Here is a 550,580-nt window from a genome sequence, read left to right on the forward strand (position 1 = left end):
TGGTCCAATGAAAGAAGCTTTGCAAGCCATCAAATTGAATGGCAACAAACAGATAAAGATAAAAGTACAAAACTGGCTTCAACAGCAAGGTCAAGATTTCTTCTCTGAAGGATAACAAGACTTGTAAGAGGACAAGACTCAGTGTGTGGATAATGTGGAAATTATTTAATAAACCATATTTTCTGTATATCTATTTGTCTGTTTAATTATTAAATGATCCCCATACTTTCAGAAAAAGCTTTGTAACCATACAATGTAAGCTTTCATGGCTGATGTTTGCTTCAGTTAAAACATCTGAGCTAAAAGGCTATGGCTGATACATAGAACTATTCTTTTGTATTTTGCCTCCGACTGCAGGAGACATCATTGAAGAAAAAATGGCAACTGTTTCATAGGTTCAAGGGGTGGCCAAATTAAAGATCTCTTGAAATTCAAGGGGCCCTTGAGCCTTTGGTGTAGTTGCCATTTTTTCTCCACAGCTGTTGCTCATTGAGGTGAAATATCAGGGAACAGTTTATACATCACCGAGGCTTCTCACCTATGAACTTTCAATTGAAGTAAACTTTCTGATACCTAAACTTATATTCAATGTTAACACATTTCACTTTTTCAGGTATTGTTTTCTTGCCATTGCCAATACGTTTCTAAATCCTCTTTAGGTCTGTCATTGTGTTATTTTGCTGCCAAAATAGCACAATTCAACACCTACATAAATTCCTCAACATCACCTGACTTAATTCAGTTATGCTCCATTACTCTTGTTTTCCTTTTGTTCATCTCGTAACTTCTTTTCAAAACATTGCTCTTTCTGTTCAATTGATATTTCAAGTCCTTTGTTGTTTCTAACAGAATTTTAATCTCATCAGCAAAGCTTAAAAGTTTTTATTTTTTATGCCTGAACTTTAATTTTGTTTCCAAGTTTTTACTTGTTTTCTTTTAATGCTTTCTCCTTTTGCAGACTGCATAACTTGAGGGATAGGCTACAATTTTGTCTACCTCTCTCTTCCAGTATTGCCTCCCTTTCATGTCCTTCAACTTAAAGAACTAATGTGTCAAAGAATGTATTTCAGTTAACATTATCAAAAGTGTTTCTAAATCTATAAATGTAAATTTGTCTTTTTTCAATCCGTCTTATAAGTGATGAGGTCAATTGATAGCACATTGATGCTCACACCAGTCACCACAGGCTTATTATGTTCCTTTTTGTGAAGGTATTTCTCTTGACTCGTATATCCTGCATACTAGGTGGAACAGTTTTGTCATGGTTGGTTCTTTCAAGAGTCTTAACTGTTCAAAATGAATGATCCTACTCCATGTGCCTTGTTACAGTGCTCTGTAAAATTTCTTTTGCTGTATTGTATCTCCCATCTCATTTTCATTTAGTTCCTCTTTCCCTTTCATAATATTTTCTCTGAGGCTTTCTTTCTTTTTTTTTTTTTTACATTATATAGCTTTTCTGTGTAGCCCTTCCACCTTAAAGCCTTCCCTTCTTTGCTTTGTAATGGCTTGCTGAGATCTTGGTGTAAATAGAATCTCTTCTGATTTCTCCACAGGTTGTTTCAATATTTCTCTTCTAGCCATTCCTGTTCTGAAACTTTGCAGTTCCTACCACTGTTACAAGAAAGGATAGTGTATACATCCCTATTCTGAGACAAAAAGAAAAGGAATAGAGTCAACTAATTGAGCAAATTACATAATGCTATACAATTGTGTAGAACAAGAGGAAAGTGTGTCAGCAGGTGTAACAATTGCAATAAATAAGAAATGAAAGGAATAGTGAGTATGTATAACAGGAATAAACAAATTTACCACATCATACAGTCTGCAATACTGATCAGTAACAGACTTTTTCTAATTAATAAAACAAATGTGGCAATTTTGCAAGATTTAAAAACTCTTACATAAAAAATGCTAAGAGTAGTAAATAAAAGACATAATATCACATTCAATTAAAAATGTTACTAAGGCTCCCAGGCAACATGCAGAATGCTGTACCTAAAAGTATAATATTTCAACCAAATTCCTGATGTCATCCTCAAACAATAGTGCTGATTGGAAAACCACAGCAGGGTATTTACTGTCACAGCAAAAAACTGAGTTTCAAGAAGCAAGTAGTGGTCTGCAGCTTCTGCATCCTGATAGCAACACACTCTGTAGAAACACTGTAGAAAAAGCCCATTCAATAGTCTCTGGAATCTGAAGTATAAAGTAATGATGATCTAGTTTTCCTGTTGAGTCATCCTCTTCAGTCTACATTTTCACCACAGACCACACTGGATCCCATGACTTGACAACACTGCACCCTGTGTCTACGTTTACTACAGTGTCACTTGTGCGAATATGGAGAGCCTTTTTGATAACATAGTCCCAGAAAGATATCACAGGTCAACCAACTCAGTGCTTTTGTAGTAATCTCACAGCACAGCAACCAAGGATTTTTCCATTTGCTCTAAATGGGTTTGTGATTTCTATCTCGAAATGCAGAACTTTAAATGTGTAGCCTTAGCACAAAAATCCATACACTCTTTGCATTATTTTAGCCTCATGCCAACATTCAACAAAAAATTCCCAATGTAGCATAAGACTATTAAAATCTGCTCTCTTTCAACTTATAGAAGAGTCTGATTCCTCACAAAATTTTAAAACTCATTCTACATTTGTTCAATTGTTCAGTCGTTGCTTAAAATATGGGCTTATCTCCAGCTGCACCATTTAATTCCCTCTTATTAGCACACAAACAGCATTTGGTTAAAATACACTGCTCTGTTATAAGGACACCCAATATATTTAACAATGTTGGCTCTTTATGAAACAAGAGGAAGCCTTGGTTAAATGACAGCATCCCATATGAAGAAAGGCCAAATTGATTTCATTTTGTATGAGTGATGGGATGGGAGTATGCCAAGGTCAAGCCCATCTAACCTGTGTACAAGTAGTATTGGTCAAGCTCGTTAAAAAGATAATTTGATAACTATTTCAGTTCACAATACAACAGCCCACTCAGGTCACAAGCATTAATTTACAACGTTCAAAAAATTCCTTGACTTCTCAAAAATGGTGAATGAAACATAGGTTACAGTCAATGCAGAATACATATATACTGCCACATTCCTGTATTACACCTATTACTGTGCTGTACAGATATGTAACCTTACTTGCCTTCCTTGTTGCACTGTAAAACATTAATTGAAAAACAAAAAATCAAGACTCATTAGTATACCACTCTAGCAGCAAATAAAGTTATTAATAACAGTAAGAAAAAAGATCTTAAGTACCAGTCGGATTAAATTACTTTATAATTTACAAATAAATAACATACATAAAATAATAAAAAATTTATTATCACTGACACTTTTATTTACAATGGCATCTCAGAAAAATAAACATCATTGAATTGCTGCAATGAAAACTTTGCGTTTAATCCACTTGCATTTTATACTGGCTTCTGCAACTGCATCTCTGATATCCTCACCTAATGGACACCTGGAACAAGTTTTTTTTGTGTTAATGTTCTATAAATACAGACTGGAACAAAATATATACTCAACTCCATTTACTATCAAAATTACAGTGTGTGTTGACCATTAAAGCATGTGAGACTCATGCATAGACATAACACTTCTCAGGAAGCATATACAAAGTATGTGCACATAGGCTTCTGTAGGCATTATTTTCAGTATAATTTTTTGGATATATGACTGTCATCATGTTGTGATATTGACCTTTGTTTCAGAAAAAGGTACACAAAGGAACTTCAGTTCTACGGCCTTCAGTCAATGAGTCTACTTGTCAAACTACGAGCTGGTAAAAACTCAACTCAGAAATGGCAACATCACATCTCACAGAGTCACTCATATGGGATTCTGCCATTTCTTTGCATTCAGAACCTTATATTAAGCTTAAATGTGAAGACATTGCTCAATGTACAACTGAAGAAGGGCACATAGTAGTACTGGTCACGGAGCTGTTTTTGCACAGGCAGAAGTTCTGCACTATTTCCATCAGAACCTCATAACTACCCTGGTTGAATAGTGAAAAAGGAAATATCAAACATGGTCCTTTGTGGTCTCATTGCTTTCTCAAATCCCACATATACTGTGAGCAATTTACTTTAATTTAAATACTGACAATGTATGCTCACTTTGAAGATACAAATATTTAACTGTGGAAAGTTCAAGTTGGCATAACAACAATATTATAAAAAAGATAGATTGCTGCTCACCACAAAGATGATATGCTGAGTTGTAGAAAGGCGCTACAAAAAGACTGTCACATAAAAGTTTTGGCCAAAGCGTTCTTCAAAAAAGAAAACTCCACTCAAGTTCACACAAGTAAGCATACCTCTCACACACTTTACTGGTATCTCCAGCCACTCCAACCAGAATGCAACTAAGTGCATTGAAAGGGACCAACAATCTGGAATGGGGTGGAGAATGGGGAGGGGTAGATGGGCACAGATGGGGGAAGAGGAATCAGTTCTGCCTGGTGGAGCATGCAGAGACTAGAGGTGGAAGGACAGGACTGCCAGGCACAGTATCAGGAGATTTTGTGGGAGGGAAAGGAGGAAAATGTGGTGAGCAGAAAGGAGAGTAGCAGAGAAGGGGAAAAGACCAGTAGGTGCTCTGGCAGAGAGAAGCACACAATGTGGCTGCCAGCTTAGCTGCAATCACTGCTCAGCTTTTTATATTGGTATGACTACCAGCTAGCTGTCCAGCTGGATGAATGGCAAGTGTCACAACATGCAGCTTAACAGAACATGTTTGATTTCAATGGCTGCTTCACAATCAAGGTTATCTGTATCCTCCCTCTATCTGTGTTGCAGAGATGAGAGATATCCTTGCAACACATTCTCCACTCCTGAAATCATTCCAGCCTCAATCTAAAAATCTGTCCTCACACTCTCCACCCAACTGTTTCCACCTCCTCTGTCCTGTCACCTCACAATTCACGTCCCCTCGCTCTCACTTTGTATTGCTCTCTGCCAGCACACCTACTGGTCTTTTCCCCATCTCTGTTCCTCTCCTTTCCACTCCCTATGTTTTCCCTCCCCTTCCTCCCCCAACAGCCTCATGACATTGCACCTGGTGACCTGTCCTGCCACCTCTAGTCTCTGGGCATTCCACCAGGCAGTGCTGATTTTTCTTCCCCCATCCATACCTGCTACGCCCCCAACCCTTCCCCATCCCACTCCAGAATGATACTCCTGTTTAAAGGTGTAGCTGTGTTCTGGCCAGAGAGACTGGATATAGAGGCCATGTGTGCATGAAGTGTGCTTGCTTGTGTGAATGTGTGTGCATTTTTCTTTCCCGAAGAAGGCTTTGGCTGAAAGCTTATATGTAACAGTCTTTTTGTTGTGCCTGTCTGTGACTCAACATATCTTCTTTATAGTGAGTATAACTGTATCCTTTTCATAATATTCTAGCATTATAACCCTTTTTTTCAAATGAATATGACATTCTTTGGTTCCAGGATAGTAGTCCAATATGAGCCCTACTGCTCTTTAAGCAGTCTCTGTGCATTGGTACATTGTCAGCTAATTCCTCATTACTAAAAACCATTGTAGATGTACGAAAATGTACAAAATAACACTATGACGCTAAATATTTTATGAGCAGCATAGCTTAAATTAACTTTGGCTTACATCCCAATATGTATCATCTATGCAGACTTTTATACCATTGTACTTCATTTAAATCTTCAGACTGGCACTACACAATTGACTGACGATCTTCCATTTCCACAAACCATTTTATTATTGAAGTAATCATAAAATTCTTGATAGTATGAATTCAATCTACCTCAGAAAAACAAGAAAACCTATTTCTAAATACATTTTTGCTACATAATTTCTTCGCAGATATACAAAATTTTTACACTGCTGAATTAAAATTGTTGACACAGACATACAGTATGTGCCACTCTGAAGTTTTTATGTACATAAATTCCTTTTTGTACTGTGAGACATCATTTTTTTTTCATCCCCTCATCATTATTATAATTTTTGTGGCATCATTTTAAATGACATTAAAGATTAGACTATCCTCCACCAGAGCACAGGACACAAGCTACGTACAGGTGTATGCCTAGAATGATAAAACGTATCAAGGTATGTTTTATGCTAAGTTATAGCAATTCTTTAAGAAATCAACCTCCCATGTATAAAACAGCTTCAAACTTCTGATTACTTAACAAATGAGTAAATTTGTCAAATATTTGACACTAAGGATGTAACTGGTAAACGTTTAGAAAATGTTTGAAATTATGTTTAAAGTTTATTGGAAGACGCTAATTGCTGTAATTATCAAATGCTGGATGAGTATGGTTTGGGTAATCTGTATTCCATTTTAAGCAAGATCTAGTTTTTCATGCATCTCAATGTTTATGACATCATATCTCCTGATCTGTTTGCAAGTCACTAAGTGCTCTTGTTCTCAAATACTGAATAAATATAATCTGGATATTTTAAAGTAGTGGGTTACATTGTCACACCATGTTATAATTTTGCGGGTCATTCAGTGGTGTATATGAATGCTTGTTTGCAAAATATGTTGCAAATATCATTAGCGATAAAAAAGTAATAAATTAAAATGTCAAGCCTGATGCAGCACTTTTACTCCGCAAACAGTGAAAATGTAGTAGTCAATAAACTTTTTTCCTTTCGTCGTTTTGTAGGACTGTCAGTGAGTAGTAGTTTCATAAAGGTTTGAAATTATGTGTACAGTTTGTTGCATGTCACCAAGTGCTCTTGCTCTCAAATACTGAATAAATATAATCTGGATATTTTCAAGTGGTGAGTTACATTGCTTCAAGATAGATACACATGGTTTCTTACTGTAAAATCTGTCTTACTGCATTAAACTTTTAACATAAAACTACAGCTCTTAATAAGAAGATACTGACAGCATTTTAAATTTTTAATTCACTCAATAATAACATGAAACATTGGAAACCAAATTTTTGTTGCCCCTGGAAGTCATTAGATAGGCAACCTGCAACAAGAACTGTGAACCATGAACCATGAAGCGGTACAGCCATCCTGTAATATAGATAATGTGGTGATTTTTCTGATGTAGGGAAGTGATTTTTAACACCATGACTTGGACTTTTTTCTGGAACTATACACTTTTCTGTGTGGCACTGGAAAGAGCCTTTAAAGAGAACTTCAAGGATATGACATGTGGAAATAGCAGTACTGGAAACCATTGTCCTGCTATCAAGGGAAGAGATATCACAAGAGATCGATATAATTTTATAAATCATAACAAGTACAGAAATTCTTCTGTAGTTATTGCACACATGGAAATCACTTCTCTTAAGGATACAGGGTACTTTTCTGGCTCAATATTATGTAAAAATCAACACCTATTTATTTCAGGCACTGTTTATATATATATATATATATATATATATATATATATATATAAAAAAACACAGATGATGTGACTTACCGAACGAAAGTGCTGGCAGGTCGATAGACACACAAACAAACACAAACATACACACAAAATTCAAGCTTTCGCAACAAACTGTTGCCTCATCAGGAAAGAGGGAAGGAGAGGGAAAGACGAAAGGATGTGGGTTTATGTCTGCTTGTGTCTGTATGTGTGGATGGATATGTGTGTGTGTGCGAGTGTATACCTGTCCTTTTTTCCCCCTAAGGTAAGTCTTTCCGCTCCCGGGATTGGAATGACTCCTTACCCTCTCCCTTAAAACCCACATCCTTTCGTCTTTCCCTCTCCTTCCCTCTTTCCTGATGAGGCAACAGTTTGTTGCGAAAGCTTGAATTTTGTGTGTATATTTGTGTTTGTTTGTGTGTCTATCGACCTGCCAGCGCTTTTGTTTGGTAAGTCTCATCATCTTTCTTTTTTTATATATATATATATATATATATATATATATATATATATATATATATAACAGAGGGAAACATTCCACGTGGAAAAAATATATCTAAAAAGAAAGATGATGAGACTTACCAAACAAAAGCGCTGGCAGGTCGATAGACCTGTGTGTCTATCGACCTGCCAGCGCTTTTGTTTGGTAAGTCTCATCATCTTTCTTTTTATATATATATATATATATATATATATATATATAGAGGGAAACATTCCACGTGGGAAAAATATATGTAAAAACAAAGATGATGTAACTTACTGAACGAAAGTGCTGGCAGGTCGATAGACACACAAACAAACACAAACACACACACAAAATTCAAGCTTTCGCAACAAACTGTTGCCTCATCAGGAAAGAGGGGAAGGAGAGGGAAAGACGAAAGGATGTGGGTTTTAAGGGAGAGGGTAAGGAGTCATTCCAATCCCGGGAGCAGAAAGACTTACCTTAGGGGGAAAAAAGGACAGGTATACACTCGCACACACGCACATATCCATCAACACATATACAGACACAAGCAGACATATTGCACATATATATATATATATATATATATATATATATATATATATATATAGAGGGAAACATTCCCCGTGGGAAAAATATATCTAAAAACAAAGATGATGTGACTTACCAAACGAAAGTGCTGGCAGGTCGATAGACACAAAAACAAACACAAACATACACACAAAATTCAAGCTTTCTCAACAAACTGTTGCCTCATCAGGAAAGAGGGCAAGAGAGGGAAAGACGAAAGGATGTGGGTTTTAAGGGAGAGGGTAAGGAGTCATTCCAATCCCGGGAGCGGAAAGACTTACCTTAGGGGGAAAAAAAGGACGGGTATACACTCGCACACACACACATATCCATCCACACGTATAGAGACACAAGCAGACATATTTAAAGACAAAGAGTTTGGGCAGAGATGTCAGTCGAGGCGGAAGCCTCAAAGGCAGAGCCACGTGTGAAAGCACCCACGTGATTTACCAACTGACCTGCCTACACTGTGATGCATTCTATGTGGGAATGACCAGCAACAAACTGTCCATTCGCATGAATGTACACAGGCAGACAGTGTTTGTTGGTAATGAGGATCACACTGTGGCTAAACATGCCTCGGTGCGTGGCCAGCACATCTTGGCACAGTGTTACACCGTCCAGGTTATCTGAATACTTCCCACCAACACCAACCTATCCGAACTCCGGAGATGGGAACTTGCTCTTCAATATATCCTCTCTTCCCATTACCCATCAGGCCTCAATCTCCGCTAATTTCAAGTTGCCGCCACTCATACCTCACATGTCATTCACCAACTCTTTGCCTCTGCCTCGACTGACATCTCTGTCCAAACTCTTTGTCTTTAAATATGTCTGCTTGTGTCTGTATACGTGTGGATGGATATGTGTGTGTGTGTGTGTGTGTGTGTGCGAGTGTATATCTGTCCTTTTTTTTCCCCCTAAGGTAAGTCTTTCCGCTCCTGGGATTGGAATGACTCCTTACCCTCTCCCTTAAAACCCACATCCCTTCATCTTTCCCTCTCCTTCCCTCTTTCCTGACGAAGCAACCATTGGTTGCGAAAGCTAGAATCTTGTGTGTATGTTTGTGTTTGTTTGTATGTCTATCGACCTGCCAGTGCTTTCGTTTGGTAAGTCACATCATCTTTGTTTTTAGATATATTTTCCCACTTGGAATGTTTCCCTCTATTATTCCCTCTTTTGCACATGTCCACATTATATATACATATATATGTTTTACAGATTTTTGTTGGTATCAGGTAATGCAGCGCACTTTCTAAACAAATTAGAAGTATTCTGAATATTTCTGAACTTTCTTAGGGTTATTAAAAAAATTTCAAAGAAATTGGTGCAATTTTTTCCCCAAAATGCTTCTTCAAATTGAGGTACCATTTAATCCAATGTTATACATTTGAAGGAGACCAAATTTTTACCAGATATGCATGACATGATCACTGAGGTACTAGACCTATTTAATTCCATCTGTTATGTATATTACAAGGACAAAAAATATCACTTCTTACATTTTAATTTTTATAATTTTTTTTTCCTAATAAAAATGTTATTTTTTCTATAATGTTTTGATTCTGCAATAACGCTTAGGTCTACTACATAAGTATGGACTATTGCAAGTTACAGAAAAAAATCAGGGCAATGCTTTATAATCTTTAGAAAATATTTGTACCTGACTTCTGAAAAATACAACTTGCAGGAAACTGCAAATGAAGATATGAGTCCAATTAAACTGTGCCTCAGAACATTCCTGAAGCATAGTCTCCATCCTGCAGCATTTCATCATCTTCAAGCTTCCTCTTGGCATTCCTTTTAGCACTTCTTGCTTCTTTGGTAACTTGAAGAGTGCATCTTTCAGCTTCATGCTCCCATTGTCTGCCACACGCAAGCAATTGATCTTCCATATCAGAGCCACATTTTATGTCCAAATTTCTCAGGACATCCAACCTTCCTATCACTCCATCATTGAAACATATCACTGCATCTAATACACCAACTTTTAATGTGCTTAGTTGCACAAAAACATTCTTGGGTAATCTTTTCCATATACAATGACAGAAACTTTCATTTGTATTCTGAGTGCCCCCATGAAGACAATTTACCAAGCAAACAGGGTCACTCAGGTCTCTAAAAATTGGTTTTATTTCATTCATAACAGGCTCAGGAAGAGAATGCTTATGATAGTATATTTGACCACTTTCTTTTGCTTTTTGGTAACCACACAAAGAATCTGCTCCCTTAGGGCAAAGCCTGTGAACAGGATTGTCATCTGTGGACAACTTATACAGCTTCTCTCACTGCTGTAACATCATTCAGAGGTGCAGTTCATCTAATGGCCAGTCCATAATAACTCTGAAGAAGGTCTATTTCAGTTTCTGTCAATCTGCCTTGGCCAGACAGAGATTTTCCATCAGATAGCAACTTTCCTTTCATTCCTCTTCGTAGCTTCCTCAATCTAGCACCCATCCTCTTTTGCACATGTCCACAACACTCCAGTTTTGTTAACAAGGTATCACCATAAACATTGATCTCATTAATTTTATTGAAAGCTTTAGAGTCCCCATCGCCTAGGTACTTTGTATATCTAACGTTATAAATGGGCACCAACCTCTGAGATGTTTGTAGAGCTCTATCACACTCCATACCCCCACTGTAACTATCATAATGTTTAGAACACTGATGTTCAATATGTCCTTCAGTGTTACCATGGCAGGTGTGGCAGTACTTAGATAAACACTAAACATCAACGAGTTTTCCATTTTCCAGAGAAGCAGCACTTACAACATCATTCAAGGAACGATGTCCTCGACGTTGCCATGTCTCATCAAGGGCAACAGCAATGTCCCTGGTTCCACTAATATTTACAGTTTCTTCTACTGAATGTTTCATAGATGCTTTAGACACAACCGTCAATGCACCTAAAAGTATTTTTACATACTTGCTGACCCTACTGGGAGGAGGAGGGAAGGTCAATCGAACCACAAAACATTTGAGCAGCCTTTTTTCGTTTTCCTATTGCACACACTGCATACACTAACTTCAGATTCACATCATATGAATTATGCACAAGGTTTGAAGTCATTTTTGAGCTAGATTTATTGCACAATCTGCACAGAACAACTAATTTTGACACTAAACCCTTCCTGCTACTTTGTTGTTCTGTTATTTCCAGAAAGCCTACACCATCACATTGTTCACATTTCGCCACTTCCTTTATCAAAGAAGATAAGATGCCCACATCAGCAACAACAAACCCACTACAAACAGTGTCACTGTTAACACAAAATTTTGAATCACCAGGAGGCGTGCCATGTAGGGCTTATCCCTGAAGAACTGATACATAGGTTACTTTCAACAGTGTGGCTTGCTTTGTTTGTGAACTGGTTACCACGGAATTTCCTTTTATTGAATTTCTTGATGCGTGGCATAGTTCGTATTTATTGCACACTAAGGATATGTGCTTCCACAAACATATGTAGCACTTGGGCAACAAACATTCAGTAACACATGAAAACACTGCTTCAGTGAAACAAAAGCAAATACTAGCAAAGATAATAATTTACAGATACTAGAAACCTGCACTGTTACCAACATATATAATGTATCATACATACAATCGCTGTAAACAGAAAGTTCACAGTTCTTTTTGAAATAATACTGGTTTCTGTAACAGAAAAAAAGGTGTGGCGGAATACATGACCGTAACTTTAAAATTTTGTATATACAGGTCATTTTTCATTTGAAACCCTATAATGTATATATCAATGTAATCAGGAAAGACTATAGAATTTAATAAAGTCATTAAAAATTTCGATTTTTCCACCATTTATAAGTACCTTGCATCCTTCAAAATGGGGCACATAACTACTAAATCCCAGTCCTCAGGTATGATTTCTGTCATCAGTATTGTTTCCATTAAGGACTGTAGTCCCAGTTCCAGTTATTTGTCCTCAATTTTTAATAGTTCAGCATATATGTGGTCTTCACCACAAGCTTTGTTATTCTTTTATTTTTTCATTATTTGCTGTATTTTGTTTATTGATGGGGTAGTGATTTGTATATCAACTGTATCAGATTCTTCAAATTTAAATGAAGACATGATCATTACAGATGAGTACTTGTGGAAAGTATATCTTCCATGGTTTTGCCCATCATTCTTGTTGGTCTGCATTTTCCCATGTTGATCCTCTGTAAACTGTTCCCCTTCTAGTGAGTTTTCCAATAGATTTTTTAAAAATATTTTGATACATCTGCCTGTTCTGTGATGCCTGAAATCATTCTCTGATTCTCTTATCAAATTGCTATAGTGTTGCCTTTCCTCTTATCTTAGAGTTTGCTGTCTATCCCAGTTCACTGTGTTCCCTGGCCAATTTTATTGCGTATTTCCATCAGCATAATACTGTTACTTTCTCAAATTCATGAGTTCCTCCTTTACAGCACTTTACATTAAACCAAATTTTGTTATGGCTTTTCTTTTTCCTAAAATTTGGAAGTTGCTTTTTGGATTCTGTTCTTCAGATGTCTCCATCTGCTTTCCACATCTAGTTGTTCCTTGGGGCCCAGTCTAGCTTTTGTTAGGTTACTTTTCATTTCTTATGTTGCTTTCGTTAATTTCAACTTGATTTCCATTTAACTGCATTTGTGATATGATTAACATATGATTCTAACAGCTGTAGTACTGTTTTAGAATCATCTTTGGGTAGCTACATGAACTAGGCCTTACTGAGCCTTAAACAAGATTTTCCAAATGAAACACAAACTGAACTATTTAGCAAGACTTATCTGAATTAAAAACTAATACTTGTCCTTTTATTCTATTTCAAGCGCCACTAAAATGTAAGATGTTAATTTAGTCTATGTACTTATTGGTAATGTAAGATTAACAAGACACTGTTTCTGCTGGTGTCTTGAAAGTTATATTTGTCTCGTATACAAAATATCAGGTAATTTTTTATTATTTTGATTGTATTTTGTAAGATGAAAGAATAACAATTATAATAAAATTCCATGAATTAGGAGAAGCAAAGCTAATAGTGAATTAACCACTGGTCTAAGAGAGATGCTGGATCTAAATTTTGTACAGTGAGCTTAGTGAGAAAGGGCACATTAGTCTTATAACAACAATTATTTATGAGCAAATTTGCGTGTCATTTTGTATAATTGCAGAAGAAATGTAACGCAGATTTGTTTTACTTTATTGTGGTTTAGTGGAATTAGACAATGGCTCCAGCAATAAGTGTTCAATAAAGATAAAATAGAAAAATTGGAATGACATTACATTTTCTTACACTTACACATGTGTTCAACAATGACGAACTGCTTAAAATTAATGCTGTAAATAGATCATAAATGCCAGGTGGTTTTACAACAATAAAGTTCAATTCTTTAAGTTGCAGTTTGTCTGCTCAAATCTAAAATAACTGTGCACACAATACTATCCTGTACACTAAATGTTGGACTTTCCTTCAAATGAATGCAAAGAGAGATGTACAGTGTACAAATATGTCCTCTACCACTCTGCCTGAGAGCAGCCTATTCATTACAATGTTGACTGTAATAAGACAGATGTAAAAATTAATGAGTAAAGGAGTCTGCACACCAAACAGCATAGGCGTTGACTTGTCAGGAGACATACACAAAAGAGAATGAAAACTTTGCTAATTTTCATGCAATTTAGGTGGACAGGTGTGTGTGTGTGTGTGTGTGTGTGTGTGTGTGTGTGTGTGTGTGTGTGTGTGTGGACGTGTGCGTCCGTGTGTGCATGCGTGGGTATATGTGTCTGTTCATTCAGTTATCTCTGAAGAAGGACTTTCTGAATGCTAGCAACATTCTAGTCTTGTTTATGTGGCTGTCAATAATTCACCACCTCAACAGTGTTGCGAGTTGTTACTTTCAGGCCTTCCATTATTTCCTAAAAATTGTTTATGTAGATGTTCGGGGGTGGGCTAGATGAGGCAGCACGGGAAATGGTTCTTGTAATTAGAGAATGTAGGTCTTAATAACTGACACAAATCTTGATACTATTACTTAATGCACATGCTGTAATTTTGAAGGGGGAAAGTGAGACTGAGAAACATGCCAGGGAACACATGCGTCCAAGTGAACTCAAAGTCAACAATGAAGAAGCAGGGCACAGATGCCACAATTACCTAAAATTCTATACATTACATGATCCAGCCATATGATACACTACAAAAAGTTATTTTCTTTCTTCATTGAAATACCATGAATACAGAAACACTAACTTCTGTTAGTGTTAAAACTCTACAAATGGCACTAGGGGAAGGGGGATGGTGAAGCCTAGCAAGGTTGGCCACCTTTATGTATTTCACTGCTCCATGTTGTGAATACCACACTCTTTAAATTTCCTTTACTTTTTCCATTAAAAAGAATATTTATCTTGGTCTAAGGACAGTAATGATATAAATTCACTTTTGCATTCACTATAAAGATGAGTCGGTATAGTCTCTGCTGTGGTAAGAGCCTCTGTGGCAACTGAAATTCTGAGATTTTTCTTACTGTTTCTTGCTTTGACACTCTGAGTTTATACAGGTCTAGCTAAATAGCAGTTACATATTATATTCTGTCTACTGTTCGAACCACTGCTTGTAAATGCAGGAAGGCACGATACAATTAACTTGAATTTTATTACTGTTTTTTAAACATCAATCTTCCTTAATAAAGATGAATTAACAAATGTAAAGGCTATGACTATTTGCATTATTGAAGGTACACTCATATCACACAAAGATCTTTGCTAATACAATATCTTTTAATTCAAAAAGTTATACAGAAACATTAAATGTATTATTCATATACCAGAGAGTCTATTGTGTTTATTATAAGTACATCACCAGTGGAGATACCTCAAATTATTTATGAGGGTTGAGGTCTTCTCATCAATTGACTTACATGCCAACTACTTCCAAATTACACCAAATGAGACCAATCATGAGAAAACTGCATCTGTTACTGAAGTTATCTCTCTTCCATTCTGTACTACAGTAATTACCGTTGAAATAATGATAAAAATATTGGGTGTCAGCCGAAGTGCATAATGTGCTTCATTTGTGTTGCATGATATTCTCACAAATATTTCATGACTATTTTCATAGGATAGAAGCTGTTCCTGGATATTATCATATGATAATGATTAGCTTAATCCAGAAAATTGAGTGTGGTGTTAATTTGTTTGAAATAGATATGTGCACCCAATTGTATAAAAGCGGCTGCCCATTACTAACTTCCATATTGCAAAAAAGAAAGGAAAAAAAAAGCCCAGATCACGTGATCTGGGTTTGAAGTAAGATGGTTTTTGTGCCAATTAATGCCTTAATTTTTGTATTAGCACACAAATCTTCAAGGGTTGTTCAGTTTGGCAGTAAACTGATATGGCGCAAGGCACAAAGAATCATTCAACAGGTTACAGAGTGTTCCATCTTATGACCACACCCTTAAATGTAATGTAATAGTATCCACGTGAAGCAGTGGCTTCTGATCATGGATATTACTTTAAAAGCTCCTTCTAGCAATACATCTTCAACCAGGGTAACATCTTTTATCTAACTCATATAAACACAAATCTAATCAACTCTGGAATAAACTGTCCAGGAAGGAATATCTTTAAGTGTTTCTGAAGAACAGAGGAAGTTTGAATATGAGTATGCATTATACAGGCATTAAATATACAGAAGTTACAATGAAAGCATTTACAGTACTTAATAAGATGCTTTGCAAGAAAAATGAATCCTGTAGCTGCTTCCCCCCCTCCCCCCCCCCCAAACATGTATGTACGTAGGTAATGTAGCAAAGCTTGTCACTATATTTTCCTCTGATTTATGACAGCCTTGGAAGAGAGAATCCAGTGGGGTAGAACAACGGAAATGCACTGGACTTGAATTCTGGAGGACAATGGTTCAAATCCCCTGTCCAACCATCCAGATTTAGGTTTTCTGTGATCTCCCTAAACTGGTTACGGCAAGTGCCAGGATGGTTCCTTTGAAAAGGCACAGCCGATTGGTCAGCTTCCTTCCCATCCTTCCCTAATCTGAGCCTATGCTAAATTTATAACAACCTCAATGCTGATGGGACATTAAACTCTTTATTCCTTCCTTAGAAGAGAGATAGTCAGCAAAACAATGAATATGTCATCCATAAGTGATGGTATTATGAGGGCTGCAACTGTTGATCAGAACAAATAAAACAGTTTCTGCATCAGTCACTTGTTTATTTTGCAACTACACATTTTGATGCTTCATGTCATCATCTTCAGGTGGAGAACTGTTTATTTACATGGCTGGTGCTGGTGAAGAGTATGGATGTCTATTTACTTGCCCTTGGACTGCGACTGAGAAAAGATGTGTGCACTCTTCACCAACACCACCCACAAAAATAAACAATCCTCCACCTGAATGTGATGGTGTTAACCATCGAAACATGTAGTGGCAAAATAAACAAATGACATGCATAAATTGTTTTATTTGTACAGCAGAACAACACTTTCAGAATTATGACACGTGGTCTCAAGTATCATGTGAAATATGGCTTGAATTGTTTGTCCATGAGATCCAGAACTCTGGTTGATATTGGGTTTCTCAACTTCCAAAAAAGCTGTTTACACAGTAGTGCACCATCACCTAGTAAACAAAATACACACATCAAAAACAGTTTTGCATCACCTTGGTTCCAAGATTTCCGGAACCTGTACAGAAAATTGGAATAGAGATCAACATAAACATCATTTCCACCCTTTTTATTGCTCATGAAAACTATACATTGCATGTTGTACCAATATACAGTGAGACATTTGGAGGAGGTGGTCCAGATTGCTGTACACACTAGTACATCTAATACCCAGTTGCACATCCTCTTACATTGATGCATGCCTGCATTTGTCATGGCATATTGTCCACAAGTTCATCAAGGCACTGTTGGTCCAGATTGTCCCACTCCTCAATGGCGATTCAGTGTAGATCCCTCAGAGTGGTTGGTGGGTCATGTGGTCAATAAACAGCCCTTATCAATCTGTCCCAGGCATGTTCAATAGGGTTCATGTCTAGCGTACATGCTGACCACTATAGTCAAGCAATGTCCTTATCCTGAAGGAAGACATTCACAAGATGGACATGATGGGGGCATGAATTGTAGTCCATGAAGACGAATGCCTCACCAATATCCTGCCGATATGGTTCGACTATCAGTCAGAGGATGGCATTCACATATCATACAGCCATTATGGCACCTTCCATGACCACCAGCGGTGTATGTCAGCCCCACATAATGCCACCCCAAAACATCAGGGAACCTCTACCTTGCTGCACTCGCTGGACAGTGTATCTAAGGCGTTCAGCCTGACCGTGTTGCCTCCAAATATGTCTCCAACAATTGTCTGGTTGAAGGCATATGCAACTCACTCATCAGTGAAGAGAACGTGATGTCTATCCTGAGCAGTCCATTCAGCTTGTTGTTGGGCACATCTGTACTGTGCCGCAAGGTGTCGTGGTTGCAAAGATGGACCCCGCCATGGACATTGGGAGAGAAGTTGCGCATCATGCAGCCTATTGCACACAGTTTGAGTCTTAACACGATGTCCTATGGCTGCACCAAGAGCATCATTTAACATAATGGCATTGCTCTCAGAGTTCCTCCGAGCGATAATCTGTAGGTAGCTGTCACCCACTGCAGTAGTAGCCCTTGGGTGACCTGAGCAAGGCATGTCATCAACAGTTCCTGTCTCTCTGTATTTCCTCCATTGTTGAGAGGCCTTCGTGGCACAAAGTAACAATGCGAACGTGATCGAACCACGGTATTGACACTCTAGGCATGGTTGGACTACCAACAACACAAACCGCGTACCTCCTTCCTGGTGGAGTGACTGGAACTGATCGGTTGTTGGATCCCCTCCATCTAATAGAGGCTGCTCATGCATGGTTGTTTACATCTTTGGGCGGGTTTAGTGACACCTCTGAACAGTCAAAGGGACTGTGCCTGTGATACAATATCCACAGTCAATGTCTATCTTCAGGAGTTCTGAGAAATGGGGTGATACAAAACTTTTTTTATGTGTATACATGCACATGGAGAACGTAAACAGATATTCAGTTTTTAGATTCAAGATTGTTTATCAAACAGAAATCAGTATGTCATTCTTACAGGGAAAACTGTCAAAAGTGAAGGTACAGTCTAGCAGACCTAAAGGAACTGTGATATCACCACTGCTGTGTATGAGGACATATAAATGACCTGTTGGGTAACACTTGTATCCCCATGAGGCTGGGTGGTTCACAGAAGACACAATTGTGTGAAGTGAAATGATATTGTTAGAAACTTGTAACAAAACACAGAGATCCTTGCAGATCATCAGCACCCAGTGCAAATGTCAGCTGGTGACTCTAAACATAGATAATTTTAATATAAAGCACACAAACTGCAGGGGTCTGTGATCTATGACCCCTATGGATGCAAGATGACAAAGCATGGAGTGTGGTAGTGAGCACCTTTGGGTGCCGATGGGCACTAATGAGACACATCAGCAATTTACACATTTATTGCTCTTGGTTTTACAACTGAATCTTCTCTGTGGCAGCAGCAGCAAATGCAGCACACAGGACTGGAATATGCTGATGAGTACACCCTAAGCAACCTCGAGGGCGTCAGCGAAGTCAAGATCATCAGCACAGCAGAAGCAATGCCATGCAATGTAGCCAGCCCTGCTGGTGCTGGGCATTGCCCATTCAGTGATGGTGCCCAACAGCATGATGGTACAGTTTACTAGGGCACATTCATGGACATCAAAGATGGCAACCCAGTAAGCTGCCAGCAGCAGTAGTGACCTCTCATCATCATCATCATCTTGGACAGTTTCCAGCCACTGGCTGGGTCTGTCGGGAACACAAGCCTCTCCATCGTGTTCTGTCTTTCCACCATTCCCCCTCTTCCACCTTCGTCCAGTTCTCTCCTCTTCTCGTCACACATTCCTTCACTCCCTTCACCCATCTATCTCTTGGTCTTCCTCTGGGCCTCTTCCCCTCCAGTTGCAGATCAAACATCCTCTTTGGAATTCTTCCCTCATCCATTCTCTTCATGTGTCCATACCACTGCAGTCTTGATTTTTCTATCCTGTCCTGTACTGGTTCCTCCTTTAGTCTTTCCCTCACATACACATTTCACAATCTGTCTCGTCTTGTTACACTCAACCTGCTCCTCTGGAACTTCATTTCACTAGCCTGTATTCTACTTTTGTCGCTTTTGTGCATTACCCATGTCTCACTTCCGTATGTCAATATGGGGACAAAGTAGGTTCGGTATATAATTCCCTTGGATTTCTGTGGCACCTCCTTGCTCCAAATAAGCCCCCTAATGCATTTGTAGAACTGCCCTGCTTTCTGCACCTTTCATTTATTTCCATTGCGTTTCCCCCCTTACTTTCAATCATGCTTCCCAGGTACTTGAAGTTCTCTACCACTTGTAGTTTTTCCCCTCCACAAGTTATATCCACATTTGGCCTATTCTTCTTCCTTGTTGTGACAATTATTTCACTTTTCTTTGCAGAGAAATGCATTCCATATTGTGCTGCCGTTGCCTCCCATACATCTAACTGCTCTTGCACCTCCTTCTCGCAATTTCCCCATAACATCAGGTCATCGGCAAAAAGCACTGCTTTCATTTTATGATCTCCAATTGCATCTGATACTTGCTGTAGGATTTCATCCATAACAATAATAAACAATAAAGGCGAAAGTGCACTTCCCTGTCGCAGCCCATTTTCCAGCTTGAACCATGCAGTACGTTCCCTCCCCACTTTCACACAACTCTCACTTCCCTCATACATTTTTCTGACTTTTCGTGTTATCTCTTCATCTATCCCTTTTGCGTTCAGCACATCCCAGAGCTTGTCCCTACAGATACTGTCATACGCCTTCTCAATATCTAAAAAGGCCATGATTAAGTCCTTCCCGTACTCATAGTGCCTTTCCTGCAGTTGCCTTACCGCAAATATGAGGTCCGTTGTTGATCTTCCTAGTCTGAAACCGTACTGCTCCTCTTGCAGTCTACTTTCAATACTGCTTCTTATTCTCTTCTCCAGGATCTTTTCATAGATTTTTCCACAGTGGCATAGCAGGGTGATTCCTCTGTAGTTCTCACATCTCCTTTTATCCCCTTTCTTGAAGATTGGGACTATAATTCCTTTCTTCCAATCCTCAGGAATTCTGTTCTCCTTCCACACCACCCTCAGCACTCTGTATAGCCACTGGGTTCCTACTACTCCTGCTGCTCGTATCATATCCACTGTTACTTCGTCCCAACCTGGTGCCTTGCCCCCTTTCATCCTCTTTATGGCTTCTTCCACTTCATTCCAAGTTAGATCATCAATTTCCCCACTATTATAATCGTCTGCTGCCTTAGGCTCTCCATCGCTGTTAGTTACCCGCTTGGTGGCATTCAACAGATCTTCAAAGTACTCCTTCCAAATCTTTTTGAGCTCATGCCTTTCCTCCACAACTCTTCCATTATTATCCATGATCCTCAGGCACTCGCTTCTGTCGTTCCTCTTATTTCTTACCATGGTGTAAAGTACTTTTTTGTTCCCTTCACTGTCCTCTTCTAACATTCTTGTCCATTTTTCCATCCACTTCTTCTTCTCCACCCTTACTATGGTCTGTGCCGCTTTCTTGCTTTCCTTATATTTTACCCTAGCTTCCTCTGTTCGGGTCTGGAACCATTCTCTGAAGGCTTTATTCTTTCGAAGTACTGCCTCTTTACATATGTTGTTCCACCATGGGGTTTCCTTACTTCTCCTCTTTGTGCTAGTTCTTCCGCACACAGTCTCAGCTGCCTCAACTAGAGCCCTCTTAAAATCTCCCCATTCTTCTTCCACTGTTCTCTGATCTTCCTTTGGCAGCTTCTTCCTGATCAGTGTCTGGTACTGGGTCCTCCATTCATCCTCTTTCAGCATCCATGTCTTCAACCTTTTCTCCTGTATATCTGTTGCCCTCCTATCTTTTTTCTCTCTCAGGGTGGCTACCAACAGCCGATGGTCACTGTCTAAGGCCTCAGATGGAATGACCTTAACATCTGTGAGGCTGCTCATCATCTGCCTATCCACTAGTACATAGTCTACTACTGAATTTTGGGACCAGTCTCCACTGTACCAAGTTATTTTGTGGCTACTTCTCTTCTTGTACCAGGAATTTGCGATCGCCAGCCCATTCCTCTTGCAGAATTCCAGCAACAATTTTCCTTCTCTATTTCGGTTCCCCCAGCCCTCTGGTCCCATTATCTCCTCGAACCCTTTCCTGTCTGTGCCAACATGTGCATTGAGGTCCCCTATTATAATCTGATTACCTCCATTTAGCTGCTTTTGCATGTCATCTTCAAATTCCTCCTTCTCCTTTTTTGTACACCCCACCTGTGGGGCATATGCTTGGATGATTTCAATGCTTTTTCCTTTCACTCGTACTCTGGCTTTTATCATTCGATCATTGATACCTTCCACCTCCTCCTGCAGACCCTCTCTGACCACTATTGCCACTCCATTTCTTCCCCTCTCATTCCCTATCCAGTACAGTTTACATCCTTTACTTAGTGGTTTTTCACCAACTCCTCTCCACCTAGTCTCAGCAAGTCCCAAGATGTCCAATTTCCTCCTTTCCATCATTTCTACAATTTCTTCTAACTTCCCAGTTAGAGTCCTTACGTTTAAGGTGCCCGGTCGTAAACCATCTCGTAATCCTTTTCCATTGCTTGGTCGGTTTCCTTTAAATCCGTTCCGTGATCCGAGGCATGTTCCCTTTTTAAAAGCAGTTGATTTATCCACTACTGGCTTGCTAGGCCTATCGCAGCTTCACCAGAGCCCCATTAGCCGTTACGTTTCAGGGTTCCCATAGGGTGACCTCTCCACAACAATAAAGCCGTGGACACTGGTGTCCACTCACAGATGCAAATGCACATTGTGGGATGCAGGTAGCAATTGCTAGTGTGCTGCCTCAAACAGTGACAGTCTGCCAGTGCTCCCAGTGAGCAGGTGGTAGAAGGCTCCAAGTCTTCATGAGTGGAGAAACAGATGGCAGCTCACAACAGTCAAAATTATCCGGTGAATGATGGTCAGTGCATCAAAGTCCTGCTTCATAATTGGCTCACTTCAACTAAACAGAGATAGAGGAAGAACTCAGAAGCCAAAATATTTGAAGCTCTCTCATGGGATGACTGAATGTAGCTTGGTTTACTGGGCCTATCAACATTCTTCAGTGTATTGTGGTGTCCCAGCCTTTCATTTCAGGCTTTCAGTTCATTACTTTCTGCAGTGTCAGTGGGCATTGGCAATTCAGACACCTTGCTCCAACAATGTATAACAATCACCTTGATTTTGCATCACACTATTTGCAGTATCAGTTCCCCTGCCTGTCTGACATTACAATGCAGGCCTTGTGGCAAGCCTGCCTTGCCATGGATTGGTGCTGGTCAGAGAGGACTCCATAAATTTTACATTTTCAGTCAAATCCTTCACATTTCTTGAGGTGTCTGTTCAGAATGATTTAAATGGGAATGAATACATAAATCAAGCAGTTCAGAAAACAGATGCCAGTCTCAGAATTATTGGAAGAACCATATGGATGTTTAATACATGCACAAAAGAAGTCACTTACAATATCTTCATTCATCTACTGCTTGGGTATTGTTCATTGGTCTGGGGCCCTTAGAAAGTTGGATTAACAGGAGGATACAAAGATTCAAAGAGGAGCTCCACAGCTCATCATAGGTCTGTTTAGTCAGCATGAGAATGTCACCGAAGCACTCAACAAACTGCAGTGGGAGATGCTACAAGAACAGCCTTGTGCATTGTGATGAGCCTTAACTACAAATTTCTTAGATCCGATAATCCTGACTCAGTGAAGAAACATACTTCTTTCCCTGACACACATCTCATGTAATGACAAGACTTAAAATTAGAATGGAGGACAAGCTAAGACTGGGGAAGGAAATTGGCCATGACCTTTCGAGGGAATCATGCCAGCATTTGATTTCGGCAATTTATGTAACATCTGCTATGCACCATATAGTGGCTTCCAAAGCACTGATGTTGCTGCTGACGTTCAAGTGAGGAACATTCCTCAACTGTTGCATGGATCTTCTTTAATTTGTGCTCCACAGCTTTCATAAATGATATTGTTATGAATAACTGCTACAAGGCTGCTAAAATCTTTATTGTTCTCCATCTACGGTGAGCATCATGTCAGGAGGAGGCTCTGCAGAGAGCACAAGCAATAAGGAAGTGTGGAAGGGGTAAGGTTTTCTTACATGTGGCGGCAGAGGGAAAGTTACAACCTTCCCTGTTGCCAAGCCTGTGGACAATGATGATAATATTGAATTGTCACTGAAGTATGCCAATGTCGGTGCGCTAGAAAACATAAAAATACCGTCTTCTCAACTTTATAGGATATTTGTATAGTTATTTCAACAGATCATAAATTTCTGCTCCTTCAAAATTACACTTGTACTTTAGAACAATGGGTAGTTTGGAACATCAATATGCTTTTTCTTATACCTATCCCATATTTTTGTCATGACACTTGGTTCTAAACCTGTCAGTGAAGATAACAATGTAATGCATTTGTTAGCACACCGTTTCCCAATGACTGTTTTTCCTGTTGTATCAACTTGTGCAGCTATAGTACCACATCCTTACATTTTCATCTGATTTTTGTCAGCAAGAGCACATTGCTTGAATCTTTCAGCTATTATTGTGCCTGTATAATAAATGTCCCTCTTCAATAGGCTCTGAGTGACATGGTACGATGTGAAAAAAATGTCTGTGTACACCATAAAGAATCAATTGTATTCCCATGCTTTTTAGTTTCATTGCAACATTGTAAACAAGATTTCTTCCCAGCATTTTCTTTGTTGCCTTAGAAACTGCACCTTGATATCAAAATCATACAAACATTGTGAGGAAGTGGCTTTTTCCACATTTTGAAGCCTCATCTTATTGACTTGTTTTGAATACACTGTTGAAGACTAGTGCACAGTTCAAAAGAAATCATTATTTCGTCAACACAGTGATCCTGCTCAGGCAATTTTCTCAGGGAAGTTTGTGAGACACACAGCAGTAAGCCTAGCTTGTCTTCTTTCTTTGTCAGTTCAACAAAAATGAGGTTGTCCTAGAAATGCAACAGAGATACTACTTTCTGAAAGCAGTTTCAGGTCCTTATATCAGAAACCTGTTTATACACCATAATTGTTTCTCACTAACATTGCCTATTATGCATTTGAGCCAAGGTAATTCACAGATATATACCTAAAAGCTGCTCTAGCTCAGATATGATGATGTTAACAGTGATACCCAACTTTCCAGCACCATAAATTTTAGTTTGTTGAACAAAGAGTTCCAGAATTTCAAGTGTCATAAGAAATTTGAAGTACCGGTACTTGAAAGAGGTAAGCACATCTTTAAGTTTGTCTGCTGGAAGGGAATGAATGGATTTCTGAAGTGAAGTCATCATCAGTCCTAGGTAAGACTGTATCTTCTAGACCAGGCCTGCTTACTGATCTGCTTGTGAGAGATGGCTCATGCTCATACCTCAGTGCTGAGCAACCAGGCAGCTCGATTTCATCCTGGATTTTCCAGTGTTTGATTTTTGTTCTAGATTAATGTTGCATAGTTCTAAGGAGATGTATCACTTCACAGCAACTAATAAATACCCTTCATGGCCAATTTATTTCCTAAGACTGTTCTATTTATGAGAAATGCCAATCAAAAGAGAGCTTGCATTTCTTTTTATTGATGAGGCAGTGAACATGGGGCAACTATGTACAAAACATAATATTCCTTACAGTTGAAGCAGCCTTATGATGAATGTCATTTTTGGACAAAGTTGAAATTGACATCAACTTGTATTTTGCGATTATTTTATTCACACACCAAATGTAAAATCATTAGATGTCAATGAATACAACTTACTTTGCTTTTCACTAAATCATCAATGTCTGGTGCCACTTTCTATGCACTGCTAATTCCAAAATAATCTTTTAAGTTGAAATCTGTCATTAAGCTTCCATGGGGAGATTTTGTTCTCTACACTGTGGAAAAAGTTTCTCGCACAAATATGTACGTCCAAACATCAATTACACAAGCCTTCAAGACTTATTTTATTATGAAATTTATCACTCAGCTGCCTGTCACACTGTAGTTCTCTAAGATCTGACTGCAGCTAGCCATCCCGCAATGATGTCCAGTAAATTGCAGTTTCTAACCTTGTCATAATGCTGCTTTTGACTGATTTAAAAAGGCATTCTTTCCACTTTAAGCAACTCATCATAAAGTACATATGTCTATGTCTAAGCCTATGATGACCTTAACATATCATCATTCAACTGAAGACAACACACAGTTAGCACTTGCCCTGTGCTGCACAATGACATCTAACCATCCCATTTTACTGCAAGGGCTCACTACCCAGGCAGTGAGCAAGTGCAAGTGCTCATGCTCACCTAGTCACATCCTGAAGGCCTGCTCTAGACCATCCTCAGGATTTACTAAATCAAAAACAGCTTACTCTTCAAACGCCTCGAGTAGAAGTACACCTTTATGAAAATTGTTAACATTGTCGGAATTTCTCCATCACCACCACCACCACCACCACCACCACCACCACCACCACCACCACCACCAAGTTCAGAGAAATCATATTCACTAACCTCAATAATGACATTAGTCATTAACTGAAAGTAAAATAAAATACCTATACATCATAGAGACAAACATTCATAACTGTAATCTTAAATGCCCACTGTTACACATGTTGTTGTTGTTGTGGTCTTCAGTCCTGAGACTGGTTTGATGCAGCTCTCCATGTTACTCTATCCTGTGCAAGCTTCTTCATCTCCCAGTACCTACTGCAACCTACATCCTTCTGAATCTGCTTAGTGTATTGATCTCTTGGTCTCCCTCTACGATTTTTACCCTCCACGCTGCCCTCCAATGCTAAATTTGTGATCCCTTGATGCCTCAGGACATGTCCTACCAACCGATCCCTTCTTCTAGTCAAGTTGTGCCACAAACTTCTCTTCTCCCCAATCCTATTCAATACCTCCTCATTAGTTACGTGATCTACCCACCTTATCTTCAGCATTCTTCTGTAGCACCACATTTCGAAAGCTTCTATTCTCTTCTTGTCCAAACTGGTTATCGTCCATGTTTCACTTCCATACATGGCTACATTCCATAGAAATATTTTTAGAAACGACTTCCTGACACTTAAATCTATACTCGATGTTAACAAATTTCTCTTCTTCAGAAACGATTTCCTTGCCATTGCCAGTCTACATTTTATATCCTCTCTACTTCGACCATCATCAGTTATTTTACTCCCTAAATAGCAAAACTCCTTTACTACTTTAAGTGTCTCATTTCCTAATCTAATCCCCTCAGCATCACCAGATTTAATTTGACTACATTCCATTATCCTCGTTTTGCTTTTGTTGATATTCATCTTATATCCTCCTTTCAAGACACTGTCCATTCCGTTCAACTGCTCTTCCAAGTCCTTTGCTGTCTCTGACAGAATTACAATGTCATCGGCGAACCTCAAAGTTTTTCTTCTTCTCCATGAATTTTAATACCTACTCCGAATTTTTCTTTTGTTTCCTTTACTGCTTGCTCAATATACAGATTGAATAACATCGGGGAGAGGCTACAACCCTGTCTCACTCCTTTCCCAACCACTGCTTCCCTTTCATGCCCCTCGACTCTTATAACTGCCATCTGGTTTCTGTACAAATTGTAAATAGCCTTTCGCTCCCTGTATTTTACCCCTGCCACCTTCAGAATTTGAAAGAGAGTATTCCAGTTCACGTTGTCAAAAGCTTTCTCTAAGTCTACAAATGCTAGAAATGTAGGTTTGCCTTTCCTTAATCTTTCTTCTAAGATAAGTCGTAAGGTTAGTATTGCCTCTCGTGTTCCAACATTTCTACGGAATCCAAACTGATCTTCCCCGAGGTCCGCTTCTACCAGTTTTTCCATTCGTCTGTAAAGAATTCGCGTTAGTATTTTGCAGCTGTGACTTATTAAACTGATAGTTCGGTAATTTTCACATCTGTCAACACCTGCCTTCTTTGGGATTGGAATTATTATATTCTTCTTGAAGTCTGTGGGTATTTCGCCTGTCTCATACATCTTGCTCACCAGATGGTAGAGTTTTGTCATGACTGGCTCTCCCAAGGCCGTCAGTAGTTCCAATGGAATGTTGTCTACTCCCGGGGCCTTGTTTCGACTCAGGTCTTTCAGTGCTCTGTCAAACTCTTCACACAGTATCTTATCTCCCATTTCATCTTCATCTACATCCTCTTCCATTTCCATAATATTGTCCTCGAGTACATCACCCTTGTATAAACCCTCTATATACTCCTTCCACCTTTCTGCCTTCCCTTCTTTGCTTAGAACTGGGTTGCCATCTGAGCTCTTGATATTCATACAAGTGGTTCTCTTCTCTCCAAAGGTCTCTTTAATTTTCCTGTAGGCAGTATCTATCTTACCCCTAATGAGACAAGCCTCTACATCCTTACATTTGTCCTCTAGCCATCCCTGCTTAGCCGTTTTGCACTTTCTGTCGATCTCATTTTTGAGACGTTTGTATTCCCTTTTGCCTGCTTCATTTACTGAATTTTTGTATTTTCTCCTTTCATCAATTAAATTCAATATTTCTTCTGTTACCCAAGGATTTCTATTAGCCCTCGTCTTTTTACCTACTTGATCCTCTGCTGCCTTCACTACTTCATCCCTCAGAGCTACCCATTCTTCTTCTACTGTATTTCTTTCCCCCATTCCTGTCAATTCTTCCCTTATGCTCTCCCTGAAACTCTCTACAACCTCTGGTTCTTTCAGTTTATCCAGGTCCCATATCCTTAAATTCCCACCTTTTTGCAGTTTCTTCAGTTTCAATCTGCAGTTCATAACCAATAGATTGTGGTCAGAATCCACATCTGCCCCTGGAAATGTCTTACAATTTAAAACCTGGTTCCTAAATCTCTGTCTTACCATTATATAATCTATCTGATACCTATTAGTATCTCCAGGATTCTTCCAGGTATACAACCTTCTTTTATGATTCTTGAACCAAGTGTTAGCTATGATTAAGTTATGCTCTGTGCAAAATCCTACAAGGCGGCTTCCTCTTTCATTTCTTCCCCCCAATCCATATCCACCTACTATGTTTCCTTCTCTCCCTTTTCCTACTGACGAATTCCAGTCACCCATGACTATTAAATTTTCGTCTACCTTCACTACCTGAATAATTTCTTTTATCTCGTCATACATTTCATCAATTTCTTCATCATCTGCAGAGCTAGTTGGCATATAAACTTGTACTGCTGTAGTAGGCATGGGCTTTGTGTCTATCTTGGCCACAATAATGCGTTCACTATGCTGTTTGTAGTAGCTAACCTGCACTCCTATTTTTTTATTCATTATTAAACCTACTCCTGCATTACCCCTATTTGATTTTGTATTTATAACCCTGTAATCACCTGACCAAAAGTCTTGTTCCTCCTGCCACCGAACTTCACTAATTCCCACTATATCTAACTTTAACCCATCCATTTCCCTTTTTAAATTTTCTAACCTACCTGCCCGATTAAGGGATCTGACATTCCACGCTCCGATCCGTAGAATGCCAGTTTTCTTTCTCCTGATAACGACGTCCTCTTGAGTAGTCCCCGCCCGGAGATCCGAATGGGGGACTATTTTACCTCCGGAATATTTTACCCAAGAGGACGCCATCATCATTTAATCATACAGTAAAGCTGCATGTCCTCGGGAAAAATTACGGCTGTAGTTTCCCCTTGCTTTCAGCCGTTCGCAGTACCAGCACAGCAAGGCTGTTTTGGTTAATGTTACAAGGCCAGATCAGTCAATCATCCAGACTGTTGCCCCTGCAACTACTGAAAAGGCTGCTGCCCCTCTTCAGGAACCACATGTTTGTCTGGCCTCTCAACAGATACCCCTCCGTTGTGGTTGCACCTACGGTACGGCCATCTGTATCGCTGAGGCACGCAAGCCTCCCCACCAACGGCAAGGTCCATGGTCCATGGGGGAAGTCCACTGTCCAACATAAATACATTTCTACATTTCATATACATTTCAGTATACAGAACTAAAAGAACTGAAATAATTTCTCAACTGATTTATGCTTATAAAGAAAATATTTAAGATATACTTATTAAAGATGCATTACCCACATAAACAGAGGACCTCACATACCTTGTACAACATGATGACAATCAATTTCTGCACTGGTGCTCCTAAGGATTTACAAACACAGCCAAAGACAATATTTCTGCTGTAGTTCCAATTATTCTACACAGAATGCACTGTGTGGCTTGTACAAATTTGTAGCAGTGGGCATTAGTGAATTACCATGGTCTACATACAAGTAAAACCCATAAAAACCTGATGTTACATATATTTAACTTGTGATACTAGAAGATCAATATAATTTTCAATTTAGAGTTTTAATACAGAGGACTACCGAAAATTGTAAAAAGAGACATGATATGATGAGTCCTATTGCAATATGATCTACAAAGAAGTACACTTTGAAATGTGTTAAATGATAGAATATTCTGTGCAACATTTCCAGATTTTAGACTACTGCTCACACCTACGACCAAAAGATATACTAAAAAATTATTAAATATGAAGAGCTACAGCTTTCTATGAAAATGGTCAACAGCCCACTGCACAAGTAACCCATTCATATAGGTATCAAGTAATGTCAAGAAGGTGGCTATGTATGATATTATTTCATGTATAGCTTGTGAATTTTACACAGCATCCACCCACCAGACACTGACATGAATATGACACAGGGAAGTCCAGGGTGGAAAACACACACAAAGGGTGATTGTTTTTTAAACTCCAATTCTCTCTCTCTCTCTCTCTCTCTCTCTCTCTCTCACTCACTCTCACACACACACACACACACACACACACACACCACACTGTGTGTGTTTGTGTGTGTGTGTGTGTGTGTGTGTGTGTGTGTGTGTGTGAGAGAGAGAGAGAGAGAGAGAGAGAGAGAGAGAGAGAGAGATTTAGCTCCAAATAGGGCACTGCCCAAAAGCTCAGCAACAAGCAACGTCTTTTTGTCTAGTTTATGTGCCTCTTGCCTGCTCAATGACTCAACTGTGTGCTGAGCAGTCATCTCTGCACTTTACATTGTAGATAGTACCAGAGATTTATATGTTGCTAGTTGTAATTTGACATGTAAGTATATTGTTAATATTATCTAAAAGTTGAAACGATGTACCATTATTGCTTGAAATTAACTGTTGCACCATGGGAATGCAACAAGTGGTAGTTGAATTGTTATGTCAGAGCCAAACCTCTGAGTCAGCCAATGTTTTACATAAATTCATTGTGACAGGACACAAAATGCAATCAGTGTTGCAGCATACTGATTATGTCTACCAATCAGACTGTATGTAGAATAGTTACGTATCATTTACAGCACTCAAACAAATGTGTTTCTATGGGAAACTTTGGCTATGCATAAACATATGAGTTTTTTTGTAACTAGTGCTTGTCAATAGTACAGAAGATCACAGGCTGGATGCATCATCCTATCTTCACTATCTCATTCAACTGATAAACAGAGAACCACAGGATTTCCCACAAGAAGAGGGGATATTTCAGAACCACAATCCACAGAATATAAGTGTCTTGAAGTCCTGTCTAGATCATCTACTCAGTTTGGTTGATTGGTCTGCGACAGTTTATCCCCACACGGTATTTCACATCATACCGACTCTCTGAGTAACTGCTCAAGATTACTTCTGAATTTGAAAAGTTTTGTCCCTTTCACAACAAAAAGAAACTGGGGGTATGGTCGTTATCCCAGTGTAAAGACCAAAATTAACCCAGACTCTGGGATAGTTTAGTGTATCTAGTGGTTCCCAGAATGTTAATAGCACCAAAAATCACTTCAAGAAAGAAATGACAGTGGAAGCTTTCTGATAAGGTGATGCTAAGATTATTACCATAGCTTAGGATCAACTGTTTAGTTTGTGATTCAGCAATCCACCTTTCAAGATTCAACATCATGTCCTGACAGAAGGTTAAGATTTTCTTTGAGCATTTAGAACCTGTTAATTTTCCGAAACCAGATGTTTTTGTTTGTTTACATACGCCTCGATCTTTCTGGCTGCAGAGATCTTTAAATATGATACAGCATGTACACCAGTGTTAATAACCATTTCCTGCCTCCTGCAACCTAAGTTTTGTTTACTATTTTGTAACAAAAACAACTTAAGTTTCTTCCAGACAAATATATGACAATATGAAACATGAAAGACATGCCAATAAGAAAAATCAAACAACTGAATATCCTGGATGGGACAATAACGATACTACAAAAAAGATAGATTGCTACCCACCACAAAGGAGATGTTGAGTTGCAGACAGGCACAATGAAATGACTGCTAAACATTTAAGGTTTTGGAGGAAAAATGTCATTTTCCAGAAACAAAAAACTCACCACATTCATACAAGCACAACTCGCACACATATGGCCACTGTATCCAAGTACTGTATTCAGCTGCCGTGAATCAGGCCACAGCAGCCAGAGACAGTGGCCATGTGAGCAATTTTGCTTTTATAGATGTGATGAGTTTTCTGTTTCTGAAAAAGACAGTTTTTCTCTGAAACCTTAAAACATTAGCAGACTTTTCATTGTGCCTGTCTGTAATTCAATGCCTTCTCTATGTGGTGAGTAGCAATCTATCTTTTTCATAATACTGTTGAAAGACAGGCCAATAAATTTTTGAGTCAGCTAGATATCCACAAATTACTTTGCTTCAATATCAATGGTGTCTATTTCAATGACAATGCCCACATTAGTGAGTCACTGTTACCTGCCACTCCATGCAATCGTAATGCCACATCAGTACATAGCTTTGGTGGAAGGATGGCTAGCTGATGAGACTTTTCATTATCATCCTAGCTATGAGTCTGTTACAAGCAACACCTGAATCTTAATAATGTATATGTTATATTCAACTAACAATTTAATCTCAATGCACACCTACTTCACCAGCAGGCTCTTAATGCACAATTTTGAAACAAAACCTCCGAGTTGGGACTGAAGTAAGAGGTAGTAAGACACCATTTAACCAAAGAGCACAGACCATAAACAGTTACTTAACTTCATTTTCTATAATATGAAGCATTAATTGACTCCTAATGAGGAAACCAGCTCTGAGAATTCACTTTGGAATACTTCCACAGTGTCTGCAGGCAGCACACACTATTTGAGTTGTCAGTGTCAATACAGCCACTGAAAATATTCAACAACTTGAACATCTCTCGCAACATATTGAATTTCTTGATGATCACTACACTGCATAGCAAAAGATTTTCCAAATACATTTTAAGAGATAATTCCTGCTATTAAAGTTAAATACTGCCCCCCCCCCCCCCCAATGAACCATGGACCTTGCCGTTGGTGGGGAGGCTTGCGTGCCTCAGCGATACAGATAGCCGTACCGTAGGTACAACCACAATGGAGGGGTATCTGTTGAGAGGCCAGACAAACATGTGGTTCCCGAAGAGGGGCAGCAGCCTTTTCAGTAGTTGCAAGGGCAACAGTCTGGATGATTGACTGATCTGGCCTTGTAACAATAACCAAAACGGCCCTGCTGTGCTGGTACTGCGAACGGCTGAAAGCAAGGGGAAACTACGGCCGTAATTTTTCCCGAGGGCATGCAGCTTTACTGTATGATTAAATGATGATGGCGTCCTCTTGGGTAAAATATTCCGGAGGTAAAATAGTCCCCCATTCGGATCTCCGGGCGGGGACTACTCAAGAGGAAGTCGTTATCAGGAGAAAGAAAACTGGCGTTCTACGGATCGGAGCTTAGAATGTCAGGTCCCTTAATCGAGCAGGTAGGTTAGAAAATTTGAAAAGGGAAATGGATAGGTTAAAGTTAGATATAGTGGGAATTAGTGAAGTTCGGTGGCAGGAGGAACAAGACTTCTGGTCAGGTGACTACAGGGTTATAAACACAAAGTCAATTAGGGGTAATGCAGGAGTAGGTTTAATAATGAATAGGAAAATAGGAATGCGGGTAAGCTACTACAAACAGCATAGTGAACGCATTATTGTGGCCAAGATAGATACGAAGCCCACACCTACTACAGTAGTACAAGTTTATATGCCAACTAGCTCTGCAGATGATGAAGAAATTGAAGAAATGTATGATGAAATAAAAGAAATTATTCAGATAGTGAAGGGTGATGAAAATTTAATAGTCATCGGTGACTGGAAATCGGTAGTAGGAAAAGGGAGAGAAGGAAACATAGTAGGTGAATATGGATTGGGGCTAAGAAATGAAAGAGGAAGCCGCCTGGTAGAATTTTGCACAGAGCACAACTTAATCATAGCTAACACTTGGTTTAAGAATCATGAAAGAAGGTTGTATACATGGAAGAACCCTGGAGATACTAAAAGGTATCAGATAGATTATATAATGGTAAAACAGAGATTTAGGAACCAGGTTTTAAATTGTAAGACATTTCCAGGGGCAGATGTGGACTCTGACCACAATCTATTGGTTATGACCTGTAGATTAAAACTGAAGAAACTGCAAAAAGGTGGGAACTTAAGGATATGGGACCTGGATAAACTGACTAAACCAGAGGTTGTACAGAGTTTCAGGGAGAGCATAAGGGAACAATTGACAGGACTGGGGGAAAGAAATACAGTAGAAGAAGAATGGGTAGCTTTGAGGGATGAAGTAGTGAAGGCAGCAGAGGATCAAGTAGGTAAAAAGATGAGGGCTAGTAGAAATCCTTGGGTAACAGAAGAAATATTGAATTTAATTGATGAAAGGAGAAAATATAAAAATGCAGTAAATGAAGCAGGCAAAAAGGAATACAAACGTCTCAAAAATGAGATCGACGGGAAGTGCAAAATGGCTAAGCAGGGCTGGCTAGAGGACAAATGTAAGGATGTAGAGGCTTATCTCACTAGGGGTAAGATAGATACTGCCTACAGGAAAATTAAAGAGACCTTTGGAGATAAGAGAACCACTTGTATGAACATCAAGAGCTCAGATGGAAATCCAGTTCTAAGCAAAGAAGGGAAAGCAGAAAGGTGGAAGGAGTATATAGAGGGTCTATACAAGGGCGATGTACTTGAGGACAATATTATGGAAATGGAAGAGGATGTAGATGAAGATGAAATGGGAGATACGATACTGCGTGAAGAGTTTGACAGAGCACTGAAAGACCTGAGTCGAAACAAAGCCCCCGGAGTAGACAACATTCCATTGGAACTACTGACGGCCTTGGGAGAGCCAGTCCTGACAAAACTCTACCATCTGGTGAGCAAGATGTATGAAACAGGCGAAATACCCTCAGACTTCAAGAAGAATATAATAATTCCAATCCCAAAGAAAGCAGGTGTTGAAAGATGTGAAAATTACCGAACAATTAGTTTAATAAGCCACAGCTGCAATATACTAACACGAATTCTTTACAGACGAATGGGAAAACTGGTAGAAGCCGACCTCAGGGAAGATCAGTTTGGATTCTGTAGAAATACTGGAACACATGAGGCAATACTGACCTCACGACTTATCTTAGAAGAAAGATTAAGGAAAGGCAAACCTACGTTTCTAGCATTTGTAGACTTAGAGAAAGCTTTTGACAACATTAACTGGAATACTCTCTTTCAAATTCTAAAGGTGGCAGGGGTAAAATACAGGGAGCGAAAGGCTATTTACAATTTGTACAGAAACCAGATGGCAGTTATAAGAGTCGAGGGACATGAAAGGGAAGCAGTTGTTGGGAAGGGAGTAAGACAGGGTTGTATCCTCTCCCCGATGTTATTCAATCTGTATATTGAGCAAGCAGTAAAGGAAACAAAGGAAAAATTCGGAGTAGGTATTAAAATCCATGGAGAAGAAATAAAAACTGAGGCTCGCCGATGACATTGTAATTCTGTCAGAGACAGCAAAGGACTTGGAAGAGCAGTTGAACGGAATGGATGGTGTCTTGAAAGGAGGATATAAGATGAACATCAACAAAAGCAAAACGAGGATAATGGAATGTAGTCAAATTAAGTCGGATGATGCTGAGGGAATTAGATTAGGAAATGAGACACTTAAAGTAGTAAAGGAGTTTTGCTATTTGGGGAGCAAAATAACTGATGATGGTCGAAGTAGAGAGGATATAAAATGTAGACTGGCAATGGCAAGGAAAGCGTTTCTGAAGAAGAGAAATTTGTTAACATCGAGTATAGATTTGAGTGTCAGGAAGTCATTTCTGAAAGTATTTGTATGGAGTGTAGCCATGTATGGAAGTGAAACATGGATGATAAATAGTTTGGACAAGAAGAGAATAGAAGCTTTCGAAATGTGGCGCTACAGAAGAATGCAGAAGATTAGATGGGTAGATCACATAACTAATGAGGAAGTATTGAATAGGATTGGGGAGAAGAGAAGTTTGTGGCACAGCTTGACCAGAAGAAGGGATCAGTTGGTAGGACATGTTCTGAGGCATCAAGGGATCTCAAATTTAGTATTAGAGGGCAGTGTGGAGGGTAAAAATCGTAGAGGGAGACCAAGAGATGAATACACTAGGCAGATTCAGAAGGATGTAGGTTTCAGTAGGTACTGGGAGATGAAGAAGCTTGCACAGGATAGAGTAGCATGGAGAGCTGCATCAAACCAGTCTCAGGACTGAAGACCACAACAACAACAAGAAGTCTAATGAACATTCAGACAGGCTATATACTTTTTTTTTAATCTATATAATATCTAAATACAAATGTTATATAAAGGAGAAACATTTTAACCGAGTACCTCATGAAGAACTTGACTGATTTACTTCAAGTTTTATCACATTACTCTAAAAATGTTTGGACAAATATATATATTTTGAGAAGTTCTTGGCAGATTTAATACAAATTTTAAAAGATACTCTACTGAATATTCAGATGGACATAGGCTATGTATCTTTGAACAACAATATACAGCTCGAACAGTCCATGGGTATACTGCCGGTTCATCGTCAGGTGCACTGGCGAACTGAGCTCCTGAGGGCGGGCGGCCGATTTAAATCCCCTCCCCCCGCAGGCTGCTCTCTCCACCATCCGCGCCTGCGTCCGTGCACCGGCAGTTGCGAAGACATGGGTGTCGTGGGTGTCGGAAACAGTCGTAGCATCGATGTGCTTGCTACGTCTGCCCTGGTGACCAGTTCGTACTTCTTGCTGAGAGTCTTCTTAATTACATTCAATGTCGGGTCCCAAGCCTTGCTGAGATTGTAACCGCAATCAGGGAAGATCTTATCAACCGAGGTTGCGGCTACAATCTCAGCAAGGCTTGGGACCCGGCATTGAATGTAATTAAGAAGACTCTCAGCAAGAAGTACGAACTGGCGACCAGGGCGGCCGTAGCAAGCACATCGATGCCACAACAGTTTCCGACGCCCACATCTTCGTGACCGCCGGCATGCGGGCACGGCCCGTGGGGGGAGGGGATTTAAATCGGCCGCCCACCCTCAGGAGCTCATTTCGTCAGTGCACCTGACGATAGCGACATGTCTGATCGCTGAAATATTCTGCCTGTTGGACACTATGACCCGGCAGTATACCCATGGACTGTTTGGGCAACAATTACATTGGGAGAAACAGGAGAATCACAACAATATACAGGTTTTCTATTAAATCCAACTGCAAGAAATAAAATTCTCTGCTGTAAAAATGTGCAATTTTGTTTCCTCCATCACAGGCAGTTTTAAATACGATAGTGGGGCATTTAAACTATTAGACAAATTGCTTCTCCCATGTATATTCTTTCTGATTATGTATATTTTTTAAACATAAATTGTACACACAACAATGTGTTGCTTCGATTTCTTCCTCACAGATGGTTTTCACAGAAAACAGAAAAGTTGTATTTCTTGCTTGCCAGCTTATGATTCAAATACTACTACAGAATGTGAATTTGCAACAACAATAAACAAGGCAATGGGAGCCAGGTGGCAGAGAAATGGACAGAAGGATAGGAGGAAATGGAAAGAGTGGAAAGGAGGAGGTGCCTAGACAGAGGGGGAAGGAGATAGAGAGAGATGGGTGGGGAGATGGGAGACAATGGACAGAGAGAGGAAGGGGAGGCAATGGGCAGAGATGGGGAAGAAGGAGATTAGGGTGTATATATAAAATCCCATACATATTAGAAAAATGTCCTTTTTTCATTTAACCAGACTGAGCCCCAGCATTGCATGTCTGGGTACAGCTAGTTTTATTTATAAACAGAGCTGTAAGACTTTCTTATAAACAAAAACAACTAAATACATCAGCACAAATATTTGATGTAATAACAGAGCACATCACAGATGATGCAGCTGTTTCCAAAAAAATAATTTAATTATGTCCAGCTTACTTTGCTTCAATATTGACAGAGTCCAGATCATTGACAATGCCAGCATTAGTGAGCCACCGTTCCATGCCATTCCATGCAATCATAATGCCATTGTCTGTACACAGCTTTGGTGGGGGGATGGCTAGTTGATAAGACTTCTCATTGCAAACCACTTTTAACATTTTACCTATGAATCTGTTACAAGCAACACCTCCAGACACAACCTATAACAATAGACCATACAACATGATGAAAGTTCACCAGAAGAAAAAAGAAATTAATATTCATCTACATGATTACTGATTTTTCTGGCATTTATATTACTGATGATAAGCTCCTTAGTCTCTAACCATATGGCTACATTAAAATTCTGTAGCATCATTCAACAGAAGGTGATGGAATTTCAATGTTGGCCCTTATCTGTAAACCCAAAAGCTTTTCAATAGAAAATATTCATCTTATATGGGAACTCAGATGACATCGACAATCAACAAATAGAGCACACAGGAATGAACTTTTATTCTGTTAATTAACTGCTTAGTTGCAAACAGTGAAGAATGAAAAGCACCCCTATTACCCATCAATCAGCAAAATAAATACGAGTGCTTATGACATTACAAACTACAGCAAGGGGAAAGGCTGAACATAAAATCAAAAATATTTAAGAGAGGGGGCCGGCCGGTGTGGCCGAGCGGTTCTAGACGCTTCAGTCTGGAACCGCGCGACCGCTATGGTCGCAGATTCGAATCCTGCCTAGGGCATGGATGTGTGTGATGTCCTTAGGTTAGTTAGGTTTAAGTAGTTCTAAGTTCTAGGGGCCTGATGACCTCAGACATTAAGTCCCATAGTGCTCAGAGCCATTTGAACCATTTAAGAGAGGGCGAAAAAGACAAATAATCATGTTTGGATTACAGCGATACTGATGTTATACACTACCTACCATTTTTAATTGCTTTTCCCTCCTTAACAAACTGTATACTACTACTTTCCTGCTTAGACAGACCATCACTTCACATCACACTAGATTCTACTTTTAGCTCTAATCATCCACTTCTCATTATCCCTGACAAATTTATTCTTACATTGAATAACTTAATTTTAAACCTTTTGAGAAATTTCCATCCACTTTCTCTCACAATATTTTTGTGTACCCCGGGCACAAAGCAGGACCCCTGCATCTACTGACATCAGAGAGACATTGGATTTTGATTATTATCAGTTTTGAGGCAGAGTGTTTTAAAAGAAGTTACAGAGACAGACAACTGCTACAAATTGGATATGAAATTACTACGAGGTAACCTTAACTGAATTCAACAGAACATCAGGAGATTCATAAGTAAGGTAGATGAGCTTATTGTTTGTTTTGAACACTTGCAAAGATTTGTGGTGCAGCTGTCTGAACACTATGTAATCATAGAAATAGAGAATTTAACTGTAAGTGGTTATATATTAGCATACATTCTTCATGTAGAGTAAATAATGAAAAGGATGGAATTCCATACACTGGGTGTCTCTCCTAAGAGTCATCATGGGCATTTTCTCCATTTGTTTGACAGACAGCTGCAATTTAGTTTTTTGTGGTGCAGATGTATTCAGCTCAAATAAATACTGATCATCAGATGTTTTATGTGATGTCCAGAGTGAATGAAAGACACTGGTTTGTTTCTCATTACAAACAAAATGGTTTTTAGAAGTGGAATTTTAAGTGCTCATTTGACAGAGCAGTCCAAAATTATTCTAGTGCAATATCCAGTTTAACAATATCTGTTAACAGAGACAGAAAAACATGAAGACTTATGAGAGCTCCAGAAACGGATGATAGACAGAGAGAGAGAGAGAGAGAGAGAGAGAGAGAGAGAGAGAGAGAGAGAGACTAAGTAACAAATAATCTGTACTACAAAAATGGCAGAGATAGCATGGTTATAAACTGGTAATTTTTACACTTTCTATCTTTCTATAAACAGATCAATAAATAAATGCAAAGTATATATAAGAAGAGCTTAGAATTTATCTTACCAGAGTTCGATTATTGAGTGGTAACAAGTCATTTTGCTCCACAAATTCCATAGATCTTTGCACCCTTCTGCAGAGATGAAGGGCAATTGCAAATTGAAAGCTGGCACACAAATCAAATACAGACGGGATTAATTGATCCCCCTCAGTACCTACACAAAAGAATGCATCTATTATGGCATAATTTTATAATGCTGAAGGGGATGAGTTCAAAAAAATTATAATAGCATCATATACATGAGGCACAAGATAGATAAAAAGAGGACTGGTATGAGTTAATTCAAAAGAAATCACATAGCTGAATTAACAGAATTCATACATCCATTTCATGCAAAAAAAACTGTGCTGCCCCTCACTCCCCCTCCCCTTCCCCCTCCCCCTCCCCACACCCCACCCTACACACACACACACACACACACACACACACACACACACATTCCTTTAAAATGATGGAGCTCTACTGCACTTGTCTGTGGTTGCCAGGAATAATAATCTTTATACTACACATTCTGGTAAGTGGATAGAAAGGGAAATAGCTAAACATAATCACCTTTAACCGTTCATCACCTATGTTTGCCAATCAATTACATGGGATTTGTTGCAATATGCCAGACTATCCTTAAAATATCATTCTGAGTAGGTGCTTCACTAAGCGAAGAAACACAATGTAAATTGTTACATGGATTAATAAAGGAATCAATCAATTTCGTGTCACAAATTTCTTCACCACAGATCATAATATTCTTGGTGTAGTCCAGACTTGCTTCATAACCTATAATATGATACAAATGTCTCATTCTAGGGCCAAATGAACAAACCAGTCTTTTAAGACTAGTATGTAACCTTGCATATACAAAGTAATATGTGATAAAAAAAAAAAAAAAAAGCATATGGTACCTATGTAGGATCCAAATCCCTTTATGCTAAAGCTCTATCCACTAAAGTATCTCTGACAAGGAAAACAAATGTATCTGTATCACCTCATTCACACATTACGTGGATCCCTCTCTTCTTTCCAACGTTCCCTAATGTATCCTCCTTTCCTCCCTCAAAAAGAAACTAATAGTTTCAAAAGCTAGGCAGCACTTAAATCTTCTATCTATCATTAAGGCAAATGTTTGTCTTAACTTCAAATATCTGGCACCTGACAGCAATAGATGTCTCCTCATACCTAATGCCGTAACAAGAGAAACTGAAAATTCAGATTCTTTATTTGCCATTGACCACATGCAGTGAAATAGGCTTTATAATGATGTCAAGATACATAAGAAGATACTATATTAGTTAGTGTTTACATTACAAGTACAAATTATTTATGCTGCATTAATCAATTGTACAGTATTGCAATCACAGAATTAAAACTCAATTTCTATATTACAAGCATCCAAGAATTCTGTAAGACTGTAATATGGATTGTCCATTAACCATTTGTGCAGTTTACTTTTAAAATTATTGAAAGGTGTATTGAATGCAGTATGTGGTAATTTGTCAAATAATTTCAAACAGTTCACTTTGTGAGAGTTTCCTGTTTTTGTCAGCCTATGTCTAGGAATGTCAATACTCTGTTTTTGGTGTCATGAGAGTGTGTGTTCTCTATGGTGTTAAATTTTGTTCTGTTCTTTTTAGCATATATCAGTGATGCATAAATATAAGGATTTATTGCTGTCATTATTTTCATTTTGATGAATAAGGGATGGCAGTGTTCCCCTGGACCAACCTTGCACATTATTCATAGCACCTTTTTCTGCATCATTGATACATCACTGACATGACATGAGTGGCCCCATAGAAACAGCCCATAAGATATAGGAGACTGAAAAAGTGCAAAGTAAGCTGTTCTGAAATATTTGTTACTCACTAGATCAGACAGTTTCCAGATGAGATTGGACACCCTTGATAACTTTTTGCAGACCTGGTTGATATGGGGTTGCCAGTTAAGTTTGGAATAAATGTGTATTCCAAGTGGTTTTACGGATTTTGATTCTACCTCATTAGCCAGTCCCAACTGTAGTTGCCGAGTTTTCTCTGTATTCGTAGGTATCGTGTCACCAATATCACATTTAGTGTCCCTCACTATTTGTTCTATTGAATAGAGGAAATTAGTATGTAATGTTACAATAAAACTATAATAAAATTTATGCTTCTAATTGTAACTGCAATAATCCAGCAACACATTTCAGGAGCCTTAATATTTAATTTCAAAATAATAATATTTGTACATACCATTCTCAGCTTCCTCATGCAGAATGTGCCTGGTAACAACATTTTTGAGACCAGCAAAACTAAAATCACAATTCCTATAGTCACTCATTGGACTGGGAAAGGCAAATGCAAGCAGATTGCCTCTTTCAGATGCTTTCTCTATAGCCTGACCTCCTGAGAGCTTTGAAAATTCAGGAATATTTTGTAACTTTAAACGTCTTGCTGTCTGAAACAGTATGAATAAACTGAAATAAGCATGAGTTGTTCCAGAATTTATTACAAGATACAATATACACTAGGAACACAGTACTTGTCATGAATATATTGGACCAACAATAACCACAGTATCTTACCACCACTAGACATTCAAAAATCTAATAAATCTTTCCTTCGAGAACCCTGTCCCCTACATCACTGACAATTCAAATAAGCAGCACATTCCATTCTCTTTCTGTCTCACTTCGCTATAACATATAAACTGAGTGGTCAAAGTCACAGAAACAACTGTACAATTCAAAGATATGTCAATTATGATGACCAAATGTTGCGGCTAGATGTACCGTATAGTGTGACTCTAGACAGACTATCTGAGGAGTCAGTTACAGACGGATGTGTAGTGAAAATAGTAGCACATTACAAGTTAATTTACTTTGTATGAGGAATGACAATCAATGCAAGACCATTTGAGATTACACAAGGACTCAAATTTCCTAAGTCAACGGGGGCTAGGGAGGATTTTCAATTTTGCAGAGACAATGTTTCAAAATGAGAAAAATGGCAGATGTTTTACTAACATACGTCATGTCACTGGCACAAAGCCATATGTGGTAACTGACCACACAGTGTGAGACAAATCACTGCCATTTTAACGTGTGATGGTAGAAATACATTTCTGTCAATACTGCATGGAAACAAATGTTCCTCAAAGGCTTCAGCAGGTGACAACCAACATCACATCCTGTGCCTTCCCATGTCTCTACATGATGCAATCTGGCAACATTTCTCATCTTTCTGCATCTACATCTACATCTACATGATTACTTTGCAAATCACAATTAAGTGCCTGGCAGAGGGTTCATTGAAACATCTTCGAGCTAATTCTCAACCATTCCACACTTAAATCTTTCCATGCAAGCTCTGATTTCCCTTATTTTATTTTGATTATCATTTCTCCATACAGAGGGGGATGCCAACAAAATATTTTCACACTCTGAGGAGAAAGTTGGTGATTGAAATTTCATGAGAAGGTCCTGCCACAGAAAAAAACACTTTTGTTTTAATGACTGCCACAGCAATTCGTGTCTCACATCCATGGCACTCTCTCTCCTATTTTGCAATAATACAAAATGAGCTGCCCTTTGTTGAACTTTTTCAATTTCCTCCACCAACACTATTGGATGCGGATCCCACACCACACAACATTAGAGGGCGGACAAGCATAGTGTAAGCAGTCTCTTCAGTAGTCCTGTTAAGTTTTCTAAGTATACTGCCAATTAATCACAGTCTTGCTTTCCCCCCAACATTATCTATTTGTCTATATGCAGGCTGAAGTGATGGATAAAAATTTATACCTTGGACAGGATTTGAACCTGGGTCTCCTGCTCGCTAAGCAGATCGGCTAACAACTATGCCACTCTGGCCCCGTAGCTTTGAACAACTGCATGGACTAACTACCCTTGCACACCTCCCTCCTCAATCCAAATTCCCATTCATGCCTCAGCCCATTTAATATTCCCCCTGAACTCAAAAAGCAATGCAAAAGCTTTCCATCCAATTGGAACAGCACCTCAGCATTGAACAAAACAGGGGAGCCTGCCTGAAAGTCAGGTATATGTGCTTTAATAAAATGAAATTGTATATTTCCAGAGACATCTTCAGGTCTCAAACATCTATGATACATGCAGGTGGAAGCAATGAATGAAAATTTGCACCAAGCCCAGAAGGTGTGCTTGGGTAGTCCATGCACTTGTGCAAAGCCACTGTGCCAGGTAGCATAGTGGTTAGCACAGCTGCTTAGTTAGCAGGAGACCTGGGTTTGAATTCTGGTATTGTACACATTTTCATTTGCCACTTCAGTCTGCTTATGTAAATCATAGATGTTTGAGACCTGAAAAGGTATTTAGTTGAGTTTGCAGCCTTTAGATTTGTGTGATTTACTGTATGAATGAAATTTAGTTACTTCCGTTTAGTAAGCTTGCGGATCACTTCACACTTTTCATCATTTAGAGTTAGTTGGCACTTTTCGCACCATACAGATACCTTCCCAATCATTTGACTATTCATTTTCATCATCTGATGACTTTACAAGACAGTAAATGACAGCATCATCTGCAAACAATCTAAGAGAGCTGCTCATATTGTCTCCTAAATCATTTACATAGATCACAAGCAGCAGAGGACCTATAACACTTCCTTTGGGAACACCAGATTTTGCTTCTGTTTTACTTGGTGACTTTCCATCAGTTACTGCAAAATGTGGCCCTTCTTATAGGAATCATGACTCCAGGCACACAACTGAGACAGTACTGTGTACACACACAATTTGATTAGAAGTCATTTGTGACGAATGGTGCCAAGAGCTTTTAGGAAATCTAAAAACATGAAATCAGTTTGACACCCCCTATCAAAAAGACTTTTTACTTTGTGAGAATGAAGAGCTAGTTGTGTTTCACAAGAATGATATTTTCGAATCCATGGTGGCTATTTTTCAATAAATCATTTTCTTCAAGGTAATTCATAATGCTCGAACTCAGTATATGTTCCAAAATCCTAATGAATATATCTAAAAACAAAGATTCTGTAACTTACCAAATGAAAGCGTTGGTACATTGATAGAGACGAAAAACACACAAACACACACACATATTTCAAGCTTTCGCAACCCACGGTTGCTTCATCAGGAAAGAGGGAAGGAGAGGGAAAGACGAAAGGATGTGGGTTTTAAGGGAGAGGGTAAGGAGTCATTCCAGTCCCGGGAGTGGAAAGACTTATCTTGGGGGGAAAAAGGGACAGGTATACACTCGCACACACACACACACATATCCATCCGCACGTATACAGACACAAGCCCTTTCTGCTAAAAGAAAATCAATTGACATATCTCTGCTTGGAACATGCATCCATTACATATGGCATTTTAAATGCTATGTATAGCACCATCAGCTTTCAGAACTTCATGAAACTATAGAGACTGTAGCAGGAATACTCCATGATGTTCCACAACAATTTCTGCATTGGCCAAGAAAAAAATTGTGTTGCATTACTTATTGAATGCCCCTTGTACATTCATAATAACTTAAAGAAGGAATGCATTTTTGTGCACCATTCTTCTATCATTTGTTGTCATATGACTTTTAGTGTAACGTAATACTTTTGGCAACCAGGGTAAATGTCAATAAAGTTTGTCACTTTGTCCAAATTTGTCCTTACATCTGACAGTTTAAACATTAATCTGTTACCTATATATTCACTGATATCATTAATGATGAAATGGTACAGTATTTGCCACATCTGTACTGTCTTCCCCACATACTCTTCTGTAAGAAATTTTGTTGTGATTACAGAATATGAACAGCCACTTGTTTGGCCTAATGTATCCGCAAATCTTTTGGCTACAGCCTATAGTTCAGCTCTTTTCACAGGAACTGTTTGTTAACCAGTTGTCCATTTTTGTTTTCCAGCAAGTTTGTCTTTTTTTAGCACAAAGTCTGATTGTTTATAGTGATTCTTTTTAGTGTCTTAAAAAGTTGACTTGGCAATACCAAACTCTGTCATAATACTCTGGGTAGAAGCAGCATCTTGGGTTTCATCAAGCACTCTCATTTATCTTCTAAATTTGCTCCTAACACTTACTTGGTAACTGTATTGTGCTTTATGACACATTAATACTTTTTTAAAGTGATCACAGACATGGAAATTGTTCAAGCTTTCACCTTATTGCAAGCCTGTAACCAACAATGGCACATACATTATTTATTTTCAGCTAAGGATGAAGAAAATGGAAATGGAAGGGATTTGTTCAATATTTTATTTTAAATGTACTTGGCATGAATGATGTCAGGCGCATTAAGTTGGACTTTCACTTTGGATTAAAAAACGGCGGTAGGATGGTCCCAATGGACCACTTGTGGCCTGAAGACGGAGTGCCTATCATCTTATCAGACATTTCTCCTACACATAATGACCCTCAGTGTTCTCTTTCCATTTATGAGCTCTCTCCTTTGGGTTTAACAGTGGAACTCCTCTTGCATTCTTAATGTTGAGGTCTTTCCTTATAATATTACCAAAGGTTGTTTTGACTTTTCTGTCATGAGCATTTGCCAGTTTTCGGGGTGCACTCAGCCTCGTGATGCGAGTTGAGGAGCTACTCGACAGAATAGTGGTGGCTCTGGTCAAAGAAACCAAAAAGTGAGATAACTACTGAGCAACCAGTTTTAACAGCTCATGCATCCTTGTTGCTGACAAGAATAATATACAGAAGAATGAAAAATATATATATATATATATATATATATATATATATATATATATATATATATATATGGAAGATCTGCTAGATGATGATCAGTTTGGCATCAGGAAGGGTAAATGCAACAGAAATGCTAAGGCAATATGATGTGCTAGATAATGACAACACATTCATATGATTTGTAGCTCTTGAAAAGCGTTCACCAATTTAAAATAGTATAACATGCTTGAAATCCTCTGGTAAATAAGTGTAAGCTATGGGGAAAGATGTGTATTGTACAATATGTCAAGAGATAACAAAAGGAGTGACAGGGGAGCCTTGTGCTGCAATTGGGAAAGAACAGGGACTGCAGGGCCGAGCGACTCAATGTGGTGTACTGTCAAGCATTGCTGAAGCTCTGCTAGGAAATACCAGAGAGAACTGTAGTGGTGAGATTCATCTTTTTCACACACCATTTGGGGCAGAGTGCTTACAAAGTTGAATGTGCTGGAAGTGTGGTGGCACGTAAAGTAGCAGGTCAATCATCCACCTGTTTGGGCAATTCCTGTGTGTGTCAGGTGCCTGCAAGCCAAATTCTTAAAACATAATACGAAAGGACATTGTCTCTTTATATAGGCACATTCTTGTCACATGCTTTCAAACACAAAGAGTTTGGAAAGCAGCAGACCCTATCAGTTACCAGTGTGGTCCAGTTGTGCCTAAGGCTGACAGCAACTATTAGACACAACAGGTTGGCCAGGCACCTCCAAAGCATGTGCTTTTAAAAAGGTTTTCAGTGGGACACAGTGTCCTCAAACTCTCAGTATAGACACATAATTTTGCCACCTAAGGGTGGGGAACTAGCAGCGTGTATTAAGTCTCCTGAAATGTTGCATGTGTTTGTTAAACACTGCATAAGGTATGAGCACCAGAGGTAGAATGTCTTGCGATGCTTTCAAAAGAACTACAGCTCTGCCTGAGATTGACCAACCCCATAATTAATATAGGAACACAAATCATTAGACTGGCTGTCCCTGCCTCCTTTTTTTAATCAACTGTCTTTCCAAATCAGAACATGATTAGCAATGTCTATCAGCGAAATATGGAGAATACTTGTGTACTTAATTCAATAAAAGAAATAATTCCTGATCACATGATAAGTCAAGATAATTTAAGTTTTATGAGAGAGAGAAATTTCAAGAGTGTGAAATTTCCCAGCCCTTATATCTTCAAAAGCATGCCCTTCAGGTAAAAATGGGAACCTTCTTCATGGATCAGGGATAAAGGACTACCACACTATTTACCTCCCTTGAAAGTATCAGGACTCATTTCTAAGTTTGGGTGGCATGCACATAGTACACTTATTGTTATAATGTATATTGATATTGTAAATAGTCTTCACAGGTTTGCCACCAGATCAAGTTGTGCAAATTCCACAGTATTCCCTCGGAGCAACTGTCCGACATCTTCAGGTGGTTCAACCTTGCTGGTGGCTAGGTACAACTGATGGAATCCACACGTCGACACCCCGTTTCCAGAACATGTGCATGAAGAATGCGCAGGTGCAGAAATCGTGTATGCGCAAATGATTTGCAGATACATGGTGCCATATTCAAATACCCTCTGCCAAAAATCACAGAGCGGCTCTCCTGCGAGTGCGCTGTATGCTGCGGCCACATGTAACTCACCAAAGACCGTACTAGACCAATGTTGTGATGGGACTGTTACCAAAAAAACTTGATTTTTGCGTCGTGATTTAATAGCAGCCTATGCAGGGCTCCAGTCTGTGTTCAGTTGAAATTCAACATCCCTGTTGATGAGATTATTGGTTGTACGGATATGTATTGCTTCCTTAATGATGCAATGACGCCGGGGATAAAACTTCTGTCTTTTCATAAATCACGCGATGTCCTATATTCAGGCTGTGTTCCGCAATTGCCGACTTTCCTGGTTGATGAAGACGTGTATGATGCTGATGTTTATCGCAGCATTTTTGTACTGTACGACATGTCTGGCCTATATGTGCTGCCCCACACTGACAAGGAATCTTGTACACACCACATTTCCTCAGGCCAAGATCATCCTTAACCGAACCCAACAGGTTTCTCAGTTTTGCAGATGGTTGAGAAACAAACTTAATGTCATATCTTCTTAGGACTCTTCTGATTCTTGATGACATAGCACCAAAATACAGCAAAAAGGCCAAAGTGGTGGGTGTGTCTGTGTCTTCATTCTGCTCTGTAGACTGAACTCGCCTGGGCCTGAATGCATTACGTAACTGTCTCTCAGAATAACCGTTTTGTCGGAACACTGTCTTCAAATGTTGTATTTCACTTGACAGGCTGTCAGGATCAGATACCAAATATGCTCCGTGAAATAACATACGTAATGCCCTACTGCATTGTGCAAGATGATGACAGCTTGTGGCCTGCAGATATAGATCTGTATGCATTGGCCTGCAGTAGATGCTGTGTCCCAAGCATCCATCTGCTTTCCTTCAAACCAAAACATCAAAAAAAGGTAAAGTACCATCAGTTTCCATTTACATTGTGAAGATTATATTTGGATGGAGTGAATTCAAATGCTGTAGAAACATAGGTAAAGTATCAAGTCCATGTGGCATTACCACAACTGTATCATCCACATACCACAGAAAACGAGAGGGTTTGATAGTGGCTGACTGTAGCGCTTTTTCTTCAAAGTCCCCATAAAATAATTGGCCACCCAAGAGACAGAGGGCTTCTCATGACGACACCGTCCACTTGTTCAAAATATCTGTCATGAAATGAGAAGTATGTTGAAGTAAGCAAGTGTTTAAATAGCAAATGTTTAAATAATGCTACTATGTCCTCCTCAGACTTGTTGCTAATGAGCTTCAAAGAGTCCTGGAAGGGTGCCTTTGTAAATAAAGACACAACATAAAAACTTACTAAAAGATCTAACAATTGAAATCTAAGAGTTTTCAGGCGACCTATGAAATCTTCAGAGTGTAGAATATGATGGTCACATTTGCCTGCGAGAAGTCCCAATAGTGATGTCAGATATTTGGCAACAAAATAAGTAGGTGTTCCTATGTTACAAGGCATAAAACTTTGCTTCCGCTGTTTGCCGATAGGTGGCGACAATGGTAAGTAGCGGTCGAAAGAAACAGATCACAGACATCAGGCAGTTAGCTTGGACCTCGGTCAACATAACCTCATTCAAACATCAGTCGATTTGTGTCTGCATCATAAAGTTGTTATTGATTGAAAATGTCAGTTTACGAGTCTAATTCTCATCATTTGCAGGAGTTGTTACTGTTTTACTTCAATATGAAGAAAACAGAGGCTGAGTCTCACCGAATGCTCTCAAGTACATATGGTAAGGATGCCATTAGAGAAAGAACGTGTGATGAGTGGCTTCAAGAATGGTGATTTTAATGTCATAGACCAGCATAGTGGTGGAGGAGAGAATGTTCTTGAAGATGCAGAACCGGAGACATTGCTGTGTGAAGACTCATGTCAAACTCAAGGAGAATTGGCACAATTAGTGGGAGTGACACAGCAAGCCATTTCAAAATGTCTCAAGGCTATGGGCATGATTCAGAAAGAAGGGACTCAGGTCCTGTGAGAGCGAAAACCAAGAGACATTGAACGGCATTTGTGTGTTTGTGAACAGTTGCTTCAGAGGCAAAAACGGAAGGGATTTCTGCATCGCATTGTGATTGGGGATGAAAAATGGTTTCATTACGATAACCCTAAATGCAAAAAATCATGGGGATATCCCAGTCATGCTTCCACGTCAACCGCCAAACCAAATATTCACAGCTCCAAGACTATGCTCTGCATTTGGTGGGATCAATTCAGCATCGTGTACTATGAGGTGTTAAAACTAAGTGAAACAATCACAGATGCTCATTATCAAATGCAATTAATGCATTTGAGCAGAGCATTAAAAGACAAATGGCCGCAATACAGCAAGTGGCACGATAAAGTGATTTTGCAGCATGACAACACTCGACCCCACATTGCAAGAAGAGGTCAAAATGTACTTGGAAACGCTAAAATGGGAAGTCCCACCCCACCCGCCATATTCTCCAGACATTGCTCCCTCTATCACCTGTTTAGATCAATGGCACATGGCCTGACTGATCAACACTTCCAATCTCATGAAGAAGTCACAAATTGGATTGATTCGTGGATCGCTTCCAAAGGTGAACAATATTTTCGATGCGAGATTCGTACACTGCCCAAAAGATGGGAGAAAGTAGTGGCCAGCAATAGAAAATACCTTGAATGATACACGTGTAACCAATTTGTTTCATTAAAGCCTCAAATGTTGGAGAAAAAACAGTGGAATCAAAGTTGTACACCTTGTACTTACAGTAGGACAGAGAGGTACCCCATTCTTTTGAATCTTGGGTAGACTGTAGAGTCTAGGAGGAACTGCAGCCTGTTGACGCAAACCCTTAGCAACTTGCACTGGAATCGAGCTCTTCCTGATGAATTCCAAAGTCTTTCTCTACATACTACCCATTGGAACACTTCTTAATTTACTGTATGCAGGATCGCCGAGCAGTTTGTATATCTTGCTGTTATATTCTGTGCATGAGAGAATCACAGTAGCATTTCCTTTGTCAGCAGGTAAGATGACAGTGTCTTGGTCTTCTCTCAATTCTCATTGAGCATTTCTTTCAGCTGAGGTGATGTTAAAGTTGGACCTCTTAGGTGAAGCTTCAGTCAAGATGTGGCATGTGTCACACCTAATCTCTTCCGCAGCATCCTTAGGAGGTTTCAAAACAGCCTGCTCTATTCCACTATTCAAATCTCAGATGAGATAGTACGATCTTTGGCGAGCAACGTCTGGCCACACTGTTAGTAAACGCAGAGTACAGAATACGTGCAGGAGAGCCACTCTGCGATTTTCGGCAGACGGCGTTTGAATATGGCACCATCTATCTGCAAATCATTTGCACATGTGCAATTTCCCTGCCTGCGCATTCTTCGAGCACATGTTCTAGAAACAGGGCATTGATGTGCGGATACTGTCAGCCATACCTAGCCACCAGAAAGGTTGAACTACCTGAAGATGTCGGACAGTTGCTCCAAGGAAATATTGTGGAATTTGAATAACTTGATCCAGCAGCAAGCCCGTGAAAACTATTTAGAACATATCCGCCGGGAAAGCTTGAAGAGTCATATATAGATATCGATGGTTAGACCTAGTAAATATATAGTGTTTGGCATCACCAAAACTGGCAGTTAAGTGTGATTTATGATATAACTTTTGTTTGATTAGTTGTTAAGGTTGGTGACTTGGTTCACATTTATATAAAATTGTATCTTGTTTCATGGCACTACAATGAAAGAATGTGGTGGGAGAGGGACAGAGGCAGTCAGTCAATAGCAAGAGGTGCTGAAGAAGGTAGAGGGGATATAAAGAGTTTAGCTAGGAATTGATGTGGGTTGTAAAGGAGAAGTTGGTCAGGGATTCGAAAGAGTCATGACGCTTCCATTCCTGTGAATTGAGGATTTTGGTTGGGGACTAGAGAGAGAGAGAGAGAGAGAGAGAGAGAGAGAGAGAGAGAGAGTCCAGACACATCCATTTCAGAAGGAGCTGTGCTTCCTGAATTAGTGTATTGAAAACTTCTGTCAGTGACTGAAAAGGGTCAAGACATTTTGGTTCTGGCAGGAGTGGTGACTCATGTATTAGGGGTCTTGCATCGTGGACTGGAAAGGGTCAATATCTATCAGTCTTAGAACAAGCTGAACTGAATAATTTCCAAACTTAGCTTTTTCTTGATAGTACACTTTGATTTAAAAGATTTCCACGTGGTTGAATTGCAAGAACTCAGAGCATTCAGCGGGTTATCTCAGCTTGAAATACTTATGCCAGTAGCATTATATCTGAGCAGTAAAATTGTGTTGGGAAGAATGGTCAAACTCAAGGACATTTGGAACACTTCCTTGCAAATTGTAATTGGTAAACTAGCCCCTGTTGAAGTGGTTGAGACAATTAATGCCATTAATAAGCAGTTGCTGTTAAATAAACAGGAACAATTTAAACATGCACATTGTGTCACCTAGTTTCATTTGTAAAATCCCACCCCAGCTACATAAATTTAATTAGAACACAGCTAGCAGGTCTATTAGGAGATTATAAACTTGAGAGCATAAAAAAGTACTATTTTACAGTGGTGTACAATTGCCCTTAGACAAAGCTGACAAGCTTCAGATAAAATCCAATAGTACATTTGTGTTCCCCTCTCTAGGATGAGTTGTAGTTCACAACGGGGAGTCTTAGCACTGTAAATGAACTGATAGTGAAAATTATGAATGAAGACATGAAAGAAGTGCTCAGATTAGAAAGGATGTAAGACAGGGATGTCCTTTTTAGCCCATACTGTTTCATCTATACATCAAAAAAGCTACGACAGAAATAAAAGAAAGGTTCAGCAGTGGGATGAAAGTTTAGGGCAAAATGATGGCAAAAATAAGCTCCATTGATGTAATTGCTGTCTTTAGTGAAAGTGGAGGAATAACTGCAAGATCTGTTAAATGGAATGAACAATCTAATGATTACACACTAAGGACTGAGAGTAAACTGAAGAAAGACAAAAGTAGTGAGGAGTAGCAGAAATGAGAATATTGAGAACTTAACACCAAGATCGAGGATCTTCAGAGGAGGAAGAAATTTTTCAGAATGAACGTCTGGAGCACATCACTGCAGGTTAGTGAATTGGTATAGAAGGGTGAAGAAAATTTAGGTGGACTGATAAGATATTAAATGGAGAAGTTTACCACAGAATCAGTGAGTAGAGGAAATTGTGGAAAATATTAACAAGAAGAAGGGGCAGGATGGTAGGATATATATTAAGATATCAAAGAACAATTTCCATGGTATGAGACGGAGCTGTAGCAGGTAAAGGCTTTAGGTGAGAACAGAGAGTGAAATATATCCAAGAAATATTCTGTGCTACTCTGAGATGAAGTGGTTAGCAAAGGACAAGAATTCATGGTGAGCCACATGAAACCAGTCAGAATACTGATGAAGAAAGAAAAGAAAAAATTGTATATTTGTTCATTATTTTTCATATATATGATTAGGAAACTTCATGTAAAATGTGCTTTGACGATGTTTTCATTGTTAAAGAAGGGCACTGTAACTACCAGTTCAGTTCTTTGTAGCTCAATAGCACAGTGCAAGTCATTCGACTGGATACCACTTAAGCAGCTTGCATGCCCTAACACACCGCAGTAATACTATCAGGAGAAGGGGACCTCATGTTTGACATGAAATCTGAACCTGGTGCCAATTCCTGCTGAATCTTTCCACCACTCAGAGCTGAAGGCTAGATTAAAGGCAGAGTGAAAAATTCCATGATCTGACCAAGTTTCAATTCCACAACCTAACAGTTTAGAGGCATGCAATTTACCACCAAACCCAACACAGCTGAATGATAATTAATTATTCTGTTCACTTCCAAGACTTCAATTCTATCTGTTTCACTACCTGGATATGGTGTAAGCAATAGGAATCTAAAATTCTCTGAGATTTTATTCACCTTTATCCAATTTTAAATGTGTAATCATAAGAGCACTAGATTCAGATATAAATGTGGAATCCACGGAAAACTGTGACGACAACAACACTCCGAATCTATATAGTGACAAGCACATAAGCAGAAACTTCTGCAATAAACGTGAAGACAAACTCAAAGTGAAAATATTCTCTGATAGCCATGGACGTGAGATCGCAAAAATACTACGTTACAGTTATTGTATACAAGCAACTAGTATTGTCAAACCAGGTGCACCCATCCAAGAACTCATTAGAAACATAGAAACTGAAAATGATCGTCATATTGTCATCATAGCTGGAGCCAATAATGTATATAAAAACGACCTCCACAGTGCAACACGAAACCTTAAGGCAATACTAAATTCAACAGAAGAGAAATCAGTTTTTGTAGTCGGAATTCCACATAGGCATGACCTTTCGGAACGGTCATGTGTGAAGGTGGAAATCATAAAAGCAAACAGGCAACACTCAAAGATTTGCAGGGCCTACCAAAATGCATATTTTATAAGTATGGACTCCTTGCAAAGAGACTGTTACACGAGACATGGCATGCACCTTAATAACAGAAGCAAGAAGATTCTGTGCCAAAACATCAGCATGATACTGAAAGCATCTGACAACCAAGAAGTAATTGCTGCTCTTCCAGTTCCTTGCTTGACGCAAGCAGAGCCTGAAGAAATGGTTACTTCTATTGCAGCAGTAGAGGTGGAAGCAGCAATTGTACCTACACACACAACAAACGCTGCAGCAGCAGTACCTACCACACTTCATCTACAGGATTCAACAGCAGCAGAAGATGAAGCAACATCCAAATCTCCACTGTCACCAGTTGCCACAACAATGCCTACAGCAGCAGCAGCAGCAGCAGCAGCAGCAGTACCTATCACACTTCATCAGCAAGATTCAACAGCAGCAGAAGAAGAAGCAACCACCTTATCTCCTCAGTCACCAGATGCCACAACAGTGCCTCCACACACCATAACAGCAGTTCCATCAATTCCTGTAGTAGCAGCCTCATCTACAATATCAGCACAAGGAGGGAAGAGTAGGCATACAACAGTAGAAGTGCTACCACTCCAACTGAACAATTTTTTAGTAAAAGGCAACAAGAGGCAGAAATCCAAAAAATAAGCCCTGAAAAAGGTTTGAAAACCAATCACCATAGTGTTCAGTGCGTAAGCAATAAGAGCATGTATCTTAAAATATGTTACCTTAACATTCAAGGACTGAAAGATAAAGAACTTATCATAAATGAGTTTGATCTTGATAACCAGTTTGATATTTTTTGTCTGAGTGAACACTGGGCTAATGAGAATGAACTTGCAGTTGCCAAATTTGACAATTTTAGTATAGTAAATAGCTACTGTAGGAAAGAGCACATTAGAGGTGGTGTGGCAATTTATTCCAACCAGTCACTCAATTGTACAATAACCAAACTAGACCTAAATTCCTTGTGTGATGAACAGCACTTTGAAGTTACGAGTATAATCATTAATAGTCATAAGCTAATAGTAGTATCCATGTACAGATCACCAAAGGGAAGCATTAACATATTTTTAGAAAAAATGGACATTCTATTGAGTGAATTAAGTAATATTAAATGGCTACACTATGATATTGCAATAGGAGGTGATCTGAATGCTGATTTTGATGTTACTAAATGTAAGGGTACTGTTGCAGATCTGGAAAACTTACTAAGACAATACAATTTACATCATGTTAATAACAGGCCCACAAGAAACAAAGCATGTTTACATAATATCTTTGTAAACTTCAAGACCACTGAAAACACATGCGAAGTTGTAGTGTTCCCATTCTCTGACCATGACTCCGTATCTCTAAATTATGCAAGTAAAATTCCCTTCAATAGGAGCAATGCAAACAGACCTGTTCCAACAGTTGTGATTACCAGACCCATAACTGAGGATAAAATTAACACATTTCGTAATTCCCTTGCTGACAGAGACTGGTTTGGCTATTGTAGTGTCGATGGACATTACACATCAAGTAATGACCTGCCAGCCAAAATAATATTTGATAGATTTTTTTAATGCATTCTTGACAGCAGCCACAAATCCAGATCTCAAAACAGACAAAATATATGGTACACTAAACAACTGACAGATCTAAAGAAACAAGTTTTGTTACTGTACAACATATGAAGTCTGACTGTGCCAAATCAGCCTATGTGGAATGCAGGAATGAATACAAAAAAGCCATCCTGCAAGCCATAAAAACCTACAATGCCAACAGCATACATAATTCCACCAATAAATGCAAAACCGCATCGAAAGTAATTAACAGTGCTGCCACAGGTACTAAAAAAGACAAAATTAATATCCCACCACAAACACTCAATGAGTTTTTTATTAATTCAGTGAAAGAAATAGGAGACACAATTATCAAACCAGACATTAGTCCATCAGAGTTACTCTCCCAAACTTGGGGTAGACAGTCACTAACTACAAGCATGCTAACCTTCTCCGAAGTATCGCCTAGATATGTACAAGGGGTCATAAAACAACTGAAATAATCTGATAGCTTAGATATATATGGCATATCATGCAACCCGCTAAAAAAGTGTGTGATTGCATTCTGTACCCTTTAACCCATTGCATAAACAAGTGCTTACTTGAGGGATATTTTCCTGATGAGTTAAAACTGTCTAGGATCATCCCAGTATACAAAAAGGGAGATAAAGACTCTCCATCTAGTTACATGCCTATTTCAATAGTACCCGCATTCTCCAAGGTAATAGAATGCATCATGTACCAACAATTATCATCTCACTTTGAGAATCTAGGAACAATTAATGCTACACAATACAGGTTTAGGAAGAATCTGTCGACCATTGATGCAATCAACACGGTAGTCAGTTATATCCTCAAAGTTTTTGAGAACAAAGGCTTTGTTCAGGTCTCATTCTGTGACCTAAGCAAGGCCTTCGACTGTGTTGAGCACACGCCACTACTAGAGAAACTAGAATTCTGCGGCATCAAAGGAAACAGCCTCAGACTATTAAAAGCTTATCTCAACAACCGTAAACAGGTAGTTTGTGTTGGTAAGGAAATGTCAAACATAGAAAATATTAAAGTAGGTGTTCCTCAGGGATCTGTACTGGGGCCCTTCCCGTTTCTGATAATGATCAATGACCTCCCCTCATTTATTAGATCCACCACTGTATTGTATGCAGATGACACGACTTTTCTTCATAGCAGTAACAATCTTAATGATCTTAAAACCTGTGCTGAAAATACACTCACTCATGCAGCATATTGGTTCAGAGCAAATGGTTTCCTGCTAAATGAAAATAAAACTCAGCAGATAATCTTCACTCTAAGAGACAAGCCACTATCTGATGACCCTAGTTCTGTTAAATTCCTGGGAGTTTATATACATGAAAAGTTATCCTGGGGCCAACATGTAAACTATATTAGTAGTAAGCTATCTAGAGTAATTTATTTATTAAGACAACTCAGAAATTGTGTACCTGAAACATACATCAGATCATCTTATTTTGCATTTTTCCAAAGTATAATATCCTATGGCATTATCTTGTGTGGTAACTGTAGTCATATACATGACATCCTATTATTGCAGAAGAAAGCCATTAGGATAATTACAAATTCTTCACATAAGGCTCACTGCAAACCCTTATTTACTAAACAAAAAATTATGACAGTAATAAACCTCTATACATGCAATGTCTTAATCTTTACGAAGAAGAACCTACAAGATGTGGAACGTAGAGAAAATGTACATTGTTACAACACAAGAAGCATCAAACACATATACACGCCTTACCACAGACTATCAAAATCAATAAATAGCTATGAAGTCACAGGTCACAAACTATTTAATAAGCTGCCACATGCTATACAGGTTCTTCCTGAACATACATTCAAAGAAGGACTGCATGAATGGTTTATTGCCCACCCGTTCTATGATATCAATGAATTCTTCAAATGTAAAATGCAGTAATCCAACAGATGACCCACTGTACATTATTGTAATACAAGCTAAAATATTTCAGTAGTCAATACCTTATCACACTGTATTATAAATTGTAACTTCATTTGACGCTGTCAATTGCTGTAATGGCCTAAAGACAATAAAATCTTTATTATTATTATTATTATTATTATTATTATTATTATTATAGCAACTGTGGATCAAATTTTCAGTGTGATATAAATCTGGGAGAAGCGCTGGGAATTCAACCATAGGTTCCTAATAACATCTGTAGATTTCTCAAAGACTTCTGTAAACAGATTAAGTATGTGCAACATGCAGAGGGAGCTTTGCATACCAAGAAAGTTAATTAACTTGGTGAAGGTGTGTACTGCAGAGGCAAAGTCCATGGTGAAATGCCAGAAGGAGCTATTCAAAAAATTCAGCATCAGAACTCATGTGAGATGAGGTGATGTCAGTTACCATTGATTTCCAGGTTTATCCTGGAGAAAGTAATCCAGGAAATGAAACGAGAATGCAAATGATTGAAACTTAATGGAAAACCACAATTATTACAATATGGAGATGACATTGCAGCCATAATGGATTCAGAGGATGAGATGTAGAAATTTCAGGGGACTTAGCAAAGAAAACAAGTAAGATTGGACAGAGAATTAATGCAGAGAAGACTGAAGTGATAGAAGTCCTCATAAAAGCCCTCAATAATGCCTCGCCACAGTATGGAAAATGGAACACAGCCACAGTGGAAAATTCTAAATGCCTTGGCACCTAATTCAAAAAGCATAATAACAAGAAATTAATCAATGTGTTGTCAATGGGTCTAAAACAGATAATTTGATCAAAAAATCTGCCAGTTAATACCAGACTTAAGAGCCTATAATACAGTGATAGTATTAGAGTTGTTGAAACCTTAAGCACCACAAAAAGTATAAAGAGAACCCACTGATCTTTGAATGGAAAGTCCTGAGAAACATCTTTGGAGCAACCTGCAAAGAGAACATCTGGAGACATAGAAAGAACCGAGAACTGCACGACCTGATGAAACAAATGAACATCGTCCAGGAAATGAAAGTGTGGAGAATAATCCTGGCTAGGCGCATTGCCAGTACACCAGACACTTGCCATACCAAAGCTGTGGTTATGGGAAAACCTGATGGTTTGGTTGTAAGACCAAGGAAGTGATGGGAAGATGAACTGCAGAAAGATCTTCAGCAGCCGAGTGTCCATGAGAACTGAATCCAAAGTGCACGATGGCCATCTGTGGATAAACACTGTGAGGTTGGCACATGATCTTCTGGGTCCTTGATCACTGACATGTACGTACATAATCAAATAATTAACAACAATATTTCTGTCAAAGATTCTACTGGAAGAATTGTGATGTTATGGAACATCTGCCACCCCTCCCTCTTCAAAAAATATTGCCTTACATCACGTTGCGGTGTTGTGGTCTTCAGTCCTGAGACTGGTTTGATGCAGCTCTCCATGCTACCCTATCCTGTGCAAGCTTCTTCATCTCCCAGTACTTACTGCATCCTACATCCTTCTGAATCTACTTAGTGTATTCATCTCTTGGTCTCCCTCTATGATTTTTAGCCTCCACGCTCCCCTCCAATGCTAAATTTGTGATCCCTTGATGCCTCAGACCATGTCCAACCAACCGGTCCCTTCTTCTTGTCAAGTTGTGCTACAAACTCCTCTTCTCCCCAAATTCTATTCAATACCACCTCATTAGTTACATGATCTACCCATCTAATCTCCAGCATTCTTCTGTAGCACCACATTTCGAAAGCTTCTACTCTCTTCTTGTCTAAACTATTTATCATCCATGTTTCACTTCCATACATGGCTACACTCCATACAAATACTTTCAGAAACGACTTCCTGACACTTATATCTATACCCGATGTTAACAAACTTCTCTTCTTCAGAAACGCTTTCCTTCCCATTGCCAGTCTACATTTTATATCCTCTCTACTTCGACCATCATCAGTTATTTTGCTCCCCAAATAGCAAAACTCCTTCACTACTTTAAGTGTCTCATTTTTTAATCTAATACCCTCAACATCACCCGACATAATTCGACTACATTCCATTATCCTCGTTTTGCTTTTGTTGAAGTTCATCTTATGTCCTCCCTTCAAGACACCATCCATTCCGTTCAATTGCTCTTCCAAGTCCTTTGCTGTCTCTGACAGAATTACAATGTCATCGGCGAATCACAAAGTTTTGATTTCTTCTCCATGGATTTTAATACCTACTCTGAATTTTTCTTTTATTTCCTTTACTGCTTGCTCAATATACAGATTGAATAACATCGGGGATAGGCTACAACCCTGTCTCACTCCCTTCCCAACCACAGCTTCCCTTTCGTTCCCCTTGACTGTTATAACTGCCATCTGGTTTCTGTACAAATTGTAAATAGCCTTTCGCTCCCTGTATTTTACCCCTGCCACCTTTAGAATTTGAAAGAGAGTATTCCAGTCAACACTGTCAAAAGCTTTCTCTAAGTCTACAAATGCTAGAAACATAGGTTTGCCTTTCCTTAATCTTTCTTCTAAGATAAGTTGTAAGGTCAGTATTGCCTCACGTGTTCCGATATTTCTATGGAATCCAAACTGATCTCCCCCGAGGTCGGCTTCTACCAGTTTTACCATTCGTCTGTAAAGAATTGGTGTTAGTATTTTGCAGCTGTGACTTATTAAACTGATAGTTTGGTAATTTTCACATCTGTCAGCACTTGCTTTTTTTGGGATTGGAATTATTATGTTCTTCTTGAAGTCTGAGGGTATTTCGCCTGTCTCATACATCTTGCTTACCAGATGGTAGAGTTATGTCAGGGCTGGCTCTCCCAAGGCCATCAGTAGTTCTAATGGAATGTTGTCTACTCCCGGGGCCTTGTTTCGACTCAGGTCTTTCAGTGCTCTGTCAAACTCATCACGCAGTTTTGTACAAGTACATCGCCCCTGTATAGACCCTCTATATACTCCTTCCACCTTTCTGCTTTCCCTTCTTTGCTTAGAACTGGGTTGCCCTCTGAGCTCTTGATATTCATGCAAGTGGTTCTCTTCTCTCCAAAGGTCTGTTTAATTTTCCTGTAGGCAGTATCTGTCTTACTCCAAGTGAGATAAGCCTCTACATCCTTACATTTGTCCTCTAGCCATATATGCTTAGCCATTTTGCACTTCCTGTCGATCTCATTTTTGAGACGTTTGTATTCCTTTATGCCTGCTTCATTTACTGCATTTTTATATTTTCTCCTTTCATCAATTAAATTCAATATTTCTTCTGTTACCCAAGGATTTTTACTAGCCCTCGTCTTTTTACCTACTTGATCCTCAGCTGCCTTCACTACTTCATCCCTCGGAGCTACCCATTCTTCTTCTACTGTACTTTTTTCCCCAATTCCTGTCAACTGTTCCCTTGTGCTCTCCCTGAAACTCTGTACAACCTCTGGTTTAGTCAGTTTATCCAAGTCCCATCTTCTTAAATTCCCACCTTTTTGCAGTTTCTTCAGTTTTAATCTACAGTTCATAACCAATAGATTGTGGTCAGAGTCCACATCTGCCCCTGGAAATGTCTTACAATTTAAAACCTGGTTCCTAAATCTCTGTTTTACCATTATATAATCTATCTGATACCTTCTAGTATCTCCAGGATTCTTCCATGTATACAACCTTCTTTTATGATTCTTGAACCAAGTGTTAGCTATGATTAAGTTCTGCTCTGTGCAAAATTCTACCAGACAGCTTCCTCTTTCATTTCTTACCCCCAATCCATATTCACCCACTATGATTCCTTCTCTCCCTTTTCCTAACCTCGAATTCCAGTCACCCATGACTATTAAATTTTTGTCTCCCTTCACTACCTGAATAATTTCCTTTATCTCATCATACATTTCATCAATTTCTTCATCATCTGCGGAGCTAATTGGCATATAAACTTGTACCACTGTGGTAGGCATGGACTTTGTGTCTATCTTGGCCACAATAATGTGTTCAGTATGCTGTTTGTAGTAGCTCACCCGCACTCCTATTTTTTTATTCATTATTAAACCTACTCCTGCATTACCCCTATTTGATTTTGTATTTATAACCCTGTATTCACCTGACCAAAAGTCTTGTTCCTCCTGCCACTGAACTTCACTAATTCCCACTATATCTAACTTTAACCTATCCATTTCCCTTTTTAAATTTTTTAGCCTACCTGCCCGATTAAGGGATCTGACATTCCACGCTCGAATCCGTAGCATTCCAGTTTTCTTTCTCCTGATAACGATGTCCTCCTGAGTAGTCCCCACCCAGAGATCCAAATGGGGGACTATTTTACCTCTGGAATATTTTACCCAAGAGGACGCCATCATCATTTAACCATACAGGAAAGCTGCATGCCCTCGGGAAAAATTATGGCTGTAGTTTCCCCTTGCTTTCAGCCGTTTGCAGTACCAGCACAGCAAGGCCGTTTTGGTGGGCTAGTAGAAATCCTTGGGTAACAGAAGAAATATTGAATTTAATTGATGAAAGGAGAAAATATAAAAATGCAGTAAATGAAGCAGGCAAAAAGGAATACAAATGTCTCCAAAATGAGATCGACAGGAAGTGCATAATGGCTAAGCAGGGATGGCTAGAGGACAAATGTAAGGATGTAGAGGCTTATCTCACTAGGGGTAAGATAGATACTGCCTACAGGAAAATTAAAGAGACCTTTGGAGATAAGAGAACCACTTGTATGAACATCAAGAGCTCAGATGGAAACCCAGTTCTAAGCAAAGAAGCGAAAGCAGAAAGATGGAAGGAGTATATAGAGGGTCTATACAAGGGCGATGTACTTGAGGACAATATTATGGAAATGGAAGAGGATGTAGATGAAGATGAATTGGGAGATACGATATTGCGTGAAGAGTTTGACAGAGCACTGAAAGACCTGAGTCGAAACAAGGCCCCCGGAGTAGACAACATTCCATTGGAACTACTGACGGCCTTGGGAGAGCCAGTTCTGACAAAACTCTACCATCTGGTGAGCAAGATGTATGAAACAGGCGAAATACCCTCAGACTTCAAGAAGAATATAATAATTCCAATCCCAAAGAAAGCAGGTGTTGACAGATGTGAGAATTACCGAACAATCAGTTTAATAAGTCGCAGCTGCAAAATACTAACACGAATTCTTTACAGACGAATGGAAAAACTAGTAGAAGCCGACCTCGGGGAAGATCAGTTTGGATTCCGTAGAAATACTGGAACACGTGAGGCAATACTGACCTTATGACTTATCTTAGAAGAAAGATTAAGGAAAGGCAAACCTACGTTTCTAGCATTTGTGGACTTAGAGAAAGCTTTTGACAATGTTGACTGGAATACTATCTTTCAAATTCTAAAGGTGGCAGGGGTAAAATACAGGGAGCGAAAGGCTATTTACAATTTGTACAGAAACCAGATGGCAGTTATAAGAGTCGAGGGACATGAAAGGGACGCAGTGGTTGGGAAGGGAGTAAGACAGGGTTGTAGCCTCTCCCCGATGTTATTCAATCTGTATATTGAGCAAGCAGTAAAGGAAACAAAAGAAAAATTCAGAGTAGGTATTAAAATCCATGGAGAAGAAATAAAAACTTTGAGGTTCGCCGATGACATTGTAATTCTGTCAGAGACAGCAAAGGACTTGGAAGAGCAGTTGAACGGAATGGATGGTGTCTTGAAGGGAAGATATAAGATGAACATAAACAAAAGCAAAATGAGGATAATGGAATGTAGTCGAATTAAGTCGGGTGATGTTGAGGGTATTAGATTAGGAAATGAGACACTTGAAGTAGTAAAGGAGTTTTGCTATTTGGGGAGCAAAATAACTGATGATGGTCGAAGTAGAGAGGATATAAAATGTAGACTGGCAATGGGAAGGAAAGCGTTTCTGAAGAAGAGAAATTTGTTAACATCGAGTATAGATTTAAGTGTCAGGAAGTCATTTCTGAAAGTATTTGTATGGAGTGTAGCCATGTATGGAAGTGAAACATGGACGGTAAATAGTTTGGACAAGAAGAGAATAGAAGCTTTCGAAATGTGGTGCTACAGAAGAACGCTGAAGATTAGATGGGTAGATCACATAACTAATGAGGAGGTACTGAATAGGATTGGGGAGAAGAGGAGTTTGTGGCACAACTTGACCAGAAGAAGGGATCGGTTGGTAGGACATGTTCTGAGGCATCAAGGGATCACCAATTTAATATTGGAGGGCAGCGTGGAGGGTAAAAATCGTAGTGGGAGACCAAGAGATGAATACACTAAGCAGATTCAGAAGGATGAAGGTTGCAGTAGGTACTGGGAGATGAAGAAGCTTGCACAGGATAGAGTAGCATGGAGAGCTGCATCAAACCAGTCTCAGGACTGAAGACCACAACAACAACAACATGGTTCTTAAACATTTTCCTGCTAACATGCCATCACATTCTAACACTGGCAATTACTGATGTAATATTCGCAGCCAAGCAACCAACCTGGTAAGAAAATCCCATGACTTACTTTGTCCAATGCTTCACCTGGTGCATCGTCTATACTGTGTCCCAGCAATAAATATTTGTCAACAGCCTGAGCAATTGCAAGCAAGCAATGTCCACCTGATATCAAAAGGACTAAAAAGGGAAAATCAACCTGCGGAGAAAATACCAAGATGTTACTATATGTTAACTCACAACATTCTCAAAAACAGATGCATCTAAACAACATTAAATAGTAGTAGTAGTAGTAGTACAGGGTGTATACAAGGACAAGGTAAAAAAATTCCTGGATTTTTCCCAGATTTCCCGGTTGAAAATACACTTTCTCCCGGATGAAAATACACTTTTTTGTGTTAAGTGACAGTACACTTTTCCTTGGCACTGCAAAACTTATCAATCCTTTGATGGTTTATGGTTTAATCACCGACAAAGAATTACCGGCACTTTAGAAAATGAAACTCAGGGGAAAAAAACACGTTTCAGAAAGATCTTTGATGTGCAGCAACATGTACGCTGCATTTTTTCGTGTTGCGAAAGCATAAATTCGAATTCCACCAAACACCGCATGTTACTTTCCGAAGCATCGAAATCGAGATTGCGACGCTCTTTCATAAGCCAGTCACAGCTCATGTCACGTGATCTCGCCAGCTGATGACAGCACAGGACACATGATGTAGCCAGCCAATAGCAAGATCACTCTTAAGTAGTGCGAGCACACAAATAAGAAAAGTTAATGGTTTAATTTAATATACATATTGTTGTTACAAGAAAAGCAAAGCTTGCACATATACTATTGGTCTCGAAGATTAATAAGTAGCAAGAGAAGCTAAATTGCCACATATAATGTTGATCTCTTTTGCGCGTGTTACACTTTAAGATACATCACACAAATGTGCCAGTAAAATTTTTAATAACGACGTAAATGTCTGATCTGCTGTGCTCGAAATTCTTCTAGATGGTCGTCTCCAAAGAGTTGATTTTTAAATGAGAGTCAAACGCTCTGTGATTTAAGAAATTCTTCATACATTCTCACACATAGTTCATCTTGTATAAAAGGAAATTAACTTTGAAAATGAAGCTTTTCAAAAACACCATTCGCAATATTTTCCCGTAACCTGTTACAAATAGGTTCGTTTCAACAGTTGCCAGAGAGCGCCAGATAACAGGTGTCACTGCACTTGCACAGCTACGATGACACAGGAAGCCCTTATGTTCGTACATGTAAAACATTAAAAGAGCTTGCATTAAAACGAATCTAATGTAAACAGCTGTCACATCACACTAATCGGAGGCAATTTGTTCTTAAGATGCATTGCATAGTCTTCCTAAAGCCATTGACACACCTTGCTGTTGGCAGATGCTTGTATGAGCATTGTGTTTTGTTGTATACAGCGCATTTCCTTTGTGACTTATGTTTTTTTTTTTTTTTCTTCATTCATGTTTTGTTACCGCAGTATTATTCTGCAGAAACAGAATACAGTAATATTCTTTGTTACAGTATTGGTTCTTACCAGTCAAAATCCCAAAAATTTAACTGAAAACTAAAACAATGAAAAATTCCCGGAATTCTAAAAAATTCCCGGATTTTTCCTGGTTTTCTCCCGGATAAAAAAATTCCGGGTTTTTCCCGGATCTCCCGGTTGTCCCAGGTCGTATACATCCTGTAGTAGCAGTAGTAGTAGTAGTAGTAGTAGTAGTAGCAGTAGTAATAGTGATGTTCTTCCTCTATTTATGACAGTATAATAAAGAATATTGTGTTTAATATGACTGTCATTAATAGTATGCTGTAGCTTAATCTAAAGAGAGAACAATATTTACAATCAAAATATATAGCATGAAAATGACATATTAAATAATGGAGGTACTGTTGCTTGTTGGTGGGTTTGATGTGGACGGACGTGTGAAGCTGGCCATTGGACAGGTGGAGGTCAACGTCAAGGAAAGTGGCATGGGATTTGGAGTAGGACCAGGTGAATCTGATCAAACCCACCAACAAGCAACAGTACCTCCATTATGACAGCTGCCACCCATTCCACATCAAACGGTCCCTTCCCTACAGCCTAGGTCTTCGTGGCAAACGAATCTGCTCCAGTCCGGAATCCCTGAACCATTACACCAACAACATGAAAACAGCTTTCGCATCCCGCAACTACCCTCCCGACCTGGTACAGAAGCAAATAACCAGAGCCACTTCCTCATCCATTCAAACCCAGAACCTCCCACAGAAGAACCCAAAAAGTGCCCCACTTGTGACAGGATACTTTCCGGGACTGGATCAGACTCTGAATGTGGCTCTCCAGCAGGGATACGACTTCCTCAAATCCTGCCCTGAAATGAGATCCATCCTTCATGAAATCCTCCCCACTCCACCAAGAGTGTCTTTCCGCCGTCCACCTAACCTTTGTAACCTCTTAGTTCATCCCTATGAAATCCCCAAACCACCTTCCCTACCCTCTGGCTCCTACCCTTGTAACCGCCCCCGGTGTAAAACCTGTCCCATGCACCCTCCCACCACCACCTACTCCAGTCCTGTAACCCGGAAGGTGTACATGATCAAAGGCAGAGCCAGGTGTGAAAGCACCCATGTGATCTACCAACTGACCTGCCTACACTGTGAAGCTTTCTATGTGGGAATGACCAGCAACAAACTGTCCATTCGCATGAATGTACACAGGCAGACAGTGTTTGTTGGTAATGAGGATCACCCTGTGGCTAAACATGCCTTGGTGCGTGGCCACACATCTTGGCACAATGTTACACCGTCCGGGTTATCTGGATACTTCCCACTAACACCAACCTGTCAGAACTCCGGAGATGGGAACTTGCCCTTCAGTATATCCTCTCTTCTCGTTATCCGCCAGGCCTCAATCTCTGCTAATTTCAATTTGCCGCCACTCATACCTCACCTGTCTTTCAACAACATCTTTACCTCTGTACTTCCGCCTCGACTGACATCTCTGCCCAAACTCTTTGCCTTTACAAATGTCTGCTCGTCTCTGTGTATGTGCGGATGGATGTGTGTGTGCGTGCGAGTATATACCTGTCCTTTTTTCCCCCTAAGGTAAGTCTTTCCGCTCCCGGGATTGGAATGACTCCTTACCCTCTCCCTTAAAACCCACATCCTTTCGTCTTTCCCTCTCCTTCCCTCTTTCCTGATGAAGCAACCGTTTGTTGCGAAAGCTTGAATTTTGTGTGTATGATTGTGTTTGTTTGTGTGTCTATCGACCTGCCAGCGCTTTCGTATGGTAAGTCACATCATCTTTGTTTTTAGATATATTTTTCCTGCGTGGAATGTTTCCCTCTATTATATTCATATCATTAATTATAATTTTATTATTTTAATTTTTGTGCTCAGTGAATCAAAGACTTTCTAGTGCACGGAATAAACTAGCATTGTTTGCACTACGAAACTATATATCATTGTTAAGTGAGAACTGATTCTATGTAAGACATTTTGTCTGGGTGGATTTTGTTCTCGTATTGGTCAGTAGAGAAAGAAAAGTTTCTTAATTGATGTATGTAATGTGAATGTATAAAGGCTATAGAAAGGAGAGAGAGAGATAATCCTTGCGGACAATCACCATATTGTATAAGAAAAGGTAAATACAAGTTATTCAAAACAAATATCTCTACGGTGTATCGTCTTGTGATTTCTAAAGACTGAAAATTGCGGTGTTTAATCTAAACCTGTCCTGAATAACAGCGAAGAACATTTATGTCATCATATATTTTCTTCGTTTGCCCACGGTTGTGATTCACATATTACTTTTTGTTATGGGATGTGTTAGGAATATTTTCATTATAAGCGCAAAAGTGCACACAGTTTTAATCGAACCTGCATCTTTTGGAAACGATAACTCTTAATCAGTACAATTACGCGAATACCGTCTAAATCACAACCGTGATCACAAAAGTGTTTCCTGGACCTAATTTTTATAAATGTGTAGACTTGAAAGCGAACAGCATTGCACCATCGCTGGCTCACAACAATTGAAAGAAAACAAAACAGGGACTGAACAACTTTAAATTTTAACACCGCCAGAGTTATGAAATCTGAATGATGTAAGTTAATTAATTAAATATTAACAGGAAGAGAATTATTAAATTTTAAAGATTAAATCATAGCAAGAATTTAAAGCATTTTAGCATCATTACATTTCTTTGCATTAGTACTTGAGTATCAAATACCATCATATCTATTTAAAAGACAATGTGTAAATAAATTTGCCACCTTTTATAATTATTATTATAGCAACTCACAGTTAATGTTTTCCAAAAGGAATTTCCAAAATTTAATAATGATTTAATAGGGGAGATAGACAAATGCATTTTATTTTCCCTTCTTTCGCCAATATTTAATATCTGTTTGATTATGTCACAAAACAAACACCTTTCTACATTGCTAAAATCTCAGTTCAGCATTTCTCAAAACCCGTTTCGAGATGACGGATATACCAAAATTACAGTAGGTACACTTGTATTCAAACTGAGGTTCTCAAAATCAATAATCTGGCATATTAAGACCATGCGACATTGCCCTGTACAGTATTCTTAGCAGATGTAAAAAACAATGGACCATGAAAAGCAGAGCCAATAGATTTAGCCTTGAATTTTCCACCAGTAGTCACCAGATACAAACAAGTGGACCACGGGTCCCCAACTGATTTGTCTCCAATCTGAATGAACTTCAGCACTGATGTTTCTTGCAGAATAAAAGTAAGCTGTGCAAAATTTGATCTAAAGATACAAACAGATTCAAAGTTTGAGTAGCCTTTCAGTGGGGGAATGCAACATGTCATGCAATTTCTACAACAGTTTTGGCCAAATATAAGATGCCTTAAAATTTTAATTAGCAGTATTGTGAGTGAATATATCAATGAAAATGATCAATTTTTGAAAATATAATTGGACAGATAAAAAAACTGACTCACCAAGTGACAGCAGATGAAAACATATGCAAAGGTTATCAGCTAGGAGCTGGGGTGGATTAGGGATGGACAATGATACTGCATAGGTTCAGTTTGTGGCGGAATACAACTGTGAGAGGATAGTGGGTGGGATACTCCTCATTTCAAAGCATGTCTAGAGGTAGTCAAAACCCTTTCAATTCAACCAAATGCCCCCACAGCTTTCACATCAGAGCATCCCTGACATGTCTTTGCTATTCCGGTCTCAAAAATTTTCCATTTTTCAGAACTAACTATGATTGGCATGGTAATATTGTATCAATGCATGGGGCCAAGAGCAGGACAATAATATTGCCCAATAAGCAACAGTTAGAAATTAACCTTCGGGGTGAGCACATCAGCAGTCAACAAAGTGGGACTCGCCTGTACTGTGACCGAGCTGTTTGCCTTGCTAAACAATAGTAGAAATTTACCATAACACGGAAACAAGTTTGAAAAGCTTCCAGTGGATATTTCAGTGAAAAAGGGGCTCATACACAGCAGCACAAATTCATAAATCACAACAACTAATTACAAATTAAACAAGTAAATTGTATAATTTATGTGTACATATACTGTCTTCTAAGTACTTTTCTACTGTAACAATTGTTTCAAATAAAATAAAACAGTTAATCCCTGATTACTTATTGTAAGATTACATGAACTTATGTTTCAGCTGTGACAACTGTTGCAAGAAAAATAAACATGTGTGCTCACGGGACAACTGATCTGATCATATTTGTCAATTCTTAGAACTGCTACAAATAACTTAAACATTTCTGCTTACTGCCATGACAGCATGATCTTCAGTATCCTCAATTATTGCGGACAATGAGTTATTTGGTGTTTTGGCAGAACAGCAGTATATTGCACAATACCATCCTCCATATGAGGAGCTTCAACAAGTGATGCAACACATTTCTTTTCTCGGCCAATTTTGGTTGAAAAAATGTAGAATTTCTCATAGGATGTACTGGGCTGTTCCTACTTCAGCCCCTATAGTTTCATGAAGTTCAGATAGGCAGCAGCACTATACATAGCCTTCTGTAATGGAGGCACATTCCATGCTATACGTAGCCTTCAAAATGGTGTCTGTAATGGAGGTGCATTCCATGCAGGGACATTACTGATAGGTGCTTGCAGAATGTCTATGGAGACCTGACAGTGAACAAAGGCACAGTGATCGTCGGGCAAGGCAACATGTCACCATTGCAACAAGGTACCGCACACCTATCTGATCTCCTGCTTGCTGGTCAGCCACACACAGCTGTGACTCCTGCAATGTTGAAACATGCAGACACACTCTTTCGGTGTGATTGGTGAATCACAAACAAACACCTCACTACTCAATCTGATGTTTCTGATGGTAGTGCTGACACACTCGTCCAACAATTGGGGGTACTCAAAGGTGGGTGCCTGCTGGGTTCCTCACCAAGTAACAGATGATGGGCAATGAAGGACTAGCTGTGCAGAATTGCTTATGCTTTATGAGGCTGACTGTGGCAACTCTCCCCCCCCCCTCCCCCCAAAATACCATGCCGTGTGATGAAACATGGGTTCATCACTTCAAACTGGAAACAAAACAGTAATTGATAGAGAGGCGCCACACTGCCTCTCCCCAAAAAGAAAATTCAAAGCTGCACTCTCATCTGGTAAAGTCACGGCAACTGTCTTCTGGGACACTCAAGGGGTTGTTTTGTTTGATATCCTTCCTCATTGTGCAATGATCAACTCTGAAATGTATTGTGCTACCATAAGAAAACTGAAGATACAACTTCAGCATGTCTGCAACCTTAAAAATGCAAATGAACCTCTCCTTCTGCATGACAATCCAAGGCCTTACACAAGTCTGTGCAGCTGAGATGAGCTCACTTCATTGGACTGTTCTTCCTCGTTCATCCTACAGCCCCAATCTTGCACCTTCCAACTTTCATCTGTTTGGCTCAATGAAGAGTGCACTCTGCGGGAAGCAGTATATGGATTATGAGTTTATTGGTGCAACATGACATTGGCTCTGATGTCGAGTAGTAGAATAGTACTATGGGGGCATAGAGGCCCTCCCAGTAAGATGGCATAAGGTCACATTTCATTGAACGGAGATTATGCTGGAAAACAGGATTTTGTAGCCAAAATAGTGTGGAATAATTTGGTGTATTGGTATCCTAAATAATACCAACTTGCTTTCTGAAAAAAAAGTGTTGCATAACTTATTCGATACCCAATATTTTTAAAACTCAGCAGTTTTCTTCAACATATTGTGCAATCTGTCAATATTGATCTCAATATTATTGTGCTATACTTAGTATGCAAAATAAATATTGAGCACTGGAGAGTTCCTTCAGCATAAATGTCTCTCTCTAACATCACTTATAGACTGAAACTTCCCAACAGAATCATTATATGGCATATACATCAGCGGGAAATTAATTACAGCTACTGTATTTTGTGGTCTTGTCAACTTTTTAGAGTGACTATGTTTCGTATACTCAGAACAAAAAATGATCATCATTCTTACTAATCAAACAGCCCATGTGAAAATATTTCGTAACACCATGAAAAGATTATTAATCTAGTTACTAAGCAGTCTTATTCATTTATACATAGTTACTTTACAAATAATATCATGAACACACAGAAAATACTAGAAACAGACAAAAAGTTCTGTGATGGCTAAACAATGAAAATTACCTTCTGAATCATGCGTATTGTGAGTGTGTGAGCTTCCATGTGATGCACTGGTATGAATGGCTTAGCAAATTTTCTGCATAACTCCTTTCCATAATTCATTCCAACTACCAGTGAAAGCGGAAGTCCTGGAAAGGGTTATAAAGAATTTGAATATCTGGATATAATAACAGAATTGTTCAGTCAACTACACATAAGTTTGAAGAACTATATGAAAAAGGTAATTACAAAATCAAAATTAATAGCTCATTTCTAAAAACCATTAGTTGTACCAAGATAGGCAAAAATGGAACAATCACACATGGCACATAAATCTGATTTCCCTATCCCCCCCTCCCCCCCCCCCTCCAAAAAAAATTATATCAAGAAAGAACCTATTAAACAATCCAAGTTAAAAGTACAGAGGGTTAAAGTTCTCTCTTTAAGTTGCTTAAACAATAGTAGTTTCTGGGAATGTTACCACTCAGTGGCATCTCTTAAACCTAGTTTATTAACCTTTCCAGAGAAGAATTTCTATATCTTTTATAGAGCCTACTTTGCCACAATTTTTCTATATGAGAGATCTTAAGTAAGCATACATAAGTAAGAATACAAACGTCTCAAAAATGAGATCGACAGGAAGTGCAAAATGGCTAAGCAGGGATGGCTAGAGGACAAATGTAAGGATGTAGAGGCTTGTCTCACTAGGGGTAAGATAGATACTGCCTACAGGAAAATTAAAAGAGACCTTTGGAGATAAGAGAACCACTTGTATGAATATCAAGAGCTCAGATGGCAACCCAGTTCTAAGCAAAGAAGGGAAGGCAGAAAGGTGGAAGGAGTATATAGAGGGTTTATACAAGGGCGATGTACTTGAGGACAATATTATGGAAATGGAATAGGATGTAGATGAAGATGAAATGGGAGATAAGATACTGCGTGAAGAGTTTGACAGAGCACTGAAAGACCTGAGTCGAAACAAGGCCCTGGGAGTAGACAACATTCCATTAGAACTACTGATGGCCTTGGGAGAACCAGTCCTGACAAAACTCTACCATCTGGTGAGCAAGATGTATGAGACAGGTGATATACCCACAGACTTCAAGAAGAATATAATAATTCCAATCCCAAAGAAAGCAGGTGTTGACAGATGTGAAAATTACTGAACTATCAGTTTAATAAGTCACAGCTGCGAAATACTAACACGAATTCTTTACAGACGAATGGTAAAACTGGTAGAAGCCGACCTCGGGGAAGATCAGTTTGGATTCTGTAGAAATGTTGGAACACGTGAGGCAATACTAACCTTACACTTTATCTTAGAAGAAAGATTAAGAAAAGGCAAACCTACATTTCTAGCATTTGTAGACTTAGAGAAAGCTTTTGACAACGTTAACTGGAATACTCTCTTTCAAATTCTAAAGGTGGCAGGGGTAAAATACAGGGAGCGAAAGGCTATTTACAATTTGTACAGAAACCAGATGGCAGTTATAAGAGTCGAGGGGCATGAAAGGGAAGCAGTGGTTGGGAAGGGAGTGAGACAGGGGTGTAACCTCTCCCCGATGTTATTCATCTGGGAGAGGTTACAGCAGTAAAGGAAACAAAAGAAAAATTCGGAGTAGGTATTAAAATTCATGGAGAAGAAATAAAAACTTTGAGGTTCGCCGATGACATTGTAATTCTGTCAGAGACAGCAAAGGACTTGGAAGAGCAGTTGAACAGAATGGACAGTGTCTTGAAAGGAGGATATAAGATGAACATCAACAAAAGCAAAACGAGGATAATGGAATGTAGTCAAATTAAATCGGGTGATGCTGAGGGGATTAGATTAGGAAATGAGACACTTGAAGTAGTAAAGGAGTTTTGCTATTTAGGGAGTAAAATAACTGATGATGGTCGAAGTAGAGAGGATATAAAATGTAGACTGGCAATGGCAAGGAAAGCGTTTCTGAAGAAGAGAAATTTGTTAACATCGAGTACAGATTTAAGTGTCAGGAAGTTGTTTCTGAAAGTATTTGTATGGAGTGTAGCCATGTATGGAAGTGAAACATGGACGATAACTAGTGTGGACAAGAAGAGAATAGAAGCTTTCGAAATGTGGTGCTACAGAAGAATGCTGAAGATAAGGTGGGTAGATCACGTAACTAATGAGGAGGTACTGAATAGAATTGGGGAGAAGAGAAGTTTGTGGCACAACTTGACTAGAAGAAGGGATCGGTTGGTAGGACATGTCCTGAGGCATCAAGGGATCACCAATTTAGCATTGGAGGGCAGTGTGGAGGGTAAAAATCGTAGAGGGAGACCAAGAGATGAATACACTAAGCAGATTCAGAAGGATGTAGGTTGCAGTAGGTACTGGGAGATGAAGAAGCTTGCACAGGATAGAGTAGCATGGAGAGCTGCATCAAACCAGTCTCAGGACTGAAGACCACAACAACAACAACAACAACAACAAGTAAGCATACGCACAAATAAATGCAACAACAGCATGGCCAAGTAAACTGAATTGTGGCTGGCTATGAGAACAGTAGAGAGTAGAGAGTAGAGAGTAGAGAGAGAGAGAGAGAGAGAGAGAGAGACTAAAAAGAGCTATTTTGGTAATGTTTCTCGCCTTGCTTTGTGCATGTGCAAAGTTAGCACCATTTAGCAGAGCTGTAAATATGTGCCTGCAGTAACACACACAGTGTAGTTATCCAGTCTATAGTACACACAAAATGATAATGTTTTCATTGCAGTTGAGGTAGGACTGATTTTAAAAATTAATTGATCAGTTAAATTAATTGATCCGATAAATAAATTACACAAATTAAATCAATTGTGACATACTACAAGGGAAAATCTAACTCTGTAGGCAACATGGAGATCCCTTCTTGCAAGATTCTCTTTATTCCACTTCAAGACCTAAGTCAAAACAAGTCCCCAGAAGTAAACAACATTCCATTAGAACTACTGATAGTCTCGGGGGAGCCAGCCATGACAGAACTCTTTCATCAGGTGAAACACCCCCAGACTTCAAGAAGAATATAATAATTCAAATCCCAAAGGAAGCAAGTGTTGACAAGTGTGAAAATTACCAAACTATCAGTTTAATAAGTCACGGTTGCAAACTACTAACATGAATTCTTTACAGACGAATGGAAAAACTAGTAGAAGTCGACCCCGAGGAAGATCAGTTTGGATTCCGTAGAAATGTTGGAACATACAAGACAATACAGACCCTACATCTTATCTTAGAACATAGGTTAAGGAAAGGCAAACCTACATTTCTAGCATTGTACACTTAGAGAAAGCTTTTGACATTGTTGACTGGAACACCTGTCTTTCAAATTCTGAAGGTCGCAGGAGTAAAATACAGGAAACAAAAGGCTATTTACAGTTTGTGCGGAAACCAGATGGCAATTATAAGAGTCAAGGGGCACGAAGGGTTATTCAATCTGTATATTGAGCAAGCCGTAAAGGAAACAAAAGAAAATTTTGGAGTGGGAATTAAAATCCATGGAGAAGAAATAAAAACTTTGATGTTCGCCGATAACATTGTAATTCTGTCAGAGACAGTAAACGGACCTGGAAGAGCAGTTGAAAAGAATGGAGTGTCTTGAAAGCAGGATATAAATGAACATCAACAAAAACAAAATGAGGACAATGGAATGTAGGCTAATTTAAATCAGATGACGCTGAGGGAATTAGACTAGAAAATGGGACACTTAAAGTAGTAGATGAGTTTTGCTATTTGGGAAGCAAAATAACTGATGATGGTCAAAGTAGAGAAGATATAAAATGTAGACTGGCTATGGCAAAGAAAACATTTCTGAAAAATAGGAATTTGTTAACATCAAGTATACATTTAAGTGTCAGGAAGTCCTTTGAAGGTATTTGTATGGACTGTAGTAGCCTTGTGTGGAAGCAAAACATGGATGATAAATGGTTTAAACAAGATGAGAATAGAAGCATACAAAATGTGGTGTTACTCAAGAATGCTGAAGATTAGATGGGTAGATCACATAACTAATGAGGAGGTACTGAATAGCATTGGGGAGATGAGGAATTTGTGGGACAGCTTGACTAGAAGAAGGGAACGGTTGGTAGGACATGTTCTGAGGCATCAAGGGATCACGAATTTAGTATTGGAGGGAAGTGTTGAGGGTAAAAATCATAGAAGGAGACCAAGAGATGAATACACTAAGCAGATTCAGAAGGCTGTAGGTTGCAGCAGGCACTCGGAGATGAAGAGGCTTGCACAGGGTAGAGTAGCATGGAGAGCTCCATCAAACCAGTCTCTGGACTGAAGACCACAATTACTAGTCATAAGATCATCAAAATATGAGAAATAGTGGTTTAATGTTTTGGAAAACAATACAGTGGAACTTAGTTTGCTGGTTATAGTAACAATGCAATCTTTCCACAGTAAACACTATCTATGGTTATACCTAATAATTTTTTTGTTTTGAACTATATTTATATCCAGTACTAGTAACTGTAAAAATTCCTCTATTTTTCTTCTGTTGTTATTCCTGAACAATATTACTTTAGTTTGCTCATTACTGAAAATTTGCCTATTGGTTTCAGCCTCCTGAGTGGTAGTCTGAAGTGTCACTTTGTTTTTTGTTATGGTGTTGTGCAAAATTGTGTCAGTGGTTATTCTAGTGATATCATTTGCAAAAAGAATCATTTCACTTTCAGTGTTTAGAGGAAAATGTTCATATATAACAGGAACAACAGAGGTCCTAATGTGCTAACCTGAGGTACACTGTGACTTATTTGTTGAAATCATAATAAATATTTTTTTGTTTGGACTGTATTTCTACTGCTTGTTTTCTGTTTTACTGGTATGATTTAATGATAGTGAGAGCTGTTTCTCTAATCCCATAGTGGTCAAGTTTTCTTATTAAAATGTTATAGTCAACCAGAATGAATGCTTTACGTAAGTCACAAAATATACCAAAAACATTTTGGCCTTGGTCTGATCCCACTGAGAATATATTTATAGATTCAAATGCAGCTGAAACTGTTGATGTTTCTTTCTGGAATCCAAACTGTCTGGTGTTTGTGAAGCCATTTCTTTCAAACTATGACTTAAATCTAATGTAAATTATTTTTTCAATAACTTTTGAGAAAGTAGCTAGAACACTAACTGGTCTGTAATTTTCAGAGCACATTGGATCTCCTTTTTTGTACAGTAGCATGATTCTAGCTATTTTCATTCAATGTGCAAAACTACCTTCCTTCGGTCATGAATTAACTAACCTCTGCACCTATTATTGATCAGATCTTGATAAATACGTGCAAATATGCTTATAACATACAAGTTGTAAACACAGGTTTTAGTGGCCAAAATGCTCAAATTCTTGCAATGAATATTTCAGGAGACTCAATTCCCAATAGAATGTGACACACTGTAAAGAATTTCAGTAAAAATGTGGAATACATTTGTTCTCTCCTAAAGGGTGAAATTTGGAAAGATGTATATAATTGTAATGATACCAAGGAGAAATATGATAAGTTTATGGCTACATTCAAACATTTTTGTGAAATGGCTTTTCCCAAGAAAATAACTATGTTTAACTACTCAAAAACAAGCAAGTGCAGTATCATGTCTCCCATTTCATCTTCATCTACATCCTCTTCCATTTCCATAATATTGCCCTCAAGTACTTTGCCCTTGTCAGGCCCTTTACATACTCCTTCCACCTTTCTGCCTTCCCTTCTCTGTTTAAGACTGATTTTCCAACTGAGCTCTTGATATTCATAAAGGTGGTTCTCTTTTCTCCAAAGGTCTCTTTAGTTTTCCTGTAGGCGGTATCTATCTTACCCCTAGTAATATCTGCTTCTACATCCTTACATTTGTCCTCTAGTCATCCTGCTTAGCCATTTTGCACTTCCTGTCGATCTCATTTTTGGAACCTGTGTACTCCTTTTTGCCTGCTTCATTTACTGCATTTTTATATTTTCTCCTTTGATTAATTAAATTCAATATATCTTCTGTTACCTAAGGATTTCTAATAGCCCTCATCTTTTTACCTACTTGACCCTCTGCTGCCTTCACTATTTCATGTCTCCAAAGCTACCCATTCTTCTTCTACTGTACTTCTTTCCTCTGTTCTTGTCAATCGTTCCTTAATGCTCTCTCTGAAACTCTCTAAAACTACTGGTTCTTTCAATTTATCCACAACCCATCTCCTTAAATTCCAAACTTTTTGCAGTTTCTTCAGTTTTAATCTACAGTTCACAACCAACAAATTGTGGTCTGAGTCCATATCTGGCCATGGAGATGTCTTACAATATAAAATCTGGTTCCTAAATCTCTGTCTTACCATTATATAATCTATCTGAAACCTTCCAGTGTCTCCATGCCACTTCCACATGTACAGCCTTCTTTCATTATTCTTAAACCAAGTGTTAGCTATGATTAAATTATGCTCCGTGCAAAATTCTACCACATGGTTTCCTCTTTCATTCCTTACACCCAGTCCATATTCACCTACGACTTTTCCTTCTTTGCCTTTTCCTACTATCGCATTCCAGTCCCCGCATGACTATTAAATTATTGTTTCCCTTAACTATCTGAATAATTTCTTTTATTACATCATATATTTCTTCGATTTCTTCATCATCTGCGGAGCTAATTGGCATATAAACTTGTACCACTGTGGTAGGCATGGGCTTTGTGTCTATCTTGGCTGCAATAAAATGTTCACTATGCTTTTTGTATTAGCTTATCCATGTTTATATTTTTTTGTTCATTATTAAACCTACTCCTGCATTACCCCTATTTGGTTTTGTATTTAAAACCCTGTATTCACCTGACCAGAAGTCTTGTTCCTCCTGCCACTGAACTTCACTAATTCCTACTATATCTAATTTTAACCTATTCATTTCCCTTTTTACATTTTCTTCCTTGCCTGCCCAATTAAGGGATCTGACATTCAGTGCTCTGATTCATGGAGTGCCGATTTTGTTTCTCCTGATAATGACATCCTCCTGAGTAGTCCCCACCCGGAGATCAGAATGGGGGACTATTTTACTTCCAGAATATTTTACCCAAGAGGACGCCATCATCATTTAACCATACAGTAAAGTTGCATGCCCTCGGGAAAAATTACATGGTTGCACCTACAGTACGGCTATCTGTATCGCTGAGGCATGCATGCCTCCCCGCCAACAGCTTGGTCCATGGTGCATGGGGGGTCTTATGGCCTATGGCACAGAAACATGAGGTCAGTTGAAGGATGCAATTAATATCTTCAAACTGAAAAAAATGGCAGCTTGATGGCTAGTGCAAGAAGAGCAGACAGTTATAGCCTGCTGTTCAAAAAACTTGTATTCTGACCTTCTGCAATATATGTGTATACAAAATACTACTTTTCACATGGGAAAATAAGAACAAACCCATTAAAAATGAAGACACACATAGTCATGCTACCAGAAACCATACAAAGTTAAGTGTTCCTCAACATAACACAGCTAAATGTCAAAGAAACACTGCTTATATGGAATAAAATTGCTCCACCTGCTTCATACTTCCAACATCAGTCTGAAAGAAAAATGTAAACAAAAATACTAATCTTTGTAGAAATTCCTTTGTATTGACATATGGAAAGTTCTGGTTGAGAATTACAAATTATTTAGGAATAAAGGAGATGACTCACCAAAAGGCAGAAGCACTGCATCGTCAAGAAGTACACAAACAGGTACAGAGTTTTGCTAATTTTTGGAATGAGTTTCCGTTTCCAAGCTTGTGGAAAAAATAAGCACACAAACACACAAGCTTGTAGGAAAACCAATCCATGCCATCTGGATCCTCCCCACCACCACCAGCTTTTCTGAGCTGTGCAGATAGGAGCTATCCTTACAGCACCCATCCTTCACTCCCATAACCTCCTTGGCCTAAACTTAAAGTAACTCATTGTCCCCCCCCCCCCCCACCCACCCAATACTTTCTGACTGAGAGTGAGTGAGCGAGTGTGTGTGTGTGTGTGTGTTTTCCTACAAGATAGTCCGCCCCCATTAGGAGTGGCCAGCGCGGCAGAATGCCAAGCCAAGGGGCCCGGGTTCGATTCCCAGCTGGGGCATGAGATTTTCTCTGCTCAGGGACTGGGTGATGTGTTGTCCTCATCATCATTTCATCCCCATCTTCAACATGCAAGTCGCCCAATCTGGCATCAAATGCAATAAGTACTTGCCCTTAGCAGCAAAACTTCCCCAAATGGGGGGACTCGCGGCCCACAACGCCGTATGCTCATTTCCATTCCTACAAGATAGAAAAAGTAATCTCATGCCAAAAGCTAGCAAAGCTCTATACCTTCTGTTGTGTACCTGTCAATGATGCAGCGCTTCTACCTTTCAGTGGGTTGTCTCCTATATTCCTAAATAATTCGTTTTGTCTGTGAATTCGTGCTAATTGCAAAAAACTGGAAATAATTGAATGTGTAATAGAATTAAAATGTGCATCAGCAGAATGACAGAAGACTCAAAATGTGTACTTAAGTATGGCATGTTGGCACTGAACTTTATACAAATAGAGTGTACAGTAGAACCAAAATGCGTAATTACATATGGTGTTACTGTATTTGAAAATGATTTACATGTGATAATTAATTATTGTATGTGATTGTTATTTTGTAAAATAAGAGAAGAAAGGGTTACAGGAGAATATGGGCTTCATAGTAGGACAGAGAGAAGAAAGACTAATTTAGTTCTGCAATAAATATCAGCTAGTAATAGACAATACACTGGTCAAGAATCACAAGAGAAGGGGATATATTTGGAAAAGGGTGGGTGATATGAGAAGATTCCAGTTTACGTCATGGTCAGACAGAGATTCTGCAATCAGATATCAGATTATAAGGAGTAACCAGGAGCAGATATAGAGTCAGATCACAATTTAGTAATGATGAAGAGTAGTGTGAAGTTTAAAAGACTAGTCAGGGAAATTAATGCACAAAAAAATTGGATACGGAGGTACTAAGTAACAAAGAGTTGAAGTTCTCTGAGATTCTAGTCACTGCAGTAACAAATAGGTCAGTAGGCAGTTCAGTTGAAGAGGAATGAAAAGCTCTAAAATGGCAATCACAGAAGTTGGAAAGAAAAACTTAAGTACAAGGAAGGTAACTGAGAAAGAACTATGGGGAACAAAAGAAACACTTCCGTTAATTGATGAAAGAAGGAAGTACAAAAATGTCCAGGGAAATTCAGGAATACAAAATACAAGTTACTTACAAAAAAAGGGGAACTGACTCAGTGTGCAGAACAGTGAGAACAATTTTTTGTGAAATTAAAAGCAAGGCCAGTAACATTAAGAGTGCAATGGGAATTCCACTGTTAAATGCTGAGTAGAGAGCAGACAGGTGGAAAGAATATACTGAAGGACTCTATGTGGGGGAAGATTTGACTGATGACATGGTAGAAGATGAACCAAGAGTTGATGGAAAATAGATAAGTGATCCATTATCAGAATCAAAATTTAAATGAGTTTTGGACAACTTAAGAGCAAGTAAGCCAGAAGAGATGGATAACATCCCACTGGAATTTCTAAAATCAATGGGGAAGTGGCAACAAAATGAATATTTAAGTTGGTGTGTAGAATGTACGAGACTTGCAATATATCTACTTCTGCATCTACATCCATACTCCGCAAGCCACCTGACAGTGTGTGGCGGAGGGTACCTTGAGTACCTCTAGCGGTTCTCCCTTCTATTCCAGTCTCGTATTGTTCGTGGAAAGAAAGAATGTCGGTATGTCTCTGTGGGGGCTCTAATCTCTATGATTTTATCCTCATGGTCTCTTCGCGAGATATACGTAGAAGGGAGCAATATACTGCTTGACTCCTCGGTGAAGGTATGTTCTTGAAACTTCAACAAAAGCCCGTACCGAGCTACTGAGCACCTCCCCTGTAAAGTCTTCCACTGGAGTTTATCTATCATCTCCGTAACGCTCTCACGATTACTAAATGATCCTGTAACGAAGTGCGCTGCTCTCCACTGGATCTTCTATATCTCTTCTATCAACCCCATCTGGTACGGATCCCACACTGGTGAGCAATATTCAAGCAGTGGGTGAACAAGTGTACTGTAACTTACTTCCTTTGTTTTTGGATTGCATTTCCTTAGGATTGTTCCAATGAATCTCAGTCTGGCATCTGCTTTACCGATGATCGACTTTATATGACCATTTCATTTTAAATCACTCCTAATGCCTACTCACAGATAATTTATGGAATTAATTGCTTCCAGTTGCTGACCTGCTATATTGTAGCTAAATGATTAAGGATCTTTCTTTCTATGTATTCGCAGCACATTACACTTGTCTACATTGAGATTCAGTTGCCATTCCCTGCACCATGCATCAATTCGTTGCAGATCCTCCTGCATTTCAGTACAATTTTCCATTGTTACAACCTCTCGATATACCACAGAATCATCCGCAAAAAGCCTCAGTGAACTTCCGATGTTATCCACAAGGTCATTTATGTATATTGTGAATAGCATCAGACTTTCAGAGAAATGTCATCCACATAATTATAAAGGTAGCACGAGCTGAAAAGTGCAAGAATTATTGCCCAATCAGCTTAACAGATCATGCTTCCAAGTTGTTGACAACAATAATACACTTAAGACTGGAAAAGATAACTGAAGATCATTTAGATGATGATCAGCATGACTTTAGGAAAGCAAAGGCACCAGAGATGCAGTTTTGAAATTGCAGTTGGTAATGGAAGCAGACTTAAGAAAAATCATGACATATTCATGTTTATGTTCATAGGATTTGTCAACTTGGAAAAAGCATTCAACAACATCAAATGATGCAAGATGTTCGAAAAATAGAGGTAAGGTATAGGGAAAGATGCATAAAACATGTACCACAACCAAGAGGAACAATAAGACCAGAAGACCAGGAATGAAATGTTCAGATTAAAAAGGGTGTCAGGCAGGGATGTTTTCTTTTGATACTGCTGTTCAATCAATAGATCGAAGTAGAATGATAAAACTAAAAGAATGGCTCAGGATTGCGATGAAAATTCAAAGTGAAGGGTACCAATGATAAAATTCATTGATGACATTGCCATCATCAATGAAAGTGAAGAATATTGCAAGACCTGTTGAATGGAACAAACAGTCTAATAAGTAGGAAATATGGACTGACAGTAAAGTGAAGAAAGACAAAAGTAATGATAAGTAACGGAAATAAGTACAGTAAGATACTTAACATCAGAATCAGGGATCACGAGGTAGACAAAGTTAAGGAATTCTGCTACCTAGGTGGCAAAATAACCCACGACAGATGAAGCAATGAGGACATAAAAAGCAGACTAGCACTGGCAAAAAGGGCATTTCTACTAGTATCAAACATAGGACTTAATTTGAGGAATACATTTCTGAGAACGTACGTCTGGAGCACAGCATTGTATGGTAGAGAATCATGGACTGTGGTAAAACTGAAACTGGAAAGAATCAAAGCATTTGAGGTGTGGTGCTATGGAAGAATGTTGAAAATAAGGTGGACTGATAAGGTAAGGAATGATGAGACTCTCCGCAGAATCGGTGAGGAAAAGAATATATGGAAAACACTGACAAGAAGAAGGGATAGGAAAATATGGCATCTGTGAAGACATCAGTGAACAACTCCCATGGTATTAGATGGAGCTGTAGAGGGTAAAAACTATACAAGGAGACAGAGATTTGAATACATTCAGCAAATAGTTGAGGGTGTAGGTTGCAACTGCTAATCTGAGGTGAAAAGGTTGGCACAAGAAATGAATTCATGACAGACGGCATCAAACCAGTCAGACAACTGATGACACAAAAATCTTGGTTTAAGAATCATATAAGAAGGTTTTATATGTGGAAGAGACATCGGGAGATTTAAGATTGATTACATAATTGGTGACAGAGGTTCTGGAACCAGATTTTGAACCACGAGACATTTCCAGGGCCAGATGTGGACTCTGATCACAGTTCATTGTTTATGAACTGTAGATGAAAACTGAAGAAACTGCAAAGAGGTAGGAAAATCAGGAGATGGGACCTGAAAAGTTGAAAGAACCAGAAGCTGTTGAGAGTTTCACAGGGAGCATTAGGCAATAACTGACTAGAACAGGGGGAAGAAATAAAGTAGAAGATAAATGGACACCTTTAAGATGTGAAATAGTGAATGCAGCAGAGGTTCAAATAGTAAGGCCTTGTAAAAATCCTTGGTTATCATAGAAGATACTAAATTTAACTGATGAAAGGAGAAAATATAAAAATGCAGCAAATGAAACAGGAAAAAGGGAATGAAAATGTCTAAAAAATTAGAGTGACAGGAAAATCAAAATTGCTAACCAGGAATGGCTAGACAACAAATGCAAGCATGTAGATGCATATATAACTAGGGGAAAGATGGATAATGCCTATAGGAAAATTGAAGAGATATTTGGAGATAAGAAAAGCAGCTGTTTGTATATCAAGAGCTCAGATGGGCAACAAAACCCCTGTGCAGACAAGCCATTTAACATGTTGTGCACTCACCCTCTACTGGACTGCAAGCAGCAGTAGTTACTGCTAACTGATGATAATGTTGCAATTGAGGGTTCGTCTGGGGTTGGACTGTTTCCTTTCCATGTCACAAATATTTCTGGATTGAGTGTCTCAGTAAATGTATAGGCCAGTGAACAGTTAGTGTGGGTGCTCAGAGTTATACACAGTGCATAACAGTAATGGTATGGCACTGCAATCATTGTGTATATATGAATATTATTGGAACAATGGGCGGCAGCTTAAGAGACTCTGCACCATGTACCCAGTTCGTGCCACAATATCTCGTGTGACATGCTTTCAAAAATTTGAGACACCATTGGTTCGCGTGAATTTCATAGGTCTGCCGTGTCCGTGCTGCCACCTGCCCGTGTGGCAGATGCAGGGACACTGTTGACCATACCGGGGCTGGTGAGTGACTCCATTCTTCGTCTCCACGCCATCTCCATGCCTTTCCCCAGCCCACACACAAACCCACACGGCGGCCAAGCTATGCCATGGCCTGAGTCTCTGCACCATGACAGCGCCCGTTCAACACATCGCAGTAACAGTCAATAGCGCAGCAGCCACAAGTTAAGTACAAGCATCAGTTCCATTATATAACTTGCATTGCTAGTCATCAGGTATGCCGATGAGATGCACAAACTTTCAAGTGAATGCAGATCAAAGGATATTAGGAGTGATTGTAGGAGCCCTAGTATCCTAAAGGAGTGTGGTTGGGTGCCAGGATGTGAACTCACTCAATTATTGAACGCATTGAATGAGAAATTAGTTGAAAGTTTAGATCAAAATTGGAAAATGTAAAATCTGAACTAATTTGGAAGAATACAATTTGAAATTGGTGGTTTAAAAACTGAACTTGGAGGTAAAATAAATGCAATAAATCAAAAGTTTGAGCTGTTGGAGAGCAGGTTTGTAAAACTTCAAAATAAACTAGAAACTCATGAAAAAACTATGGAAGGGGTCATCAAACAAATAGACAAAATAGAAAAGGAGCTGGGAACTAGAGACTGTAGTATCTGAACTTGAGGGGTGAACTGAGGCACAGGAGGAGAAGTGCAAGCAATCTGAACTCCAGACAAATGCTGAACTAGAATCAGTAATAAAAATCAGCAATGAAAAGTTAAAAGGGGAAGTGGAAATTATTCAAGGAAAGATAGACAATTTGAAGAAAACCATAAGTAATGTAGCAGCTGGGTGGGCAGGTATGTTGATAGAGTGTCCCATGGAAATTGGTAGTAATATCAAGCCATCCACTGGTGAAAATAGTTACTATGCAGTAGATTTCTTGGTTACATGCAAAGATAGCTTTATAATAGGCATGAGTGAGGAGCCAAAAGTAAAGTTTGTAAAGAGATGGCTGGAGGGACCAGCTCAGACTTGGGTTAAACAACTTGCTGAGGAATTTGTAGACTACAAGAAATTTGAAGCAATGGTCTTGCATAAATGCTGGGGGCAGGTCAAGCAATAAAAGTTGCAAAATGATTTTTTAAATGGGCCAAATTACAGAAATGGTAGAGAAACTATGAGAGACGTCTGTGTGAGGAAACTCTGCAAAAATAATACATTTAGATAGGCCATTAGGGGAACTAACAGAAATAAAACTAAACTCCATCTGAACAGGCCCTGGAAGGCCCAATGGTACTGACCGGACACCATGTCATCCTCAGCCCACAGGCGTCACTGTATACAGATATGGAGGGGCATGTGGTCAGCACACTGCTCTCCTGGCCATATGTCAGTTTATGAGACCAGAGCCGCTACTTCTATATCAAGTAGCTAGCTGCTCAGTTTGCCTCACAATGCACGAGTGCACTCTGCTTGCCAAAAGCGCTCAGCAAACACTAACAGAAATATCAACATTAAAAAGAAGGCTGCCAGAGAACTTTTGCAATGTGATCTAATATACAGCCCTACTGATTCAGTGGAAGAGTTTTTGAATTTTGTTGAGGACACAGACAGAGCACTGTGTTATAAACCAAAATTGGTAGAACACAAGGAAGGTAGCACAAATCAGAATAAGAGCAACAATTATGGAAATAACTTCAATGACAATGTGAACCGGTGGTCAAGTACTAGGAATGAGAAGAGTGACAATGACTGGGACTGGAGAAACAGGTGGGAGAGAGAAGAAAGAAACCTTTAACTATACACCTGGAAGAAATGGAAATAAACACAGGCAAAGGGGACCACAAGGAACAGAATTTCAAAGGAGGTGCACGGAGAACCAGACAGAGCCTCACTTAAGGTCTGCAGGGGGGCTAGAGCTTATACTGTAAATAGGACCAGAGAAGCATATAATAAACATAATGAGAGGAAAAGTAAGGAGTTGGCCATATGCCGTATGGATGCAGTGCAGGGTAATATGGATATGTGAGGATATTTTATGAAATTTAATAGGAGAAATAAATTTAAAAAGGGGAGAGGTACCAGTGATGTGTGTGACAGTGAACTGTATTACATAAGGCAGTTATTTGATAGAGACGAGATGGTGGAGCATAGAGGGTATGAGAATAGCATTGGTTTGTCCACACTGGAAGATACGTGGAACTGGAAATTGGAGATGAGCCTGTTAGAAATCTAATAAGTAAAAGTATTACTGACAGTGTCGGTGGAGTAGATTCCAATAGTTCTTTGTGTAGTGGACTGTTAAGGCAGACAGTCCACAGTGAAGTAGCCGAAAGGGCACGCGTACACACACGCCAACTGGCGCGAAGTCTGGAACAGGATACGTGATGAATGTGATAAAGAAAAGAACGTAGCTACTAGAACACTTAACTTTTATATCGTCCTTTGGTATACAGCATTCTTGATGATACAAGTGACTCTTTAGATTCATGAAGTAACTAATGGCGCCTTACTAGGTCGTAGCCATGGACTTAGCTGAAGGATATTCTAACTGTCTCTCGGCAAATGAGAGAAAGGCTTCATCATTGTAGTCGCTAGCAACGTCGTCGTACAACTGGGGCGAGTGCTAGTAAGTCTCTCGAGACCTGCCTTGTGGTGGCGCTCGGTCTGCGATCCTGACAGTGGCGACACGCGGGTCCGATATGTACTAATGGACCGCGGCCGATTTAAGCTACCACCTAGCAAGTGTGGTGTCTGGCGGTGACACCACATTTTGTATACTGTTAATGAGTTTATCACAAAAGGGGCAGATGATATATATGGCAATGGTCTAGTAAGTGTGAAAGATGTAAATGTGGTGGCAGCAAGGGTAGTACAAGGTGATATCAGTTGCATTAATAATGAACGGGAGGAGGAGAGATATGGTGAGACAGATATTAGGTGTGATAAGATCTGCTTAGTAAATGACGTGAAAACATTTGTATACAGGGAAGATGGAAGTCATGTGGTTCTAAGTAGGGATCTTAACAATGAATGGAAAGGGAAGTAGGAGCATGAGTATAATATAAGTGATTGGTTGGGTTGTTTTGGGGAAGGAGACCAGGCAGTGAGGTCATCGGTCTCATCGGATTAGGGAAGGATGAGGAAGTAAGTCGGCCATGCCCTTTCAAAGGAACCATCCCGGCATTTGCCTGGAGCGATTTAGGGAAATCACGGAAAACCTAAATCAGGATGGCCGGATGCAGGATTGAACCATCGTCCTCCCGAATGCAAGTCCAGTGTCTAACCACTGCACCACCTCGCTCGGTAAGTGATTGGTGCCATATGCAAAGGTTCATCAGATGTTGGTGCCAGGGGAATAGAAGGAGTTGAAATGAAAAGTAGCTAGAAACATACAGGAATTGGATGATGAGAATGCAAGTGAAATATTTAATGACTTATTTAAAGGCGATATGGAGATTGAATATGGGAACAGGTGTTGGGATGCATATATAATGGATAAAGAGAACAGGAAGGAAATTGTTGTTAAGGTAATTGTGGGGAATATTGAAACTGAAGCACTGTGGGATACTGGCTCAAATATATCAACTGTGTCTGAATCCTTTTGGCAATGAATAAGAAGTAGGGCTCTAGTAGAGCTAACTGTAAGTGGATAAAGATCAAGACTGCAACTGGGGCATGCTGTAAGCCCATCAGAAAGGAAACCATTTTAGAATTTATGACAAATAATTATTGTTTTAGTGTGTGCTGTTTTATTTCAGGATTGTCAATCAACATTCTCGGCATGGATTTTCTGTATAAATATAAGTATAATTTGAGGTGAAGGACAGCATTTTGGATTTTAATGCTGATTGGTACAGAAAAATAATAAAGTTTAAAGAAGAAATATAGGGAGGAAAAGTGATGACACATTTGCAGAAGGAAAATGAAAGGTATTAGAAGTCATATGCAGGTGAACAAATAGTTAATAACGTAAATGTGGTGCATAACTCACCAGAAGAGAGAAGGCTTCAACTGGACGAGCTTTTGCATAAATATCAGAGAATGTTTCCAGATAATCCAGGAGAGGTAGTGAATTTTGAGTATTCATTGAAGATGACATCTCATAGTATCATTAAGGTAAGGCCTTTCCTGACTGCAGTTAGGGACAAAGCAGCAGTAAGAGAGTTGATTCAAAAAATGTTGGAATGGAAAGTATTATGACAGGGAAGGAATGAATACAGTAATCCAGTTGTAGTGGTTAGGAAGAAGGATGGAAGTGTACAGATAATGTTAGATGCAAGGAGATTAAATAAAATGTTAGAGAAAAAGACAAACCACAAAATATGAATGAGTTGTTGCTAAAATTCAATAACATAATGGTAATGTCAAGTGTGGATCTGAGCTATGAGTTCTGGCATGTGCCACTTGCCAAAGAAAGCAGAAAATATACAGCTTTTCTGTTTCCTGTTTCGGGTCCTTCCATTTGGTCTGTCCATATCAGCTGCTGATTTTACTAGAGCATTAAATCATATATTTGAAAGTGAATTGATTATAAGGCATCAGTGTATGTGGATGATATACTGACCACTAGCAGTACATGTCACGAACACTGTCTGTTGTTGGAAGTGGTGATGAGAGCATTACAGAATGAGGGAATGACACTCAAACTTAGTAAATGTGAATTTATGCAGGCAGAATTAACTTTTCTGGGCCATCAGTTAACAGCTCAAGGATTACTGCCTAACAGGGACAGGATTAAGGCCACTGTGGAGTGTATGAGGCCCAAGAACAAAAAACAGTTAAAATTTTTCATGGGGCTGTGTAATTTCATTGGGGACTATAATACGAACACTCCAAATCTGTGTAAAGTATCAAAGAAAAATGTTTCCTAGAACTGGACACTTGACTGTGATGAGAAGTTTGCTGCAATAAAGAAAAGCCATTGTAATAGCAAAATATAATATTACCCAGACATGTCGCTCCCTTCCGCATTGCCTATGACAGCTCAGATTTTGGTGTGGAATCTGTGCTATTTCACAAGAAGATGATAGATGGGGCAGTGGCACAGAGGACAATAACATTCGCTAGCTGGATGTTTTTAAAACATGAACACATGTATGGGATCTTGGAAAAGGAACTCTTGGCTTTGGTGTTCAGGTTTCAGAAATTTAGGATCTATTTGGAGGGCAATTGTAAAACAGAAGCCAAAGCCTGAAATTCATTAAGTGAATTTAGGATGTAAAGGGTATGAGACGATGGGAATATATTACAAGATTTATAGGGGAGTTTTATTTAGGTGTAAAAAGCAAGATAAGGAAAATTGAAAGTTGTTTTTCCCTGATGAGCAGGTTGATATGTTGATAGACTATATCCATCACAGTCATGGACACTACAGAGCCCAGAACTGTACAGAAATTATACAGGAGTTTATATATTTCAATAATATGGCAAAAAGAGTTAGAAGGCAGATGTCAGCATGTGAAACATAATGCTGTGGCAGTACAGGGTGAAATGCAAGACCCCTTGCCCAGTAAAACAGGAGAGCTGCTTGCTATCAACTTTTTCGGCCCACTGCTCACAGGTCGAGGTGGTGTACAATACATGTTGGTATCTGTGGATGTATTCTCAAAATATGTAAATCTTTATCCACAAAAAAGGGACACAAGTAAAAATATCATCAATAAGTTATAGAAGGACTATATACTACAAATAAAATCACCAGAGAAAATTCTTTCAGATAATGGATCACAATTAGTTTTAGGGATGTTTGATAAATTCATAGAGAGAGTGGGTGCAACACATATGAGGATCTCACTTTACAACCTGACAAGTGATCCTGCCATAGGGTACATGTGAGAACTAGGTAGACTATGAAGAACATACTGAAGCAAAAGGCACAGTGGTTGCACTGGATATGTCCCTGTATTTGAGGACCTCACTGGTTTCTATACCTACGAAGTCATGATGGGTAACAGGCCAGCAAATCTCACAGCTGAAAATGTGGAATTTCTTCAGGGCAACATAATGAAAGAGAGACATGCATTGATTTTGGAGCAGATGGCTAAGAAAGGCATGGAAAGAAAGAGGTGGCACAATGGGAAACACAAGATGACCACATTCAAAATTCGGGGACGAAGTTCTAGTCAGGACTAGAGAAAAATCAAGCAACATTGATGGTGAAATAAAAAAATTGTTTGAACTTTATCACAGGCCATTTGAGATTGTTGAGTGTCCACACTCCAATGCATACAGGCTAGTCTACCCTAATAGAAAGAAACCACTTATTCTCTGGAATATGACTGAGTTGAGACTATATGTTGACAAGTGATATGGTAGTGATAAATCGAGAAATTTGTGTTCCAGTATATTAGTTGCACACACGTAATCAGTTAAGCATATTGGGAAATCATTATGTATATTGAATTATTGTTGTTTGTATATTTGTAAGAAATTTTGAAGGAATTATGGTCTGTGTTGGGTAAATATAATTATTTTGGGGGTTTGTTTAGTAACTGCCAGAAATGATATTGGGGTGTAGGAAGAAAGCATGGGTGCAGGGGAGGTACATAATAGGTTGTTTCTTAATATGGCAAGGAAAGTTGTATCCAGACCTTGTGGCAGATGGTTGGGGTGGTGCCAGTCATCAACCAGCCAAAATTAAATAAATAATGACTTAGCAAGGGAAAATATCTGTAATTTGAAAAAATAGTGATATAATTATAATTAGAAATTATTTGCAATAAACTGGTACTTACTGTTTGCTGGGTGAAATAGCACATAATTTACCTGTTTGAGTAAAATGTTCACGAATTATGAAGTCTGTGGCTGTGATTAGGTTCTAAGATTGAGTCATAAGGAGTTTGCATTTGTTAAAAGTTTATTTGTGCTCTTTGTTCCGTGCTTCAAGGTCTTTCACTTGTAAACTGATGCAATAAACACATGGTAAACCAGAGAGGCTTTCAATAGCCTGATTGCTGGGAAGCCATGGGAACACATTTACAGCAACTTTTGATTTTGGTCATTTGTTTGACATTTGTCAGGATTTGGCTTGGCTGACAAGGAGTAGAATGCACTAGTGGCTGCACTTCAATGCAAGAGATATGGTCTGCTGATGCACAGATGGACCTAGGACTCAAGGAGGAGGTCCTTGCTACGGTAGCAAGTGGAATACAGCAGTGAGGGCATAACAATAATGGCTCTGAGCACTACGGGACTTACCTGTTGTGGTCATCAGTCCCCTAGAACTTAGAACTACTTAAACCTAACTAACCAAAAGACATCACACACATCCATGCCCGAGGCAGGATTCGAACCTGCGACCGTAGCGGTCGCGCGGTTCCAGACTGCAGCGCCTAGAAACGCTCGGCCACTCTGGCCGGCAGTGAGGGTATAACCAGTGAAGTGATATGTAATGACACAGAGGACTGAAGATGGGCAGTTCCATTTAAACTGATTTGATTGATGCACATACAGACCAATCATTGAAATTTATATATGTGTTTAGAAAGTAAGATCACTTACAGTTTAGATGTATAGTTGCTTACACATCTCTTATTTCGATGATAAAAATTTTGCCATGTGAAGTTCCTACTCAGATTTTGGCACAGTTTATTTTAACTCACATTTGTTCAGTACTTATATATACAGTAGTTGTATGGCTGTGGAAGTCTTGGTGCTACTTCATGTAGCCATTACTGAGGTAATGTCTTCATGAAGTGGGGGTATGTAACATAACGGGTGAAACTGTGCATCTAAAATGGAGTCATCCACAAATACGTAAAGCTATTAGCCTTTGCACGGGTAACTCATACTGATATTTCATTTTCTATGTTCATTTATTAATTATTTTATGTATTAATACTTGTAGAAGGATTTGAATAACTTAATGCAAAATGGGAAAGAAAGTAATTGTTTTGACAAGCAATTGTTGTTATAGTTTGTGCACTATATTAAAATAAAAATAATTGTACTGAGAAAATATAATAGTATATGATAGAATAAGTGTGTACAGAACTGTGTAATGTATTTGGTTTAAGTATTTGTAAATTGTGAAAAGTTTTTGTAAACAGATGATAGTCTGGTATATGGATGTTAATTTGACTGTGGCAGTGTGTCACATGACAAAAAGCAGGACAGACACACACAGCAGAGATCGTTGTCTTTCATGTGCTGGGAGATGTGCAGGTAAGATGGGCTAGAACAGCCTGGGATCACTCATGTGTTTTGACTCCGAGGCAGGATCAGGCCTATAGGATTTTTCAGAAGCTAGTCTTTGGTTTATAAGTTTGTGAGCTGTGAACACAGTGTAATTACAGAGTCTGTAATGTAGTGAACTGTTTATTGTCTGCCAATGCTATGCTAAAACTATTTACAGATTCGATTGGACCATTACGTGTATGATCATCATTCATAGCTAAGCAAGTTTCTATGAATTACGCTATGATATAAATCTAACTGTGCTAAGCTTACATTAATATCCGTAATTCTTGATTTTGTTGATCAGTTTACTATTATATATCTGTATTTCACTGAGCGACCTCATAGGCCACCTTAATAATCGTTTATGTACGGGCATAAAGCAATGGTGTGCAATGAAACCCCTGTGCACACAAGCCATTTAACAGGTTTTGTACTCACTCTCTGCTGCAGTGCTAACCAGTTGCAACATTGCAACAGGAAAAGCAACATTACCAAGCAGGAATGGCTAAACAAGAAATGTAAGGATGTAGATGCATATAGAACAAGGGAAAAATGGATAATGCCTACGGGAAATCTGAAAAGATATTTGGAGACAAGAAAAACAGCTGTGTGAATATCAAGAGCTCAGTTGTAAAACCAGTACTAAGCAAATAAGCTAAAAGGTGGAAGGAGTATACAAAAGAGTTATACAAGGAAAATGTACCTGCAGACAGTGTTATAGAAAGAGAAGAGATCATAGATAACTATGTGACAGGAGGTATGATACTGTGTAGAAGAATTTGACAGAGTGCTGAAACACTTAAATCAGAACAAGCCCACCCCAGAATGGATGACATTGCCTCAGAGCTATTGACATCCTTGGGACAGACAGCAATAATAAAACTATTCTACCTGGTATTCAATATGTATGATATGGGTGAAATTCCCTCTGACTTCAAGAACAAAGGAATAATTCTAATTCCAAAGAAAACAGGTGCTGATTGAACTATCAGTTTAATAAGTCATGTGTGCAAAATACTTAAAGTAATTATTTCCAGAGGAATGAAAAAACTGGTAGAGGCCAACCTCAGGACAGAACACTTTGGCTTCCAGAGAAATGTAGAAACACAAAAGAGAATACTGGCCTTACAACTTATTGGAGAAGATAATTAAGGGAAGCCAAACTTATGTTTACCACTTTTGTAGATTAGGAGAAAGCTTTTGATAATGTTGACTTGAATATACTCTTTGAAATTCTGCAGGTAGCAGGGGTGAAATACAGAAAGTGAAAGGTTATAAAAAAACTTGTACAAAAAGTTATAAGAGTCAAGGGGCATGAAAGGGAAGCAGTGGTTGAGGATGGTCTGAGACTAGGTTGTAGCCTACAGCATGAAAGGGAAGCAGTGGTTGAGAATGGACTGAGACTAGATTGTAGCCTACGGCATGAAAGGGAAGCATTGGTTTAGAATGGACTGAGACTAGGTTGTAGCCTATCGCCAATGTTATTTGATCTGTACAGTGAGCAAGCAGTAAAGAAAATCAAAGAAAATTTTGGAGTAGGGATTAAAGTCCAGAGCGAAAAAAAAAAAACTTTGAGGTTTGCTGACGACACTGTAATTCTGTTAGAGACAGCAAAGGACTTGGAAGAGCAGCTGAACAGGATGTACAGAGTCTTAAAAAGAAATATATAAGATGGCCATCAACAAAAGGAAAACAAGGATAATGGGATGTATGAGGGGGGAACCCAAAAGTAACCGGAATCGTAATGCTGCACATCATGTAATATTAGTAGCAGGTTGCACCGCCAGATGGTTGTAGTAGGAGCTCTGCTGAGTCATTCTGCCACGCGGCGTCACCCAACAGTGAGAAGTGTGGTTTCTTTGGCAGTTCTTTGAGGGTGCATACAGTGCAGACATGACATGAGGAAATGGCTAGTTCTTACGAACAATGTGCGGCAGTGAAGTTCTGTTTCTTGCTTGGCAGGAACGCAGCAGAAACTGTTGTGATGATTCAGACAGCTTACAAAGACCATGCTCTTAGTAAAATGCAAGTGTACGAATGGTTTTCTTGGTTTAAAAAGGAAGAAATGGTGGTTGAAGATCAGCCCCGTTCCGGTCGACCTTCAACTGCTCGAAGCGAAGACAACATCGACAAAATCCGTGATCTCATCAGTGAAGATCAACGCAGGACAATCGACCAACTCAAGAACGTCCGTGTTGTCCTGGAGCTCAATTCAGTGCATCTTGAGCATTGATTTGGGGATGTGAAGAGTGGCAGCAAAATTTGTGCCGAAGCTTCTTACTGGAGATCAAAGGGATCGTCGTGTTCAAGCCTGTCTCAAAATGAAGGACACGTTCAAAGATGATCCACATTTTTTTCAACAAAATCATTACAGGTGATGAGTCATGATGCTATAGGTACAAACCAGATAACAAACAACAGTCATCACAATGGAAGTCTCCTGGCTCACCTCAACCAACAAAAGCTTGACAAGTGAAATCAAATGTGAAAACAATGTTGATCTTTTTTTTTTTGACATCAAAGGGATCGTACACTCTGAATTTGTCCCTGAAAACCAGACAGTAAACCAACAATTCTATCTGGAGGTTATGAAACGGCTTCGCAGAAGTTTGTCACGAAAATGTCCGGCTTTGTGGGATTCAACGTGTGGTTCCTGCATCACGACAATGCTCCTGCACACACGGCTCTCGGCGTTCGCCAGTTTTTGGCCTCAATGAAGACTAACACCTTGACCCATGCACCCTATTCGCCGGATTTAGCACCCTCGGACTTCTTCCTATTCCCAAGGATGAAAAGAGACTTGAGAGGGAAGCATTTTGCAGATGTGGAAGACGTAAAACGCAATGTCATGAAAGTGCTAACAGGTATCAAAGAGGACGAATTTAAAAGGTGCTTCGACACTGGAAGGAATGTTTGGTCACTAGTGCCTGGTCTGTGACTTAGGAAAAAGTAAAAAACGAAAATGGAAACCAGCAGCATTGGGAACGAAACTCAAAAAATTGGAGAAACTAAAAGCAGAAGGAAAGCTTAAAAAACCACTACAGAAAGGGGTTGGTTGTCCCCAAAAAGAGCTTCAAATGACTGATGTCATCTCACTGGCACTAATAAACTCAAAAACGCAATCGGCTGAGCGCGTGTCATGTGCTAAAATGGATGATATTTCAGGCGACAGCTGTAGACAAGCGTGTAACGGAGTAAAATAGGGGCACTCAAGTAAAAGGTGTCTTACCGTCCACAGCTCAGAGCAGTGGGTACACAGTGGGGGAGGATCGCCGCTTAAAAGATGTCGATGGCTAAACAGACAGTGCCCTATCCGGAGTCTAGTTAAAATAACCTCCTCCCGACGACGCGTTCGGGAGGAAGAGGTCCAAGCACAGGGAAGAGCTTTCACGTCCCGCAATTTATTATGGGGAAGTGTCGACCAATGTGCATGCCATAAAAGAACAACACGACGACATAAAACACCCCGTAGATCAGCGAAGGGAATCGTGCGAATAGCTGGCCGAAAACGAGAGACTGCAGTCTTGGCCACTATATCGGCCACCTCTTTTCCACAGATACCAACGCGTCCTGGGATCCAGAGGAACGCCACCGAGACACCCCCCAAGTGGAGCAAGCGTAGGCAGTCCTGAATCCGGTGGACTACAGGGTGGACAGGGTAGAGAGCTTGGAGAGTGAGAAGAGAGCTGAGAGAATCTGAACAGATAACATACTGTATCCGCTGATGGCGACGGATGTATTGGACAGCCTGGAGAACAGTGTAAAGCTCCGCAGTATAAACCGAACACTGGTCGGGAAGCTGAAATCGATTTGGGGTGTCGCCAACAATATAGGCACTCCCTACACCAAACGAAGTTTTTGAGCCATCAGTGTAAATAAATGTGGCTTCCTTCATTTGTGCACATAGAGCAGCAAATGCCCGACAATAAACAACTGAAGGAGTACCATCCTTGGGAAACTGACAAAGGTCACGGAGCAGGCAGGTCCGGAGATGGAGCCAAGGCGGTGCTGTACCCCAAGTTGTCAAGAAAGTTTTAGGAAAGCGGAAGGAAAGAGAATGGAGCAGTTGACGGAAGCGGACTCCCGGTGGTAGTAGGGAGGAAGGGCGGCCCGCATACCCTAAATCCAAGGAGGCGTCAAAAAAAATGTCATGGGCTGGATTAGCAGGTATGGAAGACAGATGGCTAGCATAACGACTCAGAAGGACTGCTCGCCGATTGGACAGCGGAGGTTCAGCAGTCTCAGCATAAAGGCTTTCCACAGGGCTGGTGTAAAAAGCTCCAGACACTAAACGTAATCCACGGTGGTGGATAGAGTTGAGACGCCGAAGAATAGACAGCCGAGCAGAGGAGTACACTATGCTTCCATAGTCCAATTTCGAGCACACTAAGGCGCGATAGAGGCGGAGAAGGACCACTCGGTCCGCTCCCCAGGAGGTACCATTCAGGACACGGAGGGTGTTGAGGGACTGTAGACAGCGAGCCGAAAGATAGGAAACGTGGGAGGACCAGCACAGTTTCCTGTCAAACATAAGACCCAAGAATTTAGCGACGTCTGAAAACGGAAGGTTGACGGGTCCTAGATGTAAGGAAGGTGGAAGAAACTCCGTACGACGCCAAAAATTAACACAAACGGTCTTACTGGGAGAAAAGCGGAAGCCTGTTTCGATGCTCCAAGAGTGGAGGCGATCAAGACAGCCTAGAAGACATCGTTCAAGAAGGCTGGTCCGTTGAGAGCTGTAGTAAATCGCAAAATCGTCCACAAAGAGGGAGGCCGAGACATCAGGAAGGAGACAATCCATAATTGGATTTATGGCAATGGCAAACAGTACAACACTTAGCACGGAGCCCTGGGGTACCCCGTTTTCTTGGGAGAAAGTACGGGAGAGAGTAGTGTTCACCCGCACTCTAAATGTGCACTCTGCCATAAATTCGTGAAGAAAAAGGGGCAACCGACCGTGAAAGCCCCAAGAGAACAGTGTGTGGAGGATGCCTGTCCTCCAACAGGTATCGTATGCTCTCTCCAGATCAAAAAATATTGCTACTGTTTGGCGTTTCTGGAGAAAATTGTTCATGATGTAAGTGGAGAAAGCAACAAGATGGTCAACTGCAGAACGATGCTTTCGGAAACCGCATTGGACAGGTGTTAAAAGACTGCGGGACTCCAGCCACCAAGCTAAATGGCAATTCACCATATGCTCCAAAACCTTACATACACTACTCGTGAGAGAAATGGGACGATAGCTAGAGGGGAGATGTTTGTCCTTTCCAGGTTTCGGAATGGTAACGACGATAGCTTCCCGCCATCGTCTGGAAAAAGTACTGTCGGTCCAAATTTGATTATAAAGGTGAAGGACTATGGTATGATAAATGCAGCAACATTTGGATGTGGATACCATCCGGTCCTGGGGTGGAGGAGCGAGAAGAAGAGAATGCATGTTGGAGTTCCAGCATGGAGAAAATAGTATCGTAGCTTTCGCGATTTTGAGAGGAGAAAGCAAGAGTTTGCACTTCCACTGAACGTTTCTTCAGGAGAAACGCTGGCTGGTAATTTGAAGAGCTTGAAATCGCAGCAAAGTGTTGACCCAATGAGTTAGAAATTGTGACGGGGTCCACTAATGTATCATGCGCGACAGTGAGCCCAGAGACCGGGGAGAAACTAGGCACGCCTGATAACCGTCGAATCCGACTCCAAACTTCCGAGGAGGGAGTGAAGGTGTTAAATGAGCTAGTAAAGAAGTCCCAGCTTGCCTTCTTGCTATCGCGGATGACGCGACGGCACCGCGCACGGAACTGCTTATAGCGGATACAGTTGGCCAATGTAGGATGGTGTCTGAAAACGAGAAGAGCACGTCGCCGCTCACGTATTGTGTCATGGCATGCCTCATTCCACCAAGGAACTGGGGGGCGCCGGGGCAATTCGGAGGTGCGAGGTATTGAATGTTCCGCAGCTGTAAGAATAACATCTGTAATATGAGTGACCTCATCGTCGACGCTAGGAAAGTGACGGTCATCGAATGTCGCTAGAGACGAAAAAAGTGTCCAATCGGCTTCGGCGAACTTCCAGTGTCTCGGGCGCATATATGGCAGTTGTGGCTGCAATCGAAGGACACATGGAAAGTTGTCACTCGAGTGTGTATCAGCAAGGGTGACCCATCTGAAGTGCCGAGCTAGCAGAACAGTACTGACCGAAAGGTCCAAATGAGAGAAATTTGTCGTGGAGGCAGACAAAAATGTAGGGTCCCCAGTGTTGAGGCAAACAAGATCCGCTTGGTGGAAGACGTCTAGCAATAGTGAGCCATGTGGACAACCAGCAAATAGAGGGGTGGAAGCTGACCAAGAAGATGAAGATCAGCTCGTGCCATTGATGTGGATGATGGAATGTATACAATACAAAGAGAGAAGGTGTATCCAGAAAGGGAAAGACGGACAGCGACTGCTTGGAAGGAAGTGTTTAAGGGAATTGGGTGATAATGGAGAGTATTACGGAGAAGAATCATGAGTCCGCCATGTGCTGGAGTGCCTTCAACAGAGGGGAGATCAAATCGGACTGACTGAAAATGGGGGAAACGAAAAGCGGTTGTGGGGACGCAGCTTTGTTTCCTGAAGACAGAAGATGACCGGCGAGTAGGATCATAAGAGGATCGTCAATTCATCCAGATTGGCTTGAATGCTGTGGATATTCCAGTGGATAATGGACATAGGGTGGACAGAAAACAGAAGAATGTGGCCAAGGTTGCCATCAACTCAACGACTGCTCTGAGCTTGCGACCGACAGCGTGGAACGGCACTCAGCCGAAGACAGAAGATCCTGATCCATAGGTTGTTCACGAGCAGCTCCTGCCACCAGCGATCGGCCAGTTGATCGGCCGCCAGCAGTGCGCCTCGGCGACACAGAAGACGGCCGAGTGCGGTTACCGCCAGGTGGTGCTGTAGATGAGACACGCCGTGGCGGAGAAGGAGAGGAACTGAGTTTCTTATTAGCCTTCTTGGAAACATGATGTTTAGATGAAGGAGGAACCAATAGTTGTGAAGTTGGGGTACGTAAAAAATCTTCACGAGTATGCTCTTTTTTGGAAGTCCGAGTGTCTGACTTATGGGATCGAGATTTAGTAGAACCCGATGAAGGGTGAGCCATAGAGTGAGCAGGCGAAAGTGGGGAGGTTGAACGGGCGATCTTTGCGCTGGCCGATCTGACGACCGTGTCACTAAAGGTGAGATCACAAGTCTGCATGGCCGCCTCCTTTGTTGGCCGAGGAGAGGCAAGGACAGTGCTGTATTTTCCTGCCTGAGGCACAGTGGGCTTTTGACTGGTGAATAATTTTCGAGCAGCAAAGGTTGACACCTTTTCCTTCACTCTGATTTCCTGAATGAGCTTTTCGTCTTTAAAAATGGGGCAATCTTGAGAGGAAGCAGCGTGGTCACCCGTACAGTTGATGCAACGAGGGGATGGAGGTGGACAAGCACCCTCATGGGCATCCCTGCCACACGTAACACATTTGGCCAGGTTGGAACAGGACTGGCTGGTATGATTGAACCGCTGACACCGATAGCAACGCGTAGGGTTTGGGACGTAGGGGCGAACGGAAATTATCTCATAGCCCGCTTTTATGTTCGATGGGAGATGAACTTTGTCAAATGTCAAGAAGACAGTACGGGTTGGAACAATGTTCGTGTCAACCCTTTTCATGACTCTATGAACAGCCGTTACGCCCTGGTCAGACAGGTAGTGTTGAATTTCCGTCGAGGGAGCGTGTATAAACGACTCCACATGAGGAATTTAAAGTGCGGTGCACTTCCACCCAGACAGGGAAGGTGTGGAGCAGTGAAGTACGCATTAATTTTTGTGCCTGGAAGGCACTGACTGTTTCTAACAACAAGGTGCCGTTTCGTAATCTGGAACAAGACTTTACAGGACCTGCAATTGCATCGACACCTTTCTGAATAATGAAAGGGTTGACTGTGGAGAAGTTGTGACCTCCGTCAGACCGAGAAACAACAAGGAACTGTGGCAACGATGGAAGAACTGTCTGTGGCTGAGACTCACTGAAGTTACGCTTGTGAGCAGACATAGTGGAAGATGAGGAAACCATTGCGGAAGAATCCCCCATGATTACCGGCGTCTCCAATGGCGTGCTCCTCCCTTGTGGGGGCCCTCTCTGAGGGCACTCCCGCCTTAGGTGATTGTTCACACCTCAGGTCACACCTCCCGAGAAATGGACGGAGGGACCAATTGGCACTTTCGGAAGGTATCAGCTCGGGTAATCACCCCTCCCTGGGCCTGGCCTTTACCAGGGGGTACGTACGTGTCCTACCTGTCTACCCGGGGCGGGGAATTACGCGTTACCCCGTCACCGGCTACGCATGAAAATGCACAGACACGCACAGGGAAAGGAAAGAAGAGGGGTCTCAAACGCTGCAGCAGAGAAAAGGGTAAAGAGAAGAGGTAAGGAGAAAAGAAGGACAAAGGAAGGATGAAGACGTGCAAGCAGATAAAGTGAAGAAAGTGTTACATTTTCGAGCGTTCGTCTCCAGACGTAGGCACAAAACACTCCCAGAGGGGGAGAAAGGGAAGGAAAGAGCTGGAGGTGAGGGGAGGGGGGGGGGCGAAGATGGGGGATAGGGAAGGATGCGGAAAAGGAAGGTATGCAGCCCGGAAAGGAAGGAGGGCCACATTAGCTCAGAGTCCCGTGCTCGCTACGCACGTATCCACAAGAGAGTTGTGGATCCCCTGGGGGGTATTAATGCTAATGGAGAATACTTCGAAGGAGATTAAGGGTGTATTTGAAAACAATAAAGTATATGCTTTCTAGAAAGAAATGACCGTTATTTTTGGGTCCCCCCTCGAAGCTGAATTAAACGAGGTGATGCTCATGGAATTAGATTAGGAAATGAGACACTAAAAGAAGTACATGAGTTTTGCTATTCGGGCAGTAAAACAGCTGATGATGGCTGAAGTAGAGGGGATATAAAATGTAGACTGGTAGTGGAATGAAAAGCATTTCTGAAGAAGAGAAATTTGTTAACACCAAAACTAGATTGAAGTGTTAGGAAGTCTTTCTAAAGGTCTTTCTCTGGATTGTTGCTTAGTATGCATGTGAAACATGGATGATACACAGTTCAGGCAAGAAGAGAATAGAAGTCTCTGAAATGTGGTGCTACAGAAGAATACTGATGATTAGGTGGGTAGATCATGTAACTAACGATGAGGTACCAAACAAAATTGCGGAGAAAAGAAATTTATACCACAACTTGACTAAAAGAAGGGATCAGTTGATAGGACATGTTCTGAGACATCAAGGGATCACCAGTGTGGTGTCACCGCCAAACATCACACTTGCTAGGTGGTAGCCTTTAAATCGGCCGCAGTCCGTTAGTATACGTCGGACCCGCGTGTCACCACTATCAGTGATTGCAGACCGAGCGCCGCCACACAGCAGGTCTAGAGAGACTTCCTAGCACTCGTCCCAGTTTTACAGCTGACTTTGCTAGCGATGGTTCACTGACAAATTACGCTCTCATTTGCCGAGACGATAGTTAGCATAGCCTTAAGCTACGTCATTTGCTACGACCTAGCAAGGCGCCATTACCAGTTACTATTGATGCTGTAAAACATGTACCATCAAGAGCGATGTTCACCAATTATGGATTAAAGTTAAGTATTCCAGAAGATACGTACGTTTTTTGCTAGTCTCAATTCCTTGTCCTGTTCCAGATCTCATGCCAGCCTGCGTGAGTTTAAACGTGTGCCTTTCGGCTTCCTTATAGTGGGTTGGCTGTCTTGCCAATCCACAACAAGTGGCAACGAGGATGGGATCCAAATTGGTGTGACCACTCCGCCCAGTGCCACTCTCGCTAACAGTGACTGTGTTCGTCCCACAAAAAGTGCGCGTCGACATCGCCGAAAATCCCGTCAAGTCACAAGTGATGCTGTACCAGTGTCAGTTCACGTTGCACGAGACAGTCGCTCTTGTCGTCAGCAGGGCAATAAACTTTTTGTCGACTTGGACATTAACGGCAAAGTGATACCATTCCAGCTGGATACCGGAGCTGCAGTTTCACTGATCAATCACGACACGTACAAGCAGCTGGGCACACCTCCATTGCGTGCCGCAAATGTTAAGTTAAGTAGTTATTCAGGACAAGCGATCCCTGTGTTAGGACAGTGCAGCCTTCTTGCAACATACAAGGGACAAGCAAAACTTGTGTCATTGTACGTCCTTCGTTCTTCTTCTGCAGTGAACTCGTTTGGTTTCGATTTATTTCAGTTGTTTAACTTGTCTATAGTCAATCAGGTCCTATCAGTGAACCAGACTGTGCCTTCAGACAGTGTTTCTCGTCTATGTGAAGAATTTGCATACTTTTTGCACCGGGCCTTGGTTGCGCTAAGAACTATAAAGCACATTTGGAACTGAAAGTAAACGCGCAACCGAAATTTTTCAGAGCGCGCAAATCTCCATGCATTGCATGATGAGGTCGTAAGAACATTAAACGATTTGGAATCACAAGGTGTGATTGAACGTGTGCGGGCTTCTCTCTGGGCATCACCGTTAGTAATTTTGCCAAAACCTTTGGGAAAATTGAGACTTTGTGTGGACTTCAAGGCAACAGTGAATCCACAACTAGTGATTGCAACTTTTCCTTTACCCCGCCCGGAAGATCTTTTTGACAAACTGTGCCCGGGTAAATATTTTTCGAAGTTGGACCTAGCAGATGCGTACTTGCAAATACTGGTGGACGAAGAATCCCAGTGCGTTTTGGTGGTTAACACGCATCTTGGTTTGTACCGATTCAAACGACTGCCATTCGGGTGTGCATCCGGCCCTGCATTGTTTCAGCAATATCTACAAACTGTTTGTGCATCGGTCCCTACTGCAGCAAACTATCTGAACGATATTGTGATCTCCGGACAGATGGAAGAAGAACATTTAGCCACTCTCAGAACATTATTTCAGGTCTTGCGACAAAATGGTCTTCGCTTGCGGAAGGACAAATGTGTGTTTTTTGCTCGTGACTTACCCTACCTGGGACATGTACTCAATGCCCAGGCATACATCCCAGTCCCGAGCACTTCCGTGCCATACAGGACTTGCCTTCGCCGCAGAATTTGAAGCAGCTACAGAGTGTGCTGGGAAAAATTAATTATTATAACAAATATGTGCCGCACGCCTCTTCCATTTCAGCTCCACTTCATCGCTTGCGCCGTAAAGGTGTTCCGTTCATCTGGACGACGGAATGCGAACATGCCCGTACCTCCACGTACAGCGCAGAAATTCATTCGCTGGTCTATTTTCCTCTCGCAGTACCGCTATGATATCTTGTATCGGTCCACTGCTAAGCACAGAAACGCCGATGTGATGTCCCGTTTGCCTGTTGCTGAGGATAGAGCATTCGATTCCTACGAACTTGCTTGCATGTTCATTGATGTGGAAACTGATGACGTGGTCGAATCGTTTCCGACTGATTTTCGTCGTGTAGCTACAGCCACAGCTGCTGACCCTGTCCTTGATACCGTTCTGCGTTTTGTTGCTACGCAATGGCCCTTGTCAAAGTCACGGATCGAGGATCCGTTGGTTCGCCGATTTTTTGCTCACAAGGAGAGACTTTTTGTACGATGTGGTGTTTCGCTGTTGCGTTCTGATAATGATCAGTCCAGGGTCATGGTCCCACATTCGTTACTGTCCTCTGTCTTACAGCTTCTCCACCAAGGACATTGGGGTATAGTGAGAACGAAACAACTTGCTCGTCAGCACTGTACTTGGTTCGGGATCGATGCTGCGATTACGACTATGTGCTCTTCTTGCATGGTGTGTGCCGAACAACAATCTGCACCGTCGCGGAAATTCTTTGAATGGCCATTCTTTGCATTGAAGGTCTTCCGTAGACTATTGTTTCCGACAATGGCCCACAATTCAGGTCCGCAGAATTTCAGTCATTCTGCAAGGCCAATGGTATTCAACATCTGACAACCGCGCCGTTTTCGCCACACTCAAACGATGCCGCTGAACGATTGGTCCAGACTTTCAAGTCACAGATGTTGAAGTTAAAAGAGTCGCATTCTCGGGAGGACACGTTATTGCTCTTTTAGTCTTCGTATCGCTCTCTGCCCCGAGATGGTCGCTCTCCGGCTGAGTTGCTCCACGGTCATCCTCATCGAACCTTGATGTCTTTGCTACATCCGCCGCATCAGGTTCCTGTGCAGCGGCAGACGCCTGCTTTTGCTCCAGGCGACATTGTCTACTATCGTCACTATCGAGGTTCACGGCATTGGCTCGAAGGGCGCATTCTTCGCTGCCTCGGCCGCGCTATGTATCTAGTTTTGGGGGCCTCTGGTGAGGTGCGCTGGCATCTCAACCAGCTGCGCCTCTGTCGTCGCATGGGATCTGCCGCTCGCCGTCTGCTTTCAGCGACGGTGCCGTCCAGTCAGCGCCCTGAGGACCCATCTACTGGCTTGCCTCAGCCCCAGGTGTTACTGACGCTGCCTTCCATTTTGCCCCATGGCGACGCGCCGCAGCTGCCGCCACCTGTTCTCCCGGCGGCGATGCCCGCAGTGGACGCGTCGCTGCAACCGCCGAGCGCCTCCCTGGGTCACGCGCCGCCGATCGCTTCCCATGACCAGTTGTCCTCCGACATGGACCTCTTGCCCGCTCCGGACCATATGGCGTCTTCGCCCGTCGGGTGCCCCGGCCCGATGGAGGTCGACCCTTCGGCCCCTCCTGTCTCTCTGCGGGCGCATACACCGCATGTTGGCGTGCATCCTGGAGCAGGTTTTCAGGCGTTTCCTAACTCCCCTCGGACCGAATGGCAGGGTGCGGGTGGCACAGCCTCGCCTGTTGTTAGGCTCCCCACCTCGTCACATTCGTCAACATGGGGTCCTCCCCACGGCAGGCGGAAGCCTTATAACACAACCGTACACCGATTTGCGGGGGAGGCATGTGGTGTCACCGCTAGACACCACACTTGCTAGGTGATAGCCTTTAAATCGGCCGCGGTCCGTTAGTATACGTCGGACCCGCGTGTCGCCACTATCAGTGATTGCAGACCAAGCGCCGCCACACGGCAGGTCTAGAGAGACTTCCTAGCACTCGTCCCAGTTGTACAGCCGACTTTGGTAGCGATGGTTCACTGACAAATTACGCTCTCATTTGCCGAGACGATAGTTAGCATAGCCTTCAGCTATGTCATTTGCTACGACCTAGCAAGGCACCATTACCAGTTATTATTGATGCTGTAAAACATGTACCGTCAAGAGCGATGTTCACCAATTATGGATTAAAGTTAAGTATTCCAGAAGATACGTACGTTTTTTGCTAGTCTCAATTCCTTGTCCTGTTCCAGACCTCACGCCAGCCTGCGTGAGTTTAAACGCGTGCCTTTCGGCTTCCTTATAGTGGGTTGGCTGTCTTGCCAATCCACAACAACCAGTTTAGTACTGGAGGGAAGTGTATGGAGAGGGGAGGAGGGGTAAAAATTGAAGATGGAGACCAAGAGATGAATACAGTAAGCGGGTTCCAAAGGACGTAGGATGCAGTAGTTACTTGGAGATGAAGAGGCTTGCACAGGATAAAGTAGCACAGAGAGCTGCAGCAAACCAGTCTTCATACTGAAGACCACAGTACACACACAATATTTGGTAATCTAATACTGTCCTGGTAGATGTACATTGTGATCTTTTTTAATGTTCAGCTGGGGTAAAGCACTGGTTCTATATGCTGTTATGCAAAATCAGTTCTGTTGACTGTCATGAAATTATAAGCTTCTCCAGAAGGGTACACTGATATTCTTCTTCCAGCATGAAACTGTAACATTACAAAATCACTAAGAACAGAGATCTTCTCAAGAACCACTAAGCCTATAAATGAGATGGAATTCTGAGTTCATGTGTTTTCATGCACACTATGGTCACATCCATACTCTCAGTTACTGTTAGCATCAATGAAATGTAATTTATTATTGTTCTGGACCCAAGCTATGAGCGCTATTCAGAAAGTAGGGAACATTTCTGTCTGACACCTCTAGGCGAATGCCAATGGTGTATATTTTGGTATATGCGTGCTCGGCAGCTCAGTTGGCACCCATCTGTGACAGTGGGAACGTCTCTGCGCATCTGGTTTTTTCGACATTCGAATTTTAAATGTGCGCTGCAATCGAAAACCCCGCCAGTTGTGAGGTGCAGTCTGTGATACAGGTTTTGTTGGCAAAAAACCTAAAACCTGTAAAAATTTATCGTGAACTGTGCAAAGTGTATGGAAACAACGTAATGAGTGAACGTTCCATCCGGAAATTGTGCATTCGCTTTAAAAATGGTCGAACCAATGTTCATAATGAAGAGAAGAGTGGACACCCGAGCATTGTGACTGACGATCTTGTCGCTCAAGTTGATGAAACGATTCATGAAAACCGTTGCTTTACAGTAACAGAGCTTTCGCTTTCTTTTCCAGAAGTTTCACGGACTTTGTTGTTTGAAATTGTTGCTCAAAAGCTAGGCTACCACAAGTCTCAGGCGGCAGAATTTTATGACGAAGTTCTTTCAAAGCTTGTCCACCGCTATGACAAGTGCCTCAATGTGTTTGGTGACAATGTGTAAAAGTAGTATGTCAGTCGCTCTTTCAGATGTATATAATAAAATGTATTTCTTGCACTTAGTTTCCTTTTTTTTTTTTTTTAATGCCAAAACGTTCCCTACTTTCTGAATAGCCCTCGTATTAACACCTTGACCCAGTGATTTCCCATTTCTTTTGGATAGTTATTTCTTTAATGACAGGTAATACATTTTGCTTGCACTCTATCACGAAGCTGTATATCTATTATGATTTGTTGAGTAATTATTTATTTATTTTGCAACAAATAAAATTCAAATCCATTCACTGCCCTGATTGTTCTTTAATAAAAATTTCTTGGCATTGCTGTTGCTCCATGCCATTTCTACTCTTAGCCACTCATACTTAACAGGTATTTGAAATACGAACTCATCTGACAGCTACAAAGGCAAGAATTTGTCACTGAACCAGGCAATTTATTTAAACTAATGTATGCATGAATTAGTTTGTTGTAAGATACCAATGTTTCACAGCAGGATGACAGAACAATAACAGCAGTGTTCCATATGACAAGGCCATATTACCAGGTTTAACAGTAGCTGCTACGGCATCAATATCATCCATATTCAAATGTGATGCTTTCAAAGCATCCTGAACAACTTTTTCAATGTGCTCCTGATGTAACTTTTTTGCAACTGGTGGAATTATTCCACCAAAACTGAAACACAAAAGTCAAATCAGAAAAAGAAATAATGACAACTGAAAGAATAAAAATAACAACTCACCAAACAGTCGAGACACTGAGTTGCTGCAAAGCACATCAACAAGACTGAGAATGTTGCTAGCTTCCAGAACAGCCTTCTTCAGACATACATGTAGAGCTGTACGGCTACTGATAAAACTGTTCCAGTATTACAGCTCAACTAGGATGAAGGGTTATTGAGCAGCGGAGCAGGTGGACGGAGAAAGGAGACAGGGAGAGAGAGGAAAGATTGGGAAAGCATAGCTGGTGGCTGGCATGGAGAGGCAGGTAGGCACACAGGACAAAAACGTAGTACCAGTGAGCTCATACTGACCACAGACGGGAAGAGTTGTCTGCATCACACATTGACACGGAGCAGTGGATTAGGATGGGGAGAGGGGTATGATTGAAGTTGGAGTAACAAAAGAAAATTTATCAATTATACCATTAACATTGGTGGATTATAAAATAAATTTTAGTGGTATTTATGAGCCCAGTCACTGCAATTTTATATTTCCATTGCAAACAAAAATTGCTGAAATAATCTGATGTGTCTGCAACACTCAAATGTAAACGCTTTATTTTTTACAAATTTTTTGCAATAATTTTAAAACATAGACAAGAAATGAAACTCAAATTGTATTATGATGAATCATTTTCACATAATTCAGTCGTTGGCACATATTTGGCAGACCTGTACTTCCAGATTCAACCTGCTGCCAAGTTACAGTTTAAATTTACCATAAAACTTTAATCAGCCATGAAAAATAAAATGTGTCTACCAAAAGATATGGTAACAGTGTTTGGGAAGATGATGCAATATCAGTCACTGGCAGTACAGAAGTCTGCTTAATTTCATGGATTATACGATAATTAGGAAAGAAGGATGACTCTGGCAGTGCCTTTGCTGTTCACTGCAATTTCAGTTATCATTGTGGAGGAGGAAGAACATGACAAATGCAGACAGAAGGATACCACTATTGGTGCTGTTGGAAAGCTTAGACATATACATTGGTTTGTCTGACTGATATGTGTAAACCATTTCGTGAATAAAACAACATTATATACTATCAATTTTACAGCCAAACATTACATACATTATTTTATATCCTTTAAATAGTTTCCTTCAGGTGTTAGAGTTTCCATGCTGGGACTAGCTGCCAAAAAATAATCTCAATCTTTACGTGTAAGTTACAGAAACATTACAGTAGTGCCTGGCAGACTAAGATAACACATCAGTAATTGTAAGTGTAGGTTTTTGCAGCCATTATCATTTCCATTTAAACTCTTCCAAGTATGTGACAACATCATCACAATGACAGTACAATATTTGGAAAAGTTTTAATGCAGAAGTTGATAAGTCTTTACTTTTAGGTCATCACAGAAAAATCAGCAAACTGTGGTATAATTAATCACCGAATATAGCGGCCAATGATTTAAATGTTTCACCACTCCAGTCACAAACTATTATTGGGAAACTTAATTTAATTTTCATCACTACTTAAGGGGGGTAGGACGTCAAACGTGCCAACTTGGAGCAGGAGAGGCACCACAGGACATTTTAATTTCCACTGTCTACACTTTTACAAATAAATTCATAAAACTTTGAAAGCATGATCAGGAAGGATTCAGAATTCATACTCATAGCAGTGGAAACTCATAAACGTAGCAAAATATATTTTTTTACATGTGAAATTTCATCATTTTTTCACTTACTACTGGCTGCATTTGTTGCTATAGGTACACTTTTCTTCCTAAGTAAGAGAGATTCTTCGATGAATTTTGCACAGCATACAAACTATAGTTACATGTGTATGAAACTCTAGAGTTTATTTAATTTATGAAAAAATTAATGAACTGTTACATTTTAAACTTCATGTTTAGAAAAAACTCAAATTTTATAGTTAATTATCTCAATTTTTACCACAGTTTTTAATAGATTTGGAAAATTCTAGAGTTTCGTGCACCTGTAAGTATTGCTTGTATGGTGTGCAAAATCTATCGAAGAATCTCTCTTACTTACGAAGAAAAGTGTACCTACAGAAACAAATGCAGCCAGTAGTAAGTGAAAAAATGATGAAATTTCATATGGGAAAAAAAAAGGTATTTTGCTAAGTTTTTGAACTTCCACTGCTATGAGTGTGAGTCCTCAATCCTTCCTGGTCATGCTGACAATGTTTTATGAATTTATTTGTAAAAGTATAGACAGTAGAAATTAAAATGTCCTGTGGTGCCTCACCTGCTCCAAGTCGGCCCGTTAGACATCCTACCCCCCTTAAGCTTGATATTTTACTCTTAATTTTTATGGAAAAACAAGCCTCAAATTGTTGTAGGAACTTGTTTAAGGAATAGTTATATTTTCCATTAACACAGCCTGCTTTATAAATCTCTTCCCTGCATTGGGAACTTTAACGTAGAAAATACTGTAAAACTGCACATTAACACTTCTATGTGTCCACTATTAGTACTTTCTCATATTAATTCAACATTTAAGTTGTACAAAAAATGATTTTCCAGTTAAGTCTGCATAAACTTATTGACACCTGCAATACTGTGATCCAAAAGGCAATAGAAAACCACAACATTATCTTTTGCAGTTTTATGCTGAGAATGTCATAAGAGCTTCCTCACAGGGAAAATATTCTGCAGGCAAAATAGTTCCCCATTTAGATCTCTGGACCAGCACACCTAAGGGGGAGCTGAAGATAAAAAGAGATTGCTAATTAGGGTAGGCACATGGAATGTTACAAACCTAAGGTAGTGTGGTAACTAAAAAAAACTCTAGGTTAAAGACAAACATCGAAAGGATGCAGATAGGAAAAGTGACTGCCAACAGAGATGGATTTTTGGAGTGAAGGGTTACAGGATTATACCTGCTGGGGCAGGCAATGGTGAGGAGTAGCAATAGTACTGAATAAGGAAACTGACAATACAGTAAAAAATTATTGGTAGGAAAAAAAAAGAAGAAGAAGATGCAGATGACAGTGAAATTGTGGCAGTGTATGATAATATTAATGAACTCATGAACTATGTTAAAGACGTTGTTAGAAAAGGAAGATTAGGGATTAACATTCGCTCAGCAACATGGTTACTAAAAGTGGAGCACAAACTTTGAGTAGGGAAGGAAACTGGCTGTGTCCTTTCAAATGAACTATCTCTGAATTTGCCTTATGCAATTCAGCAAGTAAATAAGGATGGACAGACATACATTTGAACCAACATTCTCCAAAATAAAGAGTCCAGTGTCTTACCACTGCACCATAACAATCAGTAAGGAGAATGCAAATTTAGTCGTAATGGACAAGTGGAATGCAGTCACAGGTAAATACAAGAAACACAAAATAAAGGGAGAGTTTGGTCTTGATAAGCAAAATGAGAGGGGAGAGAGGGTAATAGAACTCTATGTTAAGCACATGTTAATTATTGTGCAGACACTTTTTGAGAAACCCTTGAGAAGAGAAAAAAGAAGATATCAGATCCATTATGTTTTAATGGAAAGAATTCAGAAATCAAGTTAAAGATTTAAGAATAATCTAATGATGGTAACCATAACCTAATACTAATGAAAAGCCAGTCAAAATTCAACAAATTACAGAGAAAGCAGCTGAAACATTGGAACCTCAGCAAATTGAAGGAATGACAAATTCATGTTACCTCAAAAGAACAAGTGACAAAAGAAAAATGCCACTTCAAGGAGTTACTGGTGTGAAAAGCAAATAGAATTTGCTTAAAGGAGGTGTTGTAAATACAGCAGAAAAAGTGCTAGGGCTGAAAACGGCAGAAAAGTGACAGCCATGTATAACAGACAAGATACTGGAATTAATATATAAACAATGGAAATGTAAAAATGTTGAAAGTGAATATCAGCAATATAGGTCAGTCAAAATGATATATCCATAAACGTAAAAACCTAAAGAAGAATTGATGGAGGGAAGATACAAGATAAATACAAAATGAAACACAGTAGTGCTGATGCTGCAGGCAGCCTAATAAGCACTTTACAAAGATACCTGGATAATGGAAGCAGAAAATAACAGGAGACTATGGAAAAACTACCTTGAGAAAGTTTACAGTTGTTGAGGAGAAATTAAGCCAACTGAAAATATGGACATGGAACAAGAAGATCAGAAGGAAGATACAATAATGTTTCCTGAATTTTGAAAACCTTTTCACAAACTCAGAAGGAACAAACACTCAGATATTGATGAAAGACCAATGGAAATTTTGTGGGCATCAGACCAAAAAGTGGAATAAGAAGCATTTTACCTAAGTGGTGAAGTTCCATTTTGAAAACTTTATTTTGGAGGTCCATCTTGAGCACACAAACTTTTACACTTCACTATTGCCGGTTTCGGCTACTGCCATCTTCAGATCATAAAATATTCAGATGTTGTATCAACGTCAAACTAAACATGTAGATACATAGTAAGTGCTCATCTGAAGATGACAGTAGCCGAAACTGGTGATAGTGAAGTGTAAGAGCTTGTGTGATCAAGACGGACCTGTAAAATAAAGTGCCAAAATATGATCCCGGACTCATTTTCAGACTATATGTCTTCAATTGATAGATTTTGAAAATAATATAATTTATGCTCTTTCAAAGAAAGCAAGAATAGACTTTGAGAAAATAACTGCACAACAGTCTAGTACCACATGGATTAAAAATACTCACAAGAGTACGTTATCAAATAATGAAAGGGAAAACTGAAAGTAGGTTAGGATGGGGATCAGTTTGATTTTAGGAGAAAAGGAGGCAACAGGGAAACAATTTTTGCACTGCAGTTAATAATAGAAGCAGAGTTTGGAGTGGGGGGGGGAGCATGGAGGAATCGCACATGTTGCTCATTATTACCACAGACGTTTAATTTGCATGCAGAACAGGCAATGAGAGATGTAAAAGACTACCTTGGTGTGAGAGTTGTCTGGTCTGTCATTGACAGAAAATCTGCATGATATGATTTACTGACAACATACCTGCAGTCAGCGAACATGAATAGGAACTGAGTTGTTGTTGTTGTTGTGGTCTTCAGTCCTGAGACTGGTTTGATGCAGCTCTCCATGCTACTCTTTCCTGTGCAAGCTTCTTCATCTCCCAGTACCTACTGCAACCTACATCCTTCTGAATCTGCTTAGTGTATTGATCTCTTGGTCTCCCTCTACGATTTTTACCCTCCACACTGCCCTCCAATGCTAAATTTGTGATCCCTTGATGCCTCAAAACATGTCCTACCAACCGATCCCTTCTTCTAATCACGTTGTGCCACAAACTCCTCTTCTCCCCAATCCTATTCAATACCTCCTCATTAGTTATGTGATCTACCCATCTAATCTTCAGCATTCTTCTGTAGCACCACATTTCGAAAGCTTCTATTCTCTTCTTGTCCAAACTGGTTATCGTCCATGTTTCACTTCCATACATGGCTACACTCCATACAAATACATTCAGAAACGACTTCCTGACACTTAAATCTATACTAGATGTTAACAAATTTCTCTTCTTCAGAAACGATTTCCTTGCAATTGCCAGTCTACATTTTATATCCTCTCTACTTCGACCATCATCAGTTATTTTACTCCCCAAATAGCAAAACTCCTTTACTACTTCAAGTGTCTCATTTCCTAATCTAATCCCCTCAGCATCACCCGATTTAATTTGACTACATTCCATTATCCTCGTTTTGCTTTTGTTGATGTTCATCTTATAACCTCCTTTCAAGACACTGTCCATTCTGTTCAACTGCTCTTCCAAGTCCTTTGCTGTCTCTGACAGAATTACCATGTCATCGGCGAACCTCAAAGTTTTTACTTCTTCTCCATGAATTTTAATACCTACTCCAAATTTTTCTTTTGTTTCCTTTACTGCTTGCTCAATATACAGATTGAATAACATCGGGGAGAGGCTACAACCCTGTCTCACTCCTTTCCCAACCACTACTTCCCTTTCATGCCCCTCGACTCTTATAACTGCCATCTGGTTTCTGTACAAATTGTAAATAGCCTTTCACTCCTTGTATTTTACCCCTGCCACCTTCAGAATTTGAAAGAGAGTACTCCAGTTAACGTTGTCAAAAGCTTTCTCTAAGTCTACAAATGCTAGAAACGTAGGTTTGCCTTTTCTTAATCTTTCTTCTAAGATAAGTCGTAAGGTTAGTATTGCCTCACGTGTTCCAACATTTCTACGGAATCCAAACTGATCTTCCCCGAGATCCGCTTCTACCAGTTTTTCCATTCGTCTGTAAAGAATTCGCGTTAGTATTTTGCAGCTGTGACTTATTAAACTGATAGTTCGGTAATTTTCACATCTGTCAACACCTGCTTTCTTTGGGATTGGAATTATTATATTCTTCTTGAAGTCTGAGGGTATTTCGCCTGTCTCATACATCTTGCTCACCAGATGGTAGAGTTTTGTCATGACTGGCTCTCCCAAGGCCATTAGTAGTTCTAATGGAATGTTGTCTACTCCCGGGGCCTTGTTTCGACTCAGGTCTTTCAGTGCTCTGTCAAACTCTTCACGCAGTATCGTATCTCCCAATTCATCTTCATCTACATCCTCTTCCATTTCCATAATATTGTCCTCAAGTACATCGCCCTTGTATAAACCCTCTATATACTCCTTCCACCTTTCTGCCTTCCCTTCTTTGCTTAGAACTGGGTTGCCATCTGAGCTCTTGATATTCATACAAGTGGTTCTCTTATCTCCAAAGGTCTCTTTAATTTTCCTGTAGGCAGTATCTATCTTACCCCTAGTGAGACAAGCCTCTACATCCTTACATTTGTCCTCTGCTTAGCCATTTTGCACTTCCTGTCGATCTCATTTTTGAGACGTTTGTATTCCTTTTTGCCTGCTTCATTTACTGCATTTTTATATTTTCTCCTTTCATCAATTAAATTCAACATTTCTTCTGTTACCCAGGGATTTCTATTATCCCTCATCTTTTTACCTACTTGATCCTCTGCTGCCTTCACTACTTCATCCCTCAGAGCTACCCATTCTTCTTCTACTGTATTTCTTTCCCCCATTCCTGTCAATTGTTCCCTTATTCTCTCCCTGAAACTCTCTACAACCTCTGGTTCTTTCAGTTTATCCAGGTCCCATCTCCTTCAATTCCCACCTTTTTGCAGTTTCTTCAGTTTCAATCTGCAGTTCATAACCAATAGATTGTGGTCAGAATCCACATCTGCCCCTGGAAATGTCTTACAATTTAAAACCTGGTTCCTAAGTCTCTGTGTTACCATTATATAATATATCTGATACCTTTTAGTATCTCCAGGATTCTTCCAGGTATACAACCTTCTTTTATGATTCTTGAACCAAGTGTTAGCTATGATTAAGTTATGCTCTGTGCAAAATTCTACAAGGCGGCTTCCTCTTTCATTTCTTCCCCCCAATCCATATTCACCTACTATGTTTCCTTCTCTCCCTTTTCCTACTGACGAATTCCAGTCACCCATGACTATTAAATTTTCGTCTCCCTTCACTACCTGAATAATTTCATTTATCTCGTCATACATTTCATCAATTTCTTCATCATCTGCAGTGCTAGTTGGCATATAAACTTGTACTACTGTAGTAGGTGTGGGCTTCGTATCTATCTTGGCCACAATAATGCGTTCACTATGCTGTTTGTAGTAGCTAACCCGCACACCTATTTTTTTATTCATTAATAAACCTACTCCTGCATTACCCCTATTTGATTTTGTATTTATAACCCTGTAATCACCTGACCAAAAGTCTTGTTCCTCCTGCCACCGAACTTCACTAATTCCCACTATATCTAACTTTAACCTATCCATTTCCGTTTTTAAATTTTCTAACCTACCTGCCCGATTAAGGGATCTGACATTCCACACTCCGATCCGTAGAATGCCAGTTTTCTTTCTCCTGATAATGACATCCTCTTGAGTTGTCCCTGCCCGGAGATCCGAATGGGGGACTATTTTACCTCTGGAATATTTTACCCAAGAGGACGCCATCATCATTTAATCAAACAGTAAAGCTGCATGTCCTCGGGAAAAATTACGGCTGTAGTTTCCCCTTGCTTTCAGCCGTTCGCAGTACCAGCACAGCAAGGCCGTTTTGGTTAATGTTACAAGGCCAGATCAGTCAATCATCCAGACTGTGGCCCCTGCAACTACTGAAAAGGCTGCTGCCCCTCTTCAGGAACCACATGTTTGTCTGGCCTCTCAACAGATACCCCTCCATTGTGGTTGCACCTACGGTATGGCCATCTGTATCGCTGAGGCACGCAAGCCTCCCCACCAACGGCAAGGTCCATGGTTCATGGGGGAAGGGAACTGAGTTGGGCCGAATGAAATGGATCATGTGCTTTCTAATGGCTAGAACATACACCTAAAAAACAGCAGGTGTACATACTGGACAGCTACGCATTAAACTTTGACAAGCGACTCTTTAAGAGGTGGGTGAATTTCGCTGGTTCAGAAGTACAATACGTAGAGAAAGAAAATGCAAGAAAAATGATTAAATTAGAATACTTTGAGAAAAAATGTAGGAAAAATACTTAGAAGTATTTTATTAGGCACCTAGTGTGCCATGAGAAATTCAGTTCCGTTTTTTAAAAAAATGCTTACTAAAACTGAGGTCCTTACACACTTAAAGAGTCACTCACTTCCACCAAACAGAGATCACAATCATATGTAACTGGAAATGCAAGTGATCAAAAAAATACAGCAATGATATTCACTTAACATGGAAAAAGAAGATGCCATTCTATGACAAATATCGTTCTAACCGTATAAATACTAAAACTAGAAAGTAGTAAATTCCCTGTTAATTTCAGCATGTTAGGTGTAACTTGAGTCAAAACAGTATATAGTAGCTTGACAAGAGTTAATTTTTTTATTTGTGGTTAATACTTATGTTTTGTGAACAAGGAAGCACAACAATAACTGAAAGGGATCCTGTAATTCCACTTATTTCCATTTTTGCACAGTACTCTCCATACCATTAAATAGTATGAAAATGCATTCATCAATTCACATTCTCATAGCCAAGAAGCTTAGAAAGATATCACTCATCAACGTGACAAGTGGTGAATTCAGTATATGTTTTAATATGCAAGAACAGTGACTACATGTACATCTAAATCTACACAGACACTCCGCAAGCTAACACACAGTGCGTGGCGGAGGGTACCCCGTACCACTACTACTCCTGTTCCACTAGCAAACAGAGCAAAGGAAAAATGACTATCTATATGCCTCCATATCAGCCCTAACTTCTCGTAACTTATCTTCATGGTCCTTAAGTGCAATGTATGCTGGCAGCAGTAGAATAATTTGGCAGTCTGGCTTCAAATGCCAGTTCTCTAAATTTTCCCAATTGTGTTTCTTGAAAAGAACATCGCCTTCCCCCCCAGAGATTCCCATTTGTGTTCCTGAAATATCTCTGTAACACATTGTTCGAACCTACCGATAACAAATCTAGCAGCTCGCTTCTAAATTGTTTTGATGTCTTCCTTCAATCTGATCTGGTATGGATCCCAAACACTCAAGCAGTACGCAAAAATAGGTCACACCAGGTCTCCTTTACAGATGAACCACTCTTTCATAAAATTCTTCCAATAAACAGAAGTCGACCATTCACCATCCCTACCACAGTTCTCACATGCTCGTTCCATCTCATATGCTTTGCAATGTTACACACAAGATATTTAAACAACTTGACTGTGTCAAGCAGAACACTAGTAATACTGTATCCATACATTACAGGTTTGATCTTCCTACTCATCGGCATTAACTTACATTTTTACACATTTTCCATTATGAAAAGGATAGATTGCTACTCACTATATAGTGTAGATGTTGAGTCACAGATAAGCACAACAAAAAGACTGTCAAGCAAGTAAGCTTGTGCCCAAAAGTCCTTCTTCCAAATTAGAAAGCACACACACACACACACACACACACACACGCACACAGGCAAATGCAACTCTCACACACAGGCATGTATGAGTTGCATTTGTGTGTGTGTGTGTGTGTGTGTTTTCTTTCCAATTCGGAAGGAGGTCTTTCGGCTGCAAGCTTGCTTGTTTGACAGTCTTTTTGTTGGGCCTGACTGCAGCTCAGCATCTCTGCTATATGGTGAGTAGCACTCTATTCTTTCCATAATACTGTAATTTGTCCATCCTGGATTCTCAATTGTTTGATTATGTTAGAACAGTGTTTGCTCTGCTGTCAGTCACCATTCAAACAATATACAATCTACACTTTTTTTCATAAATAACTGGAGAATGAATGTTGTTATGTCATTTACAATTATGAAGTTGAATGCAGCTGTCACCTAACATGATTACACCATCTCATCTATCATTTATTTTCCCATTTGGTTTGACATGTAGTCCATATTTTGATTATGATGGCTCTTTGGACACCTTCTGACAACAGTAAATTCTATGTCCATCTGGGTATATACCAACAGTAACTTTAATCCTAATTCTCATAAGTCAGGAAAGGACAAATTTAAACAACTAGGCAACAGAGAGAAGGAGCTCTATCTCATTCAAAACGTTATCCATCATACAGGCTCCGATAGGAAGAATACAATATAAATTTTCCAGGTTTCCAGTCACAATGGTTTTTCAAAGAAGTCCAATGTTTCTACCAGTTTTAATTATGCAACCTCATAAAAAAATAACGTACTAGTGGAGAATGGACTCTCATTTCAACTTTCCAGTTCCTCCAGTAAGGTAGAGAATGGAAGGATGAGCAGTATTCCTCATGGCTGTTGTGCAGCTTGCTTCTTATTTGGATATCTTAGTAGGGCGCGCTGCCAACCAACTTGACCATTCATGGTCCCATTGTAGAAGACTTTTTTTCCCTTGTCACTCCTCTGATTTGATGCAACATCCCACGACTTCCTCTACTGAGTAAACAGGGTAGCATTAACACCAAACATATTCAGTTATTTGCCATAAAGAAGACATGACAAGTTGCAGACAGGCACAATTAAAAGTCACTCACATATGCTTCTTGCTACAGTCTTCGTCAGTTGTGCCTGTCTGCAACCTGACGTGTCTTCTTTACAGTAAGCGTCTTTTCCTACATTGTTGATATTCCTACCTGGAGTTTCCTTTGTTTGATAATCAATTCTTTATTAGATACATTCCAGTCCCTGACTTCCCCTTCTTTTTTATCCTCTGCAGCTCCCTCTAACATCATCGTAGTCATTCCATAATCACCCATCTTTCCCTATAGCTTACACCTACTTTCCTGGAAATTTCAGATATCCTTAAACCTTTTTTCTTTGTTGACAACTCCCATGAAGGGGTCTTGATTTTTCTAAAGTTTTGCTTCCATTGTCAAGTGCAGCCTCAGAACTGCCATTTGGTACTATTATCTAATGAAAAACTGATCATTGCCTAACGTACCCTCAATTTCCATATTCATTCTTCTAGATGTTATTCATATTAAAAACTAGGATGTCTAACTTACAACAGTTCTCGCATTTATCTTCCCTTTATATCTTCACGACTGTGTCGTCGTCATATTTTTCAGAAAGTCTCATCAATGCCATACACCAAACTGAACAGTCATTTGGTTGCTACTTCCCAAAATGATTACAGGAATTTTGAAGGAAAGTAATCTTCACTCCTATCCTATCAGGTCACAAGTCTTCTTAAGTTCTACCAAACTTTGACTTTAACATTAGGTCCCCTATGTCTCCCAAATCAACTTGCATTTATTTTTTCTTCTATCACAATAGCACACTGCCCCGCCCCTAGAGGCCTACAACGTGCTTTTTCCACCTACCTGTTCTCTCCTGTTGTAATGGTACCATTGTCAACGCCCTTACTAGCAATTGGTCACAGCCACCATTTCCACTGTATGCCATATTGTTGGCCTTCCATAAGGAACAGATTCACACTAACAGACAGGGAGTTCCATATTAGATCACATGTGCTTGGCCAATGCAAGAGAGGCAGTTTAGAGTTGGATAGGCAGGCAGTGAAGGATGGCCTGTGGCCTCAGTGTTGGAGAAAGTTTAAGTTTATGTATAAGTATTTGCATAACTAAGGTTTTGAGTAGCACAGTGTATAAAGGAAACATTTGTATAAATGTGGAAGAAGTTTTGTGGAAGAAGTTTTGTGGAAGAAGTTTGCAAAGTATTGAAAGTTGTAAGTGGATGAGACATTGTGGAATATTACATGGGGGCCCGTCATTAATGACATGGAGAAGTTTGAATTATGTTAAGGTGCCTATCAACATTATCAGATACTGGAAGAAATTATTATGTGAGCCAGTGAGTCTGTTTAATTCTTGAAAATGTAATTCTCAGGTTAAACTTTCCATTGTGGCTAGATGGAACAAGTACTATGAGACTGTGTGTGAGACAAACTATGGACCAACTATGAGCTGTATTTTCAACAAGTGACTTATCATTTCAGAAATATTGTTAAATATAAATCCTTTAAGCACAGGAAGCAGTGCACAGGTCAGTTCAGGCACATAGTAAAATTCAATAACTGTCTACGGATCAGGATGTAATCACCACCCATATTCTCTCATTAGTCTGATAGCCAAGAGAAATATTTAATAAAATGGGAATGGTTGCACTCTGTTTTTAACAGTGGAATTTCTCTTGCACTCTTAATATTCAGACCTTCACTTTTAATGTAACTGAACACTGTAAATTGGCTTTTTTATATGCTGTAAATTGGTTTTTCTATATGCTGAATGTGTCGTGAGATAATTTCCTTCTTTCTTTTCATTTACATTTTTCTGCAACCATTTAGGCTTAGCTTCCCTGCACACTCTGTATACAGATTTTATTTTGTGTTCATTTCAAAGCCTTCAACTTGAGCTATCATTGCAGCCAATCAGAGACTCAAGGCATGTTTCTTAGTTCTTCAGTCTTTCATTTTAGGGCACTCATTAGTAACAGTCATTAGTGCCCATACAACAGCATGTCAAAAATTTCAGTCAGAAACTGAAAATCATAAGACAATGGTAACATAATGAAGTACTAAGAAAATATAGCTGATACAAAAATACACTTAAGTGGAACAGAAAGCAGATTAAGGAACATGAGCAGATTAGTCATAAACCACTGTTTATGACTATACATAATGTGCTTTTTAAAGATCTGATTCATTCATTCATTGGGGCCTCCCGGCCAACAATGCCATATGATCATTTCATTCATTTCATTTCAGCAAACTATTACTATAATGAATAATGCTATTCATTCTTATGAGAGCTAAATTTAATGGAGTAAATTAGATAAATACCCGCTACTTTGAGAGAAGGTTGGAAGATTTGAGTTTAATGTCCTGTCAACAGTGCACTCATCAGTGATGGACCACAAGTTCAGATTACGAAAGGTTGGGGAAGGAAATCAGCTGTCCCATTTTCAAACGAATTATCCCGGCATTAATCTGGAGCAATTTATAGAGGTCAAAGAAAACCTAAATCTGGATGGCCTGATGGGGATTTGAACTGTCACCCTCTCAAATGTAAGTCCAATGTGCTAACCACTGTTCAACCTTGATTGGTGCTACTTTGAAAGAAGCTGCAGCCTTCTCAGTTATGCTATATAGTTGCTGTTCATCTGCTATTTACCTACATACTAACTTATTTTTAAGATGTGACAAAATGTTATAATGGCATTATACTTAACAGGAAAAATGCACTGAAGTGAAGCACAGTTCAACTAGTGCATAAAAATGGATCCAAGAAAGATATCTCAACCTTTGTGACCACACCATTGACACCCGTCTTCTGTAAGGAATTTGAAGTTGTAATGCTAACACAATATAGTGACTATTTCTCAAAAAATAGTTACTAACAGAAACACAGCACTGCTTCTATAAAGATTTTAGCACTGTCCAAGCAATTACAGAGTCTCTTCATAAAGTGTATGGTGATGATCAAGGAAGACAAACAGCAGGTATATTCCTAGACCTCACTAATGGCTTCTATTTGGTAAACTATGGGTTATTCTTAAGTAAACTTGAGAAATACGGCATAAATGCTGCCTGCATACCCAACTGATTGCACACATGTACAAAGCTGACAACTTAATGATCATATTATCAATTTTCAATCCAGACATGAAACAGTCGTGCAAGGTGTACCCCAGTCTCAGTTCTGGGCCCTTTTCTTTCCCTAATGTACATAAATGATGCAGAGCCATCTCTCAATTCCAAATTGATAAGTTATGAAGATGATAACTCACTACTACTTGTTGGAAATCAAAATGGTGAGTTAACATTGGCTGCATTTGAGGGTCTAGGTCAAATAACTACAATTTCCAGGACTAAGGTTTGAAGGTTAATATCAGTACATCACAGTTATTGGCATTTAAACTTGCAAATTCACACCAAACCTCTGTCAATAATATAGGCAGAATTGAAGCAATAGACACAGACAAATGAAGATTTCTAGGTATACACCTATGAGGAGTCAACTATATCAGTTTTATACACAATAAAATCCTTCCTCAGTTTCTTATAACATGGCCCAAACCTGCCCTCTGCAGAACTCCAGGTTCTTCATTTTCTAAAAAGTGATGACCCCATGATTATCCTCTCAGCAGTTGGTTTGTTCAGAGAGGAGACCAAACAGTGAGGCCATCGGTGGTAGAAACCAAGGGAGGAAAACCACTACAGCACAGTCCAGTCAAATAGAAGGGAAAATGGTCAAACAAAGAGGTAAAAAGAGCACTGGGACAGAAGGAAGAGAAATAACACACCATGCCATGATCACGACACAATGGGACAACACCAGGGGAAGGAGACAAGAAAAGGGGAAACAAAGGGGCACAAAAGACCAGACAAAACGTAAGGAAAGAGGAGAGAGAATCAGGCCCGTTTGGAGGCAATGCCAAGTCCTCCATAACCAATACCAACACTAACCAAGAGACTCCATTTTCCGAGGGAAATTCGGGTACTTAAACCTAGGAGAACCCAACACTTTTGCGAAGCAAACCAGGGACACACATAACCATGCGAATGTCGTCCATCAACACTCAGGACAAGAAGGTGGGAGGGCATATTTAGTGTGATGGGCCAAATGGTGGAGGCAGTCCAGCAAAATACGGATGACCATCAGTGGGGCCCCACAACTATAAAGATGGTGGCAGGGGGGGGGGGGGGGGGGGGGGGGGGAGAGTCCCACTGCAGAGTAAAAACGCATTGGTCAACCTCCTATGGCCAATATGAAGATGGCAAAGGATGGTAGAGTCCCACCAGGAGAGGCAGAGGGAAAGACACCACACGAAGAGAGTCTCCTTGATTGCACGAAGTTTACTGATCAGAAGGGTAGGGCCCCAAAGAGTTGTCCCATGACTGAACAAAAAGATATTTGATGTAAAGCCACAAATCTGTCCCTGGAGGGATCACAGAGGAGGGTGGGTAGGTAGCTATCCCCCCCCTCCCCCCCCCCCCCCCAAGCAGACAATCAGCAAGTTCATTAAATGCCCGGAAACCCAAAGGAAGTCAACTGAACAAGCAGCATCACCAAGATTGGCAAGAAGACTTTGGATGGCAGAGACCAAGGGGTGGCCGAGAAAACACCAAGCGATAGTCTCCTGGGGGTGAGGATCATTTAATAAAGCAGAGGGCCAAATAGATGGCCATAAATTCAACAGTAAACACCATATACATGGCAGGCAAGCCATGGTGTTCCAGGACAACAAGAGATGTGAAGGCATATCCCACATGACTGGAAGATTTAGAGCCAAAGGTGTAAAAAAACAATGGCATTGGGAAACTCACATAACAGGAGGTGGAACAAACAATGAAACACCACTGGAGCGATGGATGCTCTCAGACCCTTTAAGAGATCCATCCGAAACCGGAGCCAAGGAACTAACCAAGGGCGGGTGGTTGGGAGAGAACAGGCGATAGAGGACAAGGAGAGGAGATGGAGATCATGGCAGAGAGAAGCGAGGCAGAGCCCAACGCCATCAAAAAGAAACGCAAAGTATGTGTATTTAAAAAAGCTGATAAAAATGCTCTTAATGCCTTTTTAAGAGACAGTCTGCACTCCTTCCAATTGGAACATTTAAGCGTAGAAAAGTTGTGGAGCGATTTCAAAGAGATAGTATCTACAGCAATTGAGAGATATATACCACATAAATTAATAAGTGATGGTACTGATCCCCCACGGTACACAAAACGGGTCAGATCGCTGTTGCAGAACCAGCAAAAAAACCATGCCAAATTTAAAAGAACGCAAAATCTCCAAGACTGGCAAAGTTTTGCAGAAGTTCAAAATGTAGTGCATATTTCAATGCGAGATGCTTTCAATAATTTCCACAACGAAACTCTGTCTCTAAATCTGGCAGAAAACCCAAAGAGATTCTGGTCATACATAAAGCACACCAGTGGCAAGACGCAATCAATACCTTCACTGCACGATAACAACAGTGAAGTCACTGATGACAGTGCCACTAAAGCGGAGTTATTAAATATGGTTTTCCAGAACTCCTTCACCAACAATGACGAAGTAAATATTCCTGAATTCCAATCAAAAACAACTGCCACGATGAGAAACATAGAAATAGATATCCTTGGTGTCGCAAAGCAGATTAAATCACTTACTAAAAGCAAGGCTTCCGGTCCAGATTGTATACCAGTCAGGTTCCTCTCAGAGTATGCTGATACAATAGCTCCGTATTTAGCAATTATATACAACCGCTCACTCACAGAAAGATCCTTACCTAAAGACTGGAAAATTGATCAGGTCACACCAATACCCAAAAAGGGAAGTAGGAGTACTCTGTTGAATTACAGGCCCATATCACTAACGTCGATTCGCAGTATGCTTTTGGAACATATACTGTATTCGAACATTATGAAGTACATCGAAGAAAACGATTTATTGACACGTAGTCAGCACGGATTCAGAAAATATTGTTCTTACGAAACACAACTAGCTCTTTATACTCACGAAGTAATGAGTGCTATTGACAGGGGATGTCAAATTGACTCCATATTTTTAGATTTCCAGAAGGCTTTCGACACCATGCCCCACAAGCATCTTCTACACAAACTGCGTGCCTATGGAATATTTCCTCAGTTGTACGACTGGATTCATGATTTCCTGTCAGAAAGGTCACAGTTCGTAGTAATAGCAGAAAGTCATGGAGTAAAACAGAAATAATATCCAGCGTTCACCAAGGAAGTGTTATAGGCCCTCTGTTGTTCCTGATCTATATTAACGACATAGAAGACAATCTCAGTAGCTGTCTTAGATTGTTTGCAGATGATGCTGTCATTTACCGTCTTGTAAAGTTATCAGATGACCAAAATGAATTGCAAAATGATTTAGATGAGATATCTGTATGGTGTGGAAAGTGGCAGTTGGCCCTGAATAAAGAAAAGTGTGATGTTATTCACATGAGTACTAAAAGAAATCCACTAAATTTCGATTACGTGATAAGTGACACAAATCTGAAGGCTGTAAATTCAACTAAATACTTAGGGATTACAATTACAAACACCCTAAATTGGAATGATCACATAGATAATATTGTGTGTAGAGCCAACAAAGACTGCAATTCATTGGCAGAACACTTAGAAGGTGCAACAGGTCTATTAAAGAGACTGCTTACACCACGCTTGTCCGCCAGTGTGGGATCCGCATCAGATGGGACTGACGGATGACATCGAAAAAGTACAAAGAAGGGCAGCTCATTTGTATTATCACGAAGTAGGTGAGATAATGCCACATACATGATACGTGAATAGGAGTGGCAATAATTAAAACAAAGGCATTTTTCGTTGCGACGGGATCTTCTCATGAAATTTCAATCAACAGTTTTCTCCTCCAATCACGAAAACATTCTGTTGGCACCCATCTACATAGGGAGAAATGATCATCACGATAAAATGAGAGAGATCGCGGTTCACACAGAAAAATTTAAGTGCTCAATTTTCCCACATGCCGTTCGAGAGTGGAACGGTAAAGAGACAGCTTGAAGGTGGTTCACTGAACTCTCTACCGGGCACTTTATTGTGAATAGCAGAGTAATCACGTAGATGTAGATGGAGGACGCCAGGTGGAGGACGGCAGGTGAGTGATGTCCCACAGCCATGGAAAGAACAGAATAGGAAGGGTGAGCAGGAGAAGAGTGGACAGTGACGGCATAGGAAACCAGGAGCTGGGAGCACTGAACTGAAAGGGGAAGGATCCCAGCATCAACCAAAAGGCTATTGACAGGATTAGCACAAAACGCGCCGGTGGCTAAACAGATACCAAGATGGCGTTCTGTGTCCAAAAGGAGAAGCGTGGAAGAGGCAGTTGATCCATAAACTTGACAACCATAGTCCAGATGAAACAGAACTAATGCCTGATAAAGACAGAGAAGGGTCGAATGATCCACACCTCAAAAGGTATAGCAAGGAACCAAAGGACATTGAGTTTCTAAAAACAACTAACCTTCAGAAGGCAGATATGAGTCAACCAAATAAGCTTGTTGTCCGATAGAAGACCTGAGAAACATAACTGGGGGACCATGGTCAGGTGTTGGGCATCAAGGTAGAGCTCCAGATCAGGATGGACCATAATGCGGCAACAGAAATGCACCAACCTCGACTTAATGGGAGAGAACTAAAAACCGTGCGAGAGTGTCCATGCGGAAGAGTGCCAGAAGGCACCATGGAGCTGTTGCTCTGCAGAGATCACCGAGTGGAAGCTAGCCTGCAGAGATCACCGAGTGGAAGCTAGCCCAGATACTGAAATCAACCACATAGAGAGCAGGGTACAGAGCAGGGGTCCTGCAGAGGCCACAAATTCATTAACAGGAATAAGAAAATGGACACTTAGTATGCAGCCCTGTGGAACACCATTCTCCTGAGTCTCTGGAGAGCTGAGAAAGGTGTCAACATGAACTCTGAAAGACTTGGGCACAGAACTGGTGAATAAAAATTGGAGGGGGGCCCCAAAGACCCCACTGATGGATTGTAAGTAGAATGTGATCACGGAAATCTGTGTCACAGACCTTATGAAGAGTGAAGAAAACTGTGACAAGATGGTGGCACTGAGAAAAGGGCTGCGGTTTCCAGTCAAAGCATATGATCAATAGGAGACCAACCCTATTGAAAGCCACATGGCAAGTACATAGAAGGCCCAAGTTTCAAGGACCCAACTGAGCCGACAGGCCACCATCCATTCTATTAACTTGCAGGGAACATTGGTCAGACTGATTGGGTGGTAACTATCAAGCGACAGCAAATTCTTACCAGCCTTAAGAACAGGAAGGACAGTACGGTCAACCCTTTAAGAGGGGAAAATGCCTTGGAGTTAAATACGAGTAAACACCCAGAAGTGATACTGCCATTGTGGAGGATTAAAGTTTTGAAGTAACTGGTTATATATGGAATCATGGCGGGGGGCTGAATTGTGGGAAGAAGAGAGGGTCAGAAGAATCAGAAGAAGGTATCATTCAATAAAAGGTTCAATGTATGATTCCACCTGACAAGGGGTACAACATAAGTGGGAAGCTTCAGCCCACTGTTTCCATATGAGGAAGGCGGCAGGGTAGGAGGCTGATGCAGATGCCATTGCAAAATGGGTCACAAGATGTTCTGTGAAAACTGATGGATTCATACAAAGTCTACCTGGTAGGGCAAGGACCGAAATAGAAGACTGCCACTGACAACCTTGGAGGCTGCGGAATGCAGCCCAAACGAACAGGAGAACTTTAGGGAGGAGACAAAGCGATCCCAACACACCTGCTTGCTCTGTTTGAATAAGTAACAGGCTTTGTCCTTTGTTCTTTGTTGTCTTGAAGACATTTCAAGATAATAAGGCTGGTGGAGGACAGATGTTGCTTAAGATTTTGCAAGGTGTGACGATGATCAAGGATGGCAGTGGCAATGACTGTGGTCCACCATGGAACTGGCCGGTGGCGTACAGGGCTCATCAAGAGGGGAATAGCAATACTGGCTGTGCAGATTACCTTATCCGACAAATCACAAATGACTTCATCAATTCAACCTCACAATGAGAGTGTAAACACGACTTGGGAGGTGTATAGACACCAATCAGCCTACCAGGATAACCTGACCATCAGGAGGTGGCAGGGAGTGATAAAATCAATGGGAAGTGATCACTACCGCAGGGGTCATCGTGTGGCAACCAGTGTAAGGAAGGAAGGAAGAAGAGGAAGGGAAGTGAATGAAAGATCAGTGGCAGAGAACGTGTCATATGCAGCACTAAAATGACTAGGGAACCATGATTAAGAAGGTACAGGGCGTGGACCACAAGAAACTGGTCATTGAGGAACTGCCAACTGGATGAAGAAGCACTTTCCCACAAAGGGTGATGGGCATTAAACTCTCCAAGGAGGAGGAGGGAGGGGATAGTTTCTGAAGGAGGACAGTTAGAGCAGCAGGTGTAGGGGACTGTCAGAAGAGTAGACGGTTGGTTGGTTGGTTTTGGGGAAGGAGACCAGACAGCGTGGTCATCGGTCTCATCGGATTAGGGAAGGATGGGGAAGGAAGTCGGCCGTGCCCTTTCAGAGGAACCATCCTGGCATTTGCCTGGAGTGATTTAGGGAAATCACGGAAAACCTAAACCAGGATGGCCGGACGCGGGATTGAACCGTCGTCCTCCCAAATGCGAGTCCAATGTCTAACCACTGCGCCACCTCGCTCGGTGTAGAAGAGTAGAAATTGCAAACTGTGACCACAGAGTCCAAGTGGATATGGACGAAACCGCTTCCAATGTGGTATGAAGGAGAATCCTTGTACCAACAACGTCCATATGGATCAATGCGCAAATATTCTGAAAGATCTCAAAGGGCTTGCCCGGTTCCAATAGACAGCTCGGAACCCACAAATGGTTGGTGAGTGAGCATGAGTAAAATGAGATTCCTGTAGAATAACACAGGGTGTCAAGTAAAAGGAAATAAAGGATTGCAAATCTGTGAGGTATATCCATTAAAGTTCCATTGAATAAGTGCAGAATGGGATCCAAATGGGATGTGAATGGTCTGAAGCCAATCACGCCAGTGGGTCATCGTCCATCACCAATAGGGATGGGGCAGCATCCACAAATAATAGATCGGACTGCAGTTATGAGGCAGAATATGGCACCACTGTACAGCTCCAGGGGGAGAGGCTTGTGCTGGGACTTAGTTCCTTCTTCTTCTATTCCATAGGTTGAGGAGGGAAGGGAACAGAGGGAGAGCAGATTCTGCAAGATCCACAACTGAGAGAGAGCGGGCGACTTTTCTCTGCCATTGACCTTTCACTCACTTCCCTTCACCTTCTTCCTTCCTTACACTGGCTGCCACACAACAACCTCTGCAACAGTAACCACTTCCTGTCGATTCTCTCATTCCCTTCCGCTGGCCGAGTTGTGGCAGCAAGCCTCCAGCCTGGGAGACGCCAGATGGAGGTGCTAGGGGTGGGAGCCCCATCATCGGCGAGCACCAAAGGAGGGGGACACTTCTCTAGTCGGGGAGGGCAGCGACCCCCTACAAGGAGGGCACTGGAACTGTAGGAGAGGGGGAGAGGAGAGGGGGCAAGACTGCTGTAAGGAGGAGGGGGAAAGAACATAATAGAGGCAAAATTAGATGTCGCTGACACAGGGTAACGTCAGTCATATATCTGACGAGCCTCAGTGTAGGATAAACAGTCAAGGGACTTACACTGCTGTATCTTCTTTTCCTTCTTACAAACCAGGCAAACTGGCAAGCATGGAGAGTCATGACAATTAATACACACGGGTAGTGGAACATAGAGGCTCTCCTAATGGAGTGCCCATTCACATTCACCACACTGAGAGTCCACCATACAGTGCGAAGTCATGTGCCTGAAACAGAAGCACCGAAAACATCACATGGTACAGCTTCACACCACACTGATAACACACAACCTTGATCTTCTCCAGGAGGGTGTCTCCCTCAAATGCCAGAATAAAGGCATCAGTAATGATGCGATTGTCCTTACGAGCTTTCTGAAAATGTCGAACAAAATGAACACCCTGTCGTTCCAGATTGGCCTGGAGTTCCTCATCAGTTTGAAGGATGAGATCCATATGAAAAATGGCTCCTTGAACCATTTTCAAAGACTGTTGAGGAATGATAGCTTGCCCCCAATATTTTCCAAAAAAAAGGCTTGGTGGTAATGAATGTGCCCCATCAGTGCCAGTGCATTCCAGGTAGTGGGGAAAGTGTTTCACCTGAAGCCAGCAAGCCCGGCCGACCTCCCAGCATGTAGCCAGGGAAGGGGAGGCTACATAGTCATAAGAAGCAGCATTAAATGATCCATTACCAACTGAAGAGAGGGCTGTACAATAACGCCCAGTTTTATTGGAGCTTAACATATTTCATACGCAAAGCATCCTCCCTAAAACTGTCCACTCCCATCTGTCAGCACCACCCACCTACAGCAAGGCTATCTGGCATAGCGGCCATTTCTGGGAGTTCCAATGCTCCACAATAACAAGCAACCAGCGCTAGGCATACACAGTGAGGCAAGAGCTTAGGTATCAGAAAGATGATCCCTATTTCGTCAGGGGGCTCAGCCAGATGGGTACATTACAGCTCCACCACCCACACTGGCTACACCTTCTGGTGACCCAGCAGGGTGGGGGAGGTTATGGCAGGGAAGGAAGAAGGGAGGGTGAGGAATCCACACTGTAGATGCTAGGGAGGAAGTTCATCCCCAAATGGCTCACACTACAGAGAGGAAATTTAGAAGTGGAGGTCAGTCTTAAAAGTGGGATCAAAAATGCCGAAATGGAAGGATAAAAAGGAAAAGGCAAGGGGAACAAGAACCAGAAGGAATATAAAAAACCAGGAGGACAGCCACATCGACATAAGTAGGAAAACCGAGAGAAGGGAAGGAGGGGACAGCAGGAAAATGGCGAGGACAGGGAGGGTACGGGGAAGGAAATGCAGCCCAGGAAGAAAGAATGGGCAGCAATAGCTTCGGTCCTGTGTGCACCACACACAAACTCATGAAAACCATCAGCCCCATGGGGGGTTCTCTCAGAAGACGACTGATCTACCACTGTTGTACTTCAATGACAAGAGTACATAAAAAGAGGGTATATGCCAGCTGTCTGAGACCTCTATGTACAGTATCTGCCTTCAAGTTTGCATCCCTGTGATACAAACTAGCCTCCTGTCCCTCCTTACAACCTCAGGGCATTCACAAGGACTAACATCTCAATCCACAGAGTTCATTACCCCATCCAAACCACACTCCCCCACCTTTTACCTCCCTCCTAAGATCCACAAACCCAATCACCATGTCACCCCATAGGTGGTAGCTTCAGAGCACCCACCGAATGTGTACCTACATTAGTTGATCAACACCTACAACCTATGGCACAATGACTTCCCTGCTATATTAACCCTTTCACAATGGTGCCGTGATTGTTGTGTCGTGCACTGTGGATGAGCACCAGTACTGCCTGGCTGTGCCTGCTGTACGCTGCATTTTTCGCACTCCCTGCAGTGCCACTCTGTCCTGCTTTTACACTAATAGTGTTATCGCAATTATTGGACTTTATACTACACACTTATTCAGGAAAATATTTATGCAAATCACACCAGTTTCTCAGAACTCCACAGCTGTGAACTGATATTACATGTCCCTGGTTCTCGCCACAGACCAAGCCTTATCTTACATTAATTTCTTCAGTCTCAAAATTTCATCTTAGTAGCTATTCCTTTCTTCACTACCTTTCAGTTCACAATATGTTTTGTTTTCTGACATGTCTATTTACCACCCCCCCCCCCCCACACACACACACAAACAAACACATGCAATGCACTTAGCATTCTGCTCTTATTAACTCATCCACAATGTTTTGACAGTAATCTCTGTCTTCAATAATACCTTCCACTTTTAAACTCTCAGGTTTTCAAAACATATCCAGTGCAGTCCCTAATTTCTCATCAACTCTGGTAAGCCTCCCCTGACCCTGGGTTATGGGAAACTTTTCCAAACTCTTCCCATTTTCTACACCTCACCAGTCCTTTTCTTTCACCCCTTTCCCTTACATTTCAACCCTTCTGCTAGGAGAGTGAGCGACTGGCTCCAAAAGCTTGCAAATTTCAGTATCGTTACAGGTCTTCTCTTGCAGCCATTTGGTGAGAACTCTGTTTTATGCATCCAATTACATTATACAACCAGTAGTAAATTACGCTTGATTAGGCAGTAATCAAAAGTAGTCCCAGATTTAAAACAATTCACTGTACAACAATTTTACTGTTATATTTAGCTTGTCCTCTCCCGAAAAACCTCAGTCTCCTGCGCTTGTCCCGTTAGTTTGATTGTATTTTAGGAGGGAGGTGTTATTGTCTTATTTACATGTATTTTCGTGTTTGTTGCCGTGTGTACGTAGTGACATCATTGGCGCCATATTGGAGATGCTTAGAATAGCCATTTCTGCCATATTGATGACATCATGGGTCAACGCAGATGGATGGAATTGGACACTTCTGTAATCCCCTAATTAATTACAGTAAAGAGATACGGGGCTGTGTTGCTAACAACATATTAACAGAATGTTAACCCTGCAGTAACGGAGAACCAGGATTATCGATGAACTAGAGTACAGAGACTCCGTAAGGAGTATTATATCTTCACAAATTAATGACATTTTTTTGTGACGCATCGAAACAAAAGAACCAAATGCTCTGAAATTCACAATACAAGAAAGAAAGGTTACTAATGTGGACAAAGAAGTAAATTAAAATCAACAGACCCTAGACTGCACATTAAAGGACAGAAATGGTACAACAAATTGTCAACATCAGTAAGGTGTCACAAAGAGAACTCAATCAAAGTGAAACTGAAATTTTCTTTTGACTAATAAGTATTTTTATTCTATGAAAAGATATTAATGTTAAACTAAACTGAAATCTTTGTCTACATACGTGTGTCAAATCTAAAAAATTATATTAATTATGATGTAACACCCAATTTTGAGGCCTTATTAAGCACACTGACATTTGTATCAAGCAGCCTATATTTAATCCTTTAGAGATGTATCTATTCTGAGTCTGTATAAAACGTAAAAAATTACTGTGACATCGGCAAAAGTTGTCAGTTGGTGGCTCCTGCAAAAGAAAAATAAAGGCCTACACTCTCTAAAGTTCTGAAGGTAGCAGCAATAAAATACGGGGAGTGAGAGTTTATCTATGACTTTTGCAGAAAACACACCCTAGTTATAGAGTCAAAGGTCATGAACAGAAAGCAGTCATTGAAGTAGGAGTGAGACTGTAGTGTAGCCCATCTCCCAGGTTATTCAAGCAGAAAAAGAAACCAATGCAAAATATGGAGAAAGAATTAAAGTTCAGAGAGAAGAAATAAAGTCTATAACCTTTGCTAATGACACTCTAATTCTGTCAGACACATCAAAGGACTTGGAAGTGCAATTAAATAGAATAGATATGGTAGTGTCCTGACAATAGGTTATAATGCAAGTATCAATGAAAGTAAAACACAAACAATGAAATGCAGTCCAATCACATCAAGCAAAGAGGAGAAAATTAGATTAGGAAATGAGACACTAAAAGTTAATAGATGAGTTTTGCTATTTGGCAGCAAAATAATTATGTCTGTAGCAAAGAGTATATAAACTGCAGATGACAATGACAAGGAAAGTGTTTCTGAAAAATAAAAACATTTTAATATCTACAACAGATTTAGATGTTTGGAAATGTTATCTGAAGGCATTTGACTGGAAGAGACACATACATTATATGCACTGTCGATATTCAAGAAGAGAATAGAAACTTCTGAAATGTGTTACTACAGAACAATGCTGAAAATTATATGGGTAGATCAAATAAATAATATACAGGCACTGGATTGATTTGGAAAGCGAAGAATATTTTGGCAAAGATCGACAGAACGAAGGAAATGGTTGATAGTGAACATCCTGGAGCATCAAGGAATAGTCAATTTTGTTTTCACAGGTAGTGCACGAGGCAAAAATTTTAGAGACAGGCCATCTAGATGAAGTTTCATGGGATTTTTGCTGGTAAGCGGACTTTACTAAAGTACGCAAGTTCCAGAGGTTATAGGTTGCAGTAGCTTGGTAGATACAAAGACGCTTGCGCGTTAAGTACCGCAGGACAACTCACAAAAAATGTGAGGGATAGCTGAGGATATATCAAATCGCCTTCAAGTTTTGACACGGGATATATTAGCGTCAACAAACTGCGGCATTTCGTCCGATAATATCACATTCTCAACTGCACATGAATTTCATGTAAGTTAGATGGCCTATTACAACCATATGACCACTTAAGATTAGATAGTAGTAGAAGTTTGAACGATGTAATTATAATTTGTGTTTACCGAAAATTGCAGAGAAACAGGCTTAGACAGCGAGTGGCACACTTTTAAATAACAGAACGCACTTTCTTATAGAATGATAAATAACATACTCGAGGTGCACTTGTTGCTGGGAATGCAAGGCTTCACCGAGAATTTTTCCTTTATTATCAACAATTGCACACCCCGTATCGTCGCAACTCGTCTCGATCCCTAAGACAAAGCATCTCTCTCTTGTCGGAAATGCAGGCTGTGAGGAAAAATTGCAAACAAAATTCCTTGGATGTTTTTGAATTTCATATTTTATGCTCCGAAAAACTGAACTTGGAATGCGAGGCATCTTTTCGCAAAATTTTCTCAGTTTTGTTTCACTGTCATCGCACTTCCTCTCACACACGCAACAGACTAGCAGACGCCACACACTTCACACCAAACACCAAACACCAAAGTACTTTGAAAGTTAACGCTACACCACGGCCAGAGAGGCAGCCGTGGCTACCAACGAGTTAAAAATTTTAAAATTTTAACTCGTTGGTGGCTACACATATTCCTTATCGACGATTGACCATGTTAAGGTCGTTTCGCACTGGGCGTCACGAAATTGAACGAAATGTCAAAACATTACAAAATACTGTACATTTGAAATGACGGCATTCACATAGTCCCTAAACGAAGTGCCACGGAAAGAAACGCCAAGAATTCCCGGGAAGAACGTTTCGATACTGACGTAAGTGAGGGTGAGTGACGTCGTTTCAACATACGTGGGAGGAGAAATGATATATGGGATCACCCAAGGCTCAGTGGTAGGTCCACTGTTGTTCGTCATCTACACCATCGGCAAAAAAATTGCAACACTAAAAAGGAGTTCTGCTGCATAAACGAAACTTGGTTGGCGTGTTTCTACATCTCAAAAATAATTTATATTCAGATTTCGCTCAAGTCGCGTAAGACCGTCGATCGTGGCGCCACTATGAGGAAGAAATTCATTTTTGCTTCAAAAACACGCTGTAACGGTCGCGAGCGTTAGTTACCTTTGAGATTGGGCGTTTTGAGTTGATGTTAGTCAAGTATACCTTTAAGTCGACAAAAGTGTTATTATCAACATCTCACTGAGTTTAAAAGAGGTCGTGTAAAAGTGTTACAAGAAGTTGGAAGTTCCTTCTGCGATACTGCAAAAAGACTTGACAGGATTTTAACTACTGTACACAACTACTGGCAGTGGTGGTCACAAGAATGTACAGTCGCAAGAAGACAAGGTTCCGGATGGTCACATGGCTCTACTCAGAGGGAAGAGCATCATGTTTGACGAATGGCTCTGGTGCATTGTACTGCATCTGCAGCAGCAATTTGAGAAGCAGCAGTCACTATACTGACACAACAAACTGTTACATATTGGTTGCTTCAAGGACGGCTCCGAGCCTGATGCCCTGTAGTGGTCATTCTACTTTTCCCAAACCACTGCCATTTGCGACTTCAGTAGTGTCAAATCAGAGGGGAGGGTGGAGGTCTGTTGTTTTCTGATAAAAGATTGTTCTGTCTAGGTCCCAGTGATGGCAGCATGTAGGTTGGAATCAGGCCAGTTGAGGGCCTGCAACTAACTCTGCGAGACACACTGGACCTATACCTGGAGTTATGGTCTGGGGTGTGATTTCGTATAACAGCAGGAGCACTCTTGACGGTATCCCGAGCACCCTGACTGCAAGTTTATATGTCAGTTTGGTGATTCAACCAGTTGTGCTGCCATTTATGAACAGCATTCCAGGGGGTGTTTTCCAACAGGATAACGCTCTTCCTCATACCGCTGATGTGATCCAACATAATCTACAAAAAGTCGATATGTTGTCTGCACCTGCTTGATCAGCAAATCTGTCTCCAATAAAATACATATTGGACGTCATCGGAAGAGAACTCCAGCATCATCAACAAACAGCATTAATTGTTCCTGTCTTGACCGACCATGTCCAACAGGCACGCAACTCCATCCCACAAACTGACAATCAGAAGCTGTAAAACACAATCCATGCACGTTTGCATGCTTGAAATCAATATTCTGGCAGTTACACCAGTTATTGATATATCAGCATTTCATATTTGCAATGTCTTATCTTGTACTTACATTAATCTGTATTCTTGCAATGTTAATCACTTAAATATGTTCCCTAGACAAGTGTATTTCCAAAATGTCAGTACTCTACAGTAATTACGTTTCGGTGTTGTAATTATTCTCTATTAGTGTATGCAAACGATCTTCCTTCTAATATACAACAAGCAGGATTAGCTCTCATTGTAGAAGACACTAGTATTGTAATCAATCGAAACATACATACGGAAACAGTATCATTGACTGGTTTTCTGCAAATAGACGCACCCTCAACTTTAAAAAGACACAACATATTCAGTTCTGCACTTCTAGGAGTACTGCAAAAATGACAGGTGCAAGACATTACGAGGAAATAATAAATAGGGTGGAAACTTCAAAATAATCTTAGGTGTCCATATTGATGATAATCTAAACTGGAAAAGGTACATTTTGGAAAACCTAAAACAACTTATTTCATTCACATTTGCACTTGGAATCACTGCAAATTTTGGGGAGTAACAAATCAGTATGTTGACCTGTTTTGCATATTTTCATTTGGTAATGTCGTATGGAAGAATAGTCTGGGATAGCTCATCTTTAAGAAAGAAAGTCTCTATTGCCCAAAAACATGTTGTAAGAATAATATGTGGTGCTTATCCATGATCATCTTGTAGGCATCTGTTTAAGGAGCTGGGCATTCTGACTACCACTTCAAAGAACATTTATTCCCTCATGTAGTTTGTTGTAAATAATCCACTGCAGTTCAAAATGAATAACGATGTACACAACAATAATACCTGAATGAAAAATGACATTGATTACTCCATGTTAAGTTTGTCCTTAGCACAAAAATGGATGGTCAATGATGCAGCTAAAATTTTTGATATATTGTCAACTGATATTGAATGTCTAACAGACAGCAAAGTAAAATTTGAAAACAAGCTGAATTCTTCTTGACGATTCCTATTCTGTGGAGGAATTTCTATTATTATAATGTGTAAAAGATGTGAGATATAACTCATATATGTATAATAAGTAAACTTATAATGTTCAGAACGTAATCATATTTACAAATTAATTTCCGATGTGAATGTAAATGATTCATTCCACATCATTATGATGTATCATATAAATGATCCATGGAACATGAAACTAACTAACTCACATAGTAGTCACTCAAAGACTAGACCACACACAATGATCCATCTGTGCAAATATTCGTGCATGCAAGAAATCGCAACAAATATAGTGTGTCCATACGACACAATTTTTATTTACTGCAGACCTGTCATCTGTCGCTCTAGGCACGAACTTTCAGTGACAAGCACATGAAGCTATCTTATCACAAATGTTTCACTTCAGAATACTGTCGTTTAATACATGAAATTCTGTTGTGATCTGTGTTCGTTACTAGCCTTATGAACATGATGTATCATAGAAGCAAATGATCAAGACACTGCCTGCTTAAGCAATTGCAGTTTTTGCATATTCATGTTCTCTGTGAGTTGCATGAAAAACCACATGACTTGGTGAAATTATTTGTAAATAGACAATGAGACATAAATTGATGTTCATAACTTCTCATTTAACATCACAAGTAATTTAACTAAACAAACGTTTGTTAGCAACACTGTGATTCCTGCCAACAGGAAGAAATTATGTTGTTGTTGTTGTTGTGGTCTTCAGTCCTGAGACTGGTTTGATGCAGCTCTCCATGCTACTCTATCCTGTGCAAGCTTCTTCATCTCCTAGTACCTACTGCAACCTACATCCTTCTGAATCTGCTTAGTGTATTCATCTCTTGGTCTCCCCCTACGATTTTTACCCTCCACGCTGCCCTCCAATACTAAATTGGTGATCCCTTGATGCCTCAGAACATGTCCTACCAACCGATCCCTTCTTCTTGTCAAGTTGTGCCACAAACTCCTCTTCTCCCCAATCCTATTCAGTACCTCCTCATTAGTTATGTGATCTACCCATCTAATTTTCAGCATTCTTCTGTAGCACCACATTTCGAAAGCTTCTATTCTCTTCTTGTCCAAACTATTTACCGTCCATGTTTCACTTCCATACATGGCTACACTCCATACAAATACTTTCAGCAATGAAGGAAGAAATTATAAGGATTAAGAATTTTCAACAACAATGTCCAGACAATCATTCAGCTATGTAATACCCAACACATGCGAATTCATGCACACTGTCGTGAAGAAGGATATCATGAAGAAAAGTAAAGCATCTGGGTTATGTAACGTATTAACTGGGACAAATTACAGATAATACGATTTCGTTTTTAGACGGGTTTTGATCTCCATATACCGTATTCCAATAATTTATAGAAATTGCCAATGACGGGCTTTACATTTTCTTTCTGAGTATTTGGGGATTTTCAGTTCCTTGCTTGAAGACCACCAACAACCTGTTATAAATCTGTGCACTAGAATGTAACATTCAATTCTGAACTCTAGATAGGGATTCACAAAATGTGGAATGTTTCACTTTTAATATTGCGATAAGCAATTCTACATTTACCTGTAACTCGCGGTTTTTATGAACCACATATTCCATTAGGGACTATATGAATCCCTGTGCCCTGAAGACATTGCTGCAAAGTGTTCTTTATCAGCTTCACACATTGTTCTTACTGCACTCTTCTCTAGAATAAACACTTTCTTAAAAATTTTATCTACAGTACGTCAAAATATTATGGTGTAGGTCAGTATTGAGTAAAAGTAAGGTCAAGATGATGAGAGAGACTTCTAAGTGCAAAAAAGACAAAATTAACAATTTTGGTTAAGTTTGCAATGATGTGGCTTCTTAAAATTACAGTTTCTCTGTTTGCCATAGATTCAACTGCTCTTTTTTTCTATTAAAGAATTATTAGCAGTTGCCTAGTCACCTAGATCGCTGTAATCCTTGGTCTTAACTTTCCACAAACATATGTGACTACCATATCTACACTAACAATAACACTGTAAAACCATTGTGTCTGTTTGTTTGTCTCTAAACACTTTAATCTCCAAACCTACTAGATGCAGTTTCATGGGGTTTTTGCAGGTAACCTGAGTATGGGTTTGAGCACTGTATACGCTTCATTTCATCAAAATCAGGTCAGAAGAATATATCCATACGTATTATAAAAGAGTACACATGTACAGTCCACATTTTCTCCAAAACCAGACTTTTTACACATATCGTTTACTGGCTGGAAGGAATCGCTAGGTGATGAGGGGCGGGGGGGGGGGGGGGGGGGAAGGGACAAGAACCACCCACCTAGCAAAGGGATTAAGGTGAAGGTGAAGAGGAAGTGTAGGCAATGACGTGCAAATACCGAATTTTCATTCATCCAGTGTTTGAGAACAAAAGTAATTAGTGACGTGCAACAAACTTTACATAAATTTGAAACCTTTTATCTCTTACCATATTTTCGCTGCACTTTTTCACATCAGGCATGACACTTAGATTTAGGATAAAGAGGAATGTTCGATATGAGTGGTCAATTTTGGCAAGTGATGCAGGAAATAAGCGAAAAACGCCATAAAATAATGTGCCAAATGTACATCACATAAGTGTCCATTTTGTGATTGTAATAAAGAGATAATTTTAAAACTGTATCAGCCACAGCAAAAACAGTTGTATATGATTGATTGACTATTCATACAATAAGTAGATTTTTTTAACACAGGTGTTAAAATTATTAAATATAAAACCGAATGAAAAGCCCTTTGTAGGTATATTTATTCAAGTCAATAACAGGCCCACACAAACGGTTTCGCAACCTTTAAGTTGCATCTTCTGGTGCATGTAAATGCTATGTTACAAGGTGTGGAGGAGTAGTTACAAAATGCCATAGAGTGACTGTTGGCATGACTAGGCGTAGTGCTCAGCTCTCCTCAATTGAAAAAAAACTAAAAAAAACTTTCAACAACTTAGATCACATAAAATACTTCTTTATTTAAGACAACTGGTTTTGACACACTATGCGCTCATCTTCAGATCTTAAAAATCTTTTTGTTGTATAATTTGTGAATTAAACGTTGAAACCTCATGCCAAGTTGTCAAGTGGATAAAATTCAGCTCATTATGAAAGGTTTGTCGTAACTAAGGTATTTAGAAACACAAAGCAGCGAAAGGCCATGTCTATATGTATCTGTGATCTATGCTGTTGAATGTGTTTAAGGAAGTAGAACAGATTGCGCCTTCAATACTCTCAAAATGAGAAAATTTAATTGATAAAAACCATTATCAATTGATTAAAAACATTTTCTATGATGAACGTCTGTATTAAAAGCACAAAAAACTAAGCCATGAGCATCCCGTGTGTTGTCGAAATATGTGCTATGGCTGCCATCCGAGTACCCAGCTGTCAGCCAGGCAAATACTTCGAAAACATTACATTGTGAGCTGCTGTTGGTGACAAATACACGTGAGTGTGTTGCCTTTTGGACTCAGTACTTCCCTGGATAACATCTGTGAGGCGCATTGTGTGTTGCTTTACATGGGCCAACAAGAACATATTTTAATCAGTAAAGTGATGACAGTTCATTATTTTAACACAGGTATAATATTCATCACAGATGATGGGTTTTTATCAGCTAATGACGGTTTTTTATCAGTTGAGGGGGACTGAGAACTTTGCCTGGCCACGTCAACAATTACTCTGTGGCATTCTGTAACAACTCCCACACAATACGACATAGCATTTATATAAACTGGAAGGTGCAACTTAAAAGTTTCTAAATCGGTTGTGTGGGTCTATGACTAACCTGAATAAATACAGCTACAGCAGTCTATGGGACTTTTCATTCACTTCTATGTTTAATAATTTTAACACCTATATTAAAAACCTGTTTACTGTATGAATTGTCAATCAGTCATGTGTAACAAAGCGAAGCAGTTTATAGTAAGAAAATCTGCCACATCGTGAAACAGATACTTCGAGTTACAATCATTGTAGCGAGAGAAATAATTATTAGAAGGAGAAAAGAATCGAGTATCGTGAAAACACACTCTCCCGCTGTAATGGACGTCAGAATATACAGCATGAAATGAAAAGAGATGTCTCTGGTAAAAGTGGAAACCATTCAAAAATACATTTCAGTTATCAAAATAAGATTTCAGTACGAATTTTACAAATACTGTAGATGAATTGTTCAGCACAAAATTGAGTTATAACTGACAGCTATGAATACTGGAGAAACTATCAGAGTAAGACAAGCACAATAATTTTCTCAAAATACGTTTCATGTAACTGAAAAAAACGTGCTACGAAAAGAAAGATGTCAAACCCATCACATGAAAGGAGGAAACTAGAAGTGTTCTTACAGTCTCGTGGTTCTTTTGTTAATAACAGCTCCCACGATGAATGAGGGGAAGACAATACAACAAATCAGTCATATATATAGAGACAATCAGAATCTCTCGAATTTACTAATAAATGTAGCTTACATTATATTTGGTAATGGTGAAATATTTCCAACAAAGTAAACATCATAGATCAAGACATATTCCGAACTAATAGCTAAATATAAATTACAACAACAAACTGAATACCTTCAGTCATCAGTATGTCTACCTTAAGCAAAGACAATAGCTTACTCATTTGTAAATAACATCAGCTGGCACTTTGTACTATTAACACATAATTTAACCACATTTTCTAAATATTCGACAAAATCACAAATACAAATATGTTATTGCTAAAAAGATCTTATACCTTGACATATGATACAATTCAACCAAACAATTGTACACTTGTATTGGCTTTCGTCTCCTACAACAACCGGTTACGAAATTTTCACACTCCACCTAACACAGCCACCTTTTACACTCTCACATTCGCTGGATTCACCAAGTCACAATCAAACTGTTGCATTCCAACTTAACCTAGACGACAGGCTACAGTACACATCTGTCACTCACCACAGACAGCTTTTTCCCTGTCACATTAGTTTTTTCATCCAACACACTACCAAACTATTGTATCCCAATCTCATCTAGACCTCGGGCTATGCAACAGATCAGTCTGTCATCACAGACAGCTTTTCCACTATCATATTCATTGATTTCGCTACCTCACAGTCAAACTGTTGCATCCCAACCTAACCTAGAACTCAGACTACTCTACAGATCTGTCTGTCACTACCAACAGGCTTTTCCCTTTCACATTCCTTGGCTTTGCCTAGTCCCAACCACGCCGTTCAATGCCACTGTAACCGAGACCTATGGCTACGCTATGCTGCAATCTGTTCACTTAGAGAGCGTTTTGCTTTCACATTGGTTGGCTTCGCCAACTCCCAACGAAATTGTTGCCTCCCAAACTAATCTGGATATCAGGCTAGGATACAGGATATAATAGAAACGTCATGATTCTGCAATAGCAGATAATAAATAGAAGTCCATCCAGTCATTGGGAGTTATCTATGAGGGTGTCATCACTATCAAAATTCTGCATTTTATACAAATTACTTCTTATCAGACTGCCACAACACCAAATTTTCAGTAATTTTACCTGTTCCCATAACTGCTGCAACATAAAAAGCATCAATGTGCCAGAAACTTGTATATCGATGACAGAAAGGCAAGGACGCAGTAGCTGCGCGGGACTGGCCGAGCGGTCTCGAGCACTGCAGTCATGGACTGTGCGGCTGGTCCAGGCGGAGGGTCGAGTCCTCCCTCAGACATGGGAGTGTGTGTTTGTCCTTAGGATAATCTAGGTTAAGTAGTGTGTAAGCTTAGGGACTGATGACCTTAGCAGTTAACTCCCATAAGATTTCACACACATTTGAAAGACGCTGTAAAACTAGAAAATTAAGGGACACCCATAAAACCCGAATAATTCATAACAGTTTGCCACCAACACAAGCTTCCACAGTTCAGAATAAATCATTAAAAATATTTTACCGTATGAAGTGACATATGTATCACTAAGAGGAACCTCAATAGGCTGTAATGCAGATACTGAAGAAAGGGACTTCTACACGATGCATGCAATTCGTCCATCATCGGAAAACAAATTCGCTGTTGTACAAAACAAAAAGTACCGTAGTTCAAACAGATCCCAAAACAACTGCTTGAACATAAAAAATCCAATACTGTTATCGTCTTTATATCAAAAATACAAAGGCCAAATGCAGCAAAACTAGAAAATTAATGATGGCACATCCTTTAATTGAGAGTAATTCAAATTAGCCTGCCACCAAAACCTCATGTTACATTTCAGAATAAAACATTAATACTATTTAACTAAACAAATTGCTAGCTATATCAATAAGAGAAACGCCGATATGCTGAAATCGCAAAAACTGAAGAAAGGGCACAAAATGAGTAATTCATGTGCGTCTGTTACTACAAATAAAATTAGTATTTTGTAAGAGTTAAGTAGTATCAGCCTGTAGCCAATAAAAATAGTTTGGATGTATTCATCAATATCTATTTCGATAAAAATCATTGAAGTATACCCATAAACTACAGAAATACCGAGGAGGAACATTTATTTACACAATATACGCTAGTATCCGGCCAATCGAGTATATGTAGAAATAACATGCGTAATCCATATTTTACAACTAACAGCTTGTGAACAAGAGTAGCATGTGAACGGCCTTAAGTAAAATTTAGCCCAGATTTAAAAAAAGTAGCCCAGATTAACAATTTAGTTTCTTTGTAAATCCAGGATGTTACAATCGGTAGACTGTACGGCTACACAGATACACTATTCAAAATAAGCATGTTTCTACACAGAAATTGTATTCAAAATGAGCTCCAAAATTGACATCACAACAGCCACGACGTCAAAGCCTCATATCCAATATTTCTCTAGACTCTAGGTTACTTTTCTTACAGCCCCTTTCTGCAGTTTGAACATTGTGTTCATATTTCGTGCATCCGTTCTCCAGAAAAGAATTCCGCAGCTAATAATTGAGTGTACATATGACTAAAAGATACTGGCTGTTACACACTGATGACAGGACGCTAACGGCATAGCTTATGATGATATTGTGTTTGCAAGTATCTTTGCATCTTCATAACATGTAAATTGTGAATCAGTATTATTTGTAGAAATTCTGCATTTGTTATGCACGCTATAGAGGTGCCATCTATATTTAATTGTATAGTGTCATTTTCCCTCTTCAACAAATTTGTTTTCTTTGTGTTCAATGTCATTTTATTGCTTATTGACCAATTGTTAACTTTCTTGAGGGCTTCATTTGCTTTCTCAGCAAGGAGTTGTCTCGTTTTCTCATTGACTAAAATACTACTGCCATCAGCAAAGAGAATTTTCTTACCCCGTCTGCTGGGTATGATCAGAACCAATCATTAGCTACACCTCTTATTCCTAATGCTTCTAGCTTATTTAGTAGAATCTTATGGCCAACAGCATCAGACGCCTTAGGAAGATCTAAAATTATACATGTGACACACGCTATGTCAAGAGCATCAAGTACCACTTTTGTGGCTGATTCCATAGTTCTACCACTTCAAAAACCAAACTGTGAATATCTTAAAAGGTCGTATTTATTGAAGTAACTCATTAATCTGTCTTTCATAATTAATTCAGTTATTTTTTAGAATGATGGCAGCACGGAAATGTTCCATTAATTTTCATTGACTCCTGCATTACCTTTCCGTAGCAGAGCTACAGCTCTTGCCCCTTAAATGTTCTCGAAAGTTCCCCCATTTGAAGGTGCGATTCCGAACACGGCGACAGCGACCGACCGCGGCTGCAGAAGACAGATGGCAACGTTGCCGCTTGCAGTCGGTGCATTGCGGAACGCAGTGACAGACATGCTATGCAGTTGCCGGGAACAACTGCGCGAGGCGAGATGTCTGTTAACACCACCGCTGTTATTGCGCTGTTGTTGGACGAGGAAGACGATGACATTTCATTGTTGCATTCCAGGAAAAGATGAAAGCTGGTAATGCCTTTATATAAAAGTAGAACTGCAGAAGATAGTTACACAGCACTGATAAAAAGACATTTGTTAGGTGATGAAAATATCTTCAGGAGCTACTGTCGTTTAAATAAAAGACAGTTTAATTTCGTGCTCAGTTTTATTAAAGATGACACGATGCTACAGTGCCTAAGAAAAGCAATAAGTGCAGAAGAAAAATTATATTTGACGCTGAGGTAAGTCCACAAAATGTTATACATTATTAGATTGTGCTGCAGTTCCAAGACTTTGTGAGAGAGTTGTGGAGGTTGAAGGGCTGTTGTTATCACTTGGCTGATGTGTTTTGCACTGTGCAGCCCTTATTTCATAATCAGAAACGAGCATACTAATTTTTCTTTTGGCTTCTGCCTTATAAACTGGAGGTAAACTCCTTACAACTCTGCTGATGTGACGGAAAAATAAGTCAATATCATCATCTTTGTGTTCCATAAACTTTTTTAGTAAATTCTGCCTAATTTCGTCCCTTTCTTTCCACATTTTTAATATTGTATCATCATTGCTACGAACTTTACTGCGTTTTCTTTTCCGTGCTGGCACATGACGTTCATCATTTGTTACCACAGATGTTTCACCACTATTTCCTATTGTATCTTCTTCCTGTGATGCCGAAAGGTCCAGTTGACGAGTTCGATCTCCACTGTCTTCTTGGCTTTCTTGTATTGTTGTCTGTGATGATGTCAATGTAATATTTGTTCCTCCAGATCTGTGTTGTGCAACACAGTCAAGGAACGATGGCTGTTTGTGGCTTTTTGTTTTTGAATTTTTTGAAGCAGCAGAGCCCGTTCCTAATTTGCTTTTCTTCTTGAACCTCTGGTAACCGTCCCTTACAAATTTCCACTTCTTCTTACAGTCATCACCTGTAAATGGGAAAAATATTAGCTGTGTGTTTTCGTTTCTTTCGGATTCTTGGCCACTGGCGAAAATTACCGGTCTTTATCATTTGTCTATCATATATCACCCTCTTACATATCAAGAGTTGTTAAAATGTTTTGAAGATATTAAGAATAAGGCTGGTGCCATGTTGTTGCCACCTTCTACTGAATCAGATTTCAGACGTATTGAAGAAGAATTTTGGCTTAAATGCAATATACCTAATTGTGTAGGTGCTATAGATGGAAAACATGTTCGCATAAGGGCACCAGATAAAAGTGGATCTCTGTTTTTTAATTACAAAGATTGTTTTTCAAATGTTCTTCTGGCTATTGTGGACGCAAATTGTAAATTCATTAGCGTTGATTTCAGCGCTTACAGAAATGTCCGATAACGGTATATTTCAGAAATCGGCTATGGGCAAGAAAATAGCCGCAAAGGAGTTTAATACACCTTCACCAAAATGTTTGCCAGGCACAAATGTAATATTACCACATTTCCTGATAGGAGACGAAGCGTTTGCTCTCAGTGTATGATGAAACCTTATTCCAGAAGAGTTGCTGCATCACATCGAGACAAACAGATCTATAATTATAGATTATTCCGTGCTCGTCGAGTGTCAGAAAACGCCTTTGGGCTATTAAGCCAAGTATTTAGGGTATTTATAGTCCTATTGCCATGGCGCCTGAAGTGGCTGACGACCTCGTTTTGTCGGCATGTTGTTTACACAATTTGCTACGAGACGGTTATCTTGAAGAAAATGGTATTCCATTTTATAGCTATAGTTTTAACGAAGCAACCAGCCAATAAACATGCATACCTTTTCTCGTTTTTGAGGATTTCTAAACAGCAGTGGATTTGAAATTAGAGACAAAGGGGCAGCAGTTAACAATGGGTTGTGACTAACAATGGATTGTAAATAATGATTTATGTAAGACGAAACATATATACTGTTGCCTTTTTAACATCTTCATACAATAATTGTTAGTGCACATACGGATCTATTTGTTAGTAAACAAGTTGTTGAATATATGTACTTGTTTTATTTAACTCTTGTGCTATAGCTTTCCAGACATCTTTCACTAAAACATTTCTGTATTCTTCATGCTCTGCATCATAAATTACAGAATATTTCGCCACAATGTTAATTAACTTTTCTTCATCGGAATCCGAAAAACTCATTTTCACTGAATTGGGTATGTTCGGCCAGTAAAAGCAGTCTCCGGTTGCTATGCGGTTCGGCGGCAGCGGCACTACTGGTTCCTGACCGGATGTGCGGTCTGCCGCCAAAGCAGACGACGCTGCCGACGCGTTGGGCACGCCTCACATTGCAAACAATGGCAACCAGTAGTGCCGCCTGCAGCCGGTCGGTGTAGTCTGCGGTCTGCGGTCGTGTTCGGAATCGCACCTTCAAGGATTGAGAATGAGATTTTCACTCTGCAGCGGAGTGTGTGCTGATATGAAACTTCCTGGCAGATTAAAACTGTGTGCCCGACCGAGACTCGAACTCGGGACCTTTGCCTTTCGCGGGCAAGTGCTCTACCAACTGAGCTACCGAAGCACTACTCACGCCCGTTGCGGAGACATGGCTTAGCCACAGCCTGGGGGATGTTTCCAGAATGAGATTTTCACTCCTTTCTTTCAGGAGTGCTAGTTCTGCAGGTTTCGCAGGAGAGCTTCTGTAAAGTTTGGAAGGTAGGAGACGAGATACTGGCGGAAGTAAAGCTGTGAGACTGGGCGTAAGTTGTGCTTCGGTAGCTCAGTTGGTAGAGCACTTGCCCGTGAAAGGCAAAGGTCCCGAGTTCGAGTCTCGGTAGGGCACACAGTTTTAATCTGCCAGGAAGCTTCAAGGATTCGTTTATCACATTTGTTAAGGGAGCTTGTATACTATCTACTCATTGTTTCAGTACCTACATTGGTGCTTCATCTAAGCTTAATGAGTTTTTATTTTTTAGTTTTTCTTTTACGGTTTTACTGACTTCATGCACTGTAGTTAGTAGCAACGTCGTTGTACTTACAACACTTGAAAAATGCTATTTCACGTAATTTGCTAGGTGGTTTAGATCATGTATTACTTTATGCCCCTCTCTTACCTGTATGTTATTATGACGTTGTTTGTCTCTCCCTGATTCCTCTTTTATGACATCTCTGATTTCCTTTTATTATCTGCATTGTATGTTATTTTATCATTAAGTAACTTTTTTACAACAGTCAGCACCTTCCCCCCCCCCCCCCCCCCCTATGTCTTTGTACCTATGATGCAAATTTAAGAAATTTTTCATGGAAATGATGTGCTTAAGGGTTTGGGAGGACTTCATAAAACCAGCTGTTGTTTTGTGAGATGTTTGAACTGATGCATCTACTTTTGGAAATGTCTTTTCAAAGTTTAATTTACACAATGTTGAGAATTTATGGAATATCAGTTTTACATTGATTTGTCTATACACTTCATCTCAGCATTTTTTGGTTCTTTTGAAAAAATCTTTTATGTTGATTTCTGATAAATGTCTTCTGTAAGCCTGCAAATTAGGGAAATTTTGAACACCCAATTTTACTGTTATTACTTGGCAGAAATGGTCTGACAGATCACGATCTATTACAGCTACAATACAATTTTCCCTGTCCATATTTGTGGGCAGATGATCAGTTACTGACGCTGTCACTGTAGTAACTCTTTTTACACTATTGACCAACAAGGATAGGCCAAAACTCTGCAAAATATTGAAGGATTGTGCTACTAATCTCATTTATGATATTTGTGTTTAAGTTTGTGTCTCGACAAAAAATTATGTTGATTTTTGTACTTGAGATTTTGTCTATAACTTTTGTTAATTTGTCAAAAAAAGTGTCCACACTGCCACTGGGGTATTAATTAGCACATAATATAATTAATTTCTTGGCATTTTCATGCATATTTATTCAGTAGCAGACATTTCAATATGTTCGTCTTTACTTACTGGAGTAATCTCATATCTTGATTTGAAGTGTGTTGCTTTTCTAATATAAATGTATGGTACTCTGCTCTTTGAAGTAGCCCTACAATAAGAGTCTGTCCTTTCATAAATACCACAAATTGGATTTCTGTATCTCTAAACCAGGGTTCAGCAACACAAACTACTGTGCCACTCAAAGGTTGGAGCCCAACTTAAAATTGTTGTACTTTTTTTTATTGAAAGCATGGTTTGATGAAGAATTATTAAGTCTATGAAATGTCCCACGCTGCTTTTTCCAGTGTTTCTTTTTCTTTATGACATGTAACATGCATATCATCTGATGTGTTAAAATCTATATTGTGAGTTATTTTAAATTGCTGAAGATACTCTTTAGGCAGGGAAACCTGTTGTTTCGATTTATCCTAAAAAAAGATATACTTCTCCTATTTGTGGCAATAGGTATCTGGCCAAGCATGGCCCTGGATCTACCTACTATACCTTGATGAAGTAGCTGTACCAATGTTGTCTTCCCAGTCTTGTTTACATGTACCCTAGGCCTAGTGAAATCCCATCTATTGGTAGTGCCAACAGACACCAGAGTTGACTGCTATCACTACCCTCTCTAACGTCACATTAATCCACCTTACAGCTCCAGGGGGCGTGGCCCAACAAAATGTACATTGGTGTTGTGAGTCAGGGAAACTATCCTGCCCAGGTCACCATTTATGTCAAATGTCCTATCCCTCTCCAGCCTCGTTCCTTTCCCATTCACTATTACTACATGCTCCTCTTTTGAAAAATCCTTATATAAAAACCCTAAGTCGCCTATCATTTGACTTAGCTCTGCATTTGATTTGAAAATGCTAGTGGCCTGGTATACTGCCCCCAAACTTTACTCTAAATGATGGACTACACCTCGCCTATGGCTACAACCTAACACAGCACTTTCTTCTTCCTAACACTTTCCACATTCCTAGGATACCTGACATCAGCTAAAGTGTGCCAGACATTTCCTGCTCACAGGTCTGCCCGAGGTTCTTGTCCACCTAACTCTGGCAGTGGCAGATACCCGTTTTTAATGTTGATAATAAAACTACCAGATCACGTTCCCTTTCTCCTCCCCCCCCCCTCCCTCCCTTGATCCTGATCAGTTCCTCCCTTGCTTCCTCCAACTGTACCTGCAGGGCACATATTTTCTTTTCGTGTTCCTCAGTTAAAATTTTCCTACTGCACACTGTGGAGTGTCAGGAAAGAGACCCTTCTGTTTTCCCGATGTTCTCTCTATTTCATATCCCCCACCCCTGGTGAAAATATCTCGTACAAGGTTGGAAACGAATCCCCTCCTCACTACCCAACAACAGCTCTCACATTTCTCACTTATGGTCAGTTTCGAAAGAAGATTGAAGTTTAACTTTTAGGAATGTAACAGCGTTGTCAAGCACGTGGGATATGCTCTATGCAAACTAAAGCGCTTTGCTCTGTTGCCCTGCTGCCGCTGTGGCCTCACACTTTTCATTTTTTGAGGTAAGTTGTCATTGTTGCCAACATATAGATATTTTGCCTAAAAAATCTTGTAATTGATTTGGTCTTCTGATGACTTTACTAGATGGTAAGTGACAATATCATCTGCAAACAATCTGAGAGATCTGATCAGATTGTCTCCCATATTATTTATGTCAATTAGTAATAGCAAAGGACCTATAAGTCTTCCTTGCAGAACGCCAGATAACAATTATGTTTTACTCAATGACTTTCTGTCAGTTACTATGAACTGTGACCTTTCTTGCAGGGAATCATGAATCCAGTCACACAAGTGAGAATATACTCAATGGGCCTGCAATTTGATTAAAAGCCATTTGTATGGAATGATATCAAAAGTCTTTTGCAAATCTAGAAATTTGGAATAAGTTTGAGTTCCTGTATCGATGGCACTCATAACTTCTTGAGAATAAAAAACTATTTTTGTTCCACAATAACGATATATTCTGAATTCGTTCTAACTGTGTGGTAACAGAACATTTTCATAACTAATTAAACATAACTCCAGAGCCTATGGTATCTTTCTCAGATTCTGTATACAATGTGCATCTCAGTTAGGCCTCTCTTTTAGACATAATATAATGTAGATTCCTGCAACAGAAAGCTTTGCCCTATTGTTGGAAGAAGCGCTCAACACATTCGTTTGCAATATAAGTAACACAAGTGATCTTGAAATTAATGACCTGCCAGAGAATATTGATAGTAACCTCAAAGTACCAAGTTATTTTCAAATAAAGTACTGTCTGAAAACAGCTGTACAAAATTCAGTCAACTCATACTAATTCCTAGGTACATTTATTGGTAGGTTTTTAAAATGAAGTGAACACACAGGCTCAATTGTAAGTAAAACAAATAGTAGACTTTGGTTTATTGGTAGCTTACTGGGAAAATGCAATGAGTCTACAAAGGAAATCACTTACAACACACTTGTGCCACCCATCCCAGAATACAAACAATTCAAAAATGAGATCGACAGCATTTGCAACATGGCTAAGCGCGGATGGCTAGAGGACAAATGTATGGATGTAGAAGCATGTATCACTAGGGGTAAGATAGATACTGCCTACAGGAAAACTAAAGAGACCTTTGGAGAAAAGAGAACCATCTTTATGAATATCAAGACCTCAGATGGAAACCCAGTTCTAAGCAAAGAAGGGAAAGCAGAAAGGTGGAAGGAGTATATCGTCGCTAGGCAATGAAAACCTCGTAACTCAAATTGGTCAAATTTTACAGGAGAAACAAAAAACTAATTATAGAAATCACATGGGGACCTGATTAGTCAAATGTTGTGGTTTCTGCTACACAATATGGATCGGGTCGTGGGTACATAAGACTTTATTATGCACTTCAAATTGTCTGCCGGTTTTCGGCGTTATGAAGTTTTCACAGTGATTTTTTTGGTAGTGATGGAGATAAGAGGCATGTAACGAGTGTACGGTTAAGAATTGAAATGAATTAATGTTTAATTTGTTTAAAAAATACTTACTTAAACTTTGCATTATTTGTGTATTATGAAACATCTGTAATGATACATTGTTACAAATATAAAGTGGAATGAATAATTTCACATTGATCAAAATATTGGAATCTGGATGTTAATAAATTACAGTGTTTAAAAAACATGGAAACAATGTTGTTAGCTTTAATTAAAATTTTATTACTGTAAACGTTTGTACAGTTTATTAACATTTATTATTATTACCATTACTGCTACTATCACAATCGCAGTCAAAGGTGCCTGTAAATAACGTGTGGTCCAAATAATTGACAACATAAGGTCTAGGACTTTGTCTAGCGGTAGTACAAACTTCTACACATCCAGCAGGAGTATAAATGTGTCTGTTTTTAACTTCCTTTCTATAGTTGCTTGCATTGAATCACACTCCATTTGAGTGTGACCTTTCTCCAGAAATTTTTGCACTATTGTAATGCCTTTCTGATTGGCGAGATGAGCCAGTGCATTACTCATGACTGAGTTTCGATACCGGTACGTGCATCCATCGCTTTAGAAAATAGTTTCTGAATCATTTTGGACGTATGTTTCTATAAAATGCACGAGTATACTGGCAAATTCCGAAGCTGTTAGTCCACCTTCACTCTCGTGCCAAAGGTAACAATAACCATCGTTACTTTTTAAATCATAGATGGTAAAGTTGTGGATCTTTAGTTTGCTCTTATAGTATAGTACAGATGTTTTTAGTCTGGGTGAAAGCAGAAGTGCTTGAAGGTCCATAGTAAACACTCTAGCTGGTCCTAATTTATCACTATTTTTCTCTTCCTTTGCCTCAGTTTTTCGGGCCATATGCAATGAGTATTCATTGTCTGAGATATTGACTGTCTGGTGAGAACAACAAAGATCGCACTGGTCCTTTTTAGGCGCAAATAAGTTAAGATTTTTTTCATCGAATACCTCGCAGAACTGTTTGTAAGCAGATAGGATTTGTCCTCTTTTCTTGCAAAATTCTATATGTTTCCTACGTGGTTCTGATTTACTCTGCCAGTTAGGCTCCAAGTAGGGTTTTGTGGAAGAACGACGGCAGTAATGCGATTCCAGTTTCGGCAAGTCTGCAAAAAAATCTGATGCTGATTGTCGTCCACCTGAAATTTTCGTTGGTCTCTCCTGCATATAAGGCCCTTCTGCAAGTGTTCTTCCTGATGCACTAGATGCCCATGTTCTGACACTCCATCCGCCTAAGCACAAAGCATTCAGAAACATAGTCTTGCAGACAGTTTTTCTCTGACCTGTTACAAAATTGTAATATAGTGTGTTAGAACGGTGAGATTTATTAGATTCTGAATTATTTCTGCGTCCTTTAACTAGAACGTAGTAGACATGGCTTCTAACAAAAAATTTTCTTTCACCCCAAGACATATCCTGCCAGAAATGATTAAATATTAGCTGTCTCTGCTCTTCTGTAATATCCTTCCAATTCCAGTTCCGATTTAAGGAAGAATGTTTACAAGTACATCGTGGTTTTATTTCCCTCCTACTTCTGCTCATTGTTGGCCTCTTTTTGCCAAACTCATCTTTTTGCATTCCTAAATAATCCTGTCCCCTCATACGATTTTCTTTCTGCAAACTTTGAAGTGATTGATTGCTTTTCCTTTTACGGCGCCGCTTAGTAGTTTTTACTCCCACATCAACTTCGTCATCGTCATCTTCTGTGCTGTTGTTACTGCTATGGTCAATTTTGTTTTTATCTGGATCATACACATCACTACTGCCACTGGAGATATTATCCTCGCTGCTTTGTTCGAAAAGACTTTCAAACTCAGAAGTAGAATTCGCCTCTGTATTGGCTTCTTTTTCCGCATTATCCGTAGTGTAAACAATAATGTCGTCAATAATATTTAAATAATTTAATCACCTCAACTTTCAAACAAGGATCTTACTCGAAGTTACAACAATATAAACCACGGTTTACCTTCATTTTGTGGGTGTAATCTTTGTTTTAGTGCAGGACAAGGAGGAACCTAACTAGAATCTTTTTCCGGTGATTTTATACGATATGACCCGTTGTCGGCTTGTTTCACAAGGTGAAGAGTGATTTTACTGTTTTCACCCATAGCTGAAAACAAAGTAGTTACTGTAGATTGTATAGGATTCTGTTAAGTTTTAAAATTAAAACCTCGTATGTACCGAGTGCAGTCTGCCTTACGCACGATGAAAAACTCGCAAATCAACATTGTACTTAATGAGGCCATTATTAATTCTGTATATTAAAATAGAATACATAAATACCTAGAAATACTAACACGTACCTGTAGCAATAAAGCAGTGTCGGATCTGTCAGTCCAAAAGCTTACTATCACATCAAAAAACGTTTTAATCTCGGAGCATGTGTTCGCCCTGCGCACTAACAATGGCGATTACCGGAGATGCGAGGTTTACAGCACAAACTACATATCGCTGGCGATGTGAGTATTTCATTATTGCCGTTAGATGGCGACACTGTACAACTCGAAGAAGGAAGATTTCAACAGGCTATGTGGCACAATTGTCTACATTTGGTAATGGAGTTACGTGGATTTCATTGTCAGATGGAGTTACGAGGTTTTCATTGCCTAGCGACGATATAGAGGGTCTATACAAGGGCAATGTTCTTGAGGACAATATTATAGAAATGGAAGAGAATGTAGATGAAGATGAAATAGGAGATATGATACTGTGTGAAGAGTTTGACAGAGCACTGAAAGATCTAACTCGAAACAAGGCCCTGGGAGTAGACAACATTCCGTTAGAACTACTGACAGCCTTGGGAGAGCCAGACCTAACAAAATTCTACCATCTGGTGAGCAAGATGTATGAGACAGGTGAAATACCCTCAGACTTTAAGAAGAATATGATAATCCCAATCCCAAAGAAAGCAGGTGTTGACAGATGTGAAAATTACCGAACTATCAGTTTAATAAGTCACAGCTGCAAAATACTAACGCGAATTCTTTACAGACAATGAAAAAACTGGTAGAAGCCAACCTCGGGGAAGATCAGTTTGGATTCCATAGAAATGTTGGAACACATGAGGTAATGCTGACCCTACGACTTAGCTTAGAAAATAGATTAAGGAAAGGCAAACCTATGTTTATAGCATTTGTAGACTTAGAGAAAGCTTTTGACAATGTTGACTGGAATACTCTCTTTCAAATTCTGAAGGTGGCAGAGGTAAAATACAGAGAGCGAAAGGCTATTTACAGTTTGTACAGAAACGAGATGGCAGTTATAAGAGTTCAGGGACATGAAAGGGAAGCGGTGGTCAGGAAGGAAGTTAGACAGGGTTGTAGTCTATCCCCGATATTATTCAATCTTTATATTGAGCAAGCAATAAAGGAAACAAAAGAAAGATTTGGAGTAAGAATTAAAATCCATCGAGAAGAAATAAAAACTTTGATGTTCTCTGATGAGATTGTAATTCTGTCATAGACAGCAAAGGACCTGGAAGAGTAGTTGAACGGAATGTACAGTGTCTTGAAAGGAGGATATAAGATGAACATCAACAAAAGCAAAATGAGGATAATGGAATGTAGTCAAATTAAATAAGGTGATGCTGAGGGAATTAGATTAGGAAATGAGACACTTAAAGTAGTAAATGAGGGTTTCTATTTGGGAAGCAAAATAACTGATGATGTTCGAAGTGGAGAGGATATAAAATGTAGACTGACAATGGCAAGGAAAGCATTTCTGAAGAAGAGAAATTTCTTAACATGTTAAATGTCAGGAAGTCGTTTCTGAAAGTATTTGTGTGGAGTGAAGCATGGACGATAAATAGTTTAGACGAGAAGAGAATAGAAGCTTTCGAAATGTTGTGCAACACAAGAATGCTGAATATTAGATGGGTAGCCCACATAACTAATGAGGAGGTATTGAATAGAATTGGAGACGAGAGAAATTTGTGGCACAACTTGACTAGAAGAAGGGATCGGTTGGTAGGGCATATTCTGAGGCATCAAGGGATCGCCAATTTAGTTTTGGAGGGCAGTGTGGAGGGTAAAAATCGAAGAGGGAGACCAAGAGATGAATACACTAAGCAGATTCAGAAGGATGTAGGTTGCAGTAGGGACTGGGAGATGAAGAAGCTTGCAGAGGATAGAGTAGCATGGAGAGCTTCATCAGACCAGTCTTTGGACTGAAGACCACAACAAAAACAGCAAGAAGGTCTCTTTTCATCTACTCTGTCTGATGACGCTGGAGGAGTAGTCCACGACAGATTCATGTAGCAGAGTGTACTGCAGATAGCAATATTTACAAATTAATTTGCGATGTGAACGGAAAATGACTCTTTACATATTATTACGATTTATCATGCAAAATCATCCATGGAACAAGAAACCAACTAATTAACTAACAGACAAAACTAATCAAATACAATCACATCCTAATTTTATCTGACTAGCAGAGTATAGCTGCTGCTGTGAAGCTTTAAACACACATACAAACCCATCACATCATTAGCATAAGAGTTTTTTGAGCCCAAGGATGAACTATAAGTCGATGAATTGTCTGTGTTTGGTTGAGCTTCCAATATCCTGAAGTAGAAAATTCAGCAGGGGGGTTGGGTTGGGTTGCAGGACAAACACCTAATTTTTTCTTGGGCTGTATTCCTAATTTATTTCACTGTATCAATGCAGAGATGTGGGCGCAAGAGAGTCCCCTCTAGTGGCTATGAACTTACTATCAATACATTCTGAACTGCAATGTCATAGAAGTCTCTCACACTTATCAGAATAACAGTTCTCGATGTGCAGCAACTTAGATGCGGGAAAGCATTTAATAGAGATAACAACCTGTTCATGTTGCCCAAACTGACATCTATATTGTTGTCTCTATGAAGGCTGTAATCTTCAGCTTGATCGCTACTATATGTATCGTATATGACAGCCAGCAGGGCCCTGGCAGGGACCATTAGTTGCTGATATGTAGTTATCCAGTTGCTATACAGTTACACTGGTGCAGCTTCCAAATGCTTAGTCAATATAGTCATGCACTGAAGTTAACTAACTTGCCATAAAGCTAACCAATTAAGATTTTTCCATGCAGAAATTCTGAAACATATTCGTTCAGATATTATGTCAATTTTGTTTGTATTTTAGGTATACTGAAACCAGTATGTATGAACTCTTAAAGCTAAAAAGTGTGTGTTATTGTAAGTGCATTGGAATCAACATACACAACACTGAACTGCTGTGAGAAATTACACAGGTAAATGATCAGAAATCTATTGGTCTTCTCAAATTATGTGTTGTTGTTGTGGTCTTCAGTCCTGAGACTGGTGTGATGCAGCTCTCGATGCTACTCTATCCTGTGCAAGCTTCTTCATCTCCCAGTACCTACTGCAACCTACATCCTTTTGAATCTGCTTAGTGTATTCATCTCTTGGTCTCCCTCTACAATTTTTACCCTCCACACTGCCCTCCAATACTAAATTGGTGATCCCTTGCTGCCTCAGAACATGTCCTACCAACAGATCCATTCATCTAGTCAAGTTGTGCCACAAACTTCTCTTCTCCCCAATCCTATTCAATACTTCCTCATTAGTTATGTGATCTACCCTTCTAATCTTCAGCATTCTTCTGTAGCACCACATTTCGAAAGCTTCTATTCTCTTCTTGTCCAAACTGGTTATCGTCCATGTTTCACTTCCATACATGGCTACACTCCATACAAATACTTTCAGAAACGACTTCCTGACACTTAAATCTATACTAGATGTTAACAAATTTCTCTTCTTCAGAAACGCTTTCCTTGCCATTGCCAGACTACATTTTATATCCTCTCTACTTCGACCATCATCAGTTATTTTGCTCCCCAAATAGCAAAACTCCTTTACTACTTTAAGTGTCTCATTTCCTAATCTAATACCCTCAACATCACCCTACTTAATTCGACTACATTCCATTATCCTCGTTTTGCTTTTGTTGATGTTCATCTTATATCCTCCCTTCAAGACACCATCCATTCCGTTCAACTGCTCTTCCAAGTCCTTTGCTGTCTCTGACAGAATTACAATGTCATCGGCGAACCTCAAAGTTTTTACTTCTTCTCCATGAATTTTAATACCTGCTCCGAATTTTTCTTTTGTTTCCTTTAATGCTTGCTCAATATACAGATTGAATAACATTGGGGAGAGGCTACAACCCTATCTTACTCCCTTCCCAACCACTGCTTCCCTTTCATGTCTCTCGACTCTTATAACTGCCATCTGGTTTCTGTACAAATTGTAAATAGCCTTTCACTCACTGTATTTTACCCCTGCCACCTTTAGAATTTGAAAGAGAGTATTCCAGTCAACATTGTCAAAAGCTTTCTCTAAGTCTACAAATGCTAGAAACGTAGGTTTGCCTTTCCTTAATCTTTCTTCTAAGATAAGTCGTAAGGTTAGTATTGCCTCACGTGTTCCAGTATTTCTACGGAATCCTAACTGATCTTCCCCGAGGCCAGCTTCTACTGGTTTTTCCATTCGTCTGTAAAGAATTCGTGTTAGTATTTTGCAGCTGTGGCTTATTAAACTGATTGTCCGGGATTTTTCACATCCGTCAACACCTGCTTTCTTTGGGATTGGAATTATTATATTCTTCTTGAAGTCTGAGGGTATTTCACCTGTTTCATACATCTTGCTCACCAGATGGTAGAGTTTTGTCATGACTGGCTCTCCCAAGGCCGTCAGTAGTTCCAATGGAATGTTGTCTACTCCGGGGGCCTTGTTTCGACTCAGGTCTTTCAGTGCTCTGTCAAACTCTTCACGCAGTATCGTATCTCCCATTTCATCTTCATCTACATCCTCTTCCATTTCCATAATATTGTCCTCAAGTACATCGCCCTTGTATAGACCCTCTATATACTCCTTCCACCTTTCTGCTTTCCCTTCTTTGCTTAGAACTGGGTTTCCATCTGAGCTCTTGATGTTCATACAAGTGGTTCTCTTATCTCCAAAGGTCTCTTTAATTTTCCTGTAGGCAGTATCTATCTTACCCCTAGTGAGATAAGCCTCTACATCCTTACATTTGTCCTCTAGCCATCCCTGCTTAGCCATTTTGCACTTTCTGTCGATCTCATTTTTGAGACGTTTGTATTCCTTTTTGCCTGCTTCATTTACTGCATTTTTATATTTTCTCCTTTCATCAATTAAATTCAATATTTCTTCTGTTACCCAAGGATTTCTACTAGCCCTCGTCTTTTTACCTATTTGATCATCTGCTGCCTTCACTACTTCATCCCTCAAAGCTACCCATTCCTCTTCTACTGTATTTCTTTCCCCCATTCCTGTCAATTGTTCCCTTATGCTCTCCCTGAAACTCTGTACAACCTCTCGTTCTTTCAGTTTATCCAGGTCCCATCTCCTTAAATTCCCACCTTTTTGCAGTTTCTTCAGTTTTAATCTACAGGTCATAACCAATAGATTATGGTCAGAGTCCACATCTGCCCCTGGAAATGTCTTACATTTAAAACCTGGTTCCTAAATGTCTGTCTTACCATTATACGTATAATCTATCTGATACCTTTTAGTATCTCCAGGCTTCTTCCATGTATACAACTTTCTATGATGATTCTTAAACCAAGTGTTAGCTATGATTAAGTTGTGCTCTGTGCAAAATTCTACCAGGAGGCTTCCTCTTTCATTTCTTAGCCCCAATCCATATTCACCTACTACGTTTCCTTCTCTCCCTTTTCCTACACTCGAATTCCAGTCACCCATGACTATTAAATTTTCGTCTCCCTTCACTATCTGAATAATTTCTTTTATTTCATCATACATTTCTTCAATTTCTTCGTCATCTGCAGAGCTAGTTGGCATATAAACTTGTACTACTGTAGTAGGTGTGGGCTTCGTATCTATCTTGGCCACAATAATGCGTTCACTATGCTGTTTGTAGTAGCTTACCCGCATTCCTATTTTCCTATTCATTACTAAACATACTCCTGCATTACCCCTATTTGACTTTGTGTTAATAACCCTGTAGTCACCTGACCAGAAGTCTTGTTCCTCCTGCCACCGAACTTCACTAATTCCCACTATATCTAACTTTAACCTATCCATTTCCCTTTTCAAATTTTCTAACCTACCTGCCCGATTAAGGGAGCTGACATTCCATGCTCCGATCCGTAGAACGCCAGTTTTCTTTCACCTGATAACGACATCCTCTTGAGTAGTCCCCCCCCCCCCCCGGAGATCCAAATGGGGGACTATTTTACCTCCGGAATATTTTACCCAAGAGGACGCCATCATCATTTAATCATACAGGAAAGCTGCATGCCCTCGGAAAAAATTACGGCCGTAGTTTCCCCTTGCTTTCAGCTGTTCGCAGTACCAGCACAGCAAGGCCGTTTTGGTTATTGTTACAAGGCCAGATCAGTCAATCATCCAGACTGTTGCCCTTGCAACTACTGAAAAGGCTGCTGCCCCTCTACAGGAACCACACATTTGTCTGGCCTCAAGAGCCAGCTTTAGGTAATGACTCTAGGAATCTACCACAACCCCCTAAGTATCACGCCCATACGGATCATGAAGCCAGTATTATATTAATTATATGATAACTGCAGACATTTAAACAATCATTCCTCCTGCAGTCCAAACCCGAATGAAATGGGAAGAAACCCTAGTAATTAGTACAGTGGGATGTACCTTCTGTCATGCACTTCACAGTGGTTTCCAGAGTATAGATGTAGATGTAGTTGCATATGTGAATTGCTTTTCTTCAAGCAACAATTTGATTCAGGACATCCTCTGAATTCCATCTCTTACTTTGACAAAAAATGAACTACATCAGTTAAGCATTTCATCGTATCTCTATTCTCTTCTACTCAACCAACCTGCAATCAATTAGGCTCTTCTTGTATGTATTTTCATTGATTGTGAAGAGCAAATAATTCTGAGGTTGGCTGTCCGTTTTAATGACTAATGAACCTTAGCCATTTCTAAGTAACCGACACTATTCCCAAAGGATTTATCATTTATAAACAAATGAGATGACCAACAATACATATTGCATATTAGGTCCTGTTATCAGCCACACATTGCTGTTGTAAAGTAGCATATTAAAATGCGAGAGTTCCTGTGAGCTGTGATGCATAATTCAGAAGAAAGTCCATCTTGTATTTCATTCCTCTTGTCTAGGAAACTATGAGTGACAATTTTGTGCAGCAGAATCTCAAAGACTGCACAGTAATACCACCACTGTGCTGCTTGGGTTTCCATTTTCTCTGCACTCAGCTCTGCGATATGCACTGACTCCAGCTGCTTCCCTTCGTGCCAACTGCAGTATGCACAAACCATGTTTATTTTAAACTGTTAAGGCTGTTTATGCCATGCACCTAACGTAAAACTAAATACCACACATGTAATTAGTCATTTAACTTAAGCACAAGCACGTTTTCTGTAGAAGCCAAAAGGAAAATATAACGTTAATTCTTTATAATATCACAGCAAGGCCTTTAGACACCCAAGTACAGGTCAGGGTGTCAGGGGGCAGCAGGAAATCACGCATCCTGGAGCTCCAACGTCCACTTGTGCAGCTAACTCGAAAAACATTGGTCCACACTTGGACTGTAAAGCATAGTGAGCACAAAGTTACAAAAGTTGCTGAAAATGACGAGAAATTGGCAGCTCTAATGAAAAAATATTGCATACTATTTTATTTGCCAAGCCAAATAAGAAACAGCTTTAAACTGCAATGTTCCCATTGGCTTCACTGTTGTTTCCAGTTTATGCTGGGGAAGCAATGCTTACCATTCATCCATTGAATACACATTGGTGTATGTATTGGGCAGCCTGTCTCATTAGGCTTTATGTTTTGGGATATTACTCTATTAAAATTAATAACAAAACATAATTAAATTAAACTATATATTTCCAGAGGCTGTTTCGAGTCTCAGTCATCTGTGACATAACCATGCAGACTGCAGTTTGTACCAAGGCATTTTCTGTGAACTGTATTGGAGTTTGAGCTGTGATCACTACGTTTTTGTCATCACAAACGGTGTTTTTTCAATGCACTTTGGAAAATCATTAATAGAAATAAGAAAATGGAATGGGTCTAATACATTTTCCTGTGGGACGCCTACATTAATATATTTTGTGTCTGATAGCTGTCTTACTAGAAATCATTTTGAAGTATGTGAGATCTCAACTCACTGACCCACTTTTCTAGATCTGACCAACTATTTCTTAGCCTCATCTCTTATAACTAGTAACTCTAATTTATGTAATAAAATTCTGTGCTCACTAGTGTAGACTGCCTTTGATAAGTACAAGAAAATTTCATTCACGTGATCATCTTTTCCCAGTGCCTCAAGAATGACTTTTAAAAACCGTGCAATAGCAGATTCTGTACTCCTTCTACGCCTGAAACCTTGTTATTCATTACAAAGAACATTAAATTTATTTAAGTACTTCACGAATCTATTTTTCTTTAGTTTTTCAGTAATTCTAGAAAGATGGACAGTAAAGAGATTGGTCTGTAGTTTTCTATATTTTTCTCTTCACCATTTATAAGTGTTGGTATTGTTTTTGCTCACTTTAGGTATTCAAGAAAACTGCCAGATCTGAATCACATTCATGCTTTATGTTTAGTTGTATATATACAGACTGAAGTGACGAATGACAGTTTGCACCAAGGTTGGGATGCGTACCAGGGTCTCCTGCTCACTAGGCAGGTACTCTAACCACTATGCCATCCTGGCACAGTGGCTTTGCACTGCTGCATTGACTACCCTGACTACCCTAACATGGCTCCCTCCTCAGTCCAAACTCTCGTTCATGCCTCAGTCCAGTTGTTATTCCCCCGAATCTCGAACAGCATTATAAAGGCTCTCCAACTGTATTGGAATAGCACTTCAGTATCGAATGAAATGGGGAGATCCTGCCTGTAACACAGACAAATGTGCTTTTAATCAAATGAAACTGTATGGTTCCTCAGACTCTTTCAGGTCTCAAACGTCTAAGAGATTTATACATATTTATCCTTCACATAAGACTGGATGTACCATCTCAGGATAAATCCAGGGCTAGCTAATGGAAGATTGGGCTAACCACAGGTTAATTTGGAGTGCCCATTGTATGTCGCCATTTATTTCCTCGTTTAGGTATTCCCAGAACAGCGTTCATGTCCAGTTAAGTTCGGCCTTGTCAACTGACATACGGCTCATAGAGTGGTGTGCTGACCACTTGCCCCTCCATATCAGCATCCAATGACGCCTGTGGGCTGAAGATAACATGGCGGGTGGTCACTACCATTGGGCCTTCATGGACTGTTCGGGCGGAGTTTAGTTTTTTCCAGTTAGCAATAACTGAACAGCACTCTGGGTACTTTCTCGTACGTCATTTCATATTTACTTAGTTGCCTTCTGCAGAAATAGCGTGTCAAACGTGAGGGATAAGCGTTCCAGACTGCAATACTTTTCATTTGAGGATACTTTAAGTCTGGTAGATACTGTAAATGAGTTCAAAAGTGTAGTAGAAAACACGAAATTTGCTGTTCAATCAATGATAATTATTAGTGCAAAATATTTAACTGAATTTCTATGATACTTGTATGTATAACAATCTATCTTGAAATTAGTTAAATGATCAGGTATTTTTATTTGACCAGTAAGACATCTTTCTAGATTTGTGAATAAAGTATGGGAAAAATATGCAACAGTTTCCATTCACAAATATCTTCACACAGATCGACAGAGCAGCTATAACAGATGTATGACTTTTTTAACACATAGGTATAATGCTCAGAAAAGGTAGCAGATGCTGCAGATTGGTGGCGCCCTGTATGTAAAATACGTGTTCCAAATTGTGTACATCGAAGTACACGATTTGATAAAGTTGTCAACAGCAGCATTCCACAGTCAGTTTGATTTAGATACAAACACGATAGTATTCCAAGAAATGTATCTGTATGGAAGATGGTGAATTGTAAGTAGGCGTTAAATTCAGAAACATCTGTGAAATGAGGTCTGCTTTGTGAAGCAGCTGGTCTTTTTAGTCTTTCTGACAGATTGTGATGACACAAATATTATGGAGATTGATTTGACTGTAAATTCTGAAAGATATTACAGATAGCTTGCTTTTGTATTTTTCTCTTAGAATGATTAATTCATTACAACAGCAATGGTATTCTACAGAAAATACCCTTGCAGAATTATTGAACACTACTTGTTCAACAACTTTTGCAGTTCATGGGCATATACACTGAAGCGCCAAATAAAGTGGTGTAGGCATGTGTATTCAAATACAGATACGTAAACAGGCAGAATACGGCGTTGTGCTCGGCATCACCTATATAAGGCAACAAGTGTCTGGTGCAGTTGTTAGATCGGTTACTGCTGCTACAATGACAGGTTATCAAGATTTAAGTGAGTTTGAATGTGATGTTATAGTCAGCCCACAAGCGAGTCGTCATCTCCAAAGTGGAGATGAAGTGGGCATTTTCCCGTATGAGCATTTCACAAGTGCACCTTGAGTATCAGGGATCCAGTAAAACAGTAAAGCTTCACTGCGGCCGGAAAAAGATCCTGCAAGAACGGGACCAAGGACGACTGAAGAGAATCGTTTAATGTGCCAGAAGTGCAACCCTTTCGTAAATTGCTGCAAATTTCAGTGCTGGGCCATCAACAAGTGCCAGTGAGCGAACCGTTCGACAAAACGTAATCAATATGGGCTTTCAGAGCCGTATGCCCACTGGTGTATCCTTGATGACTGTATGACATAAAGCTTTACGCCTCACCTGGGTCCCTCAACACCGACATTGGACTGTCAATGACTGGAAACATGTTACCTGATTGGACGACTCTCGTTTCGAATTGTATCAAGTGGATGGATGTGTATGGCTATGGAGACAACTTCATGAATCCATGGACTCTGCATGTCAGTGGGGGACTGTTGAAGCTGGTGGGGCCGCGCGGAGTGGCTGCACGGTTTGAGGTGCCGTTTCACAGACTGCGTGGCCCCTCCCGACAGAGGTTCGAGTCTCCCTTTGGCATGGGTGTGTGTATTGTTCAAAGCATAACTTAGTTTAAGTAGCGTGTAAATTTAGGGACTGATGACCTCAGTAGTTTTGTCCCTGAGGAATTCACACACATTCGAACATTGAAGCTGGCGGAAGCTCTGTAATGGTGTGGGGCATGTACAGTTGGAGCGATATTGGACTCGTCATATGTCTAGCTATGGCTCTGACAGATGACACGTATGTAAGCATCCTGTCTGATCATCTGCGCCATTGATGTCCATTGTGGATTGCGACGTACTTGGCCAATCCCAGCAGTACAGTGCGACACCCCACACGTCTAGAACTGCTAAAGAGAGGCTCCAGGAATACTCTCCTGAGTTTAAACACTTCCGCTGGCCACCAAACTCCCCAGACATGAACATTATTGAACATTTCTGGGATGCCTTGCAATGTGCTGATCAGAAGAGATCTCCAGCCCCTCGTACTCTTACGGATTTATGGACAGCCCTGCAGCATTCATGGTGTCAGTTCCCTCCATCATTACTTCAGATATCATTCAAGTCCATCCCATGTTGTTTGCGGCACTTCTGCTTGCTTGCAGGGTACCGTCACGATATTAGGCATGATATTTGTCTCTTCACTGTATAAATCCAGTTTCTGTGATGTGATGATTATTAATTATATTGAGGGTATAGATGAAGATTAAGATGCCAACTTTTTCAACGAGCAACCATTGTCTTTTTTATAATCCTTGAGTAAAAAAATGTACCTATAGCAAATGTCAAACTGGAAGAAATGTTTGAGGAACAGTATTTCATACATAATTTTGGCTTGTAGAATCATGATTAGCAGCTATATGGAATCTGGAAGGAATAATGATACCTCCTGTTCTCAAACATGAAAGCATTAGCAGTGTTCCAGGTGGTGCTGCTTCAAAAGTAGCTTGACAAGAGCCTGAGTAGGGAGGGAGAACTGAATTTGTTTAAAAAATCCTTATACATTTGTTTATTTATTTTCATTTAACTGTATCAGAAAACTGAAATAATTTAAAAAAACTCTTTCTTGTCCTTTTGTCCAGTGCCGTACACATCCTTTTAAAAATCCTACTGGCTGTCCCCTGCCAACACCAATGCAGTCTCAATGGACAGAAAGAAATCAACAAAGGAAAAAATATTTGAGTGTCTGTTGCACCTGGTCAAGAGAGTCATTTTTGAAAGAAAGAAAAGGATGACATGAGGCAATTGAAGAAAAATTTAAAAACATAACTTGCCAGTCACACCTTCCATTCAATGATTATGTAGATTCAATAACTGAAGATTCTTGTTAGCTGAATGACACGTACCTATGTTCTTATAAAACAAACAAAGCAATTACTTTATGATAGATATAGATGTGGTTATGTGGATGACACTAATAACTGAGAAATACAACAGCTATCTGCTATAGCTCTTTTTTTTTAAAAAAAGTTTGACGTTCTTGTTAATTTTACTGTGTTAAACCTAGCTTGGGTAAGCACAAATAAGTTACATGTTTATAGGAATATTGCTAGGTGGTGGACAGTTTTGTTGCTCTGAAGGATTTTTTAAAAGATGGAAAGTTGTTGTTCCAATGAAAATAAGACTGAACAATATTTTCTGCTACAGATGTGGCTGAGTGAACTCGGAACATTAGTGTACTATTAAACTTTGTAACATTAAAAATTAATTAATATAATTTCAGTAACAACACCATTTTATATGTAGTGTGTGATTTTCTTTAGAGTGATATGAAGTATAGGCCTACTTTGTATTCGTAATTGCTGATATTCGTTTTAAGACCGTGGACCAAGTCAAAATTCTCTGCTTAACATTTTTAATTTTTGTAGACTTTACTCGATGAATTTCGACTGATATATCGATTTCGGTTACTCCGGAGTATTATCGATAGCTTGGCGTATTCGATCGGGGCCACAATTACATTTAAGATCGATCTTTTTCAATAACGTAAACTCAGTTGCATGCTGTGCATCACTCCGCGTGGAACGGTAGGAACGGACCAGGGAATTCAGTTGTCTTATTGCTTTACACAAGAGCTGTGATCGGCAAAATGTTCTCAAACGGAAGTAAGGATGACAGCCAACGCGTGAACGCAACGCCGCTTGCGACACAACCTCCAAAAGAGAAAGAGGCGGGAAGCGACAAATGTTTAATGAGTGATCGGCGTGAAGTGGGCGTAACTTTGAGAAACACTAAACCAAAACCAAAAAAAGTTAGGAGTGCTATTCCAAAGCACAGGTAATTGCAATCATATTTTCCTTGTCTGTTTATACCCTTAAGTGAGGAGCGCATTGCTGCACAAGGCAAGGCGTAGTACACTGTGAATATTTTTCCGGCAGCCAGCGCGAATCCCAATCCTGAAGATATTTTATTACATCATTTATGGTTATTCACATTCAGTTGTAGACTATCCCTCATTTCTACTGAGGTAGTTTTCTAGTAACAAGCAACGATACACATTGAGTTGTCTAATCGGCTTTAGCCAACTTCATGTAACCAGAAAAATCTCGTTACGGGCAAAAGGAAATTGCCTTATGGCAGTTTACACAGATAACTACACATTAAACTAATAAATAATTTTGTAAGCTTAATGTGATTGCTTCACGGTAAAACAAGGAGGTATAGGAGAAAGGAGTGGGCTTTTCGATTGTGTGCATACGCCATGAGTGTACATTTACCTGAATAAGTTTTATTTACTGTGCTTAATATTATACAGCTGTTATGTATGTGATACTTTTATTAAAATTTCTTGTGTTTATATGGGAAAATATCTGTTGTTTACAGACAAGAGTTGTTAAAGTGGAATGGTTGGGGTTACAAGGACTCTCAGTTTGTAGTTAAAGATGGGATAATCCATTTCACAGGAAGCCGGTGAGTTTACATTTCATTTTTTTATACTTGAATGCGTTTTCAAAACCAAGTGACTCATTAAAAAATAGACTTATTGTTATTTTAGAAGCCTTCGCGAATGTTAAACTTTTGCTACTGATGTTTCATACCAAACTGACGGTTTTATATTCGGGGTACTCATTTGTTAGTGATATTGCGTGTCATCAGAGAAGAGCTAAAATTTCCTTGTATTCTGGATTGTGAGATCATAATTTTTTACATAGCATTTTGCTGTCAACATCCGCTAAAATCATTAAATTAGCTATCAGTCAGTATTGGGAAACCCAGTGTAATTAATCCGTGCCCGATTCAGATGATATAAAACTAGTGTAGCACGAAAATTTTGAAATTTTTCTGTTAATATTAATTAAAAATCTATGTCTGTTGGTTCTTCAGTCTCTCATTTGGCGTTTATTGTTAATTTTTGGTAGTTTGAATGTCTCTAATGCCAGTTATGTTTCGAAGTACTGTTATGTTCCTCCTATTCGCCCTCATCTATCATTTGAATTTAAAATTTTGTATGTGGTAATAGAATATGTATAAAATATTTAGACTTTCTCACTACAGGGTGGTCTTGATCACTGTGGATCTTAATATTTTGATGTCTTTTTTTTAACAGTAAGCAGAGTACATTTAGTTTCAATACATGCCAAAATTAAAGTGTCTTATGTAAGTATGGCATCAAACAGCAAAAGAAAAACTGAGGTCACTACATAATTCGTAAGCACACAAACATTGGGAAAAAGTTACATAATTTATGAATATTTACTCTGCAGTGTGGTGTGCACTGATTCCATTCTGGAAACAATCCTCTGGCTGTAACTAGGCCATTTCTCTGGAATATGATCTTTTTCCAGTAGTGCTACTCCTGAAGGGTATATGGGTAGGAGAGAGGTATAATCTGCAAGGAAACTTCACATTAGAATGATCACTGGGGCAGTGTTTATACTGAAGAGGAGGGTGCCTTACTTAATTAGGAGATGAATACTGAGGATGTAAGATGAAGCAAAAGTGTGGCTGTATCGGACTGGTGAGGGGCAATGAAGTGAGTGGCTGTTGTATGGACAATTAGAATAAAACTGAAAAATGTTATGTGATGAAAGCCGTTCACTAATTTAGATTTTGTTTTAGTTGAGGAAGAAGCTGATGCTCTGGAAGAAAAATGGAGTAGTTTAAATAAATGCTGGAAGTAATAGGTGGAGAGGAAAATCTGTCTGTCCCAAATTTATACACATACAAAAGATACACAGAAGTTACATGTAACATAAGAGATTCAAGCTTCAGGCCACTAATATCAAGTAGTGGGAACCAAGTGAGATGTGAAATAAAGAAACCATACACTAAAACATAAGTAAGTTCCTATCACTGATATGTGTTACAGAACTGGCAGCACAAATTGTAGATGCTGTAAGAGTAATTCAGATTCCTGTGGTTGTGCTGCTAATTATTGTTATTATTATTATTATTTTATTTTGTGTGAATACAGTGGACTGACAGTTCAGCCACTTTGTATCCATATGTTGTTACTGGTGGTTTTTTGTGGACACACAAATGTTAAATACTGGAATTAAACTGCTGCTGGGACACCATATAAATGGTTGCTACCTCCCTTCTGATAACATAATTTACATTGATAGGATAGTGAGTGAAACCAGATGATTGAATTAGCCTACTTACGTCTTTATTGATCAACAGATGGGATATTGTGCAAAGAATACTAAAGTGTCAGACAAATGTTTTATGATTGTATGGGTACTCGGAAGAAAATTAATGATGTGACAAGAATTTTGCAGCATTGATCTCACATAATGAGCAGAATAAGAAAGTTGTAAAAATTACTTAATCCAGAATGCAGAGTGTTAGGACTGCTTAGTACTACTGAGCTTGAGTGGAGCTGAGGCTGTTGAAGTGAGCTATATAAACTTGTTGTGCGTTGTGCTTGAATTTCATAGATTTTCCAGTGTATGGTAGAAAAGTAATGCATTCATAAGACTCATAAGGTAGTTAATGAGAGAATCTAGAACAGTAAATTCTATTTGGTGCAAACAGCTAGACTGAAGAGGAGACAAAATTGCAATATGGAATGAATACCAGTTAAAACAGAGTTCCTTTAATCAGAGCTAGTTCACTACAGTTATTTGCACCAGCCATGCACCATGAACAAACATCAGCAATGTTTGGAAGAATAGTGAGAACCCTGTGGCAAGGTGAAGTGTGTTTGAGTAATGCAGATAGTAATGAAGGACAGTTATTTGGTTTTTAGTCTCCATCTGAAACGAAATTTTAAATTGCCATGTCTAAGAAACACAGTGCTAGCAATTTGACAGAGTTCTGTGAGTATCACTTTTATTATTTGGTGTTCAACAGATGCTTTTTTTCTGTTTTAAATTGTGAAGCTGTCACTTACCTTACTGCTCTCTCAGGTGGTGGTGGTTTTTTTTTAAATCATTGGTATAAGTTGTCCAGTTTGCAAAAAGTAGCATTATGGGGCATCACTTTCTTTCATTACACAGTGATCAGTGAGGATGAATGAAGAATGGGATACAATCTGTAGGCTTTAGCCAGTGATGTCATAAGTTACCACAATGATGTCTTGCACAGGTTTAACAGCAGAAGAATGCTGAGAAACAAGGGATGCAGGCCAGAGAAAATGGATGGTAGACATGTCTCACATACATCCACACTACAAATATAATGTTAAGTGTATCACTTCTTTGAGTCCTAGTATCCCATTCTCCAGTCGACTTATATAGCTCAACTGAAGAACTGGCAGAAAGGAAAGGAAAAAAAAGGGAAAGAAGTAACGCTTGCCTGACATAAGAGTTGTATCCCAAACTTCATCTGATCTGTATGGGTTAACTGCAGTACAGGATACAAACGTAACATATATTGACTTTTTTACCTTCGCTAACACTACATCCTATTCTTTGGTTGACCTATGTATGTCAACTGACGTGCGGGATACAAATTTTACAGGTGTTGCTTTTTTTGTCTCCACTACAACTAGCATCTTATTCTTCAACTCGTGCTGGTACTAGTGAAGGCGAAAAGTCAACTGAAGAATAGGATACTAAAGTTAGCGAAGATGTAAAAGATGACATACATAACACTGAAATGCATGCAATTTTTTTTTGTCATTGATACTAATAGTATCAATTGAAGATTGTCATAGTAGTACTACTGAGCGCGAAAAAAGAAAAAAAAACTATGATAGCAAAATTTGTATCCTGTACTTCAATTGTCAGCTGAAGAATAGAATACTAGTGCTAGCATAGGCGTAAAATTTGACACTTGTACCCATACCTAAGTTGACCTATATAGGTGAACTGAAGAATACAATACTAGTGCTAGTGAAGGGAAAAAAAAATCCATCCTGTACTTCAGTTGACCTATGTAGGTCGTAGTTCATCTGAGTCAAAGGATGGCAGTGTTATGTATATCATGTTTTTTGTCTTTTTCTAGGACTAGTATCCTGTTCTTCAGTTGACATATATATGTCCAAGTACAGGATACAATTTTTTTTGTACGTCCGCTTTTTCGTTTCTGATAGTACTAGTATAGACTGAAAAATATCATAGTAATACTAGTGCTAGCAAAGGCGAAAAAAAGCAACAGCTGTAAAATTTATATTCCGTACTGCAGTTGGTGACCCCTATTTCATGTCTTCCATATTGATAGGAGTAGATAAATCCACACCTACAAACAAAGATCAAAAAGTAAAAATTGTCCAGAATGAAAAACAATTCTTCCAAAATATCTCAAACTTACCAAGAATGAAAATAAGTATTGAAATTGAAATGAACAAATGATCTAAATTAATACAAGTGACAAAAATCGGACACAATGTCTAGCCCTGTATTTTAAAAACTCATTCATTTATTTTAACTTACAATGGTGGTGCCTTGCCACAGAAAATAACCAATTTATTATCTATGGCTCAAAAATAAAGACATTAATATCTATGAGTACATTATGACATCTTTGGTCAAAGTCGACAGGTTGTATCCCATTCTTCAGTTGACCCAATCAATGCATGCCAATTATACTGCACAGAATTTACCCGGTAAGTTGTGCAATATGGCCTCACTTGTTTTGCGAGTCAGAACATTACCTACATTTTTCAGGATACGTTTCAGTCATCAGTTCCAAATAAATTTTATTATCTGCACCAGTTTTGACAAATTAATTTGTCATCTTCAGAAGCTTACAACATTAGGGATGTTATGAAAATATATTGCAGAAACTTGCTTGGTTCAGCAGATAATGTGTTTTATTTGCAACTGGTCACTGAAATTCATCCCGAAAAAATAATACTACAGTTGCTGAAAATTACAGCCATGAATAAAATGTTATCTATTGTAAAAAAAACGTGTTCATTGCAGTTGAATTAATTTCAAAGCCATCAAATAAATCCAGTTGTCGGGCATGTAATCAATGAAAAAGCAATGATGTGAAATTTTATCAGTGAAGCAAGACAAAGAAAAACTGAACTCCAGTTTAATAAATGTTTTCTGACTAATAAAAATTGTGCCAAACCTGGACTTGAAAATATCTCTTTTCTGCTTTTCATGAGCTAACAAGGTATCACCTTAACCAAGATACTGTCTGGATGACAGTGAATGCTTAAGTTGGACTTTGAGGCATGCTCAGATTTTATAATAATTCATGCAGCTGTATAAAACATTCTTGGACTTCTTGCCACATCAGTTCAGATGCTCATAATGAAGATGATGATGAAAATCACCAAAAGCTCGAGGTTTTGTGCTAGACTGATGTGGCAAGAAGTCAGAGTATGTTTTATCCAACAGTGCCGTTGCAAAAGACTTCGTTCTCAGTTAAGGCAGCTGCTTGCAAAAAACTGGAAATTTTTGTTCATGTCCCAGTTTGGAATAAATGTTCATTAGTCATGACAAGTCATCTGATGATCCTTTGTAACTGCATACATTAAGGAGTAAAAATGTTCCCCCCCGTCATCCAGTGACGTGGAGACTGGGTGTGGAGAATGGTGAGAGGGCAGGACACAGGTTCACTGTGTCCTTTGTTGGTGTGGTGTGCGCACTGTGGTTTCGATCAGTATCACAATTCCTAGAAATCTGGGGCTACCAAGTTAGATAAGGAAGGATGCACTCGACTAAGCAGAGTGTCTTTCCTCTGGGATGTTTTTAAATTAATCATTTCAGTCCTGAAGCAGTTCATTGACTGAGAATCTCCTTACTTTCAGCTGAGTTTCCACTTGTGTTAGCAAGATGGACCAGGGTATGTGAGAACAATCAAGATTTTGAAGCCTACTGCAGCTAAATTATTTTCGGCAAACATGGTTGGGTGTAGTCATATAGAAAGGGATTTGATCTTGGACTGATAGTTTTAAAGCACTTTGAAACTTGAGGTAGACATCATACCATTTAATATTTCTGTGATTATCTTTTTGGGAGACGGGCATTATATGTTTCAGTATGTTCTAAACTCTGAAGACACCCACCTCAATTCTGTTGTTGCATGACTGGTATTTCTGAAATGTGGTAGGTACAATTTTCAAACACCCACTCTGTCATTTAGCAAGTTGGTTGGAACACCAGAGCACCAAATGCTTGTAGCCAAGCTATTCACATACTCAGTCATTTCCTCATCTCTAAGTGAGATCTTCCTCACTTGATTGTTTTGTTACAGAATTGTATGAGTACCAGATGGGAACAGGCTCCCTTGGTGTAACATATTCCAGTCTTTCTCCACCACTAGTTACCTTATCGAGCAACATGCTCCTAATTGACCAGTGAAGGAGGTTGGCCTGAATGGGGAACATCCTAGAGGTTGATGTTACATCTCTGAAACTCTTTGAATCATTTTAGAATGGTATAGTGATGTGGCCAATCTTCTCCAAGCTTTTGAGACGTTTCCCCCAAGCACTGATCCACTGCTAGACACCCTGTGTTTTTTATCTTGATACCACGTGATCAGGAGGTACATCAAAAGTAATGTAAGGAGCACGATCTCCCAGCCGCAGTGCTTATGGTTGAGGGTCTACACACAAATGGAATCAGATGGCGACTTGCAAAATTTCCCTTTAGTTTTGTACTGAATAATATCACAACATGCATTCTGGTTAAACATGCTGGACAAATGACAAGCTTACAGTGTTCACGGTGATGGGAAAATGTTAATGATATGGATTGGGGCAATTTTTTCAGTAACTACGTATTTAGAGTCTTCAAGAAGATGGAAGAGAAATCTTTGTTCAATCCTGCGTCTACATCTACGTGATTACTCTGCTATTCACAATAAAGTGCCTGGCAGGTGTTTCAGAACCACCTTCAAGCTGTCTCTCTACCGTTCCACTCTCGAACGGCACGCGGGAGAAACGAGCACTTCATTTTATCTGTGCGATCCCTGATTTCTCTTATTTTGTAGTGATGATCATTTCTTCCTATGTAGGTGGGTGCCAACAGAATGATTTCGCAATTGGAGGAGAAAACTGGTGATTGAAATTTTATGAGAAGATCCCGTCGCAACGAAAAACGCCTTTGGTTTAATGATTGCCATTCCAATTCATGTATCATGTCTGTGGCACTATCTCCCCTATTTCGCGATAATACAGAACGAGATGCCCTTCTTTGTACTCTATTCGATGTCATCTGTCAGTACCATCTGATGCGGACCCCAAACCGCACAGCAATACTTGGAATAGGGACAAGCATGATGTGAGCAGTCTCTTCAGTAGACCTGTTGCACCTTCTAAGTGTTCTGCCAATGAATCTCAGTCTTTGGTGGGCTCTACCCACAACATTATCTATGTGATCGTTCCAATTTAGGGTGTTTTTAATTGTAATCCTTAAGTATTTAGTTGAATTTACAGCCTTCAGATTTGAGTGACTTACCGCGTAATCGAAATTTAACGGATTTCTTTTAGTACTCATGTGAATAACATCACACTTTTCTTTATTCAGGATCAACTGCCACTTTTCGCACCATACAGATATCTCATCTAAATCAATTTGCAATTCGTTTTGGTCATCTGATGACTTTACAAGACGGTAAATGACAGCATCATCTGCAAACAATCTAAGACAGCTACTGAGATTGTCTCCTATGTCGTTAATATAGATCCGGAACAACAGAGCCTATAACACCTCCTTGGGGAACGACGGATATTACTTCTGTTTTACTAGATGACTTTCCGTCTATTACTACGAACTGTGACCTTTCTGACAGGAAATCACGATTATTTCATGAGTATAAAGAGCTAGTTGTATCATATTACCAGAATCTTCCGTCGGTTCTTGGTAGAACATCATTATAATAATAAATGAAAAGCACCAGTTTCACAGGAACGATATTTTCCGAAACCGTGTTGACTGTGTGTCAATAAATCGTTTTCTTCGAGGTACTTCATAATGTTCGAATACAGTATATGTTCCAAAACCCTACTGCAAATCGACGTTATTGATACAGGCCTGTAATTCAGCGGATTACTCCTACTTCCCTTTTTGGGTATTGGTGTGACTTGAGCAATTTTCCAGTGTTTAAGTACGGATCTTTCTGTGAGCGAGTGGTTATATATAACTGCTAAACATGGAGCTATTTTATGAGCATACTCTGAGAGGAACCTGACTGGTATACAAGCTGGACCGGAAGCCTTGCTTTTATTAAGTGATGTAAGCTGCTTCGTTACTCCGATGATATTTGTTTCTATGTTTCTCATCTTGGCAGTTGTTCTTGATTGGAATTCAGAAATATTTACTTCGTAATCGTTGGTGAAGGAGTTTCGGAAAACTGTGTTTAATAGCACTGCTTTAGTGGCACTGTCATTAGTGATTTCACTGTTGTTATCTCGCAGTGAAAGTATTGATTGCGTCTTGCCACTGGAGTGCTTTATGTATGACCAGAATCTCTTTGGGTTTTCTGCCAGATTTCCAGACAGTAGTTCGTTGTGGAAATTATTAAAAGCATCTCGCATTGAAGTACGCGCCATATTTCGAACTTTCGTTAAACTTTGCCAATTTCGGGGATTTTGCATTCTTTTAAATTTGGCACGCGTTTTTTCGTTGCTTCTGCAACAGAGATCTGACCCGTTTCGTGTACCTTGGGGGATCAGTACCACCACTTATTAATTTATGTGGTATATATCTCTCAGCTGCTGTCGATACTATCTCTCTGAAAACATTCCACAACTTTTCTATACTTACATGATCAGATTGGAAGGAGTGAAGACTCTCTCTTAAAAAGGCGTTAAGAGCGTTTTTATCGGCTTTTTTAAATAGATGTACTCTATATATTCTTTTTGATGGTTCTAGGTGTTACGGTATTCAGCCTAGCAGCAACTGCCTTGTGGTCGCTAATCCCTGTATTTGTCACAATACTCACTATTTGTCCAGGATTATTTGTTGCTAAAACATAAAGTATGCTTTCGCAACCATTTACTCTTCGGTGGGCTCATGAACTAATTGTTCGAAATAATTTTCTGAGAAAGCATTCAGTGCAATTTTGGATGACGTTTTATGCCTGCCGCTGGCTTTAAACGTATAATTTTTCCAGCGTATCAAGGGTAGATTATAGTCTCCACCGACTATAATTATATAAGCGGGGTACTTACTTGAAACTAGACTCAAGTTCTCTTTGAACTGTTCAGAAACTATATCTTCTTAGTCGGGGGGTCGGTAAAACGATCCAATTTATAGTTTAGTCCGATTGTCAGGTATAACCTCTACCCATACTATTTCACACGAACTGTCTACTTCAGTTTCGTTACAAAGCAAACTACCTCTGACAGCAATAAATACTCCACCACCAACTGTATTTAATCTATCCTTTCTGAACACTATTAGATCGTTTGAAAAAATGTCGGCTGAACTTATCTCCAGCTTTAGCCAGTTCTGTGTACCTACAACTATTTGAGCTTCAGTGCTTTCTATTAGGGCTTGGAGCTCTGGTTCTTTCCCAACACAGCTACGACAATTTACAACTACAATACCAATCGTTTCGAGAACTACCTTACTGTGTTTTACTTGCCCACTTTTAGACGGATGTTGGTTCTGTGGTTCCCTGAAACCTTCTAACCTAAAATACCGCCCAGTCCCTTCCACACAGCCCCCGCTACCCGTGTAGCCACCTCCTGTGTGTAGTGGACTCCTGACCTACTAAGCGGAAACCGGAAACCCACCACCGGATGGCGCAAGTCAAGGAATGTGCAGCCTACACAGTCACAGAACCGCCTGAGCCTCTGGTTCAGACCCTCCACTCGGCTCTGCACCAAAGGACCACAGTCGGTTCTATCGACGATGCTGCAGATGGTGAGTTCTGTCTTAATCTCGGAATCAAGACTGGCAGTCTTTACCATTTCTGCTAGCTGCCCGAAACCAGACAGAATCTGCTCTGATCCAAAGCGACACACGTCATTGGTACCAAGATGAGCCACCACCTGCAGTTTGCTGCACCCTGTACTCTTCATGGCGTCTGGAAGCACCCTTACCACATCCGGAATGACTCCCCCTGTAATGCACACAGAGTGCACACTGGCTTCCTTCCCCTCCTTCGCAGCTATGTTTCTAAGGGGCCCCATTACATACCTAACATTGGAGCTCCCAACTACCAGTAAACCCACCCTCTGTGAATCCCCAGACCTTGTGGGCCGAGAAGCTTCCTCTGGAACAGGGTGGACGACTGCATCTGGCTCAGAGACATCGTCAGCCACAGTTAATGCCCGAAACCTGTTCGTCAAATGGATCGGGGAGGCCCTACGACCTGCCCGTCGGAAAGTTTTTCACTGCCTGTCAGACTTTGGAATGATCTCCCACTCGACCATGGCTGAGGGGTCAACCCCAGTGCAGACAGTACCCGGGGTTGCCACAGCAGTGGACCAATCGGAGGATATGTGGGACGTGCTCGACATCCTTCGCATCCCTGAGTTCGATCCCCTACAGTGACGCCCCTTGGCAGCAGCCTCAAGCTGTGTGACAGAAGCCAAAGCAGCCTGGAGCTGTGAGCGAAGGGTCACCAACTCAGCTTGAACCTGTACACAACAATCACAGTTCCTATCCATTACTGCATTCGCTCCTATTTGAAGCTCGTGAAAATATGTAACAAGCGAACGGTGTACTCGCCTTATTAGTAGCAGGAACTAGCGGTGCTGCTCTCGCTGACGATCTAACCAACACTAACTCAAAGCAAGACGATTTCAGCAAAAAGGTATGGTCCATAATGTCTACCAATGTTTCTATCCTGTTGTTTATCAGATTTATCGCTAGAGGATGTGGCATACAATCACAGGACTAATGACTCGGTAGTACACTCCTGGAAATGGAAAAAAGAACACATTGACACCGGTGTGTCAGACCCACCATACTTGCTCCGGACACTGCGAGAGGGCTGTACAAGCAATGATCACACGCACGGCACAGCGGACACACCAGGAACCGCGGTGTTGGCCGTCGAATGGCGCTAGCTGCGCAGCATTTGTGCACCGCCGCCGTCGGTGTCAGCCAGTTTGCCGTGGCATACGGAGCTCCATCGCAGTCTTTAACACTGGTAGCATGCCGCGACAGCGTGGACGTGAACCGTATGTGCAGTTGACGGACTTTGAGCGAGGGCGTATAGTGGGCATGCGGGAGGCCGGGTGGACGTACCGCCGAATTGCTCAACACGTGGGGCGTGAGGTCTCCACAGTACATCGATGTTGTCGCCAGTGGTCGGCGGAAGGTGCACGTGCCCGTCGACCTGGGACCGGACCGCAGCGACGCACGGATGCACGCCAAGACCGTAGGATCCTACGCAGTGCCGTAGGGGACCGCACCGCCACTTCCCAGCAAATTAGGGACACTGTTGCTCCTGGGGTATCGGCGAGGATCATTCGCAACCGTCTCCATGAAGCTGGGCTACGGTCCCGCACACCGTTAGGCCGTCTTCCGCTCACGCCCCAACATCGTGCAGCCCGCCTCCAGTGGTGTCGCGACAGGCGTGAATGGAGGGACGAATGGAGACGTGTCGTCTTCAGCGATGAGAGTCGCTTCTGCCTTGGTGCCAATGATGGTCGTATGCGTGTTTGGCGCCGTGCAGGTGAGCGCCACAATCAGGACTGCATACGACCGAGGCACACAGGGCCAATACCCGGCATCATGGTGTGGGGAGCGATCTCCTACACTGGCCGTACACCACTGGTGATCGTCGAGGGGACACTGAATAGTGCACGGTACATCCAAACCGTCATCGAACCCATCGTTCTACCATTCCTAGACCGGCAAGGGAACTTGCTGTTCCAACTGGACAATGCACGTCCGCATGTATCCCGTGCCACCCAACGTGCTCTAGAAGGTGTAAGTCAACTACCCTGGCCAGCAAGATCTCCGGATCTGTCCCCCATTGAGCATGTTTGGGACTGGATGAAGCGTCGTCTCACGCGGTCTGCACGTCCAGCACGAACGCTGGTCCAACTGAGGCGCCAGGTGGAAATGGCATGGCAAGCCGTTCCACAGGACTACATCCAGCATCTCTACGATCGTCTCCATGGGAGAATAGCAGCCTGCATTGCTGCGAAAGGTGGATATACACTGTACTAGTGCCGACATTGTGCATGCTCTGTTGCCTGTGTCTATGTGCCTGTGGTTCTGTCAGTGTGATCATGTGATGTATCTGACCCCAGGAATGTGTCAATAAAGTTTCCCCTTCCTGGGACAATGAATTCACGGTGTTCTTATTTCAATTTCCAGGAGTGTATATCCCAGCAGTCATATCAGTTAACTTGCTTGTATTTTGGCATAGCAGGACCAAATATAACGCGGCTTCAATTCAGTGTATTAAGTATACGTATTACAGCTTGCAGTACCGTCACGCATGAAGATGCTGAACCGATAATGTGTTAGCGCTGATAGTAAAAGGTAATAGTCGCTACTTGTCATATGTAGTAAATCCTATGTGTGTTTTCTGGTGGTATGTTTCTCTGCCAGCATTTTTCTCTTAACGAGCCCCTTATTTATTCTCCAGCCGAAGCCATCATAGGCAGGGAGTGGAGAGTTCACAACAGAAGGAACACTATCAATAATTGCCCACTGGTGTGGTATACTCAGACTATTAATGCAATTTATGACATTAAAGAACGGTTGTGGGTTTCCAGAACGATGACGTCGGTGCTTCACGTAATGCTTGGAACTTGCGGTACGTGTATACCTCTGTTAATCCTTCTGTCTACAAACGTACTTCGCAAGCCACCGTACGTTGCATGACGGGAGTGTACCTAGTATTACTGCTAGTCGCTCCCTTTCATGTTCTTCTCGCAAACGGAGCTCTGATTAGTCTTGTGATCCCAGTCCTTACGCGAGAAGTATGTTGGTTGCAATAGGATCGTTCTGCAGTCTGTCGCTAATGCCGCGATTTTATTCGTTCTTAATAATTTTTTCTACAGGGATTCGCAGTTCAGTTCGCGGAGCATTTAACTCGAGTGATGCACGAACATAACTGTAACAAACCTAGCAGTACTCTTCTGAATTTTGTCGATGTCTTCGTTTCATCCGTCCTGATGGGGATACAAAACACCTGAGCAATACTCAAGAATATGCCGCACAGGTGTTCTGTACCCCAACTCCTTCACAGATGAGATATTCTTTTCTAGCATTTTCCGAATAGACCTAAATTCACAGCTTGCCTAATCTTACAAGTGACGTTACCTGCTCGTTCTGTTTCAATGTTTCTTTGCTCCGTTACGCCTAGACATTTAATCGACGTGACTGTATCAAGCAGTTCACCACTAATACTATACTAGAACGTTACACGATTGTTTTTCCTTGTCATCTGCATTACCATACTTTTTTCATATTTAGAGCAAGCAGCCACTGTTCACAGCAAATAGAAATTCTGCTGAAGCCACGCAACGATGACGCTTCCCGCACACGACGTCATTAGCAAACAGTCGCACATTGCTCCTAACCATATACGTCAGATCGTTAAATCATTTTGAACGTTGAGAGGATTTAGCGTTTCGAAGAATTTCTAACTTTTTTTTTTTTCAACTTGTTTGTGCGTTCGCTTTCCGACGCCTCTTGTTAAAAACACTCATAGAAGGATGATATTCATTTGGGTAAACTTTGGTCTGGAGAATGCTTATTATTTTTGTAGATAACCACAAGCAGGAGAGTAATTACAGTTTTAAGAAATAAGTTTCAACAGCTACGGTAATACTACTGTTATCGCCGATACCAAGTGACGGGAGGGAATGTTCCATGCACTGGAAATATTCTGGTGCTGAACTGAGTCAGTAAGATAAATATGTTTCTCAGGAGTGGCGCACCTCGTAAGAGATACGGGAAAATACTTGATAACATGGAAGCATGTTGGTCATCTTTATTTTTATAAAAATGTCCAAGTTCAGTCTGTAGATAGCTTTTCTTTATTTTCAAATCGCCGGTTTTGGCACATCTTGAAATCTGCATGGAAAAAAAAATTGAGTAACAGTTGATTCAAGACTCAAGTTACAAAGCTTCAGATTTTTTTTTTGCGCACCTTCGTTGATGCCACAGCATGTATCCTATAAACGGATAGCTGCATTTAGTCTAATTGTTCTATACATTTCTCTTTTTCCCCATTCGATTCAGTACCAACTCATTAGTTATTCGATCTACCCAAATATTCACTTCTTGTCTGGACTGTGTATCATCCACGTTTCACCGCCGTAGAAGGCTGTGTATACCTCAGACAAATGACGTACGTTTATTCAAAAGAGACTTCTTAGCGCTTAACTTTTTTCGATGTTAACAAAGCCCTTTTTTTCTCAAATGATTTTCTTCCTGTTACGAGTCAGACCTGTACATCGTACCTAGTTCGACCGTCACAGGGAAGTCCAAGATGACGAATTGACAATGAATGATCTGTGCGACTGCCTTCTGAGAGTGCAAGAGCAAGTCAGTTCAGCAATGATGCCATACAAGTTGAAGTGTGTTACTGCATCTTAAATGGTATTGAAGTTCTAGAATGAAGCTTTCACTCTAAGCGGAGTGTGTGCAGTTTTGAAACTTTCTGGCACTTACATCCGTATACTGAACTACGAATCGAAGTCAGGTCTTTACCTTTCATGGACACTGCTCTTACTGTCTAAGCTGTGCAGGCATGGCTGGCGACTCCTCTTCAAAGCTTCAGTTCTGCTAGTAATTCTCCGACTTTACAAACTTCAGTCGATCATAGCAATAACAGTAAAATGATAGGTTCTGGGTCGGAGCCCGGTAGGTGGTTCTAATCTTCAAGGAAGTTTCCCTAAATGTCTTAGTAGTTCTAGCGCGGAAGGTGTCAGCTAATGATTCACAGACAGTGGCATACGATTCGAGAGGTAACATTACTATTTTTATCTTCTTGGTTCAATCTCCCATTGTAGTTTTCGTTTAAAGTTCACTTTCAGTTTCCAACATAACATTCGGTCGCCTTGAATAACTTTAATCGCCCATTTTTTTAAATGGAGTTTGAAGCCATGTAAAGTATTATGAACGCCTCCTTTAAAGTGAAACCTATTCATTTTCATTCAAGTTAAACATTGCTTTGTCTTCTTTATGCTGAGGGTGTAGGTGCCTCGTCAGCAACGTATCTCTTGGAATGTCGTCAATACACCACGTCTGCCGCAACTGAAATTCTTCAATATGATGTCCAGTTACTTGTGACACGAGAGCCCGCTGCCCTTTCAAAAGAAACATTCCGACGTTTGCCTCAAGCGATTTAGGGAGACCACAGAAAACCTAAAGCAGGATGGCCGGACGCGGGTTTGAACTGTCGTCCTCCCGAATGCGAGTCCTGTTGATAATGTTACACGTAATTACATATTGTGGTTAAATCGAGAACAAATGCTGCAGTATTTCTAAACTCAAAAGTCTATGGACATTTGACAAAGAATTAATTTATAAATGCTGAGAATCGCGTTTGTATAAGGAAAAAGCTTTTTCGAACTTCATGTCACACTCTACATTTTGGAATCGTGGAATACGTGTTGCACCTGTGATTCCTTACCCACTTCACCCTCATCTCATCGCTGGCAGCAGTCGCCGTAACCTATCCGGGGACCTATCACATCATCTCTTGTGGGCTGGAATTCTAATTACTGATGTTTGCAAGAACTGTGTGTGTGCTGACTTTGCGAGTATTACTAACAAACTTTGATCTGTGTACTTCCATGTTTTAGATGCGCAGTATTTAAGGTGGAAATAAATTTAGATCTTACATGCAAACCAGACCCTGTTCAATCCAGATCAGTATCTGGGCACAGTGATGGTAAATTAATTTGCAATACCAGGACGGGTAGAGAATAACGACATTTTACGTTCTGTACGTGTACAGTAGAGTATGGACAATACATGATTAAATTTGTAGGTAATTTGGGGGTATACAGGGTGCGAAATTTCGTACACAGATCAGCCACCTGTGGCATCAACAGCGGCTCTGACCCAGATGGGCATCAGAGTCGAAATGAGTTTTGATGACAGATAAGGTACCCAATTCCATGCTCCTTAATCTCTGTGCAGGGCTTTGCGAATCGTAATGGCTAGCTAGTGTCGTCGTCCAGTCTCGGCTGCTCATGCCCACATGTTTGCAGTGTGCGACAATCAGGAGAATGTGCTGGCTTGGCCACAGTCAAACATCCTCTGTGTGAAGGTAGGCAGGACAGTACGGACGACAAGTGGTCTTTCGTCATTCTGTTAAAAAATGACGTCACAGAGACCTGGAAGATAAGGCGCAGTCACAGGCCTTAACCTGGTGGCTTGCTGTCCAAATTACCGGATATGCGAGCTAGATACGATAATTTTTTCTACCCGTATCATTATCATAGAGGAGCTGGGCCCATATGGAGATAAGTGCAATCTGGCAACGGTCTTTTTCCTTGCCGTATCCATACAGGTGTAAGTAAAGAAACAGAGACTACTGCATAATAGGTGTAAAAGCATAGGGCTACGTATAGATGATAATAGAGCAGTGCCTCAAACCTTCAATAACTAACGTAGCAGAATATTGTCAAATGATCTTTCACTAAACCCAGAGAAATTCTGGTCTTCTGTCAGTGGCACCAAAGTTAGTGTCTGGTCCCTAACGAATGAGACAGGAATTGAAATTGAGGGTAGCAAAGCAGAAGCTGAAATGTTTGACTCAATATTCAAATGGTCCTTTATAAAGGAAAACCCAGGAGAACTGCCCAAATTTAATCCTCTTACCACTGAATAGACGAATGAAATAAATACTAGTGTCAGTGGCGTTGAGAAACACCTGAAATTGTTAAAATTAAACAAAACTCCAGTGTCTGATGGAATCCCTGTCAGATTTTATATTGAATTTGCGACTGAGTTAGCTCCTGCGCTAACTATAATCTATCGTAGATTCCTGGAACAAAAATCAGTGCCCAGTTGTTGGAAGAAGGCACAGCTCACACCCGTTTACAAAATAACGTAGTTGAAGTGATCCACAAACTTACCGTCTAATATCATTGACATCAGTTTCTTGTAGAATCTTAGAACATGTTCTGAGCTCAAATATAATATGTATCTTGAACAGGATGATCACGTCCATGCCAACCAGCATAGATTCCGAAAACATAGATCATGTGAAACCCAACTCGCACTTTTCTCACATAACATACATGTTATCATGGATTGAGAGTCATCGTCTTTGGATGTGTCTCGGGGAAGTGTGTTGGGACCCTTGCCGTTCATGTTGTATATTAATTACCTGCGGACAATATTAATAGATTGCAGATGATGCAGTTATCTGTAATGAAGGACTATCTGAAAGAAACTGCATAAATGTTCAGTCAGATCTTGATAAGATTTTAAAGTAGTGCAAAGATAGACAACTTGCTTTAAATCGTCAGAAATGTAAAGTTGTGCATTTCAGAAAATGATCATTTGGAATCGGCAAGTTCATACAAGTACCTGGGTGTAACACTTCGTAGGGATATGAAGTGGAATGGTCACATAGGCTCCATCGTGGGTAAAGCAGGTGGTAGACTTTATTTTATTGGCAGAATGCTGGGGAACTGCAATCAGTTTACAAAGGAGATTGCTTACAAATCACTCGTACGATCTATTCTAGACTATTGGTCAAGTGTGTGGGACCCGTACCAAGTAGGTTTAACAGGAGATATTGTACGTATACAGAGGACGACAGAATGAGTGGTAACAGGTTTGCTTGTCCCGTGGGAGACACGCTGAAGAAAGTGAACTGGCAGAATCTTGAAGATTAGCGTCAACTAACCCGAGAAAGACTACCAACCAAGCTTCAAGAACCGGCCTTAAATGACAGCTCTAGGAATATACAGCAACGTATTTCTCACAAAAGAATCGTGAGGAGGAGACCAGAATACTCGTAATTACTGCACGCACAGAGGCATTCAATCAATTACTCTTCCCGCTCTCCACACGTAATGGAACGTGTAGAATCACTAATAACTGTCACAATGGGAGGTACCCTCGCCCGTGCACTTCCCTGTGTTTTCAGAGTGTAGATGTAAATGTAGAAGTCCATCGTGATGCCGTCGTCGCGTCTCTTTTATTGCCCGTAAAGGGAAGAGGCAACAATGGTCACCTTGCTGACAGCCCGTGGTGCCCATGTCTACGTCGCACTGTGTGCGTATATACTTTCATCGGTGCGAACGCGGTTATTTCCATGACGTGGCTATACTATCATGCGCTGGCGAATGGATGTCTGTCCTCTCGGTTGTATTCGCGTATGGCCGTTGAGATACGGCGTGACGGTGACTGCTGGCCTTCTTCAACCCATCGCTTCCATACTCGCATAACAGTCGTGGGGTCCCGACGAACGCGCGTATGATGGTAGGATAGACCAATCTCGATAGGCCCCGACCTTGCCGCTGTCCAGTTCCGACATGGGCCGGTAGTCGTTTCTCCTTGAAAGAAGCAGAACATGATTTTCACTCAAACAGACAACATTCAAATGTGACTTCTGAATGGGAAAGCCACTGCGTAATTTTTCCATATTTACGGCATGTAGCTGGCATTACTCATACTACTTTGTTGCGCCCCTTGCGCGGTGCAAACATTTATGATAAACATCGACGTAAAAAAAAAAGACATTGCCTAGAAAACATCGATGTTTTTTCATATCATTAATGCGGACAAAAACTAAAAGTTTGTATGTTTTTACAAACTGTCCCTGCACTCTTTGATACTGTCGCTGCAGCTCTCCTCATAGCTATTACGAACGGTATTGGTAAACCATTTCATTATTCCCAACGACAGAATTGAACCATATTAATTATTAACGCGTCTCCAACTGATCGTACTCTTCCATAACGTACACTATGTGATCAGAAGTATCCGGACACCTGGCTGAAAATAACTTAAAAGTTCGTAGCGCCCTCCATTGGTAATGCTGGAATGCAATATGGTGTTGGCCCGCCCTTAGTCTTGATGACAACTTTCCCTCTCGCAGGCGTACGTTCAATGACATGCTGGAAGGTTTCTTGGGGAACGGCAGCCCATTCTTCACGGAGTGCTGCACTGAGGAGAGGTATCGATGTCGGTCGGTGAAACTTGGCACAAAGTCGGCGTTCCAAAACATCCCAAAGGTGTATAGGATTCAGGTCAGGACTCTGTGCAGATCAGTCCATTACAGGGCTGTTATTGTCGTGTAAACACTCCGTCACAGACCGTGAATTACGAACAGGTGCTCGATCGTGTTGAAAGATGCAATCGCCATCCCCGAATTGCTCTTCAACAGTGGGAAGCAATAGGCCTGTGCTGTGATAGTGCCACGCGAAACAACAAGGGGTGCAAGCCCCTACCCATATCACTATTTCGCTTGTATGAAACCAGCTCCAAAATGTTTCGTGAATTAAGGGAGGAATACAGTAGGATACAGCATATAATAGAGGAATTTTACTGACGTCAGAGAACAGACTTAATTGTATTCTTGTATTCCAAACACCAACAACAGCTAACCTGTAATAAGCACCAAAGAAAGTGTGTACTTACCATTCCACATTTAAGAAGAAACCAGCAATTAGCAGTGTTCACGAAGTTAATAGTTCAAGTTACTGTTAACAAATCAGTTTTTAGCAGTCGTACCCCTTTTTTTAGATCACCAAATTCACAAAAAGTATAAAAACTGCCAGGAATCAAACTAACTTTAGAAGTGAATAGCAGTTGGCAAACGAGGGCATTATTTCAAATATCAAACAAAACATAGGCGTAAAACATAGTTCAACATAACATCGAGAGCTTTCGTCAGCAGCCTAATAAATGAGAGCGTCATCGCTAATTTTCCGAAGTTATTTTGTGATAAATACATAGAAAACTCAAATCAGATTCTTTCTTTTCAATATGTTAGCTATTTTTCTCATCAAGATCACAAGTTTTGCATAAGTGTCGATAGCTGGTGGTGCAAGACACATGGACAGTGGACCATTAGGGACGGAGAAGGTCCCTCCGCAGATGTTGAAGCTCTCGTGAGTTTGGGTGTGGAGGTAAACCAGACGTCAAGACTGGAGTTAAAGAGTAAACTAGACGAAATGAAGATATGTGTCAGTAGAGAATAGCGATACCAACCCATCTTTATCAACAAACAAACGAGGTATCGAACCAGACATCACTAAACCTAAGTATGACTGATACTTATTCCTTAAACAAACAGTGTTTCCCCAGTCAGAGATGATAGCTTCGCCGTCGGAGATTAATTCAGTCAGAGTACTAGTATTGAGAAAGTGCATATCACTCAGAGACAAATTCAGATTCCTTAAAATGTTTGTACTATCTATAATCAAAATAAAACCAACAGATATTAGGCTGGCACTGCTGGTCCTTTCTATTTCTTTGTCGAGGGAATCGATGGTAATGTTGGGAAATACCATCCCATTGCTTTTATTTATTGTTCACCTCAGACGCCGTATTTAAAAATACAGTCGCAAATCGCAAGGCTGTTGGGAAGACTTAGAGTCTGCATTAATTTCACTACAGGGGAAACTGCCAGTTTATTTGTAGAAAACAACATTTAAGGGAAAAAAATTGTTGCTTGCATACCGAATCACAGAACTCACCACCAGGGCATTGCAAAAAATGCAGATGCTAATCTGTGAGAGCTATAGCTGAAGGAAGCTATTCATTCTTCAATCCCCGTGACTCATGTGATCAGAATGTTCAGAAGAATAAATTACTGGGGAACAGTAAGCAACGTCCCTCGACAGACACGTGTTATCACGTTCCCATCACAGTTCTTACCAGAATATATTACAGTCTATGGTATGCGATGTTCAGTTAGAGACAATGCTTCCATTGTCTAAGCTATGACCATTTAAATAATCAGTGCCAGTCAGAGACACGTGGAGGTAACCATGAGGAGTCATTATGCTCGAGCCATCTACATGCTGTGTACATTGCAAGGGCAATCACAAGTCAAGAGACAAAACTTGTCTAATGAATCTAAAACAGCACAACATTAAAAAAGCTTCAGCTGTCCTAAACATTTATTTCAAAGAATCTGAAGAATATTATAACCGCATACCATACGCCTCAGTCGCAGGAAACCAGTTTAAAAGTAAACTGGATTTCCTACCCCACAAAATACACAGCGCAGATTAACGGTAATCATCCACCCTCAAAAACATAAGCCTACCAAGCCCACGTCAACTCCTATCCCTCTCTTAGCTAACATAAATTATCTGCATCCCCCATTATAGGGAATCCTTACACTTCACGTCATCGCGCAGGTGCTCCTCAGCTACCAAACACATGTGGACAACTTCTAGGAGGGAAGGACAAGAACTCTGCGTAGATTGATAAGCAAATATCTGGAATATTAAATTTAATAACTCAGTTAACCTCTTCCTATACAGACAATGTAGAGCAAGCAGAAATTTACAGTACGTTTTTCCTCAGTTTTATCCAAGAAATAAAGTACGGTTCAGAACCAGAAAGAAGCATCTTCTCACTTCAGGAGAGCCCTCACAATATTGCAATGGAATGCTAGGTCAGCATTTCTAACAGAGAATTACTGGAAAAAGAAATAGACAAACAAAACGCCAGTTAATTTCAAAGGATATAATTTAGTAAGTTCAAACAGACCTCACGGCATAGGATGAGCGGCGATTTTGATTAAGAACACTATTAATTAGAACTTGATACATTTAAGTAAATTAAATCCCCGTGACTCATGTGATCAGAATGTTCAGAAGAATAAATTACTGGGGAACAGTAAGCAACGTCCCTCGACAGACACGTGTTATCACGTTCCCATCACAGTTCTTACCAGAATATATTACAGTCTATGGTATGCGATGTTCAGTTAGAGACAATGCTTCCATTGTCTAAGCTATGACCATTTAAATAATCAGTGCCAGTCAGAGACACAACATTTCAAGTAGCAGCTGCAGAAATAGAAACATTGCATGATAACTTCTGTATTGTGTCCATACATAGAACTCCCAGGACTATAACGAGTAGCCATATCTGGCAACAACTGTGTACTCAGCTTCATCCACCCTTCCTTATCTGTTGGGATTTGAACTCTCATCACAGTGCTTGGAGCAATGCTGTCAACGATCGAGGAGGTTGTCACCTCTTTAGTACAATTGAGGTTCTAGATTTGGTCATTTGGAAAGACGGATCCCCAACAGTTTTACTTCCTCCTTGTAGACGAGCATCTGCAGTGGACTCGAGTCTTGTGTCGCCGGAAATTCACAAAATTTCTAAGTGGTAGACCTAAAGGTATTCTATGGGATTAGAACATTACCCCATTAAAATAGCACTAGGGCTCGATATAAGTTTGAGAAGGAAATGTTGCTCAAACAGCCCATGGAAAATAATGGATGCCTGGTGGAAAACATATCAACAAACTATACAGGAGTGATTGGGAAACTGCATCCAGCATGGACACCACGTGAAGCCTACACAACTCTTATGACAGCCATTGATCTAGCTGGTTGCAATGCAATTCCCTAGTGGAAAACAGAATTTTTCTCTGGTAAACTGCGTGTTTTTTGGTGGGGATACTAAATGTTCCAAAAGCTGTGACTAAAAGAAGGTTAGCACTAACTAAATATCGTAGGGTACATACACTGCATAGATTCTTGGAGTCCAAAAGAATAGATCCAAACACCATGAGATTCTTCAAGAAGAAGAGGAAGGTGGCTTGGATCAACTACTGAAAGGGACTCAATAAGGACTCTTAATATGTCACAAGTGTAGATACAATTCACTCTGTAAAACATCTTCATGCAGTTGGATCTTCAGTATTCAATCCTATATAGTTAGGATTTGTGTCAAAATTAGCTTCTTCATCTTGTCCTGAGGGCCTCATGTTTGTTCCATAGAAAACGGATCTGTCATCCTCTGTTAGCGCCATTCTCCAGACATGAGTTGGAGGTGGCTTTGAAAAATTCTGTGAATACTGCCCAGTAATTGATTATGTTCATTATTCGATGATAAAAAATCTTCCAATGGAGGTTTTAGATCTTCTTCTTTGGGTATTCAATGAAATATGGGGAGAGTGGAGCTTATGGAGGAATATACTATGCAGATGAATATGACTATATTGAAACCTTGGAAAGGGCCAAAAAGTCACACCTCTTACAGACCAATTCCTTGTCTTCTTGCGGGAGGAAAACTTTTGAAAGACTTTTTGAAAACTGTCGTGGGGCTTGGCTGGAAACTAGTGGATTATTACCTCGATCCCACAGTGACATTCTGTCTGCTTTTTACGAAAAGAAGTTTTTAATATCATTATTCTCAGATGTGGCATCAGCTTATGACAATGTTCAGATCTCTATTCTGTTGGAAAAACTGAGCGAATTTGTCCCCGGATGTACGGCATTAACACTTTGCTCGAGAAGAGATCAATCCATGGAAAATATCAGAACCACTTTTTGGAATCTGTGAGTCTTTTCAGAAGTTTAACCCAGCGAGCTATCCTTAGCCCCATGTTATACATTCTTTCCTATGGGGACCTAGAAAACATTATTTCTCCTAACGCTGCAGATGATAAACGCCTATACTCACCTGGATGCACAATCAGCAATCTAACACAGGCAGTTTTAGAAGTGGATAATTTGTTACACACCAGTGACCTTGAAGTCTCTTTTTCAAAGTCCTCAGTTGTTATATTTTGAAGACGCCATTAATGCACTATAACGAACTTCGCGCAAGGTGGCATACATTTCATGTTAAATCTTCAGCCAAATTATTAGGATTGTTTTTTTTCTGACTCAGTTGTATTCCGCAAATCAAATCCGTTATTAATACTTGACTTCCAGTCATGAACATTATCAGATATTTAACTAGAGTATGGTGGGTATATCGAGCTTTAATTAGGAATAGGACTGAGTGGTTGCACAGTATGTGGGAATGCCAGTGTCAAGTATCTCCTTAAGTTAGAGACGTTTCAATATAGCTGCATTCAGATTTGTTTAGGAGCAATGAGATTAACGCCTACCAACGCCCCCTTAGTAAAAGCACTGGAAATGCCTTTCCTAACATGTATGTAATGGAAAGGTTGGCGCTCACATCTCACCCACCAATCAATAAATGTGATAGGCTACACAGTATTTGAAAAACGGCCGTATATCGTCCACCAGATGTTTTTAGAAGTTCTCTCCTTGAGAAACCTCTCCATAAGTATACTAAGATCAAGAAGACTTCCTGGACACCTGTGATTGCAACAATTCAGATATGGGGACGTTAATCATCTGGTCTTTACTTGCCAAAAGTGTGATCAACACAGAGAAAAAATCCACTCTGAGCTGGGACATCTTGGGATTCCATTCCCTTTAAATATTATTAGTCTACTAATAAGCAAAGATCATGTGGTACCGCGATGTCTCGCAAGATTCATTTTAAAGAGTGAGATGAAAATTTGACTAACGATATATAAAACAGTGTAGTGAACATTTTTCCGATAGAATCGATTACAAGTGAAGTGTATTTTCTAAAGCGTCCGTGTATGCTAAAATGCTATGTAGAAGATAGACTTGTATCATAGTTATTGCACCTGTCCGTGGCTGCGTACTGTTATACTGCTGAAGGCCAAATAAAATAAACATAACATCGATATTTCTCTGTTAAGACATCGGTGTGTCGTTTGCATCCTTACTTACACTGATACCCTAATCATTTGCAGAGCCCAACATGTAGTACACTTCTTGCTAATTTGACGTTTGTTGGAACTTTAACGGTTAGCAGTGTTTTTATAGTTGCCTGACGTATACGGAATGGGTCGTAAAACCATCTTGTGGATAGTCACAGATTCGTAGTGAGTTAACTTTTTCATTGGAAGTGTGTTTTGGATAGCGTCTGCTTGAAATGGCAAAGAAGTAAGAGCGATTTTTCTTTACATACCGAGATCGGTAGCGTCATACGTATGATCAGTGAGACTCTTATTATGCTCCTTGAGCCGGCCGTGGTAGCCGAGCGGTTCTAGGCGCTTCAGTCCGGAACCGCGCTACTGCTACGGTCGCAGGTTCGAATCCTGCCTCGGGCATGGAAGTGTGTGATGTCCTTAGGTTAGTTAGGTTTAAGTAGTTCTACGTTATAGGGGACTGATGACCTCAGCAGTTAAGTCCCAAAGTGCTCAGAGCCATTTGAACCGTTTTATGCTCCTTGGTGACTTTGTTAGCATTGCTTTGCTTTGAGGAAATATACAGGAAGCGAAGCAGATAATCTGTGTGAAATACAGTCGCCAACCTCAGTCAGCAGCTTCTATTTATAGGAAACCATTTATAGTTATTGGAGTTGCACATAGACGTTGTTGTTGTTGTGGTCTTCAGTCCTGAGACTGGTTTGATGCAGCTATCCATGCTATTCTATCCTGTGCAAGCTTCTTCATCTCCCAGTACTTACTGCAACCTACGTCCTTCTCAATCTGCTTAGTGTATTCATCTCTTGGTCCCCCTCTATGATTTTTACCCTCCACACTGCCCTCCAATGCTAAATTTGTGATCCCTTGATGCCTCAGAACATGTCCTACCAACCGGTCCCTTCTTCTTGTCAAGTTGTGCCACTAACTCCTCTTCTCCCCAATTCTATTCAGTACCTCCTCATTAGTTATGTGATCTACCCATCTAATCTTCAGCATTCTTCTGTAGCACCACATTCCGAAAGCTTCTATTCTCCTCTTGTCCAAACTGTTTATCGTCCATGTTTCACTTCCATACATGGCTACACTCCATACAAATACTTTCAGAAACGACTTCCTGACACTTAAATCTATACTCGATGTTAACAAATTTCTCTTCTTCAGAAACGCTTTTCTTGCCATTGCCAGTCTACATTTTATATCCTCTCTACTTCGACCATCATCAGTTATTTTGCTCCCCAAATAGCAAAACTCCTTTACTACTTCAGGTATCTCATTTCCTAATCTAATTCCCTCAGCATCACCCGACTTAATTCGACTACATTCCATTATCCTCGTTTTGCTTTCGTTGATATTCATCTTATATCCTCCTTTCAAGACACTGTCTATTCCATTCAACTGCTCTTCCAAGTCCTTTGCTGTGTCTGACAGAATTACTATGTCATCGGTGAACCTCAAAGTTTTTATTTCTTCTCCATGGATTATAATGCCTACTCCGAATTTTTCTTTTGTTTCCTTTACTGCTTGCTCAATATGCAGATTGAATAACGTCGGGGAGAGGCTACAACAGAGTATTCCAGTCAACATTGTCAAAAGCTTTCTCTGGGTCTACAAATGCTAGAAACGTAGGTTTGCCTTTCCTTAGAACGCCAGTTTTCTTTCTCCTGATAACGACGTCCTCTTGAGTTGTCCCCGCCCGGAGATTCGAATGGGGAACTATTTTACCTCCGGAAAATTTTCCCCAAGAGGACGCCATCATCATTTAACCGTACAGTAAAGCTGCATACCGTCGGGAAAAATTACGCCTGTAGTTTCCCCTTGCTGCATTATAACGTAGGACTACACCTACTCAAATCTCCCTTTATCGCGTTATTCACCGAATAACGTTAATCATTTAAGTATTATATTTATATTGTATACCTTACATATTTAAGAAATATGTAGCCTATGTCCTTCCAGACGTTTATTAGAGTCGTGTAAAAATTTGAAGTAAATCGATCAAGAATTTTTTCAAAACTTCTGGTAACAACGCTAATCGACGAGTTGTCGTGATTGGTGAGCCATCACGCTGTAACTTAGATATGGTATTCACAGACTCGGTAACATTACACTCTCGGTGATACGAAGATTATGATCAGCATTCACGGTGCTGTTCAATTTGATGAACCATGATATCTACACCAAACGACACTAACACTCATCTTCAGGCAGAAGCGCGGCCATTTCGAACTGAGACAGACACTAACACGGAGAGCATGGCTCTCTCAGGTCGATAACGAGGAGCAGTCCAACTTCTGTCGCAAGAATTGTTGAAGAAATCACTGCTGAATCTGGCGACTTCCCACGCGCACAGTAACTCACATGCGCGCACACATCATCTTGTAAGATTCCATTGACGTCGCAACCGACGTAAACCTATGTCGTTTTGCGTTCCGATGACAAAGGTCTTCACACAGAACAAGGGTGACCAAGGGGGTATGTTAACACGGAAAGTTGTAATCCACATATAAACTGTTACATAAGGGCAAGCCTATGCCATGTCAATGAATCCTATGTAACATAACCGTTTTTGGCTTACAATATTTTGGCTAGATTTTTAAAAATCGTTCATCGATATAATATTAACTGAGACGCCGTTCAGCGTTTGATTAAGTGCAAAGTACCAGGCATTAACGTGGCTCGGTTTATAAACTGTTCCCCCCTGAGGGTTCGGGGGTTAGAATAGGCCCGCGGTATTCCTGCCTGTCGTAAGTGGCGACTAAAAGGAGTCTCAAACGTTTCGGCCTTATGTGATGGTCCCCTGTCGGGTTTGACCTCCATATCTCAAAATTTTTCCGAAGAGCGAGCCGATTGGGGAAGGGTGCCTTACTTAGTGCATTGTGTCCATGTTGTGTTGAGAACTTTCGCCATCTTATTCGTCGTTGCATTGCAGTCCTGCCCGCTCTCCATCGCTTGGGCATGGATACGCTCCTGCGTACACTTTCTGCCAAACACTGTGCAGGGTCATTTTCTGCACTGACGGCGACCATGAACCACATGCCACCTAACATCCAGCACGGTAGCCAGTCCGTTGTGGTGGGGCCGCCATGTACCCTGTTGGTTGTAGTCCCCTGACAACACAGGGATCGCTCTACTGATGCCTGCGCCGTTAACTCCCCACGTATGCCAAGGAGTAGATGCCCATCTCCCTGGGGCATCGGGACTCCCGGCAATGGCCATCCTGCCAGGTGGCCTTTGCTGTGGCTGGGTGGCGCCCGTGGGGAGGGCCCTTGGTCGGAGTAGGTGGCATCAGGGTGGATGACACGCAATGAAGCGTGGCACATCTTCTCTTGCTGGTGGCCAGCCACCAGCAGTCTCTAAGCGTTCGAGGGCCCATTTTAAAGGTAACGTTTATGACCCCAAATCGTTCCCCTCCCTCGCCACACCATGGGAGGAACGAAAGGCATTGAATGAAAGTGAGACTTATTCGCCCAGGTATCTTGTCTGCACCAGAGCTGATGGGGAATCCTTTATATCCATGCAGCCTCAGTTCTTTGTAGAGCATTTAGAGGACAAGTTTGGGGAGGTGGAGGGCTTGTCCAAGATGCGGTCCGGATCAGTGTTGATAAAAACGGCATCCTCCGCCCAGTCGCGGGCCTTGCTCGCTTGTAATAAGCTGGGGGATGTCTCCGTAACTATCACGCCCCATAAAAGTCTGAATATGGTCCAGGGAATTATCTTCCACAGGGATCTCCTTTTACAGTCCGATGACGAGCTGCGCGCCAACTTGGAGCGACGAGGTGTCCATTTCGTCCGGCGCGTCCACCGGGGTCCGAGGGATCATAAAGTTGCCACCGGTGCCTTCGTCTTGGCCTTCGAGGGTGACACGTTACCTGAGAAGGTCAAGGTGATGGTGTACCGTTGTGATGTCAAGCCGTATATCCCTCCCCCGATGCGGTGCTTCAAGTGTTGGAGGTTCGGCCATATGTCTTCACGCTGTGCTTCCGACCTCGTATGTCGCGATTGCGGTCGACCATCCCATCCTGATCATCCCTGTGCCCCGCCTCCAATCTGTGTGAACTGTGGTGAGCACCATCCGCCTTGCTCGCCGGACTGTCCAATTCTGCAGAAGGAGCGGAAAATCATGGAAATCAAGACCCTCGACCGACTGACGTACACTGAGGCGAAGCGGAAATATGATCGGCTTCATCCAGTGCGTATGACATCTTCTTATGCCGCAACTGTCACTCCTGCTACAGTCCCATCAGCTCCAGTCAGCTCTCAGAGTCGAAGGCCCACACCTGCCCCCTTGATGGTGGGGGGCACTAAACTCCCTGTTGCTCCTGCTCCATCTACTTCAGGAGCAACACCCCCCCAAACCATCGGGGACATCAGTTCCCCCTTCCTAGCCGGAGAAGCGTAAGTCTTCTTCGGCTCCTCTCGCCAGGAAGGGTTCCCTTGGGGACCTCCCTTCGCAAGTTCCGACCGGTACAAAAGCAGACAGCCGCAAGTGGCTCAAACAACCACCGGTCCCTGGTCGTAGGGCCTCACGGTCGTCGTCTGTCCCTGAGACTGACCCAGTGAAGCCCTCCCAGCCTGAACCACCGAAGGCACAGCGAGAGAAATAGAAGAAGAAGAAAGTCCCCAAGGCTAACGACATTGCGGTGGCACCCATCCCACCGCTTCCTACAAGCTCTGCATCTGAGGACGAGGTGGAGATTCTGGCGTCCGCTGAGGACCTTGATCTCGCCGGTCCCTCGGACGCAATGGATAGCATTTGCATGGGTGCTCCATCGGAGGCAGCAGGTGACCCAGCGGCGTAATCTGCCTTCCCAGTCCCGTCACGCCTTTCCCAGCCATGAACAACACCATCCTCCAGTGGAACTGCAGCGGTTTCTTCCACCATCTAGCTGAGCTCCGCCAACTTATCAGCCTTCACCCTGTCTTCTGCATTGCTCTCCAGGAAACTTGGTTTCCAGCAATGCGAACCCCCGCCCTCCGTGGCTATCGGGGTTATTATAAGAACCGAGCAGCTTATGAAAGGGTGTCTGGTGGCGTCTGCATATATGTCCTTCACACTCTGCACAGCGAGTCTGTCCCTCTCCAGACACCTTTAGAGGCTGTCGCTGTACGGGTGTGGACGCCACAGGCTGTTACCGTCTGCAGTCTTTACCTTCCACCGGATGGTGATGTCTCGCAGCATGTCCTTCCTGCACTGGTAGCCCAATTGCCGCCACCTTTCTTGCTATTGGGCGACTTCAACGCCCATAACCCTCTGTGGGGTGGGTCAGTGGCAACAGGTCGAGGCGCCATCGTTGAGCATTTATTGTCGCAGCTCGATCTCTCGCTGTTAAATGATTGTGCCTTCACACACTTCAGTGTGGCGCATGGCACATACTCCGCCATTGACCTTTCAATCTGTAGCCCTAGCCTCTTACCGTCTGTCCAATGGAGTGTGCATGACGACCTGTGTGGTAGTGACCACTTTCCGATCTTTCTGTCACTACCACAACGTCACTCTTCTGGGCGCCCTAGCAGATGGGCTATGAATAAGGCTGACTGGGACTTGTTCTCCTCCACTGCCGCTATTGAGCCTCTCTCTACTGATGACATTGATGCGGTGGTTAAATCGGTCACCACCGGCATCGTTACTGCCGCCGAATCTGCCATTCCCCGTTCTTCTGGGTCCCCTCGGCGGAGGGCTGTGCCTTGGTGGTCGCCTGAGATCGCTGACGCGATTAAAGATCGCCGGCGGGCGCTCCAGCGTCACAAGCGACATCCCTCCATAGACCACCTTATCGCCTTCAAACGGCTGCGTGCGCGGGCCCGCCTCCTTATCCGCCAAGGCAAGAAGGAGTGCTGGGAGCGGTATGTGTCCACCATTGGCCTCCATGTCACTCAATCGCAGGTCTGGGCCAAGATTCGACGCGTCTACGGCTATCGGACCCCTGTCAGCGTCCCTGCGCTCTCACTGAATGGCGCAGTTTGTACTGACTCCGACGTCATTGCAAACCGCTTGGCAGAGCATTTTGCTATGAGTTCCGCTTCTGCGAATTACCCCCAGGCCTTCCGCTCCATTAAAGAGCGGATGGAACGTCGGAGCCTTTCGTTTCGCACCCTCCACCCAGATTCTTACAATGCTCCATTCAGTGAGTGGGAATTTCGCAGTGCCCTAGCCGCTTGCCCTGATACCGCTCCTGGGTCAGATGGCATCCACTGTCAGATGCTGAAACACCTTTCAGTGGACTGCCAGCGACGCCTCCTCGATCTTTACAACCGTCTTTGGGTCGAGGGGGAGTTTCCGTCGCAATGGCGGGACAGCATTGTCATCCCCGTTTTGAAACCTGGAAAGAACCCTCTGGAGGTGGACAGCTACCGTCCCATTAGCCTCACCAACGTTCTTTGCAAGTTGCTTGAACGGATGGTGAGCCGGCGCTTAAATTGGGTATTGGAGTCTCGGGGCCTTCTGGCTCCATCTCAGGGTGCGTTCCGTAAAGGCCGCTCCGCCACCGACAATCTGGTGAGCCTGGAGTCTGCCATCCGTATTGCCTTTGCCCGCCGTCAGCACCTGGTCGCTGTCTTTTTCGACATGCAGAAGGCGTACGATACGACATGGCGTCATCACATCCTTTCTACGCTTCATGGATGGGGTCTTCGGGGTCCTCTGCCGATTTTTATCTGCAATTTTCTGTCGTATCGTACCTTCCGCGTGCAAGTCGCGGCCTGATATAGTTCCTCCCACGTCCAGGAGAACGGCGTGCCACAGGGTTCTGTTTTAAGTGTCTGCCTGTTTTTAATAGCCATTAACGGGCTCGCTGCGGCCGTGGGAAATTCTGTCTCCGCTTCCCTGTATGCTGACGACTTCTGCCTTTACTACAGTTCTACTGGCATTGCAGCTGTTGAACGTCAGCTACAGGGCGCTATCCGCAATGCGCAGTCTTGGGCTGTAGCTCATGGGTTCCAGGTTTCGGCAGCCAAGACCTGCGTTATGCATTTCTGCCGGCGACGTACTGTCCACCCGGAGCCGCAGCTTTCTCTTAACGGCGAACTTCTTTCAGTGGTGGAATCACACGGGTTTTTGGGGGTGGTTTTCGATGCCCGGTTGACTTGGCTGCCTCATATCCGGCAGCTCAAACAGGCGTGTTGGCGGCATCTCAATGCTCTGCGATGTTTGAGCTACACCTGCTGGGGCGCCGACCGATCTACCCTGTTCCTGCTCTACCAGGCGTTAATCCAGTCTCGTCTGGATTATGGGAGCCCGGCTTATGGCTCAGCTTCCCCATCTGCGTTGCGGGTGCTGGACCCAATCCTCCAAAGTGGGATACGCCTTGCCACTGGTGCTTTCCGCACCAGCCCTGTGGACAGCATACTAGTGGAGGCAGGTGTCCCTCCACTGCGGTTACGACGCCAACAATTACTGGCTGCATATGCTGCCCATGTTTTTAGCTTGCCCAGGCATCCATATTACCGTGTCCTGTTCCCGCAGTCCGTCGTCCATCTGCCAGACCGTCGGCCCAGGTCGGGTTGTCCGATCGCCGTACGTGTCAAGGAGCTTTTCTCCGGGCTTGGGTTTTTCCCCGTTCCCCACCTCCTTTCCAGGCACCTCTGCGTACACCCCCGTGGTGTGTTCCTCGCCCTTGCCTTCGGTTCGACTTGGCACGGGGCTCGAAGGACTCAGTCCCTCCAGAGGCCTTCCGCCGCCGCTTTTATTCCATCCTGGCCACGTATCAGGGCTCTGGAATTGTTTACACTGACGGTTCGATGGTTGCTGGTCGTGTCGGGTATGCGCTAACTCTAGGGGACCATTCCGAACAACGTTCCTTGCCGGATGGCTGCAGCGTTTACACTGCTGAGCTGGTCGCCATTTTTCGTGCCCTAGAGTATATCCGCTCCTGCTCAGGTGAGTCCTTCGTTATCTGTGGCGATTCCCTGAGCGGTTTACGAGCTCTCGACCAGTGTTTTCCTCGTTCTCGTCTGGTGATGGCTATCCATGAGTCCCTGCATACTCTTGCGTGTTGCGGCCGCTCTGTGGTCTTCGTGTGGACCCCAGGCCATGTTGGGATACCTGGCAATGAGAATGTTGACCGCCTGGCGAAAGAGGCCACTAGTAAATCGTCTCTGGGGATTGGACTCCCAGAGACTGATTTGCGGGCAGTCTTACGCCGCGAAGTTCTTTCGGTTTGGGACGCTGAATGGCGCAATCTGCCCACGCCTAACAAACTCCGTCCACTCAAGGCGACGACGACTGTGTGGCGGTCGTCCATGCGGGTCTCCCGCCAGGAGTCTGTTGTCCTCTGCCGGCTGCGCATTGGGCATACTCGGCTTACGCACGGCCACTTGTTGCGCCGTGAGGACGCACTTCTATGTCGCTGCGGCTCCGTTTTATCTGTGGTCCATATTTTATTGGAGTGTCCGCTTTTAGCTGTGCTCAGGCAGTCGTTCGCACTGCCTGACACGCTCCCTGCCCTTCTAACAGGTGACTCTGCTACGGCTGACTTAGTTTTACGTTTTATTCGGGCAGGTGGTTTTTATCATTTAATCTAAGTGTTTCTGTTTTATCTTATTGTTTTGTGTAGATTCTGGCCTTTGGCCTCCGTTTTTAAACTGATTTTTTAATGTGTTTTAAGTGGTTGGCTTTTCCTTTTTTATTTCTATGGCCGGCCAACCACCGTCACACTCTGTGTGATTTTAGTTCGTTTTGTCTGGTCTTTGTCTCAGTTTCTCTTGTTCTGTGTCGTCTGAGCTCTATTCTGTTGCTCGTTTTTATTCTCTGTGGGTGTTTTTAGTGCTTGGAATAAGGGACCGATGACCGTAGCAGTCTGGTCCCTTTAATCCCACAAACCAACCAACCTATAAACTGTTAGTTGCCCACAGCTCCCATCCATAACTGGCCGGATAATCCACGAATTGCGTGACTGCTGGATTACGATTAACTACTTGAACTAACCTAGAGACTTGTTGGATGCACAGACGTCGATGCGGTGCTACGTTGCTTAGACATTCAAGAAAATAAAAGCGAGTGAACAGAAATTTCCGTTGTGTGCATTTGTTTCCGACACACGATCGCATTGGGGTGGACGTCGGTTCAAACCCGCTTCCGGCCATCCTGTTTTAGATTTTCCCTGATTTCCCTAAATCGCTTCAGGCAAATGCGTGAATAGTACGTTTGCAGTGACGTGGTCGATTTATTTCCACATTCTTTTTTCATAATCTCCTCACACCACCATTGAGACACGAGGGACGGAGCAGAATACTCTGGCTGCGCAAGTTCCGATAGCTGAACAAAGTGAGGAAGATGCAAGAAGTTTTGTCTCGTCGACATCAATGTCATCTGAAGAGCAGCAGAGATCAGTTTTTTTTAAAAATACATGACCTTGCCTTTGGTGGGGAGGCTTGCGTGCCTCAGCGATACAGTTAGCCGTACCGTTGGTGCAACCACAACGGGGGGGTATCCGTTGAGAGACAGACAAACGCGTGGTTCCTGAAGAGGGCAGCAGCCTTTTCAATAGTTGCAGGTGCAAGAGTCTGGATGATTGAGTGATCTGACCTTGTAACACTAACCAAAACGGCCTTTCTGTGCTGGTACTGCGAACGGCTGAAAGCAACGGGAAACTACAGCCGTAATTTTTCCCGAGGGCATGCAGCTTTACTGTATGGTTAAATGATGATGTCGTCCTCTTGGGTAAAATACTCCGGAGATAAAATAGTCCTCCATTCGGATCCCCAGGCGGGGACTACTCAGAAGGACGTCGTTATCAGGAGAAAGAAAACTGGCGTTCTACGGATCGGAGTGTGGAATGTCAGATTCCTTAATCGGGCAGGTAGGCTAGAAAACTTAAAAAGGGAAATGGATAGGTTAAAGTTAGATATAGTGGGAATTACTGAAGTTTGGTGGCGATAGGAACAGGACTTGTGCTCAGGTGATTGCAGGGTTATAAATGCAAAATGAAACAGGAGTAATGCGGGAGTCGGTTTAATAATGAATAAAAAAATTACGAACGCGGATAAGATACTACGGACAGCATAGTGAAAGCATTATTGTAGCCAGGACAGACACGAAGCCCACACCCATCACAGTAGTAAAAGTGTATAAGCCAACTAGCCCGCAGGTGACGAGGAGTTTGAGGAAAAGTATAATGACATTGAGAAAATCACTTAGATAGTTAAGGAAGGCGAAAATTATAATTGTGATGGGGGACTGGAATTCGATAGTAGGAAGAGAAGGAAAGGTAGTGGGTGAATATGGGCTGGGGAAAAGAAATGAAAGAGGAAGCCACCTGGTACAATTTGCACATAGCATAATTTAATCATAGCTAACACTTGGTTTAAGAATCATGGAAGATGGTTATATACATGGAAGAGACCTGGAGACACCGGAACGTTTCAGGTTGATTATATAATGGTAAGACAGAGATTTACGAACGGGGTTTTAAAATTGTAAGACATTTCCATTTGCAGGCTACAATTTATTGGTTATGAACTGCAGATGAAAACTCAAGAAACTGCAAGAAGGCAGGATTTTAAGGAGATGAGACCTGGATAAACTGAAAGAACCAGAGGGAGAGTTATGTAGAAGAAGAACGGGCAGCTTTGAGAGATGAAATAGTGAAGGCAGCAGAGGATTAAGTAACTAAAAAGACGAGGACTAGTAGAAATCCTTGGGTAACGCAATAGATATTGAATTTAATCGCTGAAAGGAGAAAATATAAAAACGCTATAAATGAAGCAGGTAAAAGGGAATACAAACGTGATATCGATAGGAAGTGCAAAATGGCTAAGCAGGAATGGCTAGAGGGCAGTTGTAAGGATGTAGAAGCATATATCATTAGAGGTAAGATAGATACTGCTTACAGGAAAATCAAAGAGACCTTTGGAGAAAAGAGAACCATCTGTATGAGTATCAAGGGCTCAGCTGGAAAACCTGTATTAAGCATAGATGGGAAAGCAGAAAGATGGCAGGAGTATACAGAGGGTCTGTACAAGGGAGGTGTACTTGAGGGCAATATTCTGGAAATGCAAGAGGACGTAGATGAAGATGAGAAGGGAGATATGATACTGCGCGAAGAATTTGACAGTGCACTGAAAGATCTCAGTTGAAACAAGGCCCCAGTAGTAGACAGCATTCCGTTAGGGAGAATCAGCATGACAAAACTCTTCCAGGGGCTGAACAAGCTTTATGAGACAGGTGATATAACCTCAGATTTCAAGAAGACTATAGTAATTCCAATTCCAAAGTAAGCAGGTGCTGACAGATGTGAAAATTACCGATCTATCAGTTTAGTACGTCAATGTTGCAAAATACTAACACGAATCCTTCACAGAAGAATGGAAAAAATGGTAGGTGACCTTGGGGAAGATCAGTTTGGATTAAGGAGAAATGTAGAATCACACGAGGCAATACTGACGTGACGTCTTCTCGTAGAAGATAGATTAAGGAAAGACAAACTTCTGTTTTAACATTTGTAGACTTAGAGAAAGCTTTTAACAGTGTTGACTGGCATACTCTTTCAAATTCTGAGGGTGGCGGGGGTAAAATATAGGGAGCAAAAGGCTATTTACAAATTGTACAGAAACCAGATGGCAGTTATAAGAGTCGATGGACATGAAATGGATGAGCAAGCAATAAAGGAAACAAAAGAAAAATTCGGAGTAGGAATTAAAGTCCATGGAGAAGAAATAAAGACTTTGAGGTTCGCCGATGACATACTAATTCTGTCAGAAACAGCAAAGGACCTGGAAGAGCAGTTGAACGGAATGGACAGTCTTGAAAGGAGGATATAAGATGAACATTAACAAAAGCAAAACGAGAGTAATGGAATGTAGTCGAATTAAATCGAATGATGATGAAGTAATTAGATTAGGAAATGAGACACTTTAAAGTAGTAGACGAGTTTTGCTCTTTGGGGAGCAAAATAACTGATGATGGTCGAAGTAGAGTGGATATAAAATGTAGACTGGCACTGACTAGGAAAGCGTTTCTAAAGGAGAGAAATTTGTTAACATCGAGTATAGATTTAAATGAGGAAAGTCCTTTCTGAAAGTATTCGTATTTAGTGTAGCCATGTACGGAAATAAAACACGTATTATAAACAGTTTAGACAAGAAGAGAATAGAAGCTTTCGAAATGTGGTGCTACCGAAGGATGCTCAGTGTTAGATGGATGGATCACGTAACTAATGAGGAAGTACTGAATAGAATTGGGGATAAATTTGTGGTGCAACCTGCCTAGAAGGAGGGATCGGTTGATAGGACACATTTTGAGGCATTAAGGAATCACCAATTTAGTATTGGAGGGCAGCCTGGGGGATAAAAGTCGTAGAGGGAGGCCAGGAGATGAATACAGTGACCAGATTCAGAAGGATGTACACTACTGGCCATCAAAATTGCTACTCCAAGAAGAAATGCAGATGATAAACGGGTATTCATTGAACAAATATATTATACTAGAACTGACATGTGATTACATTTTCACGCAATTTGGGTGCATTGATCCTGAGAAATCAGTACCCAGAACAACCACCTCTGGCCGTAATAACGGCCTTGATACGCCTGGGCATTGAGTGAAGCAGAGCTTGGATGGCATGTACAGGTACAGCTGCCCATGTAGCTTCAACACGATACCACAGTTTATCAAGTGTAGCGACTGGCGTATTGTGACGAGCCAGTTGCTCGGCCACCATTGACCAGACGTTTTCAGTTGGTGAGAGATCTGGAGAATGTGCTGGCCAGGGCAGCAGTCGAACAGTTTCTGTATCCAGAAAGGCCCGTACAGGACCTGCAACATGCGGTCGTGCATTACCCTGCTCAAATGTGGGGTATCACAGGGATCGAATGAAGGGTAGAGCCACGGGTCGTAACACATCTGAAATGTAACGTCCACTGTTCAAAGTGCCGTCAATGCGAACAAGAGGTGACCGAGACGTGTAACCAATGGCACCCCATACCATCACGCCGGCTGATACGACAGTATGGCGATGACAAATACACGCTTCCAATGTGCGTTCACCGCGATGTCGCCAAACACGGATGCGACCATCATGATGCTGTAAACAGAACCTGGATTCATCCGAAAAAATGACGTTTTGCCATTCGTGCACCCAGGTTCGTCGTCGTGTACACCATCGCAGGCGCTGCTGTCTGTGATGCAGCGTCAAGGGTAACTGCAGCCACGGTCTCCGAGCTGATAGTCCATGCTGCTGCAAACGTCGTCGAACTGTTCGTGCAGATAGTTGTTGTCTTGCAAACTTCCCCATCTGTTGACCTAGGGATCGAGACGTGGCTGCACGATCCGTTACAGCCGTGCGGATAAGATGCCTGTCATCTCGACTGCTAGTGATACAAGGCCGTTGGGACCCAGCACGGCGTTCCGTATTACCCTCCTCAACCCACCGATTCCATATTCTGCTAACAGTCATTAGATCTCGACCAACGTCAGCAGCAATGTCGCGATACGATGAACCGCAATCGCGATAGGCTACAATCCGACCTTTATCAAAGTCGGAAACGTGATGGTACGCATTTCTCCTCCTTACACGAGACATCACAACAACGTTTCACCAGGCAACGCCGGTCAATTGCTGTTTGTGTATGAGAAATCGGTTGGAAAGTTTCCTCATGTCAGCACGTTGTAGGCGTCGCCACCGGCGCCAACCTAGTGTGAATGCTATGAAAAGCTAATCATTTGCATATCACAGCATCTTCTTCCTGTCGGTTAAATTTCGTGTCTGTAGCACGTCATCTTCGTGGTGTAGCAATTTTAATGGCCAGTAGTGTAGGTTGCAGTAGTTACTCGGAGATGAATGTTGCACAGTATAGAGTATCGTGGAGAGCTGCATCAAACCAGTCTTTGGATTGAAGACCTCAACGACGACGACGACGACGACATGCATGTTTGGTGGCTTATGTTCACAGCGACTTCCTATGTTGTGGTGTAGGTTGGTAGGTTTACAAATAACACATTTTTTAAAAATGGGAACATGGCAGTACGCTGGCCGTTTTCATAACTCGATTTTTGTTAAATTTTAATCTACAACAAAAATTGATTTATGTCAGCAACCACATACATGCCATTTACTCAGAAATTCATTAATGCAGTGGAAGAAGTTGTCAAGCAGAAGTGATTTCAATTTGCTTTTAAAGCTTTGCCTGTCGTTACCTTTACCCCCTAGAGTGGGAGTGAGGCGTGTTGACTACAGTGATTCCTTGCTCGGTCTTGTGGCTTAGCACGGTAAGTAAAAGTCTAGCGCGTATGCTATATCGGAAGGTAAAAGTGTGCGCGCGAGCAACGCCGTTAACTTCCCAGGCTGTTTGCGCGGCCGCAGAGCGAACACAGGAAATGGTATGAGTGATGTCATCTGCCTCGCCGGGGGTGTAGCTCCGTTCAGTTTCTATTTAGAAACAATCTCTAACCTTACTGATTTCTCGTTTGATTCATATCAGATGCAGACAATGACGAACAACAAATTGCGTTAATAGTGGTACTTTATCACGAAACACACACAACCAATGAAACATTGTCTGCCCAAAATTTTGCCAAATCATGGACTTTAGGTGTCGCTACCATCAAGTGCTGCATAGTGCACCTCATACGGTATTTGCTGCACTTCATCTGTGGTTTGTTCTTCGCCACATTCGCGTAGCCTAGAACATTAACTTTCTCATTCTGGATCTGTCAATACCAGTTTTCTGCATGTCTTTGTCGGAGATACTCGATTGGTAGCATCCAGTTAGCAAGATGAATATTTTTCGTCCTCCATAATATTAACCTTGCAGTCTGAGGAGGTTTTTTAGATTTTCTGTTGTTCCTTGACTTTGGCTATTGTTGGGCATGCTGATATCCATCTCATATTTGAGGAGAGATTTCTCGCAAACTGTGAAGTTAATCACATGGTGCTCGCCTCAGGCAACCAGCGATGAGTCGACGTGTTTCATTCAGAGAAGTGTCGACCTGTTCAGCATGACTAATTCTGTAAGAAGCAGGGCAGGCATACTCTGCAGCAGGGAACCATAGAGCCAAGACCCAAAGTCGTCAACATCTCTGGTTGTGTGCCCCATTTGGTTCCAGTCGACTTGCGAAAGGTATTATTTCTAGCTGACACTTCGTTTGCTGTTTATGCAGCGCTTTTTGGAAGTGAGGATGCTATCCATTTTTTCACCTGACCGCTTAGCTGTTCGGCAATGGTCTAACTGAACTTCCTCCCACGCTACTTCCAATTTACTTTGCAATTTACTGCTTGTTCTTTCGATGGAAGGCACATGCCTGAGTTTTTGATGGGTAGACTTCTATTGGTTTTCTCTGTAGTTGTCGGCTAGTCCACACAGGGCTTCTTATAGATAGTTTTTCTTCTACAATCTCGAAGTGGGTCACCGGAATAGCAATAGCTGGAACGTTCTCATTTACGAAGCTTCTGGTAACATCTTGAAGGGGCTGGTGGTCATTCATGTAAATATTGAGGAGAATTGGAGCAAAAACACTACCTTGTGCTGAGTCTTTTTCGTGTTTCCTTCAGTGGCTACTCTAATCCTGAAAATCGACAAAGTACCCGCGATTCTGAAGATTGCCAACAACTTAAGTCATCTCATAATTCTTTGTCATGTTATATAGTTTCTGTAACTGTATAAGATGATTAACCGTGTCATATGCAGTAGATAAGTCGATAAAACCCTGCAGTTCTATGGTTCTCATACCCAAATTCATTGTACTGCGTCAAATTAAGGACCTGTGAAGTGGAACTTTTCTCTTTTTGAAAGCCATCTTCCTCTGAAATGAGGAGGGATTCGATGATCACAATTCTTTCAAGAACATCCGTTCCATGATATTGTTAAGGTGACATAAATCCTTACTCATAAGATTTGGTATACATTTCTAGTAGCTGTTGTGGATGGTTTAAATGAAAGAGTGCACTGAGGATGTGGAATCTTGATGTACAGGGCAGAACTCTTAGCTTTCAAATAGTTCACTGTTGCGAAAAAACGTTGCTGCATCTGCACATTTTGTGTTCAACATACGTAAAAGCATTGGTTATCTTCATATATAACAGATGACAAACGTATGATGTAAGTTGCAGAATGTGTTACAAGAGAAGTACTAGGATCGCGTGAAATTGCGACTATCTACTGTCATAACTTCGGAAGGTTGTCCATAGGATGGAAGACGCAGCAGCTGTGTACGTATTCTAAATACCATTTGCAGTAGCTATAAGCAGAACGAAGCGGTGGGGAAAATGGGTCGTTCGCTAAAGACGACAATTGTGAACGTGATTTTGTGGGAAGAGAACCCGCTCCGCACTAAATGACTAGAAAGCTCCACAGCCCACAGTGATACTAGTAATTTCCAAACCATTGCTGTAACGGGTACAGCATTGCCGGATTTACGATTCTCGTCTTTGAAATCAAATTTTACTCATTTTCCTATTCCTGGATGTTGGTAGTTGTATATTTGTTTGAAAATAAATACAGATACCTGCGACCAGTCACATAGGAAATACTTTTCCCCGTAAACTTGTTTTTCGAGCCTTTTCAGAGAGCTGCAGAACCAATCCCCAGCGTCACGATAAAACTAAAAAAAGGGAAAATCTGAACACTCCATTTAAATATGGACCATATGATGCTCGAAAAATTAGTTTTGTGGAAAGAATTACATATTTCATAAGTGACTGCTCGCAGCTATCTGCATTTATATTCCATTAAATCACAGTGATGTGTTCTACAATATAGTAGTATAATATAGTTCAATATAGTAGTACACTTCGTCGTATATTGTATGGGACAGAATAATGTCTATTTAGGTATCTTTTATATGTGACTGGAAAAGAACTGTGGAAAAGAAATGAGCACTCGGAATTCGACAAAATGTCATTTCAGTGGTCCAGATATCAGTAAACATGTTTGTATTGCTATCGTTTGGACTCCGTATCAGGTGAGCGTAACAAGATACACCGGAAGAATTCAGGGACGCTCTCTTGGGATCGTGAAAGGTCATTGCAGCCAATACGAAAGGGCCCAGAAAACGTAAATAAGAATCTTCAACGCAGAGTGAGAATCTTCAACGCAGAGGAGGGCACCAGTGGTCATAAAACCTTGACTATGGATGTTACAAGGAATATTAAGAAATGTAGGAAAATATTTTGGCTTAGCAGGTGTCGCAGGATTAAACGCAGAGAATATGAGTAGTCGACAACAAATATTCATTTTTGCGGTCGAAGATGTGGACCACATGTAGATAAAATTCAAAGGGATTGTGCAGATGCCTTAAAGAAATATGTGCTCAGCAAGGCTTTAGGGGATGGGAAAGTCTCACCGTTATTTAATAACCGTGTTAAAAAGTTGATGCGAAAGCCAAAGAAAGCGTCATCACAGACTTAACAGAAGTTAAAGGCTAGCTGATAGAAGCTGAACGAAGCAAAAATGAGCGTAAAGAAAGCAATGAGAGAAACGTTCAATGACTTTCAAAATAAAATTTTGCCAACCGATCTGACAAAAGCGCCAGGAAGCTTTGGTCTTGTGTAAAGTCTGTAAGCGGATTGAAATCGCCCATTAGGTCGCTCAGTGTCCATAGCAGAACCGAAACGGAAGGTGACAGGAAGGCGGCCGATATATAGAATTCGATCTTTGAAACTGTTTAAGCGCGCAAGATCGTAATACAGATAAGTGTTCGCGGAATAGAAAAGCGAGTACAGTCGCTTAATAAGGGAAAAGCAACTTGACGGAATGAGATACCTGTGATATTCTCAAGGGGTTATGTGAAAAAACTTGCTTTTCTTACAGCAGTAATTTATCATAGCTCACTGGAACAACAAATGGTACCTAGCGACTGGAAAAAGTATTCATTTCCGTTTTCGAGAAAGGTTGTAACATTGACTTAGATAATTAGGCTACATCGCTGATGTCAATCTGTTGTAAAATTATGGAGCAAGTTTCTTGCTCATTCATCGTGTTGTTTTTGGGGAACGAAAATCTTCTATAAAAGATCAACTTGGATTCCGCAAACATAGACGTAACGAAACTCGGCTCGCTCTGTCCGTGAGATTCAGAGAGCTGTAGACACCGGTGCCCAGATTGATGCCATGTTCCTTGACATCAGGGACGCATTTGATACAGTTCCGCAGTGACGTTCCGTGAAAAAGTTGTTTATAGTGCATAAGACTATATTTTTGACTGACTGACCTGAAGATAGAACTCTCTAAATCGCACTTAATGGAAGAAATTCGACAGATGTAATTTCATGACTATCCCTAGAAAGCGTGATAGGACCGTTCGTGTTTACGATATGTATAATCACTCACTGGATAACGTCGGAAGCTGCATGAAGATGTTCGCAGATGATGCGCTCGTCTTTAAGAAGGTAACAACACCAGGAGCCTATAGCGAACTGCAGCAAGCCCTCAGAGGATTTTTGACTGATGTAGGGACTGGCAATTGACTCTGACCGTAAATAAATAGAACATATTAGACATAAATGGGCGAAGAAGTACACTACTGTACGATTACCGTATTGGTGACAGATCACTGATAAAAATAACTTCCGTGAGGCAGCTATGAGTAACCATCCGGAGCGATCTAAAGTGGAATGACGACATAAACTGTAGGAAAAGCAGATGCCAGGCTGAGATTTATAGGAAGAGTCTGAAGGAAATGTAATTCATTCACGAAAGAACTGACTTAGAAGACACTTGTTCGACAGATTCTTGAGCAGATGTTCATTAGCCCGGAACCCTTACTAGCCTGTGTTAATAGAAGATATAGACAAGATCCAGAGATAGACAAGACCCGACGGAGATCATCGCGTTTCGTCGTGCGCCGTTTGGTCGGCGGGAGGGCGTTACAAAGGTGATCAACGAACGCTGGTGTTAGACGCTACAACAGAGGCGCTCTGAATCTCACACGGGTTTACTTTTGAAATTACGAGAGAGTACGTACCTAGCAGAATCGGACATCACACACTCCCCTCCCCCCCCCCCCCCCCCCCCCTTCCTCCTATACAGGGTGAGTCACCTAACGTTACCGCTGGATATATTTCATAACACATCAAATACTGACGAACCGATTCCACAGACCGAACGTGAGGAGAGGGGCTAGTGTAATTGTTTAATACAAACCATACAAAAATGCACGGAAGTATGTTTTTTAACACAAACCTACTTTTTTAAAATGGAACCACGTTAGTTTTGTTAGCACATCTGAACATATAAACAAATACGTAATCAGTGCCGTTTGTTGCATTGTAAAATATTAATTACATCCGGAGATATTGTAACCTAAATTTGACGCTTGAAACCTCCGACGTTCAGTTGCGTGTTGTAACAAACACGGGCCACGGTCGGCGAGCAGCATCTGCATGGACATGTTTAAGATGGCGACCGTGTTTACGAGTGTGGCTGTAGTGCACTGTTGTGGTTTGGTCTAGCTGTCGCAGTGTCCGCATGTAGCGCTTGCTGCTATTGTTATTCTTCATTCGTCTCCGCACGCAGACCAACTGTAGTACACCGTGTTACCAGACGTCTGTGATAGTGTAGTGTTGTAGGAACTGTGACCATGGTGTATTCGAACTCTGAAAAGGCGGAGATGATACTCATCTATGGCGAGTGGCGACGAAATGCAGCTGAAGCCTGCAGGGTGTATGCAGAACGGTACCCGGACAGAGAGCATCCAACGTGCCGCACATTGCAAAACATCTACCGCCAACTGTATGCAACAGGTATGGTCGTAGCAAGCAAACGGGTCCGTAACAGGCCCGCCACAGGAGAAGCGGGTGCAGTTGGTGTGTTAGCTGCTATTGCCATGAACCCACACATGAGTACACGGGACATTGCGAGAGCCGGTGGACTGAGTCAAAGTAGTGTCATGCGCATACTGCATCGCCACCGCTTTCACCCGTTTCATGTGTCGCTACATCAGCAATTACATGGTGATGACTTTAATCATCGAGTGCAATTCTGTCAATGGGCATTAACAGAGAATGCGTTGCAGTTCTACCTGTTTACCGATGAAGCGGGTTTCACAAACCACGGGGCAGTGAATCTACGGAACATGCATTACTGGTTCGTGGACAATCCTCGCTGGCTCAAACAGGTAGAGCGACAGCGACCGTGGACTGTAAATGTATGGTGCGGAATCATTGGCGACCACCTCATTGGTCCTCACTTCATTGCAGGGGCCCAAACAGCTGCAACATACATCGCATTTTTACAGAATGATCTGCCAACGTTGCTCGAAAATGTCCCACTGGAAACGCGTCGACGTATGTGGTATCAGCATGATGGTGCACGTGCACATTCCGCAATTAACACTAGGCTGACCCTTGACAGGATGTTCGACGGGCGTTTCATAGGACGTGGAGGACGCATAAATTGGCCAGCCCGTTCTCCTTATCTTACACCTCTGGACTTCTTTCTGTGGGGCATGTTAAAGGAGAATGTGTACCGTGATGTGCCTACAACCCCAGAGGATATGAAACAACGTATTGTGGCAGCCTGCGGCGACATTACACCAGATGTACTGCGGCGTGTACGACATTCATTACGCCAGAGATTGCAATTGTGTGCAGCAAATGATGGCCACCACATTGAACATCTATTGGCCTGACATGTCGGGACACACTATTCCACTCCGTAATTGAAAACGGAAACCACGTGTGTACGTGTACCTCACACCTCATGGTAATGTACATGTGCGTCAGTGAAAAAGACCAATAAAAAGGTGTTAGCATGTGGACGTAATGTGCTGTTCCAGTCTCTTCTGTACCTAAGGTCCATCACCGTTCCCTTTGGATCCCTATGTAATTCGGTGCTCTCCGATACACACGATCGAACAGCGGAGGAGTGGTACTCAAGCGTCAACTTTAGGTTACAATATCTCCGGATGTAATTAACATTTAACAATGCAACAAACGGCACTGATTACGTATTTGTTTATATGTTCAGATGTGCTAACAAAACTAACGGTGTTCCATTTAAAAAAACGTAGGTTTGTGTTAAAAAACGTACTTCCGTGCATTTTTTTATGGTTTGTATTAACCAATTACACAGCCCCTCTCCTCACGTTCGGTCTGTGGAATCGATTCGTCAGTATTTGATGTGGTTTACGAAATATATCCAGCGGTAATGTTAGGTGACTCATCCTGTATAGGTTTCGCGAAATGACGACAATGAGAAAATTCTATACATTGGCACTAATATAGGGGTTTACCGACAGACGTTGTTCCAACGCGCTATTCCCAGATGGACAACGCAAGGGTTGTGTGTGTGTGTGTGTGTGTGTGGGGGGGGGGGGGGGGGGGGGAACCACAGATAGTGTTACCAGAAGTACTGTCCGCTACATACCGTAAGCAGGCTTGCAGAGTGAAGCTATATATGTAAAAAGGCAATTATGTTCTTGCGAAATCCTGTCGGATGAAATTACAGAACCGGTATTCGACTAAGGCCACACAACATTAATGTTGCCTTTGCCGTGTACCTCGCGTATGGCTCACCTCGTACGATAAGAAAGATTAGGTCACATATCAAAGCACATTGGCAGACTTTCTTTTTTCGCTCCATACGCGAATGGAATAGGACAGAAAGTATATACTACCTGTTCTGTAGACGTATTTCTAGAGAGAGAGAGAGAGAGAGAGAGAGAGAGAGAGAGAGAGAGAGCTAGCTTTATTTCTTAGGGGGTGTAGTTAATACAATAGAAATGCTTTTACAGCGATATTAATATGTTAATAAGTATCATTAAATATAGACATCCAGTGTTTGTCAAAAGCACTTGATGGGCTCCCGTATTCTGCAAGGTATTTTTATATCTTGAATTGTAGATACGATATATCGCAGTTCCTAACTGAAATTTGTGTTACGAATAACAGAATAATTTTTTTATAGCCCTTAAGTTTGAGAATTTAAGTCACTGCACGGAGTTCGCTTATCAGCTCTACGGAATGTTACTGATTTTTACGCAATAGATTTTGTGACTAGTCAGTTAACATGGGCGAGATGGTAATACTTTTACACCGGAAACGTTTTCAACGCTAATATTGCGTTCACTAAAATATTTTATCGCTGCCAGGAGTAGGGAGATGATCACGGTCTTCAATTGTGTTAGAACGAAAACAATTGAGCTTTTGGAAGAAAAAAAAGATGCATTTTGGAAGTTACGCGAAGCGTAACTTTGTTTATGGTTGAAAGTCCAGTGGATAAGGAGAAAAATGATTGCCACTGATTAGCTGATATTCAGTCAATTAGTGACCTTCGAAACAACAGTTTGTTGAAATAAGTGGTACCAAAAGTACGCTCAGCCACTCCACATAACGCTGCTTGCGGAGTTTATATAGAGGTGCTAATGTAGAAACACCCCTCCAGACCCCTGACATGCACGTAATTAACTATACAATTTTGCTGCTATGGGGAAAAATGGTAAGCGCCAAAATGGTGGTTTCCAGACACAAGTATTAAAGATTGCAATTGATCCACAAATCTGAATAATTTTATTCTAACATCCAGCTTGTGCTGAGTGACTTTTACAACTATATTCTTTCATACAAACACAAAAAGAATAAGAAACAGACAAGAACACATGAAATATACAGAAGTAAATACATTAAATACGCTGACAACAAAATCCAATGACATTATCATATGAGAACATTTACACATAGTACAAAAGATAACTGTTGAGCTTGTTGCTTCAAAATACTTAATCAGTCGTCATTTTCATCACAGATGTGTTCATTGTCTAAACTTGTTGGTTTTAATGACAAGAAAAATTCGTGATAAACATGAGGGTTGTGACCTAAGAGGAACAGAAAGTCAGCAACTTTCTTCTTTTGAATGAATCTGGGTACGTCGTATTTTAATCGAAGAATAAGCTCTGGTTGCTTCCCACATTTCCTGAAGGTTACTTTGTGCTAGATTGCATGATACAATGTCTCGCTGGTGGTAATCATGATGGGTATTCAGAAGTCACCTCCCACCAGCGTACGTTCCGTGGGGTAACAGCCAGTTGCATTCTGAACATCAAGGTCAACAATTTCTCAGAATGTTTTGAACGTTTGCCTCTTATTGCTTGCACCTACAGTGAGAGTAGAGTGGCACTTAGATTCTACATCCACTTTATCTGCAATTTTTTTCCAGAACGTGGTACATAGTCTTCGCCTGTATTACGCCTGACTCCGTCCGAACAGGCCTCGAAGGCCCAATTGTACCGACCGACCGTCGTGTGATTCTCAGCCCATATGCGTGTCAGGATGTGGGTATGTGATCAGTACACCGCTCTCCCGGCATTTGTCAGTTTACGAGACCGGAGCTGCTACTTCTCAATCAAGTGGCTTCTCAGTTTGCCGCACAAGAGCTGAGTGCACTCTGTTTGCCAGCAGCCCTCGGCAGACTCGGTCATCCAGCCAAGTGCTGTCCAAGCCCGACAGCGCGCGTATCTGATCTGACGGGGACCGGTGTTACCACTGCGGCACGGCATTATACCTCTTGTGCTTAAAATTTAGTCTTTTTACGAGAAGACGTCTTCATCTGTTCTTCCACCTCTTTGTGACAGGTACCTAAGACAGTGACAGACTGCTCGATATTAAGGCCAAATCGAAATCATTCGCAGGTTACCTGAATAGCAACAAAGATTATTACTATTATTATCAATATCAATTATTATTACTTGTACGAATAAAAAAGAAGAAATATGCAAGTACACACCATCAAGCCTTCAATAGTACTATTCAGTGTGTATTCCAGGAACATAATGGTATGTACATGCATTATGTTCGTGAAAGAAACTAAGCACGACAGATATTCAAATTTACATAACTCTGAGTTAATGGGAATGTACTAAGAATCCTGGATCCTAGTCAGAGACATCAGGATCACTAAGTATTTCTTTGGTTTTCTATATTTTTTGTAACTCGTCAAATGTGACTATAATCCTTGAAAACATACACGGCTTCCCATTTTACCTGTCGCTTGTCATTATGTTCCCGCGGCAGGCAGCCACACGCGTTTACCCTGAAGCATCGCCCCGACGTTTATTGAGTGAAATTAGAACTTTCTGCTGGTCTATTATATCCTGCTGCTCTTAGATAGTGCCGATTGTCCTGTAAGTCAAAATACATGGTAGTGGCGGCGCTTGCCACAGTGTTCCCCGAGCCGATTAGTTATATACTGTACTTGTATATCCGATGGGGCATAGTTTGAAGTTTGGCAGGGAAATCTCTTGACTGAAAAAGACTTCGATCGTCAACCAGATAATGACTACTCACCGCATCGATTAGCAAACGTAAACGACCGCACAGTGATGTCGCCAAAACGTTTTATACCCAGCTGAAGTTCTCGTAGTGTAAGGTTCCCAATAGCATCTGCGCATATGGACACTGGATTATCAAGTACACTCCACGTTTCTTCCTGTACCTACAAGCCTAGATCGTCCAATATCGAGGTCAGTGCTTAAAATTCTTTATATTTATTAGTCTTCATACCGCTCGCCTTCTCTTGTTATCTTTCTCCACAGCCTCTCCACTCAAAGTCCTTAATAATTTGCATAAATTGTTCTCTTCTACCAAGGATAAAGCACATGAGGCGAAAAGTCATTCACAACTTGTACGGGAACCAGATTGCAGTGGTAAGGGCATGCAAGGGAGGCAGCAGTTGAGAAGGAAGTGAGATAGGGTTGTAGCCCACCGTCGATGTTACTCAATCTGAACTCTGAGGAAGCTGTGATGGAAACCACGGAGAAATTTGGGCAGGGAATTAAACTTCAGGGGGAAGGAATAAAGACTTTGAGTTTTACCGATGGTATCAAAGGATTGGGGAGAACAGTTAAACGGACTGGATAGTACCTAGAAAAGAGCTCATGACGCGAATATCAGCAAAACGAAAATTACGGTAATGGAATGCTGTCGAATAAAATCGAGCAAGACTGGGAGAATTAGATGAGGCAGTGAGACACTATTTGGACAGAAAATTAACTGAGCACGGCCTAGGTAGAGAGGATATGAAATGCAGAGTGGCAATGGCAAGAAAATGCTTTCTAAAGAGAAATTGGTGGACATACATTTAGTGAAAAGTGGAGTGTGGCCTTGTATGGAAGTGAAACGTGAATAATAAACAATTCAGACAGCAAGAGATTACAAGCTTCTGAAGGGTGATACTACAGAGGATTGCTGAAAAGTAGCTGGGTAGATCGAATAACTAACGTAGAAGTGATACAGAATGGAAATATGGAGAAAAGAAATGTAAGCGACATCTTGAGTAAGAGAAGGGATCATTTGATAGGAAACATTACTAGGCATCAAAGAATCGTTAGTTCAGTAATGGGAGGAATTATTGGGGGTAAAAATTGTAGGAGGAGAGAGGCTTGACTACAGTAAGCAGGTTAAACTGGATGTGCTGATTAGCACAGGGAGCTGCATCAAACCAAACTGAAGATCACAACAGCAGTGTTCTACTCTTTGTGCTCCTCCATTTCTGTTCCCTTTGCTGTTACTTCCTGTTTTTGCCCAATCATTAGTTTGAACACATGTACTTTAACCTCTTTTCTTTGGTTTTCGTGGAACATATTGAAGTAATAAACCTGTCTCCCTCTTCTTTTTTCCTTGTTGTGTTCTAAGCTCTTAGCATGTGGGTGACTGAACGAGTACTTTTATAGTGTGTTAACGACATTTCTGCCTTATTTGCTCATTCCATATACGGATCACCATCGGCTGCCGCCCCGCCCCCCCCCCCCCCCCCCCCCCGTGAGAAGCTGCGTACGAGTTTACCCTTTCCATCTTTCCAGGCTTGCCTGTTGAATGTGTAACTTCGGTATTTATTATTGCACAAGCTGCGACATCGTCGTGAATAGAACAGTGATCGAGAAAGTGTAGAAAAAAAATCTTTTATTACAAAATTATTGGATTATTAGACTACAGGTTTCGGTCAGCGATGACCATCTTCAGATTTCGATACTCATTTGCTGCTTCAGTTTACAGAGTCTTTCTACCCTAGTCGTAAGCCAAACGTGGCACTAGTTTGACAAGCTGTGACTTGGTCGCTACTAGATCAGTGATTCAGAAAACACTTAATTAGTCTCAATGACTCAAAATTCTAAACTGCAGCTGTGAAAATCATAATAAATAGACCGGTCCCTGGAGAAAATGTTGTCAGCATCTTTAAATTGCCTTGTAAAGAGCGTTGAACATTAAGATACTCGCCAGATGTTTGTGTTGTGCATCAGTGTTATTCGTACTAAAACAAAATGTTAAAAAACGCATATTATGTGTTGTTTTTATGCCGTGCGGGTTTCCTAAGCTAGTACCGCATAAGAATCCGACGAAACGGTATTTGGAAACTCTAAGTAGCAGTTGTGATTATTCGTAAGGCACCGGGTGAGTAGGTGCTATTTGACAACTGGAATTCTGGCATCTGTTCGTCACGTTTCGACAAGTACTTAACATTTATGCAAAGATGGCAGTCGCTTATGTGTTGCGAAGAAGCTCGTCTGTTGAGAATGTAGCACTGAACTGCGTAATAAATGACGGCAGTCGAATATTAGTTTGGTCAACAAAATGCTCGTTCCCACATTGGCTTGACGAGTTGACGGTATTACGTCAAGTGTGCCGTGTGAGAATCTTGCAAGAGTTACCGCCTTCTGTTTGACGACTAGAAGTAAATATTTATCTTTTAAAGCGCAAAATCTACATCGCACTCGTCCTCCAGTTGACCTGAAGTCGTGAAATTTACCCTTCACTTCTTTGCCGACTATTTCACTCCTTGCTGAGGGATTGCCATTATCACCTTCAAGTTTTCTAGCACATTCGAAGAGCCCGAAGGACAGCGCGATATGTATACGACTTGTAGCAAGGATGAATGTTATCACGGACGCTCTTCTCCCGACGGTAGTGTTCGTATATACGCACAGTCCAGCTCAACCTTATCTTGCCTAATAGGGTATAACGGCGTTGTCTCCGTGAGATATCGTAATTGATTTTTGCTTCAAGATCTATCACCGTTGTGATATCCATATGAAATTAGGTTGCTTGGGGACTAATAGTACATTCATAAATTCTTTTTCTGTTTATAATGTGATCAGTCATTCAAATTACTCGCTTTGCCTGCACGTTCTCAGAGACATCAGATCCATCAGTCTCATAACATTAATCTCTTTTTCAGAAAAGTACTAGGAACACTGATGTAGGCACATTTTCCGTCTAAGTTTTTTTGTAGTATTGGTTTTCTAGAATCGTTCCTCGAAGAAATGAATTAAGTTTCCAGAAATATGAGATTATCTTCGCTGTCCAAGCGCTGGGCTCATAGGAAGAACAATTAGATTGGAATAATCGAGGTAGAAAAAAACTTATACTGCTAGATTGCGGTTTAATGTCCTGTAGAAGACGTCCTTAGAGACGGACCACAATCTGATCGGAGACAGAAATTGGCCCCATCCTTTGCAAAGGAACCGCCACGGAATGTACTTTAAATGAGTTATGAAAACTACAGAAATCCTCAATCTGGAGAGCCGGACGTGGATTTGAACCGTCGTCCTCCTCCAGAATGAATGTCCAGTGTCTTAACCACTTCGTCACATCACTCGAGGGAGGGGAGAGCTTGCAAATGTGTAACGCACAGAATGTGCTGCAGATTGGTTGCCCAACATAAAACAGGCACGAAAGTAGATCAGACTAGTGCTTAGGTGTAAATTTAATTTGTGTTGTTTATACAGCCTAATACTGCATATTTGTACGATATACTTTAAAGTGTGTTATAAAATTAACGATCCTGTCAAATGTGCAGTTCGTAGTGTAATATGGTTTCTCTATGCGAATAAAGTCCATCGTATCGAAGTTCACAGACACAACCTAAATGTATTCTGATAAGCCAGAACATTTTGACCAACGACCTACTATCGATGTAAAACCATCCAACCGATGGTAGCGTCGTTGTTGTTGTTGTGGTCTTCAGTCCTGAGACTGGTTTGATGCAGCTCTCCATGCTACTCTATCCTGTGCAAGCTTCTTCATCTCCCAGTACCTACTGCAACCTACATCCTTCTGAATCTGCTTAGTGTATTGATCTCTTGGTCTCCCTCTACGATTTTTACCCTCCACGCTGCCCTCCAATGCTAAATTTGTGATCCCTTGATGCCTCAAAACATGTCCTACCAACCGATCCCTTCTTCTAGTCAAGTTGTGCCACAAACTTCTCTTCTCTCCAATCCTATTCAATACCTCCTCATTAGTTACGTGATCTACCCACCTTATCTTCAGCATTCTTCTGTAGCACCACATTTCGAAAGCTTCTATTCTCTTCTTGTCCAAACTAGTTATCGTCCATGTCTCACTTCCATACATGGCTACACTCCATACAAATACTTTCAGAAACGACTTCCTGACACCTAAATCTATACTCGATGTTAACAAATTTCTCTTCTTGAGAAACGCTTTCCTTGCCATTGCCAGTCTACATTTTATATCCTCTCTACTTCGACCATCATCAGTTATTTTACTCCCTAAATAGCAAAACTCCTTTACTACTTTAAGTGTCTCATTTCCTAATCTAATCCCCTCAGCATCACCCGACTTAATTTGACTACATTCCATTATCCTCGTTTTGCTTTTGTTGATGTTCATCTTATATCCTCCTTTCAAGACACTGTCCATTCCGTTCAACTGCTCTTCCAAGTCCTTTGCTGTCTCTGACAGAATTACAATGTCATCGGCGAACCTCAAAGTTTTTACTTCTTCTCCATGAATTTTAATACCTACTCCGAATTTTTCTTTTGTTTCCTTTACTGCTTGCTCAATATACAGATTGAATAACATCGGGGAGAGGCTACAACCCTGTCTCACTCCTTTCCCAACCACTGCTTCCCTTTCATGCCCCTCGACTCTTATAACTGCCATCTGGTTTCTGTACAAATTGTAAATAGCCTTTCGCTCCCTGTATTTTACCCCTGCCACCTTCAGAATTTGAAAGAGAGTATTCCAGTCAACATTGTCAAAAGCTTTCTCTAAGTCTACAAATGCTAGAAACGTAGGTTTGCCTTTTCTTAATCTTTCTTCCAAGATAAGTCGTAAGGTCAGTATTGCCTCACGTGTTCCAACATTCCTACGGAATCCAAACTGATCTTCCCCGAGGTCAGCTTCTACCAGTTTTTCCATTCGTCTGTAAAGAATTCGCGTTAGTATTTTGCAGCTGTGACTTATTAAACTGATAGTTCGGTAATTTTCACATCTGTCAACACCTGCTTTCTTTGGGATTGGAATTATTATATTCTTCTTGAAGTCTGAGGGTATTTCGCCTGTCTCATACATCTTGCTCACCAGATGGTAGAGTTTTGTCATGACTGGCTCTCCCGAGGCCATCAGTAGTTCTAGTGGAATGTTGTCTACTCCCGGGGCCTTGTTTCGACTCAGGTCTTTCAGTGCTCTGTCAAACTCTTCACGCAGTATCTTATCTCCCATTTCATCTTCATCTACATCCTCTTCCATTTCCATAATATTGTCCTCAAGTACATCTCCCTTGTATAAACCCTCTATATACTCCTTCCACCTTTCTGCCTTCCCTTCTTTGCTTAGAACTGGGTTGCCATCTGAGCTCTTGATATTCATACAAGTGGTTCTCTTCTCTCCAAAGGTCTCTTTAATTTTCCTGTAGGCAGTATCTATCTTACCCCTAGTGAGACAAGCCTCTACATCCTTACATTTGTCCTCTAGCCATCCCTGCTTAGCCATTTTGCACTTCCTGTCGATCTCATTTTTGAGACGTTTGTATTCCTTTTTGCCTGCTTCATTTACTGCATTTTTATATTTTCTCCTTTCATCAATTAAATTCAATATTTCTTCTGTTACCCAAGGATTTCTATTAGCCCTCGTCTTTTTACCTACTTGATCGTCTGCTGCCTTCACCACTTCATCCCTCAGAGCTACCCATTCTTCTTCTACTGTATTTCTTTCCCCCATTCCTGTCAATTGTTCCCTTATGCTCTCCCTGAAACTCTCTACAACCTCTAGTTCTTTCAGTTTATCCAGGTCCCATCTCCTTAAATTCCCACCTTTTTGCAGTTTCTTCAGTTTCAATCTGCAGTTCATAACCAATAGATTGTGGTCAGAATCCACATCTGCCCCAGGAAATGTCTTACAATTTAAAACCTGGTTCCTAAATCTCTGTCTTACCATTATATAATCTATCTGAAACCTGTCAGTATCTCCTGGCTTCTTCCATGTATACAGCCTCCTTTCATGATTCTTGAACCAAGTGTTAGCTATGATTAAGTTGTGCTCTGTGCAAAATTCTACAAGGCGGCTTCCTCTTTCATTCCTTCCCCCCAATCCATATTCACCTACTATGTTTCCTTCTCTCCCTTTTCCTACTGACGAATTCCAGTCACCCATGACTATTAAATTTTCGTCTCCCTTCACTACCTGAATAATTTCTTTTATCTCGTCATACATTTCATCTATTTCTTCATCATCTGCAGAGCTAGTTGGCATATAAACTTGTACTACTGTAGTAGGCATGGGATTTGTGTCTATCTTGGCCACAATAATGCGTTCACTATGCTGTTTGTAGTAGCTAACCCGCACTCCTATTTTTTTATTCATTATTAAACCTACTCCTGCATTACCCCTATTTGATTTTGTATTTATAACCCTGTAATCACCTGACCAAAAGTCTTGTTCCTCCTGCCACCGAACTTCACTAATTCCCACTATATCTAACTTTAACCTATACATTTCCCTTTTTAAATTTTCTAACCTACCTGCCCGATTAAGTGATCTGACATTCCACGCTCCGATCCGTAGAACGCCAGTTTTCTTTCTCCTGGTAACGACGTCCTGTTGAGTAGTCCTCGCCCGGAGATCCGAATGGGGGACTATTTTACCTCCGGAATATTTTACCCAAGAGGACGCCATCATCATTTAATCATACAGTAGAGCTGCATGTCCTCGGGAAAAATTACGGCTGTAGTTTCCCCTTGCTTTCAGCCGTTCGCAGTACCAGCACAGCAAGGCCGTTTTGGTTAATGTTACAAGGCCAGATCAGTCAATCATCCAGACTGTTGCCCCTGCAACTACTGAAAAGGCTGCTGCCCCTCTTCAGGAACCACATGTTTGTCTGGCCTCTCAACAGATACCCCTCCGTTGTGGTTGCACCTACGGTACGGCCATCTGTATCGCTGAGGCACGCAAGCCTCCCCACCAACGGCAAGGTCCATGGTTCATGGGGGGGATGGTAGCGTCACATGGCGAGAAATGACTGATAGACACACGCACGGTGCGTATAGTATCAGCGAGCTTGCTATCCGTGTGTTGAATGTTCAACACGTGGCGAAACCAAGGTGAAACAACGTCCGGACGCCGTGGGGTTGAGCCGCCACCTCCCATTACAGATGTCGGACGTCGTAGGCTGGGCAGCTGGTGAAATAGGACAGGCGGCGAACTGTGGCAGAACTAACATCAGACATTAATGCTGGGCAAAGTACAAGGGTGTCTGAATACACAGTGCACCGAACACTCCTAACGATGGGCCTTCGCAGCTGACGACCCTGTGTGTGCCAATGTTAACACTACGACTTGGCACGTGACCGTCATTACTGGACTTTGGCACAATGGCAGAGCGTTGCATGGTCTGAGAATCCCGATACCTTCTTCATCATGCCGATGGGAGGGCGCGAATACGTCGTCTTCTAGGGCAACAGCTCCTTGACACCTGTGCTGTGGGACGGAGACAATTGACGGCGGCTCCGTTATGCTCTTCGGGAACATTGACGTGGGTATCCGTCCAGTGGAGCTCTTGCAATGAATCATTACAGCCAAGGGGTATCGCTCACTTGTTGCAGACCACATACAGCCCTTCATGAAGATCATGCATCCCGACGAAAGTGGCTTTTTCAGCAAGATAATGTACCATGTCACAAGACCAGGTATGTTATGGAGTAATTAGAGGAACACAGTGGCGAATTACAGTTGATTTGCTGGCTCTCCACCTCGCCAGATCTGTACCCGATCGAACACATCTGGAATGGGCTTAAACGTGGCTTCAGAGTTCGTCGCCACCTTCTCCGGAATTTACAGGAATTAGGTGACTTGTGTGCGCGGATGTGATGCCAACTCCCTAAGCGATGTACCAAAGCCTCATTGCTTCCATGCTTTTATCTGTGCCAGAGGTGGAAATACTGGCTATTAGGTAAGTGGTTATAATGTTCTGGCTGATCAGTCTATATAAATGTGTTAAATGAAGATTGAGTTCGAAAACGGTGCCACGTTTAGTGACGGACGTCATTCATGATTAAGAACTATCAGGCTGACCATTAGTTGTGACTGACGAATTGAAGTAAAGGATTGAGGAAGAAATTCAACACGATAGACGTTTCAATTGATGTACTGGGCTTGTGGATTCCTGCAGTTTGACGATCAGTTCTGTATCAAATTGTTAATGGTGATTTAGGTTATAGTGAAGTGTGTACCAGGTCAGACTTTTGACGGACGAACACAAAAAACAAGGATTGGAAGCCGACTTGCCTTTTCCCATGTGATACGACTAGGAAGGCGAGAAGTTTTTGAACCACATTGTAATTAGTGACAATTCCAGGATTCATATAAAAGTCTCGAAACAGTGGCGTAATTAATTAGGTGGGCACCCGGTGTGAAGGGTTAACATGTTGGCATCACCCGCCCCCTTCCCCCGCCTCTCTCAACAACCCCATGAAATGAAGACGTGGTAAGTGGTGCGTGATAATGTGTTTACACGTGCCAGTGACGATACTCCTGCACCTTTGTGAATTCGACACATTTGATAAAGGAGTCCAAAAGATTGCTTACCGTAACAAACTCGAAGTATTTCCGCTAGAAAACTGAAATCAGTCCCAACATCCATTAAACGTTAACAGTTTGCAGAAAGCGTCGTAAACTTATGTAATTTATAAAGGGCAATCAAATGAAAAAGAGACAGACAGGAAAAAATTTAACTGTTTGTTATTTCAACAGTAATCGCCATACCTGTTAATATACTTGTCCCACTGTGAGAAAGGAGGTCAGTGCCTTAATGTCTGCTGATGGTTTGCAGTTGCCTACAGAGCCATGATTGCACTCAGGCGCACTGTTTTTCGTTCCTTTTCCATTCTTCGTTCATCTTCTCCCATCCTTCCTCTGCTTTGGTGTTTGAGGCTCCTCTTTTTCTTCTTCCTCCCACATGTCTGATGCGTTACATGTGACTGGGTTACGCATAATTCCCAGCTCCGGATCGAAAGGTAGGGTTCGCGCGTACCCCCGTGCTACAGGGCAGGCCCAGGGATGGGTGATTGCCTGAGCTGCTACCTTCCCAAATTGCCAGTTGGTCCCTCTGTCATGTGTTCGGGAGGTGTGACCTGAGGTGTGAACAGTCATCTAAGGTAGGTGTGCCCCCTTGCTAAGGGCCCCCCAATTGAAAGGAGTGCGCCGTCAGATGCACTGGCAATCGAGGAAATTTTCTCGCTTCTTCACAGTTAACGTCTACGAAACATAAATGGAATGAGGTTAACAAAACAAAGACCCTTCCAGCTGCTCGTGGTTTCACGTACTGAAGATGGTCAGTCGTTCGCGACAGTAAATCTATTTACTATTCAGAAAGGTATTGATGCAATTGTCGACCCTGTGAAATCCTGCTCTCGTTCACGGAATGGCATTTGGCTTTTGGAGACTACTTCTGATTCTCAAGCATAACAACTGCTTGCTATAGAACTCTCAACTCTTCCCGTGGTGTCATTAACACAAGGCAGGTCAACGGTCTGACCGAGGCCAAAATACAAACATATATCTCTGATCAGAGTGTCATTGCCGCGTATCAGATGATCAAAAAGGTAGATGCCTCCTTAGTGCCCACACGTACTCTTTTTCTCCTTTGATAGAATAGTGCTTCCGTCCAAAATCAAAGTAAGCTGTGAAGTTATCACAGTCCGACCGTACATTCCAAACTCGATGCACTGCTACCATTGTTTCAACAACACTCAAATGTCTTGTCGACACAAAAAATGGCAAATGTGTATCCTGTGATAGAGATGCACATATGAACACGAGGGCGATTGTCTGCCTCCTTCTCGCCGCTGTATCAGCTGAAATGGAGAGCATGCCACCTCCTTTCGAGTGTGTCCCGTATATCTCGATGAATGAGCTGTCCAAGAGATATGGGTAAAGGAAAAAGTTCCTTACCCGATAGCTCGCAAGTTATTGGCTAGTCGCAAACCCTGCATTCTACCGTTTGGCACTTTTAGTACTTTTTCTACACCTCGCTCCATTAAGGACATGGCCACGCAGACATGCGACCTCAAATTCAGCTCTGAGGTTGTGAAATCGCCCTGTGCCATGGTAGCATCGCCGTCCCCTCGTCCAACAGTGCAACAAGCAATCAAACTCTCGCATCACCGAGGCGAAGTCACCAGCTGCACAACTGGCACGGCGGAAAGGACAGAAGGAATATTTCCGTGAAGGCTTCCTATGTCCCTGCAGCCAACCAAAACCTGAGTCTTCCTCTGCTAACTGGAAAGGCTCGAAGAAGTGCAACAAAGGCAGACTATCTTCTCCTTCGCCAACTCGAAGATCCTCTCGACTGTGTCGCCACGTGATACCTTTGCCCGGCTGCCCTCCATGTTGCCGGTTTGAGCCACCAACTGTTTTTCTGCGTTTGACTCAACAGGTCACAGCACAAGAAAGTCGACGCTTCTGTGGACCTCATGGAGCAGGATCCTCCTGCAACTGTGCCCTGTAGCAGTGAGTCTTGACAGGCTGGCTGTTGGCGGCCGCCAAGATGACACCCCTTCCTTTTTTCCTCATCCTGACTCTCCTCCAATGGAACTTAGTGGCCTTTGATCCAACAAAGAGAATTTACGGTTGCTTTTCGAATCACAGCATCCACTTGTACTCTGCCTTCAGGAAACAAAACTGTGTCCTCACGACCACGCTGAGCTTTTGCGGTCCGTTTTGACCTTCTCTCTGAGGTCGGCATTCCTTCTCTAGGGGAATCGTGCTGCTCATATGGGATGACGTTCGTAGTCAACCCATCTCTCTGACTACCTGTCTTCAAGCTGTTGCAGTTCGCCTTGTCCTTCCTCACTTGACCTTTTTTCTTTGTACCATTTATATCCTTCCGTCGTTCGATGTCACCAGGGCAGACTTCCTCCAGCTTACTGGGCAGCTACCTCACCCATTTCCACTGCTCGGTGACTTTAATGTGCACCATCCCGTTTGGGGTTCTCCCAGAACCTATCAGAGAGGTGCCCAGTCGGCTGACCTTTTAACTAGCTTAACCTCATCTGCCTTAACACAGGAGCATCCACGTTCCTTTCTGGCTCTTTGCACACCTGTCTTCAAGGTGTTGCAGTTCGCCTTGTCCTTCCTCACTTGACCTGTGCGTGCACAATGTCGTCGCGTTCTTCGGGATACCAAAAATCTAGCTGGATTTCTTTCACTAGTTCTGTTAACAGTTCCACCCTCTCCTCTGTCGTGTGGGCCAACCTCCGACAGTTCTATGGGACAAATATCCATTCCCCAATTTCTGACATGACGGTAGCAGACTGTCATTGTGGACACCATATTCCTATCTGCAACACATAGGACCGCCATTTGACGGAAATTTCGAAATCTTCCCACTATCACTCTGCCTTCCTCCATCGGAAAAGAGCGGAGGCGGCTCGGGCGATACCTTTCTCTTCTCAGAATCTTGAGTGCTACAATGCCGCCTGTACTATAAGGGAGCTAGATCATGCTCAGACTTCAGCCCGCTCCTCCACCCCAGGACCAGGCGCTATTAACATTCAGATGTTGCAGCACCTTTCTCTTGAGGGCAAGCACTTCCTGCTTAATGCATACAACCCCATCTAGACAGAGGGCACGTTTCCTAGAAGCTGGCGTGAAGCCACTGTCATACCCATACCTAAGCATGGGAATAGCAAACGCCTTCCTTCTAGCTAACACCTCATATCTCTCACCAGCACTGTTTGCAAGGTGATCGAATGTCTGATTCATGCCTGGCTGGTTTGGTGGTTCGAGCACGCCATTCTGCAGTTGACCATCTCGTCACTTTGTCCACCCATGTTGTGAATGGTTTTCTGCAGAAATTCCAGACTGTGGCCGTGTTTTTCGATTTGGAGAAAGCCTGTGACTCCTGCTGGAGGACTGGTATCCTCTGTACTCTCTACACGTGAGGCTTCCGCAGCTCCCTGGCCCGTTTCCTTGAGGATTTTTAAAAGTCTGAGTTTTCAAGGTCTGTGTGGGTTTTGCCTTGTCGGACACCTTTATCCAGGAAAACGGTGTGCCTCAGGGTTCCGTCCTGAGCGTCGTCCTGTTTGCTGTCGCCATTAACCCTATAATGGCCTGTCTCCAGCCAGACATCTCTGGCTCCCTTTTTGTTGATGATTTTGCCATCTATTGCAGTTCTCCACCGATCTGTCTCATTGAGCGGCGTCTTCTACGATGTCTCGATCGTCTTTACTCATGGACATCGACAATGGCTTTTGTTTTTCCACTAACAAAAACGGTTGTATGAATTTCTGGCGGCGCAGTTGGTTTCTCCCATCATCTTTACATCTTGAGCTTGTTGCTCTTCCGTTCGTTGAAACTACGAAAATCCTGGGGCTCATGGTCGATAGGAAACTCACTTTGTCCTCCCACGCGTCTTACCTGGTAGCCCACTGTACGCGGTCCCTCAGTATCCTACGTGTCGTCAATGGTACTTCCTGGGGTGCAGATCGAACCACCCTCCTCTGTTTTTTGACATGGAGCTAAATTTGCAATCAATATTAGTTTTTTTTGATAAGACACACTTATGTAACATTTGCGAATTTATATTACGCAAATAATACAGGACACCATTATTGTGTGTTAATCTTAAATTAATAATCCTTATATTTACGAAAAATATCACAGAAAAGCAAAAACCACTTACTAATATCCAATAAACTTAACTGGTCACTCAAATGCAAAACAAAACACTCAGTTCCCGTAAAGACAAGTTTTAGAGCAAAAAAACGTTTGCATCAGGTTTTACCCTAATTCAGGGCGTGGAACATTCCAACTCTTTGCCTTTTATACAGCCACGCTGCACCGTCCACCCGTAACAGATTTTCTCGATCAACACGTGAAGGAACCATACTTACGGGGGTATTGGAGGTGCGACAGATCTGCTTAGTTTTCACCCCGTATGGAACATAGTCTGTTGCTGAATGGTTTGGCTGCCCTTCCACTCGGAGTCTTGTCCTTGCCTATCAGTCCTTACCTATCAGTCGAGATTGTTGATATCTGAAAGCTCTTTCGCTATCATTTAGGCATTTTTACTGTGTAAGGCGATCATTGTGCCAATGTGCTAATGTGCAAACTGGTACAATAACGAATCACAAAATCTACTTCTTCGCTAAAAAGTCGCTAAAAGTCGTCAGAATCATCTGATTTCAACAAGAAACATATACTCCAGGTATGTCTGAACAGGGGTACTTAGAACTGTTGAATACACTTAAGAGACCTCTACGATATACGAACAACATTACTGGCATCGTAGAAATAAAGCGTTTGCTGCCAAGATATTTTCAGAGCAAAACATAGAATTGTACGTAGTCACATGGTACTTAGCTACCAAATGAACTCCATGGGAGCCGGACGGTGTGGCCGAGCGGTTCTGGGCGCTTCAGTCTGGAACCGCGCTACCGCTACGGTCGCAGTTTGGAATCCTGCCTCGGGCATGGATGTGTGTGTTGTCCTTAGGTTAGTTAGCTTTAAGTAGTTCTAAGTTCTAGGGGACTGATGACCTCAGATGTTAAGTCCCGTCGTGCTCAGAGCCATTTTTTGTGCTCCATGGGAAGCCTCAATAGTTACTATAGTAAAACCATATCGCTTGCATGTACAAAAATCATTAGAAATATTGTCATGGCAAGCTGTTTTATGTTTGGTTACTTGATGATACAGGAACAGAAGTAACTAACAGGATAACGTGAGCCACATTTTGAGATCGATGCTCGATTTATGTCATTATTAATGTTAAGAAACAAAATAACTAATAAAAACTCGGCCCTATTCTTTCAACCGATGGTGTTATTGTCAACTTCAATACAAAATTTGCAACTTAACCAAAGTTTCTTACCGATTATTTGAGAAGAGACTATTTCGAGAAAGAGCATGTGTCAATCATTTACAGACTGCCAGCAGAACGATATACAGAACTAACGATCTACCTCGCTGACCTCTTACTTGCAGTCAAATTCTGGAACATACGCTCGCTTCAAACATATAATGCCTTACCTATAATGAATTCGCGTACTCTGTGAAGTCTGGACTCGATAAAAGTAACATACGGAGGAGTCAGACAGTCAAAGGGAAAACGGTCTGTTGACATCTGTTTGGACAAGGATGCGGAAGGAACTCTGACGTAGTCTTGTTGAAGGAACAATGTCGACTTTGGCTTCAAATGGTTTCAGGGAATGAGGGAATCCCTAAATTAGGGTGGCATGTCGAGGATCTGATCCCAGCTCCTCCCGAACGCAAGTCTACTGTCTTAACAACTGCGCCCCCTCCGCCCCCCTCTCGGTTAAAGAAATGGACAGAGATAAATAGTAGCATCTCTCTATTTTTTATTTTCCAAAAATGCATTGATGTTCGCCACTGAGAGAATTTTCGTGTCATTTATTTTGGATATTGACTTTTGACTGTTACCGGGAATTTTTGAGAAGGCAAAATACAGCTTGTTACATTGGGCGAAAAATCCTTGAGGCGGATAAGTATTGCCGGTGCGCTCAGAGGATTGTGTTACGAAGACTGCCTGTGGTGTTTGATGACGACTTCCGGACGATGTTGGTTGCAGTCTGATAAGTCGCAGATAACGCGGTTACGTTTGAAGAAAATGTTAGTAGAGTTCCTTACATCGACCTGTTGCAAAAGTTGATACAGGCTTTCAAAGGCCCAGAATAACCTTAAACTGTACATTTCCCGAAGCGAAATAATGTTAAGGCTTCTGGCCCTGGGATAAACGAGTCACAACTCAATGTATGAGTAATGGGACTAATAATATAAAGCACTGGTAAAAGAAAAGATTACGTATTTTCAGTCGGTTGTAGAGCGAAGAGACTGGCTTCCGTTCATTAGAAGTGTAATTGAAAGTTACAGTCTGATTACTAAACGCTTGTACGACCTAGTACTGCAGTACTACGAAAATGAATTGAATTCTACTGCCAGAAATTTAAAACAAACAAAAATTATATTTCGCGGAAATATGTGTGGAAAACAAGTTATTAAAGGTCGACCAACATTGCTCAGCTGGCAAAATTTACGCCTCTTGTAAGATAAAACATAAACAATAACAGCTCACGAGGCCAATAGGAAGTTGGCTTCGAAGCTTCACCCATGACGGGACCGAATTAAGATGAAGTATATTGCAGTAAACAGAGTACTATCTAACACGCTCTTTAGTGATTTGCAGACTAAATATTCGTGATTTTTCTTTGTTAGAAGCTGAATTCCATTTTGGAGACCTATTTTGGTATAAATATTTCAGATGTTTCTTCTATATTAGTATGAGCATTTGTTGTTGATAAAAATTTGGACTTTTCTCTGTCTTGAGATTGTACTTCTACAGAGTGCTGAATTTTAGTTCCATTGTTAGTGATAAAAAATTCAAGGAACATTAAAGGACTTCCCGTGTGAAGAGGAAGAGTGGTGAGGCCCTTATTGTGCAAAGTGCCTATGTATCGAGTTATCGTAGCTGGATTGCACAGTCTCAAGAGCATCGTCTGCTTTCCCCTCAAGTTATGGTTCCTGTCGTCATACTGAGAGCGAGACAGTGTGTGTACACACAGCTTACACCTTCATATGTGCTCTGTAGGGTATGCCCCAATGCCGGGAGGCGGCCGTCCGTTAGCGGTACTGATAACATCTCTCTCGCTATTACACGGCGAACCCGCATTTCAGTGAGTGCCTTAGTTTCAACAACTGCAACTCTGCAGATGATCTTAATTGAAAACGCGAAGAATATTTTTCCTAATTTGTTCAGTTCTTGCCATGTTGTTTAGACAATGTTATGCAAGGAGGCAGTATTATTTCTTAAAGATATGGGTAATGGTATTTTGCATGTTTCATTCACTACAGCAACATCTGTTGTGTTCACCAGTAATAGAATGGTATTGAAAGCAAAATAATAAATAGATATTCCAGAATTCTAATCAAGAACAACTGCCACCATGAGAAATTAAAGAGTAGGTACCCTAGTACACAAATTAGGTTCGTTTCATAGTACGCCCGTGAAATAGTTCTATTTTTAACAGTGATACACAATCGCTCGCTCGACGAAAGAGCCGTACCTAAGAAGTGGAAAATTGCGCAGGTCACGCCAATACACAAAAAAGGTAATGAAATAATCCGCTGGAGCACAGACCTGTGTCACTGACATCAGTTTGCAGTTGGATTTTTTGAACATATTCTGTTTTTGAACATTATAAAATACCGCGAAGAAAACGATCTGTTTAAACACAATTAGTACGGATTCAGAAAATATCAGTCTTGTGAAACCCATCTGGCTCCTTATGCACATGATGTTCTGAGTGCTGTTGATAGGGGATCTAAAGATGATTCTATATTTCTAGATTTCCAGAAGGCTTTTGGCGTCGTTCCTCATTAGTAGCGGCGTCTATTCAAATTGCTTGTCTTTAGAGTCTCGTCTCAACTGTGCGACTAGATTCGTGATTTTCTGTGAGAAAAGTCACCGTTCGAAGGAACTGGCCGGAGGTTTCCAGTGAAAGACGAAGTTACGTCTTGCGTTCCACAGGAGAGCTTGATAGGCCCTCTGATGTTCTTAATCTGTGTAAACTATTTAGGAGACAATCTGAGCAGCTCTCTTACGAAGATTGTTGGCAGATGATTCTGTCGTTTACCGTCCATTAAAGTCATCAGCAGATCAAAATAATTACAGAATGGTTTAGACAAGTTGTATACGTTTTGCGAAAAGTGGCAGTTGACCCTAAAGATAGCGTTTTGATGGTAGAATACTTAGAAGATGGAGGTAAAGAAGATGCCAGCGCTACGCTTGTCCGTCCTCTTCTGGAGCAGTGTTGCGCAGTATGGGTTCCGTACCAGATAAGACTGGCTGAGTACATCGAAAGTCGAGAGAAGGGTAGCTTGTTTGTATCATCGCGAAATAAGAAGAGGGTCTCGTGGATATGACACAAGAGTCGGAGTGGCAGTCATTAAAGCGAAAGTCTTTATACTAAATTTCAGTGAACAACTTTTTACTCCAAATGCAAAAATATTTTATTGATCTCACCTACATAGGGAGTAATGACCATTATAATAAAATAAGACAAATAATAGCTCACACGGGAAGACTTGAGTGTTCATTTTTCCTCACGTGCTATCGGAGAATTGAATGCTCGAGAAATAGTTGAAAGTGGTTCTATGAATCCCATGCTAAACAGTAAACTGAGAATTGTTGAGTAGTTACGCATATTTACACGAAATTCTTTGCATCTTTGAACATAAAAATGGTTGAGAAGTAAATATTTTAATACTGTTGTTGTAGTCTTCAGTCCACAGACTGGTTTGATGCAGCTCTCTATGCTTTCATACAGTAAAGCTGCATGCCCTCGGGAAAAATTACGGCCGTAGTTTCCCCTTGCTTTCAGCCGTTCGCAGTACCAGCACAGCAAGGCCGTTTTGGTTAATGTTACAAGGCCAGGTCAGTCAATCATCCTGACTGTTGCCCCTGTGACTACTGAAAAGGCTGCTGCCCCTCTTCAGGAACCACACGTTTGTCTGTCCTCTCAACAGACCCCTCTCCGTTGTGGTGGCACCTACGGTACGACTATCTGTATTACTGATGCACGCAAGCCTCCCCACCAACGGCAATGTCCATGGTTCATGGGGGGGAGGGGGGGATTTTAATATTATTGGTCAGTTTTAAAATGTCTAGTTATCTGGTAAAAACTACTTTCAAGGGTCTCCCTGTTCTGTTCCTGCAGACCCAAAGAATCTGTCAGTGGTGACAAATGACCCCGACTTGGAGTTCTTCGGTCATCTCGTGAAAGTCTTCATTTCCTTGACGTCCAGCTAAACTTCTACCCTTTTTTTTTCGTTTCCTGTCTTCTTGCTTCTCGCTGAAATGACCTCAAGAGTTCTGTCTTGCACATTACCCATAACTCATCTCCGTACTACCTGTTGTAACACATAAGCGAGTATGTCATTTTCAGTCCATAAACTACCTCCGTTTCCGTAATGAAAACGAAGCTGTATTCGTTATGTATGTTCGGATGCGGTGCAGTTGCCGTTTAAATCTATTTTAGGTTGTTTTGATGATTTTCTGCGTTATATCTGCATCTGTGGAGTTGATATTTTTGACAGTGGTGAAGAAGTTTAGCTTTTCTTGTAACATAAAGCCTGCTTATCCGCTTGATCTTTCGTCCTAACGTGACTGTAGCACTTCTAGTCATTGATAGTCATCATTGAAGTAGCAAGTGGTCCGTTTTATGCACTTTCCTTCAGACTTCACTTGCATAGTATTTATAATATAATCTTTGCTGTCTCATATCTTTGCTATGGATGTTCCAGTCACGTTTGGAAGTCTATCTCTCGTATAACCCTTACATTCTGTTTCTTTTGCTTTTCTTCTATGTCTAAATCCCAAAACGTGGGAGCCAAAGTAGAACCATGGGGACACATTTTTGTTACTGCTTTCAGCATAACTTTAACTGGGCAAGTAAGTCTGGTACAGCCTATACCTGCAATAGTGTTCTCAAGTCTTTTACGAAGCAGGATGATCATATTAACATCGCAGGTTCGAGAACAAAGCAGGATGTGCCAATACATATACAACAAATTATAACAAATACGTATGTACCATAGGTGAACGCTCGCGGGTCACACGGGTTTTACAAAGAGTAAAAACCGACTTCGCTGCCTAATGGATTCTAAAAATGTACATACTGTAACAATAAAGTCAGTATGGGTTCGGAACGACTTTGTTGTGTACCAGTGAGAAGAAAGATTTTAATTCTGAATTGTCCTTAATTGCAGTATTGCTCAACCCATTGTCTCTCTTTTGCAGCAGAAATACCTTTCTTCGAGAAGCGCAATTGTCGACCATATCCTTCGTGAGCTTCTCGTCTATCGTTACCAAGAACTATGTGAAACGACCGGACTGTCATAATACCTAACGTGGTATCAGATCTTGATGCGAAAGCTGTCACGTGTTCACATCAGTTATTCATGGGAAGCTGGAGACTTAGAATACAGGCGAAGTTGACGAATTGATTTAGAAGACGCTGTAAGTACTGCACCACTACATCGTGGAAACGCTCATAAACAACGTTCTGATCACGTTCTTGCTAAAGAGGAACGCTCTTTTTCAACTAGTGGCAAAGATAACAGAAAAGCTGAAGATAAGACTTAACTTCGTGGTGACTCGAATGGCGTTAAGAAAGAGACATAATGGACGGAACTCGTTCTCTTTGAATTCCATGCGAGTTGAGAAACGGCATCAAGTTTGTCAAAACTGTCGATATTGTATACATTTCCCGTTGACTTAACAATGCAGTATTACAGCTGTCGTAGAAGTTAATTTTTGTAGTGTAGAACCAGTGTAATGCGCACCTCTTCAGGATACGACTGTGAACAACTACAAAGAGAAATACACCAGTTGGGAGGTAGCCTCCCAAAGTTTAATATGTAATTCCAATCGTGGCATTGTTGAAGGGCGCACCACTATGAGCGTGTCGGACGAAAGTTTTTGGGAGACAGGAGCTACGCGTGCAAACGCTCTTGGATGCATTTGCTCATTTTCAGTCATCTGTGGAGTTTTACCAGCAGTGTTGCATCAGATAAAACAATTCATAGATGGTTCAACATATTTAGTTGAGACCTGCCCGTACACGTCGAAAATACCATGTCGGCCTGACCGCCAGGAAAAGATTTTTTTCGGGGGGGGGGGGGGGGGGCATATACGAGAATCATTCCCAATACATGTTATCCCATACGTTTAGCACGATATTGATGCTCTTCTTACAATGTGTGGTGCTCTAAAAGTAAAGCGTCCTGAGTGTGAAGGATTATTTTGAACATAGTGATGCTTTACTTGTGCTTTTGATGACGGTAGTGGTACACACATGCTTTACTCCGACCTTCGAGCTAACACTGTTCGGCCAATTGTATGTTGACCTACAGCTCAACTTGGACTTCAGACTATGGAGTAGCTTCGCAGTTTTGATATTAATAAGTTATCAAAGGTGAAAGAAGCGGTAAGTGACAGGAACAAATTTCTTTGACCGGCCAACGATTAAATACTGACCCTTTTTATTAATATTTAGACACTTTGTTAATGAGCTTCTCTATGGAACTCGAACTCGCTGTCGCCAAGAGGTTACTGAGCTGCTTAATGGCTAACTTAGTACACCGTTGGTTGCACACATTTGTAATTATTTGTAGTGAAATGAAATGAGCGTTTGGCGTCATTGGCCGGGAGGCCCCTTACGGGGCAGGTAAAAAAAATGGTTCAAATGGCCCTGAGCACTATGGGACTTAACATCTATGGTCATTAGTCCCCTAGAAGTTAGAACTACTTAAACCTAACTAACCTAAGGACATCACACAACACCCAGTCATCACGAGGCAGAGAAAATCCCTGACCCCGCCGGGAATCGAACCTGGGAACCCGGGCGCGGGAAGCGAGAACGCTACCGCACGACCACGAGCTGCGGACACGGGGCAGGTAGTTATGACTCTTCTGTTCAGTGGAATCATCAGCAAAATGACCTTAGTTCAGCCTATAAGATTTATAACTTTAACAGAATATGCTTTTTTGAGGAAGGAGTAGGAGGAGACAAGGAGGGAGGAAGTTACGTGAAACACGTTCGTTCCTACCAGTTATACCATATTTTGAACATCTGCAAAGAAGAAACGGAAGTGGAGCCGGTAGCACCGTTAGATCTGGCAACCGTTAAATGTTATATTGGCGTTTGTTGCTTCAGAAAAACCATATTGACAATATGAATATGCGTTTCGTATTTGTTGATGTTTTATGTAGACTACCATATATCTTGTTTATTATGTTGGTTGTGCAATCGTACCAGATGTATTTGCGAACAGCTCTATACTTATCAGCAGCAAATGTTACGGCAGGTTTCAAAGAATCCTTAATCTGGAGGATCATGTGGAATTGAACACCGCTTCTCCCGCTAAGTTATTTCTGTCGTCAACAAAATCGCCACATAGAAGCGAAAACATAGACTTGTGCTTTCGTTGTGATATTTCAATAACCATGCATCCCAAATTTATAGATAACATTTCTGAAATTCGCTTAATAACGTAATCGAGTGTTACGTACTCGTTCTTACTCACCGGAAATGAGTTGGGGGTCGATACTTTCCTTCCCTGAAATCGTGTCACTGGACAATCAATAAAATCCGCCCTGTCGATAGTGGCTTGAGCGCATCATTGCTACAAAGGCCCCCGTTACGGCAGATGGGTCATGTACACAGTTATCCATATCACTCTTTGTCAGTAAAATTTCACAGAACTTCGATAGCACTAAACAACATGAAACAGTCACTTTTCGCGATTCTTCTGTACATGTGCTTTAGATTATCTGAATTCAAAACTGCAATGAAACGTTGTACGGTTTAGTTTTTTTGTACTTGTTCGTGTCTGTCACCCAACTTGTTTATCCTTCTGATAGTATATCCTAATCTTAAAAGCTTCTACCTACTTCTTTAATTTCGAGTAATTCATTTTACAGCGCTAGTCGAATTTTTTTTTTTTTTTTTTTTTTTTTTGCGCATGCAGAAAACAGAGAAGTCATTAATCCCAATTTCATCCAGCCAGTTATGGGAAACCATAGTTCTACATGCAGTTCGAACCACTGCACAACTAGCCTACGTAAGTATAATAAAAATATTCATAGAGATAAAATACGTTAATCGAAGACAACGTGAAAGTTACTGTAAATTTTTGTAGCTTCTAATAATATGGAGTTAATCACACGCTAGAACGTCTTATTTGCACGACCGAATGTCACGAGAGCTATTATCACCATCGTCGTTATAGGGAATGTTTATAATTGCTGTTGATATGGTTTCCGCTGGCACATTATACACTCCTGGAAGTGGAAAAAAGAACACATTGACACCGGTGTGTCAGACCCACCATACTTGCTCCGGACACTGCGAGAGGGCTGTACAAGCAATGATCACACGCACGGCACAGCGGACACACCAGGAACCGCGGTGTTGGCCGTCGAATGGCGCTAGCTGCGCAGCATTTGTGCACCGCCGCCGTCAGTGTCAGCCAGTTTGCCGTGTCATACGGAGCTCCATCGCAGTCTTTAACACTGGTAGCATGCCGCGACAGCGTGGACGTGAACCGTATGTGCAGTTGACGGACTTTGAGCGAGGGCGTATAGTGGGCATGCGGGAGGCTGGGTGGACGTACCGCCGAACTGCTGAACACGTGGGGCGTGAGGTCTCCACAGTACATCGATGTTGTCGCCAGTGGTCGGCGGAAGGTGCACGTGCCCGTCGACCTGGGACCGGACCGCAGCGACGCACGGATGCACGCCAAGACCGTAGGATCCTACGCAGTGCCGTAGGGGACCGCACCGCCACTTCCCAGCAAATTAGGGACACTGTTGCTCCTGGGGTATCGGCGGGGACCATTCGCAACCGTCTCCATGAAGCTGGGCTACGGTCCCGCACACCGTTAGGCCGTCTTCCGTTCACGCCCCAACATCGTGCAGCCCGCCTCCAGTGGTGTCGCGACAGGCGTGAATGGAGGGACGAATGGAGACGTGTCGTCTTCAGCGATGAGAGTCGCTTCTGCCTTGGTGCCAGTGATGGTCGTATGCGTGTTTGGCGCCGTGCAGGTGAGCGCCACAATCAGGACTGCATACGACCGAGGCACACAGGGCCAACACCCGGCATCATGGTGTGGGGAGCGATCTCCTACACTGGCCGTACACCACTGGTGATCGTCGAGGGGACACTGAACAGTGCACGGTACATCCAAACCGTCATCGAACCCATCGTTCTACCATTCCTAGACCGGCAAGGGAACTTGCTGTTCCAACAGGACAATGCACGTCCGCATGTATCCCGTGCCACCCAACGTGCTCTAGAAGGTGTAAGTCAACTACCCTGGCCAGCAAGATCTCCGGATCTGTCCCCCATTGAGCATGTTTGGGACTGGATGAAGCGTCGTCTCACGCGGTCTGCACGTCCAGCACGAACGCTGGTCCAACTGAGGCGCCAGGTGGAAATGGCATGGCAAGCCGTTCCACAGGACTACATCCAGCATCTCTACGATCGTCTCCATGGGAGAATAGCAGCCTGCATTGCTGCGAAAGGTGGATATACACTGTACTAGTGCCGACATTGCGCATGGTCTGTTGCCTGTGTCTATGTGCCTGTGGTTCTGTCAGTGTGATCATGTGATGTATCTGACCCCAGGAATGTGTCAATAAAGTTTCCCCTTCCTGGGACAATGAATTCACGGTGTTCTTATTTCAATTTCCAGGAGTGTATGTACAGTGGGTCTACAAAACATATTGTTACACTTCGCAGTTCTCGGTGTACTAGTTCCAGTATATCTTACTACTACCACCGCCCAGCCAATGATGCCCTGATACGAAACTTGACATCGTCTAAGTACTTCAGAGAAGAGCTGGTATTGGAAAGCAATTACATGCAGCCATACTCAGGTATCTATGTGATTGTGGAAAGTTAAGTTTTCGTGTATTGAAACAGAAACTAAGTAGAAGGCGTGAGCTACTTATAAAGTAGCCAACTTTCTGTTTACATAAGTTTTATAAAAAAATTCAGTTTCACAACTTTGAAACATCGGCGAATCTTTGTTAAGAAGAGCCAGGAATATTTCTCAGGTGAGATCACAAATACTGAGACTGTTGTGTTGTTTTGGTCTTCAGTCTGAAAACTGGTTTGATGCATCTCCTCACGCTAGTCTGTTGTGTAAGCCTCTTCATCTCCGCATAACTGCTACAACGTACATCCATTTGAACCTGCTTACTCTATCCTCCCCAGCTCTGTTCAGTACCTCGCCATTACTTATCTGATCAGTTTACTGCCGTAAGAGGCCGCACTGGAGACAAATACCTTCAGAAAATATTCATTGTTAATGAACCTCTGTTCTTCTGAAACGACTTTCTTAATAAGGGCAGTCTGTATTTTATGTCGTATCTGCTTTGGTCACCATTATCTGTTTTGCGCCCAAATAGCAAAACTCATTGTAAGTATGTCCTTTCCGAAGGGCAGGGAGGGGGAGAAAGAGAGAGAGAGAGAGAGAGAGCGCTAGCTACAGTTACACCGGGGATGTCACTGCCGATTGTAACACAATGACACCAATGTGCGTGGTGAAAGATACGAACTGATAAGCAAATAATTTGCCACAACCCGTACATTCATTATCGAAAGTATGAATTAGGTTGTGATAGCTCTCTAACGGAGTTGCTAAGTCAGTTTACATGTCAGAAGGGCATGCAACGTCCGCCAGAACTATTCCTACTGAGAAGTAACTAAAATAATTAAAATAAACAATATTGGTCAGTAGACTCGTAACCGAAACCTATGAAGTATTTCTGATACTGAAATTAAAACTGAAGGAAAATAGTAACAATAATGCATAAAGCAGATATTGAAGCAAAGTGAAATAACCAAATGGAGAAACAAAATCGGGTGCTAATTTCTTAAGAGATACTTTTGCAAAGGTATTACTTTGGTGACTTAATAGAGCAACAGTTATTGCCCCACAAATGTCACAATAGTTTAAATGAGCTGCACTTTCGCCGTCTACAACCCGCGAGGCAACAGCCTCTAGCAGCATTAATATGTCACGAAAGCTTGCGGATGTTCTGTTTTCACTTGATACACTCATCGAACACCCTCTTTCTGTAACCGTGAAAGTATTTTATACCACCTGAGGCACAGTTAAAAAGATAATGCTTACAAATCTTGTAATTTGAAAAAAAAAGAATTGTTTTGCATCATTGTACCACTACTATTCAGATCCATTCTGCACGAAAGCACCATCTAATTCTCAACTTCCAGCCACATCAAACAGAATTCTATATACAATCCCGGAAAAAAATAGTTCGTTAAAAAGTGATAACAGACATTTGCAAGTAGATGGCCAGAAAAAGACAAATCGCGTGAAATAGTGGAATGAAAATGTAATTAAAGTTTAATCAAAACTGTCCTTTCACACTTAATAACAATATTTTGACGCACTTGCCACTGAATAACAGCTTTACAGGAAATTAATTCATTTCTAAGTTCGTATAGTTACAATAAAAGTCACTTCCATAAACCCTAATTTTATTATACACGATGAGTCAAAAAGGCTTTCTCAACTATGGAGTAATATAGAAATTTGAGGTAATTTACATAATCGGTATATGTGTCATTTTGCAGCAAACAACCTCATCTTTCACGTAAAAGTGCCAAATGTCATTTTGGTTCGATGTGACTACGATTTGCGATGTAACAAACATCCCACCGGTAATCAGTTTCTTCCCATACTCGCTGCAGCAAATCGGACGTAACTTGGGCAACGGCAGCATAGACTCGATTGTTCGGGTCGATTAAATTGTTTGGTTGGGGACGAACATACACACGATCGTTAATGAAACCCTAGAGAAAGATATCCAGTGGAGTAAAGTCTGGGGAGCGAAGTGGCCGTACGAGTGACCGACCCTTCACGGCCAATCCACCGGCTTTGGAAGCGATTATCGAGAGAACTTTTACTGCCGTGAAGAAGCGAGGTGAAGCACCGTCTTGCTGGTAGTAAACCTTCATATCTCTGTCATTTTCATTGGTCGGTGGAATCAAAATTTTTCAAGCATATCCGGATACACAATACCAGTGACAATTTTCTCCGTGGAGAAGAAAGGGCCGTACCCTTTCAATTTGCTAAGATCACAAAACAAATTAACTTTGGGGCTGTCACGAACGTGTTCCAGGGTTGCAGTGGATTTTCGCTGGCCCCATACTCTGCAGCTGGGGGTGTTCACCATGCCACTGATACAAAATGTTGATTCATCGCTGAAGATTATTGTGTAGAGAATATCTCGTCTTCCTCTATCCGATGCAACATTTCCAAACAGAATTCCCCACGAGCAACCTTTTCTGCATCAATAATGGGCTGTGCCATTGTGAATCTGTATGGTTTCAAGTGTAAACTGTATGGTTTCAAGTGTAAACGTCTACGCAGTACTCGCCAGTCTTTTGTGGAATGCCAGTCTAGCGACAAGCAGGTCGCGTTGATTTTTGTGGACTGCGGGCAGAGCTCTTCCTAACCCGTTCGACATGATCATCAATGTCGAGTGTAAATTTTAGGCCTGTATGAAGGTTCTTTAGCGTATTCTAGGCGAAATTTACGCCGAACAGTTGTTGCGAAGTTCGTTCCATGAAACCCAAACACAAAGCGAGTACGCTCCACACTAGTGAAAGTAGCCATTTTAATATGCACTACGCTGGCTCTCCTGGGTCGGAATAGGGTACTGATGCACTACGAGAATCAGACTTGTGACTGTTTGCTACAAAGTGACACATGCATCGATTCTGTACGTTATCTCAATAAATTTCTATATTATTCCAAAGTCCTTATTGACTTACTCCCTATACAAAAATACAACAAAATTGCAATTGCAGCCTTTACCTATTCAACCTCTGGCCAGAGATAGGGTCTGTAGTCCATATATATACTCGTCAAAGATAAAATTTCATGTTACATCAAAATAGTTATAAGACATTACTAATTCAAAAGTCTCAGGCGTAGCAAAATTAAAGTGGCGCTGAATATTACGTTTGTGATTGGCGCTTGTGTATACTCCACTTCAGCCAAGTGTTTCCAAAAGCTTGGGAAACTCAGGGTAGATCGTATTCGGATCGTTATTCTCAGCGATGCCCAGTTGCCCTTGTGTTTAAATAGAAAACTACAGGTGTTAGTTATCTATTCGTTTACTTCACGTGCTCTAAAGAATGAAACATTTTTTGATTATAATTTTTAGTGCATGCAGAAAAGATTTGCATACAGTGAATTAAAATATGCGCATATTGAAATCTAATTTTCCAATTGAAATCTAATTTTCCAAAATTCTTCTTAAAAAAGAAACCAAAAGTAAGGTTCCCGTACACCGAGTTAGAGGTTCTTTCAGGTGCAATGTCGGATGTTTAGAAATAGGCTATCCCGCTTAGATTCGGCAAGCGTTCTGCTCAGAAGGGAAGTACAAACCGGTTTCGGGACCTGTGTCCCATCGCCAGGTGCATATAAAAAACGAGTTCATAAAAGAACCATGTACCTTGCCGTTGGTGGGGAGGCTTGCGTGCCTCAGCGATACAGATAGCCGTACCGTAAGTGCAACCACAACGGAGGGGTATCTGTTGAGAGGCCAGACAAACGTGTGGTTCCTGAAGAGGGGCAGCAGCCTTTTCAGTAGTTGCAGGGGCAACAGTCTGGATGATTGACTGACCTGGCCTTGTAACATTAACCAAAACGGCCTTGCTGTATTGGTACTGCGAACGGCTGAAAGCAAGGGGAAACTACGGCCGTAATTTTTCCCGAGGGCATACAGCTTTACTGTATGGTTAAATGATGATGGCGTCCTCTTGGGTAAAATACTCCGGAGATAAAATAGTCCTCCATTCGGATCTCCGGGCGGGGACTACTCAGAAGGACGTCGTTATCAGGAGAAAGAAAACTGGCGTTCTACGGATCGGAGCGTGGAATGTCAGACCCCTTAATCGGGCAGGTAGGTTAGAAAATTTAAAAAGAGAAATGGATAGGTTAAAGTTAGATATAGTAGGAATTAGTGAAGTTCGGTGGCAGGAGGAACAAGACTTTTGGTCAGGCGAATACAGGGTTATAAATACAAAATCAAATGGAGGTAATGCAGGAGTCGGTTTAATAATGAACAAAAAAATAGGAGTGCGGGTAAGCTACTACAAACAGCATAGTGAACGCATTATTGTGGCCAAGATAGACACGAAGCCCACGCCTACTACAGTAGTACAAGTTTATATGCAAACTAGCTCTGCAGATGACGAAGAAATTGAAGAAATGTATGATGAAATAAAAGAAATTATTCAGATAGTGAAGGGAGACGAAAATTTAATAGTCATGGGTGACTGGAATTCGGTAGTAGGAAAAGGGAGAGAAGGAAACGTAGTAGGTGAATATGGATTGGGGCTAAGAAATGAAAGAGGAAGCCGCCTGATAGAATTTTGCACAGAGCACAACTTAATCATAGCTAACACTTGGTTCAAGAATCATAAAAGAAGGTTGTATACATGGAAGAAGCCTGGAGATACTAAAAGGTATCAGATAGATTATATAATGGTAAGACAGAGCCTGATGATGGCCGAAGTAGAGAGGATATAAAATGTAGACTGGCAATGGCAAGGAAAGCGTTTCTGAAGAAGAGAAATTTGTTAACATCGAGTATAGATTTAAGTGTCAGGAAGTCGTTTCTGAAAGTATTTGTATGGAGTGTAGCCATGTATGGTAGCGAAACATGGACGATAAATAGTGTGGACAAGAAGAGAATAGAAGCTTTGGAAATGTGGTGCTACAGAAGAATGCTGAAGATTAGATGGGTAGATCATATAACTAATGAGGAGGTATTGAATAGAATTGGGGAGAAGAGGAGTTCGTGGCACAACTTGACAAGAAGAAGGGACCGGTTGGTAGGACATGTTCTGAGGCATCAAGGGATCACAAATTTAGCATTGGAGGGCAGCGTGGAGGGTAAAAATCATAGAGGGGGACCAAGAAATGAATACACTAAGCAGATTCAGAAGGATGTAGGTTGCAGTAAGTACTGGGAGACGAAGAAGCTTGCACAGGATAGAGTAGCATGGAGTGCTGCATCAAACCAGTCTCAGGACTGAAGACAACAACAACAAGCAGAGATTTAGGAACCAGGTTTTAAATTGTAACATATTTCCAGGGGCACTGTGGACTCTGACCACAATCTATTGGTTATGAACTGTAGATTAAAACTGAAGAAACTGCAAAAAGGTGGGAATTTAAGGAGATGGGACCTGCATAAACTGACTAAACCAGAGGTTGTAGAGAGTTTCAGGGAGAGCATAAGGGAACAATTGACAGGAATGGGGGAAAGAAATACAGTAGAAGAAGAATGGGTAGCTTTGAGAGATGTAGTGAAGGCAGCAGAGGACCTAGTAGGTAAAAAGATGAGGGCTAGTAGAAGTCCTTGGGTGACAGAAGAAATATTAAATTTAATTGATGAAAGGAGAAAATATAAATATGCAGTAAATGAAGCAGGCAAAAAGGAATACAAACGTCTCAAAAATGAGATCGACAGGAAGTGCAAAATGGCTAATCAGGGATGGCTAGAGGACAAATGTAAGGATGTAGAGGCTTATCTCACTAGGGGTAAGACAGATACTGCCTACAGGAAAATTAAAGAGATCTTTGGAGAAAAGAGAACCACCTGTATGAATATCAAGAGCTCAGATGGAAACCCAGTTCTCTGCAAAGAAGGGAAAGCAGAAAGGTGGAGGGAGTATATAGAGGGGTCTGTACAAGGGCAATGTACTTGAGGACAATATTATGGAAATGGAAGAGGATGTAGATGAAGACTAAATGGGAGATAAGATACAGCGTGAAGAGTTTGACAGAGCACTGAAAGACCTGAGTCGAAACAAGGCAACGGGAGTAGACAACATTCCATTAGAACTACTGATGGCCTTGGGAGAACCAGTCATGACAAAACTCTACCATCTGGTGAGCAAGATGTATGAGACAGGCGAAATACCCCCAGACTTCAAGAATAATATAATAATTCCAATCCCAAAGAAAGCAAGTGTTGACAGATGTGAAAATCACCGAACTATCAGTTTAATAAGTCACAGCTGCAAAATACTAATGTGAATTCTTTACACACGAATGGAAAAACTGGTAGAAGCGGACCTCGGGGAAGATCAGTTTGGATTCCGTAGAAATGGTGGAACACGTGGGGCAATACTAACCTTATGACTTATCTTAGAAGAAAGATTAAGGAAAGGCAAACCTACATTTCTAGCATTTGTAGACTTAGAGAAAGCTTTTGACAATGTTAACTGGAATACTCTCTTTCAAATTCTGAAGGTGGCAGGGGTAAAATACAGGGAGCGAAAGGCTATTTACAGTTTGTACAGAAAGCAGATGGCAGTTATAAGAGTCGAGGGGCATGAAAGGGAAGCAGTGGTTGGGAAAGGAGTGAGGCAGGGTTGTAGCCTATCCCCGATGTTATTCAGTCTGTATATTGAGCAAGCAGTGAAGGAAACAAAAGAAAAATTCGGAGTAGGTATTAAAATCCATGGAGAAGAAATAAAAACTTTGAGGTTCGCCGATGACATGGTAATTCTGTCAGAGACAGCAAAGGACTTGGAAGAGCAGTTGAACGGAATGGATGGTGTCTTGAAGGGAGGATATAAGATGAACATCAACAAAAGCAAAACGAGCATAATGGAATGTAGTCGAATTAAGTTGGGTGATGCTGAGGGAATTAGATTAGGAAATGAGACACTTAAAGTAGTAAAGGAGTTTTGCTATTTGGGGAGCAAGATAACTGATGATGGTCGAAGTAGAGAGGGTATAAAATGTAGACTGGCAATGGCAAGGAAAGCGTTTCTGAAGAAGAGAAATTTGTTAACATCGAATAGAGATTTGTCAGGAAGTCGTTTCTGAAAGTATTTGTATGGAGCGTAGCCATGTGTGGAAGTGAAACATGGACGATAAATAGTTTGGACAAGAAGAGAATAGAAGCTTTTGAAATGTGGTGCTACAGAAGAATGCTTGAGATTAGATGGGTAAATCACATAACTAATGAGGAGGTATTGAATAGGATTGGGGAGAAGAGAAATTTGTGGCACAACTTGACTAGAAGAAGGGATCGGTTGGTAGGACATGTTCTGAGGCATCAAGGGATCACCAATTTAGTATTGGAGGGCAGCGTGGAGGGTAAAAATTGTAGAGGGAGACCAAGAGATGAAAACACTAAACAGATTCAGAAGGATGTAGGTTGCAGAAGGTACTGGGAGATGAAGCTTGCACAGGATAGAGTAGCATGGAGAGCTGCATCAAACCAGTCTCAGGACTGAAGACCACAACAACAACAAAAGTCGAATAACAAAGGTTAAATTAAGATGCGCTATTTTAACCTAATTTAACTTCTGTTGCTCAACTTCTATGGACCCACATTTTATACACAACTGAAGATGGGGCATAGGGCCCGAAACTGGGTTGCGCTTTCCTTTTAGAAAATAAAAAAAATTGCAACTGTGGTACATCTTATTACTGATGGTGCTTTTGAATACTTATCGTGTAAGCAAGCCTGATATCACAGAGGGGTCATAGACGTATTTATTCCTTTAAAAAATTCAAAATATAATGAGATAAATACAGATTCAGAGTGTGCAGTAATTTCGGAGGACCTAAGCATTAAACTTGGCTCAAAAACTATAACTGGTTACGGCTGTCATACTTCCGCGTAAATTATTAGTGTTAGGATGCTTCTGAAGAAATTAAGACACCACTGTGCGTGAATTTATCAGTGCGCTATTGTTACGAGAGGTGTCTAAAGTTTAGCAGTAGTTGATCGGAATAGCGATCGTTTAGTGTAAGTGACAGGGGACATCTTTTTTATTTTTAGTCAGCAGTCTTATGACTGGTTTGATGCTGCCCACCACGATTTCCTCTCCTGTGCTAACCTTTTCAGCACTGAATACCACTTGCACCCAATCTTCGCGTACAGTTTTTACCCTCTATAGCTTCCTGTAGTACCACGGAAGTTATTCCTTTATGTCCTGTCATCTTGTCCCCTCTTCTCGTCAGTGATTCCCAGATGTTCCTTTCCCGTGTATTCATTGAGGACCACCTCATTTCTTATCAGTCCATCTCCTCTTCAACCTTCTTCTGTAGCACCACATCTCAAACGCTGAGATTCTCTTCTGCTCCGGTTTTCCCACTGCCATCGTTATGTCATAGTGCTGGCACGTGCAGAGTGCGCCAGCTCCAATGATTATTTGCTATGCCCCATGTGCCGCCTTTTCCAGTTACTAAGTTAAATCATCTTGGTCTCTAACCTCCACTAATACTCATCGTGCAACATCGAAGGGAAAAAAACGGAGGAAATGTTCAAATAGGAACTTAATGGTTGACGGCGACTAAATTGACAACCCACGCAGGTTCACGGTTTCGCACATTGTTTAAAACTGCCGACAGTATTTTTAGTGAATATACAATATTCATGTTACTTGTAGGACGTTACACTTCATGAGTTTTATTTACAAAGAGAAACTATAACCTATCACTTGATATGCATTTTCAACTTCACGAGGCGTAATGAATAGTCCATTAAATTTCGGGCATGTATCTGCGCAAATAAAATTTCCTCCACTGATATTTCGGCCGCGTATCGTCCGGCCACCCTCAGAGTAAGTCACCGAAGATACACACGCATATTACTGCCAGACAAGTCAGCTGTGGGCGAACATTGTATTGATAAAGGGCATTCAATGAATTATAGTGGTATGAAGATTTTAACATCCACCTCTTCCTTTTGGGAATCTGTCTTCAAGGAAGCTGTGATTAGATTAGCTAATGATTTAATAAATAGAGATAATGGTTTTAATTTTGACAAAGCATAGAATCCGGCTCTTGGGGTAGTTAAACCGCAGAGAAGTCGTCGTGGTGTCACCGCCGCCGATCAGCGATAATCGAATCAAATGTCTGTACGCCTTCGCCACAGGCGGCGCACGTGAGAGCGTATTTCTTTGCCGCCGACCAGCATCTTGTGACCCGCATGCGCAGTACCGCCACGGTGGAGCATATAAAGCCGCACTTGGCATCTTGTCAGTCTTCTGACTCACTCTGAGGGTGGCCAGATGATACGTGGCCCAAATATCAGTGGAGGAAATTTTATCTGCGCGGCTGCATTCCCGAAATTTAATGGACTATAACCTATCACTTATTTTAATTCAACGGGTTTTAGACCCTGAGCTCAGTCATCAGTTGATACACACTCAAAGGGAAAAAAAGACACATCACGAAGGAATTATCTGAATGGCATGGAAATTGGTAGATGTGATTCACATGTACAAATAAATTGTAACTATTTCAGAAAAACTGGCTGAAGAGAGAGAGCTTCACCAAATGAGCAAATCAACAACACTTTCGGCCACCTGTGCCTCTTACGCAAGCAGTTATGCGAGTTGGCACTGATAGAGTTGTTGGACGTCCTCCTGAGGGATATCGTACCAAATTCTTTGCAATCGGCGCCTTGGATAGGCAAATTCCAGAGCTAGTTGGATGGCGCTGCCCGTAATGCGCCAGACGTTCTCAGTTGGGGAGAGATCCGGCGACCTTGCTAGCGACGGTAGGGTTTGGTAAGCACGAAGGGCAAGCAGTAGAAATTCTCGCCGTGTGCAGGCGAGCTTTCGAAGCAGGATTCATCATTGAAGACAATTCTGCGCCAGTCAGTGAGATTCCAGGCCGTAGACTCTCGAAAATATAACGAAGAGGGAGAGGTGAAATATGTGGTATGACACCCAGTTGTTTTGTTCGATAAAATGAGTGCAGTTTTTTTGTGAATCAGATTTAAAACCAAACAAGAAGTCACTATCCTTGTAGGATACTACATTAACATCTGCAGTATGCCATCAGATGGAGAATTTTGTGAAACTTGATTAAAACGTATAGAATTTAGTCCAGATTTATACAAATAGTATATTAATCAATAGAATAAATATCTGTATTAAAATCATATTGAGTTAATTTCTCAAGCGACCTCGCTTACTTGTAATTTCGCCGGCCGGAGTGACCGAGCGGTTCTAGGCGCTTCAGTGTGGAACCGCGCGACCGCTACGGTCGCAGGTTCGAATCCTGCCTCGGGCCTGGATGTGTGTCATGTCCTTAGGTTAGTTAGGTATAAGTAGTTCTAAGTTCTAGGGGACTGATGACCTAAGATGTTAAGTCCCATAGTGCTCAGAGCCATTTGAACCATTTTGAACTTGTAATTTCTAATCGTGTTTCATAGCTGACGTGATTAAGTTCTCCCGTCTTCGTTGAAGTTCTTGTGTAGCAGAAGCAACAAAACAGTGCCACCCACAAATCAGAGGTGATTATGATAAGATCCATTGATGCATAACACACATTCCGCCTTCATTCTAGTCGTTTTTTGTATAAACATCTTCCTATACTAAAGGAAACAACTTTTCTGAAACAGAGCGATCTTCCCTAACGTCCGTTTAATTTTCGTGACATAATCTAATTTTTTTTTCTTTTCGTAGTTCCAACACTTATTTGGTCTTTATGGACTTCAAAACTTTTTCGAAGGCATTAAATTCCTACAACCATTTTTCTCTCTCAAACTTCAGTTACAACTTGGAAACTTAGCGTTATGTCCCAAATCGCCGTCCATCCGTTCAGATCTTGCTTGTTCATGATTTCCTAAATAGGTTAAGGTGAATGCCGGAACGGTTGCTTTGTAAAGGATATAACCGACTTAGTTTGTGCTCCCTCTCAGAGACCTCATGACAACGCAACCTAATTTCCTTCTTTTTCCTTTCTGCCTTGATTAGTCTAATGTTTTTCTGAATGTTCACTGAGAAGTTTAATATAAATTTTGTATTACGATGACATGACTGCAGTTCTGTAAGTGCCGTCTGTTCCGTTCCTATGAAATAAAAATAGTTACGGTTCTGCGTTTCTAAATATCGAATGTCAGCTTTTTATACAGACATTGTATGAATAATTCTGTATTCTTAATTTACAAAAACGAAAGACACAAAAGGAGATATTAACTAACGTCTTCACTAATTAATTCCGGTCTCAAATTCTAAATTTAGTTATTGCTTTCGAATTACAGATTTTTTCCTACGATTAGATTGTTAGGGTTTACAACTACTCGTGAAGAGCAAATTCATCAGGACACGATGTTGGAGAGTACACTTGCATTATAACGGAGAAGTATTTTTTTGTCCGTGTTTAAAACCATTTTTCCTATTCTGCGATTTTTATTGTATCAGTATTTTTTTCTGCTGTAAACGCATTACCTCTTTTTTTATTTTTTTAAAAATAGATATGACTACAGCTCTGTTGGTCTTTCGTTCGCCATTCCTCTGATTCACTGCAGCGGTCCAGTATGTATTAGTGTATAGTTTAGTTTGCAAGTATAATAGCTATTCTTCCGTCCTAAACATTGTGCAGCATATGTCCTTGAAGATAGTGCTGTAGTAGCAGTTGTCACTTCATGCCTCATTGTATTTGGCTTTAACCGTAACTTCGCAAGAAAGGTCAGGACACTGACATAAATTGGTATATCGTGTGTTTAACACGCTAGATTAATTGCCGCAGACCGCTACTTCCTATATGAGACACGCCTCAAGAGCATTCACTTCACAATAGCGCAGTCGACCTGGAAGAGAACAGGGCCATCGTTACTGTGTGAAAATAGACGTATTGTCCTGTCGTGTTAAAGTACCGAGTGTCGATGAGTGTTTCCATTGACCTGAGTATTCAAATCGAGCAACTTTCGTGCTTGTGGATTCGAATCGCACTTAATGCAGTAACTTCGTACTCTTTGGCAAGGTAATGGATTTCTATTTTCTTATTGTAAGTGAAATAAGTTTACTATGACAACGAAGAAAAGATACCTGCCAGCCATGTGATATTTATTTGTTTCGCCAAGTTAAAAACTTATTTATGAAGCTGCAAAACTCTCACACACCTTTCGAAACACATTGAGAACAATTATTGAAGTGCTCCATGAACATCCATAATCTCGGGTGTAATTAGTTGTCAGTCTCTTTTTTTCACACGATGTTAGGATACGCGTAGTATGCATAGAAATTCACCGCCAAGGAACGCCTCATCATAAACATAAAATAAGTTTGCCTTCCATTGTATATTGGGCGGGAAATATGTGCTTACAGAAAAATGGCTTGGATCCCAAGGCTTGCTTACTACAAATAAGTTTTCTGCTTTCTCTGCTCGTATTATGACTTCCACAAGATGCACGACGAAGGTTTACCGCGACAGGAAGAATATAAGTACGTCTTCAAGACAAACAGAGAAAGATTCTATCAAAAATTGTTCCACACTTTTGATCACATTTTATGAGTAAAAATAGAGAAAAAACGCCAAAAACAACTTCTAAACTGAGAAATAAACTCATATCGTCAGAGTTCGTAAACACGCACGCTGATCCCTATTGGGTTTTTGTACATAAATAGTTAATTTTATATAAATAGTTAATTTTATATAAATTCCTTCTCTTGTCAAAGAGTAACGCTTATTGTAAAATGCGAGATTCGAATCCACAAGCACGGAAGGTGTCTGTGCAGACGTTATTCGATATGGCCAGCGCCCCGATTAAGCACAACTTTCCTCGACATGTAGAATGTATCAGCGACGAATAGAAATCACTAATTTTTGAACGTCCCGAAATTGAATAGCTTGCGGGCCTGGCATGCATAAATAAAAAATTTTACGGCTGTTTCAACGATTGCTGCTGGCCCGAAAACGGCTTCTGTATCATTTGACCTTGATTTATTCGTAGAAGGAAGAATAGTGTCCTATTACGCTTTCACATGATTGACCCACTACTAGCATGCCGAAATTCGTTGATATCGGTGGGTCACAAAGTCTGTCTTACTCATGTTTTACATTGTAATTTATCCTTTCAGCTTTTATTGTGTAGTGTTCGGTCCTATACGAGAAAATTGAAGTCTGAGACCTATCCTATCGATTGAGTCTAGAACGTTATAAAATGTCAGCTATCTTAAAATAACTATTGTAATACAAATGAAAATATCTCATGTGCCAATAAAACACACGCTGTGTGCAGCTGTACATCTACAGTTTGTGTTGTTTGTCGATAAATATAAAATCTATCAAGCAGCGACAAAAGAATCCATTAACAGGAAATTAACGCATGTAAGGCGACATGCAATTTACAAATAATACATGTCGGTTTTATTTCAGGCCGAACCTTGTTGGCTAGGTTTTGACGCGGTACAGCTTAAAATTGAACAGTACTATTGTCGAAAGAGATGCTCAAAATTAACCTCTGACATATAAGATGCTCATCAATTCGACGAAAGATTATCGAATATTCTTGCCCCATGCGGCCCATGGCAGGTTCTGATATTCGACAGTTCTTCATGATCTCGTTTACAGCTGCATAATCCAGTCACCGCCTTCCTTCTCTTCAAATATCCAATGTATCACTTTACATACAAAGTAAGACTACGAAACGAGTATAGAGCTTAATCGATAATTATCAGTGTGTGTTAAGTATATGTTCTATCTGACTGCGAATCTATTTCTTTTAAGACCACTTATTAACCAACGCAGTTAAAGTGTATTCCCCTGCGTTGTTTCCTGTGGCGAGTACTGGAAACGAACCATGACCATTTCCCGTTACCTACTTCCATTGAATAATCCAGGACGATTCATTATAAGGTAATCACACATCGGTGTTTACAAAGTCTGCTTTAAGAATTCTATCATGTCGATTCCGATACCGTTTTCAGCGGTTAAACTGTAGAGACGTAGCTCGTGCCGATTTCTGAGAGAGCAGCCCAGACAACTTCAGCGCATTGCACGTTGCTCGTCTGCGAGTGAAAATCAGGCCATGGTATAGATAAGGTATTTATGGGTCGCACTACAGTTAGGATGAAACGGTCTTTCCTTGCAAGCATAGTCGATAGCGGCCTGGAAGGAAGATCATACTAAGCCTAGCGGCTGAAATAACTGACATTTCTAGTTAGATTGAAAATGCGTTGAGCTGTGTAGCTGCAGGCGTTGCTAGCGATTCATATGGCGGAGCCATGTGGTGCGACGGCAGGAGTCATTTACCATTGTACAAGTCAGTGTGGTTGAGTTATCTCCGGTCCTATCCAGCTGAGGAGCAAGAAGGCGGGCCGTTGAAACCTTCACCCGGTTACTGAGGAAAACCCTATCTGCACTGGGAAGTACGTGGTGACAAAGTTGCTTGTAGAACAGCGAAAACTGCTGAAACTCGGTTTTTTAAACGTCAGAGTAATAGTCGTAGCTGAGTATAACGGGAATATCGATGAAACCAGTAGAAAAATGAATCCCCGGTGGTATAAAATGGGTAACGGCGTATATGTTACGTAACAAGAATTAGTGTAATAAGAAGAAAGATTTGCACTTTCATACTGTACTACTATCTGTCGGTGGTTGTGGTGAAAGTACAAGACGACTGCGGAACAAGATTTTTCAATTTGTTATCGTTGTCTTTTGAAGACAATTTAGAGTAACTTTTTCAAAAGGTTGTAGTACTTACTGGGACCCGTGCTTCAGAAATAGGAAAAAAACAAATGCAAAAGCGGAAGTGGACAGCGAGGATGACATTTGAAATCTTACAACTGTAATTTCCTTGAAACGGTGTAGAAAGAGAAACAAAAGGAAATTCAATGTCATAGCAGTTTGAAACAAGGAAAACAGCCACATAAAATGACGACAGACTTCTTTGTTGGTACCTCCGCCCATCTTTCTCCAGTCAGACTAGTCTCTAAATACTGCGAAGTCGCGGATACATTAAAAACGCTCACCTTTCTTCATAACTAACACAACGTTCACATGATGTTGTTTGAAAACGTGTTGCGATTTAAACATTTTCCTTTCTGCACTTCTGTTGCCAGACGATCACCATGTACTCAAGAATTTAACAGAGTAAAAACACGAAAAAGGGATAACGTTCAAAATAAGCGACTGTAATTGCTGTCTTTACATGATAGCCTACAGAAAACGTGCAATGGAAGGCAAACTGTAGCTCATGTGCTTCGTCAGTGGAGAGTTCAAGTCATATTTGAAAGTTATACTTGTGTGTGTGCTCGCTGCTTGTTCAAGTAACGTACGTAGAACTATTCGGCTGTGTTCTGCACGCAAGTATCCAACGACAGCTGGTGTTTGCAGCGATGTAGGGTAATGAAGTTGTAATTTGAAATGACTACACAGGGTGGTCAGAAACAGTCTGTAAAGCTTGTAAGGCTGTTGCAGGGTAGGTTGTGCTGAGAAATAATTGTGAAAAAATTAGATATGCTGGATCGTTTCAGGGTTAATTAGCCAATCAAGCCGCCGCTCACAGAAATTCAAGCCATAGGTGTCGCCAAACGTGTTCTTCGTTTGGTCTCCTAAAACCGAAAGATACATGATAAAATTGGACATCGGACGGTAGTAAGAATCGAACCCGAGCCAGATGCTTGAACAGTCTCGTGTATCACCTACGCTTTGAGAATAAGTGACGCTGAAACCGTATCTGGCGGGCCGCTTGAAATTGCACGCGCAACGGCCTGATTGGCTGACTTCAACGGTAGTTAACTCGGAAAGGGCACAACAAACTTAATTTTTTAACAATTATTTCTCAGCACAACCTACCCTGCAAATACCCTTACAAGCTCTTCAGACTCTTTCTGACCACCCTGTGTAAGAATTTGTTATGTAACACATATATACGGCGCTCGTCTGTTGTCAGAATATGAATTGACTTGGGTATCAGCAGCACACGTCTACATCTTTGAACCGTATGATAAAGGCCTCCTTTGATGATTGCGTTTCTCACACTACGAATAAGTTTAAGAAAAGATTAATTCGTTTGTTTGGGTGACCACCTTCCGCAGCGGTCGTTGTTATATAAGAAGTATTATTTTCCTTTTCTCGTCTTAAGCGTACCGCAAATTAGTTTTCCAGCAGAAGCGTTTCCCCCTTTTTAGCGAAGCGCCAGTGATGATGTTGTAAACATTTTGATTACATAACTCTTTCTGCAGTTTCGCTTGCATACTTACTTAGTTCCTCCAATACTAACTAGCATATAGGACAAGGGGGCCTCCAACGAACTTGATTAAGTGCCATGTTTTCAGCTTTCTTCCAGTTTACGTCCACGCAGTTGCTGTATAGTAAAAAGCTATTTTCCTTCTGAATGTGATATTTTGTACAACTTACTATCTACTTTTCACGCCTATAACAACAACTGGTTTTCCCAGTCGTTAGCAGAGTGTGAGAGAAAAAAAATCGTCGCCATTTTGCATTCAATTATTGCTAGCAATATTGAATGTATTACCCGACAAAACTTACTTGCACGATAGAATGCCACGAGTAGGCTACGTTTACCACTACAGCTGTTCTAACCTGCTGTTAATATGAGATCCACTTGAACACTTCTGCTATGTCTACAACAGATACTAGTGTAAGATTCAAATTCCTTAGTGTACTCTCTGCATCTCATGTTACTTCCGCTGCCGTACAGTCCATGGTTTACGATTGCAAGATATAAAATCATTGAGAATTACTTGGAAAAACTCTTGCTATTGGAAAGATTACTGTGTAGAATCCGGCCGCAGATATCCGTTTGTGCTATAAAGCTTTCTAGGCCTTACGAATGCTTTACTAGGCAACTTGATGTGGACAGTAGAATAAAGTTGGAATATTAGCGTAAAATTACTGTTGTTTTATACGTTTGTTGTATGTGAAGAGAATAAAATTTTACAATGAAATAGACCCTCTTCACTTTAATATTAATTACAGTACAAAACTGGACAGTTGAGAGAAGATTTACCGACATGCAACATTACTGTTTTAAATGTCATCTTGTTTTCACCTTTTAGAACTTTAATCTTACGACTGCAATACGGTATTAAGACATTTTCAAGCATCTACAAAAATAATTCAACGTAATGAGGACAGTTTATTGTGAGATTAACAGTAGAGACAACCAGCTGTATAGTTTGTTGACATTCATATACCGTACTTACAAGATTTTGACATATTTACGTTAGACAGAGATAACAACGCAATATACACAACAAAGAACGACTGTAGCCACTAGTCAGCGATACTAGTCAATATTCCATTTTATGTACTGTAATTCTGGGTGGATTGTATATATCTCTCATCTAAAAGTGTGATGGGTGTGTGTGTGTGTCCTTAGGATAACTTAGGTTAAGTAGTGTGTAAGCTTAGGGACTGATGACCTTAGCAGTTAAGTCCCATAAGATTTCACACATATTTGAACATTTGAACTAAAAGTGTGCACTTACAATCCATTAGAGTAAAGTCTAAAAAAATCGAGAAAATTTATTTCTGAGTTCTGTTTGTTCATTTAGTATGTATTGTGGTTGTTCTTTGAAGGCGCTATACATTTGTTTCTTCTAGAGCGTCCATTAATCTGCCTTCTCGGCCTACGTAGAACCTTTAAAGATCCCTCGATGCTTTTGGTGTTATGATTGCAGTTTCGTAAATATGCACCAAATGAAGATTTACAGTCCTCGCTTATGTTTGTGTGCTCTCTTCCTGTTTGCCCCAGTCATAAATTTTGCATTCACCACATTTGACTTTACAAATCCCTGATTACTGTACAAAAGGTTTTGTTTTGCGGGTTGTGTGTATGATAATATTTCCTACTTTGTTGTTCGTGCGGAACCCGATTTGTATAGTAGTTGTACGCGAATTACCGGCCACTCAATCTGATATGGTACCCTAATAAGGTAGAGCAATGATGTTTTTTGGTTCTGCTTCTCTTGTTAATATTTTTCTTTATCTACATCGTTGCTTTTGTTATGTAATATGGTAGTATACATTTATCTACTGTAACTTATCAGCCTTATAGCCATTATTTGTTGCTATATGGCCGCGCGGGATTAGCCGAGCGGTCTAGGGCGCTGCAGTCATGGACTGTGCGGCTGGTCCCGGCGGAGGTTAGAGTCATCCCTCGGGCGTGTGTGTGTGGGCGTGTGTGTGTGTGTGTGTGTGTGTGTGTGTGTGTGTGTGTGTGTGTGTGTGTGTGTGTGTGTGTGTCCTTACGATAATTTAGGTTAAGTAGTGTGTAAGCTTAGGAACTAATGACCTTAGCAGTCAAGTCCCACAAGATTTCACACAATTTGAATTTTTGTTGCTATATGTTTTAATATACACAACTCTTCGGTAATTTTGTTGTAATATTTTAATAACTTTGCTCTCTCAGGAAAGCAGTTTACTTTAGTGTTGTAAAGTTGGTGCTGAGCTACACCGAAATATAGCAGTCAGCATTTTCTTTTTAATGGGGGTCTATGAAAGATGACTACAAAGACCTTAGAGTAAATCGTATAGTTTCAGCTTAGTGAGGCTTAAAGGAACCGCCCATCTTAGATCGCTGTGTGCAATCCAGACATCCAAGCTGTGCCGCTATTAGTGCCTGTAAATTTGTTACTTTATAGGGAAAAATAACGATCTTCTATTTACGAAGCCGCACTGCAATGTGATGAATCTATTCTGCTATCCAACAAACTTAAATGCTATACAGGACACACGACGACTGTGACTTATAACTGACAATATTGATATGAGGTTCCTACTGGACGCATCAGATTAAGGAAAACTCAAACTGAGACTGCTAAGAGTATGGCTCTGCCAAGGTTTTTGCACCGTTCCCTACTCGCCAAACGGTTAGACCCCGGTCAGGCGAGTGCACCATCGATAAGACTGAGTCGCTTTTGCCACGCAAGAGCCCCTTGGACGTCGGGATTACTACCCAGGTGAACTAATTAGTTGCCGATTGGCTATGTTTTAAGAAGACATGGCTACAAGAAAATTGACCACCAAATTTTTGTTGGATGTATTTCACCTTTTTAATTTTATGCTGTGGTGACACTACTGCGAGAATTTTTGCTTAGATGAACGTTTGTCAATAACTTCCATGCAATGCATATTATTGTGTTAAGATATTTCTGATGATCGAGGCATGAACATTCGAAACGCGTAGGCCAAAAAATTGTTGTTCTTGAGTTGTGAGTTGTTTAAGCCTACGGTTTAGCTTTAATTCCGTGAAGATAGTGATAAATTCAGAATTGAAGCCTGAAGTGCACAAAAGAAATCAGCAGCAGAGGATAAATGTCTTATGATAGCATTATTGACCTTTCCTTCGGGAGGACCTCAGACAAGTAGAAGGAAATTTCCGCCAGGCAGTTTAAGTATGGACGTGATGAATGCAGGTCACAGCAATGTATTGGCTGTCAAATACACCATACAGCTTGTTAATGTTTATTCGCTGGCCGCAGTGGCAGCCATATTATCGGTCTTCCACATGTGCTCAAATCCTGTAATGCGATGACTGGTGTATAAGACCAGACGCGTGTCATACAGTGACATGTAGGTAGGTCGGACATTTTGTGACAGTTCACCTTGCTCTTGAGAACGGCAAAAAAACCGAAATCGTGATTTTACGAAATAAATGAATTGTAATTTACTGTCAAATGGTGAAAATTTCCTTTAAAATGATGCCATTATTATTACTTACAATATTTGGCATCAAATCACAAATTTCATTAAAAAGAACTTTTTACATCAGAGATAACAACGCAATATACATTACAGCCATTAAAAGAAATATTTACTGTGCGAAGATATTTTATAAGTGTTATAAAGAATTTTGAGTTATATGAATGCGAGCAGACACCACACATTCATGTGATTTAATCGCCTCGATGGGCAATGACTCGACCACCTTCAGCGCGGATGCGCAAGCACTTTCGACCTCCTGCGGGAATCTCAAAATAGCGAGCATGGAGGGTATGGATGGTGACAAAGGGTAGGTGGCGCTAAGTGAAGATGTGGGTCGCCGAAAAGCGTGCCGAGATAGTCCTTGCAGTTGCGATAAACACTGTGTCCGGGTGGCTAGTGCAACTGGGAAATGAAGAAGTCAGCTGGCTGGCAGTTGCAATAACTGATTTGGATAAACTGCCAAAATATTAAATGTGGATTGTTGCACAGATATTTGATCTCTGGTCCTCCTGACTGCAAGTCTTATGCGCCAACCACTGCAAAACCTCATTTATTGGCACTGACCAAGATAACGGGTCACATGGATGGATAGCTGCACACGCCAGCAAGCTACTTCTGGGATTCAAAGGGGTCTGCTGGCCCCAGATCAAGTTCAGTAAGGAGCAGGTGATCTGGCCAGCCTGGATGTGGTATTCAGGCGATTTCCCCACCTCAGTTATAGGATTCAGAAATGTCCTTATATTTATTTTCACATGGAGTAACACTGGATGCAGGCAGTGGGAGTATACGCATTACATCCTAACGGGGAAAGGGATGGCGAGAGGAAGGGCATCCAGCTGCCCCGTATCACTAAACTTGCCAAGTCTAATAATTAACATCCCAACACTCAGAAGATACGGGATAATGGCCAACTGAGTGTGTGGAGGAGGGACTTTCTGAAGAAGTGAGGTTGGCTCTCTCCTCTATCTCTATTACCGTGCAGATGTTTGTGTGGCGCACATGGATGAAAGTTAGGTGTTTGTTCTGTAGCAACCTGGGTTGGGCAAGGCCACTACAGGTCAAGGACCTGAGTGATGGTGTGGGAGTGGTAGAGTGCGGGAGTGGTAGAATGTCAGTAATGTAGTGATATATTGAATGAGGTCAGATAGATACACAGAGTAATGTAGCACTGTGCAGCTGGCAACCATCTGGGGAGAACCATTGACACGCTTCATCAGCAAGTCGTGATACTGGTGCTGCAGGTCAGTGAGTGGTGGCCGCCTCAGTGGCATGTGGGCTACAGTGGGAGAGATGAGTAGGCATTGCCCATTATCGGACTTTTGCAGCAGAGATGGCCGTGCAGCTCGGCACTCTCGTGGATGGTCCATCTTGCTCTTAGGTGTGTGTAGCCAACTGCATGTTCCAGTACAATGCATGTTGTGAAAGACAGGACCCAGTCTTCCACTGAAGAGCAGATGATCATGGAATGGCCAGGGGCTGTGTGGATGTGCCACATGTGGACGGTGTGGGGTTCACAGTTTGTGGACCATCCACAAACAACCCTTAGTAGGTGGAGGGCTGGCAGCATACCAGTTTTAATGTCATCAGCAATGTCCAAGTAGGCTGCAGTGGCAGACCATGGCTGTGGCTTGTATTGCAATCGCTTCATCTTAGCCTTGAAATCAGGAAGCAAGTAGCAGGAAGACCATCATCCATCAGCTTGTGTACTGATGACGCTGACAGGATGGTGGCATCAACAAATGTGCGCAGGAGCTCCGAAAGCCCAGTTATTTAACCAGCGGAGCGTGCACCCGAGATGCATTCGCTCTAGATGGATGAGCAAATTTGCCCAAGTTAATTGGACTCGTCTGCAGTTTCTTGTCTCTGTTCTTGGTTGTTGTGCTTGGATCTTTCTGCAACATTTGACTTTTACAGAGGATCTCTGGTGCTTGGAGTTACAGAGTAATATTTCATATTGCCCTGTTATGACGTGTTTCTGAATTTGCCCATTTGCTTTTCTCGTTTGGAGGTTGTGTGCAAATGCTTAGCTAGTGCGTTGCCTTCTGCTGCACTGGTGGTATGCCATGTCGACATACCAATTGACACACCAGTTCTGAGCTGCCCTGCTTGGCTCTTAGCTCACCAAGAAAAACTTCAAAAAATTTAAGCATGCACACTGAACTCATTGTGGGGTGGAACCGTCCTTCCTTCTTCAAAGATTTGTCCCAAATTTTCCTCAGATTGTCCACTGTAACTCTCTCGTGCATTTACATACATAATTCCACGTTGTGTACATGTCACAAACTTTTTGCTCATGTGAGTGAACCACATGGGTCCTCTTTTTGTTTCTTAATTCTGTAATATTATTTCTAAGTTTCGGATCATGAACCGGTTTTATGTTTTACACTGAGCCGTCTCTATGCCGTTTCCATTTGAGTCCTTATAAGCTATCACAAGTAGCCATGTATACATTCCGATTCTTATCTGTTAACCTCTCAACAGACCTCTGATGTGGTGGTGGATAGTGAGAATTGATACTTTTATGTCTGAGGCAAATGTAAAGTACGAAAATTGCTATCACAAATACAGCAAGACTGATGGTTTTAATGCTTAGGTTTATGATGTTTCGACATCGTTTCTCTTGATACTGATCAGTGTGTTGGAACATTAGTCCCACGAAAATTTTTCCTTTTTGGGATGCAATTAATTTGTCTGAAGAGTGCATTAGGCCAGTATTTAGTGTTGTTAGGGTAGGTTAGGTTTTGTTCTGGTGGCACATCCGACCCTTTCTTTCATCACTACATCTAGCGTGTGCTAGTTGGAACACAGTTCTACTGAGTAGATCCAATGTGCTCCTACTTTCTGAAAATGAGATTGTCGGGCCAGCATTTCCTTTGGCATTCTGTTGCTTCCATTTTCCCTAGAAACGGTTCTTCGACATTCCTGTAGGTCCCCTTGTGACATAAGCGTGTGAGTCTCTCCATGCTCAAAAATTATTTACATCTTTACCTCCTCACCCTTTTCATATGAACTAGCGCCCTTGTTACAATGTCAGTTATTTGCACCAGTTGAGCTCTCAGTTTGCCATATGATAGCCTCAGTTCTTGGTATTCGTCCTATATCTTGGTGACAAATTCGTTCTTTTGTACTTCGCTGTGTAACTCTATTCGTTTCTTATTTCCCACGCATCAGAAGTCAACCTCAGTGTTCACTGATATTGGTTAGCAGCACATGTGGTTGTCTGGCAAACAATACAGCTGACGCCAATGGCTGACTGTGAACTGTATGCACCATTCCTCCAGTGGGGACGTGCAGCAATATCAGGACAACAACAACTCGTCTGGTTGTTACTGCTGATCACCGCCTGAGTAAAGTAACTTTACTGATTCCCTTCCTCCTCAGAAAATGCTTATACATACCAAACTAACTTTGAAGTAACCCGTATTCAAAACACAAACTGGAACGACTCATGGCAACTAATAGAAATACAAATCATAATAATACTTCATCAAGAATAAAAAATGAAAGTTGAGTTGAATAGCTCCAGAAATAAAATGACAAAACCCAAATATTACTAATCATCACTTGATTTCAATGCATGTGGTACGCAATTTTTATCATGTTTATCTACTGGTAAATGCCGGCCGTTGTAGCGAGCGGCTCTAGGCGCTTCAGTCCGGAACCACCCGGCTGCTGCTGTCACAGGTTCGAATCCTGCCTCGGGCATGGATGTGTGTGATGTCCTTAGGTTAGTTAGGTTCAAGTAGTTGTAAGTCTGGGGGACTGATGACCTCAGATGTTAAGTCCCATAGTGCTTAGAGCCATTTGAACCATACTCGTAAATGCTTCTTGACTTTCTTATTCGTTTTTATGCCCAGTGATTTGGTGGTTCACTGGTGAAGTCATCTCAGTGACTTGGTAAGGACACTGATACTTGGGCAGGAACTACTACTTAACTTCCTTAGACGTGTAGGGATTAGTGTCTAACATACACTGACCCACTCAATATTGATGTAGCTTTGCTACACTCTGTCCCAATCGTTATTGTTGTTCAAAGACTTTGATGTTGGTTCTTATTGATTCACAGTTAGATCCTAATTTAGTCATTGTGACATCAAAGGGGACAGCATTTTCCCAACATACACCACCATGAACGGCGATAGACCAGTGCTATATTGTACCTTACAATTGTATGTAGGAACCATGTTTGAAGATATTTATCCCAGTCGTTGTGCTGACTAGTAACATAACAACTTAACATTTTATAAATTGTGCAATGCACTCGCTGTGTTCTGGCATTAGTCCTTGTATGGCTTGGGATTGTTCTTAACTTCTGTATACAGAGTTCATGACATAACTGCTTTTAACTATGGCATGCGCTACTGTACTAGCCTGCTGATGGGAATCGCTTCCATTGCTGTGAATCTTGCTCGAGCCCAATCATCTGTAAGGTTTGTATGCCTCTGGTAATCTTTGCAAAGGTATTTTTAGAAGACTAAGATTTGCTCTCTGTGCAATGGTACACAGTGCTGTATGTAATGCTCAACAACACACTTTCTTGCCTTCTGCCAGAATCTTTCTACAATTCATCTCTCCACCCGCCCAGTGACCCCCATGACCCAACAACAAACAGTCATGCATTTCTTCCAGTACGTCATCCTTGACCGCTGCCAAACCACTATGCATGGTCTGCAATTAGTCGTTCTGCAGAGTAACGTCTCACATGGCACAAACAGTGGCTGTAACCTGAATGCCTGACAGTGTTTGTCAGAAGCCTGCACTCTCTAACACTCCATTACACTTTTCCGTAGTGCATTCAATACTGCACCTTTCTACTCAATGTATCTCTATTTGTGTGCTTTCCACCTGTTTTATGAATACTTTGTAATCGCCGTAACAGAAATTTTAGTGATGCATGATCTTTTATGACCTTAAATTTCTGGCCATGTAAATAACAACGAAAATATGCAAGCTCATATATAACTGCTAACATTGATCTTTCCATGGTATAGTTACACGCCACTTAGTCCAGCTGTCTGTAGGTGTATACTACCGGGTGTTCCTTCACATCGACACACTGGCCCAGAATACAACCAACAGCCCCACTGCTGGTATCACATGAGAGGATAAATTCCTTCTCAAAATCAGGATAAAGATCAGTAGTGGCTCTGATACTAATATTGTCTTCGATGTTTCAAACACTGTTTAACATTCCGCTGGTCACTGTGGTAATCTACTGACCACTGGAATTTCACACCGTTCCTCCATAACCAAGTCAATTATTTTGTGATCCGCGAGCATTTTTGCCAAATTTTCAGTAGTAATTACATAAACCCAGAAATGACAATAGTCACTTTGTAGTCTGTGGCACTCTAATGTTCTGGATTGCCTCTGTAAGGTGAGGTTTAATTTCAACCCCTTTCCCACTAATCGCATGTCTAAGGTAGTTCACCTCTGTCCGTGCAAAATGTCATTTATCTATGGTAAACATCAGTCATGCTGAGTGTAGTCGGCTGAACACCTCTTCCAAGTGTTTTACATGTTCCACCATACCGTTCGAGAGTACAATGATATCATCCAAATATACCATGCGTGTTTTAGGCTTCAGTCCATGTAGCGCTCTGTCTAATACCATCTGGAATGTAGCTGATTTGCTTTTGAGCCCAAACGGCATGATCCTGTCGTACTGTGAGAGTTGTCTTTTGTCTATCCTTTGGGGCTACCTGTAGCATCTGATAGACTATTCTTAGATCCATCATTGTAAAGTGATGGCACAGTCTTAGGTTGTGCAATTTTTCCATAACACCATCAGGAGGCATTCAACCTCTTGGTGAGCAGTGGTCATAATGTTTTGGCGCATCACTGTATGTCAAACTTTAGCGTACATGTTCGCAGGGACCGATGATCACGCAGTGTGGTCCCTTTAAAAATAAAACAAACCAACCAACCAACCATGTTAGCAGTTCGGATGGAAACACCTTCATAAGGGGTGCGCCTTGTGACATTACCTCGTTTGCAGCAATATTTCTCAGTGGAAACAAAGCTCCAACGAGTTGTGTTCAACACCGCAAAAGATTGATTCTAGCATGGTGTTTGTCGAGAAAATCCATCCCAAGAATCGCTGACTACCCTTCACCTATGTACAATAACACTTCCGTACGCTCAAGAAAATTTTTAATTCCACTACTAAAACTGAGCATTGTCGTACCTAATGACTTATTATTGTCACCAACACCACGTAATTTATAACGTGGAGATCGAAGACTATACCTGTCTATGAGGTCCAGACTGACAACTTACACGTGCGCGCCCATGTCTACCAGAAATTTACGTTTCTTGTCCTCGACCAAGACTGCCAAGCAGCATTCCACATTCGCTTTTATTAGTGCAATATTATGTCCTATTGGGAATGTATTCCAACGGTTGAAGCGTTCCGTACTGTGTTTAATGGCTGCTTCTGCTACCGCTGTTTTCCTGTTTTCGATTCCCACATTCCTGTGCTCATTGTCCAACTTGTCCACATCTCTGGCATTCAGGTTGTTGACATTGCTTCCATACATGACATTTATGCCCACATTTATAGCACTGTACCTCGAAGCGAAAACATGCTGGTCGGCACATACTTTCGTGACAATGTCAGTTTCCTCCAAATGCTTAGATAACTTGAAGAGTCACTGCCGAGTTACCCGACAGTTCGGTGGGGATACCATGCAGAAAAACATATTAAGTTCTATTTTCGATTTTCCGCAGTAGGACTCTATTGGATTCTGTGTTTTGCGTCAGTTCGTACATCTACGCGTTAATCTTTCAGATTCTATTTGAAAAGGCCTTGCAAAGAAAATAAGTCTCATTACTTTGTCACACCTCGTATGTGCATATGTAACTTTGTCTTATAGCTGTTAAGTTTTGTTAAATGCAAGGAATGAAGATCATCTTCCTCTAGAACTGTAAAGAAATGAGTTCATATACATGATATCATTAGTTCCTGTTTTACATTGGATAATAGGCGCGCGCACGGTTGATTGTTAGTTTGCGTGTGAAAAAGGGGGGAGGAGGTTGGAGGGAGGAGGAAGAGAGTGAGTGAGTATGAATATATCAGTCACTGTTGATTTATTGATCACTTCGCGTAAACAGGAATGTAACTTTCAGGGGCAGCCCCTTCTAACTACACGGACTTCGATAACGCGCTGTTCTGTGCTGTAGTTGACGGATTTTTGTTCATTTAGGTCCTATAAAAATTACAGGAACGCCACATAGTTGAGACTTCAAACAAGCTAGGAAACGGTAGTACGTAACAGAGTTACATCTACTACGTTTGTCTTGATTGGAAGCATTGTTTCTTCATGCCTTATCGATTATTCGCTTCTGTGCAATTCCAAAGAAAGCACGTCCTTACAGGTATTTATATTAGCGAACTAATCGCTTAAGTCATGGCTGTAAAATACTGACACGAATTATTTACAGAAAACAAGAAAAGCTGGTAGAAGCCGTTTCCGGAGGAGATTAGTTTGGGTTTTGGAGAAATGTAGGAAAATTTTAGACAAACTATCCCTACAGCTTATTGTAAAATATAGGTTAAAAGAAAGGCAAAACTACGTGTACAGCGTATGTAGGCTTATCGAAAGCTTTTGACAATGTTGACTGAAATACACTCTTCGAAATTCCAAAAAAAGCAGGGATAAAGTACAGGAAACAAAACATTATTCAAAACTTGCACAGAAACCAGTCGAAATGGATGAAAGGGAAACAGTGGTTTAGAAGGAAGTGAGACGGAGTTGTAGCCTATCCCCTACTTCGAGGTTTGCCGATGATATCATAATTCTGTCTAAGACAACAAAGGCCTTGGAAGAAGACTTGAACGCAATGGACACTGTCTTGAGAGGATGATGTAAGATGAACATCGACAGAAGAATACAATGATAGTGGAATAATGCTGAGAGAATGAGACACGAACAGTAGTAGATGAATTTTGCTGTGAGGGCAGCAAAATAATTGTTGAAGGTCAAAGTAGAGAGGATATAAAATGCAGACTGGCTGTAAGAAGGGACGCATTTCTGAAAAACAGGAAATTAACATCTAATATAAATTTAAAGAGTTTGAAAGTCTTTTCTGAAGATATTTGTTTGGAGTGTAGCGTTGTATGGGAGTGAAACATGGAATTGAGACAAGAAAAGAATAAAAGTTTTTGAAATGCTGTAGTACAGGAGAATGCTGAAGATTAGATGGGTAGACCGAAGAACTAATGAGGACGTATCGATATCGAATGGAATTGGTAAAAAAGGAAATTTATGACACAACTTGACTAAAAGAAGACATCGGTCGGTCGGTCAGACACACTGAGGCATCAAGGAACAGTCAGTTTGGCAAAGGATGGAAGAGAGAGAGAGAGAGAGAGAGAGAGAGAGAGAGAGAGAGAGAGAGTGTGTGTGTGTGTGTCGGGGGGGGGGATAAAAATCGTAAGGAAAGACCAGGAGATGATTACAGTAAACGGATATAGAAGGATGTAGGTTGTAGTAGATTTCGGAGAGAAAGAGGCTTGCACAGCGTAGAGCTGGATCAAACCAATCTTTGGACTGAAGGTAACACCAACAACATCGATGTACTTTCGAGTACGCCGCACCTGGATCGTCCTGTGGCTGACTTTTCTGGGGTGAGCTCAGTGACGAAGATGTGTCGGGAATCATGTAACAGTAGACATTATCAACCTTTAGAAACCTCTGTGTCTATCCGAGGATGGCGTGCTAACTACAGATAACGAGAGGTGCACAGAGAAAGCAGCCGTTTTCCTTTCCCCATACAGCCATCATTCTAGAGGCCGCGTACCTGCCCAACAGACGTCATTTTGAGCGTCGGCTTTTTAACAAAAAGGCCACATTTCCGTGTACGATGTGGAGGACGGTCGTACTTCTGATAACGGATGTTTCTATTAAGAGAGCTGCACGTATGATCTGTAGAGGTAGTAAAAATTTTTGCCAAGATACCTTCACCATCAGACAGTAAAGGCAACGTCTTAGTAATTTAGCATCCCTCTATGTCCTGCTATCATTAGCATTTGGTTGTAGTTCGAATGTTTTGGGCCTGCCTCTTGATTTCCCCTATCCCATCCAGAATTTTTCCTTCTAAAACGTTCTTTATGAAACTTAGGTCAAATTAGGTGTCCAGCTAATTTACTGTTTCTACTGGGTATCATGTTAGTTAATGCCCTTCCCTGTTTAATTTCTTTTGGTATTTGTTCATGTATTTCATTTCAAGAGGGTTATTTTTGTGGCTCTTCTCCATATTCACATCTCTCTTGCTTCTATTTTTTTTCTTTTCGGTTTTCCCTACCGGTCACCCCTCACAACGAAGGCTCAAAATACTCCAGATAAATGTCTTGATGAATTTCTTTCTTGCTGCTGAACTGAGGTGATTGGGTGATTGTTAATAAACTACTCTTATTTATGAAGCGTTGTTTGGTATTTGGATTTCTCCTTTTAGTATCCACTGTTTGTATTGTCGCGTGAGCCAAATAACAACATCCGTTTACTTGCGTTTGTGTTGTATTTCCTATCGTAATGTATGTCCCTACTTCAGGTTTATGTATCACTATTATTTTAATTTTGTTTGAATATTTCTGTTTTTCGTTTTCCAAGAAACTGGACAAAATTAACACACTGTTCATGTCCTTTTCAGAATATACTAAGTGTATTACATCATCAGCAATTCAATGTATTGAAATTCATGAATTTTTGTACCTTTGATACCGCTATTCAGTCTTAGTATTGCACTTTGTGTATATAAATAAATAAATAAATAAATAAATATGGACAGTGGACAGCCTTGTCGGACACTGTATTCTCGCTTCTTTCTTAATGTCATTGATATCTTTCTGTATTCTGATATATGTATATAATCACTCTTCTCTCTCCAGTTTATTCCGATTTTGTTCATTTCTCCAAACAGTATCTACCAGTGTATACTGTCAAAAAAATTCTCTAGATCAGTGAATGCGGCACATGTTTTACTGATCCTCTCAGTTCTTTCTAAAATCATACTGCATGAGATAAATAAAGTAGACCTCAGATGGAAGTACTGGTGGCAGGTAAAGTCGCATAAGGGTAAACCGGCGCTAGATGGACTGATTTGTAGCAAATACAAGCTACCATCATGTGATGAAAGAGCACATATTTCCCAGCCACCTGAAATGTTCATTCACGGAAACGTAACAGGCAAGAGAGCTAACTGAATAATAGTATCGAATCTTATAATCTACAAAGGAAGCCACAGAATCGGTTATTATTATGTTTCACACTCAATAATCGAAATTTTCTTAACACTTTGGGTGTATTGGATAGCTTGAATATTTCGTTATCAGCGAAGTGAAGGCACAATAATTACGGCAATGGACTCGAATTCGTGGCTCACACGAACTCCACAACTTTTACCTGCTCAACATTCGAACTTCGCAACTTGCCCGTAACTGCCCGCACCACCAGTACTCGAACTCAGTCTCAAGTGGCAGATCTGTGATGTTCACCGGGACCAATCTGCGAAGCCCGCTTGTAAGCCGTATTGTGAGAGTGTGGCAATGTTAAGCTACAGGGTACTGTTACATTGTTACTGTTTACTTAACAAAGGGTAATTTATTATCTTAAATACTCTGACAGAAGATTGCGATATAGTATTTAAAGAAAAGAAAGTGTAAAATAATGAGCTTCAGTTAGAAGTACTTTTATGTAGAAGATAGTTTTTTCCGCTTCACCATTTTATCATTGCTCAATTTTTTTCTGGACGAACACTTGTCTTTATTTGGTTTTCTTGTCAGTTCTTGCTACGGAAACAGAGCCGATACTATTAGCCGAGTGTAAGAGTCTCTTTGTGCCTTCCTCAAGTTAACGCACAAAAATGTAAATTTTAGAGTGAGCCGGTTCAGGCAGAACCGAAACGAGAATGAACACTGCCGCACACATTTATTGGCCTCCGAGGAGTAGGACAGAGGATTTGTGCGGCCAAATATTTATGTACGCACTGTTCTGTTACGCGGACACTGTATTATGCCAGTTTTAGGTGGGGAGTGTTTTGAACTGTGGTTGCGTAAGATACTGGTAAAGATCGGGCCTAAACTAGCACTGCCAACCGAATGCGACTCTCTCCACAAGGAAAGGGATCAGCGATTCCTATGGCCGTTATGTCAGTTCTGCTTTCGTGGAAGCACCTAACAAGGACGTGGGATGGCAGCCCTTCAAGAGGGAAGCGGGGCTTATCCCCCCGCACTGCTCTTTGCCCTCGGATAGAGTTCTCGTTTGTTCACAGCCGCGGCCCACTGCCCCGATATACTGTTCGCATAATATCTGAAGGGCAAGTTGCGGAATATAGCCCACGAAATAATGGAATGCTCTCGAAGAAATATATTTATGCGCTTTAGATAAAAGCTCGCGCACACATTCCGTATAACGAAACAGTAGGCCAGCTGGCCAAGGGAGCCGCCACATCGGGAACTTAACTTGATGTCCAGTTACTTTTTAACGGACTTCTTACATCAACTAAAAATGGAAGTCAAATCGTCAGTATGAAGAGGAATGGGGAACATAAACTGTAACTAAAGGAAAATAATGTGCCTCGGTTCATCCCAACATACTTCGTTTCCCTTGGTTTCATAACACATCCGTAAACCGTAGAGTTCTCTCTACAATCACTCGGTCACGGCAGCTTCCCTTCGTATTTGCTTAGTCTACAGCTAAGAGCTAAGGAATACAGACACACGTTTCGAAGTTCCAGCAACATAGAGAACAATTCCTCGCAAAACTGAGAAAGCTCGGAATACCATTCCCTACAAGTATTTCTGGTATTTTACTGCAGATTAATACGACAGTTCTTAGATGTCTGATTAGACTTGTTTTAGGTAGCAATTTTAAAATGTGGCCACGTACTTAGGGAAGACGCAATTAGCATTTTAGTGACGAATAAACTAAATTTTCTTTGAATTGTATCAGTTTGCAACTAAAATTTTAACATAATTTTCTGTATCTCAGAGTTGTGATTGTGCGAACTTGTTTGCAAACATTTTTGATAAGAAAAATTTACCTATTACTTCTATATTCAGAATTCAAGCAGCTTTTCCTGTTCTTTATTTTTTTTAATAATGGGGAAGAAATATTGTTTTTTTACGTAATTTGTATGGTTATATGTTCGCAAACAAAATCAGTTCGTTTTTATAATTTTTGGTGGCTGAATAGTGTAATTGTTGGAGGATAAACAGTGTAAGTGCAGATGGCGAAATAAACCCACAAGAGCAGTGAACAGAAGTAGCCTAGGCTGTCAATGAAGCAGCAGAGAAACACGCTCCCAAGAAAATGAGTAACAAGATGGCCATGTAGTTATCAGACGAGGCAATGCAAATTACGGAAGAACAAAGGAAGGGAAAAATTAAAGGGAAGAGATGAGCAGGGTTTAAATTAAATGTCGAACTTTGGAAATTAGGTAGAAGAGAGAAGAAGATCTTATTAATGAACAGTCTAAAGTGGTAGAAGAGAATAATTGAATGGGGAAGACGAGGGGTCTTTATAAGAAAATTGGTGACATCAAAGGAAAATTCCAGGCGAAAATTGAAATGGTAAAAGATAGAAATGATAAAGATCTAACAGAAGAAGAGGGCATTAAGGAAAGTAGGGCAGAATTTGTAGAAGATCTGTATAATAAAAAACTGCATACCGATGATGATGATGATGATGATGATGATGATGATGATGATGAAGATAATGTGATTTTATAACTAGAGCCAGATATTTTGGTGAATGGAGTCAAATGGGCTGTAGAAAATATTGCGAAATACAAGGCTGGTGAACATGAATAGAATTCCAGAATTGTTCAAAGTAACTGGAAAAAATTCAGTGGAAGTGGGCCTTTGTGGCCGAGCGGTTCTAGGCACTTCATTCCAGAACCGCGCGACTGCTACGGTCGCAGCTTCGAATCCTGCCTGGGGCATGGATGTGTGTGATGTCCTCAGTTTAGTTTAAGTAGTTCTAAGTTGTAGGGGACTGATGACCTCAGATGTTAAGTCCCATGTGCTCAGACCCATTTGAACTATTTTTCCAAAGAAGGGAAGTTCTAAACACTGCTGAAATCACTGAACATTCTCTTTTATCTCACATGCTAACAAAGTCACGATTAAATTTTACAAAGTAGACTTTGTCAGTATATAGACCGAGAGCTACCCTAAGAATAAGCAGGGCTTTGTAAAGGAAGAGGGACCAGAGATCAGATTGCCAATATCCGATGCGTTATGGAGAAGACAAGGGAATTCCAGAAAGATGTGTATCTCCGCTTTATTGATTATGCCAAAGTCTTTGACTGTGACGAGCACAGCACTCAAAAACCTGGGTGTGCCAGATCACAACATTTACCTCAAACAGACTTCATATGCAGCCCAAGAGGTCACAGTGAGAACCATACATGGAGCAATTAAACGGCACAAAATTCAAAAAGGAATATGGCAAGACTGCAAGTTGTCACCTTTTGTAGTCAGTCTATATGCACAGCACATTGAGGAATGTAGGTTTAGATGAAGAAGAAACCAGAATTAAAATAACCTTAGACATGCAGATGTTCCCATGATACTGATGACAGAGAGTAGAGTGAAGAAGATCTAAAGAACCTCTTACTCAAGATGAAGGAGAAAGCTCAGAGGCTGTTCTAATGCTGAATGTCAAGAAAACGAGAATCATGGCAACTACTCCTACCACTTCATAACATATAGGAGGAGAAACAATGGAAGTAATTTCTACATTAAGTTATCTTGGGTCCCAGATTTCTCCTGATGGTGACTGCAACCACAAAAGCAAGAGATGCTTGTTACTTTGCAGATAGGCGATGACCAACCTTGACAGTATTTTAAGAAGTAGAGGTATAACTTTAATGAGAAAGATTCATATACCATGATCATTCCAGTTGTGATGTACGGATGTGAAACCTGGACCTTAAGAAAGGCCAAAGAGCGTAGAATAGGCGCCTCTGAATTGTGGTGGTGGAGTGGTGGAGGGAACTCCTTAGAGTTCCATGGACCACAAAGAGAATGAATACATCTGATATTGAAACAAAACTGACTTACTTTGGGAACTTAATGAGAAGACATAATTCGCTGGAAAAGACTTTAATGGTGGGGAAGATTGGAGGCACAAGGAGAAGATGGCAGAAAAGGATAAGATGGTTCGATGGCATCACAGAGGTAATGGATTCCACTGGTGGAAAGTCTGTAGGAGAAAGTGCATGACAGAAGAAATGGGCATGTTTTAGTTGATGGAATCACGGAGAGTCAGAATCGACTAAAAATGTTGCGGAATTCAGGATAGGAGAATGGTGGACCTGTTCTGAGTTGTGTTCGTGCCGGCCCCGAATTTGGTAGGAGCGCGAGAGGCGTACTAATCCCCAAGTACTGTGATATTCCTACCTCACTTTGTCAGTGGCATCTGTTCAGGGGACGCGTGGTAAGCACTGCTTGCTCACCACAAACTGAAAATAAGGGCAAAAACAATGGAAACATTAAAGTTTAAAAGCATTTCTTACTTGGATTTACAAATGCAATATTTTTGCACCAGGGTTGCCGATTTCTGATGATTCTCAGCAACCTTTGTAACTTCGCGCTCGCTATGATTAACGATTCAGTCCTAAACCCACCCATTCACAGGCCGATGTGTTGGCCAATTCCACCCTCCGTCCCCACTGAGCGGGTCGCCGACCCATCTGACAGTGAGGGCACACTGCGACTGCTTGGCGAAGCCTGCCTGCAGCCAGTCGCGTGGCTGTCTTCACCATGCCAAAACAGAAGGGAAAGAACGGAGTGCGGCGTGGCAAGTGCTAGCAGGTAGTAGAGTGCCGAACACGGTCGCTAACAAGATCGTACACAACAAAGGCAAACGTGTTGAGGCAGACTGTGCAGCTTAACCATCTGTAAAAGTGGCCGCTGGAGTTCTGGGATTCATGGCTACTCGCCAACCCCCTGCCATAAGCACCTGCAATCGGATGGCTGCGGTCCTTGCTGTGAGATTATAAAGACTAAAAGTTTTATATACCTTTTTGCTGCTACGGAAAACGTGTTCGAGCTTAAGTTAAATGACAGATTACATGTCAACATAGTTGTATGTTTTCTCAACAGTATCGGTATACTGCAGTTGGCGGGAAGGTAAGCAACGGAGGTCAGTGCGTACTGTAGTGCTGAGCAAAAATCCTAAGATGTTTTGGCCGTATGTAAAATCAGTAAGTCGGTCAAAATCACCTATTCACTCACTCGGTAACCATTCTGGCACCGAAACTGAAGATGACAGAGAGAAATCCGAAATACTGCATTCTGTCTTCCGAAACTGTTTCACCGCGGAAGATTGTAACACAGTCCCTCCTTCCAATCGTCGTACGAACGTTGAAGTGGCAGATAGTGAGATAACCAAACGTGGAATAGAACAACTACTACAATCGCTCACGAGTGGAAATACGTCAGTACCATATGAGATACCTGTAAGATTCTATAAAGATTGTGCGAAAGAACTTGCTCCCTTTCTAGTAGTAATCTGTTGTAGATCGCTTGAGCAACGAGGGGTACTTAGCGACTGCGCTTTCATATTGACGAAAAGCCGCTGGAAACAGTGTATGCGGTAAACTATTTAGGAGTACAAACATCCCCCAGGCTGTGGCTAAGCCATGTCTCCACAATATCCTTTCTTTCAGGAGTGCTAGTTCTGCAAGGTTCGCAGGAGAGCTTCTGTAAAGTTTGGAAGGTAGGAGACGAGGTACTGGCGGAAGTAAAGCTGTGAGTACCGGGCGTGAGTCGTGCTTCGGTAGCTCATTTGGTAGAGCACTTGCCCGCGAAAGGCAAAGGTCCCGAGTTCGAGTCTCGGTCGGGCACACAGTTTTAATCTGCCAGGAAGTTTCATATTTAGGAGTAACTTTACACAGCGACCTTAAGTAAAATGACCAAATAAAACAAATAGTGCGAACAGCAGATGTCAGACTCAGTCATAGGAAGAATCTTAAGGAAACGTAACTTATCCATTAAGTGGCTTACAAGGCGCTTGTTCGACCGAGTCTTGAGTATTGTTCATTTATCTGGGATTCCTACCAGATAGGACTAATAGAAGAGACAGAGAATATCCAGCGAAGAGCGACACGTTTCACCACGGGATTGTTTAGACGGCACGAAAGCGTTACGGAGATGATCAACAAACTCCATTGGCAGACGGTACAAGAAAGGCGTTGTGCATTACGGCGAGACTTACTATTGAAATTTCGAGAGTACACACCTGGAAGAGTCAGACAACATATTACTTCCCCCCACATAAGTCTGGTGCATTGACCAAGAGGAGAAAATTCTGGAAATTAGAGCCAATACAGAGGCTTACCGACTATCTCTTCCCACGCGCTATTCTCGAGTGGAACAGGGCTGGACGGCTCAGCCACTGGTACAAAAGTACCCTCCGCCACACGCCATTAGGTGGCTGTATGATGTAGATGTAGACGAGAGAGTACGGAAACACAGGCAGCGCAGCGGCAATGAGAATGTGCGGTCTTTGTGGGATTTGCGCACAACTTTGCCACCTGCAGTTCCCAAGAGAAGGGAACATAATACAAACATTCCAGATATTCATCTGGATTATGCTTCACAACTAATGGGAAATCTTGCATATGGCATTTCGATACGCACTGCACAACAAAAATGAGAGGTTAACAAGATCTCGTAAAACGCAAAAGCGGCGTTGTTGGTCATGTCAGCCGTTCGTAAATGATAAATCCTTCTGGAATTAGTGTTGATTATGGTGTTATGGCTAACGTTCAAAAGGTGATTAAAAGCACAGCCTGTGTGGGAACGATTTGTTCTCCATAATCAGTGAAAATACGTTCTTGAAGGCCCGAACTGTTCGCTTGTTGGTTGGTTGGTTTTGGGGAAGGAGACCAGACAGCGAGGTCATCGGTCTCATCGGATTAGGGAAGGACGGGGAAGGAAGTCGGCCGTGCCCTTTGAAAGGAACCATCCCGGCATTTGCCTGGAGCGATTTAGGGAAATCACGGAAAACCTAAATCAGGATGGCCGGACGCGGGATTGAACCGTCGTCCTCCCGAATGTGAGTCCAGTGTCTAACCACTGCGTTCGCTTGTTGGCTGAGCATAAGATGGTTCATAATTTTTAACGAGGTAATCACCTTCGAAAGAGTAGGAATTTAATGAAATGCTTAATTGAAGTACTTCGTTAACGCAAAAGATGGCATTCATAAGACGCCCTGAATCACATTGGTCCCCGAAGAGAGGCAATTATGTTGAACATCAGAACATGCATCTGTGTTTAAAAGAGAATGGTTTAATTGATTGTTTCAAACACATTCATAGTAACATAAGTAAGGAAACATACGAATCGAATTTTTCCACAATTCCCTCATTTTAATTTCCGGTTTCATTCGTGTACGAGGTACAAAAAAATTTTGTACAGCTGTCATTTTTCACTCTTTTCGCTATAATTTTATATCTCATCATACGAGGGCTGGAACTTATAATAGTGGCAAATATTTATTCACAACCGATACAAAAGAGTTAGATGTTTGCACCTGTTAATGTCCTTCAAAGTAGTCACTAGCATTGTGTAGTACCCGTTGCCAGCGATGTGGAATGCGTAGTATACCGTTGGCAGAGCCTGTTCTGTTGATGATGCGAATGGAGCGGTCTACTGCCTTTCGAATCTCTGGAACAGTTCTGAAGCGAATGCCACGCACGGTTCCTTCATCTTCGGAATCAAATCGGTCACAAGGACTTAAGTGCGGGGAGTACGGTGGATTGCCGGCCGCGGTGGTCTCGCGGTTCTAGGCGCGCAGTCCGGAACCGTTCGATTACTACGGTCGCAGGTTCGAATCCTGCCTCGGGCATGGATGTGTGTGATGTCCTTAGGTTAGTTAGGTTTAAGTAGTTCTAAGTTCTAGGGGACTGATGACCACAGCAGTTGAGTCCCATAGTGCTCAGAGCCATTTGAACCATTTTTTAGTGCGGTGGATGGTACAGTACTTTCCATTCCCACCGACCGAACAGAGCAGCCACAGCTTGCGCTACATGCACCCGTTCATTGTCGTGCAAAATGATAGGTGGGTTGCACAGAAAGTGTCGCCGCTTCTTTTGCAAAGCTGGTCGCAGGTGATGCTGCAAAAACGATCAGTAATACTATGCATTGACGTTCTGCCGTGGAGGCACGTTATGCATTAGGATAACACCATCACAGTCGCACACGAGAATCACCGTAACTTTCACCATCTGCGCACTTTCGGCTTTCGCGGCGACCTATAATGACGCCATTCGTTGGATCGGCGTTTCACTTTTGGCTCATACGATGTGGCCCATGTCTCATCCAGTGTTACGATAATGCGTAGGAAAGCCTCTCCTTCGCGCTCATAGCGCTCCAAGTGCGTCTCGGCAGCGACGTAACGCATCCATTTCCGTATTTCCGTCAATTCATGCGGAACCCATCGTAATGCAATTTTTCGCATACCCAGGCTTTCCTTCAGGATGCGAAGCATCGTCGTATGCGCTAATCCGGTTTCGTGGGCGAGCTCACGAATCGTATGGTGTTGATTACTGTCCACTAACGCGGAAGCAGCATGCACTACTTCTTCAGACACACTAGGACGACCTACCCGATGCACGTCTGCCACAGTTTGCCGACCTTCGTTGAAGGCTTTTACCCAATGTGTCACTGATACGTATGGCAATGCCGATTCCCCGCACGCCCTTGAAGACCTTGATGACACTGTCGTGCTGTACGACCTCTGCCACATTCAATCTTGATCCAACTCCGTTGTTCCTATTCCGAAAACCTAGTGACACCGTTACGGTAGACCGCTCGCTCACAAGCGACTGTACTTCCCTCGATTGTGCGACGTGGGTCGGGCGAGTTCATTTGCTCGGAGGTAAGGTGGGTATGTCAACAATGTGTGCTATCAGCGACAATAGTAGATTCCATTGCATAGTGTCTCCACAGCAATCTAGCCACTATTTAAGTTCCAACATACGTACACAAAATTCTAAGTAAATTACATTCATGCACCACTGTTCGCTTACAAATCATTGTTGGCCATGGAAAAATGGAGAAATAATTTCATTCACTGTCGACAACACTTTCACGCCATACCGATCAGCAGAGTTTCATGACAGAGTATCATAGATAGAGACCTTCATGCTCAAAAGTCATGCTTATTTTTAGAGTGATTATAAAATTAATGAAATTAAGGCTGTCGTATATCAGTTACTCAGCGATTGCCATCTGTTAGCGCATAGATTGGCAGTAGTTCCAATGAAGACGACTTTCTATTCCTGCCGACAACCTAATCTTTTGCCAGGTGTGGTTTCTTGTGCAACTGTATTGTTACACTAATATACATTTGTGATTTATGATGTCCACACTCAGTGACGTGGGAACTAGGAGAGGACTTTTCCGTTCCCTAGGAAGGCAGTTATCCTTGCCTAGGATTGCCATCCTTCTCGATACATACATGTTATGGACCTTCTTATCCCGATTTTACAAAATACTGTTATGAGCTTCGCTCAAGTACTGAAGTAACGTTACCTGTTAGTGCAACATGTAAATGCAGCTTCAGTTACTTTTTATTTGTGTCAACAAGTTTCTGTTGATAGTCTCCCAGACGGCGTTGCATGTTTATCCTGTATCGGCGATGCGTGCATCTTCGCACTATGTGATCAAAAGTATCCGGACACATACGACTGTCATGTTATGTGCTTTGTGCTGCCACTTACTGCCAGGTACTACATATCAGTGACCTTAGTAGTTATTAGACATAGTGAGAGAGCAGAGTGGGACGCTCCACGGAACTCACGGACTTCGAACGTGGGCAGGTGATTGAGTGTCACTTGTCATACGTCTGTACGCGAGACTTCCACACTACTAAACATCCCTAGTCCACTGTTTCCGATATGATAGTGAAGCGGAAACGTAAAGGTACACGTACAGCACAAAAGTGTACAGGCCGACCTCGTCTGTTGATTGACAGAGACCGCCGACAGTTAAAGAGGGTCGTACGGTGCAATAGGCAGACAACTATCCAGGCCATCGCACAGGATCCACTGCAAGTACTATTAAAGTTAGGCAGGAGGTGAGAAAACTTGGATTTCATGGTCGAGCGGCTGCTCATAAGCAACACACACGCCAGTAAATGCCAAACGACGCCTCGCTTGGTGTGAGGAGCGTAAACATTGGACGATTGAACTGTGGAAAAACTTTGTGTGGAATGACGAATCACGGCACACAATGTGGCGATCCGATGGTAGGCTGTGGGTACAGCGAATGCCCGATGAACGTCGTCTGCCAGTTTGTGTAGTGCCCAACAGCAAAATTCGGCAGTGGTATTACGGTGTCGTTGTGTTTTTCATGGAGGGGGCTTGCATCCCTTGCTGTTTCGCGCAGCACTATCATAGCACAGCCCTACATTGATGTTTTAAGCACCTTCTTGCTTCCCACTGTTGAAGAGCAATTCGGGGATGGCGATTGCATCTTCCAACACGATCGAGCACCTGTTCATAATGCACGGCCTGTGGCGGAGTGGTTACACGACAATAACATCCCTGTAATGGACTGGCTTGCACAGAGTCCTGACCAGAATCCTGTAGAACACCTTTGGGATGTTTTGAACGCCGACTTGGTGTCAGGACTTACCGATCGACATCAATACCTCACCGATCGACATCAATACCTCTCCTCAGTGCAGCACTCCGTGAAGAATGGGGTGCCATTCCCCAAGGAACATTCCAGCATCTGATTGACCGTATGACTGCGAGAGTGGAAGCTGTCATCAAGGCTAAGTGTGAATTCCAGCATTACCGATGGAGGGCGCCACGAAGTTGTAAGTCATATAGTGTACCCCCTGCGGGTCTGGGGGTTAGAATAGGCCTGAGGTATTCCTGCCTGTCGTAAGAGGCGACTAAAAGGAGTATCTCACGTTTCAGCCTTTATGTGATGGTCCCCTGTAGGGTTTGATCTCCAGTTTTCAAAATTTTCCCGAAGAGCGAGCCAATTGGGGAAGGGCACCTTACATAGTGCATCATGTCCATCGTGCATTGAGGTCTTTAGATCACTTTCTCTTCGTCGCATTGCAGTACCGCTCATTTTCCATCTCTTGGGCAAGAACACCTTACTGGGTGCGTTTTCCACCATGCACCATACAGTGCCACTTTCTGTGCCGACGGTGACCATGGACTTCTTTGCACCTCATATCCAGCACGGTAGCCAGTCCATTGTGGTGGGGCCATCATTTACCCTGGTTGTAGCCCGCTGACAACACAGGGATCACTCTGCTGATGGCTCCACCGTTAACTACCCACGTATGCCAAGGAGTTGATGCCAGTCACCCTGGGGCATCGGGACTCCCAGCAATGGCCATCCTCCCAGGTGGCCTTTGCTGCGACTTGGTGGCGCCGATGGGGAGGGCCCCTGGTCGGAGTGGGTGGCATCAGGGCGGATGACACACCATGAAGTGTAATAAGTCATCTCTTGCTGGTGGTCCACCACCAGCAGTCTCTAAGCGGGCAAAGTCTACCTTCAGTGCTTCGAAATATGACCCCAAGTTGTTCCCCTACCTGGCCACACCATGGGAGGAATGCCAGGCCAAGGATGGCATTGAAGCTTATTCACCCCAGTACCTCATATGTATGAGAGTAGCTCGGGAATCTTTCACGTCCATGAAGCCTCAGTTTCTTGTGGAGCATTTGGAGGACAATTTTGGGGAGGTAGAAGGCTTGTCCAAATTGCGCTGTGGGTCAGATTTGATAAAAACAGCATCCTCTGCCCAGTCACGGGCCTTACTTGCTTGTGGCAAGTTGGGGGATGTTTCTGTTACCATCACGCTCCGTAAGGCTTAAATATGGTCCAGGGTATTGTATTCTACAGGGACTTCCTTTTGCAGCCCAACGACGAGCTGTGCACCAATTCAGAGCGGCGAGGTCTTCATTTCATCCGGCGTGTCCATAGGGGTCCGAGGGATAACCAGGTTGCCACTGGTGCCTTCATCTTGGCCTTCAAGGGTGACACATTGCCCCGATGCAGTGCTTTAAGCGCTGGAAGTTCCGCCATATGTCTTCCCGCTGTATTTCCATCCCCACCTGGCGAGAGTGTAGATATCCATCACATCTCAATACTCCACGTGCTCCGCCTCCTGTCGTATCAATTGCGGAGTGCATTATTCACCTTCCTCGCCAGACTGCAGTATTTACAGAAAGAGAGCAAAATCATGGAATATAAGACTCTGGACTGACTGACCTACACTGAGGCTAAGAGGAAATTTGAGCACCTACATCCTGTGGCTATGACCACCTCATATGCATCCACTACAAGAACAGTTGTCGCCCCATCAGTTCCTCGAATTCCTGTCGCCTCTCAGAACCAGGAAAGTACACCTGCCCTCTTTATGGTGGGGGCATTTCCCTCCCTGTTGCTCCCGCATCCCCTACTTCAGGAGCAACACTGCCCCCACCCAATCATCAGGGATTTCAGTCCCCACTTCTGAGCCAGTGAAGCATAAGACTTCTTCGGCTCCTTTCGCTGGGAAGGGGTCCCTTGGGTCACTCCCTTCATAGGTTTCTGCTAGTGGGAAAGATGACACCCACCAGTGGCTGAAGAGCCCAAAAGCAGCTGGTCGTACGGCTCCACACTCATCCTCAGTCCTGAATACTGATTCAGTGAAGTTCAGTGGCTCTGAGCACTATGGGACTTAACATCTGTTATCAGTCCCCTAGAACTTAGAACTACTTAAACCTAACCAACCTAAGGACATCACACACATCCATGCCCGAGGCAGGAGATTCAGTGAAGTCCTCCCAGCCAGAGAAACCCAAGGAGCAGCGTGAGAAATCGAAAAAGGAGACCCCTCCAAGAACGAGGAACTTGCGGTGGCACCCACACCACCGCTACCTACATGCTCTGCGTTTGAGGATGGGGTGGGGATTCTGGCGCCCACTGAGGACCTGCATCTCATTGAACCGTCAGACACAATGGATATAGACTGCTCAGGCGAAAAGTCGATGGCAGCAAGTGACCCTGAGGCCTCATTGAATGTTCCATGCCGTCCCAGCCTCACAATGATGTCATCCTCCAGTGGAATTGCGGCGGGTTTTTCCACCGTCTGGCTGAGCTACGACAACTGTTAAGCTTTACACGTGCTTTCTGCGTTGCCCTCCAGGAAACCTGGTTCCCGGCAATGCGGACCCCTGCCCTCTGCAGCTATAAGGGATATTACAGGAACCACAGCGACTATAATCGAGTGTCAGGTGGAGTGTGCGTTTATGTCCTAAACTTAGCCTATAGTGAATCTCTGCCCCTCGAAGCTGTGGCTGTCAGAATACGGACGACACAGGAAATAACTGTCTGCAATGTATATCTTCCTCCAGATGATGCAGTATCCCTGAATGTATTAGCTGCACTGATTGATCAACTCCCTAAACCTTTCCTACTTTTGGGAGATTTTAATACCCATAACCTCTTGTGGGCTGAAACCATGCTTACTGGCCGAGGCAGAGATGTCGAAACTTTACTATCTCAGTTAGACCTCTGCCTCTTAAATACTGGTGCTGCCACACATTTCATTTTGGCTCGAGGTTGTTACTCGGCCATTGATAATCGGCCATTGATAATCGGCCATTGATTTATCAATTTGCAGCCCAGGACTTCTCCCATCTATCCACTGGAGAGCACATGACGACCTGTGTCGTAGTGACCACTTCCCCATCTTCCTGTCACTGCCCTGGCGCGACGCCCACGGACGCCTGTCCAGATGGGCTTCAAACGAGGTGGACTGGGAAACTTTCACCTCTCATGTCATCGCTGACTCTCCCCCACATGGTAACATTGATGTGATGGTTGAGCAGGTGACTACCACAATCGTTTCTGCGGCAGAAAACGCGATACCTCGCTTTTTAGGGTGCCCCCAGCGAAAGACAGTCCCTTGGTGGTCGCTTTAAGTCGCTGAAGCAATTAAGGAGCGTCGGCGAGCTCTACAGCGGCATAAGCGGCAGCCTTCCCTAGAGCATCTGATAGCCTTTAAGTGGCTTCGTGCCCGTGTACGCCAGCTTACCCAGCAAACTCAACAGGTATCCCTGGCATTACTATCAACGGCGTGCTATGTACCGACGCAAATGCGATTGCCGAGCACTTTGCCGAGCACTTTGCCGAGCACTTTGCCGAGCACTTTGCCGAGCACTTTGCCGAGCACTTTGCCGAGCACTTTGCCGAGCACTTTGCCGAGCACTTTGCCGAGCACTTTGCCGAGCACTTTGCCGAGCACTTTGCCGAGCACTTTGCCGAGCACTTTGCCGAGCACTTTGCCGAGCACTTTGCCGAGCACTTTGCCGAGCACTGTGCTCGAGCCTCTGCATTGGAGAACTACCTCCCAGCCTTTCGTACCCTCAAATGGGGGATGGAAAGGAAAGTCCTCTCGTTCACTACATGCCACAATGAACCCTATAACGCCCCATTTACGGAGTGGGAGCTCTTCAGCGCACTTGCACACCACCCCGACACAGCTCCTGGGCTGGATTGTATGCACAGTCAGATGATTAAACATCTCACATCTGACTACAAGCACCATCTCCTCGTCAACTTCAACCGGATCTGGTGCGATGGCGTCTTTCCATCGCAATGGCGGGAGAGCACCATCGTTCTGGTGCTCAAACCCACTAAAAACCCGCTTGATGTGGATAGCTATCGGCCCATCAGCCTCACCAACGTTCTTTGTAAGCTGCTGGAACGTATGGTGTGTCGGCGGATGGGTAGATTCCTGGAGTCACATGGCCTACTGGCTGCATGTCAGGGCGGCTTCTGCCAGGGGCGCTCTAGCACTGATAATCTTGTGTCCCTCGAGCCTGCCATCTGAACAGTCTTTTCCAGACGCCAAAACCTTGTTGCCATCTTTTTTGATCTGCGCAAATTGTATGACACCATCTGGCGACATCATATCCTTGCCACATTATATAGGTGTTGTCTATGAGACCCGCTTCCGATTTTTATCCAGAATTTCCTGTCGCTCCGTACTTTCCATGTCCCAAGTTGGTGCCTCCGATAGTTCCCCCCCCCCCCCCCCCCATAACCAGGAGAAAAGGGTCACACAGGGCTCTGTATTGAATGTATCACTATTTTTAGTGGCCATTAATGGTCCAACAGCAGATGTTGGGTTGTCCATCTCACCCCCTCTGTATGCAGACGACTTCTGCATTCCGTACTGTTCCACCAGTACTGGTGTTGATGAGCGGTGCCTACAGGGAGCCATCCACAGGGTGCAGTCATGGGCTTTCGCCCACTGCTTCCAGTTTTCGGCCACTAAGTCGTGTGTCATGCACTTCTGTCTGCGTCGTACCATTCATGCGGAACCAGAACTTTACCTTCATGACGATCCACTCACTGTAGTGGAGACATATCGATTCTTAGGACTGGTTTTCGACGCCCAATTAACTTGGTTACCTCACTTTCGTCAGCTTAAGCGGAAGTGCTGGCAGCCCCTCAATGCCCTCCGCTGCCTGAGCAACACCAACTGGGGTGCAGATCATTCTACGCTGGTGCAGCTCTACAAAGCCCTTGTTTCCACCCACGGCAGTTCTTCATCTGCATCGCAGACCCAGGTCAGAGCTATTGATTTAGGTTCCTGTGCGATCTCTTTTGGATGAACTGGAGTCCTTCCCTTTACAACCTCCCAACCAGGTCCGTCTGCATACACCTCCATGGTGTACACCTAGGCCGCAGTTCGTCTAGACCTTTCACATGAAACTAAGATGCAGTTACTCCTGCCGCTCTCCGCTGTCACTTCCTCTTGATTCTTGACGTGTTCCGGGGCTCTGAAGTGGTTTACACCGACGGCTCGATGGCTGATTGTCCTGTTGGCTTCGCCTACGTCCACAGAGGCCATTTTGAACAGCATTCCTTGCCCGATGGCTGCAGTGTATTCACTGCAGAGCTGGTGACCATCTCTCGTGCACTTCACTGACTCTTTGAATAGCCTACAAGCTACCGACCAGTGCTATCCTCGCCATCTTTTGATGGCGTCCATCCTGGAGTCCATATATGCTCTGGACTGGTCCTGTCGTTCAGTGGTGGTTGTGGAGACTCCAGGACACGTCGGCATCCCAAGCAACGAACTTGCCGACAGGCTGGCCAAACAGGTTATGCGGAAACCGTTTCTGGAGTTGGGCATCTCTGAACCTGACCTGCGTTCTGACTTACACCATAGGGTTTTTCGGCTTTGGGAGACGGAATGGCATAACAGTACACACAACAAACTGCGTATCATTAAGGAGACTACGAATGTGAAGAAGTCTTCCATGCGGGTATCTCGCAGGGAATCAGTTGTCCTCTGCCAGTTCTGCATTGACCACGCTTGGGCGACCCACGGTTACCTCCTGCGCTGTGAAGACCCGCCTGAGTGTCGGTGCGTCAGCCATATTCTGGTGCACTGGCCCCCTACCCAGCAACGAAATCTTGGGTAACCGGACTCGTTTCTGCTAATTTTATCTGACACCGCCTCATCGGCTGATATAGTTTTACGTTTTATTCGTGAGGGCGGGTTTTATCATTTGATTTAAGTTTTAGCGCATGTCCTCCTCCTAGGGTGGAGGTATTAATGTGTTGCAGAGTGACTGGCTCCTCCATTTTTTATTCTCATGGTCAGCCAGCCATGGTAATCTGCTTTGTTGTTTTAATCTCTTCATCCCGTTTCTTGTGTTTCTGTGGTTTCCTTGTCCCCTTTTGTCTATTTACATGTTTGTTGCCCATCATCGTTCTGGTGATTTTTCCTTTCGTTCAGTTTTGAATTGTCAGTCTCGTTTGTTTTATTCTCACACTTATGACATTGTTTTATTCCGAACAAGGGACTGATGACCTCGTAGTTTGGTCCCTTTCCCCCTCTCTTAATCCAACTAACCAACTATATAGTGTAGATCTAGCCCGTAGAAAATAAGACTTCTGCAATAGTACGGGTATGGTAATATTTAAAGAGCGCCACGCGGAGGAATCGGGCAGTTCCCATTTGAATAACGATCTGATAATACGATTCTTTCTAAACTTAATAAGAGTGAAAGTTGGCAATGTTTGTGTCTGCTGGTGGTATAAAGGGCGTGAAATGTACAGTGACGTGTCCTTCGCCGGACGGAGTGGCCGAGCAGTTCTAGGCGCTTCAGTCTCGAGCCGCGCGACCGCTACGGTCGCAGGTTCGAATACTGCCTCGGGCATGGATGTGTGTGATGTCCTTAGGTTAGGTAGGTTTAAGTAGTTCTAAGTTCTAGGGGACTGATGACCTCAGATGTTAAGTCCCATAGTGCTCAGAGCTATTTGAACCATTTTGACGTGTCCTTTGATGACTAAAGTGTTATTGTCGACTATTTACCGTCTAATAAACTTATCATAGCATACGAAAATTCCTAAGGATCGAAAGTGTCACTTTCCTGATAATTGCACAAAAGAGTGGTATTTTGTCAAGAAAGGACGTGCGGATCAGGAAGTCTTACGTGAAAATTGTAGCTGTTTCATCGCAGTAACTCACGAAGGTAAGGCAAATGTGAGACATCAAATTTCAATGAAGGACAGATTCGCAATAGCATCAAAATCAAAGCGTATTTCTACATTCGTGATCAAAGAAGATACCATGGAGGAATTGCCCGTTGCTGCTACAGTACTAACAACAGCTTATAAAGTCTTCAAGCATCATAAATCCTTCCATTCTCTTGACTGTACCGTAATTATTCTGACTCCGTAGTCGCCGCAAAGCAGTCTGCAGCCAGGACCAAAGCTACAGTGAGTGTTAAAAGTATTCTCGCACCACACTTCGTGCCCGAATGCATAAAACAATTCCAAAAAGTTTCGTTTTACAAAATTGTCACTGATGCGTCGAACCACAAGGCTGAAAAGATGTCTTCTTTTGTTGTTCAATACTTTACTGGAACTGACAGAATCCAACTAAAGCTGTTAAAGTTTGATTCGCTGAATAACGAAACATTGGCGACAATTGCAAAGTTTTGTCTAGACACTTTAACCCAACTGCCAACTCCTTCAAATAAGTTAATTGCTTTTTGTGGAGACGATACCAATACAAAATTCGGAGGGTTTCATTGACGCGGCCACCGGACTGTGTTTCACAAGATTAAAGAAGAACAAGGAAAAGATAGAGGAGTTGGATGCCCTGCCCATATTCTCCAAAATACTATATCAAGCGCTGCTGGAGTCTTAACAGTCGACATTGAAATAATCGTCATGAAAATATTTAATTATTTTCAATACACACGGTAAGGACGGAGAAGCTGAAAGAGTTCTGCATATACGTTGATGTCAATCATCGGACTCTTCTGTCTCACTCAAAAACAAGATGGCTGTCTTTAATGCCTGCTGTTGGGACAATTCTTAAGCTTTGGGTTCCATTAAAACCATTTCTTGACGCCGAACACAGGCCACCTAAAAGAATTTCAGATTTTTTTCAGTAGTCCGATTAATGAAATTTGGTTCCGTTTGAAAAAAAAATATAAAAAGCATGGAGAAGAATAAAGTCTCGATAACGGAAATAAGAAATATTAATAGACATTCAAAGATGCCTGAATGAAAGGGAGAGTGCCAGTTTTTTTTTTTTTGGAATGCAGACCAAGATGAATTTGAACAAATTAAAGAATGAGAATCCTAACCAAGGAATACATAATTTGATTTCGAAATCTGAGGAAAAGACAATGAATTTGTGAACCGTAGCATTTGATTAATAGAGAAGTAGACAATTTCTTTTAACATCAAACATTTGATTGGATGACGCTATCTGAAACCCTCGATTGGGTGATGATTGTAAACACTGTCATATAATTAACTAAAAATGGTGTGAATATTTCAGGCGACAATTGTTTCCAGAACATATTTATCTGAATAACTTTTTAGAAACCAAGCGTGACTTGGAAGAATGGAATTCTAAACACACCGTGGAAGAAAGGTGGATTTACTTTCTTAAGGAAACCGAGAACAGAAATGCAGATTACTAAAATTATGCATGTATTTGTTTTCTGTTCCTGCACACAACGCCACTGTGGAAAGAGTATTTTCGCTGATGTCGTCCCAGTGGATTCATGAAAGAAATAGACTGCTGCCAGGGATGTGGAATCAATCTTACAGTGCAGTTTAACTACAAGCTGGCTTGTAAGGAGTTTTATAAATACGTAAAAGGGAAAAAAGACTTGCTGAAAAAGGTGAAATCTTCTGAAAAATATGGTGTACCAACTACTACTACCGCAACAAGTGCCATGTAATTGCCTTCTAAATAAAAGGTAATTGTATTAAATTCTTTACTTAAACTGTACACCCCCATCTCAGGTGTGTCCCGACGAGATCCCATCTAGTTACGGCAACGTATCCTTGCCCCAATTAAGCTGCTTATTTTGCACATGCACTCAAGATATTTTGGTCAAAAAAGATAAGCTATTTTTCTGTTCCTGGTAGGTATAATTTTACACATTTATGTATTGAAATCATAAATAGAATTATACTAGGGTTGCCCAGAAAGTAATGCACCTCATTTTTTTCTTCAGCGATTCTTTATTCTTTTATTAATATGAATGACACACATGAAAGAAGGGTGTTTTATCAGCACACCCTATTTTTCTTTGTAATCTCCATCCCGTTCTGTGGCCTTCTTCCATCGCGAAACAAGGGCGTGTAAGCTCTGTCGGTATCAATCCTTGCCCTGCTAGCGGAGCCAGTTCTTCACTGTGTGAACCACCACCTCTGTGTGAACCACCACCTCATCGTCATCAAAACGTCTTCCACGAATGCGCCTGTCCTCGCGAATGACAACATCAGCTCGCTGCAACATGTCAAGTGTGACGGCCGTGGATGGTCTCCCCGACTGCTGCAAATCGTGGAGCTCCGTCAAACCGCCTTCTGATGACCTCACCCTCCGTGCCCAGGGACTAACTGTACTTCTGTCGACAACAGATACTTCATAGACTTTGCACAAGCTCTTGTGAATATTCCCCACAGTTTCTTTCTCTGCAGTGAGAAATTCAATGACGCCACGTTGCTTGTAACGTACATCACTTACAGATGCCGTTTTAAAACTGTCCTGCAGCTACGCTATCTGTCGGACGTGACTAAAACTTGGCGCGCCCACTCAGAAGACTTAAAACAATACATATGTAACGTTTCGCATTCGTGGCATTGTTTTCAGCTGAGAAAAAAAAATGCGGTGCATTACTTTCTGTGCAACCCTCGTAGTTTAGATAATTTCAACATTAATCATTCGAACTGCATAATAGAATAGCGCAACAATACAATAACTGAATATTAAAATGATGTGAGTGTTGATTTTTACTACCCCATGCCTAACTATACTAACAGTGAATTTTTTACACTTAGCACACTTCACTGAACTTTTGTTCTCACTTTCAGCCCCTCTTTTTACCCCTAGAATCAGTTTCTTTCGCTGTTGAGAGTGCAGATACAAACAATGTTCGCCCGACAGCAACATCTCTTGCAGAGTTTCATCTCGAAAGGTGTGCTCGTTTTATCCATTTCCCCATCAGTCAATTGCTCACCAAGAGTTTCTAGGAACAGTCTCCTTCGCTGTATGTTGTTTGCTTTCCATCTGGACGGAGTTGCCTTGAATTGCGCATAAGAGCGACACTCATCAGCTAGAAAATTACGACCATCTACCTAATAGCCAGTATGTTCGTCTTTGTCATGGACAACTGCGGCAATGCGTCGTGGCATGGAAGCTATGATGTCTTGGTATGCCGCTGGAGATAGTTGGCACCACATACTCCCACTGTGTTCCTTGAATCACTCCATCACACTCCTGGCCTTGTGACGTGGTGCTTTACCTCGTTGAAAAATGCCACTGGCGTTGGGAAACGTGATCGTGCTGAAAAGGTGTACATGGCTTGTAACCAGTGCACGATACTCCTTGCCCATTATGGTGCCTTGCATGAGCTCCAACGAACCCATGGGCACCCACGTGAATGTTCTCCAGAGCATAATGGAGCTGCCAGCAGCTTGTTTCCATCCTGCAGTACAGGTGTCAAGGAGATATTCTCCTGGAAGACGACGGATTCGCGCCCTCTCATTGGTATGAGGGTATCGGTATTCATCAGACCAGTGGCGGATCCAGGATTTTGTTTTAGGAGGGGCTTGACCCAACTGAGCGTAGGCTTTCCCAAGGTAAACATTAATGTACGAAAAAGCACACGCAATTTTTATTTTGCTCATTTAATGCATAGCGAGTCGCCTCAGATAACGCTTTGCAAATTCTTCAATGGCTTCGACAGGTTGTAGGCTGCTAGAAATATCTCGGTGAATATACACTCCTGGAAATGGAAAAAAGAACACATTGACACCGGTGTGTCAGACCCACCATACTTGCTCCGGACACTGCGAGAGGGCTGTACAAGCAATGATCACACGCACGGCACAGCGGACACACCAGGAACCGCGGTGTTGGCCGTCGAATGGCGCTAGCTGCGCAGCATTTGTGCACCGCCGCCGTCAGTGTCAGCCAGTTTGCCGTGGCATACGGAGCTCCATCGCAGGCTTTAACACTGGTAGCATGCCGCGACAGCGTGGACGTGAACCGTATGTGCAGTTGACGGACTTTGAGCGAGGGCGTATAGTGGGCATGCGGGAGGCCGGGTGGACGTACCGCCGAATTGCTCAACACGTGGGGCGTGAGGTCTCCACAGTACATCGATGTTGTCGCCAGTGGTCGGCGGAAGGTGCACGTGCCCGTCGATCTGGGACCGGACCGCAGCGACGCACGGATGCACGCCAAGACCGTAGGATCCTACGCAGTGCCGTAGGGGACCGCACCGCCACTTCCCAGCAAATTAGGGACACTGTTGCTCCTGGGGTATCGGCGAGGACCATTCGCAACCGTCTCCATGAAGCTGGGCTACGGTCCCGCACACCGTTAGGCCGTCTTCCGCTCACGCCCCAACATCGTGCAGCCCGCCTCCAGTGGTGTCGCGACAGGCGTGAATGGAGGGACGAATGGAGACGTGTCGTCTTCAGCGATGAGAGTCGCTTCTGCCTTGGTGCCAATGATGGTCGTATGCGTGTTTGGCGCCGTGCAGGTGAGCGCCACAATCAGGACTGCATACGACCGAGGCACACAGGGCCAACACCCGGCATCATGGTGTGGGGAGCGATCTCCTACACTGGCCGTACACCACTGGTGATCGTCGAGGGCACACTGAATAGTGCACGGTACATCCAAACCGTCATCGAACCCATCGTTCTACCATTCCTAGACCGGCAAGGGAACTTGCCGTTCCAACAGGACAATGCACGTCCGCATGTATCCCGTGCCACCCAACGTGCTCTAGAAGGTGTAAGTCAACTACCCTGGCCAGCAAGATCTCCGGATCTGTCCCCCATTGAGCATGTTTGGGACTGGATGAAGCGTCGTCTCACGCGGTCTGCACGTCCAGCACGAACGCTGGTCCAACTGAGGCGCCAGGTGGAAATGGCATGGCAAGCCGTTCCACAGGACTACATCCAGCATCTCTACGATCATCTCCATGGGAGAATAGCAGCCTGCATTGCTGCGAAAGGTGGATATACACTGTACTAGTGCCGACATTGTGCATGCTCTGTTGCCTGTGTCTATGTGCCTGTGGTTCTGTCAGTGTGATCATCTGATGTATCTGACCCCAGGAATGTGTCAATAAAGTTTCCCCTTCCTGGGACAATGAATTCACGGTGTTCTTATTTCAATTTCCAGGAGTGTACATGGCAGCCAAACCATTCAACCTATCATCCATCATTGTCATATGAAGGTATGACTTTATCAGTTTAAGCGAAGAGAAGCTACGCTCCACACTACAAGTAGGTACTAGTAACGCAGCGAGAATTTGTAAAAGAATTTTTATATTAGGGAAAAATTCATTTGTCTCTTGATGTGCCTCTGCTTCTGTTTGGGGAGGGGGGGAGGGATGTTCCATGTCTCTCCAGAGCTCCTTCCAAAGAGTTATTTGTCCCGCTAACGAGAGAGGATAAGGCAAGTAGCTGCTGTAAACATGTGGAGCTGCCACTAAGGAGTTCAGATTTTCTGTTTTTACGATGGCGCTTGGTATGATATTGAACAGGTCGAGAATTGAAGAGTGCTCTGCTCTCGAAAAGCGACTCCTCAACTGTCACAATACAAAATCGATAAAAGGAATGAATACATTCAATCTGACACAAAACGCGACATGACATTATTGTCGAACACGAAAGAACAGAAAAGAAAGAAATGCTGCATCAAGGAAAAAGCATGTGTATGTATTAAAGGTTTATTTTACCTGTAGTGTTCCTTAGCATCAGGTGCTTCTATATTTGAGCGATGAGCAGAACGTTTGGCGATTCTGGGTGCCTGCACTGGGATGTCCAAAAGTTCTACAATATGACACGCCTCTTGGAAAATTTTTTCATATTTCGTTTCTCTGTATCGTTCCAGTGTTCTTATTACACTATCTACCATCTCATAGCAACGGTTGAGATGTAATGCAAGAGCCTGAAAGCGAAACAGTAATTTCAAATACAGCGGCGGTTACCGTCAAAGTTAAGACAAAGTAATATCGTCGAATATAAGCCAGAAGACGTGTACTTTTCGATGACGGAGAAGTTCTGTCCATTTCTTCAAGGAACTGTATGATAGTCAAAGTGCACTTTGAATTGAAGGAGTACATCGTGCCTTTCAAGCCAGCGTGTGTCACTAAGACTTTGTACCGTAACTCTCTTCGCCTCTGGGTGCTTTTCAAGGATAGTTCGCTTGATAAGTTCCAGCCTTTTTGCTGACTCGCGTACAAAATTGCTAACACGACTTAAAACTCCCATCATATTGCGATTGCTAGGCAAGCTGCAGCCTCGCTGAACTTACGTGATATGTTGGCACCTCCATCATAACCTCTCATATACTTAACTTGTAGGCCAACTTCATTTAATTCTTGAACGATTTGACCGCTTAATGCAGCACCAGTCATGTCAGTTGCAGAAAGAAAGCAATATGAAGTCTTCGTGGATTGTGCTTTTTTTGTAAATTCAGATACCTGATACATTCACTGAGTTGTTCTGTACCACTGGCATCCGTTGTTTCGTCGCCAAGGAAAGCATAATATTTTGCTTCTTTGACTTTGTGGAGTACCTTTTTCATAATGACAGAATGGCAACAATCAGTCAGCTGATTCGCAGTTTCGCTCAGATATGTAGCATTTTTTAAGCACGGTCTCTAAATGTTTTTGCCGAGAATCACTTGAGTCAACCCCTAAATTTTAAAAGTGCTCGAAATTTTCCTAGACTGTTTTCATCACTCAGTGTACCATCATCTCGGTAGCCTCTTAGCGGTATGTTTTCTCAACCATATAATATGACAGTCTTTACTATAGGAATCAGCCGCACTCTCTTTGATTTAATCATTTTCAGTTTCTCAATTTCGATTAAATTATTTACAGCTTTTTCAGGGTTTTCATATGAACTTTTGAATGTGTGCTTTTTAAAACTGCCATTTTGTGATAATCTGTAGCAGAATTGTTTCTGAAGATTTCTAGTGCTTTTTTTGTATTTGCACAGTGGACGAGTGACTAAAGATCTTAGAGACACAGAATGCTTGCCCCCACTATCTAGACCAAAAAATAGTACGCAGGGCAAACAATATGCACCGTTCTGTTGTTGGCTATAGCCTAGCCAAGAGTATTCCTTTAGCCAATCAGAACTAAACTTTCTTTTTTGTCCACCCTCTGTCTACTCCGGATATTCATAATTACGAGGTTGTTCACGGATTCCGTCAGATGTTCATATTTTTCCTCGTCACTGAGTACTTTTCCTACCACATAAATTCCAAAAGGATTTTCAGCACAAGTAGTCGATGTGCTAGCCACTCCCACTGACACTGGTTCCGGTTCGTAACAACAGCAGACAAAATTAACAACTTACCAACAACTAAAATAACTCTCCTGAACTATATTACAGGGTTATTTAAAAAGACCAATAATCATTTAAGGGTTTAAAATAAAACTCATTAATATGAAGCTTATTTTTCATTATGGGACAAACTTGAAATCAGCTAGTCCCTATAAAAGTTACAAACTAATCTACTTGACCAAAATGTACGAAACAGCTGATTTTTCGTTTTGAAGTTGGTCCCACAGTAAAAATTGTTCTTATTGATGAGTACTTTAACCCATTAAAAGATTATTTACCGATTTTAGGTAAATAACGCGGTATAAAAGTATGAAATTCACGGCAATGCGCGCGAAGAAAGCTAGTTTAAAAAGAATTCAAAACCGAACAAACCCGATGATTGATAGTACATTTCATCATTTACACTAAATATTATTTCACGCTGTCCCTTGTAGGGCAGGCAGAAAGGATCGAGTGATCACAGCATTTTTGTTGCAAGACAGTGAAATGAGATTTCCCGCTAAAAGAACTTATTCAATACCACTATAAGCAACTACATTTTTTATCGTGCCTTTAACAAAACCATTAGATTATTTTTTAAGCACCGAGTATATTGAGTAACAAAAGGTATGAGCGGATAAAGTATGTTCAGATGCTTTACACGTCGTGAACAGTTCCTATCAGGTCACGTGAAATTTAATGAAACCGCAAACAGCTGTTAATTTGATGGTCTATTAACACGATCGGTTCGCTGTGTTAAAGCTACATCTTCATGTGTAAGTGGTGTCCCATAAATTAGCATATGGAGACACCTCAACGTTCGTAGTCAGAGAATCCAACCCCATGAAGAGGGGAAGTGCTCGACGAATAAAAACCGGCGAAACATTGGGGCAAATAGTGCAGGGGATGCGGCAACTGTAGTCAGTAGTCGTAAGGGTAAAGTACTAGTGTATTCTCAGACTACGAACGTTGGGAGCATCTCAATGTGCTAATGTATGTGACACCACTTACATCTGAATACGTTGCTTTAACGCAGCGAAACCAGTCGGGTCAATAAACCATCAGTTAAGAGCGGTTTCATTCAGTTTCAAGTCACCGTGAATTTCAACGGCTGTGGCCGCCCATGTTAGAGTTGTAACTTCCTACCTGCGTCAGCACTTCTGTTGGCAGTTCATTACTGTGGCAACATTGTTTCTTCCTTCCGATTCCTGCTTGAGTCGACAAACGCGAATTCATCAGTTCGGATTTCATTTTATTTCTCGCTTTAGTTTTAATGATGTTCATCTGGCTAAAAAGTCTCTCCACTTCCGCATTCGACCATGGTAAAATTATTCGTGACGACGCAAAAGTTGTCAATTCGTGAAACGGGTTCACGTCATTTGCTTCTCTGTGTTGAAGCATTTCACACCATAAATTAATAGCGTGTGTTTCGGACCATTTGACAAGAGCTGAATTTTGTCATTGAAAATAAGTTTTTGTTATTGTGCCAGGATCAATATTACACGATTCAAGGAGAGGAATCAGTGACTCTTTAACAACACGAAGAGCTTTGGACACTGAAATAAGTGAAATTTTTCTCAAAATTTCATTGTGGTCTGGAAGTAATTGCAACAACTGAATATTAATTGGTACACAAACTGGATGCATCTTAGACGTAGGACACGTTCTTGTTCTGGGTATAATTAAGATTTTCACATTTCATTAATCTTATTTTCGAACTAATATCCTATATATGTTTTGGGATCTAAGTGGTTTTCAGAGTCTAAATTTAATTTTCTTTGCATAGGATATGAAGGGACAAAAACTTTTTTTTTTTATTAATGATTGTGTTAGCACAATGTGGTTATTTAACAGCTTACACGGATCCTGTGTTGGGTTCAAAATGTTATTAACCAGATGCAAACTTGAAAGAATAGTCTTGGAAAATATTTAAATACGCCTAACTGGATTCATTAGAAAACACCGAATAAAGCATTTCTCCAGTGTAACACTTGTCTTTGATTCGCGTTATTTCAGTGTGCGTTATAAGCTCTAACCGCTGGTCTGTAGCTCTTGTTACTGCAGGCTCTATGGACAACCATCGTGGGCCACATGCGCGTGGAATTTTAAGGGGGTCTGCTCCTTTGGCAGTCTGATAAATGTCACTATTGAACTGTTGGCGAGTTGAATGCAAAAACCAGTTACGTCTTTCCCTAACTAAGAAGTCCAGATTTCCTGGAGCGTCTTCTTGCAGCACAAGTAGAAAGTTGAACCGAATGCATTTTCTGACAACTCCAGAATTACGTTTTGAAAATTTGATTTACACCGTTATGAACACCTACAATTACATTCGTATTGTCTGTGCTTGTACCCTGCAGCTTGTTTCGATCTAATTTCAATTCTTGAGGAGTATGTTTAATTGCTGTTACACTAGACTGAGCATTATAATGTTCGAATCGGCTAATTTTAAAAACATTGGAATGATCACATTACTTGCAGCACTGTCATATATTATTCTTAAAAATCTGGTCACGCTAATGTCTATTGATTCATTAATTATAATGATTACATGCTGTCGCCGACATATTGCCGCAAATTTTCCACAAAATACCGCCTTATTACATGATTTATAGCTACACTACATTTTGTTCTACGTATTTTAAGTTTTCTGGCAATATTATTGGCTGTGAATTTAATCTTGCACAAATCAGTTAAGCGACGACATGGCTTGATCGGACAACGGGTGGAAACAAACAATGCAAGGGAACCCTAAGCTTGATTCACTTTTGAATCCCCTTTCACGGTTTTGAAAGGTATTTTTGTTTGTTGACAATGGTGCTGCCGCTGTTTCTCTTTTTTGCGTCACTGTGACTTAATATTGCGGTAGAACACGCTAACAAAATATTACGGCAAAATTTACAATATGCTCTTGTGTTATCGCCTTGAATTCTTTCTAGCCAGTCTGCAGATTTACTATCGCGCAGCCATTCTGCACGAAATTTCTGGGTATATTGTCCCTTTACTTGTACGTATGTTTAGCACTAAAACAGCAGCAAGTGATCTAAGAAACACCACATTACCACCGGCACTACAGATATCCACTGTGCATGCAATTGCAGATTTATTAATATTATAGCCCATAAAAAAACGGGTGCACAGCAATACAACACGGAAACGAAGACAAAATACCATGTATTATAAATGTTTAGGTGATATAAATTTAAGAGCTACATTGACACAGGCATGGGTCGTCGGTTGCATAGGCCCATCATTAGGAGTGTTCGGTGAAGTGTGTGTTCAGACACGCTTATAGTCTGCCCAACATTAAAGTCTGATGTTAATTCCGCCATAGTTCGCCGCCTGCCCTACGACGTCTGGGCGTTGCTTCACCTTGGTTTCGCCGCGTGTTGAAGACATTCAGCACAGCACTCCTTGAACACCTGACAATCCGTGCAGTTTCCGAAATGCTCGTGCCGAATCTCCGGGCCATCACAATCTACCCTCGGTCAAACTCAGATAAATCGCGTGCCTTCCTCATTCCACACACAGACAGCAGGCTACCTGATACTGCAAGCACCGTGCATGTGCCTGACTAGCAGTCATTACTCGCCAGGTGATGCTACTATCGCGTGGATGGTTTTATATCGATAGTAGGTCGGTGGTCATAATGTTATGGCTTTTACAGTTGTGCAGTTGTCAGTGACATAGGCCATCTGTTTGTCTTTTGTTGCATAATTCATCACCTCCTTGGTTAGTATGTCCACAGTTCCTTTCATAGTTTGTAAAAATATTTTAAAGTTTTCTGTTGATGCCGCAGTAACCTTCTCATCATGGTACAGAGTACTTTGCAGGATAACACATTTGCATTCTTTTGGATGTATGATAGGCCTTGTGAAAGCAAATGTTGATGTTTAGTTAGGAATCCCCCTGGTCCGCAGTAGTTTTCGTGGAATGGAAAGCTTGTTTGTTCGCACAGTTCCAAACAGCATTATATTTCTCTTCATCAGAATTAGACCTAGCTGGTAGAGGTGAAAAAGTTGTCACAGATAATTGTTATGCCCTTTCGAACCGTAAAATAAGCCAATTATAATCCTAGACCTTGGTTCTTTTCAGGGGTTCTACCTGGTCGTTTCCCAGTGTGTGGCAGAATATCTCATGCATAGCTTGTTTCGTTGTTACAAAGTACCCAGAATGTGATGCGGTACTTTGATGGAGGAAAGGGCAGTTTCCCCTGAATGCAACTACTTCGTCTATGTAACAAACATATTGCGATAGCCGGCCGAGCGGTTCTAGGCGATACAGTCTGGAGCCGCGCGACCGCTACGGTCGCAGGTTCGAATCCTGCCTCGGGCATGGATGTGTGTGATGTCCTTAGGTTAGTTAGGTTTAAATAGTTCTAAGTTCGATGGGACTAATGACTTCAGAAGATAAGTCCCATAGTGCTCAGAGCCATATTGCGATTGTATAACTTAGGTATTATGTTTACCCTTTCCTCCCACAAATCCTTTATAGATGTAAACTTATCTCGATCACGTCATCGTAGTCTTGTATCTCGGTTATCAAATAGTATAACCCTTCAGAGATATATATTTGAACGTTGCTAGTGACATTTGAAATATAACGGGGCTACTTCTAGGAGTAACGGTGAGTAGATTCGTTAATTTCGGACGCTGCAGTAGCTGTAAAAGAATTCGGAGTATCTGCTCCACCAAATTTGTTGCAACTTCCAGAGCTGTTCACGGTGTAGCTAATGATCTGATTTGTCAAAAGAAATTTTAAATTAAGAGAGTGACACGAATTTTCACTTTCACAACTACGTATTTATTGCGCAAAATTGGTACAAAACTGTAACAGAACAGACTCCCAAAACTGTCTCATAACTAGCTCTAAACTGGCTAAAACATGGTTGCTTCGCTATAGCTTATATATCATTCCAAGAATTACACGTTACATCAGCCAGTATTACAGAAAGAAAATTTAAGGATTGCAATCAAGAACGCGTCGTTTACAGATCGACATTGCAGAATTAATAACTCGCTCCTACCATGCTGCGCCATTAAATTTTACTTGGCTTTTAGTTTTAGTCTGAAATTCATATAATGTTTTCGTTGACAATGTTTTCTACAGAGAAGCTTATGTCAAGAAAATTATTAGCTGGAAACTGTTCCTAACATGTAAAAGAGTTCCTTACATAAATACAAACGAAAAGCTAGTTCACTTCTTGTGAACAATATCATGAAATTAAAAAAAAATGAGAATTGTTTGTGATTTATGTTTAAATATCGATTAACGACAGACGAACCAAAGCAGAGATGTATCAGGTATGTTCTGCAGCGCGTCTGCTATTTCATCATCTTGCAAAGAGACCACTATCTTGAGAAGAAAAAAACACAAAAAAGCGCCAGAAGTTAATACAGACCGTCTTCTCGGCAGAAAAACGGAAGCCATTGGCGACACTCCAGGTGTAAAGACGGTCAAGAGAACGCTGAAGACAGCGCTCCAGGAAACATGTACGCTGCGCGCTGCAATAGATGGTAAAAGCGTCCACGAAAAAGGCAGCCTGATACATCAGCTGGGAGGCAATCCATTATTGGATTGATCGCTATGGCGAAGAGAGCGACGCTCAAAACTGAGCCCTGTGGCACCCCATTCTCCTGGCGAAAGGTGTCTGACAGGACAGAACCCACACTTATCCTGAACTGTCGATCCATTAAAAAGGAACGAATAAAAAGAGGGAGGCGACCGCGAAGGCCCCATGCATGCATGGTGCGGAGAATGCCCGCCCTCCAACAGGTGTCTTAAGCCTTCTCCAAATCAAAGAACACAGCCACGGTCGGGCGCTTCCGCAAGAAGTTATTCATAATGAAGGTCGACAAGGTAACCAGATGGTCAACAGCAGAGCGGCGCTTACGAAATCCACATTGTACATTGGTAAGTAGGCGTCGACATTCGAGTAGCCAAACCAAACGAGAGTTAACCATTCGCTCCATCACCTTACAGACACAGCTGGTAAGCGAGATGGGTCGATAACTGGAAGGCAAGTGCTTGTCCTTCCCCGGCTTAGGAATCGGGACAACAATAGATTCGCGCCAGCATGCGGGAACATGTCCCTCAATCCAGATGCGATTGTAAGTACGAAGAAGGAAATCTTTACCCGCAGGAGAAAGGCTCTTCAGCATCTGAATATGTATAGAATCAGGCCCTGGAGCGGAGGACCGTGATCGGCCAAGTGCGTTTTCGAGTTCCCGCATGGTGAATGGGGCATTATAACTTTCACGATTTGAGGAGCGGAAGTTAGGTGACCTAGCCTCCTCTGCCTGTTTTCGGGGGAGGAAGGCAGGGTGGTAATGAGCGGAACTCGAAACCTCTGCGAAAAAGCGGCCGAAGGCATTGGAGACAACCTCAGGGGCCACAAGGACGTCATTCGCGACCGTCAAGCCAGAAACTGGTGAGTGGACCTTAGAGCCAGATAGCCGGCGCAGGCTACCCCAGACAACAGAAGAAGGAGTAAAACTGTTGAAGGTGCTTGTGAAAGCAGCCCAGCTGGCTTTCTTGCTTTCTTTAATAATACGACGACACTGCGCACGTAATCGTTTATAATTGACACAATTCGCCACTGTAGGGTGGCGTTTAAAGGTGCGTAAAGCACGTCGACGAGTACGTAAAGCGTCTCTACATGCTGCGGTCCACCAGGGGACCGGTACGCGACGTGGAGAAGTAGTAGTGTGAGGGATGGAATATTCAGCAGCAGTGAGAATGACTTCCGTGAGGTGTGCGACCTGACTATCGCAGCTTGTCAAGGTTTGATCCTGAAAGGTCGCCCTGGAAGAGAAGAGCCCCCAGTCTGCTTTGGAGATTTTCCAACTAGTTGAGCACGGAGAGGGGGTATGACGCAGGAGATGGATAACACACGGGAAGTGGTCGCTCGAATATGTATCAGAAAGTGCATACCACTCGAACCGGCGTGCAAGTTGGGTAGTACATATAGAGAGGTCTAAATGGGAATAGGTGTGAGATGTGTCCGAAAGAAAAGTAGGGGCGCCAGTGTTGAGGCAGACAAGATTGAGCTGGTTGAAAAGGTCTGCTAACAGGGAGCCCCTCGGGCAGGATGCTGGAGAGCCCCAAAGGGGATAGTGGGCATTGATGTCTCCAGTTAACAAAAATGGTGCAGGTAGCTGAGCAATAATTTACATCATGTCTGCCCTGGTAACGGCAGACGACGATGGAGTGTAAACGGTACAAATGGAAAATGTAAAAGTGGGGAGAGTAATGCGGATGGCAGCTGCCTGCAGGCCGGTGAGCAACGTGATGGGATCGTAGTAAGTATCATCCCGGACCAGCAACATAACCCCTCCATGAGCTGGGATACCTACCACAGGGGGTCGGTCAAAACGCACAGAGGTGTAGTGTGCCAAGGCAATTTGATCGCAAGGGCGTAGCTTCGTTTCCTGGAGGGCGACGACGAGCGGACGGTGCAAGCGGAGCAGCAACTTCAAGTCCTCTCGGTTGGAGCGAATGCTGCGAATATTCCAGTGAATAAGTGCCATCGTAAGAAAAGAAAAAGGAAGATGTAAGAAGAGGTCACCTCGAAGGCCGCTGACGGCCTGGCTTCGAGCGAGCACTGCCGCCGCTATCAGTAGGTGGACAGTCATCGTCCATTGGGTCGATAGGTTCATCGGCCATCTTGGAAAGATGGCCGGGAGGGGGAGCTTCCTCCGCCGGTGAACGGCCAGATGTTCGGCTACCAGCGGTGCGGCCAGGCGAAACGGATGACGGCCTGGGGCGGCAACCGCTGGGTGGCGCAGGAGAAGAAATACGCCGTGGCGGAGAAGGAGAACTGTGCTTCCCATTTGCCTTCTTGGAAGGTCGTTTGGTGGAAGTACCGGTCGAAGGCTGGGAGGTCGAGGTACGTAGGAAGTCTGCACGGGACGGTTCCTTCTTGAAGGCCCGTGCATCTGACTTCTGGGTCTTCGTCTTAGCAGAAGCTGATGAAGGGGCTGGTGCCTGTGGGGTGATGGGAGGAAGAGGAGACGTCGACCGCGCGATCTTAGCACTGGCCGAACGGACGACCGTGGTGCTGAAGGTCAGATCGCATGTCTGGGTTGCCACCTCCCTGGTAGTCCGAGGAGAGGCGAGGACAGTACTGTATTTCCCCGCTGGGAGCAGCGTGGGCTTCCTACTAGCCAATAGCTTGCGAGCAGCCGAGGTAGACACTTTCTCTTTGACCCGAATTTCTTGGATACAGCGTTCTTCCTTATAGACAGGACAGTCGCGGGAGGATGCGGCATGGTCACCCTGACAGTTCACACAACGAGGAGACGGAGGTGGACAGTCACCCTCATGGGCATCCCTGCCACAAGTGACACATTTAGCCGCATTGGAACAAGACTGTCGAGTGTGATTGAAACGCTGACACTGGTAGCAGCGCTTAGGTGTCGGGACATAGGGGCGAACAGAAATAACCTCGTAGCCCGCCTTGATGCACGATGGCAGCTTAACACTATCAAAGGTCAAGAAAAGTGTCCGGGTCGGTACAAGGTCATTGTTGACCTTTTTCATGACCCTATGGACAGCCGTCACGCCCTGCTCAGCGAGGAAAGACTGAATTTCCTCGTCAGTCAATCCGTCGAGTGATCTAGTATATACCACACCACGAGACGAATTCAAAGTGCGGTGAGCCTCCACCCGGACAGGGAACGTGTACAGGAGTGTGGCCCGAAGCCTTCCGCATAGGGTCATGAAAAAGATCAACAATGACCTTGTACCGACCCGGATACTTTTCTTGACCTTTGATAGTGTTCAGTTGCAGTCGCGCATCATAGCGGGCTACGATGTTATTTCTGTTCGCCACTATGTCCCGACACCCACGCGCTGCTACCAGTGTCAGCGTTTTAATCACACTCGCCAGTCTTGTTCCAATGCGGCTAAATGTGTCACTTGTGGCAGGGATGCCCATGAGGGTGACTGTCCACTTCCGTCTCCTCGTTGTGTGAACTGTCAGGGTGACCATGCAGCGTCCTCCCGCGACTGTCCCATCTACAAGGAAGAACGCTGTATACAGGAAATTCGGGTCAAAGAGAAAGTGTCCACCTCTGCTGCTGGCAAGCTATTTGCTAGTAGGAAGCCCACTGCTCCCAGCGGGGAAATACAGTACTGTCCTCGCCTCTCCTCGGACTACCAGGGAGGTGGCGACGCAGACATTCGATCTGACCTTCAGCACTACGGTCGTCCGTTCGGCCAGTGCTAAGATCGCCCGGTCGACGTCTCCTCTTCCTCCCGTCACCCCTCAGACACAAGCACCTTCATCAGCTTCTGCCAAGATGAAGACCCAGAAGTCAGATGCACGGACCTTCAAGAAGGAACCGTCCCGTGCAGACTTCCTACGTACCTCGAACTCCCAGCCATCGACGAGTACTTGCACTAAACGACCTTCCAAGAAGGCTCATAGGAAGCACAGTTCTCCGCCACGGCGCATTTCTTCTCCTGCGCCACCCAGCGGTTGCCGCCCCAGGCCGTCATCCGTTTCGCCTGGCCGCACCGCTGGTAGCCGAACATCTGGCCGTTCACCGGCGGAGGAAGCTCCCCCTCCCGGCCATCTTGGAGAACCAATGGACAATGACTGTCCGCCTACTGATAGCGGCGGCAGTGCTCGCTCGAAGCCAGGCCCTCAGCGGCCTTCGAGGTGACCCCTACTTACATCTTCCTTTTTCTTTTCTTACGATGGCACTTATTCACTGGAATATTCGCAGCATTCGCTCCAACCGGGAGGACTTGAAGTTGCTGCTCCGCTTGCACCGTCCGCTCGTCGTCGCCCTCCAGGAAACGAAGCTACGCCCATGCGATCAAATTGCCTTGGCACACTACACCTCTGTGCGTTTTGACCTACCCCCTGTGGCAGGTATTCCGGCTCATGGAGGTGTTATGTTGCTGGTCCGGGATGATATTTACTATGATCCCATCACATTGCACACCGGCCTGCAGGCAGTTGCCGTCCGAATTACTCTCCCCACTTTTCCATTTTCCATTTGTACCGTTTACACTCCATCGTCGTCTGCCGTTACCAGGGCAGACATGATGCAAATTATTGCTCAGCTACCTGCACCATTTTTGTTAACTGGAGACTTCAATGCCCACTATCCCCTTTGGGGCTCTCCAGCATCCTGCCCGAGGGGCTCCCTGTTAGCAGACCTTTTCAACCAGCTCAATCTTGTCTGCCTCAACACTGGCGCCCCTACTTTTCTTTCGGACACATCTCACAACTATTCCCATTTAGATCTCTCTATATGTACTCCCCAACTTGCACGCCGGTTCGAGTGGTATGCACTTTCTGATACATATTCGAGCGACCACTTCCCATGTGTTATCCATCTCCTGCAGCATACCCCCTCTCCGTGCTCAACTAGTTGGAACATCTCCAAAGCAGACTGGGGGCTCTTCTCTTCCAGGGCGACCTTTCAGGATCAAACCTTCACAAGCTGCGATAGTCAGGTCGCACACCTCACGGAAGTCATTCTCACTGCTGCTGAATATTCCATCCCTCACACTACTTCTTCTCCACGTCGCGTACCGGTCCCCTGGTGGACCGCAGCATGTAGAGACGCTTTACGTACTCGTCGACGTGCTTTACGCACCTTTAAACGCCACCCTACAGTGGCGAATTGTGTCAATTATAAACGATTACGTGCGCAGTGTCGTCGTATTATTAAAGAAAGCAAGAAAGCCAGCTGGGCTGCTTTCACAAGCACCTTCAACAGTTTTACTCCTCCTTCTGTTGTCTGGGGTAGCCTGCGCCGGCTATCTGGCTCTAAGGTCCACTCACCAGTTTCTGGCTTGACGGTCGCGAATGACGTCCTTGTGGCCCCTGAGGTTGTCTCCAATGCCTTCGGCCGCTTTTTCGCAGAGGTTTCGAGTTCCGCTCATTACCACCCTGCCTTCCTCCCCCGAAAACAGGCAGAGGAGGCTAGGTCACCTAACTTCCGCTCCTCAAATCGTGAAAGTTATAATGCCCCATTCACCATGCGGGAACTCGAAAACGCACTTGGCCGATCACGGTCCTCCGCTCCAGGGCCTGATTCTATACATATTCAGATGCTGAAGAGCCTTTCTCCTGCGGGTAAAGATTTCCTTCTTCGTACTTACAATCGCATCTGGATTGAGGGACATGTTCCCGCATGCTGGCGCGAATCTATTGTTGTCCCGATTCCTAAGCCGGGGAAGGACAAGCACTTGCCTTCCAGTTATCGACCCATCTCGCTTACCAGCTGTGTCTGTAAGGTGATGGAGCGAATGGTTAACTCTCGTTTGGTTTGGCTACTCGAATGTCGACGCCTACTTACCAATGTACAATGTGGATTTCGTAAGCGCCGCTCTGCTGTTGACCATCTGGTTACCTTGTCGACCTTCATTATGAATAACTTCTTGCGGAAGCGCCCGACCGTGGCTGTGTTCTTTGATTTGGAGAAGGCTTAAGACACCTGTTGGAGGGCGGGCATTCTCCGCACCATGCATGCATGGGGCCTTCGCGGTCGCCTCCCTCTTTTTATTCGTTCCTTTTTAATGGATCGACAGTTCAGGATAAGTGTGGGTTCTGTCCTGTCAGACACCTTTCGCCAGGAGAATGGGGTGCCACAGGGCTCAGTTTTGAGCGTCGCTCTCTTCGCCATAGCGATCAATCCAATAATGGATTGCCTCCCAGCTGATGTATCAGGCTGCCTTTTTCGTGGACGCTTTTACCATCTATTGCAGCGCGCAGCGTACATGTTTCCTGGAGCGCTGTCTTCAGCGTTCTCTTGACCGTCTTTACACCTGGAGTGTCGCCAATGGCTTCAGTTTTTCTGCCGAGAAGACGGTCTGTATTAACTTCTGGCGGTACAAAGAGTTTCTCCCACCGTCCTTACGACTCGGTCCCGTAGCTCTCCCATTCGTGGAGACAACAAAATTTTTAGGTCTTACATTTGACAGGAAACTTAGTTGGTCTCCACATGTGTCATATTTGGCTGCCCGTTGTACTCGTTCTCTAAATGTCCTCCGTGTTCTCAGTGGTATGTCGTGGGGAGCAGATCGAACCGTCCTACTTCGCCTATATCGGTCGATCGTCTGCTCCAAGCTGGATTATGGGAGCTTCGTATACTCCTCTGCACGGCCGTCCATCTTACGCCGCCTCAACTCCATATAACATCGAGGTCTACGTCTTACGATCGGAGCGTTTTATACTAGTCCCATCGAGAGTCTTCATGCTGACGCTGGTGAGTTGCCACTCACCTACCGGCGCGATATACTGCTTTTTCGGTATGCCTGTCGGCTACTGTCAATGCCTGACCACCCGTCTTACCTTTCCTTTTTTGATGACTCTCTCGACCGTCAATATGGGTTGTATGTCTCTGCCCTGCTACCCCCTGCAGTTCGCTTTCGTCGCCTCCTTCAACACCTTGATTTTTCACTCCCTGCAACCTTTCGAGTGGGCGAGAGCCACACGCCACCTTGGCTCCAGGCTCAGGTTCGCGTTCACCTTGACCTCAGCTTGCTCCCAAAGGAGGTTACCCCCGGTTCGGTATACCACTCCCGTTTTGTTGAACTTCGTTTGAAGTTCATTAATATGACCTTCATTTATACAGATGGCTCTAAGACCAATGACGGGGTCGGGTGTTTTTATTGTCGGGGCACAAAGTTTCAAATACCGGCTCCATGGCCATTGTTCGGTCTTCACAGCTGATCTCTTTGCCCTCTACCAGGCTGTTCTTTACATCTGCCGCCACCGACATTCTGCTTATGTCATCTGCTCCGATTCCCTGAGCGCCATCCAGAGACTCAGTGATCCGTATCCGGTTCACCCTTTCGTGCAGCGGATCCAACGCTCTCTTCAGCAGCTGGTGGATGACGGTTCTCCGGTTAGCTTTATGTGGGTTCCTGGCCATGTCTGTATCCCTGGGAACGAAGCTGCAGATGCCGCGGCCAAGGCTGTGGTCCTCCAGCCTCGGACAGCTTCTTATTATGTCCCTTCATCAGATTGTAGCAGGGTCATTTGTCGGCGCATTTTATCGCTGTGGCATGCCGATTGGGCTGCACTTACGGCCAACAAGCTTCGGTCCTTGAAACCTCTTCCCGTGGCTTGGACGTCCTCCTCATGCCCTTCTCGGCAGGAGGAGGTCGTTTTGGCCCGGTTACGAATTGGACACTTCCGGTTCAGCCATCGCCATCTGCTGACGGCTGCGCCGGCGCCGTTCTGCCCATGTGGGCAATTGCTGACGGTCCGCCACATTTTAACGTCCTGTCCGGATATGAATACACTGCGTCTTGATCTTGGCCTGCCATGTACTCTAGATGCCACTTTAGCGGATGACCCAGGAGCAGCTGCTCGCGTTCTTCGTTTTATCAACTTGACAAACCTGTCTAAGGACATTGATTATCGTGTTTTTTAACCCTATGCCTGTCAATCTGTCTTCTATCGTGTTTTCCCTTTTAGTTGCTGTTTTAACCTTGTACCTCGCGGTGCATTCCTAACGTAGTCTGGGCGCTAATGACCATTGTAGTTGTGCGCCCTAAAAAAAAAAAAAAAAAAACAACAACAAAAAGAGCTATGACTGGCTTACAAAAGCGCACCACAATCTCAATCTCAATGCTTCAGAAAGTAACACACGTTGTTTGGTGGGATTCAAATTTATACTTACGTAATACGAAAATATGCAGCGTACATGTTACTGCACATCAAAGATCTTTTTTTCCCCTTGTGTTTCGTTTTCTAAAGTGCTGGGAAATTCTACACCCATGTATAAAACAAGAACCATTCAAAGGATGGGTAAGTTATACAGTTCCAAGAGAGAATGTCCTGTCAGTTAACAGGGAAAAAGTACGTTTTCACCTGGGAGAAAATGTATTTTTAAACGGGAAATCCGGGAATTTTTTTCTTTTTCCACGTACATACCCTGCCCCAGAATCTTTCAGTCTGTAACATAATCAGTATTAAAGGTTGTTGTATAAATTGTAAATACACTTTAATTTTCAAATTTATGTATTTTATACAAAAGGTAAAGTTGTAAACTATGCTAATGAAGAGTCTACAAAAACTGTGAACATCCTTTTGCTTTGTTTAAAACTAGATTGTCAAAAATTCATAAAAAGAGTGTCAAAATGAAGTGTAAATTTGTGCTGTTTGTACAAAAAAGGTCACGATGCAACTGTTCATCAACTTAATGATGTAAGAATAGGAAATATCCCTTTGCTTTTTACTAGAATATTTATTAAAAGTCCTTGAGAAGAGAATAAGATAGTTATCCATGTATGTACATTTCTGTGCAATTTAACCACATTTTGAATTGAAAAAGTGTCATTAAATATAGTTTACAATCATTACATTAAATCATATTGTCTCAACTCATAGCAACTGACTTGTCCAATATCAGTTTGTATCTATGAACAAAAATGATGAAGTGGATCAATAATAATAATAATAATAATAATAATAATAATAATAATAATAATAATAATAATAATAATAATAATAATAAACCCCGTGGAGGCCCGGGAAAAGAATAGGCCTCCGGTATGTTCTGCCAGTCGTAAAAGGCGACGAAAAGAACAAACCACTAATAGGGCTAACCCCCCTTTTAGTGTGATTACTTGGTTCAGGACAGAACTAAAGAAGCCTCGGACAAGCGCAGTCATGGTCGGGGACGACGCTTGAACCCTATGCCCGCCCACAATGGTAACGACACTGCTAGCCAACTGGAAAATGATTTAAATCCAAATAGAGGTGTTTTGCAGGATATGCTTCCTGCAACCACCCTAGAAGGAAAACAAAGACAGAGGATGAGATGGTCAGATGAAGTTAATCGACACCTCATGTTCTGTTATTACCAAGCAACAAACCTAGGAACCAACACAACTGGATACAGATCACAAGTACACACAACATTTATTACCAGATACCCAGAATTAAAATTTTTAACAGAACAACGACTAGCTGATCAGATCCATGTAATAATCAAAAATAACAGGATACCCCAGTCAGAATTAGAAAACATCAAACAACAAGTACAACAAATACTAGAACAAAATAATGTGCAATCAGAAGAAGAAGAAGAAAATACAGTAATGGACTCAAACATCCCAGAGCAAACAAACAAAGAACAACACACATCAATTAAACAATCAGAGGAAAACGACATCTTAAGACAGCCACCAGAACAAGCGCAAATAGAACACGAAGTGACACACATGTTAGATATAGAAGAGAAATTTCAGCTGACATATATAGAATACAAAGACACAAATACAGACATTAGACCATTCTTGCATAGACCACCAAATAACCCACAAGTCGAAACAACAATAACAACTATCAACACAATCATACACAACAAAATAAATGAAAATACAACAATGGAAGAGTTACAACTACTGGTTTATGTAGGAGCACTCACTACACTAAATATACACACTAGGCAGAGATCAGAACCAACCAACACACAGAAGAAACCCACAAAACCAGCATGGCAACACAGGCTACAGATCAGAATAGAAAAACTGAGAAAAGACATCGGACAGCTAACACAATTTATAAGAAATGAAATATCAGACAAAAAACGAAAAAGTTTAGGTAAAATCTCACAACAAGAAGCAATGGAGCAATTAGATGAAAAGAAGCAGAAGTTACAAGCATTGGCCAAACGACTTAGAAGATACAAAAAAAGTGAAAATAGAAGGAAACAAAACCAAACATTCAACACAAACCAAAAGAAATTTTACCAGACAATAGATAACACACACATTAAAATAGACAATCCACCAAACATAACAGACATGGAACACTTCTGGAGCAACATATGGTCAAACCCGGTACAACATAACAGGCATGCACGGTGGATACAAGCAGAAACAGACTCATACAAGATGATACCACAAATGCCTGAAGTGATAATTTTGCAACATGAAGTCACCCGAGCAATTAATTCTACGCACAATTGGAAAGCCCCTGGAAATGATAAAATAGCAAATTTCTGGCTAAAGAAGTTCACCTCAACACATTCACATCTAACTAAATTATTTAACAGTTACATTGCAGACCCATACACATTCCCTGATACACTTACACATGGAATAACCTATCTGAAACCTAAAGATCAAGCAGACACAGCAAACCCAGCTAAATATCGCCCCATAACATGCCTACCAACAATCTACAAAATATTAACTTCAGTCATTACACAGAAATTAATGACACATACAACACAGAACAAAATTATAAATGAAGAACAAAAAGGCTGTTGCAAAGGAGCACGAGGATGTAAAGAGCAACTGATAATAGATGCAGAGGTGACATATCAAGCTAAAACTAAACAAAGGTCACTACACTACGCATACATTGATTACCAAAAAGCTTTTGATAGTGTACCCCACTCATGGTTACTACAGATATTGGAAATATACAAAGTAGATCCTAAATTGATGCAGTTCCTAAACATAGTTATGAAAAACTGGAAAACCACACTTAATATCCAAACAAACTCTAATAATATCACATCACAGCCAATACAGATTAAGCGTGGAATATACCAAGGAGACTCATTAAGTCCTTTCTGGTTCTGCCTTGCTCTGAACCCACTATCCAACATGCTAAACAATACAAATTATGGATACAATATTACTGGAACATACCCACACAAAATCACACATTTGCTATACATGGATGATCTAAAACTACTGGCAGCAACCAATCAACAACTCAACCAATTACTAAAGATAACAGAAGGATTCAGCAATGATATAAATATGGCTTTTGGAACAGACAAATGTAAGAAAAATAGCATAGTCAAGGGAAAACACACTAAACAAGAAGATTACATATTGGATAACAGCGACTGCATAGAAGCGATGGAAAAAACGGATGCCTATAAATATCTAGGATACAGGCAAAAAATAGGAATAGATAATACAAATATTAAAGAAGAACTAAAAGAAAAATATAGACAAAGACTAACAAAAATACTGAAAACAGAACTGACAGCAAGAAACAAGACAAAAGCTATAAATACTTATGCCATACCAATATTGACCTACTCATTTGGAGTAGTGAAATGGAGTAACACAGACCTAGAAGCACTCAATACACTTACACGATCACAATGCCACAAATATAGAATACATCACATACATTCAGCAACAGAAAGATTCACATTAAGCAGAAAGGAAGGAGGAAGGGGATTTATCGACATAAAAAACCTACATTATGGACAGGTAGACAATTTAAGAAAATTCTTTCTAGAACGAGCAGAAACTAGTAAAATACACAAGGCAATCACTCATATAAATACATCGGCTACACCACTGCAATTTCATAACCACTTCTACAACCCTTTAGATCACATAACATCAACAGATACGAAGAAAGCAAATTGGAAAAAGAAAACACTTCATGGCAAGCACCCATATCATCTAACACAGCCACACATCGATCAAGACGCATCCAACACATGGCTAAGAAAAGGCAATATATACAGTGAGACAGAAGGATTCATGATTGCAATACAGGATCAAACAATAAACACCAGGTATTTCAGCAAGCATATTATTAAAGATCCCAATACCACAACAGATAAATGCAGACTTTGTAAACAACAAATAGAAACAGTAGATCACATCACAAGCGGATGTACAATACTAGCAAATACAGAATACCCCAGAAGACATGACAATGTCGCAAAAATAATACATCAACAGCTTGCCTTACAACATAAACTTATAAAACAACACGTTCCTACATACAAGTATGCACCACAAAATGTACTGGAGAATGATGAATACAAATTATACTGGAACAGAACCATTATAACAGATAAAACAACGCCACATAACAAACCTGACATCATACTCACAAATAAAAAGAAGAAATTAACACAACTAATCGAAATATCCATACCCAATACAACAAATATACAAAAGAAAACAGGAGAAAAAATTGAAAAATACATCCAACTGGCTGAGGAAGTCAAAGACATGTGGCATCAGGATAAAGTTGACATCATACCAATTATACTATCAACTACAGGAGTCATACCACACAATATCCACCAATACATCAATGCAATACAGCTACATCCAAACATATATATACAATTACAGAAATCCGTAATTATTGATACATGTTCAATTACCCGAAAGTTCCTAAATGCAATATAACATATACCGTACAGCAAAAAGGAAGTGACGCTTGATAAAGGTCCGCGTCACTCCATTCCTCACCAGACTTACGTCTGAGAAAGTAAAGATAATAATAATAATAATAATAATAGAACACGAAGTGACACACATGTTAGATATAGAAGAAAAATTTCAGTTGACATATATAGAATACAAAGACACAAATACAGACATTAGACCATTCTTGCATAGACCACCAAATAGCCCACAAGTCGAAACAACAATAAAAACTATCAACACAATCATACACAACAAAATAAATGAATACACAACTATGGAAGAGTTACAACTACTGGTTTATGTAGGAGCACTCACTACACTAAATATACACACTAGGCAGATATCAGAACCAACCAACACACAGAAGAAACCCACAAAACCAGCATGGCAACACAGGCTACAGATCAGAATAGAAAAACTGAGAAAAGACATCGGACAGTTAACACAATTTATAAGAAATGAAATATCAGACAAAAAACGAAAAAGGTTAGGTAAAATCTCACAACAAGAAGCAATAGAGCAATTAGATGAAAAGAAGCAAAAATTACAAGCTTTGGCGAAACGACTTAGAAGATACAAAAAAAGTGAAAATAGAAGGAAACAAAACCAAATATTCAACACAAACCAAAAGAAATTTTACCAAACAATAGATAACACACACATAAAAATAGACAATCCACCAAACATAAGAGACATGGAACACTTCTGGAGCAGCATATGGTCAAACCCGGTACAACATAATAGGTATGCACGGTGGATACAAGCAGAAACAGATACATACAAGATGATACCACAAATGCCTGAAGTGATAATTTTGCAACATGAAGTCACCCGAGCAATTAATTCTACGCACAATTGGAAAGCCCCTGGAAATGATAAAATAGCAAATTTCTGGCTAAAGAAGTTCACCTCAACACATTCACATCTAACTAAATTATTTAACAGTTACATTGCAGACCCATACATATTCCCTGATACACTTACACATGGAATAACTTATCTGAAACCTAAAGATCAAGCAGACACAGCAAACCCAGCTAAATATCGCCCCATAACATGCCTACCAACAATCTACAAAATATTAACTTCAGTCATTACACAGAAATTAATGACACATACAACACAGAACAAAATTATAAATGAAGAACAAAAAGGCTGCTGCAAAGGAGCACGAGGATGTAAAGAGCAACTGATAATAGATGCAGAGGTGACATATCAAGCTAAAACTAAACAAAGGTCGCTACACTACGCATACATTGATTACCAAAAAGCTTTTGATAGTGTACCCCACTCATGGTTACTACAAATATTGGAAATATACAAAATAGATCCTAAATTGATACAGTTCCTAAACATAGTAATGAAAAACTGGAAAACCACACTTAATATCCAAACAAATTCAGATAATATCACATCACAGCCAATACAGATTAAGCGTGGAATATACCAAGGAGACTCATTAAGTCCTTTCTGGTTCTGCCTTGCTCTGAACCCACTATCCAACATGCTAAATAATACAAATTATGGATACAATATTACTGGAACATACCCACACAAAATCACACATTTGCTATACATGGATGATCTAAAACTACTGGCAGCAACAAATCAACAACTCAACCAATTACTAAAGATAACAGAAGTATTCAGCAATGATATAAGTATGGCGTTTGGAACAGACAAATGTAAGAAAAATAGCATAGTCAAGGGAAAACACACTAAACAAGAAGATTACATATTGGTTAACCACAGCGACTGCATAGAAGCGATGGAAAAAACAGATGTCTATAAATATCTAGGATACAGACAAAAAATAGGAATAGATAATACAAATATTAAAGAAGAACTAAAAGAAAAATATAGACAAAGACTAACAAAAATACTGAAAACAGAATTGACAGCAAGAAACAAGACAAAAGCTATAAATACTTATGCCATACCAATATTGACCTACTCATTTGGAGTAGTGAAATGGAGTAACACAGACCTGGAAGCACTCAATACACTTACACGATCACAATGCCACAAATATAGAATACATCACATACATTCAGCAACAGAAAGATTCACATGAAGCAGAAAGGAAGGAGGAAGGGGATTTATCGACATAAAAAACCTACACTATGGACAGGTAGACGATTTAAGAAAATTCTTTCTAGAACGAGCAGAAACTAGCAAAATACACAAGGCAATCACTCATATAAATACATCGGCTACACCACTGCAACTTCATAACCACTTCTACAACCCTTTAGATCACATAACATCAACAAATACGAAAAAAGCAAATTGGAAAAAGAAAACACTACATGGCAAGCACCCGTATCATCTAACACAGCCACACATCGATCAAGACGCATCCAACACATGGCTAAGAAAAGGCAATATATACAGTGAGACAGAAGGATTCATGATTGCAATACAGGATCAAACAATAAACACCAGGTATTACAGCAAGCATATTATTAAAGATCCCAATACCACAACAGATAAATGCAGACTTTGTAAACAACAAATAGAAACAGTAGATCACATCACAAGCGGATGTACAATACTAGCAAATACAGAATACCCCAGAAGACATGACAATGTCGCAAAAATAATACATCAACAGCTTGCCTTACAACATAAACTTATAAAACAACACGTTCCTACATACAAGTATGCACCACAAAATGTACTGGAGAATGATGAATACAAATTATACTGGAACAGAACCATTATAACAGATAAAACAACGCCACATAACAAACCTGACATCATACTCACCAATAAAAAGAAGAAATTAACACAATTAATCGAAATATCCATACCCAATACAACAAATATACAAAAGAAAACAGGAGAAAAAATTGAAAAATACATCCAACTGGCTGAGGAAGTCAAAGACATGTGGTATAAGGATAAAGTTGATATTATACCAATTATACTATCAACTACAGGAGTCATACCACACAGTATCCACCAATACATCAATGCAATACAGCTGCATCCAAACATATATATACAATTACAGAAATCCGTAATTATTGATACATGTTCAATTACCCGAAAGTTCCTAAATGCAATATAACATGTACCGTACAGCAAAAAGGAAGTGACGCTTGATAAAGGTCCGCGTCACTCCATTCTTAACCAGACTTCTAAAAAGTCTGAGAAAGTAAAGAAATAATAATAATAATAATAATAAAACCCGTGGAGGCCCCGGAAAAGAATACGCCTCCGGTGTGTTCTGCCAGTCGTAAAAGGCGACGAAAAGAACAAACAACTAATCGGGCTAACCCCCCTTTTAGTGTGATTAGTTGGTTCGGGACAGAATTAATGAAGCCTCGGACAAGCGCTGTCATGGTAGGGGACGACACTTGAACCCTATGCCCGTCGACAAAGGTAACGACACTGCTAGCCACACACAAAATGATTTAAATCCAAATAGAGGTGTTTTGCAGGATATGCTTCCTGCAACCACTCTAGAAGGGAAACAGACAGAGGATGATATGGTCAGATGAAGTTAACCGACACCTCATGCTCTGTTATTACCAAGCAACAAACTTAGGAACAAACACAACTGGATACAGATCACAAGTATACACAACATTTATTACCAGATACCCAGAATTAAAATTTATAACAGAACAATGACTAGCTGATCAGATCCGTGTAATAATAAAAAATAACAGGATACCCCAGTCAGAATTAGAAAATATCAAACAACAAGTACAACAAATACTGCAACAAAATAATGTGCAATCAGAAGAAGAAGAAAATACAGTAATGGACTCAAACATCCCAGAGCAAACAAACAAAGAACAACACGCATCAATTAAACAATCAGAGGAAAATGAAATCTTAAGACAGCCACCAGAACAAGCACAAATAGAACATGAAGTGACACACATGTTAGATATAGAAGAAAACTTTCAGCTAACATATGTAGAATACAAAGACACAAATACAGACATTAGACCATTCTTGCATAGACCACCAAATAACCCACAAGTCGAAAGAACAATAACAACTGTCAACACAATCATACACAACAAAATAAATGAAAATACAACTATGGAAGAGCTACAACTACTGGTTTATATAGGAGCACTCACTACACTAAATATACACACTAGGCAGAGATCAGAACCAACCAACACACAGAAGAAACCCAGAGAACCAGCATGGCAACACAGGCTACAGATCAGAATAGAAAAACTGAGAAGAGACACCGGACAGCTAACACAATTTATAAGAAATGAAATATCATAAAAAAAACGAAAAAGGTTAGGTAAAATCTCACAACAAGAAGCGATAGAGCAGTTATATGAAAAGAAGCAGAAATTACAAGCATTGGCCAAACGACTTAGAAGATACAAAAAAAGTGAAAATAGAAGGAAACAAAACCAAACATTCAACACAAACCAAAAGAAATTTTACCAGACAAATGATAACACACACATTAAAATAGACAATCCACCAAACATAACAGACGTGGAACACTTCTGGAGCAACATATGGTCAAACCCGGTACAACATAACTGGCATGCACGGTGGATACAAGCAGAGACAGACACATACAAGATGATACCACAAATGCCTGAAGTGATAATTTGGCAACATGAAGTCACCCAAGCAATTACTTCTACTCACAATTGGAAAGCTCCTGGAAAAGATAAAATAGCAAATTTCTGGCTAAAGAAGTTCACCTCAACACATTCACATCTAACTTAATTATTTAACATGAATATAATAGAGGGAAACATTCCATGTGGGAAAAATATATCTAAAATGGGAAAAATATATCTAAAAACAAAGATGATGTGACTTACCAAACGAAAGCACTGGCAGGTTGATAGACACACAAACATACACACAAAATTCAAGCTTTCGCAACCTACGGTTGCTTCATCAGGAAAGAGTGAAAGGCGAAAGCATGTGGGTTTTAAGGGAGAGGGTAAAGAGTCATTCCGCGCGCCCCCCCCCCCCCCCCCCCACACACACACACACCCGACAGACACAAGCAGACATTTGTAAAGGTGTGTGTGTGTGTGTGTGTGTGTGTGTGTGTGTGTGTGTGTGTGTGTGTGTGTGTGTGTGTGTGTGTGTGTGTGTGTGTGTGTGTGTGTGTGTGTGTGTGCTGTGTGCGCGCGCGCGTGTGAACGCCTCTCCTTTTGTCCCCCCTAAGGTAAGTCTTTCCGCTCCTGGGATTGGAATGACTCTTTACCCTCTCCCTTAAAACCAACATCCTTTCGTCTTTCCCTCTCCTTCCCTCTTTCCTGATGAAGCAATCATTGGTTGCGAAAGCTTGAATTTTGTGTGTATGTTTGTGTTTGTGTGTCTATCAACCTGCCAGCACTTTCGTTTGGTAAGTCACATCATCTAAATTATTTAACAGTTACATTGCAGACCCATACACATTCCCTGATACACTTACACATTCCCTGATACACTTACACATGGAATAACTTATCTGAACCCTAAAGATCAAGCAGACACAGCAAACCTAGCCCTATAATATGCCTACCAGCAATATACAAAATATTAACTTCAGTCATTACACAGAAATTAATGACACATACAACACAGAACAAAATTATAAACGAAGAACAAAAAGGCTGTTGCAAAGGAGCACGAGGATGTAAAGAGCAACTGATAATAGATACAGAGGTGACATATCAAGCTAAAACTAAAGAAAGGTCACTACACTTTGCATACATTAATTACCAAAAAGCTTTTGATAGTGTACCCCACTCATGCTTACTACAAATATTGGAAATATACAAAGTGGATCCTAAACTGATACAGTTCCTAAACATAGTAATGAAAAGTTGGAAAACCACACTTAATATCCAAACAAATTCAAATAATATCACATCACAGCCAATACAGATTAAGTGTGGAATATACCAAGGAGACTCATTGAGTCCTTTCTGGTTCTGCTTTGCTCTGAACCCACTATCCAGCATGCTAAATAATACAAATTATGGATGTAATATTACTGGAACATACCAACACAAAATCACACATTTGCTATACATGGATGATGTAAAACGACTGGCAGCAACAAATCAGCAACTCAACCAATTACTAAAGATAACAGAAGTATTCAGCAATGATATAAATATGGCTTTTGGAACAGACAAATGTAAGAAAAATAGCATAGTCAAAGCAAAACACACTAAACGAGAAGCTTACATATTGGATAACCACAGCGACTGCATAGAAGCGATGGAAAAAACAGATGCCTATAAATACCTAGGATACAGACAAAAAATAGGAATAGATAATACAAATATTAAAGAAGAACTAAAAGAAAAATATAGACAAAGACTAACAAAAATACTGAAAACAGAATTGACAGCAAGAAACAAGACAAAAGCTATAAATACTTATGCCATACCAATATTGACCTACTAATTTGGAATAGTGAAATGGAGTAACACAGACCTATAAGCACTCAATACACTTACACGATCACAATGCCACAAATATAGAATACATCACATACATTCACAAACAGAAAGATTCTCATTAAGCAGAAAGGAAAGAGGAAGGGGATTTATAGACATAAAAAACATACATTATGGACAGGTAGACAATTTAAGAAAATTCTTTATAGAACGAGCAGAAACTAGCAAAATACACAAAACAATCACTGATATAAATACATTGGCTACACCACTGCAATTTCATAACCACTTCTACAACTCTTTAGATCTCATAACATCAACAGATACAAAGAAAGTAAATTGGAAAAAGAAAACACTACATGGCAAGCACCCGTATAATCTAACACAGCCACACACCTATCAAGACGCATCCAACACATGGCTAAGAAAAGGCAATATATACAGTGAGACGGAAGGATTCATGAGTGCAATACAGGATCAAACAATAAACATCAGATATTACAGCAAGCATATTATTAAAGATCCCAATACCACAACAGATAAATGCAGACTTTGTAAACAACAAATAGAAACAGTAGATCACATCACAAGCGGATGTACAATATTAGCAAATACAGAATTTACCAGAAGATGTGACAATGTAGCAAAAATAATACATCCACAACTTGCCATACAACATAAACTAATAAAACAACATGTTCCCACATACAAGTATGCACCAAAAATGTACTGGAGAATGATGAATACAAATTATACTGTAACAGAACCATTATAACAGATATAAGAACATCACATAACAAACCTGACATCATACTCACCAATAAAAAGAAGAAATTAACAGAACTAATCGAAATATCCATACCCAATACAACAAATATACAAAAGAAAACAGGAGAAAAAAATGAAAAATACATCCAACTGGCTGAGGAAGTCATAGACATGTGGCATCAGGATAAAGTTGACATCATACCAATTATACTATCAACTACAGGAGTCATACCACACAATATCCACCAGTACATCAATGCAATACAGCTACATCCAAACATATATATACAACTACAGAAATCCGTAATTATTGATACATGTTCAATTACCCGAAAGTTCCTAAATGCAATATAACACATACCGTACAGTTAATAGGAAGTGACGCTTGATCAAGGTCCGCGTCACTTTCCATTCTTAACCAAACTTAACGTCTGAGAAAGTAAAGAAATAATAATAATAAAATGCAATACAAGCCTATGACTTACTTGGCAATCATCTGTTACAAATGCATGCTCATTTCTCCATAAGATTGTAAAGGACTATAGAAGCATGTAGTTTAAAAATTATGGATTCAATTTTGATTAGAAAAGGATCTTGTGAGTTGTCATTCACTGCTTTTGGGAATAATTGATGTAATGCAAGTTTCCTCCAGCGAGTCTTAACAATGGCAACTTGGCATGAAATGTCAAACAGCTCTGTACACCAGTAGTGTTTGTCCCTTAAGAAAACAACATTTTGTTGTTGTTGTTGTTGTTGTGGTGGTGGTGGTGGTGGTGGTGGTGGTGGTGGTGGCGGAGGCGGTGGCGGCGTTTGGTGGCCTTCAGTCCGGAGACTGGTTTGATACAGCTCTCAAGTAGAGCAACATTCCCTTAGCTAAAATAGTGTCTTTAGTTTCCCCTTGCTTTAAGCCTTTCAAACTACCAAAGTAGCAAGCCTTGTTGGACAACAAGGCTTGCTACTTTGATTCTTTCATTGACCCAAGAGCTATAGAGACAATATGCCAAACATTTTGTTGTGCCATGTATTTGTGTGATTGATTCTTTTCTTTTCATGGCTGACCATGCTATTCGCAGTGGAATTCAGATGATTATTGACATACTAAATGTTCGGAGTGTGCTTTGTCGAGTGTGCTCTGTACACCTGAATCCAGTTGGCACACATAATGCAGCTAAGCTGCAACTACTAAAGCAAGTCTTGAGCTCAAAATTGTTTACTGTGAGCTCAGAGCCCAATAAGTGGCAAATATGTGAAGGTGGTTAATTATGTTCAGGTATCTGTCCATCCAGCCCTGCAAATGCTGCGAACTGTTGTATATAAAATAGGCGATTTGAATTGTCTTCCCTGCTGTTATATCCATTTGGTCAACAATGGTGCTGTGGTGTTACATCTAGTCTCCTAAAGTGGTAATCTGGAATCAGTGTGATGGTTAACTGAAAGAGAAATAATTGCATCATAAGGAAAATTCATGAGAGAGAATTATAAAATTGTGAGACATAACTACGGGCCAGTACTTACTTTTATTGTGTCAGTATGGACAGTAGGCACATGTATAAATACACGAGACAGTCCTAACTTTCAGAACTATTACTAGTTTCATTGAAGAGGACGGGAGGATAAGTTGAGCAAAATTAAAAAAGGACAGGGTCCTCAGACTCCAGATGTCCATCTCATCCTTTAATCTGAGTGACATAGCCTTCCTTTTTAAATTTCTCCACCTTGTCCTCATCACCTCTGTGGGGAACTATTTGTTCCAGAAGGTGGGATTGTGTTGTGTACTTTAATATTTGCCTATTGTTTGTATCAATAGTTCACCTCTTGATGATGGTAAGTACTAAGCAGCAATTATGAAAGAAAATTAAGAGAAGTCTTCGACTGAATGTACGGGGTGATTCAAAAATAATACCACAACTTTAGGAATTTAAAACTCTGCAACGACAAAAGGCAGAGCTAAGCACTATCTGTCGGCGAATTAAGGGAGCTATAAAGTTTCATTTAGTTGTACATTTGTTCGCTTGAGGCGCTGTTGACTAGGCGTCAGAGTCAGTTGATGCTAAGATGGCGACCGCTCAACAGAAAGCTTTTTGTGTTATTGAGTACGGCAGAAGTGAATCGACAACAGTTGTTCAGCGTGCATTTCGAACGAAGTATGGTGTTAAACCTCCTGATAGGTGATGTATTAAACGTTGGTATAAACAGTTTACAGAGAATGGGTGTTTGTGCAAAGGGAAAAGTTCTGGACGGCCGAGAATGAGTGATGAAAATGTAGCACGCATCCAGCAAGCATTTGTTCGCAACCCAGGAAAATCGACTCGCAGAGCTAGCAGAGAGCTGCAAATTCCACAATCAACTGTATGGAGAGTCCTACGAAAAAGGTTAGTTATGAAACCTTATCGTCTGAAATTGGTTCAAGCACTGTCTGTAGCTGATAAGATTAAAAGAATCGATTTCTGTGATTTTATCCTTGCTCAAATGGAAACAGATGAATCTTTTGTTTCAAAGATTGTGTTTAGTGATGAAGCAACTTTCCACACTAATGGGAAAGTCAACTGTCACAATGTCTGTATATGGGACACAGAATCCGCGGGAAACAACTCAGTATGAACGTGACTCCCCTAAGGTGAACGTTTTCTGTGCCATTTCAGCCAATAAAGTTTTTGGTCCCTTTTTCTTCGAAGGTGCTACTGTAACTGGACTACAGTATCTGGAGATGTTAGAGAATTGGCTGTTCCCTCAGCTCGAACAAGAAGCACAACAATTCATAGTTCAGCAGGATGGAGCGCCACCACATTGGCACTTATCTGTCCGTAACTACCTGAACGTCAACTACCCGAGGCGATGGATCGGCCGCCAGGCAGCCCGTGACAGAGCACTTCATCACTGGCCTCCAAGAAGCCCTGATCTTACCCCCTGCGATTTTTTCTTATGGGGGTATGTTAAGGATATGGTGTTTCGACCACCTCTCCCAGCCACCATTGATGATTTGAAACGAGAAATAACAGCAACTATCCTAACTGTTACGCCTGATATGCTACAGAGAGTGTGGAACGAGTTGGAGTATCGGGTTGATATTGCTTGTGTGTCTGGAGGGGGCCATATTGAACATCTCTGAACTTGTTTTTGAGTGAAAAAAAACCTTTTTAAATACTCTTTGTAATGATGTATAACAGAAGGTTATATTATGTTTCTTTCATTAAATACACATTTTTAAAGTTGTGGTATTCTTTTTGAATCACCCTGTATAATGGCAAGTCCAGTTTCAGAGTGTGTATGCCTCCACTGAGTCCGTCTGTGTGTTGAACATAACTGAAACAAATAGTGGACTACATAAGAACTAAATCTTATCTTTCACATCTTGTCAGTCTCAGTGTTTTTTTGGGTTAATTTTGTTTCCTTTATAGTAATTAATTATCAGTATTGTCTTGGTCAATTAATGTATCATTTCCTGTAATAACAGCCAATTAAAATGAATATTGTTGACATTTTGTGTGCTCTATAAGCATTCTTCATTCTTTTCAGGTATCCAATAGGTGATGTACCCCTTCCATATTTCACAGAATGGGTAAAGGATGTACTGGATGTAAACCTTGATATCAAACGAGAATCACAGTCTTTAATAAGAGCCAAGGACTATCCAGAGCCACATTTGGATAAAGGTTAGTTTAAATAATAATAATAATAATAATAATAATAATAATAACTTACTTTCAACCAGACTTAACGTCTGAGAAAGTAAAGAAATAATAATAATAATAATAATAAGGCCTCCGGTATGTTCTGCCAGTCGTAAAAGGCAACGATAAGAACAAACCACTAATAGGGCTAACCCCCCTTTTAGTGTGATTAGTTGGTTCAGGACAGAACTAAAGAAGCCTCGGACAAGTGCCGTCATGATCGGGGACGACACTTGCACCCTATGCCCGCCCACAATGGTAACGACACTGCTAGCCAACTGGAAAATGATTTAAATCCAAATAGAGGTGTTTTGCAGGATATGCTTCCTGCAACCACCCTAGAAGGAAAACAAAGACAGAGAATGAGATGGTCAGATGAAGTAAATCGACACCTAATGATCTGTTATTACCAAGCAACAAACCTAGGAACCAACACAACTGGATACAGATCACAAGTATACGCAACATTTATTACCAGATACCCAGAATTAAAATTTTTAACAGAACAACGACTAGCTGATCAGATCCGTGTAATAATCAAAAATAACAGGATACCCCAGTCAGAATTAGAAAATATCAAACAGCAAGTACAACAAATACTGCAACAAAATAATGTGCAATCAGAAGAAGAAGAAAATACAGTAATGGACTCAAACATCCCAGAGCAAACAAACAAAGAACAACACGCACCAATTAAACAATCAGAGGAAAACGAAATCTTAAGACAGCCACCAGAACAAGCACAAATAGAACACGAAGTGACACAGATGTTAGATATAGAAGAAAAATTTCAGCTAACATATAGAGAATACAAAGACACAAATACAGACATCAGACCATTCTTGCATAGACCACCAAATAACCCACAAGTCGAAAGAACAATAACAACTGTCAACACAATCATACACAACAAAATAAATGAAAACGCAACTATGGAAGAGTTAAAACTACTGGTTTATATAGGAGCACTCACTACACTAAATATATACACTAGGCAAAGATCAGAACCAACCAACACACAGAAGAAACCCACAAAACCAGCATGGCAACACAGGCTACAGATCAAAATAGAAAAACTAAGAAAAGACATCGGACAGCTAACACAATTTATAAGAAATGAAATCTCGGAAAAAAAACGAAAAAGATTAGGTAAAATCTCACAACAAGAAGCGACAGAGCAATTAGACGAAAATAAGCAGAAATTACAAGCATTAGCCAAACGACTCAGAAGATACATAAAAAGTGAAAATAGAAGGAAACAAAACCAAACATTCAACACAAACCAAAAGAAATTTTACCAGACAATAGATAACACACACATTAAAATAAACAATCCACCAAACATAACAGACATGGAACACTTCTGGAGCAACATATGGTCAAACCCGGTACAACATAACAGGCATGCACGGTGGATACAAGCAGAAACAGACACATACAAGATGATACCACAAATGCCTGAAGTGATAATTTGGCAACATGAAGTCACCCAAGCAATTACTTCTACTCACAATTGGAAAGCCCCTGGAAATGATAAAATAGCAAATTTCTGGTTAAAGTAGTTCACCTCAACACATTCACATCTAACTAAATTATTTAACAGTTACATTGCAGACCCATACACATTCCCTGATACACTTACACATGGAATAACTTATCTGAAACCTAAAGATCAAGCAGACACAGCGAACCCAGCTAAATATCGCCCCATAACATGCCTACCAACAATATACAAAATATTAACTTCAGTCATTAAACAGAAATGAATGACACATACAACACAGAACAAAATTATAAATGAAGAACAAAAAGGCTGTTGCAAAGGAGCACGAGGATGTAAAGAGCAACTGATAATAGATGCAGAGGTGACATATCAAGCTAAAACTAAACAAAGGTCGCTACACTACGCATACATTGATTACCAAAAAGCTTTTGATAGTGTACCCCACTCATGGTTACTACAAATATTGGAAATATACAAAGTAGATCCTAAATTGATACAGTTCCTAAACATAGTAATGAAAAATTGGAAAACCACACTTAATATCCAAACAAATTCAAATAATATCACATCACAGCCAATACAGATTAAGCGGGGAATATACCAAGGAGACTCATTAAGTCCTTTCTGGTTCTGCCTTGCTCTGAACCCACTATCCAACATGCTAAATAATACAAATTATGGATGTAATATTACTGGAACATACCAACACAAAATCAGACATTTGCTATACATGGATGATCTAAAACTACTGGCAGCAACAAATCAACAACTCAACCAATTAGTAAAGAAAACAGAAGTATTCAGCAGTGATATAAGTATGGCTTTTGGAACAGACAAATGTAAGAAAAATAGCATAGTCAAGGGAAAACACACTAAACAAGAAGATTACATATTGGATAACCACAGCGACTGCATAGAAGCGATGGAAAAAATGGATGCCTATAAATATCTAGGATACAGACAAAAAATAGGAATAGATAATACAAATATTAAAGAAGAACTAAAAGAAAAATATAGACAAAGACTAACAAAAATACTGAAAACAGAATTGACAGCAAGAAACAAGACAAAAGCTATAAATACTTATGCCATACCAATATTGACCTCCCCCCTGCGGGTCCGGGGATTAGAATAGACCCGAGGTATTCCTGCCTGTCGTACGAGGCGACTAAAAGGATTCCCTCCCCCTCAAGGGGGTAGTTAGCGCCTGCGTCCGGAGACGGACGGTTCCACGACCTCTATTTGCGGTCATTTTGCTTTTTCACTTCTCGTTTCTTCCTTCCTTTGGTTGGTTCCTTTCTTTGCTCTTCTCCACCTCACTGTCTTCCTTACACTTTCCCCTGCAAATACTCCTTGCCCTCTCATTGCCTTCTTCTCCTTGCCTTCTCATTGCCTTCTTCTCCTTGCCTTCTCTGGTCTCCGCCTCGGCGTTTGAGACACTCTCTCTCTCTCTCTCTCTCTCTCTCTCTCTCTCTCTCTCTCTCTCTCTCTCCCTCCCCCCCCCCTCCCTCTCCCTCTCCCTCTCTCTCTCCTTTTTCCTCTTCTTCCTTCCTCCCTGTGCGCGCCTGAAGGCCGACCCACGCGTTTGCACGTGTAGCCGGTGACGGGGTAACGCGTAATTCCCCGCCCTGGGTAGACATGTAAGGCACGCGCGTACCCCCTGGTAAAGGCCAGGCTCGGGGAGGGGTGATTGCCTGAGCTGATACCTTCTGACCATGCCGATTGGTCCCTCCGTCTGTTTCTCGGGAGGTGTGACCTGAGGTGTAAACATTCACCTAAGGCGGGAGTGCCCTCTGAGAGGGTCCCCACAAGGAAGGAGCGCGCCATTGGAGACGCTGGCAATCATGGGGGATTCCTCCGCAATGGATTCCAATCCATCTCTCTCGACTTCTGCCCGAAAACGGAAACGTGACTAGCTACCAGTGACAAAAGTACTACCGCCTGCCCCACAGTTCCTCGTCGTTTCTCGATCTGAGGACGGAAAGGATTTTTCCTCTGTCAACCCTTTCGTTACCCAGAAGGGCGTAGATGCCATAGCCGGATCTGTTAAATCTTGTACCAGGTTGCGTAACGGTACCTTATTACTCGAAACTGAGAGCGCCTTTCAGGCACAAAAACTGCTTCGGGCCACACTCCTGTACACGTTCCCTGTCCGGGTGGAGGCTCACCGAACTTTGAATTCGTCTCGTTGTGTGGTCTATACTAGATCCCTCGACGGCTTGACTGACGAGGAGATTCAATCTTTCCTCGCTGAGCAGGGCGTGACGGCTGTCCATAGGGTCATGAAAAAGGTCAACAATGACCTTGTACCGACCCGGACACTTTTCTTGACCTTTGATAGTGTTAAGCTGCCATCGTGCATCAAGGCGGGCTACGAGGTTATTTCTGTTCGCCCCTATGTCCCGACACCTAAGTGCTGCTACCAGTGTCAGCGTTTCAATCACACTCGACAGTCTTGTTCCAATGCGGCTAAATGTGTCACTTGTGGCAGGGATGCCCATGAGGGTGACTGTCCACCTCCGTCTCCTCGTTGTGTGAACTGTCAGGGTGACCATGCCGCATCCTCCCGCGACTGTCCTGTCTATAAGGAAGAACGCTGTATCCAAGAAATTCGGGTCAAAGAGAAAGTGTCTACCTCGGCTGCTCGCAAGCTATTGGCTAGTAGGAAGCCCACGCTGCTCCCAGCGGGGAAATACAGTACTGTCCTCGCCTCTCCTCGGACTACCAGGGAGGTGGCAACCCAGACATGCGATCTGACCTTCAGCACCACGGTCGTCCGTTCGGCCAGTGCTAAGATCGCGCGGTCGACGTCTCCTCTTCCTCCCATCACCCCACAGACACCAGCCCCTTCATCAGCTTCTGCTAAGACGAAGACCCAGAAGTCAGAGGCACGGGCCTTCAAGAAGGAACCGTCCCGTGCAGACTTCCTACGTACCTCGACCTCCCAGCCTTCGACCGGTACTTCCACCAAACGACCTTCCAAGAAGGCAAATAGGAAGCACAGTTCTCCTTCTCCGCCACGGCGCATTTCTTCTCCTGCGCCACCCAGCGGTTGCCGCCCCAGGCCGTCATCCGTTTCGCCTGGCCGCACCGCTGGTAGCCGAACATCTGGCCGTTCACCGGCGGAGGAAGCTCCCCCTCCCGGCCATCTTTCCAAGATGGCCGATGAACCTATCGACCCAATGGACAACGACTGTCCACCTACCGATAGCGGCGGCAGTGCTCGCTCGAAGCCAGGCCGTCAGCGGCCTTCGAGGTGACCTCTTCTTACATCTTCCTTTTTCTTTTCTTACGATGGCACTTATTCACTGGAATATTCGCAGCATTCGCTCCAACCGAGAGGACTTGAAGTTGCTGCTCCGCTTGCACCGTCCGCTCGTCGTCGCCCTCCAGGAAACGAAGCTACGCCCTTGCGATCAAATTGCCTTGGCACACTACACCTCTGTGCGTTTTGACCTACCCCCTGTGGTAGGTATCCCAGCTCATGGAGGGGTTATGTTGCTGGTCCGGGATGATACTTACTACGATCCCATCACGTTGCACACCGGCCTGCAGGCAGTTGCCATCCGCATTACTCTCCCCACTTTTACATTTTCCATTTGTACCGTTTACACTCCATTGTCGTCTGCAGTTACCAGGGCAGACATGATGCAACTTATTGCACAGCTACCTGCACCATTTTTGTTAACTGGAGACTTCAATGCCCATCATCCCCTTTGGGGCTCTCCAGCATCCTGCCCGAGGGGCTCCCTGTTAGCAGACCTTTTCAACCAGCTCAATCTTGTCTGCCTCAATACTGGCGCCCCTACTTTTCTTTCGGACACATCTCACACCTATTCCCATTTAGACCTCTCTATATGTACTCCCCAACTTGCACGCCGGTTCGAGTGGTATGCACTTTCTGATACATATTCGAGCGACCACTTCCCGTGTGTTATCCATCTCCTGCAGCATACCCCCTCTCCGTGCTCATCTAGTTGGAACATCTCCAAAGCAGACTGGGGGCTCTTCTCTTCCAGGGCGACCTTTCAGGATCAAACATTCACAAGCTGCGATAGTCAGGTCGCACACCTCACGGAAGTCATTCTCACTGCTGCTGAATATTCCATCCCTCACCCTACTTCTTCTCCACGTGGCGTACCGGTCCCCTGGTGGACCTCGGCATGTAGAGATGCTTTCCGTGCTCGTCGACGTGCTTTACGCACCTTTAAACGCCAGCCTACAGTGGCGAATTGTATCAATTATAAGCGATTACGTGCACAGTGTCGTCGTATTATTAAAGAAAGCAAGAAAGCCAGCTGGGCTGCTTTCACAAGCACCTTCAACAGTTTTACTCCTTCTTCTGTTGTCTGGGGTAGCCTGCGCCGGCTATCTGGCACTAAGGTCCACTCACCAGTTTCTGGCTTGACGGTCGCGAATGACGTCCTTGTGGCCCCTGAGGATGTCTCCAATGCCTTTGGCCGCTTTTTCGCAGAGGTTTCGAGCTCCGCTCATTACCACCCTGCCTTCCTCCCCCGAAAGCAGGCAGAGGAGGCTAGGTCACCTAACTTCCGCTCCTCAAATCGTGAAAGTTATAATGCCCCATTCACCATGCGGGAACTCGAAAACGCACTTGGCCGATCACGGTCCTCCGCTCCAGGGCCTGATTCTATACATATTCAGATGCTGAAGAGCCTTTCTCCTGCGGGTAAAGGTTTCCTTCTTCGTACTTATAATCGCATCTGGATTGAGGGACATGTTCCCGCATGCTGGCGCGAGTCTATTGTTGTCCCGATTCCTAAGCCGGGGAAGGACAAGCACTTGCCTTCCAGTTATCGACCCATCTCGCTTACCAGCTGTGTCTGTAAAGTGATGGAGCGAATGGTTAACTCTCGATTGGTTTGGCTGCTCGAGTCTCGACGCCTACTTACCAATGTACAATTTGGATTTCGCAGGCGCCGCTCTGCTGTTGACCATCTGGTTACCTTGTCGACCTTCATTATGAATAACTTCTTGCGGAAGCGCCCGACCGCGGCTGTGTTCTTTGATTTGGAAAAGGCTTAAGACACCTGTTGGAGGGCGGGCATTCTCCGCACCATGCATACATGGGGCCTTCGCGGTCGCCTCCCTCTTTTTATTCGTTCCTTTTTAATGGGTCGACAGTTCAGGGTACGTGTGGGTTCTGTCCTGTCAGACACCTTTCGCCAGGAGAATGGGGTGCCACAGGGCTCAGTTTTGAGCGTCGCTCTCTTCGCCATAGCGATCAATCCAATAATGGATTGCCTCCCAGCTGATGTATCAGGCTCCCTTTTCGTGGACGATTTTACCATCTATTGCAGCGCGCAGCGTACATGTTTCCTGGAGCGCTGTCTTCAGCGTTCTCTTGACCGTCTTTACTCCTGGAGTGTCGCCAATGGCTTCCGTTTTTCTGCCGAGAAGACGGTCTGTATTAACTTCTGGCGCTTTTTTGTGTTTTTTTCTTCTCAAGATAGTGGTCTCTTTGCAAGATGATGAAATAGCAGACGCACTGCAGAACATACCTGATACATCTCTGCTTTGGTTCGTCTGTCGTTAATCGATATTTAAACATAAATCACAAACTATTCTCATTTTTTTTAATTTCATGATATTGTTCACAAGAAGTGAACTAGCTTTTCGTTTGTATTTATGTAAGGAACTCTCGTACACCGTCCTTAAGACTCGGTCCCGTTGCTCTCCCATTCGTGGAGACAACAAAATTTTTAGGTCTTACATTTGACAGGAAACTTAGTTGGTCTCCACATGTGTCATATTTGGCTGCCCGTTGTACCCGTTCTCTAAATGTCCTCCGTGTTCTCAGTGGTATGTCGTGGGGAGCGGATCGAACCGTCCTACTTCGCCTATATCGGTCGATCGTCTGCTCCTAGCTGGATTATGGGAGCTTCGTATACTCCTCTGCACGGCCATCCATCTTACGCCGCCTCAACTCCATACAACATCGGGGTTTACGACTTGCGATCGGAGCGTTTTATACTAGTCCCGTCGAGAGTCTTCATGCTGACGCTGGTGAGTTGCCACTCACCTACCGGCGCGATATACTGCTTTGTCGGTATGCCTGTCGGCTACTGTCAATGCCTGACCACCCGTCTTACCTTTCCTTTTTTGATGACTCTCTCGGCAGTCAATACGGTTTGTATGTCTCTGCCCTGCTACCCCCTGGAGTTCGCTTTCGTCGCCTCCTTCAACACCTTAATTTTTCACTCCCTGCAACCTTTCGAGTGGGCGAGAGCCACACGCCACCTTGGCTCCAGGCTCAGGTTCGCGTCCACCTTGACCTCTGCTCGCTCCCGAAGGAGGTTACTCCCGGTTCGGTCTACCACTCCCGTTTTGTCGAACTTCGTTCGAAGTTCATTAATATGACCTTCATTTATACAGATGGCTCTAAGACCAATGACGGGGTCGGGTGTTCTTTTATTGTCGGGGCACAAAGTTTCAAATACCGGCTCCATGGCCATTGTTCGGTCTTCACAGCTGAGCTCTTTGCCCTCTACCAGGCTGTTCTTTACATCTGCCGCCACCGACATTCTGGATATATCATCTGCTCCGATTCCCTGAGCGCTATCCAGAGCCTCAGTGATCCGTACCCGGTTCACCCTTTCGTGCACCGGATCCAACGCTCTCTTCAGCAGCTGGTGGACGTCGGTTCTCCGGTTAGCTTTATGTGGGTTCCTGGCCATGTCGGTATCCCCGGGAACGAAGCTGCTGATGCCGCGGCCAAGGCTGCGGTCCTCCAGCCTCGGACAGCTTCTTGTTGTGTCCCTTCGTCAGATTGTAGCAGGGTAATTTGTCGGCGCATTTTATCATTGTGGCATGCCGATTGGGCTGCACTTACAGACAACAAGCTTCGGGCCTTAAAACCTCTTCCCGTGGCTTGGACGTCCTCCTCACGCCCTTCTCGGCGGGAGTAGGTAGTTTTGGCCCGGTTACGAATTGGTCACTGCCGGTTCAGCCATCGCCATCTGCTGACGGCTGCGCCGGCGCCGTTCTGCCAATGTGGGCAATTGCTGACGGTCCGCCACATTTTAACGTTCTTTCCGGATTTTAACACCCTGCATCTTGATCTTGGCCTGCCCTGTACTGTAGAAGCCATTTTAGCGGATGACCCACGAGCAGCTGCTCGCGTTCTTCATTTTATCAATTTGACAACCCTCTCAAAGGACATTTGATTATGCGGTTTTCTTTTTTAATCCTATGCCTGTCAGTCTGTCTTTTATCGTGTTTTCCGTTTCGTTGCTGTTTTAAACTTGTGATTCGCGGTGCATTCCTAACGTAGTCTGGGCGCTAATGACCGTTGAAGTTGTGCGCCTTAAAACCACCAATATTGACCTACTCATTTGGTGTAGTGAAATGGAGTAACACAGACCTAGAAGCAATCAATACACTTACACGATCATAATGCCACAAATATAGAATACATCACATACATTCAGCAACAGAAAGATTCACATTAAGCAGAAAGGAAGGAGGAAGGGGATTTATCGACGTAAAAAACCTACATTATGGACAGGTAGACAATTTAAGAAAATTCTTTCTGGAACGAGCAGAAACTAGCAAAACACACAAAGCAGTCACTCATATAAATACATCGGCTACACCACTGCAATTTCATAACCACTTCTACAACCCTTTAGATCACATAACATCAACAAATACGAAAAAAGCAAATTGGAAAAAGAAAACACTACATGGCAAGCACCCGTATCATCTAACACAGCCACACATCGATCAAGACGCATCCAACACATGGCTAAGAAAAGGCAATATATACAGTGAGACAGAAGGATTCATGATTGCAATACAGGATCAAACAATAGACAACAGATACTACAGCAAGCATATTATTAAAGATCCCAATACTACAACAGATAAATGCAGACTTTGCAAACAACAAATAGAAACAGTAGATCACATCACAAGCGGATGTACAATACTAGCAAATACAGAATACACCAGAAGACATGACAATGCAGCAAAAATAATACATCAACAACTTGCCATACAACATAAACTAATAAAACAACACGTTCCCACATACAAGTATGCACCACAAAATATACTGGTGAATGATGAATACAAATTATACTGGAACAGAACCATTATAACAGATAAAACAACACCACATAACAAACCTGACATCATACTCACCAATAAAAAGAAGAAATTAACACAACTGATCGAAATATTCATACCCTATACAACAAATATACAGAAGAAAACAGGAGAAAAAATTGAAAAATACGTCCAACTGGCTGAGGAAGTCAAGGACATGTGGTATAAGGATAAAGTTGATATTATACCAATTATACTATCAACTACAGGAGTCATACCACACAATATCCACCAGTACATCAACGCAATACAGCTACATCCAAACATATATATACAACTACAGAAATCTGTAATTATTGCCACTTGTTCAATTACCCAAAAGTTCCTATATGCAATGTAACATATACCGTACAGTTAATAGGAAGTGACGTTTGATCAAGATCTGCGTGACTTTCCATTTCTAACCAGACATAACGTTTGAGAAAGGGAAGAAATAATAATTATATACCCGTGGAGGCCCGGGAAAAGAATAGGCCTCCGTTATGTTCTGCCAGTCGTAAAAGGCGACGAAAAGAACAAACCACTAATAGGACTAACCCCCCTTTTAGTGTGATTAGTTGGTTCAGGACAGAATTAATGAAGCCTCGGACAAGCGCTGTCATGGTAGGGGACGACACTTGAACCCTATGCCCGTCGACAAAGGTAACGACACTGCTAGCCACACACAAAATGATTTAAATCCAAATAGAGGTGTTTTGCAGGATATGCTTCCTGCAACCACTCTAGAAGGGAAACAGACAGAGGATGATATGGTCAGATGAAGTTAACCAACACCTCATGTTCTGTTATTACCAAGCAACAAACTTAGGAACAAACACAACTGGATACAGATCACAAGTATACACAACATTTATTACCAGATACCCAGAATTAAAATTTTTAACAGGACAATGACTAGCTGATCAGATCCGTGTAATAATAAAAAATAACAGGATACCCCAGTCAGAATTAGAAAATATCAAACAGCAAGTACAACAAATACTGCAACAAAATAATGTGCAATCAGAAGAAGAAGAAAATACAGTAATGGACTCAAACATCCCAGAGCAAACAAACAAAGAACAACACGCATCAATTAAACAATCAGAGGAAAATGAAATCTTAAGACAGCCACCAGAACAAGCACAAATAGAACATGAAGTGACACACATGTTAGATATAGAAGAAAACTTTCAGCTAACATATGTAGAATACAAAGACACAAATACAGACATTAGACCATTCTTGCATAGACCACCAAATAACCCACAAGTCGAAAGAACAATAACAACTGTCAACACAATCATACACAACAAAATAAATGAAAATACAACTATGGAAGAGCTACAACTACTGGTTTATATAGGAGCACTCACTACACTAAATATACACACTAGGCAGAGATCAGAACCAACCAACACACAGAAGAAACCCAGAGAACCAGCATGGCAACACAGGCTACAGATCAGAATAGAAAAACTGAGAAGAGACGCCGGACAGCTAACACAATTTATAAGAAATGAAATATCAGAAAAAAAACGAAAAAGGTTAGGTAAAATCTCACAACAAGAAGCGATAGAGCAGTTATACGAGGTGTGGCTAGAAAAAAACCGGACTAGTACTGGTGAAACAATAAAACGAATGCAATAAGGCTGAAAGTCGCGTGGCCTGTCACGTGACTCTCGCTCCGCCTACTGCTCGAGTTTCATCTGCCTCCTGCACTCAGTCTGCCGGTGGCGTCTGTTTTAAGTAGTTGACGTTTTGTCTGTGCGTCGGAAAATGTTGAGTGTACAGAAAGAACAGCGTGTTAACATCAAATTTTGTTTCAAACTAGGAAAATCTGCAAGTGAAACGTTTGTAATGTTACAACAAGTGTACGGCGATGATTGTTTATCGCGAACACAAGTGTTTGAGTGGTTTAAACGATTTAAAGATGGCCGCGAAGACACCAGTGATGACACTCGCACTGGCAGACCATTGTCAGCAAAAACTGATGCAAACATTGAAAAAATCGGTAAACTTGTTCGAAAGATCGCCGTTTAACAATCAGAGCAGTGTCTGAGTTAACAGGAGTTGACAAGGAAAGTGTCGAACAAGTTTACCGATTTTTTCAATGTTTGCATCAGTTTTTGCTGACAATGGTCTGCCAGTGCGAGTGTCATCACTGGTGTCTTCGCGGCCATCTTTAAATCGTTTAAACCACTCAAACACTTGTGTTCGCGATAACAATCATCGCCGTACATTTGTTGTAACATTACAAACGTTTCACTTGCAGATTTTCCTAGTTTGAAACAAAATTTGATGTTAACACGCTGTTCTTTCTGTACACTCAACATTTTCCGACGCACAGACAAAACGTCAACTACTTAAAACAGACGCCACGGGCAGACTGAGTGCAGGAGGCAGATGAAACTCGAGCAGTAGGCGGAGCGAGAGTCACGTGACAGGCCACGCGACTTTCAGCCTTATTGCATTCGTTTTATTGTTTCACCAGTACTAGTCCGGTTTTTTTCTAGCCACACCTCGTATGAAAAGAAGCAGAAATTACAAGCATTGGCCAAACGACTTAGAAGATACAAAAAAAGTGAAAATAGAAGGAAACAAAACCAAACATTCAACACAAACCAAAAGAAATTTTACCAGACCAAAGTTAACACACACATTAAAATAGACAATCCACCAAACATAACGGACAGGGAACAGTTCTGGAGCAACATATGGTCAAACCCAGTACAACATAACAGGCATGCACGGTGGATACAAGCAGAAACAGACACATACAAGATGATACCACAAATGCCTGAAGTGATAATTTGGCAACGTGAAGTCACCCAAGCAATTAATTCTATGCAAAATTGGAAAGCCCCTGGAAAAGATAAAATAGCAAATTTCTGGCTAAAGAAGTTCACCTCAACACATTCACATCTAACTAAATTATTTAACAGTTACATTGCAGATCCATACACATTCCCTGATATACTTACACATGGAATAACTTATCTGAAACCTAAGGCTCAAGCAGACATAGCAAACCCAGCAAAATATCGCCCCATAACATGCCTACCAACAATCTACAAAATATTAACTTCAGTCATTACACAGAAATTAATGACACATACAACAAAGTTCAAAATTATAAATGAAGAACAAAAAAGCTGTTGCAAAGGAGCACGAGGATGTAAAGAGCAACTTGTAGTGACTTGGCAAGACAGCCAAGCCACTCGGAGGTAGCCGAAAGGCACGTGTTTCAGCTCAAGCGGACTGGCGTGAGGTCTGGAACAGGACAATGTCTTGAGAATTGCAAATAAAGTACGAAGATCTTGGAATACTTAACTTCAATCCATAATTGGAGAACATCGCTCTTGATGATACATAATTTATAATCTCAATATAAGTTGGTAATGGCGCCTTGCTAGGTCGTAGCAAATGACGTAGCTGAAGGCTATGCTAACTATCGTCTCGGCAAATGAGAGCGTATTTGTCAGTGAACCTTTCCTAGCAAAGTCGGCTGTAGAACTGGGGCGAGTGCTAGGACGTCTCTCTAGACATGCCGTGTGGTGTTGCTCGGTCTGCAATCACTGACAGTAGCGACACGCGGGTCCGACGTATACTACCGGACTGTGGCCGATTTAAAGGCTACCACCTAGCAAGTGTGGTGTATGGCAGTGACACCACATTCCTCCCCCGCAAATCGGCGTACGGTTGTGTTATAAGGCTTGCGCCCGCCGTGGGGAGGACCCCATGTTGACGTATGCGACGAGGTGGGGAGCCTAACAACAGGCGAGGCTGTGCCACCCGCACCCTGCCATTCGGTCCGAGGGGAGCTAGGAAACGCCTGAAAACCTAGTCCAGGGTGCACGCCAACATGCGGTGTATGCCCCCGCAGAGAGACCGGAGGGGCCGAAGGGTCGACCTCCATCAGAACGGGGCACCCGACGGGCGAAGACATCTGGTCCGGAGCGGGCAAGACTTCTATGTCGGAGGACAGCTGGTCACGGGAAGCGATCGGCGGCGCGTGACCCAGGAGGCGCTTGGCGGCTGCAGCAAAGCATCCACTGCGGGCGTCGCCAGCGGGAGAACAGGCGGCGGCGGCGGCGCGTCGCTATGGGGCAAAATGGAAGGCAGCGTCGGTAACACCTGGGGATGAGATGAGCCAGTAGATGGGTGCCCAGGGCGCTAACCGGACGGCACCATCGCTGAAAGCAGACGGGGAGCGGCAGAACCCGTGCGACGACAGAGGCACAGCTGATTGAGATGCCGACGCACCTCACCAGAGGCCCCCAAAACCAAATACATAGCGCGGCCGAGGCAGCGAAGAATGCGCCCTGCGAGCCAACGCTGTGAACCTTGATAGTTGCGATAGTATACAACGTCGCCTGGGGCAAAAGCAGGTGTCTGCCGCTGCACAGGATCCTGATGCGGCGGATGCTTCAAAGACATCAAGGTTCGATGAGGGCGACCGTGGAGCAACTCAGCCGGCGAGCGACCATCTCGGGTCTGAGAGCGATACGAGGACAAGAAGAGCAATAACGCGTCCTCCCGAGAATGCGACTCTTTGAACTTCAACATCTGTGACTTGAAAGTCCGGACCAAACGTTCAGCGGCACCGTTTGACTGAGGCGAAAACGGCGCGGATGTCAGATGTTGAATACCATTGGCCTTGCAGAATGACAAATTCTGCAGACATAAATTGTGGGCCATTGTCGGAAACAGTAGTCTGTGGAAGACCTTCAATGCAAAAGATAGCGGATAACGCTTGGATGGTGGCAGATGACGTCGTGGAAGACATCCGGACAACAAAAGGAAAATTACTGAAAGAATCGACCACAACCAACCATCGAGCATTCCAGAATGGACCAGCAAAATCGATGTGTAAGCGTTGCCAAGGGGTAGTGGCTTTCGGCCATGCAAAGAATTTGCGCGGTGGTGCGGATTGTTGTTCGGCACACGCCATGCAAGAAGAGCACATATTCGTAATCACAGCATTGATTCCGAACCAAGTACAGTGCTGACGAGCAAGTCGTTTCGTTCTCACTATACCCCAATGTTCTTGGTGGAGAAGCCGTAAGACAGAGGACTGTAACGAACGTGGGACCACGACCCTGGACTGATCATTAGCAGAACGCAACAGCAAAACACCACGTCGAACAAAAAGTCTCTCCTTGTGAGCAAAAAATCGGCGAACCAACGGATCCTTGATCCATGACCGTGACAAGGGCCATTGACTAGCAACAAAACGCAAAACTGTAGCAAGGACAGGGTCAGCAGCTGTGACCGTAGCTACACGACGAAAATCAATCGGAAACGATTCGACCACGTCATCGGTGTCCGCATCAATGAACATGCAAGCAAGTTCGGAAGAATCGAATGCTCTATCCTCAGCAACAGCCAAACGGGACAACGCATCGGCATTTCCGTGCTTAGCAGTGGACCGATACAAGATATCGTAGTGGTACTGCGAGAGGAAAATAGACCAGCGAATGAATTTCTGTGCTGTACGTGGAGGTACAGGCTTGTTCGGATGAAAAAGTGATGTCGAAGGTTTGTGGCCTGTGATGATGGTAAAGTGACGACCATACAAGAAATCATGAAACTTAGTAACACCAAACACGAGAGCCAAAGCTTCTTTCTCGATCTGTGAATAATTTCTTTGCGCAGACGAGAGCAATTTTGACGCAAAGGCAATAGGGCGATCATGCGCTCCATCTTTGTGCGCAAGCACAGCACTGATCCCGAAATCTGATGCATCTACCATCAACAAAAGTGGTTTCTGGGGATCGAATGGCGTGAGGCAAGTAGTGGAAAGCAACGCCGATTTCAACTGGCAAAAGGTGCGTTCGCATTCCGTCGTCCAGACGAACGGAACACCTTTACGGCGTAAGGGATGAAGCGGAGCTGAAATGGAAGAGGCGTGGCGCACATATCTGTTATAGTAATTGATTTTTCCCAGAACACTCTGTAGCTGCTTCAAATTCTGCGGCAAAGGCAAGTCCTGTATGGCACCGAGGTGCTCTGGACTGGGATGTATGCCTTGGGCATTGAGAACATGGCCCAGGTAGGGTAAGTCACGAGCAAAAAACACACATTTGTCCTTCCGCAAGCGAAGACCATTTTGTCGCAAGACCTGAAATAATGTTCGGAGATTGGCTAAATGTTCTTCTTCCGTCTGTCTGGAGATCACAATATCGTCCAGATAGTTTGCTGCAGTAGGGACCGACGCACAAACAGTTTGTAGATATTGCTGAAACAATGCAGGGCCGGATGCACACCCGAATGGCAGTCGTTTGAATCGGTACAAACCAAGATGCGTGTTAACCACCAAAACGCGCTGGGATTCGTCATCCACTGGTATTTGCAAGTACGCATCTGCGAGGTCCAACTTCGAAAAATATTTACCCGGGCACAGTTTGTCAAAAAGATCTTCCGGGCGGGGTAAAGGAAAAGTTGCAATCACTAGTTGTGGATTCACCATAGCCTTGAAGTCCACACAAAGTCTCAATTTTCCGGAAGGTTTTGGCAATATTACTAAGGGTGAGGCCCAGAGAGAAGCCTGCACACGTTCAATCACACCTTGTGATTCCAAATCGTGTAAGGTTCTTGCGACCTCATCACGCAATGCGTGGGGAACATTGCGCGCTCGGAAAAATTTTGGTGGCGCATTTACTTTCAGTTCCAGATGGGCTTCATAGTTCTTAGCGCAACCAAGGCCCGGTGCAAAAATGTCTGCAAATTCTTCACATAGACGAGAAACACTGGCTGAAGGCACAGTCTGGTTCACTGATAGGACCTGATTGACTATAGACAAGTTAAACAACTGAAATAAATCGAAACCAAACAAGTTCACTGCAGAAGAAGAACGAAGTACGTAAAAGACACAAGTTTTGTTTGTCCCTTGTATGTTGCAAGAAGGCTGCACTGTCCTAACACAGGGATATTTTGACCGGAATAACTATTTAACTTAACATTTGCAGCACGCAACGGAGGTGTGCCCAGTTGTTTGTACGTGTCTTTATTGATTAGTGAAACTGCAGCTCCGGTATCGAGCTGGAATGGTATCACTGTGCCTGCAAAGTCCATATCTACAAAAAGTTTATTGTCCTGCTGACGACAAGAGCAACTGTCTCATGCAATGTGAACAGACACTGGTACAGAATCACTTGAGACTTGACGGGATTTCCTGCGACGTCGACGCACACATGTTGTGGGACGAACACAGGCACTGTTAGAGAGAGTGGCACTGGGCGGAGTGGAATGAACTGCATGAATGTCCATGGGAGAAGGTTCACGAGCCTGAGTATTATTGGTTCGATTCCGGCGCGAAGCAAAGGGCCTGGAATGGTTGGGAGTGTCTGATCTGAGCTTTTTCTGGCAAACACTCTGAACATGTCCTTTTTTATTACAGAAAAAGCAAATAGCTTGGCGTAACGGGCAATTGTCACGCGAATGTCTAGTTGCACACCGCGGACATGATTGTAGCACTGCATTTGCTTGCTTGCGCGGCACACGTAGCGGAGAGCTTGGCGGCAGCTGCGCGGACGGGCGCGAGGGCTGTTTACTGTTCCGCGCAGCGCGCCCGGCGGGCCGGTTAATGTGACACACAGCTGGGGAAGGTTCAAATGATTCCTGAGCAAAGTCATGTGTCTTGCCTATCCAATATGTCTATCACTTGTTGAAGGGAGGGATTGACTAGTTTCAAAATCTGTTCCCTTATACGAACATCAGAAACGTTCTGTGCAATTGCATCACGCACCATAGTATCTGAATAAGGGAGTCCACATTCACACTCAAAAGCACAATCCCTAGTAAGGCCGTGCAAAGTTGCAACCCACTCCCGATTAGTTTGACCGGCCGTACGTTTTGTACGAAAGAACGTATACCGTTTGGCACTACATTGACTGATTCCTTGAAATATGCATCTAATGCAGACAAAATTTCGTCGTAGGGCAGAGTTGCTACGTCGCGTCGGGAAAACAATTTCACTATCACTCGGTACGTCTGGACGCCTACACACGAAAGCAAAAAAGGCTGCCGCTCAATACCTTGAATTCTGTAGGCGGCGAGATGGAATCCAAATTGGCGTGACCACTCCGTCCAGCTTTCCAGTGCCGAATCAAAAGGACGAAAAGGTGGTGCAACTGCGTGTTGTGGCTGCGGGAGCGGTGGAGCGACGGCTGCCGCATCGTTTTGCATTGCACGTTGACCCTGGACGAGCTGTCAAAGGGCATCCAGCAAGGCCTGCATCTGCTGATTTTGCAAGCAATAAAATTCGGACAGTACATCTGGAGATTGTGGCGAAGCCATGATGCAATGAATTTAAGCAAGAATAAAGAAGAAGACCGTTTTTACACTCGTCGCCAAACTGTAGTGACTTGGCAAGACAGCCAAGCCACTCGGAGGTAGCCGAAAGGCACGTGTTTCAGCTCACGCGGACTGGCGTGAGGTCTGGAACAGGACAATGTCTTGAGAATTGCAAATAAAGTACGAAGATCTTGGAATACTTAACTTCAATCCATAATTGGAGAACATCGCTCTTGATGATACATAATTTATAATCTCAATATAAGTTGGTAATGGCGCCTTGCTAGGTCGTAGCAAATGACGTAGCTGAAGGCTATGCTAACTATCGTCTCGGCAATTGAGAGCATATTTGTCAGTGAACCTTTCCTAGCAAAGTCGGCTGTACAACTGGGGCGAGTGCTAGGACGTCTCTCTAGACCTGCCGTGTGGTGGCGCTCGGTCTGCAATAACTGACAGTGGCGACACGCGGGTCTGACGTATACTACCGGACCGCGGCCGATTTAAAGGCTACCACCTAGCAAGTGTGGTGTCTGGCGGTGACACCACACAACTGATAATACATGCAGAGGTGACATATCAAGCTAAAACTAAACAAAGGTCGCTACACTATGCATACATTAATTACCAAAAAGCTTTTGATAGTGTACCCCACTCATGCTTACTACAAATATTGGAAATATACAAAGTGGATCCTAAACTGATACAGTTCCTAAACATAGTAATGAAAAATTGGAAAACCACACTTAATATCCAAACAAATTCAAATAATATCACATCACAGCCAATACAGATTAAGCGTGGAATATACCAAGGAGACTCATTGAGTCCTTTCTGGTTCTGCTTTGCTCTGAACCCACTATCCAGCATTCTAAATAATACATATTATGGATGTAATATTACTGGAACATACCAACACAAAATCAGACATTTGCTATACATGGATGATCTAAAACTACTGGCAGCAACAAATCAGCAACTCAACCAATTACTAAAGATAACAGAAGTATTCAGCAATGATATAAATATGGCTTTTGGAACAGACAAATGTAAGAAAAATAGCATAGTCAAGGGAAAACACACTAAACACGAAGATTACATATTGGATAACCACAGTGACTGCATAGAAGCGATGGAAAAAACAGATGCCTATAAATACCTAGGATACAGACAAAAAATAGGAATAGATAATACAAATATTAAAGAAGAACTAAAAGAAAAATATAGACAAAGACTAACAAAAATACTGAAAACAGAATTGACAGCAAGAAACAAGACAAAAGCTATAAATACTTATGCCATACCAATATTGACCTACTAATTTGGAATAGTGAAATGGAGTAACACAGACCTATAAGCACTCAATACACTTACACGATCACAATGCCACAAATATAGAATACATCACATACATTCACAAACAGAAAGATTCACATTAAGCAGAAAGGAAAGAGGAAGGGGATTTATCGACATAAAAAACCTACATTATAGACAGGTAGACAATTTAAGAAAATTCTTTATAGAACGAGCAGAAACTAGCAAAATACACAAAGCAATCACTGATATAAATACATCGACTACACCACTGCAATTTCATAACCACTTCTACAACTCTTTAGGTCGTATAACATCAACAGATATGAAGAAAGTAAATTGGAAAAAGAAAACACTACATGGCAAGCACCCGTATCATCTAACACAGCCGCACATCGATCAAGACGCATCCAACACATGGCTAAGAAAAGGCAATATATACAGTGAGACAGAAGGATTCATGATTGCAATACAGAATCAAACAATAAACACCAGATATTACAGCAAGCATATTATTAACGATCCCGATACCACCACAGATAAATGCAGACTTTGCAAACAACAAATAGAAACAGTAGATCACATCACAAGCGGATGTACAATATTAGCAAATACAGAATTCACCAGAAGATGTGACAATGTAGCAAAAATAATACATCCACAACTTGCCATACAACATAAACTAATACAACAACACGTTCCCACATACAAGTATGCACCACAAAATATACTGGTGAATGATGAATACAAATTATACAGGAACAGAACCATTATAACAGATATAAGAACATCACATAACAAACCTGACATCATACTCACCAATAAAAAGAAGAAATTAACACAACTAATCAAAATATCCATTCCCAATACAACAAATATACAGAAGATAACAGGAGAAAAAAATTGAAAAATACATCCAACTGGCTGAGGACGTAAAGGACATGTGGCATCAAGATAAAGTTGACATTCTACTATCAATTACAGGAGTCATACCACACAATATCCACAAGTACATCAATGCAGTACAGCTACATCCAAACATATATATACAGCTACAGAAATCTGTAATTATTGATACATGTTCAATTACCCGAAAGTTCCTAAATGTAATGTAACATATACCGTACAGTTAAAAGGAAGTCACGCTTGATGAAGATCTGCATCACTTTCCATTTTTAATCAGACATAACGTCTGAGAAAGGAAAGAAATAATAATAATGTACATGAAATCAAATCATTGACTGTAAGAATGAATGCTTTTTTATTTGGTATGTCCCTAATTAGAAAATGTTGAGCTGTGCAGCATGAAAGCTGCAATTAAGGAAGTGTGCTTCTTTCAAGTGGTATTTCACTGAAAGCTGTGGTGCACAGCTTTTGTGTGCATAATGCGCCCCTCGTCTTTAACTACATGATGATGATGATTATTTCAAACTTTAGGCCCATTAGGCATATGAAGACTCTTGATGTTTCATTGAATTGCTGTAGCTTACTGTTCTACTTTTATGGTTTTGTCAAAAGACAGATTTGTTCTTTTACATATCATTGACTGTTCTCAAAACAAATTACCCACAATGTGACTAGGAAGCTTCACTCCAAAGCCAAAATATATAAACAGTAAGATGCAGTTCTCATTGATGTGATATGATTTATGATATGACATGTTGCAATAAAGATCGTGCAGTGCAGCAGTAATGCAACAGTTATGCGTATGAAACTCACATTCCCACAAGAGTGACACAACACACTGCAGGCAGCAATATCTCATGTGTGGCACGTTGCTGCCAGCCTCGCCTTGTACAATTTACATCTACATCTATATCTATGTGTTTACTCTGCTATTCATAGTAAAGTGCCTGGCAGAGGGTTCAATGAACCACCTTCAAGCTATCTCTCTACCGTTTATGTCTCGAACAGCGCGTAGGAAAAACCAGCACTTATATTTTCCTGTTCGAGCCCTGGTTTCACATATTTTATCGTGATGATAATTTCTCCGTAATTAGGTGGGTGCCAACAGAATGTTTTCGCAATCAGAGGAGGAAACTGGTGATTGAAATTTCATGAGAAGATCCCCTCGCAGTGATTGCCACTCCAATTCCGGTATCATGTCTGTGGCACTGGCTCCCCTATTTCGCGATATACAAATATGTCATGTATTTATTCGAGACTGGAAAGAGGTATGGCTCTCCTTCCAGCATTAAAAACATTTCGATATGTTGGCACATTTGGTACACAGCATTATATGATCTAAAATATACCAAACATAAGCTGGCCGGTGACTACATTTTCCCTTCAAATGTCCAAAAATGTTTGCTGTGCTTTACATAATTTTGAAGTATTACAATAATTGTGGGCAATAGCAAAAAGAAAAATAGTTCACTATCAGGCTGTCATATCAGATTATAAGATGGAAAAAAATGCATTATTTTTTTACCAAATAATTTCCTCAGAATCAAATGGAAAAGACTGCAAAAATAATTTTTAATATTCCTTTTAAACACAGCGCAGTCTAGATAAAATAGATCGACAACATGCACCAACTCATGACAATGACAGCAGTTTTATGTCTGCATGTTTTATGTCAGTAAGATGACCAAATTCATTGAAATCTGTTACTGAGACAGTGAATCTTATAGGAAATCATTCGGGGTGACACAATTCTGTCTTTCTGTGAGTCCTTAATGCGCAGGAGAAATTTATGTATTTATTTGCATCTCTTTCTGTTTTTTCGGAAATCAGATGAAGGTAAACATTACTGTACACATTTTTGGTGGCGTGTGATTAGTATGTTGAAGATATTAAGGGAGGTTATTAGTGTCACAGTTCTATTGCAGATGTAAGACAGAACATGTAAATGAAGAGAGTCTCACTGATAGACATACGATAGTCAAAAATTGAAGCACTACACTATATACACACCACTGTTGAAAACTGACGTAGAAGTTGAATAGATATAATCAGCGAGGTCATTTCAGTGGCCTTTGCATACATCTAGACATTGTTGAGTCGAAGCTCACCAATAAAATAAAGTTAATTAGTATATTGTTGCATTTTTCATTACTTAAGCAATTATTATATCAGCTGTTTCGTAAGTAGTCAATTCTTGTATAATCCCACTTGATATTTTGTGCTGTTTTCATTAACTGCAATGTAAGAGGTACATAATTTGTTAGTGACAAAAAATAGAAAAAGTAAGTTACTCGTTATCCCAACAGTAAAAGTGCTACATATTGAGAATTTGAAAATCACATTTTATACATGATGATTTTGTGATGATGATACAAACTTTCAGGGATGATAGAGAGACCTTAGTCTGGAAATGACACAGTTGAAAGTTATAAGTGATAACCATTCTGATACTTTGGGCAGTGGACCTCTTCTACTGCAAGCTCTTTGCTTTCCATATTTTGGTAGGAGGCAGTGTGGATAAAAATAAAAAACAGCCCAATAAACATGGGATCTAAAGCACAGACCTTTGGAGCTATGAGCACTTGTTCATCTTTGCTGCTGTGAAAAACATCTATTGTACAGAACAAGTGTTCATAGCTTTTAAGGTATGCATTTGAGGGCCCCAGTTTACTAGGCAATTTTTTCTTGGTTTGGTCCATTTTACCTCGTCCCAAAGTGTGGAAAGCAAAGAGTTTTTGGTAGAAGAGGTCCACTGTTATATGTGTCAGAATAGTTCTCACTAGTAACTTGAGACTCTGACATTTCTGGACGAGGGCACCTTACCTCCAACTGATACAGTTACTGTTCTCCCCAGGATCCCTGAATGTTGGTAACATCATAATGGATTCACCCTGTGTGTGTGTATATGTGTGTGTGTGTGTGTGTGTGTGTGTGTATGTATGTATATACCCGTCCTCCCCCTACCCATGCACCCCTTACCTGTCTACCTGTCTGCTCCTCCCTCCCTCCCTCCTTCCTCCTCTCTCTCTCTCTCTCTCTCTCTCTCTCTCTCTCTCTCTCTCTCTCTCTCTCTCTCTCTCTCTCTCTGTGTCTGTCTGTCTGTCTGTCTGTCTGTCTGTCTTCTCCCCTTTTCCCTCCTCTCTGCCTCACCTCTCGTCCCCCTCTCTGGCTGCATGAAAGATCTGAAGAAATCAAAAATGAAATGATTGTTGGAAGAAAAGTCAAAACAACCTTCATTGAAATCAGAAGTAGGGGCAGTAACATTAGAGAGTTCTACATCTACACTCTGCAAACCACCCTGAAGTGCATGGCAGAGGGTATTTCCCTGAGTACCAGTTATTAGAGTTTCTCCCTGTTCCATTCATTCATGTTTGGAGCACGGGAAAAATCATTGTTTGAATGCCTCTGTGTGTGTGCAGTAATTGTTCTAATCTTATCCTCATGATCCCTGTGTGAGTGATATGTAGGGGGTTGTAGTATATCCCTAGAATAATTATTTAAAGTTGGCTCTTGAAACTTTGTTAATAGACTTTCTCAGAATAGATTGTCTGTCATCAAGAGTCTGCTAGTTCAGTTCCTTGAGTTCATTTCAGTCCCTTCAGTACATCTGTGACACTCTCCCTCAGATTAAACAAATCTGTGACTATTCATGCTGCCCTGTTAGTCCTATCTGGCACGGGTCTCTCACACTTGAGCTATATTCTAGAACCTGACATGTGAGTGATTTGTAAGCAATCTCACTTTTAAACTGATTGCACTTCCCCAGTATTCCACCAATAAACTGAAGTCTACCAACCGTTTTACCCACAGTTGAACCTATATGATCATACCACTACCCAGGTATTTGTACGAGTTAGCTGATTCCAGCAGTGACTCACTGATATTATACTCATATGATACTACCTTTTCTTTTGTTTTTGTGAAGCACAAAAGGAGTTCAATGGGAATTTCACTGCTAAATGCAGAGGGGAGAGCAGATAGGTAGAAAGAGTACATTGAAGGCCTTCACGAGGGGGAAGACTTGTCTGATGTTGTGGCAGGAGAAGAAACAGGAACCAACAGGGAGGAGCTAGAGGATACTATAATCAGAACTTAAGAGAGCTTTAGAAGACTTTGGATCAAATAAGGGAGAAAAGATAGATAACATTTCCATCAGATTTTCTAAAATCATTGGCAGAAGAGGCAAAAGAACAACTATTTACATTGGGGTGTAGAATGTATGAGTGGCAGTACACCATCTCACTTTCGAAAAAACCTTATCCACATAATACTAAATATAACAAGGGCCAATAAGTGTGAGAATTATCGCACAGACACTGTAACAGCTAATTCATCCAAGTTACTGAGAAGAATAATATACAGAAGAATTGAAAAGAAAATTGGTGATGTGTTAGGTGATGATCAGTTTGGCTTTAGAAAAGGTAAAGGCACCAGAGAGTCAGCTCTGACATTTCAGTTGACAAGGAAGCAAGACTGAAGAAAAATCAAGACCCATTCACAGGGTTTGGTGACCAAGAAAAAGCATTCAACAATATCAAATGGTGCAAGATGTTCAAATTCTGAGAAAAATAGGAAAAAGATGGCAATATACAGTATGTACAAGAGACAAGAGGGAACAATGAGACTGGAAGACCAAGAGTGAAGTGTTTGGATTAAAAAGGGTGTAACACAGGGATGTAGTCTTTTGTCCATGCTGTTCAATCTATACATCGAAGAAGGAATTAAAAAAAAAAAAAGAATTATTCGAGAGTAGATTTAAAATTCAAGGTGAATGGATATCAATGATAAAATCCTCTGTGAAAATGAAGAAGAATTGCAGGATGTGGTGAATGAAATGAATAGTCTAATGAGTACAGAATATGGATTGAGAGTAGATCGAAGAAAGATGAAAGTAATGAGAAGTAGCAGAAATGAGAACAGTGAGAAATTTAAAATCAGAGTTGGGGTTCATGAAGTAGACAAAATTCAGGAAGTCTGCTACCTAGGCAATTGAATAACCAGTGACGAACGGAGCAAGGACGTCATAAAACACAGACCAGCACTGGCGGAAAAGGCATTCCTGGCCAAGAGAAGCATGCTAGTAGAAAACGTAGGTCTTAACACAAGGAATAAATTTCTGAGGATGTTTGTTTTGAGCACAGCATTGTATGGTAGTGGGACAGGCACTGTGGGAAAACCAGAACAGCAAAGAATCTAAGTCTTTGAGGTGTTAAGCTACAGAAAAATGTTGAAAATTAGGTGGACGTATAAGGTAGGGAATAAGGAGGTTCTCTGCAGAATCGGCAATGAGAGGAATATATGGAAAACACTGACCAGAAGAAGGGACAGGATGATAGGACATCTGTTAGGCATCAGGGAATAACTTCAACAGTGCTAGAAGGAGCTGCAGAGGGTGAAAACTGTAGAGGAAGGCAGAGATTGGAATATATTCAGCAAGTAATTGAGAACAAAGGGTGCAATTGCTTTTCTGAGATGAAAAGGTTGGCACAGGAGAGGAATTTGTGGTGGGCCACATCAAACCAGTCAGAATGCTGATGACTCAAAACTACCCACTACATGGCAGTCATGCAGAGCAGCCTAGGTGTCAGGTTTTACCAGCTGTTTTTGAACTCCACACTTATATCTATGTGACCCAGGTGATACTTATCCCCACAATATTTCTTTGCATGTTTAAGGCTCTTAACATGTCAGCAATGTATTCAGCTAACACAACTAGAATTGGCTGATCACAGTAGATGCCATATGTATGATGGCTAACTGGCATGATTTTTCTAAGCAGTGGCTATGTTTTTTGATATTGTTGACAGACCAATGAGTATTCATGCTTGAAGCTGGCATCAGTAGCTATGGGACCACTATTGCATTGGTCTGCAGAGCTTTGCTGGACAGCAATAATACAACTATCATTGGGATGTAAAATCAATTAACTAATGAGAAGCTGACTGTTTAGATCAGGGATGTCTTTGCCAATATATATAACAACAGTGAGCTATTTATGCATGTATGTCAGTGTGTTCCAGGTAGACTTCAATGGTTTCTTAATAATAAAGGAGGAGACAATGTGAACACAAAAAGAACTATAATTTGTTGATAGGCCTTTATTGTGATCAGATTATTAAAATTTAACATTAATTACATAAGTGTGTAGTGATTTCCATGCCACTGTTTCTATAGGTACTGACTTTTAACCCATGCTTACACCTGTGTAAGTGTGTGTCACATAAACTGCAAACATCTCTATCTGTCCTTCACCTCAACAACCCCCCCCTCCCCACACACCCCCTCCCCCATTCCATATTTCCATCTCCTCCCCTCCCTCTTCTCTGTCCATCTCTTCCCCTCCCCTCTGTCTGTCCATGTCTTTCTCTACCTTTTTTCTGCCCATCTCCTCCTCTACCCTGTCTTTGTCCCTCTCGTCTGCCGCACTCTCTCTGTCCACCCTCTAAGCCGCTCCATCTTCACCCCCTACCTCACTCCGACAGATGGTGGGTCTTACTCCCACAAACATACATGCTACAGACAGACAGAAAAATACACATGTGACACATATATTATACCCATCTCCTCTCTCACTATCACTCTCACTCTCTCTCTCTCTCTCACTCTCACTCTCACTCTCACTCTGTGTCTGTTCCTGTCTCCACCACAGGTGTCATCAGCACTAAATTATTGGGAGAGGGAGAGGGGAGGGGGCAGGGACTCAATAGGTAAAGTATACATGACAAAGGGGTCCAAACAAGATATACCATGAACAAAGTTGGAAAAAATTTGGAGCCTTCTGAATGCTTCAGACCATTTATTTTAGAGACATTTAAAACTCCTAAAGCATGCCAATTTACTTGTTTTACAACATATTTTGAGATTACCAAATATGGAAAAGTTATAGTAATATTTAAATTTATCAATAGTATGTGTATGATTATTATGTATTATATCATAAACAACTGTGAAACTAAATGATTAATGGAAAATCTCATATAAAGATGTGAAACAAATACTAACAAAGAGATAGAGGGGCTGGCCAGTACTTACCTCAGCTCAGTACAGCCGATAGATACACAAAAAACAGAACCAAAAATTTATGTTCCTAGCTTCATCAGGAAGGAGAGAGGGGAAAGAAAGGGAAGAAGGGAAAGTAGATTCAGTTACTCACAACCCAGGTTATGAAGCAACAGGGAAAGGAAAACAGGCAGGGTAGCAAGGATGGAGGCATGGTTGTCAGAGGGAAGCCAAAGATATTCTACTGTAAGTACTGTGCCAGCTTCAAACCAAAGAGGATGCATACAGAAGTAAATAGGTATATAGTATAAAGATAAACACAACTATGTAGGATGAAATGATGTGTGAATGGCTAAAGAGGAAAGGGAAAGAGGAGAAGACTGAGGGAGTGAGGTTGTTTAATGTAGGTTCAGTCCAGGGGGATGGCGGGATGAAAGGATGTGTTGGAGTGCAAGTTCCCATCTCCGCAGTTCAGAGGGACTGGTGTTGGGTGGGAGAAGCCAAATGGCACATACAGTGTAGCAGGTTCCTAGGTCCATAGAATTATGCTGGAGGGCATGCTCCGCTACTGGGTATTGGACATCTCCTAGGCGGACAGTTCGTCTGTGTCCGTTCATGCGCTCAGCCAGTTTAGTTGTTGTCATACCGATGTAAAAGGCTGTGCAGTGCAGGCATGTCAGTTGATAAATGACATGTGTAGTTTCACACATAGCCCTGCCTTGAATTGTGTATGTTTTACCAGTAGCAGGGCTGGAGTAGGTGGTTGTGGGGGGATGCATGGGGCAGGTTTTGCAGCGGGGTTGGTTACAGGGGTAGGAACCGCTGGTAGAGAAGGTAGTCTGAAAATATTGTAGGGTTTAACAAGGATGTTACGGAGGTTAGGGGGGCGACGAAAGGCAACTCTGGGTGGTGTGGGGAGAATTTTGTCAAGGGATGATCTCATTTCAGGGGTTGACTTCAGAAAGTCAACAAATTACTCCGCCAGGGATATGACTTTCTCAAGTCAACCCCTGAAATGAGATCATCCCTTGACAAAATTCTCCCCACACCACCCAGAGTTGCCTTTCGTCGCCCCCCTAACCTCCGTAACGTCCTTGTTAAACCCTACAATATTCCCAGACTACCTTCTCTACCCAGCGGTTCCTACCCCTGTAACCGACCCCGCTGCAAAACCTACCCCATGCATCCCCCCACAACCACCTACTCCAGCCCTGCTACTGGTAAAACATACACAATTCAAGGCAGGGCCATGTGTGAAACTACACATGTCATTTATCAACTGACATGCCTGCACTGCACAGCCTTTTACATCGGTATGACAACAACTAAACTGGCTGAGCGCATGAACGGACACAGACGAACTGTCCGCCTAGGAGATGTCCAATACCCAGTAGCGGAGCATGCCCTCCAGCATAATTCTATGGACCTAGGAACCTGCTACACTGTATGTGCCATTTGGCTTCTCCCACCCAACACCAGTCCCTCTGAACTGCGGAGATGGGAACTTGCACTCCAACACATCCTTTCATCCCGCCATCCCCCTGGACTGAACCTACATTAAACAACCTCACTCCCTCAGTCTTCTCCTCTTTCCCTTTCCTCTTTAGCCATTCACACATCTTTTCATCCTACATAGTTGTGTTTATCTTTATACTATATACCTATTTACTTCTGTATGCATCCTCTTTGGTTTGAAGCTGGCACAGTACTTACAGTAGAATATCTTTGGCTTCCCTCTGACAACCATGCCTCCATCCTTGCTACCCTGCCTGTTTTCCTTTCCCTGTTGCTTCATAACCTGGGTTGTGAGTAACTGAATCTACTTTCCCTTCTTCCCTTTCTTTCCCCTCTCTCCTCCCTGATGAAGGAACATTTGTTCCGAAAGCTAGGAACGTAAATTTTTGGTTCTGTTTTTTGTGTATCTATCGGCTGTACTAGGCTGAGGTAAGTACTGGCCAGCCCCTCTATCTCTTTGTTAGTATTTGTTTCACAACTGTGAAACTTTCACATTGAATGGTTTTCCAAACTAAAATCTGCTTGATTAAAAAAGTTGCCTATTACATACATGGTGTTATTTAGTTTATTTTTCAAACATTAAAAAAACATTTAAAAATGCAAGTGGAAACCTTTGAAAATTGGGAATAAATATGTAAGTAGTCAAAAAGACAGAAATGATCATTAAATAAGTTGTCAAGAGCATAAAGTAAGATAGGCTTTTAAAGTTAATCCTATAGCAATCTACATACATTTCTTCTGTTTCCAAAATTGGATATAAATATTCTAGCAACATTTCTGAAGTCTGTTTGATCCAACAGCAACTTGTACCCACTGCAAACTACTACATGATTCGGCCTCTGCTGTATCATTGTGGAATGCAGACAGATCATCAGTCATCATAGAGCAATAAAACAGCTTTCTGATTGCAGCTTGGAGCTGGGTACACAAGCATATGTCCTACCAGTGCTCCAACATTAGATAATAATTCTTATACTTCCTTTTTCATAGAAACAAAAATGTCTTTTGTGTCTTTCAGGCATTAAATGTTGTTTCATAGATGAGAGAGTTAAAGTTCTGTTATCGAAGGTTGCCCCCCATGAACCATGGACCTTGCCGTTGGTGGGGAGGCTTGCGTGCCTCAGCGATACAGATAGCCGTACCGTAGGTGCAACCACAACGGAGGGGTATCTGTTGAGAGGCCAGACAAACGTGTGGTTCCTGAAGAGGGGCAGCAGCCTTTTCAGTAGTTGCAGGGGCAACAGTCTGGATGATTGACTGATCTGGCCTTGTAACATTAACCAAAACGGCCTTGCTGTGCTGGTACTGCGAACGGCTGAAAGCAAGGGGAAACTACAGCCGTAAATTTTCCCGAGGACATGCAGCTTTACTGTATGATTAAATGATGATGGCGTCCTCTTGGGTAAAATATTCCGGAGGTAAAATAGTCCCCCATTCGGATCTCCGGGCGGGGATTACTCAAGAGGACGTCATTATCAGGAGAAAGAAAACTGGCGTTCTACGGATCAGAGTGTGGAATGTCAGATCCCTTAATCGGGCAGGTAGGTTAGAAAACTTAAAAAGGGAAATGGATAGGTTAAAGTTAGATATAGTGGGAATTAGTGAAGTTCAGTGGCAGGAGGAACAAGACTTTTGGTCAGGTGATTACAGTGTTATAAATACAAAATCAAATAGGGGTAATGCAGGAGTAGGTTTAATAATGAATAAAAAAATAGGAGTGCGGGTTAGCTACTACAAACAGCATAGTGAACGCATTATTGTGGCCAAGATAGACACGAAGCCCACGCTTACTACAGTAGTACAAGTTTATATGCCAACTAGCTCTGCAGATGATGAAGAAATTGATGAAATGTATGACGAGATAAAAGAAATTATTCAGGTAGTGAAGGGAGACGAAAATTTAATAGTCATGGGTGACTGGAATTCGTCAGTAGGAAAAGGGAGAGAAGGAAACATAGTAGGTGAATATGGATTGGGGGGAAGAAATGAAAGAGGAAGCCGCCTTGTAGAATTTTGCACAGAGCATGACTTAAACATAGCTAACACTTGGTTCAAGAATCATAAAAGAAGCTTGTATACCTGGAAGAATCCTGGAGATACTAAAAGGTATCAGATAGATTATATAATGGTAAGACAGAGATTTAGGGACCAGGTTTTAAATTGTAAGACATTTCCAGGGGCAGATGTGGATTCTGACCACAATCTATTGGTTATGAACTGCAGATTGAAACTGAAGAAACTGCAAAAAGGTGGGAATTTAAGGAGATGGGACCTGGATAAACTGAAAAAACCAGAGGTTGTAGAGAGTTTCAGGAAGAGCATAAGGGAACAATTGACAGGAATGGGGGAAAGAAATACAGTAGAAGAAGAATGGGTAGCTCTGAGGGATGAAGTAGTGAACGCAGCAGAGGATCTAGTAGGTAAAAAGACAAGGGCTAATAGAAATCTTTGGGTAACAGAAGAAATATTGAATTTAATTGATGAAAGGAGAAAATATAAAAATGCAGTAAATGAAGCAGGCAAAAAGGAATACAAACGTCTCAAAAATGAGATCGACAGGAAGTGCAAAATGGCTAAGCAGGGATGGCTAGATGACAAATGTAAGGATGTAGAGGCTTGTCTCACTAGGGGTAAGATAGATACTGCCTACAGGAAAATTAAACAGACCTTTGGAGAGAAGCGAACCACTTGTATGAATATCAAGAGCTCAGATGGAAACCCAGTTCTAAGCAAAGAAGGGAAGGCAGAAAGGTGGAAGGAGTATATAGAGGGTTTATACAAGGGTGATGTACTTGAGGACAATATTATGGAAATTGAAGAGGATGTAGATGAAGATGAAATGGGAGATAAGATACTGCGTGAAGAGTTTGACAGAGCACTGAAAGATCTGAGTCGAAACAAGGCCCCGGGAGTAGACAACATTCCATTAGAACTACTCATGGCCTTGGGAGAACCAGTCATGACAAAACTCTACCATCTGGTGAGCAAGATGTATGAGACAGGCAAAATACCCACAGACTTCAAGAAGAATATAATAATTCCAATCCCAAAGAAAGCAGGTGTTGACAGATGTGAAAATTACCGAACTATCAGTTGAATAAGTCACAGCTGCAAAATACTAACGCAAATTCTTTACAGACGAATGGAAAAACTGGTAGAAGCGGACGTCGGGGAAGATCAGTTTGGATTCTGTAGAAATGTTGGAACACGTGAGGCAATACTAACCTTATGACTTATCTTAGAAGAAAGATTAAGAAAAGGCAAACCTACGTTTCTAGCATTTGTAGACTTAGAGAAAGCTTTTGACAGCGTTAACTGGAGTACTCTCTTTCAAATTCTGAAGGTGGCAGGGGTAAAATACAGGGAGCGAAAGGCTATTTACAATTTGTACAGAAACCAGATGGCAGTTACAAGAGTCAAGGGGAACGAAAGGGAAGCTGTGGTTGGGAAGGGAGTGAGACAGGGTTGTAGCCTATCCCCAATGTTATTCAATCTGTATATTGAGCAAGCAGTAAAGGAAACAAAAGAAAAATTCGGAGTGGGTATTAAAATTCTTGGAGAAGAAGTAAAAACTTTGAGGTTCGCCGATGACATTGTAATTCTGTCAGAGATAGCAAAGGACTTGGAAGAGCAGTTGAACGGAATGGACAGTGTCTTGAAAGGAGGATATAAGATGAACATCAACAAAAGCAAAACGAGGATAATGGAATGTAGTCAAATTAAATCGGGTGATGCTGAGGGAATTAGATTAGGAAATGAGACACTTAAAGTAGTAAAGGAGTTTTGCTATTTAGGGAGTAAAGTAACTGATGATGGTCGAAGTAGAGAGGATATAAAATGTAGACTGGCAATGGCAAGGAAATCGTTTCTGAAGAAGAGAAATTTGTTAACATCGAGTATAGATTTAAGTGTCAGGAAGTTGTTTCTGAAAGTATTTGTATGGAGTGTAGCCATGTATGGAAGTGAAACATGGACGATAAATACTTCGGACAAGAAGAGAATAGAAGCTTTCGAAATGTGGTGCTACAGAAGAATGCTGAAGATAAGGTGGCTAGATCACGTAACTAATGAGGAGGTATTGAATAGGATTGAGGAGAAGAGAAGTTTGTGGCACAACTTGACTAGAAGAAGGGATTGGTTGGTAGGACATGTCCTGAGGCATCAAGGGATCACAAATTTAGTATTGGAGGGCAGCGTGGAGGGTAAAAATCGTAGAGGGAGACCAAGAGATGAATACACTAAGCAGATTCAGAAGGATGTAGGTTGCAGTAGGTACTGGGAGATGAAGAAGCTTGCACAGGATAGAGTAGCATGGAGAGCTGCATCAAACCAGTCTCAGGACTGAAGACCACAACAACAACATCGAAGGTTGAACATAAATTTCCGGGTATGAAGCGACCACAACATGTCCTCTCTTCTTCAGCAGCACTTTTCCGAAGGAAACCTGTTTCTTCATACCAGGTCGAGTGTTGGATGTCATATCAATGATTTCAAAATATTCCTGCCTGTAAAGCTTTTCTAGCAAAAGAAATTCGTGTGGACCCATGCCCCCAGACAGCCAATTAGGAACTTTCACCCTTGGAAGTTGGAGCTATTGTAAGCCACGCTCAGATATATCATCATATCTTCGTGTAAGGAAGAAAACTTTTCATTTGTCCTGAGTTTGTTAAGACCCACAATTACATATTGAAGCAATGAATAAAGTCCCGAGACTGTTATTTTTATCTCCTTGGAAACTCTTGTTCAAGACTTCCAGAAGCTCAATTACTTCTTTCCTCATTATGAAACCAAGATATGTTTTGTCAGCCTCAAAGAATACTCGGGCCAATGCCTCCTTCGTACCCCATTTCTGTTTAGTTCCCACTGTCTTGTGAGTCAGAGGATTTTTTTGTTCAAAACCATCAGTAGAGCTGTCTACTGGGACATAAAGGTTGATCTTGGCAATATCACTTATAGGTCCGTCAGCACTTCTTCAATAGTACATGTAAACTTGTCTTTTGCTTTTGTGTTTGAAAACAGTATTCTTAATTGATGAGTGGAATTTTTGAAGGTATTTGGAATTTTGCAGCATGCTTACAAAATCAAGCAGTTTTGTGCTTACCTAACCTGCTCATCACCACTCGTCATACTGACACAGATCATTAAAACTTGGAATAATACAAGTGAATAATACAAGTGTTTTTGATTTACTGGATCTTTAGTAAATTCTGCAAACCACTATTTATAACTGCACACGAACTATTATATGTATAATTAGTTAAGACTGGATATATGCATTCAACAGTGTTTTTTTTTTGTCAAGTAAGAGTCAAAAAAATTATACTGCTTTAAAAAGAATATTGGGGGGAGGCACCCACAACGCCCCTCCAGTGATGATGGCATCCTCCCCCCCCCTGTCCATCACCTCCCTCCCCTCTGTCCCCGTGATCCTCCCTCTGTCCCCGCGGTCCTCCCTCTGTCCCCGCGGTCCTCCCTCTGTCCCCGCGGTCCTCCCTCTGTCCCCGCGGTCCTCCCTCTGTCCCCGCGGTCCTCCCTCTGTCCCCGCGGTGCTCCCTCTGTCCCCGCGGTCCTCCCTCTGTCCCCGCGGTCCTCCCTCTGTCCCCGCGGTCCTCCCTCTGTCCCCGCGGTCCTCCCTCTGTCCCCGCGGTCCTCCCTCTGTCCCCGCGGTCCTCCCTCTGTCCCCGCGGTCCTCCCTCTGTCCCCGCGGTCCTCCCTCTGTCCCCGCGGTCCTCCCTCTGTCCCCGCGGTCCTCCCTCTGTCGCCGCGGTCCTCCCTCTGTCGCCGCGGTCCTCCCTCTGTCGCCGCGGTCCTCCCTCTGTCGCCGCGGTCCTCCCTCTGTCGCCGCGGTCCTCCCTCTGTCGCCGCGGTCCTCCCTCTGTCGCCGCGGTCCTCCCTCTGTCGCCGCGGTCCTCCCTCTGTCGCCGCGGTCCTCCCTCTGTCGCCGCGGTCCTCCCTCTGTCGCCGCGGTCCTCCCTCTGTCGCCGCGGTCCTCCCTCTGTCGCCGCGGTCCTCCCTCTGTCGCCGCGGTCCTCCCTCTGTCGCCGCGGTCCTCCCTCTGTCGCCGCGGTCCTCCCTCAGTCGCCGCGGTCCTCCCTCAGTCGCCGCGGTCCTCCCTCTGCCGCCGCGGTCCTCCCTCTGCCGCCGCGGTCCTCCCTCTGCCGCCGCGGTCCTCCCTCTGCCGCCGCGGTCCTCCCTCTGCCGCCGCGGTCCTCCCTCTGCCGCCGCGGTCCTCCCCTCTCTGTCGCCGCGGTCCTCCCCTCTCTGTCGCCGCGGTCCTCCCCTCTCTGTCGCCGCGGTCCTCCCCTCTCTGTCGCCGCGGTCCTCCCCTCTCTGTCGCCGCGGTCCTCCCCTCTCTGTCGCCGCGGTCCTCCCCTCTCTGTCGCCGCGGTCCTCCCCTCTCTGTCGCCGCGGTCCTCCCCTCTCTGTCGCCGCGGTCCTCCCCTCTCTGTCGCCGCGGTCCTCCCCTCTCTGTCGCCGCGGTCCTCCCCTCTCTGTCGCCGCGGTCCTCCCCTCTCTGTCGCCGCGGTCCTCCCCTCTCTGTCGCCGCGGTCCTCCCCTCTCTGTCGCCGCGGTCCTCCCCTCTCTGTCGCCGCGGTCCTCCCCTCTCTGTCGCCGCGGTCCTCCCCTCTCTGTCGCCGCGGTCCTCCCCTCTCTGTCGCCGCGGTCCTCCCCTCTCTGTCGCCGCGGTCCCCTTCCTCCCCTCTCTGTCGCCGCGGTCCCCTTCCTCCCCTCTCTGTCGCCGCGGTCCCCTTCCTCCCCTCTCTGTCGCCGCGGTCCCCTTCCTCCCCTCTCTGTCGCCGCGGTCCCCTTCCTCCCCTCTCTGTCGCCGCGGTCCCCTTCCTCCCCTCTCTGTCGCCGCGGTCCCCTTCCTCCCCTCTCTGTCGCCGCGGTCCCCTTCCTCCCCTCTCTGTCGCCGCGGTCCCCTTCCTCCCCTCTCTGTCGCCGCGGTCCCCTTCCTCCCCTCTCTGTCGCCGCGGTCCCCTTCCTCCCCTCTCTGTCGCCGCGGTCCCCTTCCTCCCCTCTCTGTCGCCGCGGTCCCCTTCCTCCCCTCTCTGTCGCCGCGGTCCCCTTCCTCCCCTCTCTGTCGCCGCGGTCCCCTTCCTCCCCTCTCTGTCGCCGCGGTCCCCTTCCTCCCCTCTCTGTCGCCGCGGTCCCCTTCCTCCCCTCTCTGTCGCCGCGGTCCCCTTCCTCCCCTCTCTGTCGCCGCGGTCCCCTTCCTCCCCTCTCTGTCGCCGCGGTCCCCTTCCTCCCCTCTCTGTCGCCGCGGTCCCCTTCCTCCCCTCTCTGTCGCCGCGGTCCCCTTCCTCCCCTCTCTGTCGCCGCGGTCCCCTTCCTCCCCTCTCTGTCGCCGCGGTCCCCTTCCTCCCCTCTCTGTCGCCGCGGTCCCCTTCCTCCCCTCTCTGTCGCCGCGGTCCCCTTCCTCCCCTCTCTGTCGCCGCGGTCCCCTTCCTCCCCTCTCTGTCGCCGCGGTCCCCTTCCTCCCCTCTCTGTCGCCGCGGTCCCCTTCCTCCCCTCTCTGTCGCCGCGGTCCCCTTCCTCCCCTCTCTGTCGCCGCGGTCCCCTTCCTCCCCTCTCTGTCGCCGCGGTCCCCTTCCTCCCCTCTCTGTCGCCGCGGTCCCCTTCCTCCCCTCTCTGTCGCCGCGGTCCCCTTCCTCCCCTCTCTGTCGCCGCGGTCCCCTTCCTCCCCTCTCTGTCGCCGCGGTCCCCTTCCTCCCCTCTCTGTCGCCGCGGTCCCCTTCCTCCCCTCTCTGTCGCCGCGGTCCCCTTCCTCCCCTCTCTGTCGCCGCGGTCCCCTTCCTCCCCTCTCTGTCGCCGCGGTCCCCTTCCTCCCCTCTCTGTCGCCGCGGTCCCCTTCCTCCCCTCTCTGTCGCCGCGGTCCCCTTCCTCCCCTCTCTGTCGCCGCGGTCCCCTTCCTCCCCTCTCTGTCGCCGCGGTCCCCTTCCTCCCCTCTCTGTCGCCGCGGTCCCCTTCCTCCCCTCTCTGTCGCCGCGGTCCCCTTCCTCCCCTCTGTGTCGCCGCGGTCCCCTTCCTCCCCTCTGTGTCGCCGCGGTCCCCTTCCTCCCCTCTGTGTCGCCGCGGTCCCCTTCCTCCCCTCTGTGTCGCCGCGGTCCCCTTCCTCCCCTCTGTGTCGCCGCGGTCCCCTTCCTCCCCTCTGTGTCGCCGCGGTCCCCTTCCTCCCCTCTGTGTCGCCGCGGTCCCCTTCCTCCCCTCTGTGTCGCCGCGGTCCCCTTCCTCCCCTCTGTGTCGCCGCGGTCCCCTTCCTCCCCTCTGTGTCGCCGCGGTCCCCTTCCTCCCCTCTGTGTCGCCGCGGTCCCCTTCCTCCCCTCTGTGTCGCCGCGGTCCCCTTCCTCCCCTCTGTGTCGCCGCGGTCCCCTTCCTCCCCTCTGTGTCGCCGCGGTCCCCTTCCTCCCCTCTGTGTCGCCGCGGTCCCCTTCCTCCCCTCTGTGTCGCCGCGGTCCCCTTCCTCCCCTCTGTGTCGCCGCGGTCCCCTTCCTCCCCTCTGTGTCGCCGCGGTCCCCTTCCTCCCCTCTGTGTCGCCGCGGTCCCCTTCCTCCCCTCTGTGTCGCCGCGGTCCCCTTCCTCCCCTCTGTGTCGCCGCGGTCCCCTTCCTCCCCTCTGTGTCGCCGCGGTCCCCTTCCTCCCCTCTGTGTCGCCGCGGTCCCCTTCCTCCCCTCTGTGTCGCCGCGGTCCCCTTCCTCCCCTCTGTGTCGCCGCGGTCCCCTTCCTCCCCTCTGTGTCGCCGCGGTCCCCTTCCTCCCCTCTGTGTCGCCGCGGTCCCCTTCCTCCCCTCTGTGTCGCCGCGGTCCCCTTCCTCCCCTCTCTGTCGCCGCGGTCCCCTTCCTCCCCTCTCTGTCGCCGCGGTCCCCTTCCTCCCCTCTCTGTCGCCGCGGTCCCCTTCCTCCCCTCTGTGTCGCCGCGGTCCCCTTCCTCCCCTCTGTGTCGCCGCGGTCCCCTTCCTCCCCTCTGTGTCGCCGCGGTCCCCTTCCTCCCCTCTGTGTCGCCGCGGTCCCCTTCCTCCCCTCTGTGTCGCCGCGGTCCCCTTCCTCCCCTCTGTGTCGCCGCGGTCCCCTTCCTCCCCTCTGTGTCGCCGCGGTCCCCTTCCTCCCCTCTGTGTCGCCGCGGTCCCCTTCCTCCCCTCTGTGTCGCCGCGGTCCCCTTCCTCCCCTCTGTGTCGCCGCGGTCCCCTTCCTCCCCTCTGTGTCGCCGCGGTCCCCTTCCTCCCCTCTGTGTCGCCGCGGTCCCCTTCCTCCCCTCTGTGTCGCCGCGGTCCCCTTCCTCCCCTCTGTGTCGCCGCGGTCCCCTTCCTCCCCTCTGTGTCGCCGCGGTCCCCTTCCTCCCCTCTGTGTCGCCGCGGTCCCCTTCCTCCCCTCTGTGTCGCCGCGGTCCCCTTCCTCCCCTCTGTGTCGCCGCGGTCCCCTTCCTCCCCTCTGTGTCGCCGCGGTCCCCTTCCTCCCCTCTGTGTCGCCGCGGTCCCCTTCCTCCCCTCTGTGTCGCCGCGGTCCCCTTCCTCCCCTCTGTGTCGCCGCGGTCCCCTTCCTCCCCTCTGTGTCGCCGCGGTCCCCTTCCTCCCCTCTGTGTCGCCGCGGTCCCCTTCTTCCCCTCTGTGTCGCCGCGGTCCCCTTCTTCCCCTCTGTGTCGCCGCGGTCCCCTTCCTCCCCTCTGTGTCGCCGCGGTCCCCTTCCTCCCCTCTGTGTCGCCGCGGTCCCCTTCCTCCCCTCTGTGTCGCCGCGGTCCCCTTCCTCCCCTCTGTGTCGCCGCGGTCCCCTTCCTCCCCTCTGTGTCGCCGCGGTCCCCTTCCTCCCCTCTGTGTCGCCGCGGTCCCCTTCCTCCCCTCTCTGTCGCCGCGGTCCCCTTCCTCCCCTCTCTGTCGCCGCGGTCCCCTTCCTCCCCTCTCTGTCGCCGCGGTCCCCTTCCTCCCCTCTCTGTCGCCGCGGTCCCCTTCCTCCCCTCTCTGTCGCCGCGGTCCCCTTCCTCCCCTCTCTGTCGCCGCGGTCCCCTTCCTCCCCTCTGTGTCGCCGCGGTCCCCTTCCTCCCCTCTGTGTCGCCGCGGTCCCCTTCCTCCCCTCTGTGTCGCCGCGGTCCCCTTCCTCCCCTCTGTGTCGCCGCGGTCCCCTTCCTCCCCTCTGTGTCGCCGCGGTCCCCTTCCTCCCCTCTGTGTCGCCGCGGTCCCCTTCCTCCCCTCTGTGTCGCCGCGGTCCCCTTCCTCCCCTCTGTGTCGCCGCGGTCCCCTTCCTCCCCTCTGTGTCGCCGCGGTCCCCTTCCTCCCCTCTGTGTCGCCGCGGTCCCCTTCCTCCCCTCTGTGTCGCCGCGGTCCCCTTCCTCCCCTCTGTGTCGCCGCGGTCCCCTTCCTCCCCTCTCTGTCGCCGCGGTCCCCTTCCTCCCCTCTCTGTCGCCGCGGTCCCCTTCCTCCCCTCTCTGTCGCCGCGGTCCCCTTCCTCCCCTCTCTGTCGCCGCGGTCCCCTTCCTCCCCTCTCTGTCGCCGCGGTCCCCTTCCTCCCCTCTCTGTCGCCGCGGTCCCCTTCCTCCCCTCTCTGTCGCCGCGGTCCCCTTCCTCCCCTCTCTGTCGCCGCGGTCCCCTTCCTCCCCTCTCTGTCGCCGCGGTCCCCTTCCTCCCCTCTCTGTCGCCGCGGTCCCCTTCCTCCCCTCTGTGTCGCCGCGGTCCCCTTCCTCCCCTCTGTGTCGCCGCGGTCCCCTTCCTCCCCTCTGTGTCGCCGCGGTCCCCTTCCTCCCCTCTGTGTCGCCGCGGTCCCCTTCCTCCCCTCTGTGTCGCCGCGGTCCCCTTCCTCCCCTCTGTGTCGCCGCGGTCCCCTTCCTCCCCTCTGTGTCGCCGCGGTCCCCTTCCTCCCCTCTGTGTCGCCGCGGTCCCCTTCCTCCCCTCTGTGTCGCCGCGGTCCCCTTCCTCCCCTCTGTGTCGCCGCGGTCCCCTTCCTCCCCTCTGTGTCGCCGCGGTCCCCTTCCTCCCCTCTGTGTCGCCGCGGTCCCCTTCCTACCCTCTGTGTCGCCGCGGTCCCCTTCCTACCCTCTGTGTCGCCGCGGTCCCCTTCCTACCCTCTGTGTCGCCGCGGTCCCCTTCCTCCCCTCTGTGTCGCCGCGGTCCCCTTCCTCCCCTCTCTGTCGCCGCGGTCCCCTTCCTCCCCTCTGTGTCGCCGCGGTCCCCTTCCTCCCCTCTGTGTCGCCGCGGTCCCCTTCCTCCCCTCTGTGTCGCCGCGGTCCCCTTCCTCCCCTCTCTGCCGCCGCGGTACCCCGCCCCCCCTCCCTGTCCCCGCGGTACCCCTCCCCCCCTCGCTGTCCCCGCGGTCCCCTTCAGTGATTACAGAATTCAGCACATTTAACTAGGCCAAAAGCACCAAAAGAACAGTAATGTATATGTTGAAATTATGATGCCCATTTCATAGAATAAAGATATAAATGCTATTGGTCTAGCTGATTCTTCCATTTAGGAAACAGTTTTTATTCATTTTTATTAACATGCTCTTCTTTAGCCAATTTTAAATTCACTTATTATTTTCTAAGTTTTTAATTTTCTTACAGTAATGTATTTTGATATGAACAGTAGACTTTTTAATGCAATTAAATCCTTGCATTGTTTCAGCATTTCTTTCAGAAATTCAAGAATTAGGTATCAGTCACTCAATAGAAGACGTGGATCGTTTGATAAGAGCTCATGGGCACACTCTTCATGATATTTATATTCTGAGAGCTGGAAAATTTGACCGTATACCTGACATTGTTGTTTGGCCAGGTTAGTGTCGTTATTATCTAACACTATGATTATTACCTACCTACCTACTTACTACTGCCGCCGCTGCTGCTGCTGCTGCTGCTGCTGCTACTACTACTACTACTACTACTACTACTACTAGATTTTTTGGTGGTTTGGGGGGGGGGGGGGGGCGGCGGCGGCGGTTGCGGTTGTTGTTGTTGTTGTTGTTGGTGGTGGTGGTGGTGGTGGTGGTGGTGGTGGTGGTGGTGGTGGTGGTGGTGCTACAGCTCCCCATCCAGTACTTTGGCTGCTGTTTTAATACTGAAATCAGAGGGCAAATATTTGTGCTTCTAGTAAAGTACTTCAGTTCCTGTTGCTGTCAGTATCACATATGACTCCATCAGTCACTGGAGAAGGAAAGTCCTCTTTTAATGCAGAGAGATATGACCCTAAAAATTTTCCCTTCCACGGCTATGCCATGGGAGGAACATAGGGCTAAGTGGCAACCAGAAAAATACTCCCTCCAATACTTAGTTTGCCCAAAAACTGATGGGATTCCTTCTTGGCCACAAAGCCCTTACTCTTTGTGGTGATCTCAGAAGACAAGTTTGGGAAAGTGATAGCCATCTCAAAAATGAAAAGTGGTTCAAAACGGCATCCCCTGCCAGTCACAAATGCTACTCGCATGTAACAAGCTGGTTGACATACACGTGACTGTCACTCTCCATAATATTCTAAATATGGTTCAGGGCATCATTTACAACAGAGACCTATTACTGCAATCTGATAATTAGTGACATGCCAACTTGGAGTGGCAGGGTGTGCACTTGATCCATCTTGTACATAGGGGGTTAAAAACAGTAGGGTCGCTACTGGTGCCTTTGTCTAGGCCTTTGAGGGTGATTCATTGCCAGAAAAGGTAAAGGTGAAGGTATGCTGATGCATTGTGAAACTATAGGAGTCTTCCCCCACCCATGCGGTGCTTCAAATGTTTGAAATTCAGTGGGCGCATGACCCTATGTTGCAGCACTAGCCCCATCTGAAGAGATAAGAGATTGTAAATGGGTACTGCATGTGAATGCTTCTTGTGCATCCCCCCCCCCCCCCCCGCCTCCCGCCCCTCATCTGTATCAACTGTGGAAATCGCCTTTCTCTGTGTTCACCAGAATGCACTGTTTTCCAGAGAGAGAGGAAACTACAAGACTCTGGACAAAGTAACTTAACCAAGAAGCCAAGAAATTGTACAATCAATTGAAACTAGCATGTAAAACAGTGAAACTTCCTGGCCGATTAAAACTGTGTACCATACCTAGACTCGAACTCAGGATCTTTGCCTTTTGTGGGCAAGTGCACTACTGACAGAGCTACCCAAGCATGACTCACGACCATCCTCACAGCTTTAATAATCTGCCAGGTAGTTTCATATTGGTGCACACTCCACTGCAGAGCGAAAATGTCATTGTGTAAACATCTCCCAGGCTGTGGATAAACCATGTCCCCACAATATCTTTCCTTCTAGGAGTGCTAGTTCTGCAAGGTTCGCATCTGTGAAGTTTGGAATGTAGGAGATGAAGTACTGGCGGAAGTAAAGCTGTGAGGACAGGTCATGTGTCGTGCTTAGGTAGCTGTCGGTAGAGCACTTGCCTGGGTCCACCACCTAATAAAATGACAGAAGCAAGAACACTGTGAAGAGTACGTTTCAACCATGAGACCACGTACCTTCCCTTCACATGTTTGAGCAAAGATCATCTCTACTGATGCCAGACACCTGCAGGTGTACCTGGTATTACCTTGAATGGCTACACTGACCCAGATGCTGTCGCCAAACATTTTTCTTTGCATTATGCTCAAGTCTCAGCGTCTGAGAATTATCAATCAGCCTTTTCGTGTCCTAAAACAGTGGGTGGAGCGAAAGAAGTTACCTATCACTATACACCACCTGGACCCATATAATGCTCCATTGAGAGAATGGGCATTCATCAGTGTCCTAACCCACTGCCCTGATACAGCCCCAGGGCTGGACCGTATCCACAACCAAATGATCAATCACCTATAATTGTACTGTCAGTGTCATATCCATGCCATCTTTAATCGCATCTGGAGTGAGGTGAGTTACCATGGCAAGAAAGCATAATTGTTCCAGTACTGAAACCGGGTAAGCATCCTCTAGAATAGACAGTTATCACCCAATAAGTCTCACCATTGTTCTCTGTAAGCTGAGGCAATGCATGACGACCCAGCAGCCGTGTTGGCTCCTTGAGTCTTAAGGTCTACTGGCTATGTCCCAGGGTGGTTTTTGCCAAGACTATTCCTCTGCTGATAATGCGGTTTATGTGGAGTCTCCCATTCAAACAGCTTTTGCCCAATGTCAGCCCTTATAGCCATCATCTTAAACATATGTCCCCTCATCGAACTCTGCTGTCAGGGGCTTCCAGCTGCTCCCTAGATGGAGCACCTTGCCTGCCTTTCTTGCTCTGTCTCCCTTTCTTCACTGACGTTTTGTAGACCTTGAGGTTTTCTTCCCCTGGGGTTTGCACAGTAAGCTCTCTCTGATCTACAGTTGTGTAGACCTCTGTCTTTGAGGAAAAAGGGACTGATAACCTAGTACTTTGGTGCCTTTAATTATCCAACTAACCAACCAACCAACCAACCAACCAACATTTAATGAAATGTGAGCAGGTGCATTATCGTGGTGTGAAAGCCTTAATTCCTCCGTAAAAATCCAGAATTTTTCTGGATCGCTTCAGGCAAACTACATTGAACCTGTAAGTAGTACTCTTTATTGTCCATTTCACATTGTGGCAAGAACTCATTCTATACTACAACGTTAAAATTGAAGCACACTGTGAGCATAATCTTCACACTTGACCATACTTGCCGAGCTTTTTCCAGTCTTGGCAATCAAGGGTTTTCACTGGGATGATAGTTCCTTGCTTTCAGTGTCATACCCATCATCTCACATTTTGTTACCTATTGTGACTCGTTTCAATAGCTCTATATATTACTTATTACTGTTGACTTCATCTGGTGACTCCAGGACAACTTCCATTCACTGCCATTTTTGTTCAGATCTAACAATTTTGGAACAAATTTATCCAAAACAGTTTCATGGCATGAACCAGTTGACATACCAACATTATCACTGGTGACTGTGATTTGGCGATCTTTCATAATAGTTTCTTTCTTGTTTTCAGTGATTCCATCGGTTGATGTGTTGGGCATCCAGGGCCCTCGTCACTTTCAGTGCCCTCAAGGCCTTCTTCAAAACAATGTAAATCACTTTTAAACCCTTGTTTTATTCGCAGAAGACACACCAAAAGTAATATTTAATGTTTCTGAAACTCTGATGCACTTTATTCCACTCCTTTAACAAAATTTAATACAAATTGTCTTATCCATTTTCATGCAAAATAAGGTATTGCTAATACTACCAATACCTTCTTGACAGCTGACAATAGATTTAAATATCAAGTATGCCTTCCATCCCCCCATGAACCACGGACCTTGCCGTTGGTGGGGAGGCTTGCATGCCCCAGCGATACAGATGGCCGTACCGTAGGTGCAACCACAACGGAGGGGTACCTGTTGAGAGGCCAGACAAACATGTGGTTCCTGAAGAGGGGCAGCAGCCTTTTCAATAGTTGCAGGGGCAACAGTCTGGATGATTGACTGATCTGGCCTTGTAACATTAACCAAAACAGCCTTGCTGTGCTGGTACTGCGAACGGCTGAAAGCAAGGGGAAACTACAGCCGTAATTTTTCCTGAGGACATGCAGCTTTACTGTATGATTAAATGATGGCGTCCTCTTGGGTAAAATATTCCGGAGGTAAAATAGTCCCCCATTCGGATCTCCGGGCGGGGACTACTCAGAAGGACGTCGTTATCAGGAGAAAGAAAAATGGCGTTCTACGGATCGGAGTGTGGAATGTTAGATCCCTTAATCGGGCAGGTAGGTTAGAAAATTTTAAAAGGGAAATGGATAGGTTAAAGTTAGATATAGTGGGAATTAGTGAAGTTCGGTGGCAGGAGGAACAAGACTTTTGGTCAGGTGATTACAGGGTTATAAATACAAAATCAAATAGGGGTAATGCAGGAGTAGGTTTAATAATGAATAAAAAAATAGGAGTGCGGGTTAGCTACTACAAACAGCATAGTTAATGCATTATTGTGGCCAAGATAGACACAAAGCCCATGCCTACTACAGTAGTACAACTTTATATGCCAACTAGCTCTGCAGATGATGAAGAAATTGATGAAATGTATGACGAGATAGAAGAAATTATTCAGGTAGTGAAGGGAGACGAAAATTTAATAGTCATGGGTGACTGGAATTCAAGCATAGGAAAAGGGAGAGAAGGAAACACAGTAGGTGAATATGGATTGGGGGGAAGAAATGAAAGAGGAAGCTGCCTGGTAGAATTTTGCACAGAGCATAACTTAATCATAGCTAACACTTGGTTCAAGAATCATAAAAGAAGGTTGTATACATGGAAGAATCCTGGAGATACTAAAAGATATCAGATGGATTATATAATGGTAAGACAGAGATTTAGGAACCAGGTTTTAAATTGTAAGACATTTCCAGGGGCACTGTGGACTCTGACCACAATCTATTGGTTATGAACTGTAGATTAAAACTGAAGAAACTGCAAAAAGGTGGGAATTTAAGGAGATGGGACCTGCATAAACTGACTAAACCAGAGGTTGTAGAGAGTTTCAGGGAGAGCATAAGGGAACAATTGACAGGAATGGGGGGAAAGAAATACAGTAGAAGAAGAATCTGTAGCTTTGAGAGATGAAGTAGTGAAGGCAGCAGAGGATCTAGTAGGTAAAAAGATGAGGGCTAGTAGAAGTCCTTGGGTGACAGAAGAAATATTGAATTTAATTGATGAAAGGAGAAAATACAAATGTGCAGTAAATGAAGCAGGCAAAAAGGAATACAAACGTCTCAAAAATGAGATCGACAGGAAGTAGAAAATGGCTAATCAGGGATGGCTAGAGGACAAATGTAAGGATGTAGAGACTTATCTCACTAGGGGTAAGACAGATACTGCCTACAGGAAAATTAAAGAGATCTTTGGAGAAAAGAGAACCACCTGTATGAATATCAAGAGCTCAGGTGGAAACCCAGTTCTCTGCAAAGAAGGGAAAGCAGAAAGGTGGAGGGAGTATATAGAGGGGTCTGTACAAGGGCAATGTACTTGAGGACAATATTATGGAAATGGAAGAGGATGTAGATGAAGACTAAATGGGAGATAAGATACAGCGTGAAGAGTTTGACAGAGCACTGAAAGACCTGAGTCGAAACAAGGCAACGGGAGTAGACAACATTCCATTAGAACTACTGATGGCCTTGGGAGAACCAGTCATGACAAAACTCTACCATCTGGTGAACAAGATGTATGAGACAGGCGAAATACCCCCAGACTTCAAGAATAATATAATGATTCCAATCCCAAAGAAAGCAAGTGTTGACAGATGTGAAAATTACCGAACTATCAGTTTAATAAGTCACAGCTGCAAAATACTAATGTGAATTCTTTACAGACGAATGGAAAAACTGGTAGAAGCGGACCTCGGGGAAGATCAGTTTGGATTCCGTAGAAATGGTGGAACACGTGGGGCAATACTAACCTTATGACTTATCTTAGAAGAAAGATTAAGGAAAGGCAAACCTACGTTTCTAGCATTTGTAGACTTAGAGAAAGCTTTTGACAATGTTAACTGGAATACTCTCTTTCAAATTCTGAAGGTGGCAGGGGTAAAATACAGGGAGCGAAAGGCTATTTACAGTTTGTACAGAAACCAGATGGCAGTTATAAGAGTCGAGGGGCATGAAAGGGAAGCAGTGGTTGGGAAACGAGTGAGACAGGGTTGTAGCCTCTCCCCGATGTTATTCAATCTGTATATTGAGCTAGTAGTAAAGGAAACAAAAGAAAAATTCGGAGTGGGTATTAAAATTCTTGGAGAAGAAGTAAAAACTTTGAGGTTCGCCGATGACATTGTAATTCTGTCAGAGATAGCAAAGGACTTGGAAGAGCAGTTGAACGGAATGGACAGTGTCTTGAAAGGAGGATATAAGATGAACATCAACAAAAGCAAAACGAGGATAATGGAATGTAGTCAAATTAAATCGGGTGATGCTGAGGGAATTAGATTAGGAAATGAGACACTTAAAGTAGTAAAGGAGTTTTGCTATTTAGGGAGTAAAGTAACTGATGATGGTCGAAGTAGAGAGGATATAAAATGTAGACTGGCAATGGCAAGGAAATCGTTTCTGAAGAAGAGAAATTTGTTAACATCGAGTATAGATTTAAGTGTCAGGAAGTTGTTTCTGAAAGTATTTGTATGGAGTGTAGCCATGTATGGAAGTGAAACATGGACGATAAATACTTCGGACAAGAAGAGAATAGAAGCTTTCGAAATGTGGTGCTACAGAAGAATGTTGAAGATAAGGTGGGTAGATCACGTAACTAATGAGGAGGTATTGAATAGGATTGGGGAGAAGAGAAGTTTGTGGCACAATTTGATTAGAAGAAGGGATCAGTTGGTAGGACATGTCCTGAGGCATCAAGGGATCACCAATTTAGCATTGGAGGGCAGCGTGGAGGGTAAAAATCATAGGGGGAGACCAAGAGATGAATACACTAAGCAGATTCAGAAGGATGTAGGTTGCAGTAGGTACTGGGAGATGAAGAAGCTTGCACAGGATAGAGTAGCATGGAGAGCTGCATCAAACCAGTCTCAGGACTGAAGACCACAACAACAACAACAACAACAACAACATGCCTTCCATTGTACAGGTACTTTTCAGACATGTTTACCAACATAATTACAAAAAAGTGGTGCGAGCCGGCCTAATAAAACACACAAAATTACAAATTCCTCATTACTTTCTAAACACTCCTCATGTAGTAAAAATTGTTGCATGTCAATGCAGCCCTTCAAAGCAAACTTCTGTGTCCTAGTAGAAACACAAAGTAAGAATAAACCTTAAATTATTCAGAATAATTGCACTGTATGGTGTTCAAAATTCTATCAGAATATATACATCAATTTAGGAGGAGATAGCAGATGAATGTGGATGTATTTGCAGCAGATATGTGAATCATGACTTTGTTCCTACTTTAATATAATTTACTCCATAATGTTGTGTTTCAGAAGAAGGCAACTGTCTTCCGTATTCTATATGGTGTTAACACATTTATCTAAAAATAAATGCTGCCCAGGTGTATCTTAACACTGCATCACCACAGATCTAAAGGCTTCCCTGAGTCTGGACCAGTACAAACATCGTGAAACTGTTGATGGAAGTGCCTTATGATATAGCTGCATGGTCAGAGTGAGGGACTCGCTCATGAGTTTGCAGGTGGGCTATAGCACGGATATAGACCACAAATTTGGTGAAATCCACTGACATATGCAACTTTGAGATAGTGGTGATTATTGAGATACAGCACCTGGGAATGAACATTTAAAAAGTCGTGGAACAGGTTGGCTCTCCATGTGGTACTCTGAGTGTCTATGGAAAGTGGTTGGACGACAGGGAAGTGTTGGACGTCCACACCTCATCACAGAATGTGGAGGTCAAGAACTTGTCCACCGTGTAAAGCATGATTGGCAGCAAAGTGTGGCAGAACTTCAGATGAGTACAGTGCCGATGTTGGCACATGTGTTTCAGTGCACACTGTTCAGCACACATTGCTGAACACAGGCTCTGTGACAGGCGACTCCTGTGTATTCCCATTTTGACTTAATGACAGCGTTAATTATGATTGCAGTGGACACACAGTATTGGAGACTGGGTTGTAGAAATGTGTGGGTTGGTTGGATGTATTATGTTTTGTGTTTCACCAGGTCAGTGATTGGGTCTGTATACATTGTCATCCAAGCGAATGGCTGCTTAAAATCCTACATTGTACCATGGACACAAGCTGGTGGGGACATGGAGGACATTCACTTGGGCTTCCGAGGGCCTGTGGTGGTAATCAAAGGCACCATGACTGCTGTGGGACATGTGCACGTTATTGCAGATCACCTGCATACTTCCAGACTTGATGTCTTCCCATATGCTGATTGCGTCTTCCGACAGGACAATTGTCCTTGTCAAAAGGCCGGAACTGTGCTGCATTGGTTTGCGGAGCATGATAGCAGACTCACATTGCTGTCTTGGGCACAAAATTCAGCTAATCTGAACCCAGTGGAACACACATCGGATGCTGTTGGGTGTGAACTCTGCACTCGCAAACTATCTGCCTAGAGTGCATGGGAATTAAATGACCTGTGTGTAGACATTTGGTGCCACATACTTCACAAAACCTACTAAGGACTTGTCAAATCTATGCCATGCAGGATTTCTGATGTATTGCATTCCAAAGGTGAAAGACTGAGTGTTTGTGTTGTCATCATTTCATCATCATCATCATCATCATCATCATCACTCATGACAGTGGCTAGATTGGACTGTGTAAAAATTTGGTCTGTGAAAAACTTGAGAGTTGGTAAGGACGCTGATGACTGCACAGCTGAGTGCCCCACAAACCAATCACCACCATCATCATCCAAAGATGAAACAATGTGCTATTAAGCAGATGGTCATCACATTTTGTTTTTTCTTTTTGTTTGTGTATTCGGTCTCCTGGAACATGCCGCCGAGTTTGTCAAATCAATTTATTGCATATTTTTTCAGTGCTTTAAGTGTAAGTTTATGTTGTTACGCATGGTGCTTCAAAATGAAATTACATGTTTTAAGACTTTGTAGCATTATAACATTCAACTTACAACTATTAATAATACAGCAAATAAAAGAGCAACCAAAACTGTTTTGTTGGTATGAAGAGTATGGAACAACCTAGAGTAGCTGAAGAATTTGTTGAACGAGTGAGAGTCTTTCATGCATAGCCCCAAGAAATCAGTTCAGAACGCTTATCATGGATTAGCAGTTCCAGTGAGATCTGTGTGGAGACCTTCAAGAACATGCTTACAGCTACGTACTTACCATCTGCAGTTGGTACAAGCTCTAAACCCTACAGTCTGTGGTTTATGTGACAACTTTGCAAAAAAACTTTTCTGCATAACAATGAAGATTTTCTGGATCGTATCTTCTTCAGTGATGAATTGACATTTTGCTGTAGTGGAAATGTGAACACACACAATGTGTGCATCTAGGGTCAGCCAATCCCCACAAGATGGTGCAGTTGCAGTAAGACTCCCCTAAATTAAATGCTTTTTGTGACCTATCGTGGTGGAAAGTTTAATGACCTTTTGTTTTTTGGTGACTCAAATGTAACTGGTGTTTCTTATTGTGAGGTGCTAGAACTGTGGCTCTTTCTTCAATTGGAAGAAGCTGGACTTCAGAACTTCATTTAGCAGCAAGACAGTGTGCCTTCTCACTGGCATAATTCAGTGTGTGATCGGTTAGCCGATGACGTACCCGACCACTGGATTGGTCACAAGGGGCTGAATGACAGAACTTGTTTTGTATGACCTCCAAGTTCACAGATGATCTGACGCCATAAGATTTTTACCTTTGGCACTTCATAAAGGATCATGTGGATTTGCCTTCATTACTAGCTGATGCAGTGGATTTTAAAAACAGCATCATTGCAACAATTGCTTCAGGCACACAGTTCAAGGTTGGGTAACAACTTTCCTATTGACTCGATGTGTGACAAATGGTACTCATGTTGAGCACTTTTAAGAAAAACTGTTTGCGTTGCTTTTTGTATATTCAATAAGCACTACTAATTTCCAGCTTTCTTTCAGCTTGTACTTGGATTGTGTGTATTCAGCACTGAAAATAGAACACTTCTGTTAAATTTCGTAGTGCAGTATTCTTGCAGTGAAGTTATTGCTTATTTTATACAGTGCCTCTGTAGTGCCCTTGCAGCAGGCTTCCCTATACTTTATCTTTATTACTGCAACTATGGTGAGTTGCTATCTCCAGTGGATGAGTCCTTGTTGTGTACATAATGTATGTCTTGTTGGGGTCACATGGTCATGTATTGCTGTGAACACAATGTATCTCTTGTCGGGGGTCACATGGTCATGTATAACTATAAGATGAATCTTCACCCATTGAAAACTTCTGCTGAAAATCACGAATTTGAATGGCACTCAGGTATCAATGCCTGTTCTGTTGACCACACTAGGATGTTGTTCGTATAATCATAATCACATCATCAAAATAATTTAGTTGTACATGGTTGTAATATAGTTCTTATAGATATATTGAATCATCTGATCGACACACTGTGTGGCACAATAATAAAACTGATGAACTGTACAGTCATGTTGCTACGTGTGGTACAAACAGTATTGATGGGACTGTTCTCCAGTGTGGCTTGTTCTTAGTCACCTTGATAAAACTGTTCATTCTGTTCAGCTTTCAAACATGTCATATATGGTTTAGTTCAGTGTCTTAAATCTCTGATTTTCTTCAATGATAAACATATTTTTGTTCTGTTTTTCCTAATGTTGGGATGTGGGTTCAGTTGCATTTGGCAACTAAATGTCTGTATTTTTTATGCATTTAGGAATGTCAATGAGTCAGTGTTCTTAACAATGTTCTTACAAATAACTGATTTTCAGGGACTCAGTTTGGATTTTTAAAGGACTGAGATGTTGAGAAGGCCATGTACTAAATGAGAATGTGCTAAATTTATTTAACTATAAATAGGAGACTATCAGCATATTCTGTGATCTGTCAAAGGCATTTGACTGTGTTACTGCAACTAGTTGACAAAAGGAGAAACTATATATATGCAATAGATGAATCAAACAAAAGGAGTGAAGAAGTATAAAAAATGGGATTGTCAGAAAATTCAAAATCACAAAGCAAGAAAGGGTGGATGAGAATTTAAAGACACAGAAGCTTGCACAAGTTGAGCCAAGATTGGAAAATTCTTTAATTTCCTATTTTTATTTGGGGAAAAGAGAACCACCTGTGTGAATATCAAGAGCTCAGATGACAAGTCAGTACTAAGCAAAGAAGGGAAAATAAAAAGATGAAAGAAACAGGAGTACTGTGTAATTGAAATGAACTTGAAAGAAAAATTATAGAAAGAGAACAGGAAATAGATGAAGATAAGTTGGGAAATATGATACTGTAAGAAGAATTTGATAGAGCATTGATAGACGCAAGTGTAAACCAGGTCCAGGTGTAGGCAAAATTCCCTCAGATTTTTTGAGATATTTGGGAGAGCAAGCCTTGACAAAACTGGATCGCAGAACATTGAATTCCCTAATGATTTCCAAAATGGAATGTCCCATGCATCCAACTCCAACTGCTAACCCACATTTTAAGTCTGTCAATTCCCGTCATGCAACCACAATCACATCAGAAACCTTTTCACATGAATCACCTGAGTAAAAATCACAGCTCCACCATTGCACTTCCCTTTTATACCTTGTGTACATGATACTACCACCGTACTACAACCATCTGCACATTTGAATGTAGTTACCCCATTACTTTTGCATACCAAATGGTATGCAAAAGTGATGAGATAGCTACATTCACATATGCAGATGGTGGTACCGTTTGGTATGCAAAGTAATGGGATAGCTACATTCACATATGCAGATAGTGGTAGTATCACATAAAAAGGTTTCTGATATGATTGTGGCTTTGCACGACAGGAATTGACAGACTTAATGTGGGATAGCAGTCAGAGCTGGATGCATGGGACATTCCATTTTGGAAATCATTAGGGAATTCAATGTTCTGAGATCGACAGTGTCAAGAGTGTGGCAAGAATACCAAATTTCAGGCATTATCCTTCACCACGGACAACGCTGTGACCAACAGTGTTCACTTAAATGACGGAGAGCAGTGGCGTTTGCGTAGAGATGTCAGTGCTAACAGACAAGCAGCTCTGTGTGAAATAACCACAGAAATCAATGTGGGACATACAACAAATGTAGCCGTTAGGATAGAGTGACGAAATTTGGCATTAATGGGCTTTGGCAGCAGTCGACTGACGAGAGTTCCTTCGTTAACAGGAGATCATTGCCTGCAGCACCTGTCCTGGGCTTGTGACCATATTGATTGGAAAACTGTAGTATGGTCAGAAGAGTCCTGATTTCAGTTAGTAAGAGCTAAAGTAAAATTAGTGTGTGATTCAGTCCTCACAAAGCCATGGGCCCAAGTTGTCAACAAGGCACTGTGGAAGCTGGTGAGGCCTCCACAATGGTGTGGGCTGTGTTCACTTGGAATGGACTAGATCCTCTGCTATGTTTGGATACTTTAAAACCATTCGCAGACATTCATGTCCTTCATATAGCCAAATAATAATGGAATTTTTATGGACAATGCGCCATGTCACCAGGCCACAATTGTTCACAGTTGGTTTGAAGAACATTTTGGACAATTCTAGTGAATGATTTGGCCACTCAGATAGTACAAGATGAATTCTGTGGAACATTTATGGAACATAAAAATGTTTGAAATTATATACGGTTATAGAGGCAGCGTTGCTCAGAATTTCTGCAGGGGACTCTTGAGTTGTTGAGTCCATGCCACGTCTAGTTGCTGCTCTGAACTGGACCAAAGAAGGTCCAAAATGATATTAGGAGGTATCACGTGACTTTTGTCACCTCAGGGTATGATACAGACAAAATACCATCAGATATAAAGAAAACTGCAATAATTCCAATTCCAAACAAGGCTGGTGTTGGCAGGACTTAATATTAGCAAACTATCAGTTAAATAGGTCATATTTGCAAAATACTGGCATGAATTATGTACAGAAAACTGATAGCTGACAACAAGGAAGATCTGTTCGGGGTCCGGAGAAATGTGGGAACATGCTAGGCAATACCGACCTTACAACATTTATTAGAAGAAAGGCAGACCTACTTTTATAGCAGACCTACTTTTATAGTGTTTGTAGTTTTAGAGAAAGTTTTTGACAGTTTTGACGAGGATATACTCTTTGAGATTCTGAAGATAGAAAGAATAAAATACTGTGAAGAAAACATTACCTGCAACTTCTACAAAAACCAGACTACAGTTACACGAGTCAAATGAGATGAAAGGACAACTGTAGTTGAGAAGGGAGCGAGAGGAGGTTACAGCCTGTCCGCATGATATGTAAATTGAGCAAGCTGTGAAAGGAATTGAGGAGAATTTGCAAACAGAATAAAAGTTCAGGGAGTATAAATAATTACTTTTAGGTTTCCGATGACATGGTAACCATGTCAGAGATGATAAAGGACTTGGAAGTGCAGTTAAACACAGTTGATAGTGTCTTGAAAAGTAACTATAAGATGAACATAATCAAGAGTAAAACAAGGATAACGGAATCTAGACAGATTAAATGTAGTGATGCTGAGGAAATTATATTTGGAAACGAGACTCTAAAAGTAGTAGATGAGTTTTGCTATTTGGGCAGCAAAATAACTCATGATGGCTGAGATAGAGAGGATATAAAATGTAAACTGGCATTAGCAAGAAAGGTAATTATGAAAAAGAACATCTAAAGCAAATTTAAATCTTAGTAAATCTTTTATGAAGGTCTGGAATGTGGCCTTGTACAGAAGTGAGACATGGATGATGAGCAGTTCAGATATGAAGAGAATAGAAGCTTTTCAGATGTGGTGCTACAAGAGAACGCTAAAGGTTAGGTGGATAGATTGAGTAACTAATGTCAATGTACTGAAACAAAACAAACAAAACACATACAGTTTGATTAAAAAGGAGAACTTACCCTGAGGAGTGAAGGAATTGACAATTTGGTGAAGTGTGGGTGAAGAGGGTACAAATTATAGAGCAAGACAAGGGATGAATACAGTAAGCAGCTTCAAGTGGAGTTATTTGGGCATGAGGATTCTTCCATAGGATAGAGTAGTGTGGATAGCTGCATCAGACCAGGTCATTTAGTATCATATTTTGTCAAGTTAAAGTTTTTGGAGTCCAAAAGTGAGTAAAAGTTATTCGTGACATGAATTCAAGAATGTCTTGCAGATCTGTGTTCAAGAAATTGGATTTATTAACCACAGTTTCTCAGTATGTTTATTTCTTAACGGTGTTTATTTTCTCGAAATCATCAGGTTGCTCAGCTCACCAATTCAATACTAGCTCTAAGTACAGTCTTTAGTTACTTACTGTCATTCAGAAAGGTGTCCATTATTCAGAAACAGACATTTCCAATAATTTACAAACACCTGTAAACAATTGGCTGTGAACAAATTGCAATTTGTAGTGGTCCTAAACTGTTTATTGATGGCAAACTGCTACTGCTTCATTATTGAATTTCTAGGCAGAACCAATTGATGTACATGTTTTTCTAATGATATCACATTACATAAGTGCCATGTAACAACTGAATTCGACACTGCACACTTTCAATACATTAATGTAACCATTTAAGTAAGCATTGTAAATATTTTATTTTGACCATGCTTGGCTGCAACAGCTTAAGTATTGTCTAATGCACTTTCATATTCATTTGTTTGCATGTTTAAAATTTGTAAATGAAAATATGATTAAAATTTGTTACTTACTCCATATCCTTCAGGACATTTCCATTTAGGGTAGCATACCACTTCCCCCCCCCCTCTCCCCCCCCCAATCTCTCCCCTACCACCCCTCCCTCCTTCAGGGGCTCAGCACTTGTTTGCTTGGTACAGGCTTGGCAATCCCAGAGTTGCTGAGCTGGGGACTGACATGCATGACTGTTGAGGTAGAACAATTTATTAGTGGGTGACCTCAAATTTTATTTAGTAACACGACTCAAGGAGCTGTAAATCAGAATGTGTCTGTAGTGATCAAGAGGAAGGCGGGGCATTTGAAAAAGTGCCCCCCCCCCCCCCCCCCGTCTATATTCATAAAGGCTCAGAAAGGCTTGCTGATACCTTAGTCTCTTAAGAGGTTATAAAATCGTTCCTTATTGTTGAGACTAACAGAGCAAAGCAGGTGGAACTTCTTAGAAAGTTGGACAAATTTGGTGACTACAACATAATTGTTGAGTTGCATAACTTGCTCATTTCAAGTAAGATTGTGGTCACATGCCATGATATTATAACATAGAAATCACAGAACATAATTAAGAATGGGCAACAGGAGGGGATAGTGGATGTGGAAGAAAGGACAAAAAGGAATAACAGAGAAATTGAGAAGACTGCCACTTTCATTGTGCCGTTCAGTTCTCCAGCACTTCTACATCTACATGACTACTCTGCTATTCACATTTAAGTGCTTGGCAGAGGGTTCATCAAACCACAATCATACTATCTCTCTACCATTCCACACCCGAACAGCGCGCGGGAAAAACGAACACCTAAACCTTTTTGTTTGAGCTCTCATTTCTCTTATTTTATTTTGATGATCATTCCTACCTATGTAGGTTGGGCTCAACAAAATATTTTCGCATTCGGAAGAGAAAGTTGGTGACTGAAATTTCGTAAATAGATCTCGCCGCGACGAAAAACGTCTTTGCTTTAATGACTTCCTTCCCAACTCGCGTATCATATCTGCCACACTCTCCCCTATTATGTGATAATACAAAACGAGCTGCCCTTTTTTTGCACCCTTTCGATGTCCTCCGTCAATCCCATCTTGTAAGGATCCCACACCGCACAGCAATATTCTAACAGAGGACGAACGAGTGTAGTGTAAGATGTCTCTTTAGTGGACTTGTTGCATCTTCTAAGTGTCGTGCCAATGAAACGCAACCTTTGGCTCGCCTTCCCCACAATACTGTCTATGTGGTCTTTCCAACTGAAGTAGTTCGTAATTTTAACACCCAGGTGCTTAGTTGAATTGACAGCCTTGAGAATTGTACTATTTATCGAGTAATCGAATTCCAACGGATTTCTTTTGGAACTCATGTGGATCACCTCACAATTTTCGTTATTTAGCGTCAACTACCACCTGCCACACCACACAGCAATCTTTTCTAAATCGCTTTCAACTGATACTGGTCTTCGGATGACCTTACTAGACGGTAAATTACAGCATCATCTGCGAACAACCTAAGAGAACTGCTCAGATTGTCACCCAGGTCATTTATATAGATCAGGAACAGCAGAGGTCCCAGGACGATTCCCTGGGGAACACCTGATATCACTTCAGTTTTACTCGATGATTTGCCGTCTATTACTACGAACTGCAACCTTCCTGACAGGAAATCACGAATCCAGTTGCACAACTGAGACGATACCCCATAGGCCCGCAGCTTGATTAGAAGTCACTTGTGAGGAAAAGTGTCAAAAGCTTTCCGTAAATCCAGAAATACGGAATCAACCTGAGATCCCCTGTCGATAGCGGCCATTACTTCGTGCGAATAAAGAGCTAGCTGCATTGCACAAGAACGATGTTTTCTGAAACCATGCTGATTACGTATCAATAGATCATTCCCTTCGAGGTGATTCATAATGTTTGAATACGGTATATGCTCCAAAACCCTACTGCAAACCAACGTCAATGATATAGGTCTGTAGTTTGATGGATTACTCCTACTACCCTTCTTAAACACTGGTGCGACCTGCACAATTTTCCAATTTGTAGGTACAGATCTATTGGTGAGCGAGCGGTTGTATATGATTGGTAAGTAGGGAGCTATTGTATCAGCGTAATCTGAAAGGAACGTAATTGGTATACAATCTGGACCTGAAGACTTGGCCGTGCGGTTATAGGCGCTCCAGTCCGGCGCCGCGCTGCTGCTGCGGTCGCAGGTTCGAATCCTGCCTCGGGCATGGGTGTATGTGATGTCCTTAGGTTAGTTAGGTTTAAGTAGTTCTAAGTTCTAGGGGACTGATGACCACAGCAGTTGAGTCCCATAGTGCTCAGAACCATTTGAACCTGAAGACTTGCCCGTATCAAGCGATTTGAGTTGCACCTGAACACACTGTGGCAGGGTTTGTCTGACGTAGGGTTAGGCCTTACGTATCTAACATTATGCGGTGCTACAAATGCCAGTGATTTGGCCATAGAATGCTGAGTTGCAGAGGTGAAGCGACCTATGGGAAGTGTGGAAAGACTGCCCATGAACCTTGGACTTGTTGTGTATGACTATGTACTCAGTGGTAAGTGTTGATGGGCTACAGAGTGGTGCAGCAACTGTCATCGTAGGAAAGCTGGACAGGAGTAACAATTATTAGCGAACAAGGTAACACAACAAACAGAAGATTTACTTAACTAGTATTTCTCCAAATGTATGAAGACTTGATACAAAGAGAGCAACAAAAAAAAAAGTCCAGCTATTACAACAGCAACAACAATGGTGATGGAGCCAAGACTATGGAGCATCTGCTTAGCTTCCTGTAGCAAAGCAACTCCAAGTGTGAGTGGGGCAGAATGGCTTCTGCTGGCTGTCCTATATTGCAGCAGGAGAAGGTGCTAAAGTACAGAGTTGCTGGAGGCGTGGCTCGGTATGTGTGTATGATGGGTCCACCAGAATCCATACGAGTGCTATTGAGGTCAGACAGAAACTTACAATTCTGTTGCGATGCGTGGGGGGTGACACCAATACGTAATATCACAGGACTGACTGCCCATCTCCAGGAATGTGCATTAACTGCTCTGGGAGCCACCTAGCCTGGAGCCAAGGCTACCCTGTTTCTGCTGAGAAACGCAGAATTCAGGAAATAAAACTGACAAAGCACATCCCCTTTGTAGAAGCCAAAAAAGAATATAAGGCACCAAACCCTCCTGTGCTGCCACTTCGTATGCTTCCCTGCCACTTCGTATGCTTCCACGGTGCAGAAACCTGTTCCTAAGGTAGACACTTTGATGCAGATGACGTCCTTTGCACTATTATCCACTACCATCACCTGTACTCACACCTATACATGACACAGCAAAGTGAGTAAAGACGTAGCAATCCAGGAAGCTATGACAGAAGACACGAGCAACATTTTCCCACTGAGCATCGAGAAGGCACCCCAAGAGCAGACTGCCTCTGTGCCCCTTTTCCCCATCATTCTCAAAGGGAAAGTGTCATGAAGTTTGGGTCAAAAGCTGTCCCGGACATCACAGGATCGTTCTGTCACATCTGACTGATGAGGAGGACATCATGGATTTTTGTCACAGGGCCAAGAAGCCCCTCTACTTCCCCTTTTCTACAAGTACCCCACAACCTCAAAGCAAGGATAGGGGTAAATCAAAACCACACCACTGAAATGGCTTCCTACTCCTGTTGAATATAACTGGGTACAGGACTCACCTGGAGGAACTGAGACCCCTCATATTGGACAGACCTTTTTGCCTCTGTCCCCAAGAGTCATTTTAAACAGACTGATGTGCCTGCACTTATTACACAGAAAAGATGACCTTACAGATGACAGGGCAAAAGGTGGGGTATTAATGTTCATCAAGGACACATTGCACTCCTCTCATATGCCCTTAACAACAACACTACAAGTGATCATTGTTTGGTTAGTCGCCCATGTTACTGTGACGGTGTGCTTTGTGTACTTACTGCCCATTGTCAATGAGACACTTGTACACCTTCTACTACTCCATCCCTTTCTGCTTATAAGGAACTTACAAGCACACAATGTACATGGGGTTCTAACAGCACTTGTTTTCCATGGGTTAGATACTTGAGGATCTGACATGAACTACAGACATCATATTGATGAACATGGGTCAAGCTATGCATTTTAGGACTGCTATGATTTAGTTTATGGCCGTAGTCCTCTCCTTCTGCTCGCCTACCCTTGCAGACACTGCTTAGTGGGGAGTAGATGATGACATTCATGGCAGTGACCACTACCCTATCTGGATCCATCTGCCTGATAGAGCAGACCCCGAAAGGAAGAAGCTGAGATGGCTGTTTGGAAAAACTAACTGGATGCTTTGCTGGCAGTTAACTGTTTTTAAAGAGTGTGGTAGTGTCCAGGCCTGGGTGGATCACATTACAGCCGTGAGGAGAATAGTTTGGGAGAGTAAACAGAGGTCTTGGCAAGAGTTGGTTGGTTGGTTTGGAGGAGGGGACCAAACAGTGAGGTCATTGGTGCCATCGGATTGGGGAAAAATGGTTAAGGAAATTGGCTGTACTATTTCAGAGGAACCATCCCAGCATTTGCCTGAAGCAATTTAGGGAAATCATGTAAAATCTAAATTAGGATGTCAGGACATAGGTTTGAACCGTTGTCCTCCCAAATGCAAGTCCAGTGTTCTACCCACTGTGCCACCTCATTCAGTTTGGCAAGAGTTCCTGAACATCATCAATAGTTTGACATCTGCAGGTAAAGTATGGGAAGGCATCAGGGGGATCTCAAGGCAGAACTCAGGACCACCAGTAGCAACTGTGTGTCTCGTAACATTGCCGAGAGTTATTACTTGAACAATGGCTCAGTCGTTTAAGACCATTATGGCCGATCCAGCTTTCCTCTGTTATTGGTAGTGGGTTGGTTTTGATTTCTGTTCTACCAACATTGAGGAATACAACCAGCCTTTCTCTCTGTGTGAGTTGGTTTCTGCATTGTCAGTAGCTAGTGATACTATGCCCAGTCACTACCTGATAACATACATGTTATAACAGTTGGACCCAGGAGGTTCTCCTTCAGCTCTTTAACAAAATTTGGATGACAGGTGACTTTCCCAACCCATGGAATGAATCTGTTTTAATTTCAGTTTTAAAACCAGGCAAGGCTCAGACTAATCCCAGTAATTAACATAGCAGTAGCCTGACAAGCTGTGTAGGAAAGACATTGGAGAATATTGTCAACTGGCACCTAGAGTGGGTTCTTGAAACATACTATTCTGGAAGCATACTATTTTACAGTAGCTCTATCAGTGGGAGTTCCATGTATGTCTACACACTTTCATACTGTCCTGCCTCTCAGATAGGTATTTTAGGTACAAGGTTGGAAATATCCTATGTGACTGTTTTAAGCAGGAGAGTGATGTCCCTCAAGGGAGTGTTCTAGGTGTTACAGCATTTGTCATTGTGACCAACAGCACTTTGTCTGCAATACAGCATCCTATACTGTGTTCCTTGCTTGTGAATTACTACTCCATCTTCTGTGCATCGTCCGCTCTTACAAAGGCTACTTGGCAGTTGCGTTTGATGATCAGGTGGTAGGAGGATTGGTCTAACACTACAGGCTTTAAATTCTTTTTGGAGAAAATTGTTTAAGTTACTTTTAATTGCTGCTGGTCTCTCTTTAATATATCTATGTTAAAACTGGAGGATACTGTTCTCACTTTTTCCTTAAAAGTGAAATACTTTGGCTTCAATTTTTATGAGAAGTTAATGTGGCTGTCACATCTTAAAGAACTAAAACAGAGATGTCTCAAGGCTTCAAACATCCTAAAATGCACAAGTCATAGGCCTTGGGGAGCTGAAAGAGCACATCTGCTCCAACTTTATAAGGCCTTTGTGCAACCCATGCTTGAACATGGTTGCCAGGCTATAGAACAACAAGGCCTTTCAACCTCAAAATGCTGGATACAATACACCACATGGGTATTAGGCTGTCATCAAGGGCTTATCACATGACTCCTGTTGGTAGCCCTTGGGCAGGGGCTTGTGACCTCTGGGAAAATCAGTCATAACTTCTTGCCGAGTTCAGTGAGAAGTGGAATGCGTAAGTTATTAAAACCACCATCAGATGCTCTTAATTGCGGTGGCCTGTGTCCAGCTGGTGTGGGCCGTATGACAACATCATTGTTAGAGGGTGAATGGCCAAATCGTCCAATGTTTGGCTTACAAGAAAATTTCACAACATACGGGAAAGGACCAGTCAGATATCTCCTGGGTGTACTGTGTAATATGTAATGAAAAGTGTTTGGTCATTAATGTCCACTAACAATGTGCCTTCAACTCCTCTGCTCTGTTCCTGCTATGCCTCTCTGAGAACAAGTCATATGAATTAAAAAACATAGAGAAATGAACAGATTTAAAATACAATTGAGAAGCAGAACAATTTTGACATTGTACTATATTAAGAAAATGTGTATAAGTTTTCATAGGAATTTCTACAAGATCACAGCAAAAAGTCTGTGGTATCATACTAGGAAGGGAAACTCCCCACCACACCACTCTCAGATTTAGTGATACAATAGCCTTGTGGACAGCCTGTAAAAAACTGTACACAGATCAAGCATGAAAACAGTTAGAAGATGTACGGAACTCTGAAAAAAGAAGCACAATAGAAACTTTGAAGGATCCAAGCTCAAGATGTGCAACATCAAAGCACTTGCAAGAGATGACCCTCGTTGTTCTGGCATAAAGTCAATTGCTCACTGATCGACCCCTCTCCAGGATGACGATGGGATAGCAGCATCCTATACACTAAGAGGACATAAGTGCTGCGCTGCCTGATTGTGCCCAGTTCGTCAAGTTCTACAGAAGCATCAAGACCAGTGACGTGTAGAAGCATCCACTGTATTACTTCACCTGTACTACGAATTGTATACATTGAAGATTGTTATTTGTCAGTTGCCCTTTGCTCGTGACACATCTGTATTTCTCAAAGTTAAGTATTGTAATTTAAGTTTTAATACGATTTTCTTGAATTGTTGTCTAGTGGTCTGAGAAAGTAGGTTTCCTAAGCACCCCATATTTGACGAGTAGCAGAATACTACATTCGTAGTTGTGTGGTCACTGTGTTGGACTGCAAAGCGGGAGATCTGTGTTCAAATCTCCCTCGTATATATATATATATATATATATATATATATATATATATATATATATATATATATATATATATATATATATACACACAAAATTATGAACTTTCCAACCAGGCATTGACGTATCTGTTCTCCTTCTGTAGTGTTGGTGATTAAGAATGTGAATTGTGGTAAGAATATATTATCGTCCTAGGTAAGTGTGATGCGCAATTGAGAGCAGGCAAGATGCCACATAGAGCTCTCACGGAAATGAAAATAACAAATAAATGGGTGTGAACTATGTTGTAACAAAGGAATTAGTGTCAAAACTTCCAAAATGGAATGAAAGTGTCGTAACATGTGGTAGTCGTGTAGAACAAATAGGAGGTATGTACATGTGGACTTCCCTTCATTACACGTCAGTGATCGTCTGGGCTGTTCATAATTTTGAAGAAAATAAAGGGGGAGTCACAAGGGGGATTTGAATGTGGATATCCTTCTTTGCAGTCCCAACACCTTGACCACATAACCACGACACTGTGGCTATTGAACTGCGCTCGATGTTGCACATCTTGAGCTTGAATAGTTCACTATTTTGATTTTGCTTCTTTTTTCACAGTTCAGTACACCTTCCTCCTGTGCACATGCTTGATGTGTCCAGTTTTTGATAAGCTATCCACTGGGCCATCTTAACACTAAATCTGAGGGGGCTGCCATGGCAAGCTTCCCTTGTAAGATAACACACAAAAGACGACTCTAACAAGATTATTTAAAACATCAGAAGAATAAAAATAGCAGATGAACAAAAGTAGTCCAGAATTTACATTTATCTTGTAGTCATGAGAGTTTAATGACTGATACAGCAAAATAAGAGAGCAAATTAAGAGTAAGTGTGCAGGTGCATTGTTTACATATTTATTGTATGAACAATTCATATGTGCAAATTTTGATGGACAAAATGGAATAGTGCACCCTCTCTTCCTGCCCCCCCCCCCCCCCCCCCAGATTTAGCAATGGTGGTACCTCTTTGATTCAGCTGAGAAAGTTGGCTTGAAACAGTTGAGATTGGGTGTTAAGATAGTCTCCTTATCTGATTTTGAGCAGATCTCTCACAGGTAATTTGTAGACACCTGCCATTTCATAGACAAAAGGATTACCCAGTAACATCTGCATAGTCTTCTTGGCTGTGTTTCATGTCATCTACAATTCTTCTTCTTTTTCTTCTTCTTCTTCATCAATTACAACCTCGATAGGACCGAGGGTAGGGCTGCATTTTCCTTCTCTTCCCTCCTGCTTTTCTTAGAGATCTTCAGTGTACCCTCTTCTCTTGTCTGCTGTACTGATGAAGGTCTATTCTTTTCCTGTATCCTTCTCTATCATCGATCTCTGGCATACTGGTTGAATTTGTACCTGCTTCTCCAATTTTCCTTTCCTCTTGCCTGGATCCCTAATTCTGCCCAATTCTTCTGGAATTCAACAAACCACTTGGTTCCTATCTTTCCTCTTGTCTTCCCTGCTGTTTCCCGTATTCTTTTGGTCATTCCATCCATATTCATCTTGATTACCTGTCTGATAAATCTTGCACTTTTCAGGCTAATTTCTGCTGATATTGTCCTCATGCTCCGGTACAGTTCTACCCTAGGTCTTTGGACCACCTCTTACCGCCTTGTTTAGGGCCTAGTGTATATCTCCATGTTTCCACTTGTTCTATTCATCTATGGCTGTCTGCCCCTGTTTGGATTCCAATGGCACTTGAATTCTGTAAAATAGTGATCTGATTTTATTCTTGTGTTATTCCTGACCTTGGTGTTCTTGATCTCTTTAATGTTTGTGCAACTTATGGCAACATGGTCAGTATGGAATTCCCCAAGGTGAGTGGATAGTTTTGCGTATGTCTTTCTCTTACTCAGTTTGGCACTGAAGAGTATTGTCATCGGTCTCGTTTTGTGTTCTTGACACACTTCAATTTTTGTTTGTCCTCTGGCATACTGAATACTCGCCTGTTATTCCTGTATGTTGGTTCTTCCTTCCAATCTGTGCATTATAATTTCCTACGAGTATATTTACTTGACTGTGCAATATGCTTTGCAGTGCATCATATAGCTAGGTGCTTGTCCATTTACTGTTGTGTAATTTATGTTCTCTGCTTGGATTGTCAGTGTTCATAGCTTTGCTGACCTACTCTTCACTTCAGTTATACTGTCCTCATACCTTTTGTTTACTATGAACACCGTACCAATGCATGTAGGTGTATGTCTTTCCTTTCCCATTCTGGTTTCCAATTTAACTTTCAGCATTCCACTTTATCTTCATCACTATATCAAGGTTTCTTGCATGGCCAATATGATGATACTTCCTTCTTTCATCTTATCTATGACTTAAGTGTACCAGTCTTGGTCATTGTCGGTACATTTATGGTCCCCATTCTGAAAATCTTTTTAATTTTAATCTTTTTCTAGGTTCATCAAAGCTCCAACTTTTCAGCAGGTCCCCCAGAACTTGAACGCATGCTTGGGTCAGAAGGTGATATCAGGTCGACCCTGACATGCGGGAACAGATGGCTTTGGTAGCCACCCTTAACTTGGAGTACAATCACTACCAGATATGTTTCAGGAGCTCTTCCTCTCTCTCTGCCATAGAGAAGTGAAATTCCTCTTCACCCTCGCCTTCCCCATCTCTTGTGAGATGGGTCGCCCAGTCTTGGGATCATCATTGACAGAATTGACATGTGGAATTCATTTGTCTTTACAGTGTGTACACCATAGTCTAGACATGTATATTTAACAGAAATTTAATCAAATGTACATGTATAAAGGGAAATTAAATAAATGACCGGGCGATGTTTTTGATGATGCCAGTACTCTCTCACTAAACTGTGAAAATTATTTGTGCAAAAGTTTCTAATAATCTTTAGCAAATTGCCATATAATGATTACTATTCTTCCAGTTGACGTAAATAAGATGCAAAAGTGAATAACTCCAACCATCCCGTGTATGAGGTAACATGAATATAAAATTTTTTGTTGGATCTAACAAGCCAGTTTGAAAACTGCTTTGCTATTTTTCATATTGAAACCCACTTCTATTTTGTGGCTATTTGATCAATCCTATTAATGTGGTCTGTGTTTTTTGACAAATTTTAGTATGTGTCTACTTTATATTGACCAATTAGTACATAAAGTTAATGGAATTACTTCTGTAGTGGTCTGAATTATGTTGAGCCCTATTTGCAGCAGTGGCTCTGTTTCTGATATAATGTAATTATGCGATACTACTTTTTATTGCTCTGTTTAATGATCTTACATGTAAGCAATACTACTTAAACAATGTTTGATTTACAGAAAGCCATGAGGCTGTCGTGCAGTTAGTGGAACTAGCAAACAAGTACAATGTTGTTATAATTCCATTTGGCGGTGGAACAAGTGTGTCAGGAGCAGTTTCCTGTCCTAGTCAAGAACGGCGGACTATTATGTCATTGGACACTTCACAAATGGTATGTTATATTTTTATTAAGTACTACATCTCTAAAAAAGAAAAGGCCTAGTAACCTCTAATAATGGTCATGAAAGTTTTGCAAGGGAAAACAGTGCAGAGAGATAGATAGGAAGGCAGAAGACAACAAATGTCATATTGGCTGGCAATGCCTTTAAACTAGAGTAATCAAACAAAAGGAATAAAAATTGTTCTTGTATTAAAATTCTGCATCATCATGATTGTCAGCTATATTAAATAACACAGCATCATTCAGCAGAGAGTAACTTTAATGGAAATAAATGAGCGATATCCTTACCAAATATTTTGAAAATAATTTACAAAATGTGAACTGGCACAATTGATAAGACATCATTGTTGAGTTCCTAATATTTCATGATAACTCCTGTCACCATTTAAAACTAGCTTTCATAATAAACTCGTTAGAAATGACTATAATAAGTTGTGTGGAAAATTGTAGATCATTAGAGGGATCAAACAATATATCAGACAGGCAACTGACATAAAAGTTACATCTAGAAATATTAGTGTAGAAAGATACTAAAAGTCACTTTGTCTTATTAAGAAATTTTATCAAACACAGTAATTATAAATACAGTACATGGTGTTAAATAATTTTTATTACATTAAATAATTAAACTTACTAAATATTCTTAAATGTGCGTATAATAACAGATAATAGTGTTACATCTGTATGAAATATGGTGAAAAGAAACATGACAACCAGCAGTGAAACAAAGAATTGCTGAAGGCAAGCTAGTGCTTAATAGTTTGCTGTAGATAAGAACACACACTTTTCTCAAATGTAACATATCCTCTACATGGGGAATGGCAATCTGTTCTTTTCATAATATTGTGGTAAAAAAGCTTCAGAATTTTTGAACAAATTGGAGTCTTACTCACAATATTGTGTGACAGAAGAAGATTTCAACTTGTCTAAAAATTGAAAGCTTTTATGTTTGTGGAATTTTAGTAGAAAACATGAGAGTTGTACTGTCTGTGTCTCAGTTGTCTTTGTTTTGTGTACCAGTAAAGTAAAATATATGCTGATGTTATGTGAGGTGTCTGGTGATGTCCATGGTTTACTTACGGCATCTTGTGTGTCTTTTGTTATCATGATTATCTAGGTAGTTGTTAATTTGAGCTGTATCACATCCATCAGCTTTGACTTGCAACACTAAGCTAGTCCTGGCAACATCATGAAATAACACCTCTTTCTTAGTAGGCTTCGGTTTGTGACCCTGTCCCTCTCTTCCTTTTCAAGCACCAGTATACAACAATAGTTTTCAGATCACTTTGGCCTTAAGCATTTTTATTAGAACAGGTAGTTTTGGAGAGAGCCAAGGAGGTAAAAATCATTAGAAGCAATGTCTGGGCAATAAACTTATGTATTTTCATATATGAGGTTACTCAGTGCCATGCAGAATTCTCTTGTCTATTTATTCCTCTTGGTTTTTACTCTTTACTGGATGTGTGCAGTCAAATGGAAGCTTTTCATTAGACACATCTGTCAATTATTTTAAGTAAGCAGATGATATCAGAAACAGAGTAGTAGGTGCTGCCACAAAATGGAATTTGACATGGATTATGACATGAAAATTAATTTTCTTGCCCCTCTTTTATGATAGCCAATTTAAAATGAGGTCCATATTTGGTACCCCTTGTTTACTGAACCATCAGACAGTTCAGTTTAGCCAGCCTTTTTACTGTCTGTGCATACATGTGAACTTCTTTCCTTTCAAACATAACATATTTAGCATGCAAGCAAATAAAGTTGTGATTAATGTTCGTTACTACTGCTAGCAAGAATCTTGTAACAATGTACAGTTACATCTTGAAATATGTGTGCCATACCATCGATCTTGAAAAGACAACTTCAGAATATTTCATAATGACTGATAACACTTTGTAGTGATAAGAGTATGTTGATTTGTCACCACAAAGCAGGATGTGTGATACTGAGACTGTTTTAAGTATTTATAGATTTTTTTAAAAAATTAGTAATGTGAGTGAAGGATACAACAGGAGAACAGCAATGTGCACATTTGGTAGGCTGAGGCCTTTGGTTATGTGTCAGGAACTTCTGCCCTTGGCTGGGTGAGAGTGAGACTGTGAAGCTCAAACTTAACAAAGAACAGAGATATTTTCAGTCTCAGACATAAACTTAACAAAGACAAATTCTTCTTTCATTCCTGTGGGAGAAACATGCCTACAGCATTAATTGGGTTGGGAACTTGGGAAGATCCAGTGCAGTAGGTTCTCTGAAGCCAGCCACCAAAGAAAACCTAACAATTTCCATGGTTATAAAAGGGCACTCGTAGATGGACAATGTTAGACATAAGACATCTTGTGCAGCCATCCTCAAGAAGGGTGAGCCTCTGTTTCCAATGCTGGCTCTGTACACCATTGAGGCTACTGTCACCACAGAAAACTATGATTCAGTATGCAGATAAACTCACTATCCATAGTAAAACCCTGGTGTAAATGTTCCTCTGATATCTCAGACACCCATCTGATTTTTGTGCATTTTTATCATTGTAGCTAACAGACTGAAATGCATTAAGAATTTACACAGCCCAAATAATAGGTCATGTGTTGCTACCCCAACTCATTTTGCACCTCTGGAATTGATTCATGGTCACAATATTGCTGCCCAATGCTGCAGATAGGAACAAACTGATGCCCTTTGATCCGGTCATCAGCAAGAAAAAATTTCACAAACATCTGAAATTGTGTGTGAAATTCATTGCCTACTGGATGACTAAAAGTAGGGGTTTCTTGTACAATGGGCTACACTGCTTTTTCACCCCCACCTAAACCCCTGTGGTAAGTAGGTGCTTCTTCCTCCCACAGCAATGATTTCCAGACTGTAAGTGATATGTGTACAAATTTTGGTTGAAATAAGTCCAGTAGTTTAGTAGGAGATGTGGTACATGCATAAATACACACATATGTACATTTTTGAAATACATGTGGATTAAGTGAAAATAAGATTAGTTCTGTTATCTACGTGTATCTATTAATTTGCATTCATAATCATTAACCATTAATTCCAGTACTTTTTGTTATATATGGGTCATTGACTACTTGGTTTTAATTTTGGTGATACAATGAATTAAAGGCTCAAAAATTCATTTCACTGTTCAGAACACAAAGAAGTGAAATAAATTAGAAGTAAAATATTCCTGTAAAATTTGTTACCCATTTCTCTCTCTCTCTCTCTCTCTCTCTCTCTCTCTGATCTAATAATACATAGAACACATTTTTAAAATATTTTAAAATCAGGCTGTTCATGTTTTCTGTTTTTGAATGAATTTAATAGTATGATACCAACTTAAATGGTTAAGATTCATTTTTGATTATTCAGCATCTTCCAGAATCAAGTTTGAATTCTCTGAACATTAAGAATGGTAATAAGAAACAAAACATTAGGCTGATACAGGGTGTATCTCAGCATTTCAAGCTACAAGGACATATAAATGTTTTGTGTGCAGAATTGAATCCAGTATTTTGTCTGAAGGAAATTGGGGGCAGGAGGAGATCATAGAATTTTTTTATCACGTTGCCGATTCCAAATTCTATGGAGTAAATGATGCTGCTTTGTTAATTACTACCAGCTACAATAGTGAGAAAATTTTTGAGACTTAGGTCCGTAATGTATGTTCTAAAGAATTTCATTTAATTTAGATTAAGAAGAAATGTGTAGATTGGTGAAGGCTGCAAGCCACATAACCCTGCCCCTCCCCCCCCCCCCCCCCCCCCCTGAATTTGCCTCTGGACTTGTGTGAAAATAAATACTATTTATTCTTCACAACATTTGAGACAATACAAAATATCAAAGAATCTACACTGCATATAAAACGTAACACAATATACTGTCCACATCACTCTCCCATCAAGTATCAAAGATATTTAGGGCTGAAGCTTACACTAAAGCAAGTGATGAGTGGAGTTTTCTAGGAGGCACAGGCTATGCTGATGGAAGTCTGGTGCATCAAGTGTCCTCACGGAATCACAAATAGCTAGCCTCTTGATGTTGGTTGCTGTGTCTGCACTGGTGTGTGTCTCAGCTTGAGAAAAGGGTATCTTGGAGGAGGAGCCATCAATGATGTTGACAATGAGTGTTAACTCATGGCATAGCAGTACTATGTATGGGGCATTCTTCACTCGTCTGAGAAATTTTCCTATGTTTACAAAAATATATGTCATAGAAAAGTGTTTGCCAAGTAATTTTCTGGCTATATCTGATTGGAATGATAAGATTTATTATACAAGGTAACCATTGTCACACACTGTTGTACAATACAGTCCACAGAATAAAGTAAAGAGTGTCCATAGCAATGCAAAAGATATTCACACAAGCGAGGCATAGATTGTGATCCGCAGCTCATGGTCTAATGGATAGCATTGCTGCCACTGGATCCCGGGGTCCCAGGTTTGATTCCTGGCTGGGTTGGGGATTTTCTATACCCGGGGGCTGGGTGTTTGTGTTGTCTTCTTCTTCTTGATCATCATCATCATCATCATACGTGACAATGGTTAGATTGGACTATGTAAAAAATTGGAGTGTGAAAAAAATTGGGACTTCGTACGGGTGCTGATGACTGTGCAGTTGAGTGCCCCACAAACCAATCATCATCATCATAGATTGAAATATTCAAACACCCCCACAAGAATATTGTGTGTGTGTGTGTGTGTGTGTGTGTGTGTGTGAGAGAGAGAGAGAGAGAGAGAGAGAGAGAGAGAGAGAGAGAGAGAGAGAATCTGAAGATTTGTGCTCCAGGGTGACTTCAACTGACTGTTTTTTCTCTTATAAAGTGGTGTCTTTTGACTGTATGATTGGTTCAACTCTTGTATCCACTAGTTTTAGACAAGTCAATTATAGCTTTGTTCTTCTTCAATAAAATTCTTCAGGGTATCGGACCGCGTCGTCATTTTAAATTATGACGATGCGGTCCGATACCCTGAAGAATTTTATTGAAGAAGACAACGGCCGCGGAAGCCTACGCTTACATATAGCTTTGTTGTCACATAACAGTTTGATAAAACCCTTCTTGAGGCCATATATTCTGTTTCATTTGTGGGAGAGGCTACAATCAGTTGGCTGTTTCTCACTCTGCCACAATATTACTCCTCCTTGAGATTCAAGCAGATATTCAGTTATTGACTTCCTGTCTTTGGTCTCTCTGGCCCATTCTGCGTCACAGTAATCTGTTATGTGGCAGCCCTCTCATTGTCTTTGAAACAGTGTCTACTTATGGAACTCTGACATAAATCTCTTCATGTAAGTCACCTTGTAACAAAGCTGTAACAACATTCAGATGATCAATGTCAAGATCATATTTAAATGATTAATGGAAAATCTCATATAAAGATGTGAAATAAATATTAACAAAGAGATAGAGGGGCTGGCCAGTACTTACCTCAGCTCAGTACAGCCAATAGATACGCAAAACAGAACAGAAAATTTATGTTCCTAGCTTTCGGAACTTTGTTCCTTCATCAGGGAGGAGAGAGGGGAAAGAAAGGGAAGAAGGGAAAGTGGATTCAGTTACTCACAACCCAGGTTATGAAGTAACAGGGAAAGGAAAACAAGGAGGGTAGCAAGGATGGAGGCACAGTTGTCAGAGGGAAGCCAAAGAATATCTTTGGCTTCCCTCTGACAACCATGGTATATGGTATATCTTTGGCTTCCCTCTGACAGCCATGCCTCCATCCTTTCTACCCTCCCTGTTTTCCTTTCCCTGTTACTTAATAACCTGGGTTGTGAGTAACTGAATCCACTTTCCCTTCGTCCATTTCTTTCCCCTCTCTCCTCCCTGCTGAAGGAACAAAGTTCCGAAAGCTAGGAATGTAAATTTTCTGTTCTGTTTTGTGTATCTATCGGCTGTACTGAGCTGATGTAAGTACTGGCCAGCCCCTCTATCTCTTTGTTAATATTTGTTTCAAGATTATATTTAACAGCCATAGCAAATAAGTATCTTACTGAGTTATATCTTATAACTAGTGCATATGTTTCATCACAATCCAGACCTTGCTTCTGAGCACCATCTTCTATTGCTAACCATGCTTTATAGCATACTGTGTGGCCTTTCAAATCTTTCATCTTAAACACCCATTTCACATACATGTTTTCTTTTATGAAGGTAAAACAGCACTCCCATGTGTGGTTCTCTTTGGGAGATTGTAACTCTCCGTGTATTGCTTTCAGCCAGCTTTTAGCATTGTCTTACATCATTGCTTCTTCCAGTGACAAAGGATTGCTGTCAGTTGACTGTTTACACTGGTAAATTACGAAGTCATGCAGCTTTTTGGCTTTAGAATTCTGAATGACTTTCATACTGACTCAGGTTGCTGCTGTTTCTCATTATCATTATTTGCATGTTTAGACTTGATTCCTCATTGCAGCTAACATTCCTCAAATTACTACTTGATGCAATAGTCTCAGGTCCATGTTCAGTTTCCTCTATTTCAGGAGTTATTTCATTTTGCTTCTGTCAGTGGGCAAAACAGTCGACTTGGTTCCTGTGACTTGGTTTCTTCTTTATATTGTTTAGTAGTACCTTCATCAAAAATTATGTCGTTTTTATGATTCTCTGTCAATTAGTTTCAAAATGCTTGTATACTTTTGATTCTTCACATTATCCTACTAAGGTACAATCAATACTTTTTGTCCCATTTTCATTAGTGGGCTCTCTCAATGTGAACATAGATAGGTCTTGCTTCCAAATATTTTGATATGCTGAAGATCCAGCTTCTTGTTTGTCAAAGCTTCTTAGTGCCTTAATCAGAAATCTTGTAATTAAGTACACTGCAGCAGAGACTGCTTCTGCTCAGAATTTATTTGGCAAATTTTCTTCGAAGTGCAGGCAACTTGCTTTTTGTACTATTGTACTGTTATAATGCTCAGCTACTTCATTTTGTTGTGGTGTGTCTGGCCCAGTAGTCTCAAATTAGAGCCCTTACTGCCTGAAAATGTTTATCAATTATTGTTCACATATTCTGTACCATTACCTGTATGTAGAAATGGCTCCTTTTTCCAATTTGCCTTTCAAGTAGATTTTTAAAGTCTCAAATTAGCTGTTGTATCTTTTTTTTTAAATCTGAGAGTATACACAAATACTTTCCTGGAATTGTCACCAATTAAAGTAAGGAAGTGTTGGGCTCCTCCAACTGACAGAGTTTGCATTGACCCACACACATCTGAGTGAACTGTCCGCCCCCGGTAGCTGAGTGGTCAGCGCGACAGACTGTCAATCCTAAGGGCCCGGGTTCAATTCCCGGAAGGGTCGGAGATTTTCTCTGCTCAGGGACTGGGTGTTGTGTTGTCCTCATTATCATCATTTCATCCCCATCGACGCGCAAGTCGCCGAAGTGGCGTCAAATCGAAAGACTTGCACCAGGCGAGCGGTCTACCCGACGGGAGGCCCTCGCCACATGACATTATTATTATTATTATTATTATTATTATTATTATCATCTGAGTGAACTAACTCAAGAACTTCCATGGCTCGTGAGCCACATCTCCAAAAAGAGAGTTTTGTATGTTTTCCTTCTGAGCAAACTGCACATGAAATATTAACTGCTCCATCAAATGAAATTCTATAAGTCTGGCCTAGCTTCAGAATACAGATGACCTAGTCTTTCATGTAACAAGTCTGCACTATTTAACTGTGATACAGACTTTGATCCAAAAATTCAATCAGTTGGTTGGTCTAGCCTGTATGTACCACTTGCTAATAACACACTGGCAACCACATTTTTGAATGTGTCATAAATATGACAGACATGTCTGTTAAATAAAATGGAATGACCTTTTTATACGATTTTACTAATGGATAGTAGAGTTTGTGCTGGTAAGTTGTCATTATTTACTATTAAAATTTGTGAGCCTGTCACTGTTTTAACATTTTTTATGGGGGCTCTTCTGATTGGCAAGTTTGAATTTTTTTAAATTGTACTCAAAGATTTATATTTGTCTTGTAGTCCTGTAAGTAGAATACACCCAATCATTTCTTCTTTAACTTCAAAGTTCAAGCCATTTAATTTTGCGACATGGAAATTACCTTTGATACGTATTCTTTGACTGGTGAACAATTTTATACTTTGGTTGTCAGCTGTCTCTTCATAACAAGAGGCCAGAATCTTCGTAGAGTTGCTTTAGCTTGTCCCAAGCTTCTTTAGCTGTAGACGTATCTTGCAAATGATCATTATAGGGAAACATTCCACGTGGGAAAAATATATCTAAAAACAAAGATGATGTGACTTACCAAACGAAAGTGCTGGCACGTCGATAGACACACAAACATACACACAAAATTCAAGCTTTCGCAACAAACTGTTGCCTCATCAGGAAAGAGGGAAGGAGAGGGAAAGACGAAAGGATGTGGGTTTTAAGGGAGAGGGTAAGGAGTCATTCCAATCCCGGGAGCGGAAAGACTTACCTTAGGGGGAAAAAAAGGACGGGTATACACTCGCGCGCACACACACACACACATATCCATCCACACATATACAGACACAAGCAGACATATTTAAAGACTCCTTACCCTCTCCCTTAAAACCCACATCCTTTCGTCTTTCCCTCTCCTTCCCTCTTTCCTGATGAGGCAACAGTTTGTTGCGAAAGCTTGAATTTTGTGTGTATGTTTGTGTTTGTTTGTGTGTCTATCGGCGTGCCAGCACTTTCGTTTGGTAAGTCACATCATCTTTGTTTTATATCATTGATGCAATCCCACAATGTTTGTATTGTAGATACATTCCCATAATGAACTACCAAAAACTATAGTTTTCTCATCCCATCAGTTTTCCCAATAACGGGTGGTTAATTGGTTTTCTGGCAACCATTGTTTTAGCTATTACATGGTACCATATTGCCACATGCTGCCAATTTCTGCAAGCCAGTGATCTCATATTTTTTATAATATTGCACGAAACTATACAGTCTTTGTGTATAACCTGTTAGCAGAGTAATTTGCTGGTAGTATCTGATTGGAACTATAAGATTATTATACGAGTTAAATACTGTTACTCAAACTCTTGTACAGTACAGTGCACAGAATAAAGAAAAAGAGTGTCCACAGCAATGCAAAAGATATTTACACAAGTGAGGCCCAGATTTTATATTCTTACAAAATGAATGGTCACTGGACAGAATGTTATATGGAAACAGTTGGGTGGAAATTGCAGATCTGTGATCATAGGTGATAAGCTAACTCTGATGCATCAATGAAATTGTTAAGCACATCAATAGAGGATTCTCTGGGCAATTGTAATATTTGTTCATATACAAATTCAGCCATTGTAGTGTATAGCTCTTCTTTGAAAGCTGTTCAGAGGCCTTACAAAACAATAGGAAGGCTGTCAGTCCAGTACACTTACAAGACTACAAGACGAATATAAATCTTTGAGTACAATTTAAAAAAATTCAAACTTGCCAAGGCATGAGTAAGGCCTTCATTTCTCAATGGAGCCATTCTTCAAGATTGTCAGTGGTGGGGTGGTAGGCACAGATTTGAATTTAGTTCATACCATGCAGTGAAAAAGGGCTTTAGAGGTAGAGCTGAAACTGATAGGCCAGACTAGTTGTGGTGTGGAGGGATACACGAAAATGAGCAATCCACCCACAAAAGGAGCTCAAACATTTGTTGGGAGGTAGGTGGCTAGTCGGCAGGTAAATTGATGAAAGAGTCAGAGTTTCCAACAAGTGCACTCCCTCCAGTTATGGCTAGTACCACCATTGGAGTTTAAGGCTAGCTGAAACAAATAGTAGATGCAGTCATTTGATGAGAAACTAGTTGCATGTGTACTTACCAATTACTGTGAGGCAAATGTACGTTAATAAATAAAAATAGCCATACCTGTGTGACAAAAGAGAAAAACAATGACATTCACACCTGAGAATACAGTGGCATTTTTTGCTGTGAATGTTTAGATATATGCAAACTCTGTGGGTTGGTAGCTCAATGGGCAGTTGCCCGACATCAAATCAAAAGGTCTGGGGTTCAATACCCATTCACTCTGCCAATGATTTGATAATGAGAGAAATATGAAGGTGCACAGTTGTGCGGAGTACACATCAAAGTATAGGTCCTCCTTGTAAGTGCCTGGATAAGACAGTTTTAAGGTTGGAAGAAGGCAAGGAATCCCACATACAACAGGGCCATGCCAGGTGAACCACTGCAGTGTTAAAACAAACTTTCAAGATAAGGACAGTTGTGATAAGATGTGTAGCAGTTGTTTTAGAAAATGGAGAATACTCCTACCCTATTCCTCTTGCCTTGTGTAGGAATGAATACTGTTTATATGGCACCTAAAGCTCATTAAAAATATTTTCTTTTAATATAATTGGCTAGAGCCTGTAATTTGTTTCTTGTTATAAAGAAAACATATATTTTGTTATTCTTAATTTATTTTTCCTTCCTTCTGCACCAAAACTAACAATATCCTGCTAATGTAATTTAATTGTGACCTTCAAACCTTTGCATACCATTCTAAAAGTTTCATACTCTTGTAACCCAAATTCTCCTTTTATTCTACTAAGCAGATACCTAATTGTATACGTAATTGTCTTTTATGAATTTGGACATTTTATGCCGATGCATTCGAAAGATAGCAGTGGATTTTAGACCATATTCTTCTTATCTGCATTTGCAGTCCCTTTAAAACTCATTTTTATCCAAATGTATCAAAAGCTTCTAATTGGAAACAGAAGGCAGCAGCTTGATCTACCTGTTTGAACTTCCCATGCTTGCTGTTCAACCAGAGCTATTTGGAGACTCCAAGTGTAATGGTGCAAAACCTCTGGCTTGAGAAAATCTGCTTAGTGACCAACATAATTGGGAGGTGCTTAGCCTGAGAAGCATGTGTTGAACAACCAGCACATATCTCTTCATTTTTATCTGTAAGCTACTGTGAAATACATTACGCACACCATAAAACAGTGAGGACTTGGTACCACTAGAGGTGAGATAACTTCTCAGTCCATTGTCATGTAAGTCATAGCTGGCATTTTTTGCTTCACCTTAAAGTTTTGCAGACAATATGATACTGCTTTTGATAGTCGTTTTAAACTTTTGACTCTGTAATAGCACACACAACTCATTCCTGGGAAATACAGAATTCAAATTCCAGCCGGGTATCTTGACTAAGGTTATCTAATGGTTTCCAAAATTATTTCATCTGTGATTTGTTAAAGGGACTGCCCTGTCATACAGTTGATTTTCTTTCCCCTATTAATCCATTTAAAAACTGGCCTCTGTAAGTTTTTATTTTGTGAATTTGGGCATTAAATCCTGAATATGGTATTGGTTTCCTTCTGTCCTATAACTCATGCCATCTGTCCTTTATTGTTGTCTCATATTTTACATTGTTTCATCTCTCACTTATTGTCTGTAGGCATCTTCCCCTGTGTTTTATTTCTTATCTTTCATATACACACACACATTAAAAGTCTCTACCAGCATAATTATGGTAGACTTTTGCAGCACCCTGTACCCCAGTCACTATCCCCTTTCACTGCTTTCACTGTGCACCACAGTATCTGCATTTCTACTTGATTTCTGGATTACAGTTCAAGGATAAGTAGCAGATTACCTAATTTTATCTCCATAGCTAGTCTCCCCTCTTCCACACACCCTCCCATGATATTTACAAGGCTCCCACACTGCGAGTGGAGTGATTGCAAATGCATATACCACACAACCATTCTACAACTCACTGTACAGTGTCGTCTTGCATTTTCATTTGCCAAGTCCTACAGTCATCTGACATGTTCATTTCATGTATCTATTTCATCTGTTTACTTCATGTTTCCCCTTTTCCGTGTAGCATACACCAGCCAGTTTTCCCTCTCATATTGTCTTCTTGCGTTTACTCGTCCTAATCCCTCCTTGGCATAATTTACATTCCTCCTCCTCCTCCTCCTCTCTTTATAGTGACGTCCAGTCCCAAATTGATCTGTGTTCTGCTCTACCTATTGATGTCAGTTGACAAAAATTATCCCTAATCCTAGCTAAAACTCAGTCCCATTTTCTTTCTCATTAATGCTGTCTAACCCATGAAACACAAAGAACATTGCATTCTGTTCTTCCTTCCTTTCCATTACAAGTGATATAGTTATCAACATAGAAAAATTTTAAAGCTACTTTTAGGCACCATATTTTTACAAAAATTTATCAGTATGTATAATTTCTTTTCCCATTTTAGAATCGGATACTGTGGCTGGACCGAAATAATTTACTTGTGTGTTGTGAAGCTGGTATTATTGGTCAAGACCTAGAGAGGGAGCTACAGTCACAAGGATTCACTGCAGGGCATGAACCTGACTCCTATGAATTCTCAAGGTACTCTTGTGTACATAAATATGAGACATTCTATTATTCTATTAGAAACTCGCTAATGCTACATAAATGAACTCTCTCTCTCTCTCTCTCTCTCTCTCTCTCTCTCTCTCTCTCTGTGTGTGTGTGTGTGTGTGTGTGTGTGTGTGTGTGTGTGTGTGTGTGTGTGTGTGTGGTCTTTTGCGATTTGTTCTTTATTTTTATTTTCATTATGATTAAAGTACTTTTCAAATACTGAAATGAGAAATAATGTGTCATTTCTGTATTATGCAAATTTATTTATCTATATATTTATTTAGTTATTATTTTATTTATTTATCTCACAAGCATCCAACTCGGCATTGACAATACATACATACATATATAGACACACAGACACATTATGTGGTTGAAGCATTTTAAATAAATGTTGCATCCACTAACTGCACAAAAATATGTCACTTATTATATTAATTAAGCAAAGATACTGTTTTTATCTTGTAATTATGTAGAATGAGTAATTGTGTATTGGCAAATTCATCTACTGAGTGATGCAAAAACATATATTAATCTTCACATAACCACTATACATCAAGACCCATACATCTATGTGCAAAACTGAAACCATTCCTAAACCTTTGTACAATGTTATTCCTCAGAGTTAAAAGAGAACTCCCTCTGAAAGCATGCACATGTGCCGGCCGCCCTTGTACACATCATGGGTGCTACTTTGCATGTATGCAGTTGGCCATAGGGAGTTGTTGTCCATAGTTTTAGACAAAGACCAGTATTTTTCAGTATTCATGGGACTCCTTATGCTAATGGAATATTTGCTGATAATTACTATGCAAAGCATCTTTATATTAATCCTCTACATTGCTAACATCAAATATCCCCTCCTATACTCTCTCTACTACATAGTTGCTTTCTGTCAGCCTTTATTTAACTGATTTTGCTTTGCTTCAAATTTCTTTGAAAGATTCTCTGTTTTTCTTCTTCTTTGATTGTTAGATTTGCCTGATCTGAAAGATGTGTAGTATTCTTTTATGTAATAAATTAGTACAATGACATCCAACATGTAAAGGACCTTACTGCAGACAAAAATGACATCAAATATATTGCCTATTGTACATTTGGGAAGATGATGTTCTTTTTCTGATTAAAATTTCAAAATGAAAAATATGTTTGTAAAATCAATCTTGCTAGTAAGGTATCATTCATCTGTGGTTTTTCCCTCCTCACAGCTGCAGATATAAACAAATAAGAGATGTTTAAAACTGATGTCCAGTTTGTATGTAGTTTAGGTGGATGGGTTGCTACACGGGCGTCAGGAATGAAAAAGAATGTATATGGAAATATTGAAGACCTGCTTGTACATGTAAAACTGGTTACCTCAAGAGGAGTTCTTGAAAAGAGTGGCCAGGTTCCCAGAATGTCTTGTGGACCAGATTTCAATCATGTTGTGTTAGGATCTGAAGGTAAGTTACTTGATGATTTTTTTTTTTCAGCATACTGCACCATTATGAGCCTTGTAATTTACTACCATTATGTCAATTGCACATAGTGAGTAAATTGCTGTCAGTTTTTTGATGAGACAACACATCAGAATGAAAATTAATCTGAGGCAAGAGTTTATACCTAATTGAAGCATTCTTATTCTTAAACTTTTTCATAACAGGACTCTCAGCTTTGTCTTTGAAACAGCATGTTAGCACCTGTTACCCAGTGAGTATTACCCAGTCATAGACTGACTCAGAGCTTTATTCCGATAGATCCCTTTTCCTAAATTCCTGGACTCCACAGAGGGTCTCCTGCAAACCTTTCTTGACAAAAACTGATGTTAAAAAAATATTTGTTGGATACTGGCTTAGCTACAGTCAAGGGAATGATTCTAGACTGACCCTTTCAACCTACAGATGTGTGTAATCTGAACTGAGTCTCTATGAGTAATAAAAACTGTTTGCTTTGCCAGAGTCAAGCCCAGATCTATACTGAACGACATAGGGATGTAAGGGTTCATGACACTACATACAGGGTGCTCCATTGATAGCGACCGGGCCAAATATCTCACGAAATAAGCATAAAATGGAAAAAACTACAAAGAACAAAACTCTTCTATCTTGAAGGGGGAAACAAGATGGCGCTATGGTTGGCCCACTAGATGGCGCTGCCATAGGTCATCAACTGTGTTTTTTTAAATAGGAACCCCCATTTTTTGTGCTACGACATCATCCAAGTGTCCGGACCGTTTGCCTGATAGTTACGTTATTTAAGGAAACAGGAAGTGTTCAGCCACATGTGAAATGTCAACCACGACCTGCAACAAATGATGATGCCCAAGTAGGTGTTTTAGCTGCTGTCGCAACTAATCCGCACGTCAGTAGCAGACAAACTGCACGAGAATCAGGAATCTCAAAAACGTGGGTGTTGAGAATACTACATCAACATCGATTGGCACCTGTACCATATTTCTATGCACCAGGAATTGCATGGCGACGACTTTGAAGGTCGTGTACAGTTGTGCCACTGGGCACAAGAGACATTACGGGATGATGACAGATTTTTTGCATGTGTTCTATTTAGCGATGAAGCGTCATTCACTAACAGTGTAACGTAAACCGGCATAATATGCACTATTGGGCAACGGAAAATCCACAAGTAGAACTTCAGCAACCTTGGCAGGTTAATGTATGGTGCGGCATTATGGGAGGGAGGATAATTGGCCCCCATTTTATCGATGGCAATCTAAATGGTGCAATGTATGCTGATTTCCTACGTAATGTTCTACTGATGTTACTACAAGATGTTTCACTGCATGACAGAATGCTGATGTACTATGATGGATGTCCGGCACGTAGTTCGCGTGCAGCTGAAGTGGTACTGAATAGCATATTTCATGACAGGTGGATTGGTCGTCAAAGCACCATACCATGGCCCATACATTCACCGGATCTGACGTCCCCGGATTTCTTTCTGTTGGGAAAGTTGAAGGATATTTGCTATCATGATCCAACGCCTGACAACAAGCGTCAGCGCATTGTCAATGCATGTGTGAACATTACAGAAGGCGAACTACTCGCTGTTGAGAAGAATGTCGTTACACATATTGCCAAATGCATTGAGGTTGACGGACATAATTTTTAGCATTTATTGCATTAATGTGGTATTTACAGCTAATCACACTATAACAGCATGCGTTCTCAGAAATGATAAGTTCACAAAGGTACATGTATCACATTGGCACAACCAAAATAAAATGTTCAAACGTACCTACGTTCTGTATTTTAATTTAAAAAACCTACCTGTTACCAACTGTTCATCTAAAATTGTGAGCCATATGTTTGTGACTATTACAGCACCATCCATCACACAGCGAAAAAAGTGATGCAACTAAAACATTCATATTTCTTTACATACTACACAAATATGTTATAAAAAATGGGGTTTCTTATTTTAAAAACTGCAGTTGATATCTGTTTGACTTATGGCAGCGCCATCTAGCAGGCCAACCATAGTGCCATCTGGTTTCCCCCTTCAAGCTAGAGAAGTTTCGTTCTTTGTAGTTTTTTTGTTTGATGCTTCTTTCGTGAGATACTTGGCCGGGTCACAATCAATGGACCACCCTGTATAAGATTTCTTTAACTTTGTATGACACCTTCTTGTATCTGACTGTGAATGTATGAGAAAATTTATTTTTCCTTCCTCTGTATATTTTGCTTGTTCTTAACATCTTGGTGACAGCAGTTGCAGTGTCAGCAGACATGGAAAATAAAGGTAGAGTGAAAGGGACAGTCGGAATCATTCCCTTGACTGTAGCTAAGCCAGTATCCAACAAACCGTTTTTACACTTCAGTATATGTCAAGTGTGAGAGAGTAGGAGTAGGGCCCTACCAGAATGAAGATGGCCTTAAAGAGTTTAACATATATTCCCTGTTATGTTTAATCTCTCTGTAAGTACTTGCTTCTACCCAACAAAAATTAGAACATCTGACGTAATCAGTGATAGTGAGCAATTATTGTGCATCTGAGTTCTCCTAAGTTGATGAGTGGATAATTAATGTGTCCTTTAACATAACTGTTTAAAAAGAAACGACATTAATTTGAGAATATTTCGTTCTTAGTATCTGGTAGATGTCCAAGTCTGCCGCAACCCCTCACACTCCCCATTCCCTCACCCTCCTAGCTCTCTTATAAGTAGTGTAAAGGAAGACTATGGACCTTGCCATAGTGGGTTGGCTTGTTTGCCTTAAAAATAATAGGTAGCCATACTACAGGTGCAACCACTTTAGAGAGGTCTCTCTGGAGAAACTAAATTGAGTTACGGTTCCCGAGGAGGAGCAGCAGCAGCCGTTGGACTGGCCTAGGTACATTAAACTACATAGTCTTCATTTTGTTGAACCCATGGAAAACTGAAAGCAAGGGGAAACCACAATCCAATATATTTCCATCATGAATGTTCCAGTTTTTAGAGAAAGCATTTAGTAATGTTTCACAGGGTGTCTTGTCATGCCCACCACCCACAAAACTGTAATTTTCCCAGTTCATTGTTGAAAGTCTACACAATGATTACTGTATGTTTGGGGAATTTAATTTGTGTACAAATGAATTTTCTCTAAAGTTTTCGGTTACATTATAAACTGAGTGGTGGGCAATAGAAGGATCCAATTATCATTTCATGCCCACCCCTGATACTGAGTCCTGCCCAAACACTCTCACGTCCAGCTTCAATTTCCTTCTCAGCTGATTTGAGTTTTTTGTCTGCTATGACAAATACAGCATCTCCATTTTCCATTAGTGTATTCTTTCAATACACACTTAAATTTTCTCCAAAAATCTCTTATTTATTTCAGGTTTCCACCAGCTTTCTGTACCTAGTATTATGCGAGCTTCACAGCTTTTTTCAGGAGCACTTTAAACTCTTGTCACTTTGTTGTGAATGCTTCAGCAATTAACCAATAGGAATTTAATGCTCTCACTTATGGGAGGCACTTGTTTCACTCTTACACTGATACTGTGTGTTTCCTACACCTATCATTATCTAGCCTGGATGGAGAGTTGACAAATCTAAAAAAAAAAAACCTTGTGCACCTCACACACGGTCAGCTATGTGAATAGCAGTTCTGATGATTCTACAGTTGTCAGTCCTATGGCACAAGTCCAGAAAGTCACAGCCTAGCTTCAAAAGTCTCTAGTTCAGTCCTTCCACTTGACTGAGAACTAAGGGGCCACAATCAGTTCTGGGTACAGTGCTGCAGATTGTGAGCTATGTTGGAACTCCATGCGTAATTCTGGCCTTTTCAACATTCTGTGCCAGTCGCTGGAATGATCCATGTATGACCTCAGAGACAAGATGATGGGCATCATTTGTTACAGTGTGCACCACAGTCTGCAATATTCCCTCAGTGGCTGCCAGAATAGCCTCTTCAACATGGTGACTGAGGCCCCCAACCATAGACATTGAATGCACCTGGTGTTCCTTCTTGTCTCTTGCTCCTGTTTGCCCAGGGGGACCATCATTTGCCATAATTTTGAACCGCCAATGTTTAGTACACCCCTACCCTTTTGTGTTCGCCTCCTTTTGACACAGAAAAAAAAAAAAAAAAAAGGTTTCTCCAAAACAGGTGGTGAGTCCCATTGACTCAGTTTCAGTTTCAGTGAAAGATACTGCCTCGAACCCGTTAGGTAGGGGGGTTGGGTACAACATCCTGCATCCTCCGTGGTCGCCATTCATACGGTACACGATGTGTAGATCTACCACTGAAACACCACTCACAGTCAAGTGGATGAATAATGACAGATTCCGTACTTTCTGCAGAGGAGATGTAGGAAAGGATAGTACTTGAGGTACCTTTGGTACTGGTACTAGAGGTACAAGGCTCTCAGGAGCTCTTCCAACACACTAATTCACAGCAGCTGCCAGTCATTTTACAGGAGTTATTGCGGTTTCCAGCTGCTTACAAATGTGAACCAACTAGTTCCATGTTCGAGAACAGCATTCACAATGCGGCTGCATTTTGGCTGGTGCAATGCTCAACATGACTGTGAACAAATAACTTTAAACCACGTCTGCTGATTATCTCTTATATCAATGGAGCTAAAAAAATTACTAATTCTGTACAAGAATTGAAGTAAATATACAAAACAAGAGTTCTGTTATGGCAACACAAAAACATATGGTAAAAAATACTAATTTCCCAAAAGTTTTTGAGGTTGTTTATAATTATTAGCAAACTCTAAAATAGAGTTAATTTATGATAAATGTAGATAACATAAACTCCTCTGTAAGGGAAAACTAGATGTAACACAATATGTTTTGTTAGAATATTTGTTACAGTAAATAAATCACAAACACTGATATACTACAAATTAGATTATGCGCAGGACAATGGTAAATTCCAAAAATTCTCAAAAATATACTTTTTTGTGTTGTTATACAATGAAATTTGGGGGCTCTATTATTTGCCAGTAACTGTGAATCACAAAAAGCTGGTTTGCTGTCAAACAAGTTATCCAGACACACTCATATCAGTAATTTATGAAAACATAGTTTTTTAAGTGTCCAAAAATTCTCAAAAATTATCCGTTTCTCACATAATTACACAATGAAATTAGAGAATGATTGTTTTGAATGAAGAGAGGCCTACACTTCTCAAAAATTTTAAAACACCACAAGTAAGCTTAAGCCAACAATTGAGTGTAACAGTAGGAGTTTATCATGGCACTCGCAGATGTCTGAAATTCCACACTTACTGCAGTACAAATGGGTATTGGTACAATCAGCGAAATATTATGCAGAAGTGACATGACATCTACAATTTTAAATTGGCACATGAGTCTTGCACATGCAGTTTCACACAAAGGAAAATTCTGAAGTCAGCTTTTATATGTAAGGAAAAGTGTGAACTGCATGTATTTTTTACTCTGTACCAACTTCTACACTGATATGCCAAAGAAAAACACTGAGTTTAACTCACTCAAAATCTAGAAAATGTGCAGCACCAACACAAAGCACATCTTCTACCTGTGCAGCTAACAATGCAACCATCCTGAGCCAGGTGGACTAAGGTTTTTATATATTCATGAGTGGCAGTGTGTTCCACTTTCAAATTCTTTCAACTAGTCACTTCTGTGGTCACATATTTTGTCCCTTTCACATACATACTCCCTGCAAACAAAAATTAATATTTTGTGTAAATAGCAACTCACAAAGTAGTGGGTCTGTTAAGTTGTCAACTAGCATGTGAACAACCTGAAAACTTTGCTAGTTTTCAGAGGAACATTTTTTTTTTATTTAGTGTCCGTGTACACACAAAAAAGGTTCGTCTGAAAGATAGCAATGTTTTCACTCTCATTTTTGTGTCAGACAGTGACTCACTGCCTCTACTATTTGTTAAGTTATTACTGTTCCTTTACTCTTAAACTATTTACATTATGACATAAGTTTGCACACCATATTAACAAGTAATATTTCAGTATTCCAGATGTTGTTGATCATTTTAATGTTTCTTCGTGTCAGTGACTATACACATTTTTGTTGATTCTTTCTTCACCATGAAATGGGCATCATTTAATGACTTGAACGAATTCATTGGTGAATGTCTTCTTATGTTCTTTAAAGAAAAGATGTAACAGAATGTCCCATAATTCAGGGTGTATACGACCCAGGACAACCGGGAGATCCGGGAAAAACCAGGTAATTTTTTCATCCGGGAGAAAACCGGGAAAAACCCGGGAATTGTTTAGAATTCCGGGAATTTTTCATTGTTTTAGCTTTCAGTTAAATTTTTGTGATTTTGACTGGCAAGAACCAATACTCTAACAAAGGATATTACTGTATCCCGCTACTGCAGAATAATACTGCAGCAACAAAACATGAACGAGAGAAAAAAGAAAACGAAAATAAAACGTAAGTTGCAAAGGAATTGCACCATATACAACAACAAAACAGTGCTCATACAAGCGTCTGCCAACAGCAAAGTGTGTCAAAGGCTTTAGGAAGACTATGCAATGTTTTATAACAACAAACTGCCTCCGATGAGCGTGACGTGATAACTGTTTAAATTAGATTCGTTTGAGCTGTTGCGGGTGGGCTCTTGCGCATGCGCAGTTGAGTCGCGTTTGAGTAGTACTTCTCCCGCTTCTGGTTACTGAAATGTGGCTGGGCGCCACTATTTAATATTGCCCCAGTTGGGAAATAATAGTAAATCTGGGGCTGATGCACAGAGCAGTCTGAGTTGTGGTGGGGAGGTGGGGAGCGTCCACATGACCTGTGTTTACATTCAGTTTCTCTTCGTTTATTGCGCTCACGTTAAATGATAACAAAACGGATTTTTGTGGCCGGGAGCTATCAAATGAATTAAAATACGTTCGCATAATTATGGAAGGCTAAAATATGTTATTAGTTTCAGATTTTATTTCTACCTTTCCGACAGAACAACGAAGTTACTTTTGCCGGTTTGGTAAAGAGATTTGGCTTAAAGTTAATCTTTTCTGCTGAGGCAGTCAATTTATTTGAAACTAAGTGTTTAATTTCACACTATTGGCTAGTTTCAACTGTTCGCTGTATTTCAAGTGCACGTATGGCATTATGCCATAATCAAGAACCAAAAATGAGATAATACAGTACTGGTACTCCAAGAAAATTTACATACAAATGTGCATTTTAAGCCGAATTATGCGTTTTAGTATGGTTCACGAAATTTCGACGCTCTTGACGTATAATCTGATGTCTTGTTTCTTTTATGCCATACGTAAGATCTTTTAATGTTTTACACGTACGAACATATGGGCTTCCTACGTCATCTTAGCTGCGCAAGCGCGGTGACGCCTGTTACTGGCGTTCTCTTGCAACTGCTGAAACGAACCTATTTCTAACAGGTCGCGGGAAAATATTGCGAATGGTGGTTTGAAAAGCGTTACATTCAAAGCAGATTTCCTTTTATGCAAGATGAACTATGTGCGAGAATGTACGATGAATTTCTTAAATCAGAAAGCGTTTTACTCTCATTAAAAAATCAACTCTTGGAGGACGACCATTTAGAAGAAATTTCGAGCCCAAAAGATCAGACATTTATGTAATTTTACTGGCACATTTGTGTGGTGTAACTTAAAGTGTAACACACGCAAAAAAGATCAACATTATATGTGGAAGCTTAGCTTCTTTTCCAGTTTATTAATCTTAGAGACCAATATTATATGTGAATGCTGTGTATATTAATTTAAACCATTAACTTTTCTAATTTGTGTTTTCGCGCTACTTAAGAGTGATCTTGCTATTGGCTCACTACATCACGTGTCCTATGCTGCCATCAGCTGGCGAGATCACGTTGACAGGAGCTATGACTGTCTTACAAAAGCGCATCGCAATCTCGATTTCAATGTTTCGGAAAGTAACATGAGGTGTTTGGTGGAATTCAAATTCATACCTTCGTAATACGAAAATATGCAGTATACGTGTTGCACATCAAAGGTCTTTCAAAACGTGTCTTCCCCCCTCTGAGTTTCGTTTTCTAAAGTGCCGGGAAATTCTACTCCCGCATATAAAACCATAGGACTGATGAGTTTTACAGTGCTGAGGAAGAGTATAACACGGAAAAAGTGTATTTTCATCCGGGATAAAGTGTATTTTTAACCGGGAAATCTGGGAAAAATCCGGGAATTTTTTTCCTTGTCCACGTATACACCCTGTAAATTTAAAAACCTAAGTTCGAACAATGTTTAAAAAGAGACAAATATTAATTATTTTGGGTCAAACAGGCAGTTCCAGGACCAAACAGGCAGTTCGAAGCTTGCAGAGTAGGAGAGGTGTTGGCACAAAAAATATTTAACCATTATTTTGAAAGAACTTATTTATGGTACTACATACAACAGACTGCTAATTTCAGAATTACATCGTGCTAAAATCTCTATTACTTAAAGTAATACATTAATGGCTTTCATTACCAAACCATGAGAGTTTAAATTTGAATTTACAGAAACTTTGCAATGAAACAAACATCCAAAATTTTAAAGTAAACTTTACATTAAATAAATAAACATCAGATATCTAAAACTTTCAGTTTTCAAAGGTTTCTTGAATTAAACAAACAATCCGTTATTTGAAAGTTTACATCAAATTCAAAAGAGGTATCCAAAACTTAACAGTAAATTTAAAGCATTTAAAAAATGAAATGGCAAGTAGACAAGTCCTTTAGCAGTATGTGGAAACAATTGACTTGTTTCCAAATGGAACCCGATTTGCATGGCAGCATTTACTCCAGATCGGGCACTCGACTTGCATCACCTATACAAACCACATGTGGCTGTAAGTGTGGCCTTATATCAATTTTAGTAATTCAGCTTCAGCACATGGTAGTTGCTCCAGCAACATCGTATTTGTTAAGCACTCAACAACAATCAGGCAAGGTGAGTAAAATATTTTCAACCTTGAAACCACCAGGACTTAACGTATTTAGCAGGTTTCAGGCAACAAATTTAAGCTACCAAGAAAGTTTAGTGCTTAACAAGAGATGTAGCTGGATGGGTTAACAAACAAAATCAGCTACCAAAATTAAAAATAAATGTGCAGCACCTGTACCACTTCGTACACCACACTCTTTAAACATGAGGAAAGGTCTTTCCATCACTTGACTACGTGAACACAAACGAAATCTTTGTATCAAGGATGGCAAACTTCTCACTTGGAACTGACCCAGGATGACACTTGCTGAGACACTATGTACTTTTTCAAACCCGGTAGTACCCAACCCACGTACATATGACCGCCAGTCCACAGAGGACACAACACACAGCCTATTGTGTAGGGCTAGTTGCATTGTGACTCCACTTCATCTTTCTGCAAGGAAGTACTCACTTTCCAGTCTTACTCTTTCCATGGTGCCACCGAGCTCAGTCTTTTAAAACTAGCTGCCTCAGAGTTCCTCTAGTAATCACCAGAGCTGCTAGCATGAGATATTGAACCAAGATAACCGATGAAGCAAGGTCAGCTGCATCACAACTCTCAGAAAATGTCACTCTGATGATTAAAAATAATATGTAAGACAGCAGTGTTCAGCTGACATTACCTTTTTTTTTTTTAATTTGAGAAGAGCTTTATCCCACTTCAAATATTAACTTCTATGTACAATATTTGTAACAGTTAAGTACTTTTAAAGAGAATAGTCTTAGTAGTAATGTAAAATATCTATGTTCCTTCAATGTTTTCCGAAACTTAGTTTGGGACCAAGCTGAAATATAATTACAAAATATGGTTCAGTTACTCATTTTTGCACAGTACAGAAAACAACAGAGTTATTAAGCAATGTCTTCTAATATTATCCAGGTAAATAAATGGCATCTAAAGAGAAATATCTGTAATTTAAAGAGTCATCTAATTTCTTTTGGAAAGAGATTATGAATGCATTTTTCTGTTCGTGTCTTTGATTATGGACTTGACACACATTTTATTGTATTTCAGGAACTCTTGGTGTCATCACTGAAGTTGTAATTAAGACAAGACCTCTCCCAGAGTGCAAAAGATATGGCTCTATTGTGTTCCCAGATTTTGAATCTGGTGTAGCGTGCATGAGGGAAATTGCATTGCAGGTGAGGGAAGTTGCCAATATTAATCACAAACTGAACTAAGAAACAGCTCTTAATTAAAAATTAGCTTGTTTGAATATTTCCTTGTTTCAGATATAATGCTCCATATCAAATCTGTAATTGATTAATCAAAAATAGATACAGATAATACTAAAATAATTTAATACTTGAATTTGTTGTTTGTCATGAAATGCTGAAGGTGACACTGACAACTGTCTAAGGAATGTGACACACACAGTATTTAGTAGCAGTACAAGAACACCACATAAACAGCATATAAAAGTAAAGGGTAATGAAAGCTCAATGGGGCTAGCAAATACATGTTTATTAAAACATTTTGTATGAAGAGGAATAAAATAAACTATTCAGAAAAGTTTTAAATTAGGCTCAAATTGTAGTATTATTGTTGTTGTTGTTGTTGTTGTTGTTTTCTGTTGGAGTAGATGACATCTCTAATAAGATAGTAAAACAATGTGGAGCAATTACAGCGGATGTTCTGAGTCACATACGTAATGCATCTCTAACTCAAAGTATTTTCCCAGACAGCCATTGTCAGGCCGCTCTACAAAAAGGAGGACACCACAGATGTCAATAATTATCAGCCAGTATCCTTGCTTACAGCATTTACAAAAAGCTTCGAGAAAGTAATGTACTCAAGAGTGGTTAGCCATCTCAGCAGTTCGGATTTCAAAAATGCTGTCCCACTGAGACAGCAATATACAGTTTCACTGCCCATGTAATAGTCTTTAAATAGTAAAATGTCACCAACAGGAATTTTCTGTGACTTGTCCAAAGCATTTGATTGTGTGAACCATGACATTGTTACAGAAATTACAGTTCTATGGTATAAATGGAATAGCATATGAGTGGTTTAAGTCATACCTACATAACAGGAAGCAAAAAGTTTCCTTACATGGGTCAAGTGACTTAAATAAATTTGCCACTTCATCTAACTGGGGTGAAATTACATTAGGTGTTCCACAGGGTTCAATCATGGGACCCCTTCTGTTCTTGATATATGTGAACGACCTCCCTTCCCATCTGAAACCGGAAGCTGAACTGACACTGTTTGCTGATGATAGAAGCACCCTTATTAATCTGGTAAAAGAAACTCCAATTGAAAATGATACAAATAAGGTCTTTGGAAAAGTCATTGATTGGTTTTCTGCAAATGGGCTTGTTCTAAACTTTGGAAAAACACAGTACATCCAATTTTCTGCTGCAAAAAGTACAGTTCCTTTGATAAATATAACACATCAACAGAAGTCAGTAGACAGGGTAAAACATACTAAGTTTTTGGGTGTACACAAAGGTGAGAATCTTAATTGAAAAATTCATATTTTGGATCTTCTAAAGTGACTAGGTTCAGTAACTTTTGCAATCAGAATAATTGCCAATTTTTAGGATATAAAAAATTAGTAAGCTAACATACTTTGCATACTTTCACTCTCTGATGTCATACGGAATAATATTTTGGGGTAACTCAACATTTAGACAAAAAGTATTCACTGCTCTAAAGAAAGTGGTTAGCATAATGTGTGGAGTTCGTAGTCGCACATATTGTAGGCATATTTTTAAAAGATTTGGAATTCTTACAACAGCCTCACAGTACATTTACTCACTAATGAAATTTGTTCTCAACAACATGGACCAGTTTAAAAACAACAGTGACATTCATGATTATAATACCAGAAAAAAGAAAGACTTACACTATCCTTTACTTAACCTATCTTTGGCACAGGAAGAGATAAAATATGGTGCTATAAAAATTTTCGACAAATTACCAGATGAAATAAAATGTCTGACAGACAGCAGTAATAGCTTCAAAAATAAATTGCTATCTTATCTCCTTGACAACTCCTTCTATACCATAGATGAATTCTTGAATAGAAATAAATAAATCTATAAGTACAGTATATGCATTTTGCGCCATTTAAGGGAATGGGGTAAATAATAGAAATATTAATCCTTAACTCTGTATTTTATTATATATATTAAAAAATCTTGTTTCATATGTGCAGTTCTTGTGCACTTGACACGTTCCACATCATAACGGCTACCATACCATGCGATTGATCAATGGAACACGCAACCAACTAACTTTTATTGTTATTAAGCAATGGAAACTCCAGGTAGGAATATTAACAGTGCAGGAAAAATTAGATTGCTACTTACTGTAAAGATGAAATGTTAAGTTTCAGACGGGCACAATTAAAAGACACTTACACATAAGCTTTAGGCCACAGCCTTCATCAGAAAAAGAGAAACACACACCATGCATTTACACAAGTAAGCACACCTCACACACACGACTACCAGCTCCAACAGCTCAGGCCAGAATGCACATGGTGGAGTCACATGGTGTTAAATGTTACAGTAGCAGATTTTCACTCTTCATATGTTCACTTTCAAACGGATTACTTTTATTACGGTTATTGTTCTGTTTGTACAAAGGGCATTCAGTGAGTAATGCAACACCTTTTTTTTAATTTTTTTATTTATTTCTTTTTCCCCCTTAAAGCAGGTTGGTTTTATTCAGGATTCAAATATACCATATTATTCTTCATTCTTTTGGCTACCAAACCCTATTGTTCAACAAATCTCCATTCAATCCAATGGCCTTATGCCATCTTACTGGGAGGGCCTAAAAGTCTGCAACCTACCACTCTTCTGGTTGACATCAGAGCCAATGTCTTGCTGTATCAATAACCTCTACATCATCCATGTACTGCTGCCTGGAAAGTGCATCCTTCATTGGGTCAAACCCATGGAAGTCAGAAGGTATGAGATCCAGGCTGTAGAGTGAATGAAGAAGAACAGTCCAGTGAAGTTTTGTGATCTCCTCTCAGGTGTGCAGAATTGTGTGAAGCTTTTCATTGTTACGGAGAAGTTCATTTGCATTTTTGTCAATATTGTGAGGTTAGTACAGCTGTGTGCGGCTTGCTGGCATGGGGGAGATCAGACAGGTTTACACAACCTTGTTGCTTCACTGCCAAGTCTCCATAGACATTCTGCAAGTGCCTGTGAATATCTGTGATGGTGTGGTTTTCTGCCAAAAGAAACAATGGCAGCACTCTGCTGGCAACACATCTATGTTGCAGAGGCCTTTTTGAAGGCTATGTTTAGCACTGCCACCTATCGTAACTTCATGGTACTACAGAGACTGAAGTAAGAATATTCTAAGATGTCCAACAGCAAATTCAGAATTTTTTAAACTGAAGTTGACCAAGGAAAAAATGTATTGCATTGTGTATTGAACAACTCTTATGTTATCTTTTTAAATTAGAATGCTATTTTTCATTCCCTTTGCCACTTGGATCTTAAGTTCTTACATTCACATATATGGATGTAGTAAAAAACTTTTTTGATCTGCTTAGCTACATATTTAAGGTACATGCATAGCCTGCATATTATTATTTAGAAACAATAGTAGTAACAGTGAGAGCGACTCTTGAATTAAGAGAGCAAACTAGCTAAGGTTTTGAGATTTAATTTTCTTCCCTTAGACTTGTAGTATTGGAATTATATTAATGTATTTTTAATGTCAATTTGTTGCTGTCTATGCACGTAACCTGACACTAATGAGCAATTTTACTTTTTTCTAGCGGTGCCAGCCTGCTTCTGTCCGCCTAATGGATAATGAACAATTTAAATTTGGTCAGTCATTAAGGCAGCCTACAGGGTATATGGGACTGTTGCTTGAGGGTCTGAAGAAACTTTACATCACTAAAATAAAAGGATTTGATTTAGATACCCTGTGTGTTGCTACACTGTTGTTTGAGGGTAAGCAGAATCCTGGCATTGTGTTTTAGTTGTTTATGTAATAACCATGGAGATTTAATGCATGCCTTTCTTGTGTGTATTTCTGCTTCATTGGTTAGTATAGCAACATTTGTTGAGAGCAGAGGCAGATATCTTGTATGCCCAAGATACTGTTTGGTATATAGAAGCCTGTCACAAATAAAACTGTGAAGTTGCTACAATAATATAACAGTAGTATCCTGATTAATGTACAATAGAGGAGTGTCACATATAACTGTGCAGAAGTTGCAGATGGCCTGTGAAAAACTGCACTTCACTGAAGTCTACAACATTAATTATGATACTCTTGTGTTAGTAGTGGTGATGGTGGTAATTACTATGTCTAATTCATATTTCTGATTAACTGTAATTCCTAACCCATATAGCTGCCGGCCGAAGTGGCCGTGCGGTTAAAGGCGCTGCAGTCTGGAACCGCAAGACCGCTACGGTCGCAGGTTCGAATCCTGCCTCGGGCATGGATGTTTGTGATGTCCTTAGGTTAGTTAGGTTTAACTAGTTCTAAGTTCTAGGGGACTAATGACCTCAGCAGTTGAGTCCCATAGTGCTCAGAGCCATTTGAACCCATATAGCTGGTTATTGTTTCTCATCATCCTCATCAGGTATGTAAAATGAATATAAATGATTTAAATCTGCTATTGAACACATACAATTTCCTTGTTAATGCATTTAGTACATGGCTGGTCTGTGATGTTTTTATAGTACTAAAATAACTTATCCAAGTAATTAATTTTAGGTATTACTGCACAATGTTCCTTTATTTTGTTGTTCCACTAAAATATTCCAGTTCAACTTTCCTTCCCCTGTTCCATCTTTGTTCTAGATGTTGTTCATTAACCCTTTATATGTAAGGCAAAAAATTTTTTTCCAATGTAACGAAATTGTCTTTGATTTTTTAATCATCCACAGTGTTTTTATTTAGTTTTACAATAATCTCTTGCTTTTCATGATAAATAGTTGTAGACTGAGATTTCGGTTGTTTGGTTCACTATTATACTCATTTCAGTAAATAATTTTAAGCTTTGATTTAACTAATTTCCTACATCTTCAGTGATATGCTTCTCTTTGAAAGCTGATCAGTAGTAGAAATAATCTTACTGTTGTATCTAACCTTGCAAAAGACTCCTACTGTCCAAATTACAGTTACCTATGAAAACTTGTAACTCTACCGGTAAGATGTACAAAACAAGAATAGGCTCTTCTGTTGTAAACATTGTTACGTTCTAGGCTCTTCTGTTGTAAACATTGTTATGTTCTGTTTGAAGAAATGAGAATTATTAATTGTAACAAAATGCTTTGACTAAGGTAGTGCAGCTGTTTCACTGTTTATGGTCATTTTCTTAGTATGTCAGAAAATAGTCAGTGATTAAATATTTATACTGAATACCTCTGAGATAAAGATATTGGTTCTTTGGATTCTGTGGACTTAAAATCATTCTTATACACTATCTCCAGATTATTTCACAAATATTGTAATCTATTATTGCATTTATGTAATGTATTCCTTAAAAACCATCGTCTTCAACAGTAAAGATTCAGGTATAGTGTGATGTAACCTCATGCAGCATAAATGTGCTGAATTTTTACATGTTGCACATTTTATTTAAAATTATTTACAGGTGACAGAAAAACTGTTGAATCCCAAGAGAAAAGAATATATGAAATAGCAGATCATTTTGGAGGAGTACCTGCAGGAGAAAAGAATGGTGAAAGAGGATACATGTTGACATTTGTGATAGCCTATATCCGAGTAAGTAAAGTTTGTAAATGGGATCAAAAAACGTTGCCTTATTCATAGCTCTTCACCAATATTGGCAATAAAACAAGCTCCTCCACTAATCCTAAAATTCTTTTACAGGATCTTGGGCTAGAATACAATGTAGTTGCAGAATCGTTTGAAACATCTGTTCCTTGGGATCGAACATTATCATTATGCAATAATGTGAAACATCGTCTGTCTCAAGAATGTCAAGGTGGATAAGTGCTTACTATATAATAAACATCAGTAATTATAAAATAATACCAGTGTTTCATGCTGTAGTAAAGTTTTAACAGAATTGAAAATTTTAAACATTCTTCTTAAGATAAAAATTTTACCGTTCGTGTTACCAAGTGAAGTTCAAGCAAAGTAGAGCTGCTTTAAAAATATCACTTCTTTAGATTATATGCACATACTGCTTGTTCATTGGCATGATTTGGCAATACGCATGTATGAAAAATCTTAGCTACAAATGAAGATAACTTAGCACCCAAAGTGCTTGAAATGGGGTTGTTTCCACCAACGTTCTTATGTCCATATTGCCTGTTATCACATATAAATTTAAGAACTAAACATGAAATTCATATAACCGTGGGTAAATTAAAATTTTTGTACTACCATTACAAATTTCGTAATACTATTAAAATTAACTAATTTGGCATCCACTTAGACACACTCCTTTATGGAGTCATACACAATTGTGTGTGTGTAGATTTAGTTCCACAGAAAATTTGTTTGTGCTATGCTTGTTACACAATGTATTTCTCATTTTTGTACAAAGCAGATTATCCTTTTTACTAAAAATTGTGGTCTCATTCAAAATAATTGAAACAGTTGTACTTAATAAATGAAAAACACCAATTTGCTTTTGTTCTACAAAAACAAACTGATGCTTTTCATTTATTATAATGTTGTTCTACCAAGAACCGACAGAAGATTCTGTTAACAATTGTACTTGTTTAATAAATGTAATTATGAGAGTTGTTAAGAGTAAGACTATGAATGTAGTCTTTTGTGTGTGTCACGGTAACTATTAACTTGATAATCTTCAATAAGAACTGGCAAATTCTTCTTGATTTGTTTGAATGCTCTATCTGCAAATTCTGTAATTTAACTCTGCAGGTTTCGTAGGGCCATGTGAACCAAAAGCTATGTGGTCATAGAGTGAATCACTACTTAATTAAGAAGGAGAAAAAAAAAGGTGAAATTTAAAATCGGATAAAGAAGACTAAAAAGGTTAACAGTAATATAAATAATATTGTTTGGAACAAGGCCCTGAACTGCTACTAGGAACTTTTATACACAATAAAAGAAATGTGCCACAAAGAAGCTTTTCCACTTATATTTGAAAACATGGCATTTCTCTCTCAAATTTAGAATATTCTTTGTGAATTCAGAGTTGCCCAGAAATACTGCTGTGAGTTGTGCTGCATGTAATATAATGTAGAGGTTAGCATCACTGGCCGGTGTGTACTGATTACCATGCCAAACCCAGCCACTAGCAATTATTTTTTATTTAGTATTTATCTTTTATGTATGGTTCTTGAAATTTCTTATATCAGTAATGTTCATGTGTTCTGGAATATTCTGTGTGTGTATGCTGAGTACTCCAAAACATGTATATCAAAGTCGCTCCAATTAAGCAATGTAAAGGCCATCGCCTACATGGACTAGTACCAGAATACAAGGAGTAAATCATTCCCCAGGTCCGTATAGTCAGGAAACCAATGGATTCCAAAACTACAAGAAGTCAGCTGCACATCAGGCATCCAACAGCCTTTTCCGGAGATGCTAGTCAGGACCCAACAAAATGACTGGAAGGATTTCACTTAGTCACCAGACGGAAAAAGTGGGATGACATGATGTGTTTGGCAAATGTGTATGGTGACTTTAATGGCATAGCCCAACAGTGGTTCGAGAGCAATGAAGGAAAGCTCAATAGCTGGGACAAATTCCAGGCCAAACTAAAGAAAACAATTGGTGACAATCAGCATCAAGCCCATATAGCAGAAAAACAGTCGGAAAACAGGGTCCAGCTCCACGTGGAAATGATACGTCTTATATACCGAATGTTTTGGCCCTACACCACATTGTGAATCCGAATATGACAGAAGCCGACTGAGTAACGTACTTGGTGAAAGGAGTCACAGAAGATGTGTAAAGGACATCACAAAAACCGAGGAGTTTCATCAGGTGGTGCCAGCACATCAAGGAAATGCAATAGAAAAGAGTTGGACAAAAGAAATATGATCGACTCAACTGTGACAATTGTCAGACCAAGCAAGCAGAAGATAGCAGTCGTGAATGTCAACCCTTTATGTCAGAAGGTAATAGAGAATGTTGAAGATAAGGGGTACCCATCTGTTGCACCAATCTTTGCCACCAGTTGAACATGCCAGGAAGAATGCAATCAACCAACTCGGACTTAGGCCATGGCTGTTAAATGACAACCCAGCACCCGACCAACACAGGCACAACCATCTCTTCCATCAAGTATAATGGCTGCAGAACAACAGACATTTGGAGGACAGAGGACAACACTCCAGTATGTTTCCACTGTGGATGTCTGGGACACTTTGTACACTTATGCAGAGAAAGAAGATGAGTTTTAAATGACTAAAACAACACAAGAAGTCAGATATTCATCCCAGTCAGCTGCAGACAATTATAGCCAATGTGTAGAAAAAGCCATTACCCGATGAGGTCACTCCTGAACATACCATAGCCAATACCCATCTCCATACTTAGCTGCCAAGTTTAGCAAAACTAAATAAGGTGACCACTTATGGAGGTGAGACTGCCAAAGATGGAAATCCTCCATGGATGACAGTTACCAAGTGGTCAGGAAATCTCATCACTGCTGTCATGGGCCAATGTGCCCAGCCACTAGTTGGCTCATGAGCTTCTTTTTCTATCATCTAATTCTAATAATTGATTGCTCGAGAAGATTATGTTCTGTGATACAAAAGCAATTGTGCTGAAGTTCTGAATACATCCAGCCAACAGGAGCGCACATTACAAGAATAACTGTCAGTGACCGAACACAGCTTTTTGAATTTGTCATTTTAATAAAATGTAGTCACTATGCCAGTGCTTGATTTGTGACAGTACACCTTACCATTAGCTCCAAATAAAAAAACTTAGATCCACAGATTTTGAGATATGGTATGACAGAACTTTTGCGGTGGTTGAAGCGATGTAAAGAAATGTTGTATTTGCACTTAAAAAGGCTTATAAAGGTGTTACAATTGCATTTTAAGAAGTCTACATTTCAAGAACACCCCCTGGAAGGTAACAGTACTCAAAACTCTTGTTTTTGCAAGTCAATCACTGTGGAGTGTTATTCTTGGACAGAACTTCTTGCAAGTGCCACAAGCACTCATAGACTGTAGGTCAGAGCATCAGATTGATGAAGCTATTCCAACAAGCACACACAACAAATATTGCTCTAGGCAGTTGGTTGCCAGTGAAGACATTATCCTGCCATCATTGGGATGAGTTGCAGTTGTCAGTCTAGATGGTGTGTTAAACTGTGAAGCTTTTGTTGATTACAGTAAGCTACTCATGCTCCCAAATGAAATCTGCCTACCAGCAAAGATCATAAACATTACAGATGGACAACTAAAACTTTGTATCACTAATTGTCAAGAGCAGCCACAACTCGACCCTGTAGGTATGTGTGTAGGAACAGCTGAACCAGTCCAAGATGGCAGCTCAGTGTCGTGGTGGTGGTGGTGTGTTGGGGCTTATGGGCACTCAACATCGAGGTCATCAGCACCCTGACACACATTAAAAGGAACGAATGTGGACAGACCTAAGAAAACTAAAGCACACACTCAAACAAAGCAGGAAAAGAAAGAAAATGCTACCTAAGAAAGTAAAACCTAAGGAAAGGGGAAACATAGCAACAAGAATGTCACAGGAAATTGTTATTGGCTGGCCACTTACATAAAATATGGGCGAGCTTGTCACACAGTGAGCAAATTAAAATCCTCTCCCTAAAATCTTTGTAAAAACATTTGACAGGGCACAGAACTTTAAAACTTTAACCACATTCGTCTGAGTGTTGCCTAAAAGAGATGGCAGGTCTGCTGGCAAGTCAGCCGCGACCCGCTGGTCAGAATATAAAACGCAATCCAATAAAATGTGGCGCACAGTGACCTGGACGCCGCAAGCACCACACATTGGAGGGTCCTCTCGCCGGAGAAGGAAGCCATGCGTCATAGGGCTGTGGCCTATTCGAAGCCGAGTGAGGAGAACCTCATTGTCGTAGACAAAGAATTGTGCTCCACTACCACTACAGACAGTGCAGTGAAGGAAGCCACTATCAAACTACCAACAGTCTGGCTTGACTGAGGAACAACATTGGCAAGTTTTAGCCATGCTGCAACAATTTTTAGATGCTTTCTTATCCAGGGCGGAGAAAAGATAGGCAAAGCATTCAGTGGTAAAACACTGTATCAACACTGGGGATCATCCACTAATTAACCATTGCTCTTATTGGGTGTCACCAACTGAACAATGGATATTCTGGGAGGAAGTGGAGAAGATGCTTCAATATGACATTATTGAACCTTCAGAGTGTCCTTGGTCCTATCCTACGGTCCTCACAAAGAAGAATGATAGCACGTGACATATCTGCATCAATCATCAATGACCAAAAAATCATGAAGAATGATGGCTAGTTGTTACTGTGCATTGATGACACCCTAGACTACCTGAAACAGTTAAGGTATTCCTTCACTATATGCAGGCAGTACACGGCCTCTAGTTATGCCATTTGGACTATGTAAGGTTCATGCCACCTTTGAATTTACAATGGACAACCTGCTTTTACTTCTTAAATGGGTGATGTGTCTTTGTTGTCGGTTTTTTGAAGACATTTGATGACTATGTAAGTCACCTGATGACTGTATAAGACAGCATGCCTCCACCTCAACCCGAAAAAATTTCTGTCTGTAGCTCAAGAAATAAAAACCGTACGGCACCCAGTTAATGGCGATGGTGTCTGTGCTGAACCGTAGAAAATACAGGCAGTCACAGATTTTCTGACTCCTCTGCATATTGATGTCATCAGAACTTTTCTGGAAAGTGCTTGTACTGATGATGATTCATAAAGGACTTATATACCAAGGACTCATATACCCTTGGTAGAACTGCTACAATGAGACACCAAATTTTCCTAGAATAAGGTACAAGAAAGAACTTTCCTTTTCGTTAAGGAGGTGCTATTATCTTATCAAGTCCAAACATTTTATGACAAGAATTCACACTAATGCTAGTGATTATGGGATTGGCACAGTTGTAGTGCAGATTCAGGAAGGTGCTGAAAAGGTGATAGCTTATGCTTCCATAGTTCTCTCGGTGTCCAAGAGGAACTACTCTGCAACTGAGGAAGAGTGCCTTTTAGTTCTGGAGTTATTTATTGTGCAAACAATTCTCCATTGTGACAGACCGCCATTCTCTATGCTAGCTGGCTGCTGGGGTGTGATATGTCAATTCTGATAAAAGAATGTACCACATCTCCCAAGCCTTCATAATGGCGACAAAAGCTTGAGGGATTTGAAGAAAGTTTATTTTATTTGTAGTTATGTTGTGATGTCACATTGTGGGAGGAATGGTTTGCGATATCTGCAGGTGTGATGAAAGATGTGGGCATATCACATCTACAAGGTGGGGGACGGCAGGTTAGCATCTCCACCTGCTGTGGGACAGCTTGTTCCTTGATGTCATGGCTTGGTGTTTTGCAGCCATTGTTATGACAACAATGTAAATGGTGTGAAGAGTGTGAAAGTTATTATGAATGGGAGTAATGAATTATTGTATTAAGAAGAATTAATAAAAGAGTTCAATGTGGGATTCTTCAGAGTTGTTTAAGTAATTGGAAGAAAATCTCCACTCTTTTTCAGTGCCCAAACAAGAAAAGAGGTGACAAAGTCCACAAACTACTGCTTGGAACACCTGCCTGGTGGGTCTGAATTAGCAAGGCAGCAAAATAGGCTACCGCAAGAAATTTTATTAGTACATGTCCTCATTGAGGTCAAGAGAGTGACAGATTATAATTCCTACCAATCACACTTCCTTCAACAGAGTTTACTTGATTTGGTGCCATAGAGCAACACTTGAGGTAGAGGTACTGAAGGAAGAGGGAGTTAATTGGAACTAGATGATGTTGAGAAAACAAAAATATGACATTGCTCTGGGCAGCTGATGTCAACAACAGAGGAAACACTATAGTATGCATGTCATGCAATTCTACGAACTGATTTACATTCACAACAAACATTAATGTCAATTAAATTGAGAAGAGAGAATTTTAAATTTTAATGAAGAGTTATCAGTGCTGCAAGCTACTTGAATTATCCAGTGAGCTGTCAGCTTGAAACCCAGTTTCCTTTTGTCATTGTATGGTTAGATAAACCAAGTTCACTGTTTTTGTATAGCGTGTCTAAACATAGTGACTTAAGTTCTATTAAGTGCAAATAATTGTTATCTATATTGTATGCCAGTAACTACGCACAATATAGAACGTGGTTTACCGGAAATATTAGAAAAATTAGAAGTAATACCAAAACCCAAGGGGAAGGGTTAGAAAGTTTACAAACACACGGGAAGGGTTAGAAAGTTTACAAACAACTATGTCATCTCACCCAAGAAGTTACAAACAGAGATAATTTAAAGAGTGTGACTTAGTCAGGAATGAGTTTCAAGAGCTAACTGATGAACAAATAAAAGATTTCACTAAACGTGAATTTACAAGCATTAATGAGAAAATGAGATGCAAAAGGATAAATAGAGACATTAGAGCAGAGTAGTGGAACTAGTGAGTACTAAGTGCACCGAATGCATTTATTAGTTTGAAAGAGCTGTTACAACAATTATTGGGATAAAAAGTACAAGAAAGAATGGACTCTCCTCATATTATATGTAACTCTATGGTGGATAATATAGAAAATCAAAGGGAGTTTCAAAAGCTCTGGGATGAATTAGAAAAAACTGAAATAGAACTTAGCAGAAGGCAGACGACTGATAATATTGGTATTTCGGGAGATTTGTTAGAGGAACTACAATTAGGAACTGGACTGGACTTGACTAAACAATTTCCAAAATTTAAACCAGATGGGGAAGTACATCCAGACTTTTTTTATGGTGTTCTTCAGATCTTTACCCAAGAGGTGGGAAGACTCAAAAAAGATAATGTTGTACTCAGTTAACTAGTAGGTGACGCATCAGAATGGGAAACAGCACAGTCAGAGGATTTCAAATGATGGAACGATTTTCAAAAGAAATTTAAAAGAAAGTACTGGTCATCAAGTACACAAGAGAAATTGATGTTTGAGTTATTAGATTATAAATATTATAATAATACATGTGGTTGTTATAAGAAATACTTTGAATGGCATTTGACTGTGTTGAAATACTTGGATAGCTCATTAGAAGTGACACATTTAGTAAAATTATTAGTAATAAGACATCCTTATTATGTAAGAAAGGAAGCCTGGTATTGGTGATGGACAAATGTTGATGATCTATTAACTTTTATTGAAGGATTGGATACACTAAGTAAAGAATGTGGCTACTACACATGGGGGAGGGGGGGGGGGGGAAGTCACATGAATGACAACAATGAGGGTGGTCGTTATCCAGATAAGTTTCTGAAGAAAAAGGAAAGCAATTTCTGTCAGATGAATAAAAAGAACCACAATTTAGGTAATTAGGTGGGAAATATGCAGAAAAAATGTACAGTCACAAATATTTGAACCTAACGCAGTTAGTACTATAGACAGTACTGTCGGTTCTAGTGAGTCTTCTCGAAATCAAGGACCCTCATAAAGAGCTTACCCAAGAATCATAGCTGAAACATCACTCAAGCCTCCATAATGATGAAAGATGCCCATGAGAATTGAAGGAAGTTTATTTTATCAATTGTTAAGTTTTGGATGTCATGCTGTGGGAAGAATGGTTTGTGGTATATGCAGGTGTGGTGAAAGACTTGGGCACATTACATCTACAAGGTGGAACGACGAGTTAGCATCTCCACTTGCTGTGGGGGTGCTTGTTTCTTGACTTCACAGCTGGGAGGTGTTTTGCAGCTACAGAGAAAAGGGTTGTAACAACCGCCATGCAAACAGTGTGATAAGCAAAATCTAATGAATTGTCAGTTCAGTATTGTGAATGGAAGTACTGAGTAATTGTGTTAAGACGATTTCATTCAGGATTAAATCATGAAATTCTTTCAAATTATTTCAGCAGTTTGGAAGAAAATCCACACACTCTTTCAGCACCCAAACAACACAAGGGGGGATGAATCACAATTATTTGGTCCTGCCTTGCAAGTTCGTATCAGCAAAACATCAAAACTGCCAACTACAAAATATTGTATTAGTGCATGCTATCATCAAGGCCAAGAGGATGACAGATCATGTTTTCCACCAGTCACACTTCCTTGACCACAAATCACTTTACTGTATACCCTGAAGGATCCATCAGGTCAATTGATGAGATGGACACTGAGGCTTCAGATGTACAATGCCACAGTGGTACATGAAAACACACAGACACAAGGACTCTGATTGCCTTTCAAGGAATCCTTTGATGGAGCACAGCAAAATATCAGTACTCGCTGGAAATGGCATTGCTGCTGGACATGGGGAAGATCCAGCATTGCTGAAAATCGTAGGAGTCCTGAAGAAGGTGGAGCTGACCAAAGGAGGATTCCAGTTAATGAACAAAACATCATATAAGAAGAACTATGATCCAGTTTGTGGAAATGATTGCTCATTGTCCCAGCACATCCATGGCCAGCTATCCTGAAGGTTTTCAATGACGCTTCAGAGTCTTCATCATCTGGGATTCGTGGTGACTCTAGACAGTATCGGATGCAGGAATAACTGGCCAGGTCTCTACTGGTTTGTTACACTATGTGAGCCACTGTAAGGAATGCCAGTGAAGGAAGCACATGGTACAATCACCTCTGGGGCATCTGGCACCAATTCCCCTGCTGTAAGCTATTCCAATGAATTAGAATTGAGCCCTTGTGCAGGTTCCTGAAGTTGACAGACAGGGATCGATAGACAATAGTCTGCATTATCTGCATCACTCACTACACTGTCAACAAAGCTGTGCCTACTGCTGAAGCTTTGGAAGTAGCGAAGTTCCTTGTAGAAAATATCATTTTGAAGCACGGAGTACCCAGAGAGGTGATCTCTGTTCATGTGGAAGTTATAAAGGTGAGTCTAGTATCAGAGGTAATTTCACAATGCAAAGTTATTTATAAGATGACAATGGTCTACCAGCCACAAATGAATGGCCTTACAAAACACCTTAATAATATGTTGGCAGATGCACTCTGCGTGTACGTTGATGTCAAAAAGAGAGATTGGGGTAACATAATGCCTGTTGTGACAGTCGCATATAACACAGAGAAGTGAAACACTACAAGCTTCACATTGTTCTTTCCGCTCCATGATCATGAGGCTTAAACTATGTCGTGTAAATTGTTCCCATTTCAACTGCACAGTACTCAGAATGACTACGTGAAACATTTCATCACCAGGGCAAATAACCAAGAAATCTGGATTGCAGATGGACCGTGGACACTCAGAGAGGGATGAGAGCACTATACATGATGCCAAGCCCCAGCCAATGAGATACTGTCCTGGGACTTTACATGTCTTTTTGTGGCTGTGCAGGAAATGGAACTATCAGAAAGGTTACCAAAGTGCTACTTTGGGCCATATTGTATCCTTCGTTGCTTGTTGGGAAGAAGACAAAAGTGCAGACACACAATCCATGTTTGAAGACCTATTACAGTCCTGGAGCACAGATAGATGTGTTCTTTTCATCAAGGAAACTGAAGACCCACTCGATGACAGTGAAACTTCAGCTGCGAGGCGAAGGAGCTACCTTTGATGATCATTATAGTGAAAATTATGTGATAACATGATTACAATGTGAGGACCAACCAATGCTGCTTTGCAGAGGACCATTAAAGAGATCTAGATCCAGGTAGCTGTTTTAGGTCCAATGAGAGAGAGGTCACTCTTTCTGCAGGAGAGCAAGCAATGCCATATACTGTGCTGCATGCATTGTAGCAAAGCACTTAGCATCATTGGATGATGTATTGTGGCTCACTATTTCAAACCCATCTAGGAGGTTCTCAAAGTTTGTTATTTGTGTAATGTTTGTATATTCTGGAATATTTTAGGTTTGTATACATAGCAGACACCCCATCCAGGGTGGTGCATTCTCTTCTGTCTGTACATTGGTGTCATAATAAATGCACTTTCAGTGTTAAGTGCTGTACTTTATCGATGACTCAGTTTTGAGATGTGGATTTGATTGTGATTACAAGATAACAGCTTGATACCATAAAATATAATGGAGTGAAAGTAAACAATATTTGATGTTTCAGTATCAGAAGTAGTAGAGTTAGCAGCTTTTAGTCTCTCCCAAACCCTCGAAATTGATACTTCCAAATTTAAATTGTTAAACTTCTCAAGATGTGGTGGCACCCTCTGTGCACTGCATATAAAGGGGACCTTCACAGCCCAGCAGCTAGTCATTGACTCACCTCAGAAGATGTTGGCTGCAGTTGGCAAGAAAATGTCAGGAGGAAGAATTTCTGCTGTTCAACCACAGCCTCTTAGCCCAGAAATTTTAATTAACAATGCTCAACTTCACTAACTTGACCATCTTGTGACACTGAAATTTCATTTCAAGAGTTTCATGTCAGAAACTGTATGCATTGTGTTGTTCAGTTAAGTGTCAATCTCTTTCCTGAAAGTCATGAGCTAAGTCATGAGCTACTGTTATCTAGTACCTTTCCTGCTAAATTATTTAAATTACATTTCATGTCTTGCACAATGAGTCTTGTTATCTGAAGGTAGAAATGTTATTGAATCACATGCCATGTTTAGTGGATAGTTATTGATACCAGTTAAGAAAAATTGTGGACAGAATAGAACCCTATACCTCTCACCCTCCCTGAACCATTGTTCTGTTTTTCAATTATTCTGTTATTTTCCAAGTAGCTCACAATCAAATAATTTTGTTATGTCAGAGAAGGTGCCTAATGGTACTAGCAAATCAGTTAACCCTATTAGTTCCTGACATACAGAAGAATAAATTGCATACTTGGTGTATGTTCTTTTCCTGAAGCCAAACAGAAAATCTGATGGCTCATTGTGTATACTGAGATGTGTTACTACTCTCTTATTTCTACCATCCCAAAACTTTTGAGAACGTTGGTAACAAGAATATTGACCTGCAATTGTTTACATTATCTTTTTCTCCCTTGTATAAAGTGTGTTTACTAATAAGTACTTTAATTATTGGGAAATTGGGAGCATCTGAAAGAGGCATAGTAGAGGTAACTGAGTGCAGGACTTCCATATGTTGCACTGCTCTTAATAAATGATATTTAATCATACTCACAAGCATTTTACTCTTTGGCAATAAAATAATTCTTTAAATTTGTTATTTGCTGGTTCCCTGTAACTGCATGTGACACTGTCTCAGAATAACAGATTTTAAATGTTCTGTGTACTTTGTGTATCTATAAAATTTTGATTTAACTTGAAATCTATCAACAGGAAATGATTATAGAATGTTATTTGATCACTGATAGTATCATTTCCACACCCACAGAATATGTGAAATGTTGAGTGTCCACATTCTGCCCTGATATTTATGTAACAACTGATCTTATGGAATTGTGTTCTGAGAGCTCCCTTTTGTCTTGACTTAATGCATTATTTTAGCATGTCTTTTTGCATTCTTTAATGCTTTGCCATGGGCCTATTGATGTGAAATTCTGAACTTGGCAGTGACTGTCCTTCACGTAATGATACAGCTGCCATTTTCTCCTCCGTTAATAACTGTGTTTGTGTCTGCTTCATTTAATGAAATGAACTGTCAAAGAAAATGATGGAGGTTTGTAGAAATGTGTTATACTTGTTATGCAAGCTGCTTTGTACTTAAACTTCATACCAAACACGCCCTTCTAGATTACTTTAAATATATGCATTGCAAATTTTCCCATACCCCAAAATCTCTTGCCTATCACCTTATGATATGACTGCAACAATTCCTTTCAGTGTTACTGTTTTTACAAGGGGATTTCAAAAAGTAAGTTACACATTATTACGGCATGCCAAGTAGCTTTTGTTGAATGCTGCAGTAAACTTTAAAGTGACACGGATACTTGATGCTATTTTTCAGAATAACAATGGTCAGAACCAGTTGCTCGATTCCTCGAAGATAGAAGTCTACTACTTGCCCACAGGACCATATGGCAAGTGCTGTGAGGGCATCCTCATCACTGCAGGGTACACAACTGCCACGATTCAGCTCCACCATTGAATGGATATTGTTGTCTGTGATTGATGTTGATGCCCTTCCTTTCTGATCAGCATCACTCATGCCTGTGTGACCTGGTCAGATTGGTGGCACCATTTCACTGTGGCTCTACACAACATTGCATTTGGTCCATATCCTGTACTACCAGACTTTCACAGTGAATTTGTGTGCAACTTAGATGTTTTGCCCACAAGACTCATACTGTCCCACATACTTCAACTTTGGAGTATTTTTCCACAGTCACTACACCATTTCAGCCACATACCGTGTTGCACCTGTTGTCCATACTGTAGCAGAACCGTGTCTGTAGGAAACCCAAAACATGTATTTTCTTCAGAAAATGCAGCTCTTTTCTTGTGGCAATGGCCTTGATATGGGACAACATCAGTAACTTACTGTCTGAGGTGCCTACAAACACTATGAGCTTACATGCCATTACTAGTATTTCTCACAATGCGCTCTTTCAATTACAAAACAATCTCTGAAGAAGTTATCTATAACTGTGCTACTGTTTTCTTTTCATGTGTGAGTCAAAAAGTGAAGAAAACTTGGCACATCTTATGACAAGGTTCCTGATTCTGACCTAGAAGAACATTTGTGCCTTACTTTATTCATGTATTTATCCACAAAATCGTGTTCATGATCAGGGGTACAAGTTATAGCAATACGTAGCTGAAGGAGCATAAACCTTTCTGTTACATACATTCCTAAATACTACGTGTGCTTTAAAGGACAGAATATACATTTACATTACAATAGTTTCTCAGCAGCAATCTCTGTTTTAAAGCACAGTGCCAACAAGAGAATTATTATTATTATTATTATTATTATTATTATTATTATTATTATTATTATTATTATTATTTAACCACATACATGTTTAATTCATTTTTGACAAAATTGAAGATACAGGTGATATAAGTTAGTCTCCACGAATTCTGCGACAGAATAAAAACAGTGCTAAAGCATTGTGTTGGTAACATTCTTTCTGAAAGATTTATTAGTATTTTGAACTGAGCAAGGTAATTTGTTGTGGAACATGCTGCCCTTGTGTGTCACACTGCCGTGGCATTTACTGAGTCTTTGTATTGCCAGATGAATCTTATCATCACCACAGGTTTGATGATCATGTACGCCATTATTTCCAGAATGAGGTTTTCACTCTGCAGCGGAGTGTGTGCTGATATGAAACTTCCTGGCAGATTAAAACTGTGTGCCGGACCGAGACTCGAACTCGGGACCTTTGCCTTTCGCGGGCAAATGCTCTATCATCTGAGCTACCCAAGCACTACTCACGCCCCATCCTCACAGCTACTGGCGGAAGTAAAGCTGTGAGGACGGGGCATGAGTCGTGCTTGGGTAGCTCAGACGGTAGAGCACTTGCCCGCGAAAGGCAAAAGTGCCGAGTTCGAATCTCGGTCCAGCACACAGTTGTAATCTGCCCGGAAGTTTCACGCCATTATTTGTTTAAAAGAGGTGGAGATTCTTATTTATAACTGAGTCTCTTCAATGTAAATGTGTGGATCAGGTAATACTCCCAGTTTTTTAAAGATTGGCTTGGTAGGTGTATGTGGTGGTACTAGAACCATGATCTTGGCAATTCAGTTTTGCGTAACAAATATTTGCTTATGTGTTATCTCCCAGAAAGGAATGTCATAAGAGATGACTGAGTGAACTAGTGCCAAGTACACAGTTCACAGGCATAGCAGAGGCTATTCAGTTTACACAATAGTTTATCTGTATGGACACAGCTAGCAATTCCAGAGAAATATTTATTGAGTGTGTCACAAATATATTTGGTGTCTGTTGTTTGTTGGCCATTATATTGAAGAGATTCAGATGTTTCCTGTTTTACGTCAGTTTGTAAATTGTTATCAGAATCATTTATGTAGACTTTATATTCTTGTTGATTTGCTTTAGATAGTAATTTATGGAGGACCTTCTTGTACAGTTTGAAATAACTGTGGAAATTTAAATTATCTGTTTTTATACTTTGCTCATACAGTGACCTCTTGGTCCTACATGACATTCTTATACACTTGTGATCCAGCTATTATCGGTTTTCCTGGCTAGATGCTGTACTTTGATTTGTTTTACTGGGAAGGCTGTATTGTAATGAAGACCCAATACGTTAAGGAATAGCGTTTTTTTTATCTACATTACCTTCCTTGTAAATAATATCTCAGGGTTTCAATTTAAGTAGATTTTTTTAAACATATCAATATTGTTATTGTTTTTGTGGATGAAAGTAGATGATGACTTATCTTCTGTTTGCCCTAAACTAAGCTGTAACAAGCTACACTGATGGTCAGACAGTACATTGGATAGTTCAGGGCTTTAATAAACGGGAGATTTACTGGGTCCCGGAATATTGCATCTGTGCAGTTGCTTGAATTGCATGTTATTCTAGTCGAATCCTTTACTATGTTCTGGATATTAAAAGTTGTTAGAAGGTTAATGACACCACTCACTGTACATAAAGTATTACCAAAATTTGTTAAGATCACCACATATGATCTCCTTAAGGATCAAATGCAGGGAGCCAAAGGCTATTTACAATTTGTACAGTAACCAGATGACAGTTATAAGAGTAGAGGGCTATGAAAGGGAAGCAGTGGTTGGGAAGGGAGTGACACACAGTTGTAGCTTATTCCCAATGTTAATCAATTTGTATATTGAGCAAGCAGTAAAGGAAACAAAAGAAAAATTCAGATTAGGAATTAAAGTCCATGGAGAAGAAATAAAAACTTTGAGGTTTTCTGATGACATTGTAATTCTGTCAGAGGCAGCAAAGGACCTGGAAGAGCAGTTGAACGGAATGGACAGTGTCTTGAAAGGAGAATATAAGATTAACATCAACAAAAGCAAAACAAGGATAATGGAATGTTGTCGAATTAAATCGAGTGATGCTGAGGGGATTAGATTAGGAAATGAGACACTTAAAGTAGTAAAGGAGTTTTGCTATTTGGGGAGCAAAATAACTGATGATGGTCAAAGTAGAGAGGATATAAAATGTAGGCTGGCAATGTCAAGGAAAGTGTTGCTAAAGAAGAGAAATTTGTTAATAGAGTATAGATTTAAGTGTCAGGAAGTCGTTTCTCAAAGTATTTGTATGGAGTGTAGCCATGCATGGAAGTGAAACATGGATGATAAATAGTTCAGACAAGAAGAGAATAGAAGCTTTCGAAATGTGGTGCTACAGAAGAATGCTGAAGATTAGATGGGTAGATCACATAACTAATGAGGAGGTATTGAATAGAATTGGAGAGAAGAGAAACTTGTGGCACAACTTGACTAGAAGAAGGGATCGGTTGGTAGGGCATATTCTGAGGCATCAAGGGATCACCAGTTTAGTATTGGAGGGCAGCGTGGAGGGTAAAAATCGCCGAGGGAGACCAACAGATGAATACACTATGCAGATTCAGAAGTATGTAGGTTGCAGTAGGTACTGGGAGCTGAAGTAGCTTGCATGGGATAGAGTAGCAAGGAGAGCTGCATCAAACCAGTCTCTGGACTGACGACCACAACAACAATATAATCCCCTTGCCTTTGGACTTGGAGAATGGTTACTAAAGCCTGTTGTTATGTTAGGCTGCTTGATTTCTACAGCACAATGCTCAGAATGTTTCTCGATATTTAGGTGGTCAGTTTTGTTGGATGTTCTGAATACTGTGCTATCTGTAACAAGTATTTTTATGTAAATGATGTTTTGAGATGTAAATGATGTTAAAGTAAAAATCTATTTGCAGTTTATCTACTTCATCTCTTAATTGCTCTCCTATTTTTATGAGACAAGCTCACTAATCCTTGTGGTCTGAATTCCCCATTCACTCAACTACAAGAGGCATTCAGTAAGTAATGTAGCACTTTTTATTCTGAAAGAATGTTGGCTTTACTCAGGATTCTATACACCATATTGTTCCCCACTCTTGTGTATTTCAACATAATCTCCACTCATTGTATGCCAGTATTCCTGCAGAGTACATCCTTCATTGGGCCAAACAGGTGGAAGATAGAAGGTGTGAGATTGGGCTATAGGTGGATGAGGAAGGACCGTCGAGGAAGCTATGTGAGCTCCTCCCTGGTGCACAACTTGTGTGAGGCATTTCATTGTCATGGAGAATGAGAAATTCATTTGCATTTTTGTGGCAACGAACACAGTGAAGTCGTTTCTTCAGTTCTCCAAGGCTAGCACAGTACACTACAAAATTGATTATCGTACTGTGAGGCAGAACATCATCAGAATAACCCCTTCAGGGTACCAGAAGACTGTTACCATGACTTTACAGGCTGAGCATGTGGCTTTGAACTTTTTCTTTGGAAGAGAGATGCTGTGATGTCACTCCATGGGTTTCTGTTTTGTTTCCGGTTCAAAGTGATTAACCCATATTTTAACACCTGTGATGATGATCAATAAAAAATTATTACAATCAGCCTCATAATGCGCAAGCAATTCCACACAGAGAGTCCTTCGTTGCTCTTTTAGGTGACAAGGAAACCAGCAGGCCCACACATAATATCCCAACTGGCTGATGAGTGTGTTAGCACCACTATCAGAAACATCCAATGGAGCAGCGAGGTGTTTGTGATCTGCCAGTCACCTTGAATGAGAGTGTCCACAGGTCCCAATATTGCGTGAGCCACAGCTGTGCGTGGTTGGTCAGCACGTGGGAGAAAGATTTGTGCGACTTTATTGCGATGATGACAGACGCCTCACCCAATGACTTGCCATGCTTTTGTTCACTGCCAGGTATCTGTACACTTTCTGCACACACCTATGAATACCTGTCATGCTCTGGTTTTCTGCCAGAAGAAACTCAGTCACAGCTCTCCACTTGGAACACACCTCCATTACAGACATTTTGAATGCTATGATACTGCTACAACTTAGAAGAACTTCATGAAATTCTAGGGGCAAAAGTGGGATTTTCCATGGCATCCCACAAAAAAATTCAGCATTTTTTCAATTGAAATTAGCTAAAAAGAAAAGTGTTGCATTACTTATTGAATACCCCTTTTAATATCGATTATTAAAGAAATATTCTTGAAGAATGTATAAATCTTGACTGCCTGTATGACAAGTCTGCAATCCCTACCAAATCCTTACACAGTACCCCAAAATAAGATGACATCATCTTACTAATCCCTACATTTGGGTTAAAAATGCTGGTGATGTGGTACCCCATACCTACTGCCTCCTGCCACTGTGGGCTTACATGTTTTGCAGAATGCTGCTGCTCTTAATGTTTTTGTTTAACTCAGGCTTTCTAACAATGTTGGAAGTCTGCTTCCTCTTCCCTGCTTCTAGAACTGCAAGGGTTTCCTCCCTACTGTATTGTGACAGTTGGCCAAACTTAGTCAACATTCAAAATAAAATGACTGGCATTCTATCTTTGCCTAATGGTCTTTCTGTTAACTCCCAGTTGACACTTCTCCACTGTTTCCCTCTGTAGCTTGCCTGGCTTCAATCTGGCTTTCTGTACATGTACCTGAATGGCACAGATTCTCCCTTCCTGTTCTTCTATCAGTTTGCTCTTTCATTACGTCCTGCAAATCCAGGAGAGGGCTTCACTGGCCTCCATGCTACAGTGCCCACAGTGAAACCACTTACTACAAAGCTCATTCTGTGAGAAGTCATATAAAAGAACCAAATCCTTCCATAGATCAAGCTGTAATTGTTGAAGTGATGAACACTCTTGAAATTGTGTCATTTAGTAAAAAGAGGAGAGAGGTGATATGTGACAGATATTTTGAAGCAGACAGAATGCAATATGTGTGTGTTTGTGTTTGTGTGTGTGTGTGTGTGTGTGTGTGTGTGTGTGTGTGTGTGTGTATAATAAAGGTAATTAGGATTATGATTTTTATATCATAAGAGGAAGACCCAAAGTTCAAAGATGATGATCTAAACATAGATCTGGATTATGTTGTGCAACAGATTTTTTGATAGTTGATACTGGTTTTCAATTGCAAACTTTTTGTGTAAGGCCTTGATTTATTAGTCTCAATGGCCAGTGCATGTTGCAAGGAAAATTAACAACAGGCATAGTCCTTGCTATATTAGGCAAATTTGAGGAGTTTATCCTTCCCTGGATGAATGGATTGTTACCTGAATCAACAGTTACTTCCGAGGCATTTTACAAGACCAAAAATCTGCATAAGTGATTTAAATTTAAGAGTCAGTGCTTGGGCAGACAAACACTGCATTCATTAACTAAATGTTTTGTGAATTTAATTTTATCTAGGCTTTAGTTTCTATTTGTCACACATGGGTTAGTTTATAATGTAAATGGATAGATAAAAAAATCTACTAACCAACCGCGACAGGGAACACACACACAATAGGGTTTAACTTTCGCAAGCTTTTGGTGCCAGTGGCTCCTCCTCCTGGCAAAGAATTGAAGGGGAAGGAAGAGGGGGGACGGAAAAGGCCTGGAGGGGTTTAGGGAAAGGGGTACAGTTAAAAAAATACAGCCAGAACCCTGGGTTAGGGGAGACTTACCAGATGGGATAAGGAGAAAAGACTGATTGTTGGAGTTTTATGGTATCTTAACACAGAGGCAGCATATATTATTTCTATTACTTATGAGCAACAGCATAAAAATGGAAAGTTTTGTTAATGACATCTAAGATGCCTCAATTTGTCTTTTGACTAAACCATGACCAGCATTCACAGTTGCGCACACACACAAGTCACTCTGGCCATTGAACAACTGTTGAGACAAACATTGAATAACCTTACTAAGAATCATCACTTCATTTCAGTCCCTAAAGAATGTAGTGCTTTTTATATCTCTCTGCCTGACTCAATTGTGAAGTAAGTTGCTTCTTCTGTAACAGGAGGGTTAAGTTTTCAATATTTTGATAGCCTGCACCTCTTTCATGATTATTCAGTGATTGTTCACTGCTGTGTAAAACTACTCTTTTTCTGCCCACACAAAACCAGTGGCTAATGAACTTGAGTTTTTCTCCATAATGAAATCAATGAACCTGTGGTCAGGGTAGCAAGTTTTTATGAGTATCTAGCATGGATACAAGCATTCTGTTTCAGCAGTCCACTTTTTTCTGTCTTCTCCTGTGATGAGAAGCGGATCTAAATGAAAAATGAAGTCTAATAGAATACATACTCTATACAAAAATTAAATTATTGTGATTAAATGTAGAGAAAAGGGGACACACAGGCAAGATAAAGAACTATTTGTAGGTTAATTTAGTCAAGCAAATAATTTCCTCAAAGAAATGTAAGCAATTATTTAGGCCCTCTGGCCACAAAAATTAAACAACTATGGAACAATGCAATACCATTCATTTCGGTGGTGGTATTCTGATGTGATGAAAAATTTGAATAAATAAGGTTCATTTTCATTATTTGCACAGTCTTAGTAATACTTTAAATATGTGCTTTTTGGCAGTATTGACATGCATGTTAAACAAGTTGCAGAAAATAAAATATGATTCCCAGTGAGTGTGTGTGAAAATTGAGTATGTTTCACAAAATAGGTTGTTGGCATACAGAAGAAAGAATAATTATTTGGAGTTTGGAAAGAGCAAGGAAGACTGGAAGTGAGGGAATAGCTGATTGATCAGGCACTAGGTTAAAGAGGACTTGAAGTTTTATTAGGAAGAGGAGCATCCAAGATGAGAGGTAGTTAAAGTACATTAGTAAACATTGAGCCAGCTTCAGCTTAGAGTTGATGTAATCTGAGAAAGTGAAAGATAAAGATGAAGATGGCTTAGTCAAAGAAAAAAATGCAGGTCAGAAAAAGAATAAAATGGAAGATTCAGTCACAGAGGAAAGGTGCGTGTGTGCACAGGTGCGCGCATGCCCACACCCACACACACACACACACACACACACACACACACACACACACACACACGGGGTGGGGGAGAGAGAGAGAGAGAGAGAGAGAGAGAGAGACCATATCATTGTTCTAATGGGACCAGCAATTGGTTCTTTGGAATAAAATAATACGTTTTTTTAAAGAATACAAAATGATAGGTGAGTGTATTAGCAAAAGGGAGGCTTACTGAAATTTGTTCTTTTCATTGCTTCTAACATAAAGCTAGAGTCCTTATTTGAGGTGTCTTCAATCTGTCTTACGACGCATCTTGATGGAAGCCACTGTGTCAATGTTTCCTTTGTATGAACAGTGGCAAAGTGCTCCTTTTTCGATTATTTTGTATTCCATCCAGGATTTTCCATTGTTGTATTAACAAATTTTTTTTTTACTTATGTTCCAGATCATGGAATTAAAAAGTTCCTGATATCGTGCCGTGTTACCCAGACATATGATGCAGGCTGCTGTGTGTATTTTTACTTCGGTTTCAGCAGCAAAGGACTTGCAGATCCTCTTGCAACATATGAGTTACTCGAAGAGCATGCAAGAGATGAAATCCTGGCTTCTGGGGGCAGTATATCACATCACCATGGTGTTGGCAAACTACGTGCTAAATGGTTTCCTCATCAGGTGTCAGAGACTGGTGTTGAACTGTACCAAGCAACCAAAAAAGAACTTGACCCTAAGAATATATTTGCAAATGGTAATTTAACTTTCCGCAGCAAACTTTGAAGCACAAAGTATACTGAGATTTGTCAGTATCTGATGATGTGAAGTTGTGGTCTTGCTATGTTTACTGATAAGACTAGTCAATGTAATGTTATTGAAATGGTAAAAGACAGTAAGTTTATGATATGCAAAGTTTTACAGAGAGACTGTGTGTGTGTGTGTGTGTGTGTGTGTGTGTGTGTGTGTGTGTGTGTATGACATTAGATAATGTGTATACTGCTGAATGTAAATCACTTGCTGCTTTTGTATTATTAATCATTTGTTTAGCTATTTTAAAGGAACGTTTTTGGCAGTTGCACTGGCCAGAGTTAAAATACTGGCAAATACTGTGCTGTTTTTCTTAAAAGGTCACAGCTTTTGCAATACACGAAGAATAGTTAATTAACTAATACATTCAAGTTTGACTAGAATTCACTTTTTACCTGATGGGTAAAAGGAATTCATGTAACATGTCTCCAATACAGAATTCCACCTGTATTTTAAAAGCAGCCTCCCAAGTTTAACTTAGCTGAAAACCATAATACGTGCCAATGATACTGTTTGACATGAGTGTTTTTGGAACTGAACTTATAATGCAGTTGTACTTTCTGAAAATGGGTAACTGCCTAAAGAACTCTTTTTGCTTTGGTTGTATTTATAATTTCCAGCAAACACAAAAGCAATTTCTTGTTTGGAACTAGTGCAGCAACTCATAGAGGTCCAGTGTGGGCTGTAATTATCTTTTGGCAATGAAACTTGGTAGACATTCTAATGCATTAATGTGGAAGCGATTCGCACTGGAGAAAACTTAGTTCCAAATGGCAACCAGTTGCTAGCCTGGTGCTGTGAATGCAAGAAAGATATATACAGGTGGACTAGAAATGGGATGTGGTCAGAAAAGGTCAAACAAGTGAGAAAGGCATAATGTTGATTTTATTATTAACTGCCACTTACACAATTTGTTCAATGTGAGCTGTGGAGACGTCGATGAGATGCCTGGAGACGTCGATGAGATGCTGTACAGCAGCAGATTTGCACTTAGTGGCCAAAATTGGAACTAATTTTTTTCCAGCATAAATTGGTTCTCCACTAACACATTAGCATATCTATCAAGTTTCTCTGCCATACAGTAATTACAGCCCGCACTGGACATCCAGTAATGGCACTTTAATAATAACCACCTGGTGGTTGTTGAAATTAATTAACTTGTGTTCCAGATTAGTGATAGTGATGAAAGGGGATGGAATGAGAGGGTACACTAACCCGCTCAGTACTACATATTTATGTGAGGCAGTTCCTTTCCCAATCTTCTGCCCCCATCTTACACACAAAGAAAATGTAACAGCATTTATGAGGTGTTTTTGAAGCTTTAAAATGGTTAATTCTTCATGTTCGAGGCAGGAGGGTGTGTAGAAGAGTAATATGAAATAGAAAATTACAACCAAAGTAGTGCAAAGGGCTATTAGATAGTTGGAAATTATGGTCCCATCTTCTAAGGGGTTCTGAAGAGAAAAGAAATGTTCTTATCATGGAAGGCAATTTTTCCCTCAAAGTAAAGCTGCCAGCCTCCAAAAGATTAATTTGGAACATCACGTAGCTTTACCACTCGAGGGTCTCTTTGATGTGGTGTAATTACCTTTTCCTGTCATGACAACTAGCTTACCCATCCACTAATGCAGGCAGTTCCAATCCTCAGGCAATAAAGATTCTTTTTAATAGATCATCACCGAAAGGTAACTTCTTAGAGCCACTCCCCATCATTCATGTCATGATGTAAACAAATAGCACACGAAAAGAATTAGTCCTTATTTAAAATGAAGTGGTAGCAGAACCACACCACACGCAGAAAGGTGGTTGAGTGGCAGCAGGTTGCCACTCAACAATCTTCCTGCATGTGGCAAAGGAAATAAGGACTAACACTTTTAGCATGCTATTTGTTTACAACATGACATGAATGATTGGGAGTGGCTCTTAGGTATTCACCTATTGCCATTGTTGTGTGCATGCGCAAACTGTTTGGTCACCCCTTGCCCGTGTGCACACATGTGTTATGACCTGGCTGCAAGACTACCTCTGCATCTATTGTTTGCCCACATGGGCCCAGCAGCGGCTCAGGTAGGCGTGTATGCTGGAGCAGCCTACACTAAAGGATCAATAAGTGTTTAATACATAAGCTGACTTCCAGTGCAGTTAGCTTACACATATCACTTGTAGGAAGTATTGCCAGAATTGATGCTCATCTTTACAAAAAAGACAGTGTGGATGGAATGGAAACATGGATCTGTGAATTTTTAGTCAGAGGTTCACCTGCTCAGACACCAAACCATATTAGATGCTCTTCATTGTAAAATCTTCTAATTACTGATATGCAATTTTCCCCTTACTATAATCTTCTTGTAAAATGCCTAGGACAGTTGCATATGCGATAACTGTGCTCTCTCTATGTATGTTAATAGAAATTAGATTATCCTGAATTAGGAGCATAGAGGATTGGCGTTGTGATGTTTTACGTTGTTCCTCACTGTTCATCACCATTACAGGATAACCAACAAGTTAAGTACAGCTGGTGAATGTACCTTTGCATATTGTGTGATATGTTGAAGAGGAAAACAGTTCAATTCGAAAGAACTGGTTGATTGCCCTAAGATATGATGCACAGTCTAGACAATGTTTTCTCATTTGGGAGGAGTGGGGGTTCAAAATCATCTCTGGTCATCCTGATACAGTTTTTGTGCCCTTTCTGTAAATCATGTCAGTCAAATGCCAAAAAAATGTTGGCTGATATTCTACCTCATCCTTCTCCAATTTAGTGTTTTTGCACACAGCTTTTAGAGTGTTTCTAATTTATGTTGCCATTATTTGTTTAAAATCAGAGCTTGTCTTCAGATGGTGGCATACATTTCTTGTACATAATTTATTAAGTGGCTTTGATGTGGCCTTAAACTGGTCATGACCAAAAAATGCATAGATTTTTAATAATTTGTAAGTGATCATTATGTTTAGTTTCTTTTCCCTCTCCCCTCCTACTCTCTCATAATCATCTCTCTGAACAGTCATAGAGGCTTACAGCTGCCACAAATAAAATGTTGCAATTTAGTTTTCTGCCCTATTTACAAAGTGGCAGGATAAACTGAATATTCATTGTGAGTGAATGTGTTGAGTGTGTGAATTGTAGAAGAAATGTATGTGAACAGAATACCAACTTTTTCACATTTATTCTTAAATTTATATGTCTGGTTTTTTTAAGAATGGGGAAAAGGAGTAGTACATCCTCAGAGTAAGTGATTATCACTGCACTACTTTCTTTCCAATAGTTGAAGAAATATGAGTATCTGACTCTACTGTGTTCATTTTGCCACATTATTTCATTGATGAAATGGATAACTACCCTTTAATTTGTCAGAAGATTGTGCATATTTGTGAATAAATCTTGTACTTGCCAGTTCCACATCTTAACACACAGTCTGTTTGACAAAACTAAATAAAAAAAAAAAAAAGAAGAAGAAGAAGAAATCTGTCACAAGTTACTTGCCACATACATTTGCGGCTTTTTCTTTAAAGAAATGTCATCTGGAGTAAGCTATTGTCATTAATTTTATTGAAATGACATTTTATGAATGTGACAGAGTTCTGATTTTACAGCGTTAACATAGATTTATATCTACTGCAATGATATTGTAATTCTGAAACCATATTTTAAAAATATTACAATTATTATTGTAGGAATCCTTCAAGATTTACTTCTTATCTATTGAAATTAGCTTTGTGTGTGAATTAAACATTATTATTGATTATTTGCATCACAATATTTGTCTTATAATATATATTTATATAAAATTATTAGGTTTAAAACTTTAAGTGTATGCCTTGACACATGCTCTGTTTGCCTCAGTATATTTCAGTTATATGTTTAACTGTGATGTAAACTCTGCCGAATGTAGTACAATTTCTAAAAACTCATTTTCTTTACACTTAGTTTGCACTAAGTCTCCTTTAAGGTGTTCGCTGCACCTGATTTGAAATTTATTTTACTGATAGGAATGCATAATTGTATGAATGCTTGAATGCTAGACTGCAATTTTTTGTTGTTGTAAAACCAGTCAATTTTTGTAAAATCACTTCTTGCCAGAAATAAAATAGTAAAAATGTATAGTGTTCAATTGAAGCAGGTAGTCGTATGATCTTCCACACATCCCACTAGTAGTAGTGTCAAAGATGTGGAACAAATCAAAGTATACATTAACAAAAGACAAGAAAAACCTAGAAAATCTGTATGCTACATTAAGAATAAACTATACTTCTTAATGGGTTTCATACTTACGCCAGCTAAAATCGATCAGTTAAGCAGTAAGAAAGCTGATATTTGAAGAAAAATAAGGGCTGGTACTTCCTCAGTTATATTAACATTTACTTGATGGCACTCATATTTTCAAAGAAAATTATATACAACTGCAACAACAAAGGTCTGTTTACAATATATTACTACTTGACATGTACCTTTAAAACGAATGCTGCCCTCGCCATGTAACAAAGACAAATTTCAGTCCCTGACTGTAGATAATAGGATAATTTCTACAAGTGACAAATGAGCTGTGTTTTTGATTTGAGTTGGTAGGAATTTCCAATTTCTTGCTTCTTGTTGGATGGAATTTTGTTGAAAACCTTGGCACAAAAGTATGTAACTCCTCGGTGAACTGTAGGCAAGGAAGATATTCGACCAGTGATGTAATAAAATATATCTTTAGGGTCATTCCATGTCAATTCAACCAATTTGAGAAAATGTTCCAGCTGAAGTCTCAGATTTGGCTGAAATTTGGCACACCAATGCTACCAAGTGTGGAACACACATGTACAAAATTTTAAGTTCCCCTGCCAATTAGTTCCAGAATTATAGCTTGTGAAAGGTGGCGTGACCCGGAAATTGCAACCTGCATCTGGCAATCTGTCTTCAGACCCAACTTCAGGTCTTAATAACTTTGGAACTATTCTGCACAGTCCAGTGAAATTTTTACTACCCAGTCACATCCACTTAGAGAACACACTCTATGAATCGAAACACCAACAACATATTTCTGAGGGAAAATAAAAAATTCCAAAATGTGATTAAAAAAATGTAATACGTTAAAGGTGCATATTGTAGGTGCCCCCTATTCCAAATATAATTCACTCAAAATGGGTATTTTTTTTATTTGTGGTAAGCTTAATGTGGCCTAAACACACACAGAACTCATGTTGCCCATATCAGTCACACAAACAGAGTTACACGCACCCGAAAATACAAAAATTTGAAAACTTACCTGAAAAACGTGGATTTTCGAAGTGTGGTAGCACAAAAGGGACAAGTGATATCCAAGCCAAATTTCAAACACTACATAAGTAGACCACAATATAATATGTGGCAAAATTTCAACTTGTTATTGCAAGGCATTTGTGTACAATAAAAGTTGAGAGAGATGTATTTGGTTACGTTTCTTTTAACATGATTTATCAAGTAATAGTGATGATGCAGACAGCTTGTTTCAGATAAAGCTGCAGCAATTGTTGTGAACCGTTAGGCAACAGAAAGTTAAACAATGGTAGTTTTCAGGTACAGAATGAGTCATTGTTAGGCAGGAACAACAAAGAAAACAAGCAACAATTATAGGTTACTCATGTTTTTAAGGTTCTAGTTCAGACTAATCAGTACTGTTGTGGAAAGTAAGTATGGAGGCAGAAGAATGTACTAGTGGAGCTTTTGTTCAAATAAGTTACAGTATTGGTAGAGCACAAACATCTGAATCTCATAAAACAACATATGGAACAAAATGTGGCATTCGCTTTGTACTGTATGATCTGGATGAATCGGACCAAGATTTGTTGCTATGGAGATCTGGGATACACCCTGTGGGCACAACAAGTACAGTTCCAGGTAACTTTAGTGTTTGTTATCATCATATGAAAGTGTTTCTGGATAAGTATTCTTTCCTACAAAGAAGTTGTTATGATCCATTTCGGATTCATAAGAAGACAGTGAAGTGTAGCCTCAGAGAAATTGATATAAAACCAGTACTGAAAGTGAATCAGTGCATGGGACTTAATATGAAACCAGGACAAAAGTTATGCTCCAGGTGTGTTACACTGCTAAAAAATGAAGAATATTCTGATAATTTACATGACACTGACGAAGAGTATCAACCACCTACAACCACAGCGGATGAGCAATTAAATACTTCAGTGACTGCTCTTGGTTTGTCTCCCATGAAGACACACAAAGTTGGGAAAAGAGACAGGCCCAGCTATGATAGAAGAAAACTACAAGAAGCTCAAATGGAATTAAAACACAAAATAGCTGACACACTAATGGTTTAAGAAGAAGAACTATCTGATCAAAAGGAACAGAAATCATGCCAGAAATGCTCTGATTTGGACAAAATTGTGCATGATTTGAAAGAAAAATGTGCCATATCCACATGCCAGAAAAAAGTAGCTATTCTTACACTTGCACCTTCCAGCTGGTCTATTGACTACACTGCAAAGGAATTCAATGTTTCTACATATATGGTAAAGCAAGCTACGAAAATAAAGGCAACCCAAGGAGTGCTTCCACAACTTCAGCAGGCTCAGGGTAAGCAGTTGAGTTCAAAAATGAAGGTGCTAGTGTCGGAGTTTTATGAAAATAATGACCACAGCCAAATAATGCCTGGAAAAAAAAGACTATGGAACAGTGAAAATGGGAAATGTACATGTACAGATACAAAAGAGACTGTTGCTGTGCAACATATCAGAACTATATGTAGAATTCAAGGAAAAGTATCCCAATACCAAAGTATGTTTATCATCTTTTTTCAATCTTCGGCCAAAATGGGTTGTGCCTTTAAGTGCAAGGGGCACACACAATGTTTGTGTATGTTAGACCCATCAAAATGCTAAGCTGATGTTAGCTGCTATAAAGGATTCTGGTCTGGATTACAAAGGTTCAATGAAGCTGCTAGTGTGTGACATCAGTTCCTACCAGTGCATGATACGCAGGTGTGAAAAGTGTCCTGGTAAGGCAAATCTTGCAGAACACATGAATAACAAACTGTATGGTGAACTCTTTATGGATGACGATGAACTTGTTTCTTACAAACAATGGACACACATGGATCACACAAGTCTTGAAACAAAGCAAAGTACAGTGGAAGATTTTGTTGAAATGTGTTGTCAAAAAAATGGACAAACTGACCACACATAGCTTCACAGCAACAGCACAATCGGCTTATCTCCAGTTTTGTAAGGATAATTTGAAACAAGATGAAATTATAGTAATACTAGACTTTTCGGAAAATTATGTATTTATAGTTCAAGATGCCATCCAAGGATATCATTTGGACAACAGCCAAGCAACTCTCCAGCCATTTACGATTTACTCTAGAGGTGAATCAGGTGATGTGTCTGTCATGAACCTGTGCATTTTTAGTGACTGTTTAATTCATGATGCCATTGCAGTTCATGCCCACATTCACACTGTCATTGCATATGTGAAAAACAAGCTGCCTCCCATACATTTTGCGAAATACTTTAGTGATGAGGCAGCTAGTCAGTACAAAAACTGTAAAAATCTCAAAAATTTATGCATACATTACCATGATTTTCAGATTCACGCAGAATGGAATTTTTTCGCAACAAGTCATGGTAAAAATGTATGTGATGATATTGGTGCTACCATTAAGCACATGGCATCACGAGCTAGTCTGCAGCACCCTACAGAAGGTCACATTCTAACACCTCTTCAATTATTTACCTGGGCACAGAAAAATATCTCTGGCATACAGTCATTCTATGTTTCGAAAGATGAGGTTAAATCAGTCGAAGAGTTGCTAAAAATCAGACTAGAACACATTAAAACTGTTGCAGGCACAAGGAGCCATCATCACTTCTCTCCAGTGGACTCTGAAAATGTACAAATGAGCAGACTGTATGGTTATAACTATAGGTTCGTGCACAACATGTGTCTTCACAGTATGTCTGACTCAGGATTCAGAAGCAAAAGCAGCAACATACAACCAGGTTGCTATGTTATTGCTGTTTATGATGACAAATGGTACTTAGGATGTGTTGCAGAGTGCTGTGAAGCAGAAGGTGATGTACTTGTGAACTTCAAGGCATCAGCAGGACCAGCAAGATCATTTCATTGGCCAAATTTGGCAGACAGGTGTTGGATTCCTTTTGAACATATTCTTATGACAGTTCCAGTGCCTACCACAGTGTCAGGAAGACAGTAAAATTTGCCACTCAATGTACAGAGTACAGTAGCTTAAGTGTGGGAGAACTTCTGTTTGAAGTACAATCGACTGGTTTTTAGCAGTTAAGGTGTAGTAAACATTAAGGATAGGTTGTGTTAATGTATCTATATGTTGCTGCTTAGTGATTCAACAGTTGGGGGAGACGATAAGAAGAGGCAGAACAGTTTACGATATGTTTTTACAAAATTGTGTTGTGGAACAATGGCCACATCACCAAATACATCTGTCAACTTCCATTGTATACAAATGTCTTGCAATAACATGCTGAAATTTTGAGATATGTATCATTATGGTCTACTTATGCAGTGTGTGAAATTTGGCTTTGATACCACTTGTCCCTTTTGTGCTACCACACTTCAAAAATCCATGTTTTTCAGGTAATTATCCAAATTTTTGTATTTTCGTGTGCATGTAACTCTGTTTGTGTAACTGACAGGGGCATGATGAGTTCTGTGTGTGTTTAGGCTACATTAAGCTTACCACAAAAAATTTATACCGTTTTTGAGTGAATTATATTTGGCATAGAGGGCACCTACAATATGCACCTTTTAATGTATTACATTTTTTTAATCACATTTTGGAATTTTTTATTTTCCCTCAGAAATATGTTGTTGGTGTTTTGATTCATGGAGTGTGTTGTCTAAATGGATGTTACTGGGTTGTAAAAATTTCACTGGACTGTGTGGAATAATTCCAAAGTAGTTAAGACCTGAAGTTGGATCTGAAGATAGATTGCCAGATGCGGGTTGCAATTTCCGGGTCACGCCACCTTCTTTCACAAGTCATAATTCTGAAACTAATTGGCAGGGGAAACTAATACTTTGTACACGAGTGTTCCACACATGGTAGAATTAGTGTACTGAATTTTTGTCAAATCTGAGACTATGACCTGGAGCCCCTGGTTGAACTGACATGGAATGACCCTTTAACATAAAATCAAACTGTTTTAAAAGTTTAGGTACTGTATACATATGATAAAGAAAAATCCTTTACAAATTCATTATGATATTACTGTAGTGTCAAACTTGATTACAGCCACCATTTCTAGTTTCCCCTCTAGAAGTAAGCATTTTTATTTATAGGTGAACAAAAATGGATGTATATTGGTCTCCACCTATCAGAATCTCTGTAGGTTACTGATGCTCACTAGCAAGTTGAAGTTCCTGAATGCCTGGCAAGGAATGGTTGTTATGTGAGAGTATCACTTTCAAGAGTGGACAAAGTCTGAATAAAGTTTATCTAAATTCTTGTGAGCCCAGAGGCGACACATCTGTAACTTTAGACACGGTATATGATGATTCAAATCCTATAACTTATTCCGTTACGTGTATGGTGTTCTTCTGTTAGGTGTGTGGTGACTTGCGTTATCCATCTGTTAACTAGTTTCATGTTGTTGAAGGTGAATTGGTTGTTAGTATCAAAAAACAGTTGTGTGCATTTTGTCAGATCCATTGGCCTTGTGATTCAAATGGAGACAGTTCAAAGATAGATAAAGGAAGGCAACACTACATGAATCTTGTCTACTAAGACTTGCTGTTCTCTGTCACACAACTGGAACAGACCATCTCATTTTACTTGCTGCAATCCCAGATATTGAGCTTTCTTTGCAAGCATGAAGAACATCAACATGAGCTTCAGTTAAGCTGGGGATAAGTAGCTCTTGAAATACTGAGTACTTGACTCTACTATTCAGTAACGCACCGGTTGGTAAAATTTTTCTCGGCTTTAATAGCCTAGAATCGGTATGCACCCTTATTATCATGAGATTTTAAGCTGTATACAATGTGACGAAATATTTTCCTGAAGTGATTGTTGTCTTACCACCTACTAATTTTCTTCTAGTTAAGTTGATTCTCTCTAAAGGTGTAAATTTGTTATTTCAATCTTCTAAGTATGAGTAGATCCTTTTAGTGAAAGAGAAGAGATTGGAAATTGGTAAAATCACATTGTTAAGCTTAACTTAAAAAAAATACTCATTTGTGTTAAACAAAAAGACATCGTCACCATATTCCGTTCATCATAAGAATAGCACACGTACACTGGTATTGTTACGCTCTTGGAAGTAGGCCCTATTATGTATGCTATATATAATTACTACGTTATGTTTAATGAAGCTTTAAGATATTCAAAGGTATTAACAGCTATCAACGTATTTCTTAATCACGGTTTAGCTATGTAGTTTTTATTTCAAAAATCGTGTGTAGTCACAGCCTTTGCACTGTTGTGCTCTGGTTGTCGCGCTGTTAAACGCAGTATGAAAATGGATGAGGCTGCTTATCATTCCGTAGTGAAACACGGTTGTGGAACACAATTAAAAAGCATCGAGAAATAGGCTGTTCTTAATGTTTTTCATAAATTTACAGAGATAATCGGCTTTCAAGTTTTCCAAGGGACCGTATTAGATACAGTCGAGTTTACAATTCACATATCACGTAAAGCTTAACTGGTAGCGTAGGAGATGGATTATTCATTGCAAATCATGGTTCACGGGCTCAAGTCTCGTCAAAGTAATTTTTTTCTCGTTCAGTTTGGAATACCTACATCTAGTAATTGTAAAATTCATTATCATTTTTAATGAATAATGCACGTCTTCTTTCTAATTAAATGTCGCAGGCTAAATTCCTGTTTTCATTTCAAATATAAATTCTTAGCTATCTATATTTTATGAAAGACTGTTATTAAAGGTCGCTTAAATTAAGAAAACATAAGTTTAATTTGTAAGGCAAAAATGAAAAACCAAATAATCTTTATTTGGACTATGACCACTGTTTTATAACAAGGATGTTGGTAAGTGTCTTAGAAACATGGAAAACAATCATTTTCTCACCACCGACGGCACCATACAAATGCTGCATTTTTACATTTGCCGCTATACCATTTCAATATGAACCCAACAGAAGTGATCTTGAGCCAAGTCACGGGATTTGTCCTGAGAAATAGCAAGACCGTTATACTGCTTGACGTACTGGAACTAACTCACGCAGCTTTTTCACATGTCACTGCCGAACGCTGGAGGGTGTAACCGCCCTGTTAAACTGCTAGAAACTTGGTCAGCCAGTGTCTTAATTTTGAAATGAGAGTTCGTATCAATGCCGCGTAATAAATATTTCGAGTGAAGCGCCGTTGCGACAGAGGCAAAGGTCAATTGTGGAAACTAAACCACTGAATTTTAAAAGTAACGTTATTAAGGAATACACACGACTGCTTATACAAAATTAGGGGACGTACATTCGCGAGTGAGTGATTCAAAAAAAGAATACTGTAAAGGAAATGGGTCATAAGTATAGATACGTCGGTACGGACTTGAGTTCTATGCGAACATACGATCGGGATGGAGGCACGTACGTTGTAAGTACTTCATTCCCCGTGCTCTGGGTAACAAGAATTGTGGTTAAGCATTTATTCATCTAAAAAAAAAAAATCTGACGTCGTAATTAAAATGAAAAGAAAGATTGCAGGTTCTGAAATTCGGAACAAATGTGACCTAAATATTGAAATTGACGGTCACGTACCCCTTATTGTTGAGCGGCGCCGTCGTGACGATCGCCGCCTCTGCCTAAATTCTCCATACAAAACTAAAATAATAATCTTTCAGAGTCACAGGAGCTGGGATCTATGGTATGTTAAATGAGAAAATGGTATTGTTTCAGAAGTTGCTTTCGTTACTTACCACAATTTCACTTGGATTTGACGAGCACTTCGTTTATTCATCTCATCACCAGGGCATGAGAAAAGCGAAAGATAACTATTACTAAAACTAATAAACGAAGAGCGTAAAGCTTCTTTTGTCAGTCAGTGTTAAAACTTTTCAAATGAATCTTTGGTATGAGAGTCGAATAATTATCTACACATTTATCAGTAAGAAAAAATTATTAAGTTTCCTTATAAGGGATACAAAACCGCACGGTTGTACCGGCAATTAATAGCCTCATTGGCTTCGTATTCAACAGTACGGTGAAATCCCATCAGCAAGCTTTTGCATCACAGTGCACTGTGCGGTTCGCACAGAAAAATTACCCAGTGTTTAAATTAGGAATTTTCAACAATCTTGTTTGCAATTAGAATACTATGTGAGGTAAGAACGAGAGAATTGCATGCTTTCCGTCTTGTCACCTAAAAGTGCGGCAGTGCTGAAGTTTTACTGAATATTATTTCATTCTTTTTTAAAATTAAATGATAATGGAAGCTATATTGTTCCTTTGCTCGTCTGTTTCTACGTCTGCACTGCAACTGCTCACACCATTGCAGGTTAGTTGGACCGCTAGCTGGCCAGTGCTGTCGAAGTTTGGGTCTAGTGCAGCAGGGGATACAACCCGTCGGCTTTGAACAATGACGTCATTCCGTAGTCATAGATCGTAATGTCTTCACTTCGAGGCATAGATAATAAAGCAGTTCTGTGTTCTAATAAGCACTATCATTAAAATAATTGAATGTTAATCTAAAAGCGATCGCTTGATATTCGGTGCATCATTAAATGTGTGATTTCATCATTAAATGTGTGATTTAATTAACTTAATTGTTTGTTTTTTATTCGTCCGGTACTTAATATTTTTCGTAATGATATTGAGGTAATATGGATTGTGTTTTTTGGCTTTTTTTTAAAAAAAATCTCACGAGATAGAGTAAACTGATCCTACTTTATTATCAATCAATAAAAAAAACTAAACTAAAACATAACAGCTTTCGCTGTTATCTTTCCATTTCGTTTTTTTACTGATTGCTTAATAAAGTAGGATCAGTTTATTCTATCTCGTGAGATTTTTTTTTAAAGCCAAAAAACACTTATCAGCTACTGAAGGCAGCTACAACACTACGAAGAATCGCTTCTCGGCTTCTGACAAGATATTGCTTAATGAAGTAGGATCAGTTTATTCTATCTCGTGAGATTTTTTTTTTAAAGCCAAAAAACACTATTGCTTAATAAAGTAGGATCAGTTTATTCTTCTTCTTCTTCTTCTTCGTTTCACCCAACTTTGGGGTACGTTGAATCAATCACTTCTGTGTGTTCTGTGCCTTTCTTTTCGCCCAGTACTGCTTCATTCTTTCTGATCTTGCTTTTCTTTCCTCATCAGAGATGACAATCGTTCTTTTCTTCCTATTTTGGAGCTGGAATCCCTCTTTTCTGTCTTTGCTTATCATTTTTGCGGTCCTGTCTGTGAGCATTTTTTCTGTGATGTGTAGTTCTCTTAAGTCTTTCTCTGTTTGGATAAACCAATTTGGTTTGGATTTTTTATTCCTGAAGTAGTCAAACATTCTTTTTGTAAGTCTATTTGGGTTCATTCTGAGAATGTGCCCATAAAACTCAATTCTTCTTTTCCTCATTGTATCCGAAAGTTTTTCTGTGGTTTTGTAGAGTGTTTCATTTTTGGTATGAATTAGTTTGTCGTTATGAAATTTGGGGCCTAAAATTTTTCTCAATATTTTTCTTTCTTTGATCTCAGTTTATTCTATCTCGTGAGATTTTTTTTTTAAAGCCAAAAAAACTCTTATTACGTTCTGAAGGGAGCTAGAACACTAAGAAGAATCGCTTCTCGGCTTTTGACAAGATATTGCTTAATAAAGTAGGATCAGTTTATTCTATCTCGTGAGATTTTTTTTTAAAGTCAAAAAACGCTTATGCTTTTGACAAGATCAATGTTTATCTCTCTCGCATTCCGTTGTTTCTCAACATTCTCCTCAGCTGTTTCATCTCTGTAATACATGCTCTCTGGCGACTTGTGACGTCATTGTTCAAAGCCGACGGGTTGTATCCCCTGCTGCACTAGTCCCCGAAGTTTAATGCGCAGACAGAACTGTTGTCCCGCGTTATCGCTCAGTCTGTGTGCGTATAACACAGCATATAACGTATCCTTATGATCGTACTCTACTGTACTGATCACAGCTTGGCTTCCGCTCCACGTGATACGAAATCCGGTAATTTCCAAGAATGATTGCCTATTGAAGGCACGGTGTCCAAACGATACATATCGAACATGTGATCTTAAATCGATCATGCGACTCTGGTGACGGGCGTATATGTATGTTTACGGTTGTCGCTACAGCAACGACAAAAGAGCGTTACAAAAATGCTTATAATTGCAAAGGAGACGACTTACCTTACTCGTCGGTGTTGTCATCATGTGAAAGTCCATTACGGTGGTCTGGATGGATAATTTGGAAGAGTCGAACCATATATTCTTCCTGATACTCGTTCGTTTTCCGCACTGTCCGCACTGAAATTGTAAACGGTATTTTACACACTTCGCACCACCACACTCTACACAGTCTCTTCTTTCCTCGTCCGGTAGTACTCCATATTTGCGACAAAAAGGCGGACAATTTTCTAAGCTGGATAAACACGGAATTAGATTTTTCCATGTGAGAGAATCCGCTGAAGAAACTTAATGAACACCAGCCATCCCACTCATTAACGACATAAATCGTCTGGGATTCCCTAGCAACTCGCAAATAATTCGAGGAGGTATGTAATTTCGAGCAACTGAAGGAACGACGGAAAACATAAAAATGACGATCGCAAATAACTGATCAAAACGCCCGCCACCAGAGTCGCATGATCGATTTTCCATCGCACGTTCGATATGTGTTGTTTGGGTTCCCCGACTTCGATAGGCAATCATTCTTGCAAATTACCCGTAATCCAATGAGACTCAAGCAAACGCTGAAAAATCCATGGTATAAATGTTTACATCAGGTTTATTCTTATGATGAACAGCGGATAAGACTGATAATTGACAGATGGTATTTGACAACATGTCTCTGAATGGTTTCTGTAAAAATGTTTCTTGCAGCTGTGATCTGACAAATCTGTTAAGGTCACTCTGGATAAATAATTACAATCACTCTTTATGATTTTCCTTTTTCTAACCATCATCAGAAAGATTTCTCACGGGAAAAATTTTGGTTCACGCTCCAGAGAGTCTAGTTACCAGCGCTATTCTTAATATTTTGTGAATGACTTCTTCAAATCTTAAATGATTTTTGCCAAACTACTTTCTTCGATCCTATGTGTTAGTTCTGATTGTTGATTTTGGAATAACCGTGCTGGGAGGCAGCCCAACAGCCAATCGGCATGAATTTTACGTAATGTCGGATAATACTTGCAGCCCTGCAATTAAAGCAGGAATTCTTGTTGGAACTAAATTTGGTGCCATGAACAGTCTTCCTCGCAACGTGAGAAAAATACAATGCAACGTACCAATACTAGTCACACAAACCGAATTTTGCAGCAACTTGGTGCTTAATAAAAAAATCAATTGTTCTGATTATTCAAAAAAACACACACACACACAAAATATATAAGTCACGCTAACATTCTTTGATTACCTCTCATTTTCTGCGGTTGCCAATCATACAGTCCATCCATTAAATATTGATGATTAGCGTTTGTATATATTTTAAGACTTATTGCCAGATGGGAGAAATTACTGCCTCTTCTTACGCGTGCACATAAAAGTCATAACTTTTTTATCTCACATATCATTTATTACTACATGTTGACACACCAGTAAAAGTTACACGTTCTTCTTGTGTGGTATCTAAAACGTAAGTACTCTCAAGCGAGATTGAAACAAAAAAGTTGAATATACTCCTGACATTGTTCTTTTGTTACAAAGATTATTTTAAAAACCCATCTTTGCCGCCTTCAGCGGCGATGTACCAATTTCTTATTGGTAATGAGTTAAAGGAAACATTTATGTTGCCAGAAAAAAATAAAAAGTTATTTCACACCTACAACTCTGTGATGTTTTCCTTTGTTACTCTTCTCTGTAGCATTATTCTTCTCGGTGCCTGTTATTTCTGTTGTTTCCTTTGTTTATTCAACGCCTCCCACACAGCATCTACTTCCGAGCCACGCTGAATGAACAACCTTCTAGCACAACATTATACTTTGTGACCACTCGGATTGTTAATGCAGTGTGTAATGTCCCAGATTCTTTCCTCTGATAGTTTATTACATTTATTCCTATTGATCCCACTTCATACCTCATCTGATGTAATTCAGACTTTAATTTTCCACACCTGCCCATGCCCCATGAACTTTTGATCCTCGAACTAGCACATCCCCACTCCCTCACCCTCCACTTATCACAGCACGCTCAGACTCCCATACCTCATCGTTACTTTTCACCCACATGTCTGTAAATTTTTAATGTATTTGTGCATAGTTTTTCATGGTTTGACGTATTATTGCGTCTTTCTATATATCTTTGTAAACGTTTATGTATCTTTGCATATTTGTCTGTATCTTTGTATATTTTTGCGTGTCTGTGCGTGTTTCTGCAAGTTTTTGTGTATTTTTTTACGCATATTTGTGTCTTTTCACTTATCCAGCTCCTCTCACAACCATAAACACCTAGTTTGCCCATTACTGCATCATTTCCGTTTCCATTACACAATTCCTGCCACAGTGGACTCTTCCTCATCTTTCTAAACCAGTTCAGAAAAGTATCCCTTTCCCTGGCTAAAACCCAGTCCCACATCCTGTTTCTCGGATGCTTCCTAACAGACTAACTATGAAGGTTCCTTTCTCTATATCCAACCCCTCCTTTCACAATGATCTACACCTTTTCAGATTCTGCCAGTCCCTGACCCTCACAAACATGATACTGCAGAAACACATCTGCTCCCTCAGCAAGATACTACTACTCTGCAATTCGTACTCCATACATCACACCTCTGAAAGTGAATCGCTTGTTCTCCAGCACCTGGAGGAACACTCCAGACACTACCTCCATAAATTATCCAACCTGCTGTCATCGTACTACCGCCTTGGGGCACCACTACCCAACCCCTATCGTACCGTACCCAAAGTGTCCCTCCTTGTCCAACCCTCATAGCAGCTAAACCCTGCCCAGGTGACCTCTCAATTTGCCACATACCCAAAAACTATCTACTTCCCCTCCACCATATCCAGAGCCAAAACATTTCTGTACCACTGTTTAATGTTAACCTTCCCACCAAAACCCACAGCTCCACAGAAGTTTCAGTCCTATCCAATGGCCTCACCTGTAGCCCTACACCCAAATTTAATTTGTCAAAAATCTGCTCTTCTTCTCCCGATCTATGCAATGAAAGGACTTCTTCGTCACCAATCCCTCCAACTGAAACCACCCTCATTCCAACATTGAACCCTGCCTCTTCCAGTTACGTAGTACCATATGATTGTGATCCTCCCACATTCCCACCCAACCACCTCTTGCTCACGTTCCAGGAATTTCTTATCTCCAACTTAGCTTCTCCATCCTTCGCCAGAAGAAAGGACAGCCATATACAACCTTAAAACAAATCCTGACCTAATCATCAGAAGACAAGGTTCCACCACTGTTGTGACGAATCGAAGTCACTACCTGGCAGAAGGCCTCCACCAATTATCTGACTCCTCCACCTATAAAGTCTGACAGAGTAATCCCATCCCAGAAGTCCAACATAGACTCCATTCCACACTTAAGGCCCTAGACCATTCCCGGAACATCTGCCCTGAATCCATTTCCCTCCTCGCCCGTATGACACCCTGCACACCCACCTTCTACATGCTCCTCAAAATCCACAAACCCAACAATCCTGGACTCCCCATTGTGGCTGGTTATTGTGACCTCACTGAAAGAATTTCAGCACTCACTGACCAACAGCTCCAACCAATTACCTGTAATCTAACCTCCCATATCAAAGACACCAACCACTTCCTTCACAAACTCTCCACCATCCCCAGACCTTTGACTTCTGGATCCCTACTCGTCACTGTTGATGCCATTTCCCTATAAACCAACATCCCTCAAGCCCATGGTCTTACTGATGTTGAACACTATCTTTCCCCACATCCTTCAAACTCCAAACCCACTACCTCATTCCCCATACACCTTACTAACTTTATGCTAACACACAAGCACTTCTCATTTGAAGACAAGGCATATAAACAAACCTGTGACACAGCCATGGGCACGTGCATGGCACCCTCCTATGCCAACCTTTGTATGGGCCATCTAGAGGAGACCTTTCTAGCCTCCCAAACAACAAACCCATAGTCTGGCTCAGGTTCATTGATAGTATCTTTCAACACCTTCTCTCCCATCTGCTTCACATGCTCCTCCTTAACACAGTGTGCCACCTTCCTAGATGTTGACCTCCTCCTCTCTGAAGACCCCAGTCGCACCTCTGTCCACTTTAAAACCACCAACAGAACCTGCATTTTGACAACTGTCATCCCTTTCACACCAAAAACTGCCTCCCACATGGCCTGGAAACCCACAGACAGCGTATCTGCAGTGACAAAAACTCCCTTGCTCAGTATGCTGAGGGTTTCACCAAGGCCTTCACAGACAGGCACTTTCCCCCAGATTTAGTCCCCAAACAGATCGCCCATGCAATTTTCCCTCACAACCACAATCCTCCCACCATCCCCAAAAACCAGCCACAAAGGAGTGTTCCCTTCATTATCCAGTACAACCCCAGACTGGAACAACATCCTTTATCAGGTCTTTGATTACCCATCATCGTGCCCTGAAATGAGGGAATCCTACCCGAGATACTTCCCACCCTTCCTAAAGTGGTGTTCTGTCACCCACCCAAGCACCACAAATCCTAGTCCATCCGTATGCCACCCCCAATCCCAACCCCTTGCCACAAGGTTCATACCCCTGTGGAAGACCCAGGTGCAAAACCTCCCCAATCCATCCACCCAGCTCTTCCTATTCCAGTCCCACCACAGGTTTATACTACCCCATCAGGGTCCAGGCTACCTGTGAAAGCAGCCATGTCATTTACCAGCTCTGCTGCAATCATTGCACAGCTTTTTGTATTGGTATGACTACCAACCAACAGTTCACAGGATGAACGGCCAAAGCTAAACTGTGGCCAAGCTTTTAATCATGCCTGTCTGCAGCTTGACATGTCTTCTTTATGGTAAGTAGCAAACTGTCTTTTCCTACATTACTGATACTTCTTCAAATCCAATAACTCTGAAGCTCATGTTGTGATGCAAATCAGACCTTTCCCATAGTCAATGCTGATTTTCTGGGGGAACGCTGGGGGATGCGTACCCCTAAACTTTTTCATCAACAAAGTAATTTTTTTACAAAGTTGAGAACTTGGAAGAGTGCCAAAGATTTATGCCATGGAAGTAAATTTTTTATTTCATTTTTTCGTGTTGGTAATTGCAATACGAATGATACCAGTGCAGTTTTTGGTGGTAAAAGCAATATCATTGACTGTTTCAAGCATTTCGAAGCTGCGGCAACTGTTCTCGACAACTGAATCGCTGGCAGCCAGTTCGACAAGCATGTAGTGCCCTCGCCTGCTAATAGTGGGCGATGGTAGTGCTAAACGGGTATGCATACGCTCAAACGCCGAGCTACCGATAGGTGTCTCTACCATGATCCTTCATGATTCTTTGCCATCTTTGTTTTGTTGTTCTTTATTCGTTTGCGTTTGCTGTTCCATTCTTGTCAGTTGTACAAAGTTTTACAGTGTGTCCTGGCTTTTGTTACAACTTGTAAGTTAAGTTGGAGGTGAGAGATGAGCAGAAAGCTAACAAATTATTTTACTAAAAAACCAAAAACTGCCAACAATTCGTGCGAGGGAAAAGCCAGGAATTTCAACATCAGTGGATGACAAAAGTGAAACTGTAAACCTTTATTGTTCAGGGGTTGATGGGAATCACATGCTTCATTTGAGGTGATGTAAACTAAAGTGTTAGATACCACATTCTCTTGTATGTTTGGGCATTTCTCGGTATCACCTGCTTCATTTGAGCTGTTACACTCACAACTGACGAGTCTGATATTATTATTGTGTGTGTGTGTGTGTGTGTGTGTGTGTGTGTGTGTGTGTGTGTGTGTGTGTGTGTGTGTGTGTGTGTGTGTGTGTGAAACTTTCTTTTCGAAAAAAAGCACTGCCTATAGTTAGTATCTTTCAAGGAAACTGTTTGCAGGTTTGTCCACTGTTAATAAAATGTACATAAACTGAATAATATTTTTCTTAATTGTGGAATACTGGAATACTCATCACTGATAGGCACAACAAAAAGACTGTCAAACAAAGCTTCTGGAGTTGTCTATTATATGAAGGCCTCTTTGGCCAAAAGCTTTGTTTGACAGTCTTTTTGTTCCTTTGTGACTCAACATCTTCGCTATATGGTGAGAATCAAGAATCTTTATTCACCATAAATCATTTCACAATGATATGGATTTCCTCAATTTGATACAAGATAAAGTATATACAATGCACAGTAGTACAATGTATAGCATTAAATATTAGTTCTACAAAGTTTATGCAGTACATAATAATACCATTAAAAGGAACAGTTTTTAAAAGCTAATATAATAATTTGGTAGATCAAAGTATTCTTTTATATTATAGAAAGGGTGATCTGTTAACCAGTTGTACCACTCCCACAAGACTGGTAACTTATTGAACTTATTGAAAATTCTGAGTGGGTTTACTTTGTAAGAATTTCCAGGCATTGCTAACACACACACACACACACACACACACACACACACACACACACACACAGAGAGAGAGAGAGAGAGAGAGAGAGAGAGAGAGAGAGAGAGAAAGTATTTTGAGCCTGGTGAAGTGTGGACGGCAATGTTCCAAATGACCTGTCTTACAAATTAAACGCAAAACTTTCTTTTATATTTTTAAAATTTTATTGGCATGGGGAGAGTGTCCCCATATAGGCCATATGATATATGTGATTGGAAAAGTCTAAAGTATGTCATCTGAAGGTAATCCATGCTTACCATGCCCCTTAGTTTCAAAAAGAGGTATGATACCCGAGATACCTGTTTGCAGGCATGATTAATATGTTTTTGCCAATTAAGTTTGGAGTCAATGTGAATACCTAGAAGTTTTACTGATTTAGTTTCTATATCCTTTGTCATGCCTAGTATAAGCTGTTGTGTTTTATCGGGAGTACATAAGACTTCATTAGCAGTAAACCAGTTCAAAGCTATGTCAAGAGATTCTTTTGTTATGTGATTGAAATCAGAGATGTTCTGATGAGAAGCAAACAGTATAGTATCATCTGCGTAACATATGATGGGATGTGGTAAGTTGTTAAACAAGTCATTGATTGCAACAATGAAAAAGAAGGGTCCGAGGATAGATCCTTGGGGAACACCTGTGTCTATCTCAAGCAAGGAAGAATGCATATTCCTGACTGAAACAAATTGTTTCCTGTTGTTCAAGTAAGAAGTGATGATGGCTAAAGTGTTTTCTCGCAACCCATAGTATTCCAATTTATTTAGTAGGATGTCAACAGGAATGTAATCAAATGCCTTGCTTGAGTCACATAATATAAGTGATACTTTGTTTTTGTTTTCAATAGTAGTTGTGTTTTTCCCCTTGTGAAATCCAAACTGAAAGTTACAAAGTAAGCCGTGATCTTCAAAGTAGGTATTTGGCTGGTTGTGCATTGGTGCCTCATATATTTTTGACAGTATAGGCATAATTGAAATTGGCCGATAGCTTTCAGGCAGTTTCTTATTCCCCTTTTTATAAACTGGGATGAATTTAAATATTTCGAGTGTATTAGGAAAAACTCCAAATTCTAAGGATTTATTGAAGTACTGGTTAATGGTGAGCATATTAAGTGTGTTGTTTTTTTTAATAATGTAATTGGAGAACCAGTAGCAATCCACACTTTTTGAATTTGAAAATTTGGCAATAGTTTTAAAATGTTAGTGGGTGTGATAGGATTCCAGTGAAATACACGTTCATTGGGCAGAGGGATAGCCAGCAGGTCCATTGCGGAATAACTTGTTTCTTTAATACTGTTTGTCACTCCCTTAACTGAATTAATAAAAAAGTTATTTAGTACCTCAGGATCCATCAAAGGCACTTGAGTGTGTTTGGGAGTGAGACCTTGATTTATAATTTCTCTCTCTCTCTCTCTCTCTCTCTCTCTCTCTGCTGAGTCCTGTGAATATAGGCATGCTTGTAAATCCAGTGTAATGTGTGCAAGTTTTCCCTAATTTCAGAAAGTTCTTCGGTAAACCACTTAAGCATTTTATTTTTAGGTTTCTTTGTGGTTCTAGCTTTCGTTAATGGAGAACAAGAATACCATAGTTCTATAAATTTCTCAAAAAAGTTTTCAAAGGCCATTTCTGTTCCCAATTTCCCTGGTTGACATTTGTATACCCAGTCCCACTTTTCCTTCCATAACGTATCAATAAACAGTTTAATGTACTACTCTTTTTGTCTTCTCACCAGTACAGAGTTAGGTTTGGTAGTTTTAATTGGTTGCCTCTTATAAAGTGTCAGGAGCAAAGGATCATGATCTGCAAAGTGTCCTCCTGCAAGTGTGACTCTAAAATCTTCCTCAATGAAATTAACTATAATGCTGTCCAAGCATGCATCCATACGAGTAAGACACGTTTTTATACAGTATAAGTTTAATGATGAAATCCACACAGACAGAAATTCTTGTCTTAAATTTCAACATTTTTTAAATTAATAATTCAAATTTCTCCAAAAATTGGTTAACAGCACCATCTGGGGATCTATATAGACTAACTACTATCATGTTTTCATCCAGCAGCTTAACACAACTGAACTCTGCGTTTAGTTCTGAGCTATAAGTTGTTACATCAATTTTAGAAAATTTCACTCCTTCTCTTACAAAAATACCTGCACCACCTATGCTATCTGAGGCACTGAGAGCACAAGCGGACAGATGCAGGGGAAGTCAATATAGAGGAAACAGGACTAATTATAAGGGCTCACAAAGAATGTTTTTCCATGATGTATTGCAGTCTTTTAATGTGCATACGATGTAACTTTGGTTTTATTGAACAATATTCTGACATAGATACATTACATTATTAGCAGTTTTGCTGTGGCTTAGTCCATTTTCGCTCTGAGTAGTTGAACATTCTCAATGACAGGTCTGTTAGTATGCTGATTATTCATGCTGTCCATCATAGATTGCATGTGACAAGAGTATACATTATTATTATTATTATATTATTATTATTATTATTATTATTATTATTATAATACATTGTACAGATTTAAGCACTGTGTTGCATTTCAAAATCATCCATAGGCAATGTTTCTACAGCATTTACTTCTAAATTTTTGTAGAAATCATGATTAAGTGGGGTACACACAGAAGCGAACTGAGCAGATACTTCTTTTTTGCCTCTTTAATTACATGTCCCTTAGGATAAAGCAGTTCAAGGTTGCTAATGCATGTGCATGTTCGTTTGGCCACATCAATTTCCTGAAATGGCTCTTGGCTTTGGTTCGAGTATTTATACCATATTTTGAATCTGTTGGTTGCTTCAAACTGCAGCCACTATATGTTCAACCATTGTAATTTACAGTTGCCAGAAGACATTTTTCAATTCATGATATTTCTTTCGAGTTGTTTTGTTGAAAAGAAACATTACGCATTTGTATTGACTATATATTACGGTAGTATCTGTTCCCGAAAGAACAGTTACCGTCGATGACCATGCAGCTTTGCTGCATGGTCATCGACGGTAACTGTTCTTTCGGGAACAGATACTACTGTAATATATAGTTAAAAACATGGGTTCCCGGCCTTTGACCTTCTTGTGCGAATGCACACGCTATGCCCGAACTCGTACGGGACTTGGTAGATTAATCTGCCACGAGTAATGAGTATGATGGGCAAACATCTATTAGGCGCACTACGAATGTAGTGTTGTGGACATGTTGGGAATGTGGATCTCACGGGGAGCGTGCAAGAGATAAGTCCCTGCAGATGCACTATCCTCTGTGCCCGCGGTGGCTCAGATGGATAGAGCGTCTGCCATGTAAGCAGGAGATCCCCGGTTCGAGTCCCGGTCGGGGCACACATTTTCAACATGTCCCCAATGAAGTGTATCAACGCCTGCTTGCAGCTAGGGTGTCTATTTAATTATCATTGCATTTGTATTGATTACCTTGAACGAATTCCTTTTTGTGGCACTCACTACCACATCATTCCAGTGTTCAGGGAGGTAAATATTAGGAAAATACTTTTTTCATTTCTGAATCAAGCCAAAATTCTCATCACAGGGCAGGTACGAGTGCCTGCTAACTAAAAATTTATGGTCTATTTCCTTCACAGAGAACTGCTAGCTGCTTACAATGTATTGGCTCAGTACAGCAACTTTTATGTTTCTATTCTGGCCTCCACACTGATCAGAGTCATAATTAGTTTTTCAGTCCTGACAAAATTGTGTATGAAATATAGCAAACAAGAACCAATTTCTTGTCGCCCTCTCAAAGCAATGGATTCATTCTACAGAAACATGTATGATCACTCGACTTTTGAAAGGTGTTCGACTCAGTTCTGCACTGTCACTTGCTCCAAAAAGTGCACGCTTACAGTCTATCCGATGACATATGAGGTTGGATAGAAAGTTTTCTAACAGACAGGGAGCAGTATGTCATCCTGAACGGGTTGACTTCAACAAAAACAAGCACAGCTTCAGGTGTGCCCCAGAGCAGCATAATAGGTCCGCTGCTTTTTACGATTTACATAAACAATCTGGCTGATGGTATTGACAGCAGCATTAGACTGTTTGCTGCTGATGCTGTAAGTCTACAGGAAAGTAGTATCACATGAAAGTTGTGAACAAATCAATGAGGATTTGCAGAAAATAAATGCATGATGTAATGACAGGCAGTTATCTCTCAATATTAGTAAGTGCAACTTACTGCATATAACAAGGTGAAAATCCCCATTAATGTATGAGTACAAAATAAATGCCCAGTCTTTGGAAGTGGCAACATCAAGTATCTGGGTGTGATTATTCGAAATGATCTCAAATGGAATGATCAGATTACACAAGTTACAGGTAAGGCAAACTCTAGATTGTGGTTTATTGGTAGAATCCTGAAGTGATGTAGTCCTTCAACAACGGAAATAGCTTACAATACATTAGTTGGTCCAGTCTTAGAGTATTGTTCATCTGTATGGGACCCTTACCAGTTGGGTCTGATTTAAGAGATTGAGAAGGTCCAAAGAAGAGCAGCAAGATTCGTGACTGGTACATTTAGCCATCGCAAGAGCGTTACAAATCTCATAGAAAGTTTGAAGTGGGACACACTTGCAGATAGATGGCGTGCTAAACGGAAGGGTCTGCTCACTAAATTCCGAAATCTGATCTTCACCGAAGATGTAGAGCATATATTATTACCACCAACTTCCAAATTGCACAATGATCACCATTCAAAGATAAGGAAAATCGGAGCTGGTACTGAGGTGTTCAGAAAGTCATTTTTCCCTCATGCGATCCGCGAGTAGAACAGAGGGGGAGAAATATGACTTTGGTGCAAATTGTGCCCTCCACCACACACTCCTTGGTGGCTAGCGGAGTATATATGTAGATGTAGATCATTGTGAATATTGTGGATGCCAAAGCCATATGTCCACAACTGACATTTGTCATAGCAAACTCCAGTTAAGATGACCGGTGTAGGCAAAGTTTTCATCAAATCAAATGTTATCACTGTAACGTTACCATCTCATTTGCTAAGCAAAGTATCACTCTGTAAACATGTTCATGTGTACTCAGCTTTTTGCTGATGGAATTCACATTCTGTAATTAACTCCATTCTCTCCTTATTATTGGTAGCTTTTATTTTTACCTGCAAAGCATTGTATGTTCGACAAGAGTTGGACACTGGTGGATGAAATGAGAAATTGCAGTTTTTGTAAAAAATTTTGTGGAAAATAAAATGAGAAATTGGCATTTGCTCCTCTGCACAGTACAGTGAATACATGACTGATAAATTTAAATCTCGTCCTAAATACTTTCTACCGTTATTTTTATGATATGCATAATGTATTTCATAAACTGGAAATTTTTCTATGAAACATTTTACTACATCAACTTTGTGGGCAGGTGTTTTATTACCGGGGTCACCTTTACCTCTACCATGATGAGGAGGGTTGCTTTATCCCCTTTATTCTTGAGTAATGTATCAGTTCTTCCAGCAGATATGGCTAAAGTATTCTGAAAGAATCTTCTGCACACCCTAGTTTCAGACCCATTTGAATTCAGCAAGTAATAGAGTTTTGTCTTCTCCCTGCATGAATGTTGCTAACCTACATAAGACCATGCTTTATCAACAACTTTAATCAAAGTAAACAGGAAAGCTGACTGCAGATCATGCCTGCCTAAATTATAAAACTCATTGAACATGTGTTCCTGCCATTTGTCATTGATGTTTTTGTGGCACTCACACGAGCACAAACACCTGCTGATTGTCTGCAATTCCTTTCGAGGTACAAGGCTACCCTTACATTGGCATACTCTTCAAATAGTGCTCTCCATTCTCTCCTAGCATTACAAAGCCATTTATTTTCATTTCTAAGGCACTTCTCTCCTCGGCTCCGTATCATGGCAGCACCATTTGTCTCTTGTACGTCCTCTGGAAAATTTGTTGCTGCAGCCATGCTCGCTATCCCTTCTCTTGGTGCTTCTATCTCCTGGTAACGATGTCCTCTTGAGTAGTCTCCGCCCGGAGATCTGAACGGGGGACTATTTTTACCTCCGGAATATTTTACCCAAGAGGATGCCATCATCATTTAATCAAACAGTAAAGCTGTATATCTTATATCAAGAAGAATATAATAATTCAAATCTCAAAGAAAGCAGGTGTTGACAGATGTGGAAATTACCAAACTATCAGTTTAATAAGCCATGGCTGCAAAATACTAACACGAATTCTTTACAGACGAATGGAAAAACTGGTAGAAGCTGACCTCGGGGAAGATCAGTTTGGATTCTGTAGAAATTTTGGAACACATGAGGCAATACTGACCCTATGACTTATCTTACCAAATAGGCTAAGGAAAGGCAAACCTACATTTCTAACACTTGTAGACTTAGAGAAAGCTTTTGACAATGTTGACTGGAATAATGTCTTTCAAATTCTGAAGGTAGCAGGGGTAAAATACAGGGAGTGAAATGCATTTTACAATTTGTACAGAAGCCATATGGCAGTTATAAGAGTCGAGGGATATGAAAGGGAAGCAATGGTCGGGAAGGGAGTGAGACAGGGTTGTAACCTATCTCCAATGTTATTCAATCTGTATATTAAGCAGTAAAGGAAACGAAAGAGAAACTCAGAGTAGGAATTAAAATCCATGGAGAAGAAATAAAAACTTTGAGGTTTGCCGATGGCATTGTAATTCTGTCAGAGACAGCAAAGGACTTGGAAGAGCAGTTGAACGGAATGGACAGTGTCTTGAAAGGAGGATATGAGATGAATATCAACAAAAGCAAAATGAGGATAATGGAATGTAATCGAATGAAGTCGGGTGATGCTGAGGGTATTAGATTAGGAAATGAGATGCTCAAAGTAGTAAATGGGTTTTGCTATTTGGGGAGCAAAATAACTGATGATGGTCAAAGTAGAGAGGATATAAAATGTAGACTGGCAATGGCAAGGAAAGCATTTCTGAAGAAGAGAAATTTGTTAACATTGAGTATAGATTTCAGTGTCAGGAAGTCGTTTCTGAAGGAATTTGTATGGAGTGTAGCCATGTATGGAAGTGAAATGTGGATGATAAATAGTTTAGACAAGAAGAGAATAGAAGCTTTCAAAATGTGATGCTACAGAAGAAAGCTGAAGATTAGATGGGTAGTGATCGATTGGTAGGACATGTTCTGAGGCATCAAGGGATCACCAGTTTAGTATTGGAGGGCAGTGTGGAGGGTAAAAATCGTAGAGGGAGACCAAGAGATGAATACACTAAACAGATCCAGAAGGATGTAGGTTGCAGTAGGTACTGGGAGATGAAGAAGCTTGCACAAGATAGAGTAGCAAGGAGAGCTGCATCAAACCAATCTCTGGACTGAAGACCACAACAGCATTATCTTATTACAAATACCTTACCTATTGCCACTAATGTGCTTACTATAACTGAAAATGTTTGTTGAAGTTGTGGGTTGTTTGTCCCAACTGACAGTCCTTGATCTCTGGCTGTCATACAAGTGGGGTGGGGGGAGGAAGCATTATGAATGCAAAACACGTATTTGGACACATGGATATGTATATACAAGGATGTATCATAAAGTTATGATTGTAATTTCATGTTGTTAAGTTAATTTTAAAGATGTTTTCTCTTATTTCCACCACTACCCTTATGCTAACAACTGCACTTATTCCAAATACTGTCACTACCTAAAACTATTAAAAAGTGAATAAATAAATAATTCAGTAGATAATTTACATATACTGTTGGTTGCTTAGTACACTTTTGGGGTATACTCAAGGCTACTTTTACATATGAAGATTTCCTCCCATTAGCAATGACTTAGGAACTCTTCAACCCATTCACATATCTGGTCTTACATTCAGTATACTTGTCTTGTTCTTCTGGTAACAGTGTGTAATGACATGGAACACCTTTTGGAAGCCAAGAAACATGGTATCAATGTGGTCACCAGTATCTACTGTCATCTGGGTCTTCTAGTCAGACAGATCAACCTGTCTTTCACAAGATTGTTGCTTGTGGGATCCATTTTGATTCTCTCAGAAAAGATATTTGGTTTCCAGAAATGTCTTAATACATAAACACAAAATGTGATCAAAAATTCAAATGCCACTGATTTTTCTGGATCTACCGGTACCTCAGTCAATATGTCTTGGAATGGTAATGGGCGAGAGAAATCGAGGAATGTAATGCAATAAGAAGTAAACAGAAGTACTATCTAGAACTACCAATGTGCACAAGCAACTAAGGAATATAGCACTAATAACAAACAAAAGATGGTGCTACAGTGCTGCCTGTTGTTTTCATTCTTATCTCAGATTGAGGGTGTCAAACAAGTGGAACTCATCTTGCCTTCCAGCTTCCCTCTTAATGCACTGTGTCACTGATTCCTCTGTTACCACACCATGTTCTGTTTTACAGTATGTTGTTGATTAACTCATAGGATACTTTGTACAAAGTCAACAAAACAAAAATGTTTGCATGTCTTGACAACCTCAGGTCCTTTTGGTTGTGTGCAGCTAGTTTCATTGGAAATGCAACACACAATGGAAATGGTGGCAGCATCACATGTAACACACTTTTAACAGTGTATTTGTTACCTTCTTACTATAAAGATTTTACTTGCACACGAGCATGCGAACGTGCCTCTGCCTGTGCCCATTCATCCCAACTGACAAGTTGGTGTTTAGTCTTGCTAATGTAGAAGGCCAAACAGTGTTTACATAACAGCTGTTATATGACATGCCATTTCACAGGTGGTTCTCCCTTCGATAGTATATGTTTTGCCAGTTACCACCATGGTAGGAGGGTGTATAGGGCAAGTTTTGCAGTGAGGATTGTCACGTGGGTAGGAGCCATAGGGCAGGGAGGTGGGTGCAGAAGGAGCACAGTATTTGACAAAGATACTGCAGAGACTGGGAGGGCAACAAAAAAAATATTCTAGGTGTGGTGGGCAAAATGTTGGACAGAATGGACCCCATTTCAGAGCATGATTTTAGGAAGTCATGGCCTTGTTGAAGTAGCTGATTAACACATTTAAGACCAACAATCAGTCTTTCCTTCTCATCCCATCTGGTAAGATTCCCCGACCCAGGGTTCTGGCAGACTTCCAAACTCTACCACTTTTCCTAAATGTCAACTCCTTTTCCTCCTTCAACCCTTCTGCCACAAGAAGAGAGCCACTGTCTCTGAAAGTTTGCACACATTATACTTTTCGTATGTGTGTTGTTCTGCCACTGCTTGGTGAGTGGATTTTTATCTATCCGATTACTGTGCTATCTGTCAGACAGCAGCAAGCAGTTAATAGCTTGTGGTGACTTCAATGTAGATTTTCTAAAGGGTTCTGACAAGGAAAATGATCTAGAAACCTTATTTTGGTCCTACAATTTGGTGTCAGTAATTAACTTTCCAACACAATTGGATAAACACAATAGGACCCTAACTGATAATGTTTTCTTTAAGCTCAAACCAAGAAAATAACTTTTTACCCAGTAATAAATGCTGTCTCTGAGTATGATGCACAATTAGATAGGATAAATAATATAGTGCCTTTCAGTATGGATGCTCCTGAGTGGAAATCAATAATTAATCATTCAAAAATAAATGTTTTCAAGAATAGTTTACAGGAGATGCCATGGGATGTCACGATAAATTCATATCATTATTTGGAAACAGCTTTCTGCATAAGCTAATCAGAAAGGACTAAACACCCATGTAAAAAACTAAGGATCACTAGAGGGATTAAAGTATCTTGTGGCTGGAATGAGTAAGTACCCTCCAATAGTTGCACACTACAAAAGCTACTCAAAATTACTACGAAAGGCTATAAAAAATGAAGTAACATTCTCATAATGTCAGAAATCAGTACTTTCAACAACAGACTTAAGTCCATATGGAATGTAGTGAAACAAGGAAGATGACAACCAGCCACAGAACAAGACAACATCAATACTGAACTGAATGAATGGGCTATAAATCATGAGTCACAGGTAGCAAATGCATTGAATAATCACTTCTTAAATATAGCAGAAAGCATGCGGACAAACAGCTCAAGAGCAGCTCCTCATACTCCTATTCTGTAGAATAATTTCTACCACTGCAATGAGTAAAAAGTGGTCAGTAGGAATTACTACATCATACCTGTACATATTTTTGTAAAAAAAAAAAAAACTGATTTGCTTGGTTATTTTAGTCAGGTGTGTCACTAATGTCCTTCGCATGAGATGAGCAACAGAGACACACTTTCTATGAGGAATTCTGGGGAAGACGAGAAGGGACAGGATAAGGAATTAAACAATACAAAACACCTTGCAGAGCAAGCCCCTAAAAGAAGTTATGGAGAAAAATCGGCTTAAATGGTTTGGCCACATTAAAAGAAAGGGACAAAAAAAGACTTCTGAAAAAGAGTTCTCAAATGGGTGGAATCTGGATGAAGACCAATCAGAAGACTAGTAACAAGATGGGGCGACCAGATGGAGGATGAAGTGAACTGAAGAGGACTGCAATGGCAGGAGATGCTAAGTGATAGACTGTGGGAGAAAAGAGAAGCTTGGAAGAGGCTATATGAATGACCTGCATAAAGTATTGTGATGCAAATCTTGTATTCCTGGGCTCATGTGGTTAAGGAGTCTGTTGAAATAAATTGGGACAAAGGCTTCAATTTAAACAAGGCATGGTGTCCACAATAAATTTCTTACGATTTGCACCAGAGCTGGGAAAAACAATGAGAGAAAGTGCTTTTCACAGAATCACAGTGTAGGCTAAAGAAAAAGGGGGCAACATTGGGTGTAGTGGACACCAGGAGTCAAACTCGACTATAAATAGCAGTGAAACACCAATAATAGTTGTCTGGTTGGGGTCGAGGCAGCACATAAACATAACAACACAGTTCCTGCCACCTGGAGAAGGCAACTGGATCAGGCATTGAAATATTGCACATATACTGGAATCAACAACTCAGCTGAACACCCAAAAGTACTCCATTAGTATTGTGACATTCTTCTTCTTCATTCTGAGTTAGCAATAAGCCAAAAACTAAACCATATGCACAAAAATTTCAAACAAATCAAATGCCATTTGAAGCATTATTAGACATGGAACAAATGATATCATCTTCTCAATGGCAGTGCTAGTGAGGCAGACGAAGTTGAATGCAGATCATTGCTCACTAAATTTATAGACCAGCAATGGCTTAAATTCAAAGAAATATATCTGCAGCTATTGGCAGATTTGTAACAAATAAATTAGTAAAAGGTTGTACTGATCCTCCATGGTACAAGAACAGGTCAGAACAATGTTGCAAAAAAAAAAAAAAAAAAAAAAAAAAGCATGCTAAAAATAAATAAATAAATAATCTCCAAGATTGTTGAAATTTTAATGGAGCTTGACACTTCACATGGACTTCAGTACGAGATGTTTTTAATAGCTTCCACAACAAAACTGTCTCAAAATCTGACAGAAAATCCAAACAGATTCTGGTCGTATGTACACTACTGGCAAGACACAATCTTACATTCACTGTGCAACACTGAGGGAAATATTAGCAACGATAGTCTTACTAGAGTGGAGTTGTTAAACTTAGTTTTCTGAAATTTCATTCACTAAAGAAGACGAACTAGATATTCCAGAATTTGAGTCAAGAACTGCCCACATGAGTAACTTAGAAGTAGATATTCTTGGTGCAGTGAAGCAGCATAAATCATTTAATAAAGGCAAGTCTTCTGGTACAGATAGAATACTAGTTAGGTTCCTTTCACAGTATGCTGATACAATAGCCCTATAAATAACAAACATATACAACCTCTTGCTTGATGAAATATCTGTATCAAAAGACAAGAAAGTTGTGCAGGTCACACCAACTGCAGACCCATGTCACTATGGATGATCTGCAGTAGGATTACGGAACATATACTATGTTATAAATTACCTTGGGGGTGGGGAATAGACTTATTGGCACACAGTCGTCATGGATTTGGAAAATGTCATTCTTGTGAAACAAAACTAGCTCATTATTCGCAAAAGGTTACAAGAGCCATTGACAGCGGATCTCAAATTGATTACATATTTCCAGAAGGCTTTTGACAATGTTTCTCACAAGAGACTTCTAATCAAATTGCGTCCCTGTGGAGTATCACTTCAATTGCACGACTGGATTTGTGACCTCCTGTCAGAAAGTTCACAGTACGTAGCAATCAATGGAAAATCATTGAGTAAAACAGAAATGATAACTGGCATTCCCAAGGAGATATAATAGCCCCTCTGCTGTTCCTATCAATATAAACAAATTAGGAGACAGGCTGAGGAGCCCTCTTAGATTGTTTGCAGATGATGCTGTCACTTACCGTATACTAAAGTCCTCAGAAGATCAAAACCAATTGCAAAAGGATTTAGACAAAATATTTGTATGGTGCAAAAAAATGGCAATTGCCTCAAAATAAAGAAAAGTGAGTCATTCACATGAGCATGAAAGGAAATCCATAAATTTCAGTTACAGGATAAATCACAAAAATTTAAAGGCTGTCAGTTCAACTAAATACCTAGGAATTACAATTACAACCAACTTGAATTGAAACAGTCACACAGATAATGTTGTGGGAAAGCAAATCAAAGACTGTGTTTTATTGGCAAAACACTTAGAAGTTGTAACAGGTCTACTAAAGAGACAGGTTACCCTATGCTTGACAATCCTCTGCTAAAGTATTGCTGCACGGTGTGGGATCCTTACCAGATAGAACTGACGGAGGACACTGACAAAAGTCCAAAGAAGGGCAGTTAATTTCGTATTATCACAAAACAGGGGAGACAGTGTCACAGACATGATAAGCTAATTGGGGTGGCAATCATTAAAGCAAAGGTGTTTCTCATTGCAGTGAGACCTTCTCACAAAATTTCAATCACAAACTTTCTCCACTGAATGTGAAAATATTTTAACATCGGCAACATACATAGGGAGGAATGATCATCATAATACATAAAAGAAATCAGAGTTCATACAGAAAGATTTAAATTTCCCAATTGCTGTCAGAGAGTGGAACAGTAGAGAAATAGTTTGAAGGTGGTTCAAGAAATCCTCTTCCAGGTACTTGAGTGTGGATTGTAGAGTAATCATGTAGATGTAAATTAAATGAATTCTTCTTAACAGTAGCTGAAAACACCAATGGCACAAAGAAAATGAATTTTGAAGTCAGGTCCAGTAGATTAGAATCAAAAGCTGATTTGGTGGTTACCTCTGCATTCAGTCATTGAGTTGGAAATATTTCCTTTAAGATCAAAATACATAGCAGTAACACCCATTTATAAAAATGGAGAAACGCAAATGACCTTTCATTATAGGCACATTAACCCTCCTCCTCCCCCTCGTCTCAATTTTTTTCAGAAGGTAGCTAACAATAGAATGCTGAAATACCTGTATGCCAGTATCCTTTGAATAGCAGCTTGGTTTAGCCTCTGTATAGGCTTCTCCAATGAGGAAGCAGTTTGTGATCTCAGAAAATAAATTCTAGGACTAGTAGCAATAAACACGGAAAATAACCCTATTGGCCTTTTCTGTGGTCTTGTCAAGTCTTTGTGTGAAGCATGCAACACCACTAGAGAAACTAAAATGGTGCAGCACTAGATCATCTTACCTTTCATGGGCAGATTCATACCTTAACAACATAAAACAAAAGGATTACATTAGCAAATTATATGACAGGAATAAGACTAAATCTCAAGTGGGAAAACATTAATTATGACGTCCTGCAGTGTCTGGTTGTTGGCCTTGTCTTGCTTTTATCTACAGAGACGATTTCCTGGGGACACTGGAGGACTATTCACAGACTGTGTTGTCTGCTGATGACACAAGTATACTGATAAAGTTTACAAACATATCCATATCAGACACAACCAACAGAAGTAGAGATCAATGTGAACATACTGGATGAGTCCCTCTGTGTAGTTTTTACATGCCTAGGTGAATAATAAACTGAGGTGGCATTATCAAGTGGGTAAGTTAACCAGAATAATTAGTTTTGCCTGCTTTGCATAACACTGTCCAATGGTATAATCTTCTGAGGTAATGTAGCTGTGGTCAGATATGTATTTATTCTATAGATGTGTACAGTGAGAATAATGTGTGAAGTTGATAACCAAACATCTCGCAGAAGTCTTGTCAAGGATCTAGGGATTCTTATAGTTAAGAGATAATACAGTAATGGAATTTGTTTAATTTACAACAAACTGTACTATACACAACCACAGGAAGTGAAAATTTTTTTCATATAAACTATGCATCTGTGCCTAGGGTTCAAAATGAACTTTTGTATTCTGGTGCAAAAGTCTTTAACAACTTGCTAGCAGACATCAGGGAAGAAGTGGGAAAAACAAAGTAGGTGAGTTATCTTCTTAACTACTACTTACATAATTTACTAGACTTTGAAGGACACATGGATGTAAATTACACTTAACTCTAATATGTTTATTAAACAGGTTTAGATTTTCCACTATATAGACAACTGACTGTATTCAATGTAAAACTACAAAAATGCTTAGTTTGAAGTATTTGATAAAAACGGCAACTGAGTAAAGTGAGGAGCAGTGGCTGATTTTGTCTTGATATTCACTTATGAAATAATCTAGACATTATTCTCATATTTATAAGTGTGAGTAGATTAGCACTGGTCATAATCTCTTGTAGGTATACCTTGTAGAAGAGACTTCCAGTTCCTGCTTCTGGCTAGTAAGGTAACATATGCCTTGATCTGGTTCCCTCTGCAAAATTAATTAATTCTGCACTTCCTGATGTTGTGCCAAGTTGTTGTTTCCAATTTATGCACAATCTGTTTGGAGTCCAGGCAGCAAGTACACACAACAGCGAAACTCAGAGCAGCTGAAGAAGACAGCTGGGTTGCTTGTCCACATATTGTGCATAAAATGGAAAAAACAACTTGGCAGAACACCCAGAAGCAATGGAAGTATGATTCGTTCCACATCTTTGAAGGCTCTTCCTTCATGATGGCAATGAGAATAAGACAAGTGGATAGATATACTGTTAGTTCCATAAACCCACAAGGAGATCTTAGTATATAGAGTAGTGGTCATCAAAACTGCGGCCTGTGGGACCTAATCAGGTATTGTGCAGCCCCCAGTTCTCAACCGTATTTCATCAGCAACTAAAATAGAGAGTATTATTTTAATATGTGCTTAATTTAAATTGCTGCAGAAGATCAAATTAAAGTGGCCGCCTACATCAGGGACAAAATACATTATCACAACTTGTTTTTGATAGTGACTCATAATGATCAAACTAATAACAAGTCCCATCCTTTCTTGCACCCTCAAATGCATTTGTTAAGTGACATGAATGTGTAAGATTACACATAACAGGTGAACTTTATTTTCTCTGTTGGTTGAAAATTAATCAGCACCACTTTATGTTATGTTCTATACTCATAAACATGGTGCCAGTCATTCTATATTATTCTGTGGGTGGCAAAATCTGTGACTGGCTCATGCTACCATGACATTTATTTCAGTCAGTCCCCACATTCAACTCCCGTAAATGCATCACTAAAAATCTTACTGTTGCTAACCATGCATACAGCAGTTTAACATTCCTATTCCGTATACTGGAGAATTTTTATATCATAAACAATGTTGACCATTGTCAGCAACTGTGAAATAATAAATGTATTCATTGTAGCAGTTCCATATGGCCAACAGCTGCAAATGGTAAGTATTTAATCATTACTGGTTTCAAATATACATTTCCATTTATAACAGGTATTAATGTTTCATAGCTTCTGAAGAAAGATAATATATGTGTATCCAAAGCCAGTAAAGAATAAAAACTTACCATTGGCAACTGTTAGCTGGATATGACTCCCTTTTCAAATCAAAAACACACTGGAGTAATTATAGGAGCGCCACAGAAAGATGGCTAGGTCACCCCGCAGGTCAAATGGAATGGTGGGTGCAGGTTTCTCAGTGCAGGGTGTGGGGACTTCATAGAGGGACATGTGTGTCTCGTACTGCTGCTGTGGAGTAAATTTTGACATCAAAGTAACACAGATTCTTGAATGTGCATCTTCAACTGGAATAGGAGAAGGCAAGGAGCTTTGACCATATGGGAGGCATCTGGTTTTATCATCTTTGGAAGAGAGAAATGTAGTGCTATCTAGTGGTAAATAATGAGACTACCTTTGAAAAGAAGCATAAGTGAAGAGAAGCCATTTTGTGAAATAGTACAGGAACAGCTAACATTTATTAATTTACTGAGAACAAGTTACAATATTTCTCGTACCACTTGGAAGGGAGTAGATAAGGCAAATTATATTAATCAGGATGGGATTAACTGCAGTTTATATGTAGGTTGTTTCTATTTAGTTTTATACAATAAGTCCATAAATATTTCAAAATATTTTATTGCTTGTAGTGCAGTTTTGTTAAGAGGTTACATCAGGGAGGTTTGACCCAACAATTAGTTTCACTTTATTGTAGGTTTAATGATATTCTGTTCCTTATCTTTAGGACGCTCTTTACTTGGAAACCTACAAAAAATGCCCAGCAGGTTTCCTGTGAATGAATGAAACGAGTAGTTGTGCAGGATATTAAAAAAGGTTAAAGTATCAGAAAAACTGCAAAAGATTTCAATTTGGACAGAAAGACACAGGGAAGATAGGCTGAGAAAGAAAGATGTGGCAAGGAAACTACCTTTGAAGCAAATCATGTATCTAATCAAATATTTGCAATATATATAAGTATACAGTTCTGGCAATACCGGCCATGACCTTCCTCTTCTATGCAGATGCACACTATTACACGAGCTCTTACGGGACTTGGTAAGAATGTCTTCCACAAGAAATGAATGTGTTGGGTAGGGACACAACGAATGTAGTGTGTGGACATATAAGGTGTGAATGTGGGTCTCGTGGGAGGCGTGCATGAGATAGTCTGTGCAGTCGCACTATCCTCTGTGCCCTTGGTGGCTCAGATGGATAGTGTGTCTGCCATGTAAGCAGGAGATCCTGGGTTCGAGTCCTAGTCGGGGCACACATTTTCACCTGTGCCTGTTGATATATATCAACACCTGTCAGCAGCTGAAGTTATTAATATATAATTATAATTTCATTCTTAGATTCATGCCACAAGTAATTCTTGTTACCTACCTTCAGCACAATTTGATGACTTACCCAAAAAATAATCCTGTGTGGCATTGTGGAATGTAGGTAAGTGATGTATGCCATAGTTTTCATTTTTATTCCACCTACATCTGAGTATATCTGCACTGCAACTAATAATTTTGTTGTTGTTGTTTCAGAAGTTCTCAGATAAGCTCCACCCAACTGAATCTATAATAAAATTGTAATTTCAAAAATTCAGCACTTTCAATCTCTTCGGGAGTGTCTGCTTTTCATTATATTTTATACGTATGCCAGGTGGAATCCTCTTACAAGTTCTGGACTGAATACTGTGTATCTCTTCAAAGTTTGTTGACAAAGAAACCATTTATTAAAGCTCATTAAAAATTCCAAAACAGCTTGTCCTAAAACTATACCTGATTTGCTGTTCACCACATTTATGTCATTTGCAAACTTACCATCTGTTAATTTTAGTGAAAAAAGATCTTTAACACACACAAGAAAAAGTAAGAGTTCTAAGATGGAACACCACATTTAATTATTTCCCAGGTGGACGATGACTGCTACCTTAATAGAGGCTGCTTTCTTACTGCCAGCTTTTGTTTCCTGCCAGAGAATATGACTGAATGATTTTGCAACATTTCCTGGTGCACCAAATGTGCAAATTTACTTAAAAAGGATATTATGATTTACAGCGCTGAATGCCTACAATTTATTGTCTAATGAATTATGTGGATGCTGATTCAAGGAATGCTGCTTTGGACTGGTAAGGCCTGCAACCATGTAATATTGAGGAAGATTTGATAAATTTTATTTTGTCCATCTCAGTTGCACGAATGGGCTGCAGTGATTACCAGTTTTGGGCTGACTTACCCATTCTCAAACTTCACACATTGTTATTAATCATAACTATAATCGTCAACAGTGTTGATGCGCTCTAGCTGCACAGCTCATCAGGAGAACTGTGTTTTCAACTCGAATGAAAGTGCATCAATATCGCCACAGGCTGCTGCAGTGCATATCTGTACTTTGACAACCTTGCAGACCAGTTCACCTGAATCTGTCTCACATTAGTAGAACAAGTACACTTTATGGATAAAGTCCCTTGCTTGTTTTTGAAACATGTGGCACCTTTTAGGTGTTTCAATCATTATCAGAAACTCACAGAAATCAGTCAATCATAGTTTCACACATGTAAAACATCATACGACGCTCAAATGTGATAGATGTTTACACAGTGTGGAATGCGGAAACTGGCTGAGCACTGACTGGCTAGTTGCACAGCTGTATAATGTGCATCCATGGCTCAGAGGCCATAAACACTGCTGCAGACTATTGTTACGCAATGTGGTGCCAAAAGGCACCAACCATTTCATTTAAGAGAGTCAAACTGTGAGCAACAAATACACTCTTTGATATGACAGCCTATGTGTCTAGTCTTTCACCTGAAAGACACAATCAAATTTCATTCAATAATCATTTCAGGATTGTAATTCCCCAAAGAAGAGAAATTTGTTAACATCGAGTATAGATTTAAGCATCAGGAAGACTTTTCCGAAAGTATTTGTATGAAGTGTAGCCATGTATGAGAGTGAAACATGGACAATAAACAGTTTAGACAAGAAGAGAATAGAAGCTTTTGAAATGTGGTGCTACAGAAGAATGCTGAAGATTAGGTGGGTAGATCACATAACTAATGAGGAGGTACTGAATAGAATTGGGGAGAAGAGAAATTTGTGGCACATCTTGACTAGAGGAAGGGATCGGTTGGTAGGACATGTTCTGAGGCATAAATGGATCACAAACTTAGTATTGGAGGGCAGTGTGGTGGGTAAAAATCGCCGAGGGAGACCAACAGATTAATACACTAAGCAGATTCAGAAGGATGTAGGTTGCAGTAGATATTCGGAGATGAAGAGGCTTACACAGGACAGAGTAGCATGGAGAGCTACATCAAACCAGTATCTGCACTGAAGACCACAACAACAACATTAGAAATACAAACTGTGATTTTGAAAACATATTATTTGTAACTTCCTGGCAGATTAGAACTGTGTGCCGGACCGAGACTCGAACACAGTTTTAATCTGCCAGGAAGTTTCATATCAGCGCACACTCCACTGCAGAGTGAAAATTTCATTCTGGATATTATTTGTAGTAAAGTGGTTAAGAAGCCACCTGTATATTAATTCTCTTGACATAAGGGAAATTGGATTAAAGCTTCATAGAATTTCTTTACCTTTTTTTCTTATACCAAGGCTTCATTTCAGCATATTTCAGTCAAATGGGAAATGGTCCAGTGGCAAATGACTGATTATACAGATAACTTTATATGTTATATGAAGATGAAGTTTCTCAGGATGACATCCTGGGGTACAACATTCTTGATTTTCCTGGTGCACCAGGTCGGAGAAAAAAGATGAACTTTTGACAACCAGTCTTCTGAGCAGCCAGTTGCACCTGATGAAGATGACAATGGTGATCATCAAAAGATTGAGTTTTTACTCACATTTGACAAGAGAAGAAAACCAAGAGTGTTTTATTATTGTTTGTTAACAAACTCGGAAGACTACTCCTCAATTAACTTTCTACATCTACATACATACTCCGCAATCCACCATATGGTGCGTGGCGGAGGGTACCTCATACCACAACTAGCATCTTCTCTCCCTGTTCCACTCCCAAACAGAACGAGGGAAAAATGACTGCCTAGATGCCTCTGTACGAGCCGTATCTCTCTTATCTTATCTTATCTTTGTGGTCTTTCTGCGACATGTAAGTTGGCAGCAGTAAAATTGTACTGTAGTCAGCCTCAAATGCTGGTTCTCTAAATTTCCTCAGTAGCGATTCACGAAAAGAATGCCTCCTTTCCTCTAGAGACTCCCACCCGAGTTCCTGAAGCATTTCCGTGACACTCGCGTGATGATCAAACCTACCAGTAACAAATCTAGCAGCCCGCCTCTGAATTGCTTCTATGTCCTCCCTCAATCCGACCTGATAGGGATCCCAAACAATCGAGCAGTACTCAAGAATAGGTCGTATTAGTGGTCTCCTTTGTTGATATTTTATCATAAGTGCTAGAAATTTTATGGTAGACATTATTTCGTCTGGCCTGGTGAGAATCATCTTCATGTTACTAAAGTTATTTATAATATCTAGCCTTAGGTTTCCATGGCAGCAGTTTCTAAGCCTGAGAACCCCACCTTTCACTAAAAGGTATAAAAGACTTGTTAAAAAGTTTTACAACACTGCACACATTTGTTACTCTTTACTCTTAAACCTATCTACTCTTCTTCATCTCTAGTTCTACCAATGTCCTTGTCTATAACCTATACTGTTTTCATTTTGCTGCCTGATCTGGCTTTAATTTTCTCATAATGTATTTGCTTTAGTGCCTGGATTACTTTGTTTGGAATTTTGTAACACAGTTGTCATGAGCTACTGCATCAAAAGTTCTGGCTATTTATGCCAAACCAATACCGTTACCTTTGTGTCACACAACATACCTTTTTTCCTTGAGTAATCTACAGCTTTCTTGTAGACTTTTGTCCTACCTCAGCTACTTTTCAAGGAAAATGAAGTGAGGACTTTATTCATACAGGTGTTGTATTTTCCATTCATGTGATGAACACTACATACGTCACTCAAATAAATGAATGAATCCATTACCTCAAGTCTTCTTTGCAAGGGGAAGTTAAAGACCTTTTAAAAGGCATATGACACTGCAGGAAACCTCGAGATTTCATGGAGCTTATCATGCACAGGTACAGTGATCTTCAACCATGTGAAAGATTTTTGGCCCTATTCGCACTTGATCTTAGCACTGCCACAGATTACAGGCACATCATTCACTGTATCTATCATTTTAAGACTTTCAAACCTAATCATATTCTCCTTGAAGTGCTTCTTTCAGAATAAATGTTTGCTATGCTGAGGTCTTGTAGTTGATGCCTTCTGTCAACCTGATCACCTACAAAACTTATCAGATGGATTCATCTTCAAGAATTTTTACACTACATAGACATAGCCCCTGGACTGTTTTCCAAGTGCTGGAGTAAATGGTACAAACAATTATTTGGCCGCTGATCTACAGCCTGCCACTTGTGATAAGAGTGTTTTTGTATTGCGTGTGACTTCAGTAGTGTGACTTGGTGCCAAAATTAAATTGGTGGTGAATTTGTTTGAACTATGTTTGAAATGTGTGGTGTGTAACTGCCTATTATGACAAATACATACATTCTGTTGCCGCTATAATAGGTTTCCTCCAGATGTATAAAAGTCCTGTAAGGCCTCATCAGAGTATAGGCCATAAGTGCTCATACATACATCATCAGTGTCAAGCAACTTCATTAATCTGCCACATGATAGTACAGCATAAAACTGACAAGAGAATTCATGATGAAGTGTTAACATTACCTGATGTGTTGCTGTAACAACTTCTGCAAATTGTACAAGCATTTGAAATCACTCAACAAGCTTATTCACAAACAGATCAGTTACCAGAAATAGCATAGCTGCATTTACCAGAAATAACATAGCTGCATATATCACAATGATCATCATCATTCAATATGTCAAATACCACCACAACAGCTCTACTACCATCTTCACAGGATTATCCAGTGAGTACATAGCACAGCTACCTCATTGTGAAACACAAATACTACTGTCAAGCAGGACACATCAAACACAGTCAACAACACTCTTTCCACTTATGGGTACGCTCTTCCTTCCTGCTAGCAATGTTTCATTTCAAATGGCTCAAGTAACTGCCATTTCCACCACCTAGTCTGCTGGTGTTGCAGCAAAAGTGGGTGCTTTGGAATTATTTGCAGAAGCAAGCTGCCAAATCACACTCTAGAGATGTTTCTACAAATCAATATTAATGCAACAGAAACATAGTATTACCCACTTTCAAACAAATCATATAAAATGTAGGTAAAGCCCACTGTACGTAAGCACCCGATGTCCTTTCACATCAATACTGGTGTTACAGTTACCTTGATTAACATGAGAACTTATTGCACAATTGGTTTTTCACCATTATCACTAGTGAACCATCATTTAATGTTCTATATCAAGTATTCTGGATAAGAACTTAATTTACAGCAGAAGCCTAATGCATGCAAGTAATTCATAAATTCTTTACTCTAGTGATGGCACAAATAGAAGTAATAAATTTCTACTAACCATAAATGCTGCATTGTTAAGAGCCTCTCATTATCAGAGGAGCAGTGTCTCTTTAACACAGACTGTTTTAATATCTAATTCAAAGTTGATACTGTATAAAGAGATTTCCTTTTTTGGCATAAACTTATCAAAAATCAGTATCAGTAAGTTATTTGTCCAAGGATCTTTTTACAGTGATATAGAATCTGTCAGCTTAATACATTGAAAATGTACATGGCTTACCCAAACATTATGACCACTGCCCACCAAGATACTGAATACTGCCTGGCAGCACTGCAGGGGCATCACATGCTAAGGAAAGTACAAGGCGTGTTTATTAAATAAGTACCGTTTTGAAATTAAAAAAAGATGTGTTAAGATATCTCAATAATTTTATTTTTACATGAAAGCCTGTATCTTAACCTACTTTCCTACATAATTTCCGTCAATATTGAGGCACTTGTCATAACATTGTACCAGTTTTTGAATACACTCCTCATAGAAGTCTGCCGCCTGACTTGTTAACCACTGCATCACGACTGTTTCGACTTCGTCATCGTCTTGAAGATGCTGACCGCTCAGGAGTTTCTTCAAGTGCAGGAACATATGGTAGTTACTGGGCGCAAGATCGGGGCTTTATGGAGGATGATCTAGAGTTTCCCATCGAAAAGATGTGATGAGATCTTTGGTCTGATTCACCACATGGAGATGGGCAATGTCTTGCAGCAAAACGATGCCCTTGCTTGCTCAACTTGCCATGTCTTTAGTTCTGAATTGAACAGCCAGATTGTGCAATGTCTTACAGTAAGCTGCTGCATTGATTGTCTCATTACGAGGCAGAAATTCCACAAGCAATATCTCTTTTCTGTCCCAAAAAACTGTGCACATGATTTTCCGGGCAGAAATTGTTTGCTTAAACTTCACTTTTCTGGGTGAATCTGAATGCCGCCATTCCATGGACTGTTGCTTTGATTCTGGTGTGACGTAGGCCACCCACGTTTCATCACCCGTAACAATTTGGCTTAAGAAATCATCACCGTCATTGTGGTACAACTCAAGGTAAGTCAATGCACTGTCTAAACGTTTGGTTTTGTGCACATCCGTCAACATTTTTGGTACCCAACATGCACACGATTTTCGGTAAATCAAGTGCTCGGTCAAATTGCCATACAAAACACAACGAGAAACATTAGGAAAGTCATCCCGCAAGGAGGAAATCGTAAAGCATCTGTTTCCTCTCACTTTATTGTCAACTTCCTGCACCAAACTTTCATTAACGACCAAAGGACGCCCACTCTGCGGTTCATCAAGCACGTTTGTGTGGCCATCTTTCAACGCTCTCACCCACTTTCTTACCATTCCATCGCTCATCATGTTTTCTCCATAAACTGCACAGATCTCACGATGGATATTGATCGTTTTTAGGCCTTTAGCACTAAGAAATCTTATAACAGCCCGTATTTCACAGTTGGTGGGACTCACGATTATCTGAGGCATCTTAAACACTCAGTACACACCGTAAACAAGGAAGAATCTGATTGTAATGGTCTCAGTGTGTAGACAACAAGATGTAGGTACCCAGTGCGCATGCGCAGAACGCTGACCACAGTGCTGCGGCCATGGTGAGGCAAAATGGTACTTACTTAAAAAACATGCCTCATATTTACGAAGAGAACAGATGCAAGGGAAATCATTCTGTTGAAGATGCAGGCAGCATATGGGGAAATTCACTTACATATGTAATTTTGAGAAAGGGAATACTGTTATGACCTGGCACTTGGCTATGAACATCCCAGAAATGACGAAGCTGGTTGGCTATCTGTGTGCAAACATTGTGAACACCTATGAAATGTGAATGAAGGATGGTAAAACAATGGTTAGGCAACAAGGTGTAGGACATGCACACCTCATCACAGGAAGCAGAGGTTGGAGGCTTTCCCACTCTGTAACACAGGATAGGCAGTGATGCTGGTGCAGGCACAACTGTTTTGGAGCAATTTTCAGTTTTTTTGAGTCATCGGCCTTTGACTGGTTTGATGTGGTCCACCACAAATTCCTCTCATGTGACAAAATCTTCATCTCAGAGGAACACTCGCAACCTACATCCTCAGTTATTTGCTGGATGTATTCCACCTCTGTTTTCCTCTACCGTTTTTTGCTGTCTACACCTCCCTATAGTGCCATGGAAGTTATTCCATGTTCTCTTAACAGATGTCCTACCTTTCTGTCCCTTCTTCTTGTCAGTGTTTTCCATATCTTCCTTTTCTTGCTGATTTTCCGGAAAACCACATCACTCCTCACCTTATCAGCCCACCTAATTTTCAGCATTCTTCTATAGCACCCCATCGCAAATGCTTCAATTCTCTTCCGTTTCAGTTTTCCCACAGTCCATGTTTCACTACCACGCAATGCTGTGCTCCAAAGTAGATTTCACCAATTTATTCCTCAAATTAAGGCCTATGCTTGATGCTAGCATGTTTCTCTTGGTCAGGAGTGCCCTCTCCACCAGTACTAGTCTGCTTTTGATGTCCTCCCTGCTCCTTCTGTCACTGATTATTTTGCTGCCTTGGTAGCAGAATTCCTTAATTTCATCTACTTTGTGACCGTCAATCATGATGTTAAGTTTCTCGCTGTTCTCATTTCTGCTACTTCCCATTTCTTTTGTCTTTCTTCTTTTTACTCTCAATCCATATTCTGTACTCATCAGACTGTTTATTCCATTCAGCAGATCCTGCAGTTCTTCTTCACTTTCACTGAGTATAGCAATGTCATCAGCGAATCTGATCATTGATACCCTTCACCCTGAATTTTAATACCTCTCTTGAACCTTTCTTTTCCTGATTCCTTCTTCGGTGTATAGATTGAACAGCAAGGACAGAAGACTACATCCCTGTCTTGCACCCTGTTTAATCCGAGCAGTTCGTCTTGGTCTTCCACTCTTATAGTTCCCTCTAGGTTGTTGTACATTACCTGTCTTTTCCCATAGCTTAGCCCCATTTTTCTTAGAACTTCGAACATTTTCCATATGACATTGTCGAATGCTTTTTCCAGGTCGCTATATCCTATGAAAGGGAGTTGATTTTTCTTTGGTCTTGCTTCAATTATCAACTGCACCATCAGAATTCTCTTTCTGGTGCCTTTCCCTTTCCTAAAGCCAAACTGATCATCATCCAACACATCCTCAATTTTCTTTTCCATTCTTCTGTATGTTATTCTTGTCAGCATTTGGTATGCATGAGGTCTTAAGCTGATTGTGCAATAATTCTTACATTTGTTGGCTCTTGCAATCTTTGGAATTTTGCAGATGATGTTTTTCCAAAAGTGAGACAGTATGTCACCCAACTCATACATTCCACACACCAACGTAAACAGTATTTTTTGTCCCTTTCCCCAGCAATTTTAGATTTTAGAAATTCTGATGGGATGTTATCTATACCTACTACCTTATTCGATCTTAAGTCTTTCAAAGCACTTTTAAATTCTGATTCTAATACTAGATCTCCTATCTCTTCTATATCAAGTCCCTTTTCTTCTTCTATCATGTAATCAGACAAGTCTTTGGCCTTAAAGATGCCTTCCGGGTAATCTTTCCACCTAACCACTCTCTCCTCTGCATTTAACAGTGGAATTCCCATTGCCCTTTTAATGTTACCATCTATGCTTTTAATTTCATTGAAGGTTACTTTGACTTTCCTATATGCTGAGTCAGTTCTTCTGACCATCATCTCTTTTTCGAGATCTTCACTTTTTTGCAGCCATTTTGCCTTATTTTCCCTGATCTTCCAACTCATTCCATTCCTAAGTGACTTGTATTCCTGAATTTCCCATAACTTTTTTGCATGTGTGGATTAACTGAAGTATTTCTTTTGTTATCCATTGTTTCTTTGCAGTTACCTTCTCTGCACCCATGTTTTTCTCTCCAACTTCTGTGATTGCCCTTTTTTTTTAGAGATATCTATTCCTCTTCAATCAAACCGCCCACTGAGTTATTCCTTATGGCAGTTATCTATGGCTTCGGAGAACTTCAAGCATATCTCTTTGTTCCTTAGTACTTATGCATCCCACTTCTTTGCACTATGATTCTTCCTGAATAGTCTCTTAAACTTTAGCCTACTCTTCTTCACTATTTAATTGTGATCTGAGTCAATATCTGCTCCAGGGTACGCCTTAAAAACCAGTATCTGACTTCAGAATCTCTGCCTGACCATGATGTAATCCAGCTGAAATCTTCCTGTATCTCCTGGCCTTTCCCAATGATACCTCAACCTCTTGTGTTTCTTGAACAGAGTATTTACTACTAATAGTTGAAATATACTGCTGAACTTAATTAGTCTTTCTCCTCTCTTGTTCCTAGCACTAAGCCCATATTCTCCCAGAACTCTTTCTTTTACTCTTTTCTCTAAAACGGTGTTCAAATCACCCATGACTATTAGATCTTCATCTACCTTTACTTACTGAATTACCCATTCAGTATCCTTATATAATTTCTCTCTCTCTCTCTCTCCCGATCTTTGGCTTTTGTGTTGGCATTTATACCAAAACTATCATTGTTGGTGTTGGTTTTCTGTCGATTCTGATGAGAACAACCCTAATTACTGAACCATTCACAGTAACTCACTCTCTGCCCTCCCTTCCCATTAGTAATGGATCCTACTCCTGTTACACCACTTTCTGCTGCTGTTGATATTACCCTATACTCAACTGACCAGAAACCCTTGTCTTCTTTCCATTTCACTTCACTGATCCATACTGAGCCTTAGCATTTCCCTTTTAAGATTTTCTTTCTTCCCTACCATGTTCAAACTTCTGACCTTCCACGCCCTAACTCATAGAACATTATCCTTCTGTTGGTTATTTAATCTTTTTCTCTTGTCGCCTCCCCTTTGGCATTCCCCTCCCAGAGATCTGAATGGAAGCTAGTCCAGAATCTTTTGCCAATGGAGAGGTCATCATGACACTTTTTCATAACAGACCACATGTCCAATGGGGGACTTTTTGTGTCTTTAATGTAGTGGTTTCCATTGCCTTCTGCATTCTCAGGCCGTTGATCATTGGTGATTTTTCCACCTTTAGGGGCAATTTCCTACCCCAAGGGCAAACAAATGTCCTGAATCTCTGTCCATTTCTTCACCCTCTTTGATGAGGTAGTTGCCAGAATGAGGGTGACTCCTTATGCCAGAAGTTCAGTACACGTTGCTGAACATGGAGTTCTGCAGCAAACTGTCCCTACATGTTCCCATGCTGCGCCAGTGATGTCGTCAATTAAATTGCAGTGGACACAAGATCAACCAGACTGGAAAGTGGATGAATGGAAACATGTTGCCTGTTTGGATGAATCACATTTCTTGTTACGTCAGATTGATGTTCATGTCTGGATACGCTGTCATCCAAGCAAACGACTGCTTGTAACATATACCACGCCACAGAAGCATGCTGGTGCGGGCATTATTTAGGGAATATTCATCTGGGCTTTCATGGGACCTGTAGTAGTAATAAAGGCACCATTACAGCTGTGGGCTATATGAATATTTTTTGCAAACCACGTGCATGCCTTCATACTTGATGTCTCCACCTAAAGGCAATAGCATCTTCCATCACAATAACTGTCCATGTCACAGAGCCAGAACTGCTCTACAGTGGTTTCAGGAGTAAGACTGTGGAGTCACATTGATATCTTGGATACCAAATTTGCCTGATCTTAATCCAGTGAAATGTATCGGGGTGCAATTGGGTGCCAACCCTCAGCCTACAAACTACTGGCCCATAATTTGTGGAAATTGTGTGACCTGGATGTAGACATTTGGTGCCACATATCTCCAGAAACCAACCAATGTCTTGTTAGTTATATCCATGCCGCAAAGAACTGCTGCTTTGTTGCATTCCATAGGTGGACCCCCTCACTATTAAACAAGTGCTCATAATGTTTTGGCTCATCAGTGTTACATTCTATTGTGTTAACTGTAAGCTGGCTGTTTGCCCAAGACTATTGCACAGAAGAGAGGAAGCAAACCTGCCCCATGCATGGACTGCCACAGGGTGAAGAGCCGTGAAGCAGCAACATGGCACCTTAAAACCTTGCTTCATGTTTCAGTGAAAGCATAAGTCACATGTAGCAGTAAAAATTGGTTAAATATTGTTCATAATCAAAATCATCTTACATACTGACATGCTTAATGAATAAGCTAACTGCAACAATTATGCACACTTACCACAAGGAAAAGAAAAAGTGTGAAACAGAGTCAAATACAAACATTAACCCTGAAAACAAAAATGGCTTCCTAATATAGCAGTGTCAGCTAGGTAATGTTCATCACAGTTCCGAGTCTCGGTCTGGCACACAGTTTTAATCTGACAAATGAGTACTGTCTGAGCCTTCCAACTTATACTGATTTGGACTAGGGAGCTGATTAGCCAACTTATAGTTAACAGATCAAATTAAGAATATACAAATTTGTTTAATGCACCAATCACGGGATCCTTCTATCGCCCACCAGACTCATCTCCTGATGTAACCAAAAACTTTAGAGAAAACCACAGTTCACTTATAAGTAAGTTCCCCAGTCATACTGTAATCATCAATGGAGACTTCAATCATCCTACAATTAATTGGAAATATTAGTTTTGTTAGTGGTGGGTGTGATAAGACATTCTGTGAAACACTACTAAATGCCTTCTCTGAAAACTACCTACAACATACAGTTAGGAACCCCACTCATGGTGGAAATGTACGGGATCTAATTGCAACAAATAGACCTGACCTCTTTGAGGATGTCCACATTGAAACTGTCATCAGTGACCATGATGCGATTGTGGCAACAATGATTACCAAAGTACAAAGGACAACTAAAACAAGCAGAAAGATATATATATGTTCAGTAAACTAGATAAAAAATCAGTAATGTCATATCTCAATGAGGGACTTAAAAATTTCAGCACAGGTCAGGAGCACATAGAGGAATTCTAGCTCAAGTTTAAGAGAATAGTTGTCAATGCACTGGTTAGATATATACCCAGTAGAACAGTTCATAATGGGAGGGACAGTCACTGTAAAAAAAACTTCAAATGAAACAGAGCTACTGCATAGTAGGTGTAAAACGAAGCATAGGACTACAGATAGAGAGATGCTGAATGAAACGCGTTTGGCTATCAAGAGAGCAATGTGTGAAGCCTTCAGTAACTCTGTAGCAGAATATTGTCAAATGCTCTTTTACAAAATGAAAAGAAATTCTGGCCATTTGTAAAGGCTGTTAGTGGCCTCAAAGTTAGTGTCTAGTTCCTAGTGAATGAAACAGGAACTGAAATTGAAGGTAGCAAGACAAAGGTTGAAATGTTTGACTGTGTTTTCAAATGTTCCTTTACAAAGAAAAACCCAGGAGAATTGTCCCAATTTAAACCTCATACCACTGAAAATATGAATGAAATAAGTATTAGTGTTAGTGGTGTTGAGAAACAGCTGAAATCATTAAAACTGAACAAATCTCTAGGCCCTGATGGAATCCCTGTCAGATTCTATACTGTATTTGTGACTGAGTTAGCCCCTCTTCTAACTATAACCTATCATAGATCCCTCGAACAGAAAGCCATGCCCAGTTCTTGGAAAAAGGCACAGGTCACATCCATCTAAAAGAAGGACTATAGAAGTGATCCACAAACTACCATCCAATATCCTTGACATCCATTTGTCGTAGAATCTTACAACATATTCTGAGCTCGAACATAATGAGGTATCTTGAATAGAATTACCTCCTCAATGCCAACCAGCACAGATTTCGGAAACGTTAATCACGTGGATCCCAACTCGCACTTTTCTCCCATGAAATACTGAAAGCTTTGGATCAGGACAACCAGGTAGATTTAGTGTTTCTTGACTTCCAAAAAATCTTTTGACTCAGTACCACACCTATGCTTATTGTCAAAAGTACAACCATACAGGGTATCACATGAAATCTGTGACTAGATTGAGCACTTCTTTGGTAGGGAGAGTCATTGGCAGATGTAGAAGTAACTTCGGGTATGCCCCAGGGAAGTGTTATGTGACCCTTGCTATTCATGTTATATATTAATGAACTTGCAGACAATGTTGACAGTAAAATCAGGCTTTCTTTTCCAGATGATGCGGTTATCTATAATGAACTACTGTCTGAGAGAAGCTGCATAAATATTCAGTCAAACCTTGATAAGATTTCAACGTGCTGCAGAAATTGACAACCTGTTTTAAATGTTCAGAAATGTAAAATTTTGCACTTCACAAAATGAGAAACATAGTATCCTGTGACTGTAATATCAATAAGTCACTGTTGGAATATGAAAACTCATACAAATACCTGGGTGTAATACTTTGTAGGGATGTTGTTGTTCTGGTCTTCAGTCCTGAGACTGGTTTGATGCAGCTCTCCATGCTAATCTATCCTGTGCAAGCTTCTTCATCCCCCAGTACCTACTGCAACCTACATCCTTCTGAATCTGCTTAGTGTCTTCATCTCTTGGTCTCCCTCTACGATTTTTACCCTCCACGCTGCCCTCCAATACTAAACTGGTGATCCTTTGATGCCTCAGAACATGTCCTACCAACCGATCCCCTCTTCTAGTCAAGTTGTGCCACAAACTCCTCTTCTCCCCAATTCTATTCAATACCTCCTCATTAGTTATGTGATCTACCCATCTAATCTTCAGCATTCTTCTGTAGCACCACATTTTGAAAGCTTCTATTTTCTTCTTGTCCAAACTATTTATCGCCCACATTTCACTTCCATACATGGCTACGCTCCACACAAATACTTTCAGAAACGACTTCCTGACACTGAAATCTATAATCGATGTTAACAAATTCCTCTTCTTCAGAAACACTTTCCTTGCCATTGCCAGTCTACATTTTATATCCTCTCTACTTTGACCATCATCAGTTATTTTGCTCCCCAAATAGCAAAACTCCTTTACTACTTTAAATGTCTCATTTCCTAATCTAATTCCCTCAGCATCACCAGACTTAATTCGACTACATTCCATTATCCTCGTTTTGCTTTTGTTGATGTTCATCTTATATCCTCCTTTCAAGACACTGTCCATTCCGTTCAACTGCTCTTCCAAGTCCTTTGCTGTCTCTGACAGAATTACAATGTCATCGGCGAACCTCAAAGTTTTTATTTCTTCTCCATGGATTTTAATACCTACTCCAAATTTTTCTTTTGTCCCTTTACTGCTTACTCAATATACAGATTGAATAACATTGGGGATAGGCTACAACCCTGTCTCACTCCCTTCCCAACCACTGCTTCCCTTTCGTTCCCCTTGACTCTTACAACTGCCATCTGGTTTCTGTACAAATTGTAAATAGCCTTTCGCTCCCTGTATTTTACCACAGCCATCTTTAGAATTTGAAAGAGAGTATTCCAATCAACATTGTCAAAAGCTTTCTCTAAGTCTACCAATGCTAGGAACGTAGGTTTGCCTCTCCTTAATCTTTTTTCTAAGGTGAGCCGTAAGGTCAGTATTGCCTCACGTGTTCGAACATTTCTACGGAATCCAAACTGATCTTGCCCGAGGTCAGCTTCTACCAGTTTTTCCATTCGTCTGTAAAGAATTTTGCAGCTGTGACTTTAAACTAATAGTTCAGTAATTTTCACATCTGTCAAAACCTGCCTTCTTTGGGAATGGAATTATATTCTTCTTGAAGTCTGAGGGTATATCGCCTGTCTCATACATCTTGCTCACCAGATGGTAGAGTTTTGTCAGGACTGGCTCTCCCAAGGCCGTCAGTAGTTCTAATGGAATGTTGTCTACTCCCGGGGCCTTGTTTCGACTCAGGTCTTTCAGTGCTCTGTCAAACTCTTCACGCAGTATCATATCGCCCATTTCATCTTCATCTACATCCTCTTCCATTTCCATAATACTGTCCTGAAGTACATCGCCCTTGTATAGACCCTCTATATACTCCTTCCACCTTTCTGTTTTCCCCTCTTTGCTTAGAACTGGGTTTCCATCTGAGCTCTTGATATTCATACAAGTGGTTCTTTTTTCTCCAAAGGTCTCTTTAATTTTCCTGTAGGCAGTATCTATCTTACCCCTAGTGAGATAAGCCTCTACATCCTTACATTTGTCCTCTAGCCATCCCTGCTTAGTCATTTTGCACTTCCTGCCGATCTCATTTTTGAGACGTTTGTATTTCTTTTTGCCTGCTTCATTTATTGCATTTTTATATTTTCTCCTTTCATCAATTAAATTCAATATTTCTTCTGTTACCCAAGGATTTCTACCAGCCCTCGTCTTTTTACCTACTTGATCCTCTGCTGCCTTCACTACTTCATCCCTCAGAGCTACCCATTCCTCTTCTACTGTATTTCTTTCCCCCATTCCTGTCAATTGTTCCCTTATGCTCTCCCTGAAACTCTCTACAACCTCTGGTTCTTTCAGTTTATCCAGGTCCTATCTCCGTAAATTCCCACCTTTTTGCAGTTTCTTCAGTTTCAATCTGCAGTTCATAACCAATAGATTGTGGTCAGAGTCCACATCTGCCCCTGGAATTGTCTTACAATTTAAAACCTAGTTCCCAAATCTCTGTCTTACCATTATATAATCTATCTGAAACCTGTCAATATCTCCAGGCTTCTTCCATGTATACAACCTTGTTTTATGATTCTTGAACCAAGTGTTAGCTATGATTAAGTTATGCTCTGTGCCAAATTCTACCAGGCAGCTTCCTCTTTCATTTCTTCCCCCCCAATCCATATTCAGCTACTACGTTGCCTTCTCTTCCTTTTCCTACAATCGAATTCCAGTCACCCATGACTATTAAATTTTCGTCTCCCTTCAGTATCTGAATAATTTCTTTTATCTCCTCATACATTTCTTCAATTTCTTCATCATCTGCAGAGCTAGTTGGCATATAAACTTGTACTACTGTAGTAGGTGTGGGCTTTGTGTCTATCTTGGCCACAATAATGCGTACACTATGCTGTTTGTAGTAGCTTACCCACACTCCTATTTTTTTATTCATTATTAAACCTACTCCTGCATTACCCCTATTTGATTTTGTATTTATAACCCTGTATTCACCTGACCAGAAGTGTTGTTCCTCCTGCCACCAAACTTTACTAATTTCCACTATATCTAACGTTAACCTATCTATTTCCCTTTTTAAATTTTCTAACCTACCTGCTCGATTAAGGGATCTGACATTCCATGCTCCGATCCATAGAACGTGTTTTTTTGTAGGGATATGAAATGGAATATCACATAGGTTCAGTTGTGGGTAAAGCAGACGGTAGGCTTCAGTTTATTGGCAGAATACTGGGCAAGTGCAATCAGTCTACCCAAAAGATTTCTTACAAATCACTCGTGTGACCAGTTCTAGAATGTTACTCAAGTGAGTGGGATCCATACGAGATAGGACTAACAGGGGATATTGAATATGTACAGAGAGGGGCAGCACGAATTGTCACAGATTTGTTTAATCCATGAGAGAGTGTCACAGAGATACTGAAGGAACTGAACTGGCAGACTCATTAAGACAGGCATAAACTATCACAAGAAAGTCTATTAACAAAGTTTCGAGAACTGGCTTTGAATGATTATTCTATGGATATGCTACAATCCCCTATGTATCGCTCACACAGGGATCGTGAGGATGAGATTAGGTTACTGCACACACAGACCATGCTTCATATGTGAAAAGAACAGGAAGAAACCCTAATAAATGGTACAATGAGATGTACCCTCTGCCATACACCTCACAGTGGTTTGCAAAGTGTAGATATAGATGGGTGGTTGGCAATGGTTCTGTTGAAGCAATCACCCTCCATTTGTCTGAAGTGATTTAGGAAATCAGCAGGAAACCTAAATCAGGATAGCAGGACAAAGAATAAGATTCTATCCTGTGTCTTAACAAATGCAAAACTATCAGTTATACCTATCATACAGTTCTGTTAAATTTTTACATACTTTGAACAAGTTAGCTTAATAACATAAAAAATAATTATTCATTTTTCATTTACATTAATAACAAAAAAGTTATACTTTGTTCATTTAGTCTTTTCACTGCACACAACTCCATACACTTGCAGCTGAATTTAGGACCCTGTCTGTGCCACCATTCCTCTATTACATGTCCATCTATTCCCTTCTGCCTGCATGAAAAATTGAATTAGCATCCTCTTATGTTGAAACAGATCATAAGACGTCAGTATTATGCCCTAGCAATCACCTTTCTTAAAACTGTTACTAACTCCTATCCTGAATTAAGTAATCATTTTTGTGTAGAACGCATTATTTAAGAGGTAAGCTCTGACAATCTTTTTAAGCAAATGTATTTTAATTATTTCTTTTATTTACTATCCCTGATACCAAATCCTGTTTAAGAGTTCCCCTCTCCTCCCCCTTTGGCAGGTGCAAGTTCAAATTGGCTCCTGTCTCATGATCATGTGTACAACAGACTATGGGATATACATACTCATATTTTTGTTGCTGTGCATAACAGATTGATAGATAAACTCATTTGTGAAGTAAGGGTGCCCATTTTTTAAAATGTTTCCTTACAATGAGCCTGGCTACAAATTTTAGTTATTATGCTTACAGTCCTTCTTTGCATTTTGAAAATTGTATCCAAGTTTTGTTTATTTAATCCCCAGAACAGAATCCCATATCTAAGAACTGAGAGTACACAGAAGAAATGCGAGAGAGATGATGTGGCACCACTTGACTTGCTCCAGTGGCCAATATGCTACCCTAAAGGTTTCTGTTAAGAAGTATAGATAGCATGGAATAATATATCACAGACAATATGTGCCACCTGTAAGGCTACGGTCGCAGGTTCAAATCTTGCCTCGGGCCTGGGTGTGTGTTATGTCCTTAGGTTTGTTAGGTTTAAGTAGTTCTAAGTTCTAGGGGACTGATGACCTCAGAAGTTATGTCCCATAGTGCTCAGAGCCATTTGAACCATTTTTTGAGTTTTGTTGTGAGTCTGAATGCTCACAGCTTAATAAAAAGCGTTGCAATTTTTATATCCCAGTTTATGTTCATGCCCATGGCCTTGCAAATGTATTTTAATTATTTCTTTTATTTACTATCCCTGATACCAAATCCTGTTTAAGAGTTCCCCTCTCCTCCCCCTTTGGCAGGTGCAAGTTCAAATTGGTCTGCCAAGTGCTGTTGGCAAGCAGGGTGCACTCAGTCCTTGTGAGACCAAGGGAAGAGCTACTTGATTGAGAACTAGCAGCTCCAGTCATGAAAACTGATAACTTCAGGGAGAGCACTGTGCTGACCACATGCCCCTCCATACCTGCATCCAGTGAGGCCTATCAGCTGAGGATGACATGGCAGTTGGTCAGTACAACTGGACCTTCTGAGGCCTGTTAGGACGGAGTTTAGTGAATGTTCCTACAAATAAATTGTAAACACATCATCTAAAGAGACACATTGATTTAGATCCACATGAAATGTACAGTTCCTGGTTGTGAAGAGATCAACCTACAATCTTCTGGAGAAGCACCACCACCACTACAATGTGCCAAAAAGGGAACTCCTATGTTATGTTTCCAGCATGTCCCGCATGTTTCTGTGCACACTAAGTTATTAACTGTGGGATTCTGCTCTGTGTTCAAATGCACAAAAGGTGGACACAATTTCTAAGCTGCAGAAAGGGTTGTAAGTAAAGTGGCAGTAAAGAAATATTTTAAAAACTGGGAGTTCTTACTACACCAGGGGAGTTTATCTACCAATTTGGTGTATCATCTGTTAACACACTGGCTGCTACATGGATAGTGACAGATATTTCACCTCCAGGCCGGGCCGGGCCACACCACACCACGCTCATACTCTGGCACGAGACTGTGCTGTAGCTGCGGGTGGCCACATGCTATCAGGTGTGCAGTTCTGCTGTGACCACCAGCAGCCACACAGCATTCAACATGTTACAGCAAGAGTGTTAACACTATGACCGCCATGAAGCAACTGGCACTCACAGCAGTGCCTGATGCTGTGTCCTGACCTGGCACTGAAACATCCATCACTATGCCATTCTCCAGTAAAGCCAACAGCCTTGCCGCAATGGTAACAGCGGTTCCGTCAGATCACCAAAATTAAGAGCTGTTGGGCTGGGCTAGCACTTGGGGGGTGACCATCCGGTGTGCCATGCGCTGTTGGCAAGCGGGGTGTACTCAACCCTTGTTAGGCAAACTGAGGAGCTACTTGATTGAGAACTAGCAGCTCTGGCCTCATAAACTGACATACAGCCGGGAGAGTGGTGTGCTGACCACATGCCCCTTCATATCCACATCCAGTGACACTGTAGGCTGAGGATGAACAGTGGCCGGTCCATACCGTTGGGCCTTAATTACCTGTTCAGGCAGAGTTTAGTTTTGTTCTTCAGTTAAAGTATTTCCACATTAAAAGTGCTCCCAAGAACCAAGGCCAGCCTGAAATAAGTTTATTTTGGTGCCACTGAAGCAATCACATTGCAATAACTATTGATCTTCATTGTGGTCTAATAAATACTAAGCTAATAATTTAAAAGTTTTGTTGATGACTCTGCCGTGTACTGTACACGTCCTGGAAGGTTTCAGTTGGAGCATCATTTAGAGTCACAGTAATGAAAAGCTATGAAACAACAGGTAAACCTGTCAAAATGTACCTACTTCACCTGAAGAACAGGATACTCTTTCAGACGTCCAAACATGCTTACTGTACAAACAGTTCAGAAAACAAACCCATAAGAAGCAAATAGCAGATATTTATTTATTTTTTTCTTTTATGATATCCACGGGGGATGTAAGTTTTCACGAACCTAGCATACTACTGTCTGGACAGCAAAAAATAAGAAATCATAAAAATATAAAATAATTTATTTAAAAAAATACAACAATTAACAATTTTTTTCTGTCTAGAATGTTTCAGACATGAAAAATATGAAATATAAAAGCATATATCACAGAATTTTAAGAATGGTACACAAAAAAATTTGTGCACCAACAGGAATGTTCAGTGATTTTTATCACCTTTGACAGTATGCTGTATATACATACTGCCAAATATCACACATTAATCTATTATTAGGCTGTTGTATATAGAGATTGAATAGTTACATAAATGAATATGAAATTGTTGTGCAGCAGTTAATGACTAAGTTTCTTAGTCATGATAACTCATACACCATAAGCTTCTCTGCAATAAGTGCAGTTACAAGACTGGTGTGTGGAAATAATTTTCCTTTGCTAATGAGAAGATTATTCAAAGTGAGGTGACCATGAGTGAATACAATTAATACCATCCCAAACAGCAGCCTTTATGCCACAATGCCATGGTCCAACTATGGAGAAATTCAAAAGTCTGCTATCTGCTGCAGATTTGTTATGGTCAGGAGTCTCACAGTGAGAACGAGATTAAGGCAGCAATGCTTGTTGGAGTAAATCAGCAGTTGTAAGTTCTCCACCCAACCATTAAAAATCATTCTGGAGGAGGTTCAATTGTCAATTTCATCTATTTAAACTGCAAATCCTGCACTGACTTTCGAAATATGACTTGAATACAAAAGGAAACTGAGTGCCTTGTTTTTAATCAAGACAAATGAGGCTTATACATCTTTATTCCACATGTTATTCCCAATAACACTAATTTTCTCATTAATGTACAGAATATATAAGTTAACACTAAAACACTGTGCCAGCAATCCAAGAATAACCCCTACTTGGTATGAACCTCAGAAGCTGAGAGTTCCGATTATTCCAGCGGCTGTAATATATCATGTTTTGGTAATATACTTTTGGAAGAGGTGGTGCATGACAAAAGCTGTATGATGATGGACAAGTGATTGACCAATGAATTAGTTACACAAAACTGGAACATATCTAACACAGACATGCACAATGCTGTTCCTCCACACCTTATCTGGGTTGTATAAGATAGATCAGAGAGCACATTTCCAGTAAATTGGTTCTGAGTATGAGGAATCATGCTCTCAGGAGGTATGTTAAAGCCCTGATGTAGGCATGAAGACTGCTGATATGGCTCATCTTCTTACATAAATATTGATATGGAAGTGTCCCAAATTTCATTGAAAATGCGATATTTTTTAACATTTGCAACACATGGACTCTTTGATTTCACCCCATTTGTAAGATTTTTCAGACACCATGCATGCATCTTATTTTGAAAACAATAAAATTAGTTGATCAAAAAATTGAACTATTTAACACATATTGATCACTAATAACAATTGTGATGATGCGGCATAAATAACATCTTCTGCAATGAAAACAAGAATCATGTGGTATAATTATGACAAATTTAATTATAGAAATAAAACATGACTGTATGAGCAACATTGTAGCTCTGAGTGTAGCTGCACAGTTCCTGCCTTACCCTGTGTTACTCATTTTGTTTATTTAACAAGTTGAAACTATCTTCTACTAATGTCAGTTTGTCTTCAATAAATAAATGTATATTTTTTACTTGCAAGTATTTCTGACATATCCTCCTTCATTGATGTGCAATTTTTATGTGAAATATGATAAAAACACAAAAAGAAAAGTGCTTTAAGCCTTCTCTATATCAGAGTTTTAAACAGATTGTTACTTGTATCTTTTTCTGTATGCCATGGCCAAGTTTCAGGGGGCAGGGGCAGGTGGGGGAATGGGGGTGAGGGTGGGGGGGTGCAGGGGAAGCATGTTGTGTTTTCCTCACACAGGTCTGGCACTACACGTGAATTTACTGGTTTCACATGGAATGCCACAATGATCACTTTGTAACTGTTATGGTACATACAGGTACTGCATTGTTATATCGCCAATGTTGGCAGCAGCCACACACTAAACAATCAGAACCAAAGCCAACTGATTTCTATTAGTTTTGGCCAATCCAGAACTATGGAGTCCTCATCCAGGATGCTGTAAACAAATTACAATAATGTCTCTTTGTTCCCCTCCATCTTTTCTCATTTTTAGTGCTCATTCCTCTTTATGGAGTACTAGCATCTAGGTATTTGATTCTGTTTGGAAATCTTACTTGCCTGCTTATTTTCTCCAACCTCACAACTCTTGTGACAAGCAAGTAACCCAAGGTTTTTTTCCATCTTAAGTTACATCTATAGCAAATTATTTTCTAAAATAATGTTTTTCATTATGAACCATACAAAATATCCTCCGAATATTGATACTCAACAGTACAACTATGGCACTGTGTGGTTAAAACTGGATAAAAATTACTTATGTTCAATCCAATATGATACCAATTAGTAGTCTTTATAATAATGTAGACTTATCCTCACAAAACCATAAAAATATATTAGCTAAACATAAGAAGTACAAAATACTCTAGTCTTACAAATACTCACAACCGTGATAGAATCTATCTACATGATTAAGTTACCAAAATACAAAACTCGCTATAATTTCACATCTCTAGGACAAAGATCTGAGGATATCTGCATTAATGTACAAGATATTGATGTAACTTAACAAAAAAAAATACATAGCCAACATTCTTTCAATGACTACAATGTCAGAAGTTAATTTTTCTGTGATAAAATGGATAGTTGAAAAAAATTCACACTTGGGGAAAAAATTACAATATTGTGGAGCTTCTGTGAATACAGAGACTTGGCAAGGCAAAACACAAAATTGGGAGAATGAATAAAAACAAAATATGAGCTACAGGTAAACATAAATCAGCCCTAAACTGGTGCAGCACCTATAATTTATTGCTTTCTTTATCCTACTTCCAGTAGTGTTTCTTGGTACAAGTGCAATGAACATAATGGTACCATTGTATATATATTTTACAGTGACTTGAGTAAATCCTTGCAGTGCTAATTCTGTTAAGCAAATATGCCATCTATAATCTCCAAAAAAGTATTTTACTATATGCCACTACATTTTAGTTTGTCAGATTTTATCAATTCAGATACAAACATTCCCACCTCATTTGCTGATGATAACACAAAAGCGTGTTCAAAATTATTACTACATAACTGTGCTTTTACATTTGGGTGAAGTTTTAACAACTGTTCAAAATAACTAACAGGTGTCCAGTTATCTGTTGCACCATAGTAGAAAAACAGCTTATCTTTGTGCAAGTCTACTACATGATGATCAAGTTCTTGCACTGTATTCATTTCATCATCAGCTAGGGAAAAAACATTTCTCAATATCTGTGGATTAATTAATTGTCTGGTAACATCAGAAGCATCACTTCCTGAACCACGAATTAAAAAATACAAGTACAGTAGACAGTACTGTATCTTACTGGGAAACAACGTGAATATCCATGATAAGAACAATATTATGGGTACTATGGGGAGTACAAATTTTGTTAAGAATTTTCCATTGGGTGACTCCGCCATTCGCTCAACTGTAGGGAATAATAGATAGCACTTAACCACCCGCTTGTCTATGTCTTCATTTTTCAACATATTCAGTATAATTTTACACCCGATAGAATGGCCAACAAGATACAACCTGATGTTGCTCGGTACATATTTGTTTATAAATTCAATTTTATGTTGAGTCTGAAAATCAAGATCATAAGACTGCTGTCCGTCAACTGCAGTAACACTGCCCGTTGGTAATTCGTGTCCTGCATGTGATATCACACACAGCGGCATTTTCAGATTCTTATAAACGGTATCTAAAAATTCTTTATAATAACCAATCAGACCAGGGTTTCCTGGAATAAGAAGTACCAGTTCTTCACAATTTTGTATTTCTTCCTTTTTTCCGATACCCCATGTAGCAATGTGTGTTGGCGTAGCACCGATGTTAACAAATTCATCTTGCATGTTGTCTTGTGAATTTTTGCTTCACGCTTACCTTCCACGTCCTTCCAAGTAGATATAACGCGACCCGCTAAACTCTGAAGGAGTGTATTCTGCTTTCTCTTTTTTGCGATACCTCCTACCACATCCCAACAGCCTATGACTTGCATAATATATTATCGACTTCCATCTAACTGCGTAAAACAGGAGATCAGAATTACGTCCGCATTTTTGAATCATTGTTTTTCTCCTAGTAATAAACTTCATCACACCTCCGATCTGTCATTTCGAAGGGCGCTGTGTTTATATAGTTACTACACATCTGTCAAAGTATGTTCGAGAGTATGCACACTATGGGCAAATATTTTCGGAAATGCCCTACTTTAATCCACTATGTGGATAGAATTACCAATAAAAGAATTTTTCCTATCAATTGGACAGAAAATTTATGATTTCAATTAATAATCATTAATATGATGTTAGATGATTTTACTACACAGCTTTCATTAACTATAATTATTTCGTCATTTGTAAATTGTGAGCATATTAACGTTATTAGATTCGGAATACAAGTTGTGGTTGAATGAATATGATTTACTGCAGTACAAAATTATATTTAAATTTTAAGTGTTACCTGCACCGTCAACGCTTTAAACAAATGAATGACTACGAAAATTTACAGCGTGCAAATTGGTGTTCTGTGGCGTGCAACGTGAACGTGGTATTGTTTTGTGTGGCATTGGTGCGAAAGTGATTCACAATTATGCCAAGCAAAGGGATGGGACAAAGTCAGAAGCATCGTAACCAAGCTATCAAATTATTTCACGCTGTTAAAAATAAATACTGCACCAAAGATTTTGTGTTGTCTCTAGTATTTGATCCGAAGAGATTGCCGGTTGTGGGTTTATTGCTAATTGTCGCTGAAATTTTTGTGAATATTGTGGTTATACACACAGTTAGATATACAGAAATAGATTGGGTAGCGTACATGCAGGAAGTTGAGGGAGTCGCAAATGGTACACTGGATTATACGTACCTGAAGGGAGATACAGGACCTCTTGTTTACCCAGCTGGATTTGTATACATATTTATGTTACTCTATTATATTACAGAGCACGGTCAAAACATTAGGCTAGCTCAATATATATTCGCGTTATTCTACATTATACTGTTGTGTTTAGTGTTTAGAATTTATTACAAGAGTCAAAAAGTGCCACCATATGTGCTAATTTTAGTATGCTGTACATCTTACAGAATCCACTCAATTTTTGTCCTTCGTTTATTTAATGACCCAGTTGCTATGATATTATTGTATGGTTCGCTGAACTACTTCTTGGACAACAGATGGACTGTAGGTAGTATTTTTTATAGCCTGGCAGTGTCTGTCAAGATGAATATTCTACTCTTTGCACCAGCATTACTTGTAGGATATTTGACATCTCTTGGCGTCCGAGGCACTATAGTTCAGCTTTTTATATGTGCTTCTGTACAAATAATTCTTGGTCTTCCATTTATATTGACTAATCCATTTGCTTACATAAAGGGTGCTTTCAATCTTGGCCGTGTTTTTCTTTTTGAGTGGACAGTTAACTGGAGGTTTTTGCCAGAAAATATTTTCATTAGTCCATACTTTCATATATCACTCTTGATGTTGCATATTGCACTTCTAGCATATTTTTATGATATATCACTAGTGTACCTTCGTAGCTATGCTAGCCTGAAAGCACTTGAAAATGACATCCAACCTCAGCTGAAGAAACATAAAGAAAAGATAGATATGAAGACTGTTTCTCAGTTGTTTCTGCTTCCAATGTTCACTTCAAATTTTATTGGTATAATGTGTAGTCGTTCATTGCACTATCAGTTTTATGTGTGGTATTTCCACTCATTGCCTTACCTGTTGTGGTCTACACCTTTTTCTGATGTTTGGAGATTATGCATTTTAGGTGTTATTGAATTATGTTGGAACACTTTCCCATCAACAGCTGTAAGTAGTGTGCTGCTGCATTTGTGTCATATATGCATTTTATATGGACTTCAAAGAAACAAAGTGCTGAGGAACCAGGCAACAACAAAAACAAAATAATCATCACAGATTTTAATGGTACTTAAAATTTTGAAACATTTTATTATGTATGGTATTGTGTGTCTGACTACATGCTGTTTATAAATTTTATTAATGAAGGGTGACAAGTAATTCAGTGTTAACTGTTGTAATACTCTTTTTCCTAGTAACTCTGGTTTGTTGAGAACTATTATGAAAGACCTGGCAACAGTGACTGAGAATTATTGAGTAGTGGGCCTAAACCAAGAATCATTAAATAATTGGATAATAATGGTTTTATGAGATCTTTTGTATACCATGCACATTAGCTTACCTTATTTTTTCTTATTACATACAAAACCACACTTGTTTAAACTTTACTTTGTCTGTTAAGTTGCAGTGCAATATTATATCACGTCACAGGCAAGGAAGATACAGGGATTATTTTTCTCTATCTGCCCAACTCTCAGCCCGCATGTTCGAGTCTTGGACGGTCAGTGACATTTAGAAAGTAACTCCAGATGATCCATAAAGTGAGAGGCTTATTGAAATTTGTAGCCGTGATTGACTGTCATGCATTTCACACGTAAAGTTGTGATGGATCTGCAGAGAACATATAAACAATTGGAAAATAAAAATATAGTACACACTTCCTTAAAACAAAATTGTTACATCAGATTTATGCTGTTGGGAAGAGGAAATGCATAAACACCAGAGCAGAGCAGATAGTCATAAAAGAAGTCAGGTGCTGTTAGAGCCATAGTAAAGGTGGTCATTAAAGGAACCATAAAACCGAACCAAGTGACAAATCATTAATATTACCACTGACTAAGATCATTGTTTTTAAGTGTCATATGATTACTGAAAGTGACAAGAGATGGAACGTAATTTAGAATCTTGAAATGGGAAAAGCATGTATCAAACTACTACACTTATTGGAGGAATTCTGGGTAACTAGAGCTTCTTTATGTGTAAAATAAGTTAAAAGACAGTTTTATTACCCATTGTTGAATACTGTCCGTCAGTGTGGGAGGCTGAACAATGTGGAATGGTTTGTGAAACAAACAAAAAGTTTGAAGAGGATCTATGTTATCTTTCAATGAGAGTGTTTTACGTTCATAAACTCTGGTAGCAAGATCTATACTAAAGACAAGTTATCTTCATAACAAGAAAGATTAAAGCATCCACAGGCGCATACATACAGTCATTTGGTGTACCCGTCTCTGAAAGGTGAAGGAAAGGAATTAAACAAATCTTGTTCCAGGTATCATCTACCAAATAATCTAATGGCTTCAATGCTGTAATGTCAGTAGTCTGATAAATAAGATCTGGGATCCAGTGGCAGCACAAGCATAACATTAAGCCGAGAACCCCATAATCTGAATTTTAGTAAAGTAATTTTCTTTTTGTATATTGAGTTCTGTTAAGAGCTTTGTGCAACCATATATGTGTACAAAAATTTAAAAAGATATGATGAACCTTCCTGAAAGATAACAGTTGTAATTAGGATGTGACCAGGACCTTCACTTTTTTGTTGTCAGTGTTCCACCAACTGAGTGAAATGAGCACACCTTGTTCCTAGTTTGATCATAGACCCTACATGTCTCTAAAGTTCTACAAAGGTAATGTTTAAGAGGATTCTGCTATTGTAGCTATAGTCTGCGAGGTAAAAACGTAATAGGTGACTACTACACTACCATATTTTACCACTAGATGTATTTACTGTATTAGCATGTTAAACCTTCAGGGCATAGAAACAAATTTCATTTTCTTCGTGAGTGTTAATTTTGGTATGAATCTTCGGTTTTTGTTCACAAATGAATCACCGTATTTTGTAGTTGTTTCCTTACCAGTTTGGGGAATAGTACTAATACATAGAACGTTCTTTTCTGAATGTGCTTACATGAGTACTTAGCTTCATCATCCTGGGAGTGTCCATTTTTAAAAACTTGTTATGTAGTCTTCTCTGATTTGAGCACTCCATGGTGCATGTGATGCCATACATTTAGTGCCTTTCATTGGCAAGACCTTTCATTTTTAATATGTAACCTACTCTGTTTCCATATTAGAAAGCAGTGGGGAAAAAACCTACATGATTTTAATGTCATGACACATTAGCCCTTCTCTGTTTCTGAAGGTGCACTGTCACAGACTATGTTTCAACATAGTTAAATTATTTTTACTGGAACACAGTGTTGTGAATCAGCAGCCTCATCTTGTGTGAGAAATTGACTCATGAGTGAAAAGTGAATTAACTTATGGCTTTGGCAGTGAAAGACTTTGTTCTGATAAAGAAAATCACTTTCTCTTTTAAATCAGTGCCATTTCTTGAACATCTTTTTAGTGGGTGTGTCCCATTTCTGAATTACTGAATTATGAAGTTCAGCAAGACACCTATTTATGGATGCTACAACCTCTTCATTGGAATAAAAATGTCCCAACCATAGTAAGAAATCTTAACCAGTTGTGTTCTTCATAACAAAAATTGGTATTTGCATATGTGACATATTTAGCATGTTGTTGTTGTTGTTGTTGTTGTTGTTGTTGTGGTCTTCAGTTCAGAGACTGGTTTGATGCAGCTCTCCAAGCTACTCTATCCAGTGCAACCTTCTTCATCTCCCAGTACCTACTACAACCTACATCCTTCTGAATCTGCTTAGTGTATTCATCTGTTGGTCTCCCTCTACGATTTTTACCCTCGACACTGCCCTCCAATACTAAATTGATGATCCCTTGATGCCTCAGAACATGTCCTACCAACTGATCCCTTCTTCTAGTCAAGTTGTGCCACAAATTTCTCTTCTCCCCAATTCCATTCAATACCTCCTCATTAGTTACGTGATCTACCCATCTAATCTTCAGCGTTCTTATGTAGCACCACATTTCAAAAGCTTGTATTCTCGTCTTCTCCAAACTATTTATCGTCCATGTTTCACTTCCATACATGGCTACATTCCATACAAATACTTTCAGAAATGACTTCCTGACACTTAAATCTATACTCGATGTTAACTAATTTCTCTTCTTCAGAAACGCTTTCCTTTGCCATTGCCAGTCTACATTTTATATCCTCTCTGCTTTGACCATCATCAGTTATTTTGCTCCCCAAATAGCAAAACTCCTTTACTATTTTAAGTGTGTCATTTCCTAATCTAATTCCCTCAGTATCACCCGACTTAATTCGACTACATTCCATTATCCTCGTTTTACTTTTGTTGGTGTTCATCTTATACCTTCCTTTCAAGACACTGTCCATTCCGTGCAGCTTCTCCTTCAGGTCCTTTGCTGTCTCTGACAGAATTACAATGTCATCGGCGAACCTCAAAGTTTTTATTTCTTCTCCATGGATTTTAATACCTACTCCGAATTTTTCTTTTGTTTCCTTTACTGCTTGCTCAATATACAGATTGAATAACACCGGGGATAGGCTACAACCCTGTCTCACTTCCTTTCCAACCACTCTTTCCCTTTCATGTCCCTCGACTCTAATAACTGCCTTCTGGTTTCTGTACAAATTGTAAATAGCCTTTCGCTCCCTGTGTTTTACACCTGCCACCTTCCATAAAGTTTAATAATAGTAAATTCTCCTTATAACATGTGCCACCACTCTCTTTTGATATGCCTATGTTGTCAACTGTATCATATATCTTTGATCATTGCACTTAAGTGTTGAAAATAAAGGAGCAAATTCCTTATAACCCTTTTTCAACTTTGAATGAATTTCCATTTGCAGTAAATCATGCAGAGCAAAAGAATATTTGTTGGGTTACTGAAGATTGTGATACCACCTGTTGACTTTGACACATGATATCATCAAGGTGTCGGACATTTCAAACTTATACATTATGGCAATCATGGCATCACACATGACGCACACAAACATGCACAAATAATACAAAATGTTTTTAATGGCAGAAGTAACATGAAACTAACAAGACGAAACAGGAGTTAGGGATTTTTGGGTAGGGCCAGATTAAATATACAACAATCCCAATAGAGAAGAAAAGTCTGCAATACCACAAATCCAAAAAAAAGATACTGGAAATTCCACTTGACCATATACCTCAAATGAAGTCACAATACTGTGAACCTACATATAGTTTCAGAAACCAGTGTCATGAATTTCACTGGACCTATGTAGCTCAAATGAAATCAATGATACCATAACATCACGCACAGTTTGACTAATTCGGTACTGAATGCTTCATATTAAGTATATCACTAAAATAAGTGTACAGTACCATAACACAAAACTTACTCAAATACCAAGTATCAAAGACATATCCTCACCAGTGTATGTAAAGCAAACACATGATACTTAACAATCACAATCCAACTTAATTGTCTACAATAACAACACAACCCACAAAATCATAAAAAAATTGCTTTAACACCAATTTCGAAATAGAGGAAACATGCTATTACAAATATAATCACAAAGACTTTACATACTATAAAAGTTCCCTTGCCAACCAAATTCAGCCAACACAAAAATCTAGGCTGCCCCCCCCCCCCTCCCCCCTTTTGCCACAGTGAATACTTACAAATGATGTTCCCTTAATTTTTCAGGAATCATGATGTCTCCCAAATTTAGCACAGTGTTGTTGTAGTCTACACTGTTTAATAATATGGCCATAATGTAAGAAATTGCAATATATTTCCACTGTCAGAATATAGATTGACATTTTACATCTGGCACTGTAAATAATGACATGCTGAGGAAATTTCTTACTGTCAAATGTTAATATGCATATCTGCTATTTCTTTTCAACCTGACTTATCTTGATGTATTGAGTTTGTTTGTCTCTTAACATGTATTTAGAAAGCATTGCTTGTGCAAAAGTCAACTTGGCCTTTTATCACAAATCATGGATGAAGGACAATAGGCCGATTCCAAGTTCCTACATTTTTGGAATGTATTTTAACATACTGCTGTGCTGCAGGCCGTTAATGAAAGTCTGAGCATACGAAATAGGTTCTCAGATATTTGAGTGGTTCGAAGATATTATTTAGTAATTGAACCCAGTACGCTGTCCTGGATGGCGAGTGTTCATCAAAAATAAAGGTATAGTCAGGTGTTTCTCATGGAAGTGTGATAGAATCATTCTTGCTATGTATATACAAAAATGACCTGACAGATATGGTGAGGAGCAGCCTGTAGCTGTTTGCAGATGCTGCTGTAGTGTATGGGGATGTGTTGCCTTTTAATGACTGTAGGAGGATATAGGATGACTTTAGACAGAATTTCTTGTTTGGTGTGATGAATGGCAGCTTACTCTATAAGTAGAAAAATTTTAGTTAATGCATATGAATAGGAAAAACAATCCTGCAATTTTCAGATATAGTATTGGTGCTGTGCTACTTGATAGTCACGACAAATATCTAAACACTACATTGCAAAGTGATATGCAATGGAATGAGCAATTAAGCTCAGTTGCAGGGCAGCAGGTGGATTTCCACCAAGTCGGATTAAAGGAAGGCAGTTCAGAGGCATAGTACTAGAATTGTTACCAGTTCGATCGCCATGTGAGTGTTACGGACTTGCTCTATGAACTTAATTGAATCTTAGACTGCAGAAGAATCGTACTGCCACTGACATACTTCTTGTGTAATGACTGTGAAGACAAAATGAGAGTAATCAGGACTCGTACAGAAGCATATAGACAGTCATTTTTTCCTCGCTCCATTTATGAGTGGAACAGGAAAGGGAATGACTAGTTGTGGTACAAGGTACCCTCCGCCACACAGTATGCAACGGCTTTCGGAGTATCTACATAGACTGACGTAGATTATCATTACTGGTGACATTCTTTCAGGTAGCAAATGATCTTCAGAAAACACTACCTGCACACCTTGAATTACATCTTTGTTTATACACTGAAGTAAATGAGATGTGCTAAACTGTGAAACCCCAGTCTGATATTGTTCCAACTTTGTGGAGGTGTTCGTCCATATAGTGGGAATTAACTGATTGAACTTTCATCCCATTCAGAACTGATGTCCAGTCATCAAAATCAGTATGAAGTGTGTTCCTCTCAAACATAAGTACGCTCTTGTATTCAAAATTTTGTAAGTGCCACAACAGTCTTGTATTCATTGTGACGTGGAAGCATACAGCCTCTGAATTTCATCTTGAGGAATTTCGTGCCATGACTGAAACATATGCAATGCCGATTCATGAAGTTACTGGTATGAAAGTATATATCTTCCTGCCACATCCCACAGGTGCTCTATGGATGGCAAATCAGGGATTGGGCTAACAAGTCAGGGATTTGTACATTCCTCAAGAAGTTTGATAAAGGTGCTTATATATTACTAAGGAAAATGGGAGAGTTGCAACATATGTAAAAGTTGAACACTTAAGACAAAAATATTGAAACAGGCAGTTTCTGTGTAGATAAGAACAGAAGCATGTACTTGTGAGTAGTTACTGCAGAATATCTGTTTTGTAATTGTAACAGCGTACAGGTCCCCTCTAGGGAACATTTAGCAATTTATGAGAAATCTAGATACCTTATTCAGCTACCTGTCAGTCAAAAGAACCAGTAGTTTCTGGATATTTCAGTGTAGATTTCTTAAAAGATTCTGACAGGATAAATGAAGTGGAATCATTATTTGGCTGTTTCAATCAGATTTAAATAGTGAATTTTCCAACATGTGCAGCCTCATACTGAAACGATTAATGTACAGAAAATTGTTAATAGCCAATCTGCTCATGATAAACAATTAATGAAAATAAACAATGTAGTTCCTTAGAGCTCGAAAGCACGTTGATTGGAAGCAGTGTGAATTGTTAATGAGAACAGGGTTCAGTGTTTTAAGAATAAGAGAAAAGAAGTGATGTGGGATGAGGTATACACAGAAAGATGTGCTAATGTGAAAATCAATATATTCTATAGCAAATTTGTGCCAGTATTTGAAAATATCTTTCATAAAACGTTATCCACAAAGTCCACTAAAAGAAACAAGTCAGTCATGGATAACTAATGGGATTAAAATGTGATTTAAGAGGAAGAGGGTGATTTATACAAAGCTCAGAAGTAGCCAGGGTCTGACGTTATTTGCATTCTACAAAAGATACTGTAATATTTTAAGAAAATTCATAAAATGTTCAGAAATATGCACATCCTGACAGAAATTACTAATGATGATACAAGATAAAAGTGTATGAGATATTGTGAAGCAATAGACAGGACAACCACTCTGTGTTCAAGATACCATAATGTTTAACTTAAAAGACTATGTTTCAACTAGCAACTGATAATTCACAAGTTACAAGTATTTTTAATAATCACTTTTAAATGTAGCAGCAAAAATAGGACTCAATAGTTCAGTTAAAGAAGCAAGAGAATATTTCAAAAATGGCATTACATGAAACTTTAAGCAACTAGAAGTAGCACCAACATCCTTGACTGAAATTGCTAGATTTATAAAAGTTATAATAAACAAAAACTATATGGTGTTGAAGGAATTTCAAACAGAATTCTGAAGAGTTGTTCGAGCTTAATAAGTAGGCTAATGTCCTTAATGATGTATGTAATACATTGCTGCGACAGAGAATTTTTCCAGACAGATTAAAATATGCCATTGTTAAACTTTTTGTAAGAAAGGCTGACAGGAAAGACTGTGTTTTAGTCCACTTTCCTCATTGATGTCGTCTTCCAAAGTATTCAAAAAAGTAATTTACTCAAGAGAAGTCTCACATCTCCAAAGAAAAATTTATATAAGATGTTACAGTATGGTTTCCAGAAGGATTGCTTGAGTGAGAATGCTGTTTATGCATTCACTTATAACAGCATAAGTCATTAATAATAAAATAGTGTCAGCTGGCATTGCAAACAAATGGTTTGAATTTGTTCTGAGTAATTCAAACAGTGTTGAATGAACAGAAAATTTAAGTTGCAGAGGAGAAATCGTGAAGGGAGTACCACAGTGTCCAGTTCCTGTTTAATGAGAATTAATTTCATTTAACATTCATCAAGCAGAATACATACTTCTAGCATCCATACTAGTGTTATAAGTCCTGTTGGAGAGAAAGAAACAGAAGATATTCTTAATTATGTTTTTAAAAGAATTATGAAGTGGGTCTTAGAAAATGGACTCTTCCCAACTTTTGAGGAAACATAGTCTACTCAGTCCTGTACAAAAAATAGAATCATACTAAGAATTGATGTAGCTAATTTTGCTCTTCGTATAATTACTAGTTCTGGAGAGAACCGAATCAACTGTGTAACATACTTTGCAGGTTTCTTGCCGATAATGTCATGTGGAATAATTTCCTGGTATAACTCATCACTTAGAAAGAAAGTATTGACTTCACAAAAGCAAGCAGTAAGAGTAATATATGGTGTTTGCCTGCAGTCATATTGTAGGTGCCTCTTGAAGGACCTGGGCACTTTACCTGCATGATCACAATTTATATTTGCTACAGAAATTTTACATAAATAATGTACCATAATTTGAGAGGAATAGTGATGTCCACAACACTATAGGAAAATGTGAGCTTTATTACCCATTATTAAAGCTGTAAGTTCATCAGAAAGGGGTTCAATATGCAGCAACAAAAATGTTTGCTAATTTGCATAATAACACAAAAGTCTGACAGATAGCAAAGCATTTATGAAATGTAACCAAGAATCTTTTCTTTTGGACAACTCCTATTCCATGAATATATTTTTTTTAATTAAAGATAGGTACCTTAAAAATAGCTTTTAATTACATTGTAGTTGCATGAGTAGCACAAAAAATAAAAATGTTAATTTATGTTAAAACTAATTGTGTACACAGATCCTATAAACTGACTTGTTTCCCATCATATTAGTAAAAGTATCACTCAAATGAACCATTGAACATGTAACTAACTAACTAACTAACTAACTAGCATTTGTGGCCTAAACTGCAGGAATGTGACATCCTGCTTGTATGTGACATTTGGTACCCTGATCATGAACAGTGTTTACCACCCTTACCACATGGTGGTGCGTATTCAGCTTCCCTTCAACATTTACCAAATCAGTAGGTGCAAGAGGTATGTGCCTCGAGAATTGCTGCTTCCTATGACCTTTCACTGGCGCATCTACAGACACATTGGTTTCATTATATTCTCCATAAACTGAAGTGAAACTCTTCGCTGAACACCACGAAATGCACTCAATGTCTTAATTGACTCTGGCTTTATGTCTTGTGAGTCTTTATTGTCTGTGGTGTGGTGTCAGAGCATTGCAGTGTGAGATCTCAGCTCCAGTGACCTGTGACTAACAGTTTGTGATTACACTGTGCCTGTAACTCCCTCTCAGGCTTCAGTTGTTGTCATCCATCTATTCATCTGAGCCAGTCGAACAATCTTCCCACGGTGTACTCCTTCTGGAAGGACTCTTCTTTCCACACACTTATCCTGAGCCCACCTTGTCATCAGTCATTCTGTTATCATTCTACTATAGCCAATTGCCTGTGCGATTTATTGATATGATGCTGTTGTTGTTAATGCCAGTGTTATGACTCAAAGCCTGGAAGATGATGATAAGCTGCAAGTGTACCGTCTCTGGCCAAGCTCTGTGTGACCTCTGTCGCAAAATTTCCAGTAACATTAGACACACTCAGTAGCCATCATTTTCTCATACTATTTATGATCTGTAGAGCCGACTTTTTCTGTTCAGAAAATAAGCCCACATAAAGGGTAAAATTTTAATCAATCAATCTTACAGGCATGCCTTAACAAAGGAAAATCCAGGAGTGTTGCCCCAATTTAATTCTAGTAGCATTGAAAAGACGAATGAAATAGATATTAGTAACAGCAGTGTTGGGAAACGACTGAAATCATTAAAATGGAAATAAAGCTCCAGTGTCCAGTGGGATCCCTGTCAGATTCTATACTGTATTTTTGTCTTAGTCAGCCCCTCTTTTAACCATAATGTACTGTAGATCACCCGGAAAAAAAAGAAGAAAAGAAAAAATACTGTGCCCAGTTTTTGGAAGAAAGCGCAGCTCACCCATGCAAAGCAGAAATAATTCACAAAACTACCACCCAGTATCCTTGACATCCATGTCTCAGAATCTTAGAACATGTTCTGAGCTCAAACATAATAAGCTATCTCAAATAGAACAGCCTCCTGCATGCCAGCAAGTGTGGATTTGGAAAACATAGTTCATGTGAAAGCCTATTTGCATGTTCCTCATATGAAAGCCTGAAAGGATGAGGTTGCTGCAGTATTTCTTGACACGTGAAAAGCATTTGACTTGGTACCACACCAATGGTTATTAACCAAAGTACAATTATTTACAGTATCAAACAAAATTTGTAACTGGATTGAGGATTTCATGGCAGGGAGGACACTAGGTAATACTGGATGCATACTCGCTGGCATAAGTGGAAGTAACTTGAGGTGTGCTCAGTGGAAGTGTGTTGAGACTCTTGTTGCTCCTTTTGTATATTGCTGACCTGTCAGACAATAGTAACCTCAGGCTTTTTGCAGATGAAGTCATTTATAAATTAAGTACTATCTGAAGAAAGGTGGACAAATATTCACTTACATCTTCATTAGATTTCAAAGTGGTGCATTGACTGGCAGTATGTCTTAAATGTTCAGAAATGTAAGATTGTCCCTGTCATTAAATGCAGAAAACTAATATCCTATGACTACAACATCAGCAAGTCACAGTTGGAATTAGTGAACTTGTACGAATACCAGGGTGTAACAATTTGTAGCGATATGAAATTAAATGGACACATATGCTCATTTGCAGTTAAGGCACTGGTAGATTTTGATTTATTGGCAAAATAATGGGAAAAAGCTCTCAATCTACAAAGAAGACTGCTTGGAAAAACCTTGTGCAGCCCATCTTAGAAAATGGCAGAAGTTTATAGGAACCATATCAAATAGGCCTAACAGATGATTCTGAACATGTACAAAAAAGGGCAGTATGAATAGTCACAGGTGTGTGTGACAGGAGATAGTCACAGAACTGCTGATATTCCTGAACTGGCAGATGCTTGAAGAAAGACACATTTATCCCATGAATACTCACTTCCATAGTTTTGAGAGCCAGTATTAAGTGAATCTGGAGATAGTTTTCATCTTGTTGTGTATTGTTACCAGAAAGGACCATGAAGACAAAATGATACATATTAAAGCATGCACAAAGGCATATAAGGGGTCTTTCTTCTTCTTGTGTTCTATACAAAATTGGAACAGGAAGAAACTATAACACGTGGCACTATATTAAGTACCATCTGCAATGCACTTCACAGTGTTTTGCTGATTAATTTGGTTCTCGTGACAATATTTTTATTTGTGTGTGTCATTGAAAAGGAGGCTTTCATCTTAGTCACACAAAATTAAAGTGTTTTTTTCTGGTTTGTAGCTGTCAGCAGAGTATGATCTTTGTCACATATTGGTTGCGAGATACTTCTCTTGCCCACATGGATTTAACAGTTATTCTCTCTTATGACTGTTTGAGCACAGCAGTCTGTAGGATAGTCCCCCCCCCCCCCACCTTTTGACAGATGTATGGTCACTGTGCCTTAGAGCATGTTGTGGATGATGTCAGAGGTTTGCTGGGCATGGCAGCATTTTCATTATATGCAGCAAACAGACTTGCTGTATATTTCAGTGATTCCATTTCAATCTTCATTTTGATCCTAACCATATGTAATTTCTTTCATTAATTATAATATTGACTATACATGTATGTGTTTTGTAAAACTGATACTTATTCAGTGAGCAATGAAAACTCAACATACAGGAAAGAATGTTTGATAAATCCTTGTTATACCTGTTCATTTTTTCATCCAAATCATATAAGCACATAATCAGAAAATTGGGAGTTACTGTCTTATTACTTGGCTTGTGAATTGTTAAGACGATACTAGAAAATTATAATATGAAACAGCTTGCACAATAGTTTGATAAGACTTGCTAGTTGACTGTTTCTTCTTCTGTTTACTTTTCCAGAAAACTATTGCATGTTGAAAATAAGAAATATTTTGAGGGCAAGAAAAATCTTAACACGGCTTTTCTTAAATTTTGTTATTTCATTATATTTATGTAGTTGATGTTATTAAGTTGTACAATAATTTTTATTAGCAAGAGGAAGTTTCTTACCATTGCTTTAAATCTGCAATTGAAACTAATACAATGGTTCTCACACTCTTCATTTCTGACTAATTGTGTCTAAAATAAATAAATAAACAAACAAATTGAAAGTGTGTCCTTGCAGAGGTACTTGCCTCTTAGAGCATTAACATTTTCAATTTTTTACGTAATCATTTTTCTTCAATTATACATTATAATTTTATTTATGCATTGTGTTTTATTCCACAGGCTTTAACCTTGTACTGTGTTACTGAATACCAAAGACTTTAACTACTGAAGACAATTCTCTACTGAGTTGAATGCTGCTGTCTGTTTTTTCACCTGCTAAAACCAGAAATGATATTTACTTTTCCTCTGTTTTATTGCTTGTATTTAAATTTTTGTGGAAGTTTTAATGTTTTTGTTTTAATTTCTGACTAATTTGATTATTAATGTATAACAATCAAAATATTTTACCTGCTATTGTGTTCCATGTTCTGTAGATATGAAATTGAACTTTGAATGCTGCTGAATTATGTGAAAAATGAAAATTTTCTCGGGTTCTTTTTTAACAAGAAATCTTAATTGAACCTAAGCGGGATATCGTTTTCTATAAGTCTTGTTTTGTTCATTGTTTGTGATTTCATTTATCTTTAACAACAAGGTGTCTATTCCTTTTTTTGAAATTTTTGTTTCTGTAATTTATCCATAACCGAAACTACAAGGCACTGCAGTATCTGATAGAAAGCATATTTTTGTGATATGTGTATACACATGTAAAATAATATTTGAGTCATAATATTTTTGTAGACATTTTTATGTTTCAAAATGATGATCTATGGACCATTTTTGCTGGTTGAAACAAAAAGGAAATTACTTGAAATTGTCAAGGTTTAGTTGAATTGTGGAGACAGTTCACATATTATGCCACTAGACTGATACATTGGTGGAAAATTTCCTATGTGTGTACCCAAGAAACATTATCTCCAAATATTTGTTGCATACAGGGGTTACATATAAAATATGTAATAGTTTGTATTCTTATTGCCATTTGGAAGCATATTCATTTTATATTGCATTTTACAAAATGACTGTTTTGTAAGAATACTATTGTGTCTTCAACAAGTCATAATGTTAAATAATAGCCCTTTGATTAAAATGAGTGATCCACATTTCCATAAATGTGGAGAGTACCTATTTTTATAGTGGTTCTTTGTTTATTAGTTACTGCATCACATTTTGTATCACATGTTGAATTTTGTATTGTATGGAGTGTTTTATCTAGTCTTGAATGATTATATACCAATAAATTTCAAAAATTAAAGAACATGGTTATTAATGAGTATTTGTAGAAGGTAATTAATACCAGTTCTAATCGTCTCTTGAAAATGAGATAAAACAAATAATTGCATACCAGAAATTTTCTTTTCCAAAAATGCGCAAACTTGGATGTGGAATCCAAAAACATGCAAATTAAATTCAAGGAAGATTGGAATGTAATATTCTGTTGATATAGTGGTCATTGGAAAAAGGGCACTTTCATATTTGAAGAAGGATGTGGGAAGGAAGAGACTGTGACCTTTCTTAGGAACCATGTTGGCATTTGCCTGTGGTGTTTTAGGAAGACAGGGATATCTTAGCCATTGCTTTATAAGCCAAAGCCAAGTTCCATGAAATACAACAACCACCATAGTACTAATGATTTTCAAATTATCAAAAATATTGTAGAAAGATAGATAAAAAGCACAGAAAATATAAAGTGTTATATTTTTGTATTTATTTAATGAATGTTTAGAATAAACCTTTTTTTCTTTTTGTTTTTAATACAAATGATCAGTACTACCGTTTCCTTGTGAGTGGTATGTCCATTCTGTTCAACTTTATAGATGAATTCTGATTGGTCTGCTTTGACACTGCTTCTTGACTCTCATTTCTTCCTATGGAGGTCCTGCCACACAAAGAATTCCTTCACACTGGAAACAAATGAAAGTCTGTTGAAGTGAGACCTGGATTATGCGTTTGATACACCAAAGACTTCTGTTTGAATGACTGGAACAGTTACTGTATGTTATGCATAATATGTAGACTGCTAAACCACATAACCATATTCACAATATTCACTGTTTGTTTTGGATAACCCGTCCAGTTTGAGAAAGCTCGATAGAAGACATTAGCAGTTATGTTATGCTCTATGCAATTATATTTTTTGGATAATAGTACTGAACTCACAGAGAAGAGTTACAGTGAAATATGAGCTTCATCATGTGTTCACTTGGACTCCTTACCAGGGCCAGTTTAAGGGCCAAGCAACACAAGCTTCCACTTGGAACACCAAGCTGAGGAGGGGGGGCAAAGGTGCGACAACTGTAATACTTGTATACAGAACATACCACAATTAGTAGTGCCCACTTGAGGTGCTAAATTGGGAGGGATGCCAAAGTGCAATGTTTGTACTCAGTGTGCATCACAATTAGCAACAAAATCTGACATAATATTTTTGTAGAGATTGTTCTGTTTCTAAATTGTGATCCATGGACCATTTTTGCTGTACTTATATGAGCAATATGTAGGGGGTTGTAATATATTCCTAGAGTCATCATTTAGAGATGGCTCTTGAAACTTTGTTAGTAGACTTTCTTGGGATAGTTTATATTTCTCTTCAAGAGTCTGCCAGTTCATTATCTATGTGACACTGTCCCACAGGCCTGTGATGATTCATGCTGTCCTCTGTATGTGTTCAATATCCCCTGTTAGTCCTATTTGGTGCAGGTTCCACACACTTGATCAGTATTGTAGACTGGTTCACATGAATGATCTGCAAGCAATCTCTTTTGTACACTGATTGCAGTTCCCCAGTATTCTACCAACAAACAGAAATCTACCACCTGATTTACTCACGACTGAACCTGTGTGATCATTCCTTTACACATCCATGCAAAGCGTTACAGGTATTTGTATGAATTGGGCGATTCCATCTATGATTCGTTGATGTTATAGTCATAGAATATTATTATTATTTTCGATTATTCCCATTTAAGAGAGCGTTTGAACTTGAATTCCTTTATGATGATTGTTTATGTTTTTTCTGAGCCCAAATTTTCTTCATGTGTTCACTGTGTTGTTTCTTTCGCTCCGCTGTCCATTTGCATCCTGTTCTCTTCTGTGTTGTGGTGTCAAATTTATGTTTTTTGATGATGTTCCTGAATTCAGTTCTATTTTCTGCATAATTTACTGTTATGTGTGCTTGTCTGAGGTCCTCTTCAACTTCTTTTATCCATTTTGTTTTTCCCCTGCCTGAGTTGATGACTTTAAGAATTCGCTTTGAAATTCTGTTTTCATTCATCCTGTGGATATGTCCGTAGAACTGCATTCTTCTTTTCCTTATTGTATCTGTAATCTTGTCTGTGTATTTATATAATTCTGATGTTGGTCTCTTCTTCCAGATTCCTTGCTCTTGTATCGGGCCAAAAATTTTCCTGAGAATTTTCCTTTCTTGTTTCTCTATTTCTTTGATTTTAGTTTGCCCACCTATTTGTGTTGTTTCAGATGCATACAGTGCCTCCGGAAGTACGACGGTGTTGTAGTGCCTCAATTTTGCGTTAATGGATATGGACTTTTTGTTATAATAGTCCCACGTGAGTTTATATGCTTTCTGTAGTTTTTTTATTCTTTCCTCATTGGCCTTTAGGTTGATCCCTGATGGCTGGATGATTTCTCCCAGGTACTTAAAATGTGGTACTTGTACAATTTTCCCATGGGTTGTCACAATAGGCAATTTGTCTTGTGGCACTCTTTCTATGTACTGGGTTTTCTCATATGAGATTTGCAGGCCGGTTCTTTGTGCAATTTCGTGTAATTTCTCTATGGCGTTAGTAGCTTCTTTTCTATTATTTGTGAGGATTGCAAGGTCATCTGCAAAAGCTAAACACTTCACATTGAATCTATTATCTTTTCTAATGCCAATTTGGATTCCTTTGACTTCTTTTTCCCATGTCCTGATAATTTTTTCAAGAATGATATTAAAGAGTAATGGTGAAAGTCCGTCACCCTGTCGCACTCCAGTTTGGATTTCAAATGGTTCCGAGATATCCCCCATAAATTTAACCTTGGAGATTGTGTCAGTTAATGTTTCCCGAATGATTGCTCTTGTCTTTCTGTCAATGCTGAATTCTTCCAGCGTCTTGCAGAGCGCTACTCTGTCTATTGAGTCGTAGGCCTTTTTAAAATCTACAAAAGTAACCACTGTGTTTCGGGTGTTTCTCATCTGGAGAATCATTTTCAGATTCCAGATCTGCTCTATGCATGATCGTCCCTTGCGAAAACCAGCCTGGTATTCTCCTATTTGTGGGTCAGCTTGTTCTTCTAATCTATTCATGAGAACTTTTGATAGGATTTTATATGTGACCGGTACGAGTGAGATACCCCTGTAATTATTTGGTTCAGTTTTGTCCCCTTTTTTGTGGAGTGGATGGATGAGTGCGCATTTCCATTCAGAAGGGATCTGTTCTGTTTCCCAAATGTTTAATATGATTTTGTGAATTTTTCCTGTTAATCTTTCGTCATTTAGTTTCCATAGTTCTGCAATAATTCCATCTTCTCCTGGGGCTCTATTGTTTTTCAGAGTCTTGATAATTTCTACTATTTCGTTGATGGTTGGCGGTTTAGCGTCAGGATTTGGTGTAGACGTCTCGTAGTGAATATCCTCTGTAGGTCTTTCGCAGTTGAGAAGTTTGTTGAAATAGTCTGCGAGGATTTGGCAGTTATTCTTTGTGTTAGTTTCTAGTGAACCATCCGGTTTCTTGAAACAAAGATTGGGTGGCTGGTATCCTGCAATATGTTCTTTAAACGTCTTATAAAAATTCCTGGTGTTGTTCTTCTTAAAATCTTGTTCTATCTCATCTAGTCGCCGTTTGTCATAATTTCTTTTTTCCCTCCGAATAGTTTTCGATGTTTGTTTTCGGATTACTAGAAATTGTTGCCATTTTTCTGATGTTTTGTGACTATTGAAGTTTTTCCAGGCATTGGTCCTTTCTTCTATTGCTTGGTCACATATTATATTCCACCACCTGTGTTTTCTCCTTCTCGGGGGTTGACCCAATTTCATCGTGGATTTGAGGACGTCCACAAGTTCTGTCCAGTTTGTGGTGTTTGTCTGACTAATTTCCTGTAAGATGTTTTCCTTGTTGAGTTTTATGTATTCGGGGTCTGGTCTCAGCACTTTGTTTAGTTTTGGCTTTTTTCTATTGGGTTGTAATCTGGTCTTTATCTGTAGGAGATGGTGGTCTGAGTCAAAAAATCCTCTTCTCGTTTTCACATTCAGAATTTCTGCTGTGTTACTCTTGGAGATGGCCACATGATCTATCTGGAATTCACCCAACATTGTGTTGGGCGACTTCCAAGTATACAGTTTCTTGTTGGGTTTTTTGAATTGTGTTGACATAATTATGAGGTCGAAATTTTCGCAAAAGTTTATCAATCTTTCCCCATTCTTGTTAGTTCTCTTGTGAGCTGTATGGATTCCGGTGATTTTCCTGTATTTTTTCTCTTTACCTAATTGTGCGTTAAAGTCGCCTAACAAGATTATTACATGGTGTTTGGCAATTTTGTTTGTCGTCTCTTCAAGGTCATTCCAGAAGTCATCCACTTTCTGGCGGTTCTTCTTGTTATAGTTATTTGTGGGTGCGTGTGCGTTGATCAAGGTATATGCTTTGTTGGCCGATTTGACGGAGAGCGTTGATATACGTTCTGAGGCAGACTGGAAGTCAATGACAGAGTCTCTGATAGATTTGTGGACTGCAAATGCTGTGCCAAACTGTTTGAGTCCTTTCTCATTAGTTTTAACTGCTGGTTTTCCTTTGTAGATCCTGTAGTTGTCCGTATCAAAATGGTTTTCATCCGTAAATCGTGTTTCCTGGATTGCAAGGATTTTGATCTGGAATTTTTGCAGCACGTCTGCAAGTTGTTTGATCTTGCCCAGTTTGAAAAGAGTATTAGTATTAAGTGTACCGATGAAGTGTCTTTGTTTTGTGTGTAATAATTTGGACGTCGTCTGGTTCTCAACCTTAGGCGTAACATGATGCTCCTGGTCCCCCGGAATCCGATGACCAGGTAAAGCCAGCCTTGCGACTGGTGCCCGGGGTAGTGGATTCATTCCTTGTGTTATCATCATGTTTGGTTTTCAAGTTGAAAACTAACTTGGTGGTGGTCCTTCCGAGGAAAGATCACGAGGAATACGACTTGATTGTTGAGATCAAGAAGGTTGCTGCAGCCGCACCATCTAGGCGAACAGACGCTGACCCCTAACCGCTGGATACCAGGCAGACGTTAGTGGATTTCGGTTGATAGTTTTGGTCCACCCCGGGTATTTTATTTCCCCGGTACCCTCCATATCTGGAGAGCATTCCCCTATCCGCCACCTGGGGAGGCGCCCGATGGGAGACTATCAACTCCACACGGGAGTCATAGAATATTATTATTATTATTATTATTTCATTTTGTGAAGTGCAAAATTTTAAACACCTGAAAATTTAAAGCAAGATGCCAGTCTTTCCACTGCTTTGAAATCTTATCAATTTTATCTTATCAAAATTTGAAAGCAGAGTTAAGCCTTTCAGCTTTTGCTTTGCTACCCTCAATTTCAGTTCCTGTCTGATTCTCTGGGGACTGGGGACTGGGGACTGATTTTGTGCCACTAGCAGCCTTTACATATGACTAGAGTTTCTTTGGATTCTGTGAAAGATCAATTAACAATATTCTGCTATGGTAGTCATTGAAGGCTGCAGTGACAGCCAAATGTGTTTTATTCAGCATCTCTCTATCTTTAGTCCTGTGCTTTTAAAGTCTCTGCCAGTGATTACATTGTGATTGGGGAATTTATGTACAAGTGTATTTATGTTTTCTCTAAAGTTTTCTGTTACACCAGGAGATGAGTCTGGTGAGCAATTGGAGGAACCAGTCTCCATTTTATGCCCATCTCTGATACCGTCATATGGGGATACTTTGACCAAAATTTTCAATTTAACTGTGATATCAGAACACGCACAAACAGTTTCCTGAAACTGAATATTGTATTTTGGGGGCTAGCCACCTACCTACTGATTAATTTACCTAACTTTATTTAAAACGATGTACATCAAGCAAAATAATCTTTTTTTGTCACTCATCAAAGTTCCCCCATGGTTGGGGTTACTTTGACCACTTCCACAAATGACTGAACCTATGTGATAATTCCTTTTCACATCCATGCAAAGCGTTACAGGTATTTGTATGAATTGGGCGATTCCATCTATGATTCGTTGATGTTATAGAATATTATGTTTTTTTTTTTGTGAAGTGCAAAATTTTAAACACCTGAAAATTTAAAGCAAGATACCAGTCTTTCCACTGCTTTGGAATCTTATCAAGGTCGGACTGAATATTTATGCAGGTTCTTTCAGACAGTGCTTCATTACAGATAAGTGCATCATCGGCAAAACATCTGAGATAATAATAGTCAATACTGTCCACAAGGTCGTTAATATATAACATGAACAGCAAGGGTCCCATCAAGCTTACCTAGGGCACACCCAAAGAGAATTGTGCAACTGACAATGACTCTCCATACAAGGCAACATGCTGCGTCTTCCCTACCAAAAAGTCCTCATTCCAGTCACAAATTTCACTTGATATCCATATCATTGTACAAAAAGCATAGGTGTGGTACTAAGTCAAATCAAAAAATACAGCATCTACCTGACTGCCTCGATCCAACGCCTGCAGTACGTTGTGTTAAAAAAGTACTAGTTGGGTTTCATACAACTGAATTTTTTGGAATCCATGCTGCTTGGCATGGACGAGGTCATTCTATTCAAGATATCTCATTATGTTTGAGTGTGGAATATGGTCTAAGATTCTACAACAAATCAGTGTCAAGGATGTTGGATGGTAGCAATGGGATCACTTCTACTACCAATCTTGTAGACACGTGTGACTTGCACTTCCTTACAACAACTGGGCACTGTTTTTTGTTTGAGGAATGTACGATAGTTTATAATTATAAGGGGTATAGAAGCTGATAGGGATTCCATCGGACCATGGAGCTTTGTTCAGTTTTAACTATTTCTGTTCTTTCTCGACACCACTTACACTAACACCTATTTCACACATCTTTTAAATCGGAGGGGGATTAAATTGGGGCATTCTTGTGGTTTTTAATTTGTAAAGGAAAATTTGAAAGCAGAGTTAAGCCTTTCAGCTTTTGCTTTGCTACCCTCAATTTCAGTTCCTGTCTGATTCACTGGGGACTGGACACTGATTTTGTGCCACTAACAGCTTTTACATATGACTAGAGTTTCTTTGGATTCTGTGAAAGATCAATTAACAATATTCTGCTATGGTAGTCATTGAAGGCTGCAGTGACAGCCAAATGTGTTTTATTCAGCATCTCTCTATCTTTAGTCCTGTGCTTTTAAAGTCTCTGCCAGTGCTTACATTGTGATTGGGGAATTTATGTACAAGCGTATTTATGCTTTCTCTAAAGTTTTCTGTTACACCAGGAGATGAGTCTGGTGAGCAATTGGAGGAGCCAGTCTCTATTTTATGCCCATCTCTGATACCGTCATATGGGGATACTTTGACCAAAATTTTCAATTTAACTGTGATATCAGAACACGCACAAACAGTTTCCTGAAACTGAATATTGTATTTTGGGGGCTAGCCACCTACCTACTTATTTTTTACCTAACTTTATTTAAAACGATGTACACCAAGCAAAATAATTTATTTTTGTCACTTGTCCAAGTTCCCCCGTGGTTGGGGTTACTTTGACCACTTCCACAAACTTATTGAAAAATACGTACCTGGGCAAAATATCCCCTGCTGGAGTGTAAATTGACCAACTTCATGATATGTAAATGTATATTTATATTTCAAAAAATATTTTAAGCAACTGTAATGAAGCTGCAGTACATTTATCATCAGTCATACACCATTTAAGCTTAAAATATTATACAAGTTTATTGAATTACATTTGAATTTAGTGCAATGTGAGATAGCAGTAACCTCCTTAAACCATTCAATTTATAGAAAAGCCTTCCAAGTTTTTTTTTTTCTGAGAAATGAACACCACGCTTCAAAATATCTGGTTTGCTGAGCGCAAAAGCTATTTGCTCAAGTGATATTAAGCTTTCGTCCAACACTTCTGGCCACACACACTTATTTTTCCAGAAACCTAACAAGAAATTCTAAGCCATTTGTCTCTTTGATTTCACCCACAAAGTATTTGTGTGTATTGTGTGTTGTCAGCACACGAACTATCACAAAGTCATTAGCTTTTAAACTTTGTTGAGTCATCCTTGAATTCCCCAGACCTTCAGCAGTCTCTCCAGTCATTCTTTCTACATTATCTTCAGCTGTGAAAAAGAAATGAAATAAAATAACCTAGGTGATTCAAAAGAGCAATAACAAGAACCAATATAAAGCAGAAATAAGTTAATAAGTGATTATACAATCATACATGATTTTACCTGTATTTAATAAATGAATATCTGGATCATTGTCCTCACTGGAAGAGGAATCTGGGTCATCTACAAGGTTTTCCATACACAAACTCTTTCCTGCTATGAATTTACTCTGGAACGCCGTCTGCGAGGTTCGGCATTCTCTCCATGTCTCATCGATTTCAAAAGATCGATCAATGCATTGGACACTGTAGTCATAATTTCATTCAAGCCAGAGTTATTCTGACCAGGTATGCGGCTCAGTACCTGCTCTGGATTAAAAGGCCAGATACCACATTTTCTGAATCCTGAAATAAGATTCTGACTTACAACTTCATTTTCAGGTGAACCTTTGATCTTATCATACAGGGTTGATGATAATGCTGGGAAACTATCTTTTGACAAAATATGTGACCTCTTTTTTTTTTTTTTCCAGCCACTTTTCCAGTTGTCCAAAATCTGTCTCCAATATTTTTTTAAGGGGCCATAAAATGCCACATCCAGCAGTTGGCACATCTGTGTGGAATGTTTTGGAATGCACATAAAGGCAATATTATTGCTTACAGCTGCCTGTATGTCTTCAGGAGTGAAGTGGGAAGATAGCTTGCCTCCAATAAGCACAACGTTGCCCCCAAGCTTTTTGGCATGCGGAAGAAATAATTTCATAAAGCAGTCAGTAAAAATATTGGCATCAAACCAACCAGAATGACTTCGATTGTACCTGGTTTTGCTGGGATCCCCTTCCATCCAGGTTTGCCACAAATGTTCAGACTTATAAAGCTACATATGGAGGTAGAACCTCTCCAGCTGCAGAGCCACAAAATATCTAAGAAGTGGTGGTTTTGCTACTGTCCTTCACCTGTTCTGCGTATTTCACCCCTCGCTTGAAAATGCACTTCTTCACACTCGGATCATCACACAGGTTTGTTTCATCAAAATTAAAAATTCTTTCTGGAGGTACACCAGTAACTTCATTTTCATCCTGAAGTGACTGTTCCAGATTAATGAAATAGTTCTTTATCACATCTGCTGTAATTCCTGCTTTTTCGCACCTGATATTCTGGCAGTTCCTAAATGTAAGACCATTTTTATGTCTTAAGAAATGAACGTACCCAATCAATTCCTGGCAAATTATTCCTACCAAATAATTTAACTGGTCTTCCCTGCATATCTAAATAAGACTTAGCAAGATGTCGTAAATCAAGGCTGTCAAAAGGGAAACCCCATTCACTAACAACAGCATGACTCACCAAAGCTATCTCCTCTTCATAAGAAAATACAGTGGGCTTGCCAAACTGTTTTTCATGCCTGTTGTGAAACCTATTACTTAATGTTCCTTTGGCTATATTGTATTTCTTAGCAGCTGCAGTGATTAACAATGTACCTTTTTTAACCTCATTTAAAGCTGACTCGATATTTTCCAGAACAACACTGTTATATCTTCTTTGCAGAAGGGAGTCTTTTATGAATTCTTGTCATTTTCTCTTTGTTGAGGTCTACCTACAACATAAGACCAAAAAATTCTGTAAAACGGAAGAAAAGCCATTAAAATAGCATAACTGAACAAACATGCAGTCCTCAACAAAATGTTTATTTTTAAGTTTCACGAGTCAATTCTTGTGCAAGATATTATATAAACATTGTCAATAGATATGTTAGTACTTACTACAATACACGAAGACTGCAAATCACCACTGATATTCTTGATATAGGTAAATTTAGACAGACGAAAAAAATTTGTGAAATGTAACGTTCAATATGTCTGTCATTTATGACTGCACACGTATGTTCTTTGATGATGGGATTTGTGCTGCCATATAGCGACGATGTGGAGAACTATGACGAAAAGAGTGCGCTCAGCTAAGTTCAGTTATATCTGTGAAAGAGACACTCAAAGTTTTTCATAATTTTTGGACACAGTAAGACCTGCAGTCAAAGTATCCCCACTTGACAGTACTGAATCTTGCTCAAACAGTCTACATGGAGCTTCAGTTTCTATCTTTGCAGATCTGAATTTCTTGTCTGCTGTGACAAACACATCCACCGGCATTTCCCGTTAGCCTATCCTTTCAATATACACTTAAATTTTCCTCAAAAATCTCACTGCTATCAATTTTAGGTTTCAGGCACATTTCTTTAGCTAGTATATGAGTTTCATAGCTTTTCAGGAAAACTTCAAACTCTGGCACTTTGTTGTGAAAGCTTCAGCAGTTAACCACTGGGATTTTAATACTCTCACTTGTGGGAGGCATTTCTTTCAATCTGATACTTCAGGGTTTTCTACAGCTGTTGTTATCTGGATTGGATGAGAAGTTACTTAATCTGAACAACCCTTGGGCACACCCCGCACAACGTCTGCTACTTGGGTAGCAGCCTCTGATGTGTAGTGCAGGCCCGACACATTTCGGGGAACCTTACAGTTCTTAATCTCATGGCACAAGGCCAGGATGTCCCAGCATAGCTTGTCTCAGAACTTTCAAAGTCTCTGGTTCAGCCATTCCACTTGACTCATAACCAAGATGCCGTGATCAGTTCTGAGGACTTCACTGCAAATTATGAGCTTCGTTGAAACTCTGCATGCAAGGTTGGTCTCCTCAACTTTTTCTGCTGGTTGCTGGAATGATCCCAGCATGACCTCAGAGCCCAAACGACAGGCATCATTTTTTCTGATATGTGCCACAATCTGCAGTTGGTTATACCGTGTTCCGTAAATGACTGCCATATAGCCTCTTCAACATGTTGAATGAGGACCCCAGGCATACACACCTGGTGTCTGTTCCTGTCCCTTGTTACCATTTCCCGAAGGGGTTCCACCATTTGCCATACTTTTGAACTGCTGGCGATTAACAGACCTCTACCCTTTTGCATTTGCCTCCTCTTGATGCCGGATAAAACAGTTTCACCAGCACATATGAAGTGAGTCCCACTGGCTCAGTTACTTTCAGTTTCAGTTAAAGACAGTACCTCAAACTTGTTGGTTAGGGTGATAGGTATAACATACTGAGTCCTCGCTGGTTCCCATCCACCCAGTACAGGACACCTAGAGTTACATTGATATGCCATTTGCAGACAAGGTGACGAGTAATGACTGACCCCATACTTCCTGCAGAGGAGATATGATCCACAGGAGAGGATAGTAATTGAGGTGCCACAGGTACGTGACTCTCGGGAGCTGTCAGCCAACTCATCCCCAATAGCCTTCACAGCTGGGCTGCATTTTGGCTGGTGCAATGTACCACAGATCTGCTGATGTAGCAGTTGAGATCATGTGGGAAAGGGCAGGAGAGGGGCTGCAGTACACTGTGATTCAGCAGTGGCATGTATAGCCTGTCGGTAAACTGGAATACAAGCAGCCCTTGTGTTGAGGCAAAGGTAACAACTACTGGTTTTTCTGCAGATGTTGTTAATGTGTGTTTCTTGTGTTAGTTATATTAGTTTTTAATATTTACTTTCCATATATTGTTAACATCCCCATGAACCATGGACCTTGCCATTGGTGGGGAGGCTTGCGTGCCTCAGCGATACAGATGGCCGTACTGTAGGTGCAACCACAATGAGGGGTATCTGTTGAGAGGCCAGACAAACATGTAGTTCCTGAAGAGGGGCAGCAGCCTTTTCAGTAGTTGCAGGGGCAACAGTCTGGATGATTGACTGATCTGGCCTTGTAACATTAACCAAAACGGCCTTGCTGTGCTGGTACTGCGAACGACTGAAAGCAAGGGGAAACTACAGCCGTAATTTTTCCCGAGGACATGCAGCTTTACTGTATGATTAAATGATGATGGCGTTCTCTTGGGTAAAATATTCCGGAGGTAAAATAGTCTCCCATTCGGATATTCGGGCGGGGACCACTCAGGAGGACGTCGTTATCAGGAGAAAGAAAACTGGCGTTCTACAGATCGGAGTGTGGAATGTCAGATCCCTTAATTGGGTAGGTAGGTTAGAAAATTTAAAAAGGGAAATGGATAGGTTAAAGTTAAATATAGTGGGAATTAGTGAAGTTCGGTGGCAGGAGGAACAAGACTTTTGGTCAGGTGATTACAGGGTTATAAATACAAAATCAAATAGGGGTAATGCAGGAGTAGGTTTAATAATGAATAAAAAAATAGGAGTGGGGTTAGCTACTACAAACAGCATAGTGAACGCATTATTGTGGCCAAGATAGACACAAAGCCCATGCCTACTACAGTAGTACAAGTTTATATGCCAACTAGCTCTGCAGATGATGAAGAAATAGATGAAATGTATGACGAGATAAAAGAAATTATTCAGGTAATGAAGGGAGACGAAAATTTAATAGTCATGGGTGACTGGAATTCGTCAGTAGGAAAAGGGAGAGAAGGAAACATAGTAGGTGAATATGGATTGGGGGGAAGGAATGAGAGAGGAAGCTGCCTTGTAGAATTTTGCACAGAGCATAACTTAATCATAGCTAACACTTGGTTCAAGAATCATAAAAGAAGGTTGTATACCTGGAAGAATCCTGGAGATACTAAAAGGTATCAGATAGATTATATAATGGTAAGACAGAGATTTAGGAACCAGGTTTTAAATTGTAAGACAATTCCAGGGGCAGATGTGGATTCTGACCACAATCTATTGGTTATGAACTGCAGATTGAAACTGAAGAAACTGCAAAAAGGTGGGAATTTAAGGAGATAAGGAGATGGGACCTGGATAAAATGAAAGAACCAGAGGTTGTAGAGAGTTTCAGGGAGAGCATAAGGGAACAATTGACAGGAGTGGGGGAAAGAAATACAGTAGAAGAAGAATGGGTAGCTCTGAGGGGTAAAGTAGTGAAGGCAGCAGACGATCAAGTAGGTAAAAAGATGAGAGCTAATAGAAATCCTTGGGTAACGGAAGAAATATTGAATTTAATTGATGAAAGGAGAAAATATAAAAATGCAGTAAATGAAGCAGGCAAAAAGGAATACAAACGTCTCAAAAATGGTATCGACAGGAAGTGCAAAATGGCTAATCATGGATGGCTAGAGGACAAATGTAAGAATGTAGAGGCTTGTCTCACTAGGGGTAAGATAGATACTGCCTACAGGAAAATTAAACAGACCTTTTGAGAGAAGAGAACCACTTGTATGAATATCAAGAGCTCAGATGGCAACCCAGTTCTAAGCAAAGAAGGGAAGGCAGAAAGGTGGAAGGAGTATATAGAGGGTTTATACAAGGGCGATGTGCTTGAGGACAATATTATGGAAATGGAAGAGGATGTAGATGAAGATGAAATGGGAGATAAGATACTGCGTGAAGAGTTTGACAGAGCACTGAAAGACCTGAGTCGAAACAAGGCCCCGGGAGTAGACAACATTCCATTAGCACTACTGATGGCCTCGGGAGAGCCAGTCATGACAAAACTCTACCATCTGGTGAGCACGATGTATGAGACAGGCAAAATACCCTCAGACTTCAAGAAGAATATAATAATTCCAATCCCAAAGAAAGCAGGTGTTGACAGATGTGAAAATTATCGAACTATCAGTTTAAGCTGCAAAATACTAATGCGAATTCTTTACAGACGAATGGAAAAACTGATAGAAGCCGCCACGGGAAGATCAGTTTGGATTCTGTAGAAATGTTGGAACACGTGAGGCAATACTGACCTTACGACTTATCTTAGAAGAAAGATTAAGAAAAGGCAAACCTACGTTTCTAGCATTTGTAGACTTAGAGATAGCTTTTGACAATGTTAACTGGAATACTCTCTTTCAAATTCTGAAGGTGGCAGGGGTAAAATACAGGGAGCGAAAGGCTATTTACAATTTATACAGAAACCAGATGGCAGTTATAAGAGTCGAGGGGCATGAAAGGGAAGCAGTGGTTGGGAAAGGAGTGAGACAGGGTTGTAGCCTTTCCCCGATGTTATTCAATCTGTATATTGAGCAAGCGGTAAAGGAAACAAAAGAAAAATTCGGAGTAGGTATTAAAATTCATGGAGAAGAAGTAAAAACTTGGAGGTTCGCCGATGACATTGTAATTCTGTCAGAGACAGCAAAGGACTTGGAAGAGCAGTTGAACGGAATGGGCAGTGTCTTGAAAGGAGGATATAAGATGAACATCAACAAAATCAAAACGAGGATAATGGAATGTAGTCAAATTAAGTCGGGTGATGCTGAGGGAATTAGATTAGGAAATGAGACACTTAAAGTAGTAAAGGAGTTTTGCTATTTAGGGAGTAAAATAACCGATGATGGTCGAAGTAGAGAGGATATAAAATGTAGACTGGCAATGGCAAGGAAAGCGTTTCTGAAGAAGAGAAATTTGTTAACATTGAGTATAGATTTCAGTGTCAGGAAGTCGTTTCTGAAAGTATTTGTATGGAGTGTAGCCATGTATGGAAGTGAAACATGGACGATAACTAGTTTGGACAAGAAGAGAATAGAACCTTTTGAAATGTGGTGCTACAGAAGAATGCTGAAGATTAGATGGGTAGATCATATAACTAATGAGGAGGTATTGAATAGGATTGGGGAGAAGAGAAGTTTGTGGCACAACTTGACTAGAAGAAGCGATCGGTTGGTAGGACATGTTTTGAGGCATCGAGGGATCACAAATTTAGCATTGGAGGGCAGCGTGGAGGGTAAAAATCGTAGAGGGAGACCAAGAGATGAATACACTAAGCAGATTCAGAAGGATGTAGGTTACAGTAGGTACTGGGAGATGAAGAAGCTTGCACAGGATAGAGTAGCATGGAGAGCTGCATCAAACCAGTCTCAGGACTGAAGACCACAACAACAACAACATATTGTTAACACATTTAGTGAAAAATAAACACTCCCTGGGCTTGTCTGCACCCTATCACCACAGATTTAAATGTGCTACTGAAGGGTCAGTGAGACCTTATGAAAGCATGTATGCATTCCTTGCGATACACACATTAAAAAAAAGTTTTGCATCACCTCAGTTCCTAGAACTTCTGAAGATAGTAATTGACTGTGGATATTGTATCACAGACACAGTCCCTTTGACTGTTCAGAGATGTCACTAAACCCACCAAAAAATGTAAACAACCATGCGTGTGGAGCGCCTATTAGATAGAAGGGGTCTGACAGCCAATCAGTTCCATTCAATCCACCAGGAAGGAGGTACATGGCTTGTGTTGTCTGTAGTTCAACCTTGCCTAGATGCGATAGTGTCCACATTGTTAATTTGTGCCAGGAAGGGCTCTCAACAAGGCAAGTGCCCAGGCATCTCGAAGCAAACCAAAGCAATTTTTTTCGGACATGGAGGAGATACAGAGAGACAGGAACTGTCAATGACATGCCTCGCTCAGGCCGCCCAAGGGCTAATACTGCAGCGGATGCCTGCTACCTGCAGATTATGGCTCAGATGAATCCTGACAGCGATGCCACCATGTTGAATAATGCTTTTTGTGCAGCCACAGGACGTCATGTTATGACTCAGACTGTGGGCAATAGGCTGCATAATGCGCAACTTCACTCCCGATGTCCATGGCGAGGTCCATCTTTGCAACAACACCATGCAGTGTGGTACAAATGGGCCGAACAACATGCCGAATGGACTGCTCAGGATTGGCATAACATTCTCTTCACCGACAAGTCCTTGGACACACTGTTCAGCGAGTGCAGCAAGGTGGAGGTTCCCTGATGGTTTGGGGTGGCATTATGTGGGGCCGACATACGCTGCTGATGGTCATGGAAGGTGCTGTAACGGCTGTACGATACGTGAATACCATCCTCCAACTGATAGTGCAACCAAATCTGCAGCATATTGGCAAGTTATTTGTCTTCATGGACAAAAATTCATGCCCTCATTGTGCACATCTTGTGAATGGCTTCCTTCAGGATAGCGATGTGGTTTGACTACAGTGGCCAGCACGTTCTCAATATATGAACCCTATCGAACATGCCTGGGATAGATTGAAAAGGGCTGTTTATGGATGACTTGCCCCACCAACCACTCTGAGGGATCTAAGCTCAATTGCCGTTGAGGAGTGGGACAATTTGGACCAACAGTGCCTTGATGAACTTGTGGATGGTATGCCACGACAAATACAGACATTCATCAGTGCAAGAGGGCGTGCTACTGGCTATTAGAGATACTGGTGTGTACAGCAATCTGGACCACCACCTCTGAAGGTCTTGCTGTATGGGGGTACAACACGCAATGTGTGGTTTTCATGAGCAATAAAAAGGGCAGAAATGGTGTTTATGCTGATATCTATTCCAATTTTCTGTACAGGTTGCGGAACCAAGGTGATGCAAAACTATTTTTGATGTGCGTATAATGAGATAGACAAATTGAGGATTGTTTTTGCAAAACTAAACATCTGCAAAAAGTAAAATTTTCAGGAAACACCTCTTATTGAATAAGTTTAATAATATATGAAATAGAAATTTACAAACACATTAGATTTTCTCCTCATTACTAGAAAGGGGGGGGGGGGGGGGAAAGAATCACATTCAAATAATATTTTCACATAAGTGTTATTAGGAAATGCACATTAAAATGGAAAATTGTTTTGTATAGCTGAACCACTACAGTATCACCATTCTTTCAAATGATCAGTAGTCAGTTAGTTGTGAATAACTGCAATTTAATTTATATACTACTCCTAATATATTGGTTGATTCTCATGTTCAAGTTCATTGTTGTCATCGTTATTGTTTCTGCAAACTTGAAGGGCTTCTATATAAAACATTATTCCTTTGTCTGAAGTTTTCAAAATACTTGAGTAGTTTCCTTACATCTTCAGCCTTCTTAGCGGTGACTTTATTTTCTTATCTTAGCAATGGAGCATTGTCCATTTCTCTGAAGTTGGTAACATTTTTTCAGCACTTCAACCAAGATTTTTGATCTATAACATGAGTTATTTATGTTGCACACAACATTATTTTTTCCAGCCTTCTGGTATATACTTATTTTGAACGGTAACTTTCTTGCGTGTAGATTTTGTAGCGTGACCTTGCCAGTCCATCTCAAGTACCATACAAGTGCCATGTTGATTGAACAAATCATGATACTTCAAAGGCTCTGTGATAGTCTGCAGTTTTCTCAGTTGTTACTCAACTGCATCAGTTACCCTGTCAGGAGACATATAACTGTGCCCCTTGACTGGAAAATAAAGTCGGATTTTCTAGAAAACTTTGGAGATGGAGCATAACAATCATCACTGAATTTTTATTTTGTGAACAGTACAAATCTGAGAAAATTCTTAAGTCAGTTTCCAGTTCTTTGCTTCTTTATGTTCCTTCTCCAAATTTATTAATAAATGTCTTTAGTAGAGAAGCAGTTTGACTGGCTCTGTAACCCATTTCATGAAAGAGAAGAGAGAGAGATGAATCACAGTGACCACAGCAGGAACTGAATACAAAAGAATATGAGCTGAGTAATAATGATGTATTACAACTTCTCCTGCAAATGGTCTGATATAATTAACTGGTTTACCTGCTTTGCTTGTCAGTTTTCAGATTGTTGGTGACGAGCAGATAAGTTTGGTGACAGTGGACTGTGTTTGTGTTTAATACAATGCAACAAATAATTTGGGTTACCTCGAATAACATGAATCGGACTTTGTATAATGCATTTAGTTTGTAGAGGTTCAACTTTTCTGTAGTGTGTATAACTGCATGTAATGGCACATGGTTGGTGCACAAACTGACTTGTCACCAAACTGATCCCCTTCTATCTTCATTTACACTAAAATAGAGTAACTTTTTCATATCATTGGTGACACGAAACAACTTTGGTCTACAAATGAAACGCATCCCCCGATCGCACTACGACTGTGGCTGCCTGGGATACTGCCCACATTGAGGCTGATCCCTCACCTATGGTAGAGTGGGAGGTCATCTCGAGGTGTGGCAGGGGGCGAAAGACATTCCGGAGGGCTGAACGGAAGGCCTCTCCAGTTTGTCTGACGAACCAGTTTCAGGCTCTGTCTCCGACTGATACTGATCTTCGGCCAGAGATGGCTGCTTGTCCTGTTCCAGATGTTGCCCCTCAGTCTGCAAGATCCGGGCAGTCGCAGAGGGTGGGCTTACTGGTAGTTGGGAGCTCCAACGTCAGGCACATAATGGGGCCCTTTAGGGATATGGCAGCAAGAGAGGGGAAGAAAACCAATGTGCACTCCGTGTGCATACCGGGGGGAGTCATTCCAGATGTGGAAAGGGTCCTTCCGGATGCCATGTAGGGTACAGGGTGTACCCATCTGCAGGTAGTCACTCATGTCGGCACCAATGATGTGTGTCGCTATGGATCGGAGGAAATACTCCCTGGCTTCCGGCGGCTATCTGATTTGGTGAAGACTGCCAGTCTCATTAGCGGGATGAAAGCAGAGCTCACCATCTGAAGCATCCTCAACAGGACTGACTGCGGACCTTTGGTACAGAGCCGAGTGGAGGGTCTGAATCAGAGGCTGAGACTGTTCTGTGACCATGTGGGCTGCAGATTCCTCGAATTGCGCCATAGGGTGGTGGAGTTTCGAGTTCCGCTGGACAGGTCAGGAGTCCACTACACGCAGCAATCAGCTACACGGGTAGCAGGGGTTGTGTGGCGAGGACTGGGCGGTTTTTTAGGTTAGATGGCCTCGGGCAAGTACAGAAAGGGCAACAGCCTCAAAGGGTGAGGGGCAAAGTCAGGACATGCGGGACCAAGAAGCAATCGGTATTGTAATTGTAAACTGTCGAAGCTGCATTGGTAAAGTACCGGAACTTCAAGTGCTGATAGAAAGCACCGAAGCTGAAATCATTATAGGTACAGAAAGCTGGCTGAAGCCAGAGATAAATTCAGCTGAAATTTTTACAAAGGCACAGACGGTATTTAGAAAGGATAGAGTGCATGCAACCGGTGGTGGAGTGTTTGTCGCTGTTAGTAGTAGTTTATCCTGTAGTGTAGTAGATGTGGATAGTTCCTGTGAATTATCATGGATGGAGGTTACACTCAACAACCGAGCTAGCTTAATAATTGGCTCCTTTTACCGACCTCCCGACTCAGCAGCATTAGTGGCAGAACAACTGAGAGAAAATTTGGAATACATTTCACATAAATTTTCTCAGCATATTATAGTCTTAGGTGGAGATTTCAATTTACCAGATATAGACTGGGACACTCAGATGTTTAGGACGGGTGGTAGGGACAGAGCATCGAGTGACATTATACTGAGTGCACTATCCGAAAATTACCTCGAGCAATTAAACAGAGAACCGACTCGTGGAGATAACATCTTGGACCTACTGATAACAAACAGACCCGAACTTTTCGACTCTGTAAGTGCAGAACAGGGAATCGGTGATCATAAGGCCGTTGCAGCATCCCTGAATATGGAAGTTAATAGGAATATAAAAAAAAGGGAGGAAAGTTTATCTGTTTAGCAAGAGTAATAGAAGGCAGATTTCAGACTACCTAACAGATCAAAACGAAAATTTCTGTTCCGACACTGACAATGTCGAGTATTTATGGAAAAAGTTTAAGGCAATTGTAAAATGCGTTTTAGACAGGTACGTGCTGAGTAAAACTGTGAGGGACGGGAAAAACCCACCGTGGTTCAACAACAAAGTTAGGAAACTACTGTGAAAGCAAAGAGAGCTTCACTCCAAGTTTAAACGCAGCCAAAACCTCTCAGACAAACAGAAGCTAAACGATGTCAAAGTTAGCGTAAGGAGGGCTATGCGTGAAGCGTTCAGTGAATTCGAAAGTAAAATTCTATGTACCGACTTGACAGAAAATCCTAGAAAGTTCTGGTCTTACGTTAAATCAGTAAGTGGCTCGAAACAGCATATCCAGACACTCCGGGATGATGATGGCATTGAAACAGAGGATGAGAATCGTAAAGCTGAAATACTAAACACCTTTTTCCAAAGCTGTTTCACAGAGGAAGACCGCACTGCAGTTCCTTCTCTAAATCCTCGCACAAACGAAAAAATGGCTGACACCGAAATAAGTGTCCAAGGAATAGAAAAGCAACTGAAATCACTCAACAGAGGAAAGTCCACTGGACCTGACGGGATACCAATTCGATTCTACACAGAGTACGCGAAAGAACTTGCCCCCCTTCTAACAGCCGTGTACCTCAAGTCTCTTAGAGGAACGTAAGGTTCCAAATGATTGGAAATGAGCACAGGTAGTCCAAGTCTTCAAGAAGGGTCGTTGAGCAGATGCGCAAAATTATAGACCTATATCTCTGACGTCGATCTGTTGTAGAATATTAGAACATGTTTCTTGCTCGCGTATCATGTTGTTTTTGGAAACCCAGAATCTACTCTGTAGGAATCAACATGGATTCCGGAAACAGCGATCGTGTGAGACCCAACTCGCTTTATTTGTTCATGAGACCCAGAAAATATTAGATAAAGGCTCCCAGGTAGATGCTATTTTCCTTGACTTCCGGAAGGCATTCGATACAGTTCCGCACTGTCGCCTGATAAACAAAGTAAGAGCCTATGGAATATCAGACCGGCTGTGTGGCTGAATTGAAGAGTTTTTAGCAAACAGAGCACAGCATGTTGTTATCAATGGAGAGATGTCTACAGATGTTAAGGTAACCTCTGACGTGCCACAGGGGAGTGTTATGGGACCACTGCTTTTCACAATATATATAAATGACCTAGTAGATAGTGTTGGAAGTTCCATGCGGCTTTTCGTGGATGATGCTGTAGTATACAGAGAAGTTGCAGCATTAGAAAATTGTAGCGAAATGCAGGAAGATCTGCAGCGGATAGGCACTTGGTGCAGGGAGTGGCAACTGACCCTTAACATAGACAAATGTAATGTATTGCGAATACATAGAAAGAATGATCCTTTATTGTATGATTATATGATAGTGAAACAAACACTGGTAGCAGTTACTTCTGTAAAATATCTGGGAGTATGCGTGCGGAACGATTTGAAGTGGAATGATCATATAAAATTAATTGACCTATACTTGAGTATTGCTCATCACTGTGGGATCCGTACCATATCGGGTTGACGGAGGAGATAGAGAAGATCCAAAGAAGAGCGGCGTGTTTCGTCACAGGGTTATTTGGTAACCGTGATATCGTTACGGAGAAGTTTAGCAAACTCAAGTGGCAGACTCTGCAAGAGAGGCGCTCTGCATCGCGGTGTAGCTTGCTCGCCAGGTTTCGAGAGGGTGCGTTTCTGGATGAGGTATCGAATATATTGCTTCCCCCTACTTATACCTCCCGAGGAGATCACAAATGTAAAATTAGAGAGATTTGAGCGTGCACAGAGGCTTTCAGACAGTCGTTCTTCCCGCGAACCATACGCGACTGGAACAGAAAAGGGAGGTAATGACAGTGGCACGTAAAGTGCCCTCCGCCACACACCGTTGGGTGGCTTGCGGAGTATAAATGTAGATGTAGATGTAGAACAAAAATTGTAATTGCAATTGTTGTTACCAGACTTTTTAGATATAAATACATGGATGCTTACATGAACCAGAAGAGAAATGACAAAAGACAGAAGGTGAATCACGTATATCTTATTTACAAAAGGAATGTCATAACTCATATCAGCAATTGCTGTAGGAATGTAATAGCAGCATCTTTTGAAATATATATTTGATTTTGAAATATGTATTTGAAATATGTATTTACATTGATTTTGAAATATGTATTTACATTGCTCCCTTGAATGGCGGTGACATTATTAGTAAGCATATTTACAAGATTTTGCAGAGAACTATATCTAATTCATTTTCTACAACTATGTGGGGTAACATAAAATACATGAGTATGCACAACCAGGTGTCTGTAAAATCATCTCATTGAGCCAAGACTTAGTAATTCCAGAAGTACTGGAAAGACATTTTCAGTGATTATTTGTCTAGCTTAACTATTACATTACATTAACTATGTATGCTGTAAGAATCTTAAGCATGTGGCCAGTTGCACTAATGGTTTCTGGAAATTCCACCTCGATCTATTAAAATATGTCATAATTGGGATATGATTTCCAGGTCCAGTGATGACTGGTGCAAGGGTTCTCTCCTTCGTGATATGATCTTCTTGCTCACTTTGGAGGGACCCTGCCTCGTAACAGACTTCTCCTGTGAAATGACTACTATTACATAGTAACAGGGATGAGTAGGTTCACAAACAAGGGTTTATTATTCCATTTACAAATTGGTTAAACTTCTGATCAACAATAACTTATGTAAATGTGTAACAAGAACAGTCTTTCATAATGCTTCTGAGTCAAATCCAGTTCTATGTTTTCTTCATGTCTCCTTAGCTTCCAAGTCCCATGATCACAAAACTTCACCATAGATGGAGCTCCATGGCACACCACACTGCTCTGCGGATTCTGAGCCATGTCTGCTCGTGACTTCATGAGAAGCTGTCTGGCGCCCCTGGAATACCTCCAATTTAAATTACCTCACCGATAAAAACAGAATCTAATTTATTTTTACCTATAGCTATTACTACTTAAACCTAGTCTTTTGCATTTCAATTCTCAGCCTGATATATATTTCTGTAAACTGAAACACATACAATCTCGGAATCTCAAATCAGCAGTAAGGGTGCATATTGCCAACTCTCGTTGACCACTAAGCACATTTGCACCCTCGCACTGGCCAGCATTGGGTTTTTGGGAAATCATTTCTGCTGGCATGGAGTAATTAATTTCTTGTATTTTTCATAATGAAAATCAGTTTGGGGCTGAGATCTTTAGTCCAAGTGCTTGATCTGAAAGTGGCTGCATCTTTAGCATCAGAAATTAACTGTAGGTTGTTCTCTTCTGTGCATTTGGATAGAAGATCTCCACTGGTGCCATTCTTATTACTTCAAGTGAGAATGATGACTGTTAAGGTCACCATAGTAAACTGATAAATGTTGACAAAATCCAGGACATGTAATGGACCGAGAGTTGGAGGAGGTTTGTAAACATTTACAATTGCATTTCTCCTCTTCTTATTACCATTATAGGGATGTAATTATCTGTTGATATTATTAGTAGGTATGCTTCCTTGATGTCAGATCATACATGTTTTTCCGTAGTGTCAAAGATATATATCCTACAATATCGTATCTAGGAATTCTCCCTAGTTTCAGCCTTATCTTTGTTATCTAAGCGAGATTATTTGATGGAAGTACATCCACCTTAAAATTAAATAATAGATTTTAAATGTATTGGCATCTAGAGTTGCTCCTACCTACTACATTCAGTTGACAGATTCAGCTGTTTTGATCTATATCCATTCTTAGATGGTCCTCAAAAATGACCCACGTCTCTTTCTGATGTACTTCCTTGTCTTTTATACTAAGAGAACAACATATGTTGATTATCTGTCTACAAGTGTTGCTCATTTAGCACTATCCAGGAGAGCTGTGTAGAACAGTTGCAAACTGTATCCTACAATTCTGAGTAAAGGTCATTTGTATAAATGTGAAACAGAATGATCACATAGGTTCAGTTGTTAGTAGAGAGGGTAGACTGTGGTTCATTGGCAGCATACTGGGAAAGTGCAACTGGTCTACAAAGGAGAATGCTTACAAAATACTTCTGCATGCATCCCACCTTACAGCTCAACTGTGTGAGACCTATACCAAAGACAACTAACAGGACATACTGTGAATGTATTCAAAGAAGGGCAGCAGGAATGGTAACAGATTCTTTTGACTCGAGGAAGAGCATCCAGAAATGCTGAAAAACCTGAAATGGCAGATGCTTGAAGATAGATACAACTATTTAATAAGAGCCTACTTACAAAGTTTCAGGAAACAATATTAAATGACAAATCTAGAAATAATCTTCAACTCTCTACCTGTTGCTCCCTTAGGGACAGTAAAGACATGGTCAGACTAATCACTGTGGACACAGAGGCCTTTAAACCATAATTCTTCCAATGCTACATAATGTGATACCCCTTTTTCTAAATTAACTGGATAACCGGCCACTCCACAGATGGAACAACATGACGTAGTAACAAAATCATGTAAATGTAATCTGTGATTCTTCAAATGTGAACTAATGTCTCTTGAAAAAAAGATTCTAGTTGTGACGGTCCACCTTTTTTGTCTCTTCATTTGTTGTCCTTGGAGGCTGGAAAACTAGGGGGTGGATGAGCAGTACTGTGTACTGTAAATGATGTAGCCGACAGTGCACAGTTATATATGGCCAGTACACTATTGTTCTAACTTCCCATAAGCCTCATTAATAGTTTTGCAGGTGAACATCCATATACTGGTACAATAGTTTACTGTTGAACATCTATGAGCGGTAAAAACATAACCACATAATTCACAGTTTTTTCGTTATAATCACGTATGTATGGAACAAACACTGTCATTGCTTTAACACATGTCCTATTCATGTAACACTTATTTCACTGTTAAGTTGATGCATTGTTGTTGTTCTAACCAACACAGGTTTCTCGTTTGAAACTCAACCATGGACTGCCTGCCTTTGACCAAAATTTGGGACCTTATACATCATCACAATAATAGGTGCTAAACTACTCATTGTTCAAAGTTAAATTTACAGAAATTACAATTATTACTTAACTCACTAAATTAACTGAATACATTAACAAATTACATCTTTTTAACAGTTTCTTCTACTGCAAGAGTTAGGCTGAATTATTTCTTTAAATCATGAAATTAACAAATATAGTTATGCAAACACTACTTTTGACAAAAGTGTTAATTACTTTGGAATTAACTAAGGGCTTGTTTTGCTAACATGTTTTCGAAGAGAGCCAAATAGACACTTTAAGATTACTAGTAGTTGTTCCTCCAAATGTTTATAATTAGTGCAGAATTTATATTTGTTTATATGTCAACAATAGAATTTACATTACGAAACAATTACTGATTTCACCATATAACAAAAGATACTAACTATGCATATTTGAAATAAATCAGAAAACCAATTACATACATAAAACTAAGCACAAAGTTAGATCTGGTGTTATATTCTTTAAGACTAAGGGCCAACCATTTTCTTTTATGAGAATGCCGATTATACACACATATATTAATGGTAATCAGTTAAAATTGAAAAAATGAATTTTAAGGACGCAGATGGCAAAACAAGAGGGGAAGTAAAAATATCTCAGTTTGCTTCGTCACATTGTTTCTTTAGCAAGGGAGCATGTCTTCCTCACTCTCTTCTGTTTTAGCTTCTGGTGTAGATGCATGCTTTGATATTTTTAATGTCTGCTAATTTTGTATTAATGGATCACTTAAACTCTGAATGTTCTTATTAAAGTGAATTACTGCATCTACTTTGTCCTAACCTGTATTTATCTGTTTCAGCATTAATTTGAGATGAGATGATGCGGAAATCTCGATAAGACAATGCAACTGATAGGCCACCATTGCAGCCTATATGCTTTCATGATCAGTCACAGAAATTGCCTTTATTATCTTTTCATGATTTACAGAGTCCAATTACAATTTGTTGTATGCATTTTTATGTGCACCAGCATTGGCGATTCAAACCTTTAGTACTTATACATGGTCTAGCATTACCCTATTAATGACTAACCACAAAAACCAGCTATGCTGATTTTACAGTAAAACTTTTATTCATTTCATTTCCTTTATCAGAAAATCTCACATTTCCTTATAATATTGCTGCCCTCGTCAATTTCATTAGTAAACATTTCAGTGATTAATGTGTCTCTCTGAACATCATGTGACCAGTGGTATAAATATGTTAAATGTTACAGGACTTAAGTTAGCTTCTTATTTCTGTAGAGAAAATATGGAGAAAGAAGGAGCTGCCACATTTGTCAGAAACTGTTTTGATTTCAAGAATATTGATATTAATAAATTTTGCTCAGAGCAGCACTTAGAAGCTTGTGCAACAGAAGTAGTGTTTCATAATAAGTACTTTATAATAGTAGGTATATACAGACCACCTTCAGGAAATTTTAACCTCTTCATAAAATGTCTGGAATGTGGATTTATTGAAAAGCTCTGTCAGTGAAGAATTATTGCAATCAGTAACACTATCGTTCAATTTAGTTCTTACTGTGAACTTTGCAACTAGGATATGTTAACGCTCTGAGACTGCTATTGATAATATCTTTGTAGTCAAATCTACGGAAAAAAGTCATATCACAAAACCAATAGTACATGGACTATCTGATCATAACATGCAACATCTTGTGTTAATTGTTGACACTTGTCAAGATAAAAAATGTATTAAATCTGAGTACAGGAGGATAATAAATAAATCAAAAATTGAGAAATTCAGGAAATCACTGAAAGACATGAACTGGATAGATGTTTACAATACTTCTGACTCAAATGGAAAATACAAAGCATTATTGAAGAAAGTTACCTCCACTTTTAAAAATTGTTTCCCCCTAAAGGCAACTCAATTCACACAGAAGTCAAAAATAAACCATGGATTACACAAGGAATATAGATATCATGTGGGACAAAAAGGAGACTGTATTTACTATCTGGGAACAGCTCTGATGTTAGAATTGTAATGCATTACAAAGAATACTGCAAAATATTGAAGCAAGTAATCCAGAAATCGAAGCAGATTTATTATGAGAAAAAGATAATTGCATCAGGCAACAAAATAAAAATTGTATGGGATATAGGGGAGACAGAGACAGGTGGGGCCAAAAAGGAAGAGGAACAGATGCCTCTAAAAATAAATGAGACTTTGGTAACAAGTGCACGTAGTGTTGCAAACCCCCTTAAACAAGTACTTCCTTTCTGTTACTGACAGCTTGGGGTTATCAGTTTTGGTGAAAATAAATTCAGTGAAATGGAAATGACACTCACTTCTCCCAAAGAAGTAGCATCCATCATGAAACCCTTAAAATCTAAGTATTCCAGTGGGTATGATAACATGTCAACCTAATTAATCAAAGAGTACTCACGCGAGTTGAGTTCTATCGTAAGTTATTTGTGTAATTAATCTCTTATCAGTGGAATATTTCCAGACTGGCTAAAATATGCTGAAGTTAAGCCTCTTTACAAGAAGGGGGATACAGAGATACCATCAAACTATTGACAAATTTCACTTTTTCCGGCTTTCTCAAAAATATTTGAAAAGGTTGTGTTCAAGCATCTCCTTAAGCATCTGATTGCAAATAATATGTTGTCTAAGTCACAGTTTGGATTTCTTAAGGGTTCTGATGTAGAGAAAGTTATTTACACAGTCACTCTTCATATGATTGGGAATTAATTACATGTATTGTTGCTCAAAGTTCCATCTTGGGTCCAATGCTTTTTCTTGTGTACATTAATGAACTCTCATCTGTTACATTGCCAGATGATAAGTTTTTTTTGTTTGCAGATGATACAAACATTGCAATAAGTAGCAAGTCAAGTACAGATTTAGAAATAGCTGCTAATAAAATTTTCACATGATTAATAAATGGTTTAAAGCTAATTCACTGTCATTAAACTTTGAGAAGGCCCACTATATGCAGTTCAGAACCTGTAAGAGATTTCTTTCCAGCATGTGTATAACATGTGAAGACATGCAGATCGAAGAGGTGGACAGTGTTAAATTTCTAGAACTACAACTCGATAATAAATTCATTTGGGAAGGGCATACCACAGAATTGCTTAAGTGCCTAAACAAGTTGGTATTTGCAGTGAGAATGATGTCAGATGCAGGAGATATAAATATAAAAAAGCTTGCAAACTTTGCTAACTTTCATTCTATTATGTCATATGGGATCATATTCTGGGGTAACTCATCAAACTGAGCAGAAGTTTTTAGGGTGCAGAAGCTGTGATAAGAATCATTTGTGGTGTAAATTCAAGAACATCATGTAGAAACCTGTTCAAGGAACTCTGTATTCTAACCACAGCTTCTCAGTATATTTATTCCTTAATGAAATTTATTGCAAGTAATTTATCTCTATTTCCAACTAATAGTATCAATACTTGGAATAAGAACAATCTACATAAAGACCTAAAATCACCTCCCTTGAGCCATAAAGGGATCCAATATTAAGGTACACTCATTTTCAATAAATTGTCAGCAACCATTAAAAACTTGGTTTCATATAAAGCATGGTTTAAACAGTGTTTGAAAGACTTTTTGTTAGGCAACTCCTTCTACTCTATAGATGAATGTCTTAGCAGAGATTGTTAAGACAGCATAAGTAAAAATGTCTGTTAGAATTCAGTTTTGACAGCACTTGGTCGCAACAGGCAAGATTAGGTATTTTGTGTATGACAAATTTATTAATAGTGCATAACAATGTTTCATTCTCACAGCTTGTTAATTCTGTAAATCTTATCTGTTCCAGTTTCCTGCATTGCATTCATCTATTTCGACAATCTCCTGACAAATGATCAGGGTAGTAAATAGTATTTTCAAATGTTTTATATTTTTATGTTATACTTTCTTACATGTTCGCACCCAAGAGAGTCATCTCATTTTTTGGTCTATGGAAGGAAAACTGAATCTAATCTAATCTAATTTAAACCCTGAACCAGAACAGAAATATTATAATACACAAATGGAATAGGAAGAAAACTTAATGTGTCAGAATGCTAAGAACCCTCTGCCATACACTTGTCATAGATTTGCAGAGTGTTTATGTAGATGTAGAGTTGCATATGTGACTGAATACCTTGCATATGTGTGAAGAACAGGAGTTTGGTGGTTTACTTGAGATGTTACACACCTCATGGAAGGTTTTTGGTTTTGTGGTAGTTACTTTCTTAATTTCTTTGGAGTAATTGTGGATGAGCTTTATATATGTGGTATGCTCCTTGTGTGTATTCTATAGCTTTATCCCTTGAACTGCCCACATGCTTGAAGTGGTTTTTAAATACTGTATGTTAGATATCTGACCGTTATTTGTCTCTTGGCTTTAATACCTAAATTCTCGAATTCCTTGATTGATTTTTTGGTTTAATTGTTCTCCACTACAGATTTAATATTATTATCTGAATTGTTAATTTCATACGTAAAACAAAGATGTTTTGACTTTAATCAGTTTCCTTGAAAGTCCATCTGAACAAGCATCAGAAGGTCTGATGGTACTGACTGACTGCTGTGTCATCCTTACCCTCAAGGCATCACAGAACTGAGATATTGAGTGGCATGTGGTTGGTACATCACTCTTCCAGCCTTTGTCAGTTTACAAGAGTGGAGTAGCTACTACTTCGTCAAGTAGTTCCTCAATTTGCCTCACTAGGGCTCAAGTGCTAGCCAAGCCTGACAGCACTTAACTTCGGTGATTTGATGGCAACCAGTATTATCACTGCAGCAAGGTGCTTGGCACTTTCCTTAAGACAGTACCATATTTCTTGTAATATGAAATCTGTCCTGGCTCATGACTTGTCCTAACCATTTCTCGTATGTTTTTATCCTTGCATTTGATATTTTGACTTCTTTTGTAACCAATGGCTTTTTTTTATGTCTTATCAGTGCCACACACTGTGTTTGTTGTTCTCTTGATAAAGCAAATGTTAAAGACTGGTAACAATATGCTGAATTTAGAATTGGTGTCTGCCACTTTACATGCATCATGTCACTCAGCTTCCATTAATAAATTAGTGAAGTATGGCTAGTTGTGCATCATGGTGAGAGAAGCCATTCACAACTGGGTAAACATGCGTATCACTGTTTATGTGTTCATCTACAAATATGGTGCCTATTAGTGTCTGTTTTGATGGGACAATCTACAGAACTCAACTAACATTTCTAAATTTATTTTTGTAAATGAATCTTTCAGAAAATTAATATTAAAATATCATTGTAAAGCAGAGACTATCAAGACTGCACTGAAATATTCTTTAGCAATCATAGGTCCACCTCAGAGAGTGACAAGAGCCCATCGAAAAAACAGGATGGATTACAGTGCCAGAGTGTACACCGCCTATTGTTTCTTATAGGAAACTGGAGGTTATCCAGATGAAATAAGTGTCTGGTTTCCCCTTGCAGACTTCAGCCAGATGGGTTTTAACCACCATCACCAATGTTCACAATTGCTACTTTTGTTCGGTGTATACTCATGGTGGATTTTTTCATAATTATCTCTATCAGACCAACCATAGAGGAAGAGGGGCCTTCCAGCAGTAACTGCAGCACTTTGAAGAAGAAAAATGTTCATTCAGAAGAAGTTTGTGAGTTTGTTGAAATAAAAAGGTGACTAACAGAAGGTGTTAGATCCCAATCAGACTGCAGTTTTTCACCTGATAACATGATAAAGAACGTGGAGACCATTACATGTGGTGACTGTGACAAGACCCTGAACAAATAGGGCTAAGGGTAAATGAGATTTATGAAGAAAAATGGTAAACAGAAATTTTAAATTTTAAAGAGAATTGATGAATTTTGAGTATGCAGATTCACAGAGTTGATATCTGTTGTCAATAGTAACAAAGATCAACAGTGACAGTTACAATAAAGGGCATACATCAATAGCTAGCATTGCAAATCAAGAATTTTGAAGTAGTTTGGGTAATCAATGAACAATTATTAAATCCTTTGACCACTGTTACAACAAAGAAGAATTTAACTGGTCCACACAAGTTGGAAGATTTTGACTAGGATTACAGAGGGCTTCAATTGTGGTAATCTTTGGGCTAGTTGATGGCATTAGTCATGGATTGTAGTTGCAGCATGTCAACATACAGCGGTGTCAGTATCTACAGTATGTACCTACATGATGATCCTGTTTTTCATCGGCATCTAATTGTGCCAAAATGCTGATGAGCTGTATATAACCCAGGTTGATCAGTTTTCAAAAGATTTTTTTTTTTTTTTGTGTTGGTGTTTGTGTTGTGGGATAAACTGTAAGTGGTTTTGGAACTTGAGTTTATGTTCATGCTGTAGCAATGAAGATAGCTGTGTTACAATATTACTCTGAGACTAAATAAATGTGTTACTGTATATACTGTATGCGTGTGATCATGGGAAAAATGACTATAGACATTCCTCCATGATTCAAGATATTTAGTAAGTAACTGACTAATGATATCAAAGATTTCACTGCCACACTACAGAAGAATAAATCCGAATTAAAAATGAAATAAGAACAACAAACATGACACTAAAGCAAACAAATACCATGCTAGAATTGCATGTCTCTGAGTCACATAAGGAAAAGGAAGAAATCTGAACCAGTATATTGCAATTACGTATGAAATTTCCTACCTTACCAGAGGAGCTAAATTTGATTTAGTTTGAAAGGAAGTAAATTAGCATTTTAAAGATGTTGACAAGGACTTTAAACAATTAAAAGATTTAAGTAAGCTGGAATTTAACATAATACATACATCATATCTCAGGCATACAAGTAAAGTTGAGAGCATTGGGACAAAGCAAAGATCTGGATACAGCTGCTATTTCAGTCTCTTCACGTCATACTTTGGTGGAACATATAGTTGACTTAGTCAACAATAAAGTGCAAGTAAGGATTGAATCATTTGTAGATACACCTCATTCTAATGCAGATACAGGCAGAATATAGAGTGAACTACAGGAAATTTGGGATGTTTTAAATAAAACTAAGGAATCAGATTTTAAGCAAGCATTTATATTTCTGTGGGAATATACTAAAGTATACCATGTTCAGAAACCTAGCTTTGAAAGATAGTTAACCTGTAATGATGCTGATGAAAATTTGAGGCTTGAGCACACTGTGTGTAAAGGGAAGTTGGATTACATGAATGCACCAAAGAATGTTGTTGTCTCCAGTCTGAAGACTGGTTTGATGCAGTGCTCCATGCTATTCTATCTTGTACAAGCCTATTTTTTTCTGAATAACTACTGCAACCTACATCCTCCTGAATCTGCTTACTGTATTCATGTCTTGGGCTCCCTCTACTATTTTTACCCCCCCCCCCCCCCCCCCCCCCCCCACTTCCCTCAGAATAATGGAATGTTGTCGAATTAAATCGGTTGATGCTGCGGGAATTAGATTAGGAAATGATTCGCTTAAAGTAGTAAATGAGTTTTGCTATTTGGGGAGCAAAATAACTGATGATGGTCGAAGTACAGAGGATATAAAATGTAGACTGACAATGGCAAGGAAGGTGTTTCTGAAGAAGAGAAATTTGTTAACATCGAGTATAGATTTAAGGGTCAGGAAGTCATTTCTGAAAGTATTTGTATGGAGTGTAGCCATGTATGGAAGTGAAACATGGACGATAAATAGTGGCAAATTCTGAGGCATCAAGGGATCACCAATTTAGTATTGGAGGGCAGCATGGAGGGTAAAAATCATAGAGGGAAACCAAGAGATGCATACACTAAACAGACCGAGCGAGGTGGCGCAGTGGTTAGACACTGGACTCACATTCGGGAGGACGACGGTTCAATCCCGCGTCTGGCCATCCTGATTTAGGTTTTCCGTGATTTCCCTAAATCACTCCAGGCAAATGCCGGGATGGTTCCTTTCAAAGGGCACGGCCGACTTCCTTCTCCCTCCTTCCCTAATCCGATGAGACCGATCACCTCGATGTCTGGTCTCCTTCCCCAAAACAACCAACCAACCAACCACTAAACAGATTCAGAAGGATGTAGGTTGTAGTAGGTACTGGGAGATGAAGAACCTTGCACAGGATAGAGTAGCTTGGAGAGCTGCATCAAACCAGTCTTTGGACTGAAGACCAGAACAACAACAACAATGTTCATCTTATGTCCTCCTTTCAAGACATTGTCTATTCCATTCAATGGCTCTTCCCAGTCCTTTGCTGTCTCTGACAGAAGTACAATGTTATTGACAAACCTCAAAGTTTTTATTTCTTCCCCCTGAAGTTTAATTCCTCTCCATTTTTTTCCTCAGTGTACAGATAGAATAACATCAGATATGGGCTGCAAGCATGTCTCTCTCCCTTTGCAAGCCATTGTTCCCTTTCATGCCCCTCAACTCTTGTCACTTTCACCTGGCTTCTGTACATGTTGTAACTAGCCTTTCGCTCCCTTTATTTTACCTCTGCTACCTTTAGAATTTCAGAGTTTGCTCCAGTCAACATTATCAATAGCTTTCTCTAAATCTACAAATTCTGCACCTATCTTATAAGAAAAGTTGTAGGGTCAGTATTGCCTCACGTGATCCTACATTTCTCCAGAATCCAAACTGATAATCCTGAGATTGTCTTCTACCAGTTCCTCCATTCTTCTATAAAGAATTTGTGTTAGTATTGTGCAACCATGACTTATTAAACTCATGGCTTGGTAATATTCACACATGTCAGCACCTGCTTTCTTTGGAATTGGAATTATATTCTGCTGGAAGTCTGAGCATATTTCACCTGTATCATAAATATTGCACACCAGATGGAAGAGTTTTGTCATTGCTGGCTCTCCTATTGCTATCAGTAGTTCTGATCAAATGTTGTCTACTCCTGGGACCTTGTTTTGACTTAGGTCTTTCACTGCTCTATCAAATTCTTCTTGCAGTATCTTATCTCCCATCTGATCTTCATCTATCTCCTCTTTTAGTTCTATAATAATGCCTTCATCTTCCTTGTATAGACCTTCTATGTACTGCTTCCACCTTCAGCTTTTCCTTCTTTGCTTAGGACTGGTGTTCTGTCTGATATTCATACAGGTGGTCTCTTTTTCTCCAAAGGCCTCTTTAATTTTCCTGTGGTGGTATTTATTTTTTCCCTTGGTATATCATTCTACATCCTTACATTAGTCCTCTAGCCATTCCTCTTAAGTCATTTTGTGCACTTCCTGTCAATCTAATTTTTTAGTTCCTTGTATTCCCTTTTACCTGCTTCCTTTCCTGCATTTTTAATTTTATTCTTTCATCATTTGAATTCAATGTCACTTTTGTTGTTCAAGGATTTCCACTATTTTATCTCTCAAAGCTACTCATTCTTCTTCTACTGTATTCCTTTCCATGTTCTAGCCAATGGTTACCTAATGCTCCCTCTGAAATTCTCAGCAACCTCTGATCCTTTCAACTTATATAGGACCTGCCTCCTCAATATACTACCTTTTTGCAATTTAT

At 40.8% G+C, this 550,580-nt stretch overlaps 4 protein-coding genes across 7 annotated transcripts; 2 read left to right on the forward strand and 2 right to left on the reverse strand.

Annotated features, from left to right (window-relative positions):
* Positions 1 to 3,320: 3,320 nt before the first annotated feature.
* On the reverse strand, positions 3,321 to 135,142 carry LOC126236572 (tRNA N6-adenosine threonylcarbamoyltransferase, mitochondrial). Of its 3 annotated transcripts, XM_049945981.1 has the most exons (8): positions 134,827 to 135,142; positions 108,289 to 108,422; positions 72,152 to 72,276; positions 64,543 to 64,671; positions 42,073 to 42,277; positions 39,853 to 40,001; positions 37,858 to 38,060; positions 3,321 to 3,483 (listed from the first exon to the last, which is right to left on the reverse strand). In XM_049945981.1, the coding sequence occupies exons 1-8, from the start codon at positions 135,051 to 135,053 to the stop codon at positions 3,387 to 3,389; spliced, it is 1,269 nt and encodes a 422-aa protein (XP_049801938.1). In that variant the 5' UTR covers positions 135,054 to 135,142; the 3' UTR covers positions 3,321 to 3,386. The 3 variants fall into 3 exon arrangements, with proteins under 3 accessions (XP_049801938.1, XP_049801939.1, XP_049801940.1); XM_049945982.1 differs by lacking the exon at positions 64,543 to 64,671; XM_049945983.1 differs by lacking the exons at positions 3,321 to 3,483; positions 37,858 to 38,060 and adding an exon at positions 41,708 to 41,931 and having other exon boundaries at positions 39,857 to 40,001.
* Positions 135,143 to 167,526: 32,384 nt separating this feature from the next.
* Positions 167,527 to 443,514, forward strand: LOC126236569 (alkyldihydroxyacetonephosphate synthase). 2 transcript variants are annotated; one of them, XM_049945978.1, is made up of 12 exons: positions 167,527 to 167,795; positions 168,342 to 168,428; positions 323,422 to 323,558; positions 363,809 to 363,958; positions 388,830 to 388,981; positions 401,188 to 401,324; positions 402,600 to 402,778; positions 412,756 to 412,883; positions 416,486 to 416,663; positions 418,319 to 418,449; positions 418,558 to 418,672; positions 439,060 to 443,514. In XM_049945978.1, exons 1-12 carry the CDS (start codon positions 167,608 to 167,610, stop codon positions 439,386 to 439,388), a joined length of 1,911 nt encoding a protein of 636 aa, XP_049801935.1. In that variant the 5' UTR covers positions 167,527 to 167,607; the 3' UTR covers positions 439,389 to 443,514. The 2 variants fall into 2 exon arrangements, with proteins under 2 accessions (XP_049801935.1, XP_049801936.1); XM_049945979.1 differs by lacking the exon at positions 363,809 to 363,958.
* A 53,676-nt stretch (positions 443,515 to 497,190) lies between these two features.
* Positions 497,191 to 501,494, reverse strand: LOC126236573 (lipid droplet-associated hydrolase-like). The gene has a single exon (XM_049945985.1). The coding sequence runs from the start codon at positions 501,135 to 501,137 to the stop codon at positions 500,220 to 500,222; it is 918 nt and encodes a 305-aa protein (XP_049801942.1). The 5' UTR covers positions 501,138 to 501,494; the 3' UTR covers positions 497,191 to 500,219.
* A 295-nt stretch (positions 501,495 to 501,789) lies between these two features.
* LOC126236571 (lethal(2)neighbour of tid protein) lies at positions 501,790 to 516,969 on the forward strand. Its single transcript, XM_049945980.1, has 2 exons — positions 501,790 to 503,217; positions 515,478 to 516,969. Exon 1 carries the CDS (start codon positions 501,877 to 501,879, stop codon positions 503,197 to 503,199), a length of 1,323 nt encoding a protein of 440 aa, XP_049801937.1. The 5' UTR covers positions 501,790 to 501,876; the 3' UTR covers positions 503,200 to 503,217; positions 515,478 to 516,969.
* Positions 516,970 to 550,580: the final 33,611 nt, after the last annotated feature.

This window comes from Schistocerca nitens, chromosome 2 (genome assembly GCF_023898315.1).
Source record: "Schistocerca nitens isolate TAMUIC-IGC-003100 chromosome 2, iqSchNite1.1, whole genome shotgun sequence".
Classification (NCBI taxonomy): Eukaryota; Metazoa; Arthropoda; class Insecta; order Orthoptera; family Acrididae; genus Schistocerca; species Schistocerca nitens.

Coding starts and splice junctions, on each gene's coding strand:
- LOC126236572 (XM_049945981.1), bottom strand. CDS start 135,053: ATGCCTCGCATTCCAAGTTCAGTTTTTCGGAGCATAAAATATGAAATT. Junction 40,002..42,072: donor GCATGAGGAAGCTGAGAATG/GTATGTACAAAT, acceptor TCTTTTGTGTAG/GTACTGAGGGGGATCAATTA. Junction 3,484..37,857: donor TCTGTCAATATTGAAGCAAA/GTAAGCTGGACA, acceptor AACTTGTTCCAG/GTGTCCATTAGGTGAGGATA.
- LOC126236569 (XM_049945978.1), top strand. CDS start 167,608: ATGTTCTCAAACGGAAGTAAGGATGACAGCCAACGCGTGAACGCAACG. Junction 323,559..363,808: donor AGAGCCACATTTGGATAAAG/GTTAGTTTAAAT, acceptor GCATTGTTTCAG/CATTTCTTTCAGAAATTCAA. Junction 363,959..388,829: donor TGACATTGTTGTTTGGCCAG/GTTAGTGTCGTT, acceptor TTTGATTTACAG/AAAGCCATGAGGCTGTCGTG.
- LOC126236573 (XM_049945985.1), bottom strand. CDS start 501,137: ATGCAAGATGAATTTGTTAACATCGGTGCTACGCCAACACACATTGCT.
- LOC126236571 (XM_049945980.1), top strand. CDS start 501,877: ATGCCAAGCAAAGGGATGGGACAAAGTCAGAAGCATCGTAACCAAGCT.